General features: G+C 43.9%; 5 protein-coding genes across 8 annotated transcripts; 4 read left to right on the top strand and 1 right to left on the bottom strand.

The window, feature by feature from the left end:
* The first annotated feature begins 203,407 nt into the window (after positions 1-203,407).
* On the top strand, positions 203,408-438,527 carry LOC115120723 (laminin subunit gamma-3-like). Its single transcript, XM_065018086.1, is given in 31 exon segments — positions 203,408-203,936; positions 214,415-214,719; positions 250,725-250,855; positions 252,834-252,994; positions 261,950-262,138; positions 262,369-262,486; positions 284,063-284,161; positions 296,222-296,358; positions 296,540-296,659; positions 309,433-309,631; positions 312,592-312,701; positions 316,978-317,214; positions 385,394-385,579; positions 386,151-386,396; positions 391,427-391,580; positions 392,684-392,826; positions 405,215-405,451; positions 408,026-408,279; positions 409,843-409,919; positions 410,378-410,512; positions 419,956-420,205; positions 420,355-420,492; positions 421,781-421,883; positions 429,568-429,677; positions 429,790-430,038; positions 430,123-430,363; positions 432,361-432,500; positions 433,151-433,238; positions 435,864-436,148; positions 436,871-437,068; positions 437,071-438,527. Coding segments are annotated over 31 exon segments (5,478 nt in total). The 5' UTR covers positions 203,408-203,560; the 3' UTR covers positions 437,133-438,527.
* Positions 438,528-441,411: 2,884 nt separating this feature from the next.
* On the top strand, positions 441,412-475,739 carry LOC115120709 (allograft inflammatory factor 1-like). 2 transcript variants are annotated; one of them, XM_029649680.2, is made up of 6 exons: positions 441,412-441,514; positions 441,828-441,889; positions 452,603-452,669; positions 456,100-456,141; positions 460,276-460,438; positions 472,432-475,739. In XM_029649680.2, the coding sequence occupies exons 1-6, from the start codon at positions 441,445-441,447 to the stop codon at positions 472,517-472,519; spliced, it is 492 nt and encodes a 163-aa protein (XP_029505540.1). In that variant the 5' UTR covers positions 441,412-441,444; the 3' UTR covers positions 472,520-475,739. The 2 variants fall into 2 exon arrangements, with proteins under 2 accessions (XP_029505540.1, XP_029505549.1); XM_029649689.2 differs by having other exon boundaries at positions 441,453-441,597.
* A 5,076-nt stretch (positions 475,740-480,815) lies between these two features.
* On the top strand, positions 480,816-498,938 carry LOC115120700 (5'-AMP-activated protein kinase catalytic subunit alpha-1-like). The gene is made up of 9 exons (XM_029649668.2): positions 480,816-481,182; positions 484,281-484,422; positions 489,167-489,260; positions 491,119-491,263; positions 491,498-491,585; positions 492,731-492,955; positions 493,319-493,838; positions 496,090-496,216; positions 496,468-498,938. Exons 1-9 carry the CDS (start codon positions 481,086-481,088, stop codon positions 496,794-496,796), a joined length of 1,767 nt encoding a protein of 588 aa, XP_029505528.1. The 5' UTR covers positions 480,816-481,085; the 3' UTR covers positions 496,797-498,938.
* A 2,168-nt stretch (positions 498,939-501,106) lies between these two features.
* LOC115120677 (tetratricopeptide repeat protein 33-like) lies at positions 501,107-546,479 on the top strand. 3 transcript variants are annotated; one of them, XM_029649636.2, is made up of 5 exons: positions 501,107-501,170; positions 501,782-502,000; positions 536,270-536,351; positions 539,596-539,727; positions 544,257-546,479. In XM_029649636.2, the coding sequence occupies exons 2-5, from the start codon at positions 501,783-501,785 to the stop codon at positions 544,629-544,631; spliced, it is 807 nt and encodes a 268-aa protein (XP_029505496.2). In that variant the 5' UTR covers positions 501,107-501,170; position 501,782; the 3' UTR covers positions 544,632-546,479. The 3 variants fall into 3 exon arrangements, with proteins under 3 accessions (XP_029505496.2, XP_029505512.2, XP_029505504.2); XM_029649652.2 differs by lacking the exon at positions 501,107-501,170 and adding an exon at positions 501,192-501,685; XM_029649644.2 differs by lacking the exon at positions 501,107-501,170 and adding an exon at positions 501,192-501,701.
* Positions 546,480-547,527: 1,048 nt separating this feature from the next.
* Positions 547,528-556,615, bottom strand: LOC115120670 (prostaglandin E2 receptor EP4 subtype-like). The gene is made up of 2 exons (XM_029649626.2): positions 555,424-556,615; positions 547,528-550,094 (listed from the first exon to the last, which is right to left on the bottom strand). Exons 1-2 carry the CDS (start codon positions 556,204-556,206, stop codon positions 549,462-549,464), a joined length of 1,416 nt encoding a protein of 471 aa, XP_029505486.1. The 5' UTR covers positions 556,207-556,615; the 3' UTR covers positions 547,528-549,461.
* Between the last annotated feature and the right edge of the window lie 20,101 nt (positions 556,616-576,716).

Genomic DNA, 576,716 nt, shown 5'->3' with positions numbered 1-576,716 from the left:
GAGATTAGTCTTCAGTAAAGACTTAAAGGTTGAGACCATTCCATAAAAATGGAGCTCTATAGGAGAAAGCCCTGCCTCCAGCTGTTTGCTTAGAAATTCTAGGGACAATTAGGAGGCTTGCGTGTTGTGACTATAGCGTACGTGTAGGTATGTACGGCAGGACCAAATCAGAGAGATATGTAGGAGTAAGCCCATGTAATGCTTTGTAGGTTAGCAGTAAAACCTTGAAATCAGACCTTGCCTTAACAGGAAGCCAGTGTAGGGAGGCTAGCACTGGAGTAATATGATAACATTTTTTGGTTCTAGTCAGGATTCTAGCAGCCGTATTTAGCACTAACTGAAGTTTATTTAGTGCCTTATCCGGGTAGCCGGAAAGTAGAGCATTGCAGTAGTCTAACCTAGAAGTAACAAAAGCATGGATTAATTTTTCTGCATCATTTTTGGACAGAAAGTTTCTGATTTTTGCATTGTTACATAGATGGAAAAAATCTGTCCTTGAAACAGTTGATATGCTCGTCAAAAGAGAGATCAGGGTCCAGAGTAACGCCGAGGTCCTTCACAGTTTTATTTGAGACGACTGTACAACCATTAAGATTAATTGTAAGATTCAACAGAAGATATCTTTGTTTCTAGGGACATAGAACAAGCATCTCTGTTTTGTCCGAGTTTAAAAGTAGAACATTTGCAGCCATCCACTTCCTTATGTCTGAAACACAGACTTCTAGCGAGGGCAATTTTGGGGCTTCACCATGTTTAATTGAAATGTACAGCTGCGTGTCATCCGCATAGCATTGAAAGTTAACATTATGTTTTCGAATGACATCCCCAAGATGTAAAATATATAGTGAAAACAATAGGTGTCCTAAAACGGAACCTTGAGGAACACAGACATTTACAGTTGATTTGTCAGAGGACAAACCATTCACAGAGACAAACTGATATCTTTCCGACAGATAAGATCTAAACCAGGCCAGAACTTGTCCGTGTAGACCAATTTGGGTTTCCAATCTCTCCAGAAGAATGTGGTGATCGATGTTATTAAAAGCAGTACTAAGGTCTAGGAGCACGAGGACAGATGCAGAGCATCGGTCTGATGCCATTAAAAGGTAATTTACCACCTTCACAAGTGCAGTCTCAGTGCTATGATGGGATCTAAAACCAAACTGAAGCATTTCGTATACATTGTTTACCTTCAGGAAGGCAGTGAGTTGCTGCGCAACAGCCTTTTCAAAAAAAATTGAGAGGAATGGAAGATTCGATATTGGCCGATAGTTTTTTATATTTCAGGGGTCAAGGTTTGGCTTTTTCAAGAGAGGCTTTATTATTGCCACTTTTAGTGAGTTTTGTACACATCCGGTGGATTGAGAGACGTTTATTATGTTCAACATAGGAGGGCCAAGCACAGGAAGCAGCTCTTTCAGTAGTTTAGTTGGAATAGGGTCCAGTATGCAGATTGAAGGTTTAGAGGCCATGATTATATTCATCATTGTGTCAAGAAATATAGTACTAAAACACTTGAGTGTCTCTCTTGATCCTAGGTCCTGGCAGAGTTGTGCAGACTCAGGACAACTGAACTTTGAATGAATACGCAGATTTAAAGAGGAGTCCGTAATTTGCTTTCTAATCATCATGATACTTTCCTCAAAGAAGTTCATGAATGTATTACTGCTGAAGTGAAAGCCACCCTCACTTGGGGAATGCTGCTTTTTAGTTAGCTTTGCGACAGTATCAAAAATACATTTTGGATTGTTCTTATTTTCCTCAATTAAGTTGGAAAAATAGGATGATCGAGCAGCAGTGAGGGCTCTTCGATATTGCACGGTACTGTCTTTCCAAGCTAGTCGGAAGACTTCCAGTTTGGTGTGGCGCCATTTCCGTTCCAATTTTCTGGAAGCTTGCTTCAGAGCTCGGGTATTTTCTGTATACCAGGGAGCTAATTTCTTGTGAGAAATGTTTTTTGTTTTTAGGGGTGCAACTGCATCTAGGGTATTGCACAAGGTTAAATTGAGTTCATCAGTTAGGTGGTTTACTGATTTTTGTCCTCTGACGTCCTTGGGTAGGCAGAGGGAGTCTGGAAGGGCATCAAGGAGTCTTTGTGTTGTCTGTAAATTTTTGGCACGACTTTTGATGCTCCTTGGATGGGCTCTGAGCAGATTATTTATTGCAATTGCAAACATAATAAAATGATGGTCCAATCCAGGATTATGAGGAAAAACATTAAGATCCACAACATTTATTCCATGGGACAAAACTAGGTCCAGAGTATGACTGTGACAGTGAGTAGGTCCAGAGACATGTTGGACAAAACCCACTGAGTCGATGATGGCCCTTTTGGAGTGGGTCTGTGGACTTTTCCATGTGAATATTAAAGTCACCAAAAATTTGAATATTACCTGCTATGACTACAAGGTCCGATAGGAATTCAGGGAACTCAATAAGGAACGCTGTATATGGCCCAGGAGGCCTGTAAACAGTAGCTATAAAAAGTGATTGAGTAGGCTGTATAGATTTCATGACTAGAAAATCAAAAGACGAAAACGTCATATTTGAGGAACACAGACAAAACAACAAAAAAATATCTGTGAAACTGAAAGTCTGTGAAACAAGAAACCACATGGAAGAAGTGGCAAGCAAGTTAGGTCCAAAATATATTTTCACGAAGTGAAATTAATTTATTGTGTTTCTTGATGTTTGTTTCTAAACCAAAGCGCATAATTTTAAGACTGTTCTATATATCCGTTGGGGTCTCTATAAGCTTCTAAATGAGGTCCTAAACCTAACATGAAAGTTTATCCTTGTGTGGGCTAAAATACTAAAAATGTTTTCCTTGGGGTAAATTGAACCAATGGCCAATGGGATATGAGTAACTACAGGGCCTGACCTACAGTACCAGTCAAAAGTTTGGACACGCCTACCCATTCCAGGGTTTGTCTTTATTTGAACTATTATCTAGATTGTAGAATAATAGTGAAGACATCAAAACTATGAAATAACACATATGGAATCAGGTAGTAACCAAAAAAGTGTTAAACAGATCAAAATCAATGTTATATTTAGATTCTTCAAAGTAGCCATCCTTTTCCTTGATGATGTAACGGCGTTCTTCGTTTGTTGAAAGAGAGGACCGAAATGCAGCGTGGTGGTTACTCATGACTTTAATGGAAAAAGTGACACATGAAATAACTATACAAAGTACAAAACAACAAACGGAACGTGAAACCTAATTACATCCTATCTGGTGAAACTACACAGAGACAGGAACAATCACCCACAAAATCCAACGTGAACCCAGGCTACCTAAATACGGTTCCCCATCAGAGACAACAAGAATCACCTGACTCTGATTGAGAACCGCCTCAGGCAGCCAAGCCTAACTAGACACACCCCTAATCATACGCAATCCCAAATCCTATAAAACCCCAATACGAAACACAACACAAAACCCATGTCACACCCTGGCCTGACGAAATATATAACGAAAACACAAAACACTATGACCAAGGCGTGACAGATGATAGCTTTGCACACTCTTTGCATTCTCTCAACCAGATTCATGAGGTAGTCACCTGCATTTCAGTTAAGAGGTGTGCTTTGTTAAAATTCAATTTGTGGAATTTCTTTACTTCGTTTGAGCCAATCAGTTGTATTATGAGAAGGTAGGTGTGGTATACTTAAGATAGGCCTATTTGGTAAAATACCAAGTCCATATTATGGCAAAAACAGCTCAAATGAGCAAAGAGAAACAACAATACTTTAACCTCTTGAAGCTAGGGGGCACTATTCTTATGTTTGGAAAAAAAACGTTCCCAAAGTAAACGGCCTATTTCTCAGGAGCAGATGCTAGAATATGCATATAATTGACAGCTTAGGATAGAAAACACTCTAAAGTTTCCAAAACTGTCAAAATATTGTCTGTGAGTATAACAGAACTGATATTGCAGGCGAAACCTGAGGAAAATCTAACCAGGAAGTGGCTTCTGTTTTGAAAGCTCCATGTTCCATAGCCTGCCTTCGCTCCATTTAAAGGGATATCAACCGGATTCCTTTTCCTGTCGCTTCTTCAAGTTGTCAACAGTCTTTAGACATAGTTTCAGGCTTTTATTTTGAAAAATGAGGGAGAAAGATAACATCGCGTCAGGTGTTCTCCCTCTCCTACTGAAAAAGACAGTTGCGGTTGATATATTATCGATTATATATTTTAAAAACAACCTGAGGATTGATTATAAAAAACGTTTGACATGTTTCTGTGGACATTACGGATATTATTTGGAATTTGTCTGCGTTGTCGTGACCGCTCTTTCCTGTGGATTCCTGAACATGTGTAACTGGGAGTCTCGTGAGTGAAAACATCCGAAGATCATCAAAGGTAAACGATTAATTTGATTGCTTTTCTGATTTTCGTGACCAAGCTACTTGATGCTAAGTGTACATAATGTTGTGTCGAGCGAGCGATAAACTTACACAAACGCTTGGATTGCTTTCGCTGTAAAGCATATTTTCAAAATCTGAGACGACAGGTGGATTAACAAAAGGCTAAGCTGTGTTTTGCAATATTGCACTTGTGATTTCATGAATATAAATATTTGTAGTAATATTATTTGAATGTGGCGCTATGCAACTCAGCGGTTGTTGATGACAATTATCCCGCTACAGGGATGGAAGCGTCAAGATGTTAAGACATGAAGATCAGTCTTCAAGTGCAGTCGCAACACCCACCAAGCTATATGATGAAACTAGCACTCAAGAGGACCGCCACACGAAAGGAAGACCCAGAGTTACCACTGCTGCAGACAAAAAGTTTGTTAGGGTTACCAGCCTCAGAAATTGGAGCCAAAATAAATGCTTCACAGAGTTCAAGTAACAGACACATCTCAACATCAACTACGTCATCGAAGTGCAACATATGTTTGTTGTTGTTGAACAGTGTCGAATGCCGAAACCTGAACTAAAGACCTCGTTTTAAAAGCTGACAGTGTTTTATATACTTTTATTTTATTTTGAATCCTATGAATCCTATTTTTTATTTTGAATCCTGCGGCTCTGTAAATTGTTGTGAGCATTGCTATCTGTCCCGGGATTCTGCCAGATTCCACATAGGGGGAGAGATGTGAAAGCCCAGCTAGCCCAGCTGGCTTGGCGGTCTGACATGGAGGCCTTTATTGAACGTTTCCAGCGTTGCAGGAGCTGTGTTTACTTAACTTTGTTCTGGGACAATGTAGACCGCGCTGAACCCACGCCCACCTACTTTTTATTTTTCTTCCAACCTAGTAGCCGGACGGTGCTCTGGTCTGGTGGAAGTTTCGCTGCCTTCTTGGCTCTCCTTCCCAGGAGAACGGAGCTCTTCTCGACCCAACCAACCAGCCATGGAGGTACAGTACGTCACTCGCCGTGGAAGTCGAAGGTGTCCTCTGGCAACAGGGGTCTCCATGGAGATGTTGAGCCCGGAACTGACACAGACCAGAAACAGCTTTGCCGCCCTGGATCCAGAGGTTCAGGCACCTTCGTCATTGGTGGCTTCCCAATCAAGCTCAGATCTGGAGGTATCTGCGTTTTCGTCCTCGGTTCTGTCTCCCTCTCCGGTGGCTCCTATTTTGGGTTCAGATCTTTGGAGCTCCTATTCTTACCAGAATGTGAGGGTGACTGAGAGACCGGCCCATTCAATATCACCAGCTGTCATCATAGACAGCTCTATGGTAAGAAACATCTCTGTACCCAAGGCAAAAACCCTGTTCTACCCAGGAGTACGAGTACAGGACATAACAAGGCTGCTTCCAACAGCTGGCACTGTTGTAGTCCATTTGGGGTCAAACAACATTGATTTTGAAGAACTGATTTTAGCATAAAAAAATGCCAAAAGTCGTCCAATAATTTCAGGTCCAGTACAATTTTTGGGTGCGGGTGTGAAAGACTGCTTGCATTACATATTTGGCTAAAAGACTACTGTAGCTCTGTTGGAGTCACTTTTATTGATACCCTTGACACCTCCTGGAAACGGAAAATACTCTACAGGAATGACGGAGTCCATCCAAATCATCTTGGCTCCTGGACTCTGTCCACGCATTTCAAGGCTGCGTTGAAACAATGACTGGTAAATGATCCAAGACCAGCTGAGTTAATCCCTACCATTTTGACAATGAGTCGTCATAATGCTGCATCAAATGTACATGATCTTAGGGGCATTGGCAAACACAATGTAAGTAATAAAACCTGTATCAGGTTGTCAGTCAACCTACCAGGGTAGTTACAAACAGCACAGGAATTAAATCATCAACATGTATTGATCACATCTTTATTAATGCTGTAGATATTTTCTTTAAAGCAGTATCCAAATCCATAGGATATAGTGATCACAATATAATAGTCATATCTAGGAAAACCAAAGTTCCAAAGGCTGGGCCTAATATAGTGTTTAAGAGGTCATACAATAAGTTTTGTAGTGATTCATATGTTGATGTAAATAATATTTTCTGGTCTGTGGTGTGTAATGAGGAGCAACCAGACGCTGCACTTGACGCATTTATGAAACTACTTATTCCAGTTACTAATAAGCACGCACCCATTACGAAAATGACTGTAAAAACTGTTAAATCCCTGTGATTTATGAGGCATTTGAAAAATTGCATGGCTGAGAGGGTTAAGGCAAAAGGTACGGCAATTAAGTGGCAGCCCACCTGATTGGCAAACGTACTGCAAACGTACTGAAATCATGTGAACAAACTAAATAAAAATAAACTACACTATGAAACAAAGATAAATTATATAAAGAATGATAGTAAATAGCTTTGGGGCACCTTCAATTAAATTTAGGGGAAAAAAGCCAACTCTGGTCCTTCATTCATTGAATCAGATGGCTCATTCATCACAAAGCCCAGTGATATTGCAAACTACTTTAATTACCTTTTCATTGGCAAGATAAGCAAACTTAGGGATGACATGCAAGCAACAAACGCTGACACTACACATCCAAGTATATCGGACAAAGTTATTAAAGATAAGAATTGTACATTTGAATTCTGTAAAGTCAGTGTGGAAGAGGTGAAGCAATTATTGTTGTCTGTAAACAATGACAAGCCACCGGGGTCTGACAATCTGGATGGAAAGTTACTGAGGATAATAGCAGACGATATTGTCACTCGTATTTGCCACATCTTCAATTTAAGCCTACTAAAGAGCGTGTTCCCTCGGGCGTAGAGGGAAGCTAAAGTCATTCGCTACCCAAGAATAGTAAAGCTCCCTGTACCACCTCAAATAGCCAACCAATCAGCCTGTTACCAACCCTTAGTAAACATCTGGAAAAAACTGTATTTGACCAGATACAATGCTATTTCACAGTAAACAAATTGACAACATAATTTCAGCATGCTTACAGGAAGGACACTCAACAAGTACAGCACTTACACACATGACTGATGGCTGATGATAAATTGATAAAATGATTGTGGGGGCTGTCTTGTTAGACTTCAGTGCAGCTTTTGACATTATTGATCATAGTCTGATGATGCAAAAACACATGTGTTATGGCTTTACACCCCCTGCTATAATGTGGATAAATAGTTACTTGTCTAACATAACACAGAGGGTGTTCTTTAATGGAAGCCTCTCAAATATAATCCAGTTAGAATCAGAAATTCCCCAGGGGAGCTGTTTAGGCCCCTTGCTTTTTTCAATTTTTACTAACGACATGCCACTGACTTTGAATAAAGCCAGTGTCTATGCATGTGGATGACTCAACAATTTCCATGTCAGCTACTACAGCAACTGAAATGACTGCAACACTCAACAAAGAGCTGCAGTTAGTTTCAGAATGGGTGGCAAGGAATAAGTTAGCCCTACATATTTCTAAAACTAAAAGCACTGTATTTGGAACAAAACACTCACTAAACCCTAAACCTCAATTCAGTCTTGTAGTAAATAATGTGGAAATTGAGCAAGTAGAGATGACTTAACTGCTTGGAGTAACCCTACATTGTAAACTGTCATGGTCAAAACATATTGATGCAGTAGTAGCTAAGATGGGGAGAAGTCTGTCTATAATAAAGCGATGCTCTGCCTTCTTAACAACATTATCAACAAGGCAGGTCCTACAGGCCCTAGTTTTGTTGCTCCTTTACTGTTCAGTTGCGTGGTCAGGTGCCACAAAAAAGGAGTTAGGAAAATTGCAATTGGCTCAGAACAGGGCAGCACGGCAAGTCCTTGGATGTGCACAGAGAGCTAATATTAATAATATGCATGTCCATCTCTACTGGCTGAAAATGGAGGAGAGATTGATTTCGTCACTACTTTTATTTTATGAGAGGTATTGACATGTTGAATGCACCGAGCTGTCTGTCTAAGCTACTGGCACACAGCTCGGACACCCATGCATGCTCCACTTCAAAGTCCAGAACAGACTATGGGAGGCACACAGTACAACCTAAAGCCACGACTACATGGAACTCTGTTCCACATCAAGTAACTGATGCAAGAAGTAAACTTTGATTATAAAAACAGATAAAAAACACCTTATGGAACAGCGGGGACTGTGTTGCAACACAAACATTGGCACACACACACACACACACACGAGAACATACGCACTATACATACACATGGATTTAGTACTGTAGATATGTGGTAGTGGTGGAGTAGGGGCCTAAGGGCACACAGTGTGTGGTGAAATCTGTAAATGTATTGTAATGTTTTTAAAACTGTGTAAACTGCCTTAATTTTGCTGGACCTCATGAAGAGTAGCTACAGCTTTGGCAGCAGCTAACGGAGATCCATAATAAATACAAATGCAAAACTGTTCAGAGGAGACTGCGTGAATCAGGCCTTCATGGTCAAATTGCTGCAAAGAACCCACTGCTATAGTGCCTTGCAAAAATATTCATCCCCCTTGGCCTTTTTCTATTTTGTTGCATTACAACCTGTAATTTAAATTGATTTTTTATTTGGATTTCATGTAATGGGCATACACAAAATAGTCCAAATTAGTGAAGTGAAATGACAAAAATAAAATGTTTCAAAAATTCTACAAAATAAAAAACTGATAAGTGGTGTGTGCATATGTATTCACCTCCTTTGCTATGGAAACCCCTAAATAAGATCTGGTGCAACGAATTACCTTCGGAAGTCACATAATTAGTTAAATAAAGTCCTCCTGTGAGCAATCTGAGTGTCACATGATCTGTTCTGTTCTGAAAGGCCTCAACACCACTAAATCAAATCAAATCAAATGTTATTTGTCACATACACATGGTTTGCAGATGTTAATGTGAGTGTAGCGAAATGCTTGTGCTTCCAGTTCTGACAATGCAGTAATAACCAAAGAGTAATCTAACCTAACAATTTCACAACAACTAACTTTAATACCTTATACACACAAGTGTAAAGGAATGAAAGAATATGTACATAAAAATATATGACTGAGTGATGGTACAGAACGGCATAGGCAAGATGCAGTAGATGATATCGATTACAGTATGTACATATGAGATGAGTAATGTAGGGTATGTAAACATATAAAAGTGGCATTGTTTAAAGTGGCTAGTGATACATTTATTACATCAAGATGGAAAGATGCAGCAGATGGTATAGAGTACAGTATATACATATGAGATGAGTAATGTAGGGTATGTAAACATTATATGAAGTGGCATTGTTTAAAGTGGCTCGTGATGCATTTTTTACATACATTTTTACATTATTAAAGTGGCTGGAGTTGAGTCGGTATGTTGGCAGCAGCCACTCAATGTTAGTGATGGCTGTTTAACAGTCTGATGGCCTTGAAAGAGAAGCTGTTTTTCAGTCTCTCGGTCCCTGCTTCGATGCACCTGTACTGACCTCGCCTTCTGGATGATAACGGGGTGAACAGGCAGTGGCTCGGGTGGTTGTTATCCTTGATGATCTTTATGGCCTTCCTGTGACATCGGGTGGTGTAGGTGTCCTGGAGGGCAGGTAGTTTGCCCCCGGTGATGCGTTGTGCAGACCTCACTACCCTCTGGAGAGCCTTATGGTTGTGGGCGGAGCAGTTGCTGTACTAGGCGGTGATACAGCCCGACCGGATACTCTCGATTGTGCATCTGTAAAATTTTGTGAGTGTTTTTGGTGACGAGCCAAATTTCTTCAGCATCCTGAGATTGAAGAGGTGCTGCTGCGCGTTCGTCACCACGCTGTCTGTGTGGGTGGACCAATTCAGTTTATCCGTGATGTGTACGCCGAGGAACTAAAACTTACTACCCTCTCCACTACTGTCCCGTTGATGTGGATAGGGGGCTGCTCCCTCTGCTGTTTCCTGAAGTCCACGATCATCGCATTGTTTTGTTGACGTTGAGTGTGAGGTTATTTTCCTGACACCACACTCCGAGGGCCCTCACCTCCTCCCTGTAGGCCATCTTGTTGTTATTGGTAATCAAGCCTACCACTGTAGTGTCGTCTGCAAACTTGATGATCCTTGACTAGTCTCTCAAAGCACTTCATGATGACGGAGGTGAGTGCTACGGGGCGGTAGTCATTTAGTTCAGTTACCTTAGCTTTCTTGGGAACAGGAACAATGATGGCACTCTTGAAGCATGTGTGAACAAGCAGACTGGGATAAGGATTGATTGAATATGTCCGTAAACACACCAGCCAGCTGGTCTGCGCATGCTCTGAGAACGCAGCTGGGGATTCCGTCTGGGCCTGCAGCCTTGCGAGGGTTATCACGTTTAAATGTTTTACTCACGTCGGCTGCAGTGAGGGAGAGTCCGCAGGTTTTGGTAGCGGGCCGTGTCAGTGGCACTGTATTGTCCTCAAACATCCTGGTCCGCGACGGGGCTGGTTTTCTTTTTGTAATCCGTGATTGACTGTAGACCCTGCCACATACTTCTTGTGTCTGAGCTGTTGAATTGCGACTCTACTTTGTCTCTATACTGTTTATACTATTTGGTTAGGTCAGGGTGTGATGTGGGGTGGGCATTCTATGTTTTGTTTTTCTATGATTCTGTATTTCTATGTTTTGGCCAGGTATGGTTCTCAATCAGGGACACCTGTCTATCGTTGTCTCTGATTGGAAACCATACTTAGGTAGCCCTTTCCCTCCTTTCTTTGTGGGAAGTTGTCCTTGTTAGTGGCACTTGGCCCTGTAAGCTTCACGGTTGTTTTTCGTTTGTTGTTTTGTTGGCGACATTTTGCAATAAAACGGAAACTGTACGCTCACGACGCTGCGCATTGGTCCACTTATTCCTTCCAGGAAGACGGCCGTGACAGTTGGGGAAATAAAGATAGACATATTTTATTCAGTACAACAATTTGTAGGCTGCATAACTTACCTTGTCCTGTGGCTCAACTTACTCCATAACCACTTTTTTTGGACAAGCTTCGTTTTCAAAACTGTAATGTAAACAGGAATACTGATTATTTCCAGTGATACACAACATCCTGAAATATATGTAGATAACTATGCTAGAAAGAATACTATATTCCCCTTGATGGAGTGATGCTGAATGTAAAAAATTGCTCAACCCCTACAAATACCCATACTAATACCCATCCTTTTCCCTGTGTATATAATTAGTACTGATGTAGACACAGCATAGGGCACATGTTATTTATCATGCTATTAATTACGCTGCTGTGCCTACCAGGTATCCAAGGTACCGCTATGTGTGGAGCCTCAGTGAGCAGGCAGGCAGGAGTTATCGGGAGGTGTGGCTCCAACATCTTAATTTTTCAGAGTTCAGAGAACAATGAGAGGTGCTAAAACACATCAAACAGCCAATTAGCCTGCTGAACCATGGGCCCGGTTCACAAAATACTGCAGCAGGAACACGGTTAGCTTTATTATTAGCCCCAAGATGACAGGTGACTTATTACGCTACGGTGCAGTCTGTCAGTGGGCTCTGAGTCAGGGAGTAAGCTGTGAGGGTTTGGGTCTGTTTCAAAGGCCAGAAAGGTTGCCTTGGGCTTTAATTTCACACCAGTGTTGACATCACACTTTGGGTCAAAAGTAGTGCACATTAAAGGGAAAATGGGCCATTTGGGACTCAGCCGATGCCTCATATGAGTGGATGGGATTTGTGGGTTTTGAGCTGTGCCTGTTCTGAATGTTTAAACTAAGTAACACCTCCATAGCATACATTATGTATGTTTACAACGGAACTGCTCTGAGTCCCACATTCCTCTCAGCCTCATCCCCATCCCTTGAGTTGCCTGGGACAGCTGTTCACATCAACTTAACAGGTGTTGCTGGTTAAACCCCCCCCCCCCCCACTCTCCCTTTATCTCTCCCCCTCTCTCTCTTGCTCCCTGTCTCTCTCTCTCCCTCCTCTCTCTGTCTCTCTCTCTCAATCGCCAGTCTCACAGCCATGTCCCTCCTCTTCTTGCAGATACACAGTCCACACAGCCTACTCCCTGTGGGGCTCTACAGGATGGAAATGCCCCCTCCATTTCCTCTCCACCTCTCCTCCCCTCCACCTCTACTCAATCTCCCCTCCCACTCCACTCTACCTCTCCTCTCCTCAATCTCCCCCTCTCCGCTCCACCTCTCCATCTCCCATCTACCTCTCCTCTCCTCCACCTCTACTCAATCTCCCCTCCATCTCTGCTCCACCTCTCCTCTCCTCCACCTCTACTCAATCTCCCCCATCTCCGCTCCGTCTCTCCTCCCCTCCACCTCTACTCAATCCCCCCTCTCCGATCCACCTCTCCATCTCCCCTCCACCTCTACTCAATCTCCCCTCCATCTCCACTCCACCTCTACTCAATCTCCCCTCCATCTCCACTCCACCTCTCCTCCCCTCCACCTCTCCTCCCCCCACCTCTACTCAATCTCCCCTCCATCTCCACTCCATTCCACCTCTACTCAATCTCCCCTCCATCTCCACTCCACTCCACCTCTACTCAATCTCCCTCCATCTCCACTCCACCTCTCCTCCCCTCCACCTCTACTCAATCTCCCCTCCCCACTCCACTCCACCTCTCCTCCCCTCCATCTCTGCTCCACCTCTCCTCTCCTCCACCTCTACTCAATCTCCACCCATCTCCGCTCCGTCTCTCCTCCCCTCCACCTCTACTCAATCTCCCCCCTCTCCGATCCACCTCTCCATCTCCCCTCCATCTCCCATCTACCTCTCCTCTCCTCCACCTCTACTCAATCTCCCCCATCTCCGCTCCATCTCTCCTCCCCTCCACCTCTACTCAATCTCCCCTCCATCTCCACTCCATTCCACCTCTACTCAATCTCCCCTCCATCTCCACTCCACCTCTACTCAATCTCCCCTCCATCTCCACTCCACCTCTCCTCCCCTCCACCTCTACTCAATCTCCCCTCCCCACTCCACTCCACCTCTCCTCCCCTCCATCTCTGCTCCACCTCTCCTCTCCTCCACCTCTACTCAATCTCCACCCATCTCCGCTCCGTCTCTCCTCCCCTCCACCTCTACTCAATCTCCCCCTCTCCGATCCACCTCTCCATCTCCCCTCCATCTCCCATCTACCTCTCCTCCCCTCCACCTCTACTCAATCTCCCCCTCTCCGATCCACCTCTCCATCTCCCTCCATCTCCCATCTACCTCTCCTCTCCTCCACCTCTACTCAATCTCCCCATCTCCGCTCCATCTCTCCTCCCCTCCACCTCTACTCAATCTCCCCTCCATCTCCACTCCACCTCTACTCAATCTTCCCTCCATCTCCACTCCACCTCTACTCAATCTCCCCTCCATCTCCACTCCACCTCTCCTCCCCTCCACCCCTACTCAATCTCCCCTCCCCACTCCACTCCACCTCTCCTCCCCTCCACCTCTACTCAATCTCCCCTCCATCTCCACTCCACTCCACCTCTACTCAATCTCCCTCCATCTCCACTCCACTCCACCTCTACTCAATCTCCCCTCCATCTCCACTCCACCTCTACTCAATCTCCCCTCCATCTCCACTCCACCTCTCCTCCCCTCCACCTCTACTCAATCTCCCTCCCCTCCCCACTCCACTCCACCTCTCCTCCCCTCCACCTCTACTCAATCTCCCCTCCATCTCCACTCCACTCCACCTCTACTCAATCTCCCCTCCATCTCCACTCCACTCCACCTCTACTCAATCTCCCTCCCCACTCCACTCCACCTCTCCTCCCCTCCACCTCTACTCAATCTCCCCTCCATCTCCACTCCATTCCACCTCTACTCAATCTCCCTCCATCTCCACTCCACCTCTACTCAATCACCCCTCCATCTCCACTCCACTCCACCTCTACTCAATCTCCCCTCCATCTCCACTCCACCTCTCCTCCCCTCCACCTCTACTCAATCTCCCCTCCCCACTCCACTCCACCTCTCCTCCCCTCCACCTCTACTCAATCTCCCCTCCATCTCCACTCCACTCCACCTCTACTCAATCTCCCCTCCATCTCCACTCCACCTCTACTCAATCACCCCTCCATCTCCACTCCACTCCACTCCACCTCTACTCAATCTCCCCTCCATCTCCACTCCACCTCTCCTCCCCTCCACCTCTACTCAATCACCCCTCCATCTCCACTCCACTCCACCTCTACTCAATCTCCCCTCCCCTCCACTTCTTCTCAAAGTTTGTAGATCCTTGAACCAGATGAATGGTTGAAGTTGCTGTAGTGTTTAACACTCAAATACTACAGTCCATCATCAGCAGTGCTTTCTATATAACAACAAACTAACTAACATAAGCAAAGAACAATCATGTTGGTAGCAGGTCAATTAGAAAAGATACACCGTACGATTCAAATGAGGAATTTTACACAATGTTTTGTTTCCTGGATTTCTGAATTTGCAATCAAGGAAATAAGTTTCTATTTAGTTTTTTTCCTGCTTTTTTTCCTGCTCCTTCTTTGGAATTACATTATAGTCATTCCTAGCAAATGACATTCCTGAAACAATATTTTATTCAATGCTATCCTAATTAAAACAATATTATTTGTCTGGTGACTCATAGATTGTGTGTACATATCTCCCAGGTTTGAAGGCGTTGTGGAGGTGGGGTGTTGGGGGTGTGTATATCTCCCAGGTTTTAAGGCATTGAGGAGGTGGGGTGTTGGGGGTATATATCTCCCATGTTTTAAGGCATTGAGGAGGTGGGGTGTTGGGGGTGTATATCTCACAGGTTTTAATGCTTTGAGGAGGTGGGGGTGTTTGGGCTGTTGAGGGTGTTGATGAGGTGGGGTGTTGGGAGTTTCGTGGGTGTTAAGGAGGTGGGGGTGTTGTGGTCATTGAGGGGATGGGGTGTTGGGGTATTGGGGACGTTTGGGGCGTTGAGGAAGTGGGAGTGTTGAGGAGGTGGGGTGTTGGGGGTGTGTATATCTCCCAGGTTTAATGCTTTGAGGAGGTGGGGGTGTTGGGGCTGTTGAGGGTGTGTTGAGGAGGTGGGATGTTGGGAGTTTCGGGGTGTTAAGTAGGTGGGGTGTTGCGGTCATTGAGGGGATGGGGTGTTGGGGATGTTAAGGAGGTGGGGTGTTGTGGAGGTGGTAGTGTTGAGGAGGTGGGAGTGTTGGGGGTGTTGAGGAAGTGGGGGTGTTGGGGCATTGGGGTGGTGGGGTGTTTGGGAGGTTTGGGTTGTTGTGGAAGTGGGGGTGTTGGGGCTTGGAGGAGGTGGGAGTGTTGGGGTATTGGGGACGTTTGGGGTGTTGAGGAAGTGGGAGTGTTGAGGAGGTGGGGGTGTTGGGGAAGTTGGGGTGTTGGGGAAGTTTGGGGTGTTGAGGAGGTGGAGGTGTTGGGGTGTTGAGGAAGTGGGGGTGTTGAGGAGGTGGGGGTGTTGGGGTGTTGGGGCATTGCGGAGGTGGAGGTGTTGGGGAAGTTTGGGGTGTTGGGGTGTGGGGAAGTTTGGGGTGTTGAGGAGGTGGGGGTGTTGGGGAGTTGGGATGTTGAGGTGTATATACACTACTACCATAAAGGTTATATATCACTCCCTTTCATTATTTTGATCCAGAATCTTAAAAAAAAAAAAATATATTTCACCTTTATTTAACCAGGTAGGCAAGTTGAGAACAAATTATCATTTACAATTGCGACCTGGCCAAGATAAAGTAAAGCAGTTCGACACATACAACAACACAGAGTTACACATGGAGTAAAACAAACATACAGTCAATAATACAGTAGAAACAAGTCTATATACGATGTGAGCAAATGAGGTGAGATAAGGGAGGTAAAGGCAAAAAAAAGGCCATGGTGGCAAAGTAAATACAATACAGCAAGTAAAACACTGGAAAGGTAGATTTGCAGTGGAAGAATGTGCAAAGGAGGGATAGAAATAATGGGGTGCAAAGGAGCAAAATAAATAAATAAATACAGTAGGGAAAGAGGTAGTTGTTTGGGCTAAATTATAGATGGGTTATGTACAGGTGCAGTAATCTGTGAGCTGCTCTGACAGCTGGTGCTTAAAGCTAGTGAGGGAGATAAGTGATTCCAGTTTCAGAGATTTTAGTAGTTCGTTCCAGTCATTGGCAGCAGAGACCTGGAAGGAGAGGCGGCCAAAGGAAGAATTGGTTTTGAGGGTGACCAGAGAGATATACCTGCTGGAGCGCGTGCCATAGGTGGGTGCTGCTATGGTACCCAGTGAGCTGAGATAAGGGGGGACTTTACCTAGCAGGGTCTTGTAGATGACCTGGAGCCAGTGGGTTTGGCGACGAGTATGAAGCGAGGGCCAGCCAACGAGAGCGTACAGGTCGCAGTGGTGGGTAGTATATGGGGCTTTAGTGACAAAACGGATGGCACTGTGATAGACTGCATCCAATTTGTTGAGTAGAGTGTTGGAGGCTATTTTGTAAATGACATCGCCGAAGTCGAGGATTGGTAGGATGGTCAGTTTTACAAGGGTATGTTTGGCAGCATGAGTGAAGGATGCTTTGTTGCGAAATAGGAAGCCAATTCTAGATTTAATTTTGGATTGGAGATGTTGTTTGATGTGAGTCTGGAAGGAGAGTTTACAGTCTAACCAAACACCTAGGTATTTGTCGTTGTCCACATATTCTAAGTCAGAACCAACAGAGTAGTGATGTTGGACGAGCGGGCAGGCGCAGGCAGCGATCGGTTGAAGAGCATGCATTTAGTTTAACTTTTATTTAAGAGCAATTGGAGGCCATGGAAGGAGAGTTGTATGGCATTGAAGCTCGTCTGGAGGGTTGTTAACACAGTGTCCAAAGAAGGGCCAGAAGTGTACAGAATGGTGTCGTCTGCGTAGAGGTGGATCAGAGAATCACCAGCAGCAAGAATGACATCATTGATGTATACAGAGAAGAGATTCGGTCCAAGAATTGAACCCTGTGGCACCCCCATAGAGACTGCCAGAGTTCCGGATAACAGGCCCTCCGATTTGACACACTGAACTCTATCAGAGAAGTAGTTGGTGAACCCGGCGAGGCAATCATTTGAGAAACCAGGGCTATTGAGTCTGCCGATGAGGATAGTTTTGTGAGATGCAGAATTAAATGGCATATCATGAAATAAAGCCTAATCCCTCATTGCTTTTCAAACAGACGGCCATTCTAGAATCCGGACCATTGCTCAGCGGTCCATCATTAAACCCTGTTGTAATGTTTATGCATAGAGGGAATCTGACCGGCAGCTCTGTCATTGCGCTTCCTCTGTAGTATTTCTCAGAGTGATGTTCCATGTTCACTCATTTGATTATCATTGTGTAGTGGTTCTATGAGTAAATACTGGTAATGCATGGAATCTGTCGGAGCAATTCAGTGGTTCATTGACAGTGGGGAGGTTTCAGTCACCAACATGGCAGAGGCGGAGTTGAGGATCAATGGGTGTGTGTGACCACTATGTATGTGTGACTATAGCCCTTATAGAGACATCCACGAGCAGCAGTGGTATTGATTCATAAACTGTGTGTGTGTCACCATTTAGTCAGCCTCTCACCCAACATCTCTGCTCTTGTACGTCAAGTATTATGTTTAGTTAAGCACTGGAGAGATGATTCTTTATCATTGTCATCGTGATGCCTCTAGTTCTCGGTAAAGTCCCCAGTGTTTTTAAGGAAAACAGAGAAAAGTGGCATCACAAGGACGGGAAGAAAGGCTAAAAGTATGTTTTTGATTCTGTGGAATTATGTTTTGTTAGATCAGCACCCCAGGTGTCAGAGACGGGGAGAGAGAGGGGCTGTGGAAGGATACATTGAGATGGATTACGATATTAAGTATTTTGCGGAATCGTGCAATGTCATCAGAGTGGTCAGCGTTATCAAATCCTTATTGGAATCAGGATGCACAGTATATCAAATGTCAACCACTTATCACAGCCAAGACTAATACAAAGAACACTATGTAGTAACTACTGCATGTATGAGCATCACAGTCACATAACTCAAGGTTAATATAAAATGGGTTGTTCGAGCCCTGAATGCTGATTGTCTGAAAGCCTGGGAATATCAGACCGTATACCAGGGGTATGACAAAAAAAATACTTTTTACTGTTCTAAGTATGTTGGTAACGTGTTTATAATAACAATAAGGCACCTTGGGGGTTTGTGGTATGTGGCCAATATACAAAGGATAAGGGCTGTTCTTACGCACGACGCAACGTGGAGTCCCTGGATACAGCACTTAGCCACATGCCTTAGTGCTTAAATATATCACTTGTGTGTTGTTATAGCATTTTGAATGCTGTTGTTCGTAAGCCTGCTTCTTCTTCTTGGTTTAATGTCAGCCCATATTAACAATATTGATTTCAGCATTTGTACTTTGGACGGTGGCCACATTGATCGTGTTCCTGCTTACAAATATATGGGCATCTGAATAGACAATAACCTGTTTTTTAAAAAGCATACTGATGAGTTAACTAAGAAATTGAGTATAAATATGGGCTTATTATATATAAATAGATCATGCGAAGGAAGTATTCTCAGTAGTCATTAGATTAGCTGTTCATTTTATTCATTTATAAATTCATTTATAAACCCCTATTGCAAAAACTCCCACATTACCTGACATCTTTACTTACTAAAGTATTATTTACCATCCCCGATCACAGGGATGGCCAACTAAATTCTGTCTGTTGCTACAGACTTAGGAAAAACAGCCTTTAGTTTCAATGTACTCCATGTATGGAACAATCTTCAGAGGACCCTTAAAGTAACTATCCAGTGTTTCCAGATTTCTATGAAACATTACTTAGAATGAATAATGAAATACTTTTCTTCAACATTTTTTATTTATTAACTTTGGTAAAATGCAGCTTTTATGTGTTGGAATGGTGTGGTGGTACCCCAACAACAGAATGGTGCAGTCATACCCCAACAACAGAATGGTGTGATGGTACCCCAACAACAGAATGGTGTGGTCATACCACAACAACAGAATGGTGTGGTGGTACCCCAACAACAGAATGGTGCAGTCATACCCCAACAACAGAATGGTGTGATGGTACCCCAACAACAGAATGGTGTGGTGGTACCCCAACAACAGAATGGTGCAGTCATACCCCAACAACAGAATGGTGTGATGGTACCCCAACAACAGAATGGTGTGGTCATACCACAACAACAGAATGGTGTGGTGGTACCCCAAAAACAGAATGGTGTGGTCATACCACAACAACAGAATGATGTGGTCATACCCCAACAACAGAATGGTGTGGTGGTACCCCAACAACAGAATGGTGTGGTGGTACCCCAACAACAGAATGGTGTGGTCATACCCCAACAACAGAATGGTGTGGTGGTACCCCAACAACAGAATGGTGTGGTCATACCACAACAACAGAATGGTGTGGTGGTACCCCAACAACAGAATGGTGTGGTCATACCACAACAACAGAATGGTGTGGTGGTACCCCAACAACAGAATGGTGTGGTCATACCACAACAACAGAATGGTGTGGTCGTACCCCAACAACAGAATGGTGTGGTCATACCACAACAACAGAATGGTGTGGTGGTACCCCAACAACAGAATGGTGTGGTCATACCACAACAACAGAATGGTGTGGTGGTACCCCAACAACAGAATGGTGTGGTCATACCACAACAACAGAATGGTGTGGTCGTACCCCAACAACAGAATGGTGTGGTCATACCACAACAACAGAATGGTGTGGTCATACCCCAACAACAGAATGGTGTGGTGGTACCCCAACAACAGAATGGTGTGGTCATACCACAATAACAGAATGGTGTGGTCGTACCCCAACAACAGAATGGTGTGGTCATATCACAACAACAGAATGGTGTGGTCGTACCCCAACAACAGAATGGTATACCAGTCATAAAACATATACATTTGAGTAGACCGCTGATTGGCCAGCTTCATCCTCAGGAGAATGACAGTATACTCCATGAGGAAATTGCAAGCATTTTTAATTGGTCTGTTTGAGATACAAGGGTGAGGTGTTTTTTCTCTCCAATTCATGCTTTGGCAACAAATACAAGTATAGGATGAGTCAACAACATTATTTGGGTATAAATTAACACAATATGTTCAGAATTTCACTGTGCAGTTACTTTAAACTAGAGAGTGTACACTGGTGCCTCTCGGGCAGTTTCAAAATGTCAATCAAGGACCTCGAGGACTGTGATGTTTTTTCTGGAATGTGTCTGTATTATAGTTTTTTCCTATTCTCTTGTATTTTGTAAATGTGTAAAATTGTCAAATGCAGGGCACCCTTGTGAAAGAGACCTTGGTCTCAATGGGACTAGCTGTTGAAATAAAGGTCAAATATTTGTAAAAAGTTAAACAAAAGATTGCATTGCTGTAAATTCAGTGTTGAATGGCCCTGTTAGAAGAGCACCACACACAGACAGACAAAACCACACACAGACAGACAAAGCCACACACAGACAGACAAAGCCACACACAGACAGACAAAACCACACACAGACAGACAAACAGACACATAGACACAGACACAGACAGACAGACCCCACAAGCAAGAACACACACACACACACACACACACACACACACACACACACACACACACACACACACACACACACACACACACACACACACACACACACACACACACACACACTCTATCCCGCTCTGTCTGTCTCGCTCTTGCTCTCTCACTCTCATTCTCTCACTCTCTTTCTCTCACTCTCTTTCTCTCTCTCCATCATGCCCCTCCCTCTCTCCTTCTCTCTCGCTCTCTCACATACTCTCTCTCTTAACCCCCCCTCTCTCTGTGTTGGGCTGTGCGTCCTGGCTGGTGCTAACATTAGCAGCATCTGGTGGTTCCTGTAATCCATCCAGTGTTGGGTCCTGCAAACATCTGCTGCTCCACACCCCTGAGAGGACAGGCACAGGGGACAGGACGGGAATAGGAGGATAGAAAAATGAATACAGGGAGGAGGACAAACAGGCAGAAAGGGAAAAGAAAGAGAGAAGAGAGGAACTCAGGGAGGGATGTGTGAGTAAAAAAAATGAAAGGAAGAGGGTGGGAGGAGACAGCAGGGTAGAAAAGAGGGGAGGAAGAGAGTGGATATGCTAAACCGCACAATTGCTTTTACAAATCATGTTCCTTTGATTAAATTCATCTAGTCAGACATTACTGTATTATTACAATCAAAACAAAATGGTGCTTGGTAACCCGAGAACCCAGATGAAACATCTGATCATTAGCAAAGCAAACACATATAGCAGTAATATCCTCTATTATAAGATGGTAAAGACAGAGGAGAGATGAGGAGTAAGAGAGAGGACAGAGGAGTAGGAAGTCAGAGGAAAAGGAGGAGGAGATGGAGGAAAGGAGAGGGAAGAGATACAATACAATAAAGGGGAGAGAGGAGGAAGGAGACTTGATTGGATAAAAGTATGAGGAGGAGAGTGATGCCCACAGATCTGTTGGCGCCGTGGACCCCCGAGGTGTGGCTGGTTGCCACGGCAGCTGTCACAGTCATTATTAGAGGTGGCAAAGACAGCCCATCATTTGGTCATCCAGGGGATGATGCTTCTCCGTTGCCTCCCGTCGCCTCCAGGTGCCCAAGGATTCGAGCCTGTATCCCAAATGGCACCCCATTCCCTATGTAGTGCCCTACTTTTGACCAGGACCCTTAGCTGCTATGGAGGTCTGAAAGACAGGGTGTAAAACACACACAGTGAATATATACACTGAGTGTACAAAACATTAAGAACACCTGCTCTTTCCATGACTTAGGCTGACCAGATGAATCCAGGTGAAAGCTGTGATCCCTTATTGATGTCACTTGCTAATTCCACATCAATCAGTGTAGATTAAGGGGAGGAGACAGGTTAAAGAAGGATAGTTAAGCCTTGAGACAATTGAGACATTGATTGTATCGGTGTGCCATTCAGAGGGTGAATGGGCAAGACAAAATATTGAAGTACCTTTGAACGGGGTATGGTTGAACGCAGTGTGTGCAAACATGGTCAAGAACTACAGGAAACGTATGATCTCTGTAATTGCAAACAAAGGTTTCTGTACCAAATATTAAGTTCTGCTTTTCTGATGTATCAAATACTTATGTCATGTAATAAAATGCAAATGAATTACTTAAAAATCATACCATGTGATTTTCTGGATTTTTGTTTTAGATTCCGTCTCTCACAGTTGAAGTGTACCTATGATAAAAATGACAGACCTCTACATGCTTTGTAGGTAGGAAAACCTGAAAAATTGTCAGTGTATCAAATACTTGTTCTCCCCACTGTATATAGACACTCCTGGGACACTGGGAGGAGGTGCTGCAGCAAGTACTGGGAGTACTGGGAGTGGGAGACCAGGGGTAGGCAGCCCTTTTCCTAGAGTGCCGCAGGTACTGCAGGATTTTGTTCCAACTAGGTACCACACCAGACCAAATGAGCTAATTGATCAGTTTAGTGATGGATTAAATGTAACACACCTGGTGTTCCGGGGCAGCAAAATGCTACAGGACCAGGGTTGCCTACCCCTGATATATAGAGTTTACCATATACTGTAATTTAAAAAAATTAAAAACACTACCGGTCAAACGTTTTTAACACTTGAATGAGTAGGTGTTCCATTTTTACTATTTTCTACATTGTAGAATAATAGTGAAGACATCACAACTATAAAATAACACATGGAACATTAAAAAAAAAAAAAAATCTAAATACGTATATTTGATCATTTAGATGCTTCAAAGTAGCCACCCTTTGCCTTGATGACAGCTTTGTACACTCTTGGCATTCTCCCAACCAGCTTCATGAGGTAGTCACCTGGAATGCATTTCAGTGAACATGTTTTATTTGTGTAATGTCTTTCCTTCTTAATGAGTTTGAGCCTATCAGTTGTATTGTGACTAGGTAGGGGTGGTATGCAGAAGATTTATTTTATTTGGTAAAAGACCACGTCCATATCATGGCAAGAACAGCTCAAATAAGCAAAGAGAAATGACAGTCCATCATTACTGTAAGACATGAAGGTCAGTCAATCTGGAAAACGGCAAGAACTTTCCTCAAGCGCAGTCACAAAAACCATCAAGTGCTATGCTGAAATTGGCTCTCGTGAGGACAGCCACAGGAAAGGAAGACCGAGAGTTACCTCTGCTGCAGAGGATACGTTCATTAAAGTTAACAGCCTCAGAAATTGCAGCCCAAATAAATGCTTCACAGAGTTCAAGTAACAGACACATCTCAGCATCAGCTGTTCAGAGGAGACTGCATGAAATAGGCCTTCATTGCCGATTCTTGCTTGGGCCAAGAAACATGAGCAATAGACATTAGACAGGTGGAAACCTGTCCTTTAGTCTGATAAATCCAAATTTGAGATTTTTGGTTCCAACTGCTGTGTCTTTGTGAGACGCAGAGTAGTTGAACGGATTATCTTCGCATGTGGTTCCCACCATGAATCATGGAGAAGGGGGTGTGATGGTGGGGAGGTGTTTTGCTGGTTACACTGCATTCTGCAATGATATGTCATCCCATCTGGTTTGCACTTAGTGGAACTATCACTTGTTTTACAACAGGAAAATGACTCAATACACCTCCAGGCTGTGTAAGGGCTATTTGACCAATAAGGAGAGCTGCATCAGATGACCTGGCTACAGGGTGGCTACTCAAAGATAAAATATATTTTGATTTGCAGTGACCACTTTATGGTTACTACATGCTTCCATATGAGTTATTTCATAGTTTTGATATCTTCACTATTATTCTACAACGTAGAAAATAGTAGAAATAAACTGGTACTGTATATATGAGCAAAAGCCAGAATGGCAAGATTCTGCCAATTAGGAGCACCGGTGTTGAGGAAAGACAGGGAGCAATGGACGACAGGGAGCAATGGAAGACAGGGAACAATGGAAGACAGGGAGCAATGGAAGACAGGGAGCAATGGAAGACAGGGAACAATGGAAGACAGGGAACAATGGAAGACAGGGAGCAATGGAAGACAGGGAGCAATGGAAGACAGGGAGCAATGGAAGACAGGGAACAATGGAAGACAGGGAGCAATGGAAGACAGGGAACAATGGAAGACAGGGAGCAATGGAAGACAGGGAGCAATGGAAGACAGGGAGCAATGGAAGACAGGGAACAATGGAAGACAGGGAGCAATGGAAGACAGGGAACAATGGAAGACAGGGAGCAATGGAAGACAGGGAACAATGGAAGACAGGGAGCAATGGAAGACAGGGAGCAATGGAAGACAGGGAGCAATGGAAGACAGGGAGCAATGGAAGACAGGGAGCAATGGAAGACAGGGAGCAATGGAAGACAGGGAGCAATGGAAGACAGGGAACAATGGAAGACAGGGAGCAATGGAAGACAGGGAGCAATGGAAGACAGGGAGCAATGGAAGACAGGGAGCAATGGAAGACAGGGAGCAATGGAAGACAGGGAGCAATGGAAGACAGGGAACAATGGAAGACAGGGAGCAATGGAAGACAGGGAGCAATGGAAGACAGGGAGCAATGGAATACAGGGAACAATGGAAGACAGGGAGCAATGGAAGACAGGGAGCAATGGAAGACAGGGAGCAATGGAAGACAGGGAGCAATGGAAGACAGGGAGCAATGGAAGACAGGGAACAATGGAAGACAGGGAGCAATGGAAGACAGGGAACAATGGAAGACAGGGAGCAATGGAAGACAGGGAGCAATGGAAGACAGGGAGCAATGGAAGACAGGGAGCAATGGAAGACAGGGAACAATGGAAGACAGGGAGCAATGGAAGACAGGGAACAATGGAAGACAGGGATATAAGACATACTGTACACTGTATATATGTTAAGTTAATCATTTTGTGATGTTCAAAGCCAGTGTGACAAGATACTGTTACAGTGCCAGACAGTGTTAATGTGATATAAGGATTGTGCTTTTAAAGTGTTTAAAGTGGCTAGATGAAATGTGAAATTTATGAAAACACATCACATGACGAAGAAAACAAAGAAAATGTAATATAGCATGGTCAATATAAGATGTAGACAGACAGGAGTATATGTTTGAATGGCATATGCCACATAATCGAACTTGTGACTTAACAGATCAGACAAGGACTCTGTGAAAAGTAACTTGGTAAAGGCCAATGCCACTTGGTCACTGCATTGTTTGGATTTGCAATTGCTTTTCAGATCCCTTGTGGTGTTTCTTGGAATAAATCATTAATTGTAGAAATACAATACATTGCTGCGTGACGTTGGATAAGAATATGGGTAGACCTACTGTAGAATAAAATCATCTCTTTAAGTTTTCCTTTTGAGTTCTTAATATTATTATTCTCCTGAATTTCAGTTTGTAAAGGTTCTATTGTCAAGTGAATTTGTTTTTATGGTTTGCATTGGAACAGTTTTACAAAGGCTCAGTGGAGAGTGTCAGAGATACAGAAAGAGATAAACAAAAGAGCTCCATATATCTGTCATGGCATCATGGGTAATATACCAAGCTTTTTTTCAAAAAGTAGCACCAAAGTTCAGCATTACAGGGGGATTGAAATATAAAGGCAATGTTCCAGTGTTACAGTGGGATTGAAATATAAAGGCAATGTTCCAGTGTTACAGTGGGATTGATATATAAAGGCAATGTTCCAGTGTTACAGTGGGATTGAAATATAAAGGCAATGTTCCAGTGTTACAGTGGGAGTGAAATATAAAGGCAATGTTCCAGTGTTACAGTGGGATTGAAATATAAAGGCAATGTTCCAGTGTTACAGTGGGATTGATATATAAAGGCAATGTTCCAGTGTTACAGTGGGAGTGAAATATAAAGGCAATGTTCCAGTGTTACAGTGGGAGTGAAATATAAAGGCAATGTTCCAGTGTTACAGTGGGATTGAAATATAAAGGCAATGTTCCAGTGTTACAGTGGGATTGATATATAAAGGCAATGTTCCAGTGTTACAGTGGGATTGAAATATAAAGGCAATGTTCCAGTGTTACAGTGGGAGTGAAATATAAAGGCAATGTTCCAGTGTTACAGTGGGATTGAAATATAAAGGCAATGTTCCAGTGTTACAGGGGGATTGAAATATAAAGGCAATGTTCCAGTGTTACAGTGGGATTGAAATATAAAGGCAATGTTCCAGTGTTACAGTGGGATGGAAATATAAAGGCAATGTTCCAGTGTTACAGTGGGATTGATATATAAAGGCAATGTTCCAGTGTTACAGTGGGAGTGAAATATAAAGGCAATGTTCCAGTGTTACAGGGGGATTGAAATATAAAGGCAATGTTCCAGTGTTACAGTGGGATTGAAATATAAAGGCAATGTTCCAGTGTTACAGTGGGATTGATATATAAAGGCAATGTTCCAGTGTTACAGTGGGAGTGAAATATAAAGGCAATGTTCCAGTGTTACAGTGGGATTGAAATATAAAGGCAATGTTCCAGTGTTACAGTGGGATTGAAATATAAAGGCAATGTTCCAGTGTTACATTGGGATTGAAATATAAAGGCAATGTTCCAGTGTTACAGTGGGATTGAAATATAAAGGCAATGTTCCAGTGTTACAGTGGGATTGAAATATAAAGGCAATGTTCCAGTGTTACAGTGGGATTGAAATATAAAGGCAATGTTCCAGTGTTACAGTGGGATTGAAATATAAAGGCAATGTTCCAGTGTTACAGTGGGATTGAAATATAAAGGCAATGTTCCAGTGTTACAGTGGGATTGAAATATAAAGGCAATGTTCCAGTGTTACAGTGGGATTGAAATATAAAGGCAATGTTCCAGTGTTACAGTGGGATTGAAATATAAAGGCAATGTTCCAGTGTTACAGTGGGATGGAAATATAAAGGCAATGTTCCAGTGTTACAGTGGGATTGAAATATAAAGGCAATGTTCCAGTGTTACAGTGGGATTGAAATATAAAGGCAATGTTCCAGTGTTACAGTGGGATGGAAATATAAAGGCAATGTTCCAGTGTTACAGTGGGATTGATATATAAAGGCAATGTTCCAGTGTTACAGTGGGATGGAAATATAAAGGCAATGTTCCAGTGTTACAGTGGGATTGAAATATAAAGGCAATGTTCCAGTGTTACAGTGGGAGTGAAATATAAAGGCAATGTTCCAGTGTTACAGTGGGAGTGAAATATAAAGGCAATGTTCCAGTGTTACAGTGGGATTGAAATATAAAGGCAATGTTCCAGTGTTACAGTGGGATTGAAATATAAAGGCAATGTTCCAGTGTTACAGTGGGATTGATATATAAAGGCAATGTTCCAGTGTTACAGTGGGATGGAAATATAAAGGCAATGTTCCAGTGTTACAGTGGGATTGATATATAAAGGCAATGTTCCAGTGTTACAGTGGGATTGAAATATAAAGGCAATGTTCCAGTGTTACAGTGGGATTGAAATATAAAGGCAATGTTCCAGTGTTACAGTGGGAGTGAAATATAAAGGCAATGTTCCAGTGTTACAGTGGGAGTGAAATATAAAGGCAATGTTTCAGTGTTATACAGTGGGATTGAAATATAAAGGCAATGTTCCAGTGTTACAGTGGGATTGAAATATAAAGGCAATGTTCCAGTGTTACAGTGGGAGTGAAATATAAAGGCAATGTTCCAGTGTTACAGTGGGAGTGAAATATAAAGGCAATGTTCCAGTGTTACAGTGGGAGTGAAATATAAAGGCAATGTTCCAGTGTTACAGTGGGATTGATATATAAAGGCAATGTTCCAGTGTTACAGTGGGAGTAAAATATAAAGGCAATGTTCCAGTGTTACAGTGGGATTGAAATATAAAGGCAATGTTCCAGTGTTACAGTGGGATTGATATATAAAGGCAATGTTCCAGTGTTACAGTGGGATTGAAATATAAAGGCAATGTTCCAGTGTTACAGTGGGAGTGAAATATAAAGGCAATGTTCCAGTGTTACAGTGGGATTGAAATATAAAGGCAATGTTCCAGTGTTACAGTGGGATTGAAATATAAAGGCAATGTTCCAGTGTTACAGTGGGAGTGAAATATAAAGGCAATGTTCCAGTGTTACAGTGGGAGTGAAATATAAAGGCAATGTTTCAGTGTTATACAGTGGGATTGAAATATAAAGGCAATGTTCCAGTGTTACAGTGGGATTGAAATATAAAGGCAATGTTCCAGTGTTACAGTGGGAGTGAAATATAAAGGCAATGTTCCAGTGTTACAGTGGGAGTGAAATATAAAGGCAATGTTCCAGTGTTACAGTGGGAGTGAAATATAAAGGCAATGTTCCAGTGTTACAGTGGGATTGATATATAAAGGCAATGTTCCAGTGTTACAGTGGGAGTGAAATATAAAGGCAATGTTCCAGTGTTACAGTGGGATTGAAATATAAAGGCAATGTTCCAGTGTTACAGTGGGATTGATATATAAAGGCAATGTTCCAGTGTTACAGTGGGATTGAAATATAAAGGCAATGTTCCAGTGTTACAGTGGGAGTGAAATATAAAGGCAATGTTCCAGTGTTACAGTGGGATTGAAATATAAAGGCAATGTTCCAGTGTTACAGTGGGATTGAAATATAAAGGCAATGTTTCAGTGTTACAGTGGGATTGAAATATAAAGGCAATGTTCCAGTGTTACAGTGGGAGTGAAATATAAAGGCAATGTTCCAGTGTTAATGGAAACTGCTATCTCTGCTCAATCAGAAATGATCGTTGTACGAGATCTTCAGTTTCTTGGCAATTCCTCGCATGGAATAGCCTTCATTTCTCAGAACAAGAATAGACAGACGAGTTTCAGAAGAAAGGGCTTTGTTTCTGGCCATTTTGAACCTGTAATCGAACCCACAAAGGCTGATGCTCCAGATACTCAATTGGTCTAAAGAAGGCTAGTTTTATTGCTTCTTTAATCAGAACAAAAGTTTTCAGCTGTGCTAACATAATCGCAAAAGGGTTTTCTAATGAACAATTAGCCTTTTAAAATGATAAACTTGGAATAGCTACACAACGTACTGTTGGAACACAGGAGTGATGGATGCTGATAATGGGCCTCTGTACGCCTATGTAGATATTCCATAAAAACAATCTGCCGTTTCCAGCTACAATAGTCATTTACAACATTAACAATGTCTACACTGTATTTCTGATCAATTTCATGTTATTTTAATGGACAAAAATGTACTTTTCTTTCAAAAACAAGGACAATTTTAAGTGACCCCAAACCTTTGAATGGTGGTATATGTCTTTGTCAGAGCAATCTCATTGCTCTGATAATATTTCAAGCATGGAAATCCACAGCCTTGTTTCATCTCCTCTATTCATTCAGTCAGGTGCTGCCTGCTGAAGTTTGATCTGATGTTTATTTGCAGTGTATTGGTGGGATAAAGTATCAAACACGTTTACTGCCTTCAGATGGCCTTTGTAAAGTTTACTGTCCCTCATTCACAGTTGCTGTGGTGGAGACAAGGTAAAAGAGTGCTGATACTCTGATATACAACCTCTTCTTTACAGTCTCGTTTGATTCGATCAAATCACATCCAGATAGACATAATTCAGTACAGTATAGTTTAAATATTTAACAAACCACCCTCGCATGATGATTAAGCTTGATGTCTGTCATACTTTAATTTCCAATCATGTCCATAGTAACACACAGGACAAGGTGCCAGATGATGGCCTCTGATAGAGGCTACTGTCATATACATGACGTTTTAATGTTAGGCCCCCTGAGTGATGCAGCGGTCTAAGGCACTGCATTGCAGTGCTAGAGGTGTCACTACAGACCCAGGTTTTTCCCCGGGCTGTATCACAACCGGCCGTGATTGGGAGTCATGTTCTCTTTCACTTCCTGTTTACTTTGAGTTACAAACCCAATCTCCCCCAGACAAAATGTAGGGAATGTAGATTTAGCTGTAATTGGGTTCGTGTGGGGGGACATTGTTTACACAATCTGTATATCTTATTTGTGCAGCTGATTGCATTGGGTGTGTTTTTGCGTGTCCTCACAAGGATAGTGTAACAAGAAAAAATTGTAACATTTTTCCAGTCCCAAACAAGGAAAAATACTGTTAGGTTTAGAGTTAGGGTTACAACTAGGGTTAGGGGTTAGTTGCAGGGTTAGCATTAGGAGTTAGGGTTAGGTTTAGGGTTAGGGGTTAGGGGTTAGTTGTAGGGTTAGCATTAGGAGTTAGGGTTCAGTTTAGGGTTAGGGGTTAGGGGTTAGTTGTAGGGTTAGCATTAGGAGTTAGGGTTAGGTTTAGGGTTAGGGGTTAGGGGTTAGTTGCAGGGTTAGCATTAGGAGTTAGGGTTAGGTTTAGGGTTAGGTGTTAGGGGTTAGTTGTAGGGTTAGCATTAGGAGTTAGGGTTACAACTAGGGTTAGGGGTTAGGGGTTAGTTGTAGGGTTAGCGTTAGGAGTTAGGGTTAGGTTTAGGGTTAGGGGTTAGGCTTAGGGTTACAACTAGGGTTAGGGGTTAGTTGTAGGGTTAGCGTTAGGAGTTAGGGTTAGGTTTAGGGTTTGGGGTTAGGGTTAGGGTTAGGGTTACAACTAGGGTTAGGGGTTAGGGGTTAGTTGTAGGGTTAGCATTAGGAGTTAGGGTTACAACTAGGGTTAGGGGTTAGGGGTCAGTTGTAGGGTTAGCGTTAGGAGTTAGGGTTAGGTTTAGGGTTAGGGGTTAGGGTTAGGGTTAGGGTTAGGGTTAGAGTTAGTTGTAGGGTTAGCATTAGGAGTTAGGGTTAGGTTTAGGTTTAGGGGTTAGAGGTTAGTTGTAGGGTTAGCATTAGGAGTTAGGGTTACAACTACGGTTAGGGGTTAGGGGTTAGTTGTAGGGTTAGCGTTAGGAGTTAGGGTTAGGTTTAGGGTTAGGGGTTAGGGGTTAGGGGTTAGTTGTAGGGTTAGCATTAGGAGTTAGGGTTAGGTTTAGGGTTAGGGTTAGGGTTAGGGTTAGGGTTAGGGGTTAGTTGTAGGGTTAGCATTAGGAGTTAGGGTTAGGTTTAGGGTTTGGGGTTAAGGTATGGGTTTTTGGTTAGTGTTAGGGTTAGATTAAGGGTTAGGTTTAAGGTTAATGTTGGGTTTAGGGAAAATAGGATTTTGAATGGAAATAAATTGTTTGTCATCCACAAGGATAGCAAAACATGTGTGTGTGTGTGTGTGTGTGTGTGCATGCATTCCTGCATATTATCCTGTGTAAAAGAGCGGATTCAGTGTGTCTGTAAGATTAGCTGTACCCAAGTCTGTGACTTTACAGCAGATTGAGAACTAAGTCGGAGGACACTTACAATGCCAAGTAATGTAGCCATGATGGATTTAACCCATTTACAGATATATACTTTACATAGTGGGCACCCCCCCCCAATCTCCTACCCCATCTCATCTCCATCTTGAGCAGGGGATTGAAGGGATAAGTGAAGACCCCCTCTGTGAGAAATCTTGTTGATTGGTTTTCAAGAAAATTATGTGTAAGTGGGGACCTGGATTGTCAATCACCCCACCCCTTTCCTGTTCCCTACATATGATTGGTTGGTCTTTGGTTCCATTGTTTCCAAGAGTTGTTTTGGTTGGTTTTTGGTTGGTGGGCAACATGAGACTTAAGGATGACGAGGGACCCAGTATAGCTTTTGACGAGGGACCCAGTATAGCTTATAGCTAAGTATAGCTTTTATAGAAATCACTTCACTGTATATCCTGGGGAAAAAGGGAGGAGGTAAACCAAACAGTCAACCATTTACTGTAACTTGTTACAGGAGATGAGGAGCACATAGAGTATGCCATTTAGCAGACGCTTTTAACCAAACCATTGGACCCAACAAAGGTATAAAAAAAATACATGGGAAGCATACATTATAGGGGGACATAACAAAAAGAGTGGATTGAGAAATGCAATCTCAGAGAGAGAAAGAGAACTGTAAAAGAAAGAAATATGGTTATTAAAAAGTAAAATAAGCTGTCAGAATCAGCTCTGTCTCTGCTCAGTATAACCAGGTTAATAAGGAGCAGCACAGAATGCTCTGGCGGTGCCTCCATAAATCACACAGTAGGCATCTCCAGACAGAGCAGATCACTGTATCCATTCCATCCGTCAGTCAGATGCCCAGTCCCAGCCTGGTCCCAGCCGTGGGCACACATCCCAGGGTCGACTCCAAGCCAGCCAAGACAACACCTGTCACCTCCCTGCCTCTCCTCCTCCCTGGCTTGAAGACTCCGCACCTTCCTGTCCCGAAGTGAACATCCAATATCTAGTCAGACAGCATTTAGCACCAGCAGCTAGCACCCTGCGTCCAGACAGAGCCCATTTCAGAGAGAGCTGACAGCATGTCACTGTCATTTCTCTGAACCAAAGGAGAGAGGATGAGGGAGAGGAAGGAGGGAGGAGAAGGAGAGGATTGGGGAGGAGAGGCAGAATAAAGAATTGAAAGAGGAGCGGAAGGCGAGGATGTTGAAGGGTGTGGAGTAGTCTTCAGAAGACAGGCAATCACTAGAGCAGACAATCTCAAATGAAGTAAACTTTTGAACCTTTCTTTGTATGTGCTTTCACAAAACAAGATTATCCTTTTCCTTGGCAATGTCATGCATTACTGTGCTATGTACCCCCAAGACAGTATTGGTGGGCTATGTTGTTTGGTGTTTAGTGGATTTGTGGGTGTCTATTGATTAATTATTGCTTACGGCTGTATGGCATCTTTGCCTAATGAAAAAAATACTTTTCTAACTGATGAATCACTGTAATGTTTGTCCATATATGGCAGCCTGGTCTCATCGACTAGACGTAATATAGTAAACATAAATCTGGGACACTCAAATTAGTGTGATATATCAGGTTTGATATGGTTACATAAGACCTTTGGTTACTTAACCCTTTTAGCTAACCCTTCCCCTAACACTAACCCTAAACTTAACCCTTTAACCTAACTCCTAAACTTAACCCTCATCCCTAACCTAGCTAACTTTAATTAGAAAGCTTGTTCAGAAAACCAGGTGTTTTAAATGGCGTATGCTTACTTCGATTTTGACTACGCACTGATTAAGATAAGCAGAGTGAAGTGTTTACATGACTATTGGCATACTCGGCCTATGCCATAATCAGTTTCATATCGAATTATTAGTGTGGATGTAAACATATTCACTGCTTTGTGTAGCATGGACATTCACAACATCTTGTACGTTTTATACATTTGTAACATATAATACGAATTGTTATTAGTTAAATACCATACAAAATGGGTGATAGACATCCACAAATTAATACAAACCTTATGAAATGTAACCCATCATAATAAATGGAGTGTACCGGATTTACATACAAGTTGTATATGGTCACACAAAGAGTCTATCTAGTACAGGGGGGGCAATTCCGGTCCTCCAGGGCCTGATTGGTGTCACAGTTTTTCCCCAGCCCCAGCTAACACACCTGACTCTAATAATCACTGAATCACCATCTTCAGTTTAGGATGCAATTTGATTAATCAGCTGTGTTTGCTAGTGATGGAGAAAAGGTGTGCCACCAATCAGGTCCTCGAGGACTGAAGTTGCCCAACCATGATCTAGTAAAGGAGAATGGCTCCAGTCATTACCACAAGTCTGTTCTCCCCAATTAAGGTACCACCAACCTCATGTGATTCACCCCCCACAGAGTCTACCACATGTACTTCCCCGACTATAAATCCTACCCAGCTGTCTAATCACAGAGTACATGCACACAATAATATGATCACTGCGGATAGTCAGATTAATATAAGAATTTGTTTAAAAAGTTGACATGCTTTGTAAGAATAACGATTTCCCTAATGATCCTGTTTCCAGGGACACATTTAATATCAGGCTACTTAAATAAATGCAGAAAATCGCTAATCAACATAAACATTCTACCGCAGGGGCCATGTTATTTTTGCGAGGACTATTTGATTCTTCTTTTTGAGTTCAGACATATGAAGTTTGTATGTGAAAACTATTTCTAAGATGTATACTTTCAGCTACCAGTGCTAGCACATATCCAGATCAAATATGCCGCTGGAAGGCAGACTAAGCTGTTTACATGTCCTAATAATAGTTTGAAAACTTGCTCAGAAAACCAGGTGTTTTAATTAATCGGCGAATGCTTACTGCAATTTTGACCTTAGGCCAATTAAGATAAGCAGAGTAAAGTGTTTACATACTCGGCCTACTGCCATAATCAGTTTAATATCAAATGATTCGTGGGCATGTCAACATACTCACTGCTTTGTGTACCATGGAAAATGCTTCCTGCTGTTTCGCATATGAAAACAAAATCAAACACTAAACAGTTATCAAACAACATTTAAAACAAACAAAACAAAAACCTACAGCAAAATAATATTTCTATATAAATCCCAAACTTTCTCCCCGTTGTTCCTCTAGACTAGCAGGGATTTGATATAGTTAGGCAATTTGTAGCCCTCCTCCCAGAGGATTGTGGGTCCTAATCCGCCAGCTGCAAGCCCATGCATTACCTTATCGTCTTTATCAATAACATTAGAGCATCGCCAGGGCAACACACTGTGCTCCACACCCAGGGTTAGGGGTGGCTGAAAGCCAATCGGCTGCTCGGCAGTTAGACAATAATTGCCCCACCTCGCATACAAAGAGCCTGGCACAAGGGCAGAGGGGGAGGGAGGGAGGGAGGGTGAGGAGGTGAGCCCACAACAACACCACCCCACACACCCATAGCAGGAGATTGGATACTTCTTTACTTCTCTGTAGCACAGAACCCGGTCAAAAATACACCTATTCATCACTGACTTTTAAAAGCATCTAAAGACAACAGAAAAACATCTCTATACTGAGAGAGAGAGAGAGAGAGAGAGAGAGAGAGAGAGAGAGAGAGAGAGAGAGAGATTTGTGTACTTTGTAGATTGTCATAGTAGTTTGGTGATGAATAAGCTGGAGAAGTGGGTGTTTACTGTTGGATGTTGTGCCGAACAGTTTTGGGAAAGCTTTGGTTACTGTCTATGGGTGCGCTAGTTCCTGTCCAAGGAACTTGAACTTAATGGGAACGATTTGGTACCTGTCCATGGTGCTGAATGTGTTGGCGCAGTATCCATTGTTGTCCTTTATGTTTACTATTGGGTATGGTCCATTGCTGTCCATGGTGCTGAAATAGTTAATGTGTTACTGAGTGTCAGCTGAGGTACTGAATGTCTTGGTAGAAAGAGTGCTGAATTAATAGCTGCAGTATTGAGTCCTGGGCGTTTTCAATGGAACTGTACAGGCATGCGTAGTTAGTCTTGCTGAATATTTTGACAGGTACAGTATGTCTTGCACAGCATGAACCACTTTCTCACACATCATGGTTTGTGCTGAATGGCTGAGCAGCAGGGGTCAAGAGCGCTCTTCCTGGTATAAAAAAGGCAGTTCCTTAGTGGGGGTTCAAGTAGGCTGTCACATTAGTCTCACACAATAACTGTTATCTGTTTGATTGACAAACGTGATAGATGTACAGATACAGTTTGAGTGACATTAATTGCTGCTGGTAGCAAAACAGTCGGTTGTAAAAATGCAATATTCGGACAAAACAAATAAAAAAATCTCTTCTCGGGTCACACAACTTAGTTTCAAAAACAAATTGCTCACACTCAGTTTTGAAAAGAGAATAAAATGCCTCTACTGACAGGCAGCTTGCCTAACAGATGTACAGAAAGAGGATCACACATATTTAAATCAATGGCTGTCTCTCACTCAAACGTTTCCAGATTCAAAATGCAGAACAGTGCATATGTTAATGACAATGGAATGACTGAGCATTCATGAATACATCATAATTCATTATATAATTCATTCATAAATCAACATTTCCATATGTTAAACATTTCCATATAGTTAGGTATTACGTTGTGACACACATAGTGTCCCCATGCAGCTACCGTGATGCATATCCACTTTAATCTCTCTCTCTCTCTCTCAGAGGCGGTGAGATGGTAACCATGCGTGCAGATGAATAAATGAGGTGTTTCTATCAATGTAAGGAACAGTGCCATAAATTGATTTTACCGCCTTTGTCACGTCCGTGATGCATTGCCTTCAAGGTTCTGCTTATAACATTGATGAAATTGGTTCTAAGAAATGGGCATTTAATTTATGACTCTATAACAACGGTCCTCTATTCATATTGTCTCTATGCTACAATTAAATGATTAGGACAGATAAAGCATGAATGCTGTTGTATCAACTGTTACGACTGGAGCACAAATGTAATGTGACAATGATAATACCACTCGCAGCCTCCCTCCGTATATTAAGACAACAATCATTCTTCAGACTGCCTTGATGGTCAACTGATTGTATGATTAACGTTGTGTACATTCAAATTGGCTGCATGGCACAGTAATATCAGGTTGATGATTAGACATTACATGCTTCTATCACCAAGAGCCAATCATGGATACCCCTAGTCTATTCCTGATTTAATAGTGGAAAATAAGTAAGATGATGCAAAAGAACCAATGTATCCAAATATGCTAGTCTGAAGAAGAGGACAATGGCAGGGGTCCTGAATCAGCTGAAACCATATAATTAGAATGAGTCAGAGGTTCCAAGTCAGTTCGATTCTTTATATTTCTACTGCTGAAACTGTTATTAGGAGTCTGTATCAAGTTTGAAGTTTTAATGCCACGTGCAGATGTACAGTGAAATGCTCAAAACCCAACATTGCAGTAATCAATATCAATGTAGCACTAAAAATAACACAAGGTAGAACAAAAACACACAATAAATAAAAATGATAAATAAGTGTCACATCCTGACCTTAGTTCCTTTTGTATGTCTCTGTTTTAGGTTGGTCAGGGCGTGAGTTGGAGTGGGCATTCTATGTTTTGTTCTATGTTGGTATTTCTGTGTGTTTGGCCTGGTATGGTTCCCAATCAGAGGCAGCTGTCAATCGTTGTCTCTGATTGATTGAGAATCATACTAAGGCAGCCTGGTTTTGCCCTTGAATTGTGGGTAGTTGTTTTCTGTCTCTGTCTCTGTACCAGACAGGACTGTTTTGTTTGTTCCGTTTTGTTATTTTTGTTCTAGTGTTCAGTATAATTAAAACATCATGAACACGTACCACTCTGCACCTTGGTCCTCTCCTTCTTCCACCTACAACGATCATTACAATAAGAAGAACATGAGAAAGTAAGGAGCTATATACAGGGTCAATTCCAATACCATATTTATGTTGTGGAGGTATACTGGAGGAATAGAGGTAGATATGCATAGGCGTGAGGTGACTAGGCATCAAGATATATGATGGACAGAGTAGCAGAAGTTTACATGATGCTTGTACGTGAGTGTATGTGCGTGGGTGAAGATTCCGAATAAATATGTTATGTGTGTGTTGGAGTGTCAGTGTGCGTGAGTGTGTAGGGTCCTGTGGGTGTGCATCGAGACAGTGCAAAAATACAAATAAAAACAATGGTCAACTCAGATAGTCAGTGTAGCCATTTTGTTAGCTTTTGGGCAGTCTTATGGCTTGGGGATAGAAGTTGTTTGAGAGCCTGTTGGTGTCAGACTTGATGGACCAGTAGCACTTACTGTGCGAAAGCAGAGTGAACAGTCTATAGCTTGGGTGGCCTGTCCGCACCACCCTCTGTAGTGCCATGTGATCGAGGGAGGTGCTGTTGCCATTCCAAGCAGTGATGCAGCCAGTAAAGAAGCTCTCAATTGTGCAGCTGTAGAACTTTTTGAGGGCACATGCCAAACCTTTTCAATGCCCTGTGGGGAAAGAGGCACTGTCGCTGTGCGAGTGGACCATTTTATATCCTTCGTGATGTGGATACCAAGGAACTTGAAGCTCTCTAACAGCTCCCCATTTCCTGTAGTCCACAATCAGCACCTTAGTCTTATTGACGTTGAGGGAGAGGTTGCTTTCCCAGCACCACACTGCCAGGTCACTGACATCCTCCCTCTAGGCTCTCATCATCGACGTTGATCAGGCCTACAACCGTTGTGTCATCAGCAAACTCGATGATGGTGTTGGAGTCTTGCTTAGCCACGCATTCATGGGTGAGTACAGGAGGGGACTAAGCACACACCCCTGTGGGGGCCCCGTGTTGAGAGTCAGCTTGGTGGAGGTGATGTTGCCTACCTTCCCCACCTGGGGGTGGCCCGTCAGGAAGTCCAAGATCCAGTTGCAGGGTGAGGTGTTCAGTCCCAGGGTCCTAAGCTTTGTGACGAGCTTGGATGGGACAATGCGGTTAAACGCTGAGTGTAGTCAATTAACAGCATTCTCACGTAGGTATTGCTCTTATCTAGGTGGGTGAGGGCAGTGTGGAGCGCAATTGTGATTGCATCGTCTATGGATCTGTTGGGGCGGTATGCAAATTGGAGTGGGTCTAGGGTGTCTGGGATGATGGAGTTGATGTGTGCCATAACCAGCCTTTCAAAGCACTTCATAATTACAGATATGAGTACTACTAGGCGGTAGTCATTGTGGCATGAAGCCTTAGAGTTCTTGGGAACACGAATAATGGTAGTCATAATAAGAAATATGGGATTACAGACCGAGACAAGGAGTTGATGAAAGGTGAGGGATGATGGAGACAGGATATACAGTATGTATGAATGTTTATACTCCAACCTTCAAGAAAATGAGAGTAGAACAGGCTTTGAGAGTGGAGAGGAAGAGGAAGGGGTGGAGAGGTGGGGAGGAGGGAGGTGAAATAGTGTGAGAGGTAGAAATGAGGACAGGAAATGAGAGGAGGTGTAAAGGAGGAGAGGAGAGTGGATAGGTAGAGATGAGGACAGGAAGAGAGAGGTGTAAAGAAGGAGAGTGGATAGGTAGAGGTGAGGACAGGAAGAGAGAGGAGGTGTAAAGGAGGAGAGGAGAGTGGATAGGTAGAGATGAGGACAGGAAGAGAGAGGTGTAAAGAAGGAGAGTGGATAGGTAGAGGTGAGGACAGGAAGAGAGAGGAGGTGTAAAGGAGGAGAGGAGAGTGGATAGGTAGAGGTGAGGACAGGAAGAGAGAGGAGGTGTAAAGGAGGAGAGGAGAGTGGATAGGTAGAGATGAGGACAGGAAGAGAGAGGTGTAAAGAAGGAGAGTGGATAGGTAGAGGTGAGGTCAGGAAGAGAGAGGAGGTGTAAAGGAGGAGAGTAGAGTGGATAGGTAGAGGTGAGGACAGGAAGAGAGAGGAGGTGTAAAGGAGGAGAGGAGAGTGGATAGGTAGAGATGAGGGCAGGAAGAGAGAGGTGTAAAGAAGGAGAGTGGATAGGTAGAGGTGAGGACAGGAAGAGAGAGGAGGTGTAAAGGAGGAGAGTAGAGTGGATAGGTAGAGATGAGGACAGGAAGAGAGAGGAGGTGTAAAGGAGGAGAGGAGAGTGGATAGGTAGAGATGAGGACAGGAAGAGAGAGGAGGTGTAAAGGAGGAGAGGAGAGTGGATAGGTAGAGGTGAGGACATGAAGAGAGAGGAGGTGTAAAGGAGGAGAGGAGAGTGGATAGGTAGAGGTGAGGACAGGAAGAGAGAGGAGGTGTAAAGGAGGAGAGGAGAGTGGATAGGTAGAGGTGAGGACAGGAAGAGAGAGGAGGTGTAAAGGAGGAGAGGAGAGTGGATAGGTAGAGATGAGGACAGGAAGAGAGAGGTGTAAAGAAGGAGAGTGGATAGGTAGAGATGAGGACAGGAAGAGAGAGGAGGTGTAAAGGAGGAGAGGAGAGTGGATAGGTAGAGGTGAGGACAGGAAGAGAGAGGAGGTGTAAAGGAGGAGAGGAGAGTGGATAGGTAGAGATGAGGACAGGAAGAGAGAGGTGTAAAGAAGGAGAGTGGATAGGTAGAGGTGAGGACAGGAAGAGAGAGGAGGTGTAAAGGAGGAGAGTAGAGTGGATAGGTAGAGGTGAGGATAGGAAGAGAGAGGAGGTGTAAAGGAGGAGAGGAGAGTGGATAGGTAGAGATGAGGGCAGGAAGAGAGAGGTGTAAAGAAGGAGAGTGGATAGGTAGAGGTGAGGACAGGAAGAGAGAGGAGGTGTAAAGGAGGAGAGTAGAGTGGATAGGTAGAGATGAGGACAGGAAGAGAGAGGAGGTGTAAAGGAGGAGAGGAGAGTGGATAGGTAGAGATGAGGACAGGAAGAGAGAGGAGGTGTAAAGGAGGAGAGGAGAGTGGATAGGTAGAGATGAGGACAGGAAGAGAGAGGAGGTGTAAAGGAGGAGAGGAGAGTGGATAGGTAGAGGTGAGGACAGGAAGAGAGAGGAGGTGTAAAGGAGGAGAGGAGAGTGGATAGGTAGAGGTGAGGACAGGAAGAGAGAGGAGGTGTAAAGGAGGAGAGGAGAGTGGATAGGTAGAGGTGAGGACAGGAAGAGAGAGGAGGTGTAAAGGAGGAGAGGAGAGTGGATAGGTAGAGGTGAGGACAGGAAGAGAGAGGAGGTGTAAAGGAGGAGAGGAGAGTGGATAGGTAGAGGTGAGGACATGAAGAGAGAGGAGGTGTAAAGGAGGAGAGGAGAGTGGATAGGTAGAGATGAGGGCAGAAAGAGAGAGGAGAGATGGAGGGTATCTCAGTCTCCAGCTGCTAGCTGCCTGCTCAGGAGATGCTGCCTGGAACGTGAAGGTAGGATGGACCCACTGCCTGGGGAGATATTACATACACACAAACACACACACACTTTGTGTCCCCATATGAATTATAGCGATTCGCTGTTTCACAGGCTTTGGGAAACAACAAAGAGGACTTTAAAGCCTTTTTGAAAGATGAGAGGGGAAGAAGAGGAGTAGGAGAGAGAACTACAAAGGATCTGGTGGGTTGGAAAAAGAGGGAAAACAAATGGCTGCTCCGTCATGATTCATATGTAGGCAGAAAAAAGGAGAGATCTACTGTAAATCCTGATTTTCTCTCCAATGATGTGGGCGAAGTATGTAAATGTTGCTGCAGTACATTTTAAATACAAAACAGTAAAACTTGATTTGGAGGAACATGTACTGTAATGTACCAGCATATAGATTGAGCTAATATGCACTACACTTTAGATGAGTAGATTAGATTATTTGCAATCTGAAAGGGATGATTTAATTGCCAAGAGAGAGGAGGAATCCATAGGGTTTTTATGATACCCATTTCAGCATCCAATAGAGATATTGTATCTGTAGACACTTAAAGGTTGAGCACTCACATTAATCATTGTGGTAATCATTGTCGTAATCCTTGTGGTAATCCTTTTGTTAATCCTTGTGGTAATCATTGTGGTGATCCTTGAGGTGAACCTTGTGGTGATCCTTGTGGTAGTCCTTTTGGTGAGCATTGTGATAACCCATGTGGTGCATGAATAACACTTATTGCACTGTAGATATTTACACTGCTTTCAGAAAGTATTCACACCCCTTTACTTTTCCACATTTTGTTGTGTTACAGCCTGATTTGTAAAATTGAGTACATTGAGCTTTTGCGTCACTGGCCTATACACAATACTCCATAATGTCAAAGTGGAATTGATTAAATTTGACAAATTAATGAAAAATTAAAACCTGAAATGTTTTGAGTCAGTAAGTATTCAACCCTTTTGTTATGGTAAGCATAAATAAGTTCACGAGTAAAAAACATGCTTAACAAGTCACATAATAAGCTGCATGGACTGGATTTTTGAATTACTACTCATATGTATCCCACACATATAGTCATTTCTAAGGTCCCTCAGTCAATCACTGCATTTCAAACACTATTGAATATCCCTTTGAGCATGGTGAAGTTATTAATTACACTTTGGATGGTGTATCAATACACCCAGTTACTACAAAGATACAGGCATCCTTCCTAACTTAGTTGCCGGAGAGGAAGAAAACCGCTCACGGATTTCACCATGAGGCCAATGGTGACATTAAAACAGTTAAAGAGTTTAATGGCTGTGATAGGAGAAAACTGAGGAGGGATCAACAACATTATAGTTACTCTACAATACTATCCTAATTGAAAGAGTGAAAGAAAGACGCCTGTACAGAATGCATGCATCCTGTTTGCAAAAGGCACTAAAGTAATATGTAAAAAAAATGTGGTAAAGAAATTCACTTTTTGTGATGAATACAAAGTGTTATGTTTGGGGCAAATCCAATACAACACATTACTGAGTACCGCTCCCCATATTTTCAAGCATAGTGGTCGCTGCATCATGTTATGGGTATACTTGTAACCATTAAAGGACTGGGGAGTTTTTTAGGATAAAAAATAAGTGGAATGGAGCTAAGCACAGGTACAATCCTAGAGGAGAACCTGGTTCAGTCTGCTTTCCACCAGACACTGAGAAATGAATTCGCCATTCAGCAGGACAATAACCTAAAACACAAGGCCAATATATACTGGAGTTGCTTACCAAGATGACATTGAATGCTCATGAGTGGCCTAAGTTACAGTTTTGACATAAAATGGCTTGAAAATCTATGACAAGGCTTGGAAATGGCTATCTAGCAATGATCAACAACAAACTTTACCGAGCTTGAATTTTTTAAAGAATAATGTGCAAATATTGTATAAGCCAGGTGTGCAAAGCTCCTAGAGACTTGCCCAGAAAGACTGTAATCGCTGCCAAATGGGATTCTAACATGCATTCAGTTAGGGGTGTGAATTATTTTGTAAATAGGATATTTCTGTATTTCAATGTCAATAAATCTGCAGAAATGTCGAAAAACATGTTTTGACTTTGTCATTGTGGGGTCTTGTGTGTAGATAGGTGAGACACAACAACATGTGGAATACGTCAAGGGTTATGAATTATTTCTGAAGGCACTGATTCTGATTGAAATGGATATTCATTTGGTGTAAATACACATAGATTGCATTTGGATTGCTGTTACAGTGCTATTCTGGTTGTAAATTAGATTCATTCCGACATTTCCTTTTGGCTGCACCCGCTATAACATCTGCTAAACTGTGTACGTGACAAATACACTTTGATTTGCTGATTCTCATGGATCCACTGAAAAAGTCCCTGACACTGGAAATAAACTCTTATATAAAAATGTAACTTTTACATTTCTGCAATGCCATCAAAATGATCAGAAAAACATCCTGTACCACATCCTCTTATTCACGATTAAGAACCACGTCAAATGATATTCATAGACACCATTTCAAAATTACATAAAAAATAGCATCACATATTGGAAAAGATTTGGGGCTAATTTGACCACGTTTTCACATGTCATTTGACCTCTGAACCTTAAAGCTGACATCTGAATCTCAATTAGAAATAGAGCTGTGAAACGTTGCCTCGATCAGATTAATTGATCTTTATAAATCAACGCACATAACTGACCCTGTAGTGGCAGCACGTCTGAGATATATTTGAGAGGCGCTCTGGAGCCCAGCCCAGACGTCTCAGTCCTTGAGACAGACCTGAGAGAACTTACTGAGGTGGCTGATGAAGTCCCTGTGAGAGAAACTATTTCTGTACAGCTTTGTAAATACTCAAGGAGTATTTGAACTATTATTCAGGATTTTGCCATTCATAATTGATAAATATGATTTTAGACAACGTCAGATAAATACACTGCTCAAAGAAATAAAGGGAACACTTTAACAACACAATGTAACTCCAAGTCAATCACACTTCTGTGAAATCAAACTGTCCACTTAGGAAGCAACACTGATTGACAATAAATTTCACATGCTGTTGTGCAAATGGAATAGACAACAGGTGGAAATTATAAGCAATTAGCAGGACACCCCCAATAAAGGAGTGGTTCTGCAGGTGGGGACCACAGACCACTTCTCAGTTCCTATGCTTCCTGGCTGATGTTTTGGTCACTTTTGAATGCTGGCGGTGCTTTCACTCTAGTGGTAGCATGAGACGGAGTCTACAACCCACACAAGTGGCTCAGGTAGTGCAGCTCATCCAGGATGGCACATCAATGCGAGCTGTGGCAAGAAGGTTTGCTGTGTCTGTCAGCGTAGTGTCCAGAGCATGGAGGCACTACCAGGAGACAGGCCAGTACATCAGGAGATGTGGAGGGGGCCATAGGAGGGCAACAACCCAGCAGCAGGACCGCTACCTCCGCCTTTGTGCAAGGAGGAGCAGGAGGAGCACTGCCAGAGCCCTGAAAATTGACCTCCAGCAGGCCACAAATGTGCATGTGTCTGCTCAAATGGTCAGGAACAGACTCCATGGGGGTGGTATGAGGGCCCGACATCCACAGTTGGGGGTTGTGCTTACAGCCCAACACCGTGCAGGACTTTTGGCATTTGCCAGAGAACACCAAGACTGGAAAATTCGCCACTGGTGCCCTGTGCTTTTCACAGATGAAAGCAGGTTCACACTGAGCACATGACAGACGTGACAGAGTCTGGAGACGCCGTGGAGAACGTTCTGCTGCCTGCAACATCCTCCAGCATGACCGGTTTGGCGGTGGGTCAGTCATGGTGTGGGGTGGCATTTCTTTGGGGGGCCGCACAGCACTCCATGTGCTCGCCAGAGGTAGCCTGACTGCCATTAGGTACCGAGATGAGATCCTCAGACCCCTTGTGAGACCATATGCTGGTGCGGTTGGCCCTGGGTTCCTCCTAATGCAAGACTATGCTAGACCTCATGTGGCTGGAGTGTGTCAGCAGTTCCTGCAAGAGGAAGGCGTTGATGCTATGGACTGGCCCGCCCGTTCCCCAGACCTGAATCCAATTGAGCACATCTGTGACATCATATCTCGCTCCATCCACCAACGCCACATTGCACCACAGTGTCCAGGAGTTGACAGATGCTTTAGTCCAGGTCTGGGAGGAGATCCCTCAGGAGACCATCCGCCACCTCATCAGGAGCATGCCCAGGTGTTGTAGGGAGGTCATACAGGCACGTGGAGGCCACACACACTACTGAGCCTCATTTTGACTTGTTTTAAGGACATTACATCAAAGTTGGATCAGCCTGTATTGTGGTTTTCCACTTTAATTTTGAGTGTGACTCCAAATCCAGACCTCCATGGGTTGATAAATTTGATTTCCATTGATCAATTTTGTGTGAAATTTGTTGTCAGCACATTCAACTATGTAAAGAAAAAAGTATTTAATAAGAATATTTCATTCATTCAGATCTAGGATGTGTTATTTTAGTGTTCCCTTTATTTTTTTGAGCAGTGTATTTAGCCCTGATATTTCTTTGCCTTTCTTTGAGTGTCCTTAACTCACTTGGCTCTATGTTAACTTCATGGGCATTTTCAGAAGCATCTTTTCATTAACAACTCAAAGTCACAACACAAGTTCAATCCCTTTTGTCTCTACTGTGAGTCATACACACAATTCATTTTCCTCTCTTTCTTCTTATTGCTTCATATCAACAAATAGTCCACAATATCTTTGAGTGCCTTCCATCAGAAGTGATATGAGAAAACAATGAATTGAGAGATGAGAGTATCAGTGAAGAGATGAACAGAGAGATTCCCCAATATACATTTTTGATATTTGTTTATCAGTAGTGAAGCATGGGTTGGCTTTCATTACGTATTGTTTGAGCCTGCAAATAATAGACTTGACCCCTTCGTGGTCTCAATAAGAAACATAATCCCAAACAAAACAGCCAGATGCTTTGGCATTTTATTACTTCAAGCCTTGTCCACTGAGAAAGGGCTGTGTGGTCGGTGTCAAGAAAACTAACAATGAAGCCTTGTGCTCAATGAAGCCTTGTTTACATTCTGTCCTCTAGTGTTGAAGTCATAGTGCTTACTGCTTAAGCATAGGAAGATATCTGTGTTTGTCTAATTTGTTGGTGCATCAATGGCTTTGTTCCACAGTGCCCAGGCAGGCGTAGGCAGCAGGTGAGAGCATAATGTGACCCGAAGGACATCCAGTCAGACTGAGATAACCCATATCCTCTATCTCTATGTGTAGTCTCTCCTCCCACAACACAGCATGGAGGCCTCTCCTCTGTCTGGCGCTCTCTCTCTCTCTCTCTCTCTCTGATGCAGGGGCCAAGGCCACTGGCCTCCCTGATGGCTCCGTATCATGTCCACTTGTCCTGCAACACAGAGCCCTGGCCGTGTCCCTCCCTTAATGTTGGCCTTATTTAAATACTTGTCAAGCTGCCTGTCTGCCTCTCAGCACAACCACAGCACACTGCTGTCATAGGGAACAAAAGGACATAACATTGTTTTAAAAACAAGGTAAGAAAATACACAGTCAAGATTGAACTATAACAGTCTCAGGCTGGAGAGTGACACTATTTGTGGAAATTTAATTTCTTTGAGGCAGCGAAATACTGTGGGGGTTTACAACTTAGCAGCATGGTTAAAACTCACATTGCAAAAAGCAAGGTCATTTATTGTTCATCTTGAAAGGTAGTACTGGCTCTCCTTTCCTTTTATACTCCCCAACTTCTTCCAGCCAGCATGGAATTTGCATCATCATTGAATGTGGTATCTGATTGGCTGACTGAGACAGAGGCCAGTGAACTGGGACGGCAGCCCACTTTGCCAGGGTGCAATGAGGCGCTGAATGGAACCCAATAACGTCTTAAATCCAGCACAGACCTCCTAATTACTGCCTCCGTAAGCAGTTTCAAAGCAACGTCTTTATGATGACACTGCAGAGGAGACAAATGACTGGTGGTACCGCACTTACCCCTGTTGTGTACACTGGGTGCGTCCCAAAATGACACCCTATTACCTATATAGAGCATTACCAAGCCCTATGGGTCCTCGTCAAAGGTAGTGCACTATTAAAGGAATGGGACGCAGCCACTGTCTCTTTATTATTCACAGCAAATAATCTGAGAAACTTCAGAGAATAGTAAAGAACACTCTTTCGGCTGCAAGATTGGGATTAGGGCAACATTGAGTGAGTGGAGATGGAAATGGAGAGGTATTAAATAGTGGGTAAAGAGAGTGGTAGAGAGAGAGAGAGGGAGGGGAGGGGAGAGAAAGAGAGCAAAAGAGAGCGAGTGAGAGAGAGAGATTTTATTTATTTAAAAATACCTTTATAGGCCCAAATAGTTACATCATTAAAACACTAACTTTATTTAATTTTAACAGACTAGACATAGATGGCCCACACCCCTACAAAGTCCACGAAAAGAGTCACAGGTCAGGATATTCCAAATTGGATCAAATATTTATTATGGCAGTATGAACAGGTTTCTTTTTACATTCTAAATGGTTCCCCCACAGAGTCTTCATCAGATGGTTCACCAGCCCCCCATATACATGCTCCAATGTCAGCCGAGGCCGCATCAGCCCTGGGAGCACAGCTCTGGGGTCCTTACACCCCACCCCCTGCATCTCATGTTTCCTGGTATTCCACACTGACAATTTTGCCTGACCCAACTGGTAATTCCATAGGCAGTCCCTTCACCTGTTCGCTACGCTATATCTAGGCCCGCCAACATATAGGTCCAGAGTCAGCCACAACCCTAGGCCTGTACTCCACCCACCCAAAACAACCCTCCCTGCATGGAACAAGAAAAAAACAGATGCTTCACTTTCTCCTCCTCCCCACAGAAACAACTCCACACTGATGGATCAAGGACCGACACGTATCTGTTAGTAGTGTTGAACCTGTGAATAATCCTCCACTGTTGATCAGCAATACGCTTCTCTATGGGAGGCTTATAGAGGGAGCACCAACATCCTCTCAGAGAAGAGCCTGGTTCCAAACCCCCCGCCCACCTTGTTGCCCTTAGCCCAATCAGATGGTCTTTCTGAGCCACCTTCACAGCCACCACATACAGAGCCTTTTTGCTGGCTGTTCAAAAGGCCCCCAGCTCTGGAGTCATTAATGATAAGATCATTCCCTCACCCTCCTCATATTCCCCGGTAGCGGCAGCAATGGTGAAAGGAGGAAGGTCAGTGTCATTCGTGGTTAGAAAGTTCAGTCTCTGCCTACTCCCCAGCAGCTCTCTGACAGAGCCCGGTAGAGCAGCACAGACCCCCAATGTCCACCAGCCCTTGCCCCCCCCTCTCATGCAAAAGGAGGTGTAACACTGCATCGCATGTCAAGTGTTAAACAAAATAAATGTTCCAGTAACCTCTGCAGTTGCTTGACAAGACTTTGTGGGGGATCCAACACCGTCAGTCAGTAATAGAACATTGAAGCGGTCAAGTTGTTAGCAACATTCCTCAAAAGACATCAGAGGTAACAACCACTGCCATTTACACAACTTAGCCTCAATCTTGTCCAGCGACTCCTCCCAGTTTTTCTCTTGGAACTCTGAGGTCCTCAAGAACACCCCTAAGAACATCATCCCTACTATGACCCACTGTAGCCCCCCAGGAAGACTAGGAGATCCTGCTCTGGCCCACTGTAGCCCCCCAGGAAGACTAGGAGATCCTGCTCTGACCCACTGTAGTCCACCAGGAAGACTAAGAGATCCTGCTATGAGCCACTGTAGCCCCCCAGGGAGACTAGGAGATCCTGCTCTGGCCCACTGTAGTCCCCCAGGAAGACTAGGAGATCCTGCTCTGAGCCACTGTAGCCCCCCAGGAAGACTAAGAGATCCTGCTCTGAGCCACTGTAGCCCCCCAGGAAGACTAGGAGATCCTGCTCTGAGCCACTGTAGCCTCCCAGGAAGACTAGGAGATCCTGCTCTGACCCACTGTAGCCCCCTAGGAAGACTAGGAGATCCTGCTCTGGCCCACTGTAGCCCCCCAGGAAGACTAGGAGATCCTGCTCTGGCCCACTGTAGCCCCCCAGGAAGACTAGGAGATCCTGCTCTGAGCCAAGGGAGCCCCCCAGGAAGACTAGGAGATCCTGCTCTGAGCCAAGGGAGCCCCCCAGGAAGACTAGGAGATCCTGCTCTGAGCCAAGGGAGCCCCCCAGGAAGACTAGGAGATCCTGCTCTGAGCCAAGGGACCCCCCCAGGAAGACTATGAGATCCTGCTCTGAGCCAAGGGAGCCCCCCAGGAAGACTAAGAGATCCTTCTCTGGCCCATAATCTCCCCATAATCAGACCCTCACTCTTAAAAATTATTATTATATATATATATTTTATGGGGTAGATCAGCTTTAATATTGCTGATAGATTGTATCTTCCATCAATGCAATTATCTGCATCATTTCAAACCCCCCATACATTTTTTGTAAATATATACAGTGTATTCAGAAAGTATTCAGACCCCTTAACTTTTTCTACATTTTGTTATTTTACAGCCTTATTCTAAAATGTATTAAATAAAAAAATCCTCATCAATCTACTCACAAAACCTCATAATGACAAAGCGAAAACAGGTTTTTAGGAATGCTTGCAAATGTAAACAACCAACAGAAATACCTTATTTACAAAAGTATTCAGACCCTTTGCTATGAGACTGAAATTGAGATCAGGTGCCATTTCCATGAATCATTCTTGAGATGTTTCTGCAACTTGATTGGAGTCCACCTGTGGTAAATTCAATTGATTTGACATGATTAGGAAAGGCACACACCTGTCTGTATAAGGTCCCACAGATGACAGTTTATGTCAGAGCAAAAACCAAGACATGATGTCGAAGGACACAGACCTGGTGAAGGGTACCAAAACATTTCTGCAGCATTGAAAGTCCTCAAGAAAACAGTGGCCTCCATCACTCTTAAATGGAAGAAGTTTGGAACCACCAAGACTCTTACCAGAGCTGGCTGCCAGGTAAATCTGAGCAAACTGGGGAGAAAGGCCTTGGTCAGGGAGAACCTTATGGTCACCAAGAACCTTATGGTCACTCTGACAGAGCTCCATAGTTCCTCTGTGGAGATAGAAGAACTTTCAAGAAGGACAACCATATTTTCAACACTTCACCAATCAGGGCATTATGGTAGAGTGGCCAGATGGAAGCCACTCCTCAGGAAAAGGCACATGACAGCCCACTTAGAGTTTGCCAAAAGGTCATGTTTTTTTCTTTGCCTTTTCTTTACCAGATCTAATGTGTTGTATTCTCCTACATTCATTTCACATTTCCACAAACTTCAAAGTGTTTTCTTTCAAAGGTTATCAAGAATATGCATATCCTTGCTTCAGGTCCTGAGCTACAGGCAAGTTAGATTGAGGTATGTCATTTTAGGCGGGATTTAAAAAAAAAAAAAGGGTCAGATCCTTAAGCACCATTTTTTATTGCTATTTACCATATGTTTTTCAACTGTGCTGGGATGTTTCACAAAAGTTCTGAACCTTTTGTATTCTCATAGTTTCTACGGATTATATAATAAAAATCAAATATTTTGCTAAAAGTATTATAATATTAATAATCAACTGACTATGACTTTTCAAATCACCCAGCAGTATTATTTGCAGAGTTAGCTCCTTTTAAATGTCGCAATTCTTCAACCATTCCTGGACCTGCGACCAAAAAGAAGCTACATCTGGACAGTAACAAAACAAGTGATCGAATGATTGTGTCTCTTCGTAGCAAAATCTGCAGAGCTGGGATCCACCATATATATATAACTTTCTATTGGTTGCAAGAATATTGTAAAATAATACAAATTTAAAAAATAAAATTTAAAGTTCTGAGTCCAGTGTCATTTTACGTATCAATTCATAAACCATGTGCCATGGAAACGGTACATAAAAAATCTCTTCCCAACTATTTTACAATATATATTCCACAGCTGTCAATTCTTTGGTCTTTAAATGAAACTCCCCCTTCCACTTGGCTCTTCCATTTTTGTGGTAATGCTGCAGTTAGTTGGTTGTAATTTTGGATAGAGCATATATTTCCATACATTTTTGTTAGCTGCATGTGTGACAATTCCACCAGTCCTATTTATGATATAATTCACAATATTATACTTGTTTTAAAAAATATATTTTTAAAAATCAATTAGTATTTTTGAGTTGAACCATAATATTTGCTGTACCAGTTGTTCCCTCTTTTTCGGTGGATTAATCAAAACATTGCAACCAACTTTCTATGCCTTGTTTTAAAGATGATTTCATTTTCAAATAACCGAAAGTGAGAGGTTGTAATCTGAATAAAGGGAAAAAGTCCACTCTTGAACATGGGTTGAGACGTTCTTACTAATCTGCTAGAGAACCAGTTTGAATTTAAGTATAACTTTTGTATGACTGAAGCCTTTAGTGAGAGGTCTAATGTTTTGAATATTTAATCATTTCTGCCCTCTGAATTCAAATTCATGATCTAAATAGGCCCGTTTAATTTTGTCTGGCTTGCCGTTCCAAATAAAATGTAACATTTTTTGCTCATATCATTTTAGAAAACAGGTCACCGGGTGTAGGCAAGGCCATAAGCAAATAGGTAAACTGTGATATGACTAAAGAGTTAATCAGGGTGAATTTTCCACAAATAGACAGGTATTTTTCCTTTCATGGTAACATCTCATCCATTTTTGCTAACGTTCTATTAAAATATATTGCAGTGAGATTATTTATTTATTTCGGGATATGAATTCCGAGTATGTCGACATCACCGTCAGACTATTTTATTGGTAAACTACCCGGTAATGAATAAGTAAAATTTTACAAATCACAAAAATACATCAAAATACTTTTGCATCAAAGTGGCAGTGAGGCCTTGTACAAGGTACAACTGAAAAGCTATATTCAACAAGCTACACTCAACTGTCACCATGTGATGGTGTGAGAAGCCACTAAGGCAGATCTGGGATCCAAGAACCCTGTACAGATCCCCTGAACTGACATAGATCCTATCCAGCCTTGCTGCACAAATCCTCCCCTCCACTATCTTCATCCATGTATAGTTCCTGCCTCCCTGATTTCCAAGAGATGCTACATCTATATTGATGGGAATATTTGACAGCGTATCAATCTCTTCCTCCATCCTCACCAAGCAGCTCCATGGAATCTGAAGCCCCCCTGGTCCCTCCCACTGCTTCCAACTCCACCCCACCATCACCCTGCGTGTCTGTAATTACACTAGGCACATCATTCTCCATTGTCTGTGAGACAGGATTATCAACCTCAGAGTCAGCACTGCCGCTACCCTCGGTAACCACTGCAGGGATCTCAGTCACTATCACGCTCACCCCTGAGCTCCCCACTACGTCAACCTTGGCTACGTTAACATTAACAGTATGGGTGACAGAATCTTGCAATTCTGAGGTTTGGGGTTGAGTCTGGACCTGGGGTGGAGACGGGGCTGCCCCGAACCCCCAGGTCCGCTCTCAGATCTGGAGCAAGATGTGACAGAGGGTCCATCAGTGCATCATCTCCTCACAATCAAAACACTTCAGACTACCTGTGGTCGCATAAACCATGTAGGCGTTCTCCTTATACCTCACTAGATAAGAAATATATATATTTTGAGTCAGTGAGCTTAAAACCTGTTTGGGATAGGGGGCAGCATTTTCACGTTCGGATGAAAAGCGTTCCCAGAGTAAACTTCCTGCTACTCAGGCCCAGAAGCTAGGATATTTATATTATTAGTAGTGTTGGATAGAAAACACTCTGACGTTTCTACAACTGTTTGAATGATGTCTGTGAGTGTAACAGAACTCATATGGCAGGCGAAAACCTGAGAAAAATCCAACCAGGAAGTGGGAAATCTGAGGTTTGTAGTTTTTCAACTCATTGCCTATTGAATATACCGTGTCTATTGGGTCATATTGCACTTCCTAAGGCTTCCACTAGATGTCAACAGTCTTTAGAACATTGTTTGAGGCTTCTACTGTGAAGTGGGGGCGAATGAGAGCTGATTCCACCAGAGGTCTGCCAGGGGGTCATGAGCTGCGCACACCTGAGAGCGACCTGCGTTCCATTGCAATTCTACAGAAAAAGGAATTCTCCGGTTGGAACATAATTGAAGATTTATGTTAAAAACATCCTGTCCACTTTCACTTTATTGCCAGATAAATCTATTTTAGTTTACATTGCTGGCCATAAATCGATGTTGCATTTTACTTCATGGGTTGGTTATGTAGACTTCCTCTAACCCATTGCTTCTACTACAGATAATAATACGATTAGGCTATATCTTCACATTAAAAACCAAAGTCTGTGTAATGGTTTTCTTGTGTCGAAGGAGAGGCGGACCAAAATACAGCGCGGTAGTTGTCCATGGTTTTTTAATTAGAAAACTGAACATGAACACATAACCAAAACAACAAAGTGAAAACCCGAAAACAGTCCCGTGTGGCACAAACACTAGCACAGGAACAATCACCCACATACCCCAACACCAAACAGGGACAATGACTAACACCTGCCTCTGATTGAGGACCATATCAGGCCAAACACAGAAACAGACAAACTAGACACACAACATAGAATGCCCACTCAGATCACACCCTGACCAAACAAAACATAGAAACATACAAAGCAAACTATGGTCAGGGTGTGACAGTCTGTTATATTTCCAGACATTCTAATTAATTTAATACCCCTCGATCTTCAAGAATAGGACGCGGAAATATGAAAATATAGATTAGCCAAAATCCTTGGTCAAACAAAGGAACATTTAGTTATTTGCTGTTAAATCTTAGGACCCCTTTAGGTAAAAACAAATATTCATAAAGACAATTATTTCATGAAACATTGAATTTGGCCTTACTGCTATTAGCCAGACCTGTTCGGATGCTACAGACAGAAGTTGGCAGAATGGCGGTACCAACTTCAGATGAGTCCCCTGACGATGTGGGAGTGGTAGAACACCATCGTGTCTCATCTTTCCATTGAGTGGTGACATTAGTTTGCAGACCAAACCGTTCGAACACTACAGAAGTTATTGTGAGATGACGGATTTTCGGGATTGTCTGACAAACACCTCTGTAGCTCAGCCACCTTCCGCTTCTATTACATTTTATTAAGTAATTTGATTTCTGTGGGAGCGCAGTCATTGACTTTAGGTGATAATTTGCCTAATCTCTTATTTATGATTTTGTGGTCATGGAGGACTGATTGGGCTCATTGCTTCGAGTTGAAATATAATTTTTGTTCTCATGGAATGGCATGCTTTAAGGAACACGTTTGGCATTCCATGTGATGTATGGATGATGAACTTTGCATTTATCTCTTATAATAAAATGTCAAATTGAGGAATAAAGGGGTTAAGACCTTTATTTCCCATCAGCACAAAACATTGTTTAGATACTTTTCAGACAACAATGCTGTTCAGAAGCATTTGTTGCATCAAACGTTCTGTTGTTATTGTTCCAATCACATATTTGCAATGGTATGCTGCAGGGACCAGTCAACAATGATCACAAATATGCTATTGTACGCGTAAATAGAATGGATAGACAATAATCACAAAATTGTTTTTGTGATTATTATTCACTGATATGGCAGTCATTGTAATTTACATGCTGAATATTGCCCTTTGCTAAAACACCTCATTCAGATGAGTTAAAAAGCTCATTTAGACCGGGGGTTCTCAATGTTGCTTATCTGTTAGCCAGTGTGTAGTGTGGAGGACTAATGCAATGCTATGGTAACCATGTTGGGATGACTAACTATGCAGACCAGACACACAGCCTGTTGGAGAGAAATACTTACGTGAAGAGAGAGGCTAGTCTGTGTGGCGTCAGGTTCCTACACTGCATTTTCAAGTGTTGGTGGTTGTGTGTTCTTGTGTTTAAATTCATTTTTAAATACACGATTAAGCTGTGACATGGGTGTTGGACACAGTATTGTGTTGTCCATAGACAAATTGTATGTGTGTTGAAGACGTGTGATTGAATGAACAAATTGAAATCATTGCCTTTTATAGGAATTGATCTTATATATCCAGTGACCAGCTAAATAGATTCAGATGCAATTACATTATCACAAAGACAGAAACACAGTGTAGAATGCAAGGTAACAACACATAAGGATAGTAAGATCATTATATGCCCAGGAAGATTTGAATTCATTCAGATTAAAAGGGAAGTACATAGATATATAAATCAATACAGAGGTAGGATCTTAATTTTATTTGTATCTTTAGTGTGTTTGAGATTTACAAAGATTTGACATTTCTGATTAGATGTTCTCTTACAAAAAAAATGTAGCAACCCCTACAAAAATGTCCATTAATTACAATCCACATAGTAATTCACATTTCCTGCTGGAGCAAACTGGCTATAATTGTGCATAGTGTAAATTGATAGGATCTCAAGCTCTACGAGCATTCTGAATGAGCATGCTGTTAGTTCAGAACTTCAATGCTCTTCAGTAGGAAATCATTCTGAATGAGCATGCTGTTAGTTCAGAACTTCAATGCTCTTCAGTAGGAAATCATTCTGAATGAGCATGCTGTTAGTTCAGAACTTCAATGCTCTTCAGTAGGAAATCATTCTGAATGAGCATGCTGTTAGTTCAGAACTTCAATGCTCTTCAGTAGGAAATCATTCTGAATGAGCATGCTGTTAGTTCAAAACTTCAATGCTCTTCAGTAGGAAATCATTCTGAATGAGCATGCTGTTAGTTCAGAACTTCAATGCTCTTCAGTAGGAAATCATTCTGAATGAGCATGCTGTTAGTTCAGAACTTCAATGCTCTTCGGTAGGAAATCATTCTGAATGAGCATGCTGTTAGTTCAAAACTTCAATGCTCTTCGGTAGGAAATCATTCTGAATGAGCATGCTGTTAGTTCAGAACTTCAATGCTCTTCGGTAGGAAATCATTCTGAATGAGCATGCTGTTAGTTCAGAACTTCAATGCTCTTCGGTAGGAAATCATTCTGAATGAGCATGCTGTTAGTTCAGAACTTCAATGCTCTTCGGTAGGAAATCATTCTGAATGAGCATGCTGTTAGTTCAGAACTTCAATGCTCTTCGGTAGGAAATCATTCTGAATGAGCATGCTGTTAGTTCAGAACTTCAATGCTCTACGGTAGGAAATCATTCTGAATGAGCATGCTGTTAGTTCAGAACTTCAATGCTCTTCGGTAGGAAATCATTCTGAATGAGCATGCTGTTAGTTCAGAACTTCAATGCTCTTCGGTAGGAAATCATTCTGAATGAGCATGCTGTTAGTTTAGAACTTCAATGCTCTTCGGTAGGAAATCATTCTGAATGAGCATGCTGTTAGTTCAGAACTTCAATGCTCTTCGGTAGGAAATCATTCTGAATGAGCATGCTGTTAGTTCAAAACTTCAATGCTCTTCGGTAGGAAATCATTCTGAATGAGCATGCTGTTAGTTCAGAACTTCAATGCTCTTCTGTAGGAAATCATTCTGAATGAGCATGCTGTTAGTTCAGAACTTCAATGCTCTTCGGTAGGAAATCATTCTGAATGAGCATGCTGTTAGTTCAGAACTTCAATGCTCTTCGGTAGGAAATCATTCTGAATGAGCATGCTGTTAGTTCAGAACTTCAATGCTCTTCGGTAGGAAATCATTCTGAATGAGCATGCTGTTAGTTCAGAACTTCAATGCTCTTCAGTAGGAAATCATTCTGATTGCAGCAGCTTTATTTTGGGATCATATATCAGATGACATCACAGCAAATGCAAAGAGATTGTGGCTTGGGTTCATTCACAGTTCAAACTGTCAAGTTCAGCGTTCAACTAGTTAAACCATCACAGAGTTGCATAACAATATATCAGGAAAGCCCACAGATGCAGTTTTACTTGCTTGCTTGGGTCATTGTTTTATCCAGAGATTTTGTTTGTTGGTTTGTAAGAAAAAAGTAAGAAACTGGTAGGTGGCCAGTATGTTGCAATACACTTTAGTGATCTAAAGCATTAACAGAAAATATTTACAAAATAATACATATGAGCAGCTCGGAATTGTTCATCAGGATGCACAACTGCAACGCTTTTCGACTTCTAGAGTCCTCCTCAGCATTGTGTGGTTGCGTAGTTTGTCACATTGTTGGATTGACATAAGTACACTAGAGACTGTGTCACAGGTCTGTGAATCAGTAGTTCAGTAGTTGTGCGTTAAGACAGGTCCCATAGTTGACTATAGTCCTGTGCGTTGAGGTATGCTGTGGGTCCTACAGCCTATAGTCCTGTGCATTGAGGTATGCTGTGGGTCCTACAGCCTATAGTCCTGTGCGTTGAGGTATGCTGTGGGTCCTGCAGGTCCATTAGACCTCTCGGAGTTGGTCTCTCCAATCACAATAATCAGGGTCTGAGTTGTCACTTGTAGAGTGGTTTCCACAGGCTAGAGAAGGTCAGTGCAGGGCAGTAGCTGAATGATTAGGGGGTTATGGCTACTCCAGACCAGGGCAGTGCAGGGCAGTAGCTGAATGATCAGGGGGTTATGTTACGATCAGACCAGGTCAGTGCAGGGCAGTAGCTGAATGATCAGGGAGTTATGGGGTTACTCCAGACCAGGGCAGTGCAGGGCAGTAGCTGAACGATCAGGGGGTTATGGTTACTCCAGACCAGGGCAGTGCAGGGCAGTAGCTGAACGATCAGGGCGTTATGGGGTTACTCCAGACCAGGGCAGTGCAGGGCAGTAGCTGAACGATCAGGGGGTTATGGTTACTCCAGACCAGGGCAGTGCAGGGCAGTAGCTGAACGATCAGGGGGTTATGGTGACTCCAGACCAGGGCAGTGCAGGGCAGTAGCTGAACGATCAGGGGGTTATGGTTACTATCAGACCAGGGCAGTGCAGGGCAGTAGCTGAACGATCAGGGGTTATGGTTACTATCAGACCAGGTCAGTGCAGGGCAGTAGCTGAACGATCAGGGGGTTATGGTTACTCCAGACCAGGTCAGTGCAGGGCAGTAGCTGAACGATCAGGGGGTTATGGTTACTATCAGACCAGGGCAGTGCAGGGCAGTAGCTGAACGATCAGGGGGTTATGGTTACTATCAGACCAGGTCAGTGCAGGGCAGTAGCTGAACGATCAGGGGGTTATGGGGTTACTCCAGACCAGGTCAGTGCAGGGCAGTAGCTGAACGATCAGGGGGTTATGGGGTTACTATCAGACCAGGTCAGTGCAGGGCAGTAGCTGAACGATCAGGGGGTTATGGTTACTATCAGACCAGGTCAGTGCAGGGCAGTAGCTGAACGATCAGGGGTTATGGTTACTATCAGACCAGGTCAGTGCAGGGCAGTAGCTGAACGATCAGGGGGTTATGGTTACTATCAGACCAGGTCAGTGCAGGGCAGTAGCTGAACGATCAGGGGGTTATGGTTACTATCAGACCAGGTCAGTGCAGGGCAGTAGCTGAACGATCAGGGGGTTATGGTTACTATCAGACCAGGTCAGTGCAGGGCAGTAGCTGAACGATCAGGGGGTTATGGTTACTATCAGACCAGGTCAGTGCAGGGCAGTAGCTGAACGATCAGGGGGTTATTTACATTTACATTTAAGTCATTTAGCAGACGCTCTTATCCAGAGCGACTTACAAATTGGTGCATTCACCTTATGATATCCAGTGGAGCAGCCACTTTACAATAGTGCGTCTAATTCTTTTAAGGGGGGTGAGAAGGATTACTTTATCCTATCCTAGGTATTCCTTAAAGAGGTGAGGTTTCAGGTGTCTCCGGAAGGTGGTGATTGACTCCGCTGTCCTGGTGTCGTGAGGGAGTTTGTTCCACCATTGGGGGGCCAGAGCAGCGAACGGTTTTGACTGGGCTGAGCGGGAACTGTACTTCCTCAGTGGTAGGGAGGCGAGCAGGCCAGAGGTGGATGAACGCAGTGCCCTTGTTTGGGTGTAGGGCCTGATCAGAGCCTGGAGGTACTGAGGTGCCGTTCCCCTCACAGCTCCGTAGGCAAGCACCATGGTCTTGTAGCGGATGCGAGCTTCAACTGGAAGCCAGTGGAGAGAGCGGAGGAGCGGGGTGACGTGAGAGAACTTGGGAAGGTTGAACACCAGACGGGCTGCGGCGTTCTGGATGAGTTGTAGGGGTTTAATGGCACAGGCAGGGAGCCCAGCCAACAGCGAGTTGCAGTAATCCAGACGGGAGATGACAAGTGCCTGGATTAGGACCTGCGCCGCTTCCTGTGTGAGGCAGGGTCGTACTCTGCGGATGTTGTAGAGCATGAACCTACAGGAACGGGCCACCGCCTTGATGTTAGTTGAGAACGACAGGGTGTTGTCCAGGATCACGCCAAGGTTCTTAGCGCTCTGGGAGGAGGACACAGTGGAGTTGTCAACCGTGATGGCGAGATCATGGAACGGGCAGTCCTTCCCGGGAGGAAGAGCAGCTCCGTCTTGCCGAGGTTCAGCTTGAGGTGGTGATCCGTCATCCACACTGATATGTCTGCCAGACATGCAGAGATGCGATTCGCCACCTGGTCATCAGAAGGGGGAAAGGAGAAGATTAATTGTGTGTCGTCTGCATAGCAATGATAGGAGAGACCATGTGAGGTTATGACAGAGCCAAGTGACTTGGTGTATAGCGAGAATAGGAGAGGGCCTAGAACAGAGCCCTGGGGACACCAGTGGTGAGAGCACGTGGTGAGGAGACGGATTCTCGCCACGCCACCTGGTAGGAGCGACCTGTCAGGTAGGACGCAATCCAAGCGTGGGCCGCGCCGGAGATGCCCAACTCGGAGAGGGTGGAGAGGAGGATCTGATGGTTCACAGTATCGAAGGCAGCCGATAGGTCTAGAAGGATGAGAGCAGAGGAGAGAGAGTTAGCTTTAGCAGTGCGGAGCGCCTCCGTGATACAGAGAAGAGCAGTCTCAGTTGAATGACTAGTCTTGAAACCTGACTGATTTGGATCAAGAAGGTAATTCTGAGAGAGATAGCGGGAGAGCTGGCCAAGGACGGCACGTTCAAGGGTTTTGGAGAGAAAAGAAAGAAGGGATACTGGTCTGTAGTTGTTGACATCGGAGGGATCGAGTGTAGGTTTTTTCAGAAGGGGTGCAACTCTCGCTCTCTTGAAGACGGAAGGGACGTAGCCAGCGGTCAGGGATGAGTTGATGAGCGAGGTGAGGTAAGGGAGAAGGTCTCCGGAAATGGTCTGGAGAAGAGAGGAGGGGATAGGGTCAAGCGGGCAGGTTGTTGGGCGGCCGGCCGTCACAAGACGCAAGATTTCATCTGGAGAGAGAGGGGAGAAAGAGGTCAGAGCACAGGGTAGGGCAGTGTGAGCAGAACCAGCGGTGTCGTTTGACTTAGCAAACGAGGATCGGATGTCGTCGACCTTCTTTTCAAAATGGTTGACGAAGTCATCTGCAGAGAGGGAGGAGGGGGGAGGGGGATTCAGGAGGGAGGAGAAGGTGGCAAAGAGCTTCCTAGGGTTAGAGGCAGATGCTTGGAATTTAGAGTGGTAGAAAGTGGCTTTAGCAGCAGCGACAGAAGAGGAAAATGTAGAGAGGAGGGAGTGAAAGGATGCCAGGTCCGCAGGGAGGCAAGTTTTCCTCCATTTACACTCGGCTGCCCGGAGCCCTGTTCGTGGTTACTATCAGACCATGTCAGTGCAGGGCAGTAGCTGAATGATCAGGGGGTTATGGTTACTATCAGACCAGGTCAGTGCAGGGCAGTAGCTGAATGATCAGGGGGTTATGGGGTTACTCCAGACCAGGTCAGTGCAGGGCAGTAGCTGAATGATCCGTGGGTTATGGTTGCTTCAGACCAGGTCAGTAGCTGAATTTTCAGGGGATAAGAAGACTAAGAGATGAGCCAGACTTGGAACAGACTGGGAGTAAATCCAGTAAGTAAATCCAGCTCACTGTCACTCTGCTCCTAAAGCCACTTAACCACAGAGAGACTCATCACACACTCCTACCTACCAACCTGACCCTGACTACCTGTTACACTAATGTAATGTCACAGTCATGTGTTGTGTTTCAACTCAACGGCAGCCCTTCTGACACTAAAGATGGGAAAGGGGCTGGAGAAATGCTCTTTAGCCACTTAAATTCATAGACACAACTGTAGAGGCAAGGACTGACAGTCCATGATCATGATAGTTTTAAACCTATTTTGAAGCTATAGATTTTTTCAAAGTGTATTATAACCCAAAACACAGATTGTAATTACCTGTGCTTAACCACCATGTAATCGATAAGGATCATTACCCTGATTACTCATAAGTTCGTCAACATCATTAAAACAACTACTTCCCTAGGCACGCTTGTGGAACCGATAAACAATCCAAACACAATTAGCTGGAGTGTGAGGAAGGTTTTATAGGTGTTTTTATAGAAATACAGAAGCATTAAAGAGACAAAGTCAAATGATCACACACTCACTCACAGATCCACTCAGAGATGCATTGTGATATCCAGTCAGGAGATCCACATAGATATCCACCCAGAAATCCATTCAAGAGATCCACCAATAAATTCACTGAGGGGATCCACTTATATCCACACAGAGATTCACTCAGAGATCCACTAAGAGTTCCATTAGGAGATCCACTAGGACAGGAACGGGTGCTAGTAGAGAGTGACTGCAGAGAGTCCACAGACAGATGAAATTACACAGACTAGCAAGTGGGCCAAGAACAGCAGCAGAAGTCCAAGCCTGACCAATGACCTTACTGTCAGTCTGCTCAGAGACCATCGATCCATCCAGAGATGTTTGGCTGTTTGTTACAGTAGATGTCTCAGTAGACACCCCATTAGTGCCATCAGACTTTGTGTCTAGATTGGTATTTCACAATCTTTGATAATAGTTTGCACAAGGAACACCACATAATTATGTTGACAAGGACTCTCTCTGGGATATCACAGGTGAGAAAAATACTACTATTGTTGTCAGATGAAGTGTAAGAAAGGGCATATCAAGGGTTGTGATTAAAAAACATTTTCTTCAAGAGAACAAAACTCTACAGGAACCAGAGAGGTTCTTAGACTAATATTGTAAGATTACTGAGAAAAAAATACATATCATTTGGGTATAAATTAAAACATACACTTATAGCTAAGCCTGCTCATCAAAGAAAATAAAAGTACAATAAAGCAGAGATGTGGAACTCTGGCTGGTTGCGTATGAGGTGGTCGGGCCATTTCACACCCAGGACAATATGTTTCCTTTGCTCGATTGTTGTTGTCTTATGTACTAGGAATCCTAAAATAGTCCTTCCAAGAAATGACATGCAATTTGTGAAAAGTTTAACTAAAGTTACACATTATCTTTGCATGTGTGTGTGTGGCTGTAACGGCGTTCTTCGTTTGTGGAAAGAGAGTCGGACCGAAATGCAGCGTGTTGGTTACTCATGACTTTAATGAATGAACTGCGGTACATGAAATAACTCAGAATACAAAACAACAAACAGAACGTGAAACTAATTACAGCCTATCTGGTGACTACAACACAGAGACAGAAACAAACACCCACGAAATACCAAGCGAAACTCAGGCTGCCTAAATACGGTTCCCAATCAGAGACAACGAAAGCACCTGACTCTAATTGAGAATCGCCTCAGGCAGCCAAGCCTATACCACACCCCTAATCAGCCGCAATCCCAAATAATACAAACCCCAATACGAAACACAACACATAAACCCATGTCACACCCTGGCCTGACCAACTATATAACGAAAACACAAAACACTATGACCAAGGCGTGACAGAACCCCCCCCCCTAAGGTGCGGACTCCCGGACGCACCTCAAAACCATAGGGAGGGTCCGGGTGGGCGTCTGTCCATGGTGGCGGCTCCGGCTCGGGACGTGGACCCCACTCCATTAGTGTAATAGTTCCTCCCCTTCGCGTCCTGGGGTAATCCACCCTCTCCGCCGACCATGGCCTAATAGTCCTCACCCAGATCCCCACATAACTGAGGAGCAGCTTGTGACTGAGGGGCATCTCGGGACAGAGGGGCATCTCGGGACAGAGGTGCATCTCGGGACAGAGGGGCATCTCGGGACAGAGGGGCATCTCGGGGCAGAGGCAGCTCGGAACTGAGGGGAAGCCCGGAACTGAGGGGAAGCCCGGGACTGAGAGGAATCCCAGTACTGAGAGGAATCCCAGTACTGAGAGGAAGCTCAGTACTGAGAGGAAGCTCAGTACTGAGAGGAAGCTCAGTACTGAGAGGAAGCTCAGAACTGAGAGGAAGCTCAGACAGGTAGTAGGCTCCGGTAAATCCTGGCTGGCTGTCGGAACTGGAAGATTCTGGTTGTCTGGCAGATCTGGAAGAGACTGGTTGTCTGGCAGATCTGGAAGAGACTGGTTGTCTGGCAGATCTGGAAGAGACTGGTTGTCTGGCAGATCTGGAAGAGACTGGTTGTCTGGCAGATCTGGAAGAGACTGGTTGTCGGGCAGATCTGGAAGAGACTGGTTGTCTGGCAGATCTGGAAGAGACTGGTTGTCTGGCAGACCCGGAAGAGACTGGTTGTCTGGCGGCACTGGGCTGACTGGGAGCACTGGCGGCGCTGGGCAGACTGGGAGCACTGGCTGCGCTGGGCAGACTGGGAGCACTGGCGGCGCTGGGCAGACTGGGAGCACTGGCGGCGCTGGGCAGACTGGGAGCACTGGCGGCGCTGGGCAGACTGGGAGCACTGGCGGCGCTGGGCAGACTGGGAGCACTGGTGGCGCTGGGCAGACTGGGAGCACTGGCGGCGCTGGGCAGACTGGGAGCACTGGCGGCGCTGCGCAGACTGGCGACGCTGGGCAGACTGGCGACGCTGGGCAGACTGGCGACGCTGCGCAGACTGGCGACGCTGGGCAGACTGGGATCACTGGCAGCGCTGGGCAGACTAACAGCTCTGGCTGCTTCATGCAGACTGACAGCACTTGGCAGACTGACAGATCTCTGCAGACTGGCAGCTCAGGCTGCTCCGAACAGGCAGGAGGCTCCGGCAGCGCAGGAGAGGATACAGGCTCTGGCTGCGCTGAACAGGCGGGAGACTCCGGCAGCGCAGGAGAGGAGACAGGCTCTGGCTGCGCTGAACAGGCGGGAGACTCCGACAGCGTAGGAGGGAAGGAAGGCTCTGGCTGTGTTGAACAGGCGAGGCGCACTGAAGGCCTGGTGCGTGGTGCTGGAACTGGAGCTACAGGATCGAGGACACGCACAGGAATCCTGGTGCGGGGAGCTGCTACCGGAGGACTGGTGTGTGGAGGTGGCTCTGGATAGACCGGACCGTGCAGGCACACTGGAGCTCTTGAGCACCGAGCCTGCCCAAGCTTACCTGGCTCGATGCCCGCTCTAGCCCGGCCAATAGGAAGGGCTGGTATGTGCCGCACCTGGCTCTGCACCCGCACTGGAAACACCGTGCGCTCCATAGCATAACACGGTGCCTGCCGGTCTCTCTAGCCCAACGGTGAGCACAGGGAGTATGCGCAGGTTTCCTACCTGGCATAACTATTCTCCCTTCTAGCCTCCCCCCAATAATTTTTTCGAGCTGCTTTTCCGGCTTCCAACCGCGTCGCCGTGCTGCCTCCTCATACCTGCGCCTCTCCGCTTTATCCGCGTCTATTTCATCCTTGGGACGGCGATATTCTCCCGGCTGCGCCCAGGGTCCTTTTCCGTCTAATTCCTCCTCCCATGTCCAAATCTCCAAGTGGTGCAGCCTCTCCCACTGCAACTGCTCTTCACGATTAACAGGGAGAGTAGGCTCAGCTCTGACTCCTGACTCAGCTACTCTCTCTCTGCGCTCTCCCCCGTTACTTTCGGTTTTCGCTCTGCGTCGCCGTGTTTTCCTTTTTGACTCCATTAGCCTGTAGCCCTCTTCGCACTGCTGAAGCGAATCCCAGGCGGGCTCCTGTACTCTCTCCGGGTCGGCCGCCCATCTGTCGATTTCCTCCCACGTCGTATACTCCATGCTTCTGCTGTCCATAACGTCGTCCTTTAGCTCCTGCCAGTTTACACGCTGCTCGGTCCGTGAGTGGTGGGTGTTTCTGTAACGGCGTTCTTCGTTTGTGGAAAGAGAGTCGGACCGAAATGCAGCGTGTTGGTTACTCATGACTTTAATGAATGAACTGCGGTACATGAAATAACTCAGAATACAAAACAACAAACAGAACGTGAAACTAATTACAGCCTATCTGGTGACTACAACACAGAGACAGGAACAAACACCCACGAAATACCAAGCGAAACTCAGGCTGCCTAAATATGGTTCCCAATCAGAGACAACGAAAGCACCTGACTCTAATTGAGAATCGCCTCAGGCAGCCAAGCCTATACCACACCCCTAATCAGCCGCAATCCCAAATAATACAAACCCCAATACGAAACACAACACATAAACCCATGTCACACCCTGGCCTGACCAACTATATAACGAAAACACAAAACACTATGACCATGGCGTGACAGTGGCGCATGCTTCTGAGAGACATTTTAAAAGTGTATTTTTCTCCCTTCACCGTCTGATAAGCCACGTTGGTGAGTAATGGATTACATGGAACGGATTACAAAAACAGCAACTGTAATCCGTTACCAGCAGAAATATTATAATCAGGTTAGATACTTTTGAAGAAGTAGATCTTGGCTTCTAGGATTACTTTTAAATTCAGACAGGATGTTTCCGAAAATAATTGTGACACTTTTGTTTTATCAATGACATTCAAAACAGCATTGAAAAAAAGTGCACAATGCAGATCCCAGCACATAGAATAAAAGTTTGAGGGAGTTCCTCCCTTCTAAACTCCTCTGTGATATTGTGCTACTACCAAACACAAGTTTATTTTAAGAACACCACGAGTGGGGCTTTTATTGCTCAATCTAATTTGTGCTTTTTCAAAATAAATTCCATCGGCACTTGCAAACTTTTGATAGATTTAAACAGCTGCAAATTATCGCAACATCAAAGTGTCACCAACAAAAATAGGCCTATAGCAAATGGCATACATTTTTCACATGCAAATAGCGGTTTTTGGTAGTGCTTAAACCAGTCTAAATAACTGTAATGTGTACGCTAATAATCGGGAAGCAAGTACAGGGAGTGATTTTAATAAATAAATGGAACAAAACAATAAACACGAGTAGGGTACAGACATGAAACATAAAACTGAGTCAATAACTCCTGGGGAAAGAACCAAAGGGAGTGACAGATATAGGGGAGGTAATCAGGAAGGTGATGGAGTCCAGGTGAGTCTCAAGAGGCACAGATCCGCATAACGATGGTGGCAGGTGTGCATAATAATGAGTAAACTGGCGATAACGAGTGACAGAGAGGGGGAGCAGGAGTAGACGTGACAGTACCCCCTTTCTGACGGGCTGCTCCAGGATGCCAACCAGAGGGATGGTCCCGAGGACCAGGAGCGGGCTGCTCACTTCTGTTGAGGCGCGGGAACTTGTAGAGCCGGTCGAGCCGCAGGAACCTGTAGAGCCAGCGGAGGCCCGTTAGCCTGACGAGCCGGCCAAGGAGCGGGAGCCTGACGAGCTGGCTGAGGCATCCCCAGTAGCTTTGGCAATGGAAGCCTGACACGCCAACCGAGGCTTGAGAACCTTTGTGTATTCTGTATTCTGTAACATGTACGCTAATAATCAGGATGCAAGTACAGGGAGTGAATTTAATAAATAAACGAACATGGACGGAAACACGAGTAGCGTACAGACATGAAACATAGAGTCAATAACTCCTGGGGAAAGAACCAAAGGGAGTGACAGATATACAGGAGATAATCAGGAAGGTGATGGAGTCCAGGTGAGTCTCATGAGGCCAGGTGCACGTAACGATGGTGGCAGGTGTGCGTAATAATGAGTAAACTAGTGACAATGAGCGCCAATGGCGAGGAGCGGGAGTAGACGTGGCATTAACAGGTTGCGTTGACAACAAAAAAAACATAAAGTTAGCGACCTAACAGCTAGACTTGTTTACAATGTACCACATCTCTGGTGAGCACAAGAGAAAATTGTAATATTGTTCAGCTAAGCTAACAGCAACTACATTCTTTATGATGGCAGCCATGTTTGTTTATGTTTGACAAGCGAAAACTCTCTAATCCCAGAATGTCATTCACTATGAAACGTAAATAAAGTCAAAGATGGCTGCTCCCAATAGTTTGGTCACTTTTCAGCATATTACAAATCTTCAATGTAATTGTTAGTGTATACAAAAGCTGGCGCACATGGCTTGACAAGTTGTTTACTGTTTTTAACAAATCACAAATAAAATAAAATGTTATCACCTCACAGGTCCTCACACCAAATCCAAGCCTACTGCCTAGCCTAACCATAGAGTGAATGCTAAACAGGGATGAAACCATTTTAGGGGAGTTTGTGGGAGGGTTCATTTCATTTGTGTGTGGGGGGGTTCCATTCCATGAGGGGTAGAAATAGGGGAAGGAATCGTGGGGGGATATGATGCAGGAAATATTTCTATGATGGGGGATTTATCAATAAATGGGGGGCAAACATGGGAGAAGTTTATACGCTAAATAAAAATGTAATCCCTGGAGAGCGAGGTCTGTGCTGGTAAACGTGAAGTGCCATGGTTACAATCTGATGCCACGTTAAAAACAACTGGGAACTTGGAAATCTCCGACTTTCAAATTCAGTGCATTCAAGACAACTGGGAACTTGGGAAAAAAACTAAATATTTTTTAACTAAATATTTTTGGTCATCCAGCTTAGAATTCCAACTTGAGAACTTAGGCCTCTTTCTAGAGCTCTGACTTTCCTACCTGAAGATCACTGACGTCATGATTTTACCTCGTATTTTTCAGATTGTCCAGTTGTCTTGAAAGCACCATAAGTCAGCCGAGTGAACTGTCCCTTCACCTCGTTTTATATAACATATTTGGTCTGACAGACGCTTATGTGACAACCAGAATGCATCGTATGATGTCAGCAAACATGGCGCCACATATAAGTGGAAAATAGCTCATCCTAATCAGTACAACCTTCAAAAAGTATTTTACACACATCATACATACAGTATGTGTCCATTACAATGGATGCATGAATTGGAATGCATGATTTGTCACCAGTACTTGAATACATGTGAATAAAACATGAAATAGATTATGCTCCATATATACATACTGTATGGTACAGTAGAAACGACGACACGATATACAGAAAAAGGGCACTTACTTTTATTGGAACGCACACGTCCAAAGTTATTATTTGTAAGGATAACAACAATGCGGGCGCCAGACAGAAAATGTGCCAGGGGGAAAAAGGTTTTGCAAGGTGTCACGAACCGGCTCAAAGCCCGTAACAAAAAGGAGACTTCGTGGAGATAAGGAGTAACAAAATATATATTTATTAAATAAAGTAAACTAAGTACAATGGTGTGTGTAATCAGTAGTGTAAGTGAGTGTTTTGCATGCATGAATGTGATAATGTAGGGTGTTGAAAGGTGCCAAAGCAAACAACCAAAAGGCCACCAAGATACACAACAAAATCTATAAAGGTGTCTGCATGGAGAGAGTCTTCTCCATGAATGGGGAAGTGGTGTATTTATCCTGGGACACACCGGGCCCAGGTGTTTCCCATGTAGCTGACGACCCTCCCAACTCCGCCCACCGGCATCCTAATAAGGAAACAAGAAGAAAGAGAATATGGCAGACAGAGTGGGAGGGTCGTCACAAAGGCCTGTTCTGACTAGCAATGCGCAATGTCTTCATACTTGATTTGGGGAAACACTGGGGAAGTGCTTGGGCTCTTATTGAAGAGAGAAGTTTGTCCGGCTCAGTAAAGCCCCAAACACAAATTGTCCACAACAGTGAAATAGGCTACATCTTATGTGAATTAATAAGGAGGCGTAACACACCTTATTTCAAACTGTTGTTAGAAAATCTAACTTGTTAGAAAATCATTTGAAATTGACAAATTGAAACATAGCCTATAGATAATTAGCAGGCAGTGTGCCTTTGTTTGAGGGTTGCACGGTTTAACTGTCCTGTTGTGTAACAATCCCATTTTGGAACATTGAGTGCATTCAAACCTCACGGCACATAAAAAAAGCTCATGCAGGGGCGACGGTCAGAGATATTTGGAACTAGCCTGTAAACGTTAGCAGGTGAAAATGACAAGGATATGCCTTGCTTATTCAACTGTTTGTGATAATGACAAAACTTTGTGCCAAAGCAGGTACAGTATTAGGGATATATTTAGGTTGTTTTTAGATACAGGTTACGTCTTAAGTTTGGTCTATTCACACTCCCTCAGATTGGATCCCCTGTATAATCCTGCCCAGACAGCCACCTATAAAGACTGGATCATGACTACACACGCAAACAAGTCCGACAGAGTAATTGTGATTTCACACACTGATCTCTGATTGGGATCTCCCCCTTTTGGCTGGGAAAGACATTTTTAGAATTTAGTCGTTTTTAGAATCGTAATCAGAGTCAAAAGGTGACAAAAAAGTGTGTGGTCGTCTGATAGTAAATAATGTTGCAATACACTTCCTGTCTGACTCGAAGGACGTAACTGGGGATACACAGTTCTAATATTAGACCATATAATTAAAGTCATCCATCTGTCTAATCAGCAAAAGTATGTCTAACAATGCAGGTTAAGGAGCTGCGCAAAGAGGGCTCTCCCTGTCACTTTGGAGCTGTCCATGGTGCTGAATAGCAGTAGGTCTTGTCTATAGTGCTGAATAGAGTGGCAAAACATTAGCCAAGCGTTATCCATGGTGCTGACAAGTATGTCTTATTAATGAGCTGTTGGTGAATACAGAAGTGGTCTGTCTGTCTGTCTGTCTGTCTGTCTGTCTGTCTGTCTGTCTGTCTGTCTGTCTGTCTGTCTGTCTGTCTGTCTGTCTGTCTGTCTGTCTGTCTGTCTGTCTGTCTGTCTGTCTGTCTGTCTCTACGTCCATAGAGGGAAGGAATATGGAGTGAATGAACATGAGCGCAGCTGAATGTTTTATTATGTTGCCTTTTGCAGCCACCAGCGAGGGATGAATGGATGGAGGGATGAGAGGAAGTGAGAAATAAGTCACAGACGTGTGCCCAGCTGGTCACAAGCTGCCCGACTGAATAGAACTAGTGTGCTTGGTCAAGGGGAAAAAGGATCTGGAGGTAAACCAATTGTGTGAAGGCACAGAAGGTTCAACGGGTGAGAATGCGCCTGATGAGGCGTGATGGGGCCTTAATTACAATCTCCTCAGGCAACAGGATGGACGGCTGTGTCTAGGCGTGATGATTGGAAGGACCCACTTGTTGCAGGCAGATGTATTCAGGTGCATTCTGGTGGGTGCCGGATATGTGACTGATTAGGGAATCATTGAGCCGCAGAGTCTGTGATGGTCACTAATTCTATATCTTTCTCTTTCTCTCTTGTTCTCTCTCTCTCTTGTTCTCTCTCTCCCTTACACTTTTGATCTGTTGCACTAGTTAACTCACACATATGGCATCAGGTGGATGCACAGGCTAGCACAAATAACCAATAAATTATAAAAAAAAAATCTGGATCAAATATACATGTTTTAGACAAATGTGAGAAACACACACCTCTCTCTCTCTCTCTCTCTTTCTCTATTTATCTCTCCCCTTCGCTTTCTTCCTCTCCCCCTCCTTTCGGCAGGGTAGCCTAGTGGTTAGAGCGTTGGACTAGTAATCGGAAGTTTGCAAGTTCAAACCCCTTAGCTGACAAGGTACAAATCTGTCGTTCTGCCCCTGAACAGGCAGTTAACCCACTGTTCCTAGGCTGTCATTGAAAATAAGAAGTTGTTCTTAACTGACTTGCCTGGTTAAATAAAGGTAAAATAAAAAAAATTGCTGGGTTATTTTCAGCAAACTGCTGCAAAAGGCATTATATCAAACCTGAAAGGGTTCTTTGGGTGTCCCCATAGGAGAACCCTTTGAAGAACCATTTTTGGTTCCCTTTCCACAGAGGGTTCTACATGGCACCCAAAACGGTTCTAGCTTGGACCAAAAAGGGTTATCCTATGTGGATAGCCGAAGAACCCTTTTGGAACCCTTTTTTTGTGGGGCTGGAACAGATAGCCCTGCCTGCCTGCCTGTCCACATGGCTGTACGTCTGTCTGCCTGCCTACCAGCCTGTCTGTCAGCCTTTTTGTCAGCCTGTCTGTCTGTCTCCGTGTTTCTGTCATGTGTTTTACTGTGTACAGTAAAATGAGATTATGTGACCATTTCAACAGTGACAATACCACAACATATACACCAACGCAGGCAAGAGGGAGAGAACTAATATTTCATCTCAGTTTGGGATTTTCTGAGAAGGATATTGGCGGGTGTATCTTTGCCTAGGGTTTTTCTGAGAAGAATATTGGTCAGTGTAGTAGGATTTATTGTGTGTGCTGCTGTTTCCTCATAGCCTGAGACTGTTTGTGTTGTGTTCTGCCGTGGCCATCAAGTATGATGGAGAGTGAGGGGTGAGAAGGCAGGAGGAAGGAGAGAAGGAAGGAGTTTGTAACAAATCTACTCCTGCTGATCTCTGAGGGTCTATTCATGCCCATGTCTCAGATCAAGGGGTCGTGAATTACACAAATTATTTCCCCCCCAACACAATCCCCTGAATAATAACTCTCAAAATAGTCAGGAATCAGATATCTGTGTGGCAGTGTGATTATAAAACCATGGTGGAATCATAGCATCCGTCCCAAATGCCTCTCTATTCCCTACATAATGCACTAAGGGCTCTGTTGAAAAGTAGTGCACTATGTAGAGAATAGGGTGCCATTTGGGGTGTAGATATAGTATAATATGTTTGTGGGTGGTATTATACAGAGCAGATGACACACAGACACAGCCCTTAATGAGGCTTTGATTTAATCTAATAGTGTTATTGTGAGGTGGGGAGAGTTTCATTGCACTATGATGGAGGGGATAGTCTGTTAAAGAGCCATTGGTGTGCTACCAAGGTCAGCTCTATAGGGTTTAATGAGATTAGTCATTAATTAAAAGGTGATCTGATAGCCACCCACACACACATATGCACGTATACCACACTCAAACACACGCAGGCATGCATGCATTCAAACAATGCAAGGAGAGTACAATTAACATCTGCTACATGCACACGGACACACACACACACACACACACACACACACACACACACACACACACACACACACACACACACACACACACACACACACACACACACACACACACACACACACACACACACACACACACACACACACACACACACACACACACACACACACACACAGGAGAGACAGATACATACACACACCCACCTCTAGCCAGTCCCATATTGAAGTGTGATTCCTTCAATTATAGAAAGAAGAGCGAGGGATCTTGATATCACTGTTGGGCTGCTGCAGGTTGTGTGACAAAGAGAGGTTGACATGTCATATGTTTCTGTCTGCACTATTCCTCACCACTTCTCATATGTAATAAAGTGACAGAAGGCAGAGTTGGAAGTTAAGGAGAAATACTTCCAGACTACATCACATCAAATACTTTTTATTCCTGAAAAAGGAACATACACTACCATTCAAAAGTTTGGGGTCACAAATTTAAAGAGGCCCATTATCAGCATTTGTGGGTTCGATTACAGGCTCAAAATGGCCAGAAACAAAGCCCTTTCTTCTGAAACTTGTCAGTCTATTCTAGTTCTGAGAAGGCTATTCCATGCTCGCACAACGCTGTGTACTACTCTGTACTACAGAACAGCGCAAACTGGCTCTAAGCAGAATAGAAAGAGGAGTGGGAGGCCCCGGTGCACAAGTTTGAGAAACAGACGCCTCACAAGTCCTCAACTGGCAGCTTCATTAAATAGTACCCGCAAAACACCAGTCTCAACCTCAACAGTGAAGAGGCGACTCCGGAATGCTGGCCTTCTATGCAGAGTTGCAAAGATCTCCATATCTCAGACTGGCCAATAAAAATAAAAGATTAAGATGGGCAAAATAACACAGACACTGGATAGAGGAACTCTGCCTAGAAGGCCTGCATCCCGCAGTCGCCTCTTCACTGTTGACATTGAGACTGGTGTTTTGCGGGTATTATTTAATTAATGAAGATGCCACTACACGGTATGGTCTTTATGTACACCATGATCCTTCTAGCCAAGACACTGATGGATTAACTCTCACAACCAGAAACAAGTTCCATATGAACCCTTACACTCAGAAACAAGCCAGGAATACTGGAGATAGTTGTATATTTCGTTCTATAGTTCTAGAGATTCACTTACTGTAATGTGGTCTGTGGAATAGGTATGGGTAACCAACACAGATTAATTTATCCACAAAACATAAGGGAAGCAAGCCACTTTGACAATCAACCTGCATCTGAAGGGTTACATTCTAGCATATAACTGTTCATTCAGAACTTCCTCCTCATGCTCCTGCAATTGCCCATGGTGTCACACCCTGACCTTAGTGTTCTTTGTTTTCCTTGTTATTTTGGTTAGGTCAGGGTGTGACATGGGTGATGTATGTGTTTTGTTTTGTCTAGGGGTTTTGTATGTTTATGGGGCTGTCCCCTTTCTAGGTGTTTATGTAAGTCTATGGTTGCTTAGATTGGTTCTCAATTAGAGGCAGGTGCTTATCGTTGTCTCTGATTGGGAACCATATTTAGGCAGCCATATAGGCAGCCATATTTTGGGTATTTTGTTGGTGATTGTTTCCTGTGTCTGTGCCACATGGGGCTGTTTCGTTGCCAGTTCACTTTGTTATTTTGCATTTGTGGTCATGTTCAGTTTTCCCTATTAAAACATGGACACCTACCACGCTGCGTATTGGTCTGATCCTTGCTACACCTCTTCAGAGGAAGAGGAGGAAATCTGCCGTGGCACATGGCCGGTAGGCTATGAACCACTCCAACTTCAATAAGATCTGGACAAGAGGCATGGGGTTCAGGAAAGAAACTTTTCTGTCCTTCTTACCAAAACTGCATTAAATACTATTTTTGTAAAATGTTCCATCAGAAAGTGAACAAAATCACTTTTTACATTTCTTCTCTTGCTCTCTAAAGGAGTGTTGTGGCTCTTAGGTCTGGGTCATGCTGCCCCTCTCTCAGGTGAACATAATGCATTATGGCATGCGATGTGGGAGGGTGAGGTATTGGTGAGTACATAGACATTATAATTTCAATTCATTAAATTATATGACTCAGCTTCGGTATTAGACTAAGAATAAGATAAAGAACAGGAAGTAGAGATTGAGTGACAACAATAGGGAAACATGGTGAATAGAACCAGGCAGTGGTTGACAGAACCAGACAGTGATTGACAGAACCGGGCAGTGGTTGACAGAACCGGGCAGTGGTTGACAGAACCGGGCAGTGGCTGACAGAACCGGGCAGTGGCTGACAGAACCGGGCAGTGGTTGACAGAACCGGACAGTGGTTGACAGAACCGGGCAGTGGTTGATACAACCGGACAGTGGTTGACAGAACCGGGCAGTGGCTGACAGAACCGGGCAGTGGTTGATTATAATGACTTGAGTTGAGGAAGGGAAACAGTAGGATGTCTACTGTAGCTCTATATAACTGACATGTTACAGGCTGTATGTAGTATTATCCAGGAAGAAAACCCAGAGAGAAAGAGGTGGAAAGATAGTGTGTGTGAGAGAAACAGGGAGAGAAATGAAGCAATACCTGGAGTGAGATTTTTTGCTACAGAACAGAAAGGTAATAGAAACAGTGGGATGGAGAAACACAGGAACAGGAAGTAAAGAATGGGCATAGATATTGAGGGAGGGAGAAATGGATGGAGAGATCTCTCACAGAGGGCTGCTCTGCCCCTTTCTAACCCCTGTGGTCTTCAGACAGCATCTGTTCCTAAAGACCTTTATCTCATCATCCTCACATCTGTCTACCGCAATAAACCAGCTGCTGCACTCCTCTTCTCCCATCTTCCCTCTCTCCTTCCTTCCTCCCTCCATTACTCGCTCTCTCAGGCAATTTCCAAATTCTCATATTCATTCACAGAGAAAGATTACTCACATTCACTACTCCATTCACTCTCCGCTAAATGTATTCCATTTCCCATTCTCAATGTTGGCGACACATCTTCTTACTCTCTCTCTAACTCTGTCTCTCTCAGATTCTCTACCACTTTCCACCTCTCTCTTCTTTACCCCATCTGTTTCTCTCACCTATCCTCTCACTTTCTCTCATTACATTGAAATGTTGTTGAACCAATATGGAATAGAAATTGAATTGACATCTGTCCCAGTGGGTTTCTTCTATCAAACAGTCTGTGAGGGTGTGGAGGGGCAAAGGATTAGAAGATTTGAATTCATCTCTGATTACAAGAAATCTCTCTCTCTTTCTCTCTCATTGTCAAATGAACACAAACACTACTTTAAAAAAATCCCACACAGTCAACACATTTTCAACAAAGCTCACATGCCAAAACATATCTTAGTTCAGAAAACAAAATATGAACAACAACAATCTATAGCCAGCTTCAGCCGTGCATCATCAGTGCTACAATATACCATTAGGGCTGTTGTATGTGTTATGTGGCCGTAAGGCATTTTCAAGGGTAATTACTAAACAAATAAACATGTCTGTGTAATGTGTACACGCTGACATTTAGTCCTTGGTAACACTGGACACACAAAGCAACACAAGTCCACATTAACAAACTTCCACTGAGTTACCCTGCCATGTCACCACTGTATCCACAGAGTCAAGTACAAATTAAAGTACTTTGGATACAGGATCACCTTTTAGAAGGACAGAGCATCTCTTGAGGTCAAGGTACTATGCTGTGGATTATATCAAACTTTCAGCAAGGGAATACATGTGCAATAAAGTGCAATATGGAAAGACATACAGTACGTACAGTATGTAGCCACACACACACACACACACACAAAGGCACAAACAGACCTCTGGCAGTCCCCTGCAAGGTCATTTGGATCAAAAACACCATCCTCACCTTGGGCTGGCATTGATTGACAAAGTAACGATTTCAGTAAGAGGCAATGGATCAATTAAGGTTTATACCAGTTTTGATGCCTGGTTCAGCTGCGAGTCAGTGTATTTCAGACATGGCACAACTGCTAATTTAGGCTCCCACAAACTGCTTGGCAAAACATATAGTATGGATAGAAATCTAAATAAGCTGTAATAGAAGCCTACCCTTGAATCTTACAGTTTTGTTTAATCGCTATGGTACTATTTTCACAAGTATGTAGTCAAATTTCACATCTCTTACAGTTTTTTACTATCACTTTGGCACTAATTTCAGAACCTTGTGGTCATTTTTCAAAACACTAGACACAAAACTCAAAAACGATCATCACTTGTAACACAGGCTGTCCAATTTTCAAAACATTGCATTGTGCATTCAAACCTTTCACTTGCAGAATTATTGGTTCAAATAACTCATTAATCATGAGATACCATAGGAACATTAATTTAGATCACCGATAGTTTCACTGTGTAGTTGTTCGTACAATCATTAAATATTGTAGTACAAAATATGTGACCGTCACGTAGCTAGGAGTGGTGGGTGCTGAGTCAGGTGCAGAGCAGAGGTTTAGGGAAAACCGTATTTATTCCCGGTACGTATGGTCACGCCAAAAACAACAGGGGAAATAATGACCGACCCAAACAGGACACCTAACAGTCCAAAAACATAACCAAACACAACCATCCACAAACAGAACAGAGAACAAGCCTGCACAAAAGCAGGCGGGCATAGAAGGCTTAAATAACCCTGAAACAAAACCCCAAACAAGAAACAGGTGATACCAATACAGACAAAACCAACAGAAAAAGAAAAGGGAATCGGTGGCAGCTAGTAGATCGGTGACGACGACCGCCGAGCGCCGCCCAAACAGGAAGAGGAGCGGCCTTCGGTGGAAGTCGCGACAGTGACACGTTTCATTATCCTACTGCACGTAAATACATCACTCTAAAAGGACTAGTAGAGAGAATACTACAGACACAGTGGAATCATTGAACAAAATATGAAATTTATTGATGAAATACAATAAAATCACAGGTTTCTTTGAATCAAAGAAAAAATTATTTCAAAAAGAAAAAAAGAAAAAACTACAGTAAAACGTCAACTGCAGTGTTCCTCACCAGGCTTACTATAAAAAGCAAAACAAAGGTTTTATTACTGTACTTCTATATTTCCCTCAACTCTGTCTTCTGGATTTGGCCATAGGTTCTCATCCACATCAGAATGGATGTTTTCATTAGCCAAACATCTTAGGAAGAATCTTCGGCAGGGTGAATCCAGGCCTGATATTGGTCTGCTGTGATTTCATTGCATGCATCATCCATGGCCTGGAGAAGGGCGGCTTGTTCGTGAGGGTGCCTATCATATACCTTCAGCTTCCATGTGGAGAAATATTCCTCAATTGGGTTAAGGAAAGGAGAGTATGGGGGTAAGTACAGGGTGGTAAATTGTGGTTGGGCCTGAAACCATGCTTGTACCAGTTGAGCCTGGTGGAACCTGACATTATCCCACACAATGACATAGGTCACGCCATCACCTCTACAGACCTGATTTAGCTCATCAAGGAAGGTTACATTCGAACACTGAATCATGTGGCTGCCTGCAACTCAATATATAGAGTATATAGCGTAGCGACAAGATGAGTGATCTAAGCAACTTTGACCGTGGTATGATTGTTGATGCCACACATGGTGATTCCAGCATCTCAGAAACAGCTGCCCTCCTGGGATTTTTACACACTACAGTCTCTAGAGTTTACAGAGAATGATGTGATAAACAAAACACATTCAGTGAGCACCTTGTTAATGAGAGAGGTCAGAGGAGAATGTCCAGACTTATTCAAGCTAACAGAAAGGCCACAAATGCTCAAATAACAGCTGTTTAAAACAGTGGTGTGCAGAGTGGCATCTCTTAACGTACAACACCGTGAATAATTCAGGCTGTTGTGGAGGCAAAAGGGGGTCCTACCCAGTACTAGATAGGTGTACCTAATAAAGTGGCTGGTAAGTATACAGTAATGTCAAATCTGAAAACTTTGTCTGGAAAAGTGGTACACAGGACCATAGAAACAGTGTCTGATAAAGAATGATGATGAAATATTACAGCCATAGTTAATGTAGTCCAATTGGTTCATATTCCACGGTAATTGGTGTCAATGCATCTCGTTATCCTGAAACTTTCATAATCTAAACATAGAATATTGTTTGTCAGTTTCCATAAAACTATGCATTGAGAGTAATGCAACAGTTACTTATCATTTTGAGCAGTTGTATCAATTGATAGTTAGATCATTGTAATGAAATGAATAGACAGTCATCTCAGATGTAATGTGTGAATTACATTTTAAAATGGTAATACTTTGATGTTAAGTTGTGTCATTTTGAAAAGGTGATTTTAGTTCAATGAACAAATGATCTTAGCTTTCTGTGTATTGGATCCAAGCAATTTGTGTCTAGAGTTTTGAAAAATGACATCAAGTTTCACGAAATTAGTGCCAAAGTGATTGTAAAAAGCTGTAACACAAAACAACAACAAAAATCCTGTTTTTTCAAAACTTTAAGCACATTTTCATTTGACTGAGGACAACACAAAAAAAAATCACAACATTTTTACCAAAATGAATCAGTGTTAAATCTATAAATAACTTTCAACTGCACTTATATTTTTTTATATATATATTTTTTTACAAGCGCTAGGACCTATTTCTCAATACAACAGCAGTCTATGTGGACTAAACTGTGGATAATTTTTCATTGCTTTGGCACAAAATGCATTCAATGACTACATATTTCACATTTCATGAATTCTTTTCCCCTTCTGACAAAACCACCACCAAAACCCTATGTGCCTACAGGCCAATTTGCACATGTTTACATATTCTTTTCCAAATTGTTAATCTTAAATTCAAAACCTAACATAACACAAAATTGAATAAGACAGCAATTTGCTACATTTCTACAGCAATACCATATTGAAATATATTCCAAACTTTAAAAAATGAAATACTATCAAAACAATTAGACCGACCACAGCTGATTCCCATCGTAGCTGAACACCTACCCAGGTGTTAGTCTTTCAATTTCATTACCATCTATTCAAAATGGGACATCTTAGGAATAATACTGTACTCTAATGTAAACATGGACCCAGCCAGAGATAGAGAATTGGCTGACAGAGGAAGAAGATTGCCAGGGATGGACCAGGCATGCCAAAAGAGTATTTCCTAGGTGTATCGCCCAAGACATGTTGTGGATGAGAACCTGTGGCCAAATGCATAAGACAGGGTTGACTAGTATTGCTACTGTATCTGTATCGGTAGATGGTGTATTTTCAAAATGATTGTATTTTGGAATCACTCAATTCCATAAAATGACATAAAACATATTGAAGCATATTGCATCATGTCTGATTAATTCCTGAAACATATACTGCAGTGAATTCTAAACAGTAGAGAGGTGTCATTCTGGTTTTGTAAATACATTTGACAAAAGATAACATTGTGTAATACTGTTGTTAGTGTTGTTTGAATGACAAAGCGCGCTTGTCGGATGACAATCTTTCCTAGAGTTACAGAAGAATGAGCTGATGTGAGACATGTATGAGGTGTTTTGGTAGTGTTAGTGCATTTTGGATGTGAAATGTATTGCTGTGCCAAGCTGAAAGTTGGTTAGGAGAACTGTGTGAAGAGTTATGAAAAAGTGACCTAAGTATTGAGAAATGGGTCCTAGCGATTGTAAAAAAAACGAAGGAATAATCATTTAACCAAATTTGATTTTTTTTGTCACATGCCACAAATACAACAAGTGCAGACCTTACTGTGAAATGCTTACTTACATGTCCTTTACCAACAATGCAGTTTTAAGAAAAATACGTTTTTACTAAATAAACTGAAGTAAAAAAAGAAGAGAAAAAAAAGAGAAGAAAAGAGGATAAAAAAGAAGCTAATAATTAAACAGCAACAATAAAATAACAGTAGTGAGGCGTTATACAGGGGTACAGGTACAGAGTCAATGTGCGGAGGAACAGGTTAGTCGAGGTAATTGAGGTAATATGTGCATGTAGGTAGAGGTGAAGTGACTATGCATAGATACTAACAGAGTAGCGGCAGCATAAAAATTGGGGGGGTCAATGTAAATAGTCTGGGTAGTCATTTGTTAGCTGTTCAGGAGACTGGGCTTAGCGGTAGAAGCTGTTAAGAAGCCTTTTGGACCTAGACTTGGCACTCCGGTACCACTTGCCATGTGGTAGAAGAGAGAGCATTTTATGACTAGGTTGGCTGGAGTCTTTGGCAAGTTTTAGGGCCTTCCTCTGACACCGCCTGGTACAGAGGTCCTGGATGGCAGGAAGCTTGGCCCCAGTGATGTACTGGGCCGTATGCACTACCCTCTGTAGTGCCTTGCGGTCGGAGGCAGAGCAGTTGCCATACCAGGCGGTGATGCAACCAGTCAGGAGGTTCATAATGGTGCAGCTGTAGAACTTCTTGAGGATCTGAGGACCCATGCCAAATCTTTTCAGTCTCCTGAGGAATAGGCGTTGTTGTGCCCTCTTCATGACTGTCATGGTGTGTTTGGACCATGATAGTTTGTTGGTAATGTGGATACCAAGGAACTTGAAGCTCTCAACATGCTCCACTACAGCAATGAAGACACACCGTCAATGAGAATGGGGGCATGCTAGGCCCTAATTTTTCTGTAGTCCACGACCATCTCATTTGTCTTTATCACGTTGAGGGAGAGGGTGTTGTCCTGGCACCACACTGCCAGGTCTCTGACCTCCTCCCTACAGGCTTTCTCATCATTGTCGGTGATCAGGCCTACCACTGTTGTGTCGTTGGCAAACTTAATGATGGTGCTGGAGTCGTGCTTTGCCATGCAGTCATCGGTGAACAGGAAGTACAGGAGGGGACTGAGCACACACCACTGACGTGCCTCAGACCTACCCTTACCCTTACCACCTCAGACCTACCCTTACCACCTGGGGGCGGCTGGTCAGGAAGTCTAGGATCCAGTTGCAGAGGGATGTGTTTAGTCCCAGGGTCTTTAGCTTAACATTCTCACGTAGGTCCAGGTGGGAAAGGGACGTGTAGAGTACAATAGAGATTGTGCCATCTGTGGATCTGTTGGGGCAGTATGTAAATTGGAGTGATCTAGGGTTTCTGGGATAATGGTGTTGATGTGAGACATGACCAGCCTTTCAAAGCACTTCATGGCTACTGACTTGAGTGCTACGGGTTGGTAGTCATTTAGGCAGGGTACCTTGATGTTCTTGGGCACAGGGACTATGGTGGTCTACTTGAAACATGTTGGTATTACCAACTCGGTCAGGGACAAGTTTAAAATGTCAGTGAAGACACTTGCCAGTTGGTTAGCACATGCTCGGAGTACATGTCCTGGTAATCTGTCTAGCCCTGCGGCCTTGTGAATGTTGACCTGTTTAAATGTCTTATTCACATCGGCTACGGAGAGCGTGATTACACATTCTTCTGGAACAGCTAGTGCTCTCATGCATGTTTCAGTGTTTCTTTCCTCGAAGTGTGCATAGAAGTAATTTATCTCGTCCGGTAGGCTTGTGTCACTGGGCAGCTCGCACCTGTGATTCCCTTTGTAGTCTGTCATAGTTTGCAAGCCCCGCCACATCTGACGAGCGTCGGAGCCGGTGTAGTAGGATTAATTCTTAGTCCTGTATTGACTCTTGGCCTGTTTGATGGTTCGTTGGATGGCATTGCAGGATTTCTTCTAAGCGTCCGGGTTAGAGTTCCGCTCCTTGAAAGTGTCAGCTCTACCTTCCAGTTTAGTGCGGATGTTGCCTGTAATCCACGGCTTCTGGTTGGGGTATGTACATATGGTCACTGTGGGGGCATCATCGATGCACTTATTGATGAAGCCCGGGACTGATTTGGTGTACTCCTCAATGTCATTGGAAGAACATTTTCCAGTCTGTGCTAGCAAAACAGTCCTGTAGCTTAGCATCTGCATCATCTGACCACTTCCATATTGAGGAAGTCAGTGGTACTTCCTGTTTTAATTTTTTGCTTCAAAGCAGGAATCAGGAGGATAGAGTTATGATCAGGTTTTCCAAATGGGGGGCGGGGGGAGAGCTATGTATATGTCTCTGTGTGTGGAGTAAAGGTGGTCAATCGTTTTTTCCTTCTGGTTACACAGAAATGAGGTAAAACGGATTTAAGTTTCCCACCTCTGGATGAGCATGTTCTTGTTTTATTATGGCCTTATACAGCTCGTTGAGTGCGGTCTTAATGCCACCATTGGTTTATTGTGGTAAATAGACAGCTACGAAAAATATCAATGAAAACTCTCTTGGTAAATAATGTGGTCTACAGTTTATCATTAGATAATCCACCTCAGGCGAGCAAAACCTTGAGACTTCCTTAATAAAGATAGGAGGCAGCATTTCTACTTTTTGATAAAAAGCGTGCACAATTTCAACTTCCTGCTACTCATGCCAGGAATATATTATATGCATATGATTAGTAGGTGTGGATAGAAAACACTCTGAAGTTTCTAAAACTGGTTCAATCATGTCTATGACTATAAGAAAACTTATGTAGCAGGCAAAACCCCAAGGGAAAACTATTTTTTCCCTCTGACAGTTCCCTCAATTGTCTTTGGCAAGGGAAATTAGATAGCGCCCATTTTACAGTTCCTACGACTTCCACAGGATGTCACCAGTCTTTGGAATTGGGTTGAAAATCATTGGCGAAACGAAGAAAAGGCACTTCCTGGAACAACGTTACACTTTTGATAGTTACGCAAGAGGGAAAAAGGAGCATGTTTTGTTTACTTTCTCTATCGAATACAGTTTGCCCCGTCTACAATTTGATTGATTATTAACGTTTGAAAATACCTAAAGTTGTATTACAAAAGTAGTTTGAAATATTTTGTCAAAGTTTATAGGCAACTTTTGAAATGTTTTGTAGTGACGTTGTGTTTTGGAAAGCTGTTTTTTTCCGGATCAAACCTGTTTTATAAAAGGACATTTTGGGTATACATGGACGGAATTAATCGGAAAAAAGGACCAATTGTGATGTTTATGGGACATATTGGAGTGCCAACAAAGAAGCTTGTCAAAGGTAATGCATGTTTTATATTTTATTTCAGCGTTTTGTGTACCGCCGGCTACGCTAATTATTTTGTTTAAAACTCGTTCAGGTGGTTCAGGGGGGGTGCATGCTATCAGATAATAGCTTCTCATGCTTTCGCCGAAAAGCATTTTTAAAATCTGACATGTTGGCTGGATTCACAACGAGTGTAGCTTTAATTGAGTACCCTGCATGTGTGATTTAATGAAAGTTTGAGTTTGATCGCTTTTTATTTGAATTTGGCGCTATGCATTTCCCGAGGCTATTGGCCACTTGAGACGCTAGCGTCTCACTATCCCTAAGAGGATCCTCTCTGGGTTAACCTCGCTAGCGATTCCCAATGAAAACCCATTGAAAAGAGAGTGACCTAAAAAAAATAATCTGAATGGTTTGTCCTCTGGGTTTTGCCTGCTTAATAAGTTCTGTTATACTCACAGACATGATTCAAACAGTTCTAGAAATGTCAGAGTGTTTTCTATCCAAATCTACTAATAATATGCATATCTTATCTTCTGGGGATGAATAGCAGGAAGTTGAATTTGGGCATGCATTTCATCCAGATGTGAAAATACTGCCCTCTGTCACCAAGAAGTTAATATTAGATTTCATGCACCAGCTATTATTGACAGATAATCACAGACCCCCACCCCTTGTCTTACCGGGGGAAACTGTTCTGCCTTGCCGATGCACTGTTAATCCAGCCAGCTATATGTTATGCATCGTCGTCGTTAAGCCACGACTCGTGAAACATAAGATATTACAGTTCTTAATGTTCCGTTGGTAGGATAGTCTTGATCAGAGTTCATCCAGTTTATTATCCAATGATTACATGTTGGCTAATAGGACTGATGGTAGACGCGGGATACCCACTCGCTATTGTATTCTTACAAGGCACCCCGACATATGTCCCCGATATTTCCGAATGATGGGGATTTGTCCGGTGTATGAAGTAAATCCTTCGTGTCCGAGTCATTAAAGAAAAAGTACATGGTGAGTAATCGCTGTTCTGTTATTAAATGTAATAATACATTTAAAGGTTCACATACCTTTCCCACCCTGCACTGTGAATGCTTACGCAGTATATTCAATAAAGACATTAAAATCTATCATTGTTTGTGTGTTATTAGTTTTAGCAGAATGTGTTTGTCTATTGTTGTGACCGAGATGAAGATCAGATCAAATGTTATGAACAATTTATGCAGAAATCCAGGTTTTTCCAAAGGGTTCACATACTTTTTCTTGCCACTTTATAAACATCTAAATGACATGTATGCTACATGAAACCTACATAATGACTACTCATTATTGCTAATTTATTTCACGTAGTGGTCACCATAATTGAAAAAATATATATAATATGGGGTGTGTGAATACTTGCAATTTCTTTCAAGATGGAGCAGGATAGACAGCAAGGGAGGGGAAGACATGGAGCAGGATAGACAGCAAGGGAGGGGAAGACATGGAGCAGGATAGACAGCAAGGGAGGGGTAGACATGGAGCAGGATAGACAGCAAGGGAGGGGAAGACATGGAGCAGGATAGACAGCAAGGGAGGGGAAGACATGGAGCAGGATAGACAGCAAGGGAGGGGGAAGACATTTGGCCAAAACTCAGCCAAGTGCCTGGACAAACATCTCCATGTGCACAGCTTTCTCAGCAGATGGTGTGGTAGTATGTAGGCCATTACCTGGATCCTAAAAAGCTATACAACTCGTGTTTTTCAATTAAATTGAGCAGGCTTGTCAAGGTGAAGGGGTCACCAATGCCATTGTATGGGACAATGTCAGTTTCCACCACGCCGAGGTTTCGTGGCCATTCCGGATTCGTGACCCTATACCTGCCCCCATATTCTCCTTTCGTCAACCCAATTGAGGATTGTTTTTTAGCATCCCCATGAGCGTGCCTGCAACGCTCGTCCTTGCATGAGGAAGGAGTGGACCAAAGCACAGCATGGTACGTGTTCATAATAATTTATTTCAACTGAACACGGAGACAAAATAACAAAATGGAACAAAACGAAAGAGTTCTAATCTGGTGCAGACACAAAACAGAAAACAACTACCCACAAAACACAGGTGGGAAAAAGCTGCCTAAGTATGATTCCTATTCAGAGACAACGATAGACAGCTGCCTCTGATTGAGAACCACACCTGGCCAAACACAAAGAAATAGAAAACATAGAAATTAAGAAACTAGAATGCCCACCCTAATCACAGGGTGACAGTGCCACCCTCCTTCTGGCCATGGATGAGGCATGTGACGACATCAATGCAGACCAATGTTAAGCGTGAACAATGAGGACATTCACTGTGATATGGATGAGAATTTATGGCCAAATGCTCAAGACATGCTTGATGCTATTTCCTTAACAGCCCTAAACCATTATTCCTCCTCCACCAAACTTTACAGTTGGCACTATGTATTGGAGCAGCTAGCTTTCTCCTAGCTTCCACCAAACTCAGATTAGTCTGTCGAACTGCCAGATGGTGAACCGTGATTCATCACTCCAGAGAACTCGTTTGCACTGCTCCAGAGTCCAATGGCAGCGAGCTTTACACCAGCCGATTATAGCTAAATGTAGCGTTTTTTTGCAAGAATGATTGAAGATGTCTTCATTGATCACAACCTTTGATTACATATTGGATAGATATTATGTTGGGTAATGTAAGTGTTTTGCCTAATGTGAAACTGTGCACTGTAATTTACAGTACTGTAGCATATTACTTTGAAAGATTTGAAAAACATATCTTTCATTGTTTGCTATTGGATTAACTGATAGTTAAAACTTAAAATGACTACATTGAAAAAGATGTCCTTATGTTGTGTTTTGGTGATTAAACCACTGTTCTCATTACATTTCACAATAAACATATATTTTGAATCAATGGTTGTGTGGTGAGAGATGTTTACACAATGAATACCCAATGACCAGTGACCAATTTTGAGCATTGTACGAAGAGGTGTAATGTACCACATACGGCACTTGTAAAAATAATACCAAAGCAATTCAACTGTAAGATGAACTGTGACCTATTTTCAGGAAACTATCAGTTTGTTTATGGTAAGTAAAGTGCAGCTTGTTCTAATTCACAAAACCTTTAATGTATGCATCAAATCAAATATTATTTTTGACATGCGCCGAATACCGTGAAATGCTTACTTACAAGCCCTTAACTAAAAATGAAGTTCAAGAAATGGAGTTAACAAAATATTTACAAAATAAACAAGAAAAAAAAGTAACACAATAAAATGTACATACATGCTGAGTCAATGTGCGGGGGTACAGTTTAGTCAAGGTACTTTATACATTAGGGGTAAAGTGACTATGCATACAGTTGAAGTCGGAGGTTTACATACACTTAGGTTGGAGACGGTTAGGACATATACTTTGGGCATGACGAAAGTCATTTTTCCAACAAATTTTACAGAGATTATTTCATTTATAATTCACTGTATCACAATTCCAGTGAGTCAGAAATTTACAAACACTAAATTGACTGTGCCTTTTTAAACAGCTTGGAAAATTCCAGACAATGATGTCATGGCTTTAGAAGCATTTGATAGGCTAATTGACATCATTTGAGTCAATTGAAGGTGACCCTCTGGATGTATTTCAAGGCCTACCTTCAAACTCAGTGCCTCTTTGCTTGACATCATGGGAAAATCTAAAGAAATCAGCCAAGATCTCAGAAAAAAAATTGTAGACCTCCACAAGTCTGATTTATCCTTGGGAGCAATTTCCAAATGCCTGAAGGTACCACGTTCATCTGTACAAACAATAGTACACAAGTATTAACACCATGGGACCACACAACCGTCATGGTGCTCAGGAAGGAGACACGTTCTGTCTCCTAGAGATGAACGTACTTTGGTGCGAAAAGTGCAAATCAATCCCAGAACAACAGCAAAGGGCCTTGTGAAGATGCTGGAGGAAACAGGTACAAAAGTATCTATATCCACAGTAAAACGAGTCCAATATCAATATAACCTGAAGGGCCCCTCAGCAAGGAAGAAGCCACTGCTCCAAAACCGCCATAAAAAACCACACTACGGTTTGCAACTGCACATGGCGACAAAGATTGTACTTTTTGTAGAAATGTCCTCTAGTTTTATAAAACAAAAATAGAACTGTTTAGCCATAATGACCATCGTTATGTTTGGAGGAAAAAGGGGGAGGCTTGCAAGCCGAAGAACACCATCCCCACTGTGAAGCACGGGATGGCAGCATCATGTTGTGGGGGCGCTTTACTACAGGAGGGACTGGTGCACTTCACAAAATAGATGGGATCATGAGATTGAAAAAGTATGTGGAAATATTGAAGCAACATCTGAAGACATTAGTCAAGAAGTTAAAGCTTTGTTCGCAAATGCGTCTTCCAAATGGACAATGACTCCAAGCATACTTCCAAAGTTGTGGCAAAATGGCTTAAGGGCAACAAAATCAAGGTTTTGAAGTGGCCATCACAAAGCCTTGACCTCAATCCCATAGAAAATGTGTGGGCAGGACTGAAAAAGCATGTGCAAGCAAGGAAGGCCTAGAAAGCTGACTCAGTTACACCAGCTCTGTCAGGAGGAATGGGCCAAAATTCACCCAACTTATTGTGGGAAGCTTGTGGAAAGCTACCCGAAAAGTTTTACCCAAGTTAAACAATTTAAAGGCAATGCTACCAAATACTAATTGAGTGTTTGTAAACTTCTGACCCACTGGGAATATGATGAAAGAAATAAAAGCTTAAATAAATCCTTCTCTCTAATATTATTCTGACATTTCACATTCTTAAAATAAAGTGGTGGTCCTAACTGACCTAAGACAGGGGATTTTTACATGGATTAAATGTCAGGAATTGTGAAAACTGAGTTTGAATGTATTTGGCTAAGGTGTATGTAAACTTTTGACTTCAACTGTAGATAATAAACATTGAGTAGCTGTCAATGTAAATAGTGCGAGTGGCTATAAATAGTCCGAGTGGCTATAAATAGTCTGGGTGGATATTGTTTGCCGGGTGGCATACAATAATATTAATTGAAAACAACCAATTTATCTTGAGAAAGGTATTCAGTATAATTTTAAATACATTACACATATGTCATCATGAAATACCACATATTACATGGCGTCAACAATGGTAATGCCTCATGAGTGTAATTTTTTTCTAGGCAGTAAAAGTCTGATTTATTAGGGTATGTGCCATTACAGCAATGGGCACTTTGATTCAATATGCTGGGATTTGTTTCATGTTTTGCATGCATTACAACTCTCACCCTTTTCACCACATTACATCGCTCCAAACTATTACCGGAGTATGGCATTAAGGCCCCATAATACACGCTTCCCTCATCTCATATTGATTTTCCTCGCAGACTGAGCGTGCCTCAAACCCCCTTTTAAGCAATTTCCATCCCAGAGATTACATTTGTTACCGCCGCTGAAAAATATATGCGTTCACTCTATCTGCCACATGACTTATTCATTTAGTTTTACATCGTGAGGCGAGGAGGGTTGCTGAGATTAATCAGGAAACATTTCTGACATCTGAATTTGTTTTGCACATTTGAACACGGTACTTGTATCTACAATGGACCTAGGGAAAGTTAAACAATTATATATTGCAAATGCCAAGTCATTGTGTGGTAGGTAGGTGTTTACAACATCAAAGTGCCTTTTACAGGTATTGAAGATAACATGTTACTTTCAAGGGCTACTTAGGCATAAAGATGGGGAGAGGTCGGGCCGTAATAAAGAGATGCTCTGCTTTTTGACACCACACTCCAAAAGTTCTGCTCTAGTTTTGTCTTATCTTGATTATTGTCCTGTCGTGTGGTCCAGTGCGGCAAGGAATGACCTAGTTAAGCTGCAGCTGGCCCAGACCAGAGTGGCACGTAATGCTCTTAATTGTAATCAGAGGGCTGATATAAATACTATGCATTCCAGTCTATGCATTCCACACTATGCATTCCACATTAATGTGTTGAAAATCCCAAATTGTTTGCATAGTCAACTTACACACAGCTCTAACACACACACTTATCCCGCCAGACATGCCACCAGGGGTCTTTTCACAGTCCCCAAATCCAGAACAAATTCAAGAAAGCGTACAATATTATATAGAGCCCCTATAGAGCCCCACAACCTCTGACACTTCTCACCACAGACAACACTGGACACACACACAACCTCTGGCACTTCCCACCACAGACAACACTGGACACACACACAACCTCTGGCACTTCCCACCACAGACAACACTGGACACACACACACACACACACAACCTCTGACACTTCTCACCACAGACAACACTGGACACACACACAACCTCTGGCACTTCCCACCACAGACAACACTGGACACACACACACACACACACACACAACCTCTGACACTTCTCACCACAGACAACACTGGACACACACACACAACCTCTGGCACTTCCCACCACAGACAACACTGGACACACACACACACACACACAACCTCTGACACTTTGTATCACAGACAACACTGGACACACACACACAACCTCTGACACTTTGTATCACAGACAACACTGGACACACACACACAACCTCTGGCACTTCCCACCACAGACAACACTGGACACACACACACACACACAACCTCTGACACTTCTCACCACAGACAACACTGGACACACACACACAACCTCTGGCACTTCCCACCACAGACAACACTGGACACATACACACACACACAACCTCTGACACTTTGTATCACAGACAACACTGGACACACACACACAACCTCTGACACTTTGTATCACAGACAACACTGGACACACACACAACCTCTGACACTTTGTATCACAGACAACACTGGACACACACACACACAACCTCTGACACTTCTCACCACAGACAACACTGGACACACACACACAACCTCTGACACTTCTCACCACAGACAACACTGGACACACATAACCTCTGACACTTCTCACCACAGACAACACTGGACACACACACACACAACCTCTGACACTTCTCACCACAGACAACACTGGACACACACACACAACCTCTGACACTTCTCACCACAGACAACACTGGACACACACACACAACCTCTGACACTTCTCACCACAGACAACACTGGACACACACACACAACCTCTGACACTTTGTATCACAGACAACACTGGACACACATAACCTCTGACACTTTTCACCACAGACAACACTGGATGTGCATTGTCATACCCTGTTTTGACACATCCTGCCACTGGGAAAACTGATTTCATTAGGAACAGAAAACATGCATGCAAGTACACACATACACATACACACACAAACACACATAATACACTCACATATTGGTGTAGCACTGCACAGACAACTCTATTGACACAGACACACAAACACACATAATACACTCACATATTGGTGTAGCACTGCACAGACAACTCTATTGACACAGACACACAAACTCCTATTTGGAATGCCGAAATCACTTGGCGGGTTCCATCAAATGAATGGGGTAAACAAATAGACCATCCAAATCATTGTGAAACAGAAGATAAACAGTTTTACGCTGTCAGGGAGATTTCACAGATGTGATATGACATCTCTGTGCCCGTTTTGTCTTAGGTCTCCCTTCTTACCTTACAGCTCAATAACACCAGCTTAAGAACTGTCACTCAACTGAACTTTCCTATCTCTATGTTTGATAATAACAACAATGCAATGTCATGGTTATTTAGAATTGTGAGGATCAATGCTCCAGGAAGAGGATGCCTGAGATTAGTATGATAATCCGCATGTGTGTGTGTGTATGTTTTGCAAGCTTGCGTGCATGTTTGTGTACACGTGCATCCTCAGTGTTGTGTGTAGTACTATAATCTCTACCTCAGTCTACAAAGGATTTAATGAGAATATACATTTACAACTACAACGGTCATCGAGAGGTGAGGTGAAACATCAGGTCAGGGTCGTAGGTCAGAGGTCAACAGGAAATCACCTCGTTAACACGCTTCCTCAGGTCCAGGCTGGTAGAGGATCAAACATTACCATACCCTTGGCCTTGGTTTGGAATGTGCCTACTCACTGCCCTAAAGCCCATCTGAAAGACTGCATTGATGATGTATCACCCCAGAGGTCAGAGGGGCAAGGACAAACTGGTTAAAGCTGTTTCTTCTCCCTCCCTCCGTTCTTTCTTCCATCTTTGCCTTTTAAAGAAGCTAAGTGGCTCTAAATTCACTTGGCTATTTACTGGGAGCATCAGAGGAATAGCAATGAAGGGGGGAGAGACAGAGGAGGAGAGAGAAAGAGAGAGAGAGAGAAGGGGGGGCGGTCAGGGAGAGAGAGGAGGGAAGAGACGATTTACGTTCAGTCAGAGATGCATTCAAATCTTCCAATAGTTTGTCCCTCCACATCCCCCACACCCTCATAGGCTGTTATCTGGAAGAAAATAATAAGGACGTATAACTACAGTGTATCCATCCTTAGTCTCTGTCTGACTGCTTGATAGAATAAAGAACTAATAGGCATGGAAAAGCAAAAAAATATTGGATATAAAAAAAAAACTCATGGCCACACTTGAATGTCTAAAACGAGATAGAAAGTATGCAATAATAGATGTTTTTATTTGTAAAAGTTTTTTTTCTGCCATTACAAAAACGTACATAGACAAAGACAATAGACAACAACATGTATGTACATTCATTTCTACACACATTAAACTAAAGAAATCACACTTGGTCACATGTTCCCACCGTGTCCACACCAATCCTGCCAGTCTCACAAAAATAGTTTCTCTTTCTCATCCTTTGAAATCAGTGAAATTATAATGGACCTATATTTTTCAAATAACTGGCCTTTTTCTGGCCCACAAATTGATTTTGACAAACAAATGGTCCCCAATCGTTGATTTTTGAAATCCTGATGTGGCCCCCAACCCTGCTTATGTGATGTGTTTATGGCTATGTAAGTGTAGGAGATGTTTTATAAGTAGATATCCTTATTACAATAAAAGAGGCTTTGTTACTTAACCAGCCTACTGTACAGAGCCCTCCTCTCACACTCTCTGGGTCATTCCAGATATACAAAGGTAGGCGTATTGGGGATCCACTGACTTTTATTACTGCAACACACTCTGTCATAGAAATCATTTCTGTCAGGCACTGAGAGACACACATGCAGAAGCATACAGTACAAACAAATTCATGGCCACACAGACACTCACACACACACACACACACACACAATTATAAAACAAAGTAAAAAATGTAATCACCATTTTTCAATTTCATATTAATCTCTAGCACCACCCCAACATCAACATGTTCTGTAGTAAAAATATAAAGATAAGTGTTTCCAATGACATCATCAACCGATTAGTAGACAATTAGTAGGCAATTATACTGAACAAAAATATAAACGCAACATGCAACTATTTCTACGATTTTACTGAGTTACAGTTCATGTAAGGAAATCAGTCAGTTTAAATAAATGCATTAGGCCCTAATCTATGGACTTCACATGACAGTGAAAACCCATATGCTCACGAATACCATAAAAACAAAAAGTTAGGGACGTGGATCAGAAAACCAGTCAGTATCTGGTGTTTTTTTTTTTTTTTTGCCTCATGCAGCGCGACACATCTCCTTTGCATAGAGTTGATAAGGCTGTTGATTGTGGCCTGTGGAATGTTGTCCCACTTCTCTTCAATGGCTGTGCGAAGTTGCTGGATATTGGCGGGAACTGGAACACAATGTCGTACGCGTCAATCCAGAGCATCCCAAACTTGCTCAATGGGTGACATGTCTGGTGAATATGCAAAGGCATTTTGGGCTTCCAGGAATTCTGTACATATCCTTGAGAAATGGGGCTGTGCATTATCATCCTGAAACATGAGGTGATGGTGGTGGATGAATGGCACGACAACGGGCCTCGGGTCTTGTCATGATATCTCTGTGCATTTAAAGTGCCATCGATAAAATGCAATTGTGTTCGTTGTCCGTAGCTAATGCCTGCCCATACCATAACCCCACCACCACCATGGGGCACTCTGACATCAGCAAACCGCTCGCCCACAGCACTCCATACATGTTGTCTGCGGTTGTGAGGCTGGTTGGACGTACTGACAAATTATCTTAACAAAGACAGTGGAGGTGGCTTATGGTAGAGAAATTAACATGATATTCTCTGGCAAGAGAGAAATACATTTTTTTGAGTATGGAACATTTCTGGGATCTTTTATTTCAGCTCATGAAACATGGGTCCAACACTTTACATGTTGTGTTTGTATTGTTGTTCAGTGTAGTAGGCAATGCCTGCTCACAATTGGTCAAAATCACACGATGCACACCGATAATGTCATTGGAAACGGTTAACTTCTACTATCTTTTTTACAACAAAACATAGAAACGCACCAGTTTCACATATGTTGATGTTGAGGTGGTGCTGGAGGCTATGAATATGAAGTTGAAACATTTTGACGTTTTTCTTTAAGCTCTTGCATGCCAACACATCACAGTGTCTGAAACTTACTGAACCTGCACAGTCAGCATTTCCCCCTCCACAGAGAGAAAAGGCCTTTGTCATTAAAGATCATTTCATAGTGGTAGAACTCAATGATGGTATAAACCCGTTATCATTTCAGATCGTTATATAGTGCTCAATGATCTAAGAGGTGTCGCCTGCAGCAGCACATCATTGCTCTGGAGCAGAGTAGAGCAGAGCATGGCTAACTTAGAGCCAAAGTTAGAGCCTAGAGGCTATATGCCCTAAAGAATTGTGATGTTTGTTACTACATATGTCGGAGAGAAAATAGATGCAATCTGTATGCATAATTATCAATATACACTGAGTGTACAAAACACTGCTCTTTCCATGACATAGACTGACCAGGTTAATTCAGGTGAAAGCTATGATCCCTTAATTGATGTCAACTTCAATCGGTGTAGATGAAGGGGAGGAGACAGGTTAAAGAGGGGAGGAGACAGGTTCCTGACATACTCAGTTCCTGAGTATGTCAGGAACTGCAATCTGCCGGGATTTTCACGCTCAACAATTTCCCCATGTGTATCAAGAATGGTCCACCACCCTAAGGACATCCAGGCCAACATGACACAACTGTGGGAAGCAAGTCAACATGGGCCAGCATCCCTGTGGAACGCTTTCGAACCTTGTAGAGTCCATGCGCTGATAAATTAAAGCTGTTCTGAGGGCAAAAGGAGATGCAACTCAATATTAGCAAGGTGTTCTTAACTAACTAGACAAGTCAGTTAAGAACAAATTCTTATTTACAATGATGGCCTACCCCGGCCAAACCCTAACACGGATGACACTGTGCCAATTGTGCGCCGCCCTATGGCCGGTTGTGATACAGCCTGGTAACTAACCAGGCCTTTAGCACTGAGATGCAGTGCCTTAGACCGCTGTGCCACTCGGGAGCCCAAAATGTTTTGTACACTCAGTGTATATTGTAGCGATCCCCACAGCATTCTTATGTAGGTGTTCCTTTTGTCCAGGTGAGAAAGGTTAGTGTGGGGTGTAATAGAGATTGCGTAATATGCGGATCTGTTGGGGGGGTATGCGAATTGGAGTGTCTGGCTCCAGATTAAATCAAATCAAACTTTATTTGTCACATGCCCTGAAAACAACAGGTGTAGACTTTAACGTGAAATTCTTACTTACAAGCCCTTAACAACAAATATCGGTATATATAAGATATAAGTGTCTTATATCAGCTGAAAGCTTCAATTCTCGTTAATATGACTGCACTGTCCAATTTACAGTAGCTATTACCGTGAAAAAAATGCCATGCTATTGTTTGAGGAGAGCTCCTAACAACAAAATACTTTTTTCACTGCGTTAGGTTTGATAAATCCACCTCTGAAGGTGAAATGTGTACTTATATTATGAAATCTTGCTCTGATTTGTCATCCAAAGCATCCCAGAGATAACATGAAGTGTCTTTTGTTAGATAAAATCATTTTTAATAACCTAAAAAGGTCCATATAGCATGCACGATTGATTTTGTATTTCCACTCGTTCAATTTGTAAAGAAAGGAATCTGTGAAAATCTAACCCTAAACGTTGTTTCAACCAGTCAAATCCCATTCGTATGTATTCCTCAGAGAACCTAGAACGTAACCAGACTTCACTATATCAAAAGGGTTGTAGTATTTCCTATAAGACACCAAATTTGGTCAGGGAGTGACGCCTTTATGGCACGCAAATGGTGAACTAATATGGCAACTAATACGGGAAAAGCTGAAGTCCAAGTATTATATTTCTTGCAGAAAAATGTCATATGAATGCAAATTCCTCCTTCATGATTTGCTCAAATGTACCTAGATGACTTCACACTAAATGTTGTGTAGTTCACTCATACTCCAAGTTATCCATCTGACACTTTGCACATACACTACCGCCATTTGTAGACACCATCGGAACTACAACTAGAGTGATAGCTAGAACTGGGACCTTTCTGTTGCATTTCAAAGATGGTGGTAGAAAAAAACCCTGGTTGTTTTTTTCTTTGTATTTTCTTCTACCAGATCTATTGTGTTATATTCTCCTACATTAAATTCACATTTATACAAACTTCAAACTGTTTCCTTTCAAATGGTATCAAGAATATGTATATCCTTGCTTCAGTGCCTGAGCTACAGGCAGTTAGATTTGGGTATATAATTTTAGGCGAATATTTTATAAAAGGGGGCTATCCTTAAGTTATTTTAAGAAAATATTTAGAAGGTAGACTAAAATAGTAAAAGTAATAATAAAAAGTAACACAATATATCCTGTTATGGCTAGGTGTGGTACTAGCGACCCACCTCGACAACATCCGGTAAAATTGCAGAGCGCAAAATTCAAATTACAGAAATAGAATATTTAACTTTCATGAAAATACAAGTGTCATACATCAAAATAAAAGCTTAACTTATTGTTAATCGAGCCGCTGTGTCAGATTTCAAAAAGGCTTTATGGTGAAAGCACACCATGCGATTATCTGAGGACATCGACCCGCATACAAAAGCATAAAAACATTTTCAACCAGGCAGGTGCGCCAGTCAGAAATAGCGATATAATAAATGGCTTACCTTTGAAGATCTTCTGTTGGCACTCCAAAAGGTCCCAGATACATCACAAATGTTCCTTTTGTTCGATAATGTCCTTCTTTATATCCCCAAAAACGAAGTTTAGCTGGCGCGCTTCATTCAATAATCCACCAGTTTCCCTACAAAATGAATCCCAAACGTTAACTTCCACAAACAAGTCAAAGAACGTTTATAATCAAACCTCAGGTACCCTAATACATAAATAAATGACAAAATTTAAGACGGAGAATCGTTATTGTCTTTCCCAGAGATAAACAAAGAACGCGCTCTCATCCTCATAATTTTTCCAAAAACAAGCCTGGAACTCTTTCTAAAGACTGATGACATCTAGTGGAAGCCCTAGGAACTGTAATCTGGGAAGTTTTTGCCTCATAATAAACATCACAGCCATTGGAGACAGTGGTAGGCTGAAAATATATATTTTTGGGATGGTTTGTCCTCAGGCTTTCGTCTGCCATAACAGATCTGTTATACTCACAGACATTATTTTAACAGTTTTAGTGTTTTCTATCTATTATATGCATAACCTAGCTTCTGGGCCTGAGTAACAGGCAGTTTACTTTGGGCACGCTTTTCATCCAGATGTCAAAATATTGCCCCCTTGCCCAAAGAGGACAGGGGACACCAGTCAGTGTGCGGGAGTGCAGGCTAGTTGAGGTAATCTGTACATGTAGGTGTGGGTGAAGGGACTATGCATAGATAACAAACAGCGAGTAGCAGCAGTGTACAAAAGGGAGGGGGGTCAATGTAAAAACCAAAAATCTTTGTATTATCTTTTACCAGCTCTATTGTGTTATATTCCCCTACATTCCTTTCACATTTCCACAAACTTCAAAGTGTTTCCTTTCAAATGGTACCAAGAATATGCATATCCTTGCTTCAGGGCCTGAGCTACAGACAGTTAGGTTTGGGCGAATCACAGACTGGAATATGTTCCAGGATTCTTCTGATGGTATTGAGGCGTACACCACATCAGTCCCTGGCTCCAGCAATAAGTGCATCGACGACATCATCCCCACAGGCCCCGTAAGTACATACATACCCCAACCAGAGGCCTTGGATTACAGGCAACATTCGCACTGAGCTAAAGGGTAGAGCTGCCACTTTCAAGGAACAGGACTCTAACCTGGACGCTTATAAGACATTCCACATGTAAAATCCCTCAGAGTAACCATCAAACAGGCATAGCGTCAATATAGGACTAAGATTGAATGATACTACACCGGCACCGACGCTTGTCAGATGTGGCTGGGCTTGCAAACTATTATGGACAACAAAGGGAAGCACAACCGTTAGCTGCCCAGTGACACAAATTTACCAGACCAGATAAATAACTTCTGTGCTTGCTTCGAGGCAAGCAACACTGAACCATGCATCAGCTGCTCCGGACAACTGTTTGATCACGCTCTCCGTATCCGATGTGAGTAAGAACTTTAAACATGTCAACATACACAAGGCCGCAGGGCCAGACGGATTACCAGTACGTGTACTCCGAGCATTCGCTGACCAACTGGCAAGTGTCTTCACTGACATTTTCAACCTGTGCCTGACCGTCTGCAATAACAACATGTTTCAAGCAGACCACCATAGGCCTTGTGCCCAAGAACACCAAGGTAACCTGTCTAAATGAATAACGACCCGTAGAACTGCATAACGACCTGTAGCCATGAAGTGCTTTGAATGGCTAGTCATGGCTCACATGAACACCATTATACCAGAAACCCCAGACCCACTCCAATTTGCATACTGTCCCAATTAGATCCACAGATGATGCAATCTCTATTGCACTACATACTGCCCTTTCCCACCTGGACAAAAGGAACACCTACTTGAGAATGCTATTTATTGACTACAGCTCAGTGAGAAACACCTAAATTCCCTCAAAGCTCATCACTAAGCTAAGGACCCTGGGACTCAACACCTCCCTCTGCAAATGGATCCTGGACTTCCTGACGTGCCACCCCCAGGTGGTAAGGGTAGGTAACAACACATCTGCTACGCTGATCCTCAACATGGGGGCTCCTCAGGGATGTGTGCTCAGTACCCTCCTGTAATCCCTGTTCACCCATGACTGCATGGCCAAGCATGACTCCAACACCATCATTAAGTTTGCCAACGACACAACAGTGGTAGGCTTGATGACTGACAGTGATGAGCCTATAGGGAGGAGGTCAGCGACCTGGCAGTGTGGTGCCAGGACAACAACCTGATGGTATTGAGGGGCGGCAGGGTAGCCTAGTGGTTAGAGCATTGGACTAGTAACCGAAAGGTTGCAAGTTCAAATCCCCGAGCTGACAAGGTACAAAATCTGTCGTTCTGCCCTTGAACAGGCAGTTAACCCACTGTTCCTAGGCCGTCATTGAAAATAAGAATTTGTTCTTAACTGGCTTGCCTAGTAAAATAAAGGTAAAAAAATAAAACAAAAATAAAAACTCTCCCTCAATGTGATCAAGACCAAAGGAGATGATTGTGGACTACAGGAAAAGGAAGACACCTCCGTGCTTCAAGTTCCTTGGTGTCCACATTACCAACAAACTATCATGGTCCAAACACACCAAGACAGTCAAGAAGAGGGCACGACAACGCCTATTCCCCCTCAGGAGACTCAAAAGATTTGGCAAGGGTCCTCAGATCCTCAAAAGTTCTACAGCTGCATAATCGAGAGCATCCTTACTGGTTACATCACTGCCTGGTATGCCAACTGCACGATCTTCGATCGCAAGGCACTACAGAGGCACTACAGAGGGTAGTGTGTATTGCCCTTTACATCACTGGGGCAAAGCTACCTGCAATCCATGACCTCTATACCAGGCGGTGTCAGAGGAAGGCCCAAAGACTCCAGCCACCCTAGTCATGGACTGTTCTGACTACACTGTGCCCCCACACATTGTACTGGTACCCCCTGTATATAGCCTCGCTATTGTTATTTTTTTTGTTGCTCCGTACTTATTTAATATTTGTATTTATTTTATTTATTTTTTGTTATAGTATAAATCTTCTTCGGGATTTGGTTCCTGTGGCGGGATTAGATCAGCGGAAATTTTAGAGCGCCACCTATAGTTTTTGATAAAACTCAACCTTTCATTAAAACACACATGCAAGGTACTGAATTAAAGCTACACTCGTTGTGAATCTAGCCACCAAGTCAGATTTGTAAAATGCTTTTCGGCGAAAGCATGAGAAGCTATTATCTGATAGCATGCATCCCCCAGAATACCAGACCTTCACCTAAACAACAGATTTTGCGGTAGCCGGCGCTACCCAAAACGCAGAAATAAAATATAAAACATTTATTACCTTTGACGAGCTTCTTTCTTGGCACTCCTATATATCCCATAAACATCACAATTGGGTCTTTTTCCCAATGAAATCCGTCATTGTATAGGCAAAATGTCGTTTTCTGAAGACCGGTCTGAGCCAGGAATACTCCCTTTTACAAGACGCAACGTCACTTTTTAAAATTACAAAAGTTACCTATAAACTTTTACAAATCACTTCAAACTACTTTTCTAAACCAACTTTAGTTATTAATAAACGTTAATAATCTATCAAATTGATCACGGGGCGATCTGTATTCGATAGCAGCAAGTCATGAAATCATCGAGTTCCAAGAAAGGAAGTGCCCTGACGTCATCTAACCAAGGATAAAGCTTGAAGAAAATGCCAGTACTGGCGACATCGTGTGGAAACTGGAGGAATTGTACTGAATGCCTCGTTTTTTGTCTGTCGCCTTAGACAATACATTGACTGGCGGATTAATTTTTGGGGGGGGTTTTTGGTGAACAGTTTTTCGAGGGATTTTTACTCCTAAACACATTATGTTATAGCCACAGACACAATTTAACCAGTTTTAGAGACTTCAGAGGGTTTTCTATACACACATACTTATCATATGCATATACTATATTCCTGGCATGAGTAGCAGGACTTTGAAATGTTGCACGATTTTTAACAAAAAGCTGCGAAAATTCGCAGCCTCCCTAAAAAAATTATACTGCAATGTTGGTTAAGGGCTTGTAAGTAAGCATTTCACTGTAAGGTCTACACCTTTTGTATTCAGTGCATGTGACAAATACAATTTGATTACATCATATTGGGTGACTGTCATTCATATTCCATTCACCCAGCTCAATGTAACAATGATAGGTTTAGGCTACTACATTATACTTGAATTTTCCCTAAATCAATCATAAGGTTGCTACAACCGAGCCTATGAATGAAAGTTTACAATGTAGTTGCACAGGTCGAGATACATTTTTGTCATCAAGGGGACAGATATTGACACATTCAATAGCTCCTTGCACACTCTTACCTGCATCTAGCCGAACTGGGGTGTAATCATTAGTCCAACAGTTACCCACGAGAGTTTCTATTGAACAAATTCAGGTATATTTATCCATGTTTCATTCTGTTTCTTCTGTTTAAGAAACATTTGGCGGAATGATCACACGCAAACAGAGTTCACTTTCATAGTGGCCTCATACAAACAGCATGATCCCTTTGATCTATGTATTTCTTCTTGCATCTATGCGCTCTCCTCCGCTCACCTTTTCCCTTCGCTTGTGGACTTCAGTGCACAACACGTCAGATTTCTGTGACTAGGAAAAAAACTTTTCCAAGCCAAATCTATATATCATATCTGCTAACCGCTACACACAGCTTACTTCATTGTCACCATATTAATGATATAGTCAACATCGGTACTAGAACTAACACATTAGTAACCCCACTACATTCATTCAGTACAGTTTATAGTGAGCTGCAAGCAGTTTAGCAGTTACACCGGCGGTCCCCGGTGGCAATACATATATAAAACCAAATGCTTACCTTGACTTGGAAGAGTTCCAGTGTTGGATAGCCATAGCCATGGGCAGCTAGCTAACATAGCATCCCTTCTCTGTTTGAGCCAGGTGTTTGAGTAGGCTAAACCAGCTAGCTGCATCCGCTAGCTGATTAAGTTGCTTCTCCTTCATGTTTTAAGAATTTAATTTGCTCAAAACTGTTAAATTATTGTCTTTCTCACTCTTTGAGTCAACTAGTCACCACATGTTATGCACTGCAGTGTCAGCTAGCTGTAGCTTATGCTTTCAGTACCAGATCAATTCTTTGATCCTTTAATTGGGTGGACAACATGTCAGTTCAAGCTGCAAGAGCGCTGATAGGTTGGAGGACATTCTCTGGAAGTTGTCCTAATTACTGTGTAAGTCTATGGAAGGGGGTCAGAACCACAAGCTTCCTAGGTTTGGTATTGAAGTCAATGTACCCAGAGGAGGACAGAAACTAGCTGTCCTCTGGTTACACCATACAAAATACTTATTTTCTACCATAATTTGCAAATAAATTCATAAAAAATCCTACAATGTAATTTTCTGGATTTTGTTTCTCACTTTGTCTGTCATAGTTGAAGTGTACCTATGATGAAAATGACAGGCCTCTCTCATCTTTTTAAGTGGGACAACTTGCACAATTGGTGGCTGACCAAATACTTTTTTGCCCCACTGTATGTGCAATAATTGGAATGCATTATTTGTCAACAATAATTGAAAACATGTGAATAAAACTGTAAATACATTATGCCTCATACATACATACATACATACATACATACATACATACATACATACATACATACATACATACATACATACATACATACATACATACATACCTATGTGCCTACAGTAGAAACAACAACACAATATACAGAAAATAGTGAACTTACTTTGAATGCACACATGTCCAGAGTTATTATGTGTAAGGAAAACAACAAGGAAGGCAAAGCGGGCGCCAGCAAGAAAATGTTCCAATTCTTGCAAGACTGAGCAAATATATGCACACTTGATCAGTGCAAACATGAATGAAGTGCAGTGGTAAAGCCTCAAACATAAATTGTCCTCAAAGCAGAAATGGGCTACATCTATGTGAATTAATGATGAGGCGGAACACACCTGATTTCAAACTGTTGTTAGAAAATAATTGGAAATTGAACAGTTGAAACATAGACTATAGAAAGTTAGCAGGCAGGGCGTGTTAACTGTCTTGTTGAGTAATAATCCCATTTTGGAACAGTGAGTGCATTCTGACATCACGTGCATAAAACAACTCATGCTAGGGCGACCGTTAGAGATATTTGGAACTCACATGTGAAAAGGTACATTATTCTGGTTCCATTTGAACCATCAGCCACATGGGAGGCAAATAAAGCTCTAGAACTAGAACTCACATAACGCAAGTTCTTCCCCCTTTGAAATGGTAATATGCCATGCTTAACAGGGAATTACAGGCAACTAATTAGATTGTCTTTGCATTGTAATAGAAATGCTCTTTGTTGCCGCTCTCAAACATTAATAATGAATGAATTGTCCCTTTGGCTGTGGTGCTGGCGTTTCATTAGGAGTGTTGTTAGATTCAAAAGGCTGTATCCTATCCAGTCAAATGTACAATTAGGAAAGAAATGCATGTCAGCCATTAGCAGTATGATACTGCTGACTTTTGATTCCACCTTTACAAAGAGACGTCTATACGTCGATCAGAATAGATTATAGGCTATTTTCTTCACACAAATATTTAGGGGATTGCTTTTAGGATACAACAAAAAAGAGAACGATAACCTTTAAAAAACACATGTTTGTTGTATATAGAGAAAAATGTGATGCAGTATACATTAGATTGAGATTTCTTGTAGACTGAAATTCAATGCACATACATTAGCAATACAAACAGAAGACAGTACACACAACAAACACGAAGAACCCAACACGTTAAAAACATAAATGCATATAATTACCTGAAATAGACAGTACATTACATTACAACACTCTGGTAATGACAAAATGGCTCTGTCAAATACCATTTAAGTTTGTCGATGACACAACATTGGTAGGCCTGATCACCGACAACGATGAGACAGCCTATAGTGAGGAGGTCAGAGACCTGGCCGTGTGGTGCCAGGGTAACAACCTCTCCCTCAACTTGATCAAGACAAAGGAGATGATTGTGGACTACAGGAAAAGGAGGACCGAGCACGCCCCCTTTCTTATCTAAGTGGGTTGTAGTGGAGCAGGTTGAGAGCTTCAAGTTCCTTGGGCCCCTCCCAACCCCCCAACCCCTCTTTTACGCTGCTGTTACTCTCTGTTTATTATCTATGCATAGTCACTTTAACTCTACATGCACATATTCCCTCAATTATCTCGACAATCCGGTGCTCCTGCACATTGACTCTGTACCGGTACCCCCTGTATATAGCCTCGCTACTGTTATATTACTGCTGCTCTTTAATTGTTTCTTTTTATTTTTACTGATCTATTTTTTACTTAAGACTTTCTTTTTTTTTAAACTGCATTGTTGGTTAAGGGCTTGTAAGTAAGCATTTCACTGTATGGCCTGCTGTATTCGGCGCATGTGACAAATACAATTTGATTTGATTTGATTTGATTGACATGAGCAGTTTTTGAAAAGATACATTTATGTCTGGATGTGAGTGAAGGAGATGTTCAGGATAAGAGCGTCTGCTAAATGTAAATCTCTTGTAGTTTAAGACCGGTCATGAAGATAAAAAAAGTTCCCAGCAAAGCATTTGTAAAGTTTGTCTTATGTGAGATAAGGGCTGTCTAACTAGGGGAGATATAGTGGTAAAATAAGAGGTGGGTAAACGCTGTTCATTGTTCATGGTGATTCTCCCTATATTTTCAATGCATTTGTCCGCGATAGGTGGGTACACTCTCGTGCAATATGCAAAAGATGTGTTAACGGCGTTAGGTGCATTTACCACGACACTACCTGGCAGAGATGTGGCCTGCACAAAAGAAGGATGCACTACCAAGCATTCTTATAGAAAGTTACAGACAGTTCCTGAAAATATCTCCCAAAATGATCGTCTATGATCACTTATCCCCCCTCTTAGAGAAAATGTAATATACACTGTAAGTGCCCTGATAGGCATAGCTCCCAGCCTTGACTTTTTTTTCAATGGGATAATAAAAGAGGGGAGGAGTAAGAGGTCAAAGGTCATGTGTCTTGTGTCCTAAACACCCACACACCTGACACAGCACAAGACAACAGAATATGGATTGTGGAACTGCATGTTCAAAGTCATGTACACACATGCAGACACACATGTATACAGCATACGTGTCTTTGTGTGTCTGAAGATGAGGATGACTTCACTATGTCATTAGAAAATAATTTCTGTGTCATACAACAGTAAAAGAGGGGAGGAGTAAGAGGTCAAAGGTCATGTGTCTTTTGTCCAAAACACCCACACACCTGACACAGCACAATACAACAGAATATGGATTGTGGAACTGCATGTTCAAAGTCATGTACACACATGCAGACACACATGTATACAGCATACGTGTCTTTGTGTGTCTGAAGATGAGGATGACTTCACTATGTCATTAGAAAATAATTTCTGTGTCATACAACATGGCCGCATAAACAATACTAAAGTAGATACAGCACATTCCACTGTGTGTGTCCATCTGCTTGCCATCTGAGGAGCATACTGTAGGTGAGCCATGTTCATGGAGATGGTACAAGCTCACCCTCCATAAGAAAAAACACATTGTCATGCTTTCGGGATGGGAAAACACAATGTGCTGTCAAGGCATCTTTCATCTGTATGTGTGGGTTTGTGTGTGAGGTTGGGTTTGTTTCTGTGTGAGGTTGGGTGGGCTTGTGTGTGATGTTGGGTATCTTTGTGTGTGAGGTTGGGTGGGTTTGTGTATGAGTGTCTGCTAGTAATTGCATTTTTTCCCCGTCCCTAAACACTTTACCAGTGTCAACTATATTTCTGACATTATTCTGGTGAGCAAGGGTTTATTTAGTATGCCAATTCTAGTGCAACAGGTATTTCTTTATTATTAAACATTCCTTTAACTAGGCAAGTCAGTTAAGAACAAATTCTTATTTACAATGACGGCCTACCAAAAGGCAAAAGGCCTCCTGCGGGGACGGGGGCCAGGGATAAAAAGAAATAAATGCAATATAAAAATAGGACAAAACATACATCACATCACACAAGAGAGACAACACAACACTACATAAAGAGAGACCTAAGACAACAACATAGCAAGGTAACAACACATGACAACATAGCATGGTAGCAACACAAAACAGCCACAACTGTCAGTAAGAGTGTCCATGATTGAGTCTTTGAGATTGATATAAAACTGTCCAGTTTGAGTGTTGCAGGTCGTTCCAGTCACTAGCTGCAGCGTACTGAAAAGAGGAGCGACCCAGGGATGTGTGTGCTTTGGGGACCTTCAACAGAATGTGACAGGCAGAACGGGTGTTGTATGTGGAGGATGAGGTTTGCAGTAGATATCTCAGATAGGGGAGTGTGAGGCCTAAGAGGGTTTTATAAATAAGCATCAACCAGTGGGTCTTGCGATGGGTATACAGCGATGACCAGTTTACAGAGGAACAAAGCTAACTCATGTGAGCGCACTTGATCAGCTCATGCCACTCTGGCAGACCTCTGACTCATTCAGCTCCCATTCCCCACTCCTTCACAGTAGAAGCCTGAAACAAAGTTCTAAAGACTGTTGACATCTAGTGGAAGCCCTAGGAAGTGCAATATGACCCCATAGACACAGGATCTTTGATAGGCATTCACTTGAAAACTACAAACCTCAGAATTCCCACTTCCTGGTTGGATTTTTCTCAGGTTTTTGCCTGCCATATGAGTTATGTTATACTCACAGACATAATTTTAACAGTTTTGGAAAGTCTAGAGTGTTTTTTATCCAAATCTACTAATTACATGCATATTCTAATTTCTGGGCCTGAGTAACAGGTAGTTTACTCTGGGCACTCTTTTCATCCGAACCTCCCAATGATGGGGTTGTTACTGATATGAAGCACATGGCTGAGCTCTTTAGTCACCACTTTCTTAATTCAGGATTCCTATTTGACTCAGCCATGCCTCCTTGCGCGTCCAACATTTCCTCATCTCCCACCCCTTCTAATGTGACTATCCCCAATGAGTCTCCCTCTTTTTCCCCTACCCCACTACAAAGTTTCCCCCTGCAGGCAGTCACTGAGTCCGAGGTGCTAAAGGAGCTCCTGAAACTTGACCTCAAAAACCATCTGGGTCAGATGGTTTAGACCCTTTCTTCTTTAAGGTTGCTGTCCCTATCATTGCCAAGCCTATCTCCAACCTTTTTAGCCTGTCTCTCCTTTCTGGGGAGGTTTCCATTGCTTGGAATGCAGCCACGGTTTGACCTTTATTTAAAGATTTATGAGAAAAACATCCGGAAGATTGATTCTGTTATGTTCTGTTAATTACTGATGTCCCCTTTAAGGATGGAGCACCCTTGGTCATGCGCAGTGTTGTTCTATGTTATTCTGGTACTAACTCGTTTGAGTAAATGTGAAGCTCCAGTTCAATTGCTTGTATTCCGAGTCTTTCTTATTACATAAATAAGTACTAAGTGTTAAGACACTACAGATTCTATACTTCGTTTGACATGTTTCTACGAACTGTAATATGACTTTTCATCTGAACTTTCGCCTGGACTTGCCCGCGCATCGTGAGTTTGGATTGTGCATTAAACGCACAAACAAAAAGGAGGTATTTGGACAAAAATCATGGACTTTATTGAACAAATCAAACATTTATTGTGGAACTGGGATTCCTGGGAGTGGATTCTGATGAAGAACATCAAAGGTAAGTGAATATTTATAATGCTATTTCTGACTTTGTTGACCCCACAACATGGTGGATATCTGTATGGCTTGTTTTGTTGTCTGAGCGCTGTACTCAGATTTTTGCATGGTGTGCTTTTTCAGGTAAAGCTTTTTTAAAATCTGACACAGCGGTTGCATTAAGGGAAGTTTATCTAAAGTTCCATGCATAACAGTTGTACCTTTTATCAATATTTATTATGAGTATTTCTGTAAATTGATGTGGCTCTCTGCAAAATCACCAGATGTTTTGGAACTACTGAACGTAATGCGCCAATGTAAACTGATATTTTTTAAATATAAATATGAACATTATCGAACAAAACATACATGTATTGTGTAACATGAAGTCCTATGAGAGTCATCTGATGAAGATCATCAAAGGTTAGTGATTAATTTGATCTATATCTCTTTGGCTGGAAAAATGGCTGTTTTTTTACTGTGACTAGGTACTGATCTAACATAATCGTTTGGTGTGCTTTCGTCGTAAAGCCTTTTTGAAATCGGACACTGTGGTTAAATTTACAACAAGTTTATCTTTAAAATGGTGTGAAATACTTGTATGTATGAGGAATTTTAATTATTGGTTTTCTGTTGTTTTGAATTTGGCGCCCTGCACTTTCACTTGCTGTTGTTGAGGTGGGACGCTACCGTCCCGAATATCCCAGAGAGGTTAATATATTCTAACATTATAATCTGTTTTCATTACTTGAAACAATGTCAGGACAGTAAAGTGGATTGCAGGTTGAGTTAATTTTATTTTACAGGGACAGTGCACATTAATCAAAGTTGTGTGTGTCTCATGGCAGGGGATTCCTATCAAGCACTTTGAGAGACTGTTTGCAGACAGACTGAATGGGTTTTAATGTTGCAAAGCAAGCTTGGGCCAAACTGGTCAAGTAGAATGTTAATTAGGGGAATTTCATAGATTTAAATTACAGTATTGTATACAAGGGTAGCGCATGTTCAATTAAGTACACATAACCCTTGAGGAAGTAAAAAAAAACAAATGATTGGAGGGAGTACAATGGAATAGTCATTATTATTAGGTTTTGTTTGTGGTTAACGTTTAGGTTTCTGAATCGGTGTAGTATAATGAAATGCTGACCAAGTGGTTGTATTTTTTTCTGGGAAAAGGAGTGTTAAATTGTCTCTCTTTGGAATGTTTCCTAGAGCCACGATATCTTAAAGGGGTACACACACATATGCAATTTTAGAAGTTTTATTTTATGAGTTTTAAGGAGGTAAGCCCCGGACCCTGTTGGTACTCGGTTCTTCTCCTAACTCTGTGTGTGATCAGCCGTGCTCATATGTGTACATACCTTCTTGCAGTGGGTAATGTGGACCCCAATGACTCTCTCAGCTATTCTAATGGCAAAGGCGGTGGTTTAACAGAACCTGGTATTGGCCTTCACAACGGGGCTGCTTCCAGTCTATTCTCCTCAGGGACTGGATCCACACCCAGTCTCCTGGTTGGATTGAGTGAATCACCTTCTCCTGTAATTCACCTGTTGGACACAAAATCTTGGACATACGGGTTTGGTTAACAAACAGTCTTCTCATGCGTTCTGCTAGTATATCTTCAACTCTTTGTCTTCCTGTTCTGGTCCCTAACTCTGGCATTCTATTTGTTCTACCTGATTAGCTCAAATGTAATATATTATTTAAAGAAATAGAGCCTAGTAAACCAACTCTAGGGATAATATCTTGACCTAATATTTTAACTACCATAATCGTGTCCACCAAGTAAGTTGGGAACGCTTCTACCCATTTAATATACTTATCTATTATTGTTAAACACCCCTTATTTCCCTCACTTCGGAATAGTTCAATGAAGTCCATTTCCAAATGTTGGAGTGGATATTCTACTTTTTTGGTTTTGTTATGTAGATATCCTGTAGGCCATTAAGTAGTTATCCTCTAGGCCATTAAGTAGTTATCCTCTAGGCCACTACTCTAGGCCATTAAGTAGTTATCCTCTAGGCCATTAAGTAGTTATCCTCTAGGCCATTAAGTAGTTATCCTCTAGGCCATTAAGTAGTTATCCTCTAGGCCATTAAGTAGTTATCCTCTAGGCCACTACTCTAGGCCATTAAGTAGTTATCCTCTAGGCCACTACTCTAGGCCATTAAGTAGTTATCCTCTAGGCCATTAAGTAGTTATCCTCTAGGCCACTACTCTAGGCCATTAAGTAGTTATCCTCTAGGCCACTACTCTAGGCCATTAAGTAGTTATCCTCTAGGCCACTACTCTAGGCCATTAAGTAGTTATCCTCTAGGCCATTAAGTAGTTATCCTCTAGGCCACTACTCTAGGCCATTAAGTAGTTATCCTCTAGGCCACTACTCTAGGCCATTAAGTAGTTATCCTCTAGGCCACTAAGTCTTTCCTAACCTGCAGTGTTTCCTAACCTGCTCTACCATCCTTCCTCCCTGTTGACACCTGGCTCTGCCCATGTGTCAATATTGCTGCATATCTAAACAATGACTTAGGTAAGATTAGTAAATTATCCTTACGTCAGACCTTATCTTGTAGGATTGTCCCTTTCATTTTCCACATGTCCAATTCTCCCTGGGGCGTTCGTTCTGAGCTATCCTGTAACAATTCTCTGTCAAGTGTCTTATCTTCTTTAAGATTGATTTGTGCTGCTTTGTATGGTTTTAAATGCCTGTGTGCTCGTCTGTGTAAATAGGAACCTTTCTCTCCTTTCTTATTTCGCAGGCTCTAGTCAATGCTGCTATTTCTGTCCCCCATTTCTCGGGAGAGCTTTACACTCTGCCATCTAATTCTGTTTATATTTTAACTATGCTGGTCTCCACTCAGTAACTGTTATCTACCCATTCTGTGTTACTTCTATCTTCTTTCCTCATGCTACTCCCAAACCATCAAGGTCTCAGCAGTGTGGGGGAGTCTGCCCTTCCTTCTATCGGTCTGTCACTCTTTCTTATAACAGTCAGTATAAAATATGGGTTGTTTCTAAATATTGACTAAATGTCTCACTGTCTCCCTGTCTGAACTCGTGGATTTTAGAAAAATCAACATGTCTATTGTAGTAATCTCAAAATTATTAAATAGTTTGATAGATTACTAAACATTACTCAAGCCAAGATAGTGGAAATTTCAAAATAACCTTATGACAGTTTCCTTTATAAACCCACCTTCGCCCCATTTTTAACCCATAATTCTCCATGGGAGTATTGTATAAAAAAATACTGCTATTGGTCAAAAGATAAAACAAAGTTTCAAAAAACATAATCAGATCAAAATCACTACTCTGAAACCCTAAACAAAGAGAAAATATTGTACCCTTATGGCCATAGGAAGAGAGACTTAAGGAAGTCTACCCTTAGTCAAAGGCGATGCCATTTCTTTCTTCTCATTGATTCAAATATGTCAAAGAACTGTAAACTCCATCATAATTATCAATTGCACAAATTACCTTAAAATCAGTATCACAAATGACCTCCAATTCATTATCCAAATGGCCCTCCCATGAGGCTGATCAGACCACACAGGAAAGCCATACGACCCTTTCAAAGAAGTGTTTCTTACTATAATAGGCAAATTAAAGAAAAACCGTCAAACATTTTCTACATGTTTTATCCCAGGTTTGCAGAACATTCCTTTATCAAAAGATTTCACGTGTTTAATTAACGAAGATGTCCTATCCCGACTGTTCATCACTGTGGGTGATCCTAGGAGTGTGAGTATGGTGTAGTACCTAAAAGACCGACTAAGGGCAGGAGAGGGTTGGCAGTTTTTGGGAAGAGTAGGGGCTCTGAGCTGGATCATAGTCTTGGTAACCTTTCTGATACATCCAGATCCACCGAGAACTTAGATGATTCTAGTGGCTGAAAGGTAATCCTTAATGTGACTGAGGTTTGGAAGTACAGGAGAAAATTCTTAACCTCACAGCACCTTTAACTGAAACTACCAAAAAGGGTGGTTAGGAACTTGTGTCCCGGTGTAATTGGTCCAACCAGTTCGAGTTAGTCAACAGAGGCCAGTTATAGGAGGCTAAAGTAGGCACAGGAGCAGTTTTGACCAGGATGGGAGTAGCTTTGTCTAGATGGATGCTATTGGCATCCTCAGGGAAGTTACAGATTAATACAAAGCTATGAATCAAATAGGTGAAGACTTTACCACTATGTTCTTTTGTAGTTGACAATAAATACAAATGTAGATTGGATTAATTACATCTATTATAATTAACAGAGATTCATGAATGAAACCGGGGATGCAGTAAAGGGGTTCTCTGACCAATTATCCGCAACCTCCCTCATGACCTGGTAAAATAGACTGGCTCTCGATATGTTATTGGCAGATAAGGGTGGGGTATGTAGAATGATTGGGGTTCATTGCTGTACGTTTATTTTTTAATAGCATAGCTCCAGACGGATCAGTGACCAAGGCCCTGGCTGGTTTAACCACATTAGCTCACGAATTATCAGAGAACTCTGGGGTGGATAATTCTCTAACAAATTGGTTTGACAGTATGTTTGGGAAATGGAAAAATGTCATAATCGCTGTGTTGTGGGTAACTTTCACCTGTATGAGTGTGTTGGTTTTTGTGTGGATGCTGTTTGGTCCCATGTGTGAGAGGTTTGATCACCAGAACTCTAGAGAGATCGATGACGCAACAGATGGTGAGATATGGACCGATTCCAAGCTCCGACCAGTGGGATGACGAATACAGGCCTCCAGGCCTAGGAGAATGCTCCGTTTCTTTTTACCACGAGGAGCCAATGTTAGATGAGACTATCTTCAATGTTTAGACAAAGACTGTTTTTTAAGGAAGATTATGATTAAAATCCTAACAGGAAGAGTTATAATTGGATATAGGCCTAGAGCAGTCGATGATGAGTATCTGATGTAAATACATGTATTGGTTTTGTTTGATTTTGTGTAACATTTTTGATTCCATATGACGGTAGATGTATCAGTGTGTATTATTTAGTCATTAAGGGTGGATTGATAATATGCTCATATGCTTAATGGTAATGACTAAAAATATTCCACCCTGAAACCATATAATTGTAAGACATTTATTAGAATCATAAAACTATAATCTGATGATGTGTGTAGTTTTAGTCAGAATTAGAACAAGGACCTTTTGTTCCTTTTTAGTATGTAAGCAGGGTGCAAGTGTGAAACAAATGATAAGAGGACTACTGTGTTCCTTACAGGACATTCTGTCTCCACCCGTGGAGGGGAGAAACTGTTAGGCTTGCAGAAAATGATGAAGCATGTTGCAGATTTAACAATGTATCTGTGTAGTGGAAAAACACTGACTGTCTGAGCAAGGCGTAGCTTAAGATTTCAACTTGTTTGAGTGTGTTATAAAGACTGTGTTTGCATTCTTGACTTTAGAACGTTCTCGTGAATAACCTGTACTAACCTTTTGCATAGGCATAGGAGTCTTTGCCTAATTATTATTATACAAACCTCGGGGATTGGTCAAAGGTAATAATTGTTAGTTATTATCATTGGGATTGAAAATTCTTGTGACAACTTGGTCAGGTGGTTTAAGCATGTCCCAGGTAGCTCACCAAGGAAGACAAATTCAGACTTAGTGTAAGGGGCCAGGAGAGAGCTTAGGGTACAGGCCAGTGCTGATGGAGGACGATAGCACCCAGCAACAGTCAACAAAGAGTTATTTGAAATTTTAATGCTTAAAACCAGCACATCAAATTGTTTGGGGATAGACTTGGTGGAGACAACCGAGCACTGAAGGGGACCCTTGGTAAAGATTGCCACTCCAACACCTTTGGAAGATCTGTCTTGATGAAAAGGGTTATAACCAGAAAGGTTAACATCAGTATTCAATACACTCTTCCTTAACCACGTCTCAGTAATGACCAACACATCTGGATTGGAGCTGTGAACCCACACTTTCAATTGATCCATTTTAGGTAATAAGCTTCTAGTGTTAACGTGCAGAAGTGTTAATGTGAAGAAAAGTCAGAATTGGGGCAAGCAACAGTAGATGGGCCAGGGTTTACATGCACATTTCCAGATATCATCAAAAGTAATACAATCAAGGCACGGCATAGGACAGGGAGAGCTCTGTCGTGCTGATTTTATACATCTGAATGTGCATCAGATGGCAACAAGATCATTTTGTACAGCAATTTCATCAGGTAACATGAATACAAAGCCGGCGAGAGGCTTTGACAGAAGGGAAGTTTCATGTAGGCCAATCTAATTATAGACAAGTTGACGAACAAATATCCAACCAAAATGTTGTTAATTATAAGGAAAAACATAGTCCTATCTAAAAAGGACTGTCAAAAAATGTCTCTGACCTTTCAGCTCATGTTCTATATTTGCGGGTTAGGGTGGGTGCGTGCGTGCCTCAGATTTGTACTTTATCACAAATAGTTGGGCGGTTGCGGGTGGATTGATAGCAATTGTGGGCGGGTGAGGGTGGACAAACAGCTGACCCCAATCACAAATGTGTGTGTGTGTGTGTGTGTGTGCGCGCATGTAGCAGATGTTAATTGTACTCTCCTTGCATTGTGTTTTGTTCAAATAAATCACCCCAGCAAGTGGTCCCAGTTGAGCATGATTTATTATCTGTTGTTAAATAGGAAACAGCATGTTAGTTGTGCAGGGCTTAATGATGTTGATGACTGTCGATGGTCAAATCCCTTGCATCATATTTTCATACTGGCATAAACAAGATACAAATATACAATACAAAATATAACATGTGAAAATACCTGTTGTTAACTTCTTGCGTCGAGCCATCCCGGATCCGGGATCGTGACTACAGCCTCAAACCCATTACCATAACGCAACGTTAACTATTCATGAAAATCGCAAATGAAATGAAATCAATATGCTAGCTTTCAAGCTTAGCCTTTTGTTAACAACACTGTCATCTCAGATTTTCAAAAATATGCTTCTCAAACATAGCAAAACAAGCATTTGTGTAACAGTATTGATAGCGTTAGCATTCAGCAGGCAACATTTTCACAAAAACCAGAAAAGCATTCAAATAAAATCATTTACCTTTGAAGAACTTCGGATGTTTTCAATGAGGAGACACTCAGTTAGATAGCAAATGTTCAGTTTTTCCTGAAAGATTATTTGTTTAGGACAGATCGCTCCGTTTTCTGCTTCATGTTTAGCTACGAAAAAAACCTGTATCCAGGATTGTGTAAATCTATCCGCAAGCTCATTAGCATAACGCAACGTTAACTATTCATGAAAATCGCAAATTAAATGAAATATATCTATTTGCTCTCAAGCTTAGCCTTTTGTTAACAACACTGTCATCTCCGATTTTCAAAATATGCTTCTCAACCATAGCAAAACAAGCATTTGTGTAACAGTATTGATAGCCTAGCATAGGATTATGCCTGGCATTCAGCATGCAACATTTTCACAAAAACCAGAAAAAGCATTCAAATAAAATCATTTACCTATGAAGAACTTCAGATGTTTTCAATGAGGAGACTCTCAGTTAGATAGCAAATGTTCAGTTTTTACAAAAAGATGATTTGTGCTGACAAATCGCTCCGTTTTCTTCATCACGTTTGGGTAAGAAAAAAAACAAAAATTAAGTCATTAAAACGCGAACTTTTTTCCAAATTAACTCCATAATATCGACAGAAACATGGCAAACAATGTTTAGAATCAATCCTCAAGGTGTTTTTCACATATCTATCGATGATAAATCCTTCGTGGCAGTTGCCTTTCTCTTCTGAAGAAATGGAACGCGCATGGACCTAGAGATTACGCAATAATTTCGACACAGGACACCGGGCGGACACCTGGTAAATGTAGTCTCTTATGGTCAATCTTCCAATGATATGCCTACAAATACATCACAATGCTGCAGACACCTTGGAGAAACGACAGAAAGGGCAGGCTCATTCCTGGCGCATTCACAGCCATAATAGGAGACATTGGAACACAGCGCCTTCAGAATCTGGGGCATTTCCTGTATGAAACTTCATCTTGGTTTCGCCTGTAGCATTAGTTCTGGGGCACTCACAGATAATATCTTTGCAGTTTTGGAAACGTCAGAGTTTTTTCTTTCCAAAGCTGTCAATTACATGCATAGTCGAGCATCTTTTCGTGACAAAATATCTTGTTTAAAACGGGAACGTTTTTTATCCAAAAATTAAAAGAGCGCCCCCTATCTCGAAGAAGTTAAATAGGAAACAACACGTTAGTTGTGCAGGGCGACTAGGGGGCAGTATTTTCATTTTTAGAAAAATAACGTTCCCGTAGTAAACGGGATATTTTGTCAGGACAAGATGCTAGAATATGCATATAATTGACAGCTTAGGATAGAAAACACTCTAAAGTTTCCAAAACTGTAAAAATATTGTCTGTGAGTATAACAGAACTGATATTGCAGGCGAAAGCCTGAGAAAAATCCAATCCGGAAGTGCCTCATGTTTTGAAAGCGCTGCGTTCCAATGCGTCCCTATTGAGCAGTGAATGGGCTATCAACCAGATTACTTTTTCTCCGTATTTCCCAAGGTGTCTACAGCATTGTGACGTAGTTTTACGCATTTATGTTGAAGAATACCCGTAAGCGGCTACATTGCGCAACTGGTCACCTGATGGCTCCCAGAGTGATTCTCGCATAAAATACAGAGGGAACCATTATTCCAATTGGGCCTACTGAAAAACCAATTGTCCCGGTGGATATATTATAGCATAGATATTTGAAAAACACCTTGAGGATTGATTATAAACAACATTTTCCATGTTTCTGTCGATATTATGGAGCTAATTTGGAATATGCAATTTCCGGGCGATTTCTTAGCCAAACGTGAAGAACAAACGGAGCTATTTCGCCAACAAAAATAATATTTTTGGAAAAAAGGACATTGGCTATCTAACTGGGAGTCTCGTGAGTGAAAACATCCGAAGCTCATCAAAGGTAAACGATTTAATTTGATTGCTTTTCTGATTTCCGTGACCAAGTTACCTGCTGCTAGCTGGACAAAATGCTATGCTAGGCTATCGATAAACTTACACAAATGCTTGTCTGGCTTTTTTTTCTCAGATTAACAAAAGGCTAAACTGTGTCTCTCAATATATTTCACTTGTGATTTTCATGAATAGGAATATTTTCTGTTGCGTTATGCTAATGTGGGATGGGGAGTCAGAGATTAATGATGTTGATGGCTGTTGATGGTCAAATCTGTAGCATGAAAACAACTGTGTTAGCAGTGGGCTTATGTGACCATTACATCGGTGCATGCTAGCTAATACACTTATATACAGCAATCATATACCAAAGCACATCCCAGAAAGCCCCCCAATCCCTAACAGGTACCATATAACCACAAATGTATAAATCAGCAATGTACAGCAAACTTGTACACATTGTAAAATAGAAAAATAGAAAACAGAATTCAGAACGTGACCTACCCCTTGCATCACATTTTCATACTGGGGAGACCTGACGTTCACGATCTCCCCCTATCTGCAAGCGGGGCCAATAACAACACGCCTTATTGTCACTGAAATTGAACCAATCAATAAGAATGCTTGAACATTAAATACATCTTTCTTTAGAAGCAAGTGGAAACATAACCAACCCTTTTACACACGTGCACGTGTGTGTATGTGTGCATGCGTGCATGTGTGTGTGTGTGTCAGTTGCTTTATGAACCAAGTGTGTGAGGAAATAATGAATTGAACATGAAGAAGGAACGCACATCAGTCAGACAGCGGTGTGGTTGGTGTCTATCTGCTTGCCAGTTGAGGAGCATACTGTAGGTGTGCTCGTCCATATATTTATATATTCTTAATTCCATTTCATTCCTTTACTTAGATTTGTGTGTATTGGGTAGATGTTGGAAATTGTTAGATATTACTGCACTGTCAGAGCTAGAAACACAAGCATTTCGCTACACCCGCAATAACATTGTAACGGCTGTCGTAGGTGGAAGAAGGCGAGGACCAAGGTGCAGCGTGGTACGTGTTCATAATTATTTTAATAGAACACTGAAAAATACAAAAACAACAACATGAACGAACGAAACAGTTCTGTCTGGTACAGATACGAAACAGAAAACAACTACCCACAACTCAAAGGTGAAACCAGACGGCCTAAGTATGGTTCTCAATCAGAGACAACGATTGACAGCTGCCTCTGATTGGGAACCATACCAGGCCAAACACATAAAATACAAACATAGAACCAAAACATAGAATACCCACCCACATCACACCCTGACCAAACTAAAAATAGAAACATACAAAGCAATCTACGGTCAGGGCGTGACAAACATCTGCTAAACACGTGTATGTGACCAATAAAATTTGATTTGGAGGCAGATCAATGATCGTCTCTCTTCAAACAGAAACACCCCTCTACCTGCTTTGTCTGGCACCTCATAATGAGTGGGTGTCGCCAAGAAGACACTTTAGAGGCCTGATGTTTGTATAAGGCTTGCACGCACAAATACACACACAGACACTCACACTCAGACAGAGACATGCATGACCATGTGTAACTTGGGATAGCACAGTCACCAGTGAATGGACTGCTTGAAACCGGATATAATGTGTGCGAGTGTGACACTCGTCAGAGCTGTGAGTATGTACGTAGGAGAGTTCTTGGATGGGTTCCTGGAGGGGCAGAAATCAAACAAACAATAATGCCTTATAACTTTTGGCACACAGACAACAACAAAAAATATGACACTATTTTTGTTTACTCAAACTGTGTTGTGCCTAGAATAAACAGTAGGCCATTCTAAATAAGGGGGGGCGGAGCCAAAGGAATGGTTGACAATGAGCAAACCCCGCCCACCCCACTAACCATGCAGTCACACTTTATTTGGATTGTCTGAAATTTCCATCTGTAGGTGCTCTACAGATGTTCATACTATCAACAAACAATTTGTTAATAAGCAACTGCTTGCTAAGGTTACGGTTAGGGTTAGGGCTCGAATATGGGTTAAGGTTAGGGTTCGGGCAAGGGTTAGGGTAAGTGTTAAGGTTATGGTTAGGGTAATGGTTAAGATTAGGGTTAGAGCTAGGGATAGTAGATAGTTGAAATGTTATTGGTTGAAAAGAATAGTAAAAAATGTCCTTAAGAGGTTCTAAGAACAAATTCTTAGTCATAAAGACAGCCTAGGAACAATGGGTTAACTGCCTTTTTTGATGTGCAGAACAACAGATTTTCACCTTGTCAGCTCGGGGTTTTGAACTAGCAACCTTTCGGTAATGGGTCCAACTAGACTACCTGCCGCCCCATGATGAGTAACTTTGCCTGAGACCAGGAGGCAAATCAATTAAGTGTAGAAAGTCCATCAAATATAATTTTAAGGTAGAAAGTCCATCAAATGTAACCAGCTCAGATCAGCCAGGTCTCCCGTGATACAAATCAGTATTAGACGTCCATCCATGTCTGAGGGCATCGAGAGATGACGCGGAAACCAGCCACTAGGAGCAACAGTGAGTGATGTTACCTTCAAGTAGGTTTCTGTTTTACATGTTGTGGATGTAAGCATTTGCTTCTGGTTCAAATCCAGCAATAGAAAGTTGATTTTGACCTACCCTAAACCCATCCCAAAACTTAACCCTTTACCTGAACTATTCAGAGTTAATGCCTAACCTTAAAAATTCTGAGTTAATGCCTGAACTTAACCTTGCTCACATACACGTGGAACAACTTCAAAATGTGACATTTGAGAAACAGAGATGAACGATTCATGCTGACGTGAGACAGAGCTTGTCGCTCAGATACAGCACAGTACTGTTTGTTTGAGTGCTACTTATACAGTTTGCCTATCTTCATTTTCACACACACAGGCTACTAATTAGACTCAATTAGTCTAGTGCACTGCCCCAATTCTACCCCCTCCAGAGAGCAGGGAAAATATGTTCAAGTTATTTCAGCAAAACTTCTGCCCGCACACGAAGCTCTGGCTGCCTGAGAAACTGGAGAGAAATTAGTCCCAATGCTCCGATCAAACTCTGGCCCAGCTGGAGAGTGAAGTGAAGATCCAACAGCCATGTAATGTTTAATCTTTATACTCTGCACACACAGACACAGAGACACACACCCCCCTCACCTTCCTTTAATACTATGGGTCATTTTAAACTCTTACCCCTGTAGTTGTCTAATGCAATGCTTCATTAGCGACCGTGCCCTACCCTGGCTCTGTTTGAACTATGGCTGCTCTGCTGGTTTAGAACTCACACAACAGCCTCAAGCCAGACACACGCATGCACATACTCGCAGACATCTAAAGTGGCTTGCGAAAGTATTCACCCCCTTGACATTTTTCCTATTTTGTTGCCTTACAACCTGGAATTAAAATATATTTTTTGGAGGTTTGTATCATTTGATGTTCGCAACATGCCTACATGCCAACATGCCTACATGCCTTGAAGATGCAAAATGTAAAAAAATTGTGAAACAAAAAAGAAATAAGACAAAAATACAACAAACATGAGCGTGCATAACTATTCATCCCCCCCGAAGTCAATACTTTGTAAAGCCACCTTCTGCAGCAATTAACAGCTGCAAGTCTCTTGGGGTATGTCTCTATAAGCTTGGCACATCTAGCCACTGGGATTTTTGCCCATTCTTCAAGGCAAAACTGCTCCAGCTTCTTCAATTTGGATGTGTTCTGCTGGTGTACAGCTATCTTTAAGTCATACCACAGATTCTCAATTGAATTGAGGTCTGGGCTTTGACTAGACCATTCCTAGACATTTAAATGTTTCCCCTTAAACCACTTGAGTGTTGCTTTAGCAGTATGCTTAGGGTCATTGTTCTGCTGGAAGGTGAACCTCCATCTCAGTCTCAAATCTCTGGAAGACTGAAACAGGTTTCCCTCAAAGATTTCTCGGTATTTAGCGCCATCCATCATTCCTTTAATTCTGACCAGTTTCCCAGTCCCTGTCTATGAAAAACATCCCCACAGCATGATGCTGCCACCACCATGCTTCACTGTGGGGATGGTGTTCTCGAGGTGATGAGAGGTGTTGGTTTTTGCACCAACATAGCGTTTTTCTTTATGGCCAAAAAGCTACATTTTAGTCTCATTTGACCAGAGCACCCCTTCTTCCATATGTTTGGGGAGTCTCCCACATGCCTTCTGGCAAACACCAAACATGTTTTCTTATTTTTTTCTTAAGCAATGGCTTTTTTCAGGCAACTCTTCTGTAAATCCCAGCTCAGTGGAATGTACAGTGTAAAGTTGTCCTATGGACAGATACTCCAATCACCACTGTGGAGCTTTGCAGCTCCTTCATGGTTATCTTTGGTCTCTTTCTTGCCTCTCTGATTAATGCCCTACTCGCCTTGTCCGTGCGTTTTGGTGAGCGGCCCTCTCTTGGCAGGTTGGTTGTGGTGCCGTGTTCTTTCCATTTTTTAATAATGGATTTAATGGTGCTCTGATATTTTTTAATAACCCAACCCTGATCTGTACTTCTCCACAACTGACCTGTTTGGAGAGCTCTTTGGTCTTCATGGTGCTGCTTGCTTGGTGGTGCTGCTTGCTTGGTGGTGCCCCTTGCTAAGTGGTGTTGCAGACTCTGAGGCCATTCAGAACAGGTTTATATATACTGAGATCATGTGACACTTAGATTGCACACAGGTGAACTTTAACTAATTATGTGACTTCTGAAGGAAATTTGTTGCATCAGATCTTATTTAGGGTCATCAAAGCAAAGGGGGTGAATACATAGGCACACACCACTTTTCAGTTATTTGCTTATTAGAATAAAAAAAATACATTTTTTGCATTTCACTTCACCTATTTGGACTATTTTGTGTATGTCCATCCATGAAATCCAAATAAAAATCCATTTCAATTAAAGGCTGTAATGCAAAAAAATAGGAAAAATGCCAAGGGGGATGAATACTTTTGCAAGGCACTGTACACGCACACACGCATACACACACACACACTCACACAAGGGGCTCCACCCCGATACTTAGAGAATCGCTCTTTCTTTAGGATGTGTGATTTCGGAAATGCGATTATCTGTGTGATAAATGTGGTTACCTCTGTTTGGCGTGCAGTGCACACAGTTCCATACATGTACTGTATATGGCATGGGCAGACACACACATGCACACACACAAAGACACATGCCTGTGAACACAAACACACACACACAAATACACACACACACAAACACATACAGTAGGGAGAATCTCAATTGCATTTATTTGATTCACTGCATCCTCTCTCCTCACATCTTCTCAAAACCCATTGGAAGAGAAGGTCAGAGGTCTCCCATACACACACAACTTTATATTCACTTATCACAAAGGGCTATGATAAAGCATTATCTGATCCTACCCTTTTCTATTCCTTTCTCCTATTGTGTGGGAGTCATGTTTTGTTGACTGGATCCAGTCTAGTCCTTGTTTATCTTGCTGCGTTGTCGCCAAATGGCACCCTAGTTCCTGTTTAGTGCACTATTTTTGAACCAGGGCCCATAGGGCTTTTGTCAAAGTAACGCACTATGTAGGGAATAGGGTGGCATATTTAATGCAGCCATAGTGAATCCCATTGTCTGATTTCACCAGGAAGATCTCAATGTTACCTACAGTACAATACACAGACAGATCCCTGTGGAAGTTAACAGACAAGCAGTTATCTAGAGCTTCATTCGTCTATAGCCCTAAGGTACACTGTGTTCTACAGCATTAGGGAAGATAACATATACCCTTGGAACACTCCTGAGAGATACTTAAAGGAATGCAAACAAAGACTGTATTAGGAAAGAGAACATTTACTATGGCTGTGACGAAACAAGCATTGAAAAAAAAAATGTACAGTGCAGAAATGGATACATGAAGCAGAACAAACTATTTGGTCCTTCAAAAACATGTGGTATATAAAATATAGTGTGCTATAGCTTGGAAAATAAATACATGTGTTTTGTGATGACACCATAACGATATTTGATTCCAACATTATTAAGGCTGTTTTCCTAAAGAAGATAAATCCGCTTCCTGTTATGTTTCCTTGCCACAATACTAGGAAGTATCGCAATACTAGCATTGTCAAGGTTGTGCGCTACTGGTACGAAGTCAGGTGCAGGAGAGCAGAGGGTTGTGATCAGGCGCACTTTATTTGTCAGAAGCACAAAAGACAGACGCAACCGTGTCAAAAAACCTTCAGCCAATGGCAAAAGTGAAATAGCGCGAAATCAAATCAAATTTATTTATATAGCCCTTCGTACATCAGCTGATATCTCAAAGTGCTGTACAGAAACCCAGCCTAAAACCCCAAACAGCAAGCAATGCAGGTGTAGAAGCACGGTGGCTAGGAAAAACTCCCTAGAAAGGCCAAAACCTAGGAAGAAACCTAGAGAGGAACCAGGCTATGTGGGGTGGCCAGTCCTCTTCTGGCTGTGCCGGGTGAAGATTATAACAGAACATGGCCAAGATGTTCAAATGTTCATAAATGACCAGCATGGTCGAATAATAATAAGGCAGAACAGTTGAAACTGGAACAGCAGCACGGCCAGGTGGACTGGGGACAGCAAGGAGTCATCATGTCAGGTAGTCCTGGGGCATGGTCCTAGGGCTCAGGTCCTCCGAGAGAGAGAAGGAGAGAATTAGAGAACGCACACTTAGATTCACACAGGACACCGAATAGGACAGGAGAAGTACTCCAGATATAACAAACTGACCCTAGCCCCCCGACACATAAACTACTGCAGCATAAATACTGGAGGCTGAGACAGGAGGGGTCAGGAGACACTGTGGCCCTATCAGAGGACACCCCCGGACAGGGCCAAACAGGAAGGATATAACCCCACCCACTTTGCCAAAGCACAGCCCCCACACTACTAGAGGGATATCTTCAACCACCAACTTACCATCCTGAGACAAGGCTGAGTATAGCCCACAAAGATCACCGCTATGGCACAACCCAAGGGGGGGCGCCAACCCAGACAGGATGACCACATCAGTGAATCAACCCACTCAGGTGATGCACCCCTTCCAGGGACGGCATGAGAGAGCCCCAGTAAGCCAGTGACTCAGCCCCTGTAATAGGGTTAGAGGCAGAGAATCCCAGTGGAAAGAGGGGAACCGGCCAGGCAGAGACAGCAAGGGCGGTTCGCAAAAACACTCACAATAATGCAAATGTATGAGAATAAACATACTGCGGTCAAAACACAATACCCGGGGAACAACCAGTCTGGCGCGTAACACTGAACACATAACAAACAATTCCATACAAAGACATGGGGGGGACAGAGGAATATATATATATATATATATATATATATATATATGCAGTGTAATTAGGGAATGTAAACCAGGTGTGCGGGTAACAAGACAAAACAAATGGAACAATGAAAAATGGAGCGGTGATGTCTAGAAGGCCGATGACATCGACCGCCGAACGTCGCCCAAACAAGGAGGGGAGCCGACATCGGCGGAAGTCGTAACAAGCATTTACCCATGGAACATTTTAGAAGGAATATTCAGACCACACTGAAGCAGCAAACAGCAACACTGAGCATCAGGGAATGTTTACCCACAGAACACTCCTTAATGAACACTCCTTAAAAATACAGGAGCACATGGGGCTCTGGTCAAAAGTAGTATACACTGAATGTACAAAACATAAGAAACCTTCCTAATATTGAGTTGCACCCCCATATTTTGCCCTCAGAACAGCTTCAAGTTGTCGGGGCATGGACTCTACAAGGTGTCAAAAGCGTTCCACAGGGATGCTGGCCCATGTTGTGACACCAATGCTTCCCACAGTTGTGTCAAGTTGGCTGGATGTCCTTTGGGTGGTGGACCATTCTTGATACACAGGGGAAACCGTTGTGCGTGAAAAACCCTTATATGCTAATGTTTGCTACACTCAGTGTATGCCTGTCTTCCGCTGGTGGTCTGTTCATGTACAGGGTGGGGATTAGCTCAAGTGCTCTCCCGTGAAAGAGTGTGTGTGTGTGTGCATGCGTGTTTGCATGCATCTGTGTGTGTGTGTGTGTATGTGTGTGTGCATTCATGCAGGAATGACTGTGGTGCAGGTGTGTGTGCGTGCATGTGTGAGAGTGATCATTATTTTATTTTTATTTTTTATTTTTTTTACAATCGCTAGGAGCCATTTCTCAATACTTAGGTCACTTTTTCAAAACTCTTTACACAGTGAGCATAACAGCAGTCTATGTGGACTAAACTGTGGATCATTTTTCATTGCTTTGGCACAAAATGCATTCAATGACTACATCTTTCAATTTTCATATACTCTTTTCTCAGTCAGACACCAAAACTCTATGTTTACATACTCTTTTCAAAATTGTTAATCTTAAGTTCAAAACTATAATAACACAAAATTGAATACATTTCCACAGTGATACCATTTTGAAATATATTCAAAATCTAAGACTTGAAATATTATCAAAACAATTAGACCAACCACAGCTGATTCCCATTGTAGCTGAACACATACACAGGTGTTAGTCTTTCAATTACATTACCATCTATACAAAAGGGGACATTTTAGGAATCATGCTGTACTCTAATGTAAACATGGACCCAGCCAGAGATAGAGAAGTGGCTGACAGAGGAAGAAGAGTGGCTGGGAGAGGGAGAGGAGTACGTATGCGTGGAGGAAGAAGACTGAGAGGAAGATCCAGAGTTGTAGTCTCAGATGAGATTAGAGATACTATAATTGATCATATAATAAATCATGGTCTATCAATGAGAGAGGCTGGTCTGAGTGTGCAGCCAAATCTGCAACGCTCAACAGTGGCATCTATTGTGAGAAATGTCCAGCAAAACAACAGGTAAGATGTGCATTCTGCAAGGACATCTGACTGAACATTACAGAAGTAAATTAAGCAAAGCCTTCAAACCTACTTGTGTGTAATTGTAGTTGTTTTTGTATTTCTGCTTAGGACCCAACAGTTACTTCCTACAGACGGGAGAGGTAGGATTTTCACTGCTGTGCAGGAAACTGCAATCGTTGATGTGGTCATCAGAAACAATGGCATTAAGCTCACAGAGATTCGGGAGGAGTGTTGGCAGACAATGTAAGCATAACAAATATTTCTAGAATCCTGAAACATCAAGTCAGGATGAAGCAGTTATACAGTAGCAATTTCATTACAGTTAACTGCCCCTCAGATTGCAGCCCAAATAATTGCTTCACAGAGTTCAAATAACAGACACATCTCATCATCAGCTGTTCAGAGGAGACTATGTGAATCAGGCCTTCATGGTTGAATTGCTACAAAGAAACAACTACTAAAGTTCACCAATAAGATGAAGAGACTTGCTTGGGCCATGAAACACGAGCAATGGACATTAAACCCGTGGAAATCTGTCCTTCAGTCCAAATTTCTGATTTTTGTTCCATCGGCTGTGTCTTTGTGAGATGCAGAGTAGGTGAAAGGATGATCTCTGCATGTGTGGTTCCCACCATGAGCATGGAGGAAGTGTCATAGTGTATGGGTGCTTTGCTGGTGACAATGGCTGTGATTTATTTAGAATTCAAGGCACACTTAACCAGCATGGCTACCACATCATTCTGCAGCGACACGCCAACCCATCTGCTTTGCTCTTAGTGTGACTATCATTTGTTTTTCAACAGGACAACAACCCAGAGGAGAGTGATGGAGTGCTGCATCAGATGACCTGGCCTCCAAAATCACCTGACCTCAACCCAATTGAGATTTGGGATGAGTTGGAGTGAATGAAAAGCAGCCAACAAGTGCTCAGCATATGTGGGAACTCCAAGAATGTTGGAAAAGTATTCCTCATGAAACTGGTTGAGAGAATGCCAAGAGTGTGCAAGACAAATGGTGGCTAATTGAAGAATCTAAAAAAATGACATATATTTTGATTTGTTTACAGTTTTTCTCAGTCGCTTCGATGCATTTCTTAGATCAAAAGTGCAATTCTTGAAACTACTTGTACAAATTTCAAATCATCTAGTCACTTGTGCACATCATTAAAGCAATTTCTTATTCCTTTTGTGCAAATTGCAATTGAAAATGTACACGTGTCAGCTTTTTTCCACATTATCAATTGCTCATGTCATGTTGATCAAAATGTAGTAGATGGTTCTCTGTTGAATAGTCTTACCCCTCAAAACATCTAGGCATTAGTTCCTTGCATAAGCCATTACATGCAAAATTGTTGAACTATTTGTCATAAACTGTCAAGCATAGTTTTACACATTTCTATTAGACCTTTTGTACAAAAACGTTAATTGATGAATCGTGCAGGTGAAATTGACCCTCACTCATGAAGGAATGTAAAGTGTTAGTTCAACCAACAATCAACCAGTTGTCTAAATTTCTCAAAGGTGCATCTCATGAAGAATCAATTGGCAATATATAGACAGACCAAAAACACAGAGTTGCAATTTTCCAATAATGGATGGACCAGGAAATGAACAGTGTCAACAGCCAAGAGGAGGAGGAAGAAGAGGAGCAAGGATGCATGGTGTCAAAACAGAGGAAGAGGCAGAAGAGGACATAGGCTCCACCCGGCACAGCCAGAAGAGGACTGGCCACCCCTCATAGCCTGGTTCCTCTCTACCCAGTACAGCCAGAAGAGGACTGGCCACCCCTCATAGCCTGGTTCCTCTCTACCCAGCACAGCCAGAAGAGGACTGGCCACCCCTCATAGCCTGGTTCCTCTCTAGGTTTCTTCCTAGGTTTTTGCCTTTCTAGTGAGTTTTTCCTAGCCACCGTGCTTCTACACCTGCATTGCTTGCTGTTTGGGGTTTTAGGCTGGGTTTCTGTACAGCACTTTGAGATATCACAGTTACATTGACAACATGCCTAAACATTTTGACGTCCTTGTTCGTGAACAATGACTCAATGACTTATCATTCTGATGACACTGACATGATCATTGGCATGAATATTTACTTTTGATAGATGTACTAAGGATTTTTAGTGACTGACTAGCTTTAGAAACATATCTATTGTATATTGCAATTTGTACAAATTGTTCTGAGAAATGCACTTATTATTTTGCACATGTTAGGGATGATGTGAAAAATGCACCAAAGCGACTGAGAAAAACTGTAACTCTTTTTTGGTTACTACATAATTCCATATGTGTTATTTCATAGTTTTGATGCCTTCACTATTATTCTACAATGTAGAAAATAGTGCAAATAAAGAAAAACCCTTGAATGAGTAGGTGTGTCCAAACTTTTGATTGGTACTGTATATGACACATATGTCAGAGTCAAGGCCCGCGGGCCACATCCGGCCCGCAAGAAGGTTTTTTACGGCCCCTGGGATGATCTTGATTTATTATTAGAACCGGCCCGCAGCAAGCCGGCAGCCCGCAGATCTTTTACACGCACCAATACTACATTTCCCACAATGCAAAGGTGACGCACCGAGCAGTAGGCTGCTTCATTTCAATATTTATTGGCACAGCAGTCGTCAGCATCACAGTAAAATTAACTTTCAGATACCCATCAAAAATGGCAAAACGGAAGGTGGATACTGAGAACCGGGGGTTTCAAACAAGGTGGGAGTCGGAGTATATGTTCACGAAGGTAGCTGGAAAACCTGTGTGTCTTCTGTGTGGAGAAAGTGTGGCGGTACTGAAAGAGTATAATCTGAGACGACATTATGAAACGAAACACGCGGACAAAAACAAGAATATGGACATGGAACAAAGGCTACAAAAGGCAGAGGAATTAAAAACGAGGCCTCAAATCTCGACAGGCTCTGTTCAAAAAGCCCAATCACAAGGCCAGGCTGCTGTCAAGGCCAGTTTTATTTTGGCAGAAGAGATCGCTAAATCAGCCCGGCCATTTACGGAGGGGATTTCATCAAAAACTGCATGATTAAAGTTTGTGACGAAGTTTGCCCAGAAAAAAGGCAACTCTTTTTAAATGTGAGTCTGAGCAGAAACACCATTGCCGAGAGAGTAGACCAGTTGTCCATCAATCTAAAAGAGCAGCTTGTGAAAAAGGGAAAAGATTTTATTGCATATTCCTTGGCTGTGGATGAGAGCACCGACATTTCTGACATTGCCCAGTTGTCAATTTTCATCCGCGGAGTGGACTCCAACCTAAGCGTGACAGAGGAGTTTTGGCTTTACGTCCTATGCATGGCACAACTACGGGGCATGATTTGTATGAAGAGGTGTCAAGATGTGTAAATGAGATGGAGCTGCCTTGGGAAAAACTCGTGGGTTTGACAACCGACGGAGCACCTGCGATGTGTGGACACAGGAGCGGACTGGTGGCGAAGATACGGGAAAAGATGCAAGAGGAAAACGCGACAGGTGAGCTGACAGCTTATCATTGTATCATACACCAGGAAGCGTTGTGCGGTAAAGCCTTGAAAATGGAGCATGTAATGCGCATCATCACGCACAGTTAACTTTATCAGAGCCAAAGGTTTGAATCACCGCCAGTTCAAGGCATTTCTGACGGAGTTAGAAACGGAGCATGGTGATTTGCCTTATCACACAGAGGTGCGATGGCTAAGCCAGGGAAAGGTGCTTCAAAGATGTTTCGAGCTTCGTGAGGAGATTTGTCTGTTCTTGGACAGCAAAGGGAAAGACACAACACAACTCCGAGACGAAATGTTTCTGTGTGAAATGGCTTTTCTGTGTGACATTACGAGTCATCTGAATGCAATAAACTTGCAGCTGCAGGATCGGGATCGTGTCATCTCTGATATGTACAGTACAGTGAAGGCATTTAAAACCAAACTGACTCTGTGGGAGACGCAGATGCAGAAAGAAAATTTGAGCCACTTTCCCAGCTGCCAGACCATGAAAGAGAAGCTCTCTACCAGTGCGTTCCCGAGCACACAGTTGGCTGATAAAATAGGTATGCTTGCCGCTGACTTTCGACGCCGATTTGCTGACTTTGAAGCACAAAAAAGCAGGTTGGAACTGCTCGGTAACCCATTTGCTGTTGACGTGGAAAGCTCACCACCAAACCTCAAATGGAGTTGATTGACCTCCAATGCAATGATGCACTGAGGGCAAAATATGCGGCAGTGGGTGCTGCGGAGTTCGCCCGTTTCCTCCCCGGCACAATGCCCCAGCTGCGCATCCAGGCTGCTCAAACGTTGTCTATGTTTGGCAGCACATACCTGTGTGAACAACTGTTTTCTTTGATGAACCTGAACAAAACATCACACAGAAGTCGACTTACTGCTGAACACCTCCACTCAATTCTGAGGATTTCTTCAGCTCAGAGCCTTACCCCGAACATTGATGAACTTGTGGAAAAGATGGGACACCACCAAGTATCACCCTCAACCTCAAACAAGTGAACATTACTGTGCAATCACATATTTAGAGTTTTTACTCAGTTCAAGTTTAAAAGTTAAAATTTAATATTTGTTTTCACTGCATGTTACTTCTCCTTAAACAAAGTGTTGTTTTTGATTAATAGATTTTTGCACTTTATTTTTTTGTATTTCAATCCAATTATATTTTAAAAATATTTCAGTTGAGTGGATGATAGAAAATTGCTATTGTTTTTTCTTTGAAGTAAATTTAGCCCACTTTTGCTAAAATAGAAAATATAGTCTACTGATGGTGCCTTGAATACCGGTTTCTTTCATTTAATGTTCATGTTATGGGGATATTTATATAAAGGAAATTTGTCTTTTGTGTCTGTTGAAAATTAAAGATTACTGACAGAGCCATAAGAAAATATTGCTTTATTTATCTGATCATATTGTAATATATTTGTTAGGTTTTCAGTAGGTTCAATTAGGTTCACTAGACTATATGCGTCATTTAAAAATTTTTCAATGAACATTCGAACAGTCCGGCCCTCGTCTTGTAGCTGATTTTTTTATTTGGCCCTCCGTCCATTTGACTTTGACACCCCTGGTATATGATATGCAGGTTGGGTAGCCATTAGGAATAATTAGTCTGTTAGAGGTATGTCCATTTCATGGAATTTACGATAAATATTATATTACAGTTTTTCTACAATCGCTAGGACCCATTTCTCAATCATTTCTCAACACTTTCAAAACTCTTCACACAGTTCTCCTAACTAACTTTCAGCTTGGCACAGCAGTTAATTTCACGTCCAAAATGCCCTAAAACTACCAAAACACCTCATACATGTCTCAAATCAACTCGTTCTTCCATAACACTAAAAAAGGTTGTCACCCAACAAGCACACGTTGTCACTCATAAAACAATGGCCTAAACACCTAACAGGTAGCATTACACAATGTTTTCTTTACAAAACAAGAATGACACCTCTCTACTGTTTAGAATTCACTGCAGTATATATATGTTACAGGAATGTATCAGATATGATGCAATATGCTTCAATGTGTTTTTTGTCATTATGGCATTGAGGGATTCCAAAATACAATCATTTGTATATACACCATTAGCCGATACAGATACAGTAGCAATACTAGTCAACCCTGTCTTATGCATTTGGCCACAGGTTCTCATCCACGTCACCTCTTATGTCCTCTTGGGCAATACACCTAGAAATAATCTTTTGGCATGCCTGGTCCATCCCTGGAAATCTTCTGTAGACATCTCCAGGCATCCAGCATTCATTGCATCCAGGAGGGACATTTGATCATGTGGATGGTGGTCATAAACCTTCCACTTCCATGAGGAAAATAATTCCTCTATGGGGTTGAGGAACAGAGAGTAAGGAAGGAGGAAAAGTGACATCATCCTGGGATGGGCTGCAAACCACTCTGTGACTGCACGGGAGTGGTGAAGTGCCACATTGTCCCATACAATTACAAACGTTTGCCGATTTCGCCTCACTGCAACCCTTTCCTCACCTGGCACAACCCTTCCATAGAGGTCACCCAGGAATGAAATGAGACGCTCGGTGTTGTAATGGCCCAATTAGCGATTTGTGTAACAGCAATCCATCAGAGGATATTTGTCACGATCGTCATAATAACATTCAGACCAAGGCGCAGCGTGATATGGGTTCCACATATTTATTGACGTGAAACGCACAAAATAAAAAAAGGCAAACGATACATGAAGCCATGGAGTGCTCACAGGCAACTACACATAAACAAGATCCCACAAAAACCCAGTGGGGAAATGGCTGCCTAAATATGATCCCCAATCAGAGACAACGATAAACAGCTGCCTCTGATTGGGAAACATCCAGGCCAACATAGAAACAACCCACCCTAGTCACACCTCGACCTAACCAAAATAGAGAATAAAAATGCACTCTATGGACAGGGCATGACAATATTGCTGCACACATTGTGATGTTGACACCCCTCTGGTCCGGGACATCCACTGTGGCTCTTTTTCCAATCACATTCCTTCCTCACCACCATGTTTTGGCCAAGTTGAAACCAGCCTCATCCACAAATATGAATATGTGGGGTGTTTGCCTGGCTTCAATCTCTAAGACTAAATAAATCCACAAGGCAACATAAGAGTTAGGCTATTATGGTAGTTTACATTATACCTTAAAACATGCCATTGTGTGCCTCTGCCCTGTTTGGTTTTGTTCAAAACCAGTTCTGTATTTTATAGTCATCTTACCTGGACTTACTGGTTCCTGAGTTGCTTGGGTCTTCCTTTCCTGTGGTGGTCCTCACGAGAGCAAGTTTCATCATAGCGCTTGTAACTTGATTCGTCTTCCTCTGACGAGGAGTATGAAGGATCGCACCAATATGCAGCGTGGTACGTGTCCATGTTATGATTTATTAACACTGAACACAAAAAACTAAATAACAAGGAGAATGAACGAAAACGAAATAGTTCTGTCTGGTGAAGACACAGAGACAGAAAACAATCACCCACAACTCAAGTGGGAAAAACAGGCTGCCTAAGTATGATTCTCTATCAGAGACAAGGAACGACACCTGCCTCTGATTGAGAACCATACCAGGCCAAACACATAAATACTACATAGAAAAAAGAACATAGACTACCCACCCCAACTCACGCCCTGACCAAACTAACACAAAGACATAATAAAGGAACTAAGGTCAGAACGTGACGGCGCTCAATGGTTTTTGCGACTGCACTTGAAAAAAACATTAAAAGTTCTCAAAATTTTCCAGATTGACTGAACTTCATATCTTAAAGTAATGATGGACTGTCATTTTTCTTTGCTTATTTGAGCTGTTCTTGCCATAATATGGACTTTGTCTTTTACCATATAGGGCTATCTTCTGTATCCCACAACTAAGTGATTGGCTCAAATACATTAAGAAGGAAAGAAATTCCACAAATTAACTTTTAACAAGGCCCACCTGTTAATATAAATGCATTCCAGGTGACTACCTCATGAAGCTGGTTGAGGAAATGCCAAGAGTCTGTATCAAGGCAAAGGGTGGCTACTTTGAAGAATCTCAAATATAAAATAGATGTTGATTTGTTTAAATTTTTTGGGCTACTATATGATTCCATATGTGTCATTTCATAGTTTTCATGTGTTCACTATTATTCTACAATGTAGAAAATAGTACAAATAAAGAAAAAATCTGAAATGAGTAGGCTTGTCCAAATGTTTGACTGGTACTTTATGTGTTTGGCTGGGTTTGTCCATTATTATGGATTCATGTTAGAGTGATTATACATGTATTAAGCAATCACATTATTCTGCTCAGATTGGACAGATTTTCTGATTTTGATTTGTCTCCGGAGATCAATTTGATACAGTGGATTATGAGTATATGAGAGATTGATGTGTGATGTGGCCTTCCATACCTGCTGACGTATCTCAAGGCTATGTACTAAGAGCTTTTTCCTCATCCTTTCATAAGGGAAAATGCAAAGTCATTGAGAGGCAATCAATTATAGCAAAGCATTTGTTGAACATTGTGTCTTTGTGACATTAAATCAAATCCCCCTACCAATCGAAACCAACACAATTCCCAGAAAAATCTATGCGTCACATGTAATAACGGTCATATTATTGGTTATTTTGGTAGTTTGTGGAAATAAGCGAGGGAAGACAGGAGGTACAACAGAATATCACATTTTGACTACAGCCATCATTTTCTTTTCATAAATGGCTTGTATAAAACATGTTTCTATGATCCTTCCATGTTGCTTCTGTCTAACAATCAATAGTAATTATATTTTTCATACCTGTGCCACCAAAGGCTCTAATTTCTCCCTTCATACTCCTTTAGAAGGAGTAAATGGGCTGAGCATGGCTGGGTTGGGAGGAAAACTCTTCAATGTCAATATGCCTAAATCAAAGGTTATAAACATACATCTCCACATAACCTTCACATTGTCAATTTGTGGCATTGAACTGGCAAGCAGACAAATGCATGTAGAAATATATGCATACTCTGTACAAGAAGAGATGGATTGAATATACTGACATACTGATAGACATATAATTTCAAGGATAAGAACATAATATGCGACATACAAGTAAGTTTGTGTGCTGGTATGTGTGTGTGTGCGTGCGTTCGTGCGTGCATGCATGTGTATGCTTTGAGACAGAGCCTGCAGTATTGCTGTGTATGGTACTGTTATTGTGCTGATACTATCTTTGGGTCACTATAAATTCATTAACAAGTCATTTAGGGCTTGTGTATCATTCTGGGTGTAGTGGGTGAGAAGTCAGGCGCAGGAAGCAGAGAGTTCAGGGTAGTGCTAATTTAATGCACAAAACCCCCCCTGACTCGCGGTTCCCGCAGTGCGCTAACACCGGCCTCGAGGTCGACCCGGAGGGCGAGGCGCAGGGCGATCCGGATGGAGGTGATGGAAATCCCTCAACATCGGCGGATCCAAAATGTCCCCCACCGGTACCCAGCACCTCTCCTCCAGACCATACTCCTCCCAGTCCACGAGGTACTGCAGGCCCCTCACCCGGCGTCTCGAGTCCAGAATGGCCCGTATCGTGTACGCCGGGGACCCCTCGATGTTCAGAGGGGGAGGAGGGACCTCCGGCACCTCACCGTCCTGCAGGGGACCAGCTACCACCGGCCTGAGGAGAGACACATGAAACGAGGGGTTAATACGATAATAGGAAGGGAGTTGTAATCGATAACACACCTTGTTTATTCTCCTCAGGACTTTGAAGGGCCCTACACACTGCGGACCAAACTTCCGGCAGGGGTAGGTTTCGGGTCGAGAGCCAGACCCTGTCCCCTGGTTCAAACACGGAGCCTCACTGCGGTGGCGGTCAGCACTCCTCTTCTGCTGTCCACTGGCTTGTTGGAGCGATTCCTGGACAGCCCTCCAGGTCTCCTTGGAGCGCTGCACCCACTCCTTCACTGCAGGAACCTCGGTCTGGCTCGGATGCCATGGTGCCAGGACCGGCTGGTACCCCAACATGCACTGAAATGGGGACACGTTAGTAGAAGAGTGGCGTAGTGAGTTCTGGGCCATCTCAGCCCAGGGGATGTATCTCGCCCACTCCCCTGGCCGGTCCTGGCAATACGACCGCAGAAACCTACCCACCTCCTGGTTCACTCTCTCCACCTGCCCATTACTCTCGGGGTGATAACCGGAGGTCAGGCTGACCGAGACCCCCAGACGCTCCATGAACGCCCTCCATAACCGGGCTGTAGGGAGACCAGGCAATGGGAGGAGATGGCAGGATTTAGAGAACCGATCCACAATCACCAAAACCGTAGTGTTCCCCTGAGAAGGGGGGAGATCGGTCAGGAAATCTACGGATAGATGAGACCATGGTCGTTGTGGAACGAGGAGGGGTTGTAACTTCCCTCTAGGAAGGTGCCTAGGAGCCTTACTCTGGGCTCATACCGAACAGGAAGAGACGTAAACCCTAACGTCCCTAGCCAAGGTGGGCCACCAATACTTCTCCCGGAGGCCCCCCACTGTCCTTTCCACCCCAGGGTGACCCGAGGAGGGTAGGATGTGAGCCCACCGAATCAGTTGGTCCCGGACACCAAGCGGCACGTACTTCCGCCCAGCCGGACACTGAGGAGGCGCGGGCTCCGCCCGTAATGCCCGCTCGGTGTCCGAGTCCACCTCCCATACCACTGGTGCCATCAGCCTCGAGGTGGGAAGGATGGGAGTAGGCTCGGTGGACCGATCCTCCGTGTCGTAAAGGCGGGACAGTACGTCAGCCTTTACGTTCTGGCAGCCCGGTCTGTATGACAACGTCAAACGGAATCGGGTGAAGAACATGGCCCACCTTGCCTGACGTGGGTTGTCTCCTAGCTGCCCGAATATACTCTAGATTCTGGTGTTCGGTCCAGATGAGAAAAGGGTGCTTAGCCCCCTCAAGCCAGTGTCTCCACACCATCAGAGCCCTGACCACCGCTAACAACTCCCGGTCCCCCACATCATAGTTACGCTCCGCTGGACTGAGCTTCCTCGAAAAGAAAGCGCAGGGGCGGAGTTTTGGTGGGGTACCCGAGTGCTGTGATAGCACGGCACCCAACCCAGCCTCGGACGCGTCCACCTCCACTATGAATGCTAGAGAGGGGTCCGGGTGCGCCAACACGGGTGCATCCGCGAACAGCGCCTTCAACCTGTTGAAAGCTCTGTCCACCTCTGCTGACCACCGCAAACGCACCGGGCCCCCCTTCAGCAGTGAGGTAATGGGAGCCGCTACCTGGCCAAAATCCCGGATAAACCTCCGGTAGTAGTTGGCAAAACTCAAAAACTGCTGCACCTCCTTCACCATGGTCGGAGGCGGCCAATTACCCACGGCCTTAATGCGGTCACATTCCATCACCACCCCCGAGGTGGAAATGCGATAACCCAGGAAGGAGACGGCTCGTTTGGAGAACACACACTTCTCAGCCTTGACGTATAGGTCATGCTCCAGCAGTCTACCAAGCACCTTGCGTACCAGAGACACATGCGCGGCGCGGGTGGCTGAGTAGATCAGAATGTCATCGATATAAACAACCACGCCCTACCCGTGCAGGTCCCTGAGAATCTCGTCTACAAAGGATTGAAAGACGTCTGGAGCATTCTTTAAACCATACGGCATGATGAGGTACTCATAGTGGCCTGATATGGTACTAAACGCGGTTTTCCACTCGTCTCGTCTCCGGCATATTCGGGGGGGATGCGCACGTTAACCGACGTGGTACCGATGGAAACTCCCAGACACCTTGCAGAACACTCCTCTGACCACCCCTGGATAACCCCTTGTCTCCACGAAATCTTAGGATTGTGCCGAGCCAGCCAGGGAATCCCCAGCACCACTGGAAACGCAGGCGAATCAATAATAAAGAGACTTATACGCTCCCTATGATTCCCCTGCGTCACCATGTCCAGTGGAACCGTGGCCTCCCTGGACAACCCTGACCCTAATGGCCGGCTATCTAGGGAGTGCACGGGAAAGGGAGAATCTTTCGGCACAAGCGGAACACCCAAATTGATGGCACCCAAAAGTCCGCAATCCATGAAGTTCACAGCTGCACCTGAATCGACTAGCGCCTTATGCTGGGAAGAGGGGAAAAAATCAAGACAAACATGTGACCAACAGGGGGTTCTGGGTGAGTTTGGTGCTGACTCATCTGGGGTGGCCGAGAAGCGTTCCGCCTGCCATCTCGACTCCCAAACAGACCCCTCCTCCGGTACCCCTCGGCACGGCCCCTCCGAACTCCATCGGAATGGGAGCGGGGGTGCTGGGTGGTGGAACGCACAGGACCCTCTCTGAACACCCGCGGGCAGCCAGCAGATTGTCCAGCCTGATGGACATGTCAATTAGTTCATCTAGGGAGAGAGCGGTGTCCTGACACGCTAGCTCCCTGCGGACGTCCTCCCGGAGACTACACCGGTAGTGGTCGATAGGGGCATGTCGTTCCACCCAGATACAGCGGCCAAGGTCTGGAACTCCAGCCTGTAATCCTGGGCGCTCCTCCTCTCCTGCCTAAGATGAAAAAGTTGCTCTCCCGGGTGAACTCTGGGTAGTTCTCCTTCGCTGAGTCTGGGCCATTCCAGACCGCGTTTGCCCACTCCAGAGCACGACCCGTCAGGCAGGAGACGGGGACACTCACCCTCTCCGCTCCCGAGGGAGTTGGTCTCACGGTCGCCAGGTACAGCTCCAGTTGGAGTAAGAACCACTGACACCCCGCCGCCACTTCATCATAATCCCTCGGGAGCGCAAGACGGAGAGCGCTGGAGCCGGGGGATGGTGAGAGAGGAGAAAGGGTTGGCCGCTGCTCCTGCTGACTCCATTAAAAGGTTCTGGGTGTAGTGGGTGAGAAGTCAGGCGCAGGAAGCAGAGAGTTCAGGGTAGTGCTAATTTAATGCACAAAACGGCAAACATAAGCAAACCCCACGAAAACACAGGGCGTCCAAAAAAACAAACGCCCCAAACACGGGGACTTAAACTGTCCAGCAAAACCCACGAAATGGGAAACACGTAACCCACAGACGTGCACGTAAGTTACACAAAACAGTCCCGCACAAAGAGCAGGCGGGCCGGTTGGCTAATAAAGTCCAACTAATCAGCAAATACACAACAGGTGTAACCAATAAACAGACAAGGGGGAGGAAAGAATCAGTGGCAGCTAGTAGGCCGGTGACGAAGACCACCCCGAGCGCCACCCGAACGAGTCGTGACAGCTTGTTTTCACAGCGCAGGGAAGTCTGGGACCAGTTCCAACCTACAATTTATGTGCACCTGAAGATATGGCTCCAGGACCTCCGAGAAACTAATGTAAAGTTTATGGGATACTTTAGCACATGTTTACTTGTGGATTTGTAGCAAACAAATATATTCCGACAGAATCTCAGTAGGTGGTAATATTGTTGCTTTGAAAGAGGTGTTCTTAAATAACGTTGTCTATTAAAATAACAGTAGGTAAATGAAAAGCATATTAAGATGTCAGGAACAACACGATCGGTAAAACAAGAACTGTCAATCACAGGTAGAAAGAGCACATATGTTATATAAACATATATTTTATATAAACATATACAAACTTATCAGAGGGGAATAAGAGTACTAGGGTGAAGCAGTTGTTACGTAAGTAATGCCCATAGCAACAGACCTGTAATACATGTTTATTCCATGCATGGTTAACATAAAAAGAAGATTGTAGTTTTCTAGTTTGATGATATGATTAAATGTCAAAGAGTGCATATTAACGCATAGATGTAAGTATACATTTATAGGCTTGTTCAACAACAATGCTTTAACAACATAAATAACATTCAACAGTGTAGAGTAAATCCAGGCATGGTTTCTTTCTGCGCCATTGAACTTCAGTATGAACTTCGACATCCCATGTTTGGCACTGTATTTTTTCCTAGCTGCCTTGGTAACCCATACGAAGATCAATACTGTAGTCCTATAGCTGGTCTGAGGTCAGAATGTCAGTGATATTTTAAGTGCCAAACAGTAATTGTGCCTGGTAGTCTGCTTAAGCCTGAGCGATCTGAGGGCTGCGTCTCAAATGGTACGCTATCCCCTATATAGAGCTAGAGACAAAAGAATTGTGCCTCTGATCAAAAGAGGTGTTTCGATATTGCATGGTCTGAGAGGAGAGGCAAGCAGGAGTACGACGCAAGCCTTTGTTCTCCCATAGATCAATAGCATCTCACACCTGTCTTTCTCCTTTTCATTCTAAATATACAGGGGTTAACAGCGACATATTATGTAAAGAAATGCAATGCAAAATATGAGAGAGGAGGTGGAGGGAGGGAGGGATGGATGGATAAGTGGGGGAATGATAGAAAGACAGGCAATCGGACGGAGGGATGAGTGGGGGAATGATAGAAATGCAGGCAATCAGAGGGAGGGATGAGTGGGGAAATGATAGAAAGACAGGCAATCAGAGGGAGGGATGAGTGTGGGAATGACAGAAAGGCAGGCAATCAGAGGGAGGGATGAGTGTGGGAATGATAGAATGGGGGGCAATTAGAGGGAGGGATGAGTGTGGGAATGATAGAAAGACAGGCAATCAGAGGGAGGGATGAGTGTGGGAATGATAGAATGGGAGGCAATCAGAGTGAGGGATGAGTGTGCGAATGATAGAAAGGCAGGCAATCAGAGGGAGGGATGAGTGTGGGAATGATAGAAAGTCAGACAATCAGAGGGAGGGATGAGTGTGGGAATGATAGAAAGGCAGGCAATCAGAAGGAGGGATGAGTGTGGGAATGATAGAAAGACAGGCAATCAGAGTGAGGGATGAGTGTGGGAATGATAGAATGGGAGGCAATTAGAGGGAGGGATGAGTGTGGGAATGATAGAAAGACAGGCAATCAGAGGGAGGGATGAGTGTGGGAATGATAGAAAGGCAGGCAATCAGAGTGAGGGATGAGTGTGCGAATGATAGAAAGGCAGAAAATCAGAGGGAGGGATGAGTGTGGGAATGATAGAAAGGCAGGCAATCTGAGGGAGGGATGAGTGTGGGAATGATAGAAAGGCAGGCAATCAGAAGGAGGGATGAGTGTGGGAATAACAGAAAGGCAGGCAATCAGAGTGAGGGATGAGTGTGGGAATGATAGAAAGGCAGGCAATCAGAGTGAGCGATGAGTGTGGGAATGACAGAATGGGAGGCAATCAGAGGGAGGGATGAGTGTGGGAATGATAGAAAGACAGGCAATCAGAGGGAGGGATGAGTGTGGGAATGATAGAAAGACAGGCAATCAGAGTGAGGGATGAGTGTGAGAATGATAGAAAGGCAGGCAATCAGAGTGAGGGATGAGTGTGGGAATGATAGAATGGGAGGCAATTAGAGGGAGGGATGAGTGTGGGAATGATAGAAAGACAGGCAATCAGAGGGAGGGATGAGTGTGGGAATGATAGAAAGGCAGGCAATCAGAGTAAGGGATGAGTGTGCGAATGATAGAAAGGCAGAAAATCAGAGGGAGGGATGAGTGTGGGAATGATAGAAAGGCAGGCAATCTGAGGGAGGGATGAGTGTGGGAATGATAGAAAGGCAGGCAATCAGAAGGAGGGATGAGTGTGGGAATAACAGAAAGGCAGGCAATCAGAGTGAGGGATGAGTGTGGGAATGATAGAAAGGCAGGCAATCAGAGTGAGCGATGAGTGTGGGAATGACAGAATGGGAGGCAATCAGAGGGAGGGATGAGTGTGGGAATGATAGAAAGACAGGCAATCAGAGGGAGGGATGAGTGTGGGAATGATAGAAAGACAGGCAATCAGACAGAGGGATGAGTGTGGTAATGATAGAAAGGCAGGCAATCAGAGGGAGGGATGAGTGTGGGAATGATAGAAAGACAGGCAATCAGAGGGAGGGATGAGTTTGGGAATGATAGAAAGGCAGGCAATCAGAGGGCGGGATGAGTGTGGGAATGATAGAAAGACAGCCAATCAGAGGGAGGGATGAGTGTGGGAATGATAGAAAAGCAGGCAATCAGAGGGAGGGATGAGTGTGGGAATGATAGAAAGACAGGCAATCAGAGGGAGGGATGAGTGTGGGAATGATAGAAAGGCAGGCAATCAGAAGGAGGGATGAGTGTGGGAATGATAGAAAGACAGGCAATCAGAGTGAGGGATGAGTGTGAGAATGATAGAAAGGCAGGCAATCAGAGTGAGGGATGAGTGTGGGAATGATAGAATGGGAGGCAATTAGAGGGAGGGATGAGTGTGGGAATGATAGAAAGACAGGCAATCAGAGGGAGGGATGAGTGTGGGAATGATAGAAAGGCAGGCAATCTGAGGGACGGATGAGTGTGGGAATGATAGAAAGGCAGGCAATCAGAAGGAGGGATGAGTGTGGGAATGACAGAAAGGCAGGCAATCAGAGTGAGGGATGAGTGTGGGAATGATAGAAAGGCAGGCAATCAGAGTGAGCGATGAGTGTGGGAATGACAGAATGGGAGGCAATCAGAGGGAGGGATGAGTGTGGTAATGATAGAAAGGCAGGCAATCAGAGGGAGGGATGAGTGTGGGAATGATAGAAAGACAGGCAATCAGAGGGAGGGATGAGTTTGGGAATGATAGAAAGGCAGGCAATCAGAGGGCGGGATGAGTGTGGGAATGATAGAAAGACAGCCAATCAGAGGGAGGGATGAGTGTGGGAATGATAGAAAAGCAGGCAATCAGAGGGAGGGATGAGTGTGGGAATGATAGAAAGACAGGCAATCAGAGGGAGGGATGAGTGTGGGAATGATAGAAAGACAGGCAATCAGAGGGAGGGATGAGTGTGGGAATGATATAAAGGCAGGCAATCAGAGGGAGGGATGAGTTGGGGAATGATAGAAAGGCAGGCAATCAGGGGGAGGGATGAGTGTGGGAATGATAGAAAGACAGGCAATTAGAGGGAGGGATGAGTGTGGGAATGACAGAAAGGCAGGCAATCAGAGTGAGGGATGAGTGTGGGAATGATAGAATGGGAGGCAATTAGAGGGAGGGATGAGTGTGGGAATGATAGAATGGGAGGCAATTAGAGGGAGGGATGAGTGTGGGAATGATAGAAAGACAGGCAATCAGAGGGAGGGATGAGTGTGGGAATGATAGAAAGGCAGGCAATCAGAGTGAGGGATGAGTGTGCGAATGATAGAAAGGCAGAAAATCAGAGGGAGGGATGAGTGTGGGAATGATAGAAAGGCAGGCAATCTGAGGGAGGGATGAGTGTGGGAATGATAGAAAGGCAGGCAATCAGAAGGAGGGATGAGTGTGGGAATGAAAGAAAGGCAGGCAATCAGAGTGAGGGATGAGTGTGGGAATGATAGAAAGGCAGGCAATCAGATTGAGCGATGAGTGTGGGAATGACAGAATGGGAGGCAATCAGAGGGAGGGATGAGTATGGGAATGATAGAAAGACAGGCAATCAGAGGGAGGGATGAGTGTGGGAATGATAGAAAGACAGGCAATCAGAGGGAGGGATGAGTGTGGGAATGATAGAAAGACAGGCAATCAGAGGGAGGGATGAGTGTGGGAATGATATAAAGGCAGGCAATCAGAGGGAGGGATGAGTTGGGGAATGACAGAAAGGCAGGCAATCAGAGTGAGGGATGAGTGTGGGAATGATAGAATGGGAGGCAATTAGAGGGAGGGATGAGTGTGGGAATGATAGAAAGACAGGCAATCAGAGGGAGGGATGAGTGTGGGAATGATAGAAAGGCAGGCAATCAGAGTGAGGGATGAGTGTGCGAATGATAGAAAGGCAGAAAATCAGAGGGAGGGATGAGTGTGGGAATGATAGAAAGGCAGGCAATCTGAGGGAGGGATGAGTGTGGGAATGATAGAAAGGCAGGCAATCAGAAGGAGGGATGAGTGTGGGAATGACAGAAAGGCAGGCAATCAGAGGGAGGGATGAGTGTGGGAATGATAGAAAGACAGGCAATCAGAGGGAGGGGTGAGTGTGGGAATGATAGAAAGACAGGCAATCAGAGGGAGGGATGAGTGTGGGAATGACAGTAAGGCAGGCAATCAGACAGAGGGATGAGTGTGGTAATGATAGAAAGGCAGGCAATCAGAGGGAGGGATGAGTGTGGGAATGATAGAAAGACAGGCAATCAGAGGGAGGGATGAGTTTGGGAATGATAGAAAGGCAGGCAATCAGAGGGAGGGATGAGTGTGGGAATGATAGAAAGACAGGCAATCAGAGGGAGGGATGAGTGTGGGAATGATAGAAAGACAGGCAATCAGAGGGAGGGATGAGTGTGGGAATGATAGAAAGACAGGCAATCAGAGGGAGGGATGAGTGTGGGAATGATAGAAAGACAGGCAATCAGAAGGAGGGATGAGTGTGGGAATAACAGAAAGGCAGGCAATCAGAGTGAGGGATGAGTGTGGGAATGATAGAAAGGCAGGCAATCAGAGTGAGCGATGAGTGTGGGAATGACAGAATGGGAGGCAATCAGAGGGAGGGATGAGTGTGGGAATGATAGAAAGACAGGCAATCAGAGGGAGGGATGAGTGTGGGAATGATAGAAAGACAGGCAATCAGACAGAGGGATGAGTGTGGTAATGATAGAAAGGCAGGCAATCAGAGGGAGGGATGAGTGTGGGAATGATAGAAAGACAGGCAATCAGAGGGAGGGATGAGTTTGGGAATGATAGAAAGGCAGGCAATCAGAGGGCGGGATGAGTTTGGGAATGATAGAAAGACAGCCAATCAGAGGGAGGGATGAGTGTGGGAATGATAGAAAAGCAGGCAATCAGAGGGAGGGATGAGTGTGGGAATGATAGAAAGACAGGCAATCAGAGGGAGGGATGAGTGTGGGAATGATAGAAAGGCAGGCAATCAGAAGGAGGGATGAGTGTGGGAATGATAGAAAGACAGGCAATCAGAGTGAGGGATGAGTGTGAGAATGATAGAAAGGCAGGCAATCAGAGTGAGGGATGAGTGTGGGAATGATAGAATGGGAGGCAATTAGAGGGAGGGATGAGTGTGGGAATGATAGAAAGACAGGCAATCAGAGGGAGGGATGAGTGTGGGAATGATAGAAAGGCAGGCAATCTGAGGGACGGATGAGTGTGGGAATGATAGAAAGGCAGGCAATCAGAAGGAGGGATGAGTGTGGGAATGACAGAAAGGCAGGCAATCAGAGTGAGGGATGAGTGTGGGAATGATAGAAAGGCAGGCAATCAGAGTGAGCGATGAGTGTGGGAATGACAGAATGGGAGGCAATCAGAGGGAGGGATGAGTGTGGTAATGATAGAAAGGCAGGCAATCAGAGGGAGGGATGAGTGTGGGAATGATAGAAAGACAGGCAATCAGAGGGAGGGATGAGTTTGGGAATGATAGAAAGGCAGGCAATCAGAGGGCGGGATGAGTGTGGGAATGATAGAAAGACAGCCAATCAGAGGGAGGGATGAGTGTGGGAATGATAGAAAAGCAGGCAATCAGAGGGAGGGATGAGTGTGGGAATGATAGAAAGACAGGCAATCAGAGGGAGGGATGAGTGTGGGAATGATAGAAAGACAGGCAATCAGAGGGAGGGATGAGTGTGGGAATGATAGAAAGACAGGCAATCAGACAGAGGGATGAGTGTGGTAATGATAGTAAGGCAGGCAATCAGAGGGAGGGATGAGTGTGGGAATGATAGAAAGACAGGCAATCAGAGGGAGGGATGAGTTTGGGAATGATAGAAAGGCAGGCAATCAGAGGGCGGGATGAGTGTGGGAATGATAGAAAGACAGCCAATCAGAGGGAGGGATGAGTGTGGGAATGATAGACAAGCAGGCAATCAGAGGGAGGGATGAGTGTGGGAATGATAGAAAGACAGGCAATCAGAGGGAGGGATGAGTGTGAGAATGATAGAAAGGCAGGCAATCAGAGTGAGGGATGAGTGTGGGAATGATAGAATGGGAGGCAATTAGAGGGAGGGATGAGTGTGGGAATGATAGAAAGACAGGCAATCAGAGGGAGGGATGAGTGTGGGAATGATAGAAAGGCAGGCAATCTGAGGGAGGGATGAGTGTGGGAATGATAGAAAGGCAGGCAATCAGAAGGAGGGATGAGTGTGGGAATGACAGAAAGGCAGGCAATCAGAGTGAGGGATGAGTGTGGGAATGATAGAAAGGCAGGCAATCAGAGTGAGCGATGAGTGTGGGAATGACAGAATGGGAGGCAATCAGAGGGAGGGATGAGTGTGGGAATGATAGAAAGACAGGCAATCAGAGGGAGGGATGAGTGTGGGAATGATAGAAAGACAGGCAATCAGACAGAGGGATGAGTGTGGTAATGATAGAAAGGCAGGAAATCAGAGGGAGGGATGAGTGTGGGAATGATAGAAAGACAGGCAATCAGAGGGAGGGATGAGTTTGGGAATGATAGAAAGGCAGGCAATCAGAGGGCGGGATGAGTGTGGGAATGATAGAAAGACAGCCAATCAGAGGGAGGGATGAGTGTGGGAATGATAGAAAAGCAGGCAATCAGAGGGAGGGATGAGTGTGGGAATGATAGAAAGACAGGCAATCAGAGGGAGGGATGAGTGTGGGAATGATAGAAAGACAGGCAATCAGAGGGAGGGATGAGTGTGGGAATGATATAAAGGCAGGCAATCAGAGGGAGGGATGAGTTGGGGAATGATAGAAAGGCAGGCAATCAGGGGGAGGGATGAGTGTGGGAATGATAGAAAGACAGGCAATTAGAGGGAGGGATGAGTGTGGGAATGACAGAAAGACAGCCAATCAGAGGGAGGGATGAGTGTGGGAATGATAGAAAAGCAGGCAATCAGAGGGAGGGATGAGTGTGGGAATGATAGAAAGACAGGCAATCAGAGGGAGGGATGAGTGTGGGAATGATAGAAAGGCAGGCAATCAGAAGGAGGGATGAGTGTGGGAATGATAGAAAGACAGGCAATCAGAGTGAGGGATGAGTGTGAGAATGATAGAAAGGCAGGCAATCAGAGTGAGGGATGAGTGTGGGAATGATAGAATGGGAGGCAATTAGAGGGAGGGATGAGTGTGGGAATGATAGAAAGACAGGCAATCAGAGGGAGGGATGAGTGTGGGAATGATAGAAAGGCAGGCAATCTGAGGGAGGGATGAGTGTGGGAATGATAGAAAGGCAGGCAATCAGAAGGAGGGATGAGTGTGGGAATGACAGAAAGGCAGGCAATCAGAGTGAGGGATGAGTGTGGGAATGATAGAAAGGCAGGCAATCAGAGTGAGCGATGAGTGTGGGAATGACAGAATGGGAGGCAATCAGAGGGAGGGATGAGTGTGGGAATGATAGAAAGACAGGCAATCAGAGGGAGGGATGAGTGTGGGAATGATAGAAAGACAGGCAATCAGACAGAGGGATGAGTGTGGTAATGATAGAAAGGCAGGCAATCAGAGGGAGGGATGAGTGTGGGAATGATAGAAAGACAGGCAATCAGAGGGAGGGATGAGTGTGGTAATGATAGAAAGGCAGGCAATCAGAGGGAGGGATGAGTGTGGGAATGATAGAAAGACAGGCAATCAGACAGAGGGATGAGTGTGGTAATGATAGAAAGGCAGGCAATCAGAGGGAGGGATGAGTGTGGGAATGATAGAAAGACAGGCAATCAGAGGGAGGGATGAGTTTGGGAATGATAGAAAGGCAGGCAATCAGAGGGCGGGATGAGTGTGGGAATGATAGAAAGACAGCCAATCAGAGGGAGGGATGAGTGTGGGAATGATAGAAAAGCAGGCAATCAGAGGGAGGGATGAGTGTGGGAATGATAGAAAGACAGGCAATCAGAGGGAGGGATGAGTGTGGGAATGATAGAAAGACAGGCAATCAGAGGGAGGGATGAGTGTGGGAATGATATAAAGGCAGGCAGTCAGAGGAAGGGATGAGTTGGGGAATGATAGAAAGGCAGGCAATCAGGGGGAGGGATGAGTGTGGGAATGATAGAAAGACAGGCAATTAGAGGGAGGGATGAGTGTGGGAATGACAGAAAGGCAGGCAATCAGAGTGAGGGATGAGTGTGGGAATGATAGAAAGGCAGGCAATCAGAGTGAGGGATGAGTGTGCGAATGATAGAAAGGCAGAAAATCAGAGGGAGGGATGAGTGTGGGAATGACAGAAAGGCAGGCAATCTGAGGGAGGGATGAGTGTGGGAATGATAGAAAGGCAGGCAATCAGAAGGAGGGATGAGTGTGGGAATGACAGAAAGGCAGGCAATCAGAGTGAGGGATGAGTGTGGGAATGATAGAAAGGCAGGCAATCAGATTGAGCGATGAGTGTGGGAATGACAGAATGGGAGGCAATCAGAGGGAGGGATGAGTATGGGAATGATAGAAAGACAGGCAATCAGAGGGAGGGATGAGTGTGGGAATGATAGAAAGACAGGCAATCAGAGGGAGGGATGAGTGTGGGAATGATAGAAAGACAGGCAATCAGAGGGAGGGATGAGTGCTGGAATGATATAAAGGCAGGCAATCAGAGGGAGGGATGAGTTGGGGAATGATAGAAAGGCAGGCAATCAGGGGGAGGGATGAGTGTGGGAATGATAGAAAGACAGGCAATTAGAGGGAGGGATGAGTGTGGGAATGACAGAAAGGCAGGCAATCAGAGTGAGGGATGAGTGTGGGAATGATAGAATGGGAGGCAATTAGAGGGAGGGATGAGTGTGGGAATGATAGAAAGACAGGCAATCAGAGGGAGGGATGAGTGTAGGAATGATAGAAAGGCAGGCAATCAGAGTGAGGGATGAGTGTGCGAATGATAGAAAGGCAGAAAATCAGAGGGAGGGATGAGTGTGGGAATGATAGAAAGGCAGGCAATCTGAGGGAGGGATGAGTGTGGGAATGATAGAAAGGCAGGCAATCAGAAGGAGGGATGAGTGTGGGAATGACAGAAAGGCAGGCAATCAGAGTGAGGGATGAGTGTGGGAATGATAGAAAGGCAGGCAATCAGATTGAGCGATGAGTGTGGGAATGACAGAATGGGAGGCAATCAGAGGGAGGGATGAGTATGGGAATGATAGAAAGACAGGCAATCAGAGGGAGGGATGAGTGTGGGAATGATAGAAAGACAGGCAATCAGACAGAGGGATGAGTGTGGTAATGATAGAAAGGCAGGCAATCAGAGGGAGGGATGAGTGTGGGAATGATAGAAAGACAGGCAATCAGAGGGAGGGATGAGTTTGGGAATGATAGAAAGGCAGGCAATCAGAGGGAGGGATGAGTGTGGGAATGATAGAAAGACAGGCAATCAGAGGGAGGGATGAGTGTGGGAATGATAGAAAGACAGGCAATCAGAGGGAGGGATGAGTGTGGGAATGATAGAAAGACAGGCAATCAGAGGGAGGGATGAGTGTGGGAATGATAGAAAAGCAGGCAATCAGAGGGAGGGATGAGTGTGGGAATGATAGAAAGACAGGCAATCAGAGGGAGGGATGAGTGTGGGAATGATAGAAAGGCAGGCAATCAGAGGGAGGAATGAGTTGGGGAATGATAGAAAGGCAGGCAATCAGGGGGAGGGATGAGTGTGGGAATGATAGAAAGACAGGCAATTAGAGGGAGTGATGAGTGTGGGAATGATAGAAAGACAGGCAATCAGAGGGAGGGATGAGTGTGGGAATGATAGAAAGGCAGGCAATCAGAGGGAAGGATGAGTGTGGGAATGATAGAAAGGGAGGCAATCAGAGGGAGGGATGAGTGTGGGAATGATAGAAAGGCAGGCAATCAGAGGGAGGGGAGAAAAAAAGAGACAAGTGGAAAGATAAATGGAGGAGAATAGTGAATCAGATGCAAAGAGAAATAAAGTAGAGAGACAAGCAAGAAAGAGAGAGAGTGTGTGTGTGTGTGTGTGTGTGTGTGTGTGTGTGTGTGTGTGTGTGTGTGTGTGTGTGTGTGTGTGTGTGTGTGTGTGTGTGTGTGTGTGTGTGTGTGTGAGTTGCGTGTTTGTCCTTGTATGTTTGTGTGTGGTTGTGTGTGTGCGTGAATATGTGTTTCCTTTAATCTATAGGGGCCTAGAGGGCTGTGAGGACAAAATCTCCATATGTTCCTCCTGGATCACGTGACAAACACAGAGGTGAGGGAAACACCTTATACCACCATCACAATTTATAACACAACACCACACACACACCAGGAGCACCTCTACAACCACCTCAACCTTCCGTGGTTACATGTCTAAAGCCAGCAGCAACAACAACATGAAGGCATTGAAGAATACATTAACATGTACCCCTGTAGCAGCAGAGGAACACCTGTTTCTGACAATCACCAGATGTAATGTGTTACACTGCATCGGCTTTACAAAGAAATACAAAAATGAACACCCGCTTAGACCAGTACATAATGCATTCTATTGAGTCTCTTCCATTTACAGTGTGGAGTTCAAATATATATAGAGTTAAAACAGAAACATGTATTCTGTACTGTGTGTTTCTGTAGAATGGAATGTCAGGTCTTGTTCTGACAGGCTTGATGGAGGAGGCATCATCACCTTGTCGCTCAACATATAGGTAATAGGGAGAAGATCTTCAGTGACAGTTACTGTCACACAGTAAAAACTCTGTCTAATTGGGGTAACGTCAGTGTAAAAGTTGTTGTTGATGTAGGAGTGAACAAAGCTTGTCTACTGTGAGTTCTAGCCAGGTGTAAATGGTTGACAGTGGCACCACGACAATACATACCCTGCATCACAGACATCACACAGACGTTTGGATTTTCTAAAAGAACATTTGAAAGTCTGAATACACGGCTCATGTAGTTGGTACACTGTAAAAAACTAAAAATCTAGTTGGTAAAGTCCACCGCCTTTTTTATGTTGTTTACTCAACTTTTCGGTCAAAGTGTTATCTGAACTGGCCCAAACTTAGCTCCAACATGAGAAAACATTGGCTAAGATTCAGTCAACCCATAATGGTATGTTTACTCAAATTGTCTCATACATTTATTCAAGTAGAAGTTATTTTGTAAAAAGTCTGTGGAACTAGTTACACACACAACTTTTAAATTAACACGAGACAAGTTGAGCAAACATCATTTTAAATTAACAGAAGTTTTCTTAAGTTTGGACCAATTCCTGCTTGATTTTGGGGCAACAAACTAAAGAGGCTGGAAGAGTGGGCCGCATCCAACTACATGCTCCTGAATGGGAACAAGTCTGAGGAACTTCGTATAGATAATTTTCAACCTTCACCACTCATCCTAGAAGGACAGGAAGTTCCAGCGGTAAAAACAACTAAGTATCTTGGTTTTCATCTATACATCTATAACCTCAGTGGTGACACACATGTGGAGCAGTCTGACAGAAATGGCCTACCCACTGAAGATCTGGTCACAGTCTACACTACGAATATGTGGTCACAGTCTACACTACGAAGATCTGGTCACAGTCTACACTACGAAGATCTGGTCACAGTCTACACTACGAAGATCTGGTCACAGTCTACACTACGAAGATCTGGTCACAGTCTACACTACGAAGATCTGGTCACAGTCTACACTACGAAGATCTGGTCACAGTCTACACTACGAAAATCTGGTCACAGTCTACACTACACTGGTCAGGCCTGGTCTGGAATACGGTGGAGTGCTGTTAGTTGGATGCAGTAAAAAGCAGCAGGCCCAACTTGACAAGGTATAGAGGAGGGCCTTTAGGATCATCTCCAGAGGTGGAGCAGTCCAACCACAGAACATGCACACTCTTGACCACCCACTGAAGGACCTGCTCCCTCCAAAAACAGATAACTGCACCAGCAGGCTCCTAAGAAACAGCGATGAACTGTCCTGTAAAACTGCCCGTACGAACCACCTGAGAAATGGCCCTCTACCCACTGCTGTCAGACTGTACAATAAGTCTAGCTCTTAAATGTTTATCCCTAAAACTCTCTTTTTAACCACACTTTAATGTTTAAATTTCCATAATGAAAAATGTGCTGTAATGTTTCAAGGGATCTGTTTTCTATTGTCACGATCATTGAAATAACATTCGGACCAAGGCGCAACGTGATATGGGTTCCACATCTTTTTAGTCGTCAAACGTACATAACCAATTAAGCGCAACCGACACGCGACACTATGGAGTGATCACAGGCTCACATAAACAAGATCCCACAAAAACCCAGTGGGGAAATGTCTGCCTAAATATGAACCCCAATCAGAGATAACGCTAAACAGCTGCCTCTGATTGGGAACCATACCAGGCCAACATAGAAATAAAACAACCTATTTTACCCAACCTAGTCACACAACGACAAAACCAAAATAGAGAATAAAAAGACTCTCTATGGTCAGGGACATCTACTGCTGTCACGTATTATGTGTTATGTATTTTACATTTGATTTCTTTTATTTTATTTCACCTTTATTTAACCAGGTAGGCAAGTTGAGAACAAGTTCTCATTTACAATTGCGACCTGGCCAAGATAAAGCAAAGCAGTTTGACACATACAACGACACAGAGTTACACATGGAGTAAAACAAACATACAGTCAATAATACAGTATAAACAAGTCTATATACGATGTGAGCAAATGAGGTGAGATAAGGGAGGTAAAGGCAAAAAAAGGGCAATGGTGGCAAAGTAAATACAATATAGCAAGTAAAACACTGGAATGGTAGATTTGCAGTGGAAGAATGTGCAAAGTAAAAATAATGGGGTGCAAAGGAGCAAAATAAATAATAAAATAAAATAAATACAGTAGGGAAAGAGGTAGTTGTTTGGGCTAAATTATAGATGGGCTATGTACAGGTGCAGTAATCTGTGAGCTGCTCTGACAGCTGGTGCTTAAAGCTAGTGAGGGAGATAAGTGTTTCCAGTTTCAGAGATTGTTGTAGTTCGTTCCAGTCATTGGCAGCGGAGAACTGGAAGGAGAGGCGGCTGATTGTTGAAAATGATAGTTTTGAAATTCTTAGTAATGTAAATTCTGCATTTCTTTAGTTTTATCTGTGAGCAAAAAGTTTATCTAAGTGAGTTTCAGAGAGAGTCAGTATATGAATGTTGTCCGTTACTAGCAAGTTATTGATTTCATGAACCTTGTTTCTTAGGCTACATATGTTCATGTGGGGGGATTTTGTTTTTTTCACTTTTCTGAGATTCTTCATTGTTTTTATTGCTTTACTGGAAGGCTTATTTGAGGTAGACATGACAGTGTTATTTATGTTTGAGCAGGGTGAGCTGCACACAGTGGACTTCCTACTGGGGCAAACAGCCTCAGTGCTAACCGTATAACTCATGTTCATAGGCGTATGATTACTGCATACAATAGCTGTAGGATTGACAGAGGCATTCAGGGGGGTTAGAGTGACATAAATTTGGTTACTTAAATTATCACTGCCAACAGCCCTGGGACAATGCATATTAGCAGCAACAATAGGACAACTCAGCAAAACAATGGTAGGGATTCTCTGAACTGGGCTTGGGTCACTTGTCTCAACGCAGCCTTGACGGAGTCGTCCACCCTCAACATGTTCAGAACTGGCCACAGCCCATGCCTCACCAAACTCCACTGATGGGACATTACAGAAAGCCCCGTATGTGCCTGTGGGGGGAGCAAGCCATGCACCACATTCTTGAAGTCTGTCCGATCCACAAACTCAGTAAAAGCCTACTCACCCTTAACACAGCAGGACCGAAAGCAACCGCTTGGCTCAGAGATGTTGTATTTGATGAATATGTAAATATGAAGATATGGAATGAGTGACATACACACACTTCTACACATACATTTACATTACATTTAAGTCATTTAGCAGACGCTCTTATCCAGAGCGACTTACAAATTGGTGCATTCACCTTATGACATCCAGTGGAACAGTAGTGCATCTAAATCGTTTAAGGGGGAGGGGGGGTGAGAGGGATTACTTTATCCTATCCTAGGTATTCCTTAAAGAGGTGGGGTTTCAGGTGTCTCCGGAAGGTGGTGATTGACTCCGCTGTCCTGGCGTCGTGAGGGAGTTTGTTCCACCATTGGGGGCCAGAGCAGCGAACAGTTTTGACTGGGCTGAGCGGGAACTGTACTTCCTCAGTGGTAGGGAGGCGAGCAGGCCAGAGGTGGATGCGAATGCACAGCATTTGGAAAAACATTTGTATGAATTTGGTGTGTGTGTGTGTGTGTGTGCATGTGTGCGTGCCCGCATGTGTTTTTTTTGCATCCATGAGTGTATACAGTACGATATGTGTGTGTGACCATAAAATCATTAGCACTACGTGGGTTTCAATCACTGTGAGACAACACATCAGACATAGTAGAAGCAGAGAGCGTGTCCATGCTATTAAAGCAGCAGCGCAAAACAATGTCTTGGAGAAAACGCAGCCAGATGTCTCTTTGCTGACAGCTATACGACCTTGGTATAGACTCTACCTTCCTGTATAGATTAAATGCTGCCTAAATCCAGCTGTAAGGATGCAGGATTCATTGTGTAGTGACATAAAAGCAGGAAGATCCATCTTCGGCCATCTTCTATACATATTTCAAAATGCCTCCTATTTTCTCTATGATTGGAAAAACAATTCCAAAGTCAAAATGGGGTATCACTGTAAACAACAATGTAATGACTGATTTTCTGAACGTGACGGATTCAACATGGTGGTCTGTTGATGTACATCTATTGATGTAAAATGCTAATGTGTTGCATTTAAACCATGTCATGGCGAACACACATTGATAATGGAACAGCAGGTGTACCAGAATTCAGATTCCAATTCAATCTGACTTGCCTAGTTAAATAAAGGTAAAAGAAATAAAAGAAAATAAATCAATAGTGGTCCTCAAACAACACCGCACACAGAGAGTTTGCTACTATCCCTCCCACGGTATTCTCCAAAGCATTAGTAGTTTTGCTTGGCGGACTCTGGCATGTAACTACAGGAAGTGTAATTGTAAGTGATCCATATTCATTAGCCAATTTCCTTCTGCAATGGGATGAAATCCACACAGAAGTTGCCTTTCTGGGATTGGGGCAGCTTCTAGCCTGAATGCTTTTGATGGATGAACATGTTTTGGTAGGGTTCACACATGAAAGGCTTCCTGCTGTCCCTTAGTGGAGAACCGCAGTGCAAATTGACCCTTTTACTAGAATTTAACTCAGTTAGATAGTACTATGCTACTGACTACAAGAAAGAGTGCTACTTCTGAACAGCAAGGGCCTGCATTCCAAATCATACCCTATTCCCTACTTGATGCACTACTTTTAACTGAGCCCGAAATTCATGAGCTTTTCCTTTACCCAATCTTTTTTCTTGATAACGTTGGAGCTACATGGCTAAACGAAGAGGATTGTGACTAATTACTTTGATAAAGTTCACTGGCATGATGCTAATGAAGTTTTATGACACTACCCACTAGTCACACACTGGTTGAATTATCGTTGTTTCCACGTCATTTCAATGAAATTGTGTTGAACCGAAGTGGAATATACATTGAATTGATGTCTGTACCCAGTGAGTATAGTGTTATATATGTGTGTGTGTGTGTGTGTGTGTGTGTGTGTGTGTGTGTGTGTGTGTGTGTGTGTGTGTGTGTGTGTGTGTGTGTGTGTGTGTGTGTGTGTGTGTGTGTGTGTGTGTGTGTGTGTGTGTGTGTTTCCACAGTGGTTATCATCTGTTTGAGTAGTTTGTCAAATGCATGCCTGTGTCTCATCCTCAGATTAGTTCCAGTCATCTGAAATCAGCTGTGATTTTACATCCTGAGGTGATTTGAGCTCTAATCTTAATTCAACTCATGTTCATATCTGTAGGCCATATAACGACCTGTTATATCTGCTCTGTATGCAATATTATTTCAGATCTGTAATGCAAAGAGAGGTTATGCAAAGTGCATTGACACAGTGTACACAACCCTTTCTCCATCTCCCTATCAGTATGCAGCTAGTGACAACCATTCCTATTATCCTCAACCTTGATCCTGTGTATCAGAGTGGGGTTGTGTGGACACAGCTGTGTGAAGCAAAGGAGAATACCAGGAAAACCAATCGCTCCATACTTTAGTTTTTCTGGTCAAATTGTGTGTGTTCTCTAAAATGGCTGCATGGGGGGGAAGAACGTGAGGAGAAGGAAAGAGAGCAGATTGTGGAAGGAGAGGTGGATGAAGACAAAGAAGAATGATAGAGGGCTAAGAAGACAAAGATGGACAGAGAAAGCTGGGAGAAAATGTAACTAATAGAGAGGGGGAAGAGTATATGGGAAGGGAAAAGGGGATGCTTAGTCAGTTGCACAACTCAATGCAGTCAACTGAAATGTGCTTTCAGCATTTAACCCAACGCGTCTGAATCAAAGAGGTGCGAGGGGCTGCCTTAATTAACATCATCAGCGCCCGGGGAGCAGTTGTTGTTGGGGGTTGAAGGTGCACTATCCAGAAATGTGTGTATGTGTGTGTGCATCAGAGACAGAGAGAGAGAGTGTTTGTGTGTATGTATGTGAGGGCGAAAAGATGTGAGATGAGCCTCTCTCTGATTACACTCTAACCAGGCCTCTCTGTGACTCGCCCAGCCTGCCTCCCTCTGCCCAGTTCCCTCCTTCTCTCCTGTGCCTGTCTCTAACGCTGATAAATTGCTTTGTTAGGCCCATCCTCTGTTCAGCAGATAACATTTCACACTACAAAACCTTGCAAGGATGGAAGGGTCTAGGGGAAGAGGAGAAAGAGGAGGAGGTTCATGCGCAGGATATTGAGGAAGGTTCCTATTATAGTGAAGATGGAGTGAGGGCTCAGGGTACAGGTGGGGTGTTGAGGAAGAGGAGGAGAAGGGTGATGAGGTGAGGGCAAGGCAGGGCACTGTACTGGGAGGATGGAGGAGGATAAGGAGGGTAAGGCAGGGCTCTGTACTGGGAGGATGGAGGAGGATAAGGAGGGTAAGGCAGGGCTCTGTACTGGGAGGATGGAGGAGGATAAGGAGGGTAAGGCAGGGCACTGTACTGGGAGGATGGAGGAGGATAAGGAGGGCAAGTCAGGGCACTGTACTGGGAGGATGGAGGAGGATAAGGAGGGCAAGGCAGGGCACTGTACTGGGAGGATGGAGGAAGATAAGGAGGGTAAGTCAGGGCACTGTACTGGGAGGATGGAGGAGGATAAGGAGGGCAAGTCAGGGCACTGTACTGGGAGGATGGAGGAGGATAAAGAGGGCAAGTCAGGGCACTGTACTGGGAGGATGGAGGAGGATAAGGAGGGCAAGGCAGGGCACTGTACTGGGAGGATGGAGGAGGATAAGGAAGGCAAGTCAGGGCACTGTACTGGGAGGATGGAGGAGGATAAGGAAGGCAAGTCAGGGCACTGTACTGGGAGGATGGAGGAGGATAAGGAAGGCAAGTCAGGGCACTGTACTGGGAGGATGGAGGAGGATAAGGAAGGCAAGCCAGGGCACTGTACTGGGAGGATGGAGGAGGATAAGGAAGGCAAGCCAGGGCACTGTACTGGGAGGATGGAGGAGGATAAGGAAGGCAAGTCAGGGCACTGTACTGGGAGGATGGAGGAGGATAAGGAGGGCAAGTCAGGGCACTGTACTGGGAGGATGGAGGAGGATAAAGAGGGAAAGGCAGGGCACTGTACTGCTGTTGGCCACTGGGGAATTGTCCTAGCCCTGACTTCCCCAAGAGCCCTGAAGCACTGCCGCTGACAGCCAGCATGAGAATGCATAGCATAGCCCATTAGAGCTAATTAAGTAACCCACGCATGTGTCAGTATACAGTACTGACAGTACCAATAACCATTCCAATGACTCAGGATAATACTAAGATACTCAACTTTGATTATTACTGACTCACACTCAGGACAAAAGAAGCCTCAGATATGCCAGTAGGCAGGGAAATAGACGAGTGTTGAATTCATATTGTCATGCTATCTGGTGCATGCTAGAAGGCGTCCTTCCACTCCCATTGTTTTGTCACTCAATATACTGAGTGAACAAAGACACATATTGATCTGCTATCTATCCAGGTCTATAAACCACTGTCACAGAATCCACAAGAGTAGGTACATTTGTAGTTTGGGTGAACCATTCCTGTCATTGGCATATAAGGATTGTCTGGACTTGCTTTCCCCATATGAACCTTTGTGAGATAGCTAAAGGATAGCTCCAGAACCAAAGATAGCTCCAGAACCATAGATAGCTCCAGAACCAAAGATAGCTCCAGAACCATAGATAGCTCCAGAACCATAGATAGCTCCAGAACCATAGATAGCTCCAGAATCATAGATAGCTCTTTATAACTCTGGAAGCTCCATTTGCTACTATTATCAACCACTATTATTAATATCAACTCTACAACATGCCCATTCTACACTACACCAACAGACTAAAGACTCTCAATTTAATTTCCAATCTAACACAAAGCAAGTTGCTCTGCAATCTGCACTCTGAAAGCAGAAACCATTAAATACCCTGATGATAACAGAATAGTATGAAGTAAAACTGATTACTGCAAAGTCCCAGAGGCTTCCTGAGGCTGGTACAGCTCTGCAGCCTGGTGTGGCTCATTGGCTCTTGGCTCATTTCAGATATTGCCTTTACAGAGCACTGTCAGACATGAATGCACTTCATTAATGGAGAGTCACGTCAACTAATGCAACGTACATGCCATGTGAGCGTTGACTGTACAAACACAATCTAACTCATACACACACAGATAGTCATGCACGCGCACCCCCCCACACACACACACACACAAAATACACACAAACTGTACATTCACAACCATTCACACATAAACACGCTCAACATCACATACACACACATAGACATAACCACACTCATATACAAACAAACCTACAGATTTACTATTTTTGAAAAACATGTTTTTCTCACACCTATTAGTGCATTAAAGAGGGGTTGACTCAATTGTGTGTAACAGTCTTTCCATATTAATTGTATTTCAAATCAAATGCCTTGTGATAGTGTTTCTACTAATGCTGTGCCATCTTACATGCCTACATCAGCTTTCTGTCTCCTCTGTCACTGTCATCCTCCACAGTCTCAGATCAGCACAGCAGTCACTTATAGAGGATGTGTCGTCTCTATGTTTTTCACAGAGGGGGGCCAAGGACATGGCTGTATGCTCAACAAAGTCCTCCTCATGTCTTCTGAATGTCTGATTGCAAATTGGATGTAATTTCCTGCACTGGAATCAAATAAAGAGAAAGAACATGGGCTTGATTTCTCATAGCCCCTGATGTAAGATGAAAGCGAACCTTGACAGACATTTGTTCAAAGATAGCGGGGAGGGAGATGGGGAGGGAATGAGAAGTAGAGGAAGTGAGAGAAAAAATTGTTAGAGAATCAAAGACAGACAGGGAGGGAGGGACTGGATAGAAAGATGAAGTGTAGTGAGAAAAATATAGAAAGAGGGAGGGAAAAAGTGACAGTGGGGGGAAGAGAGAGAGAGAGAGAGAGAGAGAGAGAGAGAGAGAGAGACCATGAAAACAAGAGAGAGAATCACAGAAAGAGGGAGAGACAAATGAGAGAGAGAGAGAGAGAGAGAGAGAGAGAGAGAGAGAGAGAGAGAGAGGCAGAAAGATGCAAATGTCCCAAGGCGATAAGCGGGAAGCCAATCTCAGCTGCGACAGACATATGGTGCTGTGCTAGACTGGTGTGGAAGGAGCTCCTTCAGCAGGGCCTTATCTGGAGGAACGCTCCTCTTCAGCTTGATTGAATGACTAATCTCCTGTTCTGACAGTATAACAAGAGACAGAGTACACAAAGACACACAGCCCCAGGAGATGGAGAGAGCTGGCCGACCAGGGAATTTAGCCTCAGGGTTAGAGAGAAGGAGGGAGGAGAGAGTGGGAGTTAGAGGGAGAAGAGGTGGGAAATGAAGTGAGAGAGTATGAAAGATGAAAAGTTGACAGTGAGAGAGAGAGAGAGAGAGAGAGAGAGAGAGAGAGAGAGAGGGGGAGCAGGAGAGGGGAGGGGGATTAGAAGGGGAGAGAAGCAGGAGAGGGGAGGGGGGATTAGAAGGGGAGATGGAGTGAGAGGATGAAATATGGAGAGGCGACAGTGAGAGAGAGTCCGGAAGAGTAAACGTTAGAGAGAGTTACCCTTGGAGGTAAAGACATGGAGAGTTGACAAGACAATAGAAAAAAAGAAGAAAGGATGAAAGAGTAGAAGAAGAGAGAGTGACAGAAACAGAACAAGATCAGAGAACTAAAACACGGTTGTTTTTTTAACCCCTGCAGGAGTATAAATGATGAACATGTAGCACCAGTTCTTTCATGCCTCCTGCCTGCCTGATGTTTCTGTATGCTGCTGTTGCTGCTACTGCTCTCCTCATCCAGCTCCAGCTAGGCTGCATTAGTAATTACACTTCATTATGAACATTCCTCATGCAATTAACTTGGCTAATGGGATCTAATTGAAAACACTCCATTAAGCTGCCCGCCTTGTTTTATCTGCCTGGTGTGTTGCTGAGAAATCTGTGATTATCAACACTATAGTATGAGCTGGTGATTATCCATCTGTTGTGCTATTGTGACTTAATACCTTATGTGTGTTTGGTGCTATGGTCATGTGGTGCAGCACATAAAGTACCTGCGGTATAAAAAGGCCGTAGGGACTGGTATTATATCCATTCAACCTCTGTGTTGGTTCAGTGATCATGCTTGCTCAGTCGGCGGAGTGACATGATGGAGCAGCATGGCGGAGCTACATGGTGGAGTAGACTGGTTATTGTGTGTTTCTAAGATGGGTAAGAGTAGAGTGGTTATTGTGTGTTTCTAAGATAGGTGACAGTAGACTGGTTATTGTGTGTTTCTAAGATAGGTAACAGTAGACTGGTTATTGTGTGTTTCTAAGATAGGTAACAGTAGACTGGTTATTGTGTGTTTCTAAGATAGGTAACAGTAGACTGGTTATTGTGTGTTTCTAAGATAGGTAACAGTAGAGTGGTTATTGTGTGTTTCTAAGATAGGTAACAGTAGACTGGTTATTGTGTGTTTCTAAGATAGGTAACAGTAGAGTGGTTATTGTGTGTTTCTAAGATAGGTAACAGTAGACTGGTTATTGTGTGTTTCTAAGATAGGTAACAGTAGACTGGTTATTGTGTGTTTCTAAGATAGGTAACAGTAGAGTGGTTATTGTGTGTTTCTAAGATAGGTAACAGTAGAGTGGTTATTGTGTGTTTCTAAGATAGGTACAGTAAGAGTAGAGTGGTTATTGTGTGTTTCTAAGATGGGTAAGAGTAGAGTGGTTATTGTGTGTTTCTAAGATGGGTAACAGTAGACTGGTTATTGTGTGTTTCTAAGATGGGTAACAGTAGAGTGGTTATTGTGTGTTTCTAAGATAGGTAACAGTAGAGTGGTTATTGTGTGTTTCTAAGATAGGTAACAGTAGAGTGGTTATTGTAAGATAGGTAACAGGTTTATTGTGTGTTTCTAAGATAGGTACAGTAAGAGTAGAGTGGTTATTGTGTGTTTCTAAGATGGGTAAGAGTAGAGTGGTTATTGTGTGTTTCTAAGATGGGTAAGAGTAGAGTGGTTATTGTGTGTTTCTAAGATGGGTAAGAGTAGAGTGGTTATTGTGTGTTTCTAAGATAAGAGCAGTTGCATACAAATACCTACGTTACTGGAGAAATCCATGTGTGTGTTATTACCATTATTAAAGATGAACCTGCTGTAGTTTTCATAACACACACACAAATAATCATATCTGCTCAAATACACCTACCCACACACGCAAACACACACACACACACACACACACACACACACACACACACACACACACACACACACACACACACACACACACACACACACACACACACACACACACACTCTCCCTTCTCCATTGTCTTCCGTCCGAGGTTTAATTATAACCCCATACATAATTATGTTCATTATGACAGAAGTGGCAGGCAACTAGAGAACTATGTTTAATGGGGAACGATCAGAATTACAGCACGGGAACATGCATTTTTAAAACTTCTATTGTCATTCACAAACACCCTGTAGGAAAATGAAAACACATTCAGCCATCTGATTAATATGAAATGCCTCTATCCTGCTCTACATAGGAAGACAGCTCTAGAAATGGCACGTCATGGGGGTGCTACTGTACTGTATCACTCACACAGTGTGACACACATGGATCTGGCCTCACTCTAATCGTCACTGTGTAATTAGGTAGAAATACATATGTCTGATGTTCTCTCCTGTCTCTCACATTCTCTCTCTATCTTATATCATTCTTCATCTCATTCTCGCTCTCATCCCACTCTCTCATCTCACTCTCTCTCTCTCTTATCACACTCTCTCTCATCTATCTCTCTCTCTCCATCTACTCAAATCTGAGGGGTATTTGCCCCGTACTGAGTCTTTTACTTAAAAGAAGAGAGAGCGAGAAGAGAGAGAAAATAAGAGAAGGGTCAGAGAGGAGTGAGAGAGATAGAACGACATAGTGAGATCGAGATTGAAGCAGATGTAGACATAAGGAATGAAAAAGACAGTGAAAAAAAATAAAAGAGGACGTGAATCAACTCGCACCCCTCCTCTGGCCCTCTACCCCCGGCCGGGCCCTTCTTTCTCCCCACAGAGTTCTACCCAGACCCAATGAGGAATAATGAGCTTTAGAAATCCACAAAGGTCACCATTGCAAAGCTCTGTCTCCTCTCTCTTCTGTCTTCTCCCTGCAGCCCCAATCAGAAATGCCACCTCCAGGCTGGCCTCAAAGACTGAACTCCATAGTTTGGAAAAAGAGTGGAAGAATGGAGGTGAAAGAATAGGAAAAAGTAAACCAAAGCCCAAAAGAAATTGAGGACCTGAAAGGAAGAGGAGAGGAGAAAGATTGACCACGGGAAAGGAAAGGGGTGGGAAGGAAGGATGGTATGGCGAGAGACGAAGGCATGAGGAGAGGAGGACAGAAATAGGTATGGTACTTTACGGTGAGAAGGAGGGAGCGTTCGGGAAGAAATAGAGGAAAGATGGAACAGTCAGTGAAGAGAGATATTTATAATTTAACCTATGAGGAAAGGGAGTCTGTTTATGTGTATGTGTATGTGTGTGCGTGTGCGTGTGTGTGTGCGTGTGCGTGTGTGTGTGTGTGTGTAGTTGCGTGCGTGTGTGTACATGCGTGTGTGTGCGCGCGGGTGCTTATGATCAGAGAGCATCACACTAACAGGCATTTACAGTGGGGTCAAAAAAGTATTTAGTCAGCCACCAATTGTGCAAGTTCTCCCACTTAAAAGGATGAGAGAGGCCTGTAATTTTCATCATAGGTACACTTCAACTATGACAGACAAAATGAGAAAAAAAAATCCAGAAAATCACATTGTAGGATTTTTTATGAATTTATTTGCAAATTATGATGGTAAATAAGTATTTGGTCAATAACAAAAGTTTATCTCAACACTTTGTTATATACCCTATATACCCTCTTGCTTGTTTGTAGGTGACCAAATACCAAAATCCTACAATGTGATTTTCTGGATTTTCTTTTCTAATTTTGTCTGTCATAGTTGAAGTGCACCTATGATGAAAATTACAGGCCTCTCTCATCCTTTTAAGTGGGAGAACTTGCACAATTGGTGGCTGACTAAATACTTTTTTGCCCCACTGTACATAAACATACCACTCCAACACAATATCAGACTAGATAGAACACACAACACAACATAATACAATTGACTATCCATTCCCTTATGGTGGTCAGTGTCACAGTGAGGGCAAACGGCCATTGTGTCTAAAAAAATTAACTTGAGGAACAAACCATTGGTGATCAGGAACAAGAGGCCAGTTGGTTCTAAAAATAAAATAAATAGCTGTTCTTATTTATCTGTGTGTCCAGAGTGGCTGTGAGGCCTGGAGGCTAGCAAAGGAAACAATGGGAGTTATGACAGAGAGATTAGGAACGACCAGATCCCCTACAGGCACTGGTTCAGGAAGTATGAGAAACAAAGGTAGGGGCTGGAGGGAGGGAGAAAGACAGGGAGAAAGAGAGGGATGAGAGGGAGAATGAGAGGGAAACAACAGAACCCTGAAAACACCATCCAACCTGGAACTGAGTGAGTAATGTTATGTCTGAAGCTATATTTTATTTCCAAAAGCCAAGAAAAATACATTCCATTGCTTTATAAGGACTGAATGCTAAATTAAGGCTGACAAGCTTGATACAACTTCAATTAGCACTGACGTGTCAAGTGAGAGGTGTCAAAGCCCTTTAGCCCACCAAATGGAGGCATTAGAAGCTGCCTCCCGCTGTTCAGAGGTAATTAAAATACAGTACCCTGTGTATGTAAAGAATGATAAGACACAAAAAGAGCACAAAATGAAGCTCCTTATGGAAAATCCAGAGACACGTTTTGCTGACTATTATAAAATTGGGAACATCAGCAACCTCATCTTCCACACAGACCATCCCCTGATATGGCACAGTGCTATATTAGCACACTACCCCTCTGTTAAGATGGGGGGTGTTACCGAGGGGTGGAAAGAATACTAGACAATGAGGACTCGGAGTCAGCTAATATAAATCTCTATAAGTCTGGAAAGTATTGTTATAGGGCAACCCCAAACAGTTTCAGCTGGCCTTTCACCTAATCAAAGAATTAGCTCAGCAGGAGAAGCTCTCCCTTTAGAATAATACCCCCACCCCCGGCGGGTCAGACCAGACCTCTTCATTATATAACCCCACAGACGAGCAACCCCAAGCGGAAAGTCCACCTCCCAGTTCATTGAGATTAAAGATAAATTCACCCAGCTGGAGGTAAGGCAGGTGGAGCTGGAACAGCACAGACCCAGACAACAGTCCGACACAACAACACCCCCTTAACCAGACCTGGAGAGCTGGAGGTGGAGAGAGACACACCGTCTGCACCCTGGACTGTGGTGAGACAACTTCAACAATATAAAGAGCAGGAGCAGGAGAAGAACAGAGCACTACAGGAGAGGATCAGACTGCTGGAGGAGAGGGTGAGGGGGACGGCGTGTAACAGAGAACAACCCACCAGAGAGGTGGCCACCCCCGCAGAGAAGCCAGCAGAACAGCCTACCTCAGCTCCCGACAAAAGTCTCGACACCACTGAGGAGAGGGTCCCCTGACCACGTGACTAATTTGTCTATTAATAACTTTTCATGTTCAAAATTGTGCACTCTCCAACAATAGCATGGCATTCTTTCACTGTAATAGCTACTGTAAATTGGACAGTGCAGTTAGATTAACACGATTTTATGCTTTCTGCCAATATATCAGAAGTTAAGGCAACCTCTTTATCAAATCTCAGCCAGATCGCCCAAGCAGCCCGATCAGCTCTCCCGACGTCACCGGGCTAGACAATAACACAACGGTTTTCAACGGTTTTGAAACCAAAAGTTTCCTGAAAATGTACGTACACCTTACACATTCGCACACAGGCTTAATAGTACTGTAGAGCTCTTTTTACTTGCATAAAATATAGCTGGGTCACCATGTTCTGCCCCTAGGGGTCCACGGCTCTGTCGTGCCCCAACCCAACATACCCCACTCAGCTTTAGGATCTTAGTGAAACATTCATTATTAGTTTCAGGTGTGTTAGGCCAAGGCCAAGGTGACAACCAACAGTACAGCAGATCCTCAGGGTCAGGACTTAGCAGCCCAGCAGCTAGGGATTTCCTAAATACGTATCTCCCCTGACGTAGGCATGTTTTCAATACATGTTTTCGACTCCTTTTGTCATACAGTATTCCATATAAGGCATCCAGGCCTTATGAAAGTTGCACAGTAAATATAATTTAGTAAAAAAAACAAATATACTACATAACTTGACATTTCTTCCATACACCGTAGGAGGATAACCAACCTTCCAAGTAATGGCAATGCATACCTATGCCACTGTAAGTGCTAGGTTACAATGTTTCTTCTGATAACAGTCTCCAGTATCAACATTTCAAAGCAAACAAAAACAGGGAGAAGGGAGACTCTGTGGACATGCAGAGATAAAAGAACATATTCTTTGCCAGATTTCAGCCAGCCTTCACAAGATCATAGCATATGCAAATATGTCCTCTTTTGTGTTTTACACCTCTAGCAGAGGGCTGTAAACACGCACTGGTGGATGAGTGCGGGGAGCCGGCACAGGTTGCACTGGACTGATGACATGCTCCTCAAAACGCCTGCACTGCAGCATACTCCTTGCCAACATCTCTCTCCGATATCCCTCCTCAAACTGCTCCATCGACTCGCAGACGGTCTCTGGCTCTTTCCTCGGGTCTGCCGACCGCCCCTTGTGTCCCCCCCCAAAAAATCTTGGGGTTGCCCTTGGGCTGTTTTTGGCCGCAGACCCCTGCGTTGTCGCTGTCCTCATTTCCTCCTCGGGTCTCACATCCTCCTAGTAACTCTTCCCATGACCAACTTTCATTCACCTCTAGGCATGCTGTTTGGTCTTGCTATGGTGGGATATACTGTCACGATCGTCGTATGAATAATTGGACCAAGGAGCAGCATGAGTAGAGTTCCACATTTTAATGAGAGTGACACTTCCAAAACAACAAAGCTATAACGATCGTGAAATAAGTAGCGCACAGAAGCGCAGCGCACATAGGCTTAGGTTCTCAAACTCAGCTTTCCTCCCTTTCCAACTCTCCCATAAAACACAGAACCACTCACAAAAAGAGGCATGATGCAATCATTTAGCACTAAAGTGCAAGTAAGACCTTGGATGAGGTACAACTGACAAGCTATACTCAACAAGCTACACTCAACTGTTACCAAGTGATGGTCTGAGAAGCCACTAGGGCAGATCTGGGAGTCTATAACCCTTTTACAGCTCCCCTTACTGACATAGATCCTATCCAGCCTTGCTGCACTAATGCTCCCCTCCACTACCTTCATCCATGTATAGCTCCTGCCTCCCTGATTTCTGTCACTTAACAAATCTACTAGTCAATGCTGTTTCAACATATCAGGTAAGACCACCCCTGACTGTGGCCTCTTCCCAGTTCCTATCTAGTGTATAATCTGTTGTACAGTTCCAGGATTACAATACAGTTATTTATGTCATACTTGCAGCAGATCCTGTCTAAGTTGATCAAATAGCTGCACCTGGTCAGTCCCCCTACTGAAGCATAGACATTAACAAACAGAAAAGAACACTCCCCTATTTCTGCATGAACAGCCCCTTATCCACCTCTGAGGTAGTATTCACTCTAAGGTCTAGGCCCGATGAGAACAGAACTGATAATCCTGCACTTACATTTGCCCCATGAATAATAAAATACTGCCCCTCCCGCCCCATTCCCCACACTGCCTCAATACCACTATCACTGTGGGTCTCCTGTAAGAACACCACATTCAAAAGTTTATGTCTACTGAACTCATACACCACAGCCATCCTGTCTCTTTCCCCATTTATATTTATTAAGCTTCCATAAAAATACTTGAAAAGGAAAGCAATAAAACCAACAGAGGTAACAGACAAGGTGGAATAAATCACCCTGTGATGCTGATCATACCATGTTTTTTATTCACCTTTATTTTATTTTTCTACCACTTTCTTTCCTTGTGCTGGACCTTTCCCTTTTCTTACTGCTGCAACATGGCATTTCAAATGCCCTAATCTGACTCACTTTATCCAAGCCCACTGTGTCATGTTATGTCTTGTCCCTGTGCTTTCTCTTCTCTTCGTTTCCCCCTGCTGGTCGTATTAGGTTACTATCTCTCTCTCTCTCTCTCTATCGTTCCGTTCCTGCTCCCAGCTGTTCCCCATTCTCCTAACGACCTCGTTTACTCTCTCACACCTGTCTCCTCTTTTGCCCTCTGATTAAGTCTCTATTTCTCTCTCTGTTTCTGCTTCTGTCCTTGTCGGATTCTTGTTTGCTTTGCCCTTGTCCCGTCCTGTCGTAATCTGCCTCTTCATCAGATGCTGCGTGTGAGCAGGTGTCTCTGTCCTCTACGGCCCGCGCCTACCCAGAGGGACCTGCAGTCTGTTGCCGCTAGCCCTGCAATTCTCCTCTACTACTAGAAGGAGGACTCTCCTGCAAAGATAGAGGATTTATGTTTTCTCTGTTTGGACATCTGTAAAGATTGAGGATTTATGTTTTCCCTGTTTGGACATTAAAAGACTCTGTTTCTGTAGAATCGCTGTTGGGTCCTCACTCACCTGCATAACAGAAGAATCCGACCAAGAATGGACCCAGCGACTTCGGATCCTCTCTACTCAGCCGTCGAGATCCAGGGAGCGATGCTAGGCAGACACAAGCAGGAATTGTCTGCTGCTCGACATGCCGTTGAGACCCTGGCCGCCCAAGTCTCCGACTTCTCGAAACATATTCACAATCTCCGCCTCGATCCACCGGCTACTTCCAGGGCTTCCGAGTCTCCGGAGCCCAGAATTAATAACCCACCGTGTTACTCTGGGGAGCCCACTGAATGCCGCTCGTTCCTCACCCAGTGTGATATTGTGTTCTCTCTCCAGCCCAACACGTACTCCAGGGGTACAGCTCGTATCGCCTACGTCATATCTCTCCTTACTGGACGGGCTCGTGAGTGGGGCACGGCAATCTGGGAGGCAAGGGCTGAGTGTACTAACCAGTATCAGAACTTTAAGGATGAGATGATACGGGTTTTTGATCGTTCAGTTTTTGGGAAAGAAGCTTCCAGGGCCCTGTCTTCCCTATGTCAAGGTAATCGATCCATAACGGACTACTCTATAGAGTTTCGCACTCTTGCTGCCTCCAGTGACTGGAACGAGCCGGCGTTGCTCGCTCGTTTTCTGGAGGGTCCCCACGCGGAGGTAAAGGATGAGATTCTCTCCCGGGAGGTTCCTTCCAGCGTGGATTCTTTGATTGAACTCGCTATTCGCATAGAACGACGGGTAGATCTTCGTCACCGAGCTCGTGGAAGAGAGCTCGCGTTATCCGTTTCCCCCCTCTCCGCATCACTACCATCTTCCTCCACTGGCTCAGGTGCTGAGCCCATGCAGCTGGGGGGTATTCGCATCTCGACTAAGGAGAGGGAACGGAGAATCACCAACCGCCTCTGTCTCTATTGCGGTTCCGCTGGTCATTTTGTCATTTCATGTCCAGTAAAAGGCCAGAGCTCATCAGTAAGCGGAGGGCTACTGGTGAGCGCTACTACTCAGGTCTCTCCTTCAAGATCCTGTACTACCTTGTCTGTCCATCTACGATGGACCGGTTCGGCAGCTTCCTGCAGTGCCTTGATAGACTCTGGGGCGGAGGGCTGTTTTATGGACGAAGCCTGGGCTCAGGAACATGACATTCTTCTCAGACAGTTAGGGGAGCCCATGGCCATGTTCGCCTTGGATGGTAGTCCTCTCCCCAGGATTCAGCGTGAAACGCTACCTTTAACCCTCACTGTCTCTGGTAATCATAGCGAAACCATTTCTTTTTTGATTTTTCGTTCACCTTTTACACCTCTTGTTTTGGGTCATCCCTGGCTAGTGTGTCATAATCCTTCTATTAATTGGTCTAGTAATTCTATCCTCTCCTGGAACGTCTCTTGTCATGTGAAATGTTTAATGTCTGCTATCCCTCCTGTTTCTTCTGCCCCCTCTTTTTTTGTTAAGAAAAAGGACGGGACCCTGCGCCCCTGCGTGGATTATCGAGGGCTGAATGACATAACGGTTAAGAATCGTTATCCGCTTCCCCTTATGTCTTCAGCCTTCGAGATCCTGCAGGGAGCCAGGTTTTTCACTAAGTTGGACCTTCGTAACGCTTACCATCTCGTGCGCATCAGGGAGGGGGACGAGTGGAAAACGGCGTTTAACACTCCGTTAGGGCACTTTGAATACCGGGTTCTGCCGTTCGGTCTCGCTAACGCTCCAGCTGTCTTTCAGGCATTAGTGAATGATGTACTGAGAGACATGCTGAACATCTTTGTTTTCGTTTACCTTGACGATATCCTGATTTTTTCACCGTCACTCCAGATTCATGTTCAGCACGTTCGACGTGTCCTCCAGCGCCTTTTAGAGAATTGTCTTTATGTGAAGGCTGAGAAGTGCGCTTTTCATGTCTCCTCCGTCACATTTCTCGGTTCTGTTATTTCCGCTGAAGGCATTCAGATGGATTCCGCTAAGGTCCAAGCTGTCAGTGATTGGCCCGTCCTAAGTCACGTGTCGAGCTGCAGCGCTTTCTCGGTTTCGCGAATTTCTATCGTCGTTTCATTCGTAATTTCGGTCAGGTGGCAGCTCCTCTCACAGCCCTTACTTCTGTCAAGACGTGCTTTAAGTGGTCCGTTTCCGCCCAGGGAGCTTTTGATCTCCTCAAGAAGCGTTTTACATCCGCTCCTATCCTTGTTACAGCTGACGTCTCTAGACAGTTCATTGTCGAGGTTGATGCGTCAGAGGTGGGCGTGGGAGCCATTCTGTCCCAGCGCTCCCATTCTGACGATAAGGTCCATCCTTGCGCGTATTTTTCTCATCGCCTGTCGCCGTCGGAACGTAACTATGATGTGGGAAACCGCGAACTGCTCGCCATCCGCTTAGCCCTAGGCGAATGGCGACAGTGGTTGGAGGGGGCGACCGTTCCTTTTGTCGTTTGGACTGACCATAAGAACCTTGAGTACATCCGTTCTGCCAAACGACTTAATGCGCGTCAGGCTCGTTGGGCGCTGTTTTTCGCTCGTTTCGAGTTCGTTATTTCTTATCGTCCGGGCTCAAAGAACACCAAGCCTGATGCTTTGTCCCGTCTCTTCAGTTCTTCAGTAGCCTCCACCGACCCGAGGGGATTCTCCCTGAGGGGCGTGTTGTCGGGTTGACTGTCTGGGAATTGAGAGGCAGGTAAAGCAAGCACTCACTCACACTCCGTCGCCGCGCGCTTGTCCTAGGAACCTTCTTTTCGTTCCCGTTCCTACTCGTCTGGCCGTTCTTCAGTGGGCTCACTCTGCCAAGTTAGCCGGCCATCCCGGCGTTCGGGGTATGCTTGCTTCTATTCGTCAGCGTTTCTGGTGGCCCACTCAGGAGCGTGACACGCGTCGTTTCGTGGCTGCTTGTTCGGACTGTGCGCAGACTAAGTCCGGTAACTCTCCTCCTGCCGGCCGTCTCAGACCGCTTTCCATTCCCTCTCGACCGTGGTCTTACATCGCCTTAGACTTTATTACCGGTCTGCCTTCGTCAGCGGGGAAGACTGTTATTCTAACGGTTGTCGATAGGTTCTCTAAGGCGGCTCATTTTATTCCCCTCGCTAAGCTTCCTTCTGCTAAAGAGACGGCACAAATCATCATTGAGAATGTTTTCAGAATTCATGGCCTTCCGTCAGACGCCGTTTCGGACAGGGCTCCGCAATTCACGTCTCAATTTTGGAGGGAGTTTTGCCGTTTGATTGGGGCTTCCGTCAGTCTCTCTTCCGGTTTTCACCCCCAGTCTAACGGTCAAGCAGAACGGGCCAATCAGACGATTGGTCGCATCTTACGCAGTCTTTCCTTTCGAAACCCTGCGTCTTGGGCAGAACAGCTCCCCTGGGCAGAATACGCTCACAACTCGCTTCCTTCGTCTGCGACCGGGCTATCTCCTTTTCAGAGTAGCCTCGGGTACCAGCCTCCTCTGTTCTCGTCCCAGCTCGCCGAGTACAGCGTCCCCTCCGCTCAGGCTTTTGTCCAACGTTGTGAGCGCACCTGGAAGAGGGTCAGGTCTGCACTTTGCCGTTATAGGGCGCAGACTGTGAGAGCCGCTAATAAGCGTAGGACTAAGAGTCCTAGGTATAGTCGCGGTCAGAGAGTATGGCTCTCCACTCGTAACCTTCCCCTTATGACAGCTTCTCGCAAGTTGACCCCGCGGTTCATTGGTCCGTTCCGTATTTCTCAGGTCGTTAATCCTGTCGCAGTGCGACTTCTTCTTCCGCGACATCTTCGTCGCGTCCACCCGGTCTTCCATGTCTCCTGTGTCAAGCCTTTTCTTCGCGCCCCCGTTCGTCCCCCCCCGTCCTTGTCGAGGGCGCACCTATCTACAGGGTCCGGAAGATTATGGACATGCGTCCTCTGGGTCGTGGTCATCAGTACATAGTGGATTGGGAGGGTTACGGTCCTGAGGAAAGGAGTTGGGTTCCATCTCGGGACGTGCTGGACCGTTCGCTGATCGATGATTTCCTCCGTTGCCGCCAGGTTTCCTCCTCGAGTGCGCCAGGAGGCGCTCGGTGAGTGGGGGGGTACTGTCATGTTATGTCTTGTCCCTGTGCTTTCTCTTCTCTTCGTTTCCCCCTGCTGGTCGTATTAGGTTACTATCTCTCTCTCTCTCTATCGTTCCGTTCCTGCTCCCAGCTGTTCCCCATTCTCCTAACGACCTCGTTTACTCTCTCACACCTGTCTCCTCTTTTGCCCTCTGATTAAGTCTCTATTTCTCTCTCTGTTTCTGCTTCTGTCCTTGTCGGATTCTTGTTTGCTTTGCCCTTGTCCCGTCCTGTCGTAATCTGCCTCTTCATCAGATGCTGCGTGTGAGCAGGTGTCTCTGTCCTCTACGGCCCGCGCCTACCCAGAGGGACCTGCAGTCTGTTGCCGCTAGCCCTGCAATTCTCCTCTACTACTAGAAGGAGGACTCTCCTGCAAAGATAGAGGATTTATGTTTTCCCTGTTTGGACATCTCCTGTAAAGATTGAGGATTTATGTTTTCCCTGTTTGGTCCTCACTCACCTGCATAACACACTGATGTCTTAATGTGATCGACTGTCCTGATAAACTTAAAAAAGTTAGTATAAAATATGTATGTGAATAAAACATAAAATATGTGTATGTGATCAATAACATTTGATTTGATTTGAATGTCCTGATGAACAGGAAAATCCTGTACGTCAATCTTCTTACTAAATGAATCCTGCAGAAAAGCATCAACCTGCTGCAATGTGTACAGTAAACCTAAAATGGACCCCGAGATGCTAAATCTACATTGATGCGATATCCGACAGTTTAGCAATCTCTTCCTCCAATCCTCCTTCCTCATTGGGCAGCTCCATAGAAGCCCCCCAGCTTCCCCCCCTGCCTCCAACTCCACTCCACCATCACCCTGCATGTCTGTAATTACACTGGGCACAACAGCCTGTGTGTCTGTAATTACACTGGGCACAACAGCCTGTGTGTCTGTAATTACTCTGGGCACATCATTCTCCATTGTCTGTGAGACAGGCATCCCAGCCTCAGGGTCAGCATTGCCACTACCCTCAGTAACCACTGACGTGAGTTCAGTCACTATCACGCCCACCCCTGAGCTCCCCGCCACAGCAACCTCGGCCACATTAACATTAACAGCATGGGAAACAGAATCTTGCAATTCCAATGTTTGGGTCTGGACCCGGTGTGGAGTCGGGTCCGCCCCAAACCCCCAGGCCCGCTCTCAGATCTGGAGCCAGACACGGCAGAGGATCCATCAGTGCCCTGCTCGCCCCGCTACCTGTCCGTGCATGCCTGCCGCTTCAATCTCCACTCAATCAAAACACTCCAGACTACCTGTGGTTGCATAAACCATGTAGGTTTTCCCCCCAAACCTCACCTGATACAAAATGTCTAAATGTAGGTGAGTCTAAAAACATGAAATCCTACAAGCAGTAACATACTTCAAGGTGGATCTTTACATCCAAGTAATAACTCTCTCATTGGTCTGGCAAATTTCATGTAACGTGCAAATTCTGGCGTTATGTCTCCATCGGGAATGAATGGTGGCACATGAGATATACTGTAGTAACCCTCATAACCAGATCAAAAGCGGGCATGATTTCAATTTAGAGTAACAACTGTCTCAACCTTCCGGTTGACCAGGCACCCTTCTTTCAGAAACACAATCACTGCTTTATTCATTTGCAAAGCATTTGAAAGATTTTCATGGCCAACCTGTTTTTCCACAGCAACATCATCCACTGCACATTCAGCTCAGTCATACACCTGAACCCATGGCGGAGAGACAGGGACGGCTTCTCCAAGGGAGACCATCCACACTCCCACCAAACAAATACCATCCAGGCGACTAATTCTCCCGACAATGTAGGCCATAAAATCACTAAAATAAATCCCACTAAACCACTCAAATAAAACCACTTAAAAAGGGAATGCTAGTTCTCTCACCACCCACATCACCCTCACACAACCAACTCTTGCAAAAGGGAGAGAGAGAGAGATTTACAATGTAACCTATGAGGAAAACGAGTCTGTGTGTGTGTGTGTGTGTGTGTGTGTGTGTGTGTGTGTGTGTGTGTGTGTGTGTGTGTGTGTGTGTGTGTGTGTGTGTGTGTGTGTGTGTGTGTGTGTGCGTACATGATTAGAGACAGCTGGCAGTTAGGCTCATAGTCAAAACAAATCAAATCAAATGTTGTTACTCACATGCGCTGAATACAGTGAAATGCTGGCTTACGAGCCCCTAACCAACAATGTAGTTTAAAACAGACAAATAAAAATAAGAAATAAAAGGAACAAGTAATTAAAGAGCAGCAGTAAAATAACAATAGCGATACTATATACTGGGAGTACCTACCGGAACTGAGTCAATCTGCGGGGGCACTGGTTAGTCAAGGAAATTGAGGTAATATATACATGTAGGTAGAGGTATTAAACTATGCATAGATCATAACAGAGAGTAGCAGTGGCAGATGGGGTGGGGGGTGGGGGCAATGCAAATAGATTGGGTAGCCATTTGATTAGATGTTCTGGAGTCTTATGGCTTGCGGGTAGAAACTGTTTAGAAGCCACTTGGACCTAGACTTGGCACTCCGGTACCGCTTGCCGTGCGGTAGCAGAGAGAACAGTCTATGACTAAGGTGGCTGGAGTCTTTGACAATTTTCAGGGACTTCCTCTGACACCGCCTGGTATAGAGGTCCTGGGTGGCAGGAAATTTGGCCCCAGGGATGTTCTGGGCCGTACGCACTACCCTCTGTAGTGCCTTGCGGTCAAAGGCTGAACAGTTGCCATACCAGGCAGTGATGCAACGAGTCAGGATGTTCTCGATGGTGCAGCTGTAGAACTTTTTGAGGATCTGAGGACTCATGCCAAATCTTTTCAGTCTCCTGAGGGGCAATAGGTTTTGTCATGCCCTCTTAACGACTGCCTTAGTTTGTTGGTGATGTGGACATCCAGGAACTTGAAGCTCTAAACCTGCTCCACTAAAGCCCCGTTGATGAGAATCATCTAATTTGTCTTGATCACATTGAGGGAGAGGTTGTTGTCCTCGCACCACATGACCAGGTCTCTGGCATCCTCCCTATATGCTGTCTCATCGTTGTCGGCCTACCACTGTTGTGTCATCGGGAAACTTAATGATGGTGTTGGAGTCATACCTGGCCATGCAGTCATGAGTGAACAGGGTGTACAGGAGGGGACTGAGCATGCACCCCTGAGGGGCCCATCTGTTGAGGACCAGCATGGCGGATGTGTTGCTACCTACCCTTACCACCTGGGGGGTGGCCCGTCAAGATCCAGTTGCAGAGGGAGGTGTTTAATCCCAAGGTCCTGAGCTTATTGATAAGCTTTGATGGCACTATAGTGTCGAACGCTGAGCTATAGTCAATGAATAGCATTCTCACATAGGTGTTCTTTTTGTCCAGGTGGGAAAGGGCAATGTGGAGTGCAATAGAGAATGCATCATCTGTGGATCTGTTAGGGCGGTATTCAAGTTGGAGTGGGTCTAGGGTTTCTGAGATAATGGTGTTGATGTGAGCCATGACCAGTCTTTCAAAGAACTTCATGGCTACAGACGTGAGTGCTACGGGTCGGTAGTCATTTAGTCAGGTTAACTATTGTGGTCTGCTTAAAACATTTAGGTATTACTGACTAGGACAGGGAGAGGTTGAAAATGTCAGTGTCGACACGTGCCAGTTGGTCAGGGCATGCTCAAAGTATCCTGGTAATCTGTCTGGCCCTGCGGCCTTGTGAATGTTGACCTGTTTAAAGGTCTTACTTACGTCGGTTGCGGAGAGTGTGATCACACAGTCGCCCGGAACAGCTGGTGCTCTCCTGCATGTTTCAGTGTTATTTGCATCGAAGGGAGCTATGAAGTAGTTTAGCTCATCTGGTAGGCTTGTGTCACTGTGCAGCTCTCGACTGTGGTTCCTTTTGTAGTCTGTCATGGTTTGCAAGCCCTGCCACATCCGACGAGCATCAGAGCCGGTGTAGTATGATTCGATCTTAGTCCTGTATTGACGATTTGCCTACTTGATTATAAGCTTCTGGGCTCCTTGAAAGTGGCAGCTCTAGCCTTTAGCTCAGTGCAGATGTTGCCTGTAATCCATGGCTTCTGGTTGGGATATGTACGTACGGTCACAGGTGGGACAACGTCATCAATGTACTTATTGATGAAGCAAGTGACTGATGTGGTGTACTCCTCAATGCCATTTTAAGAATCCCGGAACATATTCCAGTCTGTGCTAGCAAAACAATCTGACCACTATTTTATTTAATGAGTCACTGGGGCTTCCTGCTTTAACTTTTTCTTGAAAGCAGGAATCAGGAGGATAGAATTATGGTCAGAATTGCCAAATGGAGTGCGAGGAAGAGCTTTGTACGTGTCTCTGTGTGTGGAGTAAAGGTGGTCTAGGGTTTTTTCCCTCTGGTTGCACATTTAACATGCAGATAGAAATTTGTTAAAACAGATTTAAGTTTCCCTGCATTAAAGTCCTGGGCACTAGGAGTGTTGCCTCTGGATGAGCGTTTTCCTGTTTGATGGCAGAATACAGCTCATTGAGTTTCGGTCTTAGTGCCAGCATCAGTTTGTGGTGGTACGTAGACAGCTACGGAAAATACAGATGAAAACTCTCTAGGTAGATAGTGTGGTCTACAGCTTATCATGAGATACTCTAACTCAGACAAGCAAAACCTTGAGACTTCCTTAGATATCGTGTACCAGCTGTTGTTTACAAATATACATAGTCCGCCCCCCCCTTGTCTTACCAGGAGTCGCTGTCCTGTCCTGCCGATACAGAGTATAACCAGCCAGCTGTATGTTGATAACGTCGTCGTTCAACCACGACTCCGTGAAGTATAAGATATTATAGTTTTTAATGTCCTGTTGTTAGTTTAATCGTCCTCGTAGGTCATTGATTTTATTTTCCAATGACTGCATGTTAGCTCGTAGAATGGAAGTCAGTGGGGGCTTATTCGATCGTCTACGAATTATTAGAAGGCAGCTCCGTCCTTGTCACAACTTCTACCGAAGTCGGTTCCTCTCCTTGTTTGGGCGGTGTTCAGCGGTCGACGTCACCGGTCGTCTAGCCATCATTGATCTATTTTTCATGTTCCATTTGTTTTGTCTGGTTGTATATGTTGCCTCTGTTTCCCCCATGTCCTTGTCGGGAATTGTTTATTGTAAGTATGTGTGCTTTATGTGACTGGTGCGATACGGGGGGATTGTGCAATAAATCTCCTGGTAGACGCTACACTTCCCAGGAGTCACATGTATCCCCTGTCGCTAGCGGAGACGGTGGCTATGGAGACGTATGTCTCGGAATCCCTGCGTCAGGGGTACATTTGGTCATCCACTTAACCCGTCTCCTCAAGTTTATTTTTTGTGAAGAAGAAGGATGGAGATTTGCGCCCGTGCATTGATTATCGAGGTCTAAATCAAATCACGGTGAGGTACATTACATAGCGCCATGGCGATTGAGTCAATGCACGGGGCGCACTTCTTCACAAAACTGGATCTCAGGAGCGCATACCACCTGGTGCGTATCCTGGAGGGAGGCGAGTGGAAGACGACGTTTACTACCACCTCAGGGCATTATGAGTATCTTGTCATGCCGTACGGGTAGATGAATGCTCCATCAGTCTTCCAATCCTTTGTCGACGAGATTTTCAGGGACCTGCACGGGCAGGGTGTAGTGGCGTATATGGATGACATTCTGGTATACTCTACACGCGCCGAGCATGTATCTTTGGTGCGCAAGGTACTTGGACGACTGTTGGAGCATGACCTGTACGTCAAGGCTGAGAAACACCTGTTCTTTCAGCAGGCCATCTCCTTCCTAGGGTATCGTATTTCCATGCCAGGGGTGGAGATGGAGAGTGACCGCATTTCAGCCGTGCGTAATTGGCTGACTCCCACCATGGTAAAGTAGGTGCAGCAATTTTTAGGGTTTGCCAATTACTACTGGAGATTTATCCGGGGTTTGGTCAGGTGGCTGCTCCCATAGCCTCACTGCTGAAGGGGGGTCCTGTACGTCTGCGGTGGTCAGTTGAGGCGGACAGGGCTTTTGGGCAACTAAGGGCTCTGTTTACCTCGGCGCCCGTGCTGGCCCATCCGGATCCTTCTTTGGCGTTCATAGTGGAGGTGGACACGTCCGAGGCTGGGATAGGAGCGGTGCTCTCTCAGCACTCAGGTACGCCACCGAACCTCCGCCCCTGTGCCTTCTTCTCGAAGAGGCTCAGCCCGGCGGAGCAAAACTATGACGTGGGGGACCGGGAGCTGTTGGCTGTAGTCAAGGCATCGAGGCATGGACTTGAGGGGGCTAAACACCATTTTCTCCTCTGGACTGACCACCGTAATCTGGAGTACATCCGGTCAGCGAGGAGACTGAACTCTCGCCAGGCAAGGTGGGCCATGTTTTTCACCCGTTTTGTTTTCACCCTTTCGTACAGACCAGGTTCCCATAACATTAAGGCAGACGCACTGTCCCAGCAGTATGACACAGAGGAGAGGTCCATGGATCCCACTCCCATACTCCCCGCCCCTTGTTTGGTGGTGTCGGGAGTGTGGGAGCTGGACGCGGACATTGAGCGGGCGTTACGGGCATAGCCCACTCACCCTCAGTGTCCAGCCGGGCGTCTGTACGTTCCGTCTGCTGTCCGCGACCGTTGGATCTATTGGGCCCACACGTCACCCTCCTCTGGTCATCCTGGGATTGGTCGGACAATGCGCTGTCTTAGTGGGAAGTACTGGTGGCCCACCTTGGCTAAAGATGTGAGGGTTTATGTTTCCTCCTGTTCGGTGTGCGCCCAGTGTAAGGCTCCTAGGCACCAGCCCAGAGGTAAGTTACAACCCTTACCTGTTCCACAACAGCCTTGGTCGCACCTGTCGGTGAATTTCATAACCGATCTTCTACCTTCACAGGGACACACCACGATCCTGGTCCGTTGTGGATCGTTTTTCCAATCCTGTCGTCTCCTCCCTTTGCCCGGTCCCCAGTTCACTTCGAGGGTCTGGAGGGCATTCATGGAACGTCTGGGGGTCTCGGTCAGCCTTACCTCAGGTTTTCACCCCAAGAGTAACAGGCAGGTGGAAAGAGTTAACCAGGATGTGGGTAGGTTTCTGAGGTCTTATTGCCAGGACCGGCTGGAGGGGGTGGGCATCGTTCGTGCCTTGGGCAGAGATGGCCCAGAACTCACTCATGCACTAACCTCTCTCCCTTTCAGTGTGTGTTAGGGTATCAGCCAGTTCTGGCTCCTTGGCATCACAGTCAGACCGAAGCTCCTGTGGTGGATGACTGGTTCCGTTGCGTGGAGGAGACATGGGACGCCCTCCATGTCCATCTTCAGCGCACCGTGCTGCGTGCGCCAGAACGTGAGCGCAGACCGTCACAGCAGTGAGGCCCCGGTGTTCACACCGTGTCTGGCTCTCGACCCGTAACTATCCCCATAACGAGGTATGTTATACAGCTTCCTCCTGATTACCGCATTAACCCCTCGTTCCATGTGTCTCTCCTCAGGCCAGTGGTGGCTGGTCCACTCCATAAAGCTGAGGTGCGGGAGGGTCCTCCACCCCCTCTGGACATCAAGGGGACCCGGCGTACTCTGTTGGATCGATCCTGGATTCGAGACATCGGGCGAGGGGCCTTCAGTACCTCGTGGACTGGGAGGGGTACGGTCCGGAGGAGAGATGCTGGGTTCCGGAAGAGGACGTGTTGGACACTTCTATGCTGCAGGTTTTCCACCGTCTCCGCCCGGATCGCCCTGCGCCTCATTATCCCCGAGGCCGGACTTCTACCGAAGTCGGTTCCTCTCCTTGTTCGGGCGGTGTTCAGCGTTCGACATCACCGGTCTTCTAGCCATCCTCAATCTATTTTTCATGTTCCATTTGTTTTGTCTGGGTGTCGCACTCACCTGGTTTCAATACCCTAATTACATGTTGTATATGTTCCCTCTGTTTCCCCCATGTCCTTGTCGGGAATTGTTTATTGTAAGTACGTGGGGCGGCAGGATAGCCTTAGAGCGTTGGACTAGTAACCAGAAGGTTGCAAGTTCAAACCCCCGAGCTGACAAGGTGCAAATCTGTCATTCTGCTCCTGAACAGGCAGTTAACCCACTGTTCCTAGGCTGTCATTGAAAATAAGAATTTGTTCTTAACTGACTTGCCTAGTAAAATAAAAATGTGCCTGGTGCGATATGGGTTTTGTGCCCATGTGTTTTGTTATTTTTGTATGCCGGTAGTTATGTACATTAAACGGCTCCGGCTATTTACCAAGTACTACTCTCCTGCGTTTGACTTCCATGCCCCCAGTTACATACCCCTGACAGTCCTCTTTTTCTCCTTCTGCTCTCCTGCATTTGACTTCCATGCCCCCAGTTACGCACCCCTGACAGTCCTCTTTTTCTCCTTCTGCTCTTCTCGCAAATCGGGGATTTGGACCTGTTCCCAGGAAAGCAGTATTTCCTTCACGTCGGGCTCGTCAGACTCATTAAAGGAAAAAGGAAGCTTCTACCAGTTCGTGGTGAGTAATCGCAAAAGTTTATTTTCAGTCATAAGAGACGGTAGCAGCAACATTATGTAAAGAATAAGTTAAAAACATATGTTACAAACAAAGCAAAAGAACAAACAATAAAGCAAAGTTGGTTAGGAGCACGTAAAACGTCAGCCGTCTTCTCCGGTGCCATGATAGGTGTGTTTGTGTGTGTGTATGTGCGTGTGTGTTTGTTCACACATGATCAGAGACAGCTGACAGTGAGGCTCATAGAGTAGGGTCCCCCACCCCCTATCTGCTAATCAAAGTTAAATTAGCTCCTGTTAATTTGGTTTAGATAGGCAGAGAGTATGAGGGAGAGAATCAAATCAAACAAATGTTTATTTGTCACATGTTTCGTAAACAACGGGTGTAGAAGAACAGTTAAATGCTTACTTAGGAGGTCTTTTCCAACAAGAAAGAGAAGATAAAAAATGTAATCAAATAAAAAATATAAATAGTAACAAGTGGAATATACACACAGTAAATAATGAATAAAAATAAGGAGAAAAAATGACATGGTTATATACAGGGAGTACCAGTACCGAGTCGATATGCAGGGGTACGAGGCAGGTAGCTATGTACTGTACAAATAAGGTAGCTATGTACTGTATAAATGAATAGGGGTAAAGTGACTAGCAGCAGCCTATGTCGTGAGTGTGAAAGTGTATGTGTGTTCGTCTATGCTGGGTTGTCAGTGTAAGTATGTATGAGTGTGTGGATAGAGTCCAGTCTGTGCATAGATTCAGTGCAAGACAATTAGTGTGCTCCGAACAACCTTCACTACTTTGTGGTTCTTTTGCCGTTTATTTTTACTTTATTTTCATTAAATGTATTGGCTATAATTTCATATAACCAAGAATAACTTTAACTACCCCAATTCCAGCTTTATCTTTGACTTCAACTCATCTGCCCTGGGCTCTTTCTGTAATTCTGAAAACACAGACTTTACATAGGCAAGAGAAATGGCAGACATTACAGAGTGAAGACAGGGGGGGATCCTGGTTAAAGTGAAGGGAAACCCAGGCGCCGCTTCCCTCCATTCTATTGACCTATGTGCAGTCACTTGATAATAAGATGGATGACCTCCAATCACAGATTTTCTACCAACATAACTGCAATATTCTTTGCTTTTCTGGAACATGGATTTGGACAAGATACCCCTCATGGCTATCCAACGCGATGTATTCGCCATACACCGAGCGGACAGGCCATGGTCACTGTGGGGACAACATCATTGATGCACTTATTAATGAAGTCAGTTACTGATGTGGTGATCTCCTCAATGCCATCAGATGAATCCCAGAACGTATTACAGTCTGTTCTAGCAAAACAGTCCTGTAGCGTAGCATCTGACCACTTCCCAATTGAGCGGCAGGTAGCCTGGCGGCTAAGAGCGTTGGGCCAGTAATCGCAAGGTTGTTGGTTTGAATCCCCAAGGTGAACAATCTGTCAATATGCCCTTGAGCAAAGTACTTAACCTGTATTCCTCCTGTAAGTTAAATGCTAAATGTAAAAATACACTTGCTGTTTGAGTTTTTTTTGCTTGTAAGCAGGAATCAGGAGCGTAGAGCTATGTTCAGATATGCCAAGTGGAGGGCAAGGGAGAGCTTTGTATGTGTCTCTGTGTGTGGAGGAAATGTGATCTTGAGTTTTTCACTTTAGTTGCACAGGTGACATGCTGGTAGAAATGAGGTGAAACAGAATTTCTGTTTTCCTCCATTGTAATCACCAGCTACTAGGAGTCCTCCCTGTGGATGATCATTTTCTTGTTAGCTTATGGCCCTATATAGTTGGGTGAGTGCGATCTTAGTGCCAGCATCGGTTTGTGGTGGTAAATACACAGCTATGAAAAATACAGATGAAAACTCTCTTCATAAATAGTCTGATCTACAGCTTATCATTAGGTATTCTAACTCAGGCGAGCAGAACCTCGAGACTTCCTTAATATTAGAGATTGGGCACCAGCTGTTGTTAACAAAGTGACACAAAACCCCTCCCCTGAGTTTACTAGTCACTGTCGTTCTGCCCTGCCGATACATGGCAAAACCAGCTAGATTCATATTAACATTATCCTCGTTCAGCCATAGCTCTGTGATGCATATGATATTCCGGGTGAGCAGTATGTCCTGCACGGCCAAGTCATTGGAGTAAAAAAATTCAAATCGAGGTTAGTGATCGCTGTTCTGATGTCCAGAAGCTCTTTTTGGTTGTAGGAAACAACGCCCGAAACATTATGTACAAACAAAGTTAAGATCAGCACAAAAAAAATACACAAAATAGCAGAATTAGTGAGGAGCCAATAAAACTGCTGCTATTGACCTACATCCCAGCACCAGGCATAAAAGGGGTGAGGGAGAGAGAAGATGCTGCACACTGATGGAAAATCAGAAAAGTCTCACATTAACCTGTTAGAGATAATAGACGACTGCTATGCCTGAGGAAAACAATTGTTATGAGAAGGACATGAACAGAACCTAGTAATTCTGTATACTGCTAGAAAGCTCAGATTGTCAGCTCTATTTGGTCTTTATTATTTATATATACAGTATATGAGTGGTTTTCACTTTTCAAACCACAAGATCTAGTAAATCATATGAAAAAGGATTATTGAATATTGAATATGCTATGAACAATCTATTCATGAAAAATGTGTGAATTGGCCCTGAAATCTGAGACTTTACTCCTGGTGCATTAAACCATATCTAATGATCCTAACAGATATGATGACATCATCATAACTGTAAATGCCCTGTTTTACCATTAAATGTATCTGCTACAACAGGGATTTCAAATATTCTGAATGTGGTTAACTAAGATTGTTCAAATGATGCTGCAGGTGCTTGTGAATATCAACGTGTACATAAATCATACAGCCAGGAAATTAGACTCTTCTCTCTCCTCCCTCTGTCTTTCCTCCCTCTCTCTTCACACATGAAATGCATGCAGATGGTATAAATTCTGTTTGAAAAGAGGAGAGAAAGGAAATAATACAAATATTCTGATATATTCAGAATGGCATACAATGCATTTGGAAAGTATCCAGACCCCTTCCCTTTTTCCACATTTTCTTACAATACCTTATTCTAAAATGGATTAGATGTATGTTTTCCTCGTCAATCTACACACAATACCCCATAATGATAAAGTCAAAACAGGAATTTAATTTCTTTTGCACATTTATAAAAAATCTAAACAGAAATACCTTATTTACATAAGCATTCAGACCCTTTGCTATGAGACTCGAAAGTGAGCTCAGGTGCATCCTGTTGCCATTGACTTGATTGGAGTCCACCTGTTGTAAATCCAATTGATTGGACATGATTTGGAAAGTCACACACATGTCTATATAAGGTCCCACGATTGACAGTGCTTGTCAGAACAAAAACCAAGCCATGACGTCGAAAGAGTTGTTGGTAGAGCTCAGGGACAGGATTGTGTCGAGGCACAGATCTGGGGAAGGGTACCAAAAAATGCCTGCAGTATTAAAGGTCCCCATGTACACAGTGGCCTCCATCATTCTTAAATGGAAGAAGTTTGGAACCACCAAGAATCTTTCTAGAGCTGGCCGCCCGGTCAAACTGAGCAATCGGGGGAGAAGGGCCTTGTTCAGGGAGGTGACCAAGAACCCAATGGTCACTCAGACAGCGCTCTAGACTTCCTCTGTGGAGATGGGAGAACCTTCTGGATGGCCAACCATCTCGGCAGAACTCCATCGATCAGGTATTTATGGTAGAGTGGCCAGACAAAAGCCACTCAGTAAAATGCACATGACAGCCCGCTTGGAGTTTGCCATAAGGCACCTAAAGGACTCAGACCATGAGAAACAAGATTCCCTGGTCTGATGAAATCAAGATTGAACTCTCCCTACGGTGCAGCATGGTGGTGGCAGCATCATGCTGTGGGGATGGTTTTCAGCAGAAGGGACTGGGAGACTAGTCAGGATTGAGGGAAAGATGATCGGAGAAAAGCACAGAGAGATCCTTGTTGAAAAGCTGCTCCAGAGCTTTCAGGACCTCAGACTGGAACGAAGGTTCACCTTCCAACAGGACAATGAACCTAAGCACACAGACAAGACAACACAGGAGTGGCTTTGGGAAAAGTCTCTGAATGTCCTTGAGGGGCCCAGCAAGAGCCCGGACTTGAACCCGATCAACATCTCTGGAGAGACCTGAAAATAGTTGTTCAGCAACGCTCCCCATCCAACCTGACAGAGCTTGAAAGGATCTGCATAGAAGAATGGGTGAAACTCCCCAAATACAGGTGTGCCAAGCTTGTAGTGTCATACCCAAGAAGACTGGAGGCTGTAATCGCTGCCAAAGGTGCTTCAACAACATACTGAGTAAAGGGTCTGAATACTTATGTAAATGTGACATTTTTAATTTGTAATACATTTGCAAAAATATTGCTTTGTCATTATGGGGTATTGTGTGTAGATTGATGAGGGGGAAAAAAACAATTGAAACCATTTTAGAATAAGGCTGTAATGTAACATTATGTGGAAAAAGTCAAGGGGTCTGAATACTTTCCGAGGGCACTGTGTACTGTATCTACACCAGAGATAGCGTTAATGCCTGGGCCTGCTTCAGAAATTAATTTGCTGCATTACCCCTGTTTAATGCAAGCGAGCCAATTATCACCTACACACACACACACACACACACACACACACACACACACGCACGCACGCGCGCACGCAGAAACAAACACACAGACACTCTCTCTATCTCTCTTGCTCTCTCTTGCTCTCTCTCTCTCTCTCTCTCTCTCTCTCTCGCTCTCTCTCTCTCCACCACTTATAGAAATGCAGGAATTAAAAGGCTGATGTGTGTTGTGTGATTACACCAGATTATTAACAGAACACAGGAACATCTGCATGCATTAGAACCTAGAAGGTGATTCATCATAACACTGGGGGCTCACACACTGCATCACTTTCAACATGGAGAGGAAAAAATAGAAAAAATAAGGAGGAATGGAGAGGAGGAGAAAGACGATAAGGAGGATTCCCTGAGCCGTCTGTGTTCTACCATGTAGAATTAAGTTTCAGAAGGACATAGGGACAGAGAGAGAGAAATAGACTGCGAAAGACAGAGACAGAAGGGGAGAGAGAGAGAGAGAGAGAGAGAGAGAGAGAGAGAGAGAGAGAGAGAAGAAGAGAGGAGCAGAGAGAAGACAGATGGAGAGATAGAGAAAGATAGTGTGAGGAAGCGAGGAAGAGTGGTCAGGGGGGTTGTCAGGCCGAAGTCAGGTCATCATGGAGATAAGCCTAAGAGAGGTCGATAAGGGGAACCATTAAAACTGTTAGCTGACAAATGACCAGGGGTGGAACGTTATTAGATACGTTTTGCTGTTCAGAGACAGACCAGGACCACGGTGTCTTTAGGACATGAATGGAAATGTGTTTTGCCCAACAAGCCTTTCAGTATAATATAGGCTAAATGATAATGATTTGGACAAGAAGGTCTTCGTCAGGCTGAGCTAAACTGTCAATCAGTCACTCTGTAATTGTGAAGCCTGGTGTTAGTTGTCCGGTGTCTTATCTTACAGTAAATTCTGTTGCAGGAACAAATGAATCATTTAATACCAAAGGCCTCGAGATCCCCTAATGACTTTACTCCTTCTCACTTACACACCCACTACCGCTCACATGCTACCACACACACACACACACACACACACACACACACACACACACACACACACACACACACACACACACACACACACACACACACACACACACACACACCCCACATACCCTCCCTCCCTACCTTCTCTCTTCCTCCTTCTTCCCACCCTCCCCCTTTATTGTTGGCGTGGACACATTACTCTCCTCCTTGGCCTTGTTTACTTGCTCCCTCCATCATGTGACAGCCTGGGCAGGCGATTAATGTTGTTCCCCACGCCTATTCGACCTACTCCCTCGGACTCCTCTTCTCCCTCTCCACTACCCCTCCCTTCTCCTCCACCTTCCCCAGACAGCATACTCTCTCCCTCCTCCTCTCTCCCTTCATTATCTTTCACCTCCCTCTTGTTACCGTCTCCTCTCTCTGCCTGGTACGTGGTCTGTATCCTCCTGCAGACTACAGTCTGTTACCGTCTCCTCTCTCTGCCTGGTACGTGATCTGTATCCTCCTGCAGACTACAGTCTGTTACCGTCTCCTCTCTCTGCCTGGTACGTGGTCTGTATCCTCCTGCAGACTACAGTCTGTTACCGTCTCCTCTCTCTGCCCGGTACGTGGTCTGTATCCTCCTGCAGACTACAGTCTGTTACCGTCTCCTCTCTCTGCCCAGTACGTGATCTGTATCCTCCTGCAGACTACAGTCTGTTACCGTCTCCTCTCTCTGCCTGGTACGTGGTCTGTATCCTCCTGCAGACTACAGTCTGTTACCGTCTCCTCTCTCTGCCTGGTACGTGGTCTGTATCCTCCTGCAGACTACAGTCTGTTACCGTCTCCTCTCTCTGCCTCGTACGTGGTCTGTATCCTCCTGCAGACTACAGTCTGTTACCGTCTCCTCTCTCTGCCCGGTACGTGATCTGTATCCTCCTGCAGACTACAGTCTGTTACCGTCTCCTCTCTCTGCCTGGTACGTGGTCTGTATCCTCCTGCAGACTACAGTCTGTTACCGTCTCCTCTCTCTGCCTGGTACGTGATCTGTATCCTCCTGCAGACTACAGTCTGTTACCGTCTCCTCTCTCTGCCTGGTACGTGATCTGTATCCTCCTGCAGACTACAGTCTGTTACCGTCTCCTCTCTCTGCCTGGTACGTGGTCTGTATCCTCCTGCAGACTACAGTCTGTTACCGTCTCCTCTCTCTGCCTGGTACGTGATCTGTATCCTCCTGCAGACTACAGTCTGTTACCGTTTCCTCTCTCTGCCTGGTACGTGGTCTCTATCCTCCTGCAGACTACAGTCTGTTACCGTCTCCTCTCTCTGCCTGGTACGTGATCTGTATCCTCCTGCAGACTACAGTCTGTTACCGTCTCCTCTCTCTGCCTGGTACGTGGTCTGTATCCTCCTGCAGACTACAGTCTGTTACCGTCTCCTCTCTCTCTGCCTGGTACGTGGTCTGTATCCTCCTGCAGACTACAGTCTGTTACCGTCTCCTCTCTGCCTGGTACGTGATCTGTATCCTCCTGCAGACTACAGTCTGTTACCGTCTCCTCTCTGCCTGGTACGTGATCTGTATCCTTCTGCAGACTACAGTCTGTTACCGTCTCCTCTCTCTGCCTGGTACGTGGTCTGTATCCTCCTGCAGACTACAGTCTGTTACCGTCTCCTCTCTCTGCCTGGTACGTGACCTGTATCCTCCTGCAGACTACAGTCTGTTACCGTCTCCTCTCTCTGCCTGGTACGTGATCTGTATCCTCCTGCAGACTACAGTCTGTTACCGTCTCCTCTCTCTGCCTGGTACGTGATCTGTATCCTTCTGCAGACTACAGTCTGTTACCGTCTCCTCTCTCTGCCTGGTACGTGGTCTGTATCCTCCTGCAGACTACAGTCTGTTACCGTCTCCTCTCTCTGCCTGGTACGTGATCTGTATCCTCCTGCAGACTACAGTCTGTTACCGTCTCCTCTCGCTACACCGCCTTCCTCCAGTGCCTCTTAAATGGCTAGAGAGGCTCATAGATATATCACTGACTCCATTAAACAGAGCCCATTAGTACTCACACACACGCATGCTCACACACACACAGGCACATGCACACATAAGCACATATGTATGCACACACACAGAGTGAGGATGAGGGGGGTGGGCAGGGGCAGAGTACAACAGGGGGGATTTGGGTCGGTTGGCAGAATAGGAAGTGGGTGGGTCAAAGACACAGTTCACAGCACCCTAATGTTCAGAAGATGGAGATTTTAAGCAGACACGTTTACTTTTCCCATCCATCTTGGGATGGAGGAATGGGCCCTGGCCATTAAGTGAATTACCTAACACGCTCCTATTCCTCTCAAACGTTTTTGGAGCGAGAGAGTGTGTGGAGGAGAGGGAGAGTGTGTGGATGAGAGGGAGAGTGTGTGGATGAGAGGGAGAGTGTGTGGATGAGAGGAGAGGGAGAGTGTGTGGAGGAGAGGGAGAGGGAGAGTGTGTGGATGAGAGGGAGAGTGTGTGGATGAGAGGGAGAGGGAGAGTGTGTGGATGAGAGGGAGAGTGTGTGGATGAGAGGAGAGGGAGAGTGTGTGGAGGAGAGGGAGAGGGAGAGTGTGTGGATGAGAGGGAGAGGGAGAGTGTGTGGATGAGAGGAGAGGGAGAGTGTGTGGATGAGACGAGAGGGAGCGTGTGTGGAGAGGAGAGGAGAGGGAGAGTGTGTGGAGGAGAGGAGAGGGAGAGTGTGTGTGGAGAGGGAGAGGGAGAGTGTGTGGAGGAGAGGAGAGGGAGAGTGTATGGAGGAGAGGAGAGGGAGAGTGTGTGTATGAGAGGAGAGGGAGAGTGTGTGGAGGAGAGGAGAGGGAGAGTGTATGGAGGAGGGAGAGGGAGAGTGTGTGGAGGAGAGGGAGAGGGAGAGGGAGAGTGTGTGGATGAGGACGAGAGGGAGAGTGTATGGAGGAGAGGAGAGGGAGAGTGTGTGTATGAGAGAGAGAGAGGGAGAGTGTGGGGAGGAGAGGAGAGGGAGAGTGTGTGGAGGAGCGGAGAGGGAGAGTGTGGGAGGAGAGGAGAGGGAGAGTGTGGGGAGGAGACGAGAGGGAGAGTGTATGGAGGAGAGGAGAGGGAGAGTGTGTGGAGGAGAGAGGGAGAGGGAGAGTGTGTGGATGAGAGGAGAGGGAGAGTGTGGGAGGAGAGGAGAGGGAGAGTGTATGGAGGAGAGGAGAGGGAGAGTGTGTGGATGAGAGGAGAGAGAGAGTGTGTGGATGAGAGGAGAGGGAGAGTGTGTGGAGGGAGGAGGAGAGGGAGAGTGTGTGGAGGAGAGGAGAGGGAGAGTGTGTGGAGGAGAGGAGAGGGAGAGTGTGGGGAGGAGAGGAGAGGGAGAGTGTGTGGAGGAGAGGAGAGGGAGAGTGTGTGGAGGAGAGGAGAGGGAGAGTGTGTGGAGGAGAGGAGAGAGGGAGAGTGTGGAGGAGGAGAGGAGAGGGAGAGTGTATGGAGGAGAGGAGAGGGAGAGTGTGTGGATGAGAGGAGAGGGAGAGTGTGTGGAGGAGAGGAGAGGGAGAGTGTATGGAGGAGAGGAGAGGGAGAGTGTGTGTATGAGAGGAGAGAGAGAGTGTGTGGATGAGAGGAGAGGGAGAGTGTGTGGAGGAGAGGAGAGGGAGAGTGTGTGGAGGAGAGGAGAGGGAGAGTGTGTGGAGGAGAGGAGAGGGAGAGTGTGTGGAGGAGAGGAGAGGGAGAGTGTGTGGAGGAGAGGAGAGGGAGAGTGTATGGAGGAGAGGAGAGGGAGAGGTGTGGATGAGAGGAGAGGGAGAGTGTGTGGAGGAGAGGAGAGGGAGAGTGTATGGAGGAGAGGAGAGAGGAGAGTGTGTATGAGAGGAGAGGGAGAGAGAGTGTGGGATGAGAGGAGAGGGAGAGTGTGTGGAGGAGAGGAGAGGGAGAGTGTGTGGAGGAGAGGAGAGGGAGAGTGTGTGGAGGGAGGAGAGGAGAGGGAGAGTGTGTGGAGGAGAGGAGAGGGAGAGTGTGTGGAGGAGGAGAGGAGAGGGAGAGTGTGTGGATGAGAGGAGAGGGAGAGAGTGTGTGGATGAGACGAGAGGGAGAGTGTGTGGAGGAGAGGAGAGGGAGAGTGTGTGTATGAGAGGAGAGGGAGAGTGTGGGGAGGAGAGGAGAGGGAGAGTGTGTGGAGGAGCGGAGAGGGAGAGGGAGGAGAGGAGGGGAGGAGAGGGAGAGTGTGTGGATGAGACGAGAGGGAGAGTGTATGGAGGAGAGGAGAGGGAGAGTGTGGGAGGAGAGGGAGAGGGAGAGTGTGTGGAGGAGAGGAGAGGGAGAGTGTGGGAGGAGAGGAGAGGGAGAGTGTGTGGAGGGAGAGGGAGAGGGAGAGTGTGGGAGGAGAGGAGAGGGAGAGTGTGTGGAGGAGGAGAGAGGGAGAGTGTGTGGAGGAGAGGGAGAGGGAGAGTGGTGCATGTTACACTTTGTGTAGAATACATGTAGGAGAGAGAGAGAGAGAGAGAGAGAGAGAGAGAGAGAGAGAGAGAGAGAGAGAGAGAAGGAGAGAGAGAGAGAGCGAGAGAGAGAGAGAGAGAGAGAAGGAGAGAGAGAGAGAGAGAGAGAGAGAGAGAGAGAGAGAGAGAGAGAGAGAGAGAGAAAAGAAGTGCTGATGAACAGAATAACTAGAATTGGAAAAGGAATACGGAAATGAAAAAGAGATATAAAAGTAGGGAAATGCATAAAGCACATTGGAGAAAAGATTGCATATCTGGCTATCATTTTCATTGCTCATAAAACCCAAATGAACCCCCCACCCCCCACAAAAGAACCACATACCAAAATGCTCATGACCTCCATGAGTCCAACGGCCCAACCAAAAGGCATTGGTAACACTTTCTTTGAAGGGAGCATACATGTACATGCTGCAAATCCCTCATAACGCATTCATGAATGTGTAGGTAACATTTCAATCTGTGTACCCGCCACCCTCTCCTTAGAGACTACCTTCCTAAGGGTATGACTGTGTGATGTAGACAGAGTTGCATACTAAACAGAATATCACCTACATAATCTTCCACTATAATAATCAAATAATGTGTCATTTAGCAGATGATTTTATCCAACACGACAATCATGCGTGCATGCATTTTACGTTTGGGTGGTCCCATAAATTGACTCCACTGCCCTGGGGTTACAAGCACCATGCTCGACCAACTGAGCTACGAAGGACCACCGTGTTACACATTGAGAGAAATAGTGAAACTTGCATGTCTTTCCCAGCCTTAGAGCCGTAACCCACTGAAGCGGATGAACGAGCAAGTGAGTCAACGAGCATACCGACAACCGAATGAGCGGAAGCATCCATTCCACTTTACCAAACCGGCTCAGCCGCCTGCCCGCAGACCATGCATGCCCAATTATGGCAGGGCCAAATTAAAATTGCGGTGTAAAAATGTAAATATAAAACTTATAAAACTTGTCGGCAGCCAGGGGACCATGGAGCATTCTAATGAAGCCATTCTAGAGGATTAATATGCTGGGTAATTACAGGACCTCTTCTTTCTCCTCCACGCCCTTTTTTAATCAACAGTCAGCTAATTACTAAACCTGGGATGGAGGGAACAAAGAGGGATAGGGAGAGAGAAAGAGACAGAGAGATGGAGACGGAGAGAGGGGATTGGGCGGAGAGAGAGAAAGAAAAAGAGAGAGAGAGGAGGGTGAGAGAGTGAGGGGAAGAGAACGAGAGGTAGAGAGAGAGAGGGAGAGAGCGAAGGAGAGCGAGAGAGGGAGAGAGAGGGAGGGAGAGAGAGGCAGAGAGAGGGAGAGAGAGAGGAGGGAGAGAGAGAGAGCGAGAGAGAGGGAGAGAGAGTGAGAGGAAGAGAACGAGAGGTAGAGAGAGAGGGGAGAGAGTGAAGGAGAGCGAGAGAGCGAAGGAGAGCGAGAGAGGGAGGGAGAGAGAGGCAGAGAGAGGGAGAGAGAGAGGAGGGAGAGAGAGAGCAAGAGAGAGGGAGAGAGAGTGAGAGGAAGAGAACGAGAGGTAGAGAGAGAGAGGGAGAGAGCGAAGGAGAGCGAGAGAGCGAAGGAGAGCAAGAGAGGTAGAGAGAGGGAGGGAGAGAGAGGCAGAGAGAGGGAGAGGGAGAGGGAGAGGGGAGGGAGAGAGGGAGAGAGAGAGGGAGAGAGGAGGGAGAGAGAGGGAGAGAGGAGGGAGAGAAAAGAGAGAGAGGGAGAGTGAAGGAGAGAGGAGGGAGAGAGAGAGAAGAGAGAGAGAGGGAGAGAGAGCGAGGGAGAGATAGAGGGAGAAAGGGAGAGAGAGAAGAGGGAAAGAGAGAGGGAGAGAGAGAAGCAGGAAAGGAAATAGAGAGAGCAAGTGAGTGAGCAGGAAATAGAATTGGAAAAATAAGGGTAGTAATTTACCCAGAGAAAAGTGAAGGTTATAATCAGGATTAAACTATGATTAGAACCACTGGTGACCATGTTTACACATGCACTAATACGCATCTTAGTATTGCAGACCCAAGATCACATCGGTTCCTAGAAGTCCACCAGTGTCTTTCAGCGCAGCAGGGGGATGTTTTCCATGAAAATAAGGATCAGAACTGTTCTGAAACAGTGTACTTAATGAACCTCTTCTACATAGTTGGCATGGTAATTTCCGCATATTTTTAGTTTGTGTGTGGTGTGTGTGTATATGTGTGTCGTGGTTTGTGTGTATGTGTGTGTATTCACAACCGTAGCAGATTCCCTAACACCAAAGCAAAGCCCAGAGCCTACTACCATAATTGTCACACTGTCAGCAGCACCAGTCACCTAAAAAAAAACACACACACACAATTACAGTGAAGACAGAGTAACAATGTTACACATCGTCACACCCTGCCACATACTGCCACATACTGCCACACCCTGCCACATACTGCCACATACTGCCACACCCTGCCACATACTGCCACATACTGCCAAATACAGTGCCTTGCGAAAGTATTCGGCCCCCTTGAACTTTGCGACCTTTTGCCACATTTCAGGCTTCAAACAAAGATATAAAACTGTATTTTTTTGTGAAGAATCAACAACAACTGGGACACAATCATGAAGTGGAACGACATTTATTGGATATTTCAAAAAAATTTAACAAATCAAAAACTGAAAAATTGGGCGTGCAAAATTATTCAGCCCCCTTAAGTTAATACTTTGTAGCGCCACCTTTTTCTGCGATTACAGCTGTAAGTCGCTTGGGGTATGTCTCTATCAGTTTTGCACATCGAGAGACTGAAATTGGTTGGATGGAGAGCATTTGTGAACAGCAGTTTTCAGTTCTTTCCACAGATTCTCGATTGGATTCAGGTCTGGACTTTGACTTGGCCATTCTAACACCTGGATATGTTTATTTTTTAACCATTCCATTGTAGATTTTGCTTTATGTTTTGGATCATTGTCTTGTTGGAAGACAAATCTCCGTCCCAGTCTCAGGTCTTTTGCAGACTCCATCATGTTTTCTTCCAGAATTGTCGTGTATTTGGCTCCATCCATCTTCCCATCAATTTTAACCATCTTCCCTGTCCCTGCTGAAGAAAAGCAGGCCCAAACCATGATGCTGCCACCACCATGTTTGACAGTGGGGATGGTGTGTTCAGGGTGATGAGCTGTGTTGCTTTTACGCCAAACATAACGTTTTGCATTGTTGCCAAAAAGTTCAATTTTGGTGTCATCTGACCAGAGCACCTTCTTCCACATGTTTGGTGTGTCTCCCAGGTGGCTTGTGGCAAACTTTAAACAACACTTTTTATGGATATCTTTACGAAATGGCTTTCTTCTTGCCACTCTTCCATAAAGGCCAGATTTGTTCAATATACGACTGATTGTTGTCCTATGGACAGAGTCTCCCACCTCAGCTGTAGATCTCTGCAGTTCATCCAGAGTGATCATGGGCCTCTTGGCTGCATCTCTGATCAGTCTTCTCCTTGTATGAGCTGAAAGTATAGAGGGACGGCCAGGTCTTGGTAGATTTGCAGTGGTCTGATACTCCTTCCATTTCAATATTATCGCTTGCACAGTGCTCCTTGGGATGTTTAAAGCTTGGGAAATCTTTTTGTATCCAAATCCGGCTTTAAACTTCTTCACAACAGTATCTCGGACCTGCCTGGCGTGTTCCTTGTTCTTCATGATGCTCTCTGCACTTTTAACCTCTTCAGTCGACCCTCTACTTTTTTGAACATTTTGTTAAAAATCGCGCAACATTTCAGCGCCCTGCTACTCATGCCAGGAATATAGTACGTTCATATGGTTAGAATGTGTGTATAGGAAACCCTCGGACGTTTTTAAAACTGGTTAAATCACGACTGTGGCTATTACATAACGTGCGTTACATCGGAAAGCGCAGGAAAACCTGATCACAGAAAATGGAAATAAATATCCTTGCGCCACTACCGCAATTGTTAACAGTGAGCCGAATTAGATAAGACCGAGCATTCAACTCCCACAGCATCCCCATGTTGTCGAGTATCTTGTGAATTTAATCATCTTTGATTCTTGGTTGAACCGAAAGAGGGGCACCGCTTACCTCCGGTCTCCGCCCAGATCATTCCGGAAGAGCTCTCTCCTGAAATTTTTTCCAAGACGACAGCTAATGATATCTACATCGCCTTCGGATGATTTTTATCGCTTATTAACGTTTACTAATACCTAAAGTAGCATTACAAACGTATTTCGAAGTGTTTTGTGAAAGTTTATCGTCTACTTTTTGAATTTAAAAAAATGACGTTACGTTGTGAAATCGCTGTTTTTTTCATTTATCACACAGTCTTACATATAACGATATCTTGGCTTTATATGGCCCGATTTAATCGAAATAAAGACCCAATAGTGTTTATGGGACATCTAGGAGTGCCAACAAAGAAGATGGTGAAAGGTAATGACTGTTTTCTATTTTATTGTGCGGTTTGTGTAACGCCGAAATGCTAATTATTTTGTTTACGTCCCCTGCTGTGCTTTTCTGTTGTAGTGTATTGGTGCATGCTATCAGATAATAGCTTCTCATGCTGTCGCCGAAAAGCATTTTAAAAATCTGACTTGTTGCCTGGATTCACAACGAGTGTAGCTTTAATTTGATACCCTGCATGTGTATTTTAATGAACTTTTGAGTTTTAACTAATACTATTAGCATTTAGCGTAGCACATTTGCATTTCCAGAGCTCTAGTTGGGACGCAAGCGTCCCAGGTAGAGGTAAGAGGTTAACAGACCTCTGAGACTATCACAGTGCAGGTGCATTTATACGGAGACTTGATTACACACAGGTGGATTGTATTTATCATCATTAGTCATTTAGGTCAACATTGGATCATTCAGAGATCCTCACTGAACTTCTGGAGAGAGTTTGCTGCACTGAAAGTAAAGGGGCTGAATAATTTTGCACGCCCAATTTTTCAGTTTTTGATTTGTTAAAAAAGTTTGAAATATCCAATAAATGTCGTTCCACTTCATGATTGTGTCCCACTTGTTGTTGATTCTTCACAGAAAAATACAGTTTTATATCTTTATGTTTGAAGCCTGAAATGTAGCAAAAGGTCTCAAAGTTCAAGGGGGCCGAATACTTTCGCAAGGCACTGTACTGCCACACCTTCGCTCTGCAGTAGCTGAGATCTTGGGTGTTGTGAAGTTTTGTGAAGGCGTAGTAGACTGAGACAGTGTAGTAGTTTTGTGAAGGTGTAGTAGACTGAGACAGTGTAGTAGTTTTGTGAAGGTGTAGTAGACAGAGACAGTGTAGTAGTTTTGTGAAGGCGTAGTAGACTGAGACAGTGTAGTAGTTTTGTGAAGGTGTAGTAGACTGAGACAGTGTAGTAGTTTTGTGAAGGTGTAGTAGACTGAGACAGTGTAGTAGTTTTGTGAAGGTGTAGTAGACTGAGACAGTGTAGTAGTTTTGTGAAGGTGTAGTAGACTGAGACAGTGTAGTAGTTTTGTGAAGGTGTAGTAGACTGAGACAGTGTAGTAGTTTTGTGAAGGTGTAGTAGACTGAGACAGTGTAGTAGTTTTGTGAAGGTGTAGTAGACTGAGACAGTGTAGTAGTTTTGTGAAGGTGTAGTAGACTGAGACAGTGTAGTAATTTTGTGAAGGTGTAGTAGACTGAGACAGTGTAGTAGTTTTGTGAAGGTGTAGTAGACTGAGACAGTGTAGTAGTTTTGTGAAGGTGTAGTAGACTGAGACAGGTTCATGTCATAGTGCATTGTGATAGACTTGTCGGTCGGTGTAGTAGACTTGTGTGATAGTGTAGTATAGTTTAGTGTGGGTCAGTGTAATATTAGACTTGTGTGATAGTGTAGTATAGTTTTGTTTGGGTCGGTGTAGTATTAGACTTGTGTGTCAGTGTAGTATAGTTTAGTGTGGGTCAGTGTAATATTAGACTTGTGTGATAGTGTAGTATAGTTTTGTGTTGTTCTGTGTAGTAGACTTGTGTGTCAGTGTAGTATAGTTTTGTTTGGGTCGGTGTAGTATTAGACTTGTGTGTCAGTGTAGTATAGTTTTGTTTGGGTCGGTGTAATATTAGACTTGTGTGTCAGTGTAGTATAGTTTTGTTTGGGTCGGTGTAGTATTAGACTTGTGTGTCAGTGTAGTATAGTTTTGTTTGGGTCGGTGTAGTATTAGACTTGTGTGTCAGTGTAGTATAGTTTTGTTTGGGTCGGTGTAGTATTAGACTTGTGTGTCAGTGTAGTATAGTTTTGTTTGGGTCTGTGTAGTATTAGACTTGTGTGTCAGTGTAGTATAGTTTTGTTTGGGTCGGTGTAGTATTAGACTTGTGTGTCAGTGTAGTATAGTTTTGTGTGGGTCGGTGTAGTATTAGACTTGTGTGTCAGTGTAGTATAGTTTTGTGTGGGTCAGGGTAATATTAGACTTGTGTGTCAGTGTAGTATAGTTTTGTTTGGGTCGGTGTAGTATTAGACTTGTGTGTCAGTATAGTATAGTTTTGTTTGGGTCAGTGTAGTATTAGACTTGTGTGTCAGTGTAGTATAGTTTTGTTTGGGTCGGTGTCGTATTAGACTTGTGTGTCAGTGTAGTATAGTTTTGTGTGGGTCGGTGTCGTATTAGACTTGTGTGATAGTGTAGTATAGTTTAGTGTGGGTCAGTGTAATATTAGACTTGTGTGATAGTGTAGTATAGTTTTGTGTTGTTCTGTGTAGTAGACTTGTGTGTCAGTGTAGTATAGTTTTGTTTGGGTCGGTGTAGTATTAGACTTGTGTGTCAGTGTAGTATAGTTTTGTTTGGGTCTGGTGTAGACTTGTGTGTCAGTGTAGTATAGTTTTGTTTGGGTCGGTGTCGTATTAGACTTGTGTGTCAGTGTAGTATAGTTTTGTTTGGGTCGGTGTCGTATTAGACTTGTGTGTCAGTGTAGTATAGTTTTGTTTGGGTCGGTGTCGTATTAGACTTGTGTGTCAGTGTAGTATAGTTTTGTTTGGGTCGGTGTAGTATTAGACTTGTGTGTCAGTGTAGTATAGTTTTGTTTGGGTCGGTGTAGTAGACTTGTGTGTCAGTGTAGTATAGTTTTGTTTGGGTCGGTGTAGTATTAGACTTGTGTGTCAGTGTAGTATAGTTTTGTTTGTTCGGTGTAGTATTAGACTTGTGTGTCAGTGTAGTATAGTTTTGTTTGGGTCGGTGTAGTAGACTTGTGTGTCAGTGTAGTATAGTTTTGTTTGGGTCGGTGTAGTATTAGACTTGTGTGTCAGTGTAGTATAGTTTTGTTTGGGTCGGTGTAGTATTAGACTTGTGTGTCAGTGTAGTATAGTTTTGTTTGGGTCGGTGTAGTATTAGACTTGTGTGTCAGTGTAGTATAGTTTTGTTTGGGTCGGTGTAGTATTAGACTTGTGTGTCAGTGTAGTATAGTTTTGTGTGGGTCGGTGTCGTATTAGACTTGTGTGTCAGTGTAGTATAGTTTTGTTTGGGTCGGTGTCGTATTAGACTTGTGTGTCAGTGTAGTATAGTTTTGTTTGGGTCGGTGTAGTATTAGACTTGTGTGTCAGTGTAGTATAGTTTTGTGTTGTTCTGTGTAGTAGACTTGTGTGTCAGTGTAGTATAGTTTTGTTTGGGTCGGTGTAGTAGACTTGTGTGTCAGTGTAGTATAGTTTTGTTTGGGTCGGTGTAGTATTAGACTTGTGTGTCAGTGTAGTATAGTTTTGTGTTGTTCTGTGTAGTAGACTTGTGTGTCAGTGTAGTATAGTTTTGTTTGGGTCGGTGTAGTATTAGACTTGTGTGTCAGTGTAGTATAGTTTTGTTTGGGTCGGTGTAGTATTAGACTTGTGTGTTAGTGTAGTATAGTTTTGTTTGGGTCGGTGTAGTAGTAGACTTGTGTGTCAGTGTAGTATAGTTTTGTTTGGGTCGGTGTAGTATTAGACTTGTGTGTCAGTGTAGTGTAGTTTTGTTTGGGTCGGTGTAGTATTAGACTTGTGTGTCAGTATAGTATAGTTTTGTTTGGGTCGGTGTAGTATTAGACTTGTGTGTCAGTGTAGTATAGTTTTGTTTGGGTCGGTGTCGTATTAAACTTGTGTGTCAGTGTAGTACAGGTTCATGTCATAGTGCATTGTGATAGACTTGTCGGTCGGTGTAGTAGACTTGTGTGATAGTGTAGTATAGTTTAGTGTTGTTCTGTGTAGTAGACTTGTGTGTCAGTGTAGTATAGTTTAGTGTGGGTCAGTGTAATATTAGACTTGTGTGATAGTGTAGTATAGTTTTGTGTTGTTCTGTGTAGTAGACTTGTGTGTCAGTGTAGTATAGTTTTGTGTTGTTCTGTGTAGTAGACTTGTGTGTCAGTGTAGTATAGTTTTGTGTTGTTCTGTGTAGTAGACTTGTGTGTCAGTGTAGTATAGTTTTGTGTGGGTCGGTGTAGTATTAGACTTGTGTGTCAGTGTAGTATAGTTTTGTTTGGGTCGGTGTCGTATTAGACTTGTGTGTCAGTGTAGTATAGTTTTGTTTGGGTCGGTGTAGTATTAGACTTGTGTGTCAGTGTAGTATAGTTTTGTGTGGGTCGGTGTAGTATTAGACTTGTGTGTCAGTGTAGTATAGTTTTGTTTGGGTCGGTGTCGTATTAGACTTGTGTGTCAGTGTAGTATAGTTTTGTTTGGGTCGGTGTAGTATTAGACTTGTGTGTCAGTGTAGTATAGTTTTGTGTTGTTCTGTGTAGTAGACTTGTGTGTCAGTGTAGTATAGTTTTGTGTGGGTCGGTGTCGTATTAGACTTGTGTGTCAGTGTAGTATAGTTTTGTTTGGGTCGGTGTCGTATTAGACTTGTGTGTCAGTGTAGTATAGTTTTGTTTGGGACTGTGAGTATTAGACTTGTGTGTCAGTGTAGTATAGTTTTGTTTGGGTCGGTGTAGTATTAGACTTGTGTGTCAGTGTAGTATAGTTTTGTTTGGGTCTGTGTCGTATTAGACTTGTGTGTCAGTGTAGTATAGTTTTGTGTGGGTCGGTGTAGTATTAGACTTGTGTGTCAGTGTAGTATAGTTTTGTTTGGGTCGGTGTCGTATTAGACTTGTGTGTCAGTGTAGTATAGTTTTGTTTGGGTCGGTGTAGTATTAGACTTGTGTGTCAGTGTAGTATAGTTTTGTTTGGGTCGGTGTAGTATTAGACTTGTGTGTCAGTGTAGTATAGTTTTGTTTGGGTCGGTGTCGTATTAGACTTGTGTGTCAGTGTAGTATAGTTTTGTTTGGGTCGGTGTAGTATTAGACTTGTGTGTCAGTGTAGTATAGTTTTGTGTGGGTCGGTGTCGTATTAGACTTGTGTGTCAGTGTAGTATAGTTTTGTGTGGGTCGGTGTCGTATTAGACTTGTGTGACAGTCATTGCTTGTCTGATATCTAGCCTAGTGTATTCTCTGTGGGGGCGGTGGCATCTGCAGTCTCCTGCATGGCTAAGTGAAGCGGTGACAGCCCATCCATGACATTAAATCCCTGTTTGAAAGCTTAACTCATCTTAGCGACATCACATCATCATAAAAGCCAAGCTGCCGCCCAGCACAGACCTGCCTGTCAGCCAGATTGCAGGAACTACCAGAACAGAGTATCGAGGAGAGGAGAGGAGAGGAGAGGAGCATCTTCACAGACAAGAGAGAGAAACAGAGAGAGAGGAGGAAGGGGAGAGAGAGAGAGAGAGAGAGAGAGAGAGAGAGAGAGAGAGAGAGAGAGAGAGAGAGTGCGAGAAATAACGCAATATGGAAGTTTAGGCCTATGTGCTTATTTTACATTTACATTTGAGTTATTGAGCAGATGTTCTTATCCAAAACGACTTCAAATAAGAGACATTTGATGTTTGGAAGAACATCGAAATGTGATATTTGAGAAACATGGCTGAACATCTAATTCTGACGTGAGACTGTGAGAGCTTGTTGCCGACAGTATGTGCTGAGGGATGGAGCAGCTGTGGTGATGGATTATGGTTGTGTCTAGTGCATTCACTACCTACACCATCATCATCATCCTCCTTATGAGTCTCTCTACACTCTTAGAAGAACATGTACTATCTAGAATCTAAAATGTTTCTTCGGCTGTCCCCATAGGAGAACCCTCTGTAGAACCCTTTTTGGTATTAGGGAGAACCCTTTTGGTTCCAGGTAGAACCTTTTTGAGTTCCATGTAAGACCCTTTCCACAGAGGGTTCTACATGCAACACATAAGGGTTCTACCTGGAACCGGCCGGGCTAGAGTGGGCATCGAGCCAGGAACAATGAAACCGGCTCAGCGCATCTGGTCTCCAGTGCGTCGCCTCGGCCCGGGTTATATGGCACCAGCCCTACACACGGTGTCCCCGGTTCGCCAGCACAGCCCAGTGCGGTCTGTTCCACCCTGCCGCACCAGTCAGGACAGGTTGTGCGGGCTTGGTGCTCGAGACCTCCAGTGCGCCTCCACGGTCCGGTCCATCCAGTGCCTCCTCCACGCGCCAGGCCTCCTGTGGCAGCCCCACGCACCAGGCTGTCTCTCTATTTCCTCCCTCCAGGTGCTCCCTCCTGTCCAGCGCTTCCATAGTCTCCCTCCTGCCCAGCGCTTCCATAGTCTCCCTCCTGCCCAGCGCTTCCAGAGTCTCCCTCCTGTCCAGCGCTTCCAGAGCCTCCCTCCTGTCCGGAGCTGCCAGAGCCTCCCGTCAGTCAGGAGCTGTCAGAGCCGCCCGTCACAGTCAGGCGCTGCCAGTCGCCCTTCACTCCGTGGCTGCCAGAGTCGCCCTTCACTCCGGTGCTGCCAGAGTCGCCCTTCACTCCGGCGCGTCCAGAGTTGCCCTTCACTCCGGCGCGTCCAGAGTCACCCTTCACTCCGGCGCGTCCAGAGTCGCCTTCACTCCGGCGCGTCCAGAGTCGCCCTTCACTCCGGCACGTCCAGAGTCGACCTTCACTCCAGCGCGTCCAGAGTCGCCCTTCACTCCGGCGAGTCCAGAGTCGACCTTCACTCCGGCACGTCCAGAGTCGCCCTTCACTCCGGCGCTGCCAGAGTCGCCCTTCACTCCTGCACGTCCAGAGTCGCCCTTCACTCCTGCACGACCAGAGTCGCCCTTCACTCCTGCACGTCCAGAGTCGCCCTTCACTCCTGCACGTCCAGAGTCGCCTTCACTCCGGCGCGTCCAGAGTCGCCCTTCACTCCGGCTAGTCCAGATTCGCCATTCACTCCGGCGCGTCCAGAGTCGCCCTTTACGCCGGCGCATCCAGAGTCGCTCTTCACTCCGGTGCTGCCAGAGTCTCCCGTCTATTCGGGGCCCGCTGAAAGGGTCCCCAGTCCGAGGTCGGCGGCGAGGGTCGCCGCTCCAAAAGCGCCACCGAAGTGGGCCCAGACTAAGGTGGAGTGGGGTCCATGTCCCACGCCAGAGCCGCCACCGCAGACAGATGCCCACCCAGACACTCACCTATGGTTTTAGGTTTTGCGACCTTCACTCCGGCGCGTCCAGAGTTTACCTTTACTCCAGCGCGTCCAGAGTTGGCCTTCACTCCGGCACGTCCAGAGTCGCCCTTTACTCCTGCACGTCCAGAGTCGCCCTTCACTCCGGCGCGTCCAGAGTTGCCCTTCACTCCGGCGCGTCCAGAGTCGCCCTTCACTCCGGCGTGTCCAGAGTCGCCCTTCACTCCGGCGCCTCCAGAGTCGCCCTTCATTCCGGCGCTGCCAGAGTCTCCCGTCTATTCGGGGCCCGCTGAAAGGGTCCCCAGTCCGAGGTCGGCGGCGAGGGTCGCCGCTCCAAAAGCGCCACCGAAGTGAGCCCAGACTAAGGTGGAGTGGGGTCCATGTCCCACGCCAGAGCCGCCACCGCAGACAGATGCCCACCCAGACACTCACCTATGGTTTTAGGTTTTGCGACCTTCACTCCGGTGTGTCCAGAGTCGCCCTTCACTCCGGCGCGTCCAGAGTCGCCCTTCACTCCGGCGTGTCCAGAGTCGCCCTACACTCCGGCGCCTCCAGAGTCGCCCTTCATTCTGGCGCTGCCAGAGTCTCCCGTCTATTCGGGGCCCGCTAAAAGGGTCCCCAGTCCGGGGTCGGCGGCGAGGGTCACCTCTCCAAAGGCGCCACCGAAGTGGGTCAACACTAAGGTGGAGTGGGGTCCACGTTCCGCGCCAGAGCCGCCACCGTGGACAGATGCCCACCCAGACCCTCCCCTATGGGTTTAGGTTTTGCGGCCGGAGTCCGCACCTTTGGGGGGGTACTGTCACGTCCTGACCTTAGTTCCTTTTGTATGTCTCTGTTTTAGTTTGGTCAGGGAGCGTGAGTTGGGGTGGGCATTCTATGTTTCGTAGTCTAGGTTTTGTATTTCTATGTGTTTGGCCTGGTATGGTTCCCAATCAGAGGCAGCAGGCAATCGTTGTCTCTGATTGAGAACCATACTTAGGCAGCCTGTTTTCCCACTATGGGTGTGGGTAGTTGTTTTCTGTCTTTGTGTGTCTGCACCAGGCAGAACTGTTTAGTTTGTTCCGCTTTGTTGTTTTTTTGTTCTAGTGTTCAGTTTCTTTATTAAATCTACCATGAACACGTAGCACGCTGCAACTTGGTCCTCTCCTTCTTCCACCTACGACAGCCGTTACAGTGTATCTCAGGTGTGCTGCTATGTGTGTTGTATAGAGTATTTCTTCCCCTGTCATCATGGCCCACTCTCTGGTATGTGTGTTGTTGTATAGAGTATTTCTTCCCCTATCATCATGGCCCACTCTCTGGTATGTGTGTTGTTGTATAGAGTATTTCTTCCCCTGTCATCATGGCCCACTCTCTGGTATGTGTGTTGTTGTATAGAGTATTTCTTCCCCTGCCATCATGGCCCACTCTCTGGTATGTGTGTTGTTGTACAGAGTATTTCTTCCCCTGCCATCATGGCCCACTCTCTGGTATGTGCGTTGTATAGAGTATTTCTTCCCCTGCCATCATGGCCCACTCTCTGGTATGTGTGTTGTTGTATGGAGTAGTGCTTCCAGACCAGCAGGGAGGACAGCATAAGGCTTCTTCCCCCAGCAGGCTTCTCAAGTGCTTTCCTTCACCCTCTACTGCATGCTGTGTTCATTTAGCACACACAGGCACATAAAGGCATGCATGCACACACACACACACACAGGCACATAAAGGCATGCATGCACACACACACACACAGGCACACACGCAGGCACAGACACAGGCGTAAACACAAATATACACACACACACACACACACCTCAAAATCACCCCTGGCTTTGAAGTTAAAATAGTGTGGCTTATTTTGGAGCTATTTCAGTAGCAAATTCGATTTTTCACACCTTACCTTTTCATTGTGTCACAAATTGAGTTAGAAATTTACTCTGGGTTCATTTTCCAGTTTAATTCAATTCAACTGACCTGATCACAACCACTCTCCAGCTCCTGTCCTCAGGAGATTCTGCAGTCCTCTCCAAGACCAATGAATTCACACACACACACACACACACACACACACACACACACACACACACACACACACACACACACACACACACACACACACACACACACACACACAGGGCTGATTCATAATGTATGGACAGACAGGTAAGCCCTTTACTTTACTGATCCACATCATGACATGCACATACAGTAGGCTGAATATATCTGAACACATGGTCAACCTGCCAATCAATTCACTTCACTCAATAATCATATACACCCAGCTGTGTACACTTTACTCTAATGCATATGCACATGCATATGCACAAATACATTTGTAGCCACACACAGGCACACGCTCACACAGGCACCTATGCATGCACACACACCGTGAGTACTTCCTTACGTAAGCTTGCAGAATCATTAGTCCCTTTCATCGTAATGAGAGATACATCGGCAGTCAAGACATTCCCATTCTCTCTCCCTGAACTCCATCTCTCCCTGTCCCTCTCCCTCACCCTCTCGCTTTCCCTCTCCCTCTCATCTCCCTCCCCCTCTCTCCTCTCATTCCCTCTCTCTTGTCTGCCTCTCGCCCGCAGTCAGCAGAGGATTTCATTGCAAATTGATGTGGTTCCCTTTTCAATGTCCCTGGCTGAGTGGTGACAGAGCTGTAATAAATCAGAGCAATCACAAGGAGATATGGGAAAGGAGAAGCAGTAAATCCCCAAGGATCATAAATCTACAACACACTCCAAACACCTCCTTACGTCCACAACTCCCACTGTGACTCCTTCTTTACCTCTCAACTTCCATTCCTCTCCGTCTTTCTAAATCTCTCTTTCGCACGCACGCACGCACGCACGCACACACACACACACACACACACGGAATCAGTCACTACCTCCCTCCCTCCCTACCTACCTACCTACCTACCTACCTACCTACCACAGGAGGTTGGTGGCATCCATAATTGGGGAGAACAGGCTTTTGGTAATGGCTGAACCGGAATTATTGTAATGGTATCAAATACATCATACACACTCTATCAGAGATACCATAAGCCTCAAGCAACGTTCACAGGTTCTCTAGTCATCCCGTCTGTCTCCTATATTCCCTTCTTGCTGCCAGGTAGATGATAGGTTCTGAATCCGTTCAGCACCTGTAGTTATTCTGAAGAGTCTTACTGAAGTCAACAATCCCCACTGTGATACTAACGCAAGTATCACCATAATCATCATATAGTATATTGCATTTCGTCATAAGTGGTAAAGACCCTATGAGCTCATACACTCTCCAGTATAATGCAGATTGTGCAATGGGATGGTTTTAACAGTCTCAGTATTGGCCCCTGTATTATTCAAATGGTTCATTTCAATGCTACTAGCATAGTGTTCTACCACTTGGGTAGTGTTCAGTTAGGGGGGAAACATTTTGAAATGGAGTGAAACAGGGAGGTGGTGCGTACATTTGCCCAGCACAGATTTATGTTCTCTTGCCATGGTGCGCCCTAATGAACATGACCATGGTTTTACTGTGAATCCGCATCATTGCATTGCACTGGGGACATTTGTACTTGCTGTGGCCAGCAGGAGGGGGAGTGTACATGCCCCCACTTCCCTCTCATTCCTACCCCCTCTGTCTGTCTGTCCCTCCCACCCATGTCTCTCTCCTCCTATCCCTGGTGAGAGGGGTTCCCCCAGTAACTTCACTTAGTTCACAGAGGGGGAACACATGTTGGAGAAGAAAGGGACAAGGAAAGAGAGAGGGACAGAGAGAAAGAGGGAAAAACAGAGGAAAATAGACTTCTCTGAGACATCTGCGGGATTACTCTAATAGTGTGTTTGGGTGTGTGTGTGTGTCTGTATGTGACTTTTCCTGGGCATGGATACCCCACTGACCACCCCACTCCTCCTCACCCTCCTCCTCCGCTCCCTCTCCCTCATTCATGGGGCCATGGACTCCAGCTACGATGACAACGAGGGTGTCCCAAGCCGCTGCATGCCCAAGTTTGAGAACGCAGCCTTCAACCGCACGGTCATGGCCTCTAACGTGTGCGGTTCGCCCCCGGAGGACTACTGCATGCAGACGGGCTCGACGCGGTCCTGCCACCACTGTAGAGTGTCGGACCCGGGCCTCAGCCACAACGCCAGCCTGCTGACGGACTTCCACACGGATGAGGAACCCACCTGGTGGCAGAGCCAGTCCATGTTCTACGGAGTCCAGCACCCTAACTCTGTAAACCTCACCCTGCACCTCAGTAAGACAGACACTCTCTTTATGTCTCACCCTGCACATCTGTAAAAAGTACAAAATTGTTCACAATTAGTTGAGTTTGATGAGTCCTGGTCTAGGTCTAACTATACAAGCTCACCCTGCATGCACCTGGAAAAAATCTAAGCTTAAGCTCTCTCTCATATGCTTCCATAGGCTTCCATAGGCTTCCATAGGCTTCCATTTGTACCCCAAATCAAATCAAATCAAATCAAATTTTATCAAATCAAATCAAATTTTATTTGTCACATACACATGGTTAGCAGATGTTAATGCGAGTGTAGCGAAATGCTTGTGCTTCTAGTTCCGACAATGCAGTGATAACCAACAAGTAATCTAACTAACAATTCCAAAACTACTGTCTTGTACACAGTGTAAGGGGATAAGGAATATGTACATAAGGATATATGAATGAGTGATGGTACAGAGCAGAATACAGTAGATGGTATCGAGTACAGTATATACATATGAGATGAGTATGTAGACAAAGTAAACAAAGTGGCATAGTTAAAGTGGATAGTGACATAAGAATGCAGTCGATGATCTAGAGTACAGTATATACATATGCATATGAGATGAATAATGTAGGGTAAGTAACATTATATAAGGTAGCATTGTTTAAAGTGGCTAGTGATATATTTACATCATTTCCCATCAATTCCCATTATTAAAGTGGCTGGAGTTGGGTCAGTGTCAATGACAGTGTGTTGGCAGCAGCCACTCAATGTTAGTGGTGGCTGTTTAACAGTCTGATGGCCTTGAGATAGAAGCTGTTTTTCAGCTGTTTTTCACACCCCGAGGTTGTGTTCATGTTAAGTTGTGATAGGTGAATCCTCAAGTGGTGTTATTATGTTCAATTATTTGTATTTCATGTCATAGGTTACACAGGCTACAGACTTTTCCTTTTGTTTAGTTCTGCCTTGAACATTAATATTTAACCTAGACTTCTTTAAAATTACAAGGCACTGCAAAAACTCTTTGTTGAGTTCACCTGCCTATAGGCCATGCTACATCCATTACAACCCTGTATTGTCGCAGCATTTTAATAATTCACAGATTTGACGATGAAATGTTCAATGACAGAAAGAGAAAGAGACTTGACAGTGAGGAGTTCAATTATGTAAAGTGACTTGACTATAAGAAGTTAAATGACAGAAAAAGATTTGACTATTACGTGCCAATCACCCTGAGAAAAAGTATCTAAAGCAGAACACGTCCCTCACAACCTCAGCATTCTGAAATCCTCCACTGATGACACACACTAGTATTCCTCCGATAATCACTCAAAGCTTCTCTTCAGAAAACACCATCCTGCCCATCGTCCGTCGTCCGTTGCCCCAGACATGGCTTAGTGTCACATTGTTGGAGTAATTGCAAGCATGTAGCCGTGAGGCTCAGGGTCTGTCTGGAAACCTTTCAAAGTGGTCCGGATGCATCCAGTAGAGTAGATCACATTCAATAGAGCACATCTAACTCATATTTAAGGTGTTGGCCTAAACGGAAGGGAGGACAATAGATAGTATACTAGTAAAGGCAGTGTACCGTCTAGCCATACTTCCCACAGGTGTGATTACAACCTCTGAGGGTTTAGACCTTGACTTAGTCACCTCATACAAGTACTTTAGAGTATGGCTAGACGGTACACTGTCCTTCTCTCAGCACATATCAAAGCTGCAGGCTAAAATTAAATCTAAACTTGGTTTCATATATCATAATCGCTCCTCTTTCAACCCAGCTGCCAAACTAACCCTGATTCAGATGACCATCCTACCCATGATTAAGATTACGGAGAAATCATTTATAAATCGGCAGGTAAGGGTGCTCTCGAGCGGATAGATGTTCTTTACCATTCGGCCATCAGATTTGCCACCAATGCTCCTTATAGGACCCATCACTGCACTCTATACTTCTCTGTAAATGGGTCATCTCTGTATACCCGTCGCAAGACCCACTGGTTGATGGTTATTTATACAACCCTCTTAGGCCTCACTCTCCCTTATCTGAGAAATCTATTGCAGCCCTCATCCTCCACATACAACACCCGTTCTGCTAGTCACATTCTGTTAAAGGTCCCCAAAGCACACACATCCCTGGGTCGCTCCTCTTTTCAGTTCGCTGCAGCTAGCGACTGGAATGGGCTGCAACAAACACTCAAACTGGACAGTTTTATCTCAATCTCTTCATTCAAAGTCTCAATCATGGACACTTACTGACAGTTGTGGCTGCTTTGTGTGATGTATTGTTGTCTCTACCTTCTTGCCCTTTGTGCTGTTGTCTGTGCCCAATAATGTTTGTACCATGTTTTGTGCTGCTACCATGTTGTGGTCATGTTGTGTTGCTACCATGCTGTGTTGTCATGTGTTGCTGCCTTGCTATGTTGTTGTCTTAGGTCTCTCTTTACGTAGTGTTATGTTGTCTGACTTGTCGTGATGTGTGTTTAGTCCTATATTTTTTTTTAAATTGTCATTTTTTTATTCCAGCCCCCGTCCCCGCAGGAGGCCTCTTGCCTTTTGTTAGACCGTCATTGTAAATACGAATTTCTTCTTAACTGACTTGCCTAGTTAAATAAAGGTTAAATAAATCAAATAAATAAAAAGAAGAAAAGAAGTATACTACAGTACTACAGTACCTAATCCACTTCCAGGGGAGCAGAGAAGGAGGAAGGAGAAGAAGTATACTACAGTACTACAGTACCTAATCCACTTCCAGGGGAGCAGAGAAGGAGGAAGGAGAAGAAGTATACTACAGTACTACAGTACCTAATCCACTTCCAGGGGAGCAGAGAAGGAGGAAGGAGAAGAAGTATACTACAGTACTACAGTACCTAATCCACTTCCAGGGGAGCAGAGAAGGAGGAAGGAGGAGAAGTACCTAATCCACTTCCAGGGGAGCAGAGAAGGAGGAAGGAGAAGAAGTACTACAGTACCTAATCCACTTCCAGGGGAGCAGAGAAGGAGAAGAAGTATACTACAGTACTACAGTACCTAATCCACTTCCAGGGGAGCAGAGAAGGAGGAAGGAGAGAAGTATACTACAGTACTACAGTACCTAATCCACTTCCAGAGCAGAAGGAGGAAGGAAGAAGTATACTACAGTACTACAGTACCTAATCCACTTCCAGGGGAGCAGAGAAGGAGGAAGGAGAAGAACAGTACTACAGTACCTAATCCACTTCCAGGGGAGTATACTACAGTACTACAGTACCTAATCCACTTCCAGGGGAGCAGAGAAGGAGGAAGGAGAAGAAGTATACTACAGTAAATCCACAGAGAAGGAGGAAGGAGAAGAAGTTCCAGGGGAGCAGAGAAGGAGGAAGGAGAAGAAGTATACTACAGTACTACAGTACCTAATCCACTTCCAGGGGAGCAGAGAAGGAGGAAGGAGAAGAAGTATACTTCCACAGGAGGAAGGAGACTACAGTACCTAAATCCACTTCCAGGGGAGCAGAGAAGGAGGAAGGAGAAGAAGTATACTACAGTACTACAGTACCTAATCCACTTCCAGGGAGCAGAGAAGGAGGAAGGAGAATAAGTATACTACAGTACTACAGTACCTAATCCACTTCCAGGGGAGCAGAGAAGGAGGAAGGAGAAGAAGTATACAGTACAGTACTTCACAGTACCTAATCCACTTCCAGGGGAGCAGAGAAGGAGGAAGGAGAAGAAGTATACTACAGTACTACAGTACCTAATCCACTTCCAGGGGAGCAGAGAAGGAGGAAGGAGAAGAAGTATACTACAGTACTACAGTACCTAATCCACTTCCAGGGGAGCAGAGAAGGAGGAAGGAGAAGAAGTATACTACAGTACTACAGTACCTAATCCACTTCCAGGGGAGCAGAGAAGGAGGAAGGAGAATAAGTATACTACAGTACTACAGTACCTAATCCACTTCCAGGGGAGCAGAGAAGGAGGAAGGAGAAGAAGTACTCTACAGTACTACAGTACCTAATCCACTTCCAGGGGAGCAGAGAAGGAGGAAGGAGAAGATAGAAAGATGCCATTTCTACCACTACCACAGTCAGGCTAAAGAACAGGCCTTTTATTACTTATGGTTCAACCGTGTGATGGCATAATATCAACTAATGCCATCCATGACATACAGTACATGACAACCACTGTGGCCACATAACCTTAGAATTGTTCTGATTTCTCAAAGTGACTTAAAGCTGAGAACATCGCTAGGCGAAACAGCGCCACTGGCTACCGCAGACGCATTTCGTATTTGTTTTAAGGAAATCAGCATGCAGGATTGTGGTAAAGATGATACAGTCCTAGTGCACACTCTGCATGGTGTGCAATGATGTCAGATGGAAACTGTTGGTTGTTTGCAAACGGATGTGACAGTTTCACCACCATGGAGCCCAGCTTTAAGTCCTGCTAAATAAGTGAGAGTAGGATTTCAAGTAGGATGACATTAGCACAAAATCAATGAAGTTGTTAAATATTAATTGGGACAGAGATTATACATCAATCAATCATGTCAGAGTCCATTGTGACTGTAGTGGAAGCAAATTACTTTATGACCCATACCTTTCTCCCTCAAGATCTCTAAGGCTACCTCCCAAATGACACCCTTTGTAGTGCACTACTTTTAACCAGACCCATAGGGCTCCCGTCAGAAGATGTGCACCATACAGGGAATAGGGTGCCGTTTGGGATGTAGCCCTTCAGTACACCCACTTTATAAAAACTAGCTTTTCCTCCTATTCATCTTGTGTGTGTGACATGTGTGTGCAGAGTGAGCTCACATACATCAGTCAAACAGGATGGAGCCAGCAGAGAGCCTAGTCAGGGAATTCTTTCTTCTGACAACTCTGAGTATAACCAACTTCCGCTCTATTGTAGGTGTAACAAAAATTCCAACCTGAGAAAAAAAAAGGTTTCGCTTCAAAAGAGAGAGAAAACGATGACAGGTCTTTGAAATGTCATAGTGTATGACTGACTGTCTGTGGAAGAAAGAAGTGTTTAAATCATAAGGTCTTGGAGCAGGAAACTCGTCTGTCTGTCTGCAGATATTGATTTTTACTAGGAGGAAGGAGGAGAGCAGTGCTCTATGGCTTTGTTGGTCCTAATCTCTGGTTACTTCTCTCAGACAGAGAGAGAGAGGCTGGGGAATGTCTGGTGATGTGTTATTCAAACACACCAGTCCTTGGTCTAGTAGACCTTAGTCCAGGAAGACCATACTACATTACACTGTATGGTCACATTGTTCAGTCTTTAGCCTCTGGGTACTCTGTCTCTTTCTCTTCAGAGTTATTCTGAGAGTAACCTCCACCTGGACTGGAGAGAGGTTTCTGTTGTTTTTGTAACAACTGAAAGACGTTTTATTCAAGTCAACATCCCCCATCCTGTGTCTCTCACAGAACCAGGGTCACAGTGTTTCTTCTTCCTCCATATTGAATACAACCTGACCGTGCCCCATCTGTGTTCCACTAGGGGGGCCTGCCTGGGCTGCCCTTCTGTCTGTTTTCCTTTGGCTCTCCAAACAAAACAAGACCCCTCCGTCTCCGAGGGGGTCGCTGGGACGATAAACACAGAGAAACACACCAGCAGGACACAGAGACACACAGTTCAGCCAGGTCCGAAATGTGTCTGTGCAGAGGTAGGGGGGAGATGAAGGAGGAGGGGGAGTAAACAAAACATGATGAGGAAGAAGAAAAAAGATGAGCGCTGGGAGGTCTGGTGGTATGTAATTGGGGTCAGTTTGTTCCCAAGACACACACACACACACACACACACAGAGCTTTTTGTCTGCAGCTGGTTTCTATTGATTGATGCTAAAAGAAAAACATTTCCTGTCTCAGATGTAAGAGAAGGATAAGAGCCTCCCATAGTTGGCACAGTAACACACTCACAGACTGACTCGACATTCAACACACTCACAGACTGGCTCAACACACTCACAGACTGGCTCAACACACTCACAGACTGGCTCAACACACTCACAGACTGATGCAACACACTCACAGACTGGCTCAACACACTCACAGACTGGCTCAACACACTCACAGACTGACTCAACACACTCACAGACTGGCTCAACACACTCACAGACTGGCTCACACACTCACAGACTGGCTCAACACACTCACAGACTGGCTCAACACACTCACAGACTGATGCAACACACTCACAGACTGATGCAACACACTCACAGACTGATGCAACACACTCACAGACTGGCTCAACACACTCACAGACTGGCTCAACACACTCACAGACTGGCTCAACACACTCACAGACTGGCTCAACACACTCACAGACTGATGCAACACACTCACAGAGTGACTCAACACACTCACAGACTGGCTCAACACACTCACAGACTGGCTCTAATGACCTTTGCTGAAGGAACAATGCAGTGCAGAGGGAAAACTACTGAACATACACAATAATCTACTTACACAACAGTCTACATACACAACTGTCTACATACAGAACTGTGTATGTAGACTGGCAGAATTACTGGCAGAATTACTGTTTACGGATACTGTACCTGGTTACAAGAGATTTCAATGCTAAAACAAATAGATAAAGCTAAAATGTTTCTGGGGCAGAATTACACATTGGCCATATACTCAAATCAAATCAAATTTATTTATATAGCCCTTCGTACATCAGCTGATATCTCAAAGTGCTGTATAGAAACCCAGCCTAAAACCCCAAACAGCAAGCAATGCAGGTGTAGAAGCACGGTGGCTAGGAAAAACTCCCTAGAAAGGCCAAAACCTAGGAAGAAACCTAGAGAGGAACCAGGCTATATGGGGTGGCCAGTCCTCTTCTGGCTGTGCCGGGTGGAGATTATAACAGAACATGGCCAAGATGTTAAAATGTTCATAAATGACCAGCATGGTCGAATAATAATAAGGCAGAACAGTTGAAACTGGAGCAGCAGCACGGCCAGGTGGACTGGGGACAGCAAGGAGTCATCATGTCAGGTAGTCCTGGGGCATGGTCCTAGGGCTCAGGTCCTCCGAGAGAGAGAAAGAAAGAGATAATTAGAGAGAGCATATGTGGGGTGGCCAGTCCTCTTCTGGCTTTGCCGGGTGGAGATTATAACAGAACATGGCCAAGATGTTCAAATGTTCATAAATTACCAGCATGGTCGAATAATAATAAGGCAGAACAGTTGAAACTGGAGCAGCAGCACGGCCAGGTGGACTGGCGACAGCAAGGAGTCATCATGTCAGGTAGTCCTGGGGCATGGTCCTAGGGCTCAGGTCCTCCGAGAGAGAGAAAGAAAGAGAGAAGGAGAGAATTAGAGAACGCACACTTAGATTCACACAGGACACCGAATAGGACAGGAGAAGTACTCCAGATATAACAAACTGACCCTAGCCCCCCGACACATAAACTACTGCAGCATAAATACTGGAGGCTGAGACAGGAGGGGTCAGGAGACACTGTGGCCCCATCAGAGGACACCCTGTCTGATCATCCGTGACCAAGACCTTACACTTTCTTTTTCAGGCACAGACAGTTCAGTGACGTCATTCCTTTACAGCTTGGTAAAGATAATCTACAAAAAGAGAACTCTCCCCAAACTCTCAAACCGAATAGAGAAAATGAGCATCCTGTAAACATCCAGTGTAGCCTAGTAAATATTGAGTCTAGTGTGGTGATGTTGAGTTTAGTCTAGGTCTGGGCCAATCAGGACATATCAGAGCCCAGGCGGGTGGGACACACAGCTGTATTATGAACAGGTGGGTTGGCTGGAAAGGGGTCAAAGGTCATTCATACTCAACACATTCATTATGATTCAGCTCCTCAGCTAAACTGTTTCAGTTCTGCTCAGTTTGGAGAGTGAACACAGATTGAACATTGAACACAGAATAATTGTTCTATCATTTGATATTCCATGTTAAACTCTATTGGGACCCATAGGTAAATTGATCTCTAGGTAAATGGATCCATAGGTAAATTGATCTCTAGGTAAATGGATCCGTAGGTAAATGGGTCAACTAGAGATACTGATAGAAATACTTGCAGAAAACACACATACTGCATGCACAATATACAGGCCCTTCTACTGACGGATGGACTATGCAGACTCATCAGAGAAAAACACACCTCTCAATTAGACTGAACATCATCACAGGGGACACAAACACTCCTTTTCTCTTTTGTATCCGTTCCAGCTGGACTAAACTCACCTCATGCGGAGAGTAAATGAAACTTAAATGATTTGAGTGCTGCTGTGGGAGAGATAATGTTGCTGAGTTGAAAAAACAAGAGAGAATGTCTGGAAAGACAAGAGAGGGTGTTTCGAAACAACAAAAAAATAGAAATAGGATGTCTGGAACGATGAGAGTAATGTGAAGATGTCTGATACCTTGGCAGACAGGAGTAGACAGATGTCATTAGGCTTCATATCAGTGTTGGGGGTATTCTACTTAAAGGGTTCAACTAAGGCCTAAGGGACAAGAGTCCTATATGTAGGGCCCTCTAGATAGTGTAGGGTGTAGGATCTTGTTGTTGCCTACTAGGTCAACAAAGAGGAAATAAGATTGGCATAATGCTTAGTGGTATAGAAAATGGCTGAACTACTAAGAGGAAGCTAGTGTTCCTAACCAGTGTTTTGGATGCTCTGCTCTGTTTGGATGAGGGTGGGTGATGCTCAACATTAAATCAACTCCAATTCATACATATCCAGGTCAATAATCATACACCTTTACAGTTTACATATCAAGAAAAATGTGGGATGAAAACACGCACTAATTCTCAGCATCTTCTCAGGGTGGAGAGCCCATCAAGCAGCAGAGCAGCCACAAGTGGCCATGCAAGCATGTAGATTGTGCAATATGCAGAAATATAGTGCCTTCATGGTTTAATTGAACCCGGCTTGTGAGACTCCTTTCTCCACTTAGTATGCAGCTCAAACAAAATGACAAAAAATGGCTGCTCACCCCAGTGCCTCAATTAGACAACACCAATTACAGCGAGAAGTTTCCAGAGCTGCCAAATCCCCCTCAGACACCCCCACGATGGAAATTCACAGGAAATCTCGTCTTTGCCGGGGATCCACCAGACAGGGGTTGAATTTAGCTTTTCTCAGCTTTGGCTTTTTCCTTTTATAGGGAGTGTTTTAATGAAATAATGAAATAATTTAGTTGAGTTGAGAATCATACAAAATCCCTGAGATAAAAGTGTGAGTCTTCATCCGCCCGCCCGTCCTCTCTCTCTCTCTCTCTCTCTCTCTCTCTCTCTCTCTCTCGACGATGCCTGCCTCTTTTCTCTCTCTCTCTCTCTCTCTCTCTCTCTCTCTCTCTCTCTCTCTCTCTCTCTTCATGCCCCCCCTCTCTCTCTCTCTCTCTCTCTGTCTCTCGCTATCTCTCTCATCCACAAACACACACTCTCTCTCTCTATCCCTCCGTCTCCATCTGTTTATCTATTTATCCCTTTATCTCCTCCTCTCCAGCCTGATAGATGTTTAATAAGGCACTAGAGGTACATCAACAAATCAATGACATCTTTAATTCCATGGCATGCACAGTCCCCACTTGAAGGCGTTGGATGTTATGATTGTTTGTTTGTTTATTGGTTGGTTGGTTTACCTTTGAGGCCCACCGTTGTGTGCTCAGCATACCCACTAATCAGGGCCCTTGCTGAGGTGTGTGCCTTCTTGCCTGTCTGGAAACCATGCCGCCGTTCAGATGTGAGGTTTTGCTAAATCGTTCCCACAGGAAGCCCCTGAATGCTCTGCGATGTTGTCTGGCTGTCTGCTTTCCAAAGGCTTAAGTTGCTTAATGTTATTAGTGTAGCTATCAAAACAGACATGTATGTTTGGCTGACCCATGGTTCATGGCTGGTCTCATACCAGTGCATGTAATGAGAGATTAGAGGAGATTTGTATATTTCTGGGAAAATAAGCTGATCCCCCATTGTTGTTGTTCATCTCACCAACTGATGAGATGATTCATGTTGTATAGGTTACCCACTTCTTTCCAACCCTTCTCTCCCATTGTAGCAGTAGACTACTAGGTTACTAGATCACCAGGCCACCAGGCTACCAGGTTACTAGACCACCAGGCTACTAGGTTACTAGACCACCAGACCAACAGGCTACTAGGTTACTAGACCAACAGGTTACTAGACCACCAGGCCACCAGGCTACTAGACCACCAGACCAACAGGCTACTAGACCACCAGGCTACTAGGCTACGAGACCACCAGGCTACCAGGCTACTAGGCTACTAATACAGTTTTTTTTATACAGTTGCGCTTTCATTTTGTCCCTAGTTTAGAGATATACATATATTTATTGTTTTTCATCTGAAGGGCGTCACATAGACCTACACAAATTAGTGGTGTCCGACAGAAACCCTTTTGCTGAGAATTGGGGGGCAATGCCCAATGTCACGTGACGATAGCTCACAGGCACATCCCCCCTACATAACGTTACTGTAGACCAATTCCTGCATCCCCTCCACACTATAGTAGACTGACTCCTGTATCTCCACAGGCAAAGCCTTTGAGATCACCTACGTGAGCCTCAAGTTCTACACCAGTCGACCGGAGAGCTTTGCCATCTACAAGCGAACAAGTGAGGATGGACCATGGATCCCCTACCAGTACTACAGCGCCTCCTGTACCAAGACCTATGGGAAGAACGACAAGGGATACATTCGCCCGGGGGACGATGAGAGGATGGAAGTCTGCAACGACGAGTTCAGTGACATCTCCCCTCTGACCGGGGGCAATGTGGCCTTCTCTACCCTGGAGGGACGACTCAGCGCATACAACTTTGACCAGAGCGCCGTGCTACAGGTGAGAGAGGGAGGGTGGGGTGAGGGTGTGTGCGTGTGTGTGTGCGGATTAGTGAAAATCCACTTCGACTGAGGATGACAGAAATTAGTATAGGAGGAATATGACCATGATATAGTATTCAATCTGATTCCATAATTTCTGAATGCTATAAGACCATAAATGAATCCACTCGGAATACTAAAAGTTGTTCTCAAGACAATTGTTATACAGCTATTAAGAAGCGAAGAGACAATGAGACAATGAGTCCCAGAAATAAATTATTGAGTTAATTTTAGCTCAGAGATGCACATTTAGAGGCCAAGTATATACAGTACAGTACGCCATGTGTAGTATGAATAACATTTACCATTAGACCTTACATCAAAGAATAATTCAAGGAATATTACTCAGAAATATGAGGACTTCAGTACGTTTTTCTTGTTTTTCAGCCACTCCACAAATTTCTTGTTAACAAACTATAGTTTAGGCAAGTCGGTTAGGACATTACTTTGTGCATGACAAGTAATTTTTCCAACAATTGTTTACAGACAGATTATTTCACTTATTATTCACTGCATCAAAGTTCTAGTGGGTCAGAAGTTTACATACACTAAGTTGACTGTGCCTTTAAACAGCTTGGAAAATTCTAGAAAATTATGTCATGTCTTTAGAAGCTTCTGATAGGCTAATTGAAATAATTTGAGTCAATTGGAGGTTTACCTGTGGATGTATTTCAAGGCCTACGTTCAAACTCAGTGCCTCTTTGCTTGACATCATGGGAAAAGCAAAATAAATCAGCAAAACAATTGTAGACCACAAGTCTGGTTCATCCTTGGGAGCAATTTCAAAACGCCTGAAGGTACCATGTTCATCGATACAAACAATAGCACGCAAGTATAAACACCATGGGACCACGCAGCCGTCATACCGCTCGGGAAGGAGACGCGTTCTGTCTCAACACAAACGTACTTCGGTGCGAAAAGTGCAAATCAATCACAGAACAACAGCAAAGGACCTTGTGAGGATGCGGGAGGAAACCGGTACAAAATGTTCTATATCCACAGTAAAACGAGTCCTATATCGACATAACCTGATAGGCCGCTTCAAAACCGCCACAAAAAATCCAGACTACCATTTGCAACTGCAAATGCGGACAAGGATCGTACTTTTTGGAGAAATGTCCACTGGTCTGATGAAACAAAAATAGAACTGTTTGGCCATAATGACCATCGTTATGAAACTCCTAGTGCAGTTTCGTCATTGCCTCTCCTCTCTCTCGAGACGGGCCCAGCCGAGCTGCATGGGTTCAGGATCTGGACGAGCCTGCGGATGGGATGCAGCAGGAGAAGGAGGAAAAGGCACTGAAGCAGATGTTATGGGACATGCAACCCTATCTACCCTCTCCCTCTGACACACACGGAGACAGTTGTCGATGCAGATAGCGAGAGAGATGAGTTCATCAAGTCCATCAGGCTCATCCCTGGACACCAACTCGTCCTTGAGGGTCTCAGTGAGCGTGTTCCGGAATGCTCCCTGAAGGGCCTCCTCATTCCAACCGCTCTCAGCAGCGAGGGTGCAAAACTCACATGCCATCTCAGCAACACTATGTCGTTTAGCGGCATCCTTATCTCAGACCGGGTGGTCGAAGACTTTCTTCATCTCCTCCGTGAATCTGGAGTAGGAGAAGCAGGTGGGGGACTGTCTCTCCCACACCGTCGTGGCCCAGGAAAGCACTACTCCATGGAGGCAGCCAATCAGAAAGGAAATCTTGGCCCGTTTACTAGCATAAGAGTAGGGCTGTTGCTCAAATACTAGTGAACATTGCACGAAAAGTGCTCTGCAAGCTCTGAGGATGCCATCATAATGCTCGGGAGTTGTAACAAATGGCTCCCGGAGTGGAGGAGAAGGACTTGGAACTGGTTGTGAGCTCTGGGCGAAGGGTCGGCAGTGTAGGTCAGACAGGCTCTGTGAAAACTTCTTGATGTGTTCCAGAAGGGTCTACAGGGCTTGGTCATGTTGCTCGAGCTGGGCGCCTTGGCCGGCGAGGGTTTGGTGGAGAGTAGTAGAGTCTGCTGGGTTCATCTCTTTGGCCAGATTATACTGTTACGCTGAGTGGAACAGGGGAACCCAAGAGCAGACTCATAAAAGGAGACTGGGATGAAGTAACCAAGGTATTTATTGAAACACAGCGGGAGATGGAGTGCAGGTCAGGGGAGAAGCTCGGGCTGGAAACCAGGTGCGGAGGCTGAGGCCTGGAGCGAGAGGGGTTGATACAGGTCCGGAGGGGAATCCAAGGGAGCAGTAGAGTGGGGAATTCAGGACAGAGTAGCAGGATGACGAGACGTGGGACTGGAGACAGGGACCAGAGTCATAGCGAGCAGAACTGTACTGGTGAGGAAAACAGTGTCAGGCAAGGAAAACAGGCACAACAGGAAAAAAGGATCTGAATAGTAACAAACGGCTAGAAACGTAGAATGACTGAGCAAAGATTACGATCTGGCTGCGTGTAAGTGGCAGGGCTGAGTATTTGTAGACGTTTTGATTATGGAACAGGTTGCAGCTCTTGGGGATCTGCTCTGACTCCAACACACCTGTCTCCGCCCACACAATCACACACACACGTAGAGAGAGAGGGAGAGGGAGAGAGTACTGGGGGAGTGGCGGCAGGTCAAGGAGCCACAGGATGAGCAGTAGAGGGCGTTGCAGGAGCAGATGTGACACTTTATTCTTCCCAGAGTATAATGTCCGAAAATATGGCAGCACTCCTGACAAATTTCCTTTAAGTGTCCATCCCTCCTTCCCAGCTCCCAGACATAACTACTGCTGCGCACACATAACAAACACACACACTTCAAATGTTGACAACAACCACCGCAAGTAAGATAAAGCCGGATTACACCCACATGCTCTCCCTCTCACTTTATTTTGGTCTGTCCACATATGGACAGCAGTGTTACACCTCCCTTTGCATGAGGGGGGCCAAGGGCTGGTGGACATTAGATCCAGATTGACAGCTTTCCTGTCTACAAGCTGCACAAAGACTTCTGGATCAGTAGGGCTTGTGCTGGAGAGACACTGCATTGACTGTTCTGAGGAGAGCAGGCAACCTTGGGTACGATAGGTTACTGTTGAATCAGTCATTACTCTGTTCTCCCACGCTGTGCTTTAGTAGTGGAAAAAGCTGTTGACAGAGACATTTCATGGATAACATGGATAATGGAGGAGCCACTGTTTCACAACCCAGCTTGCAGGCCAGGCTTGTGAGAGCAGGGTTCACTAAGGTGGGTGATCTGGAAGAAGAGGCAGGGTGGAAATCTGCCAGCGACTGACATGGAGGCTTCCTTCATAAAGTCAACCAGGCTGCTGTAGTGGGTAGTGGAGGGGGTCCATGCTGTACTACCAGGCTCGTTCAGAGAGCTTCTGGGGAGTAGGCAGAGACTGACCTACCGCCTTTCACCATTGCCTCTGCAGGGGAACACCAAGAGTGTAGCTGGAGGCAAAAAGGCCACAGCCAGCAAAAAGGCGGCTCAGAAAGAAGGTGGCTTAGAAAGACCTTCTCTGTGATCTGAGGGCATCTGGGTGGCCGGGGGGACCAGGCTCTTCTCTGAGAGGATGTAGGCGGTCCCACTATACGCCTCCCATAGAGAAGTGTACTGCTGATCTAAAGTGGAGGATTATTCACAGGCTAATCGCTACAAACAGATACGTGTCACTCCTTGATCCATCATTGGGTGTCTGTTCTGTGGGAAGGAGTTGACAGTGAAGCATCTGTTTTTTTTCATGTTCCAGGCTGGTAGGGTTGTTTTCTGTCCTGAGTGGATGGTGTTCAGGCCTTTGGTTGGGACCGACTCTGATTGCTTATATTTGTCCTATTTCAGACATGCACAAGTGTGTAATTTATACACAGGCGTGACTTGGAAATGTGTTTTTTGCATGCCAAACTCTGCATGAGACAATCGGAGAGTGAGGTCACAGCCAGGGTCAGCCATTATGAACGGCGCCCTTGGACAATAAGGGTTAACTGCCTTGCTCAAGGGCACATCTACAGACATTTCACTTTGTCAGCTCGGAGATTCAAACCAACAACCTTTTGGTTACTGGCCCAATGCCCTAACCGCTAGGTTACCTTCCACCGGAACCGTCTGAGGGACGTTGTAGGGGTGTGGACATCAGGGGGGTTCTATGTACAGTGGACAAGGAGGGGGGCTTGGTTCTAACTTTCTAGTCTTTTAAAATGAATTGAAGTTTGTATTTTTAATGATGTAACTATTAGGCCAATAAAGGTACTGTATTTTTTTATGGGAGTACTACGGAAATAATGATGTTTAAGGTGTCACAGAGATCATCTATTTGCGTCACAATCATACTTATCATTATTAACAACAGAACAGGTCATGTCCTTATTAGAAGGATTATAAACAAGTCATTAGTCATAGTGTCATATTTATGAATTCCTGCCGTATTCATTGTTTATAACATTGTGTGTGTGTGTACGTGTGGACCTATAAGAGTCGCTTTAACACACACCACACACATAGTAGGATGATCATACAGTGTAGCAGCAAATAATCCTCTCTCTCTCTCTCTCTCTCTCTCTCTCTCTCTCTCTCTCTCTCTCTCTCTCTCTCTCTCTCTCTCTCTCTCTCTCTCTCTCTCTCTCTCTCTCTCTCTCTCTCTCTCTCTCTCTCTCTCTCTCTCTCTCTCTCTCTCTCTCTCTCTCTCTCTCTCTCTCTCTCTCTCTCTCTCTCTCTCTCTCTCTCTCTCTCTCTCTCTCTCTCTCTCTCTCTCTCTCTCTCTCTCTCTCTCTCTCTCTCTCTCTCTCTCTCTCTCTCTCTCTCTCTCTCTCTCCTCTCTCTCTCTCTCTCTCTCTCTCTCTCTCTCTCTCTCTCTCTCTCTCTCCTCTCTCTCTCTCTCTCTCTCTCTCTCTCTCTCTCTCTCTCTCTCTCTCTCTCTCTCTCTCTCTCTCTCTCTCTCTCTCTCTCTCTCTCTCTCTCTCTATTCATTTCAATGGGCTTTATTGACATGGTAAACATTGTTTACATTGCCAAAACAAGTGAAATAGATAATAAACAAAAGTGAAATAAACATTGAAAACAGAACAGTAAACATTACAATCACAAAAGTTCCAAAGGAATAGAGACATTTCAAAATACATATTATGGCTGTGTACAGTGTTGTAACGATGTCTCTTTCTCTCTATATCTCTCTTTCTAACACATACACACACACACACACACACACACACACACACACACACACACACACACACACACACACACACACACATAGAATCATGCAGAGAACCACACACACACACACACACACACACACACACACACACAAACAAACAGAACCATACAGAGAACCACACACACACACAAACACACACACACACACATAGAATCATGCAGAGAACCACACACACACACACACACACACACACACACAAACAAACAGAACCATACAGAGAACCACACACACACACAAACACACACACACACACACACACACACACAGAACCATACAGAGAACCACACACAGAACCACACACACACACACACACACACACGTACACACACAGACACACTGGCTAACGCGTCTGTGCCTCTAGAACGGCAGCTGAAGGGGATTTCATGTTATATTTAGCTCCGATAAACATTGATGACGACTTAATAGCTTTATGATGATTTAGCACCAGGCTGTTGAGGGAGAAACGGGGAGAAAATGGACACAGTACACTGTGACTAAAGATGAGGAAATAAAGCACCTGCCTTTTGGCTCTCTTCCCTTGACAACTGCAGAATGTGTGTGTGTGTGTGCGCGCTTGTGTGATTCTGCAACTGTGTGTTGGACATGCAGACAGTTTCATGCTCAATAAACAGCTAATAGATTTCAAAGCCTCTTCAGCTCAGTGAAATGAGCCCATGAAGACTGTAATGCAGAAAAACAATAGAGAAGCATTATTCTATCAACTTACTGTAGGGTGTGACCTGAACTCTTGTACCTCCTTGTGGAGAGAGATTCTACAGATGGTGCAGGTGCGACATATGCCTGACAACCCCCAAGGCGGTACAGCACCCCCCCCCCCACACACACACACACACACACACACACACATATATATATTTGTAAGCATACACACACACATAAACACACACACCCTCTGGCCTTGAAGGGGTTCCTGTTTCCTTCTCTCATCTGCTCTAACACCTTTTAATATGTGACATCTTCCAAACCTAACAAAGAGAAGAAATAACCATTATTCCTCCAGAGTAGTCCTATTCAGAAAACAGACTGGAGACAGCGAAGAGATACAGTAAGAGAAGAAGAGAGACAGAAAGAGATCCAGAGCCACAGACAGGCAGTGAAGGCCCATCAGCTAGCGAAGAGAGGAGAGGTACACTATATATACAAAAAATATGTGGACACCCCTTGATTCGGCTATTTCAGCCACACCCATTCCTGACAGGTGAAATCGAGCACACAGCTATGCAATCTCCATAGACAAACATTGGAAGTAGAATGGCCCATACTGAAGAGCTCAGTGACTTTCAACGTGGCACTGTCATAGGATGCCACCTTTCCAACAAGTAAAAATCATCTGTCCTTGGTTTCAACACTCACTACTGAGTTCCAAACTTTCTCTGCAACATCAACACAAGAACTGTCTGTTCGGGAGATTCGTGAAATGGGTTTCCATGGCCGAGCAGCCGCTCACAAGTCTAAGATCACTGTGCGCAATGCCAAGCGTTGGCTGGAGTTGTGTAAAGCTCGCCGCCATTGGACTCTGGAGAAGTGGAAACACGTTCTCTGGAGTGATGAATCACACTTCACCATCTGGCAGTCCTATGGATTAATCTGGGTTTGGCAGATGCCAGGAGAAGTTTTTCCTAGCCACTGTGCTTCTACACCTGCATTGCTTGCTGGTTGGGGTTATAGGCTGGGTTTCTGTACAGCACTTTGAGATATCAGCTGATGTAAGAGGGCTATATAAATACATTTGATTTGATTTGATTTGAATGCTACCTGCCCCAATGCATTGTGCCAACTGTAAAGTTAGGTGGAGGAGGTATAATGGTCTGGGGCTCTTTTTCATGGTTCAGGTTAGGCACCTTAGTTCCATTGGAACCAGAGCCCTGACCTAAACAAATCAAATCAAATCAAATTGATTTATATAGCCCTTCGTACATCAGCTGATATCTCAAAGTGCTGTACAGAAACCCAGCCTAAAACCCCAAACAGCAAACAATGCAGGTGTAAAAGCACGGTGGCTAGGAAAAACTCCCTAGAAAGGCCAAAACCTAGGAAGAAACCTAGAGAGGAACCAGGCTATGTGGGGTGGCCAGTCCTCTTCTGGCTGTGCCGGGTAGAGATTATAACAGAACATGACCAAGATGTTCAAATGTTCATAAATGACCAGCATGGTCGAATAATAATAAGGCAGAACAGTTGAAACTGGAGCAGCAGCACAGTCAGGTGGACTGGGGACAGCAAGGAGTCATCATGTCAGGTAGTCCTGGGGCACGGTCCTAGGGCTCAGGTCCTCCGAGAGAGAGAAAGAAAGAGAGAATTAGAGAGAGCATATGTGGGGTGGCCAGTCCTCTTCTGGCTGTGCCGGGTGGAGATTATAACAGAACGTGGCCAAGATGTTCAAATGTTCATAAATGACCAGCATGGTTGAATAATAGTAAGGCAGAACAGTTGAAACTGGAGCAGCAGCATGGCCAGGTGGACTGGGGACAGCAAGGAGTCATCATGTCAGGTAGTCCTGGGACATGGTCCTAGGGCCCAGGCCAGTTGAAACTGGAGCAGCAGCATGGCCAGGTGGACTGGGGACAGCAAGGAGTCATCATGTCAGGTAGTCCTGGGGCATGGTCCTAGGGCTCAGGTCCTCCGAGAGAGAAAGAAAGAGAGAAGGAGAGAATTAGAGAACGCACACTTAGATTCACACAGGACACCGAATAGGACAGGAGAAGTACTCCAGATATAACAAACTGACCCTAGCCCCCCGACACATAAACTAATGCAGCATAAATACTGGAGGCTGAGACAGGAGGGGTCAGGAGACACTGTGGCCCCATCCGAGGACACCCCCGGACAGGGCCAAACAGGAAGGATATAACCCCACCCACTTTGCCAAAGCACAGCCCCCACACCACTAGAGGGATATCTTCAACCACCAACTTACCATCCTGAGACAAGGCCGAGTATAGCCCACAAAGATCTCCGCCACGGCACAACCCAAGGGGGGGGCGCCAACCCAGACAGGCCGACCACAACAGTGAATCAATCCACCTAAACCCCATCGAACACCTTTGGGATGAATTGAAATGCAGACTGCGAGCCAGGCCTAATCGCCCAACATCAGTGCCCGACCTCACTAATGCTCTTGTGGCTGAATGGAAGCAAGTTCCCATTGCAATTTTCCAACATCTAGTAGAAAGCCTACCTGGAAGAGTGGAGGTTGTTATAGCAGCAACGGGGCGACCAACACCATATTAAGGTCCATCATTTGGAATGAGATATTCGACTAGCAGGTGTCCACATACTCTTGGTCATGTATTGTAAGTAGAGTAGAGGAGAAGAAAAAAGAAGAGAAGAGTAGAGAAGAGTAGAGAGGAGATGAGAAAAGAAGAGAAGAGAAGAGAGGAGAGGGGGGAGAATAGTAAATTAACTAGAATATTGTATTATGTTTGGTGTTAGTGAGGGGTAGGAGCCTTGTGTGGGGAGGCAGTGGTGGAGAGAAGGATGGGATATGGAGGAGAGAAACATAAATTTTAAAGAGGGAATCTGCACAGAGGGATGGATTTGGGCTCCTCACCTGAGAGAGAAGGAGACGAGGACTTCTGACTTCTTCTGTTCTGTTATGTCTGGGGAGAAAGAAAGAAAGAAAGAAAGAAAGAAAGAGAAAGGCTAGGATTTCTGTGGCTTAGTAATAACCACTTAACTCACAGGCAAAAAAAAATCTTTCCGGTAGGTTCCTTCGTTCAACAACCAGGACCATCTTCCCCACCCCTCATTCCACCTTCCTCAGTACTACCCAGTATTATGATATTCTCCTTCTCTTTTGGTAACAGGGAGGCTGTGTTGCTGTTAAGAAGCAGACAGAGTTGTATTGTTTTGATTCATCCAGGTTGCATACCAAATGGCACCCTATTCCCTATATCAAAAGCACTCTGGTCAAAAGTAGTGCACTAAAAAGGGTATAGGGTGCCATTTGGGATGCAGCCCCTACTGTACACTCAGCATCAACCCAGTGCTATTTCTGTCTCTGCTATCCCATCCCAACAGGGCTGAGGCTCTGCTACAGTAATGTCTCCTTTTGTTTGTTCCATCTCTCTTTTCTCCCAATTGAATTGTCTTGTAATCTGTCAAAATAGGATGTTGTTTGTTTTACGTTTTATCATCTGTTACATAATAGGATTTGAATTTCATTATTGTGACTGCTAACTGGAAATGGAATTTTCTTCACAGGGGGGGTGATAAAATGCAGTGTCATTGTGTGTTGCTGGGGGGGAGGATTGTTTGTGAACAGTAAGGAAGGGATTTACAGCAGGATATTTAGTTTTAGTTTTAGTTGTATTACTTATCCTTTAAGGCGCAATTACTAATACTGAGATAATGGGATAATTACTGTAGTTTGTTGCCCAAAGGCTATGAATGGCCATGGACATGTTAATTAATTCAGTAATTCAAAAAACAGAGTCTACTCCTTATATTACTGTACCTTCTCTCATGACTTAAATACCATTTAAATAAAAGCCCAAATACATATCAGATGTGAACATGGCAAGTTCATGAGTAAAGATAATAAAAAAAATAGTTAGCCCTGTGGGACAGACTGTGGCATGGCTGCCATGGCTGCCTGGTTGCCTGGCTGTTCAGTAAATGGATGCTGTAGTTACACTGAAGCCTGTGGCGTGCTCCTAATGGGCCTGTTGGTCACATTTCACTGTGGTTTGGATGTCATCGACCCCCTGATTATAAAGCAGAGAGGGATCAATACGGAGCAGGGATACGCAGATAAGGTGGCAAATCTCTCAGCAAGCCTGCATGCTTTCTCCCTTCTCTCTCTCTCTCTATCTGATGCTCTCTCTCTCTCTCTCTCTCTCTCTCTCTCCCCTCTGATGCTCTCTCTCTCCCTCTGATGTTCTCTCTCTCCCTCTCTCTCTCTCCCTCTCTCTCTCTCTCTCTCTCTCTCTCTCCTTATTTTTCTCTCTCTCCTTTGTCTTGTCACTTATGCAAGAAGATGAGGAGTCCTATAATTGACTTTGATCTGTCCCCTCATCGGAATCAATGGCACTCGTTCCTTTCATTACATTCAATTTTTTCTCTCTGCTCTCTTTTTTCCCGACCCACTGAATCGTTCAGTACCAGTGAATGAAAAGGAAATTAATTAGATGTCATTTTCTTCTTGCGTTCATAGGTATTTTTTGTAACCTCTAGAGCATGGCTGACATGCCACATTGTCACAGGGATGAGCTGACCTTTAGCTAGCCCATGTATATAGCCAAGTTATTGTTACTCATCGTGCATTTATTATTACTTGTATTATTCATTGTTTTACTTTTCTATTATTTCTCTAACTTCTTTGTCTCTGAATTGTTGGTAAGTGAGCATTTCACTGAAAGTCTTCACCTGTTGTTTACGAAGCATGCGACGAATAACATTTTATTTGAAATTGCTGAGAGAGAGAGACAATCGAGAGGGAGGAAGGCTGCTCTGCTCTGGTCTACTTCACCTGCAGTCAGCGTGACGCAGAGTGGGCCTGCAGAGGCACCCGCAACCCACTGCCCAGGCCTCAGGCCTACTCTATGGTTAATTTTAATGGACTACTTCCACAGGGTAAGATGAGAGAAGAGGGACCAGGCCTAGCTGCTAAATTAACAGATCCCAGAACATCCAGGGCTCAGGGTTCACTGTAGTTCGTTTCTAACTCTATAATACATCCTCCTATACTACATCCTCCTATAATACATCCTCCTATAATACATCCTCCTATAATACATCCTTCTTTAATACATCCTCCTATAATACATCCTCCTATAATACATCCTCATATAATACATCCTCCTATAATACATCCTCCTATATTACATCCACCTATAATACATCCTCCTATAATACATCCTCCTATAATACATCCTCCTATAATACATCCACCTATAATACATCCTCCTATAATACATCCTCCTATAATACATCCACCTCTAATACATCCTCATATAATACATCCTCCTATAATACATCCTCCTATAATATATCATCCTATAATACATCCTCCTATAATATATCATCCTATAATATATCCTCCTATAAAACATCCTCATATAATACATCCTCATATAATACATCCTCCTAATACATCCTCCTATAATACATCCTCCTATAATATATCCTACTATAATATATCCTCCTATAATATATCCTCCTATAATACATCCTCCTATAATACATCCTCCTATAACACATCCTCCTATAATACATCCTCCTATAATATATCCTCCTATAATACATCCTCATATAATACATCCTCCTATAATACATCCTCCTTCATTTGCTGTTCACTCCTATAGAAAAGAGAGAAAAACACTGAGCCTAAAACCCTTCCTGGAAATGTCCCTACAACATTCCCACCTTTATTTTCAAAGCTTCAGCTTTTAAAGCTACCAATACTTAAGTTTGAGTAATTGAAATGGTGAAGTGTCATTTATGATAACACTCAATAACATTGAATTGATATATAAAACATTTGGTCTATTACATTGTAATAACATTTAAAGAAGCCACGCATCTCCATAATATACAATGAATCCCTCCACACAAATATGTGCTTTTCTATTTCCAGAATCACCCAATGGTGGAAAATCCCCTTCACTCTTTCCTGAGGGAAAGCTAGAGAGTGAATCACTTCGAATTGTATTGGATTCATAAAATTGTGATAAAAAAAGGCTCTACTTATCATGTGCGTTTTTTAAGAGTAAATGGGTTGAGTGGGGGTTGGAGAAAGGTAAAACCATACTTACTCTCCACATTCAGAATGTCAACAGACCATACAATTATCTCTGTTGGTCTCTTGGGCACGTGGCAGCTAGTGAGGCCGTTTGCCTGCTGTAAAGCATATACAGAGAGCTATACATATTTCATAAGTCCTAAAATGGGAATCGCATTCTGTCTGCTTTATTAGCATTTGAATCCGTCTGTAGACTCGCCGCATGCCTTTCCTTTCCCTGCCTGATGGGCCCGCTCCCTCTATAAAGACTTCACAGCCATTATTCCCCACGTTTCTAAACCTCTCTACTCTCCATCTTAGGGATGCCATAGAGGAGAAATACTGAGAAAGGGGGTTGCTTACACACAATGGTTGTATGATAAATAGTTGAGGAACACTGGGCTAAGTGTACTGTGTTTTCTCTGTGTGTTCCCATAAATCGCCCCGAATTCCCCCCAAAAAACATTCAAAACAGGTCAGGTTTAATCGTGTTGTGTTTTCACATTGATTAGCATCAGCTTGCCTCGTGACAGCGCTCTCTGTTCTGCCATTAATCTACAGCGGTAAACATGTTTGCCTGATTCGTCATTACCAAACAAATTGTGTGGATTAAGAAACACTCACCTTGTAACAGAGTGTTTAGATGTTCTTCCTCTGAAGTAATGGCTTACTTCAAAGGGTGAGGCTGTTGTCAAGTTTGTAAAGCTCTTTTCCCCTCCTTTTCAATATCCACACAGAAGATGAAAGCCACTCTATGAATTCAAATTTAATTTGTTCAGTCATCCATAAAACGTTTTCTCTCTATATATCCTTCCCTCTCCCCCCCTCTCTCTCCTTCTGTCTCCTTCCATCCCTCTCTCTCTCTCCTTCTGTCTCCCTCCATCCCTCTCTCTCTCCTTCTGTCTCCCTCCCACTCTCTCTCTTTCTCTCTGTCTCTCTCTCTTCCTATCTCGCTGCTCCCCTCTCGCTCTCACCTTCTCTCTCTCTCTTTCCCGGGTGAAGCTGGAAAGCAGTGTAGCAAATTGGAAGTACAGCATTGAATGACAATGAGAGACACTGAAGAAAAAAAATACATATTGGGGGCAAAGAGAACTTAAGCAATCAAATGAAAAGTTATTAAGTTTGGATTGAGGCACACTGCTCTCTCCTGTCACTGTCTCCATCTGGTAGTCCTCCAAGTCAAATCAAATCAATTAGAATCAATCAAATGAAAAGTTATTACGTTTGGATTGAGGCACACTGCTCTCTCCTGTCACTGTCTCCATCTGGTAGTCCTCCAAGTCAAATCAAATCAATTAGAATCAATCAAATGAAAAGTTATTAAGTTTGGATTGAGGCACACTGCTCTCTCCTGTCACTGTCTCCATCTGGTAGTCCTCCAAGTCAAATCAAATCAATTAGAATCAATCAAATGAAAAGTTATTACGTTTGGATTGAGGCACACTGCTCTCTCCTGTCACTGTCTCCATCTGGTAGTCCTCCAAGTCAAATCAAATCAATTAGAATCAATCAAATCAAAAGTTATTAAGTTTGGATTGAGGCACACTGCTCTCTCCTGTCACTGTCTCCATCTGGTAGTCCTCCAAGTCAAATCAAATCAATTAGAATCAATCAAATCAAAAGTTATTACGTTTGGATTGAGGCACACTGCTCTCTCCTGTCACTGTCTCCATCTGGTAGTCCTCCAAGTCAAATCAAATTAATTAGAATCAATCAAATCAAAAGTTATTAAGTTTGGATTGAGGCACACTGCTCTCTCCTGTCACTGTCTCCATCTGGTAGTCCTCCAAGTCAAATCAAATCAATTAGAATCAATCAAATCAAAAGTTATTACGTTTGGATTGAGGCACACTGCTCTCTCCTGTCACTGTCTCCATCTGGTAGTCCTCCAAGTCAAATCAAATCAATTAGAATCAATCAAATCAAAGTTTATTTGTCATGTGCGTCGAATACAACAGGTGTAGACCTTACTGTGAAATGCTTACTTACAGACTCTAACCAATAGTGCAAATAAGGTATTCGGTGAACAATAGGTAAGTAAAGAAATAAAACAACAGTAAAAAGACAGGCTATATACAGTAGCGAGGCTATATACAGTTGCGAGGTTATAAAATAAGTGAGGCTACATACAAACACCGGTTAGTCAGGCTGATTGAGATAGTATGTACATGTAGATATGGTTAAAATGACTATGCATATAAGATGAACAGAGAGTAGCAGTAGCGTAAAAGAGGGGTTGGCGGGTGTGGGTGGCGGGACACAATGCACCAGGTGCGGGAGCACTGGTTGATCGGCCCAATTTGGGTAGTATGTACATGGATGTGTAGTTAAAGTGACTATGCATATATGATGAACAGAGAGTATCAGCAGCGTAAAAAGAGGGGTTGGGGGGGCACACAATGCAAATAGTCCTAGAAGCCTTTTTGTCCTAGACTTGGCACTCCGGTACCGCATGCCATGTGCAGGGCATAGCAGGATTGGTTTGTCGCAGGGCAGAGCAGGATTTCTTGTAAGCTTCCGGGTTAGAGTCCCACACTTTGAAAGCAGCAGCTCTACCCTTTAGCTCAGTGCGAATGTTGCCTGTAATCGATAGCTTCTGGTTGGGGAATGTATGTACAGTCACTGTGGGGACGACGTCCTCAATGCACTTATTGATAAAGCCAGTGAAAAACATGTTCCAGTTTGTGATAGCAAAACAGTCCTGTAGTTTAGCATCTGCTTCATCTGACCACTATTTTATAGACCGAGTCACTGGTTCTTCCTGCTTTAATTTTTGCTTGTAAGCAGGAATCAGGAGGATAGATTTGTGGTCGGATTTACCAAATGGAGGGCAAGGGAGAGCTTTGTACGCGTCTCTGTGTGTGGAGTACAGGTGATCTAGATTTGTTTTCCCTCTGGTTGCACATTTAACATGATGATAGAAATTTGGTAGAACTGATTTCAGTTTCCCTGCATTAAAGTCTCCCGCCACTAGGAGCGTCGCCTCTGGGTGAGTGGTTTCCTGTTTGCTTATTTCCTTATACAGCTGACTGAGTGCGGTCTTAGTGCCAGCATCTGTCTGTGGTGGTAAATAAACAGCCACGAAAAGTATAGCTGAAAAGCCTCTAGACAAGTAGTGTGGCCTGCAATTTATCACAATATACTCTACTTCAGGCGAGCAAAATCTAGAGACTTCCTTAGAGTTCGTGCATCAGCTGTTGTTTACAAATATGCACAGATCACCTCGTCTTACCGGAGTGTGCTGTTCTATCTTGCCGGTGCAGCGTGTATCCCGCTAGCTGAATATCCATGTCGTCATTCAGCCACGATTCCGTGAAACATAGGATATTACAGTTTTTGATGCCCTGTTTGTAGGATTTTCGTGATCATACCTCGTCTAATTTATTGTCCAATGATTGTTGGCGAGTAGTATTGACGGTAATGGCAGCTTTCCAACTCGCCTTCTCCGGGTCCTGACAAGGCATTTTGCTCTTTGTCCTCTGTACCTGCGTCGCTTCCTCTTTCAAATAACGGGGATGTCGGCCCTGTGGGGTGTTTGGAGAATGTCTTGTGCGTCCTCGTTGTAGAAAACATCTTTGTCTAATCCGAGGTGAGTGATCGCTGTCCTGATATCCAGAAGCTCTTTTTGCAGAAACATTATGTACAAAATAAGTTACAAATAATGCGGAAAAACCCACATAATAGCACAATTGGTTGGGCGCCTGTAAAACTGCTGCCAAGTCAAGCCTCAGAGAGAGAGAGAGAGAGAGAGAGAGAGAGAGAAGGGTGGAGGTGAGAGGAGAGAGAGAGAATGCGTGTGTGTGTGTGTGTGTGTGTGTGTGTGTGTGTGTGTGTGTGTGTGTGTGTGTGTGTGTGTGTGTGTGTGTGTGTGTGTGTGTGTGTGTGTGTGTGTGTGTGTGTGTGTGTGTGTGTCAGAGTGAGAAATAAAGAGAGAGTGATTCTCAGAAGGAAAGAGAGGGAGAGATTTGGGGCTCTTGTACTAGCTGATGGAAGTTAGTGGCCTCAGGCTACTAACTCATGTAAGTTAGGGGCCTCAGGCTACTAGCTGATGTAAGTTTGGGGCCTCAGGCTACTAGCTGATGTAAGTTAGTGGCCTCAGGCTACTAGCCGATGTAAGTTATGGGCCTCAGGCTACTAGCTGATGTAAGTTATGGGCCTCAGACTATTTGGACAAATATAAAACTGTCTTTTCCCCTAGAGTCTGGCTAAGACCCAGGATGGAAATGATACTACAGTACTCACACAGTGGCTGGGCTGTAGCGGGGTCCACATTGGTTTTACTCTGGCTGGTGGAGTTTTAACATACAGTGACGGAAAAAAAAGATTTTATCCCCTGCTGATTTTGTACGTTTGCCTGCTGACAAAGAAATGATCCGTCTATAATTTTAATGGTAGGTTTATTTGAACAGTGAGAGACAGAATAACATTTAAAAAATCCAGAAAAACGCATGTCAAAAATGTTAGAAATTGATTTGCATTTTAATGAGGGAAATAAGTATTTGACCCCTCTGCTAAACATGACTTCGTACATGGTGGCAAAACCCTTGTTGGCAATCACAGAGGTTAGACGTTTCATGTAGTTGAGTTGATGCCAAAGAACTCAATTTTGGTCTCATCTGACCACAACACTTTCACCCACTTGTCCTCTGAATCATTCAGATGTTCATTGGCAAACTTCAGACGGGCATGTATATGTGCTTTCTTGAGTAGGGGGACCTTACGGGCGCTGCAGGATTTCAGTCCTTCACGGCATAGTGTGTTACCAATTGTTTTCTTGGTGACTACGGTCCCAGCTGCCTTGAGATCATTGACAAGATCCTCCCATGTAGTTCTGAGCTGATTCCTCACCGTTCTCATGATCATTGCAACTCCACGAGGTGAGATCTTGCATGGAGCCCCAGGCCAAGGGAGATTGACAGTTATTTTGTGTTTATTCCATTTGCGAATAATCGCACCAACTGTTGTCACCTTCTCACCAAGCTGCTTGACGATGGCCCATTCCAGCCTTGTGTAGGTCTACAATCTTGTCCCTGACATCCTTGGAGAGCTCTTTGGTAATGGCCATGGTGGAGAGTTTGGAATCTGATTGATTGCTTCTGTGGACAGGTGTCTTTTTTATACAGGTAACAACTGAGATTAGGAGCACAAACTTTAACCTTTTGCGTGTAGAGGGCAGTATTTTTGTTTTTGGCTAAAAAACGTACCCATTTGAAACTGCCTATTTCTCAGCCCCAGAAGCTAGAATATGCATGTAATTGTCGGATTAGGATAGAAAACACTCTGAAGTTTCCAAAACTGTAAAAATATTGTCTGTGAGTATAACAGAACTGATATTGCAGGCGAAAGCCTGATGAAAATCCAATTAGGAAGTGCCTCTTATTTTGAAACCTCTCTGTTGCTATGCATGCCAATCCTCCATTTAAAGGGATATCAACTATATTCCTTTTTCTATGGCTTCCCTGAGGTGTCAACAGTCTTCAGACATAGTTTCAGGCCTTTATTTTGACAAATGAGCATGAAAGATCACATTGCGTCAGTGGAGAGTTGGGAGCTCTCAGAGTGAGTTTTGCGCTATAGAGTAAAGCGGCCATTGGTTCTCCCGGTACTATTGAAAAAGCTACACACTCGATTGAAATATTATCGAATATATATTTTAAAAACAACCTGAGTATTGATTATAAAAAACTTTGACATGTTTCTATGGATATTATTTGGAATATACGTCTGCATTGTCGTGACTGCTCTTTCCTGTGGATTTTAAAAACATAATGCGACAAACAAACTTCGGTATTTTGGGTATAAAAATAATCTTCATGGAACACAAGGAACATTTGTTGTGTAACTGGGAGTCTCGTGAGTGAAAACATCCGAAGATCATCAAAGGTAAACAATTTCTTTGATTGCTTTTTCGTGACCTAGCTACTTAACTGAGCTGGGCTTGGGTCATTGATAAGTCATTGTCTCATCTCAGCCTTATAATGCTGTGAAAGGACCCTAGAACCCAAATGATTTGGATGGATCCCATCCTCTTTATAAAATAAGCTTTGTTTCCAGAAGGTATCAAAATTGTCAATAAAATTGTCAATGTTACACCCATATAGCTCAAATATTCACTTAGCCAGTTATGGAGGTCTAAAAGTCTGCTGAAACATTAAATGCCACGACTTAGGGATGGCACAGGGCCAGATATTATGGTGTGTTTGTTGGTGTCAAGCAGAGACCCAATAAGTTCTTTAAAATCCATCTTCAAGTGTTCTAAGCTGCCTATCATAATGCCATTGAATCCCACATGAACTATGATAGACGGAATTTCCTGATGCAGATTTAAAATGTTTGGGAGCAGCTTATTGATGTTTTGTACTCATGCTCCTTGATAGCACAACCTTATTGCTACAGGGACTGAGACATTTCTCCCCATTGAACTGCCAAAAACAATGGCCAGAGAAGGGGATGGAGAAATCTGCCATTCCTACCCCTCACACCATTCGTGGATCATGTCTCTATGAGAAGGGTTATAAACAAGTTGTTAGTCATGCCATGTTATTTATGAATTTCTGCTGTATTCATTGTTTATAGCGTCTGTGTCTGTGTCTGTGTCTGTGTGTGTGTGTGTGTGTGTGTGTGTGTGTGTGTGTGTGTGTGTGTGTGTGTGTGTGTGTGGATCTTTAAGAGTAACTTTAACACACACAGACACACACATACTGCATACACACATTATTTAGCCGTTAGCCGTCCATGATGCTCATATAGTGTGGCAGCAAATAATCCCATTATCACAACCTACCATTATCATATGCTGCTGGTAGTATTAGTCAGGGTCGGTTGGACAATGCTAATTGTGTAAGGCAACACAGACATAGGCCTGAATATCACTTACAGCACTGAAGGTTAATTAGTAGCTCATTGCTTATTATTTGTGCAAACCGCAGCAAAAACCTGTTCTGTTCTGTTCTGTTCTCTCCCGTGGATTCAGACTCACAATATTCAGACTCACAATGCTATGATGAAGCTGATTGAGGGGGAGGATTAAATTATACTGTTCGTCGTTGAGAGAAGCAAGGCCATTGTTTGACAAAGCTTTGTTTGGCACCATGATCTATCTACAGTGAGGGAAAAAAGTATTTGATCCCCTGCTGATTTTGTACATTTGCCCACTGACAAAGAAATGATCAGTCTATAATTTTAATGGTAGGTTTATTTGAACAGTGAGAGACAGACTAACAACAACAAAAATCCAGAAACACGCATGTCAAAAATGTTATAAATTGATTTGCATTTTAATGAGGGAAATAAGTGTTTGACCCCCTCTCAATCAGAAAGATTTCTGGCTCCCAGGTGTCTTTTATACAGGTAACGAGTTGAGATTAGGAGCACACTCTTAATCCCTACCATTGTCTTGCTGAGTTGTCATAATTTTTCAGCAAATGCACATTATCCCAGGGGTGTTGGAAGACATAATGTAAGTAATCTAATTTATGTCCCTCTAACTGCGCTTCAAGTTTGAAGCGTGGAATCCATATGAATCCATACGCTTCAAGAGTGCTTCGATCACGTGTACTGGGATATGTTCCGGATAGCCTCAGACAACAACATTGATGTATATGCTGACTCGATGAGCGAGTTTATTAGCAAGTGCATCGGAGATGTACCCTCTGTGACTATTAAAACCTTCCCTAACCAGAAATCGTGGATTTGAAAATGAAAGCCCGAACCACCGCTTTTAATCATGGCAAGGTGACCGGAAACATGACCAAATACAAACAGTGTAGCTATTCCCTCCGCAAGGCAATCAAACAAGTACAGCGTCAATATAGAGACAAAGTAGAGTCGCAATTCAACAGCTCAAACACTAGATGTATGTGGCAGAAAACCAGTCCCGTCGCTGACAACGACGTCTTACTCCCAGACAAACGAAACAACTTCTTTGCTCTCTTTGAGGACAATACAGTGCCACTGACACGGCCTATCTACCAAAGCCTGTGGGCTCTCCTTCTCCGTGCCCAATGTGAGTAAAACATTTAACCTGTTACTCCTACCCCCTACTTTTTTGAACATTCTGTTAAAAATCGCGCAACAATTCAGCGCCCTGCTACTCATGCCAGGAATATAGTATATGCATATGATTAGTATGTGTGGATAGAAAACACTCAGACGTTTATAAAACTGGTTAAATCATGGCTGTGACTATAACAGAACGTGCGTTTCATCGAAAAGTGCAGGAAAATCTGATCACTGAAAATGGGAAAATATATCCATGCGCCACTTCAACCCATTGTTAAACGTGACCCACATTAAATGGGGCCGAGGTTGCAATACCTACAGCTTCCACACGATGTCAACAGTCATGTCATTTGCCTACGATTTGTTTCTTGGTCAAACGGACACGAGGCAGCGCAGTTCTTCCGGTCTCCGACCGGATATTTTGGTTGAGATTTACCCGGACATTATTTCCAGACGTACAGCTATAGAATATACATCGCCTCGTGATCAATTTGATCGCTTATTAACGTTTACTAATACCTAAAGTTGCATTACAAAAGTATTTCGAAGTGTTTTGTGAAAGTTTATTGTCGACTTTTTTAATTTAAAAAAAATGACGTTACGTTATAAAACGCTATTTTTTTCCTTGATCACACAGTCTTCATAGATCGATATCTAGGCTATATATGGACCGATTTAATCGAAAAAAAATACCCAATAGTGATGTTTATGGGACATCTAGGAGTGCCAACAAAGAAGATGGTCAAAGGTAATGAATGTTTTATATTTTATTTGTGCGTTTTGTGTAGCGCCGACTATGCTAATTATTTTGTTTACGTCCCCTGCGGGTCTTTTGGGGTGTTACATGCTATCAGATAATAGCTTCTCATGCTTTCGAAAAGCATTTTAAAAATCTGACTTGTTGCCTGGATTCACAACGAGTGTAGCTTTAATTCAGTACCCTGCATGTGTATTTTAATGAACGTTTGAGTTTTAACGAGTGCTATTAGCATTTAGCGTAGCGCATTTGCATTTCCAGATGTCTAGATGGGACGCCTGCGTGTCAGGTAGGAGCAAGAGGTTAAATGTGTTAACCTTCGCAAGGCTGCCGGCTCAGACGGCCTCCCTAGCCACATCCTCAGAGCATGCGCAGACCAGCTGGCTGGTGTGTTTACGGACATATTCAACCAATCCCTATCCCAGTCTGTTGTCCCCATGTGCTTCAAGATGGCCACCATTGTTCCTGTTTCCAAGAAAGCTAAGGTAACTGAACCAAATTACTGTCGCCCCATTGCACTCACTTCTGTCATCATGAAGTGCTTTGAGAGACTAGTGAAGGATCATATCACATCCACCCTACCTGATACCCTAGACCCAGTCCAATTTGCTTACCGCCCAATAGGTCCACTGAAGATGCAATCGCCATCACACTGCACACTGCCCTGCACACTGGACAAGAGGAATACCTATCAAGGCACAAGACAAGTCTCAAATACAGACACAGGAGGCAGATGGTTGGAGTCGTACAATGTTTATTAATCCAAAGGGGTAGGCAAGAGAATGGTTGTGGACAGGCAAAAAGGTCAAAACCAGATCAGAGTCCAGCAGCTACAGAGTGGCAGACAGGCTCATGGTCAAGTCAGGCAAAATGGTCAGGCAGGCGGGTACAAAGTCCAGAAACAGGCAATGGTCAAAACTGGGAGGACTAGAAAAAGGAGAATGCAAAAAGTAGGAGAACTGGAAAAACACTGGTTGACTTGGAAACATACAAGACGAAATACACTGGGGCAAATAAGCGACACCTGGAGAGGGTGGAGACAATCACAAGGACAGGTGAAACAGATCAGGGCGTGACAATACCTATGGAAGATTGCTGTTCAATGACTACAGCTCAGCATTTAATACCATAATACCCTCCAAACTCATCAATAAGATCGAGACCCTGGGTCTCAACCCGACCCTGTGCAACTGGGTCCTGGACATTCTGACGGGCCGCCCGCAGGTGGAGAAGGTAGGAAACAACATCTCCACCCCGCTGATCCTCAACACTGGGGCCCCACAAGGGTGCGTTCTCAGCCTTTACTCCCTGTTCCTCCATGACTGCGTGGCCATGCACGCTTCCAACTCAATCATCAAGTTTGCAGACGGCACTACAGTGGTAGGCCTGATTACGAACAACGACGAGACGGCCTACAGGGAGCAGGTGAGGGCCCTCGGAGTATGGTGTCAGGAAAATAACCTCTCACTCAACGTCAACATAAAAATGACATGATTGTGGACTTCAGGAAACAGCAGCATCCACATCGACGGGACAGTATTGGAGAAGGTGGAAAGTTTTAAGTTCCTCGATGTACACATCACGGACAAACTGAAATGGTCCACCCACACAGACAGCGTGGTGAAGAAGGCATAAATACGCCTCTTCAACCTCAGGAGGCTAAAGAAATGTGGCTTGTCATCTAAAACAATCGCAAACTTTTACAGATTCACAATCGAGAGCATCCTGTATCACCGCCTGGTACGGCAATTGCACCACCCTCAACCGCAAGGCTCTCCAGAGGGTGATGCGGTCTGCACAACGCATCACCAAGGGCAATCTACCTGCCCTCCAGGACACCTACAGCCCCCGATGTCACAGGAAGGCCAAAAAGATCATCAAGGACAACAACCACCCGAGCCAATGCCTGTTCACCCCGCTATCATCCAGAAGGTGAGGTCAGTACAGGCGCATCAAAGCTGAAACCAAGAGACTGAAAAACAACTTCTCTCAAGGCCATTAGACTATTAAACAACCATCACTAACATAGAGAGGCTACTGCCAACATAGACTCAAATCTCTGGCCACTTAAATAAATGGACTTAATAAAGGTATCACCAGTCACTTTAAATAACACCACTTTAATAATGTTTACATATCCTACATTACTCATCTCATATGTACATATACTGTATTCTATACCATCTACTGCATCTTGCCTATGCTCATCCTCATCCATCCATCTCGTCATCACTCATCCACATATTCTTTCTCATCCCTTTACATTTGTGTTTATTTGTGTGTATAAGGTAGTTGTTGTGAACTTGTTAGATTAGATATTACTGCATAGTCGGAACTAGAAGCACAAGCATTTCGCTACATTCGGATTAACATCTGCTAACCATGTGAATGTGACCAATAAAATTAGATTTAATTTGATGTAAAACAATAAATAATGAATGGTGTCATGACGTTGGGCCTGGGGATAGGTTTATGACAGTCATAAATACCTCTTCCCCCCTTTTTCCTCTCTCTACCCTACTGATGTGAAATTCTGGGAACATCAGAAGGTGGGAAGAAATTAACTATATTCTGGTAATCCGACCAATTGAACATATGCGGTGGTACTTAATGAATATAATGTCAGTTCGGTTGTCATCTGAGACATTCTCATCAATGAAAGGATGACATAAACTCTACAGTGGAAAGTCTGCACATTGTAGTGTCGGAGTCACATGGAATTGTTGTTCAATTTAAATGTTTGAATATAAAATTATTAGTGAAGAGATGAAATGTAATTTTAGCTTCCAAATGAGAGATTTGGGTTTTCATAAGGTTAGGGCTCTGCTCAATCAGTGGCCCGACCCTGTGAAGAGACATGGGTTATAAAACTTTTCAAACACACCCTTCTCGCTCCACTATATAAAGCCTTGATGAAAATGTAACCTCCTGTTCCAAGTACGTGAGGTCTGCAGCCTCTGCTTTAAAATTATTAATATGTCAACTACAGAACTAAGCCAACCTCAGCGTGAGCTTTGGTTGCGAATGGTATGAACTTTGAACTCTTATTCACTACAGAAGTGATACCTCCTAGCAGTGGAGTTAGCAACAGCAGCTGCAAACGCGGGCTAGGAAGAACAGACAGAGTATCCCGTCCACCACACAACGACGTTACTACAACGTATCCAATTGACCACCAGAGACATTCTTCAAAGGACAAAGGACTCGGTTTGGCAACACGTCCTTCCATCTACCACCAACCTTCCGGTGCGCAGCTCAGAGTAAATATTTATTGCATTTTTCAAATGGGCGGTAATTTAGAATGCATAAGATACTGTATTTACGATAGCACAGCTTCTCCCCTTGTCCCCCAGTCTTCCCGCTCTTTCGTTCAAACCCAGACCCTTTTCTTTTGTGTAACCAGCTGTCATATCTGTTCCACCCGCTAGGGACATTTTCCTTTATGACGTCATTTGTAATCAAGGTATAATTCATTCTGTGTATATGTAATTCTGTGTGTTTAGTTAGGTATTTAGTAAATAAATAATTAAACCCAATTTTATATTGCTGATTCAACTTGTTAGCCAGGGTTCGGGAGGATAACCAAGAATTTACAACTTTCAGATGAGACTGAATTAAGGTGACGATTAATATTGACTGCTATTGATGTGAAATATTATTAGGTCTTTAAGAGTTTATTCGGAAGATAACAGCTCTATAAATATTATTTCGTGGTGCCCAGACTCTCTAGTTAATTACATTTACATGATTAGCTCAATCAGGTAATATTAATTACGGAGAAAGGATTTTATAGAATAGCATGTCATATCACTTAATCCGGCATAGCCAAAGACACGACAATGGTATGGTTGAGAAATTATATGGTTGAGTGGGATGAGGCAAAAAGAATGGCAAATAAGTCTGGCTGCACAACCGATTGGCAAATGTACTACAAAATGAGAAATCTAAACTGAATAAACTAATTTGAATAAACAGAAGAAGAAACTACACTATGAAACAGGTAAATTATATATATGTATATCTTTTTTCACCTTTATTTAACCAGGTAGGCTATTTGAGAGCAAGTTCTCATTTATAACTGCGACCTGGCCAAGATAAAGCAAAGCAGTGCGACAAAAAGCAACAACACAGAGTTACACATGGGATAAACAAAAGTACAAGCAATAACAATAGAAAAATCTATATACAGTGTGTGCAAATGGAGTAAGGAGGTAAGGCAATAAATAGGCCATGGTAGCAAAGCAATTACAACTTAGCAAATTAACAAGGGAGTGATAGATGTGCAGATGATGATATGCAAGTAGAAATACTGGTATGTAAAAGAGCAAAAAACAGTAAATAAAAACACTAGGGGGGTGAGGTAGCTCGTTGGCTGGCCCTCGCTTCATATTCGTCACCAATCCCACTGGCCCCAGGTCATCTAAGTCTTTGCTAGGTAAAGCCCCACCTTGTCTCAGCTCACTGGTCACCATAGCAGCACCCACCCGTAGCACGCGCTCCAGCAGGTATATTTCTCTGGTCACCCCCAAAGCCAATTCCTCCTTTGGCTGCCTTTCCATACAGTTTTCTGCTGCCAATGACTGAAACGAATTTCAAAAATCACTGAAGCTGGAGACTCATTTCTCCCTCACTAACTTTAAGCATCAGCTGTCAGAGCAGCTCACCGATCATTGCACTCATTTTTGTATTGTGTTATTGACTGTACATTTGTTTATTCCATGTGTAACTCTGTGTTGTTGTTTGTGTCACACTGCTTTGCTTTATCTTGGCCAGGTCACAGTTGGAAATTAGAACTTGTTCTCAACTGGCCTACCTGGTTAAATAAAGGTGAAATAAAACATTTAAAAAACTTTGGAGCACCTTAACTTACATTTTGGGCAAAAAGGCTGCATCATTCATTGAATCAGATGGCTCATTCATCACAAAACCAAATGATATTGCCAATTACTTTAATTGTTTTTTTATTGGCAAGATTAGCACATTTTGGAATGACATGCCAGCAACAAACACTGACACTACACATCCAAGTATATCTGATCAAATTATGAAAGACTGGCATTGTAATTTAGAATTCTGTAAAAGTGAGTGTGGAAGAGGGAAATTATTGTTGTCTATCAACGATGACAAGTCACCGGGGTCTGACAACTTGGATGGAAAATTATTGAGGATAATAGCGGATGAGAATACCACTCCTATTTGCCATATCTTCAATCTAAGCCTACTAGAAAGTGTGTGCCCTCAGGCCTGGGGGGAAGCAAAAGTAATTATGCTACCCAAGAATAGTAATGCCCCCTTTACTGGCTCAAATAACCAATCAATCAGCCTGTTACCAACCCTTAGTAAAGAACAAAATGTTTGCCCAGATACAAGGCTATTTTACTGTAAACAAATTGACAACATACTTTCAGCACGCTTATAGGGAAGGACATTCAACAAGCATGGCACTTACACAAATTACTAATGATTAGCTGAGAGACATTTTGTTAGACTTCAGTGCTGCTTTTGACATTATCAATCATATTCTGCTAATGGAAAAACGTATGTGTTATGGCTTTACACCCCCTGTTATATTGTGGATGAAGAGTTATCTGTCTAACAGACCACCAAGGGTGTTCTTTAATGGAACACTCTCCAACATAATCCAGGTAAAATCAGGAAATCCACAGGGCAGCTGTCTGGAACCCTTACTTTATTCCATATTTACTAATGACATGGCACTGGCTTTGAGTGAAGTGTATCTATGTATGCGGATGACTCAACACTATGCACGTCAGCTACTAGAGAGAGTGAAATCACTGCAACACTTAACATAGAGCTGTGGTTCATTTCAGAATGGGTGGCAAGGAATAAGTTATTCCTAAATATTTAAAAAATGAAAAGTATTGTATTTGGGACAACTCATTAACTAAACTCTAAGCCTCAACTAAATATTGTAATAAATCATGTGGAAATTGAGCAAGTTGAGGTGACTAAACTGCTTGGAGTAACCCTGGATTGTAAATTGTCATGGTCAAAACTGTCATGCCTAGATGGGGAGAAGTTTGTCCATAATAAAGCGCGACTCTGCCTTTTTAACAACACTATCAACAAGGCTCTAGTTTTGACACACCTGGACTACTGTTCAGTCAAGTGGTCAGGTGCTACAAAGAGGGACCTTGGAAATGTACAATGGTCTCAGAATAGGGCAGCACGGCTGGCCCCTAAATGTACATGGAGAGCTAACATTAATGATATGCATGTAAATCTCTCATGGCTCAAAATGGAGGAGAGATTCATTTAATTTCTGCTTGTTTTTGTAAGAAGTGTTGACATCCTGATTGCACAGAGGTGTCTGTTTAAACTATTGGCACACAGCATACCCCATAAGACATGCCACCAGAGGTCTCTTCACAATCCACAAGTCAAGAATAGACTATGGGAGGCTCACAGTACTACATAGAGCCATGGCTACATGGATCTCTACTCCACATCAGGTAACTGATGCAAGCAATAAAATGTGATTTAAAAAAAATACACCTTATGGAACACACACACACACAGCTAATGGGGATCCTTAATAAATACAAATACCTGTTCTGCTTTTAATAATGAACAAAGAACAATGATTGTGAAGGAAAATAGATGATCTATGTGACCCCTTAAAACATTATTATTTCCTTAGTATTCCCATGATATGGACACGGCTAAGAGCTATAAACATTAGCATAACCCCCTGTGTGAAGCTTCTTCATGAAACTACATTCTGTCATTGTCTGACAGCAGGTTTTAGACAAACCGAGAGAGAGAAAGGAATAAAGAGATAAATAGAGAGAGAGGGAGGAGGAGAGAGAGAGAAATAAGCATCAAAAAGAGGCTTGGGAGGGTTGAATCATCCTGAGTTGGTTGTTTTAAATCTATAACGAGGAGGACTCCAGGATATAGTTGATCAAAGAGTATCTCCTCTTACTTACTTCTGTTCTTTAACTTTTGCCTCTGGAGACATGAGGCTATTTATAACAGAGAGTAATGGTGGACGGATCCCTGATCACCTGCTTTTGGCTATTGATCATTGGTCAGAATGGATCACATGTCAGGAAGTGACTGCAGTAAGATGTCCTCATCGTGGATTGGTTTCTTATTCTTTTCTTATTATCAACCAATCAGCATTCATTCATGTCTATGATACAGCACAATATTGTTCTCAGAATTCTGATCCAGACCCCAGCAAGGTGAGGGGAAAAGTTTTCTGAGACTAACTTCAAACTGATGTATCTCCCAAACTCTTGGCTCCCCTCTAATATTGCTGTGGTTGTTGAGGTGTGAAGCAAAACAAGAGGGAGGGAGATAGAGCAGGAGAGAGAGTGAGAAAATGTATGGAGAAGTTATCTGTTTTGTTTCCCATCATTCCCTTCCTGCCCTGAATTAGAATAAGCTCTCCCCTGTATTCTTTAACTTCCCTATTCAAATTCCTTCTTCAAACATGGTTTGAAGACACTCGCTCCACTGACATAATTTCCTCTCCTTCTTTGCTCCTCTCCTCAACTTCCCATCCTCTTCTCCTCCCCTCATTATTTCCCCCTTCCTCTCCTCAATTTGTTACCAAACAGCCAGCACCCCCTACTCCCCCACCTCCCCACCACCCCCCTTTTAAACCCCCTAAAACCCCTGTTTTCCCCCATTGACGATGGTACTGGGAGTGGCGGGCAGGCGGGAGTGCGTGAAGGATGAATGTACGCTTCCACCGGCAGCCCCTGGGCACTGGGGTCGTTCGGCAGCGTCCAAACCCCATCGGCAGGAGAGGAGCCACGTCAAGCAGGGCCGAAGTCGATAAGCAGTAGCGTGCCAGCTCCACTCTGCTCTGCACTGTGCTGCTGTGAAACAGGCAGCTCACAAACACAAGGCACACCCTCCTCAAGGGCTCCCTGAGGAAAGTGCCACCAGAGAGGGAGAGATGGAGAGAGAGAGGTAGTCAAATAAATGGTTGTGAAAGGTAAAATGTGAAGGTAAGGCTGGGGGCATATGAGGAGAGACAGAGAGAGAGAGACATAGACAGAGAGACAGAGAGAGGGAAAGAGAGAGAGAGAGAGGGAAAGAGAGAGAGAGAGAGACAGAGACAGAGAGACAGAGAGACAGAGAGACAGAGAGAGACACAGACAGACAGGGAGACACAAAGAGAGAGAGAGAGACACAGACAGAGAGACAGATGGAGAGACAGAGAGAGACAGAGAGACAGAGAGAGAGACAGAGAAATAGACAGGCAGAGAGACACAGAGACAGAGAGCTAATAAAGTAGCAGGAGAGAATAAAGAATATTTACTGATGACCACATTAGCTCAAAAGGACATTGTCCACATATTACAAATGACCACTTTCTATGATTGTTTTGTTCTAATTCTCAGCTATTTTCACTGTTGTGTTGACCTGGATTTGAACATTTGATCCAGCTCCAGGCAGTACTACCCATCCACAATGTTAACACATCTGACCCAGGTCTAACCCAGGTCTGGCCCTGTTGACCCACATAAGTCACCAAGGTCCAGGAGTCCTACTGTTTCTGCCCCTTTAAGGGTTAAAGGGGTTATGGAACTCATGTGTTCTAGATTTCCACCACGTTCCAAACAGGCTTCATGACCATTTGACTCTCCACTAGTGATGCGCGGCTTGACTCATAACCTGCAGTCCCCACGGTTATATCCGTGGGTTGGACGGGTTTAGGGTCATTAAACAATACCTTAAAAAAATCCATATATGTGTAATTATTGTGCAATTTATGTAGTCTACATTGAGGTTTTTCTTTCATTATTTTAGGGTATCTGGTATTAGTTTATAAGCCTAAGCTTTAGGGCTTAACTGTACTCACGCCAAATTGCCTACACAGCCAATCGCCAAATAATGGTTTTGGTGACTGGCAGAAAAAGTTGAAGTTGTGTTGAAGTGTTGAAGTTTAATTCAAGAAGACAAAAGCTGCGAAAGGAGAGTTGAAAATAAAGAAAAGGGATGGCCAGAAAAGTAATGTTTTGAAAAGATTTGGTGAAGTGGCAAAGAGGATGATAGCAGTGCCTGCCATGTTAGGTGTGATGATTGTGAGGCGCTACACAAAATCGACAGTCACAAGACAGGACTTCAAATAGGCCTATGGCATGTCAAGGGAACTTTAGCCTACTGTTTAGATGGGTTAAATGGAAACTGAAATCTTGTTCATTGACTAAAACCTACTGTTTTTTTGGCAAACTCCAAAGTCCTCTGATAATACTCGTCCTTATGCGAATCGATATCCCTGTGTTTTGAGAGAAATATCTGAGTTTTACAGGTGTTGCTCGTGGTTTGAGCAAGAAAACAATAACTGACTCGATAAATTTAACAAAGTGATGTGCATAAAATATATATGAAGGGCCTATATTTATCAACTTTCACAGTGAATGCTTTTGTTCATATGTTTTGTGCAAGTTAATTGGACATTGGCAAATGCATGGTAAAACATATTGTGCCTATTTAATGAAACACTTTCTGTTAATAGATCCCAAAGCAGCATACAACTGAGCTAAACTGAGCTAAACAAGTTCACTTTCTCATCCATAGCCTAAAAATGCATATCAAGTGCAAGTTTAGGACGTCTTCTACTGCGGATCACTAAAATATTTGAATGATTATGATCACACTTCCTCAATTCAAATATTATGGCAACACTATACCAAAGATGGTTTGATATGGTTTAGAAACTTGCGAACCAAGCTTGTTAGTGTAGCCTGTTATCGCCTGGACTTGTTGAAATATCTTCACACCTAGAAAAAAAACCTCCAGGCTTCCATCATAACAGTTGATGTATTAAAAAGATTTTAAAATTAAGAAATAATTACAGGTGGCAGTTTGGAAAAAACGTATCCCACCTGAATCATCCTCTGGAATAACGGACATTCTGGGGTAATAAATACATAACCGTTAATAATACTCTAATAATACTGGCCTGTGCGAATAGGGCTCAAGCCTTAATAATAACTCCTGCAGAATTAAACATTTGATATAACATGATATACCAAAGCAACATTTGGACTTGGAGTGGAGGAATATGGTGTATTTCGTTCTGCACCTTGAGAGAATGCAATGTTCAGTTAGATACCATCTGTAGAGGTGCTGTCTTCATCATAAAAGCTGATAGTATTTCTCCCAAATAAAATATGCATCAAAGACGAACTTAAATCTTATCAGAAACACATTGGGTCATTTTCACAGCTTTGTTTATCCTTACAACCAGTCAAACTTATGTAATTTGTACATTTTGCACAGAAAATCTTTCCTGTTTTTATTTTTGTTGCTTTATTATATTTTCTCCCCAGTCCCTTAACGTCTTTTCTCCGCGAAAGATGACAGAACTTTACCGATGCCAACTAGATTGAATCATGAATTCTATGACATTATTCTGTTGGGCAAGGGTTTATTTAGTCTTCGAGGGCAACATATAATGACAAAAGAGAAGTTACATGTATCTAATTACAGACAAGTTGACTGACAAATAGCCTACCAAAATGTCAGAAATTATAAGCAGACACCTATTTAAATCAGGCAAAACAACCCCCTGTCAAAAATCATTCTGCAGTCTTTGACTGTAGTCTATAGCGCATTTTCTACATTTGCGGATTAGGGTTGGGTGTGGGCCTCATATTGTAGTTGGGCGGATGCGGATGGGTTATTAACAGTTGTGGGTGGGTGGGGTGAACAAACAGCTGACCCACGCACCACTTCTCTCCACGCTAACTCACAGGTGACCTTACAGAATCTCTTACAAACGACAATCAGAGAGACTCTTAGACAGCCTTATAGAATAATAGTCTTTGAGGCAGTGCTAAATATAAAGTTTTACTGCAGTAGCAGTGCTTTATATACACAGTAACAGATCACACAAAACAAGTTATGAAGCTAACTCGAGAGGACAATTATTGGTTGCATTTTACATGAACTTGTCCATGTCACGCCTTGGTCTTAGTATTTTGTGTTTTCTTTAATTATTTGTTCAGGCCAGGGTGTGACATGGGTTTATTGTGTTGTCATATTGGGGTTTTTGTAGGCATTGGGATTGTGGCTGATTAGGGGTGTCGAGCGTAGGCTTGGCTGCCTGAGGCGGTTCTCAATCAGAGTCAGGTGATTCTCGTTGTCTCTGATTGAGAACCATATTTAGGTAGCCTGGGTTTCACTGTGTGTTTGTGGGTGATTGTTCCTGTCTCAGTGTGTTTGTATTTTCACCAGATAGGCTGTATAGGTTTTCACGTTCCGTTTCTTGTTTTTGTATTGTTCGTGTTTTTTCTATATTAAAGATGTATCGAACTAACCACGCTGCATTTTGGTCCGACTCTCCTTCGACGGAAGAAAGCCGTTACAGAATCACCCACCACACCCGGACCAAGCAGTGTGGTAACAGGCAGCAACAGCAGGAGCAGCGAAAGGAGGAATGGACATGGGAGGACGTTATGGACAGCAGGAGTATGGAGTATACGACTTGGGAGGAAATAGACAGGTGGGCGGTCGACCCAGAGAGAGTGCCGGAGCCCGCCTGGGATTCGCTGGAGCAGTGCGAAGAGGGCTATAGGAGAATGGAGTCGAAGAGAAAAACACAGCGGCGCAGAAAGAAACCCGAAAGTCACCCCCAAAAATGTATTGGGGGGGGTCTCAGGGAGAGTGTGGCAGAGTCAGGGTTCAGACCTGAGCCAACTCCCCCTGTTAATCGTGAGGAGCAGCGATCAAAGGACTTCTGGACTTGGGAGGAGATATTGGACGGAAAAGGACCCTGGGCACAGCCTGGTGAATATCGACGCCCCAAAGAAGAACTGGAGGCGCCGAAAGCGGAGAGGCGCTGGTATGAAGAGGCAGCACGGCGACGCGGATGGAAGCCTGAGAGTCAGCCCCAAAAATGTATTGGGGGGAGGCTCACAGGGAGTATGGCTATGCCAGGTAGGAGACCTGCGCAAACTCCCTGTGCTTACCGGGGGGCTAGAGAGACCGGGCAGGCACCGTGTTATGCTATGGAGCGCACGGTGTCTCCAGTGCGGGTGCATAGCCCGATGCGGTATATACCAGCTCTTCGTATTAGCCGGGCTAGAGTGGGCATCGAGCCAAGCAAGGTTGGGCAGGCTCGGTGCTCAAGAGCTCCAGTGCGCCTGCACAGTCCGGTCTATCCAGTGCCACCTCCACACACCAGTCCACCGGTAGCAGCTCCCCGCACCAGGCTTCCTGTGCGTGTCCTCGATCCAGTACCACCAGTTCCAGCACCAGGCCTTCAGTGCGCCTCGCCTGTTCAGCGCAGCCAGCGCTTTCCTCCTCTCCTGCGCTGCTGGAGTCTCCCGCCTGTTTAGCGCAGCCAGAGCCTTTCTCCTCTCCTGCGCTGCCGGAGCCTCCCGCCTGTTTAGCGCAGCCAGAGCCTTCCTCCTCTACAGCGCTGTTGGAGCCTCCCGCCTGTTTAGCGCAGCCAGAGCCTTTCTCCTCTCCTGCGCTGCCGGAGCCTCCCGCCTGTTTAGCGCAGCCAGAGCCTTCCTCCTCTACAGCGCTGTCGGAGCCTCCCGCCTGTTTAGCGCAGCCAGAGCCTTCCTCCTCTACAGCGCTGCCGGAGCGTCCTGCCTGTTCAGCGCAGCCAGAGCTGCCAACCTGCATGGAGCAGCCAGAGCTGTCAGCCTGCATGGAGCAGCCAGAGCTGCCAGTTTGCATGGAGCAGCCAGAGCTGCCAGTCTGCGTAGAGCTGCCAGTCTGCATGGAGCAGCCAGGGCTGCCAGTCTGCATAGAGCTGCCAGTCTGCATAGAGCTGCCAGTCTGCATGGAGCTGCCAGTCTGCATGGAGCTGCCAGTCTGCATAGAGCAGCCAGAGCTGTCAGTCTGCATGGAGCAGCTAGAGCTGCCAGTCTGCATGGAGCAGCCAGAGCAGCTAGATCCGCCAGTCAGCCAGACTCTTCCAGATCTGCCAGTCAGCCAGACTCTTCCAGATCTGCCAGTCAACCAGAATCTTCCAGATCTGTCAGTCAACCAGACTCTTCCAGATCTGCCAGTCAACCAGACTCTTCCAGATCCGCCAGCCAGCCAGGATCGGTCGGAACCAACTACCTGCATGAGCTTCCTCTCAGTGCTGAGCTTCCTCTCAGTGCCGAGCTTCCTCTCAGTGCTGGGCTTCCTCTCAGTGCCGGGCTGCCCCTCAGTGCCGAGCTTCCCCTCAGTCCCGAGCTACCCCTCAGTCCCGAGCTTCCCCTCAGTCCCGAGCTTCCCCTCAGTCCCGAGCTGCCTCAGTCCCGAGCTGCCCCTCAATCCCGAGTTGCCCCTCAGTCCCGAGCTGGCCCTCAGTCACGAGCTGCCCCTCAGTCCAGTGGGGTTCTGGGTGAGGACTACTAGGCCATGGTCGGCGATGAGGGTGGACTATCACTGGATGCGAGGGGGAGGAACTAAGACATTAATGGAGTGGGGTCCACGTCCCGAGCCGGAGCCGCCACCATGGACAGACGCCCACCCGGACCCTCCCTATGGTTTTGAGGTGCGTCCGGGAGTCCGCACCTTAGGGGGGGGTTCTGTCACGCCTTGATCTTAGTATTTGGTGTTTTCTTTAATTATTTGTTCAGGCCAGGGTGTGACATGGGTTTATTGTGTTGTCATATTGGGGTTTTTGTAGGCATTGGGATTGTGGCTGATTAGGGGTGTCGAGCGTAGGCTTGGCTGCCTGAGGCGGTTCTCAATCAGAGTCAGGTGATTCTCGTTGTCTCTGATTGGGAACCATATTTAGGTAGCCTGGGTTTCACTGTGTGTTTGTGGGTGATTGTTCCTGTCTCAGTGTGTTTGTATTTTCACCAGATAGGCTGTATAGGTTTTCACGTTCCGTTTCTTGTTTTTGTATTGTTCGTGTTTTTTCTATATTAAAGATGTATCGAACTAACCACGCTGCATTTTGGTCCGACTCTCCTTCGACGGAAGAAAGCCGTTACAGTCCAAATAATAGTTTAATTTAATATACATTTTTATTGACTGTATGTTTGTTTATTCCAAGTGTAACTCTGTGTTGTTGTATGTGTCGAACTGCTGTGCTTTGTCTTGGCCAGGTCGCAATTGTAAATGAGAACTTGTTCTCAACTAGCCTACCTGGTTAAGTAAAGGTGAATTAAATCAAAATAAATAAAAAATATAGTGTTTGAAAACAATATTGTAGACTTAATTAGTCTTCACTATGTTTCCATCTTGCTATAGAGAAAAATCCCCTACTTTTATTTTTCTTGAAGTCGAGTTGTCACATGTTCTCATATATGTGGTCTTATAGGCTAACTATATTAAATAAGAATCAACATCATACAAGGTGCTACCCAATTCCCCTAGTCCTTGGTACGGCATGCTAGCCAGGAGATCTTGAGGCAGGCGTACAGTACATGTACCCAACTGTTCCACATGTCGTTCGTCTGAGGCCTATCCTCTCCACTCTCCTCCCGTTCCTCTCATTCCTCTGGTCCCCTACTCCAAACACCCCTCAGGGGAGAGTGTACAGAAAACACAACACAGGATTAAAACAGGCTTTTTCGGGATGCCATACAGTCCACAGAGTCCCCAACCAGCCAAGTGAAAGACACAACGTTTCTGTAATCTATTTCTTTTAAAGTTGAGGAGAGAAATATTCCCTTATTCCATCTTTTCTCCTTTTGTTCTCTCCTCAACTGACCCTGTTTGATCTTCCTCCCTCTATTTCTCTCTTCTGTTTACCTTTATCCTGCTGTTTGTCTTTCCCTCTTTCTTTCCTCTCCCCTCCCTCGCTTCGTCTCCACCTCTCACAATCTATTCTATTTAACTGTTCCAATTCAGCCCCTCCATGGTGCATTCAGCTTCATATACTGTAGCTGTCATCATATCTGTGTGCTGCTAAAACCTTATCCATTATAATGAAAGAGTCTGGGAACCCTGTACCAAGTCTCCTCTCTAGCTTATATCATCTCTTTATCTCTTCTACTCATTTCCTCTCTATTTATTTCTTATTTCGTTCTTCTATTATATCTCTTTCAGAGCCACACCCTGCCCTTCCCCTCTTTCTCTTGACTCCCATTCGCTTTCTATCTATCTCCCCCCTTTCTCTCCCATCCTATTCTTCCTCCACCTTCTGACCGAGCCTGAATCTGTCTTTACCTTTCCTTTTGTTCTCCATCTCAACCCATTACTTCCCTCCGACCGCTCTAACCCTTCCCGCTCGTGTCCCTCTCCTCTCGATCCCACTCTGTAGGAGTAGCTGACAGCCACCATCCCTCCATCCCCTCCTCCTCATCCCCCTCTCCTTGTCTCTGTCTCATCCTTTAGAAGTGGGTGACAGCCACTGACCTGCTCATCTCTCTGGACAGGCTCAACACATTCGGAGATGAGTTCTTCAAGGACGCCAAGGTGCTGCGATCCTACTTCTACGCCATCTCAGATTTCTCTGTAGGCGCCAGGTAACACACACCTGACGTCTAAGAGAGGGAGGGAGAGAAAAGGGAGAGAACAAGAGAAGGAGCGAAGAAGAGAGGGAGAGAAGAAGAGAGAGAGCCTGTTTGCTTTGATTTATCGTTGTCTTTGCTCATTTCTCAGACAGACTCGACTATGAAACAACAACCCAGCTCGTTATAGTACCCCATTTTGTAGATAATAAAATAGATATTAAATCAGATAATAAAATGTTTCTCCACATTTCCTCCCTCTCTGTGGACTATATGGTCCTGGACAGTAGATTGTAAGGCTACAATCTACCAAGTTCCCCCCTAAAAAGAACAGAGCCACATCATCCTCCTCTGTCCCCATGTCTTTTCCATCACTGTCCCTGCTCTGTCTCTTGTCTTCAGACCTGGGTTCAAATTCTATTTGAAATCATTCAAAACGGCAAACCCGGTGCATCTGGCACTCCGGGTAGACCAGAGCAAACACTCCAAGTATTTGAAAGATTTCAAATAATACTTGAACACAGGTCTGCTGGTCCCTGGGCTTATTCCTCACAGTAACGAGAAGGGACAACAGGAGGCGGGCAGCACAGACAGGATGTCCATGGGCACGGCACAATAACATGAACCTTCTTAAGTAGTTGAGATGAAGCCTTCACTGCTTCAACAGGATCTGACACCTGTCATAAGTGTTTATGATCAAAGCGAGGGGTGACAGTTTGACAAATGACCCAACAATGTCACCATGACACCTGAGGGAATGAAGGGGGCAAGCTGACAACTTGTTGGGCTTGCGTAGTCAGCCTAGCTTGTTGGATTGGCCAGAGCAGTGCTAGCACTTGTCGCTTGGTCAATTCGCACACTGAATGTTATGAATGGACACAATTAGTGTCAGGGTATGTCAATGTGTTGGATTAAATGGTCAGCTAGTGGAGTATAGTAACTCCAAAAATAGTAAAAAGAAATCGTCCAGAACTGACGGACTACTAAGCTGCTATATGAGCTATTCTCTGTGCCATATTCATTATTGTGGTTGTCAAGATTACCTCAGAGTTTACTACTAGAGACATCTGAGTTGGTGGTTGGGGGCAATTTTCACTTTCTTACTAACAACTTCCTTGTCACAACAACAACAACAACAGAAACAGAAATAACTGATTGGGAGCCGTTAGCATAAAGAGTCTGGATCTGGGACAGCTGGTTAAATCTGACAGGGACAGGCGATGATAAGCCCCCCTCTTCCCTCACAGAAAGGCCCTCTGCAGAACCAATGACAGAGGATGCACCTCAAATGGCACTCTATTTCATGCACTACTTTTTACCAGGGCCCAAAGAGCTCTAGTCAAAAGTAATGCACTGTATAGGGAAGAGGGTGTCAGTTGGGATGCAGGCAGGCACTATACAGAGTCAACACAACAAGGAGAATAAGACACTGTCATCCTCACCGTGTCACAGTAAAGATAGGGCCTCAGCTAACAGCTATTGGCCAAACATCCTTGATCATTAAATGACTTCTAGACATAGGAAATGGTCTTTTCTCGACTGGTTGGAAAGGATATGCATAACTTGATATATAGCACAATAACTCACATGCACACACATACACACAGTGACTACTAGTTGTTTACGCTCAGGGACATCTTGTGCAGACGAGAGTTGGACACACAGGGGAGATGAGCAGAACAGTATTCACTGAAGGGTATAAAACCCCACGTTATCCAAGGCGATGTACTGTATCTGCCATTGATAGGTAATGGGAGGTGAAAAGTCACAGTGAAAATACTTTCTCATTTTACATCTCCTCCGTTCTGTCCTATTCTCTGTTCTCTGTTAATTTCCTTTTATGTGTGTGTGTGTGTGTTTGTGTGTGTGCGTATTCGTACATGCGTACACGTGTGTGCGCTCAGTGCATACACTGTAAGTTCGAGTCCATACAAGTGTATATCTGTAAATGTGTGTGTGGGTACACACACACCTCTCCATCTTTATCCGCCAGGTGTAAGTGTAATGGCCATGGCAGTGTGTTGGACGAGCAGGGGGCTCTGGTGTGTGACTGCCAGCATCACACTGTCGGGGTAGACTGCCAGAGGTGTCACCCATTCTACCAGGACAGGCCTTGGGCCAGGGCCACCGGAGACTCTGCCAACCAGTGTATGAGTAAGTATTGGAGATTGGTTTAGTTCAGTCACCCCTGGGGAAATGTATAGTTGGGGTAGTGTATGAGTGAGCATTTGAGATTGGTTTAATTTAGTCACCCCTGGGGAAATGTTTAGTTGGGGTAGTGTATGAGTGAGTATTGGAGATTGGTTTAGTTCTGTCACCCCTGAGGAAATGTTTAGTTGGGGTAGTGTATGAGTAAGTATTGGAGATTGGTTTAGTTCACTCACCCCTGGGGAAATGTATAGTTGGGGTAGTGTATGAGTGAGTATTGGAGATTGGTTTAGTTCAGTCACCCCTGAGGAAATGTATAGTTGGGGTAGTGTATGAGTGAGTATTGGAGATTGATTTAGTTCAGTCACTCCTGAGGAAATGTATGTAAATGTAAGATGTTGGTGTAGCCTTAACTTAACCGTACCCAAATTGCTAACCCTAACCTTACATTGTTCTCATATATTTTTACAATATATACAATTTTTGCAGCTGGCTCATCTAGCGGAAATCGCTCACTTCTGCCTCCAGGGCAAGATTCATGACAATAAACATCAACCTGCTGCTGTATGTGTGTGTGTGTGCGCATGTGTGTATGCGTGCGTGCGTATAAATTAGCGTGAGTGCAAATATCAGCGCGGTTCAGGCTTATCTCGCTGTGCACTGAGCGGTGAATGGTTCTTTTGAACACTGCTGAGGAGGAATTGTAATTGGTTGGACTGATAAACCCATAAAGGAGAGGCCTCGTTAATTGTTTTTATGCTTGATTCTATTAAGAAACAAGCTTGTTTTAATTACACTCATGCTGTGTTCTAAATAGCACCCTTTCCCTATATAGTGTACTTTACCTTTGACCAGGGCACATAGGGCTATGGTCAAATCTATTGCACTATGTAGGGAATAGGGTGCAATTTGGGAGGAAGCCTGAGTCTCTGTACCAAACAGGTGGCTTTTTAAAATAGACTGCCGCATGCAGCTGCACTGTACTGTAAAGGAAAAAATGAATATATTATTAAATACATAGAAGAAAAGAAGCACTGAATGTGAAAGAACTAGAGAGTAAAAGTGAATGCTCTGTGTATTATAATGTTCATCCTCCATATTCGGCGAGATAGAAACTAATTTTGCCGAAGCTTACCGGACCAAGCTCTGTCTCTCTCTTCTCTGCCGTGTATGGCATGTGTCTGGAACCAGTACCATATGGCCCTACTTGTCAGAACACAAACACTTTAATTGACAATGGGTGACAGACAGACAGACAGACAGACAGACAGACAGACAGACAGACAGACAGACAGACAGACAGACAGACAGACAGACAGACAGACAGACAGACAGACAGACAGACAGACAGACAGACAGACAGACAGACAGACAGACAGACAGACAGACAGACAGACAGACAGACAGACGAGGGTGGAGGGGAAGAGAGTTGAGTAAAGTACACATAGGCACATAGTTGTTTATATTTATGTTGTCACAACATCCTTCTGGTTATTACCAAGTTACTTAGCAGACATAAGTGTCTAATTTAGCTTACTATCCACTTCCTAGTTGGAAAGACATTTTAGTAAGTGCACCTGAGATACCTGCCTTGAATACATGTGTAATGACTCAGGCAGACTCAATCTATTTGCAGACAGACACATTATCACTCATGATCAGCTTTAAAGGGTATATACTGTATGAACAATTTTAGCAGGGAAAACAACTGTTACAAAACAACCAACATCCACCCAGTAGCCCATTCCCAACCAACAGTCATCTAATTTCCCCTTGTTTAAAAAAATCACACTATTGATGGATTTCTATCAAATGCTCTGAGACATCATTGAGGGAATCAAGGAGCTTTGCAAAGTATAGGACTGGCTATTTATCACTGACATGTGCAGATCATAACAGCTGTAATATCACAATAATAAGTAATTTTCTTAATGAAAAATATGAGACGTAGTTATGGATTGATCAGGGGATGTTCATTCAACAAACAACCAGTTAGCTGTTCAACTCAATGCCTCTCAAGTGGCCTACCCAGTACCCATATGTCCAAAAGGCTACTGACTGGGAGTGTACACTGTGTGAATGGTAGCTGTCACGGTCTCTCCTTCAAAAACACGCCATGGTCTCTGCCTAGAAAACTCCTCAGACTAGCCTGTTATTCAGGCCATTATTGGAAGGACAGCACAGTGCATGAACAAGGCAGGGAGAAAGAGAGAGAGATAAAGAGAGAGAGAGAGAGATAAAGAGAGAGAGATAAAGAGAGAGAGAGAGAGATAAAGAGAGAGAGATAAAGAGAGAGAGAGTAAGAGAGAGAGATAAAGAGAGAGAGAGAGAGATAAAGAGAGAGAGAGAGAGAGATAAAGAGAGAGAGAGAGAGAGATGGCAGCCCACGTGACCACTGAGGCTGTAGGTGCGCACATTTTCCACCTTAAGAAAGCACTCACTAGCCTAGCTAGCTACTGTAATGAATAGCTAGATGCAGATATGTTGATTGCAGAAACTGTGCAAAGCTGGTGGACATGGAAATCAAATACGTCATTCTCCTCATTGATGGGCCGGACACCACTCGAAATAGACTTGAGCTTCTTCGTCTCCACATTTCAGCACCACATCCAACTTTCAACTATACTAGGCTACTTTAGCTACTACTAGGCTACCTACTGTATTATGGTCACAGTCGGCTATGTACAGACAATGTTCAGAAATGCTACAGTCATTTAAATACATCAATAAAGTTGTCATGCATAGGTGTAATAGGTGGCAGGGAAGTCAGGCGCAGGAGAGTCAAATGGAGTGTAAAATGGAGTCTTTTAATAAAGTATGCATAAACAAACAAACATGGGTACGAGGACCCGACGCGCACCTATACAATAATCACACTACACTGACAATAAAACAATCTCTGACAAAGACATGAGGGGAAACAGAGGGTTAAATACACAACAGGTAATGAATGGGATTGAAAACAGGTGTGTGGGAAGACAAGACAAAACCAATGGAAAATGAAAAGAGGATCAATGATGGCTAGAAGACCGGTGACGTCGAACGCCGAGCACCGCCCAAACAAGGAGAGGCAACGACTTCGGCAGAAGTCGTGACAGTACCCCCCCACCCCCACCCCCCTTACGCGCGGCTCCAGCTGCGCGTCGACACCGGCCTCGGGGACGACCCGGAGGGCGAGGTGCAGGGCGATCCAGATGGAGACGGTGGAATTCTGATAAAATGGAAGGATTTAACACGTCCTCCACCGGAACCCAGCATCTCTCCTCCGGCCTGTACCCCTCCCAGTCCACGAGGTACTGAAGGCCCCTCGCCCGATGTCTCGAATCCAAAATGGATCGAACAGAGTACGCCGGAACCCCCGATGTCTAGAGGAGGCGGATGAACATTACGCACTTCAGCCTCAAGGAGCGGGCCAGCCACCATCGGCTTGAGGAGAGACACATGGAACGAGAGGTTAATACGGTAATGAGTGGGTAGTAGTAACCTATAACATACCTTGTTCACTCTCCTCAGGACTTTAAACGGCCCCACAAACCGCGGACCCAGCTTCCGGCAGAGCAGGCAAAGGGGCAGGTTTCGGGTCGAGAGCCAGACCCTGTCCCCTGGTGCGAACACTGGGGCCTCACTGCGGCGAAGGTCTGCACCAATTTTCTGGCGCCTTATGGCACGCTGAAGGTGGACGTGGGCTGCCTCCCAGGTCTCCTCAGCGTGCCGAAACCAATTGTCCACCGCAGGGGCCTCGGTCTGGCTCTGATGCCAAGGAACCGGCTGATACCCTAATACACATTGAAAGGGAGTAAGGTTAGTGTAGGAGTGACGTAGCGAGTTCTGAGCCATCTCTGCCCAGGGTACGAACTTCGCCCACTCCCCCGGCCGATCCTGGCAATAAGACCGCAGAAACCTACCCACATCCTGGTTAACTCTCTCCACCTGCCCATTACTCTCGGGGTGAAAACCTGAGGTAAGACTAACCGAGATCCCCAGACGCTCCATGAACGCCTTCTAGACCCTTGATGTGAACTGGGGACCCCGATCAGACACTATATCCTCAGGCACCCCATAGTGCCGGAAAACGTGTGTAAACAGGGCCTCTGCAGTTTGTACGGCCGTAGGGAGACCGGGCAAAGGGAGGAGACGACAGGACTTTGAAAACCGATCCACAACGACCAGGATCGTGGTGTAACCCTGTGAAGGTGGAAGATCAGTCAAAAAATCCACGGACAGGTGCGACCACGGCCGTTGAGGAACGGGTAGAGGTTGTAGCTTACCTCTGGGCAGGTGTCTAGGAGCCTTGCACTGGGCGCACACCGAGCAGGAAGAAACATAAATCCTCACGTCCTTAGCTAAAGTGGGCCACCAGTATCTCCCGTCAAGACAGCGCATCGTCCGACCTATCCCAGGATGACCAGAGAAGGGTGACGTGTGAGCCCAATATATCAATCGGTCGCGGACAGCAGACCGAACGTACAGACGACCAGCTGGACACTCAGGGGGAGAAGGCTCTGCACGTGACGCCCGCTCAATGTCCGCGTCAAGCTCCCACACTACAGGCGCCACCAGACACGAAGCTGGGAGTATGGGAGTGGGATCCATGGACCGCTCCTCTGTGTCATACAGCCGAGACAATGCGTCTGCCTTAACGTTCTGGGAGCCTGGTCTGTAAGAAAGAGTAAACACAAAACGAGTGAAAAAAACGGCCCACCTTGCCTGGCGAGGATTCAATCTCTTCGCCTGCCGGATATACTCCAGATTGCAGTGGTCAGTCCAGATGAGAAAAGGGTGTTCAGCCCCCTCAAGCCAATGCCTCCACACCTTCTTAGAAAAGAAAGCACAGGGACGAAGCTTCAGTGGCGTACCCGAACGCTGAGAGAGCACTGCTCTTATCCCAGCTTCGGATTCGTCCACCTCCACTATGAATGGCAAAGAGGGATCCGGATGAGCCAGCACAGGCACCGAGGTAAACAGAGTCTTCAGGTGCTCAAAAGCCCTGTTCGCCTCAGCCGACCACTGCAAGCGCACCGGGCCCCCCTTTAGCAGTGAGGTAATGGGAGCTGCCACCTGACCAAAACCCCAGATAAACCTCCGGTAGTAATTGGAAAACCCCCAAAAACGCTGCAACTCCTTTACCGTGGAGGGAGTCGGCCAATTACGCACGGCTGTAATGCCGTCGCTCACCATCTCCACTCCTGAAGTGGAAATCCGATGCCCTAGGAAGGAGATGGATTGTTGGAAAAACAAGCATTTCTCAGACTTGACATATAGATCATGCTCCAACAGGCGACCAAGCACCCTGCCCACCAGGGACACATGCTCGGCGCGTGTAGCAGAGTATATCAGAATATCATCGATATACACCACTACACCCTGCCCGTGCAGGTCCCTGAAGATCTCATCTACAAATGATTGGAAAACTGATGTAGCATTCATCAACCCATATGGCATGACCAGGTACTCATAATGATCTGAGGTGGTGCTAAATGCCGTCTTCCACTCATCACCCTTCTTAATACGCACCAGATTGTACGCACTCCTGAGATCCAATTTTGTGAAAAAAACGTGCCCCGTGCATTAACTCAATAATCGTATTGATCAGAGGTAGCGGGTAACTATATTTCACTGTGATTTTATTAAGACCTCGATAATCAACGCACGGGCGTAAACCGCCATCCTTTTTTTTCACAAAAAAAGAAACTCGAAGAGACGGGTGAAATGGATGGCTGAATGAACCCCTGATGCAGGGATTCAGAGACATATGTCTCCATAGCCACCATCCCTCCCAATTCCATAGGTTCGGGAGAGAGGGTGCGGGAGGATGGAACAACCAGACCCGATCTAGACGTCCACGAGTAGCCAGCATGTTGTCCAGCTTGATGGACATGTCCACCAGCTGGTCGAAGGTGAGGGTGGTGTCTCTACAGGCCAGCTCCCGACGGACGTCCTCGCGTAGACTACAACGGCAATGGTCGGTCAGGGCCCTGTCGCTCCATCCAGCGCCGGCAGCCAAGGTCCTAAACTCCAAAGCAAAATCCTGTACACTCCTCGTCTCCTGCCTCAGATGATAGAGAAGCTCACCCGCTGCTTTGCCTTCAGGTGGGTGATCGAATACTATCCGGAATTGGCGGGTGAACTCCTCAACATGGTCCAGCGCCGCATCCTCCCTACTACACACAGCGCTGGCCCATTCCAGGGCTTTCCCGGTCTCACGGTCAGATGGTACTGGGGAGGCTAGATACAAGTTCAGTTTAAGGAGGAAACCCTGGCAGCCGGCAGTATCTCCGTTGTACCCCGTAGGTAGGGATAAATGGATCTTCAATTCCAGAGAGGGAAAAATGTTCACGGGAGATTCCGGTTGTGGTGGCGGTGGCGCTGGAGAAACTCCCTGTCTCTCCCAGCGATCCATTTTCATGACAATGTGATCCATGACGGAGCTGATAACGTCAAGCTCCCTCGCTTGTTCCTGAACGCGTTCCTCCAGCTCCATGGGCATAGTGTCCTCTCCTGCTGACTTCATATATTGGTCAGAGATTCTGTCATGCATAGGTGTAATAGGTGGCAGGGAAGTCAGGCGCAGGAGAGTCAAATGGAGTGTAAAATGGAGTCTTTTAATAAAGTCCACGGAGTATGCATAAACAAACAAACATGGGTACGAGGACCCGACGCGCACCTATACAACAATCACACTACACTGACAATAAAACAATCTCTGACAAAGACATGAGGGGAAACAGAGGGTTAAATATACAACAGGTAATGAATGGGATTGAAAACAGGTGTGTGGAAAGACAAGACAAAACCAATGGAAAATGAAAAAAGGATCGATAATGGCTAGAAGACCGGTGACGTAGAACGCCGAGCACCGCCCGAACAAGGAGAGGCAACGACTTCGGTAGAAGTCGTGACAAAAGTAGTTGAAAAGAGGTAGCCTTTGGCTGGATGCCATGTTCCAGTTGGCCTAAATGAGTTTAAGATGAATTTTTCAACGGTGATTATTATCAGGGAGGTTAGGTAAGGTTATGTCTATGGCCACCAATTACATGATCAATGTTGCAAATGTGAAGTGTAAGCCATTGATCATATAGGCATCCCACTGGGCACACACTGGTTGAATCGACGTTGAACCAACGTGTAATAGACGTTGAGTTGACGTCTGTGCTCAGTGGGCCGTCGCATATGTGGATGTTGAAAATAGAGATTTATTTGTATTTCTAGAATCAGATACCTATATAATTGACGAAGCAGGTCCATCTTAATTCTGCTATTAGACAATTGACTACATTTCCCCTGTTTTTCGATGGCCTCTGCTATAGTAGACTATTATGCTGCAGTTGATTTGACTCGTTCCCAGAGTGACCTCCATTGTTTCAGAATTACACATTTCCAGAATACTTTAAAAAGTATGTTTACAAGCTGTTGGTTTAAATTAATTTTTGTAAATTTTTTAGGAATCAAATGTTAATATATAGAATGAAAATAAGACTATGGTGCCTGGTGAAGGATGTTGGTGTAACAATCTTAGGCGTAGTGGGTGAGGAGTCAGGTGCAGGAGGCAGGAGTCAGGTGCAGGAGGCAGGAGTCAGGTGCAGGAGGCAGAAAGTTCTGAACAGCTCTTTATTCAGCACAGGGCAAAATAGTCTATATAACGAAACTGAGCTTCATAAAACAAATGCCCAAAAGAGGAACCAAACCAAGATCACACTACCACACATACAAAGTGTGAATAAACAAGCTCTCACGAAGAGCAGGCGGCCTACCGACTTAAATAGTCAAACTAAAAGTCTAAACAAGTAACAAGTGAAACAAATCAGACCAAACCAGCAGAAAAGAGAAAAAGGGGTCGTGGCAGCTAGCAGGCCGGTGACGACCGCCGAGCACCACCCGAAAAGGAAGGGGAGCCACCTTCGATAGGAGTCGTGACAGTTCTTCTCCATGACAACTTGTTTCATAAACACACTAAGGCCTTTTTATACCTCATACCTGTCTGCTACAGGTACTATAAGCAAAAATCAACACATGTAAATAAAGTTATTGACTGTAGTAGGTGTTTTATTATGTCTTGTGTTTTTCACATGTTAATCATTAGCAGACTCATATCCAGTGGTTTACTAATCAGACTTTCATATCTTACTGTGTAGGCCCACCTGTATGCACCCAATCCTATAAATTGAGAATGACACATGTAAGACTATAACTATGCAGCACTGGTTTAGACCTTGATGATCTTTCTGTGGCTCTGAGGCCTATCTCTAGATAGAGTCTCGTTAATATATGCCTAACCTCTATACTCTAATAGCAAATACACTCACTTCCTACTCTGTAGAGCAAAATACAACTAGAATGGAACCTCTCCTCTCTTCATTCAGGGAGGAATAATCACATACTTATTGCAAACTTAACAGAAAATTTGATGTGTAATAAAATAGGATATTTTCTAGAATCCTAAACCTCATGTAGCCAGACAGAGAGACAGCAGAATACTGCAGTGTAGAGGAAATGAAGAGTACTCTACCGAGCCCTGTGATTGGAGGTTATCGATTGAGTAATCGTCTCTTGTACAAACACTTATTAGCGTTATCACGGTGCCCCCTGACTAAGTGATTGGCTGATCATTAGGCCCGTGTGAAATGGGATTATAAATGTATCTGTACATTAGGATCCAATCCCACACGCATAATCTCTCATAAGCATACAGTAACCCCCATCCATTCTCTCTCACTTTTCCTCCCCATCTCACTCTCCCTCTCTCGCCATTTCCCTGACCTCATCTCCTCCCTCTTTTTTTGCTAATCTTTTCCCCTCTCTTTCTTATTTACCTCTCTCTCTCCCTCCGTCCCTTCCATACCACCCACCCACCTTCTCTTCCTCTCGCTATCCCCCCTGTCTCTCTTCCTCTACACTGCAGTATTCTGCTGTCTCTCTGTCTGGCTACATGAGGTTTAGGATTCTAGAAAATATCTCCTCAAGAGTGTAACTGCAGTGGGCAGGCGGATGTGTGTGTGTTTGATGCGGAGCAGTACCGCAGCACAGCAAGTGGGGGGCGCTGTGTAGACTGTAGGGACCAGACTGATGGACCGCATTGTGAACGCTGTAGAGAGAACCACTACCGACGGTCACCACAGGACCCCTGCAGCCCCTGTGACTGTAACACCATGGGTAAACCATGTATTTTAGACTGCTTCATATTAAGGCATCATAAACATGAACTATCCATCCATCTCTCTCTCTCTCTCTCACTCACTCACTCACTCACTCACTCACTCACTCACTCACTCACTCACTCTCTCACCCTGTCAGCCCCTCTCTCTCTCTCTCTCTCTCTCTCTCTCATTCTCACTCTCTCTCTCTCTCTCTCTCTCTCTCTCTCCCTCCATCCTCTCTCCCAAGTTCTGTGAGTCTGCAGTGTGGTGTGGAGGGGAAGTGTGAGTGCAGACCCAGTGTGTCAGGGGTGAAGTGTGACACCTGTGAATCCGGTTTCCACTCCCTCAGCCCTGGCGGCTGCAGGTACACACACATGTACACGGAAAAATAAACAAACACTTTGATGACAGAGGGAGAGTAATAGAACAATGCAGTTTTTTCTTAAAGGATATTTTTTCTTTCTGTTTGCGTCTAATCTACGCCCACGTTCAGTAGGCCACAATATTGTAGAACTATCTGCCGGGTCAGTATATTGCACTCCTGAATGCAACCCTGTGTGGGGTGTGTGTTCATATTTAATTTCAACATGAAGACATATTATTTTAGCAGCACATCTTAACTTTCCTTGAACCTCTGGTGTAGAGAAGACCAGCAATCCAATTCTAGTTTGTTTTTATTGATTTATCTTGTTATGCTGCGTTGGTTCTAGCCATTAGAAACGCACTATCCCTGACCCTATTTGCTTCTGTAGTAGCCCTTACATACAGTAAACAGTACCTGATCAAATCCCATGTATATAGTAAACAGTACCAACTCCTATACCCTTCATACAGTAAACAGTCCCTGATCAAATCCCATGTATATAGTAAACAGTACCAACTCCTATACCCTTCATACAGTAAACAGTCCCTGATCAAATACCATGTATATAGTAAACAGTACCAACTCCTATACCCTTCATACAAATCAAATCAAATCAAATCAAATCAAATTTTTATTTGTCACATACACATGGTTAGCAGATGTTAATGCGAGTGTAGCGAAATGCTTGTGCTTCTAGTTCCGACAATGCAGTGATAACCAACAAGTAATCTAACTAACAATTCTAAAACTACTGTCTTATACACAGTGTAAGGGGATAAAGAATATGTACATAAGGATATATGAGTGAGTGATGGTACAGAGCAGCATACAGTAGATGGTATCGAGTACAGTATATACATATGAGATGAGTATGTAGACAAAGTAAACAAAGTGGCATAGTTAAAGTGGCTAGTGATACATGTATTACATAAGGATGCAGTCGATGATGTAGAGTACAGTATATACGTATGCATATGAGATGAATAATGTAGGGTAAGTAACATTATATAAGGTAGCATTGTTTAAAGTGGCTAGTGATATATTTACATCATTTCCCATCAATTCCCATTATTAAAGTGGCTGGAGTTGGGTCAGTGTCAATGACAGTGTGTTGGCAGCAGCCACTCAATGGTGGCTGTTTAACAGTCTGATAGCCTTGAGATAGAAGCTGTTTTTCAGTCTCTCAGTCCCAGCTTTGATGCACCTGTACTGACCTCGCCTTCTGGATGATAGCGGGGTGAACAGGCAGTGGTTCGGGTGGTTGATGTCCTTGATGATCTTTATGGCCTTCCTGTAACATCGGGTGGTGTAGGTGTCCTGGAGGGCAGGTAGTTTGCCCCCGGTGATGCGTTGTGCAGACCTCACTACCCTCTGGAGAGCCTTACGGTTGAGGGCGGAGCAGTTGCCGTACCAGGCGGTGATACAGCCCGCCAGGATGCTCTCGATTGTGCATCTGTAGAAGTTCGTGAGTGCTTTTGGTGACAAGCCGAATTTCTTCAGCCTCCTGAGGTTGAAGAGGCGCTGCTGCGCCTTCTTCACGACGCTGTCAGTGTGAGTGGACCAATTCAGTTTGTCTGTGATGTGTATGCCGAGGAACTTAAAACTTGCTACCCTCTCCACTACTGTTCCATCGATGTGGATAGGGGGTGTTCCCTCTGCTGTTTCCTGAAGTCCACAATCATCTCCTTAGTTTTGTTGACGTTGAGTGTGAGGTTATTTTCCTGACACCACACTCCGAGGGCCCTCACCTCCTCCCTGTAGGCCGTCTCGTCGTTGTTGGTAATCAAGCCTACCACTGTTGTCTCGTCCGCAAACTTGATGATTGAGTTGGAGGCGTGCGTGGCCACGCAGTCGTGGGTGAACAGGGAGTACAGGAGAGGGCTCAGAACGCACCCTTGTGGGGCCCCGTGTTGAGGATCAGCGGGGAGGAGATGTTGTTGCCTACCCTCACCACCTGGGGGCGGCCCGTCAGGAAGTCCAGTACCCAGTTGCACAGGGCGGGGTCGAGACCCAGGGTCTCGAGCTTGATGACGAGCTTGGAGGGTACTATGGTGTTGAATGCCGAGCTGTAGTCGATGAACAGCATTCTCACATAGGTATTCCTCTTGTCCAGGTGGGTTAGGGCAGTGTGCAGTGTGGTTGAGATTGCATCGTCTGTGGACCTATTTGGGCGGTAAGCAAATTGGAGTGGGTCTAGGGTGTCAGGTAGGGTGGAGGTGATATGGTCCTTGACTAGTCTCTCAAAGCACTTCATGATGACGGAAGTGAGTGCTACGGGCGGTAGTCGTTTAGCTCAGTTACCTTAGCTTTCTTGGGAACAGGAACAATGGTGGCCCTCTTGAAGCATGTGGGAACAGCAGACTGGTATAGGGATTGATTGAATATGTCCGTAAACACACCGGCCAGCTGGTCTGCGCATGCTCTGAGGGCGCGGCTGGGGATGCCGTCTGGGCCTGCAGCCTTGCGAGGGTTAACACGTTTAAATGTCTTACTCACCTCGGCTGCAGTGAAGGAGAGACCGCATGTTTTCGTTGCAGGCCGTGTCAGTGGCACTGTATTGTCCTCAAAGCGGGCAAAAAGTTATTTAGTCTGCCTGGGAGCAAGACATCCTGGTCCGTGACTGGGCTGGGTTTCTTCTTGTAGTCCGTGATTGACTGTAGACCCTGCCACATGCCTCTTGTGTCTGAGCCATTGAATTGAGATTCCACTTTGTCCCTGTACTGACGCTTAGCTTGTTTAATAGCCTTGCGGAGGGAATAGCTGCATTGTTTATATTCGGACATGTTACCAGACACCTTGCCCTGATTAAAAGCAGTGGTTCGCGCTTTCAGTTTCACGCGAATGCTGCCATCAATCCACGGTTTCTGGTTTGGGAATGTTTTTATCGTTGCTATGGGAACGACATCTTCGACGCACGTTCTAATGAACTCGCACACCGAATCAGCGTATTCGTCAATATTTTCATTTGACGCAATACGAAACATGTCCCAGTCCACGTGATGGAAGCAGTCTTGGAGTGTGGAGTCAGCTTGGTCTGACCAGCGTTGGACAGACCTCAGCGTGGGAGCCTCTTGTTTAAGTTTCTGCCTGTAGGCAGGGATCAACAAAATGGAGTCGTGGTCAGCTTTTCCGAAAGGGGGCGGGGCAGGGCCTTATATGCGTCGCGGAAGTTAGAGTAACAATGATCCAAGGTTTTACCACCCCTGGTTGCGCAATCGATATGCTGATAAAATTTAGGAGTCTTGTTTTCAGATTAGCTTTGTTAAAATCCCCAGCTACAATGAATGCAGCCTCCGGATAAATGGTTTCCAGTTTGCAAAGAGTTAAATAAAGTTCGTTCAGAGCCATCGATGTGTCTGCTTGGGGGGATATATACGGCTGTGATTATAATCGAAGAGAATTCTCTTGGAAGATAATGCGGTCTACATTTGATTGTGAGGAATTCTAAATCAGGTGAACAGAAGGATTTGAGTTCCTGTATGTTTCCTTCATCACACCATGTCTTGTTAGTCATGAGGCATACGCCCCGCCGCTCTTCTTACCAGAAAGATGTTTGTTTCTGTCGGCGCGATGCGTGGAGAAACCCGTTGGCTGCACCGCATCGGATAGCGTCTTCCCAGTAAGCCATGTTTCCGTGAAGCAGAGAACATTGCAGTCTCTGATGTCCCTCTGGAATGCTACCCTTGCTCGGATTTCATCAACCTTGTTGTCAAGAGACTGGACATTGGCAAGAAGAATGCTGGGGAGTGGTGCGCGATGTGCCCTTGTCCGGAGTCTGACCAGAAGACCGCTACGTTTCCCTCTTTTTCGGAGTCGTTTTCTTGGGTCGCTGCATGCGATCCATTCCGTTGTCCTGTTTGTAAGGCAGAACACAGGATCCGCGTCGCGGAAAACATATTCTTGGTCGTACTGATGGTGAGTTGACGCTGATCTTATATTCAGTAGTTCTTCTCGACTGTATGTAATGAAACCTAAGATGACCTGGGGTACTAATGTAAGAAATAACACGTAAAAAAACAAAAAACTGCATAGTTTCCTAGGAACGCGAAGCGAGGCGGCCATCTCTGTCGGCGCCGGAAGTAACAATACAGTAAACAGTCCCTGATCAAATCCCATGTATATAGTAAACAGTACCAACTCCTATACCCTTCAAATAGTAAACAGTCCCTGATCAAATCCCATGTATATAGTAAACAGTACCAACTCCTATACCCTTCATACAGTAAACAGTCCCTGATCAAATCCCATGTATATAGTAAACAGTACCAACTCCTATACCCTTCATACAGTAAACAGTCCCTGATCAAATCCCATGTATATAGTAAACAGTACCAACTCCTATACCCTTCATATAGTAAACAGTACCCATTCCTCTTAATATAGTAAACAGTACCTAAACCTATCCCATTAATATAGTAAACAGTACCTAATCATATCCATTTGAAATAGTAAACAGTACCAACTCCTATCCCCCTGATATAGTAAACAGTACCCACTCCTATCCCCTTCATACAGTGAGCACTACCCAGTCATATCCCCTTAATATAGTAAACAGTACCTGCTCCTATCCCCTTAATATAGTAAACTGTACCTTCTACTATCCCCTTGATATAGTAAACCGTACCTACACCTATCCCCTTAATATAGTAGTAACTGCTATCTCTATATAGTAAACACCTATCATCCCTTTAATATAGTAAACAGGACCCACTGCTATCTCCTTGAATGCTACCTAAAATTTAATATAAACAGTCCCACTGCTATCTCCTATCCCCTTCAATATAGTAAACAGTATCTCCTTGATATAGTAAACAGTACCTACACCTATCCCTTTAATATAGTTAACAGTACCCACTGCTATCTCCTTGATAAAAACATATCCACCATCATATAGTAAACAGTACCACTGCTATCTCCTTGATATAGTAAACAGTACCTACAGCTACAGATTTAATATAGTAAAGTACCCACTGCTATCTCCTTGATATAGTAAACAGTACCTACACTGCTACTAAACATATCCCCTTCAAATAGTAAAGAGTACCCACTCCTATCCCCTTGATATAGTAAACATACCTACACCTATCCCTTTAATATAGTTAACCCCTCCTATCCTCCTTGATATAGTAAACAGTACCTACACCTATCCCTTTAATATAGTTAACAGTACCCACTGCTATCTCCTTGATATAGTAAACAGTACCTACACCTATCCCTTTAATATAGTTAACAGTACCCACTGCTATCTCCTTGATATAGTAAACAGTACCTACACCTACCCCTTTAATATAGTAAACAGTACCCACTGCTATCTCCTTGATATAGTAAACAGTACCTACACATACAGATTTAATATAAACAGTACATAAACAGTACCTAAACATATCCCCTTCAAATAGTAAAGAGTACCCACTCCTATCCCCTTGATATAGAACATAGTTGCCCCTCCTATCCCCTTGATTTTGCAAAAGGTACCTACACCTATCCCTTTAATATAGTTAACAGTACCCACTGCTATCTCCTTGATATAGTAAACAGTACCTACACCTATCCCTTTAATATAGTTAACAGTACCCACTGCTATCTCCTTGATATAGTAAACAGAACCAACTCCTATCCCATTAATATAGTAAACAGCACCTACACCTATCCCCTTGACATAGTAAACAAAACCTACAGCTATCCCCTTGAAATACTAAACAGTACCCACTCCTATCCTCTTAATTTAGCAAAACGAACCCACTCATATCCCCTTGGCCAGAGACTTTAATGCATGGAAACTTAAATCAGTTCTACCAAATCTCTATCAACATGTTAAATGTGCAACCAGAGGGAAAACAATTCTAGATCACCTGTACTCCACACACAGAGAAGCGTACAAAGCTCTCCCACGCCCTCCATTTGGTAAATCCGACCACAACTCTATCCTCTTGATTCCTGCTTACAAGCAAAAATGAAAGCAGGAAGCACCAGTGACTCGGTCTTAAAAAAAATATCAGATGAAGCAGATACTAAACTACAGGACTGCTTTGCTATCACAGACTGGAACATGTTCCGGGATTCTTCCGATGACATTGAGGAATACACCACATCAGCCACTGGCTTTATCAATAAGTGTATTGAGGACGTCGTCCCCACAGTGACTGTACGTACATACCCCAACCAGAAGCCATGGATTACAGGCAACATTTGCACTGAGCTAAAGGGTAGAGCTGCCATAAGAATCCTGAACAGGTAACCAAATGGTTACCCGGACTATTTGCATTGTGTTCTCCCCCAACCCCTCTTTTACGCTGCTGCTACCCTCTGTTTATCTTATATGCTTAGTCACTTTATCTATACATTCATGTACATACTACCTAAATTGGCCCGACCAACCAGTGCTCCCGCACATTGGCTAACCGGGATATCTGCATTGTGTCCCACCACCCGCCAACCCCTCTTTTTAAGCTTCTGCTACTTTCTGTTCATCATATATGCATAGTCACTTTAACGATACCTACATGTACATACTACCTCAATAAGCCTGACTAACAGATGTCTGGAAAAAGCCTTCCTACTCTTTTTTTCAAATGTCTTTTTACTGTTGTTTTATTTCTATACTTACCTACACACACACACACATACTTTTCTTTCCCCCCGCAACATTGGTTAGAGCCTGTAAGTAAGCTCACTATAAGGTCTACACGCGTTGTATTCGGCGCACGTGACAAATAAACTTTGATTTGATTTGAGAAAGTGAACAATTCGTCCTCCAATCCCCTTGATATAGTAAAGTACCTTCTCATATCCCATTGACATAGTAAACAGTACCCACTCCTATCCTCTTTATGAGGTAAACAGTACCTACTCCTATCCCCTTGATATGGTAAACAAAACCTACACCTATCCCCTTGATATGGTAAACAAAACCTACACCAATCCCATTGATATAGTAAACAGTACCTACTCCTGTTACCTTTATATAGTAAACAGTATATACACGTGTCCAATTCATATAGTAAACAGTACCGACTCCTATCCCCTAAATAGAGTCAACATTTCCCACTCCTATCCCATTGATATAGTAAACAGTAGCCACTCCTTTCCCCTTGGTATAGTAAACAGTGCCTACACCTATCCACTTAATAGTAAACAGTACCTACTCCAAAGCCCTTGATATAGAAAAAGCACATACTCCTATCCCCTTTTATATAGTAAACAGATCATACTCCTATCCCCTTAATTAAGCAGAACCCACTCCTATCCCTTAGAGAAAGTGAACAATACCTTAGAGAAAGTGAACAATACCTCCTATCCCCTTGATATAGTAGAGCACTTAGACATGTCCCATTAATGTAGTAAACAGTACCTCATGTCCCCTTAATATAGTAAATAGTACCCACTCCTATCCCCTGCATATAGTCAATGGTACCTACTCCGGTACCTATTTTCAATACAACGTATAAACATCAAACATATACTAGGAAAACTCTTCACATTACAATGTTTTCGTAATAACTTCATCTATTAACCTTTAACAAAACAAAAATAACATTTTCATTTTCAGTCTATCGTCATGACCACCATTGTGGCTGACAGAAACCATTGTTCCAAAGTCCCTTTATTCATGTTTTATGTCTGGTTCTCCATAGTAACAGGACAAAGGAATTTGTCTGTGGCCTGAGATTTACCAGGGGCGTGAGGGGCCATAAAACCCCCCACATCTTCAGACCCCTAGATCTCTCCTCTGTTGGGGTTCAGAGATAATCTGTAGGGTTGTGGTCTCCTGTAACCTGACCTGGTCGACAGTCATGACAATAGTAAACAGTACTTCTATCCCCTTAATATAGTATACAGTACCCAGTCCTATCCCCTTGATATAGTAAACAGTATGTACACATATCCCCTTGATATAGTACTTCTATATAGTAAACAATACTTCTATCCCCTTTAATAGAGTAATTAATTCCCACTCCTAACCCGTTGATATAGTATACAGTACCCAGTCCTATCCCCTTGATATAGTAAACAGTACATTCACCTATCATCTTGATATAGTAAACATTACCTACTCCTGTCCCCTTAATAGAGTAAACAGAACCTACTCAAATCCCTTTTGTCATGAACCGGCTCAAAGCCCGTAACAAAAGAGACAACGTGGAGATGAAGAGTAACAAAATATATATTTATTAAATCAAGTAATTAAGTATAATATACAATTGTGTGTGTAATCAGTAATAAGTAGTGTAAGTGAGTGTTTTGCATGCATGGCATAATGCAGGGTGTTGAAAAATGCTAAAGCAAACAACCAAAAAAACACCAAGAAACACAACAAAATCTATAAAGGTGTCTGCATGGAGAGAGTCTCCTCCATGAATGGGGATGTGATGTATTTATCCTGGGAGACACCGGGCCCAGGTGTTTCCCATGTAGCTGACGACTCTCCCAACTCCGCCCACCGGCATCCTAATAAGGATGCCAAGAACAAAGAGAATACGGCAGACAGAGTGGGAGGGTCGTCACATCTCCCCCCATAAAACCGGGGACCAACAAGGACCCTGGAACATCATACCAGCCTCTGCGTCCCAAATTGACACAGCCTCTGCGTCCCAAATTGACACAGCCTCTGCGTCCCAAATTGACACAGCCTCTGCGTCCCAAATTGACGAGGGGTTACGTGTTCACACTTCCAATTTGCCCCAGCCAACCTCCCCAGACCTCAGCAACCTTTGCACAGGAAGCAACATTTAAGAGGAAATAAGAAAACAAGACCAGGAGGGAACAGACAGGACAGAGAGAACATGACAATACGAAACAATGGTCAGTCAAGTAAACATTTAGGAACAGGGCGCACGAGAGAGCGCATCAGCAATCACGTTTTCAGTCCCCCGGAAGTGTCGCACATCGAGATGGAATGATTGTAAAAATAAACACCATCTCATTATCCTCTGGTTAGGATACATCATGGACCTCAAAAAAATGAGGGTTATGGTCAGTGTAAACCACAATAGGTACTACCCCCAACAAGACACACACTTTGAAGTGTTGTAGCGCCCAAATGAGTGCTAGCGCTTCCTTTTCAATAACCGAATAGTTCAACTGATAATCGTTCAACTTTTTGGAAAAGAAACTAACAGGCCTCTCAACCCCAGACACATCTGCTTGCAGCAAAACTGCACCTGCTCCCACATGACTAGCATCCACCTGCAAAGTAAATGACAAATCCACACGAGGAGCAGCCAGCACCAGAGTTGAGGTAAGCAACCTCTTTGAATCTTCAAAAGCGTGTTGACAACGAGTAGACCAAATGTAAACAGCCTTAGCTTTCAGCATATCTGTCAAGGAAGCGACCACAGTAGAGAAGTTATTACAAAAACTACAGTAATAACCAATCATGCCCAAGAAACGAATCAGTTCCTTTTTAGTAGTTGGTGGTGGAAAAGCATCAATAGCTACCACTTTAGCCCGAACAGGACGCACTGCAACCTGCCCAACCACCTTGCAAAGGTATGTAACGGTCGCCTGAGCAAACTCACATTTAGCCAGATTGATCGTGAGGCGACCCGCAGCCAGACAAGGCTTGAATACGGGACAGATGTTCTTCCCAAGTATCTGCATATATCACTACATCGTCCAAATAAACAGCGGTCAGACCGGCGACAACCCTGTTCATAAGTCGCTGAAAAGTGGCAGGTGCATTACGCAGACCAAAACTCATAACCGAATACGAGTACAGACCAAGGGGTGTAATAAAGGCAGAGATTTCACGTGCCCTAGTCCCCAGTGGCACCTGCCAATAGCCTTTTAACAGGTCTAACTTGCTCACAAACTTAGCTGCACCGACTTGATCAACACAGTCCTCCATCCGAGGAAGAGGAAATGAATCTGGCTTTGTGACACTGTTTACCTTATGGTAGTCCGTACAAAATTGATTTGTTCCATCCGGTTTACTGACCAAGATACAGGGAGAAGCCCAACTGGAGAAAGAAGGCTCTGCTATCTTACTCTCCAGCATGTACCTGACCTCAGCATCCAGACAACGAAGTTTCTCTGAAGAAACTATAGAACCGCTGACAAATGGGGTCAGCATCTCCAATGTCAATATCATGTTCTATTAAGTTTGTACGTGTAGGTGTATCAGAAAACAAACCTGGAAATCTCAGAATCAAACCAACCATCTCTTTCCGCCCATCAATAGGTAGGTGAGTGAGAAGACTGTCTAAAATATCCAGTGTCTCTGAATTTTTCAATCTACCCTGCAATATACAACCGTCGGGACCAGGAACATCTTCCTCCTCATGCACAGATCTAGCACGACAAGAACCCAAGGAAACAACGGTATCAGCCAAAAGAACAGGTTTTACCATCCTCTGTAGACTCCCACTGTTCAGTCTCAGAGGAACGTGCATAATAGGGTTTTAACAAATTTACATGGCACAGCTGGTGTGCTTTCCTCCGTTCTGGAGTGGCAACTAGATCATTTTTCTCAGTGTACTGGCTCACCACTGTATATGGACCTTGAAACTTGGCTTGAAAAGGAGAACCAACAATTGGCAGCAGAGCAAGAACCTGGTCACCCGGACTAAAGTGACGAGGCTCAGTTCGGCGATCAAATATGCCCTTCATCCTCTCCTGTGAAGATGATAACTTCTCTTTAGCCATTTCACCAGCGGCGTACAGGCGTCGCCAGAAATCACACACATACAATAACAGGGACTGAGGAGGCTCAGGAGACTTCCAGTCATCCTGGAGAACAGATAAGTCCATGCACCCTATGTCCATACACAAGGTCATTTGGACTGAAACCCGTGCTCTCCTGTGAAACCTCCCTAGCAGCTAAAAGTGACCAAGGCAACCCCTCCTCCCAATCCTTATCAATCTCAGTACAATAAGCTCTCAACAAAGACTTTAGTAATTGATGGAAACGTTCCAGTGCTCCTTGACTTTGCGCGTGATAGGCGCTAGACAAATTGTGTTCACTATGGAGCTGTTGAAGAACCTGACTAAACAGATTAGAGGTGAAATTAGATCCTTGATCACTCTGAATGACCTTAGGGATTCCAAACAGTGAGAGAAACTGAGTCAAAGCTTTTAACACAGACTTAGTCGTGATAGATCGGAGAGGACAGGCAGCAGGAAACCTAGTGGTCTGACACATCACAGTGAACAGGTAACTACTACCCTTTTTAGAACGAGGCAGAGGACCCACACAGTCAATAATCAGATACTCAAAAGGTTGGCTGAGTACAGGAAACAAGATTGATTAGATTTACCAGTTAATTGACAGGTGTGACACGTTTTGATAAAATCAGAAACATCCCTCTTTAATCTAGGCCAAAAGAAATGTCTTAATATACGATTGTAGGTTTTCCTCACCCCCATATGTCCAGCAACATCATTGTGAGAAGTTGCCAACACCAACTCACGAAGCTTAACTGGTACAACAACCTGACTAATTGCCTCCCCCAGAAAACAACTACCATGAGACACCCACTTTCTCATCAGGACATCCTCTTGGAGAAAATAGCCATGGGCGACATCTCCCAACTGTTCCACAGGCAGAATTTGGTCACGCAACTTTTCTAATGTGGGGTCATGCTGTTGCACATTGATTAGATCTGAGCGGGTTACAGATAATGTGTTCTTAACTGACTTGCCTGGTTAAATAAAGGTAAAAAAAAAAAAAAATTAACGGGATAACAGGGAAAACAGTGACATACTTCTTTGTATTATCATCATTAGTCGGCGCAGTGACCAGTTCGCCACGGCTCATAGAACGTGTCACTGCACATGCAGAGAACACCTCTGGGAAACTGTACATTCATCAGGAATCCTAACAAATGACGGCTTAGTGGAAACCACTAGAGATGGTACACGGCAGGCCATACACGCTCACCAGCCAAGTTATTCCCACAATCAAACATCAGTTTATGCAATGGAACTGACAGTGTTCAAACCTATTCCCCTAATTAGAACACTATCCGAACCAGTCTCAGCAGAAAAGGGTAACAGACTCCAATACAAATAATTCAGAGGCCACTGTGTCTCAGGATCTTCACTGGCACTAGGTCCTTACTTCCTAACATAGACACAAAACCTTCCGTAATGAAAGGTAAATAGTCTGGATCAATATGGACTTTCACATGCTCCTGGGCATGAGGCCATGAGTCATGAGTGAACTGATGTGGAACAGGCACAGCTAACGCGGTAGGCTTAGATTTAGCGTAAGCACCCTTTGACCTGAGAAGTGGACATTCGTTTTTCCAATGACCTGAACCTTGACAGTAGTGACACTCTTGACCAATAGTGACTCTTGTTCAACCCTAGTTGAATAGAACTCTGCCGTGAGCCAAAATATCTCGGTGAGCGAAGCCCAAATCTATCCGAACTCATTCCGAATACGGGGCTCTGCAAAGACACTTTTATGAGTCAACACATACTCGTCCGCCAAAACCACAGCTTCAGCGACATTCTTTACTTTTCATTTGTTAATTTACGTGGCAATACGATCAGGGATTGTGTCCTTAAATTGCTCTAACATAATCAGATCACACAGCCCTTGGAAAGTCACAACTGCAGAGGCGGAACACCCAGCGATTAAACTAAAGAATTCTCACGCAAACTCAACATGAGTCTGTTTATCATTCCTTTTTAAAGTTCTACACCATTGGTTGTAAGCCTCAGGGACCAATTCATACATTTGTAACACAGCCATTTCAACCTCATCATAACTGGCACTGTCGTGTACACTAAGAGCTGAATATGCTTCCTGCGCTTTAACAGTCAGTACACACTGCAACATTAAAGTGCGGTCAGAATCAGGCCAACTCCTAGCGTCAGCAACCCGCTCAAACAACGAAAAGAATGTCTCAGGGTCCTTTTCATTAAACGGAGGCAATAACCGTAAGTTCCCAACAATATCAAATGTGTCCGGGGCACGACCAAAAGAGGAACGACCCCTAGGTATATCTGGGTCACCTTCCCAGAACAAACTCTCCCCTGAGATCTTTCCTTCCCTAACCAACTCTTTCCGTTCCTGTTGCAACTTGATTTTAGCACGCTCCAAATCTTGTTTAAATGCCAATTCCTTTTCATACTTTACACAATCATGCTCTAGCTTCTCACGATCATGCTCCAGTTGTAACAGAAGCAGTTCTTTCTGCTGTTCAAAAAGACTACTAGGACTAACTGATGGAATGGCCATTGTAACGTTACGGGGAGACGACGAGTCCTCAGCAGAGGCTGGCCCAGTGGTAACTTCAAGAATACCACTCCATCAGATTGGCCTTCAATATCAACCTAATATAATTCTTTAGACATTTATCACTCATTTCAACCTTGTAGTGTTCACCAACCTTCAACAGCTGTTATTTAGTACCTAATTCTAAAAATTCCTCTGATGGAAAGCGAATGAACTCATCTACATAAGACGCCATAGTTACGAGAAGAAAAAAAATCTTGCTCTTCCCCTCTGCTGAGCACACCAGACCACAACCCGAGAAATGACAATCACCCTGAGCACCATAGAAGAGAGATGAGATACGGAGCTTCCAACAAAACCTACAATAACTAAACCCTAGTCTTCGTGCGGATTTGCGGTGGGAATTTATGCACTGTAGCCCGCTGGCAAGGAAAATTCCACCAAGCCACGGATGTGCCCCAGAGACAACTGCTCAGTCTACAGACACCACACAAAAATAACAAACATTAACCATGCCCAACATATTCCAAAAATGAAACACGGCGCTAAGCCTATCAGGGGAAAAAGGCTATAGCTCCGGGTAGCAAGTTCCACTACCCTACCCAAATCTCCCCCCCGAGGTACACAGCCGATTACTCACCTCCTCAGACTGATGTCCCAACAGAAAGTAGAACAAGAGTTCAGGCTGGACAGGGCCTGGAAACTAACCATTATACTCTCTCCAACGTGGCACACAAACCAAACAAAGGCAACCAATACTGGGCCTATCAAACTCAAACAAAATATACAAACCAAACACGTACCTCCACGTTCTCCCAAACCAATACGTTCAAAAATCCCAGATGAGCCCCCACTTGTCACGAACCGGCTCAAAGCCCGTAACAAAATGGAGACAACGTGGAGATAAGGAGTAACAAAATATATTTTTTAAATAAAGTAATTAAGTACAATACACAATGGTGTGTGTAATCAGTAATCAGTAGTGTAAGTGAGTGTTTAGCATGCATGAATGGGATAATGCAGGATGTTGAAAGATACTAACGCAAACCACCAAGAAACCACCAAGAAACCACCAAGAAACACAAGAAACACAACAAAATCTATAAAGGTGTCTGCATGGAGATAGTCTCCTGCATGAATAGGGAAGTGGTGTATTTATCCTGGGAGACACCGGGCCCAGGTGTTTCCCATGTAGCTGACGACCCTCCAAACTCCGCCTACCGGCATCCTAATAAGGAAACAAGAACAAAGAGAGAATACGGCAGACAGAGTGGGAGGTTGTCACACTTTAATATAGGAAACAGCACCTACTCCTATCCCCTTGATTTACTAAACAGCACAATACTCCTATCCCCTTGATTTACTAAACAGCACATACTCCTATCCCCTTAATGTCATAAGGAGTACCTCCTCATATCCCCTTGAGATAGTAAAGAGCACCTACACCTTTCCCCTTGATATAGTGAACAGTACCTACACCTATTTCCATTTACATTTACATTTAAGTCATTTAGCAGACGCTCTTATCCAGAGCGACTTACAAATTGGTGCGTTCACCTTAAGACATCCAGTGGAACTGCCACTTTACAATAGTGCATCTAAATCTTTTAAGGGGGTGAGAAGGATTACTTTATCCTATCCTAGGTATTCCTGAAAGAGGTGGGGTTTCAGGTGTCTCCGGAAGGTGGTGATTGACTCCGCTGTCCTGGCGTCGTGAGGGAGTTTGTTCCACCATTGGGGGGCCAGAGCAGCGAACAGTTTTGACTGGGCTGCGCGGGAACTGTACTTCCTCAGTGGTAGGGAGGCGAGCAGGCCAGAGGTGGATGAACGCAGAGCCCTTGTTTGGGTGTAGGGCCTGATCAGAGCCTGGAGGTACTGAGGTGCCGTTCCCCTCACAGCTCCGTAGGCAAGCACCATGGTCTTGTAGCGGATGCGAGCTTCAACTGGAAGCCAGTGGAGAGAGCGGAGGAGCGGGGTGACGTGAGAGAACTTGGGAAGGTTGAACACCAGACGGGCTGCGGCGTTCTGGATGAGTTGTAGGGGTTTAATGGCACAGGCAGGGAGCCCAGCCAACAGCGAGTTGCAGTAATCCAGACGGGAGATGACAAGTGCCTGGATTAGGACCTGCGCTGCTTCCTGTGTGAGGCAGGGTCGTACTCTGCGGATGTTGTAGAGCATGAACCTACAAGAACGGGCCACCGCCTTGATGTTAGTTGAGAACGACAGGGTGTTGTCCAGGATCACGCCAAGGTTCTTAGCGCTCTGGGAGGAGGACACAATGGAGTTGTCAACCGTGATGGCGAGATCATGGAACGGGCAGTCCTTCCCGGGAGGAAGAGCAGCTCCGTCTTGCCGAGGTTCAGCTTGAGGTGGTGATCCGTCATCCACACTGATATGTCTGCCAGACATGCAGAGATGCGATTCGCCACCTGGTCATCAGAAGGGGGAAAGGAGAAGATTAATTGTGTGTCGTCTGCATAGCAATGATAGGAGAGACCATGTGAGGTTATGACAGAGCCAAGTGACTTGGTGTATAGCGAGAATAGGAGAGGGCCTAGAACAGAGCCCTGGGGGACGCCAGTGGTGAGAGCGCGTGGTGAGGAGACAGATTCTCGCCACGCCACCTGGTAGGAGCGACCTGTCAGGTAGGACGCAATCCAAGCGTGGGCCGCGCCGGAGATGCCCAACTCGGAGAGGGTGGAGAGGAGGATCTGATGGTTCACAGTATCGAAGGCAGCCGATAGGTCTAGAAGGATGAGAGCAGAGGAGAGAGAGTTAGCTTTAGCAGTGCGGAGGGCCTCCGTGATACAGAGAAGAGCAGTCTCAGTTGAATGACTAGTCTTGAAACCTGACTGATTTGGATCAAGAAGGTCATTCTGAGAGAGATAGCGGGAGAGCTGGCCAAGGACGGCACGTTCAAGAGTTTTGGAGAGAAAAGAAAGAAGGGATACTGGTCTGTAGTTGTTGACATCGGAGGGATCGAGTGTAGGTTTTTTCAGAAGGGGTGCAACTCTCGCTCTCTTGAAGACAGAAGGGACGTAGCCAGCGGTCAGGGATGAGTTGATGAGCGAGGTGAGGTAAGGGAGAAGGTCTCCGGAAATGGTCTGGAGAAGAGAGGAGGGAATAGGGTCAAGCGGGCAGGTTGTGGGGCGGCCGGCCGTCACAAGACGCGAGATTTCATCTGGAGAGAGAGGGGAGAAAGAGGTCAGAGCACAGGGTAGGGCAGTGTGAGCAGAACCAGCGGTGTCGTTTGACTTAGCAAACGAGGATCGGATGTCGTCGACCTTCTTTTCAAAATGATTGACGAAGTCATCTGCAGAGAGGGAGGAGGGGGAGGGGAGGAGGATTCAGGAGGGAGGAGAAGGTGGCAAAGAGCTTCCTAGGGTTAGAGGCAGATGCTTGGAATTTAGAGTGGTAGAAAGTGGCTTTAGCAGCAGAGACAGAAGAGGAAAATGTAGAGAGGAGGGAGTGAAAGGATGCCAGGTCCGCAGGGAGGCGAGTTTTCCTCCATTTCCGCTCGGCTGCCCGGAGCCCTGTTCTGTGAGCTCGCAATGAGTCGTCGAGCCACGGAGCAGGAGGGGAGGACCGAGCCGGCCTGGAGGATAGGGGACATAGAGAATCAAGGGATGCAGAAAGGGAGGAGAGGAGGGTTGAGGAGGCAGAATCAGGAGATAGGTTGGAGAAGGTTTGAGCAGAGGGAAGAGATGATAGGATGGAAGAGGAGAGAGTAGCGGGGGAGAGAGAGCGAAGATTGGGACGGCGCGATACCATCCGAGTAGGGGCAGTGTGGGAAGTGTTGGATGAGAGCAAGAGGGAAAAGGATTCAAGGTAGTGGTCGGAGACATGGAGGGGAGTTGCAGTGAGGTTAGTGGAAGAACAGCATCTAGTAAAGATGAGGTCGAGCGTATTGCCTGCCTTGTGAGTAGAGGGGGAAGGTGAGAGGGTGAGGTCAAAAGAGGAGAGGAGTGGAAAGAAGGAGGCAGAGAGGAATGAGTCAAAGGTAGACGTGGGGAGGTTAAAGTCGCCCAGAACTGTGAGAGGTGAGCCGTCCTCAGGAAAGGAGCTTATCAAGGCATCAAGCTCATTGATGAACTCTCCGAGTGAACCTGGAGGGCGATAAATGATAAGGATGTTAAGCTTGAAAGGGCTGGTAACTGTGACAGCATGGAATTCAAAGGAGGCGATAGACAGATGGGTATGGGGAGAAAGAGAGAATGACCACTTGGGAGAGATGAGGATCCCGGTGCCACCACCCCGCTGACCAGAAGCTCTCGGGGTGTGCGAGAACACGTGGGCGGACGAAGAGAGAGCAGTAGGAGTAGCAGTGTTATCTGTGGTGATCCATGTTTCCGTCAGTGCCAAGAAGTCGAGGGACTGGAGGGAGGCATAGGCTGAGATGAACTCTGCCTTGTTGGCCGCAGATCGGCAGTTCCAGAGGCTACCGGAGACCTGGAACTCCACGTGGGTCGTGCGCGCTGGGACCACCAGATTAGAGTGGCCGCAGCCACGCGGTGTGGAGCGTTTGTATGGTCTGTGCAGAGAGGAGAGAACAGGGATAGACAGACACATAGTTGACAGGCTACAGAAGAGGCTACGCTAATGCAAAGGAGATTGGAATGACAAGTGGACTACACGTCTCGAATGTTCAGAAAGTTAAGCTTACGTAGCAGGAATCTTATTGACTAAAATAATTCAAATGATACAGTACTGCTGAAGTAGGCTAGCTGGCAGTGGCTGCGTTGTTGTTGTTCTATCTCTCTATAGTGCTGTTTCTTGTATTATGGTCTCTTGTTTCTTTAGAGGTTTCACTTTGTTGTCCTTTTTCATTTCCTTAATATAGTAAACAGAAACCACTCCTATACACACACCTTTCCCTTTTATATAGTATACAGTACCCACTCCTATCCTCTTTGAGGTAAACAGTACCTACACCTATCCCCTTGATATAGTAAACAAAACCTACACCTATCCCATTGATATACAAAACAGTACCTACAACTATCTTCTTAATTTAGTAAAAGGTACCCACTCCTATCGATTTGCGAAAGTGAACAGTACCTCCTCCTATCCCCTTAGTAAAGTAAACAGTAACTACACCAATGCCCTTGATATAGTAAATATCACATACTTCTATCCCCTTTGTATAAAAAAACAGTACCTCCTCCTATCCCCTTGAAATAGTAAACAGGACCAACACCTATCCCCTTGATATAGTAAACAATCCAACACCGATCACTTTGATAAAGTAAACAGCACCCACTCCTATCTTCTGAATTTAGTAAACAGTTCGTAATCCTATCCCCTTGATATAGCAAACGGTATCTACACCTACACCTATCCCTTTAATATTGTAAAAACTTCCTGCTCATATCCCCTTTATATACTAAACAGTACCTACACCTATTTCCTTAATATAGTAAACAGTAGCCACTGCTATCAACCTTGATATAGTAAACAGTACCTACACCTGTCCCCTTAATCTAGTAAACAGAACCTTATCATATCCCCTTGATATAGTAAACAGTACCTACATCTGTCCCCTTAATCTAGTAAAGACTACCAACACCCATCCCCTTCACCAGTATCCCCTTTCCTTGATATAGTAAACAGAACCTTCCTTTTGATATAGTAAACCCATCCCCTTTTGATATAGTAAACAGTACACACACCTTTCCTTTTGATATAGTAAACAGTACACACACCTTTCCTTTTGATATAGTAAACAGTACACACACCTTTCCTTTTGATATAGTAAACAGTACACACACCTTTCCTTTTGATATAGTAAACAGTACCCATCCCCTTGATATAGTAAACAGTACATACACCTTTCCTTTTGATATAGTAAACAGTACATACACCTTTCCTTTTGATATAGTAAACAGTATCCACTCCAATCCCTTTAATAGACTCACCATTTCCCACTCCTATCCCATTTATATAGTAAACAGTACCCACTCCTTTCCCCTTGATAAAGTAAACAGTACCTACACCTATTACCTTTAATATAGTAAACGGTACCTACTCCTGTCTCCTTGATATAGATACCCTTGATATAGTAAAAGTACCTACTAAAGCCCTTGATATAGTAAAAAGCACTATCCCCCCTTGATATAGTAAATAGTACCTACACCTATCCCCTTAATCTAGTAAACAGTACCTACTCCAAAGCCCTTGATATAGTAAAAAGCACATACTCCCATCCCCTTGATATAGTAAACAGTACCTACACCTATCCCCTTAATCTAGTAAACAGTACCTACTCCAAAGCCCTTGATATAGTAAAAAGCACATACTCCTATCCCCTTTATATAGTAAATAGTACCTACACCTGTCCCATTCATATAGTAAACAGTACTTCTATATAGTAAACAGTACTTCTATCCCCTTAATAGAGTAATTAATTCCCACTCCTAACCCGTTGATTTAGTATACAGTACCCAGTCTTATCCCCTTGATATAGTAAAAAGAGTGGGGTGTTAGGGTAGCCTAGTGGTTAGAGCGTTGGACTAGAAAACAGAATGTTGCAAGTTCAAATCTCTGAGCTGAGAAGGTACAAATCTGTCGTTCCCCTTGATATAGTAAACAGTACCTACACCTATCCCCTGTTATTGACCAAATACTTATTTTCCACCATAATTGGCAAATAAATTCATTAAAAATCCTACAATGTGATTTTCTGGATTGTTTTTCTCATTTTGTCTGTCATAGTTGAAGTGTACCTATGATGAAAATGACATGCCTCTCTCATCTTTTTAAGTGGGAGAACTTGCACAATTGATGGCTGACTAAATATTTTTCCCCCACTGTATCTGATTGGCAGAAAGCTTAAATTCTTGTTATTCTAACTGCACTGTCCCATTTACAGTAGCTAAAACAGTAAAATAATGCCATGATATTGTTTGAAGAGAGTGCACAATTTTGAACATGAAAAGTTATTAATAAACAAATTAGGCACATTTGGGCAGTCTTAATACAACATTTTGAACAGAAATGCAATGGTTTATTGGATCAGTCTAAAACTTTGCTCATACACTGCTGCCATCGAATTGTCAAAATTTAAATTGCACCTGGGCTTGGATAATACATTATGGCCTGTATCTTGCATTTCAAAGGTGATGGTACAAAAAAAAAAAAAAAATGGTTGCTTTTTCTTTCCCATTTCCACAAACTTTAAAGTGTTTCCTTTCAAATGGTACCAAGAATATGCATATCCTTGCTTCAGTGCCTAAGCTACAGACAGTTAGATTTGGGTATGTCATTTTAGGCCAAGATTTGAAAAAAAAGGGGCGATCCTTATAAGCATATGAAGAAACACACTTAGACATGCACAGGTGTGTGGGCATGGTATGCTTGCTCTGTTTTTCACTCTCACACAGACAAGAACTCTCCTTTTCCCTCCTCCCTCTTCCTCTCCATCCATCTCTCTCTCCCTCCATCCCTCTCTCCCTCCATCCCTCTCTCCCTCCATCCCTCTCTCCCTCCATCCATCTCTCCCCATCCATCTCTCTCTCCCTCCATCCCTCTCTCCCTCCATCCCTCTCTCCCTCCATCCCTCTCTCTCTCCATCCCTCTCTCCCTCCATCCCTCTCTCCCTCCATCCCTCTCTCCCTCCATCCATCTCTCTCCCTCCATCTCTCTCCCTCCATCCCTCTCTCCCTCCATCCCTCTCCCCTCCATCCCTCTCCCTCCATCCCTCTCTCCCTCCATCCCTCTCTCCCTCCATCCCTCTCTCCCTCCATCCCCCTCTCCCTCCATCCCTCCATCCCTCTCTCCCTCCATCCCCCTCTCCCTCCATCCCCCTCTCCCTCCATCTCTCTCTCCCTCCATCTCTCTCTCCCTCCATCCCTCTCTCCCTCCATCCCTCTCCCTCCATCACCTTCCTCAGTCTGCGAGTGTGCTGATCTGAAGTGAGGTGTGAATTACACAGGCCAGTGGAGCTGAGCAGAGTAGAAGCCAGCCCATGGGATAATTGAATTATTCTTAATAGCAACCTTGTTAAAATATTGATTCTGTGTTACAGTTCTGGAGGAAAACAATCAATCAATGAAGGTGATCAAACATGTTATCATAGAACAAAGCTTTTGATTGACACAGCTTGCGACCCCACCTAACCAATCACGGTCTGGTGATCAGGCTGTTTTCAGTGTGTGTGTGTGTGTGAAAAGAGAGCAAGCAAAGACTAAACAATCCTTGCCAGAGTAATTAATCAATGAAACAACATGTGAAACAGAGAAACAAAACAAAATACTCAAACAAATATGAATTCTGACTTTCTTACCTCTGTGTTAACCTACAGTAAGTGTCTCATGATGTTATGACCCCAGTCATGAGCAGTTTGGCCTCTGGCTAACCTTTTACCTTTACTGGATGTTGTTATTGTCTCTCCACAGGTTGTGTGACTGTGACCGCAGGGGCAGTGTGGGCGTCTGCTCTGTGCTGGATGGTGGCTGTCACTGCAGGGTTAACGTGGAGGGACAGGCGTGTGACAGGTGACTTTTATATTGTACTGTTCTTTCTTCAAAATTGAAAAATAGGCATGTGACAGGTGACCTGTGATAGGCTACTGCATCATCACCTTATATAACATAATACTACCCTCCGGTTACCACGGTGACACAGACTCCCAGGAACGTTTTCAGTGTTGCCTATTGAGTGACTGTCGCTATATTTAGCAAGTTTTCCAACCCCTCCAGCAACTTTTATTGGTAAAAGAGGCTAGCAACACGTTCAGCTACAATTCAGGCTGGCTTTAAGAAGTTTTGACACTGAGGATTTCTATGGTTTTAAAAGCATTTAGCGACTTTTCACACTCAATTCTTCCGCAAACGAGAGTGGGAGAAGCTGTCTGCAACAGAAGTCACCACAACGGTGCAGACACAGAAACACTTTGTTCTGCTTCCTACTGTTAGCACAATGGAGTACAGGATTAAGCTTTGATGCTGCCTGCTGCCGTTGTTCAACAGAACGTATCTTGACATTTTCTGGCACCGCTCTTTAAAAAAATGGAGTCGGCACGGTAACCCATTGAAAACAGGTTTTCAAACTAACTGACAAGTACATTTTTTCCAGAGTACTATACACATTATAAATGATACTGTATACTAAACAAATATATAAACACAAAATGCAACAAATTCAAAGATTTTACTAAGTTACAGTTCATATAAGGAAATCAGTTTATTTAAATTAATGAATTAGGCCCTAATCTATGGAATTCACAATCATTCAATCAAATGTATTTATAAAGCCCTTTTTACATCAGCCAATACAGATACCCAAGAAAGCTAAGGTAACTGAACTAAATGACTCGCCCCGTAGCACTCACTTCTGTTGTCATGAAGTGCTTTGAGAGGCTAGTTAAGGTTCATATCACCTCTACCTTACCTGACACCCTAGACCCACGTCAATTTGCTTACCGCCACAATATATCCACAGGCGATGCACTGCACACTGCCTTATCCCATCTGGACAAGAGGAATACTTATGTAAGAGAGGAGGAATACTTATGCTGTTCAAAGACTATAGCTCAGCATTCAACACCATAGTACCCTCCAAGCTCACCATTAAGCTCGGGGCCCTGGGTCTGAACCCCGCCCTGTGCAAATGTTTCATGGACTTCCTGATGGGCCACCCCCAGGTGGTGAAGTTAGGAAACAACACCTCCAGTTCTCTGTTCTTCAACACAGGGGCCCCACAAGGGTGTGTGCTCAGCCCCCTCATGTACTCCCTGTTCACTCATGACTGCGTGGCCACACACACCTCCAACTCAATCATCAAGTTTTCAGATGACAGTAGTAAGCCTGATTACCAACAATGACGAGACAGTCTACAGGGAGGAGGTGAGTGTGGTGCCAGGAAAATAACCTCTGACTATATGTCAACAAAACAAAGGTACTGATTGTGGACTTCAGGAAACAGCAGAGGGAGCACGCCCTTATCGACATTGACAGGACCACAGTGGAGTAGGTGGAAAGCTTCAAGTTCCTCGGCGTACACATCACTGACGATTTGAAATGGTCCACCCACACAGACAACCTCAGGAGGCTGAAGAAATGTGTTTTGGCACCTAAAACCCTAACAAACTTTTACAGATGCACAATTGAGAGCATCTTGTCGGGCTGTATCACTGCCTGGTACGGCAACTGCACCACCCTCTCCAGAGGGTGGTCTGTCCAACGCAAACTACCTGCCCTCCAGGACACCTAAAGCACCCGATGTCACAGGAAGGCCAAAAAGATCATCAAGGACAACAACTACCCGAGCCACTGCCTGTTCACCCCGATATCATCCAGAAGGTGAGGTCAGTACAGGTGCATCAAAGCGGGGACCTCAAGGCCATCAGACTGTTAAACAGCCATCACTAGGCGGCTTCCCCCCAATTACGTAACCCTGAACCTTAGAGGCTGATGCCCTATATACATTGACTTGAAATCACTGGCCACTTTAATAATGGAACACTAGTCACTTTAATAATGTTTACATATTTTTGCTTTACTCATCTAATATGTATACACTGTATTCTATTCTACTGTATTTTAGTGTATGCCCTCTGACATTGCTTATCCTAGCATTTATATATTCCTTAATTCCATTATTTTACTTTTAGGTTTGTGTGTATTGTGTGTATTGTTGTGAATTATAAGATATTACTGCGCTGTTGGAGCTAGAATCACAAGCACTTTGCTACACCCGCAATAACATGTGTATGTGTATGTGACCAGTAAAATTTGATTTGATTTTCAGATATGCATCTGTTGGTCACAGATAACGTAAAATATATTTGCCTCACAATGGGCCTCAGGATCTCGTCACGGTATCTCTGTGCATTCGAATGGCCTTCAAATGACCGTTGATAAAATGCAATAGTGTTCGTTGTCCGTAGCTTATGCCTGCCCTTGCCATAACCAAACCGCCACCATAGGGCACTATGTTTACAACGTTGACATCAGCAAACTGCTTTCCCACTCAACACCATACACATGGTCTGTGGTTGTGAGGCCAGTTGGACATACTGTCAAATTCTCTAAAACAACTTTGGAGGTAGCTTTATGGTAGAGAAATTAACATTACATTCTCTGGCAACAGCTCTGGATAGACATTCCTGGATGTCAGCATGCCAATTGCACTCTCCCTCAAAACTTCAGATATCTGTGGCATTGTATTGTGTGGCAAAACTGCGGATTTTAGTGGCCTTTTATTGTCCCCAGCATAAGGTGCACCCGTGTAATGATCATGCTGTTTAATCAGCTTTTTGATATGCCACACCTGTCAGGTGGATGGATTATCTTGGCAAAGAAGAAATGTTCACTAACATGGATGTAAACAAATGTGGGCCAACATTTTTGGACAAATAAGCTATTTGTGCATTATTTAACTAGGCAAGTCAGTTAAGAACAAATTCTTATTTTCAATGACAGCCTAGGAACAGTGGGTTAACTGCCTGTTCAGGGGTAGAACGACAGATTTGTATCTTGTCAGCTTGGGGATTTGAACTTACAACCTTCCGGTCACTAGTCCAACGCTCTAACCACTAGGCTACCCTGCCACCCCAGGAATCGTTTATTTCAGCTTATGAGACATGGGACCAGAACTTTACATGTTGAGCTTATATATTTTTTCAATGTAGTATGCTTTCATTCATAGTCACTCAGGACACGTATCATTCAGTGACGATCGGTGCCGTTTAAGATGTGGTAGGGCGATTATTTGTTTTATGAGCATGGCTTTGTTTCTATTACAGCATACTGGATGACTGTTATTCATATTCCATTCACCCAGCTCAATGTAACATCGATAGGTTTAGACTACTACATGATACTCACATTTTCCCTATACCCATCATGAGTTTGCTACAACCTGGCCTACGAATGAAAGTTTACAACGTAGGTACACAGGTCGAGGCACCCAATGGTAGGACAACAGAGTCCATGCCCATCTTCCGAAGACATCTGAAACCCTATCTCTTCAAACAGTATCTTAAATCATCATCCTATTCACCTCAACCCCCCCCCCCCCACACACACACACACACACACACAAAATAACCGATAGCTACATTATTTAGGAAAAATGTACTTTCTTTGCCAATGATATGCAGTTGTCCCATCTGGCTGTCTAAATATGAATGCACTAGCTAAGTCACTCTGGATAAGAGTGTCTGCTAAAATACTAAAATGTACAATGTAAAAATGTCGAGAGAAAAATGTGAGTAAAGAAGGTAACAAAACATTGACCAATTCAATATCGCCTCGCACACTCTTGCCTGCATCTAGCTGATCTAGGGTGTAATCATTAGCCCAACAGTTGAAAATGAGAGTTTCTATTCGACAAATTCAGGTATGTTTATCCCCGTTTGGTTCTGTTTGCTTCCTTTTAAGAAATGTTTGTCAACAGATTTGGCAGAATGAATACACCGCTGATCACACGCAAACACAGCTAACTTTCATAACAGCCACATACAAACAGCATGATCACATAATTAATAAAACCAAAATCTTGGAAGAGATCCAGTGTAGCTAACATATGTTAAACTAGCTAGCTGCCTTCGCAAGCTAAGTGAAAGTGAAAAATATACTATGAAATATAGCTAGCTCTCTCTTGCTTCTCCTTCATTTTTAAATAAATACATTTGTTCAAAACTCTTGTCTTTCTTTCAAATATTATGCACTGCAGTGGTAGCTAGCTATAGCTAATGCTTTCATTATTAGATTAATTATCTGATCCTTTGATTGGGTGGACAACATGTCAGTTCATGCTGCAAGAGCTCTGATAGGTTGGAGGAGGTCATCCAGAAGTTATCACAATTACTATGTAAGTCTATGGAAGGGGGTGAGAACCATGAGCCTCCTAGGTTTTGTAATGAAGTCAATGTACCCAGATGAAGACTGAAGGGCTCTCCGGCTACACCATGGTGATACCCTAAAGAGTGCTGTTGAGGCTACTGTAGACCATTTTATTGCAAAATGTGTTTTTTAATCTATTATTTGGTTGACATGTGAATCTTAGTATAGTCCTATCTAAAAAAGCATCACTTTTTTTCACTTTTTATTTTAATGAAATTCACTGAGGAGGATGGTCCTCCCCTTCCTTCTCTGATGAGCCTCCACTGGTATCAATGTGATGTGTTCTGGGGCCTTTCTAGTCATAATGCTTCTGAAAAGACTGGGGAAACATGATTCTTTTAGACTTTCTGTCTGTACTTAACCCTCTCTACACCCATAACACGCAACCACAATGTCTCCAGTGTTGGATTTTTCTTCACAGTTTTTTTGGCATGTTTATTTTGTTGTGTTGTGTATTATTTCATGCTTCATTGAACAAGGACTCTCTTACATAGTCCTGTTTCTAAACAACACACACACACAAACACCCACTAAGACACACAGAACCTCCCCCCAACACTCTCACCCACACACACACACACCAACTGACTCCCCTACACACACAGCCACACAAACACACACACACACACACACACACACACACACACACACACACCACCACACACGTCCAGCAATTTAACACTGGAATGATAAATATGCAGAAGATGAATGTGCAAGTAGAAATACTGGGGTGCAAAGGAGAAAAAAAAAATAACGGTATGGGGATGCGGTAGTTGGATGGGCTATTTACAGATGGGCTATGTACCCGTGCAGTGATCTGTGAGCTGCTCTGACAGCTGGTGCTTAAAGTTAGAGAGGGAGATATGAGTCTCCAGCTTCAGTGATTTTTGGAATATGTTCCAGTCATTGGCAGCAGAGAACTGTAAGGAAAGGCGGCCAAATTAGGAATTGGCTTTGGGGGTGACCAGTGAAATATACCTGCTGGAGCGAGTGCTACAGGTGAGTGCTGCTATGGTGACCAGTGAGCTGAGAAGAGTTACAGATGACCTGGAGCCAGTGGGTCTTGCGACGAATATGAAGCGAGGGCCAGCCGACGAGAGCATACAGGTCGCAGTGGTGGGTAGTATATGGGGCTTCGGTGACAAAACGGATGGCAATGTGATAGACTGCATCCAATTTGCTGAGTAGAGTGTTGAAGGCTATTTTGTAAATGACATTGCCGAAGTCAAGGATCGGTAGGATAGTCAATTTTACGAGGGTATGTTTGGCAGCATGAGTGAAGGATGCTTTGTTGCGAAATAGGAAGCCAATTCTAGATTTAATTTTGGATTGGAGTTGATTAATGTGAGTCTGGAAGGAGAGTTTACAATCTAACCAGACACCTAGGTATTTGGAGTTGTCCACATATTTTAAATCAGAACCGAGAGTTGTAATGGCACTGAAGCTCGTCTGGAGGTTAGTTAACACAGTGTCCAAAGAAGTGCCACATGTATACAGAATGGTGTCGTCTGTGTGGAGGTGGATCAGAGAATCACTCGCAGCAAGTGCGACATCATTGATGTATACAGAGAAAAGAGTCAGCCCGAGAATTGAACCCTGTGGTGCCCAAATAGAGACAGCCAGAGGTCCGGACAACAGGCCCTCCGATTTGACACACTGAACTCTGTCTGTGAAGTAGTTGGTGAATCAGGTGAGGCAGTCCTATGAGAAACCAAGGCAGTTGAGTCTGACGATAAGAATGTGGGGATTGACAGAGTCAAAAGCCTTGGCCAGGTCGATGAATACAGCTGCACAGTATTGTCTCTTATCGATGGCGGTTATGATATCGTTTAGGACCTTGAGCGTGGCTGAGGTGCACCCATGTCCAGCTCGGAAACCAGATTGCATAGTGGAGAAGGTATGGTGGGATTAGAAATGTTCGGTGATCTGTTTATTAACTTGGCTTTTGAAGACCTTAGAAAGGCAGGGTAGGATAGATATAGGTCTTTAACAGTTTGGGTCTATAGTGTCTCCCCTTTGAAGCGGGGGATTACCGCGGCAGCTTTCCAATCTTTGGGGATCTCAGACGATACAAAAGAGAGGTTGAACAGGCTAGTGATAGGGGTTACAACAATTTCGGGAGATCATTTTAAAAAGAGAGTGTCCAGAATGTCTAGCCTGGCTGATTTGTAGGGGTCCAGATTTTGCATCTCTTTCAGAACATCTATATGGATTTGGGTGAATGAGAAATGGGAGAAGCTTGGGCAAGTTGCTGTGGGGGGTGCAGGGCTGTCGACCGGGGTAGGGGTAGCCAGGTGGAAAGCATGGCCAGGCATAGAAAAATGTATCGGTGGTGACAGTGTTTCCTAGCCTCAGTGCAGTGGGAAGCTGGGTGGAGGTGCTCTTATTCCCCATAAACTTTGCAGTGTCCCAGAACGTTTTGGAATTTGTGCTACAGGATGCAAATTTCTGTTTGAAAAAGCTAGCCTTTGCTTTCCTAACTGCCTGTGTATATTGGTTCCTAACTTCCCTAAAAATGTGCATATCGTGGGTGCTATTTGTTGCTAATGCAGTACGCCACAGGATGTTTTTGTGCTGGTCAAGGGCAGTCAGGTCTGGAGTGAACCAAGGGCTATATCTGTTCCTGGTTCTTCATTTTTTGAATGGTGCATGCTTATTTATGATGGTGATGAAAGCACTTTTAAAGAATAACCTGGCATCCTCTACTGATGGAATGAGGTCAATATCCTTCCAGGATACCCGGGCCAGATCAATTAGAAAGGCCTGCTTGCTGAATTGTTTTAGGGAGTGTTTGACAGTGATGAGGGGTGGTCGCTTGATCGCAGACCCATTACGGATGCAGGCAATGAGGCAGTGATCTCTGAGATCCTGGTTGAAGACAGCAGAGGTGTATTAGGAGGGCAGGTTGGTTAGGATGATATCTATGAGGGTGCCCGTGTTTACTGATTTGGGATTGTACCTGGTAGGTTCATTGATCATTTGTGTGAGATTGAGGGCATCTAGCTTAGACTGTAGGACGGCCGGGGTGTTAAGCATGTCCCCGTTTAGGTCACCTAACGGTACGAACTCTGAAGATAGATTGGGGGCAATCAATTCACATATAGTGTCCAGAGCACAGCTGGGGGTAGAAGGTGGTCAATAGCAAGCGGCAACAGTGAGAAACTTGTTTCTGGAAAGGTGGATTTTTTTTAGAAGCTGAAATTGTTTGGGAACAGACCTGGATAGTATGACAGAACTCTGCAGGCTATCTCTGCAGTAGATTGGGAACAGACCTGGATAGTATGACAGAACTCTGCAGGTTATCTCTGCAGTAGATTGGGAACAGACCTGGATAGTATGACAGAACTCTGCAGGCTATCTCTGCAGTAGATTGGGAACAGACCTGGATAGTATGACAGAACTCTGCAGGCTATCTCTGCAGTAGATTGGGAACAGACCTGGATAGTATGACAGAACTCTGCAGGTTATCTCTGCAGTAGATTGGGAACAGACCTGGATAGTATGACAGAACTCTGCAGGCTATCTCTGCAGTAGATTGGGAACAGACCTGGATAGTAAGACAGAACTCTGCAGGCTATCTCTGCAGTAGATTGGGAACAGACCTGGATAGTAAGACAGAACTCTGCAGGCTATCTCTGCAGTAGATTGGGAACAGACCTGGATAGTAGGACAGAACTCTGCAGGTTATCTCTGCAGTAGATTGGGAACAGACCTGGATAGTATGACAGAACTCTGCAGGCTATCTCTGCAGTAGATTGGGAACAGACCTGGATAGTAAGACAGAACTCTGCAGGCTATCTCTGCAGTAGATTGGGAACAGACCTGGATAGTAAGACAGAACTCTGCAGGCTATCTCTCTATCTCTGCAGTAGATTGCAACTCCGCCCCCTTTGGCAGTTCTATATTGTTGGAAAATGTTATAGATAGGGATGGATATTTCAGGGTTTTTGGTGGCCTTCCTAAGCCAGGATTCAGACACTGCTAGGAAATCCAGATTGGCAGAGTGTGCTAAAGCAGTGAATTAAACAAATTTAGGGAGGAGGCTTTTAATGTTAACATGCATGAAACCAAGGCTTTTACAGTTGCAGAAGTCAACAAATGAGAGCACCTGGGGAATGGGAGTGGAGCTAGGCACTGCAGGGCCTGGATTAACCTCTACATCACCAGAGGAACAGAGGAGGAGTAGGATAAGGGTACGGTTAAAGGCTATAAGAACGGGTCATCTAGTGCGTTCTTAACAGAGAGTAAAAGGAGCAGGTTTCTGGGCACGGAAGAATAAATTCAAGGCATAATGTACAGACAAGGGTATGGTAGGATGTGAATACAGTGGAGGTAAATCTAGGCATTGAGTGACGATGAGAAAGGTATTGTCTCTAGAGGCACCATTTCAACCAGGTGAGGTCACCGCATCTGTGGGAGGTGGAACAAAAGGGTTAGCTAAGGCTTATTGAGCAGGGCTGGAGCCTCTACAGTGAAATTAGACAATAATCACTAACCAAAATAGCAATGGACAAGGCATATTGACATTAGGGAGAGGCATGGGTAGCCGAGTGATCATGGGGTCTAGTGAGTAGCTAAGCGGGCTGGAGACAGCTTGCGGGCCGGGCTAGCAGGCTAGCAGAAGGGCCTTAGGGGGACATTGCGATGGAAGAGTCAGTTATAGCCCCCTCGGGAGGTTACGTCGGCAGAAGAATCGTGATGGATCGGCAGGGCTCCGTATAGTAAAAGGGTACAGGCCAATTGGCAAAAATAGGTATTGTAGCCCAAGAAAATTGGCTGATGGACCTCTTCAGCCAACAGTCCGATATGCTTTAGACAGCTAGTTGGCTGTGGCTAGCAGATGGGCATTCAGGGGACGTCGTGACGGAGAAGCTTGTTGAAATCCCCCTCGGGTGGATTACGTCGGTAGACCAGTCATGAAGAATCGGCGGGGCTCCGTATCAGCAGTAAATGGGATCCAGGCCAATTGGCAAAATACGTATTGTAGCCCAAGGAAGTGGCTGATGGACCTCTTTAGCTAGCCGGGAGATGGGCCTAGCATAGGCTAGCTCCAGGCTAAATGGTGCTTGTTTCGGGACAGAGACATTAGCCAGCTAGCTAGCTGCGATGATCCAGGTGAAAAGGTTCAGAGCTTGCGGTAGGAGTCCGGGGATGTGGGGAAAAGAGTCCGGTTTTCTCTGGGTTGAATCGCTCTGTGCAGACTGGAAGGAGTTGTCTGGGCCAAAGGTTAGCTGATGACCGCTAGCAGTGACTAGCTGACTACTAGCTAGTAGCTAGTTAGCTAGCTAGCTGCTTTTGGGGGTTCCAATTCTAAAGTAAAGAAAATAGGAGAACTGTACCACATTGGGTGAGGCGGGATGCAGGAGAGTATGTTGGAGTTGAGGTTTAAAAAATATTGAAAAAATATATAAGAATTATACACACCCAGACACCAACACACACACTCACACACACCAGTGGTCTCCCCTACAGCAGTCTGTCTGGAGGTCATGGTAGTGTATCACAGTGTGATACCAGCTGTGGGGTGATTGGCCTTGGCCTCCTCCTTGGCCTCAACACTGCAACAGAGACAGCAACACATGTTCACTTGGCAGATTCTCTCATCTACACAGACTCACATGGCCTAGTGATGGTCTCTGAGCTTGCTCCACAATATGGAGAGATTAGCTACAACAAGCTACACAGAAACAGTGGGTAAAGTATCACAGGAGTGCAATGACGAAGCATATAATGACGATATGTTTTGTGCGTGCATGTCATGCTTTCCGTTAGCCGGCAAATGCCGGCTTTAATAAATACAAAAATATCAGTAAAAAAACTGTTGCCGGCCAAACTGACATTGATTTTTAAAAATCCATTGCGAAATAATGCTTTTTATTAATTGATGGAAATACCAGTCAATGTAAATACATCATGCTTATCGGTCTATAACTTAATTTCATCATTTAGTATAATTAAATTTGCCTGTGTGTATTTTCGTTATTCATTATATATCTTATTTATCCAACACAATCACAGCATACAGAGCTGGGTGCTGCTGGAGTAAAACATGTGCTTTCTTCAGCCCATTCATTGCACAACAATTCTAAATTCAATAATGTGTTAAAACCAGTTTTGGTGCATGATTAAAAAGAGCTGCTCTTTTCATTTCTCAACTGGTAATTGAATAGTGCCTCCCATTCACCATTAAAGTACAGGCAACAAGCTATCAGCCACCACTTTACAATGTGAGCTGGTGGCAGTATGTATTTTGAAAAAATACTTAATTCTTTGAAACCTGAATATTATATTTCATATTATGAGGCATGTCTTTTAAAAAGACTTCATAGGTGGCGCGTGAGTTTCAAGTTTGGGGAAGCTTACAATTTATCTTACAATTTCTACTGTTCTGCATACCACTTATGATTTTCATGTGTGCATTTTGTGGAACAGATTCATTTCAATAATACGTTTTAATTTCTCTAAAGCATTGTCCTGTTAATCATACATGTTTTTATTAAAATTATATAAAGCTAAAAGCTAAAAGTCAACTAATGCGAGATCACCAGCCTCTGCCTATGCCCTTCCCAAAAAGGGCATAGGCCTCAAGACACATTATCTTCAGACATATTTTAGATGATTTTCACTGACAGCCGCAACTCAATAATCAGCTAGGCCTACTGCCAAGCTCGCTGCCCAAATTGCGGGCTTCCCAAAAAGGCATATGCCTAAGAGTTATTTTTTCAAAGAAGGCAATCCTCAATTCCTCTGTGGCTAAGTCATGCTTTCTTGTGGAGTATTTTGAATGCTTTTATTTATTGCTGTATAAACAGGGATAGTTATATGATTTTGGCAAATGTATTTCCATTCATCTCCTGTTCTATTGGTTTTCATATCAACGTTCAATTTGTTGTGCAGAAGCCAAAGGCACAATCCTAGTCATATTAGTAACCCATCCTCATTGTTGCATGTTTAGATTGCCCCTCTTTCTAAGTTTCTAAAAGAGATTTTAATCTCTGTCACATATGGAATTGCTACCAGGTGCGCTGTTTAGACTGGTGTTTTCCCAGGTGCGCTGTTTAGAATGGTGTTTTCCCAGGTGCGCTGATTAGAATGGTGTTTTCCCAGGTGCTCTGTTTAGAATGGTGTTTTCCCAGGTGCGCTGATTAGAATGGTGTTTTCCCAGGTGTGCTGATTAGAATGGTGTTTTCCCAGGTGCGCTGTTTAGAATGGTGTTTTCCCAGGTGCTCTGTTTAGAATGGTGTTTTCCCAGGTGTGCTGATTAGAATGGTGTTTTCCCAGGTGTGCTGATTAGAATGGTGTTTTCCCAGGTGCGCTGTTTAGAATGGTGTTTTCCCAGGTGCTCTGTTTAGAATGGTGTTTTCCCAGGTGTGCTGATTAGAATGGTGTTTTCCCAGGTGTGCTGATTAGAATGGTGTTTTCCCAGGTGCGCTGTTTAGAATGGTGTTTTCCCAGGTGCGCTGTTTAGAATGGTGTTTTCCCAGGTGCGCTGATTAGAATGGTATTTTCCCAGGTGCGCTGTTTCAACTGGTATTTTCTCGCGAATAGCTTTTTGGCAAATGTTTGAAAATGAAAATGTATTGGCTGCTTCATTACACAAGCTGCGTGTTCTGACCCATATGCACCCAATGCATTTCTCAAATGACCGGTAAATTAAAATGTTCCCTGTCACGTTGTTCGTGTGTGTGTGTGTGTGTGTGTGTGCAGGTGTAAGCCAGGCTCCTTCAACCTGCAAGAGAACAATCCAGCTGGATGTACGCCCTGTTTCTGCTTCAAACACTCATTGGCCTGCAGATCGTCCAATCACCATGCAGCTGTCAACATCACATCAGACTTTCTTGAAGGTATTCAGCCAATCATATATATTTTTTCAGCCGATCATGATTATCTTGAAAGTACTGCATTCAGCTAATAACCAGCTAATGACTTTCATAAGATATCAGCTAATTATGAAGTCCTTATATTGTGGTTATCATCCTGAGTCATTCTGCCATGTTCCTCCTCCTCCCCCCTCCCTCCCTGCAGACACAGATGGCTGGTCAGGACAGTTTTCCGGGGGACAGGTGTATCCTCTGCTGTGGAAGGAAGGGGATGTCTACTTGCTACCACTCAGTGAGGATGATCTCGGCTTCTACAGAGCTCCAGGTGAGAGAGACAGAGCTGACACACACACACATACATACACAAAGAGAGCTGATGTCACATTTAAGGTGAGATATGAGTAGGACCTGGAGTTTTCCCAAACATAAAACCTGGCCAGGTCTAGACCATTGATTTATAGGAGATCCGGACCATGGAGTTATATGAGAAGATCTGGACCCTGGAGTTTATAGGAGAAGATATAGGCCTTAGAGTTTATAGGAGATAATCTGGACCATAGAGTTATAGGAGAAGATCTGGACCCTGGAGTTTATAGGAGAAGATATAGGCCTTAGAGTTTATAGGAGATAATCTGGACCATAGAGTTATAGGAGAAGATCTGGACCATGGAGTTTATAGGAGATCATCTGGTCTAAAGAAGTAAAGAGGAAGATCTTGACCTAAAGATATAGGAGAAGATCTGGGCCCTCGAGTTATATTAGGAGAATATCTGGACCATAGAGTTATAGGATAAGATCTGGTCCATAGAGTTATAGTAGAATATCTGGACCTAGAGTTATAGGAGAATATCTGGACCTAGAGTTGTGGGGCCGGCAGGGTAGCCTAGTGGTTAGAGTGTTGAACTAGTAACCGAAAGGTTGCAAGTTCGAATCCCCGAGCTGACAAGGTACAAATCTGTCGTTCTGCCCCTGAACAGGCAGTTAACCCACTGTTCCTAGGCCGTCATTGAAAATAAGAATTTGTTCTTAACTGACTTGCCTAGTAAATTAAAGGTAAAATAAAAAAAATAAAAAATAAAAGAGTTATAGGAGAAGATCTGGGCCCTAGAGTTATAGGAGAAGATCTGAGCCCTAGAGTTCATTGGAAAATAAATAAAGAAAGATACTTCGATAGTTGTACAACTGAAATGTGTCTTCTGCATTTTATCCAACACCTCTGAATCAGAGAGGTGCAGGGGGCTGCCTTAATCGACATCCACATCATCGGTTCCCTGGGAACAGTGGGTAAACTGCCTTGCTCAGGGGCAGAACGACAGATTTTTACCGTATCAGCTCGAGGATTTGATCCGGCATCCTTTTGGTCACCTGCCCAATGCTCCTACCCGCCAGGCTACCTACCGCCCAGATGGAGAAGATCTGGGTTCTAGTTTATAGGATAGTATCTGGGCCCTAGAGTTATTGGAGAAGTTCTGGGCTCTAGTTTATAGGATAATATCTGGGCCATAGAGTTATGGGAGCAGATCTGGGCCCTAATTTACAGAATAATATCTGGGCCCTAGAGTTTATAGGAGAAGATCTGGGCACTAGAGTGATAAGAGAATTGTATGCACTTCCAGGATGAGGAAAGATTACATAAAGACAGTTTGTGCTTGGAGAGAGCTCAGACACCCGCTGGTCTTTTAACATGTAAATATGTAAATCATATTACCGTCTGCCACCTTTAATACCCTTGGCTTGTTGCTCGAGATCATTCCTTTGTTCGATTAAACAATAACTCATAACGTTAGCCATAAGGTCATAAAGCACATGCTGCAACACCATTTTGTCACAGCAGACTCTTAACACGACCATTAGGAGAGAGGAGTTATAGCTGGCTCTGCTACAGGCTCTCCCTATGACTGTGTCCCAAATTACACCTTATTCCCTACATAGTACACTACAGTACCCTATAGACCCTGGTCAAAAGTAGTGCACTTAATAGGGAATATGGTGCTATTTGGGACTCACCCTATATATCAGTAGGAGAGACAAGGCCTGATGGAATTGGATGTCTTGGCCATAGCTGGAAGAATAACAAAGGGGAAATCGGCCTGGCTCAGCTCAGTCTGGCTACTCAGTGCACCAAGGACCCAGCCCAGCGAAGCAGCAGCCAACAGGGAGAGGGATAAAGAGAACCAGAAACAGCAGAAATCCCATTAACTACCAAAACATCCTGATGGTTTCATGTTCAAGCTCTCTGATCACACTAAACAAGTTAATTCAGACAGGCATCTGTCTATTTATGTATGAAAAGCCTGAGATCACAGAAGACACCTCGGAGGGAAGATGCTTTGGTTCACTTGGTCCAGAGATATTTTTAGAGTTTCTTATATGTCGTTAAGTCGACTTGGATATATTTAGTTTGTTTGTTTATTTATTGTTTGGTTTAGTTCTCTGTTTTCTTGAAGCTCGTCCATCACTCCAGTGCCTCGGCAGGCCACCACACAGTGATTAGTGGTCAAACTCGCCGGGAGCTGCCTTGTGGCCATCCCCTTATCTCGCCGGAACAGAGCTTGTTGGTGTTGTTTTGTCAAGTAGTAAAATACGGAGATCTATTGCCACACTGCTTTAATGATAAAATTCTCTCTCTCTCTCTCTCTCTCTCTCTCTCTCTCTCTCTCTCTCTCTCTCTCTCTCTCTCTCTCTCTCTCTCTCTCTCTCTCTCTCTCTCTCTCTCTCTCTCTCTCTCTCTCTCTCTCTCTCTCTCTCTCTCTCTCTCTCTCTCTCTCTCTCTCTCTCTCTCTCTCTCTCTCTCTCTCTCTCTCTCTCTCTCTCTGTCTGTCTGTCTGTCTGTGTGACAATGCACCGCTACCAAACAACACGCAGAGGGAAAGCAATTTCTTATTAATCTATTTGTCACCTATTTCAGTGTGTCTCGGGCTACGTCTGTCGCTTAAATGTCTAGAATCAGATCAGTTGGCTTCTCAGTGTAATGAAAACAGATAGAAGTGTTGGGGATCAACGTGTTTCTTCCCGACTTCCAGAAATACAGGCGAAACTGCAGTGCCAAAGAACACAATCCCGACACACAATGGAGGAGCCCAGATCACAGAGCATTATCCAGGGAAGTTCAGCTGGAGTCTTTCAAAGAGAGAGAGAGAAGGCTGAGAGGGACTTAGAGAAAAAGTCAGAGAGGTAGACAGAAAGAGGCAGTGAAAGAGATAGTGAAAGAGAAAGTGAGAGAGAGCGAGCGAGCGAGCGAGCGAGAGAGAGAGAGTGCGAGACCGAGAGAGAGAAAGAAAGAGAGTTTGTGAATACATGGTCCTCTATCCAATTCATTTACCACCACACTTGTCCTCATCTTCTTGGCAAAGAAAAGATTGCTGCTAGCTGACACATAATAGAAAGGTCACGTTCCTATGACGACAGAGCACTTGTCAACAGATTCTATCATGGATTCCAAGCCAACACCACTTTCTTCAACAGCCTTGCTAATCCAGCCTCACTGACATAGCTTCCATTTTTAACTGCTGGACATTCACTGAAGCAATGCAGGTTATGTGCTACTCCTCTCCAATCCTCCACAAGCTCAAGGGTCCAACAGGCCCTGATCCAGAACCAGCCACCTGTGCCTTAGTGCCTGACATGGTCATGGTCCATCTCCCTATCTACACCAGGCTATACTGCTAACCCAGAAAACCAAGAGGGACATGTCCACAAGAGAGGTATATTTCAGGATGTCAAGAGAGGGACATGCAGTTCTATCCTTTATATGCCTGGCCTCAATGGGGCCAGGGAGCATGTGGCTGGTGCAGGAGAGCAGGCTATGACATTCACTTCAGGATCCAAAGAATCAGATCCCATATGTGTTCAATCTCCATCTCGATCCTTTCGAGGGCTATCCTCGAGTGGGCACCAGTCAAAGGATTATGTGACTGATTTTACACTGTATAACATAACCAAAGGATCACTTGTGGGTCTCATCTCCATCCTTCATTCCTATAGGGCTCGCCGAGAAGGGGCACCAGTCTAGGAAGAATGAAATGTGATTGAATAGTAAGTAATCTTTCAGCTCATGAGCCTGAGATTCCCTGGGGGAATCAAACCAGGTGGTGAATTCAGATCCAACCCAGCTCTCTGCCATCGGGAGAGATGTTGGGGGGGGGTTGAAGGGAGAGATGGTCATTAAGAGCTTCACTCGACATGAACGCCACCACAGAGTCTGCCATCACCTCAGCTTGGCAGGTTCTCACTTAAATAGGCTGGACACGGAGAGAGGGAGAGAAAGGGGATAAGGAGAGAGAAATGGATATGGAGGGAGAAAGGAGAGAGGGAGCATACCGGCAGGAGAGGAATTGAGAGGGGAAAAGGAGAGAGGGAGCATACCGGCAGGAGAGGAATGGATATGGAGGGAGAAGGGAGAGAGGGAGCATACCGGCAGGAGAGGAATGGATATGGAGGGAGAAGGGAGAGAGGGAGCATACCGGCAGGAGAGGAATGGATATGGAGGGAGAATGGAGAGAGGGAGCATACCGGCAGGAGAGGAATGGAGAGGGGAAAAGGAGAGAAAGAGACAGGAAAGAGAGGAGGGTAAGCACAAAAGGACGAGGGAGAGAGTGGGAGAAGTTTCAGTATACATCCTCTGCAGTAACGTTCCTGCCAAGATTCCTGGACAGGCTGCCTCTGCGCTGGACGTGAGCCCTAGAACGTTCAGGACGAACCACCACCATGATCTCTGATTGGATGTGAGCCCCAGAACGTTCAGGACAAACCTTCACCCATCAAAAAGAGAAACGTCCCTTTTTCAGAACCCTGTCTTTCAAAGATAATTCGTAAAAATACAAATAACTTCACAGATCTTCATTGTAAAGGGTTTAAACACTGTTTCCCATGCTTGTTCAATGAACCATAAACAATTAATGAACATGCACCTGTGGAACCGTCGTTAAGACACTAACAGCTTACAGACAGTAGGCAATTAAGTTCACAATTATGAAAACTTAGCCTTTCTCCTGACTCTGAAAAACACCAAAAGAAAGATGCCCAGGGTCCCTGCTCATCTGCGTGAACGTGCCTTAGGCATGCTGCAAGGAGGCATGAGGACTGCAGATGTGGCCAGGGCAATAAATTGCAATGTCCATACTGTGAGACGCCTAAGACAGCGCGACAGGGAGACAGGACGGACAACTGATCATCTTCGCTGTGGCAGACCACTTGTAACAACACCTGCACAGGATCGGTACATCCGAACATCACACCTGCGGGACAGGTACAGGATGGTAACAACAACTGCCAGGGTTACACCAGGAATGCACAATCCCTCCATCAGTGCTCAAACTGTCCGCAATAGGCTGAGAGAGGCTGGACTGAGGACTTGTAGGCCTGTTGTAAGGCAGACCAGACAGAACTGGCAAAAAGTGCTCTTCACTGACAAGCCACAGTTTTATTTCACCAGGGGTGATGGTCAGATTTGCGTTTATCGTCGAAGGAATGAACGTTACAACGAGGCCTGTACTCTGGTCTGGGACGGTGTGTCACAGCATCATCGGACTGAGCTTGTTGTCATTGCAGGCAATCTCAACGCTGGGCGTTACAGGGAAGACATGTGGTAACCTTCCTGCAGGCTCATCCTGGCATGACAATGTCACCAGCCATACTGCTCGTACTGTGCGTGATTTCCTGCAAGACAGGAATCTCAGTATTCTGCCATGGCCAGCGAAGAGCCTGGATCTCACGTCTGGGACCTGTTGGATCGGAGGGTGAGGGCTAGGGCCATATCAGACTCCATTACACCCACAAAGTAGATTTTGTTTTTGGGGTGTTTTTAGAGAAGAAAACATTGCTATATTGGCAAATTGTGTGTGTGTGTATAGTGTTTAGAGTAGGTCACCAGACTCGCGGACACGCTCTCTCTCTTTCTCTATCCGCTGGGTAAAGTTAAAGCTTGTCTGTTCACGTATTGCTTTCATGCCCATTGCACGGCAGTCAATGTCAGTTAGAGGCCTCCATGGGACTTAAAGTTGTTTGTGTGAGACGGCGGCTATCTAGTTGAAATAGAGTTGATTAATTAGTTTGGAGAGAGTCTAAACCCTTGATTGATCGCAGGACTCCTCTACCGTTCATCAAATGTCACTGGGACGTCAGGCATCTTGGCAGAGAATTTGTCTGTCCCTGGAAGGGGGTCAGTGGAGTTCAGGTTGAGCACATCACTTAATAACAGACACACAGAGATTGAAACGGCACATTCAAAACACACACACAGACACACAGACGGACCTACACACACAGACACACACACATAAAACAACACACCCGCACTCACTGCGTGCACATTGAGTGGAAGCAGAAAACAATGTTGTTCTGACTCACAGAACTGGCTGGTAGTGCTCTGTTATCTCTTGTCTGTTTCTCTCCTGTGACAAACCCATTAATAGTAATCCATGTTAATGGTACAATGGCATATGTGACTCAGGAAGTGCCTATGTCGCGCGTCACTAGTTCACAGGAGAGCCATTTGAACCTAAACTTTTTTATGTTTGGGCAGAAATGCCCTCTGGAACATGTGAACTTTCATGTACATTAATAACAAATGTGTATGCCGTCTGTAAATACAAATCAAATTGTTAAATTACGAGCCTAGTTGGTTTAGCCACAGAAAAGGATTGCAACCTTCCCGCTAGCCATGATAGTCTGAGATAATTTTTTATTTCTTATTTAACTAGGCAAGTCAGTTAAGAAAAAAATTGTATTTTCAATGATGGCCTAGGAACAGTGGGTTAACTGTCTTGTTCAGGGGCAGAACAACAGATTTTTACCTTGTCAGCTTGGGAATTCAATCTTGCAACCTTTTGATTACTAGTCCAACGTTCTAACCACTAGGCTGTCCAGCCGAATGAGTGGGCTGGACATGCCGAGAGGTGAATGGTCTTCCATGTAGCACGCTTCTGTCTATAACATGAGCTGGTCAGTATGCAGTTCTACTACGTGATATCTTTTTTCACGTAGTAGAACTGCATAAGTGCTGTTCTCCACTTTCTGTGAGACAAAGTTTTGAAATCAGTGGAATATGACAGGAGATCGAGAAAATTCTGGCGTTTGATTGCAAACATGCAGATGGAGTCGAAAAGAGAACACACAGAAGGCTGTTGTATAAAACATCTACCAACTAAGGCAAACCATGGCATCCATGACAGAGAGGGAGAAGCTTCTAGTCTAGTCCAGTTAGCTTAATTTTCAGATATTACACGTTTCTAATTTTGTCAGAAAGTCATTTTAAGTTAGTGTACTATTAGCTAGCTAACGTTAATAGGTGTTCCAAAACATTCAAAGGCAATTTTCTCAAAAGTGAGGTTACAAGTTTATCAACTTCCAAAGTATAATTACTTTCCTGTTGTTCCTCAACTGTAGTGAATGAAATACCCTTTTCTAGTTCTGAGTCTCTGCTTTGGCCAATGTCAAAATAAAAAATAAACACGATTTCAAAGGTTCCTACATAAGACCAAATCGAGCTGGTCACATATTTTGTCTAGTTTTCCCCAGTTGATGTACCATTAGAGCTAGCCAAAAGTTGTCCAACATTAGCTAGCTAGCTAGCTCACCAACTTTAGCTATCATTTTTGCCTCAATCACACTACACCTGAATCAAACAATGAGACCAGAGGCCAAATGATTGAAGATTGATATTCTTGTGTTTTTTGACAGAGCATTGAGAGTTTTTCTTTGTCAGTCTAGCAATGTAACATTATTGATCTGTCACTTCCCCTAGCTAATTCCTTACTTGTCACACTGCCACAGTATAAACATCTCTACAGGCTACACTGTCATGGTGCACAGTCAGTACATAACACTATGACCATCATGGCTTAGCAGGCTCAGATGGTGACAGGTGTCCCAGCAGAGCCAGAAAGCCAGGGAAGACAAGTCTACGGAGCTCAGGTGAATTTTGCAGTATATTAATACAATCAGTGAATGGATACAAAGTTCCATCTTGAGTTGATGGGTAGGCAACTGGGAATAATGGTCATTTCAATTATTTGAACCATTGATTACTTTCTTGGATAATATAATGAATAAATGAACTCTGAGGTAATTCTTTGTCATGCCTCATCTGAGCAGGATTATATGTTGACTGTGGTCTCAGCAGGGTCAGGCCACCAGGGAAGACCAGTCTGTGACAGCGCTGAGGTGAACTTTTGCAGATACTTTATTCTCTCTAAGCAGCAAACACTGGACAAGCCAGAAGCTTCAAATATTAAACTATTTTAAGGTAGTCTGACAAACCTCTGAAGTTGATTTCCAAACTGTAACAAAACGATTGGTAGAAGCTTTTCCGAACAAAACATAACATGTCAAATAAAAACATGAGGAAGACCTGGGAGACACTATTGATGATGATGAATCTATACAGATATGTTTAAATGCCCAGTCATGTTCATATCATCTCAGACATACATTTCTGCAGTTTAAGACCATCCACAGAACATACTATATTCCAGTGAAACTGAATATTATGCACTCAGAAATGTAAGTCCTCTGATGAAGGTGGAAAGCACAAAAGGGGAAATATTTGCATATGCTATGATCTGGTGAAGGCTAGCTGAAATCTGGCAAATAGTATGTTTTTTTATCTCAGCATGTCTACAGATTCTCCCTTCTTCCTGTTTATGTTTGCTTTGAAATGTTGATACTGGAGACTGTTGTCAGAAGAACCTGTTTAATCTAGCATTTATAGCTGCTAAGAAATGCATTGCCATTAATTGGAAAGTTGGTTATCCTCCCGCATGTCACAATGGGTGGCAGAAAGGTCAAGTTATGTATCACTAGATTTGAATTATTATAAGATTAAGAGTATACAGTGCAACTTTCATAAGGTCTGCGTGCCTAATATGGAATACTGCATGACAAAAGGGATCTGTATTGAAAACATGAGTTGTTTTTAGTCGAGCAGTTACAAATAGATGTTTTTCCATGGCACATGGACACCTGTGTGATTTGTGCCTGTCTCAGTGGACTAATCCATTGAGGAAGCCGCAGGGATGCCACAGTCCAAGAAAATAAGGATTGTGGCTCAGATGCACAAGGCACGTCTCTCTGCCACCATTTCGTGGGTTTTCATTGTTTCATAACTTCATTGTGTGCATTGTTTGCTGTGTCTATCAATTCCCCATTACATATATCACCAGTCGTAGCCGGCATTTAGCCGTCCATTAATTCCCATAATTTATCATCTGCAAAGTTTGTTTAGGTACAGTCATTTCTGTTAATGCATTCAAGATATTATTATTACCGTCTTTTACCGTTGTCATTGTCGGAGTGAACATGTGTTTTGCAGAACCCACAACCTATGCTACACTTGTGAGAAGTTTTGTCAATTTATTAATCGTCTTTCGTTTGACACCAATGTCAATGTTCCTGCTCCTGTCAATGTTGAGTAAGGACGTCCACCTGATTACACATACTGTGTAGAAGTACTGTAGGACTAGTCTACCTGGCTGTGCGCAAATGTAGGCCTATAAATGTGCCCATTTGGGAATGTCTGATAGTATCTCTGATTGTCTTAACTTATTCAGGATTGTTGGGTTCCCTGCGGGATGGTTGAGCTAACATAGGCTAATGCGATTAGCATGAGGTTGAAATTAACAAGAACATAGACAGGACATAGACATATCTGATATTGGCAAAAAGCTTGTTAATCTAACTGATCTGTCCGATTTACAGTAGCTATTACAGTGGATGAATACCATGCTATTCTTTGAAGAGAGTGCACAATTTTGAACATGAAAAGTTATTAATAAACAAATTAGGCACATTTGGGCAGTCTTAATACAACATTTTGAACAGAAATGCAATGGTTCATTGTATCAGACTAAACCTTTGCACATACACCGCTGCCATCTAGTGGCCAATATCTAAATTGCACCTGCGCTGGAATAATACATTATGGCCTTTCTCTTGCATTTCAAAGATGATGGTACAAAAAAATTTACAAAAAATGTGTTGTTTTTTTTCTTTGTATTGTCTTTTACCAGATCTAATGTGTTATATTAGGGGTGGCAGGTACCCTACTGGTTAGAGCATTGGGCCAATATCCGAAAGGTTGGTGGATTGAATCCCCGAGCTAACAAGGTCAAAATCTGTTGTTCTGCCTGCCCCTGAACAAGGCAGTTAACTCACTGTTCCTAAGCAATCGTTGAAAATAAGAATTTGTTCTTAACTGACTTAAATAATATATATATATTATATATATATATATATATATATATATATATATATATATATATCACCTACGTTCCTTTCACATTTCTTCAAACTTTAAAGTGTTTCCTTTCAAATTGTACCAATAAAATGCATATCCTTGCTTCAGGGCCTGAGCTACAGGCAATTACACTTGGGTATGTCATTTTAGGCGAAAATTGGAAAAAAGTGGCCGATCCTTAGAGTTTACTCACCACCACTAGTGAGCTGTGGAGCTTCTCAAATAAATGTCTCTTCACAAACAGCAAGTAAACAATGTCTGTTATTAGAATCAATTGAGAATGACAATAGTTCCTCAAAATATTTGAAAAATATTTCCAGGTTTCTCCCTTTGATAACCACTTGGCATGAAAGGGAAAAATGTAATACCTAATTACTTCTTATTCATTGCACAACCAGCCGAAAGCTGTGTCTGTCCCAAGGTCACTGGCGCGGGAAACTCTGAGGGCCCAGAATATGTTATACAATGTTTCAAGTTGGCTAGCGCAAGTTTCTGGGCAACCAAGTTGATATTTGATACAATATTTCAAGTTAGTTTCAGACATGACATGCATATAGCTGATGTGATTTATAAGATGTTTATTTTATCAGGATATTTTCTACCTGCAGGCTGCAATGTTTTTATATGTTGGATTTATGTAGGTTATTTTTACATAGTTGGCAATAAAAGTTACAGATTAGTGGAAATGGTAAGACAAATTGGCAATCCAAATGGAATAGATTGCCAGCCAGTGCTTTAGCCTATCATGGTAACTTCAGGAGCATAACAGCAGAATCTGCCAAGTCCAGCATCAGCGTGAGAAGGAGGGTCGGGAACAGTTTTTTTTCTGGTTACGCTATCTTGATCTCTGGCTCCCACTTCAGTAATTTGTGTGTCTTAGTTATTTAATCAAACAGCTTAAAGCATCATATCGTTGATTTTATTCAAATACATTGTGTGTTTCAATATATGGGAAAATACACATTTTACAATTTCGACCAATCGATTGGTCTAAAAAAGACTACTCTTGGCAACAAATATTGTTTTGGGTCGGGGAAAGCCCTAGTAGAAATATAGGGAGGAGGAGGGAGGAGTCCCAGACCCCCTGCTAGGTTATGTCCCCCCCACTTCTAAAACCAAAGTTATGCCCCTGAAATATGACACAAACCGTACTAGGTGAATCACCTCTTCAACATCATCCTATAATGCTCTTCAAAATTCCTCCAAATATCCTAAAGCAGAGCAAACCTGTAGCCTGTCACACAGTAAATAACATTACAACTCTAAACAAACTGTAGGATCAGAGGTCAACCATCAGCCCATAAACCCAGTCCATCAGACCATCAGCCCATAAACCCAGTCCATCAGACCATCAGTCCATAAACCCAGAGAGCAGTCATCCGGCACTGGGCAGTGTGCTTGGGATGATAAAGGCTGGTCCTCCAAATATCAGATGTGACTGTGAGGTGAGCAGACAGGTGTGTGTGTGTGTGTGTGTGTGTGTGTGTGTGTGTGTGTGTGTGTGTGTGTGTGTGTGTGTGTGTGTGTGTGTGTGTGTGTGTGTGGTCAGACTGCAGCCTCGGGTACCACGTACCACCCACAGGATCACCTTCTGACATCCACTGCAGCCCTAACAATACCAGCAGAGACCAGAATACATGACACACACAAATACACTCAAAACACACAACCTCAGCCTGTTAGTGGAGGTTGCACTGCTGCGGCACAGACCTGGGTTCAAATACAATATGACTGAGCTTGCCTTTTGCAATAGCACAAATAGAAACGTCCCAAAAGTACAAGCCCAGCCCAGCCCAACTGTCACTCCAGGGAGGCTAAGCAAATGCTCAAAGCATTTTTTAAGATTTCAAATAGTTTGAATCCAGGTCTGCTGCAGTGTCATTCACACTGTGGCATATTATGCTGTTTCGTATTGCCTTACTGAGAAATGTCTGCCTCGTTTATAAAAGTGCACTGCTGGTTTTATTGCTGCAATCAATCTTGAATAATGGATGCTTATCCATCTCCTCTTAGCATACTGATTATTGTTTTATTTTTACATATTTCCACAAACACCATTTTATTGAGTCTCTCACCTCACCCACCCATAACTCAAGATATTGTATATTTCAGGGATAGTTTTTCCAATTTGTTGTTTTATTAGAGGCTCCCTGGCTGCTGATCATGTTGTATGCTGTGAGTGTGCTGGTTTGAAAAGTGGTTGGAATGTGTGTGTGTGTGTGTGTGTGTGTGTGTGTGTGTGTGTGTGTGTGTGTGTGTGTATATGTGTGTGTGTGTGTGTGTATATGTGTGTGTGTGTGTGTGTGTGTGTATATGTGTGTGTGTGTGTGTGTGTGTGTGTGTGTGTGTGTACGCATGGCTTGGTGTGTGCGTGTGTATGTGTCTCTTTGAAGTGGTGTTAATGTGCTGTAATGAGGGTAATTACAGCCAGACTCCCACTGTGATCTGGGCTACAAGATCCTCGGCCCTCGCACTTTACCATACATACACACACACAATCACTCTCTCTCTCTCCCTCACACACACACTTACCCCAACGTGGACCCTCTCTCTTTCACACTTACACACACTCGTACAAACACACACTCATACTAAATCAATCCCTTACTAGTTCACTCTCAGATGTACACACTTGCAAAAAACACAAAACAATTGAAATCCCACACAGTAATGATAAGAGGTTCTCCTCTCTCTCTCTCTCTCTCTCTCTCTCTCTCTCTCTCTCTCTCTCTCTCTCTCTCTCAATGGGACTTATTGACATGTCTCTCTTTCTCTCTCTCTCTCTCTGTGTCTCTCTTTCTCTCTGGGAGGATGTGAGATAGCTAAAAGCATGTCTGTTTGTCTGTCTCCCCTCCCTCCTGTAGAGAGGTTCCTGGGGAACCATCTCCTGAGCTACGGCCAGCTCCTTTCCCTGACTTTCACGGCCGAGGCCCAGTACCTCCTCCCTCACAGTGCCACAGTGCTCCTGGAAGGATCGGGAACCACCCTGTCAGCTGACCTTTCACCCCAACATGGACCTGTCCACCAGCCAGGCCTCGCTCCCCAGCACACCTTCACTCTCAGGTAAAACCTGTGTAAGGCAGCAACATTAGCTGAGGTGTGCATATGTGAGTTTGGTATATGTGTATAGCATGTGTGCATATGTGTATGACATACTACAAGGCTACTACCATTGTGCTGCTATACATGATATTACACATGTCACACATACAGAGTCCTCAGGCTGTGTGGATGAACAGTACCATCTTCATGGCAATATGATCCCTATCTGGATTGAGATACTATGGAATCTGCCTTATGACTTTGTGTCAGACATAGTCGTGTCCTTTCTGGTTACTGTCCACCACTAAAGGTGTCCTTATTCTTCCCATCCAAAACAGTTAGTCACAGTTTGTGCAAAGATTATGACGATATTTGGTGACGGTTTCTTTTCTGCTGTTCATGCAAAACATGTTTTTTCTCGAGCCAAGCCGAAGTTTGGAGCCAAAGTCTACACACTTTCATCTGTCATGGGTCAACAGTAAGGATTCTTCAATTAAGTGTTTGTTGTCATTCAATAATAGACTACTTTTTCAAGCAATTTTTTTCCCTTGAGAAATACTGCACCAATCATCTTAGTTAGATGTAAAATTGCGCGACTAAGATATCCTCTGCAAAAAATAAATAATGAATGACAGACTTCTTGAGTTATCTTAGATAAATGTTGACTACTTTTTCAAGCAAAGGTATTTTTAGGGAGTAGGCGAGCAGATTCATTCAGTTCACCTAGCCAAGTTCGACTAGGTGCCAGCCAAACCGAAGCATGCAGTTCCCTCCTGCCCCTCAGCCCTTGGTGAAGGGGCAGTTTGGTCCCCCCTTTTCCCCTGGGGAAAGGAGTGTCATTAAGTGGGCCATCTATGGCGACAGGCTCCACACACGTCATTAGAGAGACAGATATCTGTCCCTACACACTCTCTCTCACACACACACAAACACACACACACACACACAGCATCCCCTCTTGCTGGAGCTCTCTTCCTGGCTCCACACGGTTACGTTGAGATGGATCAGCTGGGAAGTGGAGTGGTGTGTGTGTGTTTGTGTGTGTGTTTATCCATGCCTGTGTTTGTGTCATTTGACTGCAGACAATAACACAACACACACTTCCCCATTCCCTGGCTATGTACTCTGAGTGACAGATAGCATGCTGTATGTTATGACTGTGAGCCTGCATGTGTTGTGTGAATGTGTTGAATGTATTAGCCAGGATAAGTGGCTCTGTGTTTCCAGCAGACACCAGGATCATTTATAATCACAGGGAGTAGGGGGGTGGATAGGGGTGTTCAGAGACTGGGGGGGGTGCTTGATGCCCACATGTTAAATAGTGTTGGAGGAGTTAGCCTTTGTTGTTCTCCATTACAGTGTAGACTGTGGGGAGACACAAGGGGTGGATACTTTTCGTTCTAAATGTATAAACAGGATACATGTTTGTGTATTCTGGTTCTCTTCTCTTCGTCTTCATCCTCTCTTTTCTCTTCTGTCTATTTTCTCTTCTCCTCCTCATCTCTCTCTCCTCTCCACCCCTCTTTTTAAATTTAAAAATGTTAATTTTTTTTTTTTTTTTTTCTCCCCAATTTCGTGGTATCCAATTGTTAGTAGTTATTGTCTTGTCTCATTACTACAACTCCCGTAAGGGCTCGGGAGAGACAAAGGTCGAGAGCCATGCGTCCTCCGAAACACAACCAAGCCACACTGCTTCTTAACACAGTGCGAAACCAAGGCCAGCCGCACCAATGTGTCGGAGGAAACACCTTACACGAGACAAAGATATCCCTACCGGCCAAACCCTCCCTAACCCGGATGACGCTAGGCCACTTGTGCGTTGCCCCATGGACCTCACGGTCGCGGCCGGCTGCGACAGAGCCTGGGCTCGAACCCAGAGTCTCTGGTAGACCACTGCGCCACCCGGGAGGCTCTCCTCTCCGCCCCTCTGTGTCTCTATCTATCTGTGTATGTGTGTGTGTGTTTGGTTTTACTATCCTTGTTAGGATCAGAAGTCCTGACAGAGATAGTAAAATAAGGAACATTTGGGGTCATTTCGCAGGTCCCCACAAGGTAAAAGGCTATTTTAGGGTTAGGGGTTAGAATTGAGATTAGGGTTACGGTTAAGGTTTAGGGTTAGGAGTTAGGGTTCGGTTTAGGGTTAAGGTTAAGGTTAGGGGTTTGAGGTTAAGGTTAAGGTTAGGGATAGGTTAAGGATTAGGATTAGGTTTAGGGTTAGGGAAAATGGGATTTTGAATGGGAATCAGTTGTTTGGTCCCCACAAAGATAGTAAAACAAACCACACACTATGCACAGATCTCCAGTGGATTCCTGGTCATCTGATGATGTTCTGATGATGTTCCTCTCATACTAGCATTCCTTAATTACAGTCTCAGTGTCTCTGGCTCTGCCCGGCTCTGATTAGAACCAAAATGGACAGTGCTCCACAGGGAAGACATGGCAGAGAGTTCTCTCACTTTCACATCAACCCCTGCTTATCGCTACACAGCAGCAGAGCAGCAGCTCCATTACCGGGGGGCTGTGAGGCTGTGTTTGTAATTGTCTCCTTTTATAACTATGGCTGTCTAGGGGCCGGGGAACGAGGACCTCTGTAGAGGGGGAGAGGTCTGTGTGGTCCATAGACTGGACACACATTTTTTTCACATACAGAGGAAATGTCATATACTGTCAACACTAACTCATAGACAGAGGACATATAGCGGATATACCTTGCCCAAATATAACAAATTCACACACAGGACAGAGTTGGAGCTGTATGTCCAACAGACAGCTTCCACATTCCCATTACTAACACAAACATCCCATGCTACATTTCAGACGGTGAACATAAGATATGACTGATGCATTTATTCATTCCTACAAACATACTGCACGCAATAATACTGTACAAACATGTTGCGGGACTCGGTAATCATAGGGGCCTCAGTAAACATAGGGGCCTCAGTAATCATGGAGCTGTGTTTGTGTATGTTTTCCTCCAGACTTCACAAGGAGGAGACGAGGCTGAGGCCTTCGTTGTCTGCCTTCCAGTTCCACCATCTTCTCTTCAACCTCACTGCTATACAGATCAGCAACGCAGGAGGACACAACTGTAAGTGTGTGTGTGTGTGTGTTTGTTTACATGTGTGCAAGAGTGGGTGTGTATAAGTGTGTGTGCATACATGCAATGGCTACACCTCAAGCTAGCGTGTTGTTCATTATTTGTGCCTCCTGTACCCTATCACTAAGAGTATGTTCTTATTTAACCAAAGTAAAACAAGTCCATCAGAAGAGTCATTGAGCTGGATGTGATTCCTCTCTACCCTGTCAGTTCATTAACGGACAGCAGTCTGCTTCCTACTACTTGCTCTCAACCTGCTGCCCTCTCATTGGCTCCGGCCTCTTCTGGAACATCTCTGGGGAGAATCTGCATGGTAACACCACTTGGCCTCGTGAACATCAGCTGTCAAGTTATTTCACTGGCAGGGGAAGTTCAGTACCAGAACTCTATCTCACTTAGTAACACTGCCTCAGTCACTCTCATATGGACCACATGCACCCACGTACGTACACACACACACTCTTTATAGTTTATACACACAACCACTTTGAGACTATTAAATGCAACAGAGGCACCCACGCACATTTTCATTACCAGTTAAGGCCTACTTTATATCGCTGAGTGTTCAACACATGCTTGCTCTCACTGAAGCATTGAGTTGTGCCAAATTCATAGGCAAGAGCAGCAGGACTTCTGCTCACAGATATTTTCTCTCTCTCTCTCTCTCTCTCTCTCTCTCTCTCTCTCTCTCTCTCTCTCTCTCTCTCTCTCTCTCTCTCTCTCTCTCTCTCTCTCTCTCTCTCTCTCTCTCTCTCTCTCTCTCTCTCTCTCTCTCTCTCTCTCTCTCTCTCTCTCTCTCTCTCTCTCTCTCTCTGTCTCTCTCTCTCTCTCTCTCTCTCTGTCTGTACTGAGGGGATGTGAGAGGCATTACATTAGATTAGAGCACAAAGATGACAGAACAGCTGTTAAAAGTCACCATCTCTCACTTTAGTTAAAGCCATACACACATTCACACTATGTGCATGCACACACAGACATTCACACTCATGTACACATAGACGCACACGGTCTCTCTCTCTCACACACACACACACACACACACACACACACACACACACACACACACACACCCCCTCTTTGTGCATTGCGGAGGAAAACACTGCTAATGATTTGTGTTCGGTCTCAAATGAATTCTCAAACAGTGTTAGAAGTGCCTTATCTCCGCAGGCCGCCAAGCAAATGTTAATATGAAAATCCCACAAAGTGCAATTTCGCCTTTTTCTCCCCCCCTGCACCAAAAAACAGATTAAGACATTCATTATTATTTTAATGACAGGATTGTCTGTAGGCGATGGATGTCACATTGTTGGGTGAGGATCCTGTGTGACAGCTGAGTAGTGTTGAAGATGTAAGGTTAGGGTAGGAGGCTTCCACATAATCAGTAGAGGGAGAGGTGTGCGGGGTGGAGGGAGAGAGAGAGAGGAATGGAGAGAGGGGCAGAAAGAATGGGAGAGAGAGAGAGAGATGTAGAGAGAATGGAAAAGGGAGCGAGAAAAAGGGAAAGAGGGGAAGAGTGAGGGGGAGAGAGATGAAGAAAGGGTATAGAGATGGAGAGCGAGAGGGGCAGAGAAGGAGAGCGAGAGAGAGAGAGAGAGGGAAAGAGACCTTCTCCCTTACCTCACCTCGCTCATCAACTCATCCCTGACCGCTGGCTACGTCCCTTCTGTCTTCAAGAGAGCGAGAGTTGCACCCCTTCTGAAAAAACCTACACTCGATCCCTCCGATGTCAACAACTACAGACCAGTATCCCTTCTTTCTTTTCTCTCCAAAACTCTTGAACGTGCCGTCCTTGGCCAGCTCACCCGCTATCTCTCTCAGAATGACCTTCTTGATCAAAATCAGTCAGGTTTCAAGACTAGTCATTCAACTGAGACTGCTCTTCTCTGTATCACGGAGGCCCTCCGCACTGCTAAAGCTAACTCTCTCTCCTCTGCTCTCATCCTTCTAGACCTATCGGCTGCCTTCGATACTGTGAACCATCAGATCCTCCTCTCCACCCTCTCCGAGTTGGGCACTCCGGCGCGGCCCACGCTTGGATTGCGTCCTACCTGACAGGTCGCTCCTACCAGGTGGCGTGGCGAGAATCTGTCTCCTCACCACGCACTCTCACCACTGGCGTCCCCCAGGGCTCTGTTCTAGGCCCTCTCCTATTCTCGCTATACACCAAGTCACTTGGCTCTGTCATAACCTCACATGGTCTCTCCTATCATTGCTATGCAGACGACACACAATTAATCTTCTCCTTTCCCCCTTCTGATGACCAGGTGGCGAATCGCATCTCTGCATGTCTGGCAGACATATCAGTGTGGATGACGGATCACCACCTCAAGCTGAACCTCGGCAAGACGGAGCTGCTCTTCCTCCCGGGGAAGGACTGCCCGTTCCATGATCTCGCCATCACGGTTGACAACTCCATTGTGTCCTCCTCCCAGAGCGCTAAGAACCTTGGCGTGATCCTGGACAACACCCTGTCGTTCTCAACTAACATCAAGGCGGTGGCCCGTTCTTGTAGGTTCATGCTCTACAACATCCGCAGAGTACGACCCTGCCTCACACAGGAAGCAGCGCAGGTCCTAATCCAGGCACTTGTCATCTCCCGTCTGGATTACTGCAACTCGCTGTTGGCTGGGCTCCCTGCCTGTGCCATTAAACCCCTACAACTCATCCAGAACGCCGCAGCCCGTCTGGTGTTCAACCTTCCCAAGTTCTCTCACGTCACCCCGCTCCTCCGCTCTCTCCACTGGCTTCCAGTTGAAGCTCGCATCCGCTACAAGACCATGGTGCTTGCCTACGGAGCTGTGAGGGGAACGGCACCTCAGTACCTCCAGGCTCTGATCAGGCCCTACACCCAAACAAGGGCACTGCGTTCATCCACCTCTGGCCTGCTCGCCTCCCTACCACTGAGGAAGTACAGTTCCCGCGCAGCCCAGTCAAAACTGTTCGCTGCTCTGGCCCCCCAATGGTGGAACAAACTCCCTCACGACGCCAGGACAGCGGAGTCAATCACCACCTTCCGGAGACACCTGAAACCCCACCTCTTTCAGGAATACCTAGGATAGGATAAAGTAATCCTTCTCACCCCTTCCCCCCTTAAAAGATTTAGATGCACTATTGTAAAGTGGCTGTTCCACTGGATGTCTTAAGGTGAACGCACCAATTTGTAAGTCGCTCTGGATAAGAGCGTCTGCTAAATGACTTAAATGTAAATGTAAATGAAAGAGTGAGGGGGAGAGAGATGAAGAAAGGGTATAGAGATGGAGAGAGAGAGAGAGAGAGAGAGAGAGAGAGAGAGAGAGAGAGAGAGAGAGAGAAAAGGGGGATACCTAGTCAGTTGTACATCTGAATGCATTCAACTGAAATGTGTCTTACGCATTTAACCCAACACCTCTGTTTCAGAGAGGTTCGGGTGGCTGCCTAGAGACAGGGGGAGGGAGAAGGAGAGGGAGATGGTTTATCTGGTGGCCAGGAGTATGGTAGTCGGAGGGGATGAGTTGGTTGGGGGCTGAGTTGCAGATGGTAAATTAACTGTGTTGTATCGTTGCTTAAGGATCAGGGTGATCACGACTTGTTAGAACCCATGGTCTCTCTCTTCCTCATGCTTATTCTGTCTTTTTTAAATGGCTCTTTCCCTCTCTCCCTTTCTCTCATTAGACATTAATTCATTAATTCACACATTCTGTATTTTTGATCTCACACACATCCCTTACTCACCGTGAAACACGCACACACATCCTCACTGGCACTGGTAAAGAGCCTATGTTGAAAGCCTGGGCACTGGACCTTGAGTGGTGGTGGTAGTATTCTGTACAATGGCTGAGGAGGATTCAACCTAGACTATCCCCATCACTATTCATGGAGGAAGAGAGGAAAGAGGAATCAGTAATCCCAGTGGGTGCATGCTCCCCAATACCCCCACTTTTTCTTCTCTTCCTCCTTTCCTGCTGCTCTCCTCCCTCGCTCCACTGCTCTGATTTATTCATTTGTTTTATCAGAGATTCTCAGAGTGAGGTAGATAGGTGTGTGCCCACATTTACGTCACAAGAGTGCAGGTATGCGCACACACACACACACACACACACACACACACACACACACACACACACACACAACTTGGTTAAATTCCTAGATTAATCTTGTTTCTGATGATAAAACTCAGCATGACCATTGTCTTCTGGATGTGAGAGTAGCCTTTTGAGGACGTTTGAGTATTCATGACCTCTCCAGATTTGGAGATAAAGTATTAATGATCTCCATCCTCTCTCCCCAGACACGTCCCAACTCTCAGGGGTAACCCTGGCTTCCGCTGCCCCCTTCTCCAGTCCTGTTATCCCCTCTACCCCTCCTGCACTCTGGGTAGAGGTGTGTACATGCCCTCCTGGATTTGGGGGTCAGTTCTATGAGCTCTGTGCCCCAGGATTCAGCAGAGAGGTCCCTAACGGAGGACCCCTGTCTCCCTGTGTGCCTTGCACCTGCCACCAGCATGGACCATGCCACCCTGAGACAGGTAGGAGAAGTCTCTCGTGTTTTTCTTTCTTTCTTGTTCTCTCATTTTCTCATTCCCTCTCTATACCTCTATTTTTCTCTTCTCTTAAAAACTTCTTATGGCTGCAATCCCGTTAACGGAATCGATAGGACAACAGCCAGTGAAAGTGCAGGGCGCCAAATTCAAAACAACAGAAATCTTATAATTAAAATTCCTCCACAGTGTCCGATTTCAAATATGCTTTACAGCGAAAGCGCCACAATGATTATGTTAGGTCACCACTAAGCCACAGAATAAACACCATTTTTCCAGCCAAAGATAGGAGTCACAAAAAAAACAGAGATAAAATGAATCACTAACCTTTGATGATCTTTATCAGATGACACTCATAGGTCTTCATGTTACACAATACATGTATGTTTTGTTTGATAAAGTTCATATTTATATCAAAACATCTGAGTTTACATTGGCGCGTTACATTCACTAGTTCCAAAAACATTCAGTGGTTTTGCATAGCCACATCGATTCAACAGAAACTCATCATAAATGTAGATGATAATACAAGTTATACACATGGAATTATAGATATACCTTTTCTTAATGCAACCGCTGTGTCAGATTTGTTTTCAACTTTACGGAAAAAGCAAACCATGCAATAATCTGAGACGGCGCTCAGAAAAATAATAACTCCCAGGAATCTTAGTTCCACAATAAATGCTTGATTTGTTCGATAATGTCCATTATTTATGTCCAAGTAGCTACTTTTGTTAGGGCGTTAGGTACACATATCCAAACGATCGTGCAGGTCCAGCATAACTTCGGACAAAAACTTTAAAAAGTTATATTACAGGTCGAAGAAACTTGTAAAACTAAGTATAGAATCAATCTTTAGGGTGTTGTTATCATAAATCTTCCATAACGTTCCAACCGGAGAATTCCTTTGTGTCTGGAGAAGCCATGGAATGCAGGTCGATATCATGTGAAATGCGCGTAACCAGGAAATGGCTCTCTACCAGTAACCTGACTCATTCAGCTCTTATTCAGCCCCATAACACAGTAGAAGCCTCATTCAAGTTTCTAAAGATGGTTGACATCTAGTGGAAGCCCTAGAAAGTGCATCTTCATCCATATCCCACTGAGAATTCAATAGGGCCTGGGTTGAAAATCGACCAACCTCAGATTTCTCACTTCTTGTTTGGATTTCTTCTCAGGTTTTTGCCGGCCATATGAGTTCTGTTATACTCACAGACATCATTCAAACAGTTTTAGAAACTTCAGAGTGTATTCTATCCAATACTAATAATACTATGCATATATTAGCAACTGTGACTGAAGAGCAGGCCGCTTACTCTGGGCACCTCTGGGCACCTTTCATCCAAGCTACTCAATACTGCCCCTGCAGCCATAAGAAGTTTTAATTAACCTCTTATTGTTCCTTCTCCCCTCTTCTCGACTCTTTTCTACTCGACTTTCCCTCTCTCTCAATTCAATTCATTTCAATAGACTTTATTGACATGGCAAGTTAAATTACTTAACATGTCAAAGTATACAAATAACAAAAATGGTGGGACCAACAGCAATAGGAATAATAGTAGTGGAAATGGGATTACCATTAACAGCAACTACAACAACAATATTAATGAGAATAATAATAATACATTGAAGCAATAGTTGTAGACCAGTCTCAACATGACTGAGAAGCTACATGGCATGGTATGAAAACCAAAACAAAACTAAATGGGAAATATTATTGACATTACATAGCACTTTTCACTTTTCACTTTTCAGGTTGTAGCAGAAGAACACATTTGGTCTTTTCACCCATTAAATATTAGATCTTTGTCTCTCTCTCTCCTCTGGAGCAGAGTGAGCACAACGTGTCCTCTCTGGGCAGCCAGGTTTGCCTGTGACGACAGATCTCTATGGCCAGACTGTTCTCACTGTGTCTGTACCTAGTCAGTGTTTTCGATCAGTCACAGCGGTCGATAGTCTGCCAACATGACCTGTCTGTTTAGAGCCAAATAGCATTGAAGTTTACTTAGATTTTGTGTGATGTCTTTCCAATAGGTGATATCTTTTTATTTGTTATTTGTGAGGAGTTGGTTGGACCAGATTTTCTGAGTGCTGTCCTGAGGCTCTATGGGGCTGGTTTGGGTTATTGATCTGAGCTTTGGAACCAGCTCATATTTTTTTATTTTACCTTTATTTAACTAGGCAAGTCAGTTAAAGAACAAATTCTTATTTTCAATGACGGCCTAGGAAGAGTGGGTTAACTGCCTGTTCAAGGGCAGAATGACAGATTTGTACCTTGTCAGCTCGGGGGTTTGAACTTGCAACCTTTTGGTTACTAGTCCAACGCTCTAACCACTAGGCTACCCTGCCGCCCCAATGGGTGGACTCTTTTCTTATTTTATGATCACTTGTTTTTAGATGGTTGTAAAATTTGATGGCTCTTTTTTTCTATTTGAATACATGCGTTATTTGGTGGGTTTCTTCGCACTTGCAACACAGTCTTGCAAAACTCTGCATGCAGTATTTCGATTGGATGTTTGTCCCATTTGGTAAATTCATTATTAGAGAGGGGACTCCATACTTCACTGCCATATAGAGCAATTGGTTATTTTGCCAGATTCTAATTGGAATTTCGATTTTAATGTTCCTTTTAATGGCATAGAATGCTCTTCTTGCTTTGTCTCTCGGCTCTTTCACAGCCATGTGAAAGTTACCTGTGTTGCTGATATTTAGTCCTACATACGTGTAGTTTTTGGTGTGTTCTAAAAGAACTGTGTCAAATTAGAATTTATATTTGTCATCCTGATTTCTGGACATTTTACGGAATATCATTATATTCAGTTTTTTTAATTAACGGTCAAAGCCCAGGTCTGACCGAACCTGTGCAGATGATCTAGATCAGACATGGGCAAACTACGGCCCGCGGGCCACATACGGCCCGTTAGGCTTTTTAATCCGGCCCGCCGAATTTGTCCAAATTATAGTAAAAACCTCCTTTTTTCCCCTTTCCCTGCAATGCCCACGTTTCCCCAATAGATGGCGCACTCAAAACACATTGACCGTTGTTGGAGTGGCGCGTATTTCTCTTTATTTCACTTTAATTTTCACTTCGTTTCACGTCACCATTAAGCCCTTCTGTGAAAATGAGCGGACCAAAGAGAAGGAAAGTGGACAGCGAATGCCGAGTGTTTAATAAGGAGTGGACAACAAAATACTTCTTCACTGAAGTCCGATCAACGGCTGTATGTCTGATATGCCAAGAAGCTGTTGCGGTTTTCAAAGAGTACAATATCAGCCGTCACTTTGCCACGAAGCATGCAAACTATGCTAGCAAGCAGTCAACACAAGAACGGGCGGCTACTGCTCAGAGGTTGGCAGCTAATTTACAGAGTCAACAGAACTTTTTTCACCGACAAACTGCAATTCAAGAGTCAAGTACCAAGGCAAGTTATTTGCTGGCATTCAAATTAGCAAAGGCTAGCAAGCCTTTCTCCGAAGGCGAGTTTTTGAAAGAGTGCATGGTAGAGACAGCAGGTCTCTTGTGTCCGGAGAGCAAAGCCAAGTTTGAAAAAATCAGTTTAGCACGCAGGACAGTGACTCGCCGCGTGGAACTGATTGACGAAGATATAGTTAAACAAAAAGGCGGAGTCCTTTAAGTTATATTCACTAGCACTGGATGAAAGTAACGACATAAAAGACACTGCTCAGCTCCTAATTTTTATCCGAGGGATTAACGACAGTTTTGAGATAACGGAGGAGCTTTTGAGCATGGAATCACTGAAAGGGAAAACGCGAGGAGAGGACTTATATGAACAGGTGTCTGCTGTCATCGAGAGAATGAAGCTACCTTGGAGTAAACTTGCCAATGTCACCACGGATGGATCGCCAAATTTAACTGGAAAAAACATCGGGCTGCTGAAAAGAATCCAGGATAAAGTGAAAGAAGAAAACCCTGACCAGGATGTTATTTTACTTCACTGCATCATTCATCAGGAGTCTCTGTGTAAGTCTGTATTGCAGCTTAATCACGTCGTGGATCCAGTTGTAAAACTTGTTAACTTCATACGAGCAAGGGGACTTAATCATCGTCAGTTCATTACGTTCCTGGAAGAAACTAATGCGGATCACCAGGACCTAATTTACCACTCTCGCGTCCGCTGGTTAAGTTTGGGGAAAGTGTTTCAACGAGTCTGGGAGCTCAAAGACGAGATTCGCTCATTTTTTAATTTAATGGGGAAATCCGAAGATTTCCCCGAGCTGAGCGACACAAACTGGCTTTGTGACTTTGCGTTTGCTGTGGACATATTTTCACACATGAATGAGCTGAACGTGAAGCTACAAAGGGAAAGATCAGTTTGCGCACGACATGTACACAAATGTGAGAGCCTTCAAATCCAAGCTGGTTTTATTCTCCAGGCAAATGTCAAACAAATCTTTCGCACATTTCCCCACACTAGCCGTGCAGAAAGAGGCCGCCCGAAATGCGAAGAAATACTGCAAATCACTGGACGATCTGCACAGAGAATTTTGCCGTCGGTTCTGTGATTTTGAAAAAATTGACAAGTCACTTCAACTGGTGTCCTGTCCCCTGTCACAAGACCCCGAATCAGCACCGCAGGAGCTGCAATTGGAACTGATCGATCTTCAGTCTGACTCCGTCTCAAAGGAGAAGTTCAAGTCTCTTAAACTGAATGACTTTTACGCTTCACTTAACGAGACCGCCTGGTGTTGTTTGGCTCGACCTACGTGTGTGAGCAGACGTTTAGCGTCATGAAAATCAACAAAGCCCATCACAGATCCAAGTTAACTGACCAACACCTCAGATCTGTCCTGAGAATTGCCACAACAAAACTAACTCCAGACTTTGATGCACTGGCAAAAAAGGGAGACCAACAACACTGTTCCCACTGAAATGGTGAGTTTTTCTGCTGTGTTATGAAAAAATGCATATGGAAAGTTTGGAAGTGCGTCTTTTAATTAAGAGCAAGGCGCATTTACGCACAGCAGCGGTACAGTAGCTTAATTAACACGCCGCACATCGCTCTTAATTTAAATTTAAATTTTCAGCTGCAGGTAGGATATTTAATACAGCCTATGTCTGTGTGCTTGGCAACGATACACGTGTACTGTTTGCGCGTGAAGGCGAGGGCGTCCGTGGCGAGTTTGTAGAGCGCGCGGTCAGGACAATCCATCCATGATTTTGCGGAGTTTAACACAAGTAGATATTATTGAGCTTGAGTATTTCGTTGTGTAATAATATGTTTTGAATGTTGAAAGTGATTCCATTTTTCAATAAATGTTGATTTCTTTAACTTTGCACCTTCGATTGAAACTTATTAAAAACAGACGCAATCTTGATAAATCACAGTGCGTATGTTATTTTAATCTATTTACATTTCCTCCTCCCAGTATCTGCGAAATAGTATGTAAATGCCATATCTTGCATATTCCTTGAGACAACTTTATTAACTGATAAGGGCTATTTTTCACATTTGAAAGACAGTTAATAAATTGGGTTGTAGTGTTCTTACTGTGCTATGAGGTTTGCACACACTACATTTAATGCTTTAGTATATCCGGCCCAAACACTCCCTCCAAATGCTCCTGGCCCGGCCCCTCTGTCAAATTTTAGAACCCATTGTGGCCCGCGAGTCAAAAAGTTTGCCCACCCCTGATCTAGATGCTGCTTTAGCCCCTCCTTAGTGGGAGACAGGAGCACCAAGTCATATGCGCACAGCAGACACTCGATTTCAGTGTTGTGTAGGGTGAGAACAGGTGCTGCCGATTCTTCAAATGTTTTTTCAGATTGATTAAAAACTTCTTATGGCTGCAATCCCGTTAACGGGATGATATGACAACAGCCAGTGAAAGTGCAGGGTGCCAAATTAAAAAAACAGAAATCTCATAATTAAAACTCCTCAAACATACATGTATTTTATACCGTTTTAATGGTAATCTTGTTGTTAATCCCACCACAGTGTCCGATTTCAAATAGACTTTACAGCAAAAGCACCACAAACGATTATGTTAGGTCACCATCAAGCCACAGAAAAACACAGATCCCCAGCCAAAGTGAGGAGTTTCAAAAAGCACGAATACAGATCAAATTAATCACTAACCTTTGATGATCTTCATCAGATGACACTCATAGGATTTCATGTTACACAATACATGTATGTTTTGTTTGATAAAGTTCATATTTATCAAAATATAAGTTTACATTGGTGCGTTACATTCACTAGTTGTCACGCCCTGACCTGAGTATTCTTTGTTTTCTTTATATATTTTGATTAGGTCAGGGTGTGACATGGGTGATGTATGTGTTTTTGTACTGTCTATGGGTTTTGTAGGTTTATGGGGTTGTTTACCATCTAGGTGTTTATGTATGTCTATGGTTGCCTAGATTGGTTCTCAATTAGTGGCAGCTGTTTATCGTTGTCTCTGATTGGGAACCATATTTAGGCAGCCATCTTCTTTGTGTATTTCGTGGGTTATTGTCTATGTCTAGTTGCCTGTGTCTGCACGTTTGTAGTATAGTGTCACGTTCGTTTTGATATTTTGTTTGTTTGTTTAGTGTACTTCATGTTTGTTTTCATCTATCATTAAAAGGATGTATTCACATCACGCTGCGCTTTGGTCTCCTGACTACGACGTTCGTGACAGAATAACCCTCCAACAAAGGACCAAGCAGTGTGGTAAAAGGCAGCAGCAGCGATCGCAGTACTCATGGACTTGAGAGGAAATTCTGGAAGGCGGAGGACCCAGGGGAATATCGCCGCCCCAAGGCAGAGCTGGAGGCAGCAAAAGCAGAGAGGCGCCGGTATGAGGAGGCAGCACGGCAGCGCGGCTGGAAGCCCGAGAGGCAGCCCCAAAAATTGTCACTTGGAGCAGTCTGCGAAGTTGAGGGGTGAGTCTAAGATTGTCGAGGAGTTATTGGACAGATTGGAGGAGAGTGAACGGAGGGGAGATTATGAGACATTCGAGGAGTTGTTGATGAAATTGGAGGAGAGTGAAGAGAGAGAGCTGTTGGTTTGGCGTAGTATGCACGGCATTCGTCCTGAGGAGCGTGTTTGCTGTCCGATGCCATCTGTGTCAGTTCCTCGTACTCAGCCTGAAACTTGTGTTAAAGTTCCAGAAGATTTGATGCCGGCTATACACACCAGGTCTCCAGTACACCTTCACAACCCGGTGTGTCTTGTTCCTGCTTCTCGCGCTAATCCTGAGGTGCGTGTTCTCAGTCCGGTACCACCAGTACCGGTACCACGCACCAGGCCTATAGTGCGCCTCGGCAGTCCAATACGCCCTGTTCCTCTTCCCCGCACTCACCCTGAGGTGCGTGTTCTCGGCCCAGTACCACCAGTGCCGGCACCACGTACCAGGCCTATAGTGCGCCTCGGCAGTCCAGTACGCCCTGTTCCTCCTCCCCGCACTCGCCCTGAGGTGCGTGTCCTCGGCCCAGTACCACCAGTGCCAACACCACGCACCAGGCTTCCTGTGCATCTCCAGAGCCCGGTATGCCCTGTTCCTCCTCCCCGCACTCACCCTGAGTTGCGTGTCTCCGGCCCGGTACCACCAGTGCCGACACCACGCACCAGGCCTGTAGTGCACCTCGGCAGTCCAGTATGCCCTGTTCCTCCTCCCCGCACTCGCCCTGAGGTTCGTGTCCTCAGCCTAGTACCACCAGTGCCACGCACCAGGCCTACAGTGCGCCTCGCCAGTCCAGAGCGTCCAGCTACAGTACCCAGTCCAGAGCGTCCGGCTACAGTACCCAGTCCAGAGCGTCCGGCTACAGTACCCAGTCCAGAGCATCCGGCTACAGTACCCAGTCCAGAGCGTCCGGATACAGTACCCAGTCCAGAGCGTCCGGCTACAGTCTCCCTCCAGTCCGGATCCGCCAGATTCTCCCTCCAGTCAGCCAGGAGCCGCCAGCCAGCCAGGAGCCGCCAGAGCCGTCAACCACCCAGGAGCCGCCAGAGCCGTCAGCCAACCAGGAGCCGCCAGAGCTACCTATCACGCCGGCGATGCTGGAATCTCCCTCAGTCCAGAGGCGCCTTTCCATCCAGTGGCGCCCTCTACGATGATCTTCAGTCCGGGGCCCGCTGCGAGGGTCCCCGCTCCAGAGGCGCCACCTATGTGGGCCAAGACTGCGGTAGAGCGGGGTTTATCGTTGCTCTGATTGGGAACCATATTTAGGCCGCCATCTTCTTTGGGTATTTCGTGGGTTATTGTCCATGTCTAGTTCAAATCAAATCAAATCAAATGGGGCCACAGTGTCTCCTGACCCCTCCTGTCTCAGCCTCCAGTATTTATGCTGCAGTAGTTTATGTGTCGGGGGGCTGGGGTCAGTTTGTTATATCTGGAGTACTTCTCCTGTCCTATTCGGTGTCCTGTGTGAATCTAAGTGTGCGTTCTCTAATTCTCTCCTTCTCTCTTTCTTTCTTTCTCTCTCTCGGAGGACCTGAGCCCTAGGACCATGCCCCAGGACTACCCGACATGATGACTCCTTGCTGTCCCCAGTCCACCTGGCCATGCTGCTGCTCCAGTTTCAACTGTTCTGCCTTATTATTATTTGACCATGCTGGTCATTTATGAACATTTGAACATCTTGGCCATGTTCTGTTATAATCTCCACCCGGCACAGCCAGAAGAGGACTGGCCACCCCACATAGCCTGGTTCCTCTCTAGGTTTCTTCCTAGGTTTTGGCCTTTCTAGGGAGTTTTTCCTAGCCACCGTGCTTCTACACCTGCATTGCTTGCTGTTTGGGGTTTTAGGCTGGGTTTCTGTACAGCACTTTGAGATATCAGCTGATGTACGAAGGGCTATATAAATAAATTTGATTTGATATGTCTAGTTGCCTGTGTCTGCACGTTTGTAGTATAGCTTCACGTTCGTTTTGATATTTTGTTTGTTTCGTGTGTCATGTTATGTCTTGTCCCTGTGCTTTCCCTTCTCTTCGTTTCCCCCTGCTGGTCGTATTGGTTACTCTCTCTCGCTATCGTTCCGTTCCTGCTCCCAGCTGTTCCTCATTCTCCTAACGACCTCGTTTACTCTCTCACACCTGTCCCCTCTTTTGCCCTCTGATTAAGTCTCTATTTCTCTCTCTGTTTCTGCTTCTGTCCTTGTCGGATTCTTGTTTGCTTTGCCCTTGTCCCGTCCTGTCGTAATCTGCCTCTTCTTCAGATGCTGCGTGTGAGCAGGTGTCTCTGTCCTCTACGGCCCGCGCCTACCCAGAGGGACCTGCAGTCGGTTGCCGCTAGCCCTGCAATTCTCCTCTACTACTAGAAGGAGGACTCTCCTGCAAAGATAGAGGATTTATGTTTTCCCTGTTTGGACATCTCCTGTAAAGATTGAGGATTTATGTTTTCCCTGTTTGGACATTAAAAGACTCTGTTTCTGTTGAATCGCTGTTGGGTCCTTACTCATCTGCATAACAGAAGAATCCGACCAAGAATGGACCCAGCGACTTCGGATCCTCTCTACTCAGCCGTCGAGATCCAGGGAGCGATGCTAGGCAGACACGAGCAGGAATTGTCTGCTGCTCGACATGCCGTTGAGACCCTGGCCGCCCAAGTCTCCGACCTCTCGAAACATATTCACAATCTCCGCCTTGATCCACCGGCTACTTCCAGGGCTTCCGAGTCTCCGGAGCCCAGAATTAATAACCCACCGTGTTACTCTGGGGAGCCTACTGAATGCCGCTCGTTCCTCACCCAGTGTGATATTGTGTTCTCTCTCAGCCCAACACGTACTCCAGGGGTACAGCTCGTATCGCCTACGTCATATCTCTCCTTACAGGACGGGCTCGTGAGTGGGGCACGGCAATCTGGGAGGCAAGGGCTGAGTGTACTAACCAGTATCAGAACTTTAAGGAGGAGATGATACGGGTTTTTGATCGTTCAGTTTTTGGGAAAGAAGCTTCCAGGGTCCTGTCTTCCCTATGTCAAGGGAATCGATCCATAACGGACTACTCTATAGAGTTTCGCACTCTTGCTGCCTCCAGTGACTGGAACGAGCCGGCGTTGCTCGCTCGTTTTCTGGAGGGTCTCCACGCGGAGGTAAAGGATGAGATTCTCTCCCGGGAGGTTCCTTCCAGCGTGGATTCTTTGATTGAACTCGCTATTCGGATAGAACGACGGGTAGATATTCGTCACCGAGCTCGTGGAAGAGAGCTCGCGTTATCCGTTTCCCCCCTCTCCGCATCACTACCATCTTCCTCCAGTGGCTCAGGTGCTGAGCCCATGCAGCTGGGGGTATTCGCATCTCGACTAAGGAGAGGGAACGGAGAATCACCAACCGCCTCTGTCTCTATTGCGGTTCCGCTGGTCATTTTGTCATTTCATGTCCAGTAAAGCCAGAGCTCATCAGTAAGCGGAGGGCTACTGGTGAGCGCTACTACTCAGGTCTCTCCTTCAAGATCCTGTACTACCTTGTCGATCCATCTACGCTGGACCGGTTCGGCAGCTTCCTGCAGTGCCTTGATAGACTCTGGGGCGGAGGGCTGTTTTATGGACGAAGCCTGGGCTCGGGAACATGACATTCCTCTCAGACAGTTAGGGGAGCCCACGGCCATGTTCGCCTTGGATGGTAGTCCTCTCCCCAGTATTCAGCGTGAAACGCTACCTTTAACCCTCACTGTCTCTGGTAATCATAGCGAAACCATTTCTTTTTTGATTTTTCGTTCACCTTTTTCACCTGTTGTTTTGGGCCATCCCTGGCTAGTGTGTCATAATCCTTCTATTAATTGGTCAAGTAATTCTATCCTCTCCTGGAACGTCTCTTGTCATGTGAAATGTTTAATGTCTGCTATCCCTCCTGTTTCTTCTGCCCCCTCTTCACAGGAGGAGCCTGGTGATTTGACAGGGGTGCCGGAGGAATATCATGATCTGCGCACGGTCTTCAGTCGGTCCAGGGCCACCTCCCTTCCTCCTCACCGGTCGTATGATTGTAGTATAGATCTCTTTCCGGGTACCACTCCCCCGGGGTAGACTATATTCTCTGTCGGCTCCCGAACGTAAGGCTCTCGAAGATTATTTGTCTGTAGCTCTCGACGCCGGTACCGTAGTCCCTTCCTCCTCTCCCGCCGGAGCGGGGTTTTTTTTTGTTAAGAAAAAAGACGGGACCCTGCGCCCCTGCGTGGATTATCGAGGGCTGAATGACATAACGGTTAAGAATCGTTATCCGCTTCCCCTTATGTCTTCAGCCTTCGAGATCCTGCAGGGAGCCAGGTTTTTCACTAAGTTGGACCTTCGTAACGCTTACCATCTCGTGCGCATCAGGGAGGGGGACGAGTGGAAAACGGCGTTTAACACTCCGTTAGGGCATTTTGAATACCGGGTTCTGCCGTTCGGTCTCGCTAACGCTCCAGCTGTCTTTCAGGCATTAGTGAATGATGTACTGAGAGACATGCTGAACATCTTTGTTTTCGTTTACCTTGACGATATCCTGATTTTTTCACCGTCACTCCAGATTCATGTTCAGCACGTTCGACGTGTCCTCCAGCGCCTTTTAGAGAATTGTCTTTATGTGAAGGCTGAGAAGTGCGCTTTTCATGTGTCTTCCGTCACATTTCTCGGTTCTGTTATTTCCGCTGAAGGCATTCAGATGGATTCCGCTAAGGTCCAAGCTGTCAGTGATTGGCCCGTTCCTAAGTCACGTGTCGAGCTGCAGCGCTTTCTCGGTTTCGCGAATTTCTATCGTCGTTTCATTCGTAATTTCGGTCAGGTGGCAGCTCCTCTCACAGCCCTTACTTCTGTCAAGACGTGCTTTAAGTGGTCCGTTTCCGCCCAGGGAGCTTTTGATCTCCTCAAGAAGCGTTTTACATCCGCTCCTATCCTTGTTACACCTGACGTCTCTAGACAGTTCATTGTCGAGGTTGACGCGTCAGAGGTGGGCGTGGGAGCCATTCTGTCCCAGCGCTCCCATTCTGACGATAAGGTCCATCCTTGCGCGTATTTTTCTCATCGCCTGTCGCCGTCGGAACGTAACTATGATGTGGGAAACCGCGAACTGCTCGCCATCCGCTTAGCCCTAGGCGAATGGCGACAGTGGTTGGAGGGGGCGACCGTTCCTTTTGTCGTTTGGACTGACCATAAGAACCTTGAGTACATCCGTTCTGCCAAACGACTTAATGCTCGTCAGGCTCGTTGGGCGCTGTTTTTCGCTCGTTTCGAGTTCGTTATTTCTTATCGTCCGGGCTCAAAGAACACCAAGCCTGATGCTTTGTCCCGTCTCTTCAGTTCTTCAGTAGCCTCCACCGACCCCGAGGGGATTCTCCCTGAGGGGCGTGTTGTCGGGTTGACTGTCTGGGGAATTGAGAGGCAGGTAAAGCAAGCACTCACTCACACTCCGTCGCCGCGCGCTTGTCCTAGGAACCTTCTTTTCGTTCCCGTTCCTACTCGTCTGGCCGTTCTTCAGTGGGCTCACTCTGCCAAGTTAGCCGGCCATCCCGGGCGTTCGGGGTACGCTTGCTTCTATTCGCCAGCGTTTCTGGTGGCCCACTCAGGAGCGTGACACGCTCGTTTCGTGGCTGCTTGTTCGGACTGCGCGCAGACTAAGTCCGGTAACTCTCCTCCTGCCGGCCGTCTCAGACCGCTTTCCATTCCCTCTCGACCGTGGTCTCACATCGCCTTAGACTTTATTACCGGTCTTCCTTCGTCAGCGGGAAGACTGTTATTCTAACGGTTGTCGATAGGTTCTCTAAGGCGGCTCATTTTATTCCCTCGCTAAACTCCCTTCTGCTAAAGAGACGGCACAAATCATCATTGAGAATGTTTTCAGAATTCATGGCCTTCCGTCAGACGCCGTTTCGGACAGGGGTCCGCAATTCACGTCTCAATTTTGGAGGGAGTTTTGCCGTTTGATTGGGGCTTCCGTCAGTCTCTCTTCCGGTTTTCACCCCCAGTCTAACGGTCAAGCAGAACGGGCCAATCAGACGATTGGTCGCATCTTACGCAGTCTTTCTTTTCGAAACCCTGCGTCTTGGGCAGAACAGCTCCCCTGGGCAGAATACGCTCACAACTCGCTTCCTTCGTCTGCGACCGGGCTATCTCCTTTTCAGAGTAGCCTCGGGTACCAGCCTCCTCTGTTCTCGTCCCAGCTCGCCGAGTCCAGCGTCCCCTCCGCTCAGGCTTTTGTCCAACGTTGTGAGCGCACCTGGAGGAGGGTCAGGTCTGCACTTTGCCGTTATAGGGCGCAGACTGTGAGAGCCGCTAATAAGCGTAGGACTAAGAGTCCTAGGTATTGTCGCGGTCAGAGAGTATGGCTCTCCACTCGTAACCTTCCCCTTATGACAGCTTCTCGCAAGTTGACCCCGCGGTTCATTGGTCCGTTCCGTATTTCTCAGGTCGTTAATCCTGTCGCAGTGCGACTTCTTCTTCCGCGACATCTTCGTCGCGTCCACCCGGTCTTCCATGTCTCCTGTGTCAAGCCTTTTCTTCGCGCCCCGTTCGTCTTCCCCCCGTCCTTGTCGAGGGCGCACCTATCTACAGGGTTCGGAAGATTATGGACATGCGTCCTCGGGGCCGTGGTCATCAGTACCTAGTGGATTGGGAGGGTTACGGTCCTGAGGAAAGGAGTTGGGTTCCATCTCGGGACGTGCTGGACCGTTCGCTGATCGATGATTTCCTCCGTTGCCGCCAGGTTTCCTCCTCGAGTGCGCCAGGAGGCGCTCGGTGAGTGGGGGTACTGTCATGTTATGTCTTGTCCCTGTGCTTTCCCTTCTCTTCGTTTCCCCCTGCTGGTCGTATTGGTTACTCTCTCTCGCTATCGTTCCGTTCCTGCTCCCAGCTGTTCCTCATTCTCCTAACGACCTCGTTTACTCTCTCACACCTGTCCCCTCTTTTGCCCTCTGATTAAGTCTCTATTTCTCTCTCTGTTTCTGCTTCTGTCCTTGTCGGATTCTTGTTTGCTTTGCCCTTGTCCCGTCCTGTCGTAATCTGCCTCTTCTTCAGATGCTGCGTGTGAGCAGGTGTCTCTGTCCTCTACGGCCCGCGCCTACCCAGAGGGACCTGCAGTCGGTTGCCGCTAGCCCTGCAATTCTCCTCTACTACTAGAAGGAGGACTCTCCTGCAAAGATAGAGGATTTATGTTTTCCCTGTTTGGACATCTCCTGTAAAGATTGAGGATTTATGTTTTCCCTGTTTGGACATTAAAAGACTCTGTTTCTGTTGAATCGCTGTTGGGTCCTTACTCATCTGCATAACATCGTGTACTTCGTGTTTGTTTTCATCTATCATTAAAAGGATGTATTCACATCACGCTGCGCTTTGGCCTCCTCACTACGACGTTAGTGACACTAGTTCCAAAAACATCCAGTGATTTTGCATAGCCACATCATTCAACAGAAATACTCATCATAAATGTAGATGATAAAACAAGTTATACACATGGAATTATAGATATACCTCTCCGTAATGCAAATGCTGTGTCTGATTTCAAAAAAACTTTACGGAATAAGCAAACGATGCAATAATCTGAGACGGCGATCAGAAGAAAATGTCACAATAGCCGCAATGTTGTCGTCAACATAAACAACAAACAACAAATTGCATGATAAATATTCCCTTACCTTTGATCTACATCAGAAAGCACTCCAGGAATCCCAGGTCCACAATAAATGTTTGTTTTGTTCGATAATGTCCGTTATTTATGTCCAAATACCTTCTTTTGTTAGCGTGTTTGGTATACATATCCAAACGCTCATTCTGGTCAGCGTTAAGTCGGGCAAAAACTTCAAAAAGTTATATTACAGGTCGAAGAAACATTTCAAACTAAGTACAGAATCAATCGTTAGGATGTTTTTAACATATAGCTTCAATAAAGTTCCAACCGGAGTATTCCTTTGTATCTTGATGAGCAAGATCTGATCAAGTGCATACCATGAGGAATGCGCGTGATCAGAAAATAGCTAACTGCTAACTGAAAATAGCTAACTGGAAACCTAGAGAGGAACCAGGCTATATGGGGTGGCCAGTCCTCTTCTGGCTGTGCCGGGTGGAGATTATAACAGAACATGGCCAAGCTGTTTAAATGCTCATAAATGACCAGCATGGTCGAATAATAATAAGGCAAAACAGTTGAAACTGGAGCAGCAGCACGGCCAGGCGGACTGGGGACAGCAAGGAGTCATCATGTCAGGTAGTCCTGAGGCATGGTCCTAGGGCTCAGGTCCTCCGAACGAGAGAAAGAAAGAGAGAATTAGAGAGAGCACACTTAAATTCACACAGGACACCGAATAGGACAGGAGAAGAGAGGTACTCCAGATATAACAAACTGATCCTAGCCCCCCGACACATAAACTACTGCAGCATAAATACTGGAGGCTGAGACAGGAGGGGTCAGGAGACACTGTGGCCCCATCCTCGGACACCCTCGGACAGGGCCAAACAGGAAGGATATAACCCCACCCACTTTGCCAAAGCACAGTCCCCACACCACTATAGATGGTTCACATCTATTGGAACCCCTAGGAAGTGCAACATCATTAATATCTCAAGGGGATTTCATTGGGAACTGTGGTGAATACATACCAAGCTTAGATTTCGCACCACAGGCCCTTTTTGGTTGGAGAGTGGATCGTTTTTCCAATAATCATTTTTCTGTAACTGGGGTATCCACAGGATTCTGATAGTCTTTGACTGCTGACTGATGTGTAATTTTTCTTGTTTATCATTTTGTTCTGGGCTCTTTGTTATATTGCTTTAGAAGTTTGCAAAGTGATTTCTCCACATACAGTGGGAAGAAACAGTATGTGAACCCTTTAGAATTACCTGTATTTCTGCATAAATTGGTCATAAAATGTAATCTGATTTTCATCTAAGTCACGACAATAGACAAACACAGTCTGTTTAAACTAATAACACACAAACAATTAATTGTTCATGCCTTTATTGAACACACCCTGGAACCATTCACAGTGCAGGTTGGAAAAGGTATGTGGACCCATGAATTTAATGACAGGTTGACCCTACTTTGGTAGCAATAACCTCAACCAAATGTTTTCTGTAATTGCGGATCAGACATGCACAATTTTGAACCATTCCTCTTGACAAAACTGTTTCAGTTCCACAATATTCTTGGGATGTCTGGAGTGAACTAGTCTCTTGAGGTCATGCCACAGCATCTCAATTGGGTTGAGGGCAGGACTGACTGGGCCACTCCAGAAGGCGCATTTTCTTCTGTTCAAGCCATTCTGTTGTTGATTTACTTCTGTCTTTTGGGATGTTGTCCTGTTGCATCACCTAACTTCTGTTGAGCTTCAATTGGCGAACAGATAGCCTTACATTCTCCTGCAAAATATATTGATAAACTTTCCGTCGATGATAGCAAGCCGTCCAGGCTCTGAGGCAGCAAAGAAGCCCCAAACCATGATGCTCCCTCCAACATTTGGATAGAAAACACTCTAAAGTTTCCAAAACGGTTAACATAATGTCTGTGAGTATAACAGAACTGATATGGCAGGTGAAAACCTGAGGAAAATCTAACCAGGAAGTACTATTTTGAAAGGCTGTTTTCCATTGAAAGCCTATCCACCATACAAAGACTTATGACCCAGTTCACGATCTCTATGGCTTCCTCTACGTGTGGCCAGTCTATAGGCATTGTTTCAGGCTTTTACTCTGATTGAAACTCTGATGAAATTAGGGAGATACAGCACTTTCAATGTGTGGACAGTGGACATTTCCAGACACGAGTCATGCGCATGATCGGGAATGCACCTTTCTTGTTTCTCCTTTTCTATTGACGAAGCTTTTGTCCGGTTGAAATATTATTGATTATTTATGACTAAAACAACCTGAGGATTGATTTTAAACATCGTTTGACATGTTTCTACTAACTTTTATTGTACTTTTGACTTCGTCTTAATGTTGAGAGTGCCCATTGTGCCTTTGGATTTCTGAACTAAACGCACCAACAAAACAGAGGTTTTAGGACATAAAGAGGGACATTATTGAACAAAACAAACATTTATTGTCTAACATGAAGTCCTGTGAGTGCCATCTGATGAAGATCATCAAAGGTAAGTGATTAATTTTAACGCTATTTCTGACTTTTGTGACACCTCTCCTTGTTTGGAAAAAGGCTGTATGGTTTTCTGTGACTAGGCGCTGACCTAACAATCGTTTGGTGTGCTTTCGCCGTAAGGCCTTTTTGAAATCGGAAACTGTGGTTGGATTTACAAGACGTTTATCTTTAAAATGGTGTGTAATAGTTGTATATTTGAGGAAGTTTAATTATGGGATTTTTGTTGTTTTGAATTTGGCGCCCTGCAATTTCACTGGCTGTTGTCGAGGTGGGACGCTAGCGCCGCACTTGTACCAGAGAGGTTAATGGTCTGAAAGTCTGTTTCAAACAGCCTAATGTTACCTTGCATGATGACAGTCCCAGCCTTGTAGAGGTTGATTGTTATCATGGTGCTGTCAGAGTCGTCTGTGTCTTTGACTTTCAGCTTCCAGCCATTACAGATTCTCCCTTTCTTTGGGTGGGTAGGGAGAGCAGACTTCTGAGCACCATGCATTTGCCTGGTCAGTGAAAAAAATAAGTTTACTCACATCACTGTTTTTGTAGAGGTCTGCAAAAGGGGTTTCTGGCCTCCCCTTTAGTAGTTTTTGTTTAAAAGCCTTCCTTGTTGTGTCATTTTTGGCCTCTGGAGGGTAGAGAATGGACTGGATTGGGGACATGGTGCCTGTGGGCTCTGCTACTACTGCTGCTCTCTTCTGCTGCACCGTTGCCATGGCAAACAGTTTTGTTTGTCTGCTGCTGTTGCTAGCTAGTTCTAAATTAGCTAAAAGAAATGCAAAAAGTGAAAAATCTTAACACAAAAAATGGAAGATATGTTTAAAGTTAGAGTCTGTGCTCCTTGTTGGTTTACTCACTGAGTTTGGTTGTTTGATGTAGTTGTATTAACTTCTTGCGTCGAGCCATCCCGGATCCGGGATTGTGACTACAGCCTCAAGCTATTACCATAACGCAACGTTAACTATTCATGAAAATCGCAAATGAAATGAAATAAATATGCTAGCTCTCAAGCTTAGCCTTTTGTTAACAACACTGTCATCTCAGATTTTCAAAATATGCTTCTCAACCATAGCAAAACAAGCATTTGTGTAACAGTATAGCTAGCGTAGCATTTAGCGTTAGCATTCAGCAGGCAACATTTTCACAAAAACCAGAAAAGCATTCAAATAAAATCATTTACCTTTGAAGAACTTCGGATGTTTTCAATGAGGAGACTCTCAGTTAGATAGCAAATGTTCAGTTTTTCCTGAAAGATTATTTGTTTAGGACAAATCGCTCCGTTTGGTGCGTCACGTTTGGCTACCAAAAAGAAAACGAAAATTCAGTCATCAAAACGCTGAACATTTTTCCAAATTAACTCCATAATATCGACTGAAACATGGTAAACGTTGTTTAGAATCAATCCTCAAGGTGTTTTTCACATATCTCCTCGATTATATATCGTTCGTGGAAGCCTCCTCTCTCCCCTGAATCACATGGATGAATGCGTGCAGCTTGGGGATTACGCAGCAATTTCGACAAAGGACACCGGGCGGACACCTGGTAAATGTAGTCTCTTATGGCCAATCTTCCAATGTTATGCCTACAAATACGTCACAATGCTGCAGACACCTTGGGCAAACGGCAGAAAGCGTAGGTTCGTTCAGGGCACATTCACAGCCATATAAGAAGACAATGGAAAACAGAGCCTCAAAAATTCTGCTCATTTCCTGTTTGAAGTTTCATCTTGGTTTCGCCTGTAGCATCAGTTCTGTGGCACTCACAGATAATATCTTTGCAGTTTTGGAAACGTCAGAGTGTTTTCTTCCAAAGCTGTCAATTATATGCATAGTCGAGCATCTTTTTGTGACAAAATATTGCGCTTAAAACGGGCACGTTTTTTTATCCAATAATGAAATAACGCCCCCATAGCTTCAAGAGGTTATTAACTTAACCTGCTAGGTTTGTTCTAGCTACATTTTTCTGGCTAGCTTGTTAGCCTGCTGGCTAGGTTTTTGTTATGTAGCTAGCTAGTGAGAGTCAAAACTTCTTTATTTCATGCTCAAAATTACTTTTTTATATTGTGATTTAATATAGTTGTTCATCACTTCTTGTCTTGAATTATTTTTAGATTCGAGTGTTTATCTCATTCTAAAAATGAAAAATCAGGAGTTCATGTTGAGCATGCCTGTAGCTCTCTCTCTCTTTCCTTCTCTCTCCATCTCGTATCTCTTTATTACTCACTTTGATGACTCCTACAGCCAATGACAGCAAAACATAGATTTGTGCCCTCATTCCATAGTTCTATCTTTATTCTCCTATCACTCTCTGATTTCTCTCCAGCCAGAGACAAGAACAATGACCCTTTACCCTGATCTCACTCCATCTCGCTCTACCTCTATTTACCAACAGAACTTTCTGTCCTTATTTCAATCTTTGGCTTTCTGTTTCTCTCTCTGTCTTCTAACAAGAGACAGGTAAAGGGTCACCTTACATCCTCCCATCTCTCTTTCTCTCAGACTTTTTCCAACTCTCCTAGAAACAATAAGTACCCACCCTGCCCTCTCTGTTTATCTCCATCTCTTTTTCATCTCCTTCTCCTTCCCGGTATTCATCTCAGACTCAGACAGAGATATGACCTAGTTAGGAGTTGCCTGGAGCCTCAAGTCTGTCTGTCTGTCTGTCTGTCTGGGTTCAGAAAGCGGGGCTGGTGTCATTAGCCTCGTTAGTCACCCCTCAGCAAATTGAACCTAATTTAGGAGCAGATATCCTGCTTCTCTCCTGCGCCTCTCTTCCTCTGTCTCCCCTGTCTCTCTGTCTGTGTTTATCTCTCTCTATATCCCTCTCTTTCCTTTTCTCTCCCTCTACCTCTCTCTTTCTCTCACTTTGGTAGCAGACTGTCACCATGTCTCCTGGTTCTCTAAACATCTCTTCAGTCCCCACAATCTTTTATTTCGTTAATCCTTTGTCACAAAACAGAGCAGTACGGGAGTTTCACAATAGAATAATATCATAAACATGATTTGCTGCCTTTATACCCTGAGTGAGTATACAGTTGAAGTCAGGAAGTTTACATACATCTTAGCCAAATACATTTAAACTCAGTTTTTCACAATTCCTGACATTTAATCCTAGTAAAAAGTCCCTCTCTTAGGTCAGTTAGGATCACCACTTTATTTTAAGAATGTGAAATGTCAGAATAATAGTAGAGAGAATGATTTATTGCAGCTTTTATTTCTTTCATCACATTCCCAGTGGGTCAGAAGTTTACATACACTCAATTAGTATTTGGTAGCATTGCCTTTAACTTATTATGGGGATGGTTTATCCTCAGGGTTTCGCCTGCCATATCAGTTCTGTTATACTCACAGACATTAATTGAACAGTTCTAGGAAATATAGAGTGTTTTGTATCCAAATATACCAATTATATGCATATCCTAGCTTCTGGTCCTGAGTAACAGGCAGTTTACTTTGGGCATGCTTTTCATCCGGAAGTGAAAATACTGCCCCCTACCCAAGAGAGGTTAAATTGTTTAACTTGGGTCAAATGTTTCGGGTAGCCAAAAAGTTCGATCCTTGTCCCCATGTGCAGTTGCAAACCATAGTCTGGCTTTTTTAGGGCGGTTTTGGAGTAGTGGCTTCTTCCTTGCTGAGTGGACTTTCAGGTTATATCGATATAGTACTTGTTTTACTGTGGATATAGATACTTTTGTACCCGTTTCCTCCAGCAACTTCACAAGGTCCTTTGCTGTTGTTCTGGGATTGCGGTATGACGGCTGCGTGGGCCCATGGTGTTTATACTTGTGTACTATTGTGTGTACAGATGAACGTGGTACCTTCAGCCATTTGGAAATTGCTCCCAAGGATGAACCAGACTTGTGGAGGTCTACAATTGTTTTCTGAGGTCGTTGCTGATTCCTTTTGATTTTCCAATGATGTCAAGCAAAGAGGCACTGAGTTTGAAGGAAGGCCTTGAAATACATCCACAGGTTGTCAAGGAGAGAGGGGAGGGAAAGAACAAAGGATAAGAAAAGAAACAGTGCAAATGGGTTTGTGCATGTGAGAGAGAAGAGCAAAAAGAGAGATGGAGACAGGTTGTATTCACATCTGTACATGTTCAGAGTTAGGGGGAGGAGATGTATTTGATTTATTTATGAACCTTTTTAACTTCAAAACAGATTGGGTTTCCACTCAGCAGGTTGAGTGGAGCGAGTGTCGTTTAGCATATCTTAATGCCTCCGCAGGTTTGTAAATATAATTACACCCAGTCACGTCCCAAGGGGACACCTAGTGAAGTTTTTATTAATATGCATACATGTGTTCTCTCAAACATATTTGCAAATCATATTTCTCTATAATTTCTGGCTGCGAACTCCAGTCAAACACACAAACGGTATGGGTTGTGAACAGACCTGAGTTCAAATACTATTTCAAATACTTAAAAAATGTTTTGTGTGTGCTTTAGCCTGCCTGGAGTGCCAGATGGGCAGTTTGTCACTATTATATTTGATCTATTTTTCCAGGAAAGCTCAATCAATCATAGCGAAAGTATTTTGGTGAAGCAGTAGAGAGGGCACAAGAAAGAGAGAGTGAAAGAGTGAGACATAAAGGGACACATGTCCCTAGAGTGGACGGTAGAAGTCCCAGACGGCAGAAGAAAGACAGCCATACTGCAGAAACAATGTCCTTAAGCACTTCATCTGAATTACCTCTGTGTAAAGTGACATATGGGGATACAAACTGTTAGCCATTCAAGTCAAAGAAGTACGAAATGGTAGCCATTCAAGTCACAAAGAAGTATGAAGTGTAAGCCATTAAATTCACACTGGATGACAGTGCACACCAACTTTAGAGGTGTCATAGCCATTTACAAGTAACAAAACCTAAAGCTAGGTAAGAGTCTGTGTCGGTTCAGGCCAAGGAGAACTTTCAAGGTAGGTTGAGGAGTAGATACGGTGAACACACCCTTCATCAATTGCCTCCAGTGGGGGTGTGGCCACCAGCTGTGTTGTCCTAGCAAAGTCTTGATTGTTCATAATTACTTAACAATCTGTGTCATCATCCAGGGTTTAGTTTAGCCCACAGCATAGACAGACAAGAATGGAGTTCACACAGTGGATGCACACACAGAAGGCTGTGGCCAATGCTGCTTCATAATCATGATTTATGAACAGTACCACAATTATGTCGCTTCTATTTGCTGCAGCACAACACAACAGATTGGAAATGTTAATATTTGTGTTGGAACGAGGCAATTGCGTTTTCGGTCGGCGGAGTGCTAGTGCCGCAGGGCTAATAAAGTCAAACATATGTCCTTCAGATACGCATATACATAGCATACCCCTTTGTCTCGCTGTGTGTGTTTGTGTGCGTGTGTGGTTGTGTGTGGGCCTGTGTGCGTGTGAGTGTGTGTCTGCCTGCGTGCTTTCCTGTGTGTGTGTCTGTGTGTCTGAGTGTGTGTGTGTGTGTGTGTGTGTCTGTGTTCATGCGCAGCGCATATATATGAGTGTGTTTGTGTTTGTTCCTCCATCTTAATTGGAAGCAAGCCATCCATAACATTGGGTAGAGGCCGTAATTCATAAGACCTCAAGGGAGGGTACACTGCACAATGTCTGCCTGGTAAGAAAAGAGTGTTCTCTTATACAGGGGTTTATAAACCTCTCCTTGGGGACCCCCAGTCATTCCATGTATTTGAATTAATCCAGAGCTAGCATACCTGATTCCACATCAATGAATGGTGAAACAGGTGAGCAACTGTAGGTCAGGGCTACAGCATAATTGTGAAACGTCTCTGGGTCCCCGAGGAGAGGTTGGAACACATTCATCAGAGTAACAAATGAACCACGCCGCCATACTCCCTGCACCCACTATGCTCCCTGTCCTACCGCTATCTCCCTGAAAGACACTTTATTCCAGGTATAGTGCATTACTTTTGACCAGAGCCCTATGGTTCAGTCTTTGTGTTCCTTCCACACTCCTTCCACACTGATGTTTCTGCTGTGATCTCTGATCAGAGAGGTCAGAGTCAGGTTTAAAATATTCCGTTAATTTGGAGAACTAGGCTGTTTAGGCTGGGGAAATGTGTAATTGGGGAACCACGCTGTTTAAACTAGGGAAATGTGTTGATATTGGGGAACTAGGCTGTTTAGACTGGGAAAATATGTTATGTGTTCAGTTTTCTCTCTCTGTTGGTAATGTAGCATATGTTTCATGTTGGCTGCATATTGAATTGCTGCTGCTTGTGTTTGCTTTTCTGTCTCAGAAATAATTCTGTCAGGGGACAGGCTCAGACCTTTTCAAATCAGAGATATATGACAGGCGCGACTAGAAAAGTGTCAGAGCAAGAGAGCCATCGAGAGAGACAGAGAAAGAAATGAAGTGTGGTTCTGTGTGTGTGTGTGTGCGTGCGTGTGCGTCAAGGTTTTTATTGGAGCGAGAGAGAGAGAGAAGGGCATGGAAAGAAAGAGAGAAGGGTAAAGAGAGAAGGGTAAAGAGAGAGAGAAAGAGAAGGGTAAAGCGAGAGAGAGAGAGAGAGAAGGGTAGAGAGAGAGAGAGAGAGAGAAGGGTAGAGAGAGAGAAGGGTAGAGAGAGAGAGAGAAGGGTAGAGAGAGAGAGAGAAGGGTAGAGAGAGAGAGTGAGTTTTAAATAATCTTTTTGGGGTCTGTGGGCCCACCACACAATAAATACTCATACAAAATAAACAAATAAACACTCAAACAACACCATGGTTACACATCAGTTAAAAACATGACATCAAATCTTCCTCCACAGTAACTAAACACAACAGCCTCTGAATACCCCATATACTCAAAAACAGATCAATATTGTTGACAAGTTTAATAGGCAAACTCAACCCTTAGTCTCGCTGCCAACATTCCCACCACATCCACAGACTCCTGTTCCCAAATACTGTTCTTTCGGGTTTTCCATATCGCTAATTTTGCTGCCCCTAACACAAAATTAAGCAAGACAACTACACCCTTTTGACTGAACCTGTACTTTGGCCCAAATATATACAGTTGGGAAGAGAAATCCTCTCCCAATGTTGAGAACCAATCAATGATCAGTTCAATCATCCTGACCAACCTGGGACACAGTAAAAACAGATGTGCCAGAGTTTCAGACTCAGCACAGAATGGACACCCCTCCCCAACAGTAGGGTCCAGGTGTACCAGATGCAGAATGGACACCCCTCCCCAACAGTAGGATCCAGGTGTACCAGATACATGTTGGTGGCTATAGCTCCATGTATTATCCTCCATTGGAGGTCAGCTGTCCTCTTATCAATAGGCAGTGTGTATAATGATTGCCAACAGCCTTTTGGAGAAGCACTTGGACCAAGCACACCCGCCCACCTCGCCGATTTTACCCCTTCCAGGGAAGAGGCATGGGACACCTTTACACATGTTCTGTACATGGCCTTCTTTCCCACCTTCTTGAACTCCCCCAGCTCCGGGGTATCGAAGGAAAGCAGCATCCCCACGTCCTCCTCGAATGCCCCCATTGCAGCTCTAACAATCAGTGCAGGGAACACATAATCCAGACCCTTCTTCCACCGATCAGAATTGGAAGTGTCAGTCACATACTGCGACGACCTTCCTCAGTAGGCGAGATGATCGGATCCCCACTCTTTCTCCCAGCTCCTCCAACGATCTGCTCCTGCTCCGCATCAGATGACCCAGCTTGGTATACCCCACGCCTAACAGGCATGAACGTAGGATAGCTGAACCCGAAACACGGGACTGGGTGGCAGTGTTGTGAAAAAGAGGCTCTTCAAAAAGCCACATCCCTGGTGGCGTGCAGGCCTTACGGGACTTGACAAGGACTCTCCAAGCCTGCATAACAGACTCATAAAATGGAGTTAGGCTAGACAAATCACCCCCCTCCACCTTTAAGAGGAAAAGGTGCTTATCTAAGCCCAAACAGCCCACTCTCCTCATCAATATGTAGGCCGTTTCGACCCATCTAGAACCGTCTCTCTACAACAATCTCTGGGCTGATTGAAGCCGGAAAGCCATGATTCTAGAGGAAATGTCCACCAGGCCTTGCCTACCCTCGTGCAGTGGCAGATACAGGGCTGCAGCTTTAATCCAGTGTTGTCCAGACCAGAAGAAATTGACAAGGGTCCTCTGAAGCTCTTGTATCAGACCCTTTGGTGGCTGCAAAATCATTAGTCTGTGCCACAGGGTAGAGGCAGCAAGATTATTAGCTACCAGGACCCTTCCCCTATAAGACAGCGGGGGCAGCACCCATTTCCATCTTGACAGTCTGGCACACACTTTCTCCAATACACCCTCCCAGTTATTTTTCTGAAAGACATCGGAGCCTAGACAAAAAACCAAAGTCTTAATCCCATCTCTGCCCCACTGAAGCCCCCCTGGTAACCGTGGAGCGGACCCCGTTTGAAGCTGACCTGCCCACAGCGCTTCGCTCTTTCCCCAATTGACTCTAGCTGAGGAGGCCCCCTCATACACCTTTAAAGCGTTTGAGAGAACCTTAACATCCTCACCCCCTGTAATAAAAACGATCACGTTATCTGCATATACAGACAGTGCTATCGTGGGACCCTTCATTACACCTGGCACAGAGAAACCAGTAAGCTTCGCTCTTAAAAAACAAAGCATTGGTTCAATCGCCAGACTATATAACTGCCCTGAAATTCGGCATCCCTGCCTGATGCCCCTTTGGACAGGGATGGGGCAACTCAAACCACCCCCCACCTTCACCATACGAGGCCCCAGCATACCGTAAATTCATCCAAGACAAAAGAACATCCCCAAACCCAAAGGCTTTCATTGTTTTAAACAAGTACTGGTGGTCCACATGATCAAAAGCCTTCTCCTGATCCAAAGAAAGTAAACTCACATTTACATCAGACAGTTTACACATTTCTAAAACATCTCTTATCAGAAACAAGTTTTCAAAAATAGAGTGATCAGGTACACAGTAGGACTGGTCCTTCTGGACCAACAATCCCAGATACTCTTTCAACCTGTTCAAGAGACATTTAGAAACAATTTTGTATTCAGCGCACAGCAAAGCAACAGGTCTCCAATTTTTTATGAGAGCCAAATCCCCCTTTTTTGGCAACAGTGAAAGCACCGCAAGTTGACAGGATACAGGAAGAGAACCCTCATGAAAAGATTCACACACCACTTCATAAAAATCCTCCCCATAGACCCCCAAAAGTGCTTATAAAAAAGTGCTTTTCTTTAACTTCAATTTGAGACAGAGCAGTATACTGTTGACAAAATACTCGTATTTGGGCCTTCCCAACCTCCCACCATTGTCTAAAGGACTCAACATTCCCTTTTGTAACCCTCCATTTTTCCCAAAACAACAAAAACCTGTCACAAAACATGACATCATGTAACAATTTAACATTAAAATACCAGTAAGGTGATGACCTTCGTGGACAGGACAAGTGAATATCAACAGTAACAATATGATGATCAGAGAAACCCACGGGAGTAATGTCACACTTTCCAACCCTACTACAGTACTGCTCAGATACATACAACCTGTCTAACCTTGCTGCACTGACACGACCTTCATTAATGTTTTGCCATGTGTACTGCCTAACTTTTGCATTCCTTACTCTCCACACATCAGAAAGCTCAAACTCAGTTAATAGGCCAGACAGGCAAGTGGCTGATCGCAGGTGAGGTTCTTCAGCGGTGCGATCAACAGTAAAATCCACTGTACAGTTCCAGTCACCCCCTAAAACCATACACCCCTCTTGATCGCACTGTTTCAAGGTTTCCTTTATTTGATAAAATATAGCAATACGCTCTGTACCCTCAATAGGAGCATAAAAATAAAAAAATATTTTAAAAAAACATAACATCCACGTTGACCAATAAAACCCAACCCTTGACAATCTCTATTGCAGATACCACAGTCAGCCCTAAACCTGAGGAAAACAAGATTGCCACGCCAGCACTGAAATTAGTACCGTGACTGAGTACATGCTGCCCCTCCCACCACATACCCAAGTCAACCTCATTTTCCTCATCACTGTGTCTCCTGTAGAAAAACTACATTAAGCCTTTTCTGTTTTATTACTTCTAATACCCAAGCCCTCGTATTCCTGTCCCTTCCCCCATTAATATTGAATATTGAATATTAGTACCTCCATATAGAAAAGAGAAAAGAAAGCAGAAGAAACCAAAGAGAAAAAAGACACCCTATGAAGCATGATCATCATAATTATTTAATCCTCTCTTAACCTGACCACGTTTCCCACCAACTTTTGCTGCTGCAACAGCAGTCATACATTTCCTCAAGCGAAACCGCTTCTTCTCACTCAGCTGGTCTAACCCAACCGTCTTCTGTAACATCACAGCTGACCTCACAAACTTATCAACATCAAAATAATCTGCCAATTTGACAGATTTCCCAAAAGTCTGATCCAGAAACTCATTTACCTCCTCTAGATTGTAAATTGAGTCCTCACCAACTGCTATCATATCAAAAGAGATATCCATATCCTTCTCCTGATTCTCAGCTGAGACCACAGACAACTGACTCCCCTCTCCCACATCCCTCTGAACACCCCCCACTTGCACCCCATCACTCGTACCAGGCATCTCCTCCACTACCTGGGAGACTAGCCCCACCTGAACCTCATTACTCGTAGTGGGCATCTCCTCCACTACCTGGGAGCCTAGCTCCACATGAAAACCCTCCTGTACCTCATTACTCATAGTGGGCATCTCCTCCACTCCCTGGGAGCCTAGCTCCACATGAACCCCCTCCTGTACCCCGTTACTCGTAGTGGGCATCTCCTCCACTACCTGGGAGCCTAGCTCCACATGAACCCCCTCCTTTACTCCAGCACTCGTACTGGACACCTGCTCACCAGTCTGAGGAACTGGCTCTTCAGTTACATCCTTACCTTCTACAACAATAATTGCTGCATAACATTTCCCTCTAATACAAGTTGCAACTCCATGCCCTCAACACGGATAACTTGTTCCTCAGCAACAGGTGCTTGTGGCTGCTCTGCCGCTGTCGGTCCACCTCTCCCTACATCAGTGGGCCCAGGCGTTACGATGACCACCTGCACCCCTCCCTCTGCCTTCTCCCTTTTCGGGCAAGCATGTCGCTTATGACCAATATCCCCACACTCCAAACACAGTTGACTACCTGTACTAGCATAAGCCATATACAGTCTATTGTCATACTTGATTTTAAACGATAACTCTAAAGTCTGCTCCGGTGAGTCCAAAAACATAAACACGTGTTGCCGAAATGACATAACCTGTTTCAACGCCGGGTGTTTGCAACCCAACGGGACAACCTTAATTGAACCGGCGAACTTCCCAAAGCGCAATAACTCGCGCTCCAATAGCTCATTTGGAAAAAACAGCGATACATTTGAAATCGTTACCCTTGTTGATGGAGATAGAAAGCGGCGTAACTTGAATAAACATTCCTTTAAGAAGTACGCCATGCTCAACCATCCGATCAACAAGACGCTCTTCTTTAAGAAATACCACCACCGCTTTATATAAGGGATGCATAAGCAACATTCTCATAGCCTACCTTCTCTCCTACTCCTCCACCGTGACAGTAGCTTCGGTAACACAACTAAAGCTGTGCCGAAGTGACAGGGACAGCATCCCCATTCGGGCTGCCATCCCCGCCAAAATCAGGGTAATTTCGATACGAAAAACAAAATACTTACTTCTACCACAACAAAAATAATAACCTTAATCATGCACAGAAGAAAACCAAAAAATAGAAAACCGAAAGAAAGTTGTGAATATCTAACTCTACACAACACACGCACTCCTTCGCTCATACAATTCCCAACATGCACCAAACACTCCCAGCATGCAGAGAGAGAGAGAGAGAGAGAGACAGTGACAGAGTGAGAGAGAGACAGGAAGAGAGAGCGACAGGGACACGGAGAGAAAGAGGAACAGAGAGAGAGTGATGTCTCTTGCACGGAGATGCAGTGTCTTAGACCATTGCACCACTTGGGAGCCCATGTACAGTACCAGTCAAAGGTTTGGACACACCTACTCATTAAAGTTTTTTTTCTTTCTTTTTACTATTTTCTACATTATAGAATAACAGTGAAGACATCAAAACTGTGAAATAACATATTTGGAATGATATAGTAACTACATTTAATTTTTATTTTTTTGATTCTTCCAAGTAGCCAACCCTTTGCCTTGATGACAGCTTTGCACACTCTTGGCATTCTCTCAACCAGCTTCAAGTGAAATGGTTTTCCAACAGTCTTGATGTTCCCACATATGCTGAGCACTTGTTGGCTGCTTTTTCTGCGGTCCAACTCCTACCAAACCATCTCAATTGGGTTGAGGTCGGGTGATTGTGGAGGCCAGGTCATCTGATGCAGCACTCCATCCCTGTTGAAAAACAAATGATAGTCCCACTAAGTGCAAAGCAGATAGGATTGCGTATCGCTGCAGAATGCTGTGGTAGCCATGTTGGTTAAGTGTGCCTTGAATTCTAAATAAATCACTGACGGTGTCACCAGAAAAGCATCCCACACCATCACACCTCCTCCTCCATGCTTCACGGTGAGAACCACACACGCAGAGATCTGTTCTCCTACACTTACACTTATGTCTTACAAAGACATGGCGGTTGCAACCAAAAATGGGGTCTTCCTTTCCTGTGGCTGTCCTCATGAGAGCCAGTTTCATCATAGCGCTAGATGGTTTTTATGACAGAAAAGATTGACTGACCTTCATGTCTTAAAGTAATGGACTGTCATTTCTCTTTGCTTATTTGAGCTGTTCTCGCCATAATATGGACTTTGTCTTTTACCAAATAGGGCTATCTTCTGTATACCACCACTACCTTGTCACAACACAACTGATTGGCTAAAACACATTATGATGGAAAGAAATTCCACAAATTCACTTTTAAAAAGGCACACCTGTTAATTGAAATGCATTCCAGGTGACTACCTCATGAAGCTGGTTGAGAGAATGCCAAGTGTGTGCAAAGCTGTCATAAAGGCAAAAGGTGGCTCCTTTGAAGAATCTCAAATATAAAATATATTTTGATTTGTTTAACACTTTTTTGGTTACTATATTTTTCCATATGTGTTATTGCATAGTTTTGATATCTTCACTATTACTCTACAATGTAGAAAATAGTAAAAATTAAGAAAAACTCTTGAATGAAAAGGTGTGTCCAAACATTTGACCGGTACTCTATATGTTTTTGCTGTTTGTTCTTTGTTATAGGGCCAAAAATATTTGAGAAGTGGTTTATCCATACATCTCTGTTTTGTGTTTTATATGTTTAGTGTTTTCCAATTTTCTCCTGTTGAAGATGTCTGACCACAGTCAGGAGTGCAGACATGTCTCTCTTCCCCTCCAGCTCTCTGGGTCTGGGTGAGGGGGTGTTGTTGTGCTGGACTGTTGTCTGGGTCTGTGCTGACTGTTGTGTTCACCTGCTGTTCCAGCTCCACCTTCCTTACCTTCAGCTGAGTGAATTTATCCTTAATTTCAGTGAGGGAGTAGTGCTCTATGCTGGGGTGTTGACTTTCCGCTTGGGGTTGCTCGTCTATGGGGTTGTTTAACCTGTTATGGCTGCAATCCCGATACCGGGATCGATATGACAACTACCAGTGAAAATAGAGGGCACCAAAATTCAAACCACAGAAATCTCATAATTACAATTCCTAAAACATACATGTCTTATATAATTTTACATCTATTTTCGTTGTTAATCCCACCAAAGTGTCCGATTTCAAATAGCCTTTTCAGCGAAAGCACTACAAACGATTATGTTAGGTCTCCACCAAACCACAATAAGCACAGCCATTTATATAGCAAAATATAGCCTTCACAAAAAACTGAAATAAAGATAAAAATTATCCACTAACCTTTAATTATCTTCATCAGATGACAATCATAGGACTTTATGTTACACAATACATGCATGTTTTGTTTGATAAAGTTCATATTTAAAAAATCTGAGTTACATTGGCTCGTTAGATTCACTAGTTCCAAAAAAATCAAGTGATTTTGCATAGCCACATCATTCAACAGAAATACTTATCATAAATGTAGATGATAATATAGTTATACACATGGAATTATAGATATACTTAATACAACCGCTGTGTCATATTTCAAAAAAACTTTACGGAAAAAGAAATGCATGCAGTAATCTGAGACGGCGCTCAAGTTAAAAACACCACAGCTGCAAAGATGGCGTCAACATAAACAATAAATTACATGGTAAATATTCCCTTACCTTTGATGATCTACATCAGAAAGCACTCGAGGAATCCCAGATCCACAATAAATGTTTGTTTTGTTCGAAAATGTCCGTTATTTATGTCCAAATACCTTCTTTTGTTAGAGAGTTTGGTATACATATCCAAACGCTAATTCTGGTCAGCGTTATATCGGACAAAAAATTCAAAAAGTGATATTACCGGTCGAAGAAACATTTCAAACTAAGTACAGAATCAATCATTATGATGTTTTTAACATATAGCTTCAATACTCCAGTTCGAACTTGTCTTCGTGAGCAATGGAACGCAAGTGACTACCATGAGGAAAAAGTGGGATCACAAAATGGCTGCTTGATGGACAGCGGATATATTCTGCTCTCATTCACTCCCACAACAACATAGAAGCCTCATTATAATTTATATTGATGGTTGACATCTTGTGGAACCCCTAGGGAGTGCAACATTTATTTTATTTCACCTTTATTTAACCAGGTAGGCAAGTTGAGAACAAGTTCTCATTTACAATTGCGACCTGGCCAAGATAAAGCCATGGTGGCAAATTAAATACAATATAGCAAATAAAACACTGGAATGGGAGATTTGCAATGGAAGAATGTGCAAAGTAGAAATAAAAATAATGGGGTGCAAAGGAGCAAAATAAGTAAATAAATTAAATACAGTAGGGAAAGAGGTAGTTGTTTGGGCTAAATTATAGGTGGGCTATGTACAGGTGCAGTAATCTGTGAGCTGCTCTGACAGTTTAAAGCTAGTGAGGGAGATAAGTGTTTCCAGTTTCAGAGATTTTTGTGCTGAGCTGAGATAAGGGGGGACTTTACCTAGCAGGGTCTTGTAGATGACATGGAGCCAGTGGGTTTGGCGACGAGTATGAAGCGAGGGCCAGCCGACGAGAGCGTACAGGTCGCAATGGTGGGTAGTATATGGGGCTTTGGTGACAAAACGGATTGCACTGTGATAGACTGCATCCAATTTGTTGAGTAGGGTATTGGAGGCTATTTTGTAAATGACATCGCCAAAGTCGAGGATTGGTAGGATGGTCAGTTTTACAAGGGTATGTTTGGCAGCATGAGTGAAGGATGCTTTGTTGCGAAATAGGAAGCCAATTCTAGATTTAACTTTGGATTGGAGATGTTTGATATGGGTCTGGAAGGAGAGTTTACAGTCTAACCAGACACCTAAGTATTTGTAGTTGTCCACGTATTCTAAGTCAGAGCCGTCCAGAGTAGTGATGTTGGACAGGCGGGCAGGTGCAGGTAGCGATCGGTTGAAGAGCATGCATTTAGTTTTACTTGTATTTAAGAGCAATTGGAGGCCACGGAAGGAGAGTTGTATGGCATTGAAGCTTGCCTGGAGGGTTGTTAACACAGTGTCCAAAGAAGGGCCAGAAGTATACAGAATGGTGTCGTCTGCGTAGAGGTGGATCAGAGACTCACCAGCAGCAAGAGCAACCTCATTGATGTATACAGAGAAGAGAGTCGGTCCAAGAATTGAACCCTGTGGCACCCCCATAGAGACTGCCAGAGGTCCGGACAGCAGACCCTCCGATTTGACACACTGAACTCTATCAGAGAATTAGTTGGTGAACCAGGCGAGGCAATCATTTGAGAAACCAAGGCTGTCCAGTCTGCCGATGAGGATGTGGTGATTGACAGAGTCGAAAGCCTTTGCCAGATCAATGAAAACGGCTGCACAGTAATGTTTCTTATCGATGGCGGTTAAGATATCGTTTAGGACCTTGAGCGGCTGAGGTGCACCCATGACCAGCTCTGAAACCAGATTGCATAGCAGAGAAAGTATGGTGAGATTCGAAATGGTCGGTAATCTGTTTGTTGACTTGGCTTTCGAATACAATAATACAAGTTATACACATGGAATTATAGATATACCTCTCCTTAAGAAATGCTATACATGGAAGGAAATGATTGTAGAAACCTAACAAAAATTAGGCAACGACAAATTCAACCATTTTAGACAACTTCCTGGACAAAACATTTCACTGTAATAGTGAAGGTGAAAACTTGGCAGTAGAATGCCTAAACAGTATATTTGACCATTCAGCTTCCCTATCAAATCAACAAAAATTCAAGCAGACAACCTAAGAAAATGAACAACAATGACTTTCATAAATGGAAGGAAAGTAGTGTAGAAACCTACAAAAAATCAATTAGGCAACAACAAATTTAACTTCACTAGGGTAGGGGGCATTATTTTCACTTCCGGAGGAAAAGCGTGCCCAAAGTAAACTGCCTGCTACTCATGCCCAGAAGCTAGGATTTGCATATAATAGGTATGTTTGGATAGACAACACTCTAAAGTTTCCAGTTTCCAAATAATGTCTGTGAGTATAACAGAACTGATTTGGCAGGTGAAAACCTGAGAAAAATCCATCCAGGAAGTGGGATTTTTAAAAATGTTTGTAGTATCCTATTGAATGCCATTACAGTATCCATTGACTTAGGACTCAAATTGCACTTTCTATGGCTGCCACTAGATGTCAACAGTCTTTAGAAATTGTTTCAGGCTTGTATTCTCAAAAATGAGAGGGTAAGACCACTCCGAATGAGTGGACCCTACAGTGTCTCAGAGGTTTTACATGCGCACGACCGAGAGCGCGCCTTTCTAGTTTACCTTCGATATTGACGACGTTATTGTCCGGTTGAAACATTATCGATTATTTAGGCAAAAAATAACCTGAGGATTGATTATAACCACCATTTGACATGTTATTACGAACTTTAAGGATTCTATTTGGATTTTTCGTCTGCCTGTTGTGACTGCGTTTGAGCCTGTGGATTACTGAACAAAACACGTGAACAAAAAGAGGTTTTTGGATATAAAGAGGGACTTTATCGAACAAAACAAACATTTATTGAGTAAAGTAGTAGCCTTTTTGAAATCTGACACCGTGGTTGGATTAACAAGGAGTTCATCTTTAAACCGATGTATAACACATGTATATTTTATGAATTGTTATAGTGAGTATTTCTGTTTTTGAATTTGGCGCTCCGCAATTTCACTGGATTGTTGGCCAGGTGGGACGCTAGCGTCCCCTAGTGAGGTTAATCCCTTTTAGACACATTTCTGGACAGAAACCTAAACAGTAAAAACTAAACTGTATATATTACAACTCTCAGCTTCCATATCAAGAGGGGAGGGAGGAATGTGAGAGACATAAAAATAGAAAGTGAAAAAAGAAGAAAGAGAAAGAGAATTAAGGAGATAGAGACCGTTAGTGAGTTAGAACGAGGTGATGACAGTCAACATACACATAGCTGAGAAACCGCCCAGGGGGGTGAAGGATAGAAAGAGAGCTTTACATTTGAGAAAGAGAGAAAGAAAGAAAGCTCATTGGGCATAGATGTCAATTCAACGTCTTTCCACATTGGTTAAATATAATTTAATTGAAATTACATGGAAACAACGTTGATTCAACCAATGTGTGCCCAGTGGGAGAACTCTTTATTTGAGATATCTACTATTGGAATGCAATGACAGTTTATGAAGACACTTCAACTTTTCTCCAGCTACTTGTTCTCTCTCTCTCTTTACCCTTCTCTCTCTCTCACTCTCTCTCTACCCTTCTCTCTGTCTCTTTTTTTCATATTTATAGTTTCAACTTCTTTGTACTGAGTGATCATTTTTGGAAAGAAAGACTGTTAGGTCTGAGTATTTGTCACAGTGTAATAGGAAATGCAGCTCTGATGACCGGTCTCTATAGCCAGATTGCGCTCACTGAGTCTGTACCTAATCAGTGTATTCCTCAATTTTCTATCAGTCAAAGTGGTCAGTCTGCCACCATGTACTGTCTGGTTAGAGCCAAATAGCAGTGAAGTTTACTTAGATTTTGTGTGATGTCTTTCCAATAGGTGATATCTTTTTATTTGTTATTTGTGAGGAGTTGGTTGGACCAGATTTTCTGAGTGCTGTCCTGAGGCTCTATGGGGCTGGTTTGGGTTATTGAACTGAGCTTCGGAACCAGCTGACTGATGGGACTCTTCTCTTGTTTCATCTTGACATTGTAGGGATGTGTAATGAAATGTTTTGGGGTCACATGTTTTTAGATGGTTGTAAAAATTTGATGGCTCTTTTTTCTATTTGAATAAGGAAAGGGTATTGGCCCAATTCTGCTCTACATGCGTTATTTGGCGGTTTTGTTTTGCACTTGCAATAGAGTCTTGCAAAACTCTGCATGCAGTATTTCGATTGGATGTTTGTCCCATTTGGTAAATTCATTATTAGAAAGTGGACCCCATACATCGTTGCCACATACAGTGGCAAGAAAAAGTATGTGAACCCTTTGGATTTATCTGAATTTATGCATAAATTGGTCATAAAATTAGATCTAATCTTCATCTAAATCACAACAACAGACAAACACAGTCTGCTTAAACAAATAACACACAAATTATTGTATTTTTCTTGTCTATATTGAATACATAATTTAAACATTCACAGTGCAGGTTGGAAAAGTATGTGAACCCCTAGGCTAATGATTTCTCCAAAAGCTAATTGGAGTCAGGAGTCAACTAACCTGGAGTACAATCACTGAGATGAGATTGGAGATGTTGGTTAGTTCTTCCCTGCCATATAAAAAACACTCAAAAAATGTGTTTGCATTAATGCATTAAGCTGGAAAGGGTTACAAAAGTATCTCTAAAAACCTTGATGTTCGTCAGTCCATGGGAAGACAAATTGTCTATAGATGGAGAAAGTAAAGCACTGTTTGCTACTCTCCATAGGAGTAGCCATCCTGCAAAGATGACTGCAAGAGCACAGTGCAGAATGCTCAATGAGTTTAAGAAGAATCTTAGTGTCAGCTAAAGACTTACAGAAATCTCTGGAACATGCTAACATCTCTGTTGACGAGTCTATGCTAAGTAAAACACTAAACAAGAATGTTGTTCATGGGAGGACACCACGGAAGAAGCCACTGCTGTCCAAAAAAAAACACTGCTGCACATCTGAAGTTCGCAAAAGAGCATCTGGATGTTCCACAGTGCTACTGGCAAAATATTCTGTGGACAGGTGAAACTAAAGTTGAGTTGTATGGAAGGAACACACTATGTGTGGAGAAAAAAGGCACAGCACACCAACATCAAAACCTCAACCCAACTGTAAAGTATGGTGAAGGGAACATCATGGTTTGGAGCTGCTTTGCTGCCTCAGAGTCTGGACAGCTAGCTATCATCAACAGAAAAATGTATTATCAAGACATTTCGCAGGAGAATGTTAGGCTATCTATCTGCCAATTGAAGTTCAACAGATAGTTGAGTGATGCAACAGGACAACGACCCAAAAAAAAAAAATATATGCCTTCTGGAGTGGCTCAGTCAGAGTCCTGACCTCAACCTGATGAGATGCTGTGGCATGACCTCAAGAGAGCGGTTTACACCAGACATCCTAAGAATATTGCTGAACTGAAACAGTTTTGTAAAGAGGAATGTTCCAAAATTCCTTCTGACTGTTGTTTAGGTCTGATCCGCAACTACAGAAAACGTTTGGTTGAGGTTATTGCTGCCAAAGGAGGGTCAACATGTTTTTAAATCCAAGGGTTCACATACTTTTCCCACCTGCACTGTGAATGTTTACATGGTGTGTTCAATAAAGACATGAAAACTAAAATCGTTTGTGTGTTATTAGTTTAAGCCGACTGTGTTTGTCTATTGTTGTGACTTAGATGAAGATCAGGTAACATTTTAAGACCAATTTACTTAGAAGTCCAGTTAATTCCAAAGGGTTCACATACTTTTTCTTGCCACTGTAGAGCAATTGGTTCTATAACTGACTGGAACTTTTTTAACCTCTCTCTCGCTCTCTGTCTCTCTCTTCCTCACACATCTCTCTCTCTCATATGTTTACATTGCCAAAGCAAATCAAATACATAAACAAAAGTGAAATAAACAATACAAAATTAACAGTTAACATTAGACTAATAAAAGTTCAAAAATAATAAAGACGTTTCAAATGTCATATGTTTATCTGCAGTGTTGCAACATTGTGCTAATAGTTCAAGTACAAAATGAAAAAGAAATAAACATAAATATGGGTTGTATTTACAACGGTGTTTGTTCTTCACTGGTCGCCCTTTTCTTGTGGCAACAGGTCACACATCTTGCTGCTGTGATTGCACACTGTGGTATTTCACCCAATAGATATGGGAGTTTATCAAAATTTGATTTGTTTTAAAATTCTTTGCAGGTGTAATCTGAGGGAAATATGTGTCTCTAATATGGTCATACATTTGGCTTTAGGTTAGGAAGTGCAGCTCAGTTTCCAACTCATTTTGTGGGCACTGTGCAAGTAGCCTGTCTTCTCTTGACAGCCAGGTCTGCCTACAGTGGCCTTTCTCAATAACAAGGCTATGCTTACCGAGTCTGTACACTGAGTCTTCATTTTGGGTCTGTCACAGTGGTTAGGTATTCTGCCACTGTGTACTCTCTGTTTTCGGCCAAATAGCATTCTAGTTTGCTCTGTTTTTTTGTTAATTCTTTCGAACGTGTCAAGTAATTATCATTTCTTTTCTCATGATTTGTTGGGTCTAATTGTGTTGCTGTCCTGGAGCCCTGTGGGGTATGTTTGTGTTAGTAAACAGAGCCCCAGGACCAGCTTGCTTAGGGTACTCTTCTCCAGGTTCATCTCTCTGTAGGTGATGGCTTTATTATGGAAGGTTTGGGAATTGCCTAAATTTTAGGTGATTGTAGAATTTAATTGGTATTTTCTTGATATTTTCTGGAGTCTCAATTTGTGATTTTTTTTGGTTCATGAGCAGACCACAAACCTCACTACCATAAAGGGCAATGGGTTCTATAACTAATTCAAGTATTTTTTTCCAGATCCTGATTGGGATGTTGGATTTTATGTTCCTTTTGATGGCATAGAAGGCCCTTCTTGCCTTGTCTCTCAGATCATTCATAGCTTTGTGGAAATTACCTGCAGCGCTGATGTTTGGGCCGAGGTACTGTATGTATAGTTTTTTGTGTGATCTAGGGCAGGTATTCCAAAACTGGGGTATGAGCAATGCCGTCGGGGGTACGCCAAATAAAAATGTGATTCACATTTATTTTTTTTTATCTTTTTATTTTTATTTTTTTCTTCTTCACATTTTCAAACAGTCCAGTTATATTTACCAACAGGGCTATACATTTCTGTGAGTTTTGTTGTGCCTGAGTAGCCTCGTTTCACTGCCAAAAATGTAATTAAACCATCTAGTGTCAAATACAGGTATCCTAGTCAAATATTTAACATCCAATCACATTAACCGTTACTCTCTCGTGGGAATTCCACTAACGGTCCATAGGTAGCCAAACGTAGCTGCTGCTCATTCCGTTTGCTCGAAAATGTTTAAATGGTAAAAAAAAAGTAAGGCCCGCGTCCATGGAGACACATACCAGCTCTACTGGTAGTACTGCTTCTACCAGCAGTACTACACCTGCACCTGTAGACAACACAAGACAACACAAGCACATCCAATGCTAGCATCAGTAATTCTACATTTGTTGTTAGCCCAGCTAGCATGGACACAGACAGTTGTGAATCTGATGCAGCCAAAGAGCTACTGCCCCCTTACCTGGGAAAGTATCGAACAACAGACAGGGACGTTGGACCATCGACCATCGAAGAGGCACAAATGTGATGAGAACGACATTGATTTGGGGTTCACTTATATTGGGAGTAGTGCCTTTCCTCAGCCACATTGTGCAAAAGTACTATTTCACAACTCGATGAAACCTTCACTCTTGTGCAGACATTTATAAACAAAACATGCCAATTTGAAAAATAAGCCACAGGAGTTTTTTGAGCAAGAACTAAAACGACTTTTGAGTAATAAGACATGTATAAAAGCAACAGATACCATTAATAAGAAGGGGCTACAAGCGTCTTATATGGTGAGCTACCGAGTGGCTAGGACAGGCAAGACCCAAGCTATTATGGAGGACTTCATTCTTCCTGCTGCTGGGACAATGCTGGGACAATGCTGGGGGAAAAGGCCAAAATAACTATACAGACCATGCCTTCATCAAATAACACTGTTTCATGACGCATCAGTGACATGGCAGGAGATGTTTTGAAACAATTACTGCTTCGCATAAAAGCCAGCCAATTACAGACTTGGCGGGCCTGGCACAGCTCCTGGTATATGTCTGTTACGTTTATGGGGGGTCAATTAAGGAAGACATCCCCTTCTGGAAACCAGGACAACAGGAGAGGATATTTTTAAAGTACTGGATAGCTTTGTGACATCAAATGGACTTTGGTGGTGAAGATGTGTTGGTATCTGTACTGATGGCGCAAAATCTTGGTGATGTTTTTTCTCGCCTGAATGATCTGAATCTAGGATTACAAGGGACTCTATATTCAATGTCCTGGACAACATACACATATTTCCATAATTGTATATTTTTTTTGTGTACAATGAACTCAAGCTTACGGACAATGTCAAATGTGATATAGTGAAGCACCTGATTGAATTAGGTCTGCAATTGCGCGGGTATTTTCCTGAAACGGATGACACAAACAACTGGATTCGTTATCCCTTTCATGTCCTGCCCCCAGTCCACTTACGAATATCTGAACAAGAGAGCCTCATCGAAATTGCAACAAGCACTTATATAATTGAATTCAATCAGAAGTCACTGCCAGATTTCTGTATTGGGCTGTGCTCAGAGTATCCTGCCTTGGTGAATCATGCTTTTAAGACTGATGCCCTTTGCAACCGCGTACCTATGTGAGAGTGGATTCTTGGCCCTCGCTAGCATGAACACTAAATACATATGTGTGTGGAATATGTGTGGAAAATAATTTAAGACTGAGGCTCTCTCCCATACAACCCAACGTTGCAGAGTTATGTGCATCCTTTCAAGCACACCCTTCTCATTAACCTGTGGTAAGTTATTCATAATTTTCAATGAGCAAATAAGGTTTTAAATGTAAGATGGTTAAATAAAGAGAAACATTATTGATTATTATTATATTGTTATTTGTGCCCTGGTCCTATAAGAGCTCTTTGTCACTTCCCACGAGCTGGGTTGTGACAAAAAAACTCACAAATTCGTATTTTTAATAAATGTATTGTATAGCTTACAATGATGGAAAAAAAATACATTTGAGATTGAGCTAACCCTGGTGCTAGAGGGGGTACACAGCTGGAGACTGAATGTTTGAAGGGGTAAGGGACTATACAAATTTGGGAACCACTGCTCTAAGGCAACGGTGTCTAGATGGAATTTGTATTTGTGTTCCTGGCAACTGGACCTTTTTTGGAACACCATTATTTTTGTCTTACTGAGATTCACTGTCAGTGCCCAGGTCTGACAGAATCTGTGCAGAAGATATAGGTGCTGCTGTAGGCCCTCCTTGGTTGGGGACAAGCACCAGATCATCAGTAAACACGCAGTCCAGTCCTGCAGACTGTTTGAGTGCCCTCGCCAATTCATTGATATATGGGTCAAAGACATATAAGGTTTTCAAAGTAGCAAATAAATAAAGCAGCAATTACAATTCTCTAAAATGCTTTTTTTATGTTCATTGTAGCGTCACCTATGCCCTTATATTAGTTATATTCAAGAATAAAGCTAATAAATTGTGATTCATATAAGTGTACCCTAGGAAAATGTCATTCAGTATAACACTGTGTTTTTTAAAATTACATTTTATGCCAATTCTTCATAAACACAAGGTAGTATATCCATGCTTAGACTGGCAGAAATATAACTACCCAGAAAAAATGACATTATTTTATTTTGAATTCCACATATTTGAAGTGTCACAGGTACAATTCAAAATTTGTTGAAGGTTTTTTCCAAAAACTTCCTGCCTTACACTGAAATAAATGTAAAAATCAATGCAAATATCTTTCAATTTTCTTTTGTCTCTCTGAGTCAACCAAACAAAGTTATTGTATTTTATTATAAAATACTGGTGTTAAACTGTAGGACAATATTTTGTTACCCTGAATGACACAGATCACTATGGCCCACAAATATTGATTAAATGTGATTCTTTCAGCAATAACAATAATGATCCAATGAACTATTATTAGTAGCAGCAATAGTATTTTTCTTTTAGCAATTTTTTTTAGTTATAAAACTGTGTAGAAATCAGGAAAACATGTTTTAAATGTATAGGCTAGCTGAACTTAGATCGCTTCCATACTAGAGAGAGAGAAATGACCCATACGCCACACACATAAAGAACATGGGTTTTACAATGCAAAATAGTTCTCCCTTTCTCTCTCAAACATGTTTTGTTACTATTTCATTGCTAATGTTAATAATAATCACTTTACTATAATTTGAGACTGCGGCAACACTTTACGTTGCATTAAGTTGCATTATTACACAATTATTGCATGATAGTTAATGTTGTAATTATGCATTGTTACACTGTTACTGGTACATTTCTATTCAATGCAGGTACACAAATGCCATTTCAAGATATCTACACAAAATAGCTACATAAAATGCCCATCTTACGACTTCAATTCAAACTTGTACAGTCTCGATTTTTCATAAAGTGCCCCATATCTGAAGCAACTATTAACTAATATAATTCATAATCCAATTTTAATCCATAAGTGTGTGTGTGTGTAATATTATATTAACTAATATAATCCATCAGTTATACCTTAACTGCAGTGCAATAAAACATTAACTACAGTGAAATAGTGCAATTTAATGTTAAGTGTTATCCACCCAGCTTTATATGCTATTATATCCTATTCTGTTGCTGACAGTAGCATGAAACCATGAAAACAATACCTTCCTTTTCTTCTGGCTAGTCTTTCCTCCCTAGCAACTGGATCTGCGTTAATCTTTTGTCTGTGCCGTGCAGCCCTCTCCTTATTAAACAACAGCATCTATAGTATAAAGATAATGTGCCTTGAAATACCTTAAAATGCCATAAAATAGTTTAAAATTATCAAATTCAGTATTCATACAACAAGCAAATATGAATTTCATGAATACATGTTGTAAACTAGTGAAAACATGGGATAACAAAGCTACTGTCATGCAGCATAACAGGTGACATTGTGGTATAACATGAAACTTTTGTTGTGCTGAAGGACACAAGTGTGGTACTGAATGATGGATTTCATACATAAACATATTTAACTTCTTAAGGCGCAAGGGCAGTATTGAGTAGCTTAGATGAAAGGTGCCCAGAGTAAACGGCTTGCTCCTCAGTCCCAGTTGCTAATATATGCATAGTAATATTAGTATTGGATAGAAAACACTCTGAAGTTTCTAAAACTGTTTGAATGATGTCTGTGAGTATAACAGAACTCATATGGCAGGCAAAAACCTGAGAAGAAATCCAAACATGAAGTGAGAAATCTGAGGTTGGTCGATTTTCAACCCAGGCCCTATTGAATTCTCAGTGGGATATGGATGAAGATGCACTTCCTAGGGCTTCCACTAGATGTAAACCATCTTTAGAAACTTGAATGAGGCTTCTACTGTGTTGTGGGGCTGAATAAGAGCTGAATGAGTCAGGTTACTGGCAGAGAGCCATTTCCTGGTCATGCGCATTTCACATGATATCGACCTGCATTCCATGGCTTCTCCAGACACAAAGGAATTCTCTGGTTGGAACGTTATGGAAGATTTATGATAACAACACCCTAAAGATTGATTCTATACTTAGTTTTACAAGTTTCTTCGACGTGTAATATAACTTTTTGAAGTTTTTGTCCGAAGTTATGCGGGACCTGCACGATCGTTTGGATATGTGTACCTAACGCCCTAACAAAAGTACCTACTTGGAAATAAATAATGGACATTATTGAACAAATCAAGCATTTATTATGGAACTAGGATTCCTGGGAGTGCATTCTGATGAAGATCATCAAAGGTAAGGGAATATTTCAAATGTGATTTCTGGTTTCTGTTGACTCCAACATCGCGGATAATTTCATTTATTTTCTGAGCGCCGTCTCAGATTATTGCATGGTTTGCTTTATCCGTAAAGTTTTTTTGAAATCTGACACAACGGTTGCATTAATATTGTGTAGTTCCTTTGGCTTTGATGCCTCATGATTGAGTATTGCTCTGTTCAAGAGACCTTCTGAAGGAGAGAGAGAGGTCACGAGCAGATGAGCTCCCACATTTTTCAGCATGTTTTAAAAAAAATATATATATTTAGAGTTAGACAAACTTAGATTTTTTTGTCAGGGACATATACAGGATGCTACCCTAAACAACATAACCTTCACTCCAAATCAAAACTCCAAACCTACAAACTGATTTTGGATGGAATTACCTGGAATTACCTGGAATTACCTGGAATTACCTTAGAATGCTTCCTACACACAAGGATTATTATTCCCAAACCATCCAACCTGGACCTGAATGAGTAATGCTTAGTCTGAAGTTATTTTTACTTTCAAAAGCCAATAAGAAAAAAACATTACAATGATATATTTTACTTTATAAGGACTGAATGCTAAGACTACCAAGCTTGCTAGGACAAAGAGATACAACTTCAATCAGCACTGACGTGTGAAGCGAGAGGAGTCGAAGCCTTTGTGCCCAACGAATGGCAGGCTACCCCACCCAAATCCAGAGGCCTTGAAGCCCCCTCCTGATGTTCAGAGACTGGTATTTTCTACAAGAAATCTGCCTCCAGAAATAAACGCTTCTCCCAAGTGGGTGACACCTACTCCTGTTGCCTCCTGCAATGCTGCTTGGTTTCCACCTGGCGATCTGTTCACAGTCTGCCCTGGTTGTCTCCCCCTGTCTGGTACAGGTACCCCCACCTGGTTGTCTCCCCCCCACGTGCACTGTTGGGGCGAGTGACTCTGAACTTACAATGGCTGTCCCAAGTCTTTATAAAAATAAAAAAAATCTTGTGCATTTTGCTATTTGCGTCATGACTATGAACTTTCTTCACCCAATCATGGGACAGACTATGTTTGTTCCTACACTCGGAACTCTGACTATTATCCTCCCATCTGTTACACTGACTTTTGGCCTCCCACCCCAGTCTAACCACCTCTCACCGGCTTTGTATTCATGTTACCTGATGAAATTGCTGTACAATATGATCTTGTTGCCATCTGATGCACATTCAGATGTATAAAATCAGCACGACAGAGCTCTCCTTGTCCTATGATGTGGCTTGATTGTATTACTGTTGGTGATATCTGGAAATGTGCATGTACACCTTGGCCCATCTACTGTTGCTAGCCCAAATTCTGACTTGAGCTCTGATATCTGCTTCACTGATTTCTGCTCTCGTAAAAGCCTGGGTTTTCTGCACATTAACACTTGAAGCGTATTACCTAAAATGGATCAATTGAAAGTGTGGGTTAACAGCTCCGATCCAGATATGTTGGTCATTACTGAGACGTGGTTAAGGAAGAGTGTTTTGAATACTGATGTTAACCTTTCTGTTTATAACCTTTTTTGGCAAGACAGATCTTCCAAAGGTGGGAGAGTGGAAATCTTTACCAAGGATCACCTTCAGTGCTCGGTTGTCTCCACCAAGTCTATTCCCAAACAATTTGATGTGCTAGTTTTAAGTATTAAACTTTCAAATAGCTCTTTGTTGTTGCTGGGTGCTATCGTCCTCCATCAGCACTGGGAACACCTCCCTATCCACATCGATGGAACAGTAGTGGAGAGGGTAGCAAGTTTTAAGTTCCTCGGCATACACATCACAGACAAACTGAATTGGTCCACTCACACAGACAGCATCGTGAAGATGGCGCAGCAGCGCCTCTTCAACCTCAGGAGGCTGAAGAAATTTGGCTTGTCACCAAAAGCACTCACAAACTTCTACAGATGCACAATCGAGAGCATCCTGGCGGGCTGTATCACCGCCTGGTACGGCAACTGCTCCGCCCTCAACCGTAAGGCTCTCCAGAGGGTAGTGAGGTCTGCACAACGCATCACCGGGGGCAAACTACCTGCCCTCCAGGACACCTACACCACCCGATGTTACAGGAAGGCCATAAAGATCAAAAGATCATCAAGGACATCAACCACCCGAGCCACTGCCTGTTCACCCCGCTATCATCCAGAAGGCGAGGTCAGTACAGGTGCATCAAACCTGGGACCGAGAGACTGAAAAACAGCTTCTATCTCAAGGCCATCAGACTGTTAAACAGCCACCACTAACATTGAGTGGCTGCTGCCAACACACTGACACTGACTCAACTCCAGCCACTTTAATAATGGGAATTGATGGGAAATGATGTAAATATATCACTAGCCACTTTAAACAATGCTACCTTATATAATGTTACTTACCCTACATTATTCATCTCATATGCATACTTATATACTGTACTCTATATCATTGACTGCATCCTTATGTAATACATGTATCACTAGCCACTTTAACTATGCCACTTTGTTTACATACTCATCTCATATGTATATACTGTACTCGATACCATCTACTGTATCTTGCCTATGCTGCTCTGTACCATCACTCATTCATATATCCTTATGTACATATTCTTTATCCCCTTACACTGTGTATAAGACAGTAGTTTAGGAATTGTTAGTTAGATTACTTGTTGGTTATTACTGCATTGTCGGAACTAGAAGCACAAGCATTTCGCTACACTCGCATTACCATCTGCTAACCATGTGTATGTGACAAATAACATTTGATTTGATTTGATTTGGCCTGTACCCTACCTGCCCTAAGCACTCTCCTGGCCCCTTATACTAAATCTGAATTTGTCCTGCTAGGTAACCTAAACTGGGACATGCTTAAACCACCTAACCAAGTCCTAAAGCAATGGGACCTCCTAAATCTTTCTCAGATTATTGCCAATCCAACAAGGTATGACCCCAAAAACCCAGAAAAGGCTACTCTTCTTGATGTTATCCTCACAAATAATCCTGATAGGTATCAGTCTGGAGTTTTCTGTAATGACCTTAGCGATCACTGTTTTACAGCCTGTGTTAGTAATGGTTGCTCAGTGAAATGACCTGTCCTGAATTGTCATAGATGCTTGCTAAAAAACTTTAATGAGCAAGCCTTCCTTCATGAACTGGCCTCTGTGAAATGGTATAAAATCAGCTTGATCCCCTCTGTCAAAGATACTTGGAACTTCTTTTTTTATATTTTCAGTGGTATTGTTAACAAACATGCCACATAAAGAAAATTAGAATTAAAAACTGGTTCAGCCCCTGGGTCGATCGTGATCTTGCAGAGTTACTCCACCTCAAGAATTGCATTTGCAGAAAATGTTCGGCACCCACATATTCAGGCTGACTGGCTCTCATTCAGGCAAAAGAGAAATAAGTGCACTCAGGCTATCGGGAGGCAGAAGTTAGTTACTTTAAGGAGCAGTTCTCTCTCTGTGGGTCTAACCCCAATAAGTTCTAGAAAACAGTTAAAGACCTGGAGAATATACCCTCCTCCTCACAGCTGCCCATGTCCCTTAAAGTCGATGATGTGGTTGTTCCTGAGAAGAAGCACATGGCTGAGTTCTTCCTTTATTTAAAGGGGGAGATCAAGCTGATCCGAACTGTTATAGGCCTATTTCTATTTTACCCTGTTTATCAAAAGTGTTGGAAAAACTTGTCAATAATCAACTTACTGGCTTTCTTGATGTCTATATTATTCTCTCAGGTATGCAACCTGGTTTCCGCTCAGGTTATGGATGTGTCACTGCGACCTTAACGGTCCTCAATGTTGTCACCATCACCCTTGATTCTAAGCAATGTTGTGCTGCTATTTTTATTGACTTGGCCAAAGATTTTGATATGGTAGACCATTCCATTCTTGTAGGCTGGCTAAGGAGTATTGGTGTCTCTGAGGGGTCTTTGGCCTGGTTTGATAGATACCTCTCTCAAAGAGCACAGTGTATAAAGTCAGCCACTGCCTGTCACCCAGGGAGTACCCCAAGACTCTATCCTAGGCCCCACGCTCTTCTCAATTTACATCAACAACATAGCTCAGGCTGTAGGAAGCTCTCTCATCCATTTATATGCAGACTATACAGTCTTATACTCAGCTGGCCCCTCCCCGGATTGTGTGTTAAATGCTCTTACAACAAAGCTTTCTTTGAGTCCAACAAGCTTTCTCTACCTTTAATTTTGTTCTGAACATCTCCAAAACAAAGTTCATGTGGTTTGGAAAGAAGAATGCCCCTCTCCCCACATGTGTGATTACTACCTCTGAGGGTTTAGAGCTTGAGGTAGTCCCCTCATACAAGTACTTGGGAGTATGGCAAGACGGTACACTGTCCTTCTCTCAACACATACAGTATCAAACCCGCAGGCTCAAGTTAAATCTAGACTTGGTTTCCTCTATCGTAATCGCTCCTCTTTCACCCCAGCTGCCAAACTAACCCTGATTCAGATGACCATCCTACCCATGCTAGATTACGGAGACAGGTAAGGGTGCTCTCGAGCGGCTAGATGTTCTTTACCATTCGTCAGTCAGATTTGCCACATCACTGCACTCTATACTTCTCTGTAAACTGGTCATCACTGTATACCCGTCAAAAGACCCACTGGTTGATGGTTATTAATAAAAGCCTCTTAGGTCTCACTCCCCCCTATCTGAGATATCCACTGCAGCCCTCATCCTCCACATACAACACCCGTTCTGCCAGTCACATTCTGTTAGGTCCCCAAAGGTCCCCAAAGCACACACATCCCTGGGTCACTCGTCTTTTCAGTTTGCTGCAGCTAGCGACTGCAACAAATACTCAAACTGGACAGTTTTATCTCCATCTCTTCAATCAAAGACTCAATCATGGACTCTCATACTGACAGTTGTGTCTGCTTTGCGTAATGTATTGTTGTCTCTTCCTTCTTGCCCTTTGTGCTGTTGTCTGTGCCCAAAAATGTTTGTACCATGTTTTGTGTTGCTACCATGTTGTTGTCATGTTGTGTTGTTACCATGCTGTGTTGTCATGCGTTGCTGCCTTGCTATGTTGTTGTCTAAGGTCTCTCTTTATGTTGTGTTGTGTTATCTCTCTCGTGTTTTGTCCTATATTTATATATTTTTTTATTTATTTTTAATCCCAGCCCCCATCCCCGCAGGAAGCCTTTTGCCTTTTGGTAGGCCGTCATTGTAAATAAGAATTTGTTCTTAACTTGCCTAGTTAAATAATGGTTAAATTCAAAATAAATAAAATAAAAAGTGGACTGTGATTTTGCTGTGATCTGATAGTGGTGTCAGTGGGCTGAATGACTTTGGGTTGAGGTCAGTAATAAAGTAATCTACAGTACTACTGCCAAGGGATGAGCTGTATGCCTACCATTGACTATGTACAGACCCAGCGTGTGACAGAGCTGCAGGAGCTGTGACCCGTTTTTGTTGGTTGTTTTGTCATTGTAGTGTCTAGGGGAGCATATTTGGGAGGGAATACTGACACCTCCAGGTAGGTGTATGTCCCCCTGTGTGCTGAGAGTGTCAGGTTCTAGTCCAGTTTTGTCATTTATGTCGCCACAGAATAGTACATGTCCCTTAGCCTGAAAATGGTTGATCTCCCCCTCTAGGACGGAGAAGCTGTCATCCTTAATGTATAGGGATTCTATTGGGGGGATATAGGTAGCACACATGAGGACATTGTTCTCTGTTGTTCTCTCCTTATTAACTTCTAGCCAAGATGTAAAATGCTCCTGTTTTAATAGAGTGGGTTATGTCTGCTCTGTAAGAAATCAGCTCTTCCCTGTTTCACACCTGGTAGTTTGTGGATGAGACTACCAGCTCTCTGTAACCTAGAGGGCAATAAGTGGCTCTGATTTCTCTATGCCATGTTTGTAGTAGGATGACAAGTCTGTATTTCCAATTTCTTTGATGAAGTCTGGGTTCCTGCTCTTTATGTCAAAGGCAGATGGCCTCAGACCTTGTGTTTTCCAGGATGTGTTCCATAGTGTCTAGTGTTGTTTTTGTGTGGTTTAGGTTCGGACCATTACACTAGGTGTGAGCAGAGCATGTTGAGCATCTGATACATACCTCTTAGTTTGCAGGATGGGGCTTGCGTGGTTGTTATAGTGGGGGTTAGGCCTGTGCATACATTGGCAAGAAAAAGTATGTGAACCCTTTGGAATTACCTGGATTTCTGCATAAATTAGTCATACAATTTAATCTGATATTCATCTAAGTCATAACAATAGACAAACACAGTGTGCTTAAACTAATAACGCACAAGTTATTGTATTTTTCTTGTTTATATTGATTACATAATGTAAACATTCACAGTCTAGGTTCAAAAAGGTAAGTGAAATCCTAGGCTAATGACCAAAAGCTAATTGGAGTTAGGAGTCAGATAACCTGGAGTCCAATCAATGAGACGAGATTGGAGTTGGTTAGAGCTATCTTGCCCTATAAAACAAGACAAAATTTGAGTTTCCTATTCACAAGAAGCATTGCCTGATGTGAACCATGCCTTGAACAAAAGAGATCTCAGAAGACCTAAGATTAAGAATTGTTTACTTGCATAAAGCTGGAAAGGGTTACAAAAGTATCTCTAAAAGCCTTGATATTCATCAGTCCACAGAAAGACAAATTGTCTATTGATGGAGAATGTTCAGCACTGTTGCTACTCTCCCTAGGAGTGGATTGTCCTGCAAAGATGACTGCAAGAGCACAGCACAGAATGCTCACTGGGGTTAAGAAGCATCCTAGTGTGTCAACTAAAGATTTACAGAAATCCCTGGAATATGCTAACATCTCTGTTGACAAGTCTACGATACGTAAAACACTAATCAAGAACAGTGTACATGGGAGGACACCACGGAAGAAGCCACTGCTGTCCAAAAAATACATTGCTGTATGTCTGAAGTTCGCAACAGAGCACCTGGATGTTCCACAGCGCTACTGACAAAATAATCTGTAGACAGATGAAACTAAAGTTGAGTTGCTTGGAAGGAACATACAACCCTATGTGTGGAGAAAAAAGGCACAGCACACCAACTTCAAAACCTCATCCCAACTGTAAACTATGGTGGAGGGGGCATCCTGGTTTGGGGCTGATTTGCCGCCTCTCGGCCTAGACAGCTAGCGATCATTGACGGAAAAATGAATTCCCAAATTCATCAAGACATTTCGCAGGAGAATGTTAGGCTATCTGTGCCCGCCAATTGAAGCTCAACAGATAGTTGAATGATGAAACAACACCCTAAAACACAGAAGTAAATCAACAACAGAATAGTTTCAACAGAATAAAATAAGCCTTCTGGAGTGACCTAGAGGAAGGGTCCAAACATCCAAGGGTTCACATACTTTTCCCACCCTGCACTGTGTATGTTTACATGGTGTGTTAAAAAAGACATCAAAACGTATAATTTTGTGTGTGTTATTAGTTTAAGCAAACTGTCTTTGTCTGTTGTTGTGACTTAGATGACAATCAGATGACATTTTATGACCAATTGACTTAGAAATCCAGGTAATTCTAAAGGGTCCACATACTTTTTCTTGCCACTGTATGTGCTGCTGTCATCTAGAGGTACTTCCTGCCAGGGTGGGGGGCTTGGGCTGGCTGTGGTGGCATAGGTCTGATCTTGGGGGGCCTAGGAGACAGAATAAACCCCGCCTACAAACTCTTTATCAGTCCGCTGTCTCTCTCTCTACTTCCATATAGATGTTCTAACTAGCAACCTTGCAATTCAGAAGATGACATTAAAACAGGCTTTGGGGGAAAACGGAATGGTCTGGTTTCTCTGTCTGGCCTCTCTTTGTTGACAAATAGGAAGAAATGAGTCACAATGCACTAGGTAGTCTATTCTAATAAGGAGTAAGTATTTTCATCTGAGTGTCTGTTCTGTTTTCTCTAATGGTGCTGTTCCATTGGACTTATCCCAAAAACCAGTGTGTCACCTGTGTTTAATGTTAATGTCAGCTCTACTGTTGTTGTGTTTGCATCAGGAGTGTGACACTAGAGACTTGTGGCGAGCAGAATCAACAACCTGCATCATTCAAGATTGTTGCTTTGTGAGAAGGTGTTAAAGTTCATGGTTGTCAATTCAAGCTGAAAAGTACCCAGGGCCTTGCCTTGGCTCCAAGTCAGAGCAGGTCTGCCGGAGTCATGGCCCAGTGAGACACGGGTTCCAGCCCCCGTAGATGGAAACAGAAAAGTCTGAGCGTTTTGGGTAACCACTGGGGTGAATCATGATTGATGCAAAGTGACAGACATTCTGTGTGATGGTGGCTTTTATTAGATTGATTTCAATGGCTTTCTCTTTCTTTTTCTCTCTCTCGCATTCTCTCGCTCTCTCTCCCCTTTCTTTATTTCGTCCTTTCTTTCTTTCTATCTATTTCTCTCTTTCTTTCCTTATTTCTTCCCTTGTTCTTTTCTTTCTCTCCACAACCTCCAAAGGGCTCCTTATGTATGGCTGTGACATTTAGGCATGCAAAACCACAGTCAATTATTCAGCAGTTTGGTCCTGCACAAATGTCACGGTGTCTGTAACACCATGTGTGACCTAAAAATAAGGAATGAGCTGAACACTGTTTGAAAAGAAACAAGAACGAAAGTCAGCTTTAAAATTGGTCTGTTTTTTTTGTCTGGATTTTGTTATTCCATTTGAGAACCCCTCAGCCCTATACAGAATAATTTACAATCAAGCAATGCATTTGCATGAAGCATATTTGAACATTTGATTGCCAACCATTCAAGTTAAAAGCGATGGGATAAAGACTTAGAAGGTTGGGAAAATGGGTGTATGGCTTGAAGCTTCAGTCCATGAAGATAAACATACTGTAGGTTCTTTTCATTTTTTTTAAATTTGACATTTATTTAACCAGATAAATCAATTAACCTCTACAGGATCGGTGTCCCCCACTGGATGTTTAAGCTAAAGTAGGCTAATGTGATTAGCATGAGATTGTAAGTAACATGAAATTTCCCAGGACATAGACATAGCTGATGTGGGCAGAAAGCTGAAATTCTTGTTTATCTAACTGCACTGTTCAATTTACAGTAGCTATTAAGATGGCAGGTGTTTTACATGGCAGACGTTTTACATGGCAGACGTTTTACATGGCAGACGTTTTACATGGCAGACGTTTTACATGGCAGGTGTTTTACATGGCAGACGTTTTACATGGCAGACGTTTTACATGGCAGACGTTTTACATGCTCCCAGCCAATTGTGATTTTTTGATTGTTTATTTGCGTTGTTTGTAACTTATTTTTGTACTTATTTTGTACATAATGTTGCCGCTACCGAAAATAACTTCTAGACATCAGGACTGTGATTACTCACCAGGGACTAGCAGAACCCTTTCTTTCCTTTCACAACTCTGACGGGTCCGACGTGAAGGATATACTGCTTCTTTGGGAACAGGCCAGATCCCTGTGATCTGCATGAGGAGGAGGCGGAGAAAGATCCAATAAACCCCCACTTCCCTCCATTCTGCTAGCAAACGTGCAATTCTTGGATAATAAAATTGACAAGTTACGCAGAAGATTAAACTACCAACGGGACATTCAAAACTGTAACATCTTATGCTTTCACGAAGTCGTGGCGGAACGACAACAATATCAACATACAGCTGGCTGGTTATACGATGTGCCAGCAGGGTAGAACAGCGGCGTCTGGTAAGACAAGGGGTGGCAAACTATGTATTTTTGAAAATAGTAGCTGGTGCACGAGTATCTCATGATAAGCTGTAGATATCTACCTACCGAGAGTTTTCATCTTTATTCTTCATAGCTGTTTTACATACCACCACAGTCAGAGGCTGGCACTAAGACAGCATTGAATGAGCTGTATTCCGCCATAAGCAAACAAGAAAACGCTCACCCAGAGGCGGTTAACCTAGTAGTAGGACTTTAATGCAGGGAAACTAAAATAATTTTTACCAAATTTCTATCAGCATGTTAAATGTGCAACCAGAGGGAAAATACCTCTTGACCACCTTTACTCCACACACAGAGACGCACACAAAGCTCACCCTCACCCTCCATTTGGCAAATCTGACCATAATTCTATCCTCCTGATTCCTGCTTACAAGCTAAAATTAAAGCAGGAAGCGCCAAGATCAACAAAGTGGTCAGATGAAGCAGATGCTAAGCTACATGACTGTTTTGCTAGCACAGACTGGAATTTGTTCTGGGCATCCTCCGATGGCATTGAGGAGTACACCACATCAGTCATTGGCTTCATCAATAAGTGCATCGATGACGTCATCCCCACAGTGGCCGTGCATACATACCCCAACCAGAAGCCATGGATTACAGGCAGCATCCGCCTCTAGAGGCTAGAGCTGTCGCTTTCAAGGAGCGGGACACTAACCCAGAAGCTTATGAGAAATCCCGCTATGCCCTCTGATGAACCATCAAACAGGCAAAGTGTCAATACAGGACTAAGATCGAATCATACTACACCGGCTCTAATGCTCGTCGGATGTGGCAGGGCTTGCAAACCATTACAGACTACAATGGGAAGCACAGCTGAGAGCAGCCCTGTGACACGAGCCTACCAGATGAGTTAAACTACTTCAATGCTCGCTTTGAGGCAAATAACACTGAAACATGCATGAGAGCACCAGCTGTTCCGGAAGACTGTGTGATCACGCTCTCCGCAGCCGATGTGAGTAAGACATTAAAACAGGTCAACATTTACAAAGCAGCAGGGCCAGACGAATTGCCTGGAAGTGTACTGCGAGCATGATCTGACCAACTTGCAAGTGTCTTCACTGACATTTTCAACCTCTCCATGTCCGAGTTTGTAATACCAACATGTTTTAAGCAGATCACCATAGTGCCTGTGCCCAAGAACACTAAGGTAACCTGCCTAAATGGCTGTGTCTGTAGCCATGAAGTGCTTTGAAAGGCTGGTCATGGCTTACATCAACACCATCATCCCAGAAACCCTAGACCCACTCCAATTTGCATACCACCCCAACATATCCAAAGATGATGCAATCTCTATTGTACTCCACACTGCCCTTTCCCACCTGGACAAAAGGAACACCTATGTGAGAATGCTATTCATTGACTACAGCTCAGCGTTCAACACCATAGTGCCCTGAAAGATCATCAATAAGCTAAGGACCCTGGGACTAAACACCTCCCTCTGCAACTGGATCCTGGACTTCCTGACGGGCCGCCCCCAGGTGGTAAGAGGTAACAACACATCCGCCACGCTGATCCTCAACACAGGGGCCCCTCATGCTCAGTCCCCTCCTGTACTCCCTGTTCACTCATGACTGCACGGCCAACACCTTCATTAAATTTGCCGATGACACAACAGTGGTAGGCCTGATCACCGACAACAACAAGACAGACTATAGGGAGGAGGTCAGAGACCTGGCCATGTGGTGCCAGGACAACAACCTCTCCCTCAACATGATCAAGACAAAGGAGGGGATTGTGGACTACAGGAAAAAGAGGACAGAGCACGCCCAAATTCTCAATGACGGGGCTGCGGTGGAGCAGGTTGAGATGTCCACATCACCAACAAACTAACTAGGTCCAAGCACACCAAGGCAGTCGTGAAAAGAACACAACAAAACCTATTCCCCCTCAGGAGACAGAAAAGCTTTTGCATGGGTCCTCAGATCAGATCCTCAGATTTGGCATGGGTCCTCAGGTTCATCTCTCTGCAAGCGATGGCTTTATTATGGAAGGTTTGAGAATCGATTCCTTTTAGGAGATTGCCAAATTTAATGGCTCTTTTCTGGATTTTGATCATTAGTGGGTATCGGCCTAATTCTGCTCTGCATGTATTATTTGGTGTTTTACCTTGTACACTTAGGACATTTTGCAGAATTCTGCATGCATAGTCTCAATTTGGTGTTTGTCCCATTTTGTGAATTATTGGTTGGTGAGCGGACCTCAGACCTCACAACCATAACGGGCAATGGGTTCTATAACTGAATCAAGTATTTTTTTGCCAGATCCTAATTGGTATGTCGAATTTTATGTTCCTTTTAATGGCATAGAAGGCCCTTCTTGCCTTGTCTCTCAGCTCGTTCACAGCTTTGTGGAATTTACCTGTGGCGCTGATGTTTAGGTTGAGGTATGAATAGTTTTTTGTGTGCTCTAGGGCAATGGTGTCTAGATGGAATTTGTATTTGTGGTCCTGGCAACTGGACCTGTTTTGGAACACCATTATTTTGGTCTTACTGAGATTTACTGTCAGGGCCCAGGTCTGGCAGAATCTATGCAGAATGTCTAGGTGCTGCTGTAGGCCCTCCTTGGTTGGTGACAGAAGCACCAGATCATCAGCAAACATTAGACATTTGACTTCAGATTCTAGTAGGGTGAGACCGGGTGCTGCAGACTTTTCTAGTGCCAGCGCCAATTCGTTGATATATATACGATGAAGAGGGTGGGGCTTAAGCTGCATCCCTGTCTCACCCCACGGCCCTGTGGGAAGAAATTTGTGTTTTTTGCCAATTTAAGCGCACACTTGTTGTTTGTGTACATGGATTTTATAATGTTGTATGTTTTACCCCCAACACCACTTTCCATCAATTTGTATAGCAGACCCTCATGACAAATTGAGTCGAAGGCTTTTATGAAATCCACAAAGCATGAGTAGACTTTGCCTTTGTTTTGGGTTTTTTGGTTGTCTATTAGGGTGTGCAGGGTGAATACATGGTCTGTTGTACAGTAATATGGTAAAAAGCCAATTTGACATTTGCTCAGTACATTGTTTTCATTGAGGAAATGTACGAGTCTGCTGTTAATGATAATGCAGAGGATTTTCCCAAAGTTGCTGTTGACGCATATCCCAAGGAAGATATTGGGGTCAAATTTGTCTCCACTTTTGTGAATTGGGGTGATCAGTCCTTGGTTCCAAATATTGGGGAAGATGCCAGAGCTAAGGATGATGTTAAAGAGTTTTAGTATAGCCAATTGGAATTTGTTGTCTGTATATTTAATAATTTCATTAAGGATACCATCAACACCACATGCCTTTTTGAGTTGGAGGGTTTTTATTTTGTCCTGTAGCTCATTCAAGGTAATTGGAGAATCTAGTGGGTTCTGGTAGGGTAGGGTAGCCTAGTGGTTAGAGCATTGGACTTGTAACCGGAATGGTTGCAAGTTCAAACCCCTGAGCTGACAAGGTACAAATCTGTCTTTCTGCCCCTGAACAGGCAGTTAACCCACTGTTCCTAGGCCGTCATTGAAAATAAGAATTTGTTCTTAACTGACTTGCCTGGTTAAATAAAGAAAAAAGTCTTTAATAGTTGATTCTAAGATTTGTATTTGATCCTGTATATGTTTTTGCTCTTTATTCTTTGTTATAGAGCCAAAAAGATTGGAGAAGTGGTTTACCCATACATCTCCATTTTGGATAGATAAATCTTTGTGTTGTTGTTTGTTTAGTGTTTTCCAATTTTCCCAGAAGTGGTTAGAGTCTATTGATTCTTCAATTACATTGAGCTGATTTCTGACGTGCTGTTCCTTCTTTTTCCGTAGTGTATTTCTGTATTTTTTTAGTGATTCACCATAGTGAAGGCGTAGACTCAGGTTTTCCGGGTCTCTATGTTTTTGGTTGGACAGGTTTCTCAATTTTTTTTCTTCGATTTTTTCATTCTTCATCAAACCATTTGTCATTGTTGTTCATTTTCTTCGGTTTTCTATTTGAGATTTTTAGATTTGATAGGGAAGCTGAGAGGTCAAATATACTGTTAAGATTTTCTACTGCCAAGTTTATACCTTCACTATTAAAGTGGAACGTTTTACCCAGGACATTGTCTAAAAGGGATTGAATTTGTTGTTGCCTAATTGTTTTTTGGTAGGTTTCCAAACTGCATTCCTTCCATCTATAGCATTTCTAAAATGTTACTCAGTTCCTTTGGCTTTGATGCCTCATGATTGAGTATTGCTCTGTTCAAGTAGACTGTGATTTTGCTGTGGTCTGAAAGGGGTGTCAGTTAGCTGACTGTGAACGCTCTGAGAGACTCTAGTTGAGGTCAGTGATAAAGTAGTCTACAGTACTACTGCCAAGAGATGAGCTATAGGTGTACCTACCATAGGAGTCCCCTCGAAGCCTACCATTGACTATGTACATACCCAGCGTGTGACAGAGCTGCATGAGTTGTGACCTGTTTTTGTTGGTTATGTTGTCATAGTTGTGCTAGCCCTCTCCTCTCCTCTCTCTATCCCCTCCCCTAGTCCCCTCTCCTCCTCTCTATCCTCTCCCCTAGCCCCTTCCCTCTTCTCTCTATCCACTCTCCCAGCCCCCCTCCCCTCCTCTCTCTATCCTCTCCCCTAGCCCCTTCCCTCTTCTCTCTATCCCCTCTCCCAACCCCTTCCCCTCTTCTCTCTAGCCCCTCTCCTAACCCCTCCCCTCCTCTCTCTATCCCCTCTCCTAGTCCCCTCCTCCTCCTCTCTCTCCCCTCCCCTAGCCCCTCTCCTCTTCTCTCTATCCCCTCCCCTAGCCCCCTCTCCTCTCCTCTTCTCTCTATCCCTCTCCTAACCCCCTCCCCTCCTCTCTCTATCCCCTCTCCTAATCCCCTCTCCTCCTCTCTCTATCCCCCCCTAGCCCCCTCTCCTCTTCTCTCTATCCCTCCCCTAGCCCCCTCTCCTCTTCTCTCTATCCCCTTCCTAGCCCCTCTACTCTTCTCTCCATCCCCTCCCCTAGTCCCCTCCCCTCCTCTCTCTTTCCCCTCTCCTAGCCCCCTCTCCTCCTCTCTCTATCCCCTCCACTAGCCCCTCTCCTCTTCTCTTTATCCCCTCCCCTAGCCCCCTCTCCTCTTCTCTCTCTATCCCCCCCAGCCCCTTCTACTCTTCTCTCTATCCCCTCCCTAGCCCCCTCCCCTCCTCTCTCTTTCCCCTCTCCTAGCCCCTCTCCTCCTCTCTCTATCCCCTCCACTAGCCCCCTCTCCTCTTCTCTCTATCCCTCCCCTAGCCCCCTCTCCTCCTCTCTCTATCCCCCTAGCCCCTTCTACTCTTCTCTCTATCCCCCCCCCCTAGCCCCCTCTCCTCCTCTATACTGTATATCCCTTGCCCTAGCCCCCTCTCCTCCTCTATACTGTATATCCCTCTCCCTAGCCCCCTCTCCTCCTCTATACTGTATATCCCTTACCCTAGCCCCCCAGACAGCACTGACTCTATACTAGGCTAGCAGCTCATCTGGTTTAGATTTTAAGAGCACCACAGCGACATAAGCATCAAACAGCCCTGGAGCAGATGGAAGCAGGCAGTCCGTCTCTATACCAAGACCTCTCACTCCAACTGGGGCCTGATTCTATCATCCAGTCACTGATGCTGGGTGCTGCCATTCATTAACCAACAGATTCCTCTTCCCGTCATCCTTCCAAAAGCCCCTTAGTATTCCAGAGAGCTACGGACACAATCAAACCCAACTAAGACCTAACCGATCATTCTTGAAAAATAAAGAAATGTTTGTTTGATAAGTTCATGTTGAAATCATGAAATGAATAATATCTGTTTGGAACAACAGGTCAAGTTTGCATGTTGTAATTGTACTGTAGAAATTACAAAAATGTTGGGGAGCGGCTGCTTGAATAAACCGGCTGCTGGAAACGAGATAATGGGTTCAGATATGGAGCCAGTTTCTGTTAGTCCATCCAAGCCTTACGTTCCCTGGCTCTCTGACTACTAGACTAGTGTGTGTGTATGTGTGCGTGTGTGTATGCTTCCATGTGCGTGAGTGTGTGCTGCATTTATATTCATCCCTATTTCCTACTGCACCAAACCCCCCTCCAGACCTCCCAGGTCTTCCACAGAGGGGGGTCTTGGAAACAGAGTTTGGTCGGGTAAATAAATAGTGAGATTTAGAAGATGGCGTGAAGGACGGGGGGGATCAGAGAGAGGAGGAGAGAAAGCAGCTGTACTGTATGTATTTGAACAGGATGCTGCTATAATGTCATAAACAACATTACACCTCAAAACCTTCCTTTTAATTTCATCACTGCTTTTCACCTAGATAACAACCTCCATCAAACCCAACATTCTCTTTGATTGAAATGTACACTGTTCTGTTCCTAGCATCTGGAAGACTTCATAAAGGCAAAGTACAATTGTATTGTACTACTGTAAACTGAGTACAGAACAGTGCCATTTCTATTGAAAGCGCCTCTTGCTGTCTCCTAATGTACACTTAGGCATTTGTCTTTTGCCTTTAGCTAAGACGGGGAAATGTACTTAGTCTACTTACGCATTTCCAAAAGTGTTTTCTGTGAGTGGCTTTTTCAATGGAGTGCAATTAGGCTTTATGTGTAGAGAGTACTGCATTTAGATAGATAGATAGATACTGTTAAACAGGTGAGGCAGAGGTAGGGATTCAGGTTGGCTGTGGAGAGAGATGGAGGGAAGGGAGGATGGGCGAGCAAGGGAGGTGAGCAGAGAGGCACTAAAGGAAAGGAGCAAGGATGGTAGTGAGGGAGGATGAGGGAGGGAGGGAAGGAGAGGGTAAAAAGAGAATGTGAGATGGAGAGAGAGAGAGAGAGAGAGAGAGAGAGCAGGGATGAGGGCAGCAAGGGAGAGAAGAAGGTCTGCAGTGTGTTTGTGATGAATGGGCTCCACTCCTGAGAAGTCTGCAGCTGTTGCGGGAAGGAGAAAGAATGGGGGTTGATGGAGGATCAGGGAGAGAGAGAGAAAGACACAGAGAGAGAAAGACAGAGAGAGAGTTAGAGAGCAAGAGAGTTGGAGAGAGAGATTTGAGAGAGAGAGAGAGAGAGAGAGAGAGGGGGGGGAGAAGGGGAGGCAGGGATGAGGGCAGCAAAGGAGAGGAGAAGGTCTGCAGTGTGTTTGTGATGAATGGGCTCCACTCCTGAGAAGTCTGCAGCTGTTAGTCTCACATACAGAAACATGGTACACTGCTGGAGAGTGGAGGAGGGGAGGTGAGGGGAGGGGAAGGGGAGAATAGAGAAGGGGAGGGGGAGAGGATGTGGACAGGGTAAGAAAGCAGGAGAGAGTTGGTGAGGGGGAGAGGAGAGGAGAGGAGAGGAGAGGAGAGGAGGGAGAGGAGAGGAGAGGAGAGGAGAGGAGAGGAGAGGAGAGGAGAGGAGAGGAGAGGAGAGGAGAGGAGAGGAGAGGAGAGGAGAGGAAGTAAATAGCAGTGCAGAGTTGATCAGAGTAGAGCTGGGTAGATCAGAGTAGAGCTGGGTAGATCCTATTAGAGCTGGGTAGGTCACCGTAGAGCTGGGTAGATCCTATTAGAGCTGGGAAGATCCAAGTAGAGCTGGTTGGAGTAGAGTATAGCTGGGTAGATCATACAGTAGTTGAGCTGGGTAGAGTAAAATATAGCTGGGTAGATGAAAGAAGAGCTGGGTCGATCAGAGTAGAGCTGGGTAGATCAGAGTAGAGCTGGGTAGAGCAGACTAGAGCTGGGTAGAGCAGAGTAGAGCTGGGTAGAGCTCGGTAGATCAGAGTAGAGCAGAATAGAGCTGGGTAGATCAGAGCAGAGCTGGGTAGATCAGAGCAGAGCTGAGTAGATCAGAGTAGAGCTGGGTAGAGCAGAGTAGAGCTGGGTAGAGCAGAGTAGAGCTGGTTAGAGCAGAGTATAGTTGGGTAGAGCAGAGTAGAGCTGGGTAGAGCATAGTAGAGCTGGGTAGATTTGAGTAGAGCTGGGTAGATCAGAGTAGAGCTGGTTAGAGTATAGCTGGGTAGTTTATAGTGGAGCTGGTTAGATCAGAGTAGAGCTGGGTAGATCAGAGTAGAGCTGGGTAGATCAGAGTAGAGCTGGGTAGATCAAAGTAGAGCTGGGTAGATCAGAGTAGAGCTGGGTAGATCAGAGTAGAGCTGGGTAGATCAGAGTAGAGCTGGTTAGAGCAGAGTAGAGCTGGGTAGAGCTCGGTAGATCAGAGTAGAGCAGAATAGAGCTGGGTAGATCAGAGCAGAGCTGGGTAGATCAGAGCAGAGCTGAGTAGATCAGAGTAGAGCTGGGTAGAGCAGAGTAGAGCTGGGTAGAGCAGAGTAGAGCTGGTTAGAGCAGAGTATAGCTGGGTAGAGCAGAGTAGAGCTGGGTAGAGCATAGTAGAGCAGGGTAGATTCGAGTAGAGCTGGGTAGATCAGAGTAGAGCTGGGTAGATCAAAGTAGAGCTGGGTAGATCAGAGTAGAGCTGGGTAGATCAGAGTAGAGCTGGGTAGATCAGAGTAGAGCTGGGTAGATCAGAGTAGAGATGGGTAGATCAAAGTAGAGCTGGGTAGATCAGAGTAGAGCTGGGTAGATCAGAGTGGAGCTGGGTAGATCAGAGTAGAGCTCGTTAGAGTATAGCTGGGTAGTTTATAGTGGAGCTGGTTAGATCAGAGTAGAGCTGAGTAGATCAGAGTAGAGCTGGGTAGATCAGAGTAGAGCTGGGTAGATCAGAGTAGAGCTGGGTAGATCAGAGTAGAGCTGGTTAGAGCAGAGTATAGCTGGGTAGAGCAGAGTAGAGCTGGTTAGAGCAGAGTAGAGCTGGGTAGATTAGAGTAGAGCTGGGTAGATCAGAGTAGAGCTGGTTAGAGTATAGCTGGGTAGTTTATAGTGGAGCTGGTTAGATCAGAGTAGAGCTGAGTAGATCAGAGTAGAGCTGGGTAGATCAGAGTAGAGCTGGGTAGATCAGAGTAGAGCTGGGTAGATCAAAGTAGAGCTGGGTAGATCAGAGTAGAGCTGGGTAGATCAGAGTAGAGCTGGGTAGATCAGAGTAGAGCTGGGTAGATCAGAGTAGAGATGGGTAGATCAAAGTAGAGCTGGGTAGATCAGAGTAGAGCTGGGTAGATCAGAGTAGAGCTGGGTAGATCAGAGTGGAACTGGGTAGATCAGAGTAGAGCTGGGTAGAGCAGAGTAGAGCTGGGTAGAGCAGACTAGAGCTGGGTAGAGCAGAGTAGAGCTGGGTAGAGCTCGGTAGATCAGAGTAGAGCAGAATAGAGCTGGGTAGATCAGAGCAGAGCTGGGTAGATCAGAGCAGAGCTGAGTAGATCAGAGTAGAGCTGGGTAGAGCAGAGTAGAGCTGGGTAGAGCAGAGTAGAGCTGGTTAGAGCAGAGTATAGCTGGGTAGAGCAGAGTAGAGCTGGGTAGAGCATAGTAGAGCTGGGTAGATTCGAGTAGAGCTGGGTAGATCAGAGTAGAGCTGGTTAGAGTATAGCTGGGTAGTTTATAGTGGAGCTGGTTAGATCAGAGTAGAGCTGAGTATATCAGAGTAGAGCTGGGTAGATCAGAGTAGAGCTGGGTAGATCAGAGTAGAGCTGGGTAGATCAAAGTAGAGCTGGGTAGATCAGAGTAGAGCTGGGTAGATCAGAGTAGAGCTGGGTAGATCAGAGTAGAGCTGGGTAGATCAGAGTAGAGCTGGTTAGAGCAGAGTATAGCTGGGTAGAGCAGAGTAGAGCTGGGTAGAGCATAGTAGAGCTGGGTAGATTTGAGTAGAGCTGGGTAGATCAGAGTAGAGCTGGTTAGAGTATAGCTGGGTAGTTTATAGTGGAGCTGGTTAGATCAGAGTAGAGCTGAGTAGATCAGAGTAGAGCTGGGTAGATCAGAGTAGAGCTGGGTAGATCAGAGTAGAGCTGGGTAGATCAAAGTAGAGCTGGGTAGATCAGAGTAGAGCTGGGTAGATCAGAGTAGCGCTGGGTAGATCAGAGTAGAGCTGGGTAGATCAGAGTAGAGCTGGGTAGATCAGAGTAGAGCTGGGTAGATCAGAGTAGAGATGGGTAGATCAAAGTAGAGCTGGGTAGATCAGAGTAGAGCTGGGTAGATCAGAGTAGAGCTGGGTAGATCAGAGCTGGGGTGAGCTATCTGTCTCTCCAGATTCCTATTTAAATTCAATAGTGGAGGGGAAGTTCATTGTAAATTAGCTCCAGTACATGCTGAATTTAGACTTTACATGAATGTAATGAAGCAATGATGTTGAAGATGACGATGGTGAAGATGGTGAGCATGAGGAGGAGGATGATGATTATGATGATGAATGACTTTGGCAATGGTGAGTATAAATTGATCTTAAAATATGCAGTAACTGCTGATGTAATTGGTATCAGAGCGGAACAGGTCCGTTTACAGAAGAAGCAATGAACTAAAAACAACAGTAACACTAGTCCAGGCCCATGCAGGGAGAGCCTCAGTAACTGAACTGTGCTCAGTCATCTTCACAGTCAGTACTGTCTGTCAGCACTTTGTGACCATTAAGTCTATTATGGCTCTGACATAGACACAGACGCACAATCAGTTCTTAGTGCGATTCAATAACCCTCAACTCTTTGTGTTATGATGAACAATCACTATGTTTTATTAGCTAGCCTATTATATTGAATGACTGGCATTACATGCTTGGATGTGAAGCATTAGTATTAGCCACCTCAGTGAAGACCTAATATGCTATGGTCGAAACGACACCCTATTGCCTATGTGGTGCACTACTTTGACCAGAGCCCACTGATTGGTGGAGTCATTTAAATGAGGTAAATGTAAAAACTGTGTTAATTTCAGAGGTAAAAAAAGAAGCAGAAAGGAACAGTATAAACCAGTACTTTATTATCTTGCTAGTCAGAATTATGGACCAGAATAAAACAACAGTGCCACAAGAGTGGCAAAGTCGATATCCACGTTTTATAAACACGGCTATTTTTATTTGTGGTCGGAAACATTATTTACATTTAATTATATGACGGGGAGGGTGTGCATTTTTTTGTACAGAACAAGGGAAGTGTTGTGTAAAAATATGTTTAACTTAATGTTTGTGAGGGAGGTAAAAAAAAATCTATTGCACCTTGAGTTGGACCAGCACCCCAAGTAAATGTCCAACTGTCCCTAATTGCAACATTAGTGAAGTGAAGTTTGATGAATTGTAGGCTTAGTTATTTTTTAAACTAATGTTAGGGTTTGCAGAGTGTTTATTCTGTCACAGTCGTTATATGGAGGAGAACAAGGCACAGCGTGGTAAGCGTACATTCTTAATTTATTAAAGAAATGCAACACTGAACAAACTATACAAAACGAACCATGACGCTAATACGGCTCATGCAGACAGGCAACTAAACACAGAATAAGAACCCACAAATACCCTATGGAAAATGGCTACCTAAATATGGTCCCCAATCAACGATAGACAGCTGCCTCTGATTGGGAACCAATTCAGGCCACCATAGACCTACATATACCTAGATATACAAAAAAAACTAGACAATACAAAAACTAACATACCCACCATAGTCACACCCTGACCTGACCAAATAATACATAAATCAAAGATAACTAAGGTCAGGGCGTGACATATTCTTCCAACTGTTTCTCCAACGTAATGACCAAAGAGCATATTCAACAGTAAAGTGTCTGTGGTTAATATCCCAGAAAAGAGTTTATTTTCTATATTTAAAGACAGAGAGAAAAACTATTTAAGTGGTCAAAAGTGATTAATTCCATAAGAGGAGGGTAACCATGGAAACCAAATGTTGTTCTTAGAGGCTGTCAAACAATTCAAAAAAATTGTAATTGAGTTAATCGCAGGATTTGCTTTTATTTCGCAAATTCAGAATTTGCTCAAATTGATCTGTAAAAAATAACAAATTCGTATTTACAATGACGTCCTACCCCGGCCAAACCCGGATGACTAGGGGCCAATTGTGCGCCGCCCTGTGGGACTCCCAATCATGTCCGGTTGTGATACATCCCGTATATTGGATGTTTTCAATTTTTATTCAAACGATTTCAGACCATGCGATTAATTGTGATTACAAAAAGTTAACTAGATGTGACGAGCTGGAGCTACATACAGACCAAAAGTTATTTTCCCTGAGGCTTTAGAAGACATATGCATTTAACAGTTTGTTTTTGGGACATAATAAATATGATTATCTCGTTCACTTGGGGGAAATTAATTTACTTCTTGAAAGTCTTTCTGTCTGAAGCCAGCTCTTTTTGTATTTCCCAAAGCAATTACAGTCAGGTTGAATTTAGACCAGTTCTTTCTGCTCGCTAGCTCTCTTTGCGGTGGAGGTCTGGGTTTCAGTATTGAGTGTTTCCTCTTATTCCTCTTCCATTCTGCTGTGGCTGTGTGAAGAGCTAGAGTACATGTATGGTGGCTGGTTAGAGACACAGCTTCATGGCACACTCTACTGGTGGCTAGAGAAACTACACTTACTGTGGCCTGGATCTGTCAGAGGAGAAAATCGTTACAGCATCCATCCTCCTTGGTGTGTGTGTGTGTGTGTGTGTGTGTGTGTGTGTGTGTGTGTGTGTGTGTGTGTGTGTGTGTGTGTGTGTGTGTGTGTGTGTTTGCGACTGTGTGTGTGAGTGTGCCTGCTACTGAGAGCCCATATGATGGTCCTGTAAGACACACTTTACATATCTATCTACGTGTGGTGTGTTGTAACTTCCCCCTCTCCTCTCTCTAGTCCAGGTGTGTGTGTTGTAACTGCCCCCTCTCCTCTCTCTAGTCCAGGTGTGTGTGTTGTAACTGCCTCTGCTCCTCTCTCTACTCCAGGTGTGTGTGTTGTAACTGCCTCCTCTCTCTAGTTCAGGTGTGTGTGTTGTAACTGCCCCCTCTCCTCTCTCTAGTCCAGGTGTGTGTGTTGTAACTGCCTCCTCTCCTCTCTCTAGTCCAGGTGTGTGTGTTGTAACTGCCTCTGCTCCTCTCTCTACTCCAGGTGTGTGTGTTGTAACTGCCTCCTCTCTCTAGTTCAGGTGTGTGTGTTGTAACTGCCCCCTCTCATCTCTCTAGTTCAGGTGTGTGTGTTGTAACTGCCTCCTCTCCTCTCTCTAGTCCAGGTGTGTGTGTTGTAACTGCCTCCTCTCTCTAGTTCAGGTGTGTGTGTTGTAACTGCCCCCTCTCCTCTCTCTACTCCAGGTGTGTGTGTTGTAACTGCCTCCTCTCTCTAGTTCAGGTGTGTGTGTTGTAACTGCCTCCTCTCCTCTCTCTACTCCAGGTGTGTGTGTTGTAACTGCCTCCTCTCCTCTCTCTAGTCCAGGTGTGTGTGTTGTAACAGCCTCCTCTCCTCTCTCTACTCCAGGTGTGTGTGTTGTAACTGCCTCCTCTCTCTAGTTCAGGTGTGTGTGTTGTAACTGCCTCCTCTCTCTAGTTCAGGTGTGTGTGTTGTAACTGCCTCCTCTCCTCTCTCTAGTTCAGGTGTGTGTGTTGTAACGGCCTCCTCTCTCTAGTCCAGGTGTGTGTGTTGTAACTACCTCCTCTCCTCTCTCTAGTCCAGGTGTGTGTGTTGTAACTGCCTCCTCTCTCTAGTTCAGGTGTGTGTGTTGTAACTGCCCCCTCTCCTCTCTCTACTCCAGGTGTGTGTGTTGTAACTGCCTCCTCTCTCTAGTTCAGGTGTGTGTGTTGTAACTGCCTCCTCTCCTCTCTCTACTCCAGGTGTGTGTGTTGTAACTGCCTCCTCTCCTCTCTCTAGTCCAGGTGTGTGTGTTGTAACTGCCTCCTCTCCTCTCTCTACTCCAGGTGTGTGTGTTGTAACTGCCTCCTCTCTCTAGTTCAGGTGTGTGTGTTGTAACTGCCTCCTCTCCTCTCTCTAGTTCAGGTGTGTGTGTTGTAACTGCCTCCTCTCCTCTCTCTACTCCAGGTGTGTGTGTTGTAACTGCCTCCTCTCTCTAGTTCAGGTGTGTGTGTTGTAACTGCCTCCTCTCTCTAGTTCAGGTGTGTGTGTTGTAACTGCCTCCTCTCCTCTCTCTAGTTCAGGTGTGTGTGTTGTAACTGCCTCCTCTCTCTAGTTCAGGTGTGTGTGTTGTAACTGCCTCCTCTCCTCTCTCTAGTTCAGGTGTGTGTGTTGTAACTGCCTCCTCTCCTCTCTCTACTCCAGGTGTGTGTGTTGTAACTGCCTCCTCTCCTCTCTCTAGTCCAGGTGTGTGTGTTGTAACTGCCTCCTCTCCTCTCTCTACTCCAGGTGTGTGTGTTGTAACTGCCTCCTCTCTCTAGTTCAGGTGTGTGTGTTGTAACTGCCTCCTCTCCTCTCTCTAGTTCAGGTGTGTGTGTTGTAACTGCCTCCTCTCTCTAGTTCAGGTGTGTGTGTTGTAACTGCCTCCTCTCCTCTCTCTAGTTCAGGTGTGTGTGTTGTAACTGCCTCCTCTCCTCTCTCTAGTTCAGGTGTGTGTGTTGTAACTGCCTCCTCTCCTCTCTCTAGTCCAGGTGTGTGTGTGTTGTAACTGCCTCCTCTCTCTAGTTCAGGTGTGTGTGTTGTAACTGCCTCCTCTCCTCTCTCTAGTTCAGGTGTGTGTGTTGTAACTGCCTCCTCTCCTCTCTCTAGTCCAGGTGTGTGTGTTGTAACTGCCTCCTCTCCTCTCTCTAGTCCAGGTGTGTGTGTTGTAACTGCCTCCTCTCCTCTCTCTAGTCCAGGTGTGTGTGTTGTAACTGCCTCCTCTCCTCTCTCTAGTCCAGGTGTGTGTGTTGTAACTGCCTCCTCTCCTCTCTCTAGTCCAGGTGTGTGTGTTGTAACTGCCTCCTCTCCTCTCTCTAGTCCAGGTGTGTGTGTTGTAACTGCCTCCTCTCTCTAGTTCAGGTGTGTGTGTTGTAACTGCCTCCTCTCTCTAGTTCAGGTGTGTGTGTTGTAACTGCCCCCTCTCTCTAGTTCAGGTGTGTGTGTTGTAACTGCCTCCTCTCCTCTCTCTAGTCCAGGTGTGTGTGTTGTAACTGCCTCCTCTCCTCTCTCTAGTCCAGGTGTGTGTGTTGTAACTGCCTCCTCTCTCTAGTTCAGGTGTGTGTGTTGTAACTGCCTCCTCTCTCTAGTTCAGGTGTGTGTGTTGTAACTGCCTCCTCTCCTCTCTCTAGTCCAGGTGTGTGTGTTGTAACTGCCTCCTCTCTCTAGTTCAGGTGTGTGTGTTGTAACTGCCTCCTCTCTCTAGTTCAGGTGTGTGTGTTGTAACTGCCCCCTCTCTCTAGTTCAGGTGTGTGTGTTGTAACTGCCTCCTCTCCTCTCTCTACTCCAGGTGTGTGTGTTGTAACTGCCTCCTCTCCTCTCTCTACTCCAGGTGTGTGTGTTGTAACTGCCTCCTCTCCTCTCTCTACTCCAGGTGTGTGTGTTGTAACTGCCTCCTCTCTCTAGTCCAGGTGTGTGTGTTGTAACTGCCTCCTCTCCTCTCTCTACTCCAGGTGTGTGTGTTGTAACTGCCTCTGCTCCTCTCTCTACTCCAGGTGTGTGTGTGTGTATCGACTTCACCACAGGACCAACCTGCGAGCGTTGTCTGGGCGGTTACTATGGTAACGCGTTGATTGGCATGCCCAATGACTGCAGACCTTGCCCCTGCCCGGACCGTACCAGCTGTGCTCAAATGAGCACGGGGGAGGTGGTCTGTACCAACTGCCCTTCAGGACAGAGGGGTGAGCTGAGATCATATTACATGACTGGTAGATGTCGGATAATGGGAACAAACCATTCCATTTTCCCATGATGAGCAGACCTCACCTGCGTTAAACTGGGCTGCATCCCAAATTGCAACCTATTTCCTATACAGTGCACTACTTTTGACCAGAGCTTGGGCTCTATTCTAAAGTAGTGAAATATGTAGGGAATAGGTTGCCTTTTAGGACACAGCCATTGAGTTCATTGCTTGCTCAGTGAAGCAGATTTACACAAATTGGCTGACAGATTTTTAATAAAACCTGTACTGGTGTCCTCACTGTCTTGATAAAATTAGTCATGATCCTATCATGTAGAGCAGTGTTTGAATTAAAATGTCCATATTCCTTTGTCAGGTTTGGGCCATTCATTCATTTCCAGAATTTCATTACCAGATATTGATTTAGGTTGAAATGAAAATGGCCCCCAAACCCTCCAGCCCAACATCATCCATAACTCACCTATCAAAAAACCTGTCACCTGTCACCCCACGACACACACACAAACACACATATACACATGCACATACACACACACACCTTCTCTCCACAGGCATCAGATGCGAGATGTGCGAGGACAGTTTCCACGGCGACCCCCTGGGCCAGTCAGGGCCGGTTCAACCGTGTGAGAAGTGCGACTGTAACGATAATGTGGACCCCAACGCGCTGGGCGTGTGTGATCACATGACGGGCTGTTGCCTGAAGTGCCTGGGACACACCGAGGGAGACCATTGCCAACACTGCCGACAAGGTTACTATGGGGACGCCCTGGACCGCACTGTGGCCCAGAAGTGCAAACGTGAGTGTGGAAACTTGGGAAGGGTGTATATAGGGTTGGGTTAGAGTTACAGGTTTTTAATTAAGGGGAAATATACAATTTTACATCTTAAATGTAACTAAATGTCATGGAAAATGTAATCTACATAATCCCCAAATGTAATTATTTAACTACTAATGATCCAGACTCCAAGAATGGTTCAAATCTCACCTTTGGGGTAAAAAATAGTTATAAATTGCTGAGGTGTGGTCACTTTTGAGAACACAAGCTCAAGTACAAAGTACAAATATGATAAAAATATGAAAATATAAAAAATGTTATATAATGTATTTCCTATTCAACAAAACTGTAAGAATAAGGCTTGAAATAACTTAAATTGTTTATAAATAAAGAATAATCAAATGACTAAGTATAAGATTTCACCTTCTTTATAACTGTAAAATACATATTTGTATATTTAGTGTCAGAGAAAATGTACATACAGTGTTTTCTAACGGTCTCTCTTGATCAAAACATCCGCCCCATCGTTGTCAACATCTCACAGAGCTCTAGGTTAGCTTCCTGGACTCATTAGGAACACGCCCCATATTACTCTCGTCTGTCGATGACAAACAAACAAAAAATTGGGGGTTTAAAATCTCTTCATTATTTGAGATGAATGGCTATAAATCGATCTCTGAATCTGCTACCGTGACGAAACCACTCTCCTGCTGCGTTATGATGTAAGGGTCCCAGTGGCTGTGATGTAGGTTTCAGCCAGCAGTTCATGGACAGTCGGAAGAGTGAATTAAAAGGTAGGAGGCACATCCCTGCTTCGTACAGGCAAAAGAGACATATTCCTGTGTCTGTGAGAATCAGGGCTACCGCTCATTGCAAGCCATTTCCGTCTACAGTGTCCACAGATCATTTTCTAAGCTAAAATGTTGGTTGGAACAGGTACCAGAACCACGCAGGTCCCCTAAACAGGGGTCTTTACATCGAAGACATTTTAAATGAAGAATGCATTAGAAATATGGTGACATGTATCTGAATGTGTGAGTCTGTACATTTCAAAGTGTGTTAGTGCGTTATATTGTGTGTTTGTGTATCTGTGTACTTGTCCTTTATGTGTGGGTGTCAGTGTGCCTTCATAATGAGCTCTTCTTGAGGGTTTTGAAAGTGCTTTCCTCTTACTGATTTATCACCTGGATTTGAGCAATTCTCACCATTCTAAAGAGTCTAAAGATTCTCGATAGCATACGGATGGAATGCTCAGGAAAATACATACATAAACAAACAAACACACACATTTCTACAAACATCAATGCCATCACACCTGTTCAGACCCACGTGTTCCCACCACAACCATACACATCATGTATATCTCACAACCACACTCCCCCTCATCCTTCATCCCTGGAACTTTCCAGTGCTTGTAGCACTCCATGCCATATGGTGTCAAATTGTACTGTTCTATTTTTCTCCGTAGCCCAGACCTTTTCAATATTTCAATAATAATATATTTGATTCATCCACTGTTGTAGTGATGGAGGAGCATTGGATTTCTAGTTTTTAAGTAGACGTTTTTTCAAAATCATTGACAAGAAAAGTATGGTCACCTCACCCTCATATTCCATGTCTTGAAATATGCAGATAGACGGATTAAAAGTCAACTTACATCGTAACACTTCTGACAGCCAGCTTTCTAACTCCGCCCATTACTTTTGGACTTTATAGCGTTCCCAGAAGGCATGAATCATTGAGTCCTTCTTATACTTTACACATGACTCTGTCGTTGTGCTGTAGAACATGTGAATTTAGTCTCTTGTATAATACATTCTATACATTATTTTATACTGGATTGAGCGTACATTTTCGTTAACGGTCATTTCACTACTTTTGTTCCAACACTCCCTCGATATTGTGCCTATAATCAGTTATTTTGAATTCTTGATTCCAAGAGTTTGTCTTTTTTTCTAAGAGATGATCAGTTGGATAGTCTTTCTGCATGGTTTTGTATATATCACCTATCATATATCTATCCTTTTCTGAGTCAAATAAGATTCCCTCAACATTTATTTTATGTCCAAAAGATTTCAGGTGGAACAAAAGATTTCAGGTGGAGCTCAAAGAGTCTTCCTTAGAGTTAGGTGGTTAGAAGTGCCATTAGGAACTCCACGGGGACTGGAGTGGAGCTCAAAGAGTCTTCCTTAGAGTTAGGTGGTTAGAAGTGCCATTAGGAACTCCACGGGGACTGGAGTGGAGCTCAAAGAGTCTTCCTTAGAGTTAGCTGGTTAGAAGTGCCATTAGGAACTCCACGGGGACTGGAGTGGCGTTGGAGTGGTTGTAAAGTGGGAGAACACTGAGTTTTACAGGCTCTCTTAGAGTGAATAACAGTCATAGACCTACAGATTCTGCATCTTTATTCATCTGTATAAGGTAACGGTGTCACTTAAAAAGGGTTCTGGGAAAGATGCAGAGAGCAGTCTGCCCTGATCAGTTGACCTTCCAACTACAGTATTTTGTTAGTAGAAAGAGTACATTTTCTTATCAGCAAGTTTTATCCTGATAAACATGAAGAGACTTGGAGGATTAGGTTACTGTAGGGTTATGAGAGCGAGACATAGAGAAAGAAAGAGAGAGGTACAGATTGAGATAGAAAGAAAGAACAAGAGTGTGATAAATAGAGATAAAGAGAAATAGAGACACAGAGGTACAGGGAGGAAGAGAAGGAACATACACAAATGTAGAGAGAGAGAGAGATATTCTGAGATGTCTGTGTCCCCCAGTAGCCTATAGCAACAGAGATGTTCTGAGATGTCTGTGTCCCCCAGTAGCCTATAGCAACAGAGATGTTCTGAGATGTCTGTGTCCCTCAGTAGCCTATAGCAACAGAGATGTTCTGAGATGTCTGTGTCCCTCAGTAGCCTATAGCAACAGAGATGTTCTGAGATGTCTGTGTCCCTCAGTAGCCTATAGCAACAGAGATGTTCTGAGATGTCTGTGTCCCCCAGTAGCCTATAGCAACAGAGATGTTCTGAGATGTCTGTGTCCCCCAGTAGCCTATAGCAACAGAGATGTTCTGAGATGTCTGTGTCCCCCAGTAGCCTATAGCAACAGAGATGTTCTGAGATGTCTGTGTCCCTCAGTAGCCTATAGCAACAGAGATGTTCTGAGATGTCTGTGTCCCTCAGTAGCCTATAGCAACATAGATGTTCTGAGATGTCTGTGTCCCTCAGTAGTTCTGAGATGTCTGTGTCCCCCACTAGCCTATAACAACAGAGATGTTCCATCTACAACCCCAGGAACCAACACAGTCGCGAAGAGGGCACGACAAAAGCGTCTTCCCCCTCAGGACGGTGAATAGAGTCGGCATGGGCCCTCAGATCCTCAAAAAGTTCTACAGCTACATCATTGAGAGCATCTTGACTGGCTGCAACACCGCTTGGTATGGCAACTGCTCAACATCCGACGGCAAGGCGCTACAGAGGGTAGTGCATACGGCCCAGTACATCACTGGGGCCGAACTCCCTGCCATCCAGGACATCTATACCAGGCGGTGTCAGAGGAAGCCCCTATGAATTGTCAAAGACTCCAGCCAACCATTTCACAGTCCGTTCTCTCTGCTACCGCCCGTCAAGTGGTACAAAAGGCTCCGGCACAGCTTGTTTCCCAAACCTATAAGACTGCTAATCAAATGGCTACCCGGAGTATCTACTTTCAACCCTGCCTACAGTATCTGTGGGGGGTGTGGGGCAGCCAGATTTTCCTGTGTGTGTGTGTGTGTGTGTGTGTGTGTGTGTGTGTGTGTGTGTGTGTGTGTGTGTGTGTGTGTGTGTGTGTGTGTGTGTGTGTGTGTGTGTGTGTGTGTGTGTGTGTGTGTGTGTGGAAGGAGACAGTGAGTCAGGGAGACTTGTGACCCTCTCCCTCTGTCATCTACTGTATCCTGCATTCCAAATGGCACCCTATTCCATATATAGTGCACTACTTTTGACCTGGGCCCATAGAGCCTTTAGGGTGGCAGGTAGTTTAGTGGTTATTGTGTTGGGCCTGAAACTGAAAGGTCGCTGAGCTGACAAGATGAAACCTGTCGATTTGACCTTTGAGCAAGGACCTTAACCCTAATTTCCTCCAGGGATGCAGTGTTAACATGGCTGACCCTGTAAAACAACACATTTTACTGCACCTATCCGGTCCATGTGACAATACAACATGTATTTTTGTGTGCAGTGTGCCAGTTGGGACGCAACCTGTCTGCTCTGCTCAGTCATTCAAATAACATCTCATTTTATTTGTCACATGCGCCGATTACCACAAGTGTATACTTTACCGTGAAATGCTTACTTACGACCCCTTTCCCAACGATGCACTTAAAAATTAAGAACATTTGCAAATGGATGAAAAGAAAATAGTAACAAAAGAAAATAGTAACACAATAAAATAACAATAATGAGGCTTTATACAGGCTAGATACAAGGAGTACCCGTACCGAGTCGGTGTAGTTGGGGTGATTGATTGAGGCAATATGTTCATGTTAGGTTTGGTTAGGTGATTGATTGATTGATTGATTGATTCAAGTACTATGTACATGTAGAGTAGATGGTCTCCTCTGTCTCTGCACTGTCCTAGATAACACAAAGCCAGGCACGCAGGGCACGCAGGGCACGCAGGGCAGACAGGACACGCCCTACAGAGGGATAGGGTTATTTTACTTTAACCCTGTCTAGACGATAGAGTGAAGGATAGAGCGAAGGAATAGAAGATTGAGTGAATGAATAGCAGATAGTGAATGGACAGAGGACGGGAAATATACAATTGCCACAACATTGATAGAAGATTAAGCTTCAGTGGTTGACTTCATTTGTGACACTGTGTTTAGTGTAATGTTTGGATGATGTATATGATGTGTTCCTTTTGCATACTTTGTTGGATTTGTGTTCTGTTTTGATAATGCTTTTGCCCGTTTAGGCTACTATACTTTTTGATACAGTATTTGATGTGAGGTTATGTGATTTACATGTGTTTTTTGTGTGTTTGACATGACGTTGACGTGTGGTTGTGTCTTCTCCCAGGCTGCGGCTGCAGTCCTGCAGGGACTTCTGGGTCATTGGAGGACTGTGACCCCCAGACAGGAAGTTGTCTGTGCCTTAGTCATGTGACCGGGCGAGACTGTGGTCAGTGTGAGGTGGGCTTCTTCAACCTGCAGTCTGGAGTAGGCTGTGAGAGGTACAGGAAATCCTAAAGCAATTCTGGAATCTTCTATTGTTATGCATTCTGACTCTAAAATTGGTTCTGATCATAGAAATAGAATTAGTCATTATTATTAATGATAAACTGGGTGGTTCGAGCCCTGAATGCTGATTGGCTGACAGCTGTGGTATAGCAAATCAAATCAAATCCAATTTTATTGGTCACATACACATGGTTAGCAGATGTTAATGGGAGTGTAGTGAAATTATTATGCTTCTAGTTCCGACATTGCAGTAATATCTAACAAATTCACAACGACTACCTTATACACACAATGTAAAGGGATGGAATCAGAATATGTACATATAAACATATGGATGCGCGATGACCATGCGGCATAGGCAAGATGCAATAGATGGTATAAAATACTCGTATATACATATGAGATGAGTAATATAGGATATGTAAACATTATTAAAGTGACTAGTGATACCATTATTAAATCTATTTATTAAAGTGGCCAGTGGTTTTAGTCTGTATGTTGGCAGCAGCCTCTCTATGTTAGTGATGGACAGCGGAGTCAATCACCACCTTCCGGAGACACCTGAAACCCCACCTCTTTAAGGAATACCTAGGATAGGATAAAGTAATCCCTCTCACCCCCCCCCCCCCCCCCTTAAAAGATTTAGATGCACTACTGTTCCACTGGATGTCATAAGGTGAATGCACCAATTTGTAAGTCGCTCTGGATAAGAGCGTCGGCTAAATGACTTAAATGTAAATGTAATGTAAATGATGGCTGTTTAACAGTCTGATGGCCTTGAGATAGAAGCTGTTATACGGCTTTGATGCACTTATATATCAGACCGTATACCAAGGATATGACAAAACATTTATTTTTACTGCTCTAATTATGTTGGTAACCAGTTTATAATAGCAATAAGGTACCTCTGGGGTTGTGTCGTGTCTAAGAACAGACCTTAGCCGTGGTATATTGACCATATACAACACCCTCTTGGGCCTTATTGCTTAATTAGAATAGTAATTATTATATATCTATGGTTCCATACCTAGAAATGCAGTGGTTCTGTTTCCTTTCATTAGTAAGTGTTATGTGAATCACATTCTACATTTCTTAGGTGCACCTGTAACCCCATTGGCTCATCATCCATGGCTTGCCACCAAATCACAGGCCAGTGTGTGTGTCGGCTGGGACTGGAGGGGCGGCTGTGCAGCACATGTCGTATGGGCTTCTATGGTTTCTCCTCACGGGGCTGCAGAGGTAGCTACAGTAGCTATACTGTGATTGGGGCTAGAAGTCCTTATGTGCAAACACTAAGACATATCAAAACATGCTAAAACAAGTCATTCTGATAACAATAAGAAGTTAGAAATGTAACACGCACACATGCAATGTCTAATTCTTCAACAACCAATCTATTTGTCTATATGCCATTCATGCCTCCTTTCCCCTGTCTCCAACCCTGCCTCCCCTTGTCCCTCTCTCCACCCCTGCCTCCCCATATCCCTCTCTCCAACCCTGCCTCCCCTTGTCCCTCTCTCCACCCCTGCCTCCCCATATCCCTCTCTCACCCCTGCCTCCCCTTGTCCCTCTCTCCACCCCTGCCTCCCCATATCCCTCTCTCCACCCCTGCCTCCCCCTTGTCCCTCTCTCCACCCCTGCCTCCCCCTGTCCCTCTCTCCACCCCTGCCTCCCCATATCCCTCTCTCCACCCCTGCCTCCCCCTTGTCCCTCTCTCCACCCCTGCCTCCCCCTATCCCTCTCTCCACCCCTGCCTCCCCATATCCCTCTCTCCACCCCTGCCTCCCCCTTGTCCCTCTCTCCACCCCTGCCTCCCCCTTGTCCCTCTCTCCACCCCTGCCTCCCCTATCCCTCTCTCCACCCCTGCCTCCCCTGTCCCTCTCTCCACCCCTGCCTCCCCTTGTCCCTCTCTCCAACCCTGCCTCCCCCTGTCCCTCTCTCCACCCCACCCCACCCCTGCCTCCCCTATCCCTCTCTCCACCCCTGCCTGTTCCTGTCTCCACCCCTGCCTCCCCCTGTCCCTAACTCCACCCCTGCCTCCCATATCCCTCTCTCCACCCCTGCCTCCCCCGTCCCTCTCTCCAACCCTGCCTCCCCTTGTCCCTCTCTCCAACACTGCCTCCCCTTGTCCCTCTCTCCACCCCTGCCTCCCCTGTCCCTCTCTCCAACCCTGCCTCCCCTTGTCCCTCTCTCCACCCCTGCCTCCCCTTGTCCCTCTCTCCACCCCTGCCTCCCCATATCCCTCTCTCCACCCCTGCCTCCCCTTGTCCCTCTCTCCACCCCTGCCTCCCCATATCCCTCTCTCCACCCCTGCCTCCCCCTTGTCCCTCTCTCCACCCCTGCCTCCCCTGTCCCTCTCTCCACCCTGCCTCCCCATATCCCTCTCTCCACCCCTGCCTCCCCCTTGTCCCTCTCTCCACCCCTGCCTCCCCCTATCCCTCTCTCCACCCCTGCCTCCCCATATCCCTCTCTCCACCCCTGCCTCCCCCTTGTCCCTCTCTCCACCCCTGCCTCCCCCTTGTCCCTCTCTCCACCCCTGCCTCCCCCTTGTCCCTCTCTCCACCCCTGCCTCCCCTTGTCCCTCTCTCCACCCCTGCCTCCCCCTATCCCTCTCTCCACCCCTGCCTCCCCATATCCCTCTCTCCACCCTTGCCTCCCCCTTGTCCCTCTCTCCACCCCTGCCTCCCCCCTTGTCCCTCTCTCCACCCCTGCCTCCCCCTATCCCTCTCCACCCCTGCCTCCCCATATCCCTCTCTCCACCCCTGCCTCCCCATATCCCTCTCTCCACCCCTGCCTCCCCTTGTCCCTCTCTCCACCCCTGCCTCCCCCTTGTCCCTCTCTCCAACCCTGCCTCCCCTTGTCCCTCTCTCCACCCCTGCCTCCCCTTGTCCTCTCTCCACCCCTGCCTCCCCTTGTCCCTCTCTCCACCCCTGCCTCCCCCTGTCCCTCTCTCCACCCCTGCCTCCCCTGTCCCTCTCTCCACCCCTGCCTCCCCTTGTCCCTCTCTCCAACCCTGCCTCCCCCTGTCCCTCTCTCCACCCCACCCCACCCCTGCCTCCCCTATCCCTCTCTCCACCCCTGCCTGTTCCTGTCTCCACCCCTGCCTCCCCCTGTCCCTAACTCCACCCCTGCCTCCCATTTCCCTCTCTCCACCCCTGCCTCCCCTTGTCCCTCTCTCCACCCCTGCCTCCCCGTGTCCCTCTCTCCACCCCTGCCTCCCCTGTCCCTCTCTCCACCCCTGCCTCCCCTGTCCCTCTCTCCACCCCTGCCTCCCCTTGTCCCTCTCTCCACCCCTGCCTCCCCCTGTCCCTCTCTCCACCCCTGCCTCCCCATATCCCTCTCTCCACCCCTGCCTCCCCTTGTCCCTCTCTCCACCCCTGCCTCCCCCTATCCCTCTCTCCACCCCTGCCTCCCCATATCCCTCTCTCCACCCCTGCCTCCCCCTTGTCCCTCTCTCCACCCCTGCCTCCCCCTTGTCCCTCTCTCCACCCCTGCCTCCCCCTTGTCCCTCTCTCCACCCCTGCCTCCCCCTTGTCCCTCTCTCCACCCCTGCCTCCCCCCTATCCCTCTCTCTCCACCCCTGCCTCCCCATATCCCTCTCTCCACCCTGCCTCCCCCTTGTCCCTCTCTCCACCCCTGCCTCCCCTTGTCCCTCTCTCCACCCCTGCCTCCCCTATCCCTCTCTCCACCCCTACCTCCCCATATCCCTCTCTCCACCCCTGCCTCCCCATATCCCTCTCTCCACCCCTGCCTCCCCTTGTCCCTCTCTCCACCCCTGCCTCCCCTTGTCCCTCTCTCCACCCCTGCCTCCCCATATCCCTCTCTCCACCCCTGCCTCCCCATATCCCTCTCTCCACCCCTGCCTCCCCTTGTCCCTCTCTCCACCCCTGCCTCCCCATATCCCTCTCTCCACCCCTGCCTCCCCCTTGTCCCTCCCTCCACCCCTGCCTCCCCTGTCCCTCTCTCCACCCCTGCCGCCCCCTGTCCCTCTCTCCACCCCTGCCTCCCCTGTCCCTCTCTCCACCCCTGCCTCCCCCTTGTCCCTCTCTCCACCCCTGCCTCCCCTGTTCCTCTCTCCATCCCTGCCTCCCCCTGTCCCTCTCTCCAACCCTGCCTCCCCCTGTTTCTCTCTCCATCCCTGCCTCCCCTTGTCCCTCTCTCCAACCCTGCCTCCCCTGTTTCTCTCTCCATCCCTGCCTCCCCTGTCCCTCTCTCCACCCCTGCCGCCCCCTGTCCCTCTCTCCACCCCTGCCTCCCCTGTCCCTCTCTCCACCCCTGCCTCCCCTTGTCCATCTCTCCACCCCTGCCTCCCCTTGTCCCTCTCTCCACCCCTGCCTCCCCTTGTCCCTCTCTCCACCCCTGCCTCCCCCTGTTTCTCTCTCCATCCCTGCCTCCCCTGTCCCTCTCTCCACCCCTGCCTCCCCTTGTCCCTCTCTCCAACCCTGCCTCCCCTTGTCCCTCTCTCCAACCCTGCCTCCCCTTGTCCCTCTCTCCACCCCTGCCTCCCCTTGTCCCTCTCTCCACCCCTGCCTCCCCTTGTCCCTCTCTCCCCCCTGCCTCCCCCTGTCCCTCTCTCCACCCCTGCCTCCCCTGTCCCTCTCTCCACCCCTGCCTCCCCTTGTCCCTCTCTCCAACCCTGCCTCCCTCTGTCCCTCTCTCCACCCCACCCCACCCCTGCCTCCCCTATCCCTCTCTCCACCCCTGCCTGTTCCTGTCTCCACCCCTGCCTCCCCCTGTCCCTAACTCCACCCCTGCCTCCCATATCCCTCTCTCCACCCCTGCCTCCCCGTCCCTCTCTCCAACCCTGCCTCCCCTTGTCCCTCTCTCCAACACTGCCTCCCCTTGTCCCTCTCTCCACCCCTGCCTCCCCTTGTCCCTCTCTCCACCCCTGCCTCCCCTTGTCCCTCTCTCCACCCCTGCCTCCCCCTGTCCCTCTCTCCACCCCTGCCTCCCCCTGTCCCTCTCTCCACCCCTGCCTCCCCTTGTCCCTCTCTCCAACCATGCCTCCCCCTGTCCCTCTCTCCACCCCACCCCACCCCTGCCTCCCCTATCCCTCTCTCCACCCCTGCCTGTTCCTGTCTCCACCCCTGCCTCCCCCTGTCCCTCTCTCCACCCCTGCCTCCCCCTGTCCCTCTCTCCACCCCTGCCTCCCTTGTCCCTCTCTCCAACCCTGCCTCCCCCTGTCCCTCTCTCCACCCCACCCCACCCCTGCCTCCCCTATCCCTCTCTCCACCCCTGCCTGTTCCTGTCTCCACCCCTGCCTCCCCCTGTCCCTAACTCCACCCCTGCCTCCCATATCCCTCTCTCCACCCCTGCCTCCCCCGTCCCTCTCTCCAACCCTGCCTCCCCTTGTCCCTCTCTCCAACACTGCCTCCCCTTGTCCCTCTCTCCACCCCTGCCTCCCCTGTCCCTCTCTCCAACCCTGCCTCCCCTTGTCCCTCTCTCCACCCCTGCCTCCCCTTGTCCCTCTCTCCACCCCTGCCTCCCCTTGTCCCTCTCTCCACCCCTGCCTCCCCTTGTCCCTCTCTCCACCCCTGCCTCCCCTTGTCCCTCTCTCCAACCCTGCCTCCCCTTGTCCCTCTCTCCACCCCTGCCTCCCCTTGTCCCTCTCTCCACCCCTGCCTCCCCTTGTCCCTCTCTCCAACCCTGCCTCCCCCTGTCCCTCTCTCCACACCTGCCTCCCCTTGTCCCTCTCTCCACCCCTGCCTCCCCCTGTCCCTCTCTCCACCCCTGCCTCCCCTTGTCCCTCTCTCCAACCCTGCGTCCCGCTGTCCCTCTCTCCACCCCACCCCACCCCTGCCTCCCCTATCCCTCTCTCCACCCATGCCTGTTCCTCTCTCCACCCCTGCCTCCCCGGTTCTCTCTCCAACCCTGCCTCCCCTTGTCCCTCTCTCCAACACTGCCTCCCCTTGTCCCTCTCTCCACCCCTGCCTCCCCCTGTCCCTCTCTCCAACCCTGCCTCCCCTTGTCCCTCTCTCCACCCCTGCCTCCCCTTGTCCCTCTCTCCAACCCTGCCTCCCCTTGTCCCTCTCTCCACCCCTGCCTCCCCTTGTCCCTCTCTCCACCCCTGCCTCCCCTTGTCCCTCTCTCCACCCCTGCCTCCCCATATCCCTCTCTCCACCCCTGCCTCCCCCATATCCCTCTCTCCACCCCTGCCTCCCTTGTCCCTCTCTCCACCCCTGCCTCCCCATATCCCTCTCTCCACCCCTGCCTCCCCCTTGTCCCTCTCTCCACCCCTGCCTCCCCCTGTCCCTCTCTCCACCCCCTGCCGCCCCCTGTCCCTCTCTCCACCCCTGCCTCCCCTGTCCCTCTCTCCACCCCTGCCTCCCCTTGTCCCTCTCTCCACCCCTGCCTCCCCCTGTTCCTCTCTCCATCCCTGCCTCCCCCTGTCCCTCTCTCCAACCCTGCCTCCCCCTGTTTCTCTCTCCATCCCTGCCTCCCTTGTCCCTCTCTCCAACCCTGCCTCCCCTGTTTCTCTCCATCCCTGCCTCCCCTGTCCCTCTCTCCACCCCTGCCGCCCCCTGTCCCTCTCTCCACCCCTGCCTCCCCCTGTCCCTCTCTCCACCCCTGCCTCCCCTTGTCCCTCTCTCCACCCCTGCCTCCCCTTGTCCCTCTCTCCACCCCTGCCTCCCCTTGTCCCTCTCTCCACCCCTGCCTCCCCCTGTTTCTCTCTCCATCCCTGCCTCCCCTTGTCCCTCTCTCCACCCCTGCCTCCCCTTGTCCCTCTCTCCACCCCTGCCTCCCCTTGTCCCTCTCTCCACCCCCTGCCTCCCCCTGTCCCTCTCTCCACCCCTGCCTCCCCCTGTCCCTCTCTCCACCCCTGCCTCCCCTTGTCCCTCTCTCCAACCCTGCCTCCCCCTGTCCCTCTCTCCACCCCACCCCACCCCGGCCTCCCCTATCCCTCTCTCCACCCCTGCCTGTTCCTGTCTCCACCCCTGCCTCCCCCTGTCCCTCTCTCCACCCCTGCCTCCCGCTGTCCCTCTCTCCACCCCTGCCTCCCCTTGTCCCTCTCGCCAACCCTGCCTCCCCTGTCCCTCTCTCCACCCCACCCCACCCCTGCCTCCCCTATCCCTCTCTCCACCCCTGCCTGTTCCTGTCTCCACCCCTGCATCCCCCTGTCCCTAACTCCACCCCTGCCTCCCATATCCCTCTCTCCACCCCTGCCTCCCCCCGTCCCTCTCCAACCCTGCCTCCCCTTGTCCCTCTCTCCAACACTGCCTCCCCTTGTCCCTCTCTCCACCCCTGCCTCCCCCTGTCCCTCTCTCCAACCCTGCCTCCCTTGTCCCTCTCTCCACCCCAGCCTCCCCTTGTCCCTCTCTCCACCCCTGCCTCCCCTTGTCCCTCTCTCCACCCCTGCCTCCCCTTGTCCCTCTCTCCACCCCTGCCTCCCCTTGTCCCTCTCTCCACCCCTGCCTCCCCTTGTCCCTCTCTCCACCCCTGCCTCCCCTTGTCCCTCTCTCCACCCCTGCCTCCCCTTGTCCCTCTCTCAACCCTGCCTCCCCTTGTCCCTCTCTCCACCCCTGCCTCCCCTTGTCCCTCTCTCCAACCCTGCCTCCCCTTGTCCCTCTCTCCACCCCTGCCTCCCCTTGTCCCTCTCTCCACCCCTGCCTCCCCTTGTCCCTCTCTCCAACCCTGCCTCCCCCTGTCCCTCTCTCCACCCCACCCCACCCCTGCCTCCCTATCCCTCTCTCCACCCCTGCCTGTTCCTGTCTCCACCCCTGCATCCCCTGTCCCTAACTCCACCCCTGCCTCCCATATCCCTCTCTCCACCCCTGCCTCCCCCGTCCCTCTCTCCAACCCTGCCTCCCCTTGTCCCTCTCTCCACCCCTGCCTCCCCTGTCCCTCTCTCCACCCCTGCCTCCCCTTGTCCCTCTCTCAACACTCCCTCCCCTTGTCCCACTCTCCACCCCTGCCTCCCCCTGTCCCTCTCTCCAACCCTGCCTCCCCTTGTCCCTCTCTCCACCCCTGCCTCCCCTTGTCCCTCTCTCCACCCCTGCCTCCCCTTGTCCCTCTCTCCAACCCTGCCTCCCCTTGTCCCTCTCTCCAACAGGTGCTACTAAGAGGGTGCTACTAAGATGAGACACGAGGCTATAAGCTACTAGAGGGTGCTACTAAGATGAGGCACGAGTCTATAAGCTACTAGAGGGTGCTACTAAGGTGAGACACGAGGCTATAAGCTACTAGAGGGTCCTACTAAGATGAGACACGAGGCTATGAGCTACTAGAGGGTGCTACTAAGATGAGACACAAGGCTATGAGCTACTAGAGGGTGCTACTAAGATGAGACACAAGGCTATAAGCTACTAGAGGGTGCTACTAAGATGAGACACGAGGCTATGAGCTACTAGAGGGTGCAACTAAGATGAGACACGAGGCAATAAACTACTAGAGGGTGCTACTAAGATGAGACACGAGGCTATGAGCTACTAGAGGGTGCTACTAAGATGAGACACGAGGCTATAAACTACTAGAGGGTGCTACTAAGATGAGACACAAGGCTATAAGCTACTAGAGGGTGCTACTAAGATGAGACACGAGGCTATGAGCTACTACAGGGTGCAACTAAGATGAGACACGAGGCTATGAGCTACTAGAGGGTGCTACTAAGATGAGACACGAGGCTATGAGCTACTAGAGGGTGCTACTAAGATGAGACACAAGGCTATAAGCTACTAGAGGGTGCTACTAAGATGAGACACGAGGCTATGAGCTACTAGAGGGTGCAACTAAGATGAGACACGAGGCAATAAACTACTAGAGGGTGCTACTAAGATGAGACACGAGGCTATGAGCTACTAGAGGGTGCTACTAAGATGAGACACAAGGCTATGAGCTACTAGAGGGTGCTACTAAGATGAGACACAAGGCTATAAGCTACTAGAGGGTGCTACTAAGATGAGACACGAGGCTATGAGCTACTAGAGGGTGCAACTAAGATGAGACACGAGGCAATAAACTACTAGAGGGTGCTACTAAGATGAGACACGAGGCTATGAGCTACTAGAGGGTGCTACTAAGATGAGACACGAGGCTATAAACTACTAGAGGGTGCTACTAAGATGAGACACAAGGCTATAAGCTACTAGAGGGTGCTACTAAGATGAGACACGAGGCTATGAGCTACTACAGGGTGCAACTAAGATGAGACACGAGGCTATGAGCTACTAGAGGGTGCTACTAAGATGAGACACGAGGCTATGAGCTACTAGAGGGTGCTACTAAGATGAGACACAAGGCTATAAGCTACTAGAGGGTGCTACTAAGATGAGACACGAGGCTATGAGCTACTAGAGGGTGCAACTAAGATGAGACACGAGGCAATAAACTACTAGAGGGTGCTACTAAGATGAGACACGAGGCTATGAGCTACTAGAGGGTGCTACTAAGATGAGACACGAGGCTATAAACTACTAGAGGGTGCTACTAAGATGAGACACAAGGCTATAAGCTACTAGAGGGTGCTACTAAGATGAGACACGAGGCTATGAGCTACTACAGGGTGCAACTAAGATGAGACACGAGGCAATAAACTACTAGAGGGTGCTACTAAGATGAGACACGAGGCTATGAGCTACTAGAGGGTGCTACTAAGATGAGACACGAGGCTATGAGCTACTAGAGGGTGCTATTAAGATGAGACACATGAGGCTTTAAGCCACTAAGAGGCCATATCATCATACAGGAATATATCTCAATCAATACTGGAAATAGAATCTGTGAATCTGAATGCACGATTTCAAGTCACCCACCCTGTTCATCTGGCCGCCCCTCTCATCAAACCTGCCACTCAAGCTTAGTAGTCTAACCCCCTCTGAAATCACCAATTCTCCTTCCGGTCATTTCTTCCACCGGTTGTTTCTCCCACACTAGCTGCAAGCTATCTGGGCCTCTCTGTGGCATGCAGGCTGAGTTTATTTCTCCCACACTAGCTGCAAGCTATCTGGGCCTCTCAGTGGCATGCAGGCTGAGGTTGTTTCTCCCACACTAGCTGCAAGCTATCTGGGCCTCTCAGTGGCATGCAGGCTGAGGTTGTTTCTCCCACACTAGGTGCAAGCTATCTGGGCCTTTCTGTGGCATGCAGGCTGAGGTTGTTTCTCCCACACTAGCTGCAAGCTATCTGGGCCTCTCTGTGACATGCAGGCTGAGGTTGTTTCTCCCACACTAGCTGCAAGCTATCTGGGCCTCTCTGTGACATGCAGGCTGAGTTTGTTTCTCCCACACTAGGTGCAAGCTATCTGGGCCTTTATGTGGCATGCAGGCTGAGGTTGTTTCTCCCACACTAGCTGCAAGCTATCTGGGCCTTTCTGTGGCATGCAGGCTGAGGTTGTTTCTCCCACACTAGCTGCAAGCTATCTGGGCCTTTCTGTGGCATGCAGGCTGAGGTTGTTTCTCCCACACTAGCTGCAAGCTATCTGGGCCTTTCTGTGGCATGCAGGCTGAGGTTGTTTCTCCCACACTAGCTGCAAGCTATCTGGGCCTCTCTGTGACATGCAGGCTGAGTTTGTTTCAGGTTTTGATGTCACGTGCCCAAGTACAGGGAAATGCCTTTCTTGCAAACTCTAATCCCAACTAAGCAGTAACCAATATCAATATAGTACTAAAAATAAAATATGATACAACAAAAACACACAAGAAATAAAAATATGCAATAACACGAGAAAGTAAAAGCTATATACAGGGTCAGTTCCAATACCATATTTACAATTTGCAGGGATACTGAAGTGATAGAGGTAGATACAGTATGTATAGGGGTATGTTGACTAGCCATCTTCAAAATAAATACAAGGGTTAACTCATATAGTCAGTGTAGTCATTTTGTTAGCTGTTTAGCAGTATTATGGTTTGGGGATAGAAGCTGTTCAGGAGCCTGTTGGTGTCAGAACCTGATGCACCGGTACCGCTTGCCATGCGGAGCAGAGAGAACAGTATATGGCTTGGATGGCTGGAGTCTTTCATGATTTTCCGGACCTTCCTTTCTCCCCACCTGATATAGAGGTCCTGGATGGCAGGTAGCTCGGCCCCAGTGAAGTACTGGGCTGTCCGCAACACCCTCTGTAGCGCCATGCAATCGAGGGCGGTGCTGTTCTAAAATAATGGAATTACAAAATATCTAAATATTAGGACGAGCAATGTTGGAGTGGCATTGACTAACATACAGTAGAATAGAATACAGTATATACATATGAAATAAGTAAAGCAGTATGTAAACATTATTAAAGTGACTAGTGTTCCATTATTAAAGTGATTAGTGATTCCATGTCTATGTATATAGGGCAGCAGCCTCTAAGGTGCAGGGTTGAGTAAACGGGTGGGAGCCGGCTAGTGATGGCTTGCAGTCTGATGGCCTTAAGATAGACGCTGTTTTTCAGTCTTTTTCCCAGATTTGATGCACCTGTACTGACCTCGCCTTCTGTATGGTAGCGGGGTGAACAGGCAGTGGCTCGGGTGGTTGATGTCCTTGACAATCTTTTTGGCCTTCTCGTGACATCGGGTGCTGTAGATGTCCTGGAAGGCAGTCAGTGTGCCCCCGGTGATGCGTTGTGCAGACCGCACCACCCTCTAGAGAGCCCTGCAGGTGGTGCAGTTGCCATACCAGGCAGTAATATAGCCCGACAGGATGCTCTCAATTGTGCATCTGTAAATATTTGTGAGGGTCTTAGGGTCCAAACCAAATTTCTTCAGCCTCCTGAGGTTGAAGATGCGCTGTTGCGCCTTCTTCACCAAACTGTCTGTGTGGGTGGACCATTTCAGAATGTCAGTAATACTGTATGTACGCCAAAGAACTTGAAGCTTTTCACTTTCTCCACTGCGGCCCCGTCAATGTGGATATTGGGGCGTGCTCCCTCTGCTGTTCCCTGAAGTCCACGATCAGCTCCTTCATTTTGTTGACGTTGAGGGAGAGGTTATTTTCCTGGCACCACACATCCAGGGCCTTCACCTCCTCCCTGTAGGCTGATCTGTCATTGTTGGTAATCAAGCCTACTACATCATCCACAAACATAATTTATTCAGTCTGGATAGCTTTAAGCAGTATGTAGATGCAAGCCTTGTCTTTAAGATCCTGCATGGTCTTGCCCCTCCACCTCTATGCCGGCATATCATGCTCAAGGAAAGCAACTCCATGATAACAAGGGCAGTAACTAGAGGGGTAAGAGGCACTGTCACACCTTCTTCACGTCTGTGCGTGTGTGGACCATTTTAAGCCCTTAGTGATTTGGAGGAGGGACGAGCAACTCGAAGCTCTCGACCCGCTCCCTTGCATGTTACTTAGGGCACAGCCATCATAGTTAAAGGTCTTACCTACCTGGCACTCATGAGAGTATTTGTAACCCCCCCCCCCCCCCCCCCTTGCTCACTGGCACAGTTAAATTACTGTAAATGTCTTTATTATAAAACCCAGAAAAACATGTCACATATACGAGGCCCCCTTATACCCCCCCGCTGTTGTTATTGACCCATCGCCATTGCATAATGAAATTTGCTCCAAAACAACAATTAGTAAGTCTATTCAAACTCCTACCCAAGGGTGTGTTTGTAGTCTAACAATGGTGGCCATCTGGCCTCTTCAAAAACCAAGATAAATAATAAATCAGACTGAAGTCAATGTGAAGTCACTGATACAAAAACAGCTACAGAAATAGATGCTGACTGCATCCCAAATGGTGAAAAGTAGTGCACTGCACTATATAGGGAACAGGGTGCCATTTGGATAGCCGACAGTTGCTTTAATGATCCAGTTTATTTCTCATGTCTCCATGTCTCCAGATCAGCACCAAATACATGTCCCATACAGTTTGTTCCAGTCTCTATACAGTGGCAGGCACATCTAATAGCAGAATTTTGTAGTTTCTGTAAAGTATACTTGTTCTTGCTAAAGTAGTTTGTGTTTTCTCTCTCATCTCTTTTTCTCTCTCTCTCTCACTGCTGGCTTTCTGCACACCTTCATCCCTTCTAAAGACAGCAGAGGAAAAACAGGGGGTGGAGAGAGATAGAGGGACAGTAAAGACACAGGAAGAAATCCTTTCCTTTCCTCACTTGTGCTGTATGAAGGAGAATTTAAAACACAAGATACACTATTGTCTTATATTGTGAGTAGCCTAATTGTGGTACTTGGCCTAGATTAAGAACAGTGATTTTACCTATCGGGGGGGGGGGGCTGCAGTGAATAAATGAAATGGTATTATTATCATTTTTGTAAATTAACCTTTATTTAACTAGGCAAGTCAGTTAAGAACAAATTCTTATTTACAATGACATCCTACCCCAGCCAAACCCAGACAACACTGGGCAAATTGTGCACCACCTATGGGGCTCCCAATCACGGCCGGATGTGATACAGCCTGGATTTGAACCAGGGACTGTAGTGACACATCTTGCACTGAGATGCAGTGCCTTAGACCGCTGTGCCACTCAGGAGTAAAGGAGTGCCATCTCCACCAACCTGCTCACCTGCTAGTGCTTAGCAGCCACACACACACACACACACACACACACACACACACACACTCACACACAGTTTGAGCCTGCTAGTTGCCTACTCTGAGCGTGTTTGGCACCCCAGCCAGGAATGTGTTTAATCACAGAGGCCTGGCTTTATATTTTTTTTATCATTGACAATCTCTCCCACAAATCCTCCATTGTCTGCTGTTCTGGTGTTTTCCTATACAGGCAGGGAGGCTGAAGGCTCGGCTGCAGGATTTGGAGAATCTCCTAGCACGCTTCGACTGCCGGAGGGGCTACGGGAACCACCATCATGTGCGGGAGTATCACATGCGACAGCTTCACGAGCGACAGCATCACGAGCGTGGGCATCAGGGGGAGGACAGCTTGCCCAATGCGCTGGAGGACTTCCTGGCTATCCAAGGTAACCAATCATCAGCCACCCACTCATTCCACACGACCAATCAGAAAACATTCTAACAGTTTGTCATTTTCATTCAACCAGTCAGCAGAAATCTGACTGCCAATGCTGTTTACCACTGTGCTCCTATTTGGCCATTATACCTGACACATGGCCTAGCTCATACTGTAGATAACAATACCATCATGCTATCCCATACTAGACTGTCTAGTATACCTAGAATAGTGGACACCAAGCTGCACCCGGAATGACTGTCCGTGCCTAGCTGACTCTGTTCAGCTTGACATTGTTAAAGATGTAACACAACAATATAATGATTAAACCAAACATAATGGGATGGAAAGAGACAGAATCAGCATGAATCAGGAGTCAACCAGCCTTACAATCTTCTCTCCACACTTGCTGACTTTCTCATTATCTTATGAGCAGGGGGGCAAAAGTACCATAAAAGGCTTACAGGCTCATTGACATAGATCGAATGGAGGCTAAATTCCAACAATACAGTTCATAGAAGGCAGGACTGTGTGTGACCATCTTAATCCCTGTTTGTATGACAGACATGCAGCTAGCGAATTTTTAATGCCTCTTCTTCATTATGATGAGAAGTCTAATCAGGATTATGCCTGCCCGACCGCTCCCCACAGGACGCTGGTACACCGCCACATTGCTAAAAAGGCTACACTGCTCTGTAGTAACCAAAAAAGTGTTAAACAAATCAAAATATATTTGAGATTTGAGATTCTTCAAAGTAGCACCCTTTGCCTTGATGACAGCTTTGCACACTTTTAGTATTCTCTCAACCAGCTTCACCAGGTCGCAGTTGCAAATGAGAACCTGTTCTCAACTAGCCTACCTGGTTAAATAAAGGTGAAATGAGGTAGTCACCTGGAATGCATTTATATTAACGGGTTTGCTTTGTTACAAATTAATTTGTGGAATTTCTTTCCTTCTTAATGCGTTTGAGCCAATCAGTTGTGTTGTGACAAGGTAAGGGTGGTATACAGAAGATAGCCCTATTTGGTAAAAGACCAAGTCCATATTATGGCAAGAACAGCTCAAATAAGCAAAGAGAAATTACAGTCTATCATCATTACTTCATGACATGAAGGTCAGTCAATGAAGAACATTTCAAGAACTTTGAAAGTTTCTTCAAGTGCAGTTGCAAAAACCATCAAGCGACATGATGAAACTGGCTCTCATGAGGACCGTTACAGGAAAGGAAGACCCAGAGTTACCTCTGCTGCAGAGGATAAGTTCATTAGAGTTAACTGCACCTCAGATTGCAGGCTAAATAAATACTTTACATAGTTCAAGTAACAGACTCATCTCAACATCAACTGTTCAGAGGAGGCTGCGTGAATCAAGCCTTTCATGGTTGAATTGCTGCAGAGCAACCACCACTAAAGGACACCAATAAGAATTAGAGACTTGCTAGGGCCAAAACACATGAACAATGGATTTTAGACCAGTGGAAATCTGTCTTTTGGTCTGATGAGTCCAAATTTGAGATTTTCTGTTCCATCCACTGTGTCTTTGTGAGACGCAGAGTAGGTGAACGGATGATCTCCACATGTGTGGTTCCCACCGTGAAGCATGGAGGAGGAGGTGTGATTGTGTGGTGGTGCTTTGCTGGTGACACTGTATGTGATTTATTTAGAATTCAAGGCACACTTAACCAGCCTAACGACCAAAGCATTCTGCAACGATACGCCATGCCATTTGGTTTGTGCTTAGTGGGACTATCATTTGTTTTCAACAGGACAATGACCCAACACACCTCTAGGCTGTGTAAAGGTTATTTGACCAAGAAGGAGAGTGATGAAGTGCTCCATCAGATGACCTGGCCTCCACAATCCCCCGATCTCAACCCAATTGAGATGGTTTGGGATGAGTTCGACCACAGAGCGAAGAAAAAGCAGACAACAAGTGCTCAGCATATGTGGGAACTCCTTCAAGACAGTAAAAATTAAGAAAAACCCTTGAATGAGTAGGTGTGTCCAAACTTTTGACTGGTACTGTACATACACGCACGCACGCACACACACACACACATACACAGAGAGAGAGAGTGCGAGAGAGAGAGAGAGAGAGAGAGAGAGAGAGAGAGACAAACACACAAATGCAGGATAACATCCCACAGAGGATGCAGTAAACACCCTCCTCTCACAGATAGAGCCAGAAGTTCACACCAGCGATGCACACTGCAATAAACAACTTAACCATAAAGCTACAACAATAACCAAAGGCACCCGGACATACAGAGAGCGTTTTTAGCACAAACAGTGAATTCAGTCTGAATTGACGACTGACCACATGCAATCCATGATCATATGTAGGCCGTCATTGTAAATAAGAATTTGTTCTTAACTGACTTGCCTAGTTAAATAAAGGTTAAAAAAATAAATAATATCAAATCAAATCAAAGGCAACAGTTCCAGTACAAAGTCCTACTATAAAGGGTCTGGCAGTACTTCTGTCCTAAATAACAATAACATTGAAATAGAATCAAAGGGATCCATTTAACGATCCATGCTGTGTGTTTTTCTATCACATCAGTGTTTTTCTGTTTCTCTGTAGAGGCAAAGGAAGCCTTGGTTAAACAGTTTGCTCTCATGGAGACGTCTACACACACTCTCTCAGCCCAGCTGCACAATGTTACCCCAGCTATGAACTGTAGTGCCAGCATGGAAGAAGAGCAGGAGGAGGAGAAAAAGGAGAAGGGGAAGGAGGACGGGCGGAGAACATTGTGTAGTACCCTTGGTGACACTCTATCAGTGGTCAGAAGTGCACAGACACAGCTAAAGCAGGCAACACTGGACCTGGACAACATGGTCAGTGGAACATTTACTCTCACTTTGGCTATGTCCTAATTACAGATGTCAGATCTTAATTTGAGCCAGTTTGCTACAGCCAGGAAATAATCCTACAGCAACAGGAAATGTGAATTGTAATTATTTTAATTAATCAACATTTTTGTAGGGGTTGATGCATTTTTCGTAAGGGAAAATTATGTCTGAAATGTCAAAGTAGAAATTTTAAACCTCAAATACACTACAATTATTAAATTCTGAAACAGGATGGTCAAATTAAGATCCTACATCTATATTTCTCCTTCCTTTCAAAGTGTGCACTTGTTCACTTCCCTTCACTGATTTTAAAGTAAATGACTGGCATAAGAAATATGGTGGAAACTCACGCTAGCCATGCCTCCACCAATCCAAGGCCATTGTGTTTGTGGGAAGTAGTGAACGTGTGCACATTTCAGTAGAAAAATGATTTTATTGGGACACAGGCACTGTCTCTGACACATCGATGCCTGCTGTTGAGTCATTTGAAGCAGTCATAACTCTAGTTTATCTTATTATAATAAGCAGTATCATACATTAATGTATACAGTAGAGCTCACATGTATATAGTAGAGTTCACACGTATACAGTAGAGTTCACACAATATATGTTGACGAGGTCGATAGTCATTTGTCCATTTCAAGTATTTTGCCATATTTTTTATCCTGAGAAGGATACTGATGATTCAGTAGAGGTGTAATGTATTGATCCACAGTGATGGCTAAAGTGCAGTATTTCTCCCTCTGAAGCTCCATATCCCTACCATAGAGAGAGAGCAGAGAGAGAGCACACAGTTTCTCTGACTGACGCTCAAATGAAATGAACAATTTGTTCTGCACCCACAGCTCAAGCTTTTCCCAGTCGCTCCATGCTCACTAGCAGCAGCTTGGGATCTATTATGAATATGGCTGCCATGTTATGTGGTTTTGGGGAAATGAGAGCGCTTGTTTTGGCGGTGTGTGTGTGTGTGTGTGTGTGTGTGTGTGTGTGTGTGTGTGTGTGTGTGTGTGTGTGTGTGTGTGTGTGTGTGTGTGTGTGTGTGTGTGTGTGTGTGTGTGTGTGTGTGCGCAAGCCTGGAGCCAGAGCATTGCAATTCCACATTAACAAGCAGAACGGCTCTGAAATAGGAAGAGAACATCTTTGCGTGTCATATACTGTGATTCACTTTCCTCTATTTTATTAGCACTTTCTCAAAAGAAATGTCACACAGTGAAATAGTCAACATTTATGCACTAGGACTTATAAATGGAAACATTGACTGTATACGTTAGTGAGTGAATATGTGCTGTAGATGGAGCCTTCAGTATGACTTTCTGAAATGACTTTATTGAGTCAGTCTACTTTCTGTGAGTTTAACACTGGTCATGGGGTCATGTAAGGTTAGCTAATAACTGTGCTTGGTCACAATTCAGGTTTTAAATCAACTGACGTCACATCCCATCCAGAGCATATGTGTAGCACCTTGTCCTTAGACAGTTTACTTTTGTCTGCTAGCCTGCCACCTCTGCACGCTTTCATTTCATTCATTTTTTCTATGCTTTTCCAAAGGTCATTCCTTTCGAGGTGCCACCGGTGCCCAACCGATGGAACTCAGCGGTGAACCAATCAGAGGTCCTTATGAAAAGGTAAGTCAGTTGAGTTCAATCGACTTTAAGTGGCCAATTATGGCAAACAAAGGTCATCTCCCTTAATGTAGGCCCTGCCTCTTCCATCTGTCAATCGCACAATGGCTGGCCTGCCACAGACACCCTCAATCAATGACAACAATACAAAAGCTTATTATGCAGAAGTAATATATTAAGTCTAGGGAGAGGAAATGGAGAGATTAACTCAATAGCTGGAATCCATTTGACTTCTCCTCAGCAGACCAGTTGTTTTTTTGTCAAATAATTGAAAGTGTTTCATCAAACCTGCCTGGAGTGCCAGATGGGCAGGGTTTGGGCTAGCATTTTTGGTTCTATTCAGTTCCATTGCGGCAGACAAGATCAACCAAGCTGAAGTCAAACAAACACTATTTGAACCCAGGTGTGGTTGTCAGGCCCATATATCTAATACCCTATCTGTTTTTCTCTCTATCTGTCAGCCACACAGAGATGTCTGGTCATATAGAGTCTATAGCTACCAAGGCATTCATGGCCTCCAACCAGACCTACTCTCTACTGATGGACCTACTGGAGGACAACTCTACAAAGGAATACATCAGCAACCTCACAGAGCAGTGAGTAACTACACATTTCACACACACACACACACACACACACGCACACGCACACGCACATGCACACGCACACGCACACGCACACACACACACACATCATGAAGTGCTTCGAGAGGCTAGTCAAAGACCATATCACCTCCTCCTTCCCCGACACACTCTGCCCTCTCCAATTCGCCGATACCCCTGACAGATCCACGGACGACACAATCAACAATGAACTGAACACTGCCCTTACCCACCTGGACAAAAGGAATACACATGTGAGGATGCTGTTCATTGACTACAGCTCAGCCTTCAATAATATAGTACCCTCTAAGCTCACCACAAAGCTAACGGCCCTGGGACTGAACTCCTCCCTATGCAACTGGGTCCTGGACTTCCTGACGGGACACCTCTAGAGGGTGAAGATAGGCAACATTACCTCCTCAACACTGATTCTCAACACGAGGGCCCCACTAGGGTTCGTACTCAGTCCCCTCCTGTACTCCCTGTATACCCACGACTGCGTGGTCACACACAGTTCCAACTCCATCATCAAATTCGCTGACGACACAACAGCAGTAGGCCTGAACACCAACAAAAACGAGATGGCCTACAGGGAAGAGGCAGGCCCTCTGACAGCATGGGACCACTTCACGTTTCTTGACGTACACACTTCAGAGGAGCTGAAATGGTCAAACCACACGGACACCGTGGTGAAGAAGCCACGACAGCGACTCTTCAACCTCAGGATGCTGAAGAAATCTGGCCTGTCCCCGAGGGCCCTCACAGTGTTCTACAGGAGCACCATCGAGAGCATACTGACGAACTGCATGACAGCCTGGTATGGCATCTCCACCGCCGCGGACCACAAGGTGCTACAGAGGGTGGTACACTCAGCCAAACGCACCATTGGGTGCACACTGTCTGCCCTCCAGGACACTTACAATACCAGGTATCGCAGGAAGGCCAAGAATATCATCAGGGACCCGAGCCACCCAAGCCATGGCCTGTTCTCCCTGCTTCCATCACTCAGACACAGGCAGTACAGGAGCATCATGGCAAGAACTGTAAGACTGGCCAATAGCTTCTACCTCCAGACCATCAGACTGTTGAATAACCACAACTAGTCAGCAACCTGCTCCCACTGTCTCCCTCCTGCTGCCTCCCTGGTGCTCCCCCCCTGCTTCCACCACAATGAAAATGTATCAGTGCCACAGTTGTTAATATGTCCTGCATTTTTGGAGCTCAGAGCTCAAGAATTACACTGTACCCTGTAATACATCTGTAACCCTGTACATTTGACTATTAAACGCTCTAATCTTTAATCTAAACATACATACAAACCTACACAGTACACACGCAGATACACACACTCTCTCTCTCTCTTTCTTGCCCCACCATTCCTCCAACACAACATCATTTTAAAGGCTCAATATGAGGTGCAAAAAAACCTGTTAACCTGCATGGATAAAAACAGAAGCAATATCTCAACACAGCACTTCATTTACACAATGTTGTTGCTCCTCTCCTTTTCTCCTCGGTATATTTCTCCCAAATAGGACCCAGGTGTGGTGTTAGCTGTAGTGGTGCCCCACAAAACAAGGTCATGAATCCTACTCTTTATAGCAGCTGTTTAGAGCACACTGGAGTTAGCCTGGGTAACAGTCTCTTTAGCTAACATTCCACTCCGTGCCACTCCTTGTCATTGCCAAAGAGACTGGCCTTTCGGCAATCTCAAAGTTCAATATGCAGACGGATTTACCGCAGCTGCTGATTGGGAGTTGGAAACAACATTCATATTTTCCATGACAAAGTTTCTGAATGGACATGGAGAGAATTAGTGAACTCACACAGACACACACACACACCCTAAAAAGACTCGTCAATCAAAGTCAGCAGCACACCTCAGACACACACATCACATTTTTCCTTTCCTAAAAACGTATTTAAAAAAACTAGGCTCATCTTCCTGGCTGTAGTCGATCAGAAAGAATGTCTGGGCTACATTATAGCATAGCCTAACGCCTAACATTAGTTGACTATCAAATGAATTGTAAAGGAAAGTTTGATGGGGGGATAGAGAGACAGCTACAGCATTACTAGAGACGTTGGTTATGTCATCATTATCCCAGCATGTGCCTTATTCCAGAGGAAGATTTGCACTGGATTTATTTTTCTAAACTGCCCCATGTAATTATTATTATTTTCCATTCAAATGAGTCTGGTGGTTTTTATTCTAGGCATGAAGATATTTCAACATCTAGACGATAAAAGGCAACAATGATCAAATGTAGGCTATAGGTGTCCCCACAGGTTTAATATTTAAATTGAGGAAGTGTTTATCATTATTTTAGCTATCCACGGTAGATGTCCCTCCTAATGAAAAGGCCCCCCATCCTGCTAATGTGAGCTGCTGGGAAGCGTACTTGCACTTGATATGCATTTATGGAGGAAAAATTGAACTTGCCATTTCCAAAAATGAGCTCAATGTGGAATGGAGATTCCCTGCTTTGCGATCTGTTGCATATGTCAACAGCCAGGGTTTCTTTAATAAAATAGGCCTAGGCACTACACTTTTGTATTGCACATTTAATTCAATGGATGCATTAGACGATGTTCAACTTCAATTCATTGGCAAAAAATGTTTTTGCATAGCATAGGTGGTTGTCGCCTAAATTTACTGTAGAAGGCCAAATACAGTGCATTCGGGAATTATTCAGACCCCTTGTTCCTCATCAATCTACACACAATACCCCATAATGACAAAGCGAAAACAGAGGTCTCTCCAGAGATGTTCGATCGGGTTCAAGTCTGGGCTCTGGCTGGAAGGTTCTCCCAATTCCACAGAGGACCTCTGGAGCTCTGTCAGAGTGACCATCTGGTTATAGGTCACCTCCCTGACTGGGGCCCTTCTCCCCCGATTGCTCAGTTTGGCCGGGCGGCCAAAGAAGTCTTGATGGTTCCAAACTTCTTCTATTTAAAACTTCTTGGTGACTGGGGGGCAGTATTGAGTAGCTTGGATGAATAAGGTGCCCAGAGTAAACTGCCTGCTACTCAGCCATAAAAGCTAGAATATGCATATAATTAGTATGGTTGGATGGAAAACAATCTGACGTTTCTAAAAATGTTTGAAGGATGTATGTGAGTATAACAGAACTCACTTGGCAGGCGAAAACCTGAGAAAAAATCCAACCAGGAAGTGGGAAATCTGAGGTTGGTCGTTTTTCAACTCATTCCCTATTGAAGATACAATGAGATATTGGTCATCTTGCACTTCCTAAGACTTCCACTAGATGTCAACAGTCTTTAGAACCTTGTTTGATGCTTCTACTGTGAAGTGGGGCCGAATGAGAGGGGATTGAGCCAGGTGTCTTGCAGATTGCGTTCCATTGCTTTTCTACAGGCAAATAATGTTGGAACATTACTGAAGATTCATGTTAAAAACATCCTAAAGATTGATTCTACACTTAGTTTGACATGTTTCTACGACCTGTAATATAACCTTTTGGACTTTTCACGCGCGTTTGGATTTTTTTACCAAACGCCCTAACAAAGGAAGGTATTTGAACATAAATTATGAACTTTATCGAACAAATCAAACATTTATTGTGGAACTGGGATTCCTGGGAGTGCATTCTGATGAACATCATCAAAGGTAAGTGAATATTTATAATGCTATTTCTGCCTAATGTTGACACCCCACATGGCGGATAGCTCTTTGGCTGTTTTGGTCTCTGAACGCTGTTTTGGTCTCAGATTATTGCATGGTGTGCTTTTTCCGTAAAGTTTTTAAAAAATCTGACACAGCGGATGCATTAAGGAGCAGTTCATCTAAAGTTCCACGTGTAATAGTTGTATCTTTTATCAATGTTTATTATGAGTATTTCTGTGAATTGATGTGGCTCTGCAAAATCACCTCATGTTTTGGAACTACTGAACATAAAATGAGATTTTTGGATATAAATATGCACTTTATCGAACAAAACATACATGTATTGTGTAACATGAAGTCCTATGAGTTTCATCTGATGAAGATCATCAAAGGTTATTGATTAATTTGATCTATATATCTGCTTTTTGTGACTCCTCTCATTGGCTGGAAAAATGGCTGTGATTTTCTGTGACTTGGTGGTGACCTAACATAATCGTTTGTGGTGCTTTTCGCTGTAAAGCCTTTTTGAAATCAGACACTGCGGCTGGATTAACGAGAATTGTATCCTTAAAATGGTGTAAAATACTTGTATGCTTGAGCAATTTTAATTATGAGATTTGTCTTGTTTTGAATTTGGCGCCCTGCACTTTCACTGGCTGTTGGCGGGGTTGGACACGACCGTACCAAATATCCCAGAGAGGTTTTTAAGAATGATGGAGGCCACTGTGTTCTTGGGGACCTTCAATGCTGCAGACATTTTTTGGTACCCTTCCACAGATCTGTGCCTCGACACAATCCTGTCTCGGAGCTCTACGGACAATTCCTTCGACCTCATGGCTTGGTTTTTGCTCTGACATGCACTGTCAACTGTGGGATCTTAAAAAGACAGGTGTGTACCTTAACAAATCATGTCCAAATCATACATTTAAAACATTTCTAATAACCTGTGTTTGCTTTGTCATTATGGAGTATTGTGTGTAGATTGATGAGGGAAAAAAATATTTTATCAAATTTACAATAAAGCTGTAACGTAACAAAATGTGGAAAAAGTCTGAATACCTTCCAAATGCACGGTAGACTAGCATACTAATGATGGATTAACAGGCTAGCACATGAACCAACTTCTAATTTACACATCTCTGTCTTCTGTATATGTATACAGTACCAGTCAGGAGTTTGGATGTTTTTTTTAAATTGCACTTGAAGGAACTTTCAAAGTTCTTGAAATGTTCTGCATTGACTGACCTTGTCTTAAAGTAATGATGGACTATCATATCTCTTTGCTTATTTGAGCTGTTCTTGCCATAATATGGACTTGGTCTTTTACCAAATAGGGCTATATTCTGTATACTACCCCTACCTTGTCGCAACACAACTGATTGGCTCAAACGCATTAAAAAGGAAAGAAATTCCACAAATTCACTTTTAACAAGGCTCACCTGTTAAATGGAATGCATTCCAGGTGACTACCTCATGAAGCTGGTTGAGAGAATGTCAAGAGTGTGCAAAACTGTCATCAAGGCAAAGTGTGGCTACTTTGAAGAATCTCAAATATTAAATATACACTGCTCAAAAAAATAAAGGGAACACTTAAACAACACAATGTAACTCCAAGTCAATCACACTTCTGTGAAATCAAACTGTCCACTTAGGAAGCAACACTGATTGACAATAAATTTCACATGCTGTTGTGCAAATGGAATAGACAACAGGTGGAAATTATAGGCAATTAGCAAGACACCCCCAATAAAGGAGTGGTTCTGCAGGTGGTGACCACAGACCACTTCTCAGTTCCTATGCTTCCTGGCTGATGTTTTGGTCACTTTTGAATGCTGGCGGTGCTTTCACTCTAGTGGTAGCATGAGACGGAGTCTACAACCCACACAAGTGGCTCAGGTAGTGCAGCTCATCCAGGATGGCACATCAATGCGAGCTGTGGCAAGAAGGTTTGCTGTGTTTGTCAGTGTAGTGTCCAGAGCATGGAGGCGCTACCAGGAGACAGGCCAGTACATCAGGAGACGTGGAGGAGGCCGTAGGAGGGCAACAACCCAGCAACAGGACCGCTACCTCCGCCTTTGTACAAGGAGGAGCAGGAGGAGCACTGCCAGAGCCCTGCAAAATGACCTTCAGCAGCCCACAAATGTGCATGTGTCTGCTCAAATGGTCAGAAACAGACTCCATGAGGGTGGTATGAGGGCCCGATGTCCACAGGTGGGGGTTGTGCTTACAGCCCAACACCGTGCAGGAAGTTTGGCATTTGCCAGAGAACATCAAGATTGGCAAATTCACCACTGGCACCCTGTGCTCTTCACAGATGAAAGCAGGTTCACACTGAGCACGTGACAGAGTCTGGAGACGCCGTGGAGAACGTTCTGCTGCCTGCAACATCCTCCAGCATGACCAGTTTGGCGGTGGGTCAGTCATGGTGTCGGGTGGCATTTCTTTGGGGGTCCGCACAGCCCTCCATGTGCTCGCCAGAGGTAGCCTAACTGCCATTAGGTACTGATGAGATCCTCATACCCCTTGTGAGACCATATGCTGGTGCGGTTGGCCCTGGGTTCCTCCTAATGCAAGACAATGCTAGCCCTCATGTGGCTGGAGTGTGTCAGCAGTTCCTGCAAGAGGATGGCATTGATGCTATCAAATCAAATCAAATCAAATTTTATTTGTCACATACACATGTTTAGCAGATGTTAATGCGAGTGTAGCGAAATGCTTGTGCTTCTAGTTCCGACAATGCAGTGATAACCAACAAGTAATCTAACTAACAATTCCAAAACTACTGTCTTATACACAGTGTAAGGGGATAAGGAATATGTACATAAGGATATATGAATGAGTGATGGTACAGAGCAGCATACAGTAGATGGTATCGAGTACAGTATATACATATGAGATGAGTATGTAGACAAAGTAAACAAAGTGGCATAGTTAAAGTGGCTAGTGACATAAGGATGCAGTCGATAATCTAGAGTACAGTATATACGTATGCATATGAGATGAATAATGTAGGGTAAGTAACATTATATAAGGTAGCATTGTTTAAAGTGGCTAGTGATATATTTACATCATTTCCCATCAATTCCCATTATTAAAGTGGCTGGAGTTGGGTCAGTGTCAATAACAGTGTGTTGGCAGCAGCCACTCAATGTTAGTGGTGGCTGTTTAACAGTCTGATGGCCTTGAGATAGAAGCTGTTTTTCAGTCTCTCGGTCCCAGCTTTGATGCACCTGTACTGACCTCGCCTTCTGGATGATAGCGGGGTGAACAGGCAGTGGTTCGGGTGGTTGATGTCCTTGATGATCTTTATGGCCTTCCTGTAACATCGGGTGGTGTAGGTGTCCTGGAGGGCAGGTAGTTTGCCCCCGGTGATGCGTTGTGCAGACCTCACTACCCTCTGGAGAGCCTTACGGTTGAGGGCGGAGCAGTTGCCGTACCAGGCGGTGATACAGCCCGCCAGGATGCTCTCGATTGTGCATCTGTAGAAGTTTGTGAGTGCTTTTGGTGACAAGCCGAATTTCTTCAGCCTCCTGAGGTTGAAGAGGCGCTGCTGCGCCTTCTTCACGACGCTGTCAGTGTGAGTGGACCAATTCAGTTTGTCTGTGATGTGTATGCCGAGGAACTTAAAACTTGCTACCCTCTCCACTACTGATCCATCGATGTGGATAGGGGGGTGTTCCCTCTGCTGTTTCCTGAAGTCCACAATCATCTCCTTAGTTTTGTTGACGTTGAGTGTGAGGTTATTTTCCTGACACCACACTCCGAGGGCCCTCACCTCCTCCCTGTAGGCCGTCTTGTCGTTGTTGGTAATCAAGCCTACCACTGTTGTGTCGTCCGCAAACTTGATGATTGAGTTGGAGGCGTGAGTGGCCACGCAGTCGTGGGTGAACAGGGAGTACAGGAGAGGGCTCAGAACGCACCCTTGTGGGGCCCCCGTGTTGAGGATCAGCGGGGAGGAGATGTTGTTGCCTACCCTCACCACCTGGGGGCTGGCCCGCCCGTTCCCCAGACCTGAATCGAATTGAGCACATCAGGGACATCATGTCTCGCTCCATCCACCAACGCCACGTTGCACCACAGACTGTCTAGGAGTTGGCGGATGCTTTAGTCCAGGTCTGGGAGGAGATCCCTCGGGAGACCATCCGTCACCTCATCAGGAGCATGCCCAGGCATTGTAGGGAGGTCATACAGGCACGTGGAGGCCACACACACTACTGAGCCTCATTTTGACTTGTTTTAAGGACATTACATCAAAGTTGGATCAGCCTGTAGTGTGGTTTTCCACTTTAGTTTTGTGTGACTCCAAATGCAGACTTCCATGGGTTGATAAATTTGATTTCCATTAATAATTTTTGTGTGATTTTGTTGTCATCACATTCAATTATGTAAAGAAAAAAGTATTTAATAAGAATATTTCATTTATTCAGATCTAGGATGTATTATTTTAGTGTTCCCTTTATTTTTTTGAGCAGTGTATTTTGATTTGTTTAACACTTGGTTACTACATGATTCCATATGTGTTATTTCATAGTTTGGATATCTTCACTATTATTTTACAATGTAGAAAATAGTAAAAATAAAAAATAAAACCTTGAGTAGGTGTGTCCAAACTTTTGACTGGTATTGTATATAGTACCTTGCTCTTGATTGCTGGGTATAAAATAGGCTACAGCGTTCACAATGAACTGGAGGGGAAGTTTGAATGGCAAGAGCTTCTCTGGTGTGATGTGATCGTATGGGCTGGTGTTAAAAATGCAAAAAACGGGAATCCTCTGTTCTCCCCACGCACAATGTTTATGTTTACAATTAAATGTATTACATCAGAAGGCCCAATGATAGAATGTTTCCAATCAAATTCATGAATTAAGTTAGGAAAATATACTATCAGTCTAATTTGCATAAACATTGTGACTGGATGATAGCTATGAGGGTTATCGAATCAGGATCAAATCCTCTGATCTCCTCAAGGTCATTAATGATAGAATGTTCATATTTGAAGATTGCAGAAAGACAGTCTCTTTTGCAATGACAAGAAGAAGCAAGGAGTGGAATGCTAGCTAAATAACTCCAGGCTACACTGGAGTTATGAAAATAAGACATTTGTCCACAGGGGAACAGCTCTCTTCCCTCCTCTTTAAGCTAATTGCTTTCTGGGGCTGCTTTCATGGAGGGAGCAGCATGGAGGGAGCAGCATCTCCTAGCATGAGATTGAACTGAGGATTACCCCCAAAGCTCAACGGAACCATGCAAAAACCTCTGGTGGCCACGCCACGCCACGATGGGAGCAGGCAGGAGACAAGAAATTGATTACCCTCATACCAGCACTAGTCTGCTTGCTTCTGGGGATTTAATCGTAATCTTTCAGAACAATTTGGTGGGTGCATGGGTGGAAGGGTATGTGTGGGAGGGTGTGTGAAGTAGGGTGTGTGTGGGAGGATGTGTGGCCACCCCTCAGAGCCTGGATCCTCTCTAGGTTGCTTCCTAGGTTCCTGCCTTTCTAGGGAGTTTTTCCTAGCCACTGTGCTTCTACATCTGCATTGCTTGCTGTTTGGGGTTTTAGGCTGGGTTTCTATATATCACTTTGTGACATCGGCTGATGTAAAAATGGCTTTATAAATGCATTTGATTGATTGATTGATTGTGTGTGTTTGTGTGCGTGTGCGTGTGTGTGTATGTGCATGCGAGTGTGTCAAGAATCAAAACACTGAATGATCTAACACCCTCCCCTCTCTCGCTCTCTCTCTCGCTCATTCATTCTCTCTCTCGCTCTCTCTTGCTCTCTTTCGTTATCTCTCTTTCTCTCTCTCAGACTGGCAGACATGCAGCAGATAAAGGAGAATCTGACTGCCCAAGTGAATAGGACTCTAGCCAATCAATTGTCTCTGGAGGAGGAGTCTGCTGATGTCTTGGTTGCCCTAGGAAACCTCACCTTCTCCCTATTGGAGCTGTCCCAGAGGAGGCCCAAATCCACATCAGGAACCAACCAATCAGATCTCAGACCAACACAGGGTTACATCCAATCAGACCCCAGCCTCGCACCGGCTGCCAATCAATCAGAGGTCAGTGGCTACCGCGGTCAGGGGTAATAAGAACTCATTGTACTCTCAAGTTGATGGACTGACTGACTGACTGACTTATTGACTGACTGACTGAATTACTGACTGAATGTCTGAATGAATGAATGACAGCTGTTCTCCCCTTTCCTCAGGATGTTGAGCTAAGCAACAGGACAGCTGAGCTGGCGTTTAATGTCCAGTCTAAAGATGAGCTGGTCAATAAGATCAGAGAGGAGATGGAGCCTCGCATACAGACCGCTCACAACAACATGGCTGCTGTAAAGGATATTTAAGGTAGAGGGGGTTTTATCTGCACAGCTAACATTTACATGTACCAGGAATATGACCTGGTGAAATGTTGCTGACAGCAATAAACAGTATATACTGACAAAAATAGACAATAGAATGTACACACAATCCACATACCATTCAATATCCTGTAGAGCAATGGTTCCCAAACTTTTATAGTGCCATACCCCTTCAAACATTCAACCTCCAGCTGCATACCCCCTCTAGCACCAGGGTCAGTGCACTCTCAAATGTTGTTTTTGCCATGATTGTAAGCCTGCCACACACACACACTATACGAAACATTCATTAAACATAAGAATGTGTGAGTTTTTGTCACAACCCAACTCGTGGGAAGTGACAAAGAGCTCTTATAGGAACAGGGCACAAATAATAATATAATAATAATCAATAATGTTTCTCTTTATTTAACCATCTTACATTTAAAACCTTATTTTCTCAACTAAAATTGTGAATAACTAACCACAGGTTAATGAGAAGGGTGTGCTTGAAAGGATGCACATAACTCTGCAATGTTGGGTTGTAGTCTCAGTCTTAAATAATTTTCCACAGGTATTCCACACACATATGTATTTAGTTTTCATGCTAGTGAGGGCTGAGAATGCACTCTCACATAGGTATGTGATTGCAAAGGGCATCAGTGTCTTAACAGCGCGATTTGCCAAGGCAGGATACTCTGAGCGCAGCCCAATCCAGAAATCTGCCAGTGGCTTCTGATTGAATTCAATTTTCACAGAACCGCTTGTTACAATTTCGATGAGGCTCTCTTGTTCAGATATCGGTAAGTGGACTGGATGCAGGGCATGAAAGGGATAACGAATCCAGTTGTTTGTGTCATCTGTTTCTGGAAAGTACCTGCGTAATTGCAGACCACACTCATTCAGGTGCTTTGCTATATCACATTTGACATTGTCCGTAAACAAAAAATCATACAATCATGGAAAGACCTGTGTGTTGTTCTTGTTAATGCAGACAGAGAACCACTGACGGCATTGCGCGTACCCCTGCTGTGGAGTAAAAGCAGAACATTTACAGATAATAAGAAAGATTATAATAAAACATTTTACAGTACTTTTATCGTCCATCTGAAAAATATGAATTCCTTAATTATTTATTTCAATTGTTTTATTAGAACTATGGTAGATGCTTCTGCGTCAAATCAGTCAGTGACCCCATAGTCAGGATGCTGTGCTGTCTGATGTGTAACTCTTGAGGTTCTGTGAGGTTCACTCCCTACTCTCTCTCTATCCCTGGTACCTCCCTCTGCAGCTGACAGCTCATGCCCAGGGGTCAAAGGTCCTGGCCCTGTCATCGGTGGTGACAGGGAAAGAAATGGAGTCAGGGGTCATCGCCCTGCGGAGAGAACTGGAAGGTGACGTTTGCAGCATGTTCTATTTCTGTTTCCTTTTCTGTTGTTTTATATTTCAGACTTTTTGTTTCGTTTTCATATTCCCATCACTGCAATATCAGCCCATGGAGTTATTCTAATTTAATATCAAAATGCTTAGAAAAACAAATGTAACACAAATGTAACCGTTTGTTTCTCCCTGTTAAGCTCCCCTTGCCATTTTGTGAGGGGAGGAAGAGCAGCTGTGATTGTCGGAAATAATAACAAAGCCTCAAATGCACTCTGAGTTTCACAGCCTCTAGTTCATTTCAACAATATATTCACTGTTTATAAAAACAATATCAAATGTATCAAATTTAAAAGAAATCTCATCAGGGTAGTCTGAATATAAACCCTTACAAATAAAAGCATGTCAAATTTGCAGCTTCAATTGTCAAAATCTAATTTTCACGTGAAATTGAATTTTCACAAATGAAATAGTTGTTTCACATGTTGAGCCTATGTTTCACATATGAAACCATATTTTCAGATGTAGTAGTTTCTACATATGAAATTCTATAAAAAGGTAACTTAACCTAGAGAAGCTAGCGTTCTGTCTCCTTCTTGATTATATTTACACGTTAAAAGTAGCGATCTCAGATTTAGTCATTTAACTCAAGTTTACTTTTTGTAATTATTTTGTGCAAAAAAAATCATCACATTGTCTGAAAGCATTCAAAATACACTGAAAACATCCAAAATACATAATCTGTACAGCCAAAAACAGCAATATGATTTCGAAACAAATTGACTTTCAAAACAGTTTAGCAGATGTTTTAACCCGTGCAACAAAATGCTTATGTTACTGACTCTTAACAATGCAGTAAAATGTCAAACAACTACACAAATCAATCTACACACAATCTACACACAATACCTCATAATGACAAAGTGAAAACAGGTTTTTCAATATTTTTGCAAAAAAAAAATTTAAAACAGAAATAGCTTGTTTACATAAGTGTTCAGACCCTTGAAATTTAGCTCAGCTGCATCCTGTTTCCATTAATCATCCTTGAGATGTTTCTACAACTTGATTGAAGGCCACCTGTGCTAAATTCAATTGATTGGACATGATTTGGAAAGGCACACACCTGTCTATATAAGGTCCCACAGTTGACAGTGTATGTCAGAGCAAAAACCAAGCCATGAGGTCGAAGGAATTGTCCGTAGAGCTCCAAGACAGTATTGTGTCGAGGCACAGATCTGTGGAAGGGCACCAAAAACTGTCTGCAGAATTGAAGGTCCCCAAGAACACAGTGGCATCCATCATTCTTAAATAGAAGAAGTTTGGAACCACCAATACTTTTCCAAGAGCTGGCCGCCTGGCCAAACTGAGCAATCGGGGGGAAAAGGGCCTTGGTCAGGGAGGTGACTTTTAGCAAACTCCGCTTGGAGTTTGCTAAAAGGCACCTAAAGGACTCTCAGACCTTGAGAGACAAAATGCTCTGGTCTGATGAAACCAAGATTATAGTCTTTGGCCTGAACGCCAAGCGTCACGTCTGGAGGAAACCTGGCACCGTCCCTACGTTGAAGCATGGTGGTGGCACCGTCCCTACGTTGAAGCATGGTGGTGGCACCGTCCCTACGTTGAAGCATGGTGGTGGCACCGTCCCTACGTTGAAGCATGGTGGTGGCACCGTCCCTACGTTGAAGCATGGTGGTGGCACCGTCCCTACGTTGAAGCATGGTGGTGGCACCGTCCCTACGTTGAACCTACGGAGCTGTGAGGGGAACGGCACCTCAGTACCTCCAGGCTCTGATCAGGCCCTACACCCAAACAAGGGCACTGCGTTCATCCACCTCTGGCCTGCTCGCCTCCCTACCACTGAGGAAGTACAGTTCCCGCTCAGCCCAGTCAAAACTGTTCGCTGCTCTGGCCCCCCAATGGTGGAACAAACTCCCTCACGACGCCAGGACAGCGGAGTCAATCACCACCTTCCGGAGACACCTGAAACCCCACCTCTTTAAGGAATACCTAGGATAGGATAAAGTAATCCCTCTCACCCCCCCTCCCCCTGAAAAGATTTAGATGCACTACTGTTCCACTGGAGGTCATAAGGTGAATGCACCAATTTGTAAGTCGCTCTGGATAAGAGCGTCTGCTAAATGACTTAAATGTAATGTAAATGCATGGTGGTGGCACCGTCCCTACGTTGAAGCATGGTGGTGGCACTGTCCCTACGTTGAAGCATGGTGGTGGCACCGTCCCTACGTTGAAGCATGGTGGTGGCACCGTCCCTACGTTGAAGCATGGTGGTGGCAGCATCATGCTGTGGGTATGTTTTTTAGCGGCAGGGACTGGGAGACTACTCAGGATTGCGGGAAAGATGAACGGAGCAAAGTACAGAGAGATCCTTAATGAAAACCTGCTCCAGAGCGAACAGGACCTCAGACTGGGGTGAAGGTTCACCTTCCAACAGGACAATGACCCTAAGTACACAGCCAAGACAATGCAAGAGTGGCTTTGAGACAATTCTCTGAAAGTCCTTGAGTGGCCCAGCCAGAGCCCAGATTTGAACCTGATCGAACATCTCTGGAAAGACCTGAAAATAGCTGTGCAGCGACGCTCCCCATCCAACCTCATAGAGCTTGAGAGGATATGCAGAGAAGAATGGGAGAAACTCCCCAAATACAGGTGTGCCAAGCTTGTAGCGTCATACCCAAAAAGACTTGAGGCTGTAATCGCTGCCATACAGTGGGTTGTGAAATTATTCACCCCCCTTGGCATTTTTCCTATTTTGTTGTCTTACAACCTGGAATTAAAATAGATTTTTGGGGGGGGTTTGTATCTTTTGATTTACACAACACGACTCCCAAAATATTTTCTATTGTGAAACAAACAAAAAACTGAAAACTTCAACATGCTATTTTAGTCTCATCTGACCAGAATCCCGTCTTCCATATGCCTTTTGGCGAACAACAAACGTGTTTGCTTATTATTTTCTTTAAGCAATGGCTTTTTTCTGGCCACTCTTCCGTACTCCCAGCTCTGTGGAGTGTACGGCTTAAAGTGGTCCTATGGAGAGATACTCCAATCTCCGCTGTGGAGCTTTGCAGCTCCTTCAGGGTTATCTTTGGTATCTTTGTTGCTTCTCTGATTAATGCCCTCCTTGCCTGGTCCATGAGTTTTGGTGGGCGGGCCTCTCTTGGCAGGTTTGTTGTGGTGCCAAATTCTTTAAAAATAATAATAATGGACTTAATGGTGCTCTGTGGGTTGTTCAAAGTTTCAGATATTTTTTTGTTTCCCAACCCTGATCTGTACTTCTCCACAACTTTGTCCCTGACCTGTTTGGAGAGCTCCTTGGTCTTCATAGTGCCGCTTGCTTGGTGGTGCCCCTTGCTCAGTGGTGTGGCAGACTCTGAGGCTTTTCAGAACAGGTGTATATACTGTATACTGAGATCATGTGACAGATCATGTGACACTTATATTGCACACACGTGGAGTTTATTTAAGTAATTATGTGACTTCTGAAGGTAATTGGTTGCACCATATCTTATTTATTTCTTATTTCATAGCAAAGGGGTTGAATACATATGCACGTACCACTTTTCCATTATTATTATTTTATATATATATATTTTTTTTAAGTCATTTTTTTTCCCATTTAACTTCACAAATTTGGAATATTTTGTGTATGTCCATTACTCTCCTTCACTGCAGCCGACGTGAGGAAAATATTTAAACGTGTCAACCCTCGCAAGGCTGCAGGCCCAGACGGAATCCCCAGCCGCGCCCTCAGAGCATGCGCAGACCAGCTGGCTGGTGTGTTTACGGACATATTCAATCAATCCCTATCCCAGTCTGTTGTTCCCACATGCTTCAAGAGGGCCACCATTGTTCCTGTTCCCAAGAAAGCTAAGGTAACTGAGCTAAACGACTACCGCCCCGTAGCACTCACTTCCGTCATCATGAAGTGCTTTGAGAGACTAGTCAAGGACCATATCACCTCCACCCTACCTGACACCCTAGACCCACTCCAATTTGCTTACCGCCCAAATAGGTCCACAGATGATGCAATCTCAACCACACTGCACACTGCCCTAACCCATCTGGACAAGAGGAATACCTATGTGAGAATGCTGTTCATCGACTACAGCTCGGCATTTAACACCATAGTGCCCTCCAAGCTCGTCATCAAGCTCGAGACCCTGGGTCTCAACCCCGCCCTGTGCAACTGGGTACTGGACTTCCTGACGGGCCGCCCCCAGGTGGTGAGGGTAGGCAACAACATCTCCACCCCGCTGATCCTCAACACTGGGGCCCCACAAGGGTGCGTTCTGAGCCCTCTCCTGTACTCCCTGTTCACCCACGACTGCGTGGCCACGCACGCCTCCAACTCAATCATCAAGTTTGCGGACGACACAACAGTGGTAGGCTTGATTACCAACAATGACGAGACGGCCTACAGGGAGGAGGTGAGGGCCCTCGGAGTGTGGTGTCAGGAAAATAACCTCACACTCAACGTCAACAAAACTAAGGAGATGATTGTGGACTTCAGGAAACAGCAGAGGGAACACCCCCCTATCCACATAGATGGAACAGTAGTGGAGAGGGTAGTAAGTTTTAAGTTCCTCGGCGTACACATCACAGACAAACTGAATTGGTCCACCCACACAGACAGCATCGTGAAGAAGGCGCAGCAGCGCCTCTTCAACCTCAGAAGGCTTGTCACCAAAAGCACTCACAAACTTCTACAGATGCACAATCGAGAGCATCCTGTCGGGCTGTATCACCGCTTGGTACGGCAACTGCTCCGCCCACAACCGTAAGGCTCTCCAGAGGGTAGTGAGGTCTGCACAACGCATCACCGGGGGCAAACTACCTGCCCTCCAGGACACCTACACCACCCGATGTCACAGGAAGGCCATAAAGATCATCAAGGACAACAACCACCCGAGCCACTGCCTGTTCACCCCGCTATCATCCAGAAGGCGAGGTCAGTACAGGTGCATCAAAGCTGGGACCGAGAGACTGAAAAACAGCTTCTATCTCAAGGCCATCAGACTGTTAAACAGCCACCACTAACATTGAGTGGCTGCTGCCAACACACTGACTCAACTCCAGCCACTTTAATAATGGGAATTGATGGGAAATGATGTAAAATATATCACTAGCCACTTTAAACAATGCTACCTAATATAATGTTTACATACCCTACATTATTCATCTCATATGTATACGTATATACTGTACTCCATATCATCTACTGCATCCTTATGTAATACATGTATCACTAGCCACTTTAACTATGCCACTTTGTTTACATACTCATCTCATATGTATATACTGTACTCGATACAATCTACTGTATCTTGCCTACGCCGCTCTGTACCATCACTCATTCATATATCTTTATGTACATATTCTTTATCCCCTTACACTTGTGTCTATAAGGTAGTAGTTTTGGAATTGTTAGCTAGATTACTTGTTGGTTATTACTGCATTGTCGGAACTAGAAGCACAAGCATTTCGCTACAGTCGCACTAACATCTGCTAACCATGTGTATGTGACAAATAAAATTGGATTGGATTTGATTTGATTTGATTTACATGAAATCCAAATAAAAATCCATTTTAATTACAGGTTGTAATGAAACAAAATAGGAAAAAGGCCAAGGGGGGTGAATACTTTTGCAAGGCACTGTAGGTGCTTCAACAAAGTATTGAGTAAAGGGTCTGAATACTTATGTAAATATAATATTTAAGTTGCAAACATTTCTAAAACCGGATTTTGCTTTGTCATTATGGGTTATTATGTGTAGATTGATGAGGGGTGTTTTAGAATAAGGCAAAATGTGGAAAAGGTCAACGGGTCTGAATACTTTCCAAATGCACTGTATTAATAAAAATGCGTTGTATATAAACAGTGAAACTAAAATGCATTTTACGGTAGTAGAAATATTAGGATGAGCTATGGTGAGAATACAGTATTTAAATACACAGTACAAAACCCCATAGCGAAATGGATGGAATATCAGGAAATTAGCTTCATCATCCCAGACTCACTCCAATTTGCATTTCGCCACAACAGGTCCATAGATGACGCAATATCAATTTCTCTCCACACTACCTTCACCCACCTAGATACAGTTGAAGTCGGAAGTTTACATACACCTGAGCCAAATACATCTTAGTAAAAAATCCATGTTTTAGGTCCGTTAGGATCAGCACTTTATTTTAAGAATGTGAAATGTCAGAATAATACTAGAGAATGATTTATTTCAGCTTTAATTTATTTTATCACATTCCCAGTGGGTCAGAAGTTTAGTATTTGGTAGCATTGCCTTTAAAATTGTTTAACTTGGGTCAAATGTTTCGGGTAGCCTTCCACAAGCTTCCCACAATAAGTTGGGTGAATTTTGGCCCATTCCTCCTGACAGAGCTGGTGTAACTGAATCAGGTTTGTAGGCCTCCTTGCTCGCACGCACTTTTTCAGTTCTGACCACAAATATTCTATAGGATTGAGGTCAGGGTTTTGTGATGGCCACTCCAATACCTTGACTTTGTTGTCATTAAGCCATTTTGCCACAACTTTGGAAGTATTCTTGGGGTCATTGTCCATTTGGAATACCCATTTGCTTCAATATATCCACACAATTTTATTTTTTCATGATGCCATCTAGTTTGTGAAGTGCACCATTCCCTTCTGCAGCAAAGCACTGCCACAACATGATGCTGCCACCCCCGTGCTTCACGGTTGGGATGGTGTTCTTCGGCTTGCAAGCCTCCCCCTTTTTCCTTCTAACATAACGATGGTCATTATGACCAAACAGTTCTATTTTTGTTTCATCAGACCAGAGGACATTTCTTCAAGAAAGTACGACCTTTGTCCCCATGTGCAGTTGCAAACCGTAGTCTGGCTTTTTTAATTGAGGTTTTGGAGCGGTGGCTTCTTCCTTGCTGAGCAGCCTTTCAGGTTATGTCGATATAGGACTCGTTTTACTGTGGATATAGAAACCTTTGTACCTGTTTCCTCCAGCATCTTCACAAGGTCCTTTGCTGTTGTTCTGGGATTGATTTTCACTTTTCACACCAAAGTACGTTCATCTCTAGGGGACAGAACACGTCTCCTTCCTGAGCGATATGACGGCTGAGTGGTCGTATGGTGTTTATACTTGCGTACTATTGTTTGTGCAGATGAATGTGGTACCTTTGGAAATTGCTCCCAAGGATGAATCAGACTTGTGGAGGTCAACAATTTTTTTCTGAGGTCTTGGCTGATTTCTTTTGATTTTCCCATGATGTCAAGCAAAGAGGCAGTGAGTTTGAAGGTAGGCCTTGAAATACATCCACAGGTACACCTCCAATTGACTCAAATTATGTAAATTAGCCTATCAGAAGCTTCTATAGCCATGACATCATATTCTGGAAATTTCCAAGCTGTCAACTTAGTGTATGTAAACTTCTGACCCACTGGAATTGTGATACAGTGAATTATAAGTGAAATAATCTGTCTGTAAATAATTGTTGGAAAAATTACTTGTGTCATGCAGAAAGTAGATGTCCTAACCAACTTGCCAAAACAATAGTTTGCTAACAAGACATTTGTGTAGTGTTTGAAAAACTAGTTTTAATGACTCCAACCTAAGTGTATGTAAACTTCTGACTTCAACTGTACATGTAAGAGGAATACCTACGTGAGAATGCTGTTTATTGACTACAGCCCAGCATTCAACACCATTGTACCCTCCAAGCTCGTCGCCAAGCTTAGGATGCTGGGACTGAACACCTCCCTCTGCAACTGGATCCTGGACTTCTTGACCGGACGACCCCAGGTGGTGAGGATAGGCAACATCACCTCAGCCCCGCTGAACCTAAACACAGGGACCCCACAGGGGTGTGTGCTTTGTCCCCTCCTGTACTCCCTGTTCCCCCACAACTGCCATGCAGGACTCTAACACCATCATCAAGTTTGCTGACGACACGACGATGGTAGGCCTGATCACCGGCGGCGATGAGACAGCCTGCAGGGAGGAGGTCAGTGGCCAGGCAGTGTGGTGCCGGAACAACAACCTCTCTCTCAACTTCAATAAGACCAAGGAGCTGATCGTGTACTTCAAGAAAAAGGGGGGCGAGCATGCCCCCATCCACATCAATGGGGCTGCAGTGGAGCGGGTCGAGAGCTTCAAGTTCCTCTGTGTCCAAATCAATAAGGACTTAAAATGGTCCACACACATGCGTACAGTTGTGAAGAAGTGAAAATGATTTGGCATGGGCCCTCAGATCCTCAAAAAGTACAGCTGTACCATTGAGAGCATATTGATTGGCTGCATCACTGCTTGGTATGGCAATAGCACCGCCCTCGATCACATGGGGCTACAGAGGTTGGTGCGGACAGCCCAGTGCATCACTGGGGCCAAGCTCCTTGCCATCCAGGGCAGTGTGAAAGGAAGGCCTGGAAAATTGTTGAAGACTTCAGCCACCCAAGCCATAGACTGTTCTTTCTGCATCCGCATGATAAGCGGTACCGGTGCATCAAGTCTGACACCAACAGGCTCCTGGACAGCTTCTATCCCCAAGTCATAAGACTGCTATATAGCTGTCTAAATAGACCGTTGTATTTTATTAATATTTTTGCACTTTCTATGCACACTCACAGGGCCCTACACACTCATGCACATCCTCTCACATACAATCATCATATATGCTGTTGCTACTTTGTTTATCATATATCCTGATGCCTAGGCACGTTACCCCTATACATATCTACCAGTGGAGGCTCCTTAGGTGAGGAAGGGGAGGACCATCCTCTCCAGTGAATTTAATAAAAATAAGAATATTTAAACAGTAAAAAATGATCATTTTTAAATAAAACTATACTAAATATATTCACGTCACAAAATAATTGATTAAAACACATTGTTTTGCTATATAGGTCTACAGTAGCCTCAACACCACTCAGTAAGGTAGCACTGTGGTGAAGCCAGAGGACAGCTAGTTTCTGATACATTGACTTCAATACAAAATCTAGGAGGCTCAGGGTTCTCACCCCCTTCCATAGACAACTTCCGGAGGACATCCTCCAACCTATCAGAGCTCTTGCAGCATGAACTGACATATTGTCCACCCAATCAAAGGATCAGATCATTAATATAGTACTGAAAGCATAAGCTACAGCTAGCTAGCGCTGCAGTGCATAAAATGTGGTGAGTAGTTGACTCCAAGAGAGAGAAAGACAATAGTTGAACAGTTTAAAACAAAAAATGAAGGAGGAGGGAGAGAGAGAGAGAGAGAGAGAGAGCTGAAAGTGTAGCAGACTTGAGTCGTTAATGATTGGTCATGGTCATGTGATCAGGTAGCCCGCCTGCGACTTCAAAATGAGGGTTGGCCCTTTTGGTCAGATGGGCTAGACTGTCTTCTCCCATGGGATAGCTGGTTTCTTATCCTGCCAATTACATACATGTGAAACTTCACACGTGTCTGACACCACGTCTGACGCACGTGTCTGTTTTTCCCACGTGACATTTGTTCACGTGATGTTTGTCACAGGTTTTTTTGTAAGGGAAGGAATAGAATTGAATGGAACTTGAACTCATATTTTCTCATTACTTTGTTACTAGTACATGGATTGTGAAATAGAATAAATCAAATCAAACCCAGACAGGATGACCACAACAGTGAATCAACCCACTCAGGTGACGCACCCCTTCCAGGGACGGCATGAGAGAGCCCCAGTAAGCCAGTGACTCAGCCCCTGTAATAGGGTTAGAGGCAGAGAATCCCAGTGGAAAGAGGGGAACCGGCCAGGCAGAGACAGCAAGGGCGGTTCGTTGCTCCAGAGCCTTTCCGTTCACCTTCCCACTCCTGGGCCAGACTACACTCAATCATATGACCCACTGAAGAGATGAGTCTTCAGTAAAGACTTAAAGGTTGAGACCGAGTTTGCATCTCTGACATGGGTAGGCAGACCATTCCATAAAAATGGAGCTCTATAGGAGAAAGCCCTGCCTCCAGCTGTTTGCTTAGAAATTCTAGGGACAATTAGGAGGCCTGCGTCTTGTGACCGTAGCGTACGTGTAGGTATGTACGGCAGGACCAAATCAGAGAGATAGGTAGGAGCAAGCCCATGTAATGCTTTGTAGGTTAGCAGTAAAACCTTGAAATCAGCCCTTGCTTTGACAGGAAGCCAGTGTAGAGAGGCTAGCACTGGAGTAATATGATCAAATTTTTGGGTTCTAGTCAGGATTCTAGCAGCCGTATTTAGCACTAACTGAAGTTTATTTAGTGCTTTATCCGGGTAGCCGGAAAGTAGAGCATTGCAGTAGTCTAACCTAGAAGTGACAAAAGCATGGATTAATTTTTCTGCATTATTTTTGGACAGAAAGTTTCTGATTTTTGCAATGTTACGTAGATGGAAAAAAGCTGTCCTCGAAATGGTCTTGAAATGTTCTTAAAAAGAGAGATCAGGATAGAATAAAACACTTTTTGTCAGTTGCTATCACACTTCTTTAACCATGTCAGTGGCCAACCTGCCTTGCCCCTGTCCATCCCCCATCCTAGACATGCAGAGAGAGTGGCCTCGAAGGCTGGTCCAGACCAAGGCTGCTCTGAAGAAGGAGACGCTGCTGAGGGAGAAGGTTTTAGAAGACATCAATAAGATGGTGAACCAGACAGAGAGAGTCCTGAGGCCTGCCCTGGATAACGCTACCCTCTCCAACGCTACTGCAGGACAGGCAGAACACACTGCACACTCACATTTACATTTACATTTAAGTCATTTAGCAGACGCTCTTATCCAGAGCGACTTACAAATTGGTGCTTTCACCTTATGACATCCAGTGGAACAGCCACTTTACAATAGTGCATCTAGGTCTTTTAAGGGGGGTGAGAAGGATTACTTTATCCTATCCTAGGTATTCCTTAAAGAGGTGGGGTTTCAGGTGTCTCCGGAAGGTGGTGATTGACTCCGCTGTCCTGGCGTCGTGAGGGAGTTTGTTCCACCATTGGGGGGCCAGAGCAGCGAACAGTTTTGACTGGGCTGAGCGGGAACTGTACTTCCTCAGTGGTAGGGAGGCGAGCAGGCCAGAGGTGGATGAACGCAGTGCCCTTGTTTGGGTGTAGGGCCTGATCAGAGCCTGGAGGTACTGAGGTGCCGTTCCCCTCACAACTCCCTGTCTAAAGTGGGTATGGGGTGGGGGGGTGGGGTGTGTGTGTGTGTGTGTGTTTAAATTCCATTCACATAAGTCACATCACACCCCTATGAATCCTGTATCCTTCATATTCATTTGTCTGTGTTTTTCTCTGAACACAGGAGGCCAAGGCCACCCTGACCAAGGCCAAGCATGCAAGGACAGCGTCTGCCCAGCTCAGCTCCTCTGTGGACAGCCATGCAGCAGCTGGCTGAGCTGGAGAACCACACTGCCCAGGCACAAGCTCAACTCAACGTAGAGGTAACCACAACACAACCAAAAATCAACCACACTGCCCAGGCACAAGCCCAACTCAACGTAGAGGTAACCACAACACAACCAATAATCAACCACACTGCCCAGGCACAAGCCCAACTCAACGTAGAGGTAACCACAACACAACCAATAATCAACCACACTGCCCAGGCACAAGCCCAACTCAACGTATAGGTAACCACAACTCAAGCCCAACTCAACTCAGATGTAACCACTACACAACCAATAATCAACCACACTGCCCAGGCACAAACCCAACTCAACTCATATGTAACCACTACACAACCAATAATCAACCACACTGCCCAGGCACAAACCCAACTCAACTCATATGTAACCACTACACAACCAATAATCAACCACACTGCCCAGGCACAAACCCAACTCAACTCATATGTAACCACTACACAACCAATAATCAACCACACTGCCCAGGCACAAACCCAACTCAACTCATAGGTAACACAACACAACCAATAATCTGGGACCTGAAAGAGTATTTAATACAATACTATATCCAATCACTTAGTGTTGAATCCTAGCTTGAGATTTGCATGGGCAAATTTTCACACAAATATACAACTGACATTGCTCCATGAATCCTTGAAAGTAAGCATTTGTAAGCATTTCATGGTACCGTTACACCCTCTGTATTCTGTGCAAGTGACAAATACACTTTGATCTATAAGTTACGAAGAGTTACACATGCGGATCTGAAGGGGGATTCAGCCCCCACATTGTATGCTATAATGTTGCCGTCTATCTATCTCTCTATATGCAGTACCCGCCAAAGATTTGGACACGCCTACTCATTCTAGGGTTTTTCTTTATTTGTAGTGTTTTCTACATTGTACAATAATAGTGAAAGACATCAAGACAATGAAATAACACATATGGAATCATATAGTGACCCCAAAATATTTCAGATTCTTCAAAGTAGCCACCCTTTGCCTTGATGACAGTTTTGCATACTCTTGGCATTCTCTCAACCAGTTTTACCTGGAATGCTTTTCCAACAGTCTTGGAGTTCCCACATATGCTGGGCACTTGTTGGCTGCTTTTCCTTCACCCTGGGGGTTCAACTCATCCTAAACCACCTCAATTGGATTAAGGTTGGGTGATTGTAGAGGCCAGGTCATCTTATGCAGCACTCCATCACTCTCCTTATTGGTCAAATAGCCCTTACACAGCCTGGAGGTGTGTTGGGTCATTGTCCTGTTGAAAAACTAATGATAGTCCCACTAAGCACAAACCAGATGGGATGGCGTATCACTGCAGAATGCTGTGGTAGCCATGCTGGTTAAATGTGAATTCTAAACAAATCACTGACAGTGTCACCAGCAAAGCACCATCACACCTCCTCCTCCTCCATGCTTCATAGTGGGAACCACACATGCAGAGATCATCCGTTCACCTACTCTGCGTCTCACAAAGACACGGGGGTTGGAACCAAAAATCTCAAATTTGGACTCATCAGACCAAATGACAGATTTCCACCGGTCTAATGTCCATTGCTCGTGTTTCTTGGCCCAAGCAAGTCTCTTATTCTTATTTGTGTCCTTTAGCAGTGGTTTCTTTGCAGCAATTCGACCATGAAGGCCTGATTCACACAGTCTCCTCTGAACAGTTGATGTTGAGATGTGTCTGTTACTTGAACTCTGTTAAACATTTATTTGGCCTGCAATCTGAGGTGCAGTTAACTCTAATGAACTTATCCTCTGCAGCAGAGGAAACTCTGGGTTTTCCTTTCCTGTGGCAGTCCTCATGAGAGCCAGTTTCATCATGGCGCTTGATGGTTTTTGCAACTGAACTTGAAGAAGTTCTTATAATCTTCCATATTGACTGACCTTCATGTCTTAAAGTAATGATAGACTGTCGTTTCTCTTTGCTTATTTGAGCTGTTCTTGCCATAATATGGACTTGGTCTTTTACCAAATAGGGCTGTCTTCTATATACCACCCATACCTTGTCAAAACACAACATATTGGCTCAAACGCATTAAGAAGGAAAGAAATTCCACAAATGAACTTTTAACAAGGCACACCTGTTAATTGAAATGCATTCCAGGTGACTACCTCATGAAACTAGTTGAGAGAATGCCAAGAGTGTGCAAAGCTGTCATCAAGGCAACGGGTGGCTACTTTGAAGAATCTCAAATACAAAATATATTTTGATTTGTTAAACACTTTTTTGGTTACTACATGATTCCATATGTGTTATTTCATAGTTTTGATGTCTTCTCTATTTTTATACAATGTAGAAATATTAAAAATAAAGAAAAACCCTGAAATGAGTAGGTGTATCCAAACTTTGAACTGCTCTGTATATGTACAGTACATATGTGTAAGGTTCTGTATTTATTTTCTTAGTCAACGTAGCCCTGTTTCTTTGTGTTCTTGAACGTAGCCCTGTCTTTCATTTTTGTTCATTGATTTCACCTGTGTTCGTTACTCACCTGGTCGCATCAGCTCCCTATTTAGTTCAGTTCATTCTGTTTGTGACTTTGTGAGGTATTGTTTGTTTTGACTCTACGAAGCCTTTTCCTCGCTCTTTTGTGAGAACCAGTTATAGCCTTCAGTTCTAGTTTTGATTCACCTGCCTGTTTGCCTACCTGTGTATTGCCTGCCTGTGACCACGATTCCTGCCTTCTACAAAATAAACCCCTGCTGCGCTCCGTGCACCTTTTTCTTCCTGAGCAATCATTACAATATGTCCCTGTATATATGTCCCTCTGTGATCTCCAGCCTGTAGAGTCTCTGACCAGTGTGAAGGGGGACATCCAGGCAGCTAAGTTTCAACTGGAGGCCTATTCACTCACACTCACCCAGCTCATCCGTAACATGGGTAAGTTCAAATGTGACGTTTACTGGGCTGTCCCAAATGACACCCTACTCCCTATATGGTGCACTACTTTTAGCTGGGGCACATGGGGAATAGGGTACAAATTTGGACATACACTAAATTCTATGCAGTAACAAATACAACATGTCAGCTCAACCAGAAGCATCTAAGCCTACATGTTACTGCCCTCCTCACCACTGATCGCTCACACCTGACTTCCATCAGATCAGGGATGCTATGTCAGAATGGTCGTTAGTAAAGGGGTCCAGATGGATTTCTCAGATGAAGGGAGAATGTTGTTGACGCACCTCTAGGAATTCAGATATCCTGTTTACTAGTAGAATTAGAAAACCAGATACTGTTACAAATGTTTTATTGAAACAGTTGTATTGATTACATGCATAAACCAGGTGACTAAATGGTTTCCCACATTTCCTGTGTCCCTGTTAATGAGTCAGTGGTGATGTGGGCACCATCCTGATGGAGAAACGTCCACTCATAATGCTGGCCAACCCCATCGTTGGGTGGGCACAACAGGGTGGCACATAGACCTCAGTGACCACACAAGACAAGAACCTTGCTGATGGCAAGAGTTAAATACTAGGCCTGTTCAACACTCCTAGCTCTAAAGTACAAATTCATCCCTCTGTCTAATTTTTCACAATAACTGTAATCCTGATAGACTGTACAATGTAGTATCTCAAATACTGTTTTCTGTCTTTCAGATGGGAGCATGGTGCTGGAGCAGTTTGACCGTATCCCGAGTGAGACGGTGGTGCGGTTGGGTGTTCTGCGTGGCTGCGCGGAGAGCCTTGCCCTGAACGTGAAGATCCAGACCCTATGGTCAGCTGCCCAGGACCAGAAGAGCCAACTGACCCACCTGGAACAGGACCTGCAGGAGATAAGACAGGAGCGAGACAGTTTGAGGGCATCGCCCTGCACCTGCCCAAGACTTGCCCCCAGGCCTCGGGGATAGAAGGACACTAGGACTGTGCTCCAGGAGGACATTCATTTTACTCCCTCCCTAAAGTGCGCACACTCGTTCACTCAACCTCAATGATTTAATAGAGGGTCTACCATGTTTCTTACAGCAAGAAAATTGGAATTAGACATAAGAATGCTGGGAGGACTCGAAGTTCAGATGGTGGGTAGGTCTCAGATATTTGAATGCTTTAGGGGAGATGTAGTCTGTCCCAAATGGCACCCTATAGTGCATTACTTTTGACTAGTGCCTGTAGAGCTTTGGTCAAAAGTAGTGCACTATGTAGGGAATGTGGTTCCATTTGGGACACATACATAGAAGTGTAGGTGGCATCCTCCTCAGTTTATTGGTGTTAGTGGACAATACTGTGGTTGTGCATCCCCATCTACTGCAGTGCAGTGTCACAGTTCTACCACTTTGTCTCCATACTTTTCAAACTCTCCACTATACTTTTCTGACCTGGTTGATATCACTTCAATACTACTGTCCAGTCATAGGTAGTTTTCCTTGCCCTTTTTGAACTTCTACCATCATCATGCTCTTTCCGTTAGTCCTACCCCCTCACTCCTTTTTGGCTTATCTTTCCGTAGCTCATCCCGCTCCCGACTCCACATTACCCTGCCCTGTCACCATAGCAGTGCTCATTCTCACTTCATTTCCCCCTGTAATATTTCCAACCTCTGCAGTGTAATTAATCAGTGAATAATACGTCTGCTATAGCTGCCTGTTCAACAGCCCAGTGTGTCCTGTCAAGTTTAAAATAATGCTGATTGTCCACTTTGGGGGTAGGTGTGTCTGAACTGCAGTGCTTCTCCAATGTGACACCTTCAGTTACACTTGAGCAATTTTCATCAGCCTTCCATAATTAACAATTAGTCATTTTTCCCTCCATAGGGTTCAACTGCACGCACACAGTCATTCATTTTGGGATTCTACATGTGCCTCTCGCTTTCCCTCCGTCTCCTTTCTCTCTGAGGAAATGATCTGTCAAATGGAAAAGGACAAAAACAATCAACCTGTTGGCTTTCTCCATGTGGGTAACAATGGCTGGAATACCTACTGAATTATAGAAGGTATAGAAATCTGTCGCTAGAAATGGGACCTTTCTATTTCAGATAGAATTTTGTCAGACCAGAAATAGGATATGATTGGTTTTAGATGATAGCCCGGTAAACAAGGCCTGAAAATGTCATGTGTTCCCCCTCTGCATGTGTGCTCGCACCCAAAATCGTGTTATTTTGTTGATGGTGCTGTTGATTATTATTGGAGAAACTAGCACAGCTATTGATGGCAGCCATCAATAAGACTATAAAGCGCACTAAATATATACTGGATCAAATACTGATGATGAAAAGCAATGGTAAAGTGTCTAATATCAATAAATTGTATTATGTTCATAACTTCAGTCTTATGGACTATATTTCTGTTAAATGTTGGATCCTTTATCAAACTGACAAACATCCCTGCAGTTCTTTAAATTACCACACGGTGGTAATCAAGAGTCACTAGTGTTCCTTAACCAGAGAACATCACTTGCTGTGAGTTAGTTGACCCACTATGGTGGAATCATAGGACTCTGGGACCTCTGCACTACTTTATATATTTGTACTGCACAAAGCACAAACCCCCCACACTACTTTATACTGTATATCTGTACTGTATATTACACATTCTTCATACTAACACTCACAGGATTGTGACAGTTTCTGATTGCTCAGACCAACCAGAGCTTCAGGTCTGTCCATCACTTCCTGAAGGGAAAACACTGGCCAGCCTAGAAAACACTGGCCAACCTATATGAGTGCCCTTCCGGGAACATCTTTAAGGTATGTCCTGTACATAAGTGGATGCTAACACAGGCACCCCAATTTTGATATTTTTCCCACTAATTGGTCTTTGACCTATCACATCAGCTCTTTTTTGAAAACAAATTGGATGGCTAGAGTGACATAAAAGTTTATAAGGGGGGTTAGGTACCGATTTAAAGGTTTTATAAGTTACAGACATATGTTGTTTGTATTTATAAATCATTAGTGACCTGTTACTGAGCAGGCCTGTATGACTGCATGGGTTTATACATTTAATAGAACGTCAATCATGACATTTTGGGTACACAAGTCATATGAAGACTGTGCCACCTCATCGACTGTGCAGTCGGGCATCAGATTTCTATAACATATTAGCTGATGCTTAAAATGCCTATCCAGGCGTTGTAAGATCTGGCAGGCGTCAACAACGCCTGGGCAGAGAAACGCACACAAATTTACACAAGCAGCCTAATTCTGATATTTTTCCACTAATTGGTCTTCTGACCAATCAGATCAACTATTTTGCCTATAATTGGGGAAAAGATCAGGATTAGGCTGCAACATAGCCAGAGTGATGTGACAACCCGCTATCTGTGAATGTGAACGATTTAAGGCTACAGCCCAGTTAGCCCCGAGGTAGCATGGCATGCTAGACATTACAATGTGGCTGCATTTACACAGGCAGCCCAATTCTGTTTTTTTTTCTTCACTTATTGGTCTTCTGACCAATCAGATCTGCTCTTTTGCCAATAATTGGACAACGATCAGAATTGGGCTGGCTGTATAACACAGCCTAAATTCTTGTTGAAGAATCATGTTTGTTTAGGTAAGATACCTAAATGGCTGGGGGTGAGACTATGGCCTACTAATGCTGACTTTACTGTAAGCTACTTTATTGAGGGAAAATGTACTTGCTAAGACTGTCATATGTGGTTGTCTCACCCAGCTATCTAAATTGAAAGGATGTAAGAGCATCTGCTAAATGACTCAAATGTAATGTGTATATATGTTACAAACCTAGATTTAATAATGTACACACTGATCAGATGGGCACAGGAGTCAGATGAATTAACCGTTGTTTTCCTTCTCCAGATTGTCACAGAGTTCCTGCATGCCTACACAAAACAACACATTCATGTCCGTCAGAGTCACTGCTTGAGGGTCGCCAGTGTAGTCACTCTACCACACCAAACATATCATTCAAATGCTAGAGTCTAATGCTCTGAGAGCCCCTGGCACATATCTAGGGAGGCACAGGGGGTTTTAGATCATGCTGATCTTAATGACCTCCACACAGTCGATGGACACTATATAATGTGGGTACTGAGTCCTGACAACCATCTATGCAGGAAATTCGCTTCCCAAATGAAATCGAATAACATTTTTGAAAAACATATTAAAATGATGACCTGCCTTTTACAATTCAAGCTACAATATGGAATTGTTTTTTCAGCAGTCCCACCACTTCAGTTAGATATGTGTTTCAGTATCACTAGGGAAATGTAGCCTTACTAATTTCATAGACAGAGCTCTAGATGCAAGGACTGACAATCTCTGATATGGACCTTTTCTTTTAACTAGGCAAGTCAGTTAAGAACACATTCTTATTTGCAATGACAGCCTAGGAACAGTGGGTTAACTGCCTGTAGAATGACAGATTTATACCTTGTCAGCTCAGGGAATTGATCTTGCAACTTTTCAATTACTAATTCAATGCTCTAACCACTAGGCTACCTGCCGCCCCAAAGTTAAGCCAGGATTCAAACTGATCAATGGTAGATCCACATTACAACACGTTTGACATTGAACTGTATTTTGGTATACAGCTGTGAAAGTGAAATGTAACTCTTCATAAAGTGAAATGTAACTCTTCATAAAGTGAAATGTAACTCTTCATAAAGTGAAATGTAACTCTTCATAAAGTGAAATGTAACTCTTCATAAATTCATAGACCGCACTCTAGATGCAAGGACTGACAGTCCATGACATCTTGTCATGATAGTTATACTAGAAGCGATACTGTAGGCTACATTGTTTACATTCCTATTTGTAAACAATAATCAAATGTATTCATTAAAGCAAACATAAGCACATTAAGTATTTATTTGTTATATTCTTCAAGAATCAAGGAATAACTATCAAGAATGGAAATTACCATTGAACAGACCGATTTCTTAGAAATTGTTCAAATGCAGTACTAACTTGAAGGGGTGTCCACATACCTTTATACATAGTGTATATAAAAGCACACCAGTAAATGTATACAGAGTCAAATAAAGACAATGAAGAGCAATATCGTTTGTTTGAGAAAAACTGACTTGAAAACTTACACGTCCACAAAATGAGGCCTAGGTCTACCTTTTTAGGGATTTTGTTAAATATATTTTTTTAAGAGATTGTGTACCTTGCACTTGCAGTTATTTAATGTACCACACGAGGGTGACCAAGTGTCACTAGCATTCCTGGCGAACCCGAGTGCATCGCTTGCTGTGAATTGACCAATAGCTGTATGGAATTGACAGACCCACTGTGCTGGCAGCGTGGGTGCCACTGCCCGCGAAGGGAAGAAGACGAGCGAGGTGTTGTGTGCTGATTTCTCCTTCTCTATCTATCTCACCATATCAAACTCATCTCACAATGCCTGTAAATCATACATTTCAAGGTAATTACAAATATCCGAGTGGGATATTTCGGGGGGGCGGTCTAGTTAAAGGGCTAACGCTCATAGTCGACTAGTTTTGTATTTTATTAGAATGGTAAACTAGTAGACACTCTTTTCAATTGAGCTTGCAGCAAGAGGGCTAGTTAGCTAGTAGTAGCTAGCTACTGTAGTAACGTTACTGATTACTAGCCACATTATGAAATTAGGCTAACGAGCTATTTTTCTTGCAGGAGGGAAAGCCTTTGGATTATTAAAAGCTCAACAAAGGGAGAGATGCGAGGAAATAAACAAGGTAAGTCGTGATCTTTCTAATGAAGACGTTTTGTGTATTTTGTCAATGTATTGTAAAGGTATTTTCAAGAGAATTAAAATACATTTTGCTTTGAACCTGCTTCGAATTTGACGAGCTTGTTAGTGCATATGTTATAATTAAGCAATAAGGCCGAGGGGATGGGTGTGTTATGGCCAATTTACCAAGGCAAAGGGCTGTACTTCGGTACGACGCAACGCGGAGTGCCTGGATCCGGTGCAGCCTTTAGCCTTGGCCATGGTATATAGGCCATATACCACAAACCCCCGACCTGCCTTATTGCTATTATAAACTGGTTACCAACGTAATTAGGGTAGTAAAATAAATGTTTTGTCATACCGTAGTATATGGTTTGCTATACCACGGCTGTCAGCCAATCAGAATTCAGGACCGTTTGTAATGTGGTTTTAGCCAGGTAGCTAACGTTAGTAGCTAGCAGCAGTCTTACTAGCCACGTTATGTGAACACTAGTTCCAACCACATGATGATCTGCCTGTACTGACATTTGCATGTGATAAGATCTGTCATTAATTTCGCACATCGTTATCGACCCAGCGACCTGTTATCTTGCTGGCGGTCATAAACCTTGCTTGTGGCCACCCCTGTGTTGTGAGAGAGACAGACACTTGTTGTATGGCATGCCGGTCAGTCAGGGAGTATCCCTCTTGCTAGACCAGATCGATCGATCCTTGTCACCTTAAGTATTGCTTACTATTTATCCAATTCCCTATTCCCAACGTGATTCCTGACTCGGATCATAAAAGGGCAGGCCCTTTTGATGCCCTGTGGCCCATCTCCCTTGGCATTTAGACGGGAAACAGGTGTCTGGGCAGTGGGCTGAATGAGCCCTTTGTGTGAGGTGCAACCGTCTGAAAGGGCTTGAACAGGCACATGACATTGAGTATCAGCCTCAACGGCTGTTCCCATATCTTTTCATCCAGCATACACTACATGGCCAAAAGTATGTGGACACCCATTAAAATGAGTGGTTTCGGCTATTTCAGCCACAGCCATTACTGATAGGTGTATACAATCAAGCACACATACAAGCAATCTCCGTAGACAAACAGGCTGTAGAATGACCCATACTGACCAGCTCAGTGACTTTCAACGTGGCACCGTCATATGATTCCACCTTTCCAGCAAGTCAGTTAGTCAAATTTCTACCATGCTAGAGCTTTCCCGGTCAGCAGTTGTAAATGAGAACTTGTTCTCAACTAGCTTACCTGTTATTTTAAAGTGGAAACGTCTATGTGGAACAACGACTCAGACGCGAAGTGGTAGGCGGCACAAGCTCACAGAACGGGACCACCGAGTGCTGAAGCGCATAGCGTGTAAAAATCGTCTGTCCTCGGTTGCAACACCCACTACCGAGTTCCAAACTGCCTCTGGAAGCAAGGTCAGCACAAGAACTGCTCGCCAGGAGCTTCATGAAATGGGTTTCCACACACAAGCCTAAGATCACCATGCACAATGCCAAGCGTTGTCTGGAGTGGTGTAAAGCTCGCCGCCATTGGACTCTGGAGGAGTGGAAACACGCTCTCTGGCGTGATGAATCAGGCTTCACCATCTGTCGTCCGTCAGACTGTATCTGGGTTTGGCGGATGCCAGGAGAACCCTACCTGCCCCAATGCATAGTGCCAACTGTAACGTTTGGTGGAGGAGGAGGAATAATGGTCTGTGGCTGTTTTTCATGGTTTGGGCCCCTTAGTACCAGTGAAGGGAGATCTTAACGCTACAGCATACAATGACATTCTAGATGATTCTGTGCTTCCAACTTTGTGGCAACAGTTTGGGGAAGGCCTTTTCCTAATTTAGCATGACAATGCCTAATCGCCCAACCTCAAATCAAATGTATTTATATAGCCCTTCGTACATCAGCTGATATCTCAAAGTGCTGTATAGAAACCCAGCCTAAAACCCCAAACAGCAAGCAATGCAGGTGTTGAAGCACATTGGCTAGGAAAAACTCCCTAGAAAGGCCAAAACCTAGGAAGAAACCTAGAGAGAAACCAGGCTATGAGGGGTGGCCAGTACTCTTCTGGCTGTGCCGGGTGGAGATTATAACAGAACATGGCCAAGATGTTCAAATGTTCATAAATGACCAGCATGGTCAAATAATAAGTCTGGGACAGGTAGCACGTCCGTTGAACAGGTCAGGATTCCATAGCCGTAGGCAGAAGCACGGCCGTGCAGCAGCATGGCCAGGTGGACTGGGGACAGCAAGGAGTCATCATGCCAAGTAGTCCTGAGGCATGGTCCTCCGAGAGAATTAGAGCAGGCATACTTAAATTCACACAGGACACCGGATAAGAAAGGAGAAGTACTCCAGATATAACAAACTGACCCTAGCCCCCCGACATATAAACTACTGCAGCATAAATACTGGAGGCTGAGACAGGAGGGGTCAGGAGACACTGTGGCCCCATCCGATGATACCCCCGGACAGGGCCAAACAGGAAGTATTTAACCCCACCCACTTTGCCAAAGCACAGCCCCCCACACCACTAGAGGGATATCTTCAACCACCAACTTATCATCCTGAGACAAGGCCGAGTATAGCCCACAAAGATCTCCGCCACGGCACAACCCAAGGGGGAGCCAGCCCAACATCAGTGCCTGACCTCACTAATGCTCTTGTGGCTGAATGGTGCCCGCAGCAATGTTCCAACATCTAGTGGAAATCCTTCCCAGAAGAGTTATAGCAGCAAAGGGTGACCAACTCCATATTAATGCCCGTGATTTTTTGGAATGGGATGTTCGACGAGCAGGTGTCTACATACTTTTAGCCATGTAGTGGATCTCTTTCTCAACTCTCTCTAAATATCTTGCTCGCTCTCTCTCAGGCTGGCAGCCTGTCAAGAGCGCTCTGGTCACATGTAAGCAAACCTAGACGTGAGGAGAGGGAATCAGGTCACAAAGAAAGGCCATCACTGATATTGTGGGCCATTTGACAAAATAATAATCCCCATTTCTGCAATAACATCAGTAAAAATGTAGACTCATATATGGGCAAACTGATGACATTGGCCATACACACACACAAGGATAAATGTTAACTATTGTAAACCGGGCATAAAATTTACTTTTTGGTCCACCAGCCACTAGCAGGTAGATTTAAAAATCTACCAGCCACTCAGATTTTTTACCAGATAAAATGTTGTTTTGATGCTAAAATTACCAGAACAAAACACAAAAGGTTTCTAAAACAAATCTATTACTAGTACGAAGTAACTAATGTCGTATTTTTTTTAATTTACATTTTTGTGACCTGAGTCTTTAAAATATGACAGGAGACAAACGTTCACCTGCCCCTTTAAGGACGAGAGGTTACCGTGGTAGCGTGACTCAAATCATGTTTATACCTGTGAATCTGACTAGTAGAAGCGTTGTCTTCTCTTCCCAAGCAGTTGAAAGGCATAGAAAACAACCTAGCTTGTGAACAAAACAATGTTAATAGCCAAGAAACACAAGAACAAAGTATCACTTTAGTAGACCTTCGTTTCAAGGCAATTGTGCATGTGCGTAGCGTTTCTAAAAATGTAAACTCAGCAAAAGAAGAAACGTCCTCACTGTCAACTGCGTTTATTTTCAGCCAACTTAACATGTATGAACATAACAAGATTCAACAACTGAGACATAAACTGAACAAGTTCCACAGACATGTGACTAACAGAAATGGAATAATGTGTCCCTGAACAAAGGGGTGGTCAAAATCAAAAGTAACAGTCAGTATCTGGTGTGGCCACCAGCTGCATTAAGTACTGCAGTGCATCTCCTCCTCGCGGACTGCACCAGATTTGCCAGTTATTGCTGTGAGATGTTAACCCACTTTTCCACCAAGGCACCTGCAAGTTCCTGGACATTTCTGGGGGGAATGGCTCTAGCCCTCACCCTCCGAGCCAACAGGTCCCAGACGTGCTCAATGGGATTGAGATCCAGGCTCTTCGCTGGCCATGGCAGAACACTGACATTCCTGTCTTGCAGGAAATCACGCACAGAACGAGCCTCCAAATCGATCCCACTCCAGAGAACAGGCCTCGGTGTAACCCCCGGTGAGATAAAACCGCAACTCGTCAGTGAATAGCACTTTTTTCCAGTCCTGTCTGGTCCAGCGATGGTGGGTTTGTGCCCATAGGCGACATTGTTGACGGTGATGTCTGGTGAGGACCTGCCTTACAACAGGCCTATAAGCCCTCAGTCAAGCCTCTCTCAGCCTATTGCGGACAGTTTGAACACTGATGGAGGGATTGTACGTTCCTGGTGTAACTCTGGCAGTTGTTTTTTCCATCCTGTACGTGTCCTGCAGGTGTGATGTTCTGATGTACCAATCCTGTGAAGGTGTTGTTACACGTGTTCTGCCACTGCGAGGACGATCAGCTGTCCGTCCTGTCTCCCTGTAGCGCCGTCTGAGGCGTCTCACAATAAGGACATTGCAATTTATTGCCCTGGCCACATCTGCAGCCCTCATGCCTCCTTGCAGCATGCCTAAGGCACGTTCACGCAGATGAGCAGGGACCTTGGGCATCTTTCTTTTGGTGTTTTTCAGTCAGTAGAAATGCCTCTAGTGTCCTAAGTTTTCATAACTGACCTCAATTGCCTACCGTCTGTAAGCTGTTCGAGTCGTAACAACCTTTCCACAGGTGCATGTTCATTAATTGTTTATGGTTCATTGAACAAGCATGGGAAACAGTGTTTAAACAATCGTTTATCTAATCATGGTGGGTTTCAGTGCATTCCTCTGGATGTTTGCAACCAGCCAAATAACATTGGGTTTTTTGCGGGTAGTATTGACCGAAGTGAGCTGATTTGAAGACAACGATAAATTACTACCTTACGCACCAATAATTTTAGCGAAGCTTCATTGATTGACTATTTCTGCCCAATGACCACTGATCTTGAAATCTAGCTGGGTAGATAGCCAATGAGCCGAGGTAAACGCCAGTATGTAATGGTTTGGGGTTGGACCACAATTCCTTGGTTGTAATCGCACGCGCAGGGAACTCCATTCTCGCCTTGAAGATCAGAGGAGTTGCTGTAAGGCTTTTTACGCGCAGCTGTATTTCGGAAAGTTGTAGTTTCAACGATTTCATTGAAGATATCATGGCGAATAAATGATGTAAAGCGAAGTCAAACTCTAAAGGGAGAAAGTGAAAGTGAGATTTTTTTGTTTGAGGAATCTTGGAGTGTTATGATTCAAACGAACTGAGAAGCTGTTTCTGCAAGGACAGGACGTACTTCTGGACGGGTAAGTGCTAATGCCGTTTTATGAAATATAAAAATATATATATATTATATATAAAAATAAAATAAAAAATTTGCAATGAAATGTGTAGTTTGTGTGTATATATATATATATATATATAACACACACACACACACACACACACACACACACACACAACAATGGCCGGAGTTGAATGGAACACCTTAGTGACTGTTCCCTCTGCTCAATACATATCTGTTTATTTTATGTGATGATAAAAGGCTCATACAATACAAATATTATTTTTTTCACAGTGATAGCGACTCCGACTGGGAGCCCCCGGTGTCCGCTCTACCTGTACCCCCAGTGGTGTTCATATGCCACAGTTCATTACTGCAGGCATGACTGTGCCTCAGGGCCAAAAGGGCACAGCATGGAGGCGTCGTTGTGTTCTGTGTCGCATGAAATGTACCACTTGTTTAGTTTGCCTCTGCTTTACATCAGAAAGAGACTGCTATTGGACAAGGCACAGGCAGCAAAATATTATGACGGGGACTTCCAAGGGGTGTACTGTTTTAAAAAATATATATTTATTTTCAATTTTTTTTTTAAACTTTTTTTTTTTTTTTTTTTGCGTGTGTGTGTGTTAGAATAGCTTTTTGATAGGTTGTATATAGTTATTTGCACTGCTGTATATAGTTATAGGTCATTTCACCAATTTGGCCACTTGGGTACATTTGGGCAACTTGTGTGGGACACCTGGGTGACTTCATGCTAAATGTCATGTAGCTCACCCATTCCTGAAGTTATCAGTCTGAAACTTTGTACACCTACAGTTGCCCTCTTGCGTTCTTGACTGTGTGGCTATTCTAGTACATGTGAAAGATGATACTACAACAAAAAACAGAAAACATATTCTCTTTCTCTTTTCTGCAAATCTGTGGATGCAGCCAATACACTCATGTTTTCAGTGATACAGTATTTCAACCTAACCCCCATTTCCCCTGAAAAACAGAAGTGGGGACCCTGCTCAAGCGTCTTTCTAAAACTGGTAAGTTAGGTTAGAGTGAGTGTGTGTCTAACGGAGGGAGGGAGAGAGAAAGAGGGTCTGAGTGGGAGAGGGACAGAGACAGATTGAGCAGGAGTGAAAGTTTGTAGAATGTGAGGAGTGGAATTTAAATTGCAGATGAATATGAGAATCAGCATTACAGCCAATCTCAACGACAGCGGCACGATTCAGTGGGTCTGACTCATCACTGCAACACGTACCACCCCCCAGGAGGGTATTACTAGCAATCAATGGTATTAACAGCCTATAAAAAGCAGGTCTCATCGTGGAGGTCAGACAAGGATTTATTATAATTATGGAAATGAAGTGGCTAAATCAAAGCGTTATTGTAATCTGCTGAACATCACTGCATTCATTGACGAGCAACACTGTGTTTGAATACCAATACACTGTATACTACCCACTCAATGAGTGTATACTACATACTATTAGTTCATTTTAGTACTGTAAACAAACGGTATCCTTTCAGTTGAGCATACTAATGCTTCGCCTGTCTACCGAAAGTTGTTGTTGCTATGCAACCTCTTGCTTGCTTGTTCGCATAACAAAAGACTAGCTAAACATTAAGATTTTGGGTTTGTTCGTAAATTTAATCTGAAGTGCCAGAGTGCGTACTGGGCGTTGGTAAAGCCAGAGAGTTGTCAGATTGAATTTATGAACGGACCGAGCGGTTCGCTCTCAGAGTGCGTCACTGGACACTCTGTCCGGGGAGTAGGGTTGATCCGAGCATTCTGACCTCACAAAGGGTGTCAAGCAACCAAGCTAACTCGCTAGCTATTTCCAGACACAAATGAGAGAACACCTCACTTTGACCATTTTACTAGCCCTAGCCGAGCTGGTTAGGCCGTTTGGAGTGTGACTGTTTGAGGTTGTGGACAGGTGTCTTTTATACTGATAACAAGTTCAAACAGGTGCCATTAACACAGGTAACGAGTGGAGGACAGAGGAGCCTCTTGGAGAAGAAGTTACAGGTCTGTGAGAGCCAGAAATCTTGCTTGTTTGTAGGTGACCAAATACTTATTTTCCACCATAATTTGCAAATTAATTCATAAAAAATCCTACAATGTGATTTTCTGGATTTTTTTCTTCTCATTTTGTCTGTCATAGTTGAAGTGTACCTATGATGAAAAATTGGTGGCTGACTAAATACTTTTTTGCCCCACTGTACCTCTTGGGTCTGAGGCGTAGAATTTGCGACTCCACTTTGTCTCAATACTGACTCTTGGCTTGTTTGATTTCCTTCGGAGGGAATAGCTACACTGTTTGTATTCGGTCATGTTTCCAGTCACCTTGCCCTGGTTAAAATGCTGCCATCAAACCACTGTTTCTGGTTTGGGAATGTTTTAATAGTTGCTTAATAGGTACGACATCGCTGAATTCACTTGCTAATAAACTTGCTCACCGAATCAGCGTATTCGTCAATGTTGTTGTTTGATGCAATGCGGAACATATCCCAATCCACGTGATCGAAGCAATCTTGAAGCGTGGAATCAGATTGGTCGGACCAGCGTTGAACAGACCTGAGTGCGGGAGCTTCCTGTTTTAGTCTCTGGGAGCAACAAAATGGAGTCTTGGTCAGCTTTTCCAAAAGGAGGGCGGGGGAGGGCCTTATATGCGTCGCTGAAGTTAGAATAACAATGATCCAGCGTTTTACCAGCCCTGGTAGCACAATCAATATGCTGCTAGAATTTAGGGAGTCTTGTTTTCAGATTAGCCTTATTAAAATCCCCAGCTACAATGAATGCAGCCTCAGGATCTGTGGTTTCCAGTTTACATAGTCAAATAAAGTTAGTTCAGGGCCGTCTGTTTGGGGAGGAATTTATGCGGCTGTGATTATAATCAAAGATAATTATCTTGGTAGATAATGCGGTCAGGTGAACAGAGGGACTTGAGTTCCTGTATGTTGTTATGATCACACCACGTCTCGTTAATCATAAGTCATACCCCCCCCGCCCCTCTTCTTGTTTCTGTCGGCGCGATTCGTGAAGAAACCAGCTGGCTCTACCGACTCCGATGGCGTGTCTCGAGTGAGCCATGTTTCCGTGAAGCAAAGAACGTTAGTCTCTTATGTCTCTCTGGAATGCTACCCTTGCTCGGATTTCATCAACCTTGTTGTCAAGAGACTGGACATTGGCGAGTAGTATGCTCGGGAGCGGTGCGCAATGTGCCCGTCTCTGGAGCCTGACCAGAAGACTGCATCGTCTGCCCCTTTTACAGCAACATTGTATTGGTTCACCGGCTGGGATCCGATCCTTTGTCCTGGGTGGTGGTCCGAACAGAGGATCCGCTTTGGGAAAGTCGTATTCCTGGTCGTAATGATGGTGAGTTGACGTTGCTCTTATATCCAGTAGTTCCTCCCGACTGTATGTAATAAAACCTAAGATGACCTGGGGTACCAATGTAAGAAATAACACGTAAAAAAACAAAATACTGAATAGTTTCCTAGGAACGCGAAGCGAGGCGACCATCTCTGTCTGTGCCTCGCTGTGAGTTAGGTTCACGTTAACCACTTTTATTTTACACACAGCGACTGTGTAAATCATGTAGATCATATTCTTTGTTTAATTAGTTAAAACCTGCATTTCCCCCTAGCAGGGATTTTTTGCATGTTTGTGCAAAACAAAGTCACCTTTTTGGGCCCTCACTAGTTTGCATCCCTGATCCTTGATGTTTCTTCAACCTGTGGTAAATTCAGTTGATTGGACATTATTTGGATAGGCACACACCCGTCTATATAAGGTCCCACAGTTGACCGTGCATGTCAGCAAAAACCAAGCCGTGAGGTCGAGGGAATTATCCATAGAGCTCCGAGACAGGATTGTGTCAAGGCACAGATCTGAGGAAGGGTACCAAAAAAATGTCTGCAGCATTGAAGATCCTCAACAACAGAGTAGCCTCCATCATTCTTACATGGAAGACGTTTGAAACCCCAAAGACTCTTCCTAGAGATGGCCACCCAGCCAAACTGAGCAATCGGGGGAGAAGGGCCTTGGCCAGGGAGTTGATCAAGAACCCAATTGTCACTCTGACAGAGTTCCTCAGTGGAGATGGGAGAACCTTCCAGAAGGACAATCATCTCTGCAGCACTCTACCAAGCAGGCCTTTATGGTAGTGGCCAGACAGAAGCCACTCCTCAGTAAAAGGCACATTACAGCCTGCTTGGAGTTTGCCAAAAGGCACCTAAAGACTCTCAGACCATGTGAAACAAGATTCTCTGGTCTGATGAAACCATCCCTACTGTGAAGCATCTGTAGAGATGATTTTCAGAGGCAGGGACTGGGAGGCTAGTCAGGACTGAGGCAAGATGAACGGCGCAAAGTACAGAGATCCTTGATGAAACCTGCTCCAGAGTAGAGGTCGACCGATTATGATTTTTCAACGCCGATCCCGATTATTGGAGGACCAAAAAGGCCGATACCGGTTAATCGGGCGTTTAAAAAAAAAAAATGTCATTTGTATTTTAATTTTTTTGTAATAATGACAATTACAATAATACTGAATTAACACTTATTTTAACTTAATATAAAATATCAATAAAATCAATGTAGCCTCAAATAAGTAATGAAACATGTTCAATTTGGTTTAAATAATGCAAAAACAAAGTGTTGGAGAAGAAAGTAATGTGTGCCATGTAAAAAAGCTAACGTTTAAGTTCCTTGCTCAGAACATGAGAACATATGAAAGTTGGTGGTTCCTTTTAACTTGAGACTTCAATATTCCAAGGTAAGAGGTTTTAGGTTGTAGTTAATATAGTATTTATATGACTATTTCTCTCTATACCATTTGTATTTCCTATACCTTTGACTGTTGGATATTCTTATAGGCACTAGTATTGCCAGTGTAACAGTATAGCTTCCGTCCCCCTCCTCCTCGTACATGTACTGTACTAAAACACCTTCAGACATTAAAGGTATCTAAATCCCCTGACATCACCTGAACAGTCAGTCAGTCACAATAGTGGTCTACCTTTCTTTACTGACTCCGTTATCAGTCATTCATCCAACTTGTTTAATGAGCCCTATAGGAACACACTCTGTGGGTGGCTGCTCCCTATTCCCTTTATAGTGCACTAAATTGGGAATATGTCATTGTCCTGTGCTGTACTTAAGCTAATTAGCTCAAGTTTCTGACACATTGAAACCTCTTTCAGATACATCGAAACCTGAAGTGTACACCCGTTCACTTCTTCCCACCAATCGAAAAAGAATTTGATTGGTGGCGGCATGGAATATTTGGAGTTTCCACCATATTTCTTATCCCAGTCTTTTCCTTATAAGCCAGTGAAAGAAAGTGCACTTTGGGCAGAAGAGATAATTGGGAGGTAACCATGATGGTAACATTTTGTGAATCTGATGCCATGTTAGACCTGATACTCAGCAAGGATCTAAGATTTATTTCTCCCTTCTTCTTCTCTCCTTAGGAATACATGGAAGACCAGAAATACCGGGATGAGGAGGACCTCCTGGAAAAACTGGATTCTTTTAAAAGTAAGGAATTCTACCAGGAAAGACCTACCCGACCTGGAATATCTGATGTATCACTGTCCTATTTTAGCTCTTAATCACAGAGGAGTGGGAGTGAGTTGCCTGTGGGGGTGTGTACCATATGTCAATGTGTTTGTGCTGCCATCTCATTACTGTTTAAGTGTCATTACGTGTGTTATTGCATGGTGCCAGCTCTACTTGGACAGGCAAACTAACAGCATGATAATGTAGTCGGTTATTGCTGATCCTTGTCGTTTGTGTCTGTTTTTTGTGTGTGTGTGTGTGTGTTCTGTACTGATTTCTAAGTGGGTTGTGAGGCCCGACCTGTCCCCAGCAGTCCAGGCAGCAGGAATGTGGCTGCTCCACTCCTCTGGTTGTTGTTGTTGTTTTATCCAGGGCTCTGGGGAACATGTGGTTATAGGGAGTAGAATAACAGGACCAGATTAACTATCATACCACAGCATTGAGACCGGGGCTTACCTCAAAGACTCCCAGATTCCTGCCATATTACGGTCTACATGAACTCTGTGTTGGCGTGCGTGTGTCATCGTTCAAGGGACAGGTATGAGAGTTGCTAGTCAGTGTAGTGTGTGTGTGTGTGTGTGGGGTAAGTCCTAAGATTATAAACATGGGAGACCAGACCTAGATAGAGCCCCAATGCTGTATGTCTTTCTCATACTCCACCGTGCAGTGCAGGAAATGGTCTATAAACATGCAGGGTCCCAGGGAGATCCTGAGAGGATGGCTCTCTCCATGCTACAATCTCGTTCTAGTTTCTATGGTATCTGACTGACCCCTGACTTCCTCACCTTTGCCCCCTCGGTTCCTCCTCCCTGCTGATTGCCGCTGTGCTTCAAAGCTTGTTTCCTGTCTCAATTATGCTTCTAGATCTGAGCTCTCTCTCAGCCTCTGAGATGTGATTAATAACACAGGAATAATATAGAGCTATCAAAAGCCGTTACAGCAATTGTTTGGAGGTATTGTTATTTTTTGATAGAATGAACAAAGAGCAAGGCAGCAGTCAAGAGCACAATCCATCATTTAAAAAATAAAAATGACAGGAGGCTTTCCATGTAGCATCCTTCTGTCTCAGCTGAGGCTTCAAACCAACCGCTACCCACGCTCCAGGGGTTGATGTCTCTCTCACACAAATATATCTGTCAGAACAAACTCCTGACCATGGAGACAAGAAAGGGAGGGAAAGAGGTGGGGAAGAAAGCGAGACAATGTGTGATTGTCAGTTCTTGCCCTTAAGCACACAGCCAAGCCCGAAAAGGTGAATAGGGGGAGCGGGAAGTCCTCAGAGAGGATAAGCTACTTCACTCACCTTTTGGAACATGAGAACATTGAGGAATGTAGGAGAAGAAGAAGAATATACTTGTTTAGTTGAGACTATCAGTGTGTGGATGGATGATTTACTGAGGGCTTTAGGACGAGGCCCACTCGCAGCAGTGTTTAGGTGGGAGGCTAGAACTGGAGGGGCCCTCTCCTCAGAAGTTACGTACAGGGTCAGCATTGTCCCCCTACTACTTACTGATAAATTATCAGGCTACATTATGAAGGATTTGACCTACACTCACCAGACAGTTTATTAGGTACACCAGCCTGTTCCCAAAAAATGGATCGCTCCTACAGACAGTGAGTCACTTGGTCGTGGCTTGCTTTATAAAGCAGGCAGACGGGCATCAAGGTATTCAGTTACTGTTCGATTGAACGTTAGAATGGACAAAATCGACTTTGAGTGTGGTAGGATTGTCGGTGCCAGGCGCACCAGATCCAGTATCTCAGAAACAGCCGCCCTCCAGGGCTTTTCACCTAGAGGCCTTCACAGCCTCAAAATTTGGACCCGTTCCAAAATGGACTTTGGGCTTTCCCATCTGGACCTGATTATTTATGTATGTACTGTACGTGTGTGTGTGTGAATGATCAGACCCGAGGACAACTCAACCCATTCTGTGTAGACCTGGTCAGATGCAAACCCCTTCCGATCTGGGTGAGAAGCAGCAGAGAAGTCCATTTGTAAGCTACTTTATTAACCAGAGCTGATAAAACGCGAGGGAAAGGAGGTAGAGCGGTGACCCTCTCTAGCAGGGGTTGTGCTGTCTGTAGGCTACTGTGAGTGACACGGAGGAGGGAGGGAGAGACGGCAACCAACCAAGGTGACTCCCGCTATAGTAGACTAATCGCTGCCATACCTCGGGTTATTTATCATCCAATATGATTGTGTAGTACCTGTCTTACATTTACATTTAAGTCATTTAGCAGACGCTCTTATCCAGAGCGACTTACAAATTGGTGCGTTCACCTCCAGTGGAACAGCCACTTTACAATAGTGCATCTAAATCTTTTAAGGGGGGTGAGAAGGATTACTTTATCCTATCCTAGGTATTCCTGAAAGAGGTGGGGTTTCAGGTGTCTCCGGAAGGTGGTGATTGACTCCGCTGTCCTGGCGTCGTGAGGGAGTTTGTTCCACCATTGGGGGGCCAGAGCAGCGAACAGTTTTGACTGGGCTGCGCGGGAACTGTACTTCCTCAGTGGTAGGGAGGCGAGCAGGCCAGAGGTGGATGAACGCAGTGCCCTTGTTTGGGTGTAGGGCCTGATCAGAGCCTGGAGGTACTGAGGTGCCGTTCCCCTCACAGCTCCGTAGGCAAGCACCATGGTCTTGTAGCGGATGCGAGCTTCAACTGGAAGCCAGTGGAGAGAGCGGAGGAGCGGGGTGACGTGAGAGAACTTGGGAAGGTTGAACACCAGACGGGCTGCGGCGTTCTGGACTGCATTAAACCGGGATACTTCAGAATTTTGGCAATGAGGACCTTTGTCTACTTCCCCTAATTCAGATTAACTATTGGATACCATTTGTATATCTCTGTCCAGTATGAATGACGTTAGAGGTTGTTTTGCGAGCCAATGCTAACTAGTGTCAGAGCAATGACTGGAAGTCAATGGGTATCTGTTAGCATGTACCCATGGACTTCCAGTCATTGCGCTAATGCTAGTTAGCAATTCCGCTAGCGCTATTTAGCAACTTCCTTCAAACTGCACGCAGAGACATGTAGATACAATTTTTAAGTTCATCTTACTCTGGGGAACTAGATAGAGGGTCTCATTGCCAATCCCCTTAGCATCCCTTTAAGATAGCTAGCTAATTGAGGCTGCATGCACTTTCTCATCATTTTTAAAATGTATTATATGTTTTTGCTTTGTCATGTGGGGTATTGTGTGACAATTGATGAAAATAATATATTTAATACATTTTCTAGAATAAGGCGCTAATGTGAAAAAGTGAAGGGGTCTGAATACTTTTATGTGTTACTGTATATATGGTGTGTTTGAGAATGTTGTGGTGTGTGTTTTCTGTTTGTGTCTCTGGAGGGTATGAGGGGGGTTGGTTCACCACACTCCTTATTTAGTCTGCTGTGTGTTTGTTTTGCAGACAAATATGCAGAGTTTGACCTGAACGACCAGGGAGAGATTGGTAAGTAGTGGAACCAGCTCAGCAGTGATAGTTTGACCTGAACGACCAGGGAGAGATTGGTAAGTAGTGGAACCAGCTCAGCAGTGATAGTTTGACCTGAACGACCAGGGAGAGATTGGTAAGTAGTGGAACCAGCTCAGCAGTGATAGTTTGACCTGAACGACCAGGGAGAGATTGGTAAGTAGTGGAACCAGCTCAGCAGTGATAGTTTGACCTGAACGACCAGGGAGAGATTGGTAAGTAGTGGAACCAGATCAGCAGTGATAGTTTGACCTGAACGACCAGGGAGAGATTGGTAAGTAGTGGAACCAGCTCAGCAGTGATAGTTTGACCTGAACGACCAGGGAGAGATTGGTAAGTAGTGGAACCAGCTCAGCAGTGATAGTTTGACCTGAACGACCAGGGAGAGATTGGTAAGTAGTGGAACCAGCTCAGCAGTGATAGTTTGACCTGAACGACCAGGGAGAGATTGGTAAGTAGTGGAACCAGCTCAGCAGTGATAGTTTGACCTGAACGACCAGGGAGAGATTGGTAAGTAGTGGAACCAGCTCAGCAGTGATAGTTTGACCTGAACGACCAGGGAGAGATTGGTAAGTAGTGGAACCAGCTCAGCAGTGATACACAACTTCAGTCATAATAAGGATAATTGACCTGTGTGTGAGATATTACTAAGCAGTAGTTAAGACGAATGTTCCCTCTAAGCTGTGCGCAGTAGCTGCCCGCTTCTCCTGGACTGCAGTACAGAAATATCAGTCCACAGAGAGAAACCATTTTTTATTTTACCTTTATGTAACTAGGCAAGTCAGTTAAGAACAAATTCTTATTTTCAATGACGGCCTAGGACAGATGTGTACCTTGTCAGCTGGGGGATATGAACTTGCAACCTTTCGGTTACTAGTCCAATGCTCTAACCACTAGGCTACCCTGCTGCCCCATGAGATTGAACTTCACTCAACTTTCTAGAGTAGTGGTCACCGAGGCCATCAGACTGTTAAACAGCCGTCAATAACATAGAGAGACTGCTGCCAACATACAGACTACAATCACTGGCTACTTTTAATGAATTGATTTAATAAAGGTATCACTTGTCACTTTAATAATGTTTACATATCCTATATTACTCATCTCATATGTATATACGAGTATTTTATACCATCTATTGCATCTTGCCTATGCCGCATGGTCATCGCGCATCCATATGTTTATATGTACATATTCTGATTCCATCCCTTTACATTGTGTGTATAAGGTAGTCGTTGTGAATTTGTTAGATATTACTGCAATGTCGGAACTAGAAGCATAATAATTTCACTACACTCCCATTAACATCTGCTAACCATGTGTATGTGACCAATACAATTTGATTTGATTGACTGGTCGATCAAATCGGCGTTCTTAGTCGGCGTTCTTAGTCAATCGCCAAATATTTCTGTAAAAAACCCAATGATAAAGCCTTGTTCTTATTTTGTATTTTTTAGTTTCGGGCTGTTGGCAGTAGATGCACCTGATTTCACCTGCCCTGCGCGCCGGGTAGGGAAATACATTTCATGTGTGTGAGGGTACAAACACTGCTTTCCGGTGTGCCTAGAGAGCAAATCAAGTTCAATATAGGCCTACTGCTGGCCAATCGGATGGCTCAGAACACTGTGCAGTAACGTAGCAGGCATAAAATAAAGCTACAGCAGGCCTCGAGAGTTGCGACACGGTCTGAGAGTCGTTGAGGCATCACTACAGACCCAGGTTTGATCCCAGGCTGTGTCACAACCAGCCGTGACCGTGAGTCCCATAGGGCGGCGCATAATTGACCCAGCGTTGTCCGGGTTAGGGGAGAGTTTGACCGGGGGGGGCTTTACTAGGCTCATCGCACTCGAGCGACTCCTTGTGGCGTGTTAAGCAGACAGGTGTTAAGTAGCAAGGTTTGGCGGATCATGTTTTGGAGGACACATGGCTCAACCTTCGCCTCTCCCGAGCCCGTTGGGTTGTTGCAGCGATGAGACAAGATTCACAATTAGATATCACGAAAAAGGTTCAAAATAAATAAATAAAGCTACAGCAAAGTTGATACTTTGAGATTTCAAAAATGTTTTAAAACCATTACTTGAGAGACTGTCAACAGATACAGCGAAGGGCAGCCGTTTTTATGAGTGCGTTAGCCTTTAAGTTCTTACTCCGCACTGTGAACATTATATTCAACACTTTTATAAGCCATAAAATGTGCCTTCTTCCTATTTCCACACAGCGCTACAACATGCAGTGCAGCAGTAAGGAATGAGTAGGAAAGTGTATTTATAGGCCTGTGTTAGCAGCTTGGGTCTTTTTTAATATCGTGATATATTTCACTTTCTCTGTTCATAGGATTAACAACATGAATTTGTGCATGAGGCAGAAATAATGCGGTACGACTCTATTTTCCCTATCAGCTGGAAGACTGTGTCCCTCTTTGGTCAGTGTCAGTGGATGAAAGGGAGAGCGGAGGGATGTTGAGGCGGACCCTTAGTCTACTGCTCTCTCCCTCCGCTGAGACTGACCATCAGATGCAGGCACCATCTGCCTAGTAAAATAAAAAGCTAATTATTTAAATGTATGCTCACTCAGCTGTGCCTCACAAATAATTCAACAACAGATCTATTACCAGTGTGATCATATAGCCTTCCTCAAATTTTGAAATATAATTTGAGAAAATGTCCCGAACAGCAATGCATCGGCAGGGCAATTCAAGCAAAGCCAATATGCAGTGATAATGTATTGGGCTTACTGCACAAACCTCATTGCTACAGTACTGTTTTTAATTGATTAATGTTACATAATTTTACAGGGTTTTTTGTCATGTATCTGAGCGGTAAGTCTCGGCTTGCGTTTTGACTCCGTGATCTTGACAGCGACCACTTCTATAGTTTTCCCTGTTAACACTATCAACGTTTCCCTTTACTGTGGCAATTGTAATCAAATCAACGCAATATTAGCCACTTTCAATGCAACTTACCAAAACAAACTATGTAAGAGATTTTGTTGTAGGCAGAACGCATTGGAGTAGGATTCGACACGTAATACTCAGCCCATACTCTACACAGACTGGTGGGGCATAAACAATGAGCTACAGTAGGTCTGTATGTAAATAGACCATTGCCGTATCTGTATCCAGGCCATTTACTTTGAACTGGACGGTTTACAGCATGAGCGGTCGTAAATAAATGTGCTTGTTTTGAGATCAAAGCGAGAGCTGCATGTAGCCACACATGCACATGTTGTTCATATCCTTTGCTAGGTAGTGAGTTATTAGGCAGTTAAATCATTTATAGTCAGCAATAGGAGAGTGATTTCTTCCTACAAGAGCACCAAACGTGTGCATTTCTAGGCATCTTTGAAAAGCCAGTCCGGTAAAAGAGCTTCTTTTTTTTGTCTTAAAGGGAGGTTTTGTATTTTGAGACTAGCTTTAATAAGTAGCCAATAGGCAGAGGGTAGCATAATTTGTCTGATTTTCTAATAATGGTGGGGGAATAACAATGCTTTTTATTTTGTAAAGTGGTTTCAAACAACACATTTTCAGTCACCTCCTTGTCTGAAGGACAAGTGGATAAATGTATTAATGTCATGTATGTTGTTTTTTTCAAAAGTCTCATGGAATGTTGGCCTACATTGAACACCACACATTGGCTGCTACTGTAGGCTGAATGCTAGAACAGCTATTTCTATGTTAAAATATTATTGGATGCATTTTCTCCATAGTTTTTTATGGTAGGCCACTCTGGTAGGCCTACTTGGCCACTGTTAAAACTGTAACTTAAAGTGGTACAACCTCAGTGTTCACAGTATACGTGCACTGGAAGTTGCACAGAATTTCTACGACGTTCAAGTTTGCGCTCAGCAGACCTGAAATTTGCTCAGTGCCGGGGAAAAATCTGAGGGAACATTGGTTAATACCTCAGTGTGTTGTCTGTATTGGATGAACTAGATGTCTGTAAGGGGTTTATTAGTCATGATTGTATCCCACTAGAAAGGTGATACTGTAGTTGACCTACTGGCCTTGAAAACAGGTGTCAGGCAAGCACATTTGGCTGCTTGCGTATGTGTGTTTGCCAGGTGTTGTGCGTGTCATTCTCGTTTGTGTGTTAACCATTCTGTGTTTTCCTCCAGATATGATGGGTCTGAAGAGGATGATGGAGAAGCTGGGTGTTCCTAAGACCCACCTGGAGATGAAGAAGATGATCTCTGAGGTGACCGAAGGCATCAGCGACAGCATCAACTACAGAGACTTCGTCAAGATGATGCTGGGCAAGCGCTCGGCCGTTCTCAAACTGTGAGTGTTTGTGGTGTGTGTCTGTTGTGGTGTATTGGGTTGGTGTGTGTGTGTGGCACCTGTCGCCGACATATGTGCTTTGTATTGCGTCATGTTTCGTTGGCATCTGTTTTTCTTCTGTGTGGGTGTGTGAGTGACCACATGCATTGTTGCCTACAATATGTCTCGGTTGATGTTCTTTGTATTTCGGCGTGTGTGTTGTCACGATACCAGAACTTTGACTTCCAATACCGAAACCATGTTTAGTATCACAATACTCGATACCATCACGATACTCGATACCAAAACGATACCACCAAATAAAAGAAGGCATATTAGCCTAAGCCACACTGGCACTCGATCCAAAGAGAGAAACTCAGCTACTGCTCTGTTCAATCGTTGGGCATCTTGAGTTCAATATCATTACATTTAAACATTATGTGCTTTTAGAGACAGCCGTGTATGCATTAACGAATCAATCACAGTCAATTTGACTTTTTACCAATCTAACTACAAAAACGACAATGGCAATCATTTATTTGAACTGTAAATCTCTATTGATAAACTGGGTAAATCAAAATGTTGCCTAGGTCTATTCACAATACACGTGAATGCGTATTATTCAATAGGAGTGTGTGCATGCATTGAGTTATTGAGCTTGTTTTAGCTGATTTCATTGGTCAACAGATTACAAACAATCCCTTCCATTTAGGACTTATTTTATTGGCAGCTGCTAGGAGAACAGTTTACTGTACTGATCAACAACCTTTGCATAGAAGTGTGCGCTGTCTCTTTTCGCTCCTTAGACTCGTGTGAATTGGCTTTTATGGATAGGGCTAAATTGATGTTTCTTACGGAATAAATATGCCTTGAGCAAGGCACTTAAACCTAATTGCTCCTCTAAGTCGGTCTGGATAAGAGTGTCTGCTAAATGACTCAAATGTGAAATGAAAGCATATGCATAACCATGGTAGGAATTTAAAGGGAACAGTTTGGATATTATGGAAAAAGTATTTGACTAAGGGTGAGGACACAACAGTTCACCTAACACAAGACTGAATCCAAACATTACACTGTTGATTTTATGTGCATTATCATTTACTGTACTTTTCGCCACATTTGCTGACAACGTAATCTGAAAATATCTGAATGCATTCAGTAACATGATAAGATTGTTGGAAATGTGGGGTAGGTGCAACATAAGACAAACTTACACGTGTTTGAGTGCGAGGTCTAACTGGTGTTTCCAAGTGACACATCTCTCCAAAGTGTACACAGTTCCTAAGTCATTTCAGTGCACTATTTATTTATGTATTTATTTATTTAACCTTTTATTTAACCAGGAAGTTTGACTCAAAGTTTTCAACTATACGTGGCTTTTTCTTTTCTTTTTTTTCTCTTTTTTTTTTTCTTTCCTAGCTGTGCTGTTGAAGAACTAGAGCAAGCACATGTAGTTTTGTTTGGAACGCAGCCCTGCATGTCTGCCTTTACACAATTACTTCTGTTTACACAATCCAAAAACGGGCCATTATATATCACAATCTGGGTCAGGTGGGCATAATTTGAAAGCTTGTTCTATTGCCAACATGACTAGCTAAATTATTGAATATAATCTTAGTGTTAGGCTTTCACAAGGCATTTCAGAGAGACAGATGGTAATTTTGTTGTACATAGAATAGAGTCATGAGTGCATTCAGATGCGTGGTCTGTGTCAAATTTTCTTCACAATAAAACAAATTGGCTTTTTCTTTTCAGGGTATAACGCCATGTCATCTTCTAACTGTACATTCAACGTATTTATCGTAAACGTTGACACTATTACATTTAGTTTTATGATATGGAAATGTGAAATGCACATTTGGAGTCATGGGTCTTTGGCTTCCTTGTATGACATCAAAACGGTATTTATTATAATCCTCAATGTCTTTCAAAATACATTGAGTCTTCGTAATTTACAGCATTTACCTCACTCGGACAATAAAACATTTGCAGATGTCAGGGTTTTTCTGCCATTGTAATCGATTAATATATTATGATAACATGTTTTCTACGTTTTTGGGATGGAAAAACGCATGAAGTATAAACTTAAATGACTAAAACAGATATAAAGTATGTAAAAAAAGAGAATGGATCTATATTTTTATAATATAATCTTAGAGAACTAACAATCACCAAAATAAAAGCTAGACAGTCAGGGAGAATTTAACATAAAAAAAAACCAATGGATTTAGCAGAATTAATTTTGTTATGTTTGAGCAAACGAACACAGCATTATCCATAACAGAATATGTAGAATTGCAGGAAATTAGCTTTAAAACTGCAACATTTTCTCTCTGCTCCATGGAGAAATTTGTAGAATTGTATGAAATTGCTTTAAAATGTAAAACTTTCTCTACAGTGCCAAGATGGGGCCTCCTAAAATGTAGCTGCGCCAACAGCCAACCGCACTCATTGCCATGCCATCTGCCACGTCCGCCACCTACATTTACATAACTATTCAGAGCCTTTACTCAGTACTTTGTTGAAGCAGCTTTGGCAGGAATTACAGCCTTCTTGGGTATGAAGCTACAAGCTTGGCACACCTGTATTTGGGAGTTTCTCCCATTCTTCTCTGCAGATCCTCTCAAGCACTGTTAGGTTGGATGGGGAGCTTCGATGCCCAGCTATTTTCAGGTCTCTCCAGAGATGTTCGATCGGGTTGAAATCCGGGCTCTGGCTGGGCCACTCAAGGACATTCAGAGACTTGTCCCAAAGCCACCCCTGCATTGTCTTGGCTGTGTGCTTAGTGTCGTTGTCCTGTTGGAAGGTGAACCTTCGCCCCAGTCTGAGGTCCTGAGCGCTCTGGAGCAGGTTTTCATTAAGGATCTCTCTTTACTTTGCTCCGTTCATCTTTCCCTCGACTAGTCTCCCAGTCCTTACTGCTGAAAAACATTCCCACAGCATGATGCTGCCATCCATGCTTCACCGTAGGGATGGTATTGGCCAGGTGATAGGAGGTGCCTACTTTCCTATCAAGGCCAAAGAGTTGAATCTTGGTTTCATCAGACCAGAGAATCTTGTTTCACATGGTCTGAGAGTCTTTAGGTGCCTCCAAGCAGGCTGTAATGTGCCTTTTACTGAGGAGTGGCTTCTGTCTGGCCACTCTACCATAAAGGCCTGATTTGGTGGAGTGTTACAGAGATGGTTGTTCTTCTATAAGGTTCTCCCATCTCCACAGAGGAACTCTGTCAGAGTGACTATTGGGTTCTTGGTCACCTCCCTGACCAAGACCCTTCTTCCCCGACTGCTCAGTGGCTGGGCGGCCAGTTCTAGGAAGAGGCTTTCAAACTTGTTCCATAGACAGGTGTGTGCCTTTCCAAATCATGTCCAATCAATTGAATTTACCAGCAGGTGGAGGAGAGGGTGATGAAGAAGTTGATTTGTTTTTGGTAGCCTACAGTCAAAGCTGGAAGCTACTGTTATCGTCTTGCATTGTAAATGTGGTCTAGAATGTATGAATATTGTTTTGCAAATAGTCATGCATGCTGTGTTGCATTATTCAAGTGTGTTAACGTCTGTGCAGCATGAGTGGGGAGCTAACAATGCAGTCCAGACAGCTCTAGCAGTGAATGAGGAAGTAGAGCAGGCACTTTGCGTTATAAAGGGGCTGCTCTGATAGACAGACTTGATCTTCTCAATCACTTGAGACACATTTTGACAGAAGTGTAGAACTTAACAAAACTTCTAGTACCGAACCAGCGTTAAATCGCCATGGTGGGAGGAGCATGAAACAAACAATGTTGACTACATTCCAAAACATCGACCCTGTAAAAGTTACTTTTCCGTTTTGTCACCAAATCCCCATACACTACCCACCATTGCACCTGTACGCTCTGGTTGCCCTCGCTTCATACTCGTCGCCAAACCCACTGGCTACAGGTTATCTACAGGTCTCTGCTAGGTAAAGCCCCGCCTTATCTCAGCTCACTGATCACCATAGCAGCACCCACTCGTAGCACGCGCTCCAGCAGGTATATCTCACTGGTCACCCCCAAAGCCAATTCCTCCTTTGGTCGTCTTTCCTTCCAGTTCTCTGCTGCCCATGACTGGAACGAATTGCAAAAATCTCTGAAGCTGGAGACTCACATCTCCCTCACTAGCTTTAAGCACCAGCTGTCAGAGCAGCTTACAGATCACTGCACCTGTACATAGCCCATCTGTAAACAGCCCATCTATCTACCTACCTCATCCCCATACTGGTATCTATTTATTTATTTTGCTGCTTTGCACCCCAGTATCTCTACCTGCACATTCATCTTCTGCCGATCTACCATTCCAGTGTTTAATTGCTATATTGTAATTACTTCGCCACCGTGGCCTATTTATTTCCTTAACTTACCTCATTTGCACTCACTGTATATAGACTTTTTGTTTTCTTTTGTTCTACTGTATTATTGACTGTATGTTTAGTTTATTCCATGTGTAACTCTGTGTTGTTGTGTGTGTCGAATTGCTACGCTTTATCTTGGCCAGGTCGCAGTTGCAAATGAGAACTTGTTCTCAACTAGCCTACCTGGTTAAATAAAGGTGAAATTAATACAAATAAATAAATTTGTAGGGGTCCAGATTTTGCAGCTCTTTCAGAACATCAGCTGACTGGATTTGGGATAAGGAGAAATGGGGAAGGCTTGGGCGAGTTGCTGTGGGGGGTGCAGTGCTGTTGACCGGGGTAGGGGTAGCCAGGTGGAAAGCATGGCCAGCCGTAGAAAAATGCTTATTGAAATTCTCAATTATAGTGGATTTATCGGTAGTGACAGTGTTTCCTATCCTCAATGAAGTGGGCAGTTGGGAGGAGGTGTTCTTATTCTCCAAGGACTTTACAGTGTCCCAGAACTTTTGAGTTTGTGTTGCAGGAAGCAAATTTCTGCTTGAAAAAGCTAGCATTGGCTTTTCTAACTGCCTGTGTTATTGGTTTCTAGCTTCCCTGAAAAGTTGCATATCACGGGGGCTGTTCGATGCTAATGCAGAACGCCATAGGATGTTTTTGTGTTGGTTAAGGGCAGTCAGGTCTGGAGAGAACCAGGGGCTATACCTGTTCCTGGTTCTAAATGTCTTGAATGGGTCATGCTTATTTAAGATGGTGAGGAAGGCAATTAAAAAAAATAACCAGGCATCCTCTACTGACGGGATGAGGTCAATATCCTTCCAGGATACCCAGGCCAGGTCGATTAGAAAGGCCTGCTCGCTGAAGTGTTTCAGGGAGCGTTTGACAGTGATGAGTGGAGGTCGTTTGACCGCTGATCCATTACGGATGCAGGCAATGTGGCAGTGATCGCTGAGATCTTGGTTGAAAACAGCAGAGGTGTATTTAGAGGGCAAGTTGGTTAGGATGATATCTATGAGGGTGCCCGTGTTTACGGCTTTGGGGTGGTACCTGGTAGGTTCATTGATCATTTGTGTGAGATTGGGGGCATCAAGCTTAGATTGTAGGATGGCTGGGGTGTTAAGCATGTTCCAGTTTAGGTCGCCTAGCAGCACAAGCTCTGAAGATAGATGGGGGGCAATCAGTTCACATATGGTGTCCAGAGCACAGCTGGGGGCAGAAGGTGGTCTATAGCAGGTGGCAACAGTGAGAGACTTGTTTTTAGAGGTGTATTTTTAAAAGTAGAAGTTCAAATTGTTTGGGTACAGACCTGGATAGTAGGACAGAACTCTGCAGTAGATTGCAACACTGCCACCTTTGGCCGATTTTCAGAATTTTTGTTGGTCTTCCTAAGCCAGGATTCAGACACGGCTAGAACATCCGGGTTGGCAGATTGTGCTAAAGCAGTGAATAAAACAAGCTTAGGGACGAGGCTTCTAATGTTAACATGCATGAAACCAAGGCTATTACGGTTACAGAAGTCATAAAAAGAGAGCGCCTTGGGAATAGGAGTGGAGCTAGGCACTGCAGGGCCTGGATTCACCTCTATATCACCTCTATAAAGCTATGAGAATTGGTCGTTTAGAACATCCGGAACAGAGAGTAAAAGGAGGTTTCTGGGGGCGATAAAATAGCTTCCAGGTATAATGTACAGACAAAGGTATGGTAGGATGTGAATACAGTGGAGGTAAACCTAGGTATTGAGTGATGATGAGAGAGATATTGTCTCTAGAAACATCATTGAAACCTGGTGATGTCATCGTATGTGTGGGTGGTGGAACTGAAAGGTTGGATAAGGTATATAATGAGCAGGGCTAGAGGCTTGACAGTGAAATAAGCCAATAAACACTAACCAGAACAGCAATGGACAAGGCATATTGACATTAAGGAGAGTGATCATAAGGGTCCAGTTAGTAGTGAGGTTGGTTGGGGTAACGGCGATTCAGGCAGCTAGCCGGGCCATCGGTAGCAAGCTAGTGTTGGACGGTGTTCTGTTTTTAGCCACTTCGTGCGTTTCCGTTAGTAGATTAGTGGGGTTCCGTGTGGTAGAGGGGATCAATCCAATTGGCAAAATAGATATAGTTATAGTGACCCAAGAAAAATTGTCAGAGAGACCTATTCAGATAGCAGCCGATAAGACAGCTAACGATTAGCGGGCCGCAGATGGCCGTTCAGGTAACGTCGCGACGGAGGAGCCAGTTGGATAACTCCCTCGTGCAGATAACGTCGGTAGTACAGTCGTGAAGGCCCTGTGGTGCTCCGCATCGGCAGTAAAACGGGTCCGGATAGGTGATTGTAGCCCAGGAGTGGTTGATGGAACTCTTCAGCTGGCTAGCTCAAGAATAATTGAAGTTTGCTCCGGGACCGACGTAAGCCAATAGTCACACGGACAGCAGCTAGCTAGCTGAGAGATCCAGGTGTAAATGTTCAGAGCTTTCGGTTGAAATCCGGGGATATGGAGAGAAAAATAGGTCCGGTATATTCTGGTCTGAGTCGCGTTGTACAAAACTGGCGATAGCTTTTCGAGCTAAAGGATAGCTGTTGACCATCAACCGTGGTTAGCTAAATACTAACGTTAGCCAGTATACTGGCTAGCTTCTGGTTAGCTTCAGGCTAGCTTCAGGCTAGCTTTTATTGTGGATTTCAGATTTTAGGTAAATAATACTTTCTTTTTTTTAATTGGTGAGGCGGGTTGCAGGAGAGTTTTGAAGTTGAGTTTTTGGAAAATAAAATATATAAAAGATGTAAATATATATGTACACACACACACACACACACAGGACACGACAAGACAAAGGACGTCTGACTGCTATGCCATCTTGGATTGGGATGGTCAGTGTGTGTTTCCTATTGCGTGTCAGCTCTAACTGGAGTAAGCTGGCCAGGCAGACTCTTAACCAGGCAAATCTCTAAAATAATCTAAAATGCACTAATAGTCATCAGAAGGAAAGAAAACTGTTATCCACTGATCCGTACACTCTGTTTGTCTCGTGCTCTCTTCCATCCTTCCGCAGTAGGAGTGAGGACCCTGTCCTAATTGAACTAGATTGTGTAATTATCCATGTTCACCTCCTGATGAACATCTTGCCGGAAGGGAGGGGCGAGGACGGTTCAGAAAGTTATAGCCTAATAAGTTGGCCTATTTATTCTGACTGATATATTAGACATGTTTGAGTGTTTATTATATAGCGGGGAAGTCACTGAATTCCATACTATTGCCTTATTCAAGGGGACTAAACAGATGTTGACCTTGAATCTCGCTCTCTCTCATGCGATGTGCAGTTGTCCGCCTTCCTCTCCATTAAGAGTGAATTAGATAGGGCCTCATTCACTGCCCTAAGAGAGAAAAAAGACAAATGTTGCTAATCTCTATTCTCCGAGTGATTTGAGAAAAGCACCCCACCCTTCTCAAAAACCTTTCTCCCGCTCCAGCCTTTAATGCATCTGATTAGACATTGTCCAAGTTAGCCACAGCGATCTACAACATCTCTTGTTTTATTATATTATGTAGTTTCTCCTGGGACTGAGAGAGAGATCAGAAAGCTGAGAGAGTGAGTGAGGGATTTGCGGGCAGAAAACAGTTATTATATGGTTAGTAAACTGTTATTCACAGATTGTTTTGTTTTTTCCCCAGGCCTATTTTCCAAGTCCAGTCCTATTGTTTCTTGGGTTGGCCGTTTGAGTGCCAGAGTAAACTAACCACACATTTGGCCGCACACGTACGGACACAGACACACAGCATATTATTTATATCCTGTAGTTAGTTACGCAGACATTAACATAAATGTTTCTCACATTTTGGTTTACATTCCAAGTGTATTTCAACACCCAGGTGAGAAATAGCACAAGCGGTGAAATCCCTGTCCGGCCAAACCCTCCCCTAACCCGGACGACGCTGGGCCAATTGTGCACAGCCCCATGGGTCTCCCGGTCGCGGCCGGCTGCGACAGAGCCTGGAATCGAACCAGGATCTCTAGTAGCACAGCGATGCAGTGCCGTAGAACACTGCATCACTCGACATGTAAAAAGTGTCATGCTTTGCAAGAAGAATGATTTCCTTAATAATCCTGTTTACATGGACACATCTACTGATGGGACTTTTGATAAATGCAGAAAATATCCAATTAGAATGAACGTTCTACCACCGTGACCATGGTATTTTTGCGAATACTATTTAATTCGGAGTTCAGACTTATAACATTTATTTGAAAACTATAAGATGCATATTTTCAGTTTTTCCAAACACACTTCACTGGCGCTAAAGAGGGAGGCTCGCTGGGCTGGAGCTGACACATGCGCAGATCAAATACACCGCTGGAAACGCTGTTTAAGGTACACACGTGGCCTAATCATTTTAATGGTTGCTCAGAAAACCAGGTGTTTTAATTGACGTATGCTTACTTTGATTTTTAACTACACACCAATTAAGATAAGCAGAGTAAGGTGTTTACGAGACTTGCATAATCTGCCTATTGCCATAAGCTCCAAACGAGCTTCAATGCCATACAGCAATCCTTCCGTGGCCTCCAACTGCTCTTAAACGCGAGTAAAACCAAATGCATGCTTTTCAACCGATCGCTGCCTGCACCCGCATGCCCGACTAGCATCACCACCCTGGATGGTTCCGACCTTGAATATGTGGACATCTATAAGTACCTAGGTGTCTGGCTAGACTGCAAACTCTCCTTCCAGACTCACATCAAACATCTCCAATCGAAAATCAAATCAAGAGTCGGCTTTCTATTCCGCAACAAAGCCTCCTTCACTCACGCCGCCAAGCTTACCCTAGTAAAACTGACTATCCTACCGATCCTCGACTTCGGCGATGTCATCTACAAAATGGCTTCCAACACTCTACTCAGCAAACTGGATGCAGTCTATCACAGTGCCATCCGTTTTGTCACTAAAGCACCTTATACCACCCACCACTGCGACTTGTATGCTCTAGTCGGCTGGCCCTCGCTACATATTCGTCGCCAGACCCACTGGCTCCAGGTCATCTACAAGTCCATGCTAGGTAAAGCTCCGCCTTATCTCAGTTCACTGGTCACGATGGCAACACCCATCCGTAGCACGCGCTCCAGCAGGTGTATCTCACTGATCATCCCTAAAGCCAACACCTCATTTGGCCGCCTTTCGTTCCAGTACTCTGCTGCCTGTGACTGGAACGAACTGCAAAAATCGCTGAAGTTGGAGACTTTTATCTCCCTCACCAACTTCAAACATCAGCTATCTGAGCAGCTAACCGATCGCTGCAGCTGTACATAGTCTATTGGTAAATAGCCCACCCATTTTCACCTACCTCATTCCCATACTGTTTTTATACTGTTTTTTATAAATTACTTTTCTGCTCTTTTGCACACCAATATCTCTACCTGTACATGGCCATCTGATCATTTATCACTCCAGTGTTAATCTGCAAAATTGTATTATTCGCCTACCTCCTCATGCCTTTTGCACACATTGTATATAGACTGCCCATTTTTTCTACTGTGTTATTGACTTGTTAATTGTTTACTCCATGTGTAACTCTGTGTTGTCTGTTCACACTGCTATGCTTTATCTTGGCCAGGTCGCAGTTGCAAATGAGAACTTCTTCTCAACTAGCCTACCTGGTTAAATAAAGGTGAAATAAAAAAATAAAATAAAAAATCAGTTTAATATCAAATTTTTACTGCGCATGTAAGCATACTCATTGATAGAGGAAGATACAGACAAGACTGGTGAAACATTCCTCTTCACAGCACCAGAGGACAATGATGTATCTATTCTGTTTACTTCTAACTTGAAGATCAAGGTATTATCTGAAGAATATTGATAGCGAGGTATTTGTCCATATCAGTTAACTAGTGATTATTACCATAGCATTGTGTAGTTATCCTAGTTATTATGGATAAAAGGTTAGATCTATAGAGGTTGATCATGGAGTAAGTAGTTGATCGGTAACTGTATGGTTCTGTGTTGTCCTCAGAGTGAATCTTAGTTCAGGTCAGTGTGATAGGCTTTCCAGGGTTATCATGTGAACCACCACACAGTGAGATGAGGAATCCCTCTTTCCTCATGGAGCCCAGCCAGCCAATCAGATAATCCCGGCTATATTAGTGGAACCGGTGTGGCTGTGCCTGACAACTGAGGCTGCTTTGTCAGAAGGGAATTTAGAGGCATAGTGGGTGTTCGCGAGAGGGTCGGCCTGAGCAAGGCTTTGCAGAATGACTTATCTACAATACAAATCTTACATCCCAAATCACTACTCATTACATAATTTAAGATGAGCAATCCCCTCAAACACACTGATCCAGTAGCCACCGTCAGGCAGATACAGCTGGAGGTAGCTGATTGAGCCATCCACTGAAACCCTGGGTAACATAGTCAGGAAGAGAATGGGCTGTGGTTGCCAGGGAGCCGTGAACCAGCATTCAGGTTGCCGTGGCAGCGGTTTGTTCTCCATAGGGATCAGCGCACATTATGAGCTTATAGGAGCTTTGCTGAGGTTAACCAAAAAAGGAATGTAAAGATGCCTGCTCGCCCTGAATAGAACCTGTCAGCTCTCTCTCTCTCTCTCTCTTGTTTTCTGTGTGCATCTCTCCCTTGCTCTCTCCCTTCCTCCCTGGCTCCCTCCTTCATTCTCTCAAGGCCTTTCATGGTCTCAATCTTTTTTTGGATTTGGACTCCTGCCTCTCATATTCCCCTATTATTTATCTTTCTGTTTTGTGCCTCTTCCCTCTCTCTCTACTCTATTTAGATCAGTGTGTCAGGTTGGTGACATAAGCCCCTTGTTAAACTCAGCAGGGTGTCCTGTTCTGATCGCCTTCTCTGACCTGGCCGCTCGTTAGGGACTGTGTCGTTAGTGACCAAATACCCATACTAGTGTACTGCATAAACGGAATACTAATTTCTGCGTTTGAGCTACCACTCGTCTTTTCCGACTCAGGTGTTTGACAACAGCTGATAATCAGATAAATTGAAGCGCTGTACCAAAATGAACAAATGGCGGGAGTCAACGCAATCGTGCATTAGATGACCTATTCGGAGTACAAATGTATACATTTCACATACTATAAAACATATGCCACTAGTATGGGTATTCGGCCATGGCCACTGTCTTCGTTAGTGTGGGACACTGAGTGGACACTGCAAGGCAACCATCTTAAATCCTGCCCAGCTCTCAGCTCCCATGCACAGTGAAGTGAATAGAGGCAGTCTAGGCAGGGTTGCCAACCATGTTCCCCAAACCCCATCCCTCGGTGCATGGCCCAAATCCTGCTATAGCCTATATGCATACACAGGCATATGTTCACTTGCTCTCTCTCTCTTTCTCTCACTCACTCGTGCACGCACACATACACACCCAACGCCACATTTCCAGTAACCCTTCAAGCTAACTGTAAACCTAGATCTAAAAGTGCTTAGTGTGTTTGTCTGGGAATGTATGTTTCATGCTTGTGTGAGTGTGCTGCTTAAAAACACCCTCTACTCTCTGTTCTACAGCTGGACACCCATTGACAATGTTGTGCAATGTACTTTTAGAAAAGCACCTACCCTTAGCTCTGGGAGACGGAGTTTGTTTTGCAGTCTGCCACTGACCTCTCTCTCACTCTCTTTTTTTCTGCAGGGTGATGATTTTCGAGGACAAGGCTAACGGGGCCATCTGTAAGCCTGATGGTCCTCCACCCAAACGGGACATAGCCAGCCTGCCATAGACCCAGGACATCCTGAGCCTCTAGACTATATCACCATTCTAGGACCCTACCAAGGCCCCTGCCCTCAGCCAGGGACGTGTACGGGACGTGTACATAGCCTTATCAACTCCCCACCTCAGGATGTGCACACGTCCCAGAAGGGGGGGGGTTCTCCTCCTCTGTTCAAAACATGTGGGGAGATAAAAGAGAAAAGGAAAAAATATATATATATATATATATATTTGCTGTGAAGACAAGGCAGATTAGCTTTTTTAAGACCAGTACATACATATATCTATATTGATGATGAGAAAATAAGTATTTTTAATTAGTGTGAGCACTCGAAACCCCTTGGCGATAACCGTGTAATTTGAGTCGTTTTGTGAATATGAGCAATGTGTTGTTTGCTGGGATCAAACTAACAGAGGTGACAATTTTGTGATATCCTCAGTATGTACAGTGGAGCAAAAAAGTATTTAGTCAGCCACCAATGGTGCAAGTTCTCCTACTTAAAAAGATGAGAGGCCTGTAATTGTCATCATAGGTACACTTCAACTATGACAGACAAAATGAGAAAAGAAAAATCCAGAAAATCATATTGTAGGATTTTTAATGAATTTATTTGCACATTATGGTGGAAAGTAAGTATTTGGTCAATAACAAAAGTTTATCTCAATACTTTGTTATATACCCTTTGTTGGCAATGACAGAGGTCAAACGTTTTCTGTAAGTCTTCACAACGTTTTCACACACTGTTGCTGGTATTTTGGCCCATTCCTCCATGCAGATCTCCTTTAGAGCAGTGATGTTTTGGGGCTGTTGCTGGGCAACACGGACTTTCAACTCCCTCCAAAGATTTTCTATTGGGTTGAGATCTGGAGACTGGGTAGGCCACTCCAGGACCTTGAAATGCTTCTTACGAAGCCACTCCTTCGTTGCCCGGGCGGTGTGTTTGGGATCATTGTCATGCTGAAAGACCCAGCCACGTTTAATCTTCAATGCCCTTGCTGATGGTAGGCTTTGTTACTTTGGTCCCAGCTCTCTGCAGGTCATTCACTAGGTCCCCCCGTGTGGTTCTGGGATTTTTGCGCACCGTTCTTGTGATCATTTTGACCCCACGGGGTGAGATCTTGCGTGGAGCCCCAGATCGAGGGAGATTATCAGTGGTCTTGTATGTCTTCCATTTCCTAATAATTGCTCCCACAGTTGATTTCTTCAAACCAAGCTGCTTACCTATTGCAGATTCAGTCTTCCCAGCCTGGTGCAGGTCTACAATTTTGTTTCTGGTGTCCTTTGACAGCTCTTTGGTCTTGGCCATAGTGGAGTTTGGAGTGTGACTGTTTGAGGTTGTGGACAGGTGTCTTTTATACTAATAACAAATTCAAAGTGCCATTAATACAGGTAAAGAGTGGAGAACAGAGGAGCCTCTTAAAGAAGAAGTTAGAGGTCTGTGAGAGCCAGAAATCTTGCTTGTTTATAGGTGACCAAATACTTATTCTCCACCATAATTTGCAAAGAAATTCATAAAATATCCTACAATGTGATTTTCTGGAATTGTTTTCTTCTCATTTTGTCTGTCATAGTTGAAGTGTACCTATGATGAAAATTACAGGCGTCTCTCATCTTTTTAAGTGGGAGAACTTGCACAATTGGTGGCTGACTAAATACTTTTTTGCCCCACTGTATGTGTAATATGTTGATGCAAAGATTGTGTGTCAACAACTTATCTGTTATGAAGCTGTCTGCGTGTCTAGATACTAGTGAATTTATCAGTGGTCCTGTTTTATCATGATTTCAATATAGTATTAATTGTTTTACAAATGTAATCAATTCGGTATAGTTGTAGTCAGTGATGCAATGTAGGGTAAACGCCATTTACACAACTTTTGCAAAAAAAATTAAGGAATAGGAGGCGTTACTTTTTTCACTGTAACCGGCAATAAGTAACACACCTATTTTATTTTTTTACTGGTTGTGTTTAGAGGGTTTGTAAGGGAAAATTGCTTGAACAGTTATTAGGGAAACTAACCCAAGTCATTCAGATATTATTTTACCTCTCCCTCATTTTACTCCCCCTACCAAATGATCTAGTTCCTCTTTTAGATTTGATATTTTTAATCGTGTGAAAGTACCATGCTGGTTATGAAGCACAAGGAATAAAAAGAGCACTGTTTTTGGAAAACCTTTTATATACAGTTGTCAAGATCATCCCACATGATGGATTGTTGCCATGCTGCAGACTCTGCTTGGTCATTGTCTCACTATATGTCAGGGGTGACAGATTATGGCCCTACCCCATTCTTCCAGACTAGAGGTGGGTTACTGTAGTTGGGATTAGGATGGGGTCGGTGGGGCGATAGATTAAGAGTCAGAGTATGACTAGATCCGGTGTTGTAGATTGACACTGGCTTCCTCAACCTAAAGGAGCAGGATGGATGGGGTCGGTGGAGTCAAGTTTAGTAGCACTTCACGTGGATTTATGGAAGATTTGGTTTAAGGCACAGGCACACACTGAAGATTCTCAGCATGTTAGTATAAATTATGATGAAAACACATTCTTTCCAAGTGCCTAAAGTAATGTTGAGAGAAGAGTAAAGGAAGTTAGTTACGCTCTATTCTCCCTCCTGAGCTGTATTTGGGAAAATAGTTTTGAAGGTGTTTATTCATGTGTATGTTAGGGTTAGGTGTTCCTTTTTTGGTAATGTTCCCCTAAGTCTACGCTGTCTCAGGTACTGCTTTGAATGACTGGATCTCCGAATACATATACAGTACATCTATGAAGTGATGTTAGATATGCAGTTCAATCATTCTAGTTTCCCAAATGTCCCCATTTGACTATCCTAGTCTTCATAGTGGTACTGTTCTCATTTCTATCTCATCTGTAAAATGTTATGAACCTGTCCCATTTCAAATTGTGTTATCCCGTCTTGCCATGTTTTACTATAATCTTATTTTCTTGTCTTTCATCTCATTAACATGTTTTTGAATATGTCAGTCTTCCCAGCGTGGTGCAAGTCTACAATTTTGTTTCTGGTGTCCTTTGACAGCTCTTTGGTCTTGGCCATAGTGGAGTTTGGCGTGTGACTGTTTGAGGTTGTGGACAGGTGTCTTTTATACTTTTATTCCCAGTGTGTTGGGTGGTGGTCTTTTCAATGTTCTTTTCTTATGACCACCAATATGATGCACTTTTTTCTTATATTTTTGCCAAAACCAAAGCAATTAAAGTTATTTGTTACACTGGCATATTTGTTCTTGGTAGTTTGTTGTATGAATAATTCCACTATTGTAGGAAATATTCCCATCAAACACTGAAACCAGCTTACCAGTTTTTCCTGTACTGTTTTTAGATTGAAGGGTATAGAGGTTTGATGCTGTAACTTTGAGGAATAGACAGTGTCATGACGTTGGCCTCTGGGTATAGCAAGCCCCATCCCCGTCTCCCTGCCTCCCCCTTTTCTCCTTCAACTAGGTTGCTGTGGTCAGAGACGTTGTAAATTCCTGAGGATCTCATGGACACACAGTATAGAGAGAGTACATTTTCATAGAGGACAAAGGAAATCCTTTCACCTCACAGAACTTGAGGTACGAACAAATTTCATGTTCCGGAGAAAGTATAAAAGATCGGTGAAGAATCCAGCTACGAACTGGTCTGTTTGTCACAACTTGGGGAAGCTCATGGGAGACTGTGTGGCCACATTACAATAATGCTGTTTATATAATAGCCTCAGATATGAGGTTTACATCTAATTGTTGTTTAAGATGAATGAGTGAGTATGATACCGTTTGTATAATTGTGTAATATGATTTTGGACTGTTTAATGAATAAAAATACAATTCCCTTGATTTGAACTAAATCAGAGGACCGCCCCTGAGCCCAGTTAGGGTCAGGCCTCCTGGGATCAGCAGACCAAGCTTACCTCAATTACGAGATGGCTAAAGGTTGCAGACCATGATTCTCTCAATCAAGGGAGGACAAAAGGTTGCAGACCGTTGCTGAATCTTTTAACCATACCACGTGGTTAAACTCTTAGACTATCGATACCAACAGAATAAGAACAAGTCTTTGATATTAATTACTAGTCTGCAGCTAGGAATTCGGTATCATTGAACGTGAAGAACGACAACCGCCGAAACATCCATTCTATAACGAAATTAATGAATGTCGCTGAACTATCCACTAAAACCACCAGAGAGGGAGAGAGACGGACAATTCTACAAAAGAAACAAACTTTTCACCAGCGATCAAGACGACACACTGAGCGTAAATATATATATTGATTGCAATTGTTCCCGAATGAGTGAGCGTACCTGTGCAAGGGATTAGCATTTCAATTGTTATAATTATCACTGTAGTGACATCTTAGTCGACCCCCACTTCCCCTTTTGTCTAACAAGCCGCCATACCGGTTTAGCCCACTAGGGCACATTCCCCTATCATTTCTTGAAACCACATTTACCTTGTTTGTTTATGCATTTCTGTGAATTACTTAGTTAGTAATAAATAAATGATTTAAGACAATTGATGTATGGATGACTCATAGTGAAGACTCGGTTTGTGCAGATAACCAACAATTTACGATGTTTGGAATGAGACTAACTTGAGGTAAAGTAAATAATTCATTAATTCGAAGACTAATTGATCAGATAAAATATCTGAAAAGTTATTTTAGGAAATGATAACTTTAATCTGAATATTTTTCCTTGGTGCTCCGACTTCCTAGTTAATTACATTTACATGATTAATCTGTTGATCGCGTAATACTAATTACAGAGAATCTTTGATGAAAACTATGTCTTCAGTTTAATGATAGTAAAGACACGACAACAGGATTCCGTTATGTTACAACGTGTTTAATTAACATAAACATAATGGACATGGATTTGGTTATTTTAAGATAAAAACATGTTTTAACGCATTTGTATTTAGTTGCTTCATTGACTATAAACCATAGTTACTATGGTATAGTTACTGTAGCCCCAGAGTATGACTGTTACAGTCATTTACGTAGAGAAATAATAACAGGCACTGTAAAATGGTTCCATCAGTGCTTGACTTGGCCCGGAGCGCCATACCTGCACTACATATTTTTGGGGAGTTGTGTACAGGCTCCTCTATAAAAACAAAGCAGCCTATAGCCGGCCCAGATTCACACACTGACGCAAAGTTTATTTGCCTCTAGTCTGTAAATCTGCGTGACTAGGTTTGTTCGAGATTGTGCAGATTTAAAATTGAAAATGTCAAATTAGGGTTTGTAAAGTCATGGAAATTAGTTGCATAATTGTTTTATATATTTTTTAAATTTATTTTTTAGGGGGTGGATCAGCTTTAATATTGCAGATTGTTGCTTCCATCAGTGTAATTATCTGCATCATTTCCAATGGGGGGGTGTGTGTATGTATGTGTGTGTGTATGTATGTATGTATGTATGTATATATATATATATATATATATATACAGTTCCTTGCGAAAGTATTCGGCCCCCTTGAACTTTGCGACCTTTTGCCACATTTCAGGCTTCAAACATAAAGATATAAAACTGTATTTTTTTGTGAAGAATCAACAACAAGTGGGACACAATCATGAAGTGGAACGACATTTATCCTTTAGCCTTTAGCCCTGGTGCTCTACTACGCCATAGGCTGCCTTTAGCCCTGGTGCTCTACTACGCCATAGGCTGCCTTTAGCCCTGGTGCTCTACTACGCCATAGGCTGCCTTTAGCCCTGGTGCTCTACTACGCCATAGGCTGCCTTTAGCCCTGGTGCTCTACTACGCCATAGGCTGCCATTAGCCCTGGTGCTCTACTACGCCATAGGCTGCCTTTAGCCCTGGTGCTCTACTACGCCATAGGCTGCCTTTAGCCCTGGTGCTCTACTACGCCATAGGCTGCCTTTAGCCCTGGTGCTCTACTACGCCATAGCCCTGGTGCTCTACTACGCCATAGGCTGCCTTTAGCCCTGGTGCTCTACTACGCCATAGGCTGCCTTTAGCCCTGGTGCTCTACTACGCCATAGCCCTGGTGCTCTACTACGCCATAGGCTGCCTTTAGCCCTGGTGCTCTACTACGCCATAGGCTGCCTTTAGCCCTGGTGCTCTACTACGCCATAGCCCTGGTGCTCTTGTTAAGTGCTTTGCTTTGTCACTGTTCCCTGTCTATGATATTAAATTGGGAAAGTCAATAAAGTAGTATCTGTATCTATACTCCAAAAGGCACATCTCCAACAGCTACATCTTATAGCTGCATCCTATAGGCCTGTGTGATAGTATCCTGATAAACATAGACTTACAGATGTGTACTGCCTATTGCTACTGCTGCAATTTTCTCAGAGCTTGCGTCCGTCTAAAGCAGTGTTTCATCACAGGTTTTCCCCGACTGACAGTCTAGACCAACTAGAGAAACACTTCAAACACTTTAAAACATCAATGCTGTCTGTCTGTCTGATTGCAGCCTGGTCTGGTCTGATTCCCTGTGGCAGGTACCCTGCTGTGTGGTGGAAATGCAATATCCGGGGCTCCCAACAACCACCCCCCTCCCTCATCCTCAACCTCTATCTTTGCTCTCTTTCTATTAATTATTTCTATTGTTCCAGGCTTTCAAGAACACCCCTCCCTCAACCCCTCTTTCTCTTGTCTTGCTTTCTTTCTATGATCAATCTAGGCTTTCACCATTCCTTCCTCATCAACCTCTCTTCTTTCTCTCTTCTTTATTTTCTCTCTCTGTCTCTCTCTAATCCAGGGTCAGTCCTACTGAGCTTCAAAGCACAACATTATTAGGCATGATTGAGAGAGTAAGGGATTAAAGGTCTTCCTCTCCTCCTCTGTACAGTGAAAAGCCTGTCAATCATACATTTCTGGCTTTAATTTCTCACTGTTGCACACTCCTTTGCTCTCGCATTTTATCTTTATCCATCCATCCATCATTCAACTATTTATAATGTGACACCACCGGGTGGCACCCTACTCCCTAAGGGTTCTGGTCAAAAGTAGTGCACTATGTAGGGAATAGAGTGCCATTTGGGATGAAGTCCCTGTTTGGAAAGGAAATTATGCATGAAGCAATCACTATTAGTAGTCCTGCCCGAGGCTTATCTGTGTCTGGCTGTGACCTTTATTCTATGCTAAATAGTTCCACGCTCAGGCCTCCCTCTCCTCCCTGGAAATACACTGACATCTACTGGAGACACACAGCAATGGTTGAACAAATGCTGTTTCACATTTCTAATCAACTCACTGTTTGAGTTTGACTGTCATCTTGTGGCTGCAAAGTAGACATGTGCATGAGTCAGACTCAAAAAAATATTGCATTTGGAAAGTTTTCAGACCCCTTCCCTTTTCCACATTTTGTTACGTTACAGCCTTAATTCTAAAATTGATTAAATTATTTGTTTTACTCATCAAACTACACACAATAACCCATAATGACAATGTGAAAACAGGTTTGTATTTTTGCAAATTTATTACAAATCAAAAACAGATAGCTTATTTACATAAGTATTCAGACCCATTGCTATGAGACTGGAAATTCAGCTCAGGTACATCCTGGAATCAGATCTGGGGAAGGGTATCAAAAAAATTTGGCAGCATTGAAAGTCCCCAAGAACATAGTGGCCTCCATCATTCTCAAATGGAAGAAGTTTGGTACCACAAAGACTCTTCCTAGAGCTGGCCGCCAGGCCAAACTGAGCAATCAAGGAAGAAGGGCCTTGGTCAGGGAGATGACCAAGAACCTGATGGTTACTCGGACAGATTTCCTCTGTGGAGATGGGAGAACCTTCCAAAAGGACAACCATCTCTGCAGCACTCCACCAATCAGGCCTTTATCGTAGAGTGGCCAGATGGAAGCCACTCCTTTCTGTAAAAGGCACATGACAGCCCTCTTGGAGTTTGCTAAAAAGGCACCTAAATTACTCTGACCATGAGAAACAATATTTTCTGGTCTGATGAAACCAAGATTGAACTCTTTGGCCTGAATGCCAAGCGTCACGTTTGGAGGAAACCTGGCACCAAAAATGTGTAAAAACCTGTTTTTGCTTTGTCATAATTGGGTATTGTGTGTAGATTCATGAAATACAATTACAATTTAATCAATTTTAGAATAAGGCTGTAACAAAACAAAATGTGGAGAAAGTCAAGGAGTCTGAATACTTTCTGAATGCACTGTAAGGACTTTACACCACTGCAAATACACACAGTTTGACAGCAATTTGTCTAGACTTTTATTTTGAAAATCCACTTCAATTCGTCCCAATGATGACACGGAAGAGTATTTTTTTTTACACGACCCTTCGCAATCGCAGAGTTGTCTAGTTACCGCAGTCACAAAGTCAATTTAGCTATATCACAAAAAGGTATGAAAACAGAAATGTGCTTTTTGGTCTTAATTTCGAGTTAGGGTTTGGCATAGTAGTGTGGTTAAGGTTAAGTTTAGGTTTTAAATCAGATATTTAGAATATACTTTGCAGAAATATGCGGGGTTTTCCATTTGTGGCTGTGGTATCTAGTGTCGATCCAGTCGCAGTTGCTTGCTCGCTTCTGCTCACAGCAGCATAAGCACAGAATAGCATCAAGGCTTGGTCACTGCGGGAAAGATGGCGACGGATAAACAGAAACATGAAGGCAGAGTAAAAATTGGACACTATATTCTCGGAGACACACTTGGGGTGGGGACGTTCGGGAAAGTTAAAGGTAAGGGTCTTGACTTTTCAAGTTTCGACCAGATACCCGCGAGACGATGGGATTTATCGCACTTGTTGGCCGCTAAACTTGAGCTAGGCTAAGGTTAGCTGTTTGACTTTAGAGCCTGGCTGAGTTAGCTAGCCGGTGTACATTTTAATCTATCAAAAGATAGTGCTTTGTCATGTTCTAACTAGTAAGCTTGCTAGCCAGCTAGTTATGTGGTCGAATGACAGAACTTAAACTAACCAAGTTTACTTGATAGTTGGCCAACTAGTATAGTCTGCGCTCAAATTGCTAACCTATGCTAAGTTAAATTAGTGGTTTCTCAGTCAGGAAGCCTGCTTCAGCTAACTAGTTCATTCAAATCAAACTGACCAGCTAACGTTAGCCGTGATCCCCCCCCCAGGCTCAAAATTCATGGGAGTGTCTTTGATGGAAACCATACATATGTAACTATATTGGACCTGGCTGAATTATTAATGAGGACATATAACGTCGTTACACATACTCTTTCACCCCTCAACACCACATCCCAGTACTATAGTAGTGTTGACATTAGCCACTGTTTATCCTCAACAGGGTTGTTTGTCCCTGGGTTGCACACAATCTACACCATGTCAAAATCATTTCTAATGTCATATCACCTAAAATGACTAACGTTATGTCTAAACTTTAAGTAGAGGACCAAACTGACTTGTATAGCCTAGCTGCAAGGCAATCATCTGTTAGGCCCGTTTCAAACTAGAAAAAGGTACATTTCCTTGGTATTTGAAAACAACTTTTATTATCAAGCCACTACCAACTAGGGTTATAGATAGACTGTTAATATCTTTACTACTTTCTCCCAGTGGTCAGAATTGAACACACTGCACATTGGGCTATTTACTCCATGGTTATATTCTAGGTGACTACCTGCTGGTTAATGCATCACCAGCATAACAGTTTAATCAATAGCAGCTATTTGTACACGTCCCCTTCCCTCACTCATTCTCATTTCCCTCTGTTCAGTCCTGTCTAATACATTTTCACTTGTTCTTCTGACCAGTTTTTAGGTCGGCCTATATTTGCTTACATTTGGCATTGAACCATTGTGTAGGCTACACAGTAATTTACATCCGTAAACTGATATAAACACAGGCCTATAAACCATGCGGAATAAGACGTTTCCTTCTGCTGTTAACCACAGTGTTGCATTGCATGTGTCATTGTGTAGCAGTTTGGGGCTGATAAGAAACAGACATAAAAACATTCTTATTACAGTATTTCCTAACTCTTCCTCTCTCTCAATTCAATTCAAGGGGCTTTATTGGCATGGGAAACATGTTAACATTGCCAAAGCAAGTGAGGTAGATAATATACAAAAGTGAAATAAACAATAAAAATGAACCGTAAACATTACACATACAGAAGTTTCAAAACAATAAAGACATACAAAATGTCATATATATATATATATACAGTGTTGTAACAATGTACAATGTTAAAGTACACTACTACGCCATAGGCTGCCTTTAGCCCTAGCCCTGGTACAATGGTGTTTGTTCTTCACTGGTTGCCCTTGTGGCAACAGGTCACAAATCTTGCTACTGTGGAATTTCACCCAGTAGATATGGGAGTTTATCAAAATTGGATTTGTTTTTGAAATCTTTGTGGATCTGTGTAATCTGAGGGAAATATGTATCTCTGATATGGTCATACGTTGGACAGGAGGTTAGGAAGTGCAGCTCAGTTTCCACCTCATTTTGTGGGCAGTGTGCACATAGCCTGTCTTCTCTTGAGAGCCAGGTCTGTCTACGGCGGCCTTTCTCAATAGCAAGGCTATGCTCACTAAGTCTGTACATAGTCAAAGCTTTCCTTAAGTTTGGGTCAGTCACCGTGGACAGGTATTCTGCCACTGTGTACTCTCTGTTTAGGGCCAAATAGCATTCTAGTTTTCTCTGTTTTTTTCGTTGATTCTTTCCAATGTGTCAAGTAATTATCTTTTTTATTTTCTCATGATTTGGTTGGGTCTAATTGTGCTGCTGACCTGGGGCTCTGTGGGGTGTGTTTGTGAACAGAGCCCCAGAACCAGCTTGCTTAGGGGACTCTTCTCCAGGTTCATCTCTGTAGGTGATGGCTTTGTTATGGAAGGTTTGGGAATCGCTTCCTTTTAGGTGGTTGTAGAATTTAACAGCTCTTTTCTGGATTTTGATAATAAGTGTGTATTGGTCTAATTCTGCTCTGCATGCATTATTTGGGGTTCTACGTTGTACACGGAGGATATTTTTGCAGAATTCTGCATGCAGAGTCTCAATTTGGTGTTTGTCCCATTTTGTGAAGTCTTGGTTGATGAGCGGACCCCAGACCTCACAACCGTAAAGGGCAACGGGCTCTATGACTGATTCAAGTATTTGTAGCCAGATCCTAATTGGTATGTTGAAATTTATGTTCCTTTTGATGGCATAGAATGCCCTTCTTGCCTTGTCTCTCAGATCTTTCACAGCTTTGTGGAAGTTACCTGTGGCGCTGATGTTTAGGCCAAGGTATGTATAGTTTTTTGTGTGCTCTAGGGCAATGGTGTCTAGATGGAATTTGTATTTGTGGTCCTGGCGACTGGACCTTTTTGGAACACCATTATTTTGGTCTTACTGAGATTTACTGTCAGGGCCCAGGTCTGACAGATTCTGTACAGAAGATCTAGCTGCTGCTGTAGGCCCTCCTTGGTTGGTGACAGAAGCACCAGATCATCAGGAAACAGTAGACATTTGACTTCGGATTCTAGTAGGGTGAGGCCGGGTGCTGCAGACTTTTTTTAGTGCCCGCGCCAATTCGTTGATATATATGTTGAAGAGGGTGGGGCTTAAGCTGCATCCCTGTCTCACCCCACGACCCTGTGTGAAGAAATGTGTGTTTTTGCCCATTTTTAACCGCACACTTGTTGTTTGTGTACATTGATTTTATAATGTCGTATGTTTTACCCCCAACACCACTTTCCATCAATTTGTATAGCAGACCCTCATGCCAAATTGAGTCGAAGGCTTTTTTGAAATCAACAAAGCATGAGAAGACTTTCTCTCCCTCTCTCTCTCCCATGCCCTCTCTCTCTTACCCGCTCCCCCCCTTAATAGTGGGGCAGCACGAGCTGACCAAACACCAGGTGGCTGTGAAGATCCTGAACAGACAGAAGATCCGCAGTTTGGATGTGGTGGGGAAGATCCGTAGAGAGATCCAGAACCTCAAGCTCTTCAGGCATCCACACATCATCAAGCTGTAAGTCTACATAGGGTTGAAAGGTGGGAACCCGGTTACCAGGATTTGTTGCCCAAAACCACTCCCTTTTCCCTGGATAACTAACTGTGCGAAACTGGTAAATTATAATAAATTATTTATATTAACAGCATGGCATGAAATGGAACTATATTAAATTATATTTGTGAAATGGAGCTGTTTTAAAGTTATAAGCTTCTCTATGGCCTCTGCATGATTAATCAACGCTCAGGGTGTAAACTTTTTTTGTGACAGGTAGGCCAACATTTACTGCAACATCCTATAATACAGTAATATAAAGACAGAATGTGCGTCTAATTTACCCATCTATATCTGGCTTTCGGGGTCACCTTTTTTATTTTTATTTTGTAGTTTTTTTTGCAGCTAGAGTTTTAAAACGGCCTCAAATATTGTTGCTTTAAATCAGTACACGCGTGAGCTCTCTCTCTTTCTCTCTCTCCCTCTCATTAACTCCATTCAAATTGCATACAAAATAGATCATACGTTTTAGATTGATTATATAGATGTCCTAGCCTACCTCTTTCAGGTCATAAATTCAATGCAGCATTATCCTTATATTTAGCCAATAATGATGGATTATGCATAATACACTTCTAACTTGTAGCCGGTATCTAGCTCTTGGAAGGCCCTGCAGGAAAAGCTAGACTAGAATAGCTTGTTGGACATTATTTTGAATGTGTTATACCTATAGTATAGGTATAGTCTTTCTTGATTAATGTTAAATCCAGCAGCCAATAGAACTCACGGGTGGTTTTGAAAGAGTGAACGCGTGATGGCAGTAGGCTATGGCAGTTATTTATTCAGACCAATAACCATTCAATGTTCGTGAAGAGAAGCGAAAGCCTTCTGCATCTAATTCTAGTCCTATATTATTCAAGGATGTCATTAGAATGATGAGGACAACTAAACTTATTTAACTGTTGAAAGCGAGGAAGGAATGGAGCAACAATAGAGTGGTAGGTAGGAAAATAACATTAAGGGAAATATTATAGAAGGTACAAAGCATCATGGATTGTCATTTCTCTTTGCTTATTTCAGCTGTTCTGGCCATAATATGGACTTGGTCTTTTACTAATAGGGCTGTAATTCTGTATACCAACCCTACCTTTTCACAACTGATTGGCTGAAACGCATGAACCTTTCTGGCGCAGGTATTCCGCAAGCGACCCACCTCGACAACATCCAGTGAAATTGCAGAGCGCAAAATTCAAATGACAGAAATAGAAATATTTAACATTCATGAAAATACAAGGGTCATACATCAAAATAAAGCTTAAGAAGTTTTAGGTTGTAGTTATTGTAGGAATTATGAAGCGTCGACTATTTCTCTCTAAACCATTTGTATTTCATATACCTTTGACTATTGGATGTTCTAATAGGTACTTTGGTATTGCCAACCTAATCTCGGGAGTTGATAGGCTTGAAGTCATAAACAGCACTGTGATTCAAGCATTGCTAAGAGCTGCTCGCAAACACAGTAAAGTGCTCTTTGAATGAATGCTTACGAGCCTGCTGCTGCCTAACACCACTCAGTCAGACTGCTCTATCAAATATCAAATCATAGACTTAATTATAATAAACACACAGAAATACAAGCCTTTGGTCATTAATATGGTCAAATCCTAAAACTATAATTTCGAAAACAAAATGTTTATTCTTTCAGTGAAATACACAGTTCGCAACGAGCCAGGCGGCCCAAACTGTTGCATATACCCTGACTCTGCTTACACAATTTCCCCAGCCACCAATCGTGCAAGTTCTCCCACTTAAAAAGATGAGAAGCCTGTAATTTTCATCATAGGTACACTTCAACTATGACAGACAAAATGAGAAGAAAAAAATCCAGAAAATCACGCTGTAGGATTTTAAACAATTGATCTGCAAATTATGGTGGAAAATAAGTATTTGGTCATCTACAAACAAGCAAGATTTCTGGCTCTCACAGACCTGTAACTTCTTCTTTAAAAGGCTCCTCTGTCCTCCACTCATTACCTGTATTAATGGCACCTGTTTGAACTTGTTATCGGTATAAAAGACACCTGTCCACAACCTCAAACAGGCACACTCAACTCCACTATGGCCAAGACCAAAGAGCTGTCAAAGGACACCAGAAACTAAATTGTAGACCTGCACCAGGCTGGGAAGACTGAATCTGCAATAGGTAAGCAGCTTGGTTTGAAGAAATCAACTGTGAGAGCAAATATTAGGAAATGGAAGACATACAAGACCACTGATGATCTCCCTCGATCTGGGGCTCCACGCAAGATCTCACCCCGTGGGGTCAAAATGATCACAAGAACGGTGAATAAAAATCCCAGAATCACACGGGGGGACCAAGTGAATGACCTGCAGAGAGCTGGGACCAAAGTAACAAAGCCTATCATCAGTAACACACTACGTCGCCAGGGATTCAAATCCTTCCGTGCCAGACGTGTCCCCCTGCTTAAGCCAGTACATGTCCAGGCCCGTCTGAAGTTTGCTAGAGAGCATTTGGATGATCCAGAAGAACATTGGGAGAATGTCAGATGAAACCAAAATATAACTTTTTGTTAAACTCAACTCGTCGTGTTTGGACAAAGAATACTGAGTTGCATCCAAAGAACACCATACCTACTGTGAAGCATGGGGGTGGAAACATCATGCTTTGGGGCTGTTTTTCTGCAAAGGGACCTGGACGACTGATCCATGTAAAGGAAAGAATGAATGGGGGCATGTATCATGAGATTTTGAGTGAAAACCCCCTTCCATCAGCAAGGGCATTGAAGATGAAACGTGACTGGGTCTTTCAGCATGACAATGATCCCAAACACACCGCCCGGGCAACGGAGTGGCTTGGTAAGAAGCATTTCAAGGTCCTAGAGTGGCCTAGCCAGTTTCCAGATCTCAACCCCATAGAAAATCTTTGGAGGGAGTTGAAAGTCTGTGTTGCCCAGCAACAGCCCCAAAACATCACTGCTCTAGAGGAGATCTGCATGGAGGAATGGGCCAAAATACCAGCAACAGTGTGTGAAAACCTTGTGAAGACTTACAGAAAACGTTTGACCTCTGTCATTGCCAACAAAGGGTATATAACAAAGTATTGAGAAACTTTTGTTATTGACCAAATACTTATTTTTCCACCACAATTTGCAAATAAATTCATTACAAATCCTACAATGGGAATTTCTGGAATTTTTTTTCTCATTTTGTCTGTCATAGTTGAAGTGTACCTATGATGAAAATTACAGGCCCCTCTCGTCTTTTTAAGTGGGAGAACTTGCACAATTGGTGGCTGACTAAATACTTTTTTGCCCCACTCTATATAACATTTGTGTTGAACTTGACAGTAACACGTGTGAGGGGGATTATATCATTTTTTACTCGATGAACGTTATTTTTGCACACATGTAGCCTTGTGCTCTTGATCAATATCTGCTATAGTGGCCACTATAATACAGCAAAAATAGAATGCCTGCTTGTTTCATTCTATTTCTACTTGTAAGATGTTTTCTCCCCAAGTGCAATATTTCGATGTGCGTGGTCACAAGCGTTCTATCATAAAGGCTGTCATGGCAAACTGCAATATTAGAGTATTTTTTTTCTTGTGTGTCATTTGCAGTAAGTCTAGGCAACAAATAACATTAGATTTCTTTCTTTAAATTTTTTTGTTGTGATTTAGGTTCACATTAACCACTTATTTTACACAGAGACTGATTCATATAGATCATAATCTTTGTTTAATTAGTCAACCTGCATTTTAGTGCAAAAAACAGTCACCTTTTTGGGTCCTCACCAGTTTGCATCCCTGAACATTACATTCTCTGGCAACGGCTCTGGTGGAATTCCTGCAGTCAGCATGCCAATTGCACGCTCCTTCAACTTGAGACGTGTGGCATTGTGTTGTGACTTAAGTGGTGGGTTTTCTAGAGTAAGTCACACTTTCTCTTTATCTCTGCATCTATGCTACTCTCCCTACCTCTTCAAAAAGCATCTTGATTAAATGCAGTGTTTCCATGATTTATCTCATTGGTTATGAAGGGTCAGCTTTCCCCTATGTTTCTGGCAGTTTTTTAAAATTACATTACTAGTCCTATTACTATTCACTAAATGAAAAATCCCCTTACATGAGTTGTCTTCATGACCTGGCAGTGAGCTCATTGTGTAGGCCTAGTTGGGGCATTTCTGGGGGCCTGCTCCCTTGTGACTAGACCAGAATTTTTCCACTTTAAAAGGTCACCCTCTGGAGTCAAGTTTTATACAACACTTGTGTTGATAACGTTGTTACCAATATGTGGCACATGAGTGAAGAAATGTAGCGGTTTGCTCTAGTGAAGTAGGCCTATGTTTAACATGTTGAAGTGTTCCATGGCATGTGGCCAGTCTCCCTCACACCATCTAGTCATTGAATCCAATGGCCCACAAAGGAGTTTCTGCCTCTAGGTTAAGAATCATTTATTGGCTTTTGAGAGGATTAATCTGTCCTTAAACACCTGCCTCTTATTCTCAGATGTTATATTGCAATTTTATTCCATTTTATTGCTGTGGTAAAGCTGAAATATAGCTGTTTAAAAAACAGGTTTGTCAAAGTTAGGCGATCCTTAACTGTTTTTGTCTGGTGTTTGAGTAGGGCCCAGAGTAAAACATTTTTTTTTTTATAAATCCTGATCAGATTGGTCAGGGAAATCTCTTGGTACAATCATGACAAGCCTATTTTGTGTGTGTGACTGTTTTTCCTGTGGGGCTGTAGGTACCAGGTGATCAGCACCCCAACAGACATCTTTATGGTGATGGAGTATGTGTCTGGAGGAGAGCTCTTTGACTACATCTGCAAAAATGGAAAGGTAAGCCCCCCTCCCAAGGAAAACGCACTCTAATGTATGCAGGCTTTGTGACAATTATGGACCCGTTTTTAGTTCAACGACAAAACAGACATTAGGGGTTATTCTACATTAAGCCTCATTAAACTTATTACGGCTGAAAGTGCAGGGCGACAAATTCAAACGACAGAAATCTCGTAATTAAAATTCCTCAAACATAAGTATTATACATAATTTTAAAGATAAACTTATTGTTAATCCCACCACAGTGTCCGATTTTAAAAAGGCTTTACAGCGAAAGCACACCATATGATTATGTTAGGTCAGCACCTTGTCACAGAAAAACAGCAATTTTTCCAGCCAAAGAGGGGGGTCACAAAAAGCAGAAATAGAGATAAAATGAATCACTTACCTTTGCTGATCTTCATCAGATGACACTCATAGGACTCCATGTTACACAATACATGTATGTTTTGTTCGATAAAGTTGATATTTATATCCAAAAATCTGTTTACATTGGCGCGTTATGTTCAGTAATGTTTTGCTTCCAAAACATCCGGTGATTTTGCAAAGAGCCACATCAATTTACAGAAATACTCATCATACATGTTGAGGAAAATACAAGTGTTATACATGGAATTCAAGATATACTTCTTCTTAATGCAACCGCTGTGTCAGATTTCAAAAAAGCTTTACAGAAAAAGCACACCATGCAATAATCTGAGTACAGCGCTCAGAGACCAAAACAAGCCATACAGATACCCGCCATGTTGTGGAGTCAACAGAAGTCAGAAATAGCATTATAAATATTCACTTACCTTTGATCTTCATCAGAATGGAATCCCAGTTCCACAATAAATGTTTGTTTTGTTGGATAAAGTCCATCATTTATGTCCAAATACCTCCTTTTTGTTCGCACGTTTAGTTCACAAATCCAAATTCATGAGGCGCAGACACTTAGTTCAGATGACAGTTCCATTACAGTTCGTAGAAACATGTCAAACGATGTATAGAATCAATCTTTAGGAAGTTTTTATCAAATCTTCAATAATATTCCAACCGGACAATTCCTTTGTCTTTAGAAAGGAAAGGGAACGCAGCTAACTCTCACGGTGCGCGTGAGACTGAGCTCATGGCATTCTGCCAGACACTTGACTCAAACTGCTCTTATTCTCTCCCCCTTCACAGTAGAAGCCTGAAACAGGTTCTAAAGACTGTTGACATCTAGTGGAAGCCTTAGGAAGTGCATTCGGACCCAATTTTACACTGCATATTGGATAGGCAAAGACTTGAAACCTACAAACCCCAGATTTCCCACTTCCTGGTTGGATTTTTTTCTCTGGTTTTTCCTGCCATATGAGTTCTGTTATACTCACAGACATCATTCAAACAGTTTTAGAAACTTCAGTGTTTTCTGTCCAAATCTACTAATAATATATATCTTCGCTTCTGGGCCTGAGTAGCAGGCAGTTTACTCTGGGCACCTTATTCATCCAAGCTACTCAATAGTGCCCCAACACCATAATAAGTTAAACCTATCTGTTACAATTAACTGTTGTTTTGGATTGTGGGTAATCTTTTGCTCACCTGAATATTAATGGCATAGGTAATTAGCTATCTATTGTCAGGCTAGTATAATGGTCATGTTATAACCTGCCTCTTGTATGGACTACCCCCATCCTTCTGTATACAAACATATATCACAACTCTATCTCTACACTGCATTCTTTCTAAGCGGTTTTTGAGGACTACTAAATCATTCAAGCAAAGTCGCTGACCAAATATCCAGAGTGGTTACTTACAATACTGATATAGACACTGAATGGACATATCTCACCTCGTGTGTTCTGTGTGTCTGCGTTTCGTGTGTGTGTGTCTCCAGTTGGATGAGAAGGAGAGCCGTCGTCTGTTCCAGCAGATCATCTCCGCAGTAGACTACTGCCACAGACACATGGTGGTGCACCGAGACCTGAAGCCTGAGAACGTCCTGCTGGACGCACAGATGAACGCCAAGATCGCTGACTTTGGTATGTCACTGCCACCCTCAACCCTAACCCCACACGAACTAAGCAGCAGCTTTCTACACCTATACCTAATTTACACTTCAAAATCGAGCCACGTCTAACTGTACTGGGTTGGCTTGGTTACACATCTGCCATAGTTACTGGAAAGGGTCTGAAATGACACCCCATTTCCTATATAGTGTTCTACCTTTGGACACAAACACATAATTATGTGATGTTGTCTGGTGTTTTCTGTAGGTTTGTCAAATATGATGTCCGATGGAGAGTTTCTGAGGACAAGTTGCGGTTCTCCGAACTACGCTGCCCCTGAAGTCATCTCTGGAAGGTAGTCTTGTCCTCTCCTTTTCACACTAAAACTATGGTAGACATGATGGGGAATGTGCTAATGTATACAAAGACCACTGTTACATTTCAATGTGGAACACCGTTCATGTTAAAAGGACTGATCAATTTCGCGGTTTTGCTTTGGTGAAAGACCCTCCCGTTCTTGATAAGGCTCACTGAATATTCACCATTCGAAACGACTCTTGGTTCATGTCCATGTTTTATGCAGGTAGTTTTGTTCTCTATTCTTCTGCGTGCTCTTTGGAGTCTAGACTGTTATTCTAAACTACTTTGTGGCAACTGTTGATGTAAAGCAGGGGTGGGCAACTGGTATCCCCTGGGCCACATGTTTTGTAGGCCCGTGGACCAATTTCACACACAACGTTTAATTTAAAATGATTTATGTTTCTTTTTTTAGGAACTGTCTGGGTCTCAACTTACTGTCGAGTTAGAATAATAGAATACACAAGGTGCAATAAAGAAATTTGGTTGTGCATCATCAGTCATTCAATTAGCCCATGTCAGCTAAAATCTTTTAGATTGGTAAATTAGGCTAGCGGCCAGCTAACTAAACTTGTAGTAAGCACGGTCGAATTACCGACCGGGGTAGGGCCCATTGATCATCAGTTTATCATATAAAAACTACAAACATGTGCCACCGAATGGCGCAGCATCGTGGTGCTAGAGGCTTCACTACAGACCCAGGTTCGATACCAGGCTGGCTGTCACTGGGAGACCCAAGAGGCGGTGCACAATTGGCCAGTGTCGTCCGGGTTAGGGGGGGGGGGTGGCCGGCTGGGATTTGTCCCATCACGGTCTAGCGACTCCTTGTGGCGGGCTGGGCACCTACAAGCTGACGTCAGTCGCCAGCTGGACAGTGTTTCCTCCAACACATTGGTGCGGCTGGCTTCCAGGTTAAGCGAGCAGTGTGTCAAGAAGCAGTGCGTCTTGGCAGGGTCGTGTTTCAGAGGATGCGTGGCTCTCGACCTTCGCCTCTCCCAAGTCCGTTGGGGTGTGGTGTTGGTACATAGATCCACTGCGGCCCCTCATGAGTTCAGTTTTTTTGTGGCTCCCCACCCCCATCAAAGTTGCCCGTACCTGATCTAAAGGGATTCATCAATGTTTGATTGACATGTTTCCTCCCAGGTTATATGCAGGTCCTGAGGTGGACATCTGGAGCAGTGGGGTGATCCTGTATGCCCTGCTGTGTGGGACGCTGCCCTTCGATGACGACCATGTGCCAACGCTCTTCAAGAAGATCTGTGACGGGATCTTCTTCACTCCTCAGTACTTGAACCCCTCTGTCGCCGCCCTGCTCAAACACATGCTGCAGGTGGATCCCATGAAGAGAGCCACCATCAAAGAAATCCGGTAAGAAGGGGCAAGTGTTCAACTTCACCTAAATGCATTCCATTCAAATACAAAGTGTATTTAAACACCTGAATACACTCTGCAGTAGGATAATGTAAGGTAAAATACATTAAAAACTCAAATTAAACTGTAACTGAGGTTTCATGCTGTACTACCTATCATGGGTGGAAAACTCCTGTCCTGGGGAAGCTCCTGCCTTCTCTGTGCAGGCTTTAGTTCCAGCACTAACAAAGTGAACCCACCCCTTCTGGTCAACACATTATCTAGCTGCCCTGTTAAGAATTTTTTTTTTTTCCTATGGGATAAAATACTAGTTTGACCCTTGACTTTAACCATGCTCTATCTTCCCTCCCCTCGCCACAGAGAGGATGAATGGTTCAAAGAGGAGCTCCCCAAGTACTTGTTCCCAGAGGACCCGTCCTACAGCAACAACATGATTGATGACGAGGCCCTGAAGGAGGTGTGTGAGAAGTTTGAGTGCACTGAGGAAGAAATCCTGACTTGCTTGTACAGCCGCAACCACCATGACCCCCTGGCTGTGGCCTACCACCTCATCATCGACAACCGCCGCATCATGTCAGAGGCCAAAGACTTCTATCTGGCCTCCAGTCCCCCAGACTCCTTCTTGGACGATCAGCACCTGACCGCCTCTGCCGCGGCTGCCGCAGGCCTTAAGCCCCACCCCGAGCGCATGCAGCCATTCCTGGCAGTGGAGACCCTTCCCAGGCCGAGGCACACGCTGGATGAGCTGAACCCACAGAAATCGAAGCACCAGGGGGTGAGGCGGGCTAAGTGGCACCTGGGGATCAGGAGCCAGAGCAGGCCAAATGATATTATGTCTGAGGTGTGCCGGGCCATGAAGCAGCTGGACTATGAGTGGAAGGTGAGTGGAAGGGGAGGGAGAATCATAGAGTGGGAAGGAAGAGTAGAAAGGGAAGGGAGAGTCTGAAGGAGTTGGTAAAGACATCAGGTAGAAGTACACAGAAAACCATCAAGGGTTCCTCATGTCAAGGGGTAGTGGGGAAATAAGGTATATTGAACAAAAATGTACGAAATCTGTTATGTTGGTTTCATGAGCTGAAGTAAAATATCACAAATGTTCCATACGCACAAAAAACGTATTTCTCTAATTCTGTGCACAAATGTGTTTACATCCCTGTTAGTAAGCATTTATCCTTTTCCAACATAATCCATCCAGCTGACAGGTGTGGCATATCAAGAAGTTGATTAAACAGCATTATCATTAAACAGGTGCACCATGTGCTTGGGGACAATAAAAGGCCACTCTAAAATGTGCAGATTTGTCACAACACAATGTAACAGATGTCTCAAGTTTTGAGGGAGTGTGCAATGTCATGCTGACTGCAGGAATGTCCACCAAAGCTGATAATTTGTTAATTTCTCTACCGTAAGCTGTATCCAACATAGTTTTAGAGTATTTGGCAGTACGTCCAACTGGCCTCCCAACCGCAGACCATGTGTAACCATGCCAGCCCAGGACCTCCACATCTGGCTTCTTCACCTGCAGGATCGTCTGCCAGCCACCCGGACAGCTGATGAAACTGTGGATTTGCACAACTGAAGAATTTCTGCACAGTCAGGAACTGTCTCAGGAAAGCTCATCTGCGTGCATTCGTCCTCACCAGGGTCTTCACCTGACTGCAGTTCGATGTTGTAACTGACTTCAGTGGGCAAATGCTCACCTTTTGATGACCACTGGCACGCTGGACAAGTGTGCCAATCCCGGTTTTAGCTGTACCAGGCAGATAGCAGACAGCGTTTATGGAGTCGTGTGGGCGAGTGCTTTGCTGATGTCAATGTGCGCTGGGGTCATGGTTTGGGCAGGCATAAGCTACAGACGATTTCATCAATAGCAATTTGAATTCACAGCGCTACCGTGACGAGATCCTGAGCCCATTGTTGTGCCATTTATCCGCCACCATCACCTCATGTTTCAGCATGATAATGCAAGACCCCATGTCACAAGGATCTGTAAACAATTCCTAGAAGCTGAAAATGTCCCAGTTCTTCCATGGCCTGCATACTCACCAGACCTGTCACCCATTGAGCATTGGGGTGCTCCATTCGTGTACAACGGCGTGTTCCAATTCCCGCCATTATCCAGCAACTTTCTAACAGCCATTGAAGAGGAATCGGACAGCATTCCATAGGCCACAATCAATAGCCTGATCAACTGTATGCGAAGGAGATGTGGGTCACACCAGATACTGACTGACTGGTTTTCTGATCCACACCCCTACCTTTTTTGTAACGGTATCTGTGACCAACAGATTAATATCTGTATTCCCAGTCATGTGAAATCATAGATTGGGACCTAATGAACGGATTTCAAATGACTGATTTCCTTTTTATGTTTTTTTGTTAAAGTACTTGCCGTTATTAGTATTTTTCGGCTTGGTGTGAATTACTGGTTTTGTCAGGTTTAGTTCTACCTGACCTGGAATGGAATGTGGCTATTTCCTCCTTGGGTTCTATTTTAGTATGGCACAACTTCTACACTATATCAGCTGACTGACTCAATTTAAAAATGTATCTTGAGGAAAAATGAGAGCAATTTATGAAGGAAATGCTCAGTTTCCTGTTTATCCTTCTCTTGCCCTGATAGATTGAAAGCAGCTATTTATGGTTTTATGTGTTTGGGTACACAGTAATAAAACATACTGAGCTTCATATACAGTCCCACAAAGTTAACCACGTCCCTCTCATTGCCCCAACCTGGGACCCTCTGAACAAATGGACAATGTTCACCTGTGAAGCATCGTTACCTGTCGCACCCCAAAAGCTATGGACCTTGCAGAGCAAGGGAAAAAACTACTTCTAATAACCGATTGAAACATAGTAGTGCACACCGCTAACTATCTAGCCCTTTCACAGCGGCTACACACTTCGTAATCCTTTTTGCTGTTATACAGAAGTTATCATTTTGATGACAAGAGGCCACATGTTCTAAACGGTCACTGAAGTCACTTAAATACAGATCACCACTGAAGCAGCTACTGGAGCCATATTTAAAAATGTCATGTTCTGTGCTGTATGTTATATCAAAAACATACTATACCCAGCTTCTGACATCCAGTTGAATGCATCACTAATCTCCATATCCTCTTCCCCAGGTGGTGAATCCGTACTACCTGCGTGTAAAGAGGAAGAACCCAGTGACGGGCATGCAGACCAAGATGAGCCTTCAGCTCTACCAGGTGGACAGCAGGACCTACCTCCTGGACTTCCGTAGCATAGACAGTACGTCAATCTGGACTTAATGAGAACATGTCTAGAACTTGGAAGTGGTTTTCTACACTGCTGACTATGCCATCACAGAAAATTGCCTATAAAATATGAGGCTGAGTGGAATGCAAATCAACTCGTCAGACTTCAAAATCGTTAATGTTTTTTTGATCACCTTAGACATGTCACAGGTCTGTCTAGTGGCTTTTGGGTGTTTGGTTGTAACCACCTGTGTGTTTTAACATTCTCTTCCCTTCTCTCTGTAGATGACATGTTGGAGGCTAAATCTGGGACCGCCACTCCTCACCGGTCTGGGTCAGTGGGAAACTACCGCACGGCCCTTAAGAACGACACTGCTGAAGAGGGGGGGTCCCAAACCGAGGAGGCTAAGGACGACGCTACCCTGACCCCTGCCACCTCCATCCCTCCCACCCCCACCAAGGCCTCGGAGAGCTCCCTGGCCTCCTCGCTCACCTCCTCTGTTGACTCAACAGGAGGTGACCTCGCTCCGACGACAGTCTACCCGCGGCCCGGCAGCCACACCATTGAGTTTTTTGAGATGTGCGCCAATCTCATCAAGCTACTTGCACGATAGCTCACAATCAAGTCAAAACATTAGCCTTTTTTTTCTCTCCGAGTGTCCTTATAAGCAATAAGCATACAACCGATTCATGGCTCAATTCATCCCCACCTCGGGCGGTTGAGCTGGCTAGGGTTGTTCCATGGCACTGATGATGCAGATTTGGTTTGCACCTACCCTGACTCACGGGGGGGGGGGGTTGTCAGAGCAGAGGTGCGGGCGGGGTTTAGAGAACGTTGAATGACAATGACCAAGCCACTTTATTATATTCATGATGACAGAATACTATTTTAGAGATGGTTTTACATTTTCACGATCATTTTAGTTGGCAGACGATGATTTCTTCCTCCTTTTAGATCACATTCCACCCTTACATATATAGGCTAAGTCTGAATGATACACTGAATTTGCTTTACTGTACTCAGTGGGCTTTGCTGTCCTTTTTCCAGTAGAGAAAACAAAACCCCAAGTTTTTGTGTGCAGAAAGGAGAGCTATAGGGGGGGTAGGGTGGCTGAGGGGAAGGAGGCACTTTTGCTAAGTAGTTTTCTTATTTCTGTCCTGCTCTGTCTGTTTCTCTACAGTAGATGTCTAAGAACGTGTGCAGAAAGACAGGAAGCTGAACTGCAGGCCTTTCAGGGTTAGCTGCACTGACCATAACAAGGGTTGTCGTGCCAACGATGCCCGTTGACTCACTGAGGAAGTGCAATGACCCTGTATATTTCTTACTCGATCGCGTCAGGTGGAAGAAAGAAGTTAGCACTTAATCCAAATTTTGGATTAAATTTTAATCCAAGTATTTTGTTAATTGAATTAAGACGTCCATGTTTTTTCTCGTTATTGTAAAAAAAAAATATTTGGATTTGTTTGTCCTCTACATTTTATATATAAATAAAAAATACATTTGGATATATTTATCAGTGCTTTAAGTGGGAATTGTAGATTATATTGAGAAATGATTATGGAGTGAAATCTTTCTTGAATTTTTGCATTACGACTATTGCTGGATGACATTTTATTCCTTTTACTGCTTTCTTAAAATCAATTTCACCGTTTTTTAATCAGTTATTCTATACACAGTTTTTCCTCACTATCGCCAAGAGTTCTTTGCTGTTAGTCATAATGAGACATACACTATCCTATACTTAATTCAAAAGTACTTTTTTTATTTTACCAATTTATCTTTGAGGTTGAGGGCTATATACATTCATACATCTGAGTGACATGCCTTTTAGCAGGATTTGATCAACATTCAGTTTGTACACATGCATATTCATCAAGTTACACATTGAGAAATTGGGACCATTGAGTGGTGATTTGACGCAAGTACATGTGCATGGACAATGTAAATTGATAAAGGAAACAATCACAACAATCATTTCACTTTTCTTGGCCCACAATAGATAACTTTGGATGTAAGTTTACATATTTGCCCAAACCTTACATTTATTTAATGTGCTCCAGGAGAATGTTTTTTTTCTTCTTTCTACATTTTATCTTGAGTGTCAAGACGGAGATTGAATGAGAGTTATTGTCACTTCGATTGCATCGTTCTGTTTGCTGCCTTATCATTATCAGTACTGTTGATCAGTTTTATATCAGTGAATATAAAAACATCTATCTACTTCTATCCTCTTATGTGGGGCTGGTTTTGGTCTGAATAAAGGACGCGATTGGATTGTGACTGCAAGGTCTAATTTGTAGACCAAATTATCATTAAAACATTTGTAGGACTAAAAACAAACTTTTTTTTTAGTTTTCAAAGACCGTTGCAAGTTCTATTCCAAATAATGCATACGGTGAATTGTGGGGTTGTTTGAAATAAGTTCGTGTGAGACCATGTTCTTCTAATGGCTTACTGAGGAAGTGCAATTGCCCTGTGTCTTTCTCTCTCAACCATGTTCTAACGGCTTATGATGTAAGTTGCACATTTGGTGAGTAGTTGTTCACCTTTTGAGTGGGAGTGTTAAGAGCTGACTATTTGCAGGAGAAATATCTTTCATTGTATTTGTATTAACTGCTTTAATTAAGAAATCTTGTTTTAATTTTATTTGGTGTGTAAAGGGACCTTACTACTATAATGACCGTGTATCAAATGGACAGTCTGTTTAAATCATTTGTACACACAACTGCCTAATAAACAGCAAAATTGCACAGGTTTTCATGTCTTCCCTTGTTTCTGTTGGCATTGGAAAATGTGTCAAATAAAAAGTTAACAATACTATGTTGCATGGCGCAAATATAAAACTGTTCCAGATTTAAAGAGTACAAAAGACCTGGAAGCATGTAAAGAATGTAGCTATGTAAAAATAAAAATAAATGTATTGGTCACATACACATGTAGCTAGTTATCAACAGTGTAGTAGTATCTAACAATTCACAATACACACATCTAAAAGTAAAATAATGGAATTAAGTACTATATAAATGTTAGGACGAGTAATGTCGGAGTGGCATTGACTAAAAGTAGAATACAGTAGAATAGAAAACATTATATACATATGAGATGTGTAAAGCAGAATACAGTATATACAGTTGAAGTCGGAAGTTTGCATACACTTAAGTTGGAGTCATTAAAACTCCCACCTACTCCACAAATTTCTTGTTAACAAACTATAGTTTTGGCAAGTCGGTTAGGACATCTACTTTGTGCATGACACAAGTCATTTACAACAATTGTTTACAGACAGATTATTTCACTTATAATTCACTGTATCACAATTCCAGTGGGTCAGAAGTTTACATACACTAAGTTGACTGTGCCTTTAAACAGCTTGGGAAATTCCAGAAAATGATGTCATGGCTTTAGAAGCTTCTGATAGGCTAATTGACATAATTTGAGTCAATTGGAGGTGTACCTGTGGATGTATTTCAAGGCCTACCCCCGACCTCAGTGCCTCTGCTTGACATCAAAAGAAATCAACCTCAGAATGTTTGTTTTTTTCCAAACGCCTGAAGGTACCACGTTCATCTGTACAAACAATAGTATGCAAGTATATACACCATGGGACCACACAGCTGTCATACTGCTCAGGAAGGTGATGCGTTCTGTCTCCTAGAGATGAAAGAATTTTGGTGCGAAAAGTGCAAATCAATCCCAGAAAAACCGCAAAGGATCTTGTGAAGATGCTGGAGGAAACCGGTACAAAAGTATCTATATCTACAGTAATAAGAGTCCCATACGACATAACCTGAAAGGCTGCTCAGCAAGGAAGAAGCCACTGCTCCAAAACCTCAATTAAAAAAGCCAGACTACGGTTTGCAACTGCACGTGGGGACAAAGATCATACTTTTTGGAGAAATGTCCTCTGGTCTGATGAAACAAATAGAACTGTTTGGCCGTAATGACCATCGTTATGTTTGGAGGGAAAAGGGGGAGGCTTACAAGCCGGCACAGGGGTGACAGCATCATGTTGTAGGGGTGCTTTGCTGCAGGATGGACTGGTGCACTTCACAAAATAGATGGCATCTAGGGAGGAGAATTATGTGGATATATTAAAGCAACATCTCAAGACATCAGTCAGGAAGTTAAAGTTTGGTTGCAAATGAGTCTTGCAAATGGACAATGACCCCAAGCATACTTCCAAAGTTGTGGCAAAATGGCTGGCAAAATGGCTTTTAGGACAACAAAGGCAAGGTATTTGAGTGGCCATCACAAAGCCCTGACCTCAATCCTATAGAACATTTGTGGGCAGAACTGAAAAAGTGTGTGTGAGCAAGGAGGCCTACAAACCTGACTCAGTTACACCACCTCTGTCAGGAGGAATGGGCCAAAATTCACCCAACTTATTGTGGCAAGCTTGTGGAAGACTACCCAAAACGTTTCACCCAAGTTAAACATTTTAAAGGCAACGCTACCAAATAATAATTGAGTGTTTGTAAACTTCTGACCAATTGGGAATGTGATAAAATAAATAAAAGCTGAACTAAATAATTCTCTACTATTATTCTGACATTTAATTCTTAAAATAGTGGTGATCCTAACGGACCTAAAACAGGGTATTTTTAGGAATTGTGAAAAACTGAGTATAAATGTATTTGGCTAAGGTATATGTAAACGTCCGACTTCAACTGCACATATGGGATGAGTATAGCAGTATGTAAACAAAGTGCCTAGTGTTCCATTATTAAAAAGTGGCCAGTGATTCCATGTCTACAACTGCAGATGTATGTTTGAGAAGCAGAGCTATCTACTTATAACTGACAAAAGAGGAAGATTGCCAAAAACATATCTAGACCAGACTTTTCGAAATAGCTGTGCTGTTCCTATCATACACCTTACAAATTACTTCAAAATATCCGTACTGTCCCTTTACATTTGTGTTTACAATCACATGAGCTTCCGGGTTAATTAGAAAGTTGAAAGCGTAGCAATAGCCACAGCAGCATAGGTAATTGCGTTTTAACCAAATATATACAGCCACATGTTAAATCAAATGCATTTGGTCAACAATTAGTTAGTTATCCAGGTTAACAAACGTTAGCGCTTGTACCTATTTTCTAGCCAGCGTATAGCTAGCTAACGTTAGCGTGCTAGCTATGACACTCCTGACGTGCAGACCGATATTTAACGTTATTTTCAGGATTTGTTCAAATTATTTAGGTTAGGGTCAGGGTTAATCGTTTTGGCTAGTTGGTTTGCACGTAAGAGTATCCGTATAGCCCTTCCCTTTCAACGTACATGCTTTCTAGCTTACGTTAGCATGGTAGCTATGACACTCATGACGTGCAAACCGATATTTAACGTTATTTTCAGGATTTGTTCAAATTATTTAGGTCAGGGTTAATGGTTTTGGCTAGTTGGTTTGCACGTAAGAGTATCCGTATAGCCCTTCCCTTTCAACGTACATGCTTGCTAGCTACCTAATTCAACGTCAAGAAACCTGACTGTCATCCCAAACTTCAGGTTACAAGTCTCAAGTGTATGTTAGCAGAAGTAGTGGGCTATTTGCATGCTGAGGTTTCACAAGCCTACAGCTAATTTACTGTCATTTATGTACAGGATGGCTTCGTTCGGCTGGAAGAGGAAAGTGGGCGAGCGGGTGTGCAAGGCAGCGGTGCAGCAGTTTGAAGCCGCGGCGGAGAAGCCAGAGGAGGATGGAGTGGACGAGGTGGACTGGCTACATGCTATCAAGCGGCGCCGTGAAGCCCTCCTGGAGGACTGCGCTGCGAAGGGAAACAGGCTGAAGGAGGAAGGGACGGTACTGGCACAAGAGGGCAGGTGAGGGTGACGGCTTTGTCCAAGGTCCTGATGGTCTTGTTTCATTTTTGGCAAGAGTACCAACTCAAGATAGGTATAATAGACAGTTGTCTATAGACAGTTGTCGCAGTGACATCATGAACATTCTATTCTCGTCCGACATCAAACTTTTTATCGTTATGATAAAGTAATAACAGAAAAACTACAGGCTGCAAAAATAGTAACACCAATAAACCCATCCGTTTTAAAAATGAATTTAGCGTTTAACATTTTTTTAACTAGGCAAGTCAGTTAAGAAAATATTCTTATTTATAATGATGGCCAAACCCGGACAACGCTGGGCCAATTGTGCTCCAACTCCAAATCACCGCCGGATGTGATACAGCCTTGATTCGAACCAGGGACTGTAGTGACGCGTCTTGCACAGAGATGCAGTGCCTTAGACCGCTACATCGCTCTGGAGCATATGTCAATCTAGCAAACCAGGCAACTTTCTAAGCAAGGTTTTGGTTCGTTTCTAGTTTGTTAGTTAGCGGGCTAGTCAGTTGAAATAACTTAAGCTAATTTGTGTTTATTATTCCAGGAAATAAACTCACAACAAGATCGTTATTTACAAGTTAATGGCGAGCTAATTACAGAAAATAACTTACGGTTGTGAGTGTGAAGAAATAAAAGCAGGGCATTCTACCTGAGAATTTTAGAACTTGGACACTCTCGTTGGCCTAGTTTGAAGTTTTGTACAATGCCAGAATTATCTCCTTAGCTCTCATACTCAGCTTTTACCGGGCATTCCACTGATTTCAAAACTCTGACCTCCAGAAAGAGGAGAGCAACACTTTTGCAGTTCTTTGTGATATCTTTTTTTTTTTTAAGCTGCATTAGAAAAAATTACCTACAAATACTGAGCAGCTCATGTTATAGACAGAAGCGTGCTACGTGGCAGACCAATCCGAACTCATCTCTCATCTCTCCATCCATTATCTCAGCCAATCATGGCTAGCGGGAAGGTTCCTCTCTTTTCTGTGGCTAAACCAACGGCTCATAATTTTAAAATTGTATTCATATGTACAGATGGCATACAAGTTTGTTATTAAGGCACATGAAAGTTCACATGTTCCAGAAGGCATTTCTGCATGTTTACATTCAAATGCCTCGCCCGTGAAGTAGTGACGCGTGACATGCGCCTAGTTTCCTGAAACAAGTCACATTTGACAGGTCATGCTTATCAGTATATAGGTTAATTTGCATATTGTAGTGGAATTAAATTGGCGTGTGTATTTTCGCTGGTCATCATGTATCTTGCACTTGTGGATCAGAAAATCAGTTGGTATCTGGTGTGACCACCATTTGGCTCATGCAGCGTGGCACATCTCCGTTGATCAGGCTGTTGGTTGTGGCCTGTGGAATTGTGTCCCACTCTTCAATGGGAAGTTGCTGGGTATGGGCTGGAACTGAAACACACTGTCATACACGTTGATCCAGAGCATCCCATACATGCTCAATGGGTGACATGTCTGCTGAGTATGCATGCCATGGAAGAACTGGGACCTTTTCAGCTTCCAGGAATTGTGTACTGATCCTTGCGACATGGGGCTGTGCATTGTCATGCTGAAAAATGAGGTGATGGCGGCGGATGAATGGCATGACATGGGCCTCAGGATCTCATCACTGTATCTCTGTGCATTCATATTGCCATCGATAAAATGCAATTGTATTCGTTGTCTGTAGCTTATTCCTGCCCATACCATAATCCCACCAAAACCATGGGGAACTCTGTTCACAACAATGACATCAGCAAATCACTCACCCACATGACGCCATACACACTGTCTGCCATCTGCCCAGTACATTTGAAACCTGGATTCATCCGGGTGAATCTGAACACTTCTCCAGCGTGCCAACAGCCATCAAAGGTGAGCATTTGCCCACTGAAGTCGGTTACGACGCCGAACTGCCGTCAGGCCAAGTCCCTTGTGAGGACAATGAGCACACAGATGAACTTCCCGGAGACCGTTTCTGACCATTTGTGCAGAAATTCTTTGGTTCTACAAACCCACAGTTTGATCAGCTGTCAGACGATCCCGCAGGTGAAGAAGCAGCATGTGGAGGTGCTAGGCTGACGTGGTTACATGTGGTGTGTGATTGTGAGGCCAGTTGGACATACTGCCAAATTCTCTAAAATGACGTTGGAAGAGGCTTATGGTAGAGAAATTAACAAATTCTCTGGCAACCGCTCTGGTGGACATTCCTGCAGTCAGCATGCCATTTGCACGCTCCCTCAAAACTTGAGACATATGTGGCATTGTGTTGTGTGACAACTGCCCATTTTAGAGTTGCCTTTTATTGTTCCCAGCACCAGGTGCACCTGTGTAATGATTATGCTGTTTAATCAGCTTTTTGATATGCCACCTGTCGGGTGGATGGATTATCTTGGCAAAGGAGAAATGCTCACTAACAAGGATGTAAACAAATTTGTGCACAGATTTTGAGAGAAATAAGCTTTTTGTGCGTATAGAAAATGTCTAATCTTTTATTTCAGTTCATGAAACACGGGACTAACACTTTACATGTTGCGTTTATATTTTTGTTCAATATATTTATCACACACGCACAGCATACATAGGCTATTCTGCTCTTCAAACTAGGCTGTCATAGTGAGCAGCTCCTCAAAACATGTCATTTTTATAAGCCCAGTCATTGGTCAATAAATAACCATTCTAAATCCAATCATGTGTTAAAACTGTTCATTGCACCGATTTATAAAGAGATCATGTTTTTATTTTTGTCATTCGAGTGCATAGGCTATAGGCAATGGTAGGCAGGCAGGCTTCAGCTCATCACACACCACTTTGCAATGTGAGCTTGAGACAGTACAATTGTTTGAAACCTAAACATTTTACATTACTTCAAATAATGAGGCATGTCTTATGTTGCTTCAGAGTAGCCAAAATCCAACCTTAGAAATGTGGAGGCAATTATTTTATAAAGACCAGCATTTCTCTCCTATTATATTGATTTTCATATCAACTTTCTTTTTTTGCCCAGAAGCCAAAGTCACAATCCTAGTCATGTAAACAACCCATCCTAGATGCTATTTATTAGATTCACCTTCTTTCTAAGTTTCTAAAGGAGATTTTTTATCTCTGTCATATACAGTGGGGCAAAAAAGTATTTAGTCAGCCACCAATTGTGCAAGTTCTCCCACTTAAAAAGATGAGAGAGGCCTGTAATTTTCATCATAGGTACACTTCAACTATGACAGAAAAAATGAGGGGAAAAAATCCAGAAAATCACATTGTAGGATTTTTAATGAATTTATTTGCAAATTATGGTGGAAAATAAGTATTTGGTCAATAACAAAAGTTTATCTCAATACTTTGTTATATACCCTTTGTTGGCAATGACAGAGGTCAAACGTTTTCTGTAAGTCTTCACAAGGTTTTCACACACTTGCTGGTATTTTGGCCCATTCCTCCATGCAGATCTCCTCTAGAGCAGTGATGTTTTGGGGCTGTTGCTGGGCAACACGGACTTTCAACTCCCTCCAAAGATCTTCTATGGGGTTGAGATCTGGAGACTGGCTAGGCCACTCCAGGAGCTTGAAATGCTTCTTATGAAGCCACTCCTTTGTTGCCCGGGCGGTGTGTTTGGGATTATTGTCATGCTGAAAGACCCAGCCACGTTTCATCTTCAATGCCCTTGCTGATGGAAGGAGGTTTTCACTCAAAATCTCACGATACATGGCCCCATTCATTCTTTCCTTTACACGGATCAGTCGTCCTGGTCCCTTTGCAGAAAAACAGCCCCAAAGCATGATGATTCCACCCCCATGCTTCACAGTAGGTATGGTGTTCTTTGGATGCAACTCAGCATTCTTTGTCCTCCAAACACGACGAGTTGAGTTTTTACCAAAAAGTTATATTTTGGTTTCATCTGACCATATGACATTCTCCCAATCTTCTACTGGATCATCCAAATGCTCTCTAGCAAACTTCAGACGGGCCTCAACATGTACTGGCTTAAGCAGGAGGACACGTCTGGCACTGCAGGATTTGAGTCCCTTGTGGCGTAGTGTGTTACTGATGGTAGGCTTTGTTACTTTGGTCCCAGCTCTCTGCAGGTCATTCACTAGGTCACCCCGTGTGGTTCTGGGATTTTTGCTCACCGTTCTTGTGATCATTTTGACCCCACGGGGTGAGATCTTGCGTCGAGCCCCAGATCGAGGGAGATTATCAGTGGTCTTGTATGTCTTCCATTTCCTAATAATTGCTCCCACAGTTGATTTCTTCAAGCCAAGCTGCTTACCTATTGCAGATTCAGTTTTCCCAGCCTGGTGCAGGTCTACAATTTTGTTTCTGGTGTCCTTTGACAGCTCTTTGGTCTTGGCCATAGTGGAGTTTGGAGTGTGACTGTTTGAGGTTGTGGACAGGTGTCTTTTATACTGATAACAAATTCAAACAGGTGCCATTAATACAGGTAACGAGTGGAGGACAGAGGAGCCTCTTAAAGAAGTTGTTACAGGTCTGTGAGAGCCAGAAATCTTGCTTGTTTTTAGGTGACCAAATATTTATTTCCCACCATAATTTGCAAATTCCTTAAATCCTACAATGTGATTTTCTGGATTTTTTTTTCTTTTAATTTTGTCTGTCATAGTTGAAGTGTACCTATGATGATAATTACAGGCCTCTCATCTTTTTAAGTGGGAGAACTTGCACAATTGGTGCCTGACTAAATACTTTTTTGCCCCACTGTATATGGAACCGCTCGCAATAGGTAGGCTCATTAGAACAGTGTTTTCCCACAAATTGATTTTTGACTAATGTTTGAAAATGATGTTTAAGTAGCTGCTTCATTACTGGAGTTGCATGTTCAATAATAGGTTATACCGCTTTGACTGTAAGACGAAAGGCTTGCTATTGTTGCATGCTTTCATTAAAAGGTAGGGAAAATGATTATTTTTTTTACCACCAAACAACACAGTATGGTCAAAGACTCAGTAACTTAGTTCTAGTCACGATCTGGTTATCTTTAACCACAAACACAGTTATGTTTTAGTGTTTTTACATATTTATTAACTTATTTCCGGATATCTTTGGAACTACCCACAATGCACTACGTCTCGACTTCATATGAAGAATCGGTGCTATCTAGCTAGTTCCAGCTGGCTAACGTTGCCAACTACTTTCATGATTTTTTTAATTGGCAAGATTAGCAAATTTATGCATGACATTCCCACAACAAATTCTGAACCTACATATCCATGCATAACTGACAAAATTATGAAAGACAAGCATTGTAATGTTTTATTCCGTAAAGTGAGTGTGGAAGAGATGATAGACTATCATTTTTATAAAAAATTACAAGCCACCTGGATCTGACAAATTGGATGGAAAATTACTGAGGATTATAGCTGAAGATATTGCCACTCCTATTTGCCATCTTTTCAATCTAAGCCTACAGGAAAGTGTGCCTGCTCTAATGCTGAGGGATGAATCGTTTTTTAAACAACTAATTGACCGACATTGGTTCAATTATTTCAGTTCCATTTTGTTCAGTTATTTGAATTCAATTATTAAAATAAATAATAATAATTTCTGCGGGCTTAATGCACACATTTTACTGCAGTTTCTCTAGATATACATCAGATCCAGCTTGAACTGTGCAATGTACTAGGGAGTTGTCGTTTCCAGCAGGCCAATGTTCTACATAGTTTAGTGCAGAAAAGGTGATAATTAACAACAATGAGCATAATCCAGTGCACAGTTCCGAGTCCGGTATGTGTTTCTTTTATGCCTGCTACATAAGAGACCAGAAGAATGCACTGTCAACAAGGTATTTTTACCAGAAAATACATTATCTTAGTGATTCAGAGACAGTTGGTATTCAGCAGTCATAAAAGTATGCCTTATTTACTTTGAAGAACTAGGCCTATTAAAATAGGGATTTTGTCAGACAGCATAAGCAGCAGCTCTATAGAGATGAGATGATGACTTGGAATTAAATAATAAAGTCATCAAATTTAAAATAGACAACTGAAATATTTCATTAAAGTAATGTTATTATTTTAGAATAATAGTGAAGACATCAAAACTATGAAATAACACACATGGAATCATGTTGTAACCAAAAAAGTGTTAAACAAATCAAAATAATTTTATATTTCAGATTCTTTGAAGTAGCCACACTTTGCCTTGATGACAACTTTGCACACTCGTGGCATTTTCTCAACCAGGTTCATGAGGTAGTCACCTTGAATGCATTTCAATTAACAGGTGTGCCTTGTTAATTTGTGTAATTAGTTTCCTTCTTAATGCGTTTGAGCCAATCAGTTGTGTTGTGACAAGGTAGGGGTGATATACAGAAGACAGCCCTATTTGGTAAAAGACCAAGTCCATATTTTGGCAAGAACAGCTCAAATAAGCAAAGAGAAATGACAGTCCATCATTACTTTAAGACATGAAGGTCAGTCAATCCGTAAAATGTCAAGAACTTTGAAAGTTTCTTCAAGTGCAGTCGCAAAAACCTTCAAGTGCTATAATGAAACTGGCTCTCATGAGGACCGCTACAGGAAAAGATGACCGAGAGTTACTTCTGCTGCAGAGGATAAGTTCATTAGAGTTACCAGCCTCAAATTTCAGCCCAAATAAATGCTTCAGACATCTCAACATCAACTGTTCAGAGGAGACTGCATGAATCAGGCCTTCATGGTTAAATTGCTGCAAAGAAACCACTATTAAAGGACACCAATAATAAGAAGAGACTTGCTTGGGCCAAGAAACACGATCAATGGACATTAGAATGGTGGAAATCTGTTCTTTGGTCTGATGAGTTCAAATTTGAGATTTTTGGTTCTAACCGCTGTGTCTTTGTGAGACGCAGTGTCGGTGAACAGATGATCTCCGCATGTGTGGTTCCCATCGCAAAGTATTAAGGAGGAGGTGTTATGGTGTGGGGATGCTTTGCTGGTGACACTGTCTGTGATTTATTTAGAATTCAAGGCACACTTGACCATCATGGGTACCACAGCATTCTGCAGTGTGCGCCATCAAATCTGGTTTGCGCTTAGTGGGACATACCACCACCAGAATGAGTTAGGTTTGTTCAAACTTTTGGCTGATACTGTAATTCCAAAACCTTTTTGTTTTACTTTAATTTAGCTGTAACTTAGGTGTTGATAGTTTTTAAAAACTGAATGAGTGACTTTGTTCAAACTTTTGGCTGATGTGCAATTCCAAAACCTTTTGGTTTACTTTAATTTAGCTGTAAGGTTGATAGCAGGCTCTGTAGAGCTAACATTAGCAGGCTGGTTGGCTAGCAACCTTGCAAGCTGATTTGTAAAATTTTATTTATAAAGTAATTTTCTTGTAAGTTGGCAGAAAATGTTATTGAAACCAGTAGTCATAAGTTCAAACGATTTGGTTAAATTTGAAGTCTTTCATTTGAAGTTACTACTGCTGACGTTTACTTTATAGGAAATAGGCTGGTTTGATGGGCCCTCCATATTACGTAACACCCTGCAAATGTTTTTTGGCATTCTTTGGATTTCTGAATAGTTTTATGGAATAACTGGAATAACACAAAAGTGAGGTGACTTTGCATTGGGAGTTTTGATGCGTGTTCTATTGCAAATCCATATGTTACATTTGGTTAAGTTTATGCTTCCTACCCTTTAAGCTCTTAATGAGATATGTCCGTTACTTTTATGCATGCATAGTATTTTCTGTTCTGTTCTGGCATTTTTTTTACCGTTTGTTGACCGGTTAATGAGGTCGGTTAGTCAGCAGCAAAATTGACCAATATGTTCATCGCAAGTTGTGTCCATGTCAAGGCAATGTTCCATGAGATCGGACATTCACTCATCAGATTGTTTGACAAGCTCAAGCCCAGATGCTGCAGAGTAATCCTCCATCAACATGCTGGCCAGACACACACAGTCACTCTGACTGCTCTGACATTCCCTTTGGCTGGGACCCATTTTGCATCTACCATTTTGGAACCGCTGCAGGAGTGCCTGTAAGTGACGCAGGCAGGGATTCGGGCTCCCAGCAGACTGGTGCCAGGGCCTGTGAGTGACGCAGACAGGGGTCTAGACTCTCAGCAGACTGGTGCTAGTGGTCGATGTTCCCAGCAGACTGGTGCCAGCGGTCGAGGCTCCCAGCAGACTGGTGCCAGGGCCTGTGAAGAATGGCTCTATAAAGGAAGAGTTCTCTGCCATGGATGGATCTCTCATTTAGTTAGACTGGATCTGCGCAAACATCTAAACCTGAGACAAATCCAGGAAATGTACTGTGATCCTCATCAATGCTCTTGTCCCTGTTCCCTGAAATGTCAGCGAGCAGCAGCTTCTGGAAGTAATCAATTCTGGCCTTATGAGCGTGGCCTTTTTTAAATTATCCTTCTATTAGAATGTTATTTTCTTTTAACAGGGGTTACACAGACAACCAAACAAAGTGCACCACACAGACCAAGTACAATAAAATGAATAAGGATACAGCAAAACATTATACAAAAAGGCAGTCATAAAAACAATATGTGAACTTCACAATTATAACATGGGGCATTTATGGGAGGTTTTCTACATAGGACCACAATGGAGACCAGCTTTTCCAAAATGTGTCAAACTTCTGGTGTAAATCAAAGGTAAGTTTCTCTAGAGGTAGGATAGCAGTAGCTTGAGAAAGCCACATTCTCGCAGATGGTACTTCAGGTTTGGAACATAATAACAATATGCATTTTTTGGCTAAGAAAACAAGGGTATCAAACAGATGTTCAGAGTCAAGATCTAACACAATGTTACAATCAAAGTAGAACACGTATACATTTGGTGAAAAAGCTAATTGTCTACTCAAGATCTTCTAGATGTGTAAATGAATATCATTCCAATAAGACTGGATTCTGCTACAATACCAAAAACATGCATGAATCAATTCAAATAATTGTATTGGTCACATACACATGGTAAGCAGATGTTAATGCGAGTTTAGTGAAATGCTGGTGTAACACAGGTCCACTAATGTTGAATACTTATCATTACTAGTGAGATTACAGTAACAATCATATTATACTATATTGCTATTGATATGTTTAAGTTCACAGCTATTACATATCAGCTGTCACAATCTGCATGATGAGCAGCTTATTTTGAGCCAATCAAAACTCAATATTCTCTTAGTCCCTCTCCTAACCTCACGTTATACACCAGTCGGCACCAATGTGCTGAAAAAGAGCTACCGCCATTCCATGAAAGAAAAACTTTGTTTCAAATCGTTGAAGTAGTATAAAACTGAACTAAAAAGAGAACTGGATATTAACACTCACTTATCTATATGAACGTGCTGTGAAGGGATTGAGGGAAAGATTGACGCCAGGATTTGGGTAGGTTTTTTAGTATGGATTCAGTTCCACTAAGGATGGTGAGCCACCCGAACCCAGGACATTGATAGGAAGATTTGCATGCAATATTTATTTTCCTGAGAACACTGAATTTGCACTACCATACTACGGTGTGGTAGGATTTCTTGCAAGACATCATTGCATCATACTTTGCAGTGGGATTGTTATAAGCACATGCTACACTTAATCACCGTACAGTGTTTGATAGGCAGTCACTCACATTTGATTCTAATTTATAGTGGTTTATAAGTCAGTATTTGTGAATTGTGTTGTTTTTCTGTGGATTCATGTTTATTGTCTTGCTATTGAACTTTGAACATTGAAATCTGAGAGACCCTCAGATTAAGATAGTTTGGTGCACCCTAGTAAACTATAGGCAGGATATATGGCCGATATCTAAGTCTATTTTGCTATTGATGTATTTCATTCATATTGAGCTCATTGTACAAATATCACAAATCAATATTTACTCAAGGTGATTCATTTTTTGTAAGTATTTTTATTTACAAAATACAAGCCTGCATTATTTTCCTAAATTATTCAGTTGTGTGGTTTTCATTTACCTAACCGGTCCAATAGAGTTTAAGCTTAAGCATACAATAGCCTATAGCATACAGTAGCCTGAAGCTATTGTTACTTGTTACACTTGTGCTTCTAGTTCCGGCAGTGCCGTAATATTTAACAAGTAATCTAACAATTCCCCAACAACTACCTAATACACACAAATCTAAAGGGGTGAATGAGAATATGTACATTTAAGTATATAGATGAGCAATGGCCGAGTGGCATAGGCAAGGTGCAATAGATGGTATAAAATACAGTATATGCAGTCGTGGCCAAAAGTTTTGAGAATGACACAAATATTCATTTCCACAAAGTTTGCTGTTCACTGTATTTAGATATTTTTGTCAGATGTTACTATGGAATACTGAAGTATAATTACAAGCATTTCATAAGTGTCAAAGGCTTTTATTGACAATTACATGAAGTTGATGCAAAGAGTCAATACTTGCAGTGTTGACCCTTCTTTTTCAAGACCTCTGCAATCCGCGTGGGTATGCTGTCAATTAACTTCTGGGCCACATCCTGACTGATGGCAGCCCATTCTTGCATAATCAATGCTTGGAGTTTGTCAGGGGGTGGGTTTTGTTTGTCCACCCACCTCTTGAGAATTGACCACAAGTTCTCAATGGGATTAAGGTCTGGGGAGTTTCCTGGCCATGGACCCAAAATATTGATGTTTTGTTCTCCGAGCCACATAGTTATCACTTTTCCGTTATGGCAAGGTGCTGGAAAAGGCATTGTTCGTCACCAAACTGTTCCTTAATGGTTGGGAGAAGTTTCTCTCGGAGGATGTATTGGTACCATTCTTTATTCATGGCTGCGTTCTTAGGCAAAATTGTGAGTGAGCCCACTCCCTTGACTGAGAAGCAACCCCACACATGAATGGTCTCAGGATACTTTACTGTTGGCATGACACAGGACTGATGGTAGCGCTCACCTTGTCTTCTCCGGACAAGCTTTTTTCCGGATGCCCCAACAATCGGAAAGGGGATTCATCAGAGAAAATGACTTTATCCCAGTCATCAGCAGTCCAATCCCTTTACCTTTTGCAGAATATCAGTCTGTCCCTGATGTTTTTCCTGGAGAGAAGTGGCTTCTTTGCTGCCCTTCTTGACACCAGGCCATCCTCCAAAAGTCTTCGCCTCACTGTGTTTGCATATGCACTTGCCTACTGCCATGCCTGAGCAAGCTCATTACTGGTGGTGCCCCGATCCCGCAGCTGAATCAACTTTAGGAGATGGTCCTGGCGCTTGCTGGACTTTCTTGGGCGCCCTGAAGCCTTCTTCACAACAATTGAACCGCTCTCCTTGAAGTTCTTGATGATCCGATAAATGGTTGATTTAGGTGCAATCTTACTGGCAGCAATATCCTTGCCTGTGAAGCCCTTTTTGTGCAAAGCAATGATGATGGCACCTGTTTCCTTGCAGGTAACCATGTTGACAGAGGAAGAACAATGATTCCAAGCACCACCCTCCTTTTGAAGCTTCCAGTCTGTTATTCGAACAATCAGCATGACAGCGTGATCTCCAGCCTTGTCCTCATCAACACTCACACCTGTGTTAACGAGAGAATCACTGAAATGATGTCAGCTGGTCCTTTTGTGGCAGGGCTGAAATGCAGGGGAAAGGTTTTTGGGGGATTCATTTGCATGGCGAAGAGGGACTTTGCAATTAATTGCAATTCTTCTGATCACTCTTCATAACATTCTGGAGTATATGCAAATTGCCATCATATCATACATGTGATATGAGTAATGTAAGATATGTAAACATTATTGAAGTGGCATTGTTTAAAGTGACTAGTGAGCAATTTATTAAAGTGGCTAGTGTTTGGGTCTCAATGTAGGCAGCAGCTTCTCTGAGGTAGTGATTGCTTTTTAGCAGTCTGATGGCCTTGAGATATAAGCTGTTTTTCAGTCTCTGTCCCAGCTTTGATGCACCTGCACCTCACCTTCTGGGTGGTAGTGGTGTAACAGGCAGTGGCTTGGGTGGTTGTTGTCCTTGATGATCTTTTTAGCCTTCCTGTGACATCAGGTGCTGTATGTTTCATTGAGGGCAGTTAGTTTGCCTCTGGTGATGCGTTGTGCAGACTACACCACCCTCTGGAGAGCCTTGCGGTTGAAGGCGGTGCATTTGCCATACCAGGCTGGATGCTTTCGATTTTGAATCTGTAAAAGTTTGTCAGGGTTTTGGGTGACAAGCCAAATTTCTTCAGCCTCCTGAGAATGACGAGGCACTGTTGCGCCTTCTTCCCCACACTGTCTCTGTGGGTGGTCCATTTCAGTTTGTCCGTGATGTGTACGCTGAGGAACTTAAAACATTCCACCTTCTCCACTGCTGTCCCTTCGATGAGGATAAGGGGTGCTCCCTCTGCTGTTTCCGGAAGTCCATGATCATCTCCTTTTGTTTTGTTGATGTTGAGTGAGCGGTTGTTTTCCTGACACCACACCCCGAGTTCCCTCCTCCCTATAGGCTGTCTCGTCGTTGTTGGTAATCAAGCCCACTACTCTTGTGTCATCTGCAAACTTGATGATTGAGTTGGAGGTGGGTGGGTGAACAGGGAATACAGGAGGGGGCTGAGCACGCACCCTTGTGTGGCCCCAGTGTTGGAGGTCAGCGAAGTGGAGATGTTGTTTCCTACCTTCACCACCTGGGGGTGGCCTGTCAAAGTCCAGGACCCAGTTGCACACAGCGTTTTAGTTGGTGTTTAGTTTGTCTGGAAGTGTGACGTCTGTGTCCAGCCCTCTTTCCATGGTTAAATACGGTGGTTTGTGCTTTCAGTTTTGTGCGAATGTCGCCATCCATCCACGGTTTCTGGTTAGGGTAGGTTTTAATAGTCACGGTGAGTACAACATCTCCAATGCACTTCTTTATAAACTCGCTCACCGAGTCAGCGTATAAGTCGATGTTGTTTTCTGAGGCTGACCGGAACATATTCCAATCCGCGTGATCAAAACAATCTTGAAGCGTGGCTTCCCATTGGTCAGACCAGCGTTGAATGGTTCTTGTCACTGGTACATCCTGTTTGATTTTCTGCCAATAAGACGGTAGGAGCAAGATTGCGTCATGGTCGGATTTGCCGAAGGGAGGGTCGGGGGAGGGCTTTGTATGCATCGCAAAAGTTAGAGTAGCAGTGATTGAGTGTATTACCTCCTGCGTGTAGTGCAATCAATATGCTGGTAGGGTTTAGGTAGCCTTGTTCTCAAATTTGCTTTGATGCAGCCTCAGGATATATGGTTTCCAGTTTACAAAGTCCAGTGAAGTTCCTTGAGGGCCGTCTTGGTGTCCGCTTGAGGAGGAATGTACACAGCTGTGACTATAACTGACAATAATTATTTTGATACATAAAATGGCCGGCATTTGATTGTAAGGAATTCTAGATCGGGTCAGCAGAAGGACTTGAGTTCCTGTATGTTGTTATGGATTACACCATGAGTCGTTAATCATGGAGCATACACCCCCACCCTTCCTCTTCCCAGAGAAGTGTTTATTTCTGTCGGCGCTATGCATGGAGAGGCCCACTGGCTGAACCGATTCAAACAACATATCCCGAGAGAGCCATGTTTCCATGAAACAGAGAATGTTACAATCTCTGATGTCTCTCTGGAAGGCAACCCTTGCTCGAATTTCGTCTAACTTGTTGTCAAGAGACTAGATGTGCACGTCTATGGAGCCTGACCAGGAGGCCGCTCTGTCTGCCCCTTCTGCAGCGCCGTTGTTTTGGGTCGGCTTCTGAAATTACATCCATTGTCCTGGGTGGTGGTCCGAACAGAGGATCTGCTTCTGGAAAGTCGTATTCCTGCTCGTAATGTTGGTAAGTTGACATTGCTCTTATATCCAAAAGTTCTTCCCAGCTGTATGTAATACGACTTAAGATTTACTGGGGAAACAATGTAAGAAATAATACATTTAAAAAATAAATAAAGTTTAGTCTCCTAAGAAGTCAAAGTGAGGCGACCATCTCTGTCGGCACCATCTTATGTAAGTAGGATTCTCTCTTGAAGGTGCCAGAATCCTGTTCACATTTAAAACATAAATGTGATGCATTGGAAAACATTCTGTGAAAGCGGACAAGTGTATAGTAGGTTCTATGAAAACATTTGAAATGTAGTTATTGTATGCTTATGGAGGTGAATTTGGGTTGACCCTTTCGCAGATAGAAGCCTATTCTTCCTCAACAAATGTATGTCCAAAGTCTCTCTCCCAAACTTCTCTCCCAAACGCAAAATAGGATGAGGCACTTATGTTCAATGAAATAGAATATATGTCGGAGATTAAACCTCTCCGAACAGTAGGATTTCTTTTTTTTTTTCAACTTCAGTAATTTGAAAACGTAGTTTATCGACTTTCTTCTGACCCTCTATGAAATGTCTAAGTTGTAGGTACTTAAAAAAAATCTTTGTTTGGGGTGTCAAACTCAGTTTTTATATGTTGGAATGATTTAAGAATGTCCTGAGAAAATAAAGTCATAAGGTCAGCAATACCCTTCGTCTTCCAATCCAGAAGTCCAATACTCCTTATTTGTGGGGGGAAATCTGGATTAAGGGCAATCGGTGACCGGAGTGAGAGATGGTCTGGAATCTGCCAAGTACCTCCTTGCATCTTTCCAAGCTAAGAGTGTATTATAAGACTGTAAAATGAAGGCCTGGATCTTTTCAAAGCTATTAATAAATGGTAAGGAAGCTAATGCTCTTGGATGACATGCTATTGATTTCATTCCAACCCAAAGTGAGTGGTGTCTTTCTAGGCACCAACTAATCATGTGCTTGATCAGCCATCTGTATGCGGTGCATTGACTTCCCAGCTAGGGCCAATAAAAGTTACTCTTGTTCATGTCCATACACCAACCTTCACCGATCTGGGTTCTGTGCTGCTGTAGAGTGGATAGTGAGCACAGACTGGGGGTCGTCAAATGTGTGGCTAGCCCTCTAGAAAGTAAACCTCAGTTTAGCCGGTTGTATCAGGCCAAATCTGACTCTTGCCTTGTGGATGTGGGCCTTCACATCTTTGTATGCAGCTCTGCGTCTTGCCAGGTCTGCCAAGTAATCCACTTGCCATTGTAGTTCAGTTGTCCTCTTTCGCAGGATGTTCAAAGAATTTTCTCTTTGGTCTGGAGGTAATGTAGGCAGACCAGCATTGCTCTGGGAGGGCGACCAGGCTGTGGTTTTGCTGCTAGAGTGCGGCCCTCTGTCGATGACTGGGGGCCTGTCAGACATCTCTCCCCCGAAGACGTCTTGCAGGAAAGAGGCCATGAACTCAGTAGGATTGCGCCCTTCCATCCCTTCTGCGATTCCGACCACACGTATGTTCTTTCTCCGGGAACGGTTTACCTGTTCATCTAGACTAACCTTTAGCTTAACGTTCTCGGAGGTAAGCTCTTATTTTTGTTCTCCAATTCGGTAAGCCGGTCAGTGACGTTTACATATCCTTTATTTTTGGGGTTTGTGTCGCGATAGTTGTTTGTAGTGTTGCCATAGTTGACCGGACTTGAGTCATAATTTCAGCCCCTAAATTTGACACAGAGGAGCAAGGTTCGGTCATGAAATCAGAGCGTAGTGTAGCCATTTCTGGGCAGATGGTAACTAGCATGTCCATAACTTTAGCATCCGCCATCTTGTTGCTGGTCTTTGTTGTCTTCTTGTTTACCGTTTTGTATCGTTTTCCCGGTTCCAGACCTATCCAATAATGCCATACGAATTTGGCTGGAGTCAGTAGGTGTGGAAAATGTGTTCTTGTTTTGATAGTTAAAACATTAAAAGTATCATCCCTTTGTGGAGAGACCTCGGAACACGTCTTTACGTAGCCATGTTGAAACCGCACCCGAGCGTTGCCTTTTTGAGGCCCAACCAAAGTGCTGCGTTTCCAAATATGTCCAGAAGAGGGAGCAATTCTACTGGGAAGGCTCTCAACTACTTTATAATGGAAAAGTTGGCAGAAATGAATATACAGCGCCTTTGGAAAGTATTCAGAACCATTCACTTTTCCCACATTATGTTACATTACAGCCTTATTCTAAAATGGATCCCAAAAAATTCTGCAAGCTACAGGCAATACCCCATAATTACAAAGCAAAAAGCATTTTTTTTAGAAATGTTTGCAAATTTATTTGTAAAAAAACATGTACCTTTTATTTACATAAGTATTCAGACCCACTCGAAATTGAGCATAGGTGCATTCTGTTTCCATTGATCATCCTTGATGTTTCTACAACTTGGAGTCCACCTGTGGTAAAGACTCTTCCTAGAGCTGGACGCCCAGCCTTGGTCAGTTAGGTAACCAAGAACCCGATGGTCACTCTGACAGAGCTCTAGAGTTCCCCTGTTGAGATGGGAGAACCTTCCAGAAAGACCATACCATTATGCAGTATTGTGTGGGAATTTCAAAAGAGAGAGTGCACAAGAGAAAAGCACACCTGGGTACATTTGTAAACTATGCTTATTTTAACCCTAACCTTGCCCCGAACTGCCAGTCTTATGGGTCAGAATATAATGATGTAATTACGTGTTGAAGGTCTCCGATGGGGTGTCTCCGCGTGGAGCGAGTTTCGACTTCTACTCTGATGGCGACTCTTCTGTTGTTACCGGGTGTAACTCTCTGATTGTCCACATGGTGTCAGTGTCCTTTCTCTTAATGGTCTGTTTCCTCGCCCTTGTTCTGAAAGAGGGGTCTTCTGAGGACGGCTAATCAGCCATATAGGTGGTTCCAGCGTGGGAATGAAAGCAGATTTGACACACGATTCCTTGGAGAGAATATCCGGGTGGTCCTGCTTGAATTCACCCTCTTAGACACAGCTACTCATCCGTAGCATAGATTGTTAAAATGTTCCTTTGTCGTCTTCAACCTCGTGTTGCGTTTTGGGGTTACGACTAATCGAACCTTGGCTGCAGCTCGGGTCCCTAGTCATAATGTTAATTCTTAACTCGCATGTTTTATAACCTCGGGTCAGAAATGGCCGTTTCGGCCTTTAGGGAAAGTTCTCTGGGTGTAACTAATTAAGAGGCAACGTCTGGATTTTACTCAGATCCAATTTAGACAACTAACTTCACCTTTACGAAAACATTCTCTTTTGATCTGGACATTTTACACACAACGTACAGTATGCAAACAGCAGGTGCATATTTTGAAACTCTTCAAGTTACAATGTTTTTGTTGTAACGTCGTCATTTAACTTTTAATAACATAACAAAAACGACATTCATTTTCATATTCCATCTATGGTCATTACTACCATTTTGGCTGAGGAAACATATTGTCACAAAGTCCATTTATTGCATGTTACTGTTTTAAGGTAGGTTCTACATAGGCCCAGCATACATTCCATTCCTCCATACTGAGAGGACAAAGGATTTTGTCTGCTGTCTTTAAGAAGTTCAATGGGCGGGAGGTGTCATAAAAAAAAACACCTCATACCTCGATCTCTCCCCCTCTGGCGGGTGTGAAAGATGTCTCTTGTAGGAGTGTGGTCCACGGTAACCTGACCCGAACAGGTTATGACAATATTGACTGACCTTCATGTCTTAACGGGACGATGGACTGTCGTTTCTAAAAAATAAAAATAAAAAAATTTAAGAAAATGAGCTGTTCTTGCCATAATATGGACTTAGCCCTATTTGGTGAAAGACCATATTCTGTATACCAACCCTACCTTGTCACAAATGCGTTAATTTGTGGAATTTTTTCCCTTCTTAACTTTTAACAAGGCAGACCTGTTAATTGAAATGCATTCCAGGTTACTACCTAATGAAGTTTGTTGAGAGAATGCCAAGAGAGTGCAAAGCTGTCAAGGCAAAGGGTGGCTACTTTGAAGAATCTCAGCAAAATTGGATGCAGTCTATCACAGTGCCATCCGTTTTGTCACCAAAGCCCCATATACTACCCACCACTGCGACCTGTATGCACTCGTTGGATGGTCCTCGCTTCATACTCGTCGCCAAACCCACTGGCTCCAGGTCATCTACAAGTCTCTTCTAGGTAACGCTCCGCCTTATCTCAGCTCACTGGTCACCATAGCAACACTCGCTGTAGCACACGTTCCAGCAGGTATATTTCACTGGTCATCCCCAAAGCCAACACCTCTTTTGGCCGCCTTTCCTTCCAGTTGTCTGCTGCTAATGACTGGAACGTATTGCAAAAATCACTGATTTTATTTCCCTCGCTAACTTTAAGCGTCGGCTGTCAGAGCAGCTTACTGATCGCTGCAGCTGTACACAGCCCATCTGTTAATAGCCCAACCAACCAACTACATTCCTCATCCCCATATTTGTTTTTGTTTTTCTGCTCTTCTGCACACCAGTTTTTCTATCTGCACATATATCACTCCAGTGTAAATTGCTAAATTGTAGTTACTTTGCCACTATTGGCCTATTTATTGCCTTACATCCTTACTCCATTTGCACACACTGTATACAGATATTTATATTGTGTTATTGACTGTACGATTGTTTTCCCATGCGTAACTGTTGTTTTTGTCACACTGCTTTGCTTTATCTTGGCCAGATCGCAGTTGTAAGTGAGAACTTGTTCTCGACTGGCCTACCTGGTGAAAAAAAAATAATAATAATCTCAAATTTAAAATATGTTTGAATTTGTTTAGCACTTCTTTGTTTACTGCATGATTCCATATGTTATTTCATAGTTTTGATGTATTCGCTATTATTCTACAATGTATAAAATAGTTTTAAAAAATAAGAAAAACCCTGGAATGAGTGTGTCCAAACTTTTGACTGGTACTGTATATATAGACAATATCTAAAGAAATCCGCTCACAATCACACACACTCCAAGATTATGTTGTACAGTATAATCAAATCCAATGCAAGTCAATAGAGAGTGAGGTATGCTACAGCATTTTCTCTCCCTCTCTCACAAGCGCACATGTGACATACCACAGACATACACCGACACGCTCGCACACACACACAAGCAACACCTGGTGGGAAAGCCCAACTGTTCGTTCTGAATTTATTTACAAATAGGCCTAGAGGAGTTTGAAGCTAATCTTGTTTATGTCCTAACTGGTTTCTGTGATTGAATATTTAATTTGTGGGAACTCTATAATATTTTGTTTTACCTTTTTTGCTGTGCAATAAATAAAATGTTATTTGTCACATGCGCCGAATACAGCAGGTGTAGACCTTACCGTGAAATGCTTACTCACAAGCCCTTAACCAACAATGCAGTTCAAGAAATAGAGTTAAGAAAATATTTACTAAATAAACTAAAGTAAACTAATTTAAATCCAAAGTAACACAATAAAATAATAATAACGAGGCTATCTACAGGGGGTACCGGTACCGAGTCAATGTGCAGGGGTAGAGGTTAGTCAATGTAATTTGTAAGAAGGGGTAAAGTGACTATGCATAGATAATAAATGGCGAGTAGCAGTAGTGTAAAAACAAAAGGGTCAATGTAAATAATCTGGGTGTACATTTAATTAATTGTTCAGCAGTCTTATGGCTTGGGAGCAGACCTCTTTTGACAATGTTTTGGGCCTTCCTCAGACATGCCTAGTATATAGGTTCTGGATGGCAGGAAGCTTGGCCGCAGTGATGTACTGACACGTACACACTATTCTCTGCAGTGCCTTACGGTTGAATGCCGAGCAGTTGCCATACCAGGCGGTGATGCTCTCGATGGTGCAGCTGTAGGACTTTTTGAGGATCTGGGGACCAATGCCAAATCTTTTCAGTCTCCTGAGGGGGAAAAGGTGTTGTGGCCTCTTCACGAGTCTCTTGGTGTGTTTGGACCTTGATAGTTTGTTGGTGATGTGCAAACCAAGGAATTTAACTCTTGACCAGCTCCACTACAGCACCGGCGATGTGCATGGGGGCGTGTTCGGCCCTCCTTCTCCTGTAGTCCACGATCAGCTCCTTTGTCTTGCTCTCGTGGAGTGAGACGTTTTTTTTGTTTTTGTTTTTTTAGGGGTGGATCAGCTTAATATTGTGGAAAGGTTGTTGCTTCCATCAATGTAATTGTCTGCATCATTTCCAATCCCCCATATATTTTGGGGGGTTAATATCCATATACATACACGTGTATATACCCATACATATGCATGCATACATATATATATATATATATATATATATATATATATATATATATATATATATATACACACCTACCTACCTATATAGGTACTTTTTTTTAGAATATACCTTTATTATTCCCTGGAAACCCTACCACCCTTCCCCCAATTGGAGTAAACTAATAAACAATAACACTTAGGCTTCTACCTTCAGTTTATACATATTATACACATTTTACAGACACAAACTGTTTCAATAGTTATATTTAGTTTGTTCTTAGTCCTTCCTCTATTTCTGATGTCCATTCTATTTGTAACTATCTGTGCTATTTCACAAAATTTCTGAACCTATATGTGTTTTACAGACCACGTATGTTTTACATTGGTTATCTAGTCCCACCCTTCAGCTCCATTCAACCCCTCCCATCTATCTCGTTTTGGATTTCTATTTGCCATATCTTTTTCAACTGTGCTGTGATGCTGAACCTTTCTAATCTCATAGCTTCTACAGATTGTAAATTAAAGAAATTATTATATTATTGATAGATTGACTATGGCTTTTCAAATCACCCACTATTGCTATCTGCAGCGTTAGTTCTAGGCAAATGTTGCAGTTCTTCAGCCATTCCTGGACAGGTGACCAAACACGAGCTACATATGGACAGTACCAAAATAAATTATCCAATGACTCTGCCTCCTCGCAGCAAAATCTGCAGAGCTGGGAAGCTTGTAGCCCCCATATATATATATATATATATATATACTGCTCAAAAAAATAAAGGGAACACTTAAACAACACAATGTAACTCCAAGTCAATCACACTTCTGTGAAATCAAACTGTCCACTTAGGAAGCAACACTGATTGGCAATAAATGTCACATGCTGTTGTGCAAATGGAATAGACAACAGGTGGAAATTATAGGCAATTAGCAAGACACCCCCAATAAAGGAGTGGTTCTGCAGGTGGTGACTACAGACCACTTCTCAGTTCCTATGCTTCCTGGCTGATGTTTTGGTCAGTTTTGAATGCTGGCGGTGCTTTCACTCTAGTGGTAGCATGAGACGGAGTCTACAACCCACACAAGTGGCTCAGGTAGTGCAACTCATCCAGGATGGCACATCAATGCGAGCTGTGGCAAGAAGGTTTGCTGTGTCTGTCAGCGTAGTGTCCAGAGCATGGAGGCGCTACCAGGAGACAGGCCAGTATATCAGGAGATGTGGAGGAGGCCGTAGGAGGGCAACAACCCAGTAGCATAACCGCTACCTCCGCCTTTGTGGAGGAGGAGCAAGGAGAGCCAAGGAGGAGCACTGCCAGAGCCCTGCAAAATGACCTCCAGCAGGCCACAAATGTGCATGTGTCTGCTCAAACGGTCAGAAACAGACTCCATGAGGGTGGTATGAGGGCCCAACGTCCACAGGTGGGGGTTGTGCTTACAGCCCAACACCGTGCAGGATGTTTTTCATTTGCCAGAGAACACCAAGATTGGCAAATTCGCCACTGGTGATAGCAGGTTCACACTGAGCACGTGTGACAGTCTGGAGACGCCGTGGAGAATGTTCTGCTGCCTGCAACATCCTCCAGCATGACCGGTTTGGCGGCGGGTCAGTCATGGTGTGGCATTTCTTTGGGGGGCCGCACAGCCCTCCATGTGCTCGCCAGAGGTAGCCTGACTGCCATTAGGTACCGAGATGAGATCTTCAGACCCCTTGTGAGACCATATGCTGGTGCGGTTGGCCCTGGGTTCCTCCTAATGCAAGACAATGCTAGACCTCATGTGGCTGGAGTCTGTCAGCAGTTCCTACAAGAGGAAGGCATTGATGCTATGGACTGGCCCGCCCGTTCCCCAGAACTGAATCCAATTGAGCACATCTGGGACATCATGTCTCGCTCCATCCACCAACACCACGTTGCACCACAGACTGTCCAGGAGTTGGCGGATGCTTTAGTCCAGGTCTGGGAGGAGATCCCTCAGGAGACCATCCGCCACCTCATCAGGAGCATGCCCAGGCGTTGTAGGGAGGTCAAACATGCACGTGGAGGCCACACACACTACTGAGCCTCATTTTGACTTGTTTTAAGGACATTACATCAAAGTTGGATCAGCCTGTAGTGTGGTTTTCCACTTTAATTTTGAGTGTGACTCCAAATCCAGACCTACATGAATTGATAAATTTGACTTCCATTGATCATTTTTGTGTGATTTTGTTGTCAGCACATTCAACTATGTAAAGAAAAAAGTATTTAATAAGAATATTTCTTTCAGATCTAGGAAGTGTTATTTTTTTTTTAGCAATATACATACATATATATATATATTTTTTAATGTATTAAATGTTACCTTTTATTTAACTAGGCAAGTCAGTTAAGAACAAATTCTTATTTACAATAACAGCCGAACCCGGACACCCTATGGGACTCCCAATCACGGCCTTATGTGATACAGCCTGGATCCGAACCAGGAACTGTAGTGATGCCTCTTGCCCTGAGATGCAGTGCCTTAGACCACTGCACCACTCGGGAGCCCAGGCAGGAATCAGGAGGATAGAACTATGGTCAAACTTGCCAAATGGAGGTTGAGGGAGAACTTTGTATTTGTCTCTGTGTGTGGAGTAATGGTGGTCTAGAGTTGTTTTCCTTCTGGTTGCACATGTGACATGCTGGTAGAAATTAATTAAGTTTGCCTGCATTAAAGTCCCCGGCCACTAGGAGCGCCACTTCTGGATGAGCATTTTCTTGTTTGCTTATGGCCTTGTACAGGTCTTTGAGTGCGGTCTTAGTGCCTGCATCGGTTTGAGGTATTAAATAGACGGCTATGAAAAATATAGATACAAATTCTCTTGGTAGATAGTGTAGTTCACAGCTTATCATAAGGTACTCTACCTCAAGCAAGCAATACCTCGAGACTTCTTTAATATTAGACATCGCGCACCAGCTGTTATTGACAAATAGACACACACCCCCACCCCTCGTCTTACCAGGTGTAGCTGTTCTGTCCTGCCTGATGCATAGAAAACCCAGCCAGCTGTATATTATCAGTAAGTGTGGGTTCTAGATTAATTGAATCCCTTTTTGATTTGAACGAAACCTTCCATGCATGTTTGCCCATGGTAGAAGGGGTCGGAAAGGGCTCAAAGATGACCCATTTTGCATACCCCACCCTACTATGACATATCCATGCTCACCTGCATGTTTGTACTGTATGTCTGTGGTATGTCACACGTGTGCTTGTGAGAGGGAGAGAAAGAGGGAGAATTCTGTAGCATGCCTCTCTCTCCATTGATTATACTGCGTAATACACTAGGAGTGTGTGTGATTGTGAGTTTGAGTGGTTTTCTTTAGATAGATAGAGATAGAGATATATATATATATATATTGGTCCAGACAATGATCAATATCTTAACATGTTTAAGATCAGAGAAAAAACTGTAATATGACTCAGTCTCCATTGAATTAGCTTATACTGCATGTGCTCTAGGGATGTGTGTGGATTTTTAGATATTGTTTTTATATATGTCAGTCAAGGCAATAATACACAGTGTACAAAACATTAGGAACACCTTCCTACTGTTAAGTTGCACCGCCTTTTCCCCCCAGGACAGCCTCAATTCGTCGGGGGATGGACTCTACAAGGTGTCAAGCGTTCCACAGGGATGCTGGCCGATGTTGACTCCAGTGCTTCCCACAGTTGTCAAGTTGGCTGGATGTCCTTTGGGTGGTGGACCATACTTGATACACACAGGAAACTGTTGAGTGTGAAAAACCCAGCAGCGTTAGTTTCATGTCACACTCAAATGGGTGTGACTGGCACCCAAATACCATACCCCGTTCAAAGGCACTTAAATATTTTGTCTTGCCCATTCACCCTCTGAATAGCACACATACACAATCCATGTCTAAATTGTCTTAAGGCTTAAAAATCCTTATTTTAACTACACTGATTTGAAGTGGATTTAACAAGTTACATCAATAAGGGATCATAGTTTTCACCAGGATTCACCTGGTCAGTCTATGTCATGGAAAGAGCAGGTTTTCCTAAAGTATTGTGCACTCAATGTGTATACCAACAGTTATTCAGATCTGAACGTGTTTAATATGAGAAGGGGGAAAAACGCTGTGAAATGACTCGCTCTCCAGTCTCCATTGACATGCATATGATTTGCTTATAATGCATATATACTCTTTGTGTGTGTGTGTATTCCTATATATATACCAAACATTTTTAAGATCTGGGCCCGTATCCACAAAGTGTCTCAGAGTAGAAAATTGTTTGTAAGTGGTGAGAATATAGACATTTTACTCCTACTCTTAAGGGTAAAAATAAAAGCTTTGCATGAAGCCTCTTTAGTCAAGAGTCTCATCTAGTCGACAGATATTTAAGACACCTCATGAGATGTCCTAACCAGTTAAGAGTTACCAGCAGGTGTCTTGATAATTGAAAAATGTAGCGAATCCATGGTTCCTGCTCCGCATGCAATTGCTTTGGACTTGTTAAAATAATTTTATGATATTTCGATATGATCAATCCATAATTAATCTAGACCTGGGTAGTTGACATGACGCCCCTTTGTTTTTGTCCATGATGGCAAACAATACCTTAAATTGACAACTTGGGTGTCTATATTTCAACAGAAAAGTTAGATAAGTTTATAAAATAGGGCCTTGTAAACAAAATGGGAGTAATGTATAGATCTACGGGTCTTTACCGAATTCCAGCCAACCTTTTGATACAGGATGCAGTGATCAGCAAGGGATTCCTGTATAGGTATTACATCTTACTGTAATTTTGACACAGAACAACAGTCAGGGCAATAGGATACATAATAGTATCATCTGAATATAAATTAAGTTTACCATTTTTAACAGATTGACCAATAGTGTTTATATAAATAGTGAAGAGAACCGATCCTGAAATCATCCCCTGTTGTACACCTTTATCTACTTCAAGAAATTCAGACTTAACGTCATCAATCATGATGGCTTGAGTTCTGTCAATAAGATAATCGTGAAACCATGAGCAGGTGTCAGAGCTCAGGCTTATCAAGGACAACTTATTCAATAAAATAGCATGATCAACAGGTCCACAAACAAAGCCGCACATTTAATTTGAGTGTCTAAAGCATTGACAGGATCATTAACAACTAAAGTTGTAGCTCTAATAGCACTATGCCCAGGCCTGAACCCAGATTGGTTTACATTCAAAATATATTTATCAGATAAATAAAGAACAAATGTATACATTTACCAAGGATTCGAGAATCTTCGCTAGAAAAGGAAGCCTTGAAATGGGGCGATGATGATTAAGATCTCTACTGTCCCCGTCCTTATGAAGTGGCAGCACAAGATGATTTCCATACTTTTGGAATATTTCCTGATAAAGTTCAATAATAAATGTGGGTTTTGAACTAACAGTGATGGGCGCTGCACACTTAAGCAGACCAGGATCCAATTGGTCGGCCCCTGGGGATTTCTTGTTGTCTATTGCTAGCAAAGCATCCAGGACTTATTTTTCTGTAAATAGCCTAAAAGAAAAGCTTTGACTAATTTCTCTGATCATCTAGCAAGTTTCCCTTAACCAAAATGTAATAGTGAGACACCTGGTTATCATTATACATGGAAATTGTGTTTTTTGTTTCTGGAAATTCCAGAATTTGATTACTGATTTAAGGACTGAAGTAGCTAAACAATATGAATACAAATATTTGTTTTGTCTATTTGAGGATCATTCAACCTTTTTATAATAACATTAATTGTAATGTCACACCAGAATACAAATTCAAGGTACTATTTTACTTATTTCAAAGTACTATTTTAATTATGACAAATGTTAAGAAAATGTTGAGCAATGTAATAAAGTTATAACTTTTCAAATAATAAATTACTTTACGCGTTATGTTGGCTGGCAATTTGTTAGCTACGCTGTCCTATTGCATAGCATTACAGCAGTATGTACCGTATGGTTAGTTGGCTACTCATACATTGAACTTGCTAACAAACTAACCAACGTTTATTTACTTGATTGTTCACGTCATTCTTAGCTAAGCGGTATAGTCGTTAAAACCACTAAGTTTTTATTTCGATTATTTAATTACCCAATTACTCATGTTATCAATTTGGAGCGCCGCAACATGTTAAAATATGTCTAAATTGGGCATGCCTATAAGTTGGGCAATTGAAGACATCTAGGGCTTATGTTAACTTTGATTGTGTTCGATAAAAATGATAGGCCTTTCAAACGTTTGAATGCGAAATTGTATGCAGAATTCTCGGCATGTGACTTGATTGATGCCTAGGGTGTAATTTTGCAACAAAAGAATGTTTACTCCAAACGAAAAAAGCAAACGAGAGTTTCTATTGGACAAATGCAGGTAGGTCTCTCCCCGTTTTGTTCAGGTAGATCGGTTTTTGTTGCAAAACATTTACCACTGCAATTTTTCATGTACAGTCACATTGACCGTGTTTGTCTGAAGCGTGTTACGTATATAATTCACAGATGGCGATGCCTCATTGCGATTGTTAACTCCCCATCATTTGCAACAATGGCAATGAGTATCATCACTATCTTTCCTTTGAAGTACCACAAACTGTCGTGATTACCAGCTGAGATTACATTTTTATGAGTCATATTTGATTTGAGTTGATTTTACTCCTGGCTCAGAGTTCGTCTGGGCAGTGTCTTAAAACCTACTCTGAGCTGGGAGTTTTTTTGTGTTAAAACTGGTTTTAACAGGATTCCTATGACCTTCTCTGAGATGCTCTTTGGATGCGGACCCTGATCTGATTATTTGAACATGACTTGATTCTTGAAATGTACCCGTTGAGTCCAGAGAGTAAATATAGTGCGGTACAGAAACGGCTGTAGTTCACAAATTACAATGAGTTGAATCATATATTTGGCGTATTTGTGCTTAGAACAGGTCAAGTAGCAATACTATATCCTTTTAAACCATTTTTATTCTGAAATGTATTTCAAAATACATATGATGAATGATTTATTTCACATTTTCTCAAAATCCCAAACTTGACACTGGAAGTATGATACACAATGACAATTGTAAAATGTCCATGTGGTTTGTGTGAACATCTTTGCACCAAATGTCATGTATTTACAGCAACCAGAATGTGTGAGGAATGAGGATGTGAATGGGTTAAAGATGTGCTCTGGAACCTTGGCAAATAGTCGTTTTTCTTTTTGTTTTACCTCCTGCTTTGGGCTGGATTTGTGAATGTGTAGTTCATACATGCATAGTCTATGATCAGAATGGCTGTTTTACCTCAATTAGCCACATAATCCCTCGTTTCAAAGCGACTATTTACTGGAAGCTGTTCAATGCCGTTTTCCCCCATGTGGGCCAGCCCCCTAGCAATTTGAATTCAAGCCAATGAGCTTCAGCCCCTTGCCATTTGAGTGACTGCTAGCAAGATGCACACACAGCATCATTCTTGTTTGAGTTTTTCAAGGCTTGTTTGGAGCCTAATCCGTAATATTATTTTATGATAATAGAAATACTGTATATATTTCTACGACTCATCGTATCTACTATTCAGTCCTTTCCAAGACCCAGCTACTCTGTCGTATCCAAACTCTCCAACCCACCCATCCTCTCTTTCTTGCGCGTTCTCTCACTCTTTCTCGCTCTCTTTCTATCTCTCTCCCTATCTCTCCCTCCCTCCCTCTCTTCCCCCGAGTTCGTCTTTCATCAGACTTTCAGCATCAGATATTCATAAGCTTTTTATCCATGCCAGAGAAATTAATATGATCAATCGTTCTTTGTCTTCAACCGCATAAGTGTTTAGCTGGAGGGAGCTGACAGTCAACGGCTGTCTGAAATGGCACCCTTTTTACGAATGAGGGCCCATAGGGCTATGGTCAAATGTAGTGTACTATATAGTGAATAGAGTGCCATTTGGGACGCATATACATAGTAATTACTAGACCGCTATGTCAGTGTATCATTCTGATGATCGTAACAAATGCAGCTCTCAACACTGTTTTTCATCATTTAATTGTAATAAGATATTCAGAAGTTGGTGTACTCAATGCTAAGTCAGATGCTGAGCTATATTCAACCTCAATGCTTTTTGTCATCGTGTGTACATTGTGGTTATAAAGTAGGCCGACTGCATACAGAATTACCCTGTGATGTAGTCATGCAGCCATTTGAACTGCATGTCTTTGCTGCTTTGCACCCCAGTATCTCTACTTGCACATTCATCTTTTGCACATCTATCACTCCAGTGTTTATTTGCGGAATTGTAATTACTTTGCCACTACGGCCTATTTATTGCCTTACCTCAATCTTTCTTCTTTTGCACACGCTGTATATAGACTGTGTTGTTGACTGTACGTTTGTTTATTCCATGTGTAAGTCTGTCGTTGTTTGTCACACTGCTTTGCTTTATCTTGGCCAGGTCGCAGTTGTAAATGAGAACTTGTTCTCAACTGGCCTACCTGGTTAAATAAAGGTGAAATAATAATTTAAAAAAAATATATATATATATTTTTGTCATTTTAAGGAGTTTTCAATGACATGATGAAGACAATCCAATTTGACTCGTTAGTCATTAGTCACCGAAATGTAATAATCAGTTGATTCTCAGTGCAAGAGGCGTCATTACAGTCCCTGGTTCGAATCCAGGCTGTATCACAATCCGGCCGTGATTGGGAGTCCCATAAGGCGGTGCACAATTGGCCCAGCATCGTCGTTGTAAATAAGAATTTGTTCTTAACTGACTTGCCTAGTTAAATAAAGGTTAAATATATAACGTTTTATTTGAGCTGGACATAATATTTAAAAAAATATCAGGCTTATAATGGGTTTCGAATTAGATTCGACTCACATGATCACACATATTAGGCTAGATATGAAATATGTCTGCCATCGTGCTTGTACAGTATGTGACCTTTTGTATATAACAATTTACCTTTCAGCCAATGAATACCCATATATCTGACGTTAGTTGATATTGCTCCTCTTACTTTAACAGACACATGTTGCCAGGGGTGACCAAGTGTAGAAAGATGGTTAGTCAGAAGTAACTGGATTCTGCTTAGGAAACGATGTCTCTTGATTTCTCTGGTTCAGTGTAGCTGGCCAGGGGTTTGGCGGTGCCATTCATTAGGGCATGCAAATCAAACTTTATTTGTCACATGCGCCAAATTCAGCACGTGTAGACCTTACCGTGAAATGCTTACTTACAAGCCCTTAACCAACAGTGCAATTCAAGAACAGTTAAGAAAATATTTACCAAATAAACTGAAGTAAAAAATAGTAAAAAGTAACACAATAACATAACAATAACGAGGCTATATACAGGGGGTGCCGTTACTGAGTCAGTGTGCGGGGGTACAGGTTAGAGGTCATTTGTAAATGTAGGTAGGGGGAAGTGATAAAGTGATAGATAATAAACAGAGTAGCAGCAGTGTGCAACACAAATTGGGGGGGTCAATGTAATAGTCCAGTGGCCATTTGCAGGGAATCAGTTTTAAAATGTTTCGCAACAGATTTTTTCCCCACCTTTTATTTATACAGGTAAGTCAATTAAGAACAAATTATTATTTACAATGATGACCTCATTGGAACGGTAAGTCCACGTAGGCCTCTCCGTTTCAGTCCAATTTCTGGTTTGGTGTCTAATGAACTGGACCCTGAATCTGGCTGGGAAGGGAATGGATATGGTTCAGGGTTTTCCCCCACCTCTAAACACATTGACCCTGATGTCAGCCTCTCATTAATGAGGGTTAGATCCCCCTGATGTAATTGGACATCTCCCTGTTATTAGCTAACTACTTGTTTGTGAGCGGAGGCCTTTTGCAGTTTACACACTCGTGTGCGCGATTGTATGGCCATCTGGGTGAGTCAGCCAGAAGAAAATTGATCTGATTTAAATCCTGCACACAAATTCTATGAGCTTAACTTCCTGTTCTGCTGTTTCGGACTAAATCACTCACTCAGTCACACTGACTTTGGGTAAACAATAATATAAAACATTTTCAGGTACATCTTCTCAGTTTACACTTTAACAAAGAACGCCCTATTTGTTTTTCGCTGACGTCATGGGTACGTGTTTGTGTGTTGCAATAATAAGCACAGCGGGTATTAATATCATCATTCGAATATGAAATTTTCACATAATGGCCTAGTTGTTCAGCTTATTGCGTTCTTCCTGAAGTACATATGGCTAGGCTAGTTGGTGTGGTTTGATCCCATTTGATCATTACATCTTAGCCCATCATGATTGACATCTTAGTCCATAACCTGAGTTACTCACGGCAGAGGTATGCTTATAGGTATTAGATGTAATCCTTTTGTTTGGATATGTCTGTATGGTATTATCTAGGGCTGGAAATTGCCAGGGACCTCACAATATATTATCACGATACTTAGGTGCCGATACGATATGTATTGCGATTCGATACTGTGATTTTATTGCAATTTGATATTCCAAACATGTTGCTCACTATATGTCTGCTGCAGAGAGAAGACCAAGAGCATGGGAAAACATTTTGATCAGTCAGGGAAATAACATGTTTTCAGCCCTTTTAACTCACTATTTAAAAAATAATAGTTTTCTATATACTTCAAATATAATATTGATATGTCACTATCTATTGCCCCCTCCACCCCATCACTACATTTACATTACATTTAAGTCATTTAGCAGACGCTCTTATCCAGAGCTAGTGTTAACTAAATGATTATTAATATTGACATAGCTGAGACAGGGAGAGCTTATTAGCCTGACCTTACAAAACATTATGGTGTGTACTTCGTCTGCAGCAAACAAACTCGGAGACCATTTTTATTTTACCTTTATTTAACTAGGCAAGTCAGTTAAGAACAATTTCTTATTTTCAATGACGGCCTGTTCAGGGGCAGAACGACAGATTTGTACCTTGTCAGCTCGGAGATTTGAACTTGCAACCTTTCGGTTACTAGTCCAACGCTTTAACCACTAGGCTACCCTGCCGCCCAACCATAAGGATGGCTTTTCTATTATACACTCCAATACCAATTACCAAACTGTAATTAATAGATGCAAAGTTTGAATTGGCAATTATAATTATGTTTTTGCAGAATGCTCGAGTAAAGCTGGTAAGCAACCACATTACTCCTGCTACTCAGATGGGACACAGAGACGTACAGATGTCCAGACAGACAGATGTCCTCACTCCTCAGGAAGGCCTAGGCCACTGAGGCCAGGTAGACTGTGCAGTCTTTGTGTACATCAAATCAAATGTATTTATAAAGCCCTTCTTACATCAGCTGATATCTCAAAGTGCTGTACAGAAACCCAGCCTAAAACCCCAAACAGCAAGCAATGCAGGTGTAGAAGCACGGTAGCTAGGAAAAACTCCCTAGAAAGGCCAAAACCTAGGAAGAAACCTAGAGAGGAACCAGGCAATGAGGGGTGGCCAGTCCTCTTCTGGCTGTGCCGGGTGGAGATTATATAACAGAACATGGCCAAGATGTTCAAATGTTCATAAATTACCAGCATGGTCAAATAATAACAATCACAGTAGTTGTCAAGGGTGCAGCAAGTCAGCACCTCAGGAGTAAATGTCAGTTGGCTTTTCATAGCCGATCATTAAGAGTATCTCTACCGCTCCTGCTGTCTCTAGAGAGTTGAAAACAGCAGGTCTGGGACAGGTAGCACTTCCGGTGAACAGGTCATGGTTCCATAGTCGCAGGCAGAACAGTTGAAACTGGAGCAGCAGCACGGCCAGGTGAACTGGGGATAGCAAGGAGTCATCATGCCAGGTAGTCCTGAGGCATGGTCCTAGGGCTCAGGTCCTCCGAGAGAGAGAAATAAAGAGAGAATTAGAGAGAGCATACTTAAATTCTCACAGGACACCGGATAAGACAGGAGAAGTACTCCAGATATAACAGACTGACCCTAGCCCCCCGACACAAACACTGGAGGCTGAGACAGGAGGGGTCAGGAGACACTGTGGCCCCATCTGATGATTCCCCCGGAGAGGGCCAAACAGGCAGGATATAAATACATCCATTGGACCTGCTGTGGAGGAGGGGGATAATAGGCTTATTTCAGTCCTGTACACTACACTACCTCTGGGTATGTTTTCTGTGGCTAGAATAGAGAAGGGACTTGGGACATGTGCTGCTGGCTTGGATACATATGCACATCCAGTGTTTCTAAGCAGGTTCAAAAGATAACCTCGTAAAATGTATCAATCACAGTGGAAAAACTTGAATCACTTTGGAATAACAGCCGATTGTAGTCATCTCGATTGCTAGAACCATTTCCTTTCAGAGTCCTAGTTCATTTAAAAAAAATCTTTATTTAACCAGGGAAGTCGGTTAAGAACAAATTTGTATTTTCAACGACGGCCTAGGAACAGCAAGTTAACTGCCTTGTTCAGGGGCAGAACGACACATTTTTACATTGTCAGCTCGGGGATTCGATCTTGCAACCTTTCGGTTACTAGTCCAATGCTCTAACCACGAGGCTACCTTTCGGTTACTAGTCCAATGCTCTAACCACGAGGCTACCTGCTGGTTACCAGTCCAATGCTCTAACCACTAGGCTACCTGCTGGTTACTAGTCCAATGCTCTAACCACGAGGCTACCTGCTGGTTACCAGTCCAATGCTCTAACCACTAGGCTACCTGCTGGTTACCAGTCCAATGCTCTAACCACTAGGCTACCTGCTGGTTACCAGTCCAATGCTCTAACCACTAGGCTACCTGCTGGTTACCAGTCCAATGCTCTAACCACGAGGCTACCTGCTGGTTACCAGTCCAATGCTCTAACCACGAGGCTACCTGCTGGTTACTAGTCCAATGCTCTAACCACTAGGCTACCTGCTGGTCACTAGTCCAATGCTCTAACCACTAGGCTACCTGCTGGTTACTAGTTCAATGCTCTAACCACGAGGCTACCTGCTGGTCACTAGTCCAATGCTCTAACCACTAGGCTACCTGCTGGTTACTAGTTCAATGCTCTAACCACGAGGCTACCTGCTGGTTACTAGTCCAATGCTCTAACCACTAGGCTACCTGCTGGTTACTAGTCCAATGCTCTAACCACTAGGCTACCTGCTGGTTACTAGTCCAATGCTCTAACCACTAGGCTACCTGCTGGTTACTAGTCCAATGCTCTAACCACTAGGCTACCTGCTGGTTACTAGTCCAATGCTCTAACCACTAGGCTACCTGCTGGTTACTAGTCCAATGCTCTAACCACTAGGCTACCTGCTGGTTACTAGTCCAATGCTCTAACCACTAGGCTACCTGCTGGTTACTAGTCCAATGCTCTAACCACTAGGCTACCTGCCACCCCACCTGACGGGTGACGAAGAAGACAGGTTGATTTGAATGTCTTTTTTTATTTAACCTTTATTTAACTAGGCAAGTCAGTTAAGAAAAAAAACTGCCTACACCAGCCGAAACCGGACGACGCTGGGACAATTGTGCGCCGACCTATGGGACTCCCAATCACGGCCAGTTGTGATACATCATGGATATGAACCAGGGTGTCTGTAGTGAGTGACGCCTCAGCACTGAGATGTAGTGACTTAGACCGCTGTGCCACTCGGTATCCCACTTGATAGCCACATGGACACTACAGCAGACAATAAGTATAGCTGAAGTAACTCATATTGATCCATAGATTACCACTGATATCATATGGTATTTAATAAGCTAACAATCCCTTCACTAATACATGTAATATTCCCAGATGAGGGACAACCACACAGGGAGTGTCTGATTCCATAACTTTATTGGATTTTCTATCAACCGTAAGCTGTTCATACAGTGTGTGCGTGTGTTAGCCTTCGGTTTTATTAACCTTCATTGTGGAATGCAATCTGTGGGCGTTGGTGTCGTGTTACAGCATCAGTCTGTTGGCTTATCCTCGTCTGTCTGTCCATCCGTCTGTCAGTAGTGGGTCATTCAGCCTCCCAGACAGACGTCAGACTATGGCCTTGCGTAATTGAACTCTTAACAATAATTCTTATGAAAACTTTAAAACAACAGTGAGTCTGATGTTCTGCTGTTTGTCACGGCTCCATGTAGCTCCGTCTGCTCACACTGGTGGGGCATCAAACAGGTGAGACACGTAGAGAGATCAACAACACTAAGTTAAACAGTGATTCTATGCTTTATGTGGTCTTTGTAATGTTCTCTTTCCTGTACTCCCTCGTCTTCTGTAAGCTCAGTATAGCCACAGTACAGTAGTTGAGATTTTCCCAGATTGCTTGTATGCAACATGTTTGTGTGTGAGTACAGTTTGTAACCCTGACGGTGATAATGGAAGGCCGTTTTATGTGTGTTCTCCTCAGACACTGGGAGGCCATTAAGAGGTGGGATGAAGCCATCCAGATGACTCCAGACAACCCTCTACTGTATGAGATGAAGTCCCAGGTACATTACAATACTACCGCTCTCAGCCACTTATCCTCCTCCTCCTGCTGCTCTCCCTCCTCCTCTTGCCCCTTCTAAGCCTCTACTGTACGAGATGAAGTACATTACATGACGTACATTACAGTACTGCAGGTCTCAGACACTTAACCTGCTTTCCTTCCTTCTCTCCAGTCCTCAGACCACAGCCAACATGTTAGGGCCAGGTACGTCCACTTGGGACCGGGTTAGGGTACGTCCACTTGGGACCGGGTTAGGGTACGTCCACTTGGGACCGGGTTAGGGTACGTCCACTTGGGACCGGGTTAGGGTACGTCCACTTGGGACCGGGTTAGGGTACGTCCACTTGGGACCGGGTTAGGGTACGTCCACTTGGGACCGGGTTAGGGTACGTCCACTTGGGACCGGGTTAGGTACGTCCACTTGGGACCGGGTTAGGTACGTCCACTTGGGACCGGGTTAGGGTACGTCCACTTGGGACCGGGTTAGGGTACGTCCACTTGGGACCGGGTTAGGGTACGTCCACTTGGGACCGGGATAGGGTACGTCCACTTGGGACCGGGATAGGGTACGTCCACTTGGGACCGGGATAGGGTACGTCCACTTGGGACCGGGTTAGGGTACGTCCACTTGGGACCGGGTTAGGGTACGCCCACTTGGGACCGGGTTAGGTACGTCCACTTGGGACCGGGTTAGGGTACGTCCACTTGGGACCGGGTTAGGTACGTCCACTTGGGACCGGGTTAGGGTACGTCCACTTGGGACCGGGTTAGGGTACGTCCACTTGGGACCGGGTTAGGGTACGTCCACTTGGGACCGGGTTAGGGTACGTCCACTTGGGACCGGGTTAGGGTACGTCCACTTGGGACCGGGTTAGGGTACGGCCACTTGGGACCGGGTAGGGTACGTCCACTTGGGGCCAGATACAGTGTCTGTCTCTGCTACACACAGAACATTTTGTTTTGTATGATCCCTTTTTTCTCTTTCTTGTTCTCTGTGCTGGTACAGTACAAATATAGTGTGTCTTTCAAAGATTTCAAAGTGAATCTCTTCATACAGGGATAGTAAGTAGAGGATAGACATGGTTTGTTCTAGATGGTCAAAGATTGTGTGTGTCTCAATGTGTGTGCAGTGTGCATGTTGACGTGTTCATGATCCCATGTCATCAGGATGTTCTCACCTAACCCTCTCCCGGCTGGAAAAGATCCAACCTGGGCTCCACTGGGACTATCAGTGTGGGAACCATCTCATTTTGTGGGCAGTGTGCACATAGCCTGTCTTGTCTTGAGAAGGCAGGCCTCTCTCAATAGCAAGGCCATGCTCACTGAGTCTACATTAGTCAAAGCTTTCCTTGTGTCAGTCACAGTGGTCAGGTATTCTGCCACTGTGTACTCTCTGTTTAGGGCCAAACAGCATTCCAGTTTGCTCAGTTTTGGGGTTAATTCTTTCCAATGTGTCAGGGAATTATCTTTTTGTTTTCTCATGATTTGGCTGGGTCTTTCTCCCTATCTTCCTTCTTCCCTCCCTCCCCTGACACTCAGGTGTCAATGAGATTAGGCTAGCTAGCCAACAGAGGGGGGGGATCATAGAGCAGAGCAGTTGGCTATCCCTGACTGTGATCTATACCACGTCACACCACGTGTCCCCACACTTCTCCAATGGTATCTGTACCACAATTAACTTTCTCCTTATATATAGCCTTAACCTTTCCAAGCAGCATTTTCCCTCCCCACTTTTAATGGCTGACATTATCAACCATGATATGAAATCTGAGAAGAATTGAATTACGTGTCCTCATTTAGCCAAGTTCTCAAATACTCTACTGTATTTTGGGCTGCTAAGTAACTTTATTGGTCATGTTTTAGAAGGGACACATGAAAAGGGGTCACAAACACGCAGAACTCTATGTTCTGTAGCAGGGGAGACATTTCCCTCTCTCATTAACTATATTCTGATGTGTTTCATTACACAGTTTTAACACTGTCTGACCGGTGCAATAAAAATATCTGTCCCCATTAGTCCAGTCTCTATCAGTTGGGCGTTCTCCACATGCTGCACGACGAGCTCCAAGGAGTCTCTTATCAGACGTTACACAGCTCTCTCAGCGCCAGAAGACTGAGACAGATACAACTCAGACATTTGCCATTCACTTTCTCATATCACCTTCCTCCCTTTAACTCAATTAGCCTCTCTATGACATGCACTGTCCTCTTTGTGTCTGTCCATCACACTCTCCTTTGAATGCCTAGTCCTTCTGTGTTCGTCACTTTCTCCTTTGAGCGTTTTGATTGGCGTGAGATCCCATTGCAGCTCAGTCATCACTGATGTCTTTCTGTAAAGCTGCATGAGGCATGAATGTTGAGGACTAACTTTATTGTCCGTTGAATATAATGTTTACCCTAGAATAACAGTCAAAAACAGAATATGAGAGCGAGGGGTGTTTCAAAGACTGTTTGTTATTTCCCCACACATTTCAACATATATCATCTCTGATAAACCACATGTATTATTCTCATGTCTTAAACAATAACTTCTTGAGTCACCTTTCTCTCTTGGTTAAACAAAAGCAGTGTCTCAGTATGCTGGTTCCGTCCTCTCTACCTCAGTACAGCACAGTGCTGAGGTAGCTCCTGTGGTCTGCAGTCCAGAGACCGATGATTAGCAGTATATCACTAAAGGTCCCTGTGTATCATGGCCTTGAACCTCCCAGTACTCTATCCTCATTGTAATGTAATAGCAGGTTATTTACCAGGATCCTGCCCCTAGTTTGTCTGGCATTGCTAATTATAATACATAACGTAGACAATAAGACTGCACTATAACGTCACGACCAGCACATTTTCCACGTCAGAGGATGACTGGCTTCACATGCATAGTGATCAGTCCTCTGGTGCCGGGTGCTGTGATCTAATTTCCTACTGACTGCTGAATTGACAAACAGTCCTCAGTTATCTCTGTCACTGATGCTGGGATGGTGGAGGAGTGTGACTGGCTTATAAGTGACGTTAACCATCCTCACCATTTTGTGAGTTACTCTGTGTTGCCTGTGTCACCATATCTGTTTATTTATCTGTTGATAAAGTTGTATAGAATGGTCCTTTATTATATTTTTATTCAGGATGCAAATGTGACTTTTCCCCTAATCCCAGAGACGACACGCATACATTTTAATTCCGTGATGGTGCAAAATATGACCCTTTATGCAGAGTCTGTTTGACCCTTGCCCTCTGACCCTTGACCTCTGCAGGTGCTGACCATTCTGCAGGAGGTGTTCCCAGCAGTGCAGGCAGCAGAGATGGCTGTGAAGCTTCGCCCCCTGTGGTGGGAGGGCTGGCAGACACTAGGCCGTGCCCAGCTCAGTCTGGGTGAGGTGGAACTGGTCAGTTTTACCACCTACACATTTTTCACACTGTCGTGCCAACCCTAAACAAACTGTGCTGTCTCGGATATTTTCTTTTCACATGGTCCTGTTGAGCACAGTTCCAGCAACTTTGGAGGATGTGTAATCAGGCCAGCTTGGTACAGCTTGGTTGGCTCTGCTAGGATTGGCTCTGCGAGGTTTGGCTCTCTAGTGTGAAAAGCAGGTAACCTAACTTGTGATCCATGAACAGAAAAACTAAGATTTTAGTGCATAATGCATTTCTCCCTCTGACATCACTACAAGGTTAGCAGGTGGCAGAGTTGTACGTGTCTCACATGTTACTGTATGGAGGTGAGACTGTTAGGAACTGAGACTGTAGGGAAGGGGCCCTAGCTTGTCTGTCATCCCCACAGACACTAAAATGTCAGTCATTACCCTGAGCTCTTATTTTTAACTTTTCCCTGTCTCGCTGGGATAAAGTTGCTCTTCTTCTAAAGCACACCCAAGTTCCTGGGGCATGGAAGATCACTTAAGGTGTCCCACAGTGCACGCCTGAACCTGTATGAAACCTGGCAGGATCACAGTTGGACTGCTGCTCTGCCTCTTAGACAGGAGAGAAAAAACACCTAGCTGAACTGAGAACCCCTATGGCTAATGGCCCTGTGTGTACATCTCTAATGTCCCAGGGCAACTTAACTGTCAGAAGTTTACCCAAAACAACAATGGGAAGTGTTGAAAGTTACCTGAGCTACACCCCGCCAAATATATACACGCTTACATATATAATGGAGAGGAGAAAATGCCAGTCTATTTTTAGAGGGCCTTGTTCAGTCTCGTTTCAGGACGTTGTGTGCATCGACATGTTTGAGTAGCGCCCTGTTTGCACAAAGACGGGCGCAGTGATCTCTGGCTTCACATACACATGTCTCTCTCTCTCTCTCTCTCTCCCTCTATCCTCTCTCTGTCCATTTCTCTCTCTTGCTCTGTCCATTTCTCTCTCTCTCTCTGTCCATTTCTCTCTCTCTCTCTGTCCATTTCTCTCTTGGTCACTTGTTTATTTCTTGTTCACTGTTCTCTCTGTCCATTTCTCACTATTTTCAATCTCCTGTTTTCTCTTGTTCTGTTTCTCCCTCGCTCTGTACTTCCTCCTATGTATCTTTCTTTCTCTATGTATTTACCTAGTGCCCTGATTGACTCTGAATGGAATATGTGCTATTATAATAAAACTTCACATTTTTATATGTAGTGTGTGACAAAAGTAGGCTATCAGATGTAAGGGGCGGTTTTGTCATTTGGTTGGGGGGTCGTTGTTGAAATGAGAGAAAGAAGGAGCACAGAAGACCTAATTCCATCTTTGAAAGATCTGTGCTTTTGAAAGAACTGTGTGAATACAAACCATTTATCCTATGAGTCTTGACTTGCCAGAGTTCATTTGTCAAAACCTTTTTTTTCTTGACAGTTTCGCTTGACTTAGCCTTTATAGTAGTTTTGTTTGCATACTTGTTCCAGTTGGGCACACCAAACCAGTCCATTTCAGGAATGTTGGCCTAATAAGAGCTGAGGTCTCCTTTAAGACTGCTATTTGAGGAGATTAGAGAGACAGAAAGTTGTTTAAGTCCCATCCTTTTAACATAGAGATACAGGCCATAATAGTCCAGGTGTGATTGCCGAGTCCTGTAATGGTGGCTAGTACAATCTCTTCACCATTCTGTCAATCATATTGTGTTCTCATTTGGACCCTGAGAAGAATAAGAGGAGGTAGAGAGAGAGAAAGCAGGAGAGGGAGAGACCAGGAGAAAGAGTGTGCAGGAGAGATGGCGATTGAGAGCGGGCAAGAGGATGCATCTTCACCACCCATGGGATAAGGAGTGTACAACTAAATAATCAGGGCCTGGAGTTTTCCCTGGTAGCTAGAAAAAGATCCTGGCACTACCCATAGTATTAGTAATAAATAATCAGGGCCTGGAGTTTTCCCTGGTAGCTAGAAGAAGATCCTGGCACTACCCATAGTATTAGTAATAAATAATCAGGGCCTGGAGTTTTCCCTGGTAGCTAGAAAAAGATCCTGGCATTACCCATAGTATTAGTAATAAATAATCATATATTGAATGTGTAATGTGCTTTTCGTTGAAAAATAATGTCGAAGCGCTACAGTTAGTGAGTTAAAATAATTAATAACAAGAGACATAAACAAATAAGGACTCAACTAGACCGGCCCATTGACACAAAGAACACTGCTGACGCTACAAGGCCAACAAGGAACACAGCAATAACTAACAGAAGGCCTTCCCAAAGAGGATGTTTTTTAGGCCAATTTTAAAGGAGCCCAGAGTCTGTGGTGCCTTCAGGTGGTCCGGGCGTGCGTCCCAGAGGGGGTGGAGCCCAATCCCCCCATGGAGCGGAGCTTGGTCCGGGCGTGCGTCCCAGAGGGGGTGGAGCCCAATCCCCCCCATGGAGCGGAGCTTGGTCCGGGCGTGCGTCCCAGAGGGGGGGGTGGAGCGAGCCCAATCCCCCCCATGGAGCAGAGCTTGGTCCGGGTGTGTGTCCCAGGGGGGGGGTGGAGCGAGCCCAATCCCCCCCATGGAGCGGAGCTTGGTCCGGGTGTGTGTCCCAGAGGGGGGGTGGAGCGAGCCCAATCCCCCCCATGGAGCAGAGCTTGGTCCGGGTGTGTGTCCCAGGGGGGGGGGGGTGGAGCGAGCCCAATCCCCCCCATGGAGCGGCACATGGTCCGGGCGGACGTGGAGGAGCTGGCTATTGCTCGACCCAAGGTTGCGGGCAGGGTAAAGGGATAAGAGCAATTATCTGATTATGAGATTTATTATCTAACAATCTTATTTCCCAAGGGGATAAATAAAGTTGTATATCTTATTAATCTACTGATGTGTAAACACTGATGCTGATCAGTGCCTTTAGGTTAGAATGAGGGGGATGAGGTTATTCTTGGTCATTACTGAACCTGCATCAGCCCCATCTTAGAATGAATCACCTAACAAAAGCTTGAGTCATTTGAGTTTGGTCTGTCTGAGATACTTTGTTATTCATTTAAGCTCTGACAGAGATAGCTGGAAGCTTCTAATGGTATTCAACTGATTTCGGTCACAATCAGATGTAATTTGCGAACTCAACAATTATCATGAAAAGTACTTAGTGTGAGATTAAAGATTAAATTCATAATTCCACCGGCAGGGCAATGGTTTGAATTATTAGCCCATTAGAATGTGAAGTATGATTTGCCCTCCTCCAGAGTTAGACAATTATGTGTAAATCTATGTACTTATGACTGGTTGAGTTGAGTTGAGTTTAAGTTTATTTTTACGGGGACAGTGCACATTAATCAACGTTTCAGTAAAAGTGCCGGTTTTAGCCAGCCGGCTAATTTTCAACCGCAGTCCCTGGGCAGGTTATTAAAAACAATTACAATATAGACAATAGCAACATAGAACAAGCAATCAGGTGAATGATGGATGAAGGCTGTAGTAATGATGCGGTGAATCTCTCTATAAATTAAACTAATGTGACAGGAATGAGGTTTTGTTGTAGCTGACATTCTGAAGAGAGACGAGAGCTACCGCTTCACATTGTTGCTAGTCTCACGCTTCCTCACATCAAATTAGAGGAATTATTATGCAGAAACGGCAGACCTGCATGCGGATCCTTTTGAACGTATTTCTTCCGAAACATAGGGATCCTAGGAAACGTATCTATTACGACTTTAACTGTTCACCCTTTACAGATGGTGGGACTGAAAAGAGAGTGCTATAGATTCTTTGACGTCCTTTGGCTTTTAGATGTACAGCATTTTTGACATGATTGCTGTAGACCATCTAGTAGAGTGATCTTTGATTGTAATATGAACGAACCGTCAACATATGACATTCTCTGTAGCATTGGAGTTGTGTTCTGGTTCTTCTCAGCAGGCATATTGTGACCAACAACACCCACTACTCCTTTTAGTCTCAGAGCAGATCTAAATTAAATCAATTGAATACATTTGTGTCTGATTTCAAAACAAAGCCCTGAATGTTTTCCGGATAATAGTATAAAAAAGCACAAACCACCCCGTTTGAAAACATAAATGTACATTAGAGACCTTCCCTTAACTTTGTTCATTTCCATGATTCCTATTTCAAGACAATTGCACCCCATTCCCAGTGAAAGGGTCTGATTACCATACACTAGCAATGTTCATAGAAACAGGACCCCTGGGGACAACCATAACACGACAGTTGTTTTTACTCATCAAGCTACTCCAATGGTCATATCACGTCAATGCTTTGGTATTTTATTAGGATCCCCACTAGGCTGTTGTGAAAGCAGCAGCTACTCTTCCTGGGTTCAACATAAAACATGCCATTGTACAGAACACCAATAGGCAAGAATAGCTCAAGGACAGAACTACACAACATCTATACACCTTTCCTTTCAAAGCCTTAGATCTTCCCCAATAAATATTTGTCCTTAATACCAGTCATTTGTGTTAATCTTAAATCAATAAAAAGATGTTAACAGAAAGGAAAATAGCACAAAGTTCTTCATCTTGTCAACAGGCGGTGAGGTCCTTCCAGGTAGCGGTCCACCTGTGTCCGTCAGAGCGCCCCCTCTGGTCGGATGACCTGGCGTGGGCGCGGCAGCTGCTGCAGCAGAGACGGACGGCCCAGAACCAGACCCAGCGGGAGGAGGAGGCCCAACGGGATGTCCTGAACCCTCCAGAGCTCCAGCAGGACTACGACTTTGAGTCAGACGAGGTGGTGGTGGCCTGCGCTGCCGTAGCCGAGAGACAGAGACGCTATGAGGAACTGAAGAGGACAGTAGTGGTTGTCGACGCTGAGGGGAATTCTAGGGAGGTACCTGTGGAGGAGGCGGGGTCAGGGGACACACCCTCTTCATCACAGGATCAGTTGGTCAAAGCACGGGGACTATGATCGGTCTCTAAGGACTTATGGGCTAGAATGGATCTTATGGACTGAAATGGGTCTTTTTGTTTGTTTTTGTTGTTTTGAGTCTTTAGTCTTATGCATGTCATTATGGTTTTCTGCTTTAGTCTACAACAGACTGTGGGTGATAGAGGTAGATTTAATCAAATAGATTTTTGTTTTAGTGTGTTATGTTTTCACTATTTATCAATGCTCTCATATTACTGCCATTTAAAAGACTGAATTTGAGCGTAGCCAAAAATAATTATCATCATCATTTGGCACTCGAGGTCAATTGTCATTCATGTTGATTAATCCTCCTCCTGAAAAGAGGATCCTGTTGTGTTTTGGAATATGTCTGTCAGTCCCATTTCTGAGACGCATTCATTACCCCAGACACAGATTGAACCTAGTCCTGGACTAAAAAGCTTTTCACTGGAGACTCTCTATTGAGCTTGCTTTTCCATCCAGGACCAGACTTACTCTGTGTCTGGGAAACTGAGTCCTTTCAAATGTCCAAGAGAACATTCGGAACGTCTTTGTCAGATGACCGGAAAATATCTCTCTGGAAAACTCCTCTCACTTGAGTCTATCAGTCAAGCTGTTATTAAAAAAGTTTTCGAATTGCAGTTTCATGCAACATAAAGTCGCAGTTGGAAGTGCTATTTCATAATGACTAACGGACTGGTCTTATCGGTTGGGAAACTCAGAGAAATAAACCCCACAGAGAAATAATATTGCATGATTATTCCCAGAATTCCAGCTGAGTGTTAGGATTTGTGTGTCATATGACCCTCCATAGGGGACAGGTGAGCTGCTAAAACAATATATCCACCTTGGCCCTGAAATCTAGCAGCTGGATAGCGCTGAAAGCTCTGTGCAGTCAGCCTGGACTGGCCATGCTGAAAAGCCTAGAAGCTTGAACAGTCATTGAATTTGAATGGCATCTTCTAATAGCAAGATTGTTTTCATGGGACACTCAAGGGGTTTTGTATGACTAAAACAGGCTATCAGATTTAGGGGTTTATTATTGGCGATATTAAAGAGAGGCGCTGTGAAAGAGGAGACAGGTTTTTGAGAGGATTCATGTATCCTCCTCGTCTTTATTAAAATCATATTAAGACCATTTCGTCATCGGTATCTCTCAAATATATTTCCTAGTAGTACAGTGTTAAAAGGAGTTTTCTGACAGAGGGAACTGGCCTCGTTCTAGAACATGAACGTCCGGGGATGCTTTAGGATTTAAATAGGGCATTACACGTCAGGAACATTTTGTCAATCGAAATCATTAGACAATTAATTGTTATTGGTAAAGAACTACAAACAGTGCCTATATCATTGTAACTGGCATTTGGTAGGATATGTGTTTTGGTCATCATCACTACGATGGAAGTAGGCAAAAAAGCAGCAACTATGGGTAAAAGCAGACCTGGTTCTCTCAACAAGTCAACCACACTGAGGGTACGTGTTGTGTTTACAGTGCAAACATCTGGTGATGTTGCCAAAGCCATTCAAATCATTTAAACACCTGGCACAAAAATTCTCAAAACAAGTCTGCAGCATAAGATTGTGGTAGCGTCTCAAAATGGGGCCTGAATGTGTTGGTAACAATAATTCATTTTATACGACTGAGTTCATTCACTGGTAATGTGGGGGACGATAGGAGCTGTAAACAAATAGTGGGAGAGGGAACAACTGTTTAGACCATGAGAATGCTCATGTATAATGTGAGTTATATTGATGTTTCTATAACTGACCCAGCTGATGTAGTAATACTTTGTTCTGTAAATAATGAGAAAATGGATCCGTTTTACCTGTAATGTGTCAATTGAAAATAAATCAATTGGTTACAAGTAACATTACAAATTGAATTGGCCTTTTATTTGCTATATGCTATATTTTCACTATTGTATTCACTCCCCCAGCATAAGTCACGGAAAAGATTGAACAAAACTTGCTATGCTACAAATATGAACTAGTGGATGTACAGTACAAAAGCCTGTTATACATCATTTAAAGTGTAAATAATTTGCCACCCTCACATGTTTTGTCATAAAGATGCTGTAGTTGAGAAATTACATTTCTTTATAATTGATTAGAGGCATATTAACTGTAAAACATCTGAAAATGCTGCTTCCTTCTGAAATAAAATGCAGCAAAGCATATGCAGCCAACTTAAACCAGTCTTTACGACTGACCTGATGAACCACATTAGGATGAAGGATGGTGACTGCTATTGATCAATGATCTGTAGCCTCCGTCAGATCAATCCTGTAATCAGTATTTATGTTTATTTTTAGTGACATCAGTGGGCTGGACTGATTGATCACTTATTTGTTTAGAGGCTTTGATCAGGTAGTCAGGTTACCAGGTCAGGTTGGCTGCATGTGTTTTCCTGTGGCCTGCTTACGACCTTCCCCATCGAGCTCTGCTTATGCAAATACTGCTTATTGATAATAATGTCAGTCAAAGTTGTTGTGAGTTTAGGTCATCAGTAAAAGGCTGGTTCGAGTTGATTGTATTTTGCACAGTCCAATATGACCCTCCTTTACCATCAAGCCCTGAGGGAGTTTCTCTACATCAGAAGGAGTGTGGACAGGACTTGAAACATGGAGGTGTCGAGGGGCAGCCAGAGTTTCAATCTAGCGTACTTCTCATGGCCATATAGTAGCTTGATGCAATGTTTGGTTAGCCTAGTAGTAATGAGATGTCAGTCAAATTTGTCGTGAGGGGGTGCAATCATAGGAGTGCAATATCGTAATGTTGCTCTCGGTGTCTGAACAGATAGACTTGTGTGAGCTGGTTCATTTTAAACTTTGAAATCCTTAATTTAATATTTTAAACTTAGAAACATACTGTATCTCTTTTCTTTAGCCACATTAAAAGCAAACCATCCAAAAGCACATTTCAGTTCACTGATATCATTTAATTGGGGGAAAGTAATGCCATGCACCTATAAAGTGTCATTTGAACAAAAGACAACAGCAATGTAAATCCCCTTTGTTATTTCAACCATACAAGCTGTAGGATCTTTAATTTGATCACTCTTATGCGCCGCAGGAAATGCATAGAATCTTTGTGATTTACATCAATTCACTGAACACGCACACTAACACATGGTTATATTAATAATATTCCACTTTTCATGTAGCCTCATTTTGACCAACTAATAGCCTAACCATCGATTAGGCAACATTATGGACTAAACGTCCAAATCCTGTTGCTGCAGGATTATTTTGCTGCGACAATACAGGTCAAATGAAGATCCTATCTGTACAAGCTCAGTACAAGTAACAGAGTGAAATGCATGGAATTATATGCTCAATAGTCTTGCTGGATTTTTATACTTCATCTTCCCCACAACAATTATTGTCCTTCATTACCAGTCATTTGTGTTAATCTTAAATCAATAAAAAGATGTTAACAGAAAGGAAAATAGCACAAAGGTCTTCCTCCTGTCAACAGGCGGTGAGGTCCTTCCAGGTAGCGGTCCACCTGTGTCCGTCAGAGCGCCCCCTCCGGTCGGATGACCTGGCGTGGGCTCGGCGGCTGCTACAGCAGAGACTGACGGCCCAGAACCAGACCCAGCGGGAGGAGGAGGCCCAACGGGATGTCCTGAACCCTCCAGAGCTCCAGCAGGACAACAACTTTGAGTCAAACGAGGTGGTGGCCTGCGCTGCCTTAGCTGAGAGACAGAGACGCTATGAGGAACTGAAGAGGACAGTCGTGGTTGTCGACGCTGAGGGGAATTCTAGGGAGGTACCTGTGGAGGAGGCGGGGTCAGGGGACACACCCTCTTCATCACAGGATCAGTTGGTCAAAGCACAGGGACTATGATATGTCTCTAAGGATTTATGGACTAGAATGGATCTTATGGACTAGAATGGATCTTATGGACTAGAATGGGTCTTTTGTTTGTTTTTGTTGTTTTGAGTCTTTTGCATGGGATTATATGCTCAATAGTTTTGCTGTATTTTTATACTTCAGGCATTGTTTTGAAACTGCCAAGTCAACCAATATGATACAATTGTTTGCAAATTTTGAAATATAACATACAATTTCAATCAATTTTGTAGCAATTTGACATGGATACAAACTAGCTAAACCTTCTCACAGAGAAGAAACATGTATTTTTTCTTTCTGAAATAAATTGATGTTATGGGACACAATTCACATTGTAGCCTCAGGATTATACAGTGTATCACAACAATTGTATTGGTGGAGGCCAGTGGTAAGTAGTGATCCTCGCTATCTGGGATTGTTGGGATGTCCCTACCCCTTTGTGTTTCAAATGTTTCAAATGTTACGGTCATGATTAGGTAAATGTTCTGGTTTAGTTAGGGTTTAGGGGGTGGGGACGTCCCAAGGATCTCAGATAGCACTATGATAGCATGGTAGCATTTAGTGCCTTTCAGTGGGTTTGAGTTTTTGAAAAGTTCAATGAAATCTCCTTATTGTCTTTATAAAGGTGAAATTACATTTTATGTTCATTACTGATGTGTGTGCTGGTATATGTATATTATATTGGTATTCTTGTAATAAGAATGTGACATATATAATAGATCCAATATATGATCTATGTAAATAGATCCAATCTCATACAATCCACATTGGCACCATGTGACATTTTGACTGAACCCTAAACATGACATCATGCTTCAGCTAGGAGCTTATTTGCTTCATGTAGTTGTTTTTATAAGAGTACAAACATGACACAGGGAAACATTTTCCTTATGAGTTTAACCCTTCAGAAGTCCCAACCTTTTAGGCTATTAGACGTCCTTTTTCCCATCTGTGACTTTTCTGTGTTATCCGCCACTCTAGCTAAGTTTGTGTCCGTCAGATGCATTTCTCCTGTAAGTTCAGTGTCTCGTCTGTAAACGTCACATGTAGAGTCTTGTCTTTTCTGACCGATGGCACCCTGTTCAGAGGTGAAGGATCAACTGTCCCATCTGTCCTCATTGATATACTGGGGCCTAAAGTGCCCTTTTTGGAATCATTTTGCATCCCCTTCCCCCCTGGTGTCTGTTGGTCCTGTAGCAGGGAGCACTCCACAGCCGGGGGGCTGGGTCTTCCCTCTCCCCCTGTCCCTGTCCCTCTAGACCCCCCCCCGGTCCCCTCCGGCAAATAAAGAAACGTCTGTGAAGTACTGATGACCTCCCTCAGCTCGCGGGACACCAGCGACGGCGAATCCCGGGATACGATGGACGAATTCGGATGACCTTCACCTCCGCAGCGAAATTGACCCCTGACCCCTGAGCCCCGCCCCCGGCAGCCCATACGGCAGAACAGACACTTGATCTTCTCCACCAGCTTCAGCAGGACAGTCTTCCTCAGCAGGATGTAGATCCAGGGATCCAGGATAGGGTTGATGGAGGCAATGCGGATGGCGTGGAGATCTGGGTTCTTCTCCAGGGGAGTTGAATGGGCGTCGAACGCAACCATAGACAGCTGGTTCACAAACACCCGCAGCTGAGGGAGGAAAGAAGGGATAGGGACAGGGTTGGAAGGTTATTGGTTATTCAGTGTATTTTTGAGGATGGTGTACCTTTAAAGCTTCAATATGTGTGTTCAATAGGATTCCCATATTCAATCCTGTTGTACAATCCTAATTGAATCCTATTGAAGTAGCTTTCCAACCTGCTTATATCTGCACACGTGAATATCATTAGCCTAAACCTACATAGCAGTTATTTGTTATAATTATTGTTGCGCAAGAAAAACCTACATAAATACATGACAAACTATCATGGTTGCTATGAAAGCAAAGCTATTTGACTATGGCGTTGTGCGTGTTGGCATAAGATGAGCATGGCATGGGCAGTAGAGCGTACTGTAGCTAGCAGCACTAGTATCTGCCCGGTAGACAGTGGCACAGAAGCCTGGGCAGAGAGCTAATGAAAACACAACCCCACCCCCAGGTTAATCATCAATCATATGAATGTCTCTGGCTATTGGCTATCACCAAGGTCCAATCAACAACCTATCTCAGACAACGTCAAAGTAAGTGAAGTGAAATAACTGTCAGGCACATGGTTAGTTATGACTATATGATAAGATAAGATTATATGGGTGACTCCCTGGGGTTGTTCCTGGAAAATACAGTTGGAGAGAGAACACTGGTACACTGATTATAGAACAGCAGTCTTCTTCAAATATAAATGTCTGCCTCTCAGTTCATGTTTTTGAAGCTTGCAGGATGAACTGTCTAGTGACTCTGTCCTTAGCTCTCAGTCAAAGCATGGGGACGACATTTAGAACTCAATATCTCATTATAGACTACAGGTTCTTCTTCAGACTTTAAGCCCTCAGTTCATCTTTTCAGTGTTTTTGAAGCTTGCCGGATGAAATGTACTGTCTCCAGTGGGTATGTCTTTACATGTAACTAACTCTCAAATGTGGCATGGGGACGGTTTATAGAACACTATATATCATTGATCTTTTTCAGTGCCTTGCTGTTAATTTGTTCATTTTCTCTGTGGAGTGTTTTTGAGCTTGCAGGATGTACTGTCTCTAGTCACTGTCCTTACAGTATCCTCTTGTAACTACCATGCAGTGCATGGGAACAGGATGGCTTATAGGACTCTGTACAGAGGACAGAGCTCAGTGGAAATGTTTGACACTGGCCGAGCTGCAGACGGACAGGTTTTTGCTCTTACTATGTCCGTATGTCCAGTTGATCTTGTCTCCATGGGAGAGCTTTTAACTAATAAACTCCATATATGTTTCCCTGTATAACAAGTATACACAGACAGAATAATCCACTGATGACATCTGGGGCCAGTTGAACCAGTTGGACGTGACAATCAGGGATATCGTTTAAGATTGATGTCGAAATTGGACATCTATCCATGTCTTGAGGATGACGCGAAATGCCTCCAAACCCGTCCATATAGGGGAACAGTGAGCGCTATTACCATCAAGAAGGATTAAAGGGGTCATCCACACCCAGAAATAAAATCCTGACAATTTGGTGAAAGCCTATGTTCTAACAGTAGGTAAAATAACAATTTTCACCCATGATTTAACTTCTAAGTGGTTCGCTTGTGAAAATCAGGAAATTGTGTTGGAACGTGTCATAGATACATAATTCTAGTCACTGGAGATAACACACGATCACATTTCATAACGCTTTTAAAACAATTACCTGCACTCCAAATCAGCCAATATATGGTATAGGCATACTGTCTAGAACACGTCCATCCGTATATATCGTCATGACTAAGTATCGATTTCGCTGATATGTGCTCATGCTAAACAGTGCACCTAATTATTCAACTAGGTTTCTACTTCAAGTACCATGTTGCAATGTGCCATGTCTATGGGAAACAAATTTTACAGAATTAATGGAGAAACGCCCCACCCAACTGACTGTCGACCCATGGCATTCACGCTGTCATACTGCGTCACGTGGTTGCTAAGCTAATCATCACGTGGTTGCTAAGCTAATCATCACGTGGTTTTCCATCTCCTCAAAATGATCTCTGTGGAAAAGCAACACAACTCAGAAACGTTGTTTTTAGCTCAGTAGCAGAGACGAACTGCAAGTTGAACTCAGTGAGATAGACTCCAAAATTGACAGTGCAATTTGTTTAAGTGATTTTACATCTATTTAGCTACTTCACATGCTGATATTGACTTTGGTATTATTGTGTTTAGCTATGTTTTCTAGCTAGCTACTTAGCTAGCCAGCCAGCCAGCCCAGAGAGAGAGAAAGAGAGAGAACATTGCATTGTGAGTTTTGTAGTAAAAGATTTTGCATGTTTCTACAAACCTTGTTGTAACAACAAAATGAAACATTTGTTCACAAAAAATATTGTTTTCACATATTAGTGTTGTTTAACACTGTTAATAATAAGAATTAGTGGTTTTGGGTGGATTATACCTTTAAGGTTTTACTAGGGCATTTTGGATGGTTGTGGACACTGTTTTTTTTGTTTTAGTTTTAAAACCTTATCCAAAACCTTAACCCTTACCTTAACCAAGTGTCTAAACTTAACCCTTAAAACCCTCTTCGATGTAAAGTCCCCTGTTTTGTGGACCTACGTGGTTCTGGTACCGGTTCTGACCGTCATTTTCACGTTTAAATCGATATGTGGACACCATAGATCGAACTGGCTGGCATTGAGCGGTAGCCCTGATTCTCATGGACACAGTATTTTCTGCCTGTGTAAAGCAGGATGTGAAATCTGACACCACTTGACGCTGGGATATCCCGCCTACCATTTAATTCGCTCATCCAACAATCCCTACATCACAGCCACTAACAATACATATGCCTGGAATCCTTACATCGTAACATATGCCTGGAATCCTTACATCGTAACACAGCAGGAGAGTGGTTTTATCGCTATAGCACATTGAGATCCTTTTATAGCCAATAATCTAAAATAATGAATAGATTTGAAACAAAAAACACTTTCTGTTTGTTATAGATCAACGTGATTAATATGAAATGGAAGGTGAGTTCCTAACGAGTTCAGGAAGCCAAGCTAGAGTTCAGGAAGCCAAGCTAGAGTTCAGGAAGCCAAGCTAGAGCTCTGTGAGACATTCGCAGTGATGGGGGCAGACATTTTGATTGAGAGAGACATTTCGAAAATATGCACATTTTCTCTAACATTAAACATACAAATATGTATTTTACAGTTATAAGGAAGGTTAATTCTTATAGTTAGTTGCTTTATAAATTGATTATACTATATTTTGAAAAAATACAACTAATTCCAAGCCTCATTCTTAACATTTAAAAAAAATATATATATTATTTTTTACCCTTTCTTGAAGTATGCAGCATTACTAGTTATTGTTTATGGTCCTCTCATAATAAATAATTATTTTGGGGGATTACGTAGATTACATTTTCAATTACATTTGGTTACATTTAAGATGTTTGGAATTTGACATTTGGAGAAATGGAACAATACAGGACCAACAAAACCCTTTGAAAATGTACGTTTGGAGACACTTCTACGTTTGACATTTGGAGAACGTGGATGAATGTCTATTTCTGCAGTGAGACTGTGAGAGCTTGTTGGTCATTTTTTAAATTGATCTTAAGGTTGGTCATAGCTACGTCTGACTTTGTGATCACAATTTACACCTGTTGCACGTCATCCAACCATTATAATAAATGTAAAGCAATATAGGTGTGTGTGGTCAACTAGATGATCATTTTAGCACCATTTTCATTAGGACAGTGCCATCGCGCAGCTTTGAGACCAACATGGGGACTCATCTGGATAAATACATCAGATTTTTGTTTTTACTAAATCTCTATCTACTACTATTTTCTATAAGTATCATGATGAAAATAGTCCCCATTTAACACCCTACAGTGCTATTCAAAGTCGGGGAACTGCAGTGCCACATTTTTTGGAACCAAGAATTAAGAGAACAGATGATCGTATGGGACAATATACAAACATGTTAAGAATGGTAATTGGAAGAAAAAAAATATTGAGCAAATGTATTTATTGGTTGTCTTAATTTTGATAAGAGCTATTCAAATGTTATGAATTGAATGTCATTTAACCAATTTTAAGGTTCCCACTTTTCACAGACATCAATTCAAGGTCTATTCCACATTGGTTCAACGTAATTTGTGGAAACCATGTTGACTCAACCATATGCCCAGTGGGTTGTGTCATTTGATTTTGGGTGGGTTCGCTAGAAATTCTAGAGAAAAAAATGGTGTCCCCAGAAATTCTGGCCCCCCAAAAATGGGGTCCCTAGTTAAAATGTGGAATATCACCACTACCTTACGCACTTCCCACATAGAAGGGCTTACGCCTAGGTGGTGCAACGGTATACTTCTTAGGTCCATTTGCATTTCTCAAGGTGGTTAGAGGTGTGGTTATGCACGTACCCACACGCGGGTGCACACACGCACGTACACGCACAAAAAGCATGTATTAGCCTGTCTTTCTTATATTTGTGCTAAATCAGCCCATAGAGGGCTGAAGTATTTGCATAGCCTACCTGTTATATATTCTCTAATAGTAGATCTTATTAACCCAAGGGCTTCTCTTTCTTATAGTCAGTCCTTCTCTTTTTGGTGACTGGCTTCTAAAGAGAAAAGTAACAACAACAAACATCAGATGGTGGAATGAGCTTCCCCCTGAGGCAGAGTCCCTGCCAATCTAAAAAAAAAAAAGCGCTGACTTTGCGGATAACTTCTTTATTGAGAGAAAATGTTCTATTGTGATATGTGGTTGTCTCACCTAGCTATCCGAATGCACTAACTGTAAGTCACTCTGGATAAGAGTGTCTGCTAAATGACTCAAATTGAAATGGAGAAGGTAGATGAATAGATAAATTATATTTATTTGTTCTTATTTTTCTCAAAGTAAGGAAATATTTATAACGCAAGTGTGCCAGAAATTGACCGAGTTAATATTCTGAATAGGCCTAACAACACCTCAGCAGACAACCGGCTGAACAATAACAGCAATAACACAATAATTAAGCCTATTCAATTCCTTTATTAGATTGGGAGGGCATTTAGGATCTCATTTTGGGCATATTCCCTCCAATTATCAATGCGTATGCTGATGCGTAAAGGTGTTACAACAAATAATGACGTCACACAAACCAGAAACGCACTGTGCTTTGCATTAAGGTTTGCATTTATTAGACAACCCATACTTGTGTCGTGTCTTTTAATTGCACGGTACCAGGTTATCCATTCCTGCACAGTTCGCACACACAACGAGAGATACAAAAGTGAGACCAAAATGTTTGCGCAACTTCAAATCAATCTAAATATTGCAATAGTTATTCGGCAAGGCGTCAAATCACTTACCACTAAAGGTATGGAGCAGATGAGAACCACCACGGAGGTAGCGATGAGCAGAATGACCATCTGGATCTCTGCGCCGGCCATGCGTTGGAAGCTCCGTCTGCGCCTGAGGACAGCTATGCGACCTCCCTGTTCCGTACCCAGCGATGTCCTGCGGATGAACCGCTTGTGCATCATAATCAGCGCCCCGCACACCAGCACGTTGCATATGACCGTGGTGAGGATGAGGAAAGAGCTCACCCCGGCATACATATAGGAGAAGGCGGCGTGCGTGGAGTCGTTAGTCCGCCAGTCGATGAAGCACCAGGTCTCTGGGAACTGCTTTTTCACCTTACCGAGCCCCATGGCAGGCAGCGCGCAGAACAGCACGTTGGAGATGTAGATTCCCGCAAGCGTCAACGCAGCAAGTCTTTGGTCCACGTAATGGTTGTAGAAATATGCATGATTTATGGCCAAGTATCTCTCTATGGACATGGCACAGATAATGCTGAGGCCGACCAGAAAGAAGAAGAGAAGGATGAAGCCGGAGTACTGACACAGTGACTCTCCTCCCGGCCACTTCCCTTGCACACGGGTGGCGATTGTGACGGGGCTGGCCAGCAGCGTGCCCAAAAGGTCGGTCACTGCAAGCCCGCACACCAGCGTGTAGAAGGTGGTCTCCTTCTGTTCTTTCCGAGACTTTCGGAGCACCACGATGGCGATGACATTCCCCACCACTCCTAAAATAAACATAATCACCGGAATAGTGGGCTCTCGGGGCCCATCTTTTATCGTGCCGTTATTCATACCTGTCACAATTCTCTCACAATTTATTTGTGGAATTAAATAGTCACTTCTTCACCAGTGTCCTCCTCTCCCAATCCGTTTGCATGTGGTTACCCTTTCCGTAGGTGCGCGCTCTCCAAGTCGTTCAATAACACGCAAAACCATACTTCCCCAATTTCCATTATTTTAACTAACCGTTACACACTTGAATAACAGCTCAAACGAATGTCTCCGTGTTTGAATGTACATGCTCCTCTCTTTAGTTAGTCACAAACTTTAGTTTATTTTTACAATCCGAAGTGTTTCTGTCCCAGACGTGCTGCACACCGCGAGGCCCACATAGACATTGACAAGGGAAGTTTTTGCTGGGAGCTTGTGTTCAACTCCTCCTTCGTCTTCGCTGCCCTCACTGTGCGTTTGAATTAGAAGCTTCAGACTGTGGTGTAGCCTAGCACCCTATGCAATGCAGCAGACGTCTCTACGTCAGAAATGTATTTGAAACCAGGAAACCACACCATGCGTATTTTTCCCCCGTCTACAGGTGACTTCAAATAGGCATAATGACTAAGTGTTAGCACTATTTCATTTAGGGGTTATTTTCTGACATTATTGCATTCCAACCATTGATCTTGATTACACAGGAGCCCATTCTTATACAATGGAGCAGTTTTATAAAATGGTTCTTGTTCCTCTTATTTGCATTGCGCACACCCATAATAAATCATGTTATAAATGCCTGCAACATTTGCAGTTTCCATGTGAGTTATTAGAGGTAGGCCATAGAGTAAAAAAATAAACGTGTTTTAAGTTACCCTTGACATGCCACTCCTGAACTGTAAAAGGAGTAAGAATGTGAATGCATGAAGCGGGTCAGATAAAATCATAAGTCCTCCAATGGGATCTTAGCCTTCACTATCTGTTTATTAGCTTATTATTTTTAATATATAACATCAGCTATAAGATGATGAACTGACTCTGACTTGGTACTTAATGTTGAAAGTTATGTCTGAAAACAAGAGTGGAAGAGTTAATGCGCAATAATTGTCCCATGACGAAAAACACGGTGTTTAATTGAGGTTCATGATTTCGATCGTCCATCACGGCCCGAGGAACCTCAGTTTTTATGATGGATGGATAAAGGTGCGGGTAATTGTGTGTGTATAACCTGTAACCGCTCCGTTCTATCACCTGCTCATGTAACAGTATAACTTTAGACCGTCCCCTCGCCCATACCCGGGCGCGAACCAGGGACCCTCTGCACACATCAACAACAGTCACCCACGAAGCATCGTTTACCCATCGTTCCACAAAAGCCGCGGCCCTTCCAGCGCAAGTTAGCGCACCACCGCTAACTAAGCTAGCGTTTCACATCCGTTACACTCATCACCTGCTCTATCAGCACCAGAGAACAGAACACCCGGAAATCTGCTTCAAATGTACACCATTTTTTATCCAGCTAATTATTTGCAACACAGACTGTAACTGGAATTCTATAATCCTGTAAACGTTCAGATACTCGCTCTGTTGATTTTGTTAATACGTTTTTGTCTGACAGGTTAAAGGGGAGTGAAGGGGGAGAGGGAGAGAGAAACTTAATCCCCCCTTCGCTTAGCCACTTCAGTTGCGCCTTCACGAGCACCTCCGCCATTTGTACAAGTGTCCAAAAGCAGAGGGAATATTTGTATTTTGATTTATTATGGATCGCCATTAGCTGCTGCCAAAGCAGCAGGAACTCTTCCTGAGGTGCAGCAAAAAATTAAGTCAGTAATACACATTATAATAACATTTTTAAACATTAAAATAGATTTCACAACAGATTTCATAATATATTAAGTGTGTGCCCTCCAGCCACTACTCTACTACTACACAAAATGCAGGTGTACATGTGTATAGTTTGTATGTTATGTGTGTTTGTATGTGTGTGTTTGTATTTGTGTGTTTGTACCTGTGTGTGTGACTCTTCACAGTCCTCCCTGTTCCATAAGGCGTATTTTTATCATTAAAAAAAATCGGATTTATTGCCTGCGTGAGTTACTTGATGTGGAATAGAGTTCCATGTAGCCATAGCTCTATGTAGTACTGTGCGCCTCCCATACTCTGTTCTGGACTTAGAGACTGTGAAGAGACCTCTGGTGACATGTCTTGGGAGGTGTGCATAGGAGTCCGAGCTGTGTGCTTGTAGTTTAAACAGACAGCTTAGTGCATTCAACATGTCCATACTTCTCTACTTTGAGCCATGAGAGATCGACATGCATATAATGTTAGCTCTACGTGTACATTTAAGGGCCAGCCGTCCCTCTTTGTGGCACCTGTCCACATGACTGGGCCGTAGTCCAGGTGCGACAAAACTAGGGCCTGTAGGACCTGCCTTGTTGATATTGTTGTTAAGAAGGCAGAGTAGCGCATGATTATGGACAGAGTTCTACCCATCTTAGCTACTGTTGCATCGTTATGTTTTGACCATAACAGTTTTACAATCCAGGGTTACTCCAAACTCCTCAACTTGCTCTATTTCCACATTATTTATTACAAGATTTAGTTGAGGTTTAGGGTTTAGTGAATAATTTGTCCCAAACACAATGCTTTTAGTTTTCGAAATATTTAGGAGTAATTTATTTCTTGCTAACCATTCTGAAACGGACTGCAGCTCTTTGTTAACCCTTTCACACGTACCATCACACGGGTGTGATCGTTCTACAGTGGTCCCTGAAGCGTACGATCACACCCGTGTGTTTAGAACACTCATTTAGAATGCTCGTTTAGAACAGCAGTTTCGAATGATGCAACAATCAGCGTTTGAGCTGGCCACACTTTTTTCAGAAACTATTTACACAAACACAGTCCTTACAAAGTTATGTCCAGAATGTCAGCAGTTTATTTTTGGATGGATTGTTCAGATATTCACAGAAGATATAGCATAACACAATCATCCTAACCGGAAAAATGTAGGCTACATTTGTCCTAGCGCTGAGGAAAGATTGACCCAACACAAGCAGTCATATTTTCTAACTCTCGGCTGACGTAAACTACAATATGAATTAGCTAATAGCAATTACTGTATATAATTAATCACATCACGGGTGAGTGAGCTCACCATTGATCGAAATAACTAGGTAAAACACTTTACCACTTTTTATAGAAATCGAAAGTAATCCGACATTAGTTTCAGCACGCAGCCATGCATTTTTTCCTCACAGAAACCGAAGATAATAAGAGAAGACGAGATGAGTTTGGTCTGTTTGTAGTATGCATGTTGAAGGGGTGTGTCATCTACCGTCGTTCACATCCCACCATGAATTTCCGGAAGTCCTCAAAAAATTAGTGAACTCTTACTCACCTCATTTTGTTATAACATCTTTGGTCAAACAGACGTGAATCCCAGAATGCATTGTATGTCAACAAACATGGATACACAGCTGGAATTAGCTTAGCTCATCATAATCAGTACAACCTTCAAAAAGGTATTTTACACACATAATATGTGCCCATTACAATCTGTGCAAGAATCGGAATGCATGATTTGTCACCTAGAATTGAAAACATGTGAATAAAATCGTAAATACATAAATAATTACCACACAAAACATTTTCTGATAGTGATTTATTGATACAAGTAGCGCGTGCCGCAGTCAACCACGTAACCTCCCACTCTGCGCCATTCAGTGTTGTTGCAGCCTTAATACTATGCCTTAGAGATGGGGGTGGAAATGCAGTTGTTGTTCAGTCACTGCATGGATATTAAATATGGGTTATGCATATTCAGTTTTTTGTCCTCTAGTAAAACAAGTTGTTGAACCAACTACCAGTACTGCAATAAAATAGATTAATATTACATATTGGCATATGTGTTTTCTTGCTGTGTTTTCATCCAGTACAACTGTTAAGGAGTGTACGTTAGCATACAAAAGCTGTCCTCATTCTTCAGCTCCAAAGATGTCCAGCTCCAGTTATGATATTGACAAATAATGTTTCTGGTTTCTGAAAGTACAGAATAAAGAGGAATTATTCATTAGAATACAATAGAAGGAAAATAGTTTATTGCATTGACAAAATCACAGATTTGAGTTATAACAGTAAGACATTAACTTTTGAGCTCCACAAGGGGGCAAGGCAGGGCAGAACAGAGCTATGCTGAATAGACCAAATAAACAAACCATGGTCATATCTTTTATTTATTTAACTAGGCAAGTAATTTAAGAACAAATTAGTATTTACAATGATGGCCTACACCGGCCAAACTCGGACAACGCTGGGCTTTTGTGCGCTGCAATATGGGACGCCCAATCACAGCCAGTTGTGATACAGCCTGGATTTGAACCAGGGTGTCTGTAGTGCCATAGACCGCTGCGCCACTTGGAAGTCATAAGGCCAGGGTAGCTTCAAAATACAACACAAGCTAATAGTTTTCTGACGCAACTAGCATCGTTTTACAGAGCTAATAGAATAATGTAGCTAGGTAAGCATGATTGACAATAACACCATAAAGGTTATAACATGTGTAACGTTACCTCACGTGTCCGCAGTTATAAGGAATATATTATGATCTACAGCAGAAACGGCATACGGAAACTATTATTATAACTATTATAACGTAATAAGGCACTTACTTTGATGGAAACGCAGCCTGGATTTGAACCAGGGAGTCTGTAGTGACGCCTCTAGTACTGATGTGCTGTGCCTTTGACCGCTGCTCCACTTGAGAGTCATAAGGCCATGGTAGCTTCAAAATGCAACACAAGATAATACTTCTCTGACGCATTTAGCATTGTTTTACAGAGCTAATAGAAGAATGTGGCTACGTAAGCACGATTGACTATAACACCAAGTCGCTCTGGATAAGAGCGTCTGCTAAATGACTTAAATGTTAAATGTTAAAAATAAAGGTTATAAAATGAGTAACGTTACCTCACGTGTCCGCGGTGATAAAGAATATACACAAATATATTATGCTCCATACATACAGTACGCTACAATAGAAATGTGGAATAGAAAATGTGAACACGTGTGCAGATCCTGTTCTGACGGGAGATGAGCAAATGTCTGCAGACGTGAACTGCACAAACAATTGGGTAGTGCTTGGGGAATTTTGTCCGTGTCAGAAATGTCCCAAAAATGTAATTATCCGCAAAAGTAAAAATGACTATTTTTATGTGAATGAATGAGGAGGCGTAACACACCTAAATTCAAACTGTTTTTAGAAAATAAAAACTTGTTTGAAAATCATTTGAAATTGAAGTTAAAACAACCTATAAATATAAACAGGCTGCGTGCTTTAGTTTGAGGGCAGCGCGGATAAAATGTACTGTTACGTATCAATCACATTCTGGAATGGAGAGAACATTCTAACATCACGTGCATAAAAAAACTCACACTGGGGCGACCGTTAGAGATATTTGGAACTCACGCATGAAAGGGTTAAGTGTTGCAGTGATTTTTAAATGTAATTTTTTACCCTCTTTTTCTCCCCAATTTTGTGATATCCAATTGTAAGTTTGTCTCATTGCTGCAACTCTCCAATGGGCTCGGGAGAGGCGAAGGTCGAGTCATGCGTCCTCCCAAAACATGACCCGCCAAACTGCAACACCCGACTGCTTAAGCCAGCTGCACCAATGTGTTGGAGGAAACACTGTTCAACTGACAACCGAAGTCAGGCTGCAGGCGCCCGGCCTGCCACAAGGAATTTCTAGAGCGCGATGAGCCAAGTAAAGTCCCCTGGCCAAATCCTCCCCTAACCCGGACAACGCTAGCCCAATTGTGCTCCACTCTATGGGTCTCCAGGTCACGACCGGTTGTGACACAGCCTGGGTTTGAACCTGGGAGAACAAGTGTTGCATTTATTTCACTTGCTGTAATAGCTGACGTGTATAGTGTTCAGTCATCAGCATACATAGACACACAGACTTTACTCAGAAACAGTGGCAGGTCATTAGTAAATATTTTCAAAAGAAAGGGGCCTAGACAGCTGCCCTGGGGAATGCCTGATTCTACCTGGATTATGTTGGAGAGTCTACCATTAAGAAACACCCTCTGTGTTATGTTAGACTCTCAATCCACAACATAGCAGGCAGTGTAAAGCTATACTATTTTCCAGCAGCATGCAATGATCAAAATATCAAAAGTCTAACAAAACCACTCCCCCAATCTTTTTATTATCATTTTCTCTCTGCCAATCAACATTCATTTGTGTAAGTGCAGAGCATGTTGGACGTCTGTTGTTAATGTATTTCCTGTAAAATAGCATTGTATCTGGTCAAACATAATTGTTTTTGAAAGTTTACTAAGGGTTGGTAACAGGCTGATTGGTCGGCTATTTGAGCAAGTAAAGGGTGCTTTACTATTCTTGGGTAGTGACTTTTGCTTCCCTCCAGGCCTGAGGACACACACTTGTTTTAAAACTTAGATTGAAGAGATGGCAAAAAGAAGTGGCAATATCGTCCGCTATCATCCTCAGTATTTCCCATCCAAGTTGTCAGAACCAGGTGGCTTGTCATTGTTGATAGACAACAATACCTTTTTCACCTCTTCCACACTCACTACGGAATTCAATATTACAATGCTTGGTCTTTCATAATTTGGTCAGTTATACTTCTATGTGAAGGTTCGGCGTTTGTTGCTGGCATGTCATGCCTAAATTTGCTAATCTTGTCAATTTAAAAAATCATTAACCTCAAGTGACACCCCATCCCGTGAACGGGACCATTGTCATCATCTGACACTAATTAGCATAACGCAACGGACATAAATCTTCCTAGAAAATATTCATATTCATGAAAATCACAAGTGAAATATATTGGAACACAGCTTAGCCTTTTGTTAATCAACCTGTCATCACAGATTTTCAAAATATGCTTTACAGCCAAAGCTAGACAAGCATTTGTGTAAGTTTATCGATAGCCTAGCATAGCATTATGCCCTGCTAGCAGCAGGCAATCTTGTCACGAAAATCAGAAAAGCAATCAAATTAAATAGTTTACCTTTGATGAACTTCAGATGTTTTCACTCACAAGACTCCCAGGTAGATAGCCAAAGTTCATTTTTTCCCAAAATATTATTTTTGTAGGCGAAATAGCTCCGTTTGTTCTTCACGTTTGGCTGAGAAATCGACCGGAAATTGCGGTCACGACAACGCGAAAAATATTCCAAATTAGCTCCATAATATCGACAGAAACATGGCAAACGTTGTTTAGAATCAATCCTCAAGGTGTTTTTCAAATATCTATTCGATAATATATCAACCGGGACAATTGGTTTCTCAGTAGAAGTGATTGGAATAATGGCTATCTCTGTACTTTACGGAGATTTTCTCCGGGAGCATCATGTGACCACTTGCCCCCTACAGGTATTCTTCAACATAAATGCGTAAAACTACGTCACAATGCTGTAGACACCTTGGGGAATATGTAGAAAGCGTAAGCTGGTTGATGGCACATTCACAGCTCAATAGGGACGCATTGGAACGCAGCGCTTTCAAAATATGGGGCACTTCCGGATTGGATTTTTCTCAGGCTTTCGCCTGCAACATCAGTTCTGTTATACTCGCAGACAATATCTTTACAGTTTTGGAAACATTAGAGTGTTTTGTATTCAAAGCTGTCAATTATATGCATATTCTAGCATCTTGTCCTGACAAAATATCCCGTTTAAAACGGGAACGTTTTTTTTTCAAAAATGAAAATTCTGCCCCTAGAGTCGCAACAGGTTTTAAAGTAGTTCGCAATATCCATGGGTTTTGTGATGAATGAGCCATCTGATTCAATGAATGATGCATCTGAGTTGACCTTTTTGCCCAAAATGTTATTTGAGGTGCTCCAAAGGTTTTTACTATCATTCTTTTTATCATTTATCTTTGTTTCATATGTATAGTTTATTCTTCTTTTTGTTCTGTTTAGTCACATGGTTTCTCAATTTGCAGTAGCCAATCGTTGCAGTCAAACTTATTTGCCATTCCTTTTTTCCTCATCTCTCTCAACTTTAACATTTTTCAATTCCTTATCAATCCATGGGGATTCAACAGTTTTTACAGTAATTTTCTTAACGGGTGCATGTTTATTAGTAACTGGATTATACAATTTCATAAATGTGTCAAGCGCAGCATCTGGTTGCTCCTCATTACACACCACAGACCTCAAATATTCTTTACATAGCCAACATAGGAATCACCACAAAACCTCTTGTAGGACCTCTAATACACTATATTGTCTAGCCTTTAGAACTTTGGTTTTCCTAGATACAGTGGGGCAAGAAATATTTAGTCAGCCACCAATTGTGCAAGTTCTTCCACTTAAAAAGATGAGAGAGGCCTGTAATTTTCACAATAGGTACACTTCAACTATGACAGACAAAATGAGAAAAAAAAATCTGAAAATCACATTGTAGGATTTTTAATGAATTTATTTGCAAATTATGGTGGAAAATAAGTATTTGGTCACCTACAAACAAGCAACATTTCTGGCTCTCACAGACCTGTAACTTCTTCTTTAAGAGGCTCTTCTGTCCTCCACTCATTACCTGTATTAATGGCACCTGTTTGAAGTTGTTATCAGTATAAAAGACACCTATCCACAACCTCAAACAGTCACATTCCAAACTCCACTATGACCAAGACCAAAGAGCTGTCAAAGGACACCAGAAACAAAATTGTAGACCTGCACCAGGCTGGGAAGACTGAATCTGCAATAGGTAAGCAGCTTGGTTTGACGAAATCAACTGTGAGAGCAAATATTAGGAAATGGAAGACATACAAGACCACTGATAATCTCCCTCGATCTAGGGCTCCACGCAAGATCTCACCCCGTGGGGTCAAAATGATCACAAATCCCAGAACCACACGGGGGGACCTAGTGAATGACCTGCAGAGAGCTGGGACCAAAGTAACAAAGCCTACCATCAGTAACACACTACGCTGCCAGGGACTCAAATCCTGCAGTGCCAGACGTGTCCCCCTGCTTAAAACTTGTTGAGGATAGGGGGCAGTATTTTCACTTTGGATGAATTGTGTGCCCATAGTGAACTGCATCCTACTCTGTCCTAGATTGCTAATATATGCATATTATTATATAATTACTATTGGATAGAAAACACTCTGAAGTTTCTAAAACTGTTTGAATTATGTCTGTGAGTATAACAGAACTCATAAGGCAGGCAATCTTCCAAACAAGAAGTGAAATTCTGAATGTGGGTCAACTTTGATGTCATCGCCCCTTCCTTTCCCAACAAAATATGGATCTGGTAGCACTTCCTACGCCTTCCACTAGATGTCCTCATTCAGTAGAACGTGGAATGCAGCTTTTGGAGTGAACTTTGACCGAATGGTAGGGGAAATAGTCACTGTCCCGACAGAATGACATTTTCCGGTGGCGCATTTCTCTGTGGGTGCCACCGTCGTTCCATTTTGGTGCAGCTGAAAACGTATGATCCGGTTGGAACATTATTGGATATATATGATAATAACTTCCTGAAGATTGATTCTCTACTTAGTTTGACCAGTTTATTCAACCTGGAATATATCTTTTTGAAGTTTTCGTGCGAGTTTTCCTGGACCAGCTTCAGCTTTTGGGCACGTGAGCTGAAAGTGGTAGCAAATGCAGCTAATTGGACACTAGTATTGGACATTATGGAACAAAACAACGATTTATTGTGGAACTAGGACTCCTTGCACTGCATTCTGATGAAAGATCATCAAAGGTAAGGGAATATTTATGATGTAATTTCGTATTTCTGTTGACTCCAACATGGCGGAGAAATACTTTTACGTCTGAGCGCTGTCTCAGATTATTGCATGGTAGGCTTTTTCTGTAACGTTTTTTAAAATTCTGACACAGAACCAGTGTATCTTTAATTATATGTAGAACATGTATCTTTAGTCAAAGTTTATGATGAGTATTTCTGTTATCTGGCATAGCTTTCTATAATTCCTCCGGATATTTTGGAGGCATTTCTGAACATGGCGTCAATGTAAACCGAGATTTGTGGATATAAATATGCATATTATCGAACAAAACATAAATGTATTGTGTAACATGTCATATGAGTGTCATCTGATGAAGATTTTCAAAAGGTTAGTGATTCATTTTTATCTCTAATCCTGCTTTTGTGACTCTATCTTTGTCTGGAAAAATGGCTGCGTTTTTTCTTTGATTTGGTGGTGGTCTAACATAAATATATGTTGTGTTTTCGCTGTAAAACATTTAAAAAATCGGACATGATGGGTAGATGAACAATATGTTTATCTTTCATTTGAGGTATTGGACATGTTAATGTGTGAAAGTTAAATATTTCTAAAGAATATTTTTGAATTCCCTGCGCCACCTTTTCAGCTGAATGGGGGGAGGGTTCCCCTCGGGGAACGCCTTGCCATATTAAGCCAGTACATGTCCAGGCCCGTCTGAAGTTTGCTAGAGAGCATTTGGATGATCCAGAAGAAGATTGGGAGAATGTCATATGGTCAGATGAAACCAAAATAGAACTTTCTGGTAAAAACTCAACTCGTCGTGTTTGGAGGACAAAGAATGCTGAGTTGCATCCAAAGAACACCATACCTACTATGAAGCATGGGGGTGGAAACATCATGCTTTGGGGCTGTTTTTCTGCAAAGGGACCAGGACGACCGATCCGTGTAAAGGAAAGAATGAATGCGGCCATGTATCGTGAGATTTTGAGTGAAAACCTCCTTCCATCAGCAAGGGCATTGAAGATGAAATGTGGCTGGGTCTTTCAGCATGACAATGATCCCAAACACACCGTCCGGGCAACAAAGGAGTGGCTTCGTAAGAAGCATTTCAAGTTCCTGGAGTGGCCTAGCCAGTCTCCAGATCTCAACCCCATAGAAAATCTTTGGAGGGAGTTGAAAGTCCGTGTTGACCAGCAACAGCCCTAAAACATCACTGCTCTAGAGGAGATCTGCATGGAGGACTGGGCCAAAATACCAGCAACAGTGTGTGAAAACCTTGTGAAGACTTACAGAAAACGTTTGACCTCTGTCATTGCCAACAAAGGGTATATAACAAAGTATTGAGATAAACTTTTGTTATTGACCAAATACTTATTTTCCACCATAATTTGCAAATAAATTCATTAAAAATCCTACAATGTGATTTTCTGTATTTCTTTTCTCTCATTTTGTCTGTCATAGTTGAAGTGTACCTATGATGACAATTACAGGCCTCTCTCATCTTTTTAAGTGGGAGAACTTGCACAATTGGTGACTGACTAAATACTTTTTTGCCCCACTGTATATACTGTATTCTATGCCATTCTACGGTATCTTAATCACTTAATAATGTTTACGTATCTGGCATTACTCATCTCATATGTATATATTTTTTCTATACTATTCTACGGAATCTCATTCATTTAATAATGTTTACATATCTTGCATTACAAATCTCATATGTATATGCTGTATTCTATACTATTCTTCTGTATCTTAGCCACTTAATGTTTACATATCTTGCATTTCTCATCTCATATGGATATACTGTTTTCTATACTATTCTACTGTATCTTAGCCCGTTCCGCTCTGAGTCCGTTCGCTCATCTATGTGTATTTTGTCTTATTTCATTCCAACTTAGATTTATGTGTATTAGGTATATGTTGTGCAATTTGTTAGATATTACTGCACTGTCTGAGCTAGAAGCACAAGCATTTAGCTACACCCGCAATAACATCTGTTAATGTGTATGTGACCAATACAATTTGATTTCATTTGAATTAGTGGACTGAACTTGGGATCCACACACACACACACACACACACACACACACACACACACACACACACACACACACACACACACACACACACACACACACACACACACACACACACACACACACACACACACACACACAGTAGGTGTAGAATTCCCATTAGAGTTATTATTGTGAGCAGCATTAACCTTAACTGTCCTGCAGCACCATCGTCTATCTCTTTAGCTACATAGTAAATGTACCGTACAGATAGCAGCTCATTTCCTCATTCTACACAGCATGCCTATTCAGCAACATTAGATACCTCTTACATGATTCACTATTATGAGCAATGAGTAAGGTGCCATTAGAAATGATTTATAAATTCCCATATTCAAAGCATTTCCATCCAAGGGTTAGTGTATAGAGGTGTCATTATAATGGTTGTCGTTTGCCTTTTCTGAGTCACAATGTCAACCTTAGTTCAGCACTGTAGATTTTGATCATTGAAGAACATCTAAGACAACTGTTCATAAAATGTATACTTTTTGGTATGATGTTCAAGCTCATATTGTGGTATAGGATGCTGTATAAAGATTACGGAAAGAGCACAGTATAGATATGTTTCACAAAACATTGTGTTTACTCTATGTGTGGCAACAATGGAATGGTTTTTCTAAGGATTAGTGGGGAATGTTGAGTGCAAATGTCTCAATATCATGACAAAGCAAGAAAAACAAGATCATAAGACCTGAGTCTGTATATTTAACTAGTGACTGTTCAACACACATTGAGGGCCAGATTTAAGTTTCAAAGATTGCATAGTTGTTTCCCAGTGGGGATAAAATAACCAAAAATAAACCTTGAACATTACACTGTTTTCATTCAAACCTTACCTTACATAATCCTCCTCTTATCCTTTTTGTGACCCTTTAGTAATCTGTTTCATTTCCTCTGGAAAAAACAAGTGCAAACTTTAAACCCAATTATTAGTCAATCTGACCCTATCTCGTCTGACTTGACAGGATATGTCATCTGATGTAAAAGTGTCATATGAGAGTTTCCCAAAAATGTAAAAGTGCACTAGCACTAAGATCATCTGTCCATTGGTAGGCAATGAACCAAACAATGAACATAATGCTAAATATCATCTTTAAGTTTTGAGGAATTAGTCACAGTTCAGTTAATTATTTGTGTTGTCTCAAAGAGCATACACAAACCTATTTACAGTGTGAACGGTAAGCAACCATTATCATCGACAAATATGTCCAGTTTTGGTATCTGTGGTAAAACATCATTGTAACGTCATTGTAAATAAGATTTTTTTTGATTGACGTATGACTACGTAGTTGAGGTGAATAAAACAAGCCATTTAATGTATTACACTATTGAAAAACCTGAAAAAATGTTCTAGATGAACCATTGAATGTACTTCCCGAAACGGAATCGAAACCTGTGTGGTTTAAACTGAAGACACAGTTTCCAGCAGCACTCTGGTTCAGTCTCAGTCTCAATTGTAGATATACAGTAGATAGATGGGACATCCCCGTCTGAAGCACTATTTGTTTGAAAATCTAACTGCCATTTTTTATTAGCAAATTTTTATTTTAAGCACAATTAGCATAGCATCCGTCAAAATAGAAGCTATATCATACTGTGATAAAATACAAAATATAGACGTGTGTTTCTGTATGCTATATATCTATAATGTCAAAGAGCGAACCGCAGCAGCACTCAGTGTCAACGGGAAGTTCACTGGAGTGGTAAACATCTCGACTTGTGTCCCAAATGGCACCCTATTCCCTTTATATTACTTTTCACCAGGGCCAATAGTGAATAGGGTGTTAGTTGGGATGCTACCCATAAGATGGGTTTTACCACATAAAGCACAAATACTTTTATAGAGTGTTGCAACCTTTCCTGTACTGTATGACACTGTTTCCACATGATTTCCTGTATGTCACTACTGAATGTGTACTGTATTTCTTTGTTTATTTATACACATAACAGGTGTTTGATGCTTTGCATGGTGTTTTACTGCAAACAGAAGAACAACATGGTTATAGGCCTACTGTCACGCCCTGACCTTTATTATTTTTGGTTAGGTCAGGGTGTGACGAGGGTGGTTTGTTTAGTTTTGTATTGTCTAGGGGGTTTTGTATGTCTAGGGTTTTTTGTATGTCTAGGTGTTTATATGTCTATGGTTGACTAGATTGGTTCTCAATCAGAGGCAGCTGTTTATCGTTGTCTCTGATTGGGGATCATATTTAGGTAGCGATATTTCTTGGGTAGTTTGTGGGTTCTTATTCTATGTTTAGTTGCCTGTCTGCACTAGCCATATTAGCTTCACGGTTCGTTTTGTTGTTTTGTATAGTTTGTTCAGTGTTCTTTCTTTATTAAAGAAGTATGTACGCTTACCACGCTGCGCCTTGGTCTCCTCTATATGATGACCGTGACACCTACTGACGAAGCACCTTCTCTCTTACAAAAACATCTGTCTTTCTGAGTGGAAACAAGGGTGTGATTTGTAAAACGCAATTCTCTGTGGTGCGTTTGAATTTAACGGATCGTTGTTTTCCTCAATATAACATATAGCTGATATCTAATGGGAACCCAGGTTATTGGAAATAATCATCTGTTTCATTGTCTTCACTCTCCGTTTCAATCCGTAGGTCTATAACACTGTGTGAACTTTATGCTCAAAGGATGTTAGTCACTGTGCAAGTATGGTACACTCTGTTTGAATCAAATAAAGTTCCATTTTGTTTTTAACAAAAAACAGCTGCAAGAGGGACAATATTTAGATGTTTGTTTCAGCCTTGGTCAGGATGTTGACAGTGCGTTGGTAAGGAACAAATAAAACAAACATACTAATATCCTATTCGGGCAAGTTTATTTATTTAAGATTATTGGTATTTTAGGGTGGATGTGAAGGTAAATTGGCATAGAGACGTAACCAAAACTATCACACGCAGAGAAGGCAATGAGTAAGTAATGAGAATTATTACAATATGTGAAGGAAAATGCAGTACATTATAACAACTTCCTCTCCAACATGCTCAGTGACCTGTCCCCTTCCTCTTTTTCTCATGCAAGACATCCTGTCACTGAAGTTAATGACTAGAGACGAAATCAATGAACAGTGTCAAGTGTTAGCTAAGTGATTGATGGTGGTCCTCTGTAGCTCAGTTGGTAGAGCATGGCACTTGCAACACCAACATAGTGGGGCGGCAGGTAGCCTAGTGGTTAGAGTGTTGGGCCAGTAACCAGCAGGTAGCCTAGTGGTTAGAGTGTTGGGCCAGTAACCAGCAGGTAGCCTAGTGGTTAGAGTGTTGGGCCAGTAACCAGCAGGTAGCCTAGTGGTTAGAGTGTTGGGCCAGTAACCAGCAGGTAGCCTAGTGGTTAGAGTGTTGGGCCAGTAACCAGCAGGTAGCCTAGTGGTTAGAGTGTTGGGCCAGTAACCAGCAGGTAGCCTAGTGGTTAGAGTGTTGGGCCAGTAACCAGCAGGTAGCCTAGTGGTTAGAGTGTTGGGCCAGTAACCAGCAGGTAGCCTAGTGGTTAGAGTGTTGGGCCAGTAACCAGCAGGTAGCCTAGTGGTTAGAGTGTTGGGCCAGTAACCAGCAGGTTGCCTAGTGGTTAGAGTGTTGGGCCAGTAACCAGCAGGTAGCCTAGTGGTTAGAGGGTTGGGCCAGTAACCAGCAGGTAGCCTAGTGGTTAGGTGTTGGGCCAGAGTGTTGGTTAGAGTGTTGGGCCAGTAACCAGCAGGTAGCCTAGTGGTTAGAGTGTTGGGCCAGTAACCAGCAGGTAGCCTAGTGGTTAGAGTGTTGGGCCAGTAACCAGCAGGTAGCCTAGTGGTTAGAGTGTTGGGCCAGTAACCAGCAGGTAGCCTAGTGGTTAGAGTGTTGGGCCAGTAACCAGCAGGTAGCCTAGTGGTTAGAGTGTTGGGCCAGTAACCAGCAGGTAGCCTAGTGGTTAGAGTGTTGGGCCAGTAACCAGCAGGTAGCCTAGTGGTTAGAGTGTTGGGCCAGTAACCAGCAGGTAGCCTAGTGGTTAGAGTGTTGGGCCAGTAACCAGCAGGTAGCCTAGTGGTTAGCCTAACCAGTGGTAGCCTAGTGGTTAGAGTGTTGGGCCAGTAACCAGCAGGTAGCCTAGTGGTTAGAGTGTTGGGCCAGTAACCAGCAGGTAGCCTAGTGGTTAGAGCGTTGGGCCAGTAACCAGCAGGTAGCCTAGTGGTTAGAGTGTTGGGCCAGTAACCAGCAGGTAGCCTAGTGGTTAGAGTGTTGGGCCAGTAACCAGCAGGTAGCCTAGTGGTTAGAGTGTTGGCCAGTAACCAGCAGGTAGCCTAGTGGTTAGAGTGTTGGGCCAGTAACCAGCAGGTAGCCTAGTGGTTAGAGTGTTGGGCCAGTAACCAGCAGGTAGCCTAGTGGTTAGAGTGTTGGGCCACTAACCAGCAGGTAGCCTAGTGGTTAGAGTGTTGGGCCAGTAACCAGCAGGTAGCCTAGTGGTTAGAGCGTTGGGCCAGTAACCAGCAGGTAGCCTAGTGGTTAGAGTGTTGGGCCAGTAACCAGCAGGTAGCCTAGTGGTTAACGTTGGGCAGTAACCAGCAGGTAGCCTAGTGGTTAGAGCGTTGGGCCAGTAACCAGCAGGTAGCCTAGTGGTTAGAGCGTTGGGCCAGTAACCAGCAGGTAGCCTAGTGGTTAGAGCGTTGGGCCAGTAACCAGCAGGTAGCCTAGTGGTTAGAGCGTTGGGCCAGTAACCAGCAGGTAGCCTAGTGGTTAGAGCGTTGGGCCAGTAACCAGCAGGTAGCCTAGTGGTTAGAGCGTTGGGCCAGTAACCAGCAGGTAGCCTAGTGGTTAGAGTGTTGGGCCAGTAACCAGCAGGTAGCCTAGTGGTTAGAGACAGGTAGCCTAGTGGTTAGAGACAGGTAGCCTAGTGGTTAGAGCGTTGGGCCAGTAACCAGCAGGTAGCCTAGTGGTTAGAGCGTTGGGCCAGTAACCAGCAGGTAGCCTAGTGGTTAGAGCGTTGGGCCAGTAACCAGCAGGTAGCCTAGTGGTTAGAGCGTTGGGCCAGTAACCAGCAGGTAGCCTAGTGGTTAGAGCGTTGGGCCAGTAACCAGCAGGTAGCCTAGTGGTTAGAGCGTTGGGCCAGTAACCAGCAGGTAGCCTAGTGGTTAGAGCGTTGGGCCAGTAACCAGCAGGTAGCCTAGTGGTTAGAGTGTTGGGCCACTAACCAGCAGGTAGCCTAGTGGTTAGAGCGTTGGGCCAGTAACCAGCAGGTAGCCTAGTGGTTAGAGCGTTGGGCCAGTAACCAGCAGGTAGCCTAGTGGTTAGAGTGTTGGGCCAGTAACCAGCAGGTAGCCTAGTGGTTAGAGTGTTGGGCCAGTAACCAGCAGGTAGCCTAGTGGTTAGAGTGTTGGGCCAGTAACCAGCAGGTAGCCTAGTGGTTAGAGTGTTGGGCCAGTAACCAGCAGGTAGCCTAGTGGTTAGAGTGTTGGGCCAGTAACCAGCAGGTTGCCTAGTGGTTAGAGTGTTGGGCCAGTAACCAGCAGGTAGCCTAGTGGTTAGAGTGTTGGGCCAGTAACCAGCAGGTTGCCTAGTGGTTAGAGTGTTGGGCCAGTAACCAGCAGGTTGCCTAGTGGTTAGAGTGTTGGGCCAGTAACCAGCAGGTAGCCTAGTGGTTAGAGTGTTGGGCCAGTAACCAGCAGGTAGCCTAGTGGTTAGAGTGTTGGGCCAGTAACCAGCAGGTAGCCTAGTGGTTAGAGTGTTGGGCCAGTAACCAGCAGGTAGCCTAGTGGTTAGAGTGTTGGGCCAGTAACCAGCAGGTAGCCTAGTGGTTAGAGTGTTGGGCCAGTAACCAGCAGGTAGCCTAGTGGTTAGAGTGTTGGGCCAGTAACCAGCAGGTAGCCTAGTGGTTAGAGTGTTGGGCCAGTAACCAGCAGGTAGCCTAGTGGTTAGAGTGTTGGGCCAGTAACCAGCAGGTAGCCTAGTGGTTAGAGTGTTGGGCCAGTAACCAGCAGGTTGCCTAGTGGTTAGAGTGTTGGGCCAGTAACCAGCAGGTAGCCTAGTGGTTAGAGTGTTGGGCCAGTAACCAGCAGGTTGCCTAGTGGTTAGAGTGTTGGGCCAGTAACCAGCAGGTTGCCTAGTGGTTAGAGTGTTGGGCCAGTAACCAGCAGGTAGCCTAGTGGTTAGAGTGTTGGGCCAGTAACCAGCAGGTAGCCTAGTGGTTAGAGTGTTGGGCCAGTAACCAGCAGGTAGCCTAGTGGTTAGAGTGTTGGGCCAGTAACCAGCAGGTAGCCTAGTGGTTAGAGTGTTGGGCCAGTAACCGATCAAATCCCTGAGCCGACAAGGTGAAAATCTGTCATTCGGCCCCAGAAAAAGGCTGTTAACCCACTGTTCCTAGGCCGTCATTGTAAATAAGAATTTGTTCTTAACCTCTCCTCTCTGACTTGCCTAGTTAAATAACAAATAATAAAGAAATAGTGGGTTCAATTCCCGGGACCACCCATACATAAAGAAAATTGCATGCGTAAGTCACTTTGAATAAAAGTGTCTGCTAAATGGTATATTATAATGTCAAATAGTGTACATCCATTACAACACAACATCTTCTCAGTGTTACTATTTATGAACAAGCTACAGTAGAATGGCAATTACTAATTTATGAATGACCAACCAATGTAATTAGAGGCTTCTTACTTATCAAACTCGTGTATAGCCAAGGTCTTATTATAATATTCTCATCAGTGATAGAAGCTTTCGATATAAAAATCAACCATAATGTGTCGTAATCTACAGTTACAGTTGAAATACTTTGGGGGCTATTCTATTCCTGATGACTAGCAGACACTAACTCTCCATTAAACTTTGAAATGGGTTTTAAAGAATCTTACCAGCTTGAGAGGGATGGAATGGTCACATGAGTCATCGCAACACAGTGGTGTAGAACCAACCCAACCACACTCCCAATCACTCACAAAGCATGGCATCCTACTTGACTGTTGCAGCATTCTTCCGCTCAAAGGATGTTTGTGTATTTCCTGATGCAGAATTAGAAGATAATCCAATCATTAGGGATGTTTTAAGGATGTCACAAGAGTTCTTAAACATGCTGTTTGAACTGTGTCCATTTAGTTAGGGAGCGATCCAAAGCATTTGGGAGCTGTTATATCCAACATTTCCTCATGGTTTAAAAGTGATATTCTATTTATTGGTGTTTTCAATTTGTATATAGTTGTTAGAAGTGAAAGAGTTGTGTTACAATACCTCTATCATCACAGCACAACATAAAAACCATGGAATGGAATGTGACATGTGACATGTATGAAGTTCCCCTGATTAGGTTTCCAGGGCACACATTATGCAGATCCAAGACAAACGTGACTTGAGTGATCGAACACGGAAGATTGAATTAGTGAAGAAATGCTGTTAGACTATAAAATAAGAAAATGCTTCAGAACGCCCCAATCCGAGCCTGGGAAAGTCTGAGAAATTGTTTAAATCCCCAGGGAGCTTTCCACAGTAATCCCCCTCTCGGTTCTCCACACCGGTTGGTCCCGTTGGTGTCACCCAGGTCATGTGACAAAGGCGCTGACCTCAGTTTCTCTGAGTTGGTCTGACCCGCCTCCAGATAGAATCTTATTGGTTGTTGAAGGACACACACCTTTCCTGTAATGACTGTCCTCAGACTGTTCAGATTTGTCCCTTCCCTGGTAGATAGATTACTTGTATTAGGGGAACCCCAAGGGCCACTAACACAAAGTTAAAAAATGCCTGTCTATACTCAATTTTCCATTTGTGTATGTGTGCGTCTGTAAATGTGTACAGGCTTGTGTTTGTGTGTGTGAGTGTGTGTGTGTGTGTGTGTGTGTGTGTGTGTGTGTGTATGTGTGCGTGTGCATGCTTGTGCATGTGTGTGTGTGCATGCCTGTGGGTACGTTGATGTGTATGTTTTTGCGTATTGTGTGTGAATTAATCTCTATGTGGTTTTTAGCTGTATAAGTATGTATTTCTGTTTTTGTTTGGATGTGTTTAAGGTTTGTGAGTGTGCATGTTTTATTGTGACAGTTTGAGTGGGCTATCTTCCCTGCCAAGTCTTTGAAGTGGATGTAAAACCATAAAGACCCTCTTGTTCTCAGTCTCTTCAAAGATGGAAGGGAGTAGTCAGAGAAGAACAGATTTGTACACTATTTACTTTTAAATTTCTGCATTCCTTCAATCACTGAAATTAATGAATCCATAAAACACAGCTCAGTGTTCACTGCAAGTTGATGAAACTGTAACAAATGTGAGAGTGAGATGTCAGATACGCCTGAATAGGATAAAATCGTGGGTAAGCCTGAATAGGATCATATACTGTGTAAACCTGAATAGGATAAAATAGTCTGAATAGGACCAAATTCTATAACATTAATAACACATTTTGAAGCTATTTTCATTCTTAAGTTCCTGTTAATCACCTTTCAGGGGGAAAGGGGAAAGTAAAGTCCTTGAAAGACTTTTGATGTAAGTTGATTCTGTAAGTTGATTCTCTCTTCTTCATTTATAGTAATAACTACTCTGATGAAGTAGTGATCATTCCTTTTTATTTTGTGAAAACATATTTGTAAAAAGTGTCTTGTCACCCATTTCTTCCATCAATTCAACACTTGAACTTGTTTGGAATTCAAATCAAGTGTTATGTGTCACATGCTTCGTAAACAACAGGTGTAGACTAACAGTGAAATGCTTACTGACATTCCCTTCTCAACAATACAGATAGAAAAATAATAACGCAAGGAATAAATACACAGTGTGTAAGGATGACTTGGCTATATACACAGGGTACCAGTACCGAGTCCATGTGCA

The sequence above is a fragment of the Oncorhynchus nerka genome, linkage group LG4 (assembly GCF_034236695.1).
Source record: "Oncorhynchus nerka isolate Pitt River linkage group LG4, Oner_Uvic_2.0, whole genome shotgun sequence".
Lineage (NCBI taxonomy): Eukaryota > Metazoa > Chordata > Actinopteri > Salmoniformes > Salmonidae > Oncorhynchus > Oncorhynchus nerka.
Note: the sequence above shows the minus strand (reverse complement) of the source record. Positions and strands in the feature narration are given on the sequence as shown.

Excerpts from the sequence above, each read along its gene's own strand:
- LOC115120709 (XM_029649680.2), top strand. The coding sequence starts at position 441,445 with ATGGAATTGACAGACCCACTGTGCTGGCAGCGTGGGTGCCACTGCCCG. Across the intron at positions 452,670-456,099 it reads AAAACTGGATTCTTTTAAAA|ACAAATATGCAGAGTTTGAC; the intron begins GTAAGGAATTCT and ends TTTGTTTTGCAG. Across the intron at positions 460,439-472,431 it reads CGCTCGGCCGTTCTCAAACT|GGTGATGATTTTCGAGGACA; the intron begins GTGAGTGTTTGT and ends TTTTTTCTGCAG.
- LOC115120700 (XM_029649668.2), top strand. The coding sequence starts at position 481,086 with ATGGCGACGGATAAACAGAAACATGAAGGCAGAGTAAAAATTGGACAC. Across the intron at positions 489,261-491,118 it reads ACATCTGCAAAAATGGAAAG|TTGGATGAGAAGGAGAGCCG; the intron begins GTAAGCCCCCCT and ends GTGTGTCTCCAG. Across the intron at positions 491,264-491,497 it reads CGCCAAGATCGCTGACTTTG|GTTTGTCAAATATGATGTCC; the intron begins GTATGTCACTGC and ends TGTTTTCTGTAG.
- LOC115120677 (XM_029649636.2), top strand. The coding sequence starts at position 501,783 with ATGGCTTCGTTCGGCTGGAAGAGGAAAGTGGGCGAGCGGGTGTGCAAG. Across the intron at positions 502,001-536,269 it reads GTACTGGCACAAGAGGGCAG|ACACTGGGAGGCCATTAAGA; the intron begins GTGAGGGTGACG and ends TGTTCTCCTCAG. Across the intron at positions 536,352-539,595 it reads TGTATGAGATGAAGTCCCAG|GTGCTGACCATTCTGCAGGA; the intron begins GTACATTACAAT and ends TGACCTCTGCAG.
- LOC115120670 (XM_029649626.2), bottom strand. The coding sequence starts at position 556,206 with ATGAATAACGGCACGATAAAAGATGGGCCCCGAGAGCCCACTATTCCG. Across the intron at positions 550,095-555,423 it reads TCTGCTCCATACCTTTAGTG|CTGCGGGTGTTTGTGAACCA; the intron begins GTAAGTGATTTG and ends TTCCTCCCTCAG.